The 553,191-nt window shown below is 48.7% G+C and overlaps 3 protein-coding genes, 1 long non-coding RNA gene and 1 other non-coding gene across 24 annotated transcripts in view; 2 read left to right on the top strand and 3 right to left on the bottom strand.

Moving 5' to 3' along the window:
• Trak1 (trafficking kinesin protein 1) overlaps positions 1-55,871 on the bottom strand; it is a 179,326-nt gene extending 123,455 nt beyond the window's left edge. Inside the window, exon 1 of one of the 4 annotated variants that reach the window (XM_076577392.1) lies at positions 55,594-55,871. The gene's annotated coding sequence lies outside the window, so the exon portion shown is untranslated. Of the gene's footprint in view, positions 1-55,245; positions 55,516-55,593 lie in introns of those variants that run through there. The other 3 variants (XM_076577399.1, XM_076577400.1, XM_076577393.1) reach the window with 3 other exon arrangements.
• A 14,607-nt stretch (positions 55,872-70,478) lies between these two features.
• On the top strand, positions 70,479-377,876 carry Ulk4 (unc-51 like kinase 4). 12 transcript variants are annotated; one of them, XM_076577414.1, is made up of 38 exons: positions 71,449-71,800; positions 71,910-72,053; positions 76,768-76,951; positions 81,665-81,764; positions 81,855-81,994; positions 84,703-84,865; positions 85,803-85,904; positions 86,438-86,521; positions 87,511-87,586; positions 88,812-88,916; positions 90,658-90,779; positions 90,867-90,936; positions 92,501-92,594; positions 93,758-93,862; positions 96,132-96,192; positions 97,937-98,118; positions 99,701-99,747; positions 103,724-103,802; positions 120,547-120,654; positions 124,463-124,546; positions 135,555-135,716; positions 136,116-136,298; positions 149,190-149,317; positions 161,489-161,622; positions 166,588-166,709; positions 166,841-166,897; positions 175,506-175,557; positions 175,634-175,728; positions 181,884-181,935; positions 182,106-182,250; positions 186,253-186,345; positions 207,988-208,036; positions 240,457-240,562; positions 265,431-265,597; positions 274,125-274,223; positions 300,611-300,796; positions 375,837-375,922; positions 377,707-377,876. In XM_076577414.1, the coding sequence occupies exons 3-38, from the start codon at positions 76,814-76,816 to the stop codon at positions 377,768-377,770; spliced, it is 3,840 nt and encodes a 1,279-aa protein (XP_076433529.1). In that variant the 5' UTR covers positions 71,449-71,800; positions 71,910-72,053; positions 76,768-76,813; the 3' UTR covers positions 377,771-377,876. The 12 variants fall into 12 exon arrangements, with proteins under 12 accessions (XP_076433527.1, XP_076433533.1, XP_076433532.1 ...); XM_076577409.1 differs by having other exon boundaries at positions 207,988-208,048; XM_076577415.1 differs by having other exon boundaries at positions 71,451-71,800; positions 90,661-90,779.
• Positions 377,877-380,967: 3,091 nt separating this feature from the next.
• Positions 380,968-410,856, bottom strand: Ctnnb1 (catenin beta 1). Of its 5 annotated transcripts, none has more exons than XM_076577422.1 (16): positions 410,544-410,856; positions 391,583-391,643; positions 390,997-391,224; positions 390,580-390,833; positions 390,215-390,453; positions 389,931-390,132; positions 388,653-388,797; positions 386,365-386,468; positions 385,949-386,287; positions 385,606-385,764; positions 384,319-384,438; positions 383,826-383,976; positions 383,616-383,737; positions 382,836-382,896; positions 381,987-382,207; positions 380,968-381,574 (listed from the first exon to the last, which is right to left on the bottom strand). In XM_076577422.1, the coding sequence occupies exons 2-15, from the start codon at positions 391,593-391,595 to the stop codon at positions 381,999-382,001; spliced, it is 2,346 nt and encodes a 781-aa protein (XP_076433537.1). In that variant the 5' UTR covers positions 391,596-391,643; positions 410,544-410,856; the 3' UTR covers positions 380,968-381,574; positions 381,987-381,998. The 5 variants fall into 5 exon arrangements, with proteins under 5 accessions (XP_076433537.1, XP_076433538.1, XP_076433539.1 ...); XM_076577423.1 differs by lacking the exon at positions 410,544-410,856 and adding an exon at positions 410,174-410,293; XM_076577424.1 differs by lacking the exon at positions 410,544-410,856 and adding an exon at positions 404,886-404,932.
• A 2,723-nt stretch (positions 410,857-413,579) lies between these two features.
• LOC143274380 (uncharacterized) lies at positions 413,580-414,858 on the bottom strand. 2 transcript variants are annotated; one of them, XR_013053020.1, is made up of 3 exons: positions 414,749-414,858; positions 413,973-414,052; positions 413,580-413,693 (listed from the first exon to the last, which is right to left on the bottom strand). It is a non-coding gene; the product is annotated as an uncharacterized LOC143274380 (long non-coding RNA). The 2 variants fall into 2 exon arrangements; XR_013053021.1 differs by having other exon boundaries at positions 413,583-413,689.
• A 134,917-nt stretch (positions 414,859-549,775) lies between these two features.
• Positions 549,776-549,882, top strand: LOC121831288 (U6 spliceosomal RNA). Its single transcript, XR_006074655.1, has one exon. It is a non-coding gene; the product is annotated as a U6 spliceosomal RNA (small nuclear RNA).
• The last annotated feature ends 3,309 nt before the right edge of the window (positions 549,883-553,191 follow it).

The following is a 553,191-nucleotide window of genomic DNA, read 5'->3' as shown; positions in this document are numbered from 1 at the left end:
GGGTCACACCTGCCCTCCTAGAACAGGCCTGAGTTAGTCATCAACCTCACCCAACCAAGAACAATGGCTGCTGAGCCTCAAATCCCGGGATGAAAGAATTACAGGAACTCCACAGGGGCATGAGATGAGCGGGGGAGAGGACCGGAGAAGCTCTGTCCATGACGCAGCCTTTAATGTACTCACAACTCTCAAAAAAAACCTCACGAGGGCCCACCAACAAAGAGGGCATACTGGAGCATGCATCATGTCATGACTGGGTTCTGCCAGGTGGGGGCACTGCCAACCCTAAAATCATAGCAGCTGGAGGATGGCATGCCCACTCTTTTCCCAGTGACTGCTGGGGAAATAGACTGGAAGTCATTTGTCCACAAGAAACTGGACGGCAGAAGCCCAGGACGGCAGAAGGGCTCAGCCGGGACTTGCTGGCAAGTGAAGACCTGGGTTTAGTCTCTTGAACCTACACAGTGTAAGTTGTCCTGAGTGTTCCATACGAGTGCTATGCACACACACAGACACAGACACACAGACACACACAGACACAGACACAGACACACACACACACACACACACACACACACGCACACGCACATGCAAACTCACACACACATATAGGAAATAATTTTTTAATCTCTATTAAAAGCACAGCCTGTGGCGTATCTAGGGAACATTGACAAAGTTCCCCATTTCCCGCTTACTATGTACAGATTTGAATTTTTTAGAACATGCTGGAACAACATAAGGAACAACCATGCATGGAAAACAGCTTTCTCAAGTGCATACGGTGACTCAAGACAAGTGTGTTCAAATTATGATCTTTTCACACCACAGGACGCCCCAGCACAGGACGCCCCAGCACAGGACGCCCCAGCACAGGACGCCCCAGCACAGGACGCCCCAGCACAGGGCACCCCAGCACAGGGCACCCCAGCACAGGACGCCCCAGCACAGGGCACCCCAGCACAGGGCACCCCAGCACAGGGCACCCCAGCACAGGGCGCCCCGTGTCTAAGTTAGAAGGAGATGACAAGCTCTCCATGGGGACCTGTCACATCAGTGTGGCTCTCAACCTCACCTGAGAAGCTTCTATTTGCAGCAGACAGCAGTTAACCTGGCGAGACACAGCTACCCAGAGAATAAGAGAGCTCGGCATGCTCAGCCCAAAGAGAACACACACACACACACACACACACACACACACACACACACACACACACACACCGAGGTTCAGGGATCACTGCAGCAGAGGGGCTGGAAGCGTGCAATGGACAAAGGCAGTGATGACTGCAAGTGAATGAATACCTGGTTATAGCAGGCAGGTGTGCATGAACTCACAGAGGCTGCAACAGCATGCACAACACTTGTGCATGTCGAGCCAGACAACACCCCAGCATGGAGAGGGGAGCTGGGCCGAGAATCCCACCCCTAGCCATGGAGCTACTGGCCACTGTTAGCTGTTGGGAGGAGAAGTTCTCTCTCGAGCAGCCCCGGGTACAGGCAGTGGGAGACCACACATCTCAGTTGGTTGGGCAGGAGAAAGGAATCTTGAAGGTTTAAAAAGAACACAAAGTTGGTGGGGTGGGCTAGGAAGGGGCGATGGATCTGGGAAGAGGTGGGGGAGGGGTGAATAAGATCACAGAGGGAACTGGGTGGTGGTGGCGCATGCCTTTAATCCCAGCACTCTCAGGCGGATCTCTGTGAGTTCGAGGCCAGCCTGGGCTACCAAGTGAGTTCCAAGAAAGGCGCAAAGTTACATAGAGAAACCCTGTCTCGGAAAAAAAAAAAAAAAAAAAGAGCACAGAGGTTGCATGACATTCTCAAAGAACTTTTAGTAAGTAAGACCTAGAACGGCACAGCTCATGTGTCTGCCCAGAATTGCATCACAGCCATCCCCACCCACAGAGCCCCACCCAGCAGCCCTCCATGACCCCTCCTTATTAGGTCCTTGGTCAGCTTCCAACTCCACAATCTGGCCCTCACCTCTCAGGGCTGAGTCACCTTACACATCTACCCCACCCACACCTTTTCAACAGCCTGGATGTGAGCGAGGCTCCTCACCACATGCACAAGACCACACATGCATTTCCTAAGGCGCCTCCACTCACTACTGAGCACTATGACACCCCCAGGAAAACCTAGGAACCCTGCAACCTTAGCTCCTCCCAAAAGAGTGAAGGGCAATAATGGTATAAAACAGTAGGGGATGCTACAAGGAATAAATGAGGTAAGTATACAGTAGGTGTTCCATAAATGACAGCTCTGTGGTTTCCCCACAAAGGAGAGGCTAGCCTGAGGGAAAAACAGATCACGGTATTTCAATAGGTATTTTCCTACAATTAGGGAATACATAGACTTCAGAGCTCTGCACTAGATGGCTAAGAGTGGGTTTTTAAAGACTCACTTCTGCCTGTTTAGGTCACCATTGGGCCCTCGGTGCCTGGAACATAGTAAAACTCAATGTGCTGGGACATTCAATGATTCACCCTTTATGCCTGCCCCTACTAAAGAAAAGCCACCCAGCCTCCCTGTCCTTACCACGGTGTGACAGGTCAATTATAATCCCAGCAATCAACGGTGCACACACTGTCACCATGTCATCGGTCACAGCAGGAAATGTCTGAGGGGCTTCCTGAGTGACAGGCTTGAATGACATCAGGCAAGAGCCATCAGTCAACTCCTGACATGAATCCACACAACTTAGGGCTTGAAAACAGGGGAGGGAGGGAGGGCTTCCCACACAGGTACCCAAAAGGACCGTGAGTTTGTTTTAAAACTCATATTCCATTTGCATGTTGGTCCTCAACGTGCCTGAACTACAGTGAAATCCCAGCCTGGTGTTTTCCAAAACAGACTTCGCAGCCATGGAAACACAAGTTGCCCTCCGTTATGACTTCAGTGTCGGATACAGTGAGAGGGAGCAACCCAGCGTGGCTACACCACCTACCCACAGAGAGCATATACTTCCAGTAAAATATGCCTCACCATTCAGCACACAGTCCCGTTACCTCACTGATTTTATAGGCAAAGCACCGCACAAAGATTCCCTGTGAGTGCTTCCTGCATAGGTACCCTGCAGGGAGGGGGGAGTCATCCTCCTGATCTATTGGCTCTAAATGGACCCCAGGGGAGCCAGCGGGTCTTCCAAGGACCAAAGGAACGGATTCTAGACTTGATCCAATCTGATGGCAAAGGAGGAAGGTTCTCGAGGACTCCCATCAAAGGTGTCTGGGAGGAATGTGAGCCAGGAGCTTAGGGTTTTACAGCCACTTTCAGCAAATAATCTAAAGCAGACCTCAGGACGACTCCAAAGTGGTGGATACCAGGGAATGCTCAGCAGAAGCCCAGAGCGCCTGAACAGAAAGAAACACCCAGGAAACAGAGGCCATGGCCAGAGCTTCCAGGAGCTGAGGAGGAACAGCGCGCTCGGGCTCAGCCTGTCCCCAGGAGAAGGCGCCAGCTGGCCTTTCCCACTGAAAGAAGCAGCTGCAAACAGGGAAGAGGTGGAAACAGCGTGGACCGCACAACGAACATGCCCGGCACTGGAAAAACTGGACTCAGTGGCTCACACCAGCACTATGGAGGTGGGGGGCAGAAAGATCAGGAGTTCAAGGTCATCCTCAGCTAAAGCGTGAGCACCTGGGCCACATGAGACCATGTCTCAAAAACTAAAACTAAACAAATAAATAAAGAGCAAAGAAGGAGAAGAAGCAAACTAAACAAATAAATAAAAAGTAGAGAAGGAGAAGAAGCAAAGGTGACTTCCCACAGATTCAGTCACGGGCCTGGAAACGCGGGAAGAGAACGGACAGCTAGTTCTGTGGCAAAGGCCCGGTTGCTGCAAGTCCCTAAATCCGCATCCTTGCATTCATGAACAATAGCCAGGTAGAAGACTGGAAAGAAAACAAAATTCCACACATATGGCCTAAGCAAGACCCTCAGAAGCAGAATGAGATACGATAAAATAAAAAAAAAAAAATATTCTTAGGGGTTGGGGATTTAGCTCAGTGGTAGAGCACTTGCCTAGCAAGCACAAGGCCCTGGGTTCGGTCCTCAGCTCCAAAAAAAAAAAAAAAAAAAAAAAAAACCAAAAAACAAAAAAAGAAAAAAGAAAATATTCTTAACCTCAGCCCACACTACTCGCTATGTCATAGATTAAAAGAGCACAATACTGAAAACCATTGAAGATCCTTTTCAAAGAACCTGTTTAAGGGCTGGAGAGATGGCCCAGAGGTTAAGAGCACTTACTGCTCTAGCAGAGGGCCCAGGTTCGATTCCCAGCACCCACAGGGCAATTCATATACACATGTAATTCCAGTCCCAGGAGATCTGAGGCCCTCTTCTGGCCGCTGTGGGTACTGCACAGTATGGTATACCCACACACAGCAGCCAAAACATTCCCACACATAAAATAAATAAATCTAAAAAATCCTCTGCTGGGGACTTTGTCCTATTTTCCCCTCTGATCACTTTAACTGATTATGCAAAAGTCCCTGGGATCTGTTGCTAAGTTCATAATGAAGGTATGAAAAGATGGCCACTGGGGCCAGAGAGAGGGTTCAGCATGCAAGGGTGCTCGCTCGCTGCCTGAGGACCTGAGTGTGAGCCCCAGGAGCCACACGGCAGAAGGAGAGAACTGACTCCTGCAAATTGTCCTCTGTGCAAGAAAAATAAAAACGCTAGCATGTAAGCAACAAAGAACTAACCACTGGGCGGCATCGGGGCCAAGGAACTGAGAGGGTGTGAAGTCACCTCTGGGGACCTTTTGCTACACTTTGGACTTTGGACCACATTAATGTTTTATATAATCTCAAAATTAAAATGTCACCCTGAAACCATAAACAGCAGGAGACCAACTTAATCATCAAAGTAGTGATGATTACCAGCCCAGACTCTTGTACACCTGATATCATGTGAACCCTCACTAGGAGGGTTTTTACAGGAAATAAGCTTCGAAGAATAATCCTGAGCTCAGTAGAGGCAAAGAGCCAATGCTGAACTCATGGGTACACTCTGTGAATATACTTACTGTTCATATAGCACCCACATATGCACACTACCTAAATGTACATATTATACAGACATTTACAAGCTGGGTGTGTATATACAATGTAAATGTATTCTTTATAAACAGTCAGATTTTTCTTTTTTCTATTTTTTTCAGCAGAGGGCATTAATTGGAGGGAGGGGCAGGAGGTGTGTTGTGGGCAGGAGTAAGCAAATACCTAAAAAATGAAGAAGCCGGGTGTGGTGGTACACGCCTTTAATCCCAGCACTCGGGAGGCAGAGCCAGGCGGATCTCTGTGAATTCAAGGCCAGCCTGGTCTACAAAGTGAGTTCCAGAACAGTCTGGGCTGTTACACAGAGAAACCCTGTCTCGAAAAACAAAACAAAAATAAATAAATAAATAAAAATTAAAAAAATGTAAAAATGCAGATGGTTTCTGACACCAGGGAGGGGCAGCACTTTGATCCCAGCAGGCTGGCCACCTCTTAAAGGCACAGCTCCTACTTTATGATCCACCCCAAGGTGCCAGGGCCTCTAATCCACTGTTAAAAAGACCTTGGCCTTTACCAGGTAGGCAAATAACCCACCGTGGAAATGCTGGAAATGCCCAGAGACAAAACCCACAGAGAGATGCTCAGTGAGTTACAGGAAAGCCTGGGCTCTGACATGACAAAGCCCAGGGGCCAGAAATGCTCAGAGCGAACAGGGCTGTGGGAAGACGCAGCCTTTAAGATCTCCTCTGTCACCTCCGCATCCAGACCAGAATCAAATACAGAAACACACAGCACCTAACCCTGGAGACACACCTTAGTGCTCTCCTAAGGCATCTCAGACCATTGTCAGAAAAGTCTTTCGTTTCCGGAAGTCTAATTCGGACACTGCAGCTCTGCTTTTTTAGGAAGTGTCCCCAAGCTGCCGGAGCGTTTGCCAGGTCCTGTTTCCCGGGATGAGCTCATCATCAGGCAATGCTCCTCTGTGCCTATGGGTCTGGAATCAGAACTCAGCTCTTCAGACTCCAGTTAGGAACATTCTAGAGCCCTCACCTGGGCAACCCAGCAAGTCCAAACATCTGCTTCATGAGCTTGTCTGTGAGAAGATCCACATTTTTGCCACCTAACACTCCCTGCCCCTCCAGAGGGAGCATTCCTGAGGCCCTGGGACCCCCAAACCTGGCTGCTAAAAACAGTGGTTTGCTGCTTCCCAAAGCCCTTTGGAAGGCAGACGCTCAGGTGGGCAGCAGGTCTGGTCAGCCACTGACAGGCACAGCAGAGGGCATGGGCGTGTCCCCGTAAGCTTTAGGTACAACAGAGGGTGGCATGGATCTGGGCCAAGGGTCAATTTGCTGAGCCCTGGTCACTGGAGAACCCTGCCTCAAGTATGACTTCGCTACTCACCACCAGTGTGGCCTTGGTTGATTGGATGAGTTTCTTAATTATAAAATGTATCTTCCAGCTCTAAAAACCAGGGAAGTTGGGCATGGTGGTGCACACCTGGAGTCTCAGCACCTGGGGTGCTGAGGCAGGAGGATCTGAGTTTGAGGCCAGCCTGGCTGACACCGTGAGACCCTGTCTCCACACTCACTCTGTCAATCGAGGAACAACGTCAGTCATCTCCCAAGGTGGTTACAAGTGTTACGAGTCCAGAGGTGAAAGTGCACTGCACACCCCCTTGTAGCACACTCCTATCTCCAGCTGCAGAGTTTGAAGGACACATGTCCAGGACAAGGTGCGAGGGACAAGGGACTTCCAGGCACTGCGTTCCCGTAAAGCAAACCCTTCATTAAGAAAAATGACATTTTGCAGCAGACTGGGCAGTATTTGTTAAAGACCTGGAATTGGACTGTACTTTCTCAACTGCAAAATACCTTATTTAAAGCTGCATGGTGTTGTATTTTAAAAATGGCAGGAAGGAGGCACACCATACAACAGGGCCCATGTAGGAGGTTTATTGAGGGGAAAGGGGGAAAAAGGGGGGCAGGGACTGGTCCCTGGGGACGAGGAAGGGAAAAAGAAGATGGGAGGTGGGTAAGGACTGTCTTTTATAAGGAAACGTAGCAAATAAGTACAGGAAGTGCTCTTAGTGGCTGCAGCTGAGGTCTATCCTGTCAGGACCCTAAGGGCAGCCTGCACAGATGCCTAAATGCTAACACATGGACAACATGGACACAACCCATGTTTCATAACTAACTAGGGTATATGGTTGGTGACACCATCGTAAACAAGCCTGAGAGGGCCATTCCTCAAAAGTCAAGTGTCCTCTGAGGTACAGCAGTGTCACACAATATACGTGAACAAAGAACCATGCCAAATATACAACTAGACTTTTGTTGTTGTTCTAACGGGTGAGCAGAAACTTTATTTTCCTTCAAGTTGACTCTGGTAGAAAAAAAAATGTGCTGTGTGTGTGTGTGTGTGTGTGTGTGTGTGTGTGTGTGTGTGTTCCTGTGAATGCATGGTGTGGGTGTACATGTGGAGGCCAGAGGTCAACATCAGATGCTTTTTTTCCATGCTCTCCACCTTGTTTTTTGAGACAAGGTCTCTCTCTGGGGTCTGGGCTTACTGATTAGGCCAGACTGGCTGGCCAGCAGCTCCCTCTGGTCTACACACACACACACACACACACACACACATCCCGGTGCTGGGATTATGAGTGTGTGTCATTGTGCCTGGCCTTTCATGTGGATGCTGGGAAAGGACCCAAGTGCTCAAGCAAGCACTGCATAGACTGAGCCACCTTACCTCAAAATATTAAGTCAATCTATCCTCAGCCAATGGAGTCCAAAGCCGGGAGCACAGCACTGGTGTCTCTGTCACGCCAGTAGTGAACAAGAGAACAGGAGACTTCTGTAAGAATGAACGACAGCATCTTCTGCTGCCTCCAGAAAGTCTTTCTACCAGGTAGACAGACATCCTAACAGCTGGGTGCCGCAGGGTGACTGCCACACCCATGAGCAGGGACCCTCTCCTGACTTCTGCAGGCCCAGCCAGGAGCAGCTGTCTCACACGTTAACACAAAGAGCTGCATTCTGGAAGGATGGAGTCACAGAGTCCTGCAAGGGTGGGAGTTCCCTCATCATTTGGATGAAAATAAGCCCTTTCCGGAGTGATTGAACCATTTCCAAGAGAAAACATCACTGGGAAAATCAACAAACCGGCAGGGAGATAGAAACTGGGAACTGAGGATGGGAGGGTGGATGGGGTGCTGTGGGATGTTCTGTATGTCCTGTGGGAGCCCTTCTTGGGTTCTTTGTGGCGTTACCCAGCAGGTCCGTATAGAGGATGATTAGGACCATGGGCCTGAGTGCAGGTGTTTGAGATGGTCTGCACTTGGCTGTGCTGGGGGATGGTCTGTATGTCAAGTTGCTCTGATTGGTTAATAAATAAAACCTGATCGGCCGTGGCTAGGCAGGAAAGATAGGTGGGACTAACAGAGAGGAGAAAAAAAAGGACAGAAAGGCAGAAGGAGACGCTGCAGCCGCCGCCATGACCAGCAGCATGTGAAGACGCCAGTAAGCCACCAGCCACATGGCAAGGTATAGATGTATGGAAATGGATCAATTTAAGAGAAAAGCACAGTTAGCAAGATAAGGACAGTTAGCAGGAAGCCTGCCACGGCCATGCAGTTTGTAAGCAAAATAAGTCTCTGTGTTTACTTGGTTGGGTCTGAGCGGCTGTGGGACTGGCGGGTGACAGAGATTTGTCCTGACTGTGGGCGAGGCGAAAAAATCAAGCTACAATGGGGTAAAGTGTTGGATGGATGGATGGATGGATGGATGGATGGATGGGTGGGTGGGTGGGTGGGTGGATGGATGGATGGATGGATGGATGGATGGATGGATGGATGGATGGGCGGGCGGGCGGGCGGGCGGGCGGGCGGGCGGGCGGGCGGATGGATGGATGGATGGATGGATGGATGGGTGGATGGGTGGGCAGGCGGGTGGGTGGATGGATGGATGGATGGATGGATGGATGGATGGGTGGGCAGGTGGGTGGGTGGATGGATGGATGGATGGATGGATGGGCAGGTGGGTGGGTGGATGGATGGATGGATGGATGGATGTATGGATGTATGGATGGATGGATGGATGGATGGGCAGGTGGGTGGGTGGATGGATGGATGGATGGATGGATGGAAGGATGGATGGGTGGGCAGGTGGGTGGGTGGATGGATGGATGGATGGATGGATGGATGGATGGATGGATGGATGGATGGATGGGGTGGGTATCTTAGTTAGGGTTATTGCTGCTGTAATGAAACACCATGACCAAAGCAACTTGGGGAGGAAAGGATTTATTTGGCTTATACTTGCACATCACTGTTCATCAATGAAGGAAGTCAGGACAGAAACTCATGCCCAGAAGGAACCTGGAGGCAGGAGCTGATGCAGAAGCCACAGATTATATGGCATAGAGGAACACTGCTTACTGGCTTGCTCCCCATGGCTTGCTCAGCCTGCTTTCTTACAGAACCCAGGACCACCAGTCCAGGGGTGGTTTCACCCACAGTGGGCTGGGCCTTTCCCCATCAGTCACTAATCAAGAAAATGCCCTACGGTCTTGCCTGTAGCCGATCTTACGGAGGCATTTTCTCAGTTGAGATTCCCTCCTCTCAGAGGACTCTAGCTTGTGTCAAGCTGACATAAAACTACCCAGCACAGTGGGTAAGTGAATGGGTAATGAGATGGATGAATGGGTGGGGATGGGGTGGGGGAGAGCAGAAAAGATAGATCATCCGGTCGCACCTGATTCAAAAATTAACAAACTGGCATTTTTGTTGATCTTCTGGTTCACAAAGTAGATGGAAAACAAGTGAGATGACTTAGCACAAACCAGCAAAGGCACACATTCCTCCCTTCCCTTGTCCTCACGCTGGGGCAGAGTGGAATTCTTACGCGATAACGGAGGTCTATATTAAGCATCTCAGGCCAATCGTCCACTAAATAAAGTTCAAGTGGCGCTGGGTTCACATGACCCCGAGTTCTCCAGACAGCCAACTGTCCTTGAGTCTCCCGATAGGACTGCGGCTCCCCATTCCTGCCTGATTCCTCCCAGCTCCAATTCACGCTGCACCCAGGTGAGCGTGATGTCTTCAAAAGGGCTGCCGGAAGCCAGTGTGCATGTGCGAGAGGAACATTGATCACTCTCACAAATGAGATCAATGGTCACACTAGATGCTAACATTAGGAGAGGCTGGGTCAAGGGTCCATGGGAACTGTCTGTGCTTTCTCAGAGAATTTTCTATTAAACTGAAATTATACCATAATAAAGAGTTTAACAAATCTAATAAACTCCAGGTTGGCCTCCAAGCCTGAAGTAACCATTCCAGTTTTCACAGGGTCCACCCACTAAGTCCGGAAATCCACTGAGATCAGAGTATTCAGCCCTTAAATGAAGCTGATGAGGTCATCCTCAAAGGACTGACAAGCAGATGTGACACTGGTTTGGCCATGTTCACGTTGTGATGTTTCCAGAGGGCTGGAGAGGCGGCTCCACGGTTACCAGAGTTCACTACTTTCACCAAGGACCCGAGTTCAGATCCCAGTATCCACATCAGACAGCTCACACCTGCCTGTAACTCCAGCTCCAGTGGATTTGATGCCCTCCTCTGAGGGCACTGCACTCACGTGTGCATATGTGTGCACAGACATACATAAAAATAAATCTTAAAGAACTCCTGGTCAGCCAGGCAGTGGTATTGCACACCTTTAATCCCAGAACTCAGGAGGCAGAGGCAGGTGGATCTCTGTGAATTTGAGGCCAGCCTGGTCTACAGAGTGAGTTCCAGGACAGCCAGAGCTGTAACACAGAGAACCTGTCCTGAAAAAAAAAAAAAAAAAAAAAAAAGAACTCCAGGTCTTCTCGGATCTCACCCGGCTGGCACATCTTGAACCTGGACTAACCCTGTTTCACCAGCTCACCCTTCCCCACCATAGCATCCACTTCCCTTCTTTGCCTTTCTCCGTAGACGTTAACCCCTCCAGCACACAGCCATCCACTCAGCAAACACAACACCTCGCAGGGTGGCTCTGTTCTCTGCCAATGGGGTTTCTTCAAAAGCCTCTATGGGCATCTTTCTTATTGACTTGGTTTCTTGGGATGGTTAAGAACAGAATCCTGTTGGTTCATCAGGGGATAGGGACAGGCTGGCTGTCAACTCACTGTGTAGCCTCCACCTCCTGCACACCACACCACCTAGAACAGAGTACTGTCAAGAAAGATATTCCTTATAAATGTGTGTGTGTGTGTGTGTGTGTGTGTGTGTGTGTGTGTGTGTGTGTGTATGTGTATGTGATGGCCACATTATCTCTCCTCCCAAATCCATGGCATGGGCGTAGGGGGCCATCACCGCTCTAGTTCCACAGAGGAGGGAGGTGGCAATCCATGTTGACACTGGAGTAAGAACCCGTCACTCAGCACCCTGCCCACCAGGTTCCTACCATCATAGAGAGGGAAACTCTGCAATCACTCAACCCTTTCCAAGAGAACACCAAGCTTTCTGAGGTGGGTGACTGCCGGTGAGTTGTCACGTCCCCATCCCACCCAGACGGTTTTCTGGAAGCCTGAGGTCCTACTGATGCAAACAGGCAGGAACAGGCTGCTGCTCCACGATTTTACTTGAATCTATGAAGACCGCCCACCAGAAATCGTAAAGACAATTGTGTCTTTTTGGAACAGTTGACTCATCCTTATCAGGTGGGAAGGGAATCACAACCATCAGACACACAGAAAGGCAGACTCTTCCCCAGACATGCGGAAGGGAGAGCAATACAAAAGACCCAACTGGGAGGGGCCAGCAAGATGCCAGTCAAGTCATTTGCCACGAGGCCATCTCCAGGGGTTCAGTCTCGCGGAGCCCCCCCCCCCACGGTGGGAGGAGAGTAACTCCCCAAGTTCCCTCTGACTCCACACTTGCACCGCAGCACACATGCAATCACACACATTCATAACATACAAACATATAAGTACATGTAATTTTTTTTTAAATAAGCAAGGTCATACCCAGGAGTCTCCTGCCTCAGTATCTGCCCTGTTCTCAGGCACCATAATAAAGACAAACTTGGGGACTCAGAGACGGCTCAGGGGTTAAGAGCACTTGCTGTTCTTACAGAGGACCCGAGTTTGATTCTCAGAACCCACACGGCCGCTCACAACTGCCTGTAGCTCCAGTTCCAGAGGATCTGATGCCCTCTTCTGACTTCTATCGGCACTACATGCGCATGCCGGGCTTTCTCTCTGTCTCTGTCTCTGTCTCTGTCTCTCTGTCTCTCTGTCTCTCTCTCTCTCTCTCTCTCTCTCACACACACACACACACACACACAAATAAATATTTAAAAACAAAAGACAAGCGTGGTACGATGAGCTACACCCCCACCCCCTCTCACAGAGCCAGGGGACAAGCGCATGGCCTACACTTTCAAGATGAAGACAGAGACCCAAAAGCTGGACACTGACCCAATTCTCCAACCAAATGCCCACTGTGGTAGACACAAGCCAAGCCAGAGAGAGCAAAGGTGGCCTCACAACCAAAATGGGGCAAAAGGAGGCTCCAGGGAGGCTGGAGTGGGGGGGGGGGGGCGTGTAGGTGAAGCTGGACCTCAGCCTTAAAAGGAAATTCATAGAACACCATGTTCTGTTTTATTGGCATGTAAAATGAACCTTTCTTTTGGCTGGTTTTATTCTGGGTTTATTTGCATACTTAAGAACACAAACCACCTAGCTGTGGGTGAGGTGGCTTGTCACTCAGTGAAGCGTCAAGGTTACAGGTTACTTTATGGAGTGAAGACACATGGTCTGCCCAAATGGAGCCAGCCCAAGTCCACCCCTCCCTTCCCACTGGGCTGCAAACAGCAGTCAGTGTTCACCTTGCAGCAGGTTCTTCTTGGGTCAGAGTGGGAAGGAAGCAGATACAACATCACCCACAGACCTGCGAGAGAATCTCCACACATCCCCTTCCCACCTGGGGTGGAGGGCTTCCTCAGCACACCTGGCCTCATCACCATGGCCTAAGCCACAAGCATGGCACAGGTGTGGCTGGCCTGGGCTAAGCATGTTCTTCAACCTGCACTCTAGCAAGCTGCAAAGAAGCCAAAGGGTGGACACAGTCCGCCCTCCACAGGGGAAGGAGAGCATGTGGCAGAAGACAGACGCCAGCAGACAGTCGGTCTGGGACACTGCCCCTCACGCATTCACTCCGGAAGCACCGCCATCCACCGTCATCTCTGAGACAAACACGTCCAGTTACGTTTACAAAGGAATATGTGATTTCTCTTGAGATCCCAGGCAGCACTGGGAACCCCAGTGTTCTCACCGTCAGGGACAGTTGGTTAGTGTGCTCTTGATTACTACGCGATGGCATGCCTCGCTGTCCTATTTCCATCCACAGGAGTGTGGCTTGCCAGGTGCTGCAGGACCTGGCCAGGCCCAGTGGACGGAAGGTGCCCTTCAGCAGACCCAGAGCTCTATTAATAGCAGCAGTGTGGGACTCAGGTTACAGATTGGTTCAAATCCACACGAAACTGGCTCCTACAACAGAGGCAATTTCAGTACTTAACTCTGGCCTCATACACGACTTTTATTTTTAAAATGCTGGTATTATAAATGGAAAGACTGTGGTTAAAAGGATTAAAAGGGATATGGCTCCATCCAGGATGGCAACTGGGCAGGGGTGTGGGGGTGTTGGGGTGCAGGGGTGTGGGGGTGTGGGAGTATGGAGCAAGGGCTGTGATTTTTTTTTTTTTTTTTTTTTTTTTGAGACATGGTTTCTCTGTGTAGCTCTGGCTGTCCTAGAACTCACTCTGTAGACCAGGCTGGTCTCAAACTCACATAGATCTGATTGTCTCTGCTGGGACTAAAGGCGTACACCATCACTGCCTGACCAGGGCTGTGAATCTAAGGGCTAGAAATGTGACTTAAGGACTGAGTGCCTGCCTAACATATGAGAGACCCTGGGTCACATCCCTAGTACCTCAAAAAAAAAACCAAAAAACAAAAAAAAAAAAAACGAATGTAAATTTCAACTATTCAATATGGTACCCTAACACAGCATACACTTAAAGCTTAAGATATAATAAATAAATAAATAAATAAATAAATAAATAAATAAATAAATAAATAAATAAATAAATATGTTTTTTAAAAAAAAGCCAAACCATATTCTGGGGATGGAGAACACCCATGTTAAAAAGGGTGTGGTGGTGGCACATACTTGGCAGTCCTGAGGGGAAGAAGTGGAGATGGGAGGATTCCTGAGGCTCAGTGCTCAGTCAGCCTGACCCACTTGGTGAGTTCTAGGCCAGTGAGATCTACAGAGTTCATTCCAGGACAGCCAGAGCTACACAGAGAAATCCTGTCTCAAAACAAAACAAAAAAAACAAAAAACAAAAACCATAAACAAAACCAAAATAAAAACAAAATAAACTAATAAAATAAGCAAATGTAATTTCTAATCGTCTCCCAGGTGATATAATCTGGTATCAACTAATTCTTATTCAATACAATATAAAGTCAGTAAGAGGGGAAAAGATTGCAATGTGTTCACATTTAAGAATCTAAAGAAAAGAATATGTTGAAAGCTACTTATCCAAATTCCAAAGTCTTAAGAAAGATGCTCAAAGCCCATAGGGTGGGTGCTCTCCTGCATTCCCAGCCCTGGAGAGGCTGGCTCAGGAGCATCCAGGTAAAGAAGAGAGAGGGGGAAAGGGAGATGTGGAGAGAGAGAAAGGTAGGTGGATAGATGTCCAGCCTCTTTACCCCTCAGGAAAACCAAAATCAAATCCTAAAACACCACTTTACCCTGAAGGATGGCCTAAGCAGTGAGACAGATAATAACAAGTGTTGGCAGGGAAGCAGGCAGAATAAGCTCTCTCACACTGCTGGGGAGGATGAGAGAGGTGAGTGGCATGGCCCGCCATTCGGGAAACACCACCGTAGTTCTTCAGAAGGTTAATCAGGGTGAAGTCCCCCCTCAAATGCTTTCATTCCAAGAAGAAGGAAGACGTGCCACACATAACTTGTCTCTGAATGGTCATGGCAGCACAGTAGACAAAAAAGAGAAACCGTTAAAAGATGTTGTGTTACACACAATGGACTGTTCCTCTGTAATGAAAGGTTCAGACACACTACAACATGGACAAACCTAGGGAACATCATGCTAAGAAAGAAGCCAGTTACAAGGTCTTATGTCACGATTCCATCTCCAGGAAGTATCTCTGGACTCTAGGCCGTTTCCCTGTGTGCTTGGGGTGGTCACAAGACTCTTTGTCTACAAAATAGAACCAGGCACCAAAAAAAAGAAGAGGAGGAGGAGGAGGAAGAGGAGGGGGAAGGGGGAGGAAGAGGTGGGAAGGGACTGGGGAGGGAGAAAAGGAGAAGTCCGTCCTTCTGTACAAGAAGAAAGTTCTCCGTGTCTCCAGTTCTGGGCACACCCCACTGATGTATTGTTAACAAGTGTCCAGAGATATTCCCGGTGAGAATTCATCTCAAACCTGGGGATGATGCACCTCTGGCTGACCTGACTGTATCTGTGCAAATAAACAAAATGACCCACTATTTCCTCTTTCCACAATACATAAAATTCCTGTCACACATAAAACGGTCCCAACATGTTCAACTACACCAAAAAGAAGTACTGCGGTAATAAAGAGCAGAAAGTCATTTAGTTATTTTAAAAATAGTAACTGAGAAGGCTGGAGAGAGGTTACCCTGGGCCCGGGGAAAAGCCAGGCATGGTGGCAGCTGGAGATCCTGGATGGCGGGTCCCCTTGGCTCAGTGGCCAGTCAGTCCAGCCTACTTATGAGCTCCTGACCAATGAGAGATCTTTTCTCAAAAACAAGGTGGAGAGGGACTGAGGAACAGCAGCCGAGGCTGAGATGGGTCTCTACGGACAGGTGCACACACGGATTAGTGGCCAAGTTTCCGATGGAACATTTCTTCCACCAGGAAGCGGGCGAGGTGTGTGAAGTCCCAGGCGGTGGACTGAGTGTCCATATTTGGTGACTACAATGAAACGCTCAAGGCTGGGCAGCTTATTAAGAGGTTTCTGTGGGTCACAGTTCTCAAGGCTCCATGTTCAAGATTGAGCAGCCCCTTGTGGGTCTCTAAGGAGCTCGAGGGTCTCTTTACACCTTCCATAGGCCATACCTCTTAAACATCTTACCACTCCTCACATCACCATATTGGGAACCGAGTCTCCAACCCTGAGTGGAGACACACTCAAACCACGTCCAAACCACAGTGTCCAGATTACCCCTCACCCACCTGTGTTTATCCATGATTCTAGAATAAAGTAGAAGCTTCCTGCTCTTCAGTTTGCACCTGCCCTTTCTTGCCCCAGTTTGCCAAGCTGAGACACCTGACAAGGCAGGATGGGAGCAAGCTGGGCCAGACCCAACTCTCCAGCCAAAGGTTGTACTAAGGACTAAGCCACTCCACAAGTACCAACTGATTATGCCAAGGTGCTTAGCACAGTACTTGACACACAGCAAGCACAGCATGATGCCAGCTGTCGTTACTGTTACAGAAGTACATCCCTTAGCGTGTGCTCCCAGACACAAACACACTCCCAGCACCCTCCTCCCCTCGCCAACAATCCCACCCCACATTCTGGCTTTGGCATTCTCTCAGACTGCATCTTAGGGATGGTAGACTGATTATTTTCCTTTATGCCCACAATGAAAAGCCCAGCCAGGCTATCACAGCATGCCAACAGTCAACATGAGATAAAATCAGGCAGACAGCACCCATAAGGCCCACGGGCGGACACAGATGGAGAAGAAAGGACCTCATTGTTTTCTCACAGCCTGGGGGAACAAGAATGCTGAGAAGCAGACATTGTTTAGAGGAAGAATCTGCAGGCTCAGTGCCAGCAGTGAAAGAGCAGCCCTGAGCCCTGTGGAGCCAGGGAATCCAGGCAGGGGAATGGCTCCGGAGGCTCCCCTACCCACAGGGTCGCCAGCAGCACCAACACCCCAAACACCATGGGATGCTGACTGCTGCAGGGTCAGGACCCAGGGCCCTGGATGAATGGTCCTTAAGTCACACAGACCCTTGCCCTCAGCACTGCAGTGTGGAGGTCCTCCCCTGTGACAGACTGCCCCACGGTGTTCATCCCCAAACTGAACCTCAGAACGCAATCTTGGCCATCATGGGCACCTCCACGCGGACCCTATTCCTTCTCCATTCAATGACAAGACTGACTCGTGTGCCAGGCAGGGTGCAGGTCTATCCTCCAAGTGCTCAGGAAGTACAATAATGAGAGTCAGAAGTTCAAGTTTATTCTGGGCTACAGAGTGATTTCAAGGTCAGTCTGGGACAGGAAGGAAGGAGGGGAGGGAGGGAGGAAGAAGTGAAGGAGAAGGAGAAGGAGAAGGAAGGGAAGGAAGGAGGGGGGAGTGGGGGAAGGATGGCAAGAAAGAAGGGGGAGAGAAAGATGGAGCTACGACGTTGTGAATCCCGTGGACTGCTGCCCTAAACCAGAGCGAGAACACTCCCAGCAAAGGCATGAGGAATTTTCCAGCATTGGGAGGGGAATGCCCTAGAGAGGCCTCAGAGGAGCTCGCCACACCTCCTTCCAGACCTGGGCAGAGGAACCCCTCACCCCGAAGCTCCACTCTTCACCCACCTGCAAGACCACTGAACCCAAGAAGTAGACAATGGACACACATGCACATGTACACACACCACACATGCTTACACATTCACACACACAAACACATGCAACACACACACACACACACACACACACACACACACACACACACACACCAGAAGCCTTGTGAAACACAGATGCTGAGCCCTACCCAGGTCAAGGAAGTCTGAGTAAAGCCAAAACACTTGGTTTGTGTTAGTTTGTTTTTGAGACAGTTTCTCATGTAGATCAGGCTGGCCTCAAACTCCCTGAGTAGCTGAGGGTAACTTTCAACTTCTGATATTTCTGTCTCTACTCTCCAAGTGCCAGGATTACAGGGACTGGGACACCACATCTGGTTTATATGAAGATACTGCTGAGACCCAGGGCCTCATGAATGCTAGGCAAGCAATCTACCAACTGAGCCACATTCCCAGCCCAAGAATCTGATGGTCTCTGAGGTGATGCTGAGGATGCTGGGACACTGAGACCACTGCTCAGCAGTAGCAGTCAGCCCATATCCCATACTCCAACAGAGGTCAGACACCACCCCTCATCGCACCCCATTTCCCAGAGGGGCAGTTCTGTTACTTTTACTCAGCTTGACTCCTCATATGCCTGGACTGCACCGATGCTCCTGTGTCTTCCAGAGTCTGCAGCAATCATCACCCAAAGGCAGGTGTGCTCTAGGTACCACACTGCAAAAGCATGAGGTAGCTGTGATCACAAGAGGACGGATAGGAAGGGGAGACTTTTAACAGAAAACAATCTCAGTGACACACGCTGGGAGAGCCAGGAGGTTCTGAAAGCAGACTGCAGCAGCCGACCTCCACCGCCTTTTGTGTCCCGTGTCTCTGGTCAACCTGCACCTCCTGCCCTTTCTCACAACTGCAGTGGCCACCGGCGTCCTCCTCTAGGAGCCTTTGCTGGCTGGTTCAGCCCACGAAGGTGCAGGGCAAATGGACAGACATCGACTACTCGAGCCAGGGCATTAGCAGGAAGTAGACTAAATCGAGCAAGGAACAGCAGAAGTGAAGCCCACGCTGGAGACAAACCCGGACCTTGGCACAGGCGTAATGCCATGGCCACCTTGGTGGAAAGTGAGACAGAAGGGATCCCCTGGGCTGCCTGCCTGCCTGCCTGGGTCACAGAAAGGAGTCTCCCTGCTGAAGTGTCAAAAGAAACAATAACTAAAGACCCACAGACCCTGGCTTTCACAGAGGCTAACTCATCAAGGACAAGGAAAGCCACTGGGGCCTCCAGCAATGAGGAGCTAGGATGCGTGGGGAAGGATGCGTGGGGCCCAAGGCCTGCAGCTCATGTGGCTAACCCAGAAAAAACACAGGTGGCAGCTGCCATGAGCCCAGCTAATGAACCTTGTTAGCTCTCCGTACATGGGAAAAAACTGAGTGGGTAAACTGCTTGCTGCAGGCACGGGGACCTTAACTCAGAACCACAGCACCCAAGGGAATAAGGCTGGTGCAGAAGCACAAGCTGGGAACCACAGCACTGAGGGGGGAGGTGACCAATGCCAGGGCCTCACCGGCCAGCCAGGCTCACAAAATCACTGAGCTCCAGGTTCAGGTGGAGAGCGACAGAAGAGACATACCATGCACTGATCTCTGGCCAGCTGTCCCATGTACATATGTGCATGCACACACACACAGAGACAGAGAGAGATAAGAGAGAGACAGACAGACAGACAGGCCAGCCAGGGGCCCTTCAGCTTCACTTAACTCTCAGAAGACCGTAAAAAAGGCATTTAAAAATACAGAGTAAGCTGGGCGGTGGTGGTACCTGCCTGCAGAGGCAAGCTGATCTCTGAGTTCAAGGCTAGCCTGGTCTACAGAGAAACCCTGTCTTCAAAACCCTAAAACCCAAACTAAACCAAATAAAAACAAACCAAAACATGAAGTAAAGCCTGTGAGAGAGGACAAACACCTTTAACACATTTTTGAACCACGAAAAGCCATTAAAGACAAAGCCTGAGCTGCCTGGGAGGAGCGAGGACCTTCAGGACCTGGGAGACTGGGCTTTGGAGGTGCTGAGAACTCAGGCTACACACTGAAGGACTGTCCTGAAGGCCACATAAAAGAGTACTGAGCTACCATTCCAGCTTCTGAAGGTCCTCATTGCCTCTATGAACACCTGGGCGATGGTCCTCAGAAACTGGAGATGAAGCAGAAATGGAGTCTGTGGGCTCTCAACACCAGACACAAAAGAAGCAAGGGGCTGGGGAGAGGGTGGGGTGTAAAGAAAATGGGGCCGGGTGGGGGCGGGGCGGGGGCGGGGCGGGGGCGGGGCAGGCTGGGGAGGGGGCGGGTCTTAGGGCATAACTCAGTGTAAAGCTTTTGCTTAGCATACACTAGACCCTGGGCTGGATCCCTAGCACTGAAAGATACAATTAAAGAGTAAAGTAAGTAAAAAGGCAGGCCTAGCACACACTGCTAACAGGGTACATGTAAGTCTATGACATGTGAGGCCAGGCAGTCACGCTGCACACCCCCTCCCTTGCACAAATCAAACACACAAGAGGCAGAAAGGATATGGGAGGCATCCCCTCAGGGGAACTCACCAGTCTCAGATAAAACTACTACCAGCCACTCCCAGAATCCCCGGTGAGAACCCGCTGAGTGCCTTCTCAGTCAAGGCAGAGCCTCAGCCACCGGCCCCATTCTGCTCTCACAGTCCCAGCAGATCTCTGGGAAGCCTCGGACATTTGGAGAAACCCTTGAGGCTGCAGACACTGAAGACAACAGAACAATGGAGCTCAAGAACCAGAGACAAGACTGGCAACAGAAGACAACTTCAAAGCACTGTCCTTACACCGTCAGGACAGGAGACTAACCAGCAAAGAGCAATCGAATACTACTCTTTAGGAAGATGTGAGAGCTTTTAGGAACTGGCAGTTTTGAGGGTCTGGGGAGAGAGTTTGACCTGAGTTCAGATCCCTAGACCACATAAAAAGGCTGGCCATGGCTACCTGGGCCTGTAGCCCCAGCACTGGGGGACAGGGAAAGGTGGATCCAGTCACCTAGGCAATGGCGAGCTTCTAGACCCTGTCACAGGTGGGATCCTTCTGAATAAGGCTATAATGAGCAAAGATGCACACTTAGACAGATGTCGTCTCTGTGATGTGAACTCCCAAATGTAGAAATCTGTAGGAAACATAGATGTCTGCTTTGAGAAACTTAATGCCTCACAACTTAAGATTGCCAGCTCCAACCTCCTGATAGAAAAAATAATTTAAATCTTCTAAAACCACACAGGTGTTGGCAGATAAAGATTTTATCTTTTGGGCTCGGAGTCCGGATCCCCAGCTCTTGTGTATGTACTAAGCCAGGCATGTCCAGCACACACCTGTAACCCAGTGCTGAGGATCCCTGGAGCTCACTGGCCAGTCAGCCTAGTAGTCAGTGAGAGGCTTTGTCTCAAAAAATAAGGTGGAGGTGCATGCATGGTAGTGCACACCTTAATCCCAGAACTCTGGAGGGAGAAGCAAGCAGATTTCTGAATTTAAGGGCCAGCCTCGTCTACAGAGTGAGTTCTAGGACAGCCGAGGCTATAAAGAAAGGCTCTGTCTCAAACATAAAATATAATAAAGATGGAGAGTAGGAGAGGACACCTGATGCTGTACTCGGGCCTCTACATGCACGCACACATATGTGAACACGTGAACATAAACACACACCTGTATAACACACGTACACACAGAGAGGATTTATTTCCTTGAATTAAGTTGGCTGATGCTCACCTGGCAGGCAGGAAGCCCTGGGTTCCACTCCCAGCTCTGCATAAACCAGGAGTAGCCGCCCACACCTATAATCCCAAAATGCAGGAGGCTAGCTCAGGAGGATCAGAAGTGGAAGGCTAACTATCCTTGGCTACTTACTAAGTTGGAGGCCAGCCAGGACTTTACCAGACCCTGTCTCTCAAAAAACAAAAAGCTCAGAAAGCACTACCACAGCACTGGCGGGGCTCCCAGTCACCCAAGACCAAGTAGTCAAGTTTTTAAAAAACTGGAAAAATGAATCTCATAGTCTTTCAAGAAAGTTAAAGACTTTGCATCCCTAGCTGAACGCAGCTGCACGGGGCTGATAATGTTGAACACACCTGGCTCTGAAATGCAACTGGGACACTGTCAGCTCACAGTGGCTCAGCAGGCAAACCATTCCCTCATGGCCTGAGTTCAACCCCAGGCCCCACAGTGGAAGGAGAGAGTTGTGGAGGAGAAAGGAAGAGGAGAACTGTGGAGGTCAAAGTTGCCCTCTGACCTCCGCATGCACGCTGTGGTGCGCGCATTCGATAATAAAACTGTTTTAAATTCCTCTATCTGTTTTAAGGTTCCAGCTCTAAGCCAGCTCAGGGCCAGGCACCTGGAAAGCGGGGTTCTTTCCTGGCCAAGGACATCTGGATGCAGCAAGGGAAGGCAAGCAGCTGGTCTGTTTATCCCAAACCTTGGAGCTGGAAGCAGCACCAAGGACCATAACCAGGAGACCAAACCTCAGAACTTGGGCTGCAGCACTTACTGTATTTTATTTTGATCCATTAAAAAGCATCTTTAGTTGGGCCTGTTGACGCATGCTTAATCCCAGCTTTTGGGTGGAGGCACAAGGCTAAATTCAAGGTCATCATCACAGCATGGTTTGAGGCCAGCCTGGGCAACATGAGACCTTGTCTCAAAACAACAACCAATAATAATAATAATAATTTCAGCCAGGTGTAGCGTTACACATCTACAATCCTGAACTCAAAAGGCTGAGGCAGGGGAACTGCTGGTAGTATGAGGCCAGCCTGGGCTAGGTAGTAAACGGGCCAGCCATAGCTACACAGGGAGGCTGTCAAAAATATAGTAACAATAATAATTTTTAAAAAGTAAAAGCTTTATTTTACTCCCACCAACCAACAGGCATTTGGAAAGGGCGGGGGATGGAGATGGGGGGGCGGGGGCGGGGCGGAGGGAGAACCGGCCTCTTTGTCAACACGCCAACCATTCTTAACAGGCCAAACTGCTGTCCTCTTTCAAACCGTGGGGGGCTCTGCCACCCTAACAAGCTAAATCCTACAGACCACCTTTCCAGCATGGAAACAAGGGTCCCTTGTACTTCCTTACAACCAGAAGACAAAAAACAAAACCTGAGTCTGGCTTCAGAGAGAAGTACAGGCAGGAGGCCAGACACAGGCGCTGTGAGGTCTGCTCTCAGGGCCGTGTGTGTGTGTGTGTGTGTGTGTGTGTGTGTGTGTGTGTGTGTGTGTGTGTGTGTTGTGTGTGTGTGTGTGTGTGGTGTGGTGTGTGTGTGTGGTGTGTGTGTGTGTGGTGTGTGTGTGTGTGGTGTGTGTGGTGTGTGGTGTGTGTGGGGTGTGTGTGTGTGTGTGTGTGTGTGTGTGTGTGTGGTGTGTGTGTGTGTGGTGTGTGTGTGTGTGGTGTGTGGTGTGTGTGGGGTGTGTGTGTGGGTGTGTGTGTGTGTGTGTGTGGTGTGGGGTGTGTGTGTGTGTGGTGTGGGGTTTGTGTGTGTGTGTGTGTGTGTGTGTGTGTGGTGTGTGGTGTGTATGTGTGTGTGCAAGTACATGTCAGTGTACGTGTGCACATGTGTATGTTCATGCATGCCTGCATGTGGGGTTTGTGTGTGTGTGTGTGTGTGTGTGTGTGTGTGGTGTGTGGTGTGTATGTGTGTGTGCAAGTACATGTCAGTGTACGTGTGCACATGTGTATGTTCATGCATGCCTGCATGTGGGGGGGGGTGTGCAGGGCAGGGGTCATAGTAAGGACAAAGGGCTCCCAAGACCCCGGAAGGAGAGGGACTAGGGGAGAAAAGGAGAAATGGGGGAGGAACACAAGAGGGAGGGGCCAGAGAAACAGAAGTGGGGGAGACAGGGCAGGGGAAGGAGCAGGGTGTGGGGGAGGAGAGTGACAAGCAGGGCAGACAGCCTGGGGCAGACAGCTGCATGCCTGCCAGGGTTGCTAAGCTGCAGCCCGCTGCCCACAACAACTAAACTTTCTCCAGGAGCCGCCACAATTCCAGTGCTTCCCTAAGGGGGCCAGGGCCAGAGAGCTCTCAGAGTCAACACAGAAGGGGCCTTCCTGGTGGACTTAAAGTCCCAACAGGGAGCCAAGCCCCAGACAATGCCACAAGCCCAGACCAGCCACAGCTAGAACTGTAGCCTGGTTTGATCCCCAGCAAAAATAAGGTGGTGTGTGGGTGTGGGTGTGGGTGTCTGTCTGTCTGCCTGTCTGTCTTCACTTTCAAAGGTTCAGAGTCCAAAAGAAAATGAAGAGTGGGTTTAATGGAAAATTATTTTCAATTCATGGAAGCCCTGAGAAATATTTTTAAAAAAAGCAATGAAGAAAATTCAAAAACATCATTTGGGAGCTGGAGAGATGGCTCATTAGCTAAGAGCACTGGCTGCTCTTCCAGAGGTCCTGAGTTCAATTCCCAGCACCCACATGGTGCCTTACAACCATCTGTATTGGGATCTGATTCCCTCTTCTGGGGTGCATGAAGACAGAACACTCATACACATAAAATAAATGAATATTTTTAAAAATCATTAATACAATTAAAACAATATCAAAGAGCATATGACTGTCAGTAGAGAAAGCATTTGAAGTAGAAGGCCTCATTTTCCATCCTTATGGGGCATCTGCTCCTGAGATCGGGGACAAGGCAACGCTGTCCGTGCACTCTCGCCTACTTCCCTCAGCATCCAACCATGGTTCCGGCCATGATCTAGCAATCACACAAAAAGAAAAGTCACTCATGCTAGAAGGTAGGCGACACAATCTACATGGAAAAGCCCGGGGTACATGCTGCCTGTCCCAGCATCCGGTAACACAGAAAAGCCCGGGTACATGCTGACTGTTCCAGCATCCGGTAACACAGAAAAGCCCGGGTACATGCTGACCGTCCCAGCATACAGGAGGTGGGGGACAGGAAGGCTGCAAGTACAGGCCAACCTGGCTATAGAGCAACCTCCAGACCAGCAGGGGCTACTTAGGAAACCCTGTCTCAAAAATCCACGGCTGTGCTGGGCATGGCAGCACAGACCTTTAATCCCAGTGCTTGGGAGGCAGAGGCAGGTGGATCTCTGTGAGTTCCAGGCTAGCCAGAGATACATAGTGAGACCCTGTCTCAAAAAATAAGGAGCTAGAGAGATGATACAGTGCTTAAGAACACTGAATGCTTTTCCAGAGGACCTGGATTCAATTCCCAGCATCCACATGGCAACTAAGAATCATCGGGATCTCCAGTTCCAGGGGCTCTGATGCCCTCTTCTGGCCTGCACAGGTACTGTATGTACATGGTGCACAAACACACATGCAGGCAAAACACCAATACACATAAATATTAGTAAATCTGCCGGGCGGTGGTGGTGCACGCCTTTAATCCCAGCACTTTGGAGGCAGAGGCAGCCGGATCTCTGTGAGGTCGACGTCAGCCTGGTCTACAGAACGAGATCCAGACAGGCACCAAAACTACAGAGAAACCCTGTCTCAAAACACCCTCAAAAGTAAATCTTTAAAAAAATAAAATAAAATAAATAAATCCAAGGGCTGGGGATGTGGGTTAATACAGAATACACACAAGGGTATGGCTCTGTGTTCTCTCCACATATAGGGCAGGAAAAGACAAAAAAAAGGAAGAGGAAGAGAGAAAATTTCAGGCAACCCACAAAAAAGTTATTAGAGCAAACCCTAGGTTCACCAGAGCGGCAGTGAACACATCACTTGTTCCAAGCATTTCAAAAACAAAACTCAGAAAACCGTTCCCTTTATAATGTCCTCAAAAGAAGGAAAGACTTAGATGTAAACACAGCGAAGTACGGTGACAATGTCAGGGGCTTGGAAAGTGGATCCGCACACTGCATGCCACTCCCACGGAAACCCACAGGCCGTTAAAATTCATGTGGAAGTGGGAGCTGGGGACGGCTTAGTCAGCAAAATTCACACGTTGCAAACACAAGGACCTGAATTCATTCAATACCCGAACCCACACTTTTAAGAAAGCTAGTGCGGTGGAGTGTGCTTTTTTTATTTTTTTGCTTTTTTTTTTTTTCTTTTTTCTCGAGACAGGGTGTCTCTGTGTAGCTTTGGAGCCTGTCCTGGATCTTGCTCTGTAGACCAGGCTGGCCTCGAACTCACAGAGATCCGCCTGCCTCTGCCTCCTGAATGCTGGGATTAAAGGCATGCGCCATCCCCCCCACCCCCCCAGCTGGACTGTGCTTTTAATCCCACAGCTAGGCAGGTGGAGACAGGAGGTCCCTGGGGCTCACCAGGCATCTAGCCTAGTGAGAGATCCTTATCCTTGGTGACATCTGAACAGGAAAATGCCTGAAGGTGACTGACCTCGAAACACAAGTACATGCACCCCTGCACACTCGAGCGCGCGCGCGCACATATACACACACACTCATTTGGAAATGTAAGGCGTTAGAATAAGGCACCAATCCTGATGAACAAAGTTAGAGGACTCACACTGTCCAACTCTGCCTGCTCCAGAGCTGAGGTATCCAGGCAGAGTGCCACCTCACCGTGTAGTGTAGATCAACAGGACTGCACTGACCACTAAAAATAACCCCTATTCTTAGCTTTTCAGCAAGACAATCAACATGGAAGGAAAAGACTTTCAACAAAAGGTGCTAGGACAATGAGAAGTGTGTAAAACCAGGCATGTGTGCACACTGCAAAGCCTATTTAGGAGGTGGAAGAGCAGAAGTTCTGAGTCATTCTGACTACACAGTGAGTTTAGAGCCAGCCTGGGCTAAGTGGGACCCTGCAGTAGCCAAGCGCACAGACCCTAAGTGGTGCTGCTGTGTCACAGACGAACATGCATTAATGTTTAATCTTGAGTCTACAGAACTGGATGGTAAGCACTACAGAGCAGGCACTGTGTCTGCTCATCACTCCCAGACACCCCCACCCCCCCACCCCCATATCCCTTCAGCACTTCACTGAGAGAGCAGGACAGACAGGCCCCTGACCTCCCACTGCTTCAGAAGGAAGAGGGAAGGCCAAGTCCATGGAGATGAATGCAGTCACTGGAGAATGGGTGTGCAGCAGCCACCATATTCCTCGCCCATCCATCACTCACGTCCTGAAACTCCCAAAGCAGCTTGTTTTGTATCACAATGTACTAACAGTACATGTCTGGAATTCCACAGCGATATCTCAGCAATGGCTGGGCTATACTCAGAGTGGTAGGAACTCCCTAGAAGGCTAAAAGACACTGCAGTGCACACAGTCTGCCCTGGCAGGCCTCTACTTCTCAAGAGCCGTTTCTAAAATGTCACAAATGTGGGCTGGGGAGCTAGCTCAGTCAGTAACACGTCTGCCACACAGACATGAGGACCTGAGTTCAATCACCCAGGGCACAAATTCTGGGTGTACACCTGTAATCCCACTACTGAAGAGGTGGACAGGAGAGTCGCCTGAGCCAGTCTAGTGAATCAGGAAGCTCCAGGTTCAGTGAGAGACCCTGCCTCAAAGGGCAGGGTGGTGTGATGGTGGCGAGGTACCTCCACAGACAAAGGCGCCTGCCACCGAACCTGACAACCTGAATTCAACCCTCAGGACCCACATGATGGAAGAAGATCACTGACTCCCAAAAGATGTTCTCAGACTGCTGGGGATGCTGTGAATGTGTTGCTCTGATTGATAAATAAAATGCTGATTGGCCAGTAGCCAGGCAGGAAGTATAGGCAGGACAAACAGAGAAGAGAATTCTGGGAACAGGAAGACTGAGTCAGGAGTCGCCAGCCAGACACAGAGGAAGCGAGATGTAAAAGTACCGGTAAGCCACAAGCCACGTGGCAACTTTTAGATTAATAGAAATGGGTTAATTTAAGATGTAAGAGCTAGTCAATAGTTAGCCTGAGCTAATGGCTGAGCAATTTTAATTAATATGAGCTTCTGAGTGATTATTTTATAAGTAGGCTGTGGAACCTCCACTTATGCACCGTGGCACACACACACACACACACACACACACACACACACACACATTTGAAAAAAAGTTTAAAAAATGTTTAAACTCCAAAGTGGAGAAGAAGTTGAGAAGACGCCCAATGTTGAGACCTTTGGTCTGCACACACAAGAACACACAGGTGCACACATAATAAACAAACGAATCTTCACAACTGTGTGGGGACCAAGATGGCAAAGTCACAGAGGAAGCCTGCTCGGTGGGCCAGCGTCCACTCCCCACGGCAGACACAGGCAGAATAAGAATAACTCAAACCTAAGAGAAGACACTTGGAGCATCGTGAAAACCAAGAGCCATGGGAAGGTGCCTCCCGTGTGCCCGCTCCACCATGAGCCACGGCTGCTGGGAGCCCAGAGCCAACGAGCCGGCCAGCGCCAGCCCTCACAGGACGTATATGCTTTTGAGCAACCATCTCATCCGCTTCTGCCCTGTATGACAAGGGCAGGAATGGCCCTTCCAGTGAAGTGCTAGATGCTGGGTCAGCCACCTGGGTGTCCCCTGCTGACCAGTGTCATCTCTTACATGGTCTTTACCTTCAAGTGGCCACAGACAAAAATAGCACCGAGCCACTGTCAAAACGCTGATGCGACAGGCCACCTGGGGTCGGACAGACTTCCTCGGCCAACTCCAGGTCAACCCTCAAGGTGAGCAGGAGTCCGCTAGGTGGCCAGAATGGGGTGTGCTGAGGAGGGCAGGGGGCACAGGCGGGGAGACAGGCGGGGGGACAGGTGGGGGCACAGGCAGAGGGGACAGGCGAGGGGGCACAGGCGGGGGGGACAGGCGGAGGGGACAGGCGGAGGGGGCACAGGCGGGGGGGGCACAGGCGGGGGGGACAGGCGGAGGGGACAGGCGGAGGGGACAGGCGGAGGGGACAGGCGAGGGGGCACAGGCGGGGGGGCACAGGCGGGGGGGACAGGCGGAGGGGCACAGGCGGGGGGGTGACAGGCAGAGGGGTACAGGTGGGGGCGCAGGTGGGAGGGACAGGTGGGGGGCCAGGAGGGGGGACAGGCAGGGGAACTTGTGGGGGGACAGGCAGGGGAACTTGTGGGGGGACAGGCAGGGACACGGGGGGGGGCACAGGTGGGGGGGACTGTAGCAGGAATCTTAAAAGTTCTTATTAATAAAATCAAACCCGAGGCCAGTTATTGGGGTCAATGCTGGTAGATCAGAGAGACAGAATAAGCCACAGCTATCTCACCTCGCCGGATCCTCAGCTGGTCTTGTTTCCTCAGACTGGAAGCTTCTGTGTCCTCATCCCAATGGCTCTCAGCTGAACTGTGTTAGAAGCCTGAATGCTTAACCAGCCAAAATCCTCTAGTTTCTGGTCCTCACGCCTTATATATCTTTCTACTTTCTACCACCACTCCCTGGGATTAAAGGCTGGCTTTCTGGGATTAAAGGCGTGTCACCATGCTTGGCTGTTTCCAATGTGGCCTTGAACTCACAGAGATCCAGAGGGATTTCTATCTCTGGAATGCTAGGATTAAAGGTGTGAGTGCCACCATTTTCTAGCCTTTGTATCTAGTGGCTGTCTGTTTTCTGACCCCAGATATATTTATTAAGGTACACAATATTTTGGGGAACACAATACCACCACAGGGGACAGGTCGGGGGACAGGTGGGGGACAGGCAAGGGCACAGGTGGGGCGACAGGCGGGGGCACAGGCAGAAGGGAAGTCCTGGAGGACAGAAACTGAAAAGGCCTGAACAGCTGCAGGAAGTGGGGAGTGATGGCCGCCTTCTGGGCCCCTTGGGGAGTCCGAGTTTGCTGTAAGCATAGGAATGATGGGTCGGTTGACACTTCAGGTCATATCATCTTAGCACCTGGGAGGCGGGGTTCTGGACCATCCTGAGCTATATGAAGAGACCCTCTCTCCACCCATCAGAGGAGCCATCCCGGGGGGCGATCGGGGGGCATGGGGGCTCCTGACCAGAGGGGCCGGTGTGGGAGAAGGGGGGTTAGGGGAAGGGCCGGCCCCACCTGTACTGGCAGACTGACCCCTCTTTGAGGAAAGGGAGCAGGCAGCACCTAGTCCACCATCCACCCTACAGCCGAGGGGCACAGTGAGCAATGCTCTCACTTGCCTCCAGAAAGCCCCCCAAAACGAGTGTTAAAAACCACAGGACCCCTGGGAGATGGTGGATAGGAAGCCTTGGGTCATCAGGAGTGTGACACCGGTGGATGGTGGAACCAGGGCTCTCCTCTACCACGAGTTCCCACCGTGGTGCACAGCCACTGGCTAAATGACCACAGACTGAGGCTCTTAACTATGAGCCGGAATAAATCTTCCTTCTCAATAAGTCAATTATCTCAGAAATTCTGCTACCTCACAGAAGGCTGGTGACAGGCGGATACACTGCCGCAAACTCCATGATCAGGACTGAGTTAAGAACTAGGTACTGGGCTGGAGGGATGGCTCAGAGGTTAAGAGCACTGACTGCTCTTCCAGAGGTCCTGAGTTCAATTCCCAGCACCCACATGGTGGCTCACAACCACCTGTAATGGGATCTGGTGCCTTGTTCTGGCCTGCAGAATACATCTGTATACATAATAAATCTTAAAAAGAAAGAAAAGAAAAAAGAAAAAAAGAAGAAGAACTAGGTACTAACACTGGGCACTGGTGGCACATGCCTTTAATCCCAGCACTCAGGAGGCAGAGCCAGGCAGATCTGTGAGTTCGAGGCCAGAGTGAGATCCAGGACAGGCATCAAAACTACACAGAGAAACGCTCTCTTGAAAAACCAAGGGGAGCCGGGCGGTGGTGGTGCACGCCTTTAATCCCAGCACTCGGGAGGCAGAGGCAGGAGGATCTCTGTGAGTTCGAGGCCAGCCTGGGCTACCAAGTGAGTTCCAGGAAAGGCGCAAAGCTACACAGAGAAACCCTGTCTCGAAAAACCAAAAAAAAAAAAACCCAAGGGGAAAGAAAAGAACTAGGTACTAACCACACAGACACAGGCCTGGAGAGAGCCAGGGGGTGGGGCGTGTGCTGAGTAACACAGTCAGGGGCACCAGCATCTGAAGGCTGAAAGACAGGAGAACAGGAGGGAGGGGCCCGGCAGCCCAGGGAAAGTGCCCCTCAAGAGGGGGGACACTGAAGGAAGGCAGGATGAGCAGACTTAGAGGCCTGACCAGTCCCCCAGCTTGCTGCAAGCCAGCCCAGCCAGCCTGCTGGTGAGTTCCAGGCCAGAGAGACCCTGTCCCAGAAAGACACAAGGTGAACAGGGTCTAAATGACAGCCCAGGGCTCCTCTACTGTACACATATACAATACACATGTACACACATGCACACACAGGGATACAAACCTATAACATGTACACAAGCATGCACACACACACCAACACATACATCTACACACACCTACAACATATACACAAACACACAAATGCACACAGACACACATCTACATACACAGACACATACTTGCAAACACATACATCTATGCCCACACACATACACACTAGTTCACACAGGCACACACATCTACACAGACATACTTGCACACACACATGTGTACACAGACATGTATACATGCAGTCAGAGGTCTGGACTTGGAACAAGGTTTGCTGGCAGCCAGAGGTAGAGTAATGGCTCCCTGTCTGCCGGTGGCCAGGTCAGAGAGAAGGCAGAGAGCCAGGATGACAGGAGACAGCTATGGTTTGGGGACATGACACAGGACGAGGCTGGCTCTGAGTGACCCTGAGGGACTCTTCCAGACCAAGGGCAAGTCAGTCATCACCAGGAAAGACAGCAAGAGAACACCTGAGGAGACCGCAGCCTGACATGTGAGGTTGATCCCTGATACACACACACACACACACACACACACACACACACACACACACACACACACTCATATGGAAATGTAAGGCATTAGAACAAGAAGAACAACAAAGTTAGAGGAAGGGAGAGAGGGAGGGAGGGACGGAGGGAGGGGACGGGCCAGCTACATGGTCAAGCAGGTAAAGGTCCTTGCCACACAAGTCTCATGAACTGAGTTGAATCCCAGAACCCACAGCAGACGGAGAAAAACCACCATCGTTGTCCTCTGATTTCCACACTTGTGTCGTACCACGTGTGTGACCACACCTGTACACTGGAAATTTTTTATTTATTTTGAAAGGCCGTGGGTTCCAAACGGGGCATGGCAGCAAACCCAGGTAATGGGCATGTAGGCGGCAGAGGCAGGGGAGCTGGCAGAGGCAGGGTAGCTGTGAGCTGCCAGTGACCACGAACAAGGCTGACTCCCGCTTGCCCCAACTAACTGCTGTGAGCACATCACCTCACAGCCTTATTCTGCACATGGAGATCTCAAGGCTCACTGGCTAAGAACTGCACAAGATCACAGAGCCTACCCTGGCTGCACCTAGGATTGGAGGTCCCGGCTTCCCAACTCCAAAGTGGAGACTGTGGAGGCCATGCTCACTGGGAGACAGGGTAGATTGCATTATTTATGGCCCAGCAACCACTTATCCCCATTCCAAAGCCCCTAATTGCAGCTCACACCACTCCAAAGGAGGAGGGTCGGGGCCCTGGTGGCTGGGTAATGAGCTGCTACCCTGTGGAAAGCCTTCCTGTAACTGGCTGAGATGGACCAATGAGGCTGCACTAATTACCTCAAGTCTGTTCACAGGCACCCGGAGCTGGGAAAGCGAATATTCCCAGAACAAGCACAGCCCGCTGTCAGCTTCTAAGGAAAATTCTGGAAACCCTGCACTCCAGCAAGGCCTGCATTCACTCTCTGCCGTCAGGCTCTTCGCTATGAGAAAGGCAGAGGCTGTCACATTTAGTTCAAGATAAAATGTTGAATGAATGGTCTCGGGAACAACAACGAAACCCAGGAGAGAGTAAAGGAGAGGCCTAGCTTCCTTCTGTTGTTCTGAGACAGGGGTCTGATGTGGCCGGGGTGGGACTCCAGCCCACTGAAGCCAGCCCGAGGTTCCTGTGTCCCCATCATCCTATTTCACAGTGCTGGGGACCAAACCCAGGGCCTCTGGTGTCCTAGGCCGGCACTCAACCCACAGACCCCAGGAAGAAATGAAAACTGAAACAGACCACCCCTAACAGTGAACACAAGAGGTGAAGGTCAACGTAGTTCTCGAAAATTTGGGGTTTATTTGGCTATCAGGAAAACAAAAGTTCTGGAGTCCTTTAGAGTTTGGGAAGAATGTTTTTTCGGGTGTCATACTCCTAAGTTTATTTGAGCAAAATCTTAGTGAAGCCCAGGTAGAGGCAGAAGGGTGGAGAGAGGAAGGCTGACAGGACAGGGAGGGATGAGGAAACATTCCCTGTGCTCCTAACAGCAGCTAACCCTGTCAGACAATAACTGATGTTTAGAAGGAGCTAGTCGAGAAGATCCTGAATGCTCCCAGCTGTCCCATGTGCTTTCTGTCCGACCTAAAGCAACTTAACAGAGGGGAGAGAGTTTACTTCAGCTTAGGTGGTCAGCGCCGAGCAGTCAGGGCGGGAACAGAAGCACGGCCATGGCGGACACTGCTGCTGGCGCTCTCTCAGCTCAAGCTCAGCTAACCTGCACATACAGCCCAGGCCCACCGGCCTAGGGATGGGGCTGCCAGCGTGGCCTGTGCCCGCCTCCCACATCAGTCAAGACGATCTCTCAGAAACATGCCCACAGGCCACTCAAATAGAGCCAATTCTTCAACTGAGATCCCCTCTTTCCAGGTGACTCTAGTTTGTGCCAAGGTGACAATAAAAACAAACAGAACCCTCTCGAAGATGTGCTGTCCAAGCATGGTGGTTATGCCAGCTGTCCCCACCCGACCACTGCACATGTGGATTAAAGGGGGAGGGGAGGGGAGGGGAGGGAGGGGTGGGAATGGCGGCACATGCTTTTAATCTCAGAACTCAGGAGGCAGAAGTAGACAGATCTCTGTGAGTTCACCCTAATCCTAACCGAGTCCAGTCTGGCCTACATAGTGAGTTCCAGGCCAGCCAGAGATACATGGAGACCCTGTCTCATCAATCAATCAATCAATCCACATGCATATATTTTTAAAAGAAAATTGGCAATCCACACGAACATCACAGGGCAAAGGGTAGTACCCTACCTCCACCCTGGCCCTGTCTGGGAAGCAACAGGACATTCTGTCCCCTCACTGGCCTCCCCAGGAGGAGCCTTGGGGCCCAGGAATGAATCTGCATCCTGCTTGCTGAGGTAAGGCAGGTGAGTTCCGGCAAACCAGCCGAGTTTTCCTCAGCCGGCTGGTCACCGCAGTACTGCCGTGCCACGAGGGAAGCGGCACTGTGCCACGAGGAAGGTGGAGGCTCGCCCCAGGCAACCAGGTTCTAATTTACAGAAAAATGGTTAGATGTAGTCATTTTTGTGTTTCTTATGTGTTTGTTGGGTTTTTTGTTTGTTTTGTCTTTGTTTTTTTGTTTTGAAGCAGGCTCCCATGTATCTCAGGCTGGCCTCAAGCTCAATGTACTCAAGGGTGACCTTGAACTGGAAATCCTCTTGTCTCCACTTCCTGAGTGCCCGGATGGCAGGCTTGCACTGCCACGCCCAGTTTATGTGGTTGCTGGGGATCAAACTCAGGGCTGCATGTAAGCTAAACAGGCACACTGTGGACTGCGCCCCATTCCCAGGCCCCAGGGTGAGGCGCAAAGTCACAGCACACAAGAAGAGCCATCACCCAGCCACTAAGAATCTCTGGAAAGCTTCCAACTTGGGTCGGCTGACACCAGCTGTCGTTGCTAATGCCCTCGGCAGCCCTCGGTCCTTTCCCTGTTTGTGATCTGCTCAAAGGTCGCCTCATGATCCTCAGTGAAGGAGGAAGTCCAAGATTTTCTCTTCTTCCTTCAAGAAAACTTGTTTTGTATGTTTGTTCCTTAATTTCACTCTGTTGCTGTGATAAAACACCCTGACCGAAAGCAACCTGGGAGAGGAAAGAGCTTGTGTGGCTTTTACACTTCCAGGCCATAGTCCATCGCTGAGGAAAGCCGCAGCAGGAATTCGAGCAGAGGCCACGGAGGGACACTGTTAGCTGGCGCACTCTCTGGCTCACGCTCGGCTAGCCTTCTTACACAACCCAGGACGACTGCCCAGGGGATGGTGCCACCCAGAGTGGGCTCAGTGTCTGGTATCAACTGAAATGACCGACATGGGCCAGTCTGATCCAGGTAATTCCTCCACAGAGGCTTTCCTCCCAGATGGCTGGTCAAGCTGACAAACAAACCGGGAACGTTTGGCTGTTGTGTGACCTGGGCTAGCCTAGAACTCTTTTTATGATCCAGGCTGCCTTCACAATCCTCCTGCCTCATCATCGCCGGAGTACTGCTGGGATCCAACAGTGTGACTACCACACCCGACCGCTCAGCTACACAAGGACATTCAGTTCTCAGTTCTCCAGCTCTTCCCTGAGGTGAAGACGACATTTGCTTCTTAGATGCGTCTGTCGCACGCCATCTTTGCTACTGCCTGGTCAGCAATCACACAGAATATCCGTCAAACCATCAGCACCAAAGGTCGACACGCTCTGACGTCACAAACTCCCCGGGGAAGGCACATGGATCTGGCTCTCATGCTAGACTCCCTACGCCCACAGCCAGGTGCCTCCACCCCACAACCTCCAACAGCACCTTCCTCTGAACTCCCCTTCCTAGGGCCTGTTCCCGCCTCACGCTTGCGGCTCTCCATAGCAGCAGGGACCATGTTGCTCCCCTGAGCAGCTTTCTAGCGCATTCCGATCACAATCTAAGTTCTTCATCTCCTGACCAGGCGGGTCATAGACGGGCTATGGGGTATCCATTTGCCCTGACCACCACCAGGTCCCTCCGTCCTGGTGTCCCTGTCCAGGTCCTGCACTTGCTGTTTGCGGCCTGGGAACCTCTGCCTGCACATTTCCCATGACTCGCTCTCATTATTCCGTCTCTACTCACCCCTAACCTCCCCAGAGACACTGTGCCTGCCTGTCTGCCACTCTGTCTTCTCCCCTGGCTGCTGTCTGGCTCCATCCTCGGCACTCACACATACTTCACACCATCTTGTACCCTCTCCTGACTCTTCCAGGAATCCCCTGGCTCCAATCATGGGTGATTCATACCTACTGCAGAGAGATGAAATAGGGAAAACTTGCGTTTCTGACATAAGCACAAACCACAAGGCAAATATACAAAGGCCCAGTTTATCAGTTCCCCACTCTGGGGTACAGGCAGGCCAGCGTGTGTGTGTGTGTGTGTGTGTGTGTGTGTGTGTGTGTGTGTGTGTGTGTGTGTGTGTGTGCGCGTGTGCGTGCGTGTGTGTTCATGCCCGTGGAGGTCAGAAGAGTGTAAGGGTCCCTGAAACTGGGGTTACAGGTAGGTGTAAGCTACCCCACGCCATGTGTGCTGGGAACCAACTGTGGGTTTTATGGAAGAACAGCCAGTGCTCTTAACTGTTAAACAATCTCTCCAGTCCAACTCAGGAACTTAAGAAGGGGCAGCAACTGCAAGCAGAGGCCTCGTATTCTATGATGCAGACACAGGAAATGTTAGAAAAGGCAAACACTTGTTCTCCAATTAAAAAGAAATGAACTGCTATACTCAGTTTCTGGGTTCAGTATTGGTTCATCTCACCACACAGTCAGGTTTGGGGCTCCCCCCGCCCAGTCTTTGATTTTTTTTTTTTAATTCAACATTATTTTTAAATCCATAAGTATTTTTCTAAATCAGATATACTGACTTTTCTTCAAAATTCTCCTTGCAGCGTCCTTCAGACAGCTGTGACCACAATTAGTCATAAATACCACTCATTTGTGCACAGACCACTTCCTTATGTTATGTATGATCAGGAAGTTCTGCCATAGCTACAAATTTAAACTGATCAAAATTCCTGAACTTTGAAATAAACATCAGGGAGCGCCTGCGGAGAAGCTGATGCCTGCGGAGAAGCTGACGCCTGCGGAGAAGCTGGCACCGCTCTGTGCTTGGAAGAGGCTGTGCCCAGGACACGTCACATCACAGGTCCCAGAATCAGAAGACAGTGTGACAGTGACTCTGTCCTGTGATCAGAGGCTGTGAGGGGAGAGGGAGGGACTGCCTGGAAGCTTCCGAGGAAGCTGACCATTGGGACCCAGGACAACAGCAGAAGGAGAGTTGACCAGCTGGCTGGTGTCACACAGGCCCCAGGCTCACTTCTCAGCCTGCCACTGTCGCAGAATGAGGACAGGAAGATAATCTGCAATTCAAACCAGGCTCCTGCTAATAACAGGTCCAGCCCAGGAGACCCCAGACCTCTCAGCACAGCACACCGGACACTTCCTATGCAAGGGTTCACAGTGGACCCAGGACTGACAGACTTTGTGTCTCACAGCACCCAAGTTCCACACAGGGTTAAATAAAGAGTCTCAAGGGAAAAGAGAGGCTGGGGGGGGGGGGGGGCGCGGCGCAGGAAGGGGGGAGGGGCAGGCAGAAAGAGAACTTGGAAAATAAAGTGGAGGACAGAGGAAAAGACAGAAAACAGAGAGGGAAGAAGTGAGAGAAAGACAGACAGAAGGACTGAAAAGGAAAAAGTCTGGTAAAAAAACAATCGCTGTTTCCTGGGAAAGCTGTCTTCTTGTGTGAACCCCTCCTTTCCAGAGTGTATTATACCATATGTGGGAAGTGAGCATGGCTGGAACCTCGCCTAAGAACATCTGTCCAGGACTTCAAACGCCCTAAGAATAGCGCAGCTGGTGTCCCAGGACTAATGAGCTCACCCCCCACGTGACTGCGTTTGCCTCCTTCCTCTGCAGATCCTCCCCCCCTCCCCCTCCCCCCCCCCCCCCCCCCCCCCGTCTTTATTCCCTTTCAGAAGCCACGCCCACCACCCTCCTGAGCTGCACGGCTCAGACCCAACAATTCTTCTGAATAGATGCTGCCTTAGCATGAAAGGCAAGTGCAGGAAAGAGGGGCCATCTTCGGGGCTCACTGCCATCAGGAGGGTGGCACCATGCTGGTGAGTGGACTAATCCCTTGGCACAGCCAACTTCTCAAAGTGACTGTTGCAAGATGACTCCAAATAACTGTATTACACATCCCCAAGTGAAGAAAGAAGTTCTGAGACCGGGGAACGGCCCAGGGGGTACTGTGTGTGAGGACCCAGAGTCTGAGTCCCAGTACCCACAGAGACAGGGATATCTGAGGGTTAGTGAGAGACTCTACCTTAAAACATAAGGCAGAGTGGTGGTGCACACCTTTAATCCCAGCACTGGGAGGCAGAGGTGGGCAAATCTCTGTGAGTTTGAGGCTATTCTGACCTACAAATCAAGTTCCAGGACAGCCAGGGCTGTTACAAAGAGAAATCCTGTCTACACACACACACACACACACACACACACACACACACACACACACACACACAGTCCTTGAGATGGCTCAGCAGGTAAAGGCATTCCCCAGGCCTAATGAGCTTGATCACTAGAGCCCACATGACAGAAGACAAGAGCCCATGTGACCCCACAGGAGTGCTCCTGACACACACACACACACACACACACACACACACACACACACACACACTCGAATACATAAATAAATGCCAAAAACATGTTATTCATAAAATAAGGTAGAGAGATTGAGGAAGATATGGAGACAGTCTAGGGGTCTTGCTCAGATTTGTTTTTGCTGCCAGTTAAAGATTAAAAGACAGGAAAAATCTGCCTAGACGATATCAACACCACACCAGACATCGGCCCAGGACTGCCCCGCCTACCTGACACACACATGCAAAGGCATGCACACACATGAAAGAAATGAAAAGACAAAGAAAGGACAAGGAGGGAGGGAATTCCTAACTAGGAAAGGCCAGAAGTCCCGAGGGCCTGCTGGCAGTGAAGCGGTCCCTCCAGGAGCAGCCCAGGGCTCAGTTCCCACAGACCAGGGAAGGGGGCGGGGAGGTAAACAGAACAGCGTGGTGACAGGCTGGGAGGTTTAACCCTGTCTGGTGTCTGCTCTGGAAACTAACTGCACTTTGAAAGACCTTCCAGCATTTTCAGAAACTGCACCTAGGCATTGGATGGGGACTCCTGGCGGGAATCCACAGGAGGGGATGCTTAGTGGTGCTGAGGTTGTCTCCATGGCAACCAGAAGAGGCGCTGACTCTGGGGCAATACATCCTGACTGGCAGATGGGCATCCAGCACACAGAGCTTACTCACCAGAGAAAGACAAAGAGGAGCCCTCTGCAAAACCACACTCTGTAACAAAAAACAATAGCACACATGCACTCTCAAGGTTAACAAATTACCAGATCCCACTGTCTACCGGGTAATTACACACACGGCAACCACACAGCTCCGTAAAAGGTGGGCAACGATTAACCGCCAAACAGTGTGCTTCACACTAAAACTGGTCGTGTCGTCCTCTTCGTTTACGCCGCACGAGTTGCACAAGCCCTGACAAGCTTATGTTTTGATTTCTAACATCATGACAGCTCACAAGTTAACACTGAAAAAGAAACAAGTAAACTAAAGAGAAACACACACACACACACACACACACCTCCAAGGCAGTAACTGCAGAGCTGGAGATACAGCTGGGCAGAGGAGCTCTTGCCCGGGCCTTTATACTACAAAGAATTGTCCACATTACTTTAAGAAACATCACAAATGCTCGTACACTTTAGTCTCCTTTTGTGGAGTATCTAACACACTGAACAGAACCTGCTGTGAGACCCACACAGTTGACTTCCTTCACAGGGCACTGCCAGCCTGGCCGTCAAGCATCACATTCTATCTTTGTCCTTCCAATCTTGTCCTTTTGTCCTTTTTAAGCCCCATTTCCAGGCCAAGCTGCTCTTTCTCAAGTCTTACAGACTCTTCCTGGCTCCATCTTCAGTTCCTACCGAGCTCTACTGGAAACCGAGCCAAAATTAAAGCCAACAGTGCCGATCCTGCCTTGAATTAAGCTTTTTTACTTTGCTTCTCATGGATTTGGGTTTTTGTCATTTAGTATTTAAAGTATTGTACTAACATCACCATTAATCCTGGGCTGAAGATGTGGCTCAGTGGTAGACTGTGTGCTTAGCAGGTTTAAAACCCTGAGTTCAATTCCTGACAAAAAAAAAAAAAAAAAAAAAAAAAGCCCAATCTTAATTCCTGAGATTTTTGTCATTCTCCTTTAAATTCTGGACCCCCCGGCAAACGCCCTGAGTCACTAGAACAAAATACCCCAGGGAAACAGGGAAGAAAGAATAAACACTCAAGCTTCATTACCCACCCCAAAGATTGGATACCAACTGCCTTAGGGACCATCTGTCAAAATTCGTGCGTGCGTGCGTGCGTGTGTGACTGTGTGTGTGTGACTGTGTGTATGTGCTGTGAGTGTATGTGTGCATGGGTGTGTGCACACACACATATGTGTGCCAGCCTGCCAGCCACAGCACGGGTATGGAGGTCAGAGGACAATTTCGAGAGTTGGCTCTGTCCTTGCACGTTGTAGGTGCCAAGGCTAGAACTCAGGTCCTCAGGTTTGGCGGCAAACTCCTTCACTTGCTGAGCCATCTTGCCAGTCCCATTTGTTTCATTTTACAACCTGTTGGGCTCCCACCTGAGAGCTGACAAATTAACTCAAACTACCTTACAGGTTTAATGACATCTTACACCGGCCGTACCCCTTTGTCTGCTACTTTGTGTAATATACCCACATTTCTAGCCTCCATCAGTATGAAAAAAAACATTGCCTCTTCTGAAATCCTCCAGCATGGACTTGTACATCTGGTCTCTTTTGCTCAACATTTTTTCTGCAACATTCAGGTATTTGTTGAATGTATTCACGCTTCATTCCTTTTCATGGCTGAGTGATACTCCATTGTGTAGCTACACCACACACAAACCATTCCTGCAGTCACCCGTTGAAGGGTATTTGGAGACTTTAGTTTGGTAGTTCTCGTGAGTAAAGCTGCTATGACGTAGGTACAAGCACCTGCTCCTGTTGAGATGCTTAAGGATCAATGTACCACTGGGCACCAGGGAATGCTCAACTTTAGAAAATATTAATAGGTTTCCTAGTGGCTGATGTTTTTGCTGTTCTTTTTTAAAGACAGGGTCTCATGTGTAGCCCAGGCTGGCCTGGAACTCTCCATGTAGATCCAACTGCCAGAACTCCAGAGCCTTGTAACTGTCTCCAGAGTACTAGCATTCAAGGCATGCGCCACCACATCCATCCCAGCTGTTCTTTATGTGGGGCCCATGAGACACAATCCTCACTCTCCCAGCACTCAGTATTGTTAAATTTCTCACTGTATCTGTTCTCACAGGGCTGCAGAGGAATCTTTGTGAACACAGCTTCTGATTGGCTCTGACTTCACCATAATTCCACAGTTCTAACTGTCAAGCTCTCCATCCCCAAGTCACAGAAAGGGACAGGAATGTCCCTAATCCAGGCGCGATCACTTCGAGAAACAGACAAGCATGGATGATGTCCAAAGGGAAGCCTGCAGAGGGTCACCAACAGCACCAGGGCTCGGGCACCACATGACGGTGTAAGATGCCTACAGGGCTGTGGCTCGGGGAGCTGAGTGTGTACATGTCCACACACACACACACACACACACACACACACACACACACACACACACACACACAAAATGTAAAGTAAATAAAGACCTCCCTGAAACTGGTGGGCTAAAGTCCTCCATAGACATAAACAGTGGGTCACATCTCTACTGAAGTATAGGAAACCAGGTTGTATGAGGGCAAATATCTGCACACCTACTGTGTACACACAGGTCCTCGGCCTCCACAGAACCTCATCGCTGTCAACGTGTGTGCTCCTCGGGCTCGTGCCCCAGCACGTCTCTCTCTCCTGATCTTCTGCAACTCTGCTGGAATCCTTCTACATAAGATGCGTCTCCACGGATGATCCCCAAACCCTTACCTGTTGCAAGCACTGGCCTAGAGGCTCCACTATCCCATACATGTCCACATGGAGATCTGAGGAGCATGTCACATCGGGCCTGTTTGGGAGCACTGCCATCGGGATGCCCCAGAGCCAACTGTGATGGTTGACCCACTCACACGCTCCCCCACCCTCCAGGACCTCCTCCACCACCCAGCCTTCCCTTTTCTCTTACAGATCACCCAATTCTGTCAGCTTCTTCCCACCCCACCGGGACCCACCACACAAGTTGAAGTCACCGCCTCCTTCACTCTGAGCAGAGGCAGCGCTTTCTCAGCAGGTCTCAGGTGGAGATGCAGGGGTTCTGGACACTCATCACGGCTTGGGACCTTTACCACAGTGAACTCAGACACCCCATTCCAGCATGAGGCCTTTTTTTTGACCTGCAGATTCAACCATTTTCTACCCCAGGGACGACGATGAAGTGAGGATCTGGCCCCTGAGGGTAGCAGGTAGTCTTCACGTCCGCTCCGGAGGGCACTGCCTGCCATGCTGTCTGCTGTCCTCCACCAAACAGAATTTGGCATGTATAAAAATAACCAACCTCTAAGGAATATTTATAAATTTCGTTTTACTTTTTTTGTGGTACTGGGACTTGAACCCAGGGCCTATGCAAGCTAGGTAAGAGTTCTACCCCTAAGTTGCATGCATCCCCAGCCCTGAGCCACAAATACAGCCCTTATCAGTCACACCCCTGTATACAGGCATCATTGCTTTCTGTCCAACAGCTGGACCGGGGATGAAGCACTTGCTGTACAAGCCTGAAGACCTGAGTTCAAATCCCAAGACCCACGTGGCACTGAGCACTGTAGTGCATCTGTAACCCCGGTGACTGTCTAGTGAGGTGATAGGTAGAGACAGATGAATCCCCAGGAGCTCACAGACCAGCTAGCCTGGGGTACACAGCAACGAACAACAAAAGAGACCCGGTCTCCAAGATAGGTGAGGACCCAAGGTTGCCATCTGACCTCCACGCACGTCACACCTAAAAGAATCTCCAGTTCCATTCTGGAACAAAAGCTTCCCTACAGTATTAATCACGATGGTATTGATTTTTTTTTAAAGATTTATTTATTTTGTATACAGCATGTATGGCTACAGGTCAGAAGAAGGCACCAGATCTCATTACAGATGGTTGTGAGCCACCATGTGGTTGCTGGGAATTGAACTCAGGACCTCTGGAAGAACAGCCAGTGCTCTTGACCTCTGAGCCATCTCTCCAGCCCTTTTTTTGGTTTTTTTGAGACAGGGTTGCTGTGGATATTGTTCTATATAAATAAAACACTGGTGGCCAGTGACGAGGCAGGAAGTAGGTGGGACAAGGAGAGAGGAGAATTCTGGGAAGCGGAAGGCTGAGGAGAGAGACACTGCAGCCACCGCGAGGACAAGCAGCATGTGAAGACGCTGGGAAGCCACCAGCCACGTGGCAAGAAAGCCAGAGGCTATGGATTTGTTCCAGATTAAGATACATCAGGTTTCAACAGCCAAGACCCCCTGAAAGGTCTCCGATGACACCATGGCCCAGATGATCCAGCACCCAGAGTGGTTTCAAGGCAACTGGTTCAAACAATACAGCCTCACGGACTACCCCATAGGTCTAAAATTTTCTTTGCATCCCCATAAGATACAGCGCCCCCCTCCAGCAGGAAGTAGTAAGAGATGCTACGCCCAAATTCCCAAATATACCAAGCTGGCTTTAGAGGTGGAATTGGCTCACTCCCCCTCTAAACCCAGACATATTGCTTTAAAAAAAAAAAAATGGTTAGGCAATTCTTGTGTCCCAAATCAGAAGAGCCCTCTGGTGTGGGACAGAGAAAACCAATATTTTTATTTAAAATAGATTGATTATAAATGTGATCTCTTTCTAAAAAAGAAAAGGGGATATAATATAGATATATAGGAGGATATAGAGATGATAAGATAAAAGGATAGATTAATTAACCTACTTTTAAAGAACAACTTGTTTAAAATATTTTACATTGGTATAGATTTTAGTTTATGTTTAAAATGTTTTACATTGGTATGGATTTTAGTTTATTGATACAAACTTGAAGTTAATATTGTTATACTGTGTATATATATATTTCTATTCTTGTTTGAGGTATTATGTTTATGTAACTCATTTAAAATTGTAATGGATAATTAAAAATAGATTAATAATTAGTTATCTATGATAATCATATCTGTAGCCATGTTAGTAAAGTTTTCTAGGTATACATAGATATATTTCAGATAGATAGGTAATCTTCAAACACTTCATAGACCTAGAGAATATGGCATTTAAATAACTTAAAATTCTGTTGATGTGAGACACAATTGCTCCTGGCTGCACCAATTGATCCCGAGAGAATGTTGGGCTTCTAAGACATTTCCATTTGGAAGTTTGTCTTTTGGCACAAAATGGCCTACTGGGCAAAGAACTGCCCTTGCCTTGATGGCTGACAGTACAAATGCAATGCTGTCCTTTCTGGACAAGCGGGACACAAGGAAAGTGACCACTGTACTCTGCCAAGACAGGGTAAGATGGTCTCTCAAAATTCCTGCTTCTGAAAATGGTCTGTCAGATATTCTAGGCCTGTAGCCAATCTAAATGCACCAACAATGCTGAGAAACATTAGGTGACTGTCCAGGCTGCCAGCTGTCTTGGTCTACTCTTACAAGATTCCTGAAAGTTGCTTGCATCCGTCTACCATTTCTCAGGTACCATTATGTTCCTTCTCAGGTCTTTGATGTGGTTGAAAACTAGATAGTTGTAATTTCCTCAGTTATGATAAAAGATAAGTTAGATATAAAACCTTAAACTCACAAATATAAGATAGATAGGACATCTTCTTTAATATTGTAACTATAATTCTTCCTCGGTAATTGTTTTGTTATATATAATTTTACCATGTTAAAGTTAAAACCTTCCTTTTTTAAAAAAAAAAAAAGAAAAAAGGGCAAGTGCTGTGGATATTGTTCTATATAAATAAAACACTGGTGGCCAGTGACGAGGCAGGAAGTAGGTGGGACAAGGAGAGAGGAGAATTCTGGGAAGCGGAAGGCTGAGGAGAGAGACACTGCAGCCACCGCCAGGATAAGCAGCATGTGAAGACGCTGGGAAGCCACCAGCCACGTGGCAAGGTATAGATTTATAAAAATGGGTTAATTTAAGATAAAAGAACAGTTAGCAAGAAGCCTGCCACGGCCATACAGTTTATAAGTGATATAAGCGTCTGAGTGATTATTTCATATGTGGATTGTGGGACTGCGGGGCTTGGGGAACCTGGAGAGAAGCCCTCCAGCAACACAGGGTTTCTCTGTGTAGTTTTGGTGCCTGTCCTGGATCTCGCTCTGTAGACCAGGCTGGCCTCGAACTCACAGAGATCTGTCTGGCTCTGCCTCCCAAGTGCTGGGACTAAAGGCATGAGTCACCACTGCCCAGCTGGTATTGATCATTTTTATCTCATTCATTTGATTTATATATTTATTCATTTTGAGTTGTTTAAAGACAAGGTCTTGCTATATAGCCCAGGCTAGCCTCAAACTTGAGTCAATCCTGCTTCTCTGCCACTGTGATAGACACCATGAACAAAATCAACATAGGGAGGTTTATTCACCTTACACTTCCAGGTCATAGCCCATCACTGAGGGAAGCAGGGGCAGGATCCTGGAGGCAGGAGCTGAAGCAGAGGCCTTGGAGGAACAGTGCCTGCTGGCTTGCTCTCCATGGCTTGTTCAGTACACTTTCTTAGAACACCCAGGACCTACCGGCTGATAACGTCAGCGGGGCCCGCCCACATCAATCGCAGATTTCCCACAGGCCAGTCTGATGGGCTCTAATGTGGGTCAAGTTGACAAGACTAACCAGCATGGCCGTTATGCCCAGCTTAATATTAACAGTCTTCATAACAAATGCCTCTCCTATCTGTCATCTACAGGACAAACACATCTACTGCATGCATTTTGTTCTATTCTCCCGGTGATGTCTTCGGGACCTTCATCTGCTGTGGCAATAATAAAAACATCATGCTTGTTTTCTCAAATAGCACATTGTTTCCTTAAATACATAACAACAAGCAGCATGTTTCCCACAAGAGATCTTTGGAATGTCATCGTTTGTATCCAAGCGTCATGTCCAAAGGGATTTCCCTAATGTTTTGGGACCATGGCAAAGCTAACTCTTTCTCCTCAAAGCCCAAGTCCACGCCAGCGCCTGATGGTGCCAAGGCCCGTTGGTGTTGTTGCTGTCCCGGGAAGACAGCAGTGTGGCCAGGGCGCGGCAGAGCACTGTGGGGCCAGGTGTAGGTACCAAACCATGCCATCCCTAATCGCTCTCTCAGGTTAGCACAGCAGGCAAAGACTCAGGAACTGTCAGAGTGCCAGGTGCTGTGTGGCAAAACTTTTCCTGGGGAGATGCAACACACACATCTACTCACCCCAAATCGGGAGCCCACAACCACCAAAGTCCAACTTGGTGAAGCACGAGTTTATTACTATTGGGGTTACGTAGCGGATACGGGTGAAGGGTCACTCACAAGAGCAGAAATGACTCAGACAATTCTGTCTCCGAAGCCCACCCGGCATGGTGACAGTTCACAGAGGGAGGACCTGGAGCACACACTGCACAGCCTGCAGGCCACTCGACAGGTTGGGGAGCGTCCTTTCCAGCTGCCTCAGTTGGTCTAAACCTCTCCCAGGCAGTTCGGTGGGTTTCTGCTTCTTCCAAGCAGCAAGTCTGGCCTCTGGGTCTGGTCTGTTGTCTGTTTCAGGGACTGCAGGGTGGAATGTTTTAACCTCCGAGGAAACTGTCACACAACACCAGGGACGGGGTGGGGGGTGGGAGAGCGGGGATGGGTGGAGTGGGGGGGGGGGGGGAGGAAGGTGGGAGGGGTGTGGGGGTACGATGGTCAAACAAGCACAACATGAGTGAAGCCCTGGGTTTGACCCCAGCGTGGCAAACAGAAAAAGGAAGAGAGGTTTTGTTGCAGGGTTCAGTCCCTCCTAGCACCTGGGGGGGGGGGGGGTCCTCACCAGCACACTACACTAGCACACTACACCAGCACACCACACCAGCACACCACACCAGCACACACCAGCACACACCAGCACACACCAGCACACACCAGCACACACCAGCACACTACACCAGCACACTACACCAGCACACTGCACTTTACACAGACCATTAGATCCGAAAGCCGTTCAACAGTCACGGTGGCGTACAGCTGCAATGCCAGCACACCCGTGACGTCAGCCCTCAGGAAGCTGGGAGATGGGGGGGGGTGGATCATGAGCGCAGGGCCAGCTTAGACTACATAGCCAGGCTCTGTCTGATAAAACATATCCCGGGTCAGAATGAACACGCCTGCTGCCCTGGCCAGCTCTCTTTCTCTCTGCTTGTCCTGGGGCGTATGCCCCCACCTGCCATGCTCACAGACACTGCCTGAGTCACAAGAACAGTCCCCTCCTGCTCCTCCTTCCACCTTTGCTCTAAAGCCACCAAAGGGTACCCTGAATCACAGGCATGGGCTTGCTTTTCTGTTTGCTTGCCTTTTTAATCCTTGGGCACAAAGTTCACCAACTCCATCCTCATAACATGACACGCATCCGCCCATCCCCGTAGTTAAAGCTGAGCCTCAGTTTCCCCCCTGGCCCCCATATGTGGACCGTTGAGAATGACCTTTGATCCCGTGATCACATCCCACAAGGCCCCAACTCAAAGTCACAACCTAATGGTGAGCCCTGTCTGCCAGGAGAGCCCTGTGTTCAGAATCAGAACACAGAGCTGGGGTATGGCTCAGGTTCAGCCTGAGGGAAGCGGTACTGAAAAAAACGAGAAGGCATACTGTGGTAATATATTGTGTACTCCAATAAAACTTATCTAAAGATCAGAGAAGCAGAGCCAGCCAGCCACAAATTCTCACCTCTGCGAAACCCTCAGCCTCAAGAGAGTGCCTGTTTCCTCACGCCTTACGTACCTTTCTCTGTCCTGCCATATTACTTCCTGGGATTAAGTGTCCATGCTTCCCAAGCAAAAGCTTCTCTGCCTCCCAAGTGATAGAATTAAGGGCGTGTGCCACCACTGTCTGGCCTCTATGTCTAATCTAGTGGCTGGCTGTGTCCTCTGATCCCTAGATAAATTTTATTGGGGTACATAATATATCATCACAGCATATAGCATAACAAACTAGTTTACAGAAATGCCTTTTTTTCCTCTCCTAGATCCAACTGGAATTCTGGGTACATACCCCCCAAAAATGAATGCAGGCACCCAGTGGATTATCTGTACACCAAAGGCCAAATGACAGGAAAACCCAGGTGTCCACTACTGGATGAATATTATTCAGCCTTACAAGGGAAATTTAACACATTTCAACATAAAAAACAACAAAACAAACCAACAAAACTCTTATGCTGGGCAAAATAAGCCAAAGACAATGATTCTAGTTGTGTGGATTTCTAGCGTGGTCAAGGTCAGAGGGAGGGTGGTCACCAGGCAGGAAAGAAGGACAGATGGTTGTGTTCCAGCTGGGGATGATAAAGAAGGTTCCGGAAATGTAGGTGATGGTCTCCACACAACACAGAAGTACTTAAATGCTACACACTGAAAGTGGTTAAATGATGTGTTTATGTAATATATATTTCATCAGTACGTTTAAATGAAACAAAAGAGGCTAATCTAAAGAGCTGTAGATTTTCAGTTATCTCACACTAAGGGAATTGGGCAGCTCTGGGGAAAGACACAAAGAATTTGGCAAAGATTGCCTGCCTGCTCTCATCTGAACATAAGGCTATGGGGCGCCTAGGGCCTGAGGGGTCTGTGCCTGCTTGAAAGGCGAGCGGAATGGCAGCGGGCAAGAGGAGGTGGCGCTGGGTCTTCTCACCTTCCCAAACAGCTGCCACTCTGTGCCCTGTGCCTCCTCTGCTCAGTGCGGCTGACCCAGAACTTTAGATTCACTCAACAGAAACACGGGTGGGTGGGTGGGTCAGTGACCAATAACAATGGGGCAGAACTGGTGGATCCTTCAGAACAAGAAGCCTGGGCCGGAGCGGGGCCGGCGCGGGGCCGGGTGGGTAGATGCTTCTCCAGCATGCACAAAGTCCTGGATTTGATCCCCATCAGCACATAAAACCTGACACAGGGGAGCACCCTACAATCTCAGTGCTCGGGAGGAGGCAGGAGGATCAGAAGTTCAGTCATGCTTAGCTACATGACAAGTTGGAAGCTAGCCTGGGCTACATGAGACCCTATCATAAAACAACAGTTTTATGATATGTCTATGTATTGTATATGTTGTGTATCTATATCTATGCATGTGTGTATATGTATACACACATGTGTGTATGTACACGTATACATGCGTGTGCATGTTTGTAAAGGCATGTGTATATATGTGTGTGCAAATGTATATGCATGTGTGTATGTATATGAGTATGTGCACATAAACATCACACATCTTGCTGGTGTTGTGCATCCCTGTGGAGGCAGGTGGGGAGTGTTCCTGGCTACTGCAGTTGCTCCTTTCTCCTCAGCTCCGCCCACTTCGAGGCACAGGACTAAAGGAAGGTGGGGGTGGGGAGGAGCAGGCTCAGCAACCTCTCTAGGAAACACACAGCCCTTGCCTCCATTGCCTGGCGGGGTGAAGGGACAGTGAGCCTCAGCTCTGCCAGGCAGGGCAGGGGCTGATGCTCCCGACTTGTTCTTCCCAACAACCACAAGATCTGGCCGGCTCAGGGGAGAACCGGTCTGTGTAAACAGAGACGACTCTGCATACACACCGCCTGGAGAGTGTTTAAAATGTGGGCTAGATTGAGCAGGGCTGACATTCTGCAGGTGAAGAAGCTTCCAGACTGGCAGGACAGTGGTGATGATGGTGGTGGTGGTGATAACGGTGATGATGGTGGTGTTGATGATGGTGATGGTGGTGGTGATGGTAGTGGTGGTGGTGATGGTGGTGGTGATGGTGATGATGGTGATGGTGGTGATGATGGTGGTGATGGTGGTGGTGATAACGGTGATGGTGATGGTGGTGGTGGTGATGATGATGATGGTGATGGTGGTGGTGGTGGTGATGGTGATGGTGGTGGTGATAGTGGTGGTGATAACGGTGATGGTGATGGTGGTGGTGGTGATGATGATGATGGTGATGGTGATGATGGTGATGATGGTGATGGTGGTGATGGTGATGATGATGGTGGTGGTGGTGGTGATAAAATAGTGATGATGATGGTGGTGATGATGGTGATGAAGATGACTTGGATGTCCTCTGGCCCTGTTCTCAGCAATGAGCCCTCTGTGTTCCTGATGTCTGCCTGTGCCACTCCAACAGGGACCAAATCTCACCCAGAAACAGCGGAGATGAATCTCTCATAAACACTGCCCTCTTCAGCTCCCCCTTCCGCCACAAGCTGAGCTCCTGATCTTGGCACAAACAGGCCAGCCCTCTGTGGTCACTCATCTCTGCTTCTCCTCCCACTGAGGACATCTGACACCCCTGCTCCCTCCTCCGGAAGAAGTCTCCCAGCGACCTTCAGACAAGCAAGCCTGGGCAAGCGTCTGCACCTGCAGAACCTCCCCACGCAGGTGAGGCCAAGTCCAGCATTGGGGAGAATCCTCTCTTTGGCCATATCCCAAACTAGAAATATTTCTTTCTTTTTTTTTTAAACATTTATTTATTATGTATACAGTATTCTATCTGCATGTATACCTGCAGGCCAGAAGAGGGCACCAGATCTCATTACAGGTGGTTGTGAGCCACCATGTGGTTGCTGGGAATTGAACTCAGGACCTCTGGAAGAACAGTCAATGTTCTTAACCGCTGAGCCATCTCTCCAGCCCTAGAAATATTTTCTTATGGAGCCATAATCCTGCACTGGGCCAAATTCTAAAATCCAATGCTCGGGATGCAGAGATGGCTCAGCAGTTAATAACAAGTGTTGCTCTTACAGAAGACTGGAACTCAGGTCCCAGAACCCACATCAAGTGGCCACAACTACCTGTAACTCCAGCTCTAGGGGGTCTGGTGCCCTCTTCTGGCCTCCACAGGTACCTGCACTCAATTGCAAGTTCACAGAGAGACACATAAACATATCACTTTTAAATTAAATAAAACCTTGACAGCTCCCAGAACGTTCACCAGTGCAAATCACCAAGTCCCACAGCATATTTTGTTGGTCAGAAAGAACTGCCTGGATTTTTTTTTTATAAGGACTCACTCTATCAGCCAACCATGGAACCTATAACCTTTAACCCAACGGCTCCTTCTGTGTAGATGGGCTCTCCAAATCCAGAAAAAGTGAAAGAAAAACTGGAATCTCGTGTCTCTGGTCTAATTAATAATGATATTAGGGAATGGAAATCAGTTTGGAGCAACACAGTTCAGCGTGGAATTTCCCATCAGCTTATTTCTGTGAACCTGTCAGTAGATGGTGGCTTATTTCAATCAACATGATCACATGATCAAGTACCAAAGTCCGGGTGTTAAGGTGGAGTGAAGTAGGATAAGGTGCTGGAAGGGTGAGCTAAGAACACACTTTTCAGAAAATGTCACAGCATGCAAGTCACACTTTCAGGGCTATCTCCAACTAACTCTTTTTCGTGTGTGTGTGTGTGTGTGTGTGTGTGTGTGTGTGTGTGTGTGTGTGTGTGTGTGCACCTGTGCGTATGGAGGCCAAAGGACAACCCCAGGTGTTGTTCCATAGGAACTGCCTGCCTCATGTTTTGACACAGGGTCTCTCACTAGGCTGGAGCTCAACTACCAAGCTGGACTGATTGGCCAGAGAGTCCCCAGGATCCACTTGTCTCTAATTCCTCAGTGCTAGAATTTACCAGCCTAGGCCACACACGGCATTTCTGCCTGGGTTCTGGATGGACTGACTGGCTCATTTATCTATCCCTAATTCTTTTGTGTTTGTTTGTTTGCTTGCTTGTTTATTTTTCGAGACAGGGTTTCTCTGTGTAACAGCTCTGGCTGTCTGGGAACTCACTTTGTAGACCAGGCTGGCCTTGAATTTAGAGATCCGCCTGCCTCTGCCTCCAGAGTGCTGGGATTAAAGGTGTGCGCCATCACCACCGGCTCCATTCCTAATTCTTAAGAGAGATGAGATGAGAGATAAAAGATGAGAGGGAGAGAGAAAGAGATGAGAGGAAACAGAGAGACAGACAGAGTCCAAGACTGAGCTGGAGAGAGGTTAATCTCAAAGACCCCCGAATACACACAGCAAGGTCTAATATTGCAATCCAGGCTGTTTGTATCATACTTTCACATACTATCTGCCCTGGTTATTCACAGTATCCACTTCTGATGTGGGCACAACACTCCGTCAGGTGAATTCTCTTCTGCTCTTGAATGTCCCGTTATGTCGTGCAGTCTAGAGCTAAAGGCAGCCTAGAAAGAAGCCACTCCAGACCTCTCCGTCTGGGCACGCGCACACGTGACATTCTACTGCTGTGTACCACAGTCAGGGCATCTTAAGGGAGAAAGAGTATATTTGGGCTCATGTTCAAGAGGTTGAGTCCGTCATGCAGGGAGGCTGGCAAGCAGCAGGCATGACGAAGGGAGGTGGGGAACACAGAAATCACATTTTCAACCACAAGCACAGAGCAGAAAGAACCGGAAGTGGAACAGAAAACCCACCCCTAGTGACCCACTTCCTCCAGCCCCGCGGCACGTCCTAAACTTCCCCAAACAGCACCACCAACTGGGAACCGAGTGTTCAGATGCCTCGCCTACAGAGGACATCTCTCATTCAAACCACACAGGAGACTCACTAACCAGACAGCTTTCAGGACGGACGTCAGGGAAGGCGTTTTCTGTAAGCACATCTCAGTTCAGACAGTGAGTTGAAGGACCTTTGCCCTACAGCAATACAAGTCCTAGTTGGGTGCAGTGGCTGCGGCCTGCGGTCCTGCAGTGGGGAGCCTGAGGCTGGGAACACGCCCCTCCCAGCCTCGGAGTTGACCACTAGCTGAGAACAATATAACGACATTTTCAAAAACAAAACAGGATGAATCCACATGGTGTGGTGGTGTATGCCTGTATCCCAGCACGGGAGGTAGAGGCAGAGGGATAAGGATTCAAGATTAGTCTTGAATAGCAAGTTTGCCATCAGCCTGGACTGCACGAGACCTCCCCACCTCTCACACCCCCAAAAGACGAATCCTACATCCTGGCCATCATCACAGTAATCGTTATCTCAGAAAGGCATCGGAGGCTGGGGCTCAGCCCCTAGCCCCTCTGCCAGCTTCCAGAGCCCTGATGGCCACAGGACTAAATTACCAGCATCAAGATAGCACACTTTACAGTCTTACAGTCGAGGCTGCTGGCTGTAAGTGGTCACCGGAGAAGCCACTGAAACATGTTAGCCAGAGGGCTGCACTGTGCTTCTTAGAAAGGTAAGGCTCCTGAACAGGTGGCCCGGGAGCTGGCTGCCTGCCTGCCCCAAAGCCTAGACAAGGATTTTGAGATCCGCCCATCCACCATCTCACCCAGCCTCACCTCAGGTGCCTTAGTAGCAGCTCCGTAAATTAAGCAAGCTTCCGAGAGAGTTGTGCCCCACGGCCGCTCAGAAAACACAAAGCCCGTCCGGAGGCCGCTCAGCACCACCAAGTCTCGTCCACCTTCAGAAAGACGTGCTGGCTCTCACGTACATCACATACTTAAAGGGACCTTTTCAAGGCTGAGAGTGACCCTCACTTGTACCCTACTAAGAGGGCAAGCTGGATCAAGGAACATTGTTCAGAAAGAAAGAAAAAAGGGGCGGAGCCAGAGCTCGCATTCATCAGAGCACCTCCCACCCAGCAGACACTAACCCCAGACGGCAAAGTAAAGTCAGACCCATGTGGCCCATGTGGCCCTTTCTGTGGAGACCAGCCTTCTAGCATCTCTGAAAAAGAGCATCCTTTGCCCCTCCCCCAAACCACAGAGGCTTGAACAGATGGGGTCCATTTTCAACGTGGGGCACACACTCAATCTGGAGAGGTTGGTCACTGAAATGTACTCTCAGTTTAGATGAAAGTATGCTTAAAAAGCCTGGCTGCGGAGTCTGATTACCTGGGCTCGATCCAGGGAGCCCTCAGGAGGTAGAAGGAGTTGACCTCTGACCTCCATACAATGTCATATACACAGAAATAAATGAAATGAAATGCAAAAGACTGATTGTGTGTGCACAGCCTGCAGTGAGTTTAAGTGGGTGCTGTACCCTTCAAGCCTTGCTCACTCGAACCCTGAAGGAGACAAAAGGACCTCCCCTGGTAGGAAAGGTGGCCACCCGTCTGCTCACCCACTCTCTTATCAGATGCTTGGAGTAACTGAACAATCAGGCCTTTATAAAACCCAGAACCGAGGGAGTACAGAAGCCAGAGGCCTACCCTGTACCCAGGGCGCAGGAGGTCCAGGTCAGGAGCCCGGGGGCTCACGCCAGAACCATCTAGTAATGCAGAAGCTGATAGGTGGGCAAGACCAGGGGCGGCCTCGGAATGGCACGAAAGACGTCTTCAGTTGATGGCTCACTGCGAGATACTGCCATTTGGAAACTGAAAGTCTGAAACCCTTTCAGTGTGAACTGTATGCCATATCATTCTCAAAGCCCGTTTACAGCGTCTGACTTGACCCACACTGTAAACCTACAAAAGTTATAACTGCTATAATATCTCTTAATTATTCGTATTAGGACTTTTAAAAAGTTACTCAGCTACAAACAGTCAGACCTGAGAACACACAATGATGTGCAGTCAAACTTCCATAAAGTAACACCAACTCTATTCCTTCCATTGGCCCAGGGGACAGCCAGGTAAGAAAGGTTGCTGGGCAAGGTCACAGGGACCGCGGAGGAGAAGCAAGGCTATGAAGCGTCCCTACTCCAAGACCAGCGTCCTTACCTCACCAGGGTGGAGACACGGTCCGGGGGGAGAGCGGGTCTCTTCGCAGGAAACCGGACCCCAACCGTCCCTGGGGCATCAAACAGGAAATGGGCCTGGTGCCTTGCCAAGCGGCCAAGAGCAACCCAGCCCTTGGCAAACCCACTGAGCCTCGACTGGACTTTCTAAGTCAGTTCAGCCACCCCCAGGGCACAGCTCTGATCCTCAGCTACTTCTCTACTTGCCCAGGCTTCTCTGTGAGCAAGTGGGGGTCAGAGATCACAGAGCTACACAGCCTTTCGAGTGTGACCAAAGGGGAAGGCCGCTGTCGGTCAAGCAGGTCCACCTCCACCTGTCATCTCCACCCCAACGGGGAGCCTGCCCCACTGCACCTGCGCACGCGTGAGCACACACACACACACACACACACACACACACACACACACACACACACACACACACACACACACACACCCTCAGGGTCGCTGGTCAGAGCTCAAGCTGCCCCCTCCCTCTAGGCCGCTCTGGTAGGTCAGAAAAAGGAAAAGACCCTGTAACTAGCCCGTTTCCCTCTGGCTTCCTCCCACCTGCCCCAGACCAGAAAGACCAGGCAGGAGAGAGCATGCATGGGTTCTGGCTACACACAACTGTCAACGCTCACACACCATTTCAAAGTTTGGCGAAACAAATCAGGAAACAAACGCACAAAACCCCCAGAAGCCTCAGCACTCATTCTTCCTGCTCAAAGTGGGCAGTAAAGTCTGTCTGAGCAAGCGCGGCAACTGGTTCTAAAACTGAGCCTTAAGGGGCTGGGGGCGGGGGGAGCACCTAGCACCCAGCACCCAGCCAGGGAACTTTCAAAATCTTCCCTTAATAACAATGAGACATTTCATGACATTTGCTTTTTACCCGCAAGAGGCTGACCTTGGAGACGACAGAGAACTGTAAAACAAAAGTCCAAAAAGTGACCCAAAGTGAACTCCTTCACTCTCAGGATGGAAAGGGGGGTCCCTAGGCCCACAATGTCATGCACACGAAGTTCAGGCGGCGAGTGGAAATGTGGGTGCTGCGCGCGCTCCAGCCCGGGGCTCTCTGAAGGTCGCCCGACTGTCACCTAGGCGGCCGGGGCCCGGAATCCGAGTACACGCGGCACGGCGGGACACGATGGCCTTAGGGCACCTTCCCGGGTGTCCCTGGCCCTGCAGGTGCCACAGGGGAGCGGTCGGGCCGCGGCCCCTCCCCAGCCGCAGGCCTGGAGCACTGGCGACTTACCCGCAGGAGGCGCGGGGACGGCGGGCGCGGTCCCGGGGCCGGTGTCGCTGCTCCGCGTCGTGCTCGGCCCGGCCCCGGCCGCCCGTGGCTCGCGTTCCCGGAGCTGCGGGGTTCGGCGTGGGCGGGTGCCCGAGCGATCGGGGACGCTCCGGGGCTCTTCAGGCGCGTGTCACGGGCCGGGGGCGCGCGGGGGCGGGGGCCGACTGGGCCCCGGAGCGGCGGGCGGGGGCGCGGCCGGGGACTGGGCCGGGGCCGGGGACCGTGTCGCGGGCGCCGCAGCGCGGCCTCTCGCCATGGCTCCGCGCGGCCGGGCCTCGCGCCTCCCCTCGCGCTGCCGTCACCGCCCGACGCGCGCCCGGCCCTCCCCGCCCGGCCCCGCCCCCGCCCCGCCCGGCCCCGCCGCCACCTGCGCGACGGTCCCCGCGCGCGCCACGCTCCCGCTCCCCGCCGTGAGAGGCTGCGGGACCGAGCGCTGGCACACTGGGCATCCCGGCGCGTGCGTCCCGACCCGCGCGCAAGGGCTGCTTGGGGACCCCAATGCCAGCGCTTCTGTCCCGCGGAACCAGCCCCGGAGTCAAGCACGGAGTTTGGACCGCAGGAGGGGGCCTTGGACCCGCAGTGTGGGCAACACCACCAAAGGGGGAAGGAGCCGGAGGGGGTGACAGACGGGACAATGAAACCCTACGGGAAGCTTTCATGCAAATAACACGCAGACGTGTTAACGCGGCCCACGCGAGCTCCTTTCCAATGGTCTCTCCAACCGGTCCCACGGGACACTGAACAGACTTGGAGCGGACTCCAACCTGAACCAAAGATGTGGAGGAAATAAACTCCTCCAGACCCTCCAAATTTCAGGGCTAGATAGGAACTGAGTAGGGAAATTGTTCAGGCAAAAATCTAACGATCTGAGACCTGTCTGGAACAGGAGGGCTGAACGACTGTGACTAAATGATATGCCTTTATAGCACTGGGTGATGTACAGAACATTCCAGCTGGCAAAACTGGAATCTGTGCTGTAGATCTTAAAATACTGGGTCAATGTTAAATTTACTATGTGCACAGACAAGACTATATTTTTAGGACTTAAGAGGCAAAAGTACCTTCAAGTGATTCAGGAAGGAAGAGACCTCTTGACTGATTGGGCCAAAGATTAACAGTGAGTCTGGGTCTCAGGGGTCCTAGGGTGTTTTTTTTGTTTGTTTGTTTGTTTGTTTTTGTTTTTTTATAGGTTTGAAGCTCTTTCTAAATAAAAAGGCTTTTCAGAAACATATATTAAGAGCTGAAGCCATAGAGGGTGGTGGCACACACCTTTAATCCCAGTACCCAGGAGGCAGAGGCAGGCAGATCTCTGTGAGTTCAAGGCCAGCCTGGTCTACAGAGGGAGTTCTAGGACAGCCATGGCTACACAGAGAAACCCTGTCTCAGGAAAAAAAAAAAAAGAAAGAAAAAAAAAGAGCTGAGGTCAGGTGAGCAGTGTGTCCATGTATATGTGCATATGAAGCATACACATGCATACATATGTGCATGTGTATGTGTGTACATGTGTACACGCCTGTGGGGTGTGCTCACGCACCCATGGGGAGGCCAGAGGTTGGCATCAGATGTCTTCCGTTGCTCCCCCCTTACTCCTCTTCTTGAGAATTTCATGCATGTAAACAATGAAACATGGTCAGATATGTCCCCATGTCCCGCTTCCAACTCCGTGGCCACCTCAACACATTCCCCTCACAACTTCATGCCTTTTTTGTTTTGTTTTGTTTTTTCCTTTCAGTAACCCAGTCTACTTGGTGCTGCCCATATGTACAAGGGTGTGGAGCATGAGACTCAAGGAAAGGATGTGACTACATCCTCAGAAAAGAATGACTCGCCTTTCTCCGGCAGCTGTCATGGCCGACAGCCCCGCAGTGAGGGGTGGGGCCTGGAAACAATGTGGGGCCTGGAAACAATCCCGTCTTGCCCACTCTGTCCAGCTTGATCTTGTTGTGTAGGTCACCACAGCAGCTGTGAATTCATGTGTGTGACAGCCAAGCCGTGTCCAGGGGACAGCACTTCACAGTCCTCCTGCCCATCCCCCAGGTCCCTCTTCTGTGGTGTCCCTGAGCCTCAGGGAGGGGCTGATATCCACCTTAGTCTTTGAGACCAGGTCTCTCCCTGAACCCAGGGCTCATTGAGGAGGCTAGACTGGCCAGCAAGCCTTCGGGATCAGCCTGTCTCCCCCACACCCCAGCAGTGACAGTCACATGCCACCGTGCCTGGCTTTTTATGTGAGTGCAGGGTTCTTATGTTTACATAGTCAACACTTGACCACTGAGAGTCATCTCCCCAGCCCCGTTTTGGGTTTGAGGTTGGTTGGTTGGTTTTGGTGTTTTGAGACCATCTCATATAGCCCAAGCTGGCCTTGAACTCACAATGTAACTGAAGCTAGCCTTGAACTGCCCATCCTGCCTCTGCTTCTCAGGTGCTGGAATGACAGGTGTACACCATATGGTAGGTGGCAGAGCATTGCTTTTTATGACAGAATGTAAATGTATAATTTTCTCAATAAACATTTCAATCACACACACAAACTCATCAGACAAGGGACTGTGGCTGGCCAGCAGGGTCCAGGAACCCTTAAGACTCTGAAACTAAACTGCCTCAGAACCCAGTTTTCAGTAGAAAAGGTGCTGCATCCAGCAGTGAGGGTCTTACAGGGGTACAGTAGGATCACCTGAAGAAAAACTCATAGGTGCCTTCCAGTTCTGGAATTTAAGAACTAAGATCTGGCCCAGCCTATCTCCATTCCCTTGGGACTTGGCCACCACTGGAGGTGCAGACCCAGGGTCCCCCTAGTTTTTCCTCACTGCCCTCCTCAGCCGTTCCCGACTCTCACTCCAGGAACCCCACAGCTACCACACTTGACTGGGATCCAGAGCAGTGCCTTGCTCAGCTCCTGCGAGAGAGCCTGCTGCTCAGAGCGGATGGGAACTAACAGAGACCACATGGACAGTGGGCAGTGAGAGGCCTTGGAGGACTGGTCCTAAGAGGAATTTCTGTGTCACACCCTTCCCCTCAAGGCTCGAGGACCTATGTGAAAGAGGAGGTGGAGAGGGTGTAAGAGCCAGAGGTGACGATGACCCCAAGGAAACAGTGTCTTCCAGGCACAATGGGACTGAGGCACGTAAGAACTCACAGACTGTGGCAGCGTGCACAGGGCCTGCACAGGTTCCAGAGTCTCAGCACTGGGTGGGAGAAGTGAACACAGGTTCCCACCTCTGACCGAGAAGCTGTCTGTGACTGGTACCTGCTGGTAAAGCACAAGTCAGTTTTCTCCAGTGGTAGACAGTGTCTACCAGTGGAGTGTCACTGGGTGTATCAACCACACTCCAAGGGGTAACCTGTCAGGAGCAGTTAGCGAAGACAAAGCTGGCTGTGTGTGTGTGTGTGTGTGTGTGTGTGTGTGTGTGTGTGTGCCCACACTCATGCTTTTGTTTAAGACAGAGAAAGAACATGAAATTGGGTGAGGAGGAGGGATCTTGGGGGGAGTTGAAGGGGAATATGACCAAAATATATTAAAAATTTTTAAATTAAAAAAAAAAAACAAACCCCTAGGACTGGATGGGGAGTGGTGTTCTTTGAGCCCCTCCTGGTGTATACATGTCTCCTGCCAACGGCCATGTGTGGCTGAGGAAAACCTTGAACATTGCCGACACAAAGCGGCAACCTTACTTAAAACCTAAGGCATCTTTATGATTTTTTTCAATTTAATTTTTTGTAAGTTGGCTGTGCTAGAGTACAAACTTTGTAGATGACAACATCATGTCACAAGTCTGGACACCTCTCATTTGCAGGAAACCGCGGGCAGAAAAGTGGCCCAGAACCACAGAAGCATCAAATTAGTGGTCAGCCCTTAACTGCAGCTGCCCCGTGTTGCTGAATTCTTACCAGCTGTCCGAGACTCGATTCCTACAGCCATGAGACGCCAAGCTGGGACAGAACTGTGAGGTCGGTCACTCCGTCCCAGTCCCTGTCTGTGGCCTTGGTCTATGGGCAGGGCCCTGGCATCTGATTCTTGGTGCCAGAGTGCAGACTCGTGGGTCCTGCCCTGAGGACAAGGAGCTGGCTCCCTTCTCCCAGCATGGAGGAAGCAGGTGGCAGGCAGTGCCCCGGCCACAGTTCTGCTGGCACAAGGCACAGGCACAGGGACTGGGGAGAAATGGTAAATGCCCTGGAAGGTCTCCTCTTACAGGACACCAGGCAGAGGTCTCTGGCTTCCACACTCCACCATACTCTTCCTTTTTGTTGAATCAAATAAAAACCAACCCATTTGAGTTAGTTGTGGCCCTCGCTTTTAATCCCAGCACCCAGGAGGCAGAGGCAGGAGATCTTTGTGAGTTGGAGACCTCCCTGCTCTACATAGTTCCAGGCCAACCAGGGCTACATAGTAAGACCCTATTTCAAAAAAAGCCAACACATTGATATTGATATTTTCCAGGTTCTGAGGTGGTAACTATGGGAAAATACAAAAGAGAGTATTTTCCTCTATGCTGGTTAGAAACCTGCGGTACAGCCTGGGACCCAAGGTCAATGCAGACAATGACTCAACGTCTTCACGGTGTTAGCCTGGGCCCCAAAAGCAGCGCTGGAGAAGGGCTAACACATAGGTAGTTTCTTTAGGAAAGTAAGCCCATAGGAGGAGAGGGAGAGGAATTAGGAATAGAAAGAATGAGACAGGGATGTGAAAGCCACCGCAGGGTACTGAGTCCCTCTGAGTACCCGGGGCTCTGTTCTACTGAACGCCTTGAGAAACTGAGCAAGATAAACATGGGGTTTAATCCCTCAGCTCCCATCTCTCAGGACCCAAAGATGAAACATGGAGTTTAATCCCTCAGCTCCCATCTCCCAGGACTCAAAGGGATGCCTAAAGAAATGAGTAAACAAGATGAAATATGGAGCAGAGGAAAACAAAAAACCCACCAAGATTCCTGTTTGTTTATTCATGATGCATTCCCAGCACCTGAAACGGTGCCTGAGTCATAGCTGATGAAAAAAGAGCAGGTTGAATTGACAGCTGAAGAGATGAAAAGACATGTGCAGCTGGGCTTGGAACCATCAGGGCTGTGGTTTCAGCACCAGAGAGAGCGGGGCATAAGGGCTACTTGGTACCAGGAGTTTGAGACTGGAAGTTTCTTCGTTCAGCCCAGCCCCGAGGTCTGGACAAATCTCTCCCACTGGAGGTCCTGCAGCTGCTTATAAAATAATTACTCAGAGGTTTATATTAATTACAAACGGTATGGCCTATGGCTCCAGCTTTTGGCTAGCTAACTCTTTCATCTTAAATTAACCCATTCCTATTAATCTTTATGTTGCCACGTGGCCATGGCATTACCGGTCTGCTGGCATCTTCTTGCTCCTTGGGTGGTGGCTGGAGTCTCTCCCGACTCTGTCCTTCTCTCTGAATCTCTGCTTGGATTTTCCATCTGGCTGTAAGCTTTCTTGTCATAGGCTGAAAAAGCTTTATTTACTATCCAGTGAGCGCCGCACATATTCACAGCATACAGAAAGTCATCCCACAGTAGAGACCAGCCTGGGCACTATGATGAGATTCCATCACATACTCTTCTGCATGGCATGTGTGTGTCTTCTTGTGGTGCACACTAGGTCAGGCTAGTGTGTAGCTGTGTCCTCCTAAGTGGAAATTCCCTTGTGGAGTAAGGAAGGAAGCTCAGAGGACTCAGGAAGCTCACAGAGTTAGGGTGACAAGATTGCTCAGTTAGTAAGGGCACTTGCTGCCAAGCCTGACAGTGTGAGTTCAATTCCCAGGAACTCATAGGGTGGAATGAAAATCAATTCAGGAAAGTTGTCCTCTGAACGCCACATGCACACCCCTACACAGAGACACAGACACACACACATATACACACATACACACAAAAACATACACACAAACATGCACACACACGTATACACATACAGACATACACAAATACAATAAATAAATAAATGTTTTTAAAAACTAAAAATGGGCTGGTGTCTTACTTATTTTTTCTATTGCTGTGAAGAGACACCATGACCATGGAAACTCTTATAAAGGAAAATATTTAATTGAGGTGGTGGCTTATAGCTTCAGTGGTTCAGTCCATTATCATCACGGCGGACAGCATGGCACCATGCAGGCAGACATGGTGCTGGCTACATCTTGATCAGAAGGCAACAGGAAGTGGACTGTGACACTGGAAGCAATTTGAGCACAGCAGAACTCAGAACCCACTCTCACAGTGACACACAAGACCACACCTCCTAATAGTGCCTCTCCTTTGGGAGCAATTTCCTTTCAAACCACCACAGCTGGAGAAATGGCTGGGTGGTAAGAGAACTTGCTGCTCTTTTTTTTTTTTTTTTTAAAGATTTATTTATTTATTTGTTTATTATGTATACAGTGTTCTGCCTACATGCAGGCCAGAAGAGGGCACCAGATCTCATTACAGATGGTTGTGAGCCACCATGTGGTTGCTGGGAATTGAACTCATGACATCTGGAATAACAGATGATGCTCTTAACCTCTGAGCCATCTCTCCAGCCCAAGAACTTGCTGTTCTTTCAGAAGACTTAGGTTTATTCCCTGGACCCACACAGGCCCACAGCCATCTGTGACTCCATCCTGGGAATCCCATGCCCTCTTCTAGCCTCTGCAGGCACTGCATGCATGTGCACACACCTGTCTGCAGGCAAAGCACTCAGACATGCTTGACTACGTGGAGAGTTTGATGCTAACGGGGCTATCTGAGACCTCGTCTCCACCCAAAAAGTGTTTTCCTCTGAATATCTCTGGGGCTAATTTGGGAGAAAGCCTGTGTTCCAAGGCAGCATACTGGCCAGTGCTTAGCCTTGTGCTAGTCCATGCTTGAGAGACTGTGAAGGAGCCTCTGAGAGGCTGTGACTATGTCACACCCAAGGGAGGTGACAGGGACAGGGCCAGCTGTGAGGCCAGCAGCTGCCTTTGAGCTGTGAGGAATGTGGAAAGAAAACAAAACTCCAGCACCCTCCCCCCCTCCCCCCCCTGTGGGCTCAGCACCAGCAAGGAGAAAGTCTTCCTCCTGAGCTTCACTTTCAGCCAAGGAAGCAGTGACCCAAGATGGATAGCCTCCCATTTCTCTTTCTGAGATCCAGGAATGTATCAGCCAATGAGCAGCAGCCTGCACAGACAGCCCTGGACAGTGATGGAGGGGACTTCATTAGGGGAATGTGACCAGAGAACGGTTTACTTTATCCCGAATCATCCTGACCCAGGGCGTGATGACACCACAGTAGAAAGGAAAGGACCGGACCTGACAGCTGTGGAGATGACTGTTATGCCTCAGAAGGTGGTAAGACAGAGAGGCACATCTGCCTCACAGAAGAGGACCCTGTTGATGACAGGGGCATGAAGCCAGAACAGCCACGGGCAGGCTGTCTGTCCAAGTGTTCCGGGTAGCTGCTAACAGAGGGATCTTTTTGGTAGCCCCAAGTCAAGCTTGGGTGGGTTTCCATCTAAGCAGCTTCATCTTGGAAGGCTGAGGCAGAAGGGTCACGAGTTCAAGGCCAGCCTGAGCTACACATCTGGCAGCTGACAACTGCCCTTAACTCCAACTTCAATGGACCTGATGTCCCCTTGGGGCCTCCACAGGCACTGCACTCACATGTGGGTACACACACACACACACACACAAAGAGAGAGAGAGAGAGAGAGAGAGAGAGAGAGAGAGAGAGAGAGAGAGAGAGAGAGAGAGAAATACAGATTGCTCAGGGTGCTTATGGTGGCCATGTCTGCAGTCTCACCATGGAGAGGTGGAGGCAGTGGGTCAAGGGTTCTAGATCGTCCTTGGCTACATAGTGAACTCAAGGCCAGCCTGAGCTACATGAGGCGCCATCTTAATCAACCAGTCAACCAATCAGCCAGTCAATGAGTAAGACTCTCAGGGTGGGTGAAAATGGAAATCCAGATGTATGGTGTTTACACAGATGTATCAAAAAGACTATTGTGTTTAAAGATGGGAATAATGGGAAGCATAAAAATACAATAAAAGAAGATGCAACAGGGCTGGAGAGGCGGCTCTGTGGACAGGAGCACAGGCTGCTCTTGCAGAGGACCTGGGTTCTTTCTATTTCCAGAATCCACATAGTGACTCACAACCATCTGTGACTCCAATTTCAGGGGATCTAACACTTCCCTGGCCTCTTTGGGCACCAGGCACATATGATGTGCATGGACATACATGTGGGCAAAATACCCATACACATAAAATAAATAACAACTAAGCCGGGCGGTGGTGGCACACACCTTTAATCCCAGCACTTGGGAGGCACAGGCAGGTGGATTTCTGTGAGTTCGAGGCCAGCCTGGTATATAGAGCGAGATCCTGGAGATGCACCAACACTGCACAGAGAAACCCTGTCTTGAAAAAACATAAATAAATAAATAAATAAATAAATAAATAAATAAATAAATAATAAATAACAACTAAAAACTAGAAGAGTATGCAGTAAAGCCACATACTCACACACACTCACATATGCACACGAACACACACATACACAGTCACTCACACTCACATGTACACACTCACACGTGTACACACACACACACACACACACACACACACACAGAGGATAAGAATTAAGTGACATCATTCCTAAGCAGCAGTGACCCTCAGCATGTGTTCTGCTCTTCCCTTTCCACAGTAAAACTAAGAATCTTGGGCAACACCAACATCTTCCAGAAATCCTTCCCATTGTTCTTGCTACCCTTCTCTGGGCCTCTGAGCCACTCATGTCTTCTCTGCCACTCTGGGGCCCTCTCACTGTCCACCCAGCTTGGCTGATAGGAGGCTGTCGTGGCTAATTAGTGTTGATTAAGACTCACGATAGTAATGGGATGCTAGCCAGGTCAGCCAGATGGAAAGACTTGGTGCTGCTTCTCCCCGGTGCAGTGGGTCTCAGGCAGTTCCACTCAGACGCCAAGGGAATTTTAAGTCAATGGTAGCACATTCTATAATCCAGAGGAAAAGAAAACATTCAAGACAAATATGTGTGGAAATGCCAGAATGAAGGCTTCACAGGATCATTTAAAAATGAATAGGAGAGCTGGAGAGTTGGCTCAGCAGTTGACAACACTGGCTGCCCTTGCAGAAGACCCACATTCAGTTCACAGCCCCCACATAGCAGCTCACAGCTTTCTGGCCTCTGTGGACACCATTACACATGGCACACAGACATACATGCAGGCAAAATAGCCATAGACAGAAATTTAAAAATAATTCAAACAATCAAGTTACTAATAAAAACATGATGACCAATTACAGATATAAATTTTGCAGAACTTATAAATGAGACAATCATCAAGACACTTAAAAAATAGGTCTTGACCAGAAAGCAAAATATAACATATAGTCATATAAATCAGGAGCATTTCTGTCATAGGATGGATAGGTCTCTCGACATTGCAGAACTAGAGGGGTGAGTCACCCTCCTTTTTAGTAGCCAGGTTCTGTGGAGTTTTGAGTAACTGTTTTAGTGCAGGAAATTTCATGAATCTCAGGGTGTCCACAGGAACAGGAGGGTTAGGATCCAACTCACGGAAAATATGTTTCAGAAGGAATTCTTTCTCTCCATTACTGCCTAACGCCTTCCCAGCTCTTCCTGTGGTGAATGAGATAAACCCAGTACTGTCAGTCTGGGAACATGCTCATCCATCAGTGTCCTGAGATTAACATGACCACGCTTGACAAGTTTGTTTGTTTGTTTGTTTTTGTTTGGGTTTGCAGTGTGTAGTTCAAACCCATTGCCTAATGCATACGAGACAGATTTCAAGCATTAAAAAAGTCAAGACTTCTGTATTACCCTCAAGTACACATCGCAGGCTTACAATGCCCGTTTGATGTGGGCTGTCTTGATAGTTCACTCTCCAACCCTGTGCAGTTATTTTACAGCAAACTCTAACCCCAGACATCAGTTTTATTCATAAACATTGCATTGTCTCTAGACTGTAGTAAGTCCTTTAAAGACACGCTATTACTCATGGACCTGGGTGAGAAGAATCACCAGCGTGCGACTCAGAGGACTTGGCAAGTGTTCACAAAGGTCCTGTTTCTTCTTTGGTTGTTGTTTTTATCTCCTGATTTTCCAGTCTTTTTTTTTTTTTTTTTTTGTAGTCAGTTTGCATTTGGCTAAGGATACGTAGCTTTTATCAGATTTTCTCATTTATTTTTGGGAAATGGCATTTAGCAGGAAAAACACCCAATATAGCAAGTTACCAGGGCTCAATGGCTCAGAACACAATCCCAGCCTCCTGGGATATGAGGCAGGAGGATTGTCACAATTTATCTTAAGATTTATTTATTCATTTATTATGTATTACTGTGTCCCTGAAGGCCAGAAGAAGACACTAGATCTCATTACAGGTGGTTGTGAGTCACCATGTAGTTGCTGGGAATTGAACTCTGGACGTCTGGAAGAGCAGTCGGTGCTCTTAACCACTGAGCCACCTCTCCAGCCTGATTGCCACAATTTTGAGGTGAGCCTTGGTCATACAGTAAGTTCCAGGCCCATCTGAGCTACAGGGTAAGGCTCTGTTTCAAAACAAACAAACAAACAAACAAACAAACACGAAACAAAACGAAGGGCTGGAGATGTGGCTCAGTTGGTTGAGTGTCTGCCCACTGTGCACAGAGCCCTGGGTTCAATTCCATTACCACACAAAACATGCATGAGAGTGCCTACTTACAGTCCCTGAACTTCAGAGGAGGACGGGAAGTTAAACACCAGCCTGGACTTCATACACAGCAAGTCGGAGGCTAGCCTGGGTTACGTTAGACCGTGTCGGGAAACAAAACTAATGAACACATGAGCAACAACTCTCCCCCACCAACCAACCAACCAAATAAAAATGCCGGGTGTAGTGGTGCTATCTGTAATACAAGCAGCTGAGAGGCTCACACAGGAAGACTTCCATGAGTTAGAGGCCATCTGTACTGTACAGTGAGTTCAAGCCCAGCCTAGAATGGGCATTAATACAATACACAGCGACCCGTCTCAACAAGCACAGCAAGCCTATGGCCTTAGAGCAGGGGAACCTCTGCCTCACAGACTAGACCACACCCACCATGGCTTCTCTCCCCATTTGGAAGAGGAGTCAGTGCTCTTAACCACTGAGCTGTCTCTCCATTTTTTAAATAGATAAACTTAATGAAAGAAACAGGAACAAGATAGTTAATTGTGAGTGGGAAAATGAAAGAAGGGTATGATGAGCAAGAATGAAAACATTTTGGATTTGAGAGAGAGTGTAGGTGTAGGAGAAGGAGTCTGTGCAGCAGATGGCCAAGGTGCAGCCAGCGACAGCCTGGGGGTCTCCAGGGTGGAGAAGGCTGGGAACAAGGCTCTGTGAGGTGTGGGTGGTGGCTGCCCCTTCTTGACTCCATTGACTCTGCATGATAATTTTGTTGCATTTACTTCAGGCTTTTCTCCATCCAGCAGGGTGGATTTGCTCTTCAAAAATGTCCCTCTGAGCCGGGCAGTGATGGCGCACACCTTTAATTCCAGCACTTGGGAGGCAGAGGCAGGTGGATCTTTGTGAGTTCGAGGTCAGCCTAGTCTACAAAGTGAGTTCCAGGACAGCCAGGACTGTTACACAGAGAAATCTTGTCTTGGAAAAAAAAAAATTGTCCCTCTGGGGACTGGGAGGAGATGCCTCACAGTCAGTAAGAGCACTTGCTGCCCTTGTGTGGGGGTCTCCTAGGTTTCAAGGACCTTGGTGCTCCCAACATTCTTGCAGAAGACCTGAGTTTTGGTGCCAGCACTCACATGGTGGCTCATAATTGTCTGGTAACTCCAGCTCAAGGGGATCTGATGCCCTCTGATGGCTCCGCAGAGACTGCACACACAGGGGTACCTAACAGACAAGCAGGCACGCACATATATACATACAAAATATTTTTTTAAAAGAAAAAGTAATGGTCCTAAGAGGTTTCTTTTCCTTCCTTCCTTTTTTTCCCTTCCTTCTTTCCTGAATTCCCCCTCTGGAGAGGTTTTTCTTTGCTTTAGTCTTCAACTCCGTCTCTCTGTTTCTCCTGTTCTCAGAATCCGGCACTCCTGATTGCCTTCAACAAATCATCATGCAGGGAAAATAGTAATTTATCCGTGAATGTTCGCCAGCCAACTGATGAAAGAGAATGAGCCCCATGGAGGAAAGCTGCAGGGCAGAAAAGGGTGGCCATGCACAGAGAGCAGGCATACCAAAGGTGCGCAGCCTGTCTAGGCCACTTATGGGTGCCTTCAAGACCGCTAGGAGAGATGGCATGGCAGCACCGTGCACACACATCTTTATGGCTAGTGGATGATACAATGCACTTGATGATTGACAGCTCATGTCTCACAGCTAGTGGTGTCTACCACAGCCTCTGACAAGAACTGCTCCTCCAAAGGAGTCATGGAAGAGCAGATGCATCAAACCATAGGAGCACTTCCCTGGCAGCACTTCAGTGGCCCCAGGTCCAGTGGACATCTTGTGTATTGACAAGTTGGCCAGTATCCTTGTGTTCCAAGGCTGCATGACTTTACCTGTATGTGGAAGTTTATCTTGACAAAAGTCAACAGGAGACTACATTGACAGAGGCTGGAGGATTGAGGGAAAGGCAGGGATGGGTAAGGGCTGATAGCAGGTGCTGTCATGGTGGGATAGGTAAGTGAGAGCTGACACACTGTTGCACAAAGATGGGGCTGTAGATAGCTTCAGTGTGGTCTTCAGAAAGGCTGGAAGATTTTAATATTTGTTTCTTTTTTTCATATATGTGGGTTTTCTTTCCATTTTCAAGTGGGGTATTTATGCACATTTCCTTTGTGTGTGGGCACTCAGGTATGTGCAGGTGAGCATGCATGTGTGTGCACATGTCTATGGAACCCCAAGGCTGATGTGGGGAACCATTTTCTATAGCTCTTCCACCTTATTTATTGAGGTAAGGTCTCTCAGTCAAACCTGTAACTCTTGGATATGGTTAGTCATGGTAGCCAGCTTGCTCTGGGAATCCTGTCTACATTTCAAGACTGGGATCACAGGCAGGCTGGGACATTCACTTATCATCTACATGAAATGGTGGTTTGAATAAAATGACCCCCATAGTCTCCATACCAGACTCTGTCTCTCCCCAAAACGTGATGCTCTCAGAGGCAAAGGTTGCTGGTCACTGCTGTTTCACACCAGGCTCTTCTCTGCCCTCAGCCTGGCTGTTAGCACAGCTTAGCACTGCAATGACTCAGCTTAGACTCTCAGCCATTTCCTTCCCCTTCATGTCTGGTCATCCCAGGCCCCCCTTTCTCATTTGAGATAAGGTCCTATGTTGCTTAGGCTGGCTCCTTAACTTTGTGGGCTCAATTGGTATTTCACTCTTAGCCTCCCAAGTATAAGGGCACCATTGCAGATAATTTTTCTTCCTTTTTTATTATAAATATTTAAAACTGAAATTAAGAACTTTCTCCTACAATACAAAAATAGCTCAATGGAGAAAAAGTAATAGCCTGGAAATAGACGTCAATGCATACATTAAAATTGAGAGCTATAATGAGGGAGATATCAAAAATTCCCAAAGAGAGGGACAGTCTTACTGCTAGCATAATTGCCTAATTAGTCTTAGGAGTAATAAAGTTATATTCTAATTTCCTGTGTTTGCCAAACTAAATTCCAGGTGGATTAAGTAATTTAATGTAGAAGTGGGAACAAACAAACAAACAAAATCTCTTTAAGGGGAAATGCCTAAGCTTGAAAAGAATTTTAAAAACAAAGTGTTAGTTTTAATTAGCACTGTGGACAGATACACGAGAGAAATAATTTAAAGGGAGTTCATCATAATGCACAGTTTGCTCCTGGCTCCCAGCCAGGTAGAACATGGCAGGAGTGGCTGTACAGGGCTGTTCACCTCATGGTGGCCAGAAAGCTCAGAGAGGGAGTCTGAGAGGAAGGCACACAGCACAGGACATCTCAAAGGCATGCCTCCAAAGACCCACTTCCTCCAGCCAGGCCCCACTCAACATTTTCACTTCTCAAGACAGCGACACCGGCTGCAGAGAGCCTTTAACACGAGTCTGTGGGGACCCTTGGCATTCTACTCCTCCACACAGAAATGTAGTAAAACTGGGATGTCACCTATCACAAAGATATTTATCCTTAGCTGCAAAAACAAAAACAGAAACAGGAATGCTTGTCAAGTCTGATGTGTAAGAAATGTTCCTTTTGGGACTGCTGAAATAGCTCATTTGGTAAAGCGCTTGCCACACACACACACACACACACACACACACACACACACACACACACACGCACAGAGCTAAGTGTGATGGTGCGTGCTTGTACTTCTAGGGCTGTGGGGGTGGGAAGGTTTATTCTCGCTGCTACAGCAGCCTGCGTCTGTAGTCGGCAGTCACATCATAACCTGTTGCCAGGTGCCTTCCCGTCGTCAGTTATGGGACGTGTGCACCCCTTAAAAGTGCCCACCGGGCACAGCTCCTCTCTTACTTCTCTTGCTTCTCTTGTCTGTCTGTCTGTCTGTCTGTCTGCCTCTCATGTCCCCACTCCGACGTGGCCTTTGCTCTTTCACTCTCCCTCACCCCTGTAAACCTCTTTCACGACCTCTGCTGCACACGGCGCGTCTGCTTAGTGGCACACGTTGGCAGGGCCCCGAGATACCCACTTCGACTTTCTTTTTAGCCTTTCAGGTGGATCCCTAAGGCTTGAGGGCCAGCCAGCCCCAGGTGCCAGTGAGAGACTCTGTCTCAGACACAGAACCGCGGTGGACAGTTCCTGAGGAGTAACACCTAAGGCTGACCTCTGGCCTCCATGCACCCTCTCACATACACAACCATCTTGCAAGTCAGACAACTGCCACCTTCGCGAGCCCAGGTATGCCTGCTTGCCAACCATTATCACGGCAGGTCTAGCTGACTACTGATATTCCTTCATAGGAGGGGACACGCGGGTCACTGCACCTTCACCGGAACTTCCAGACCCTCCTCCCACCCACTTACATGCATTTTTGCCCTAATTACAAGTGGGGCAGGGTGTATTGGAGAGGACCTAGAGATACAGGGGTCGAAGATGAGGGAGAGGCGCTCCACCTCTGGGGCACTGGGAAGCCGTCTTCCACGCTGGGCAAAGGCTTTCAGTGAGACTGCTTTGTCCATGCTCCTGTCTGTAGCCCCTCATCTGGGCTCTGTCAATAAGCTCAACAAACTCATTCGTCCCCCAGAATGGGCTGAACTGGAATTATAGTTTGGTTTATCCTTAGAAATTTGGGAGGAAGGTGTAGACATCGATCCCATCTCTCCTCCACCCCCATCCTGGAAGTAGAATTCTGGATCAACTGGAATGGGCTTTGTTACTTCCACAGAAGTAAGTTGCTCTCACGTGGGAACGGAAGTTTGAGGTGTGGTGGCGCCTCCAGGTTATCACTGGCTCTGGGGAGGTTGAAGGAGGACTCCAGTTGGAGGCCAGCCTGGGCTACACAGTGAAATCCTGTTTAAGGAGGAAACGCAGCAAAATAAGCACGTGATGCACTGGGATCAGGCAGAAAGGAAAGTCCCACCCAGATCTGCGGACTCGGGTGGGATCTGAGTCACCACTGCGCGCCCTGACTTGGGAGGGCGATCCGTCGTATCCTGGGTCCGCAGAGCCTCCCGCGACCAGTGCGCTCCAGGCCGAGAAGTTTCCTGAGGAAGCTGAGGGAACCGCGCTCCTGGGGATACCACAAGATGCGTGGAGGGGACCGGCTATACGTATGCCAATCTCCGGCCAGTGAGTAAGCTCAGCCAATCAGCGCTCTGCGTCCCTGCCGGCGTCCTGCGTGATGCCATGGAGACGGGAGGGCGTGCAAATGCCGAGCGGGGCCCGCCGTGGTGCTCTGTGGCTCTTCTTTTCCTTCCAGCTTAGCCCTGGGATCTTTCTAGAAAGGATGCACCGGCCTTAGGGTTGGGGGAAGGTGTGCCCGAGGATTCTCACTTCCGGCCCCGCCCATAGGACCGGAAGCTCCGAGCCACTCAGTATCCGGGTCTCTTCCGGTCCTCTGCGTGTTGTCATGGAGATGGGATTGGCAGCATCCAAACACCGAGGGATGCTCGGCGCTCAGACCTGGGAACTGCTCACGAGTCTCGTCTTTTTCCAGCTGCCAATCTCCTCTCAGACTAGCGAGATCATTCCATGAGCAACGTGAGGTCCTCAGTGTAGCGGGATGGGCACGTAAAGCCGCTCACTTCCGGGTTCTGCGTAGTTAGCGATCAGCCAATCGAGGCCCCGCTCTTTTTCCCGCGTCTCGCAGGTTGCCATGGTGACGCAGAGGCCGTATCCACGCGTCCAGGGAAAGCTGGTCAGGTCGCTGGGTGCCTCTGTTCTCCCTGTCCAGGCTGCTGCCGCGCCGTGGCGAGGCAGAGGGCGTGGGACGCGGGTCCCCACCATCGCACAGGTGGGTGGGTAGCTGAGGCTCCATCCTATCCTTGATCCACCTCATCCTCGTCACACGCTTGGCCACTTCCTCCAGGACAGGGATGGGGGAGCAGGGTCACTCGTGCTTCCCTGCTCCTGAGATGGGACGTTCGGTCCTATCAACCCAGTGTGCATCTTCACGGCCGGGGATCGCAGCTTCCGCTTGGCTGATGCCGGCGATCCAAGCTGGTTGTGATGGTCGTGAGCCTTCAGCTTGGTTGATGTCCACGGGGTACTCTGGTGGTGGTGATCATGAGCTCCCAGCCTGATGTCCATGGCCCACGTTGGTTATGCTGGCCACAACCCGAGCCTGGTCGATGTACATTTCCTTGCTGGTTGAAGCTGGTTGCGTCGGAAAATGCTCTTTCCGATGATGGGAGAAAGGGAATTCCAGCCAGATCAGATCAGTCTCAAATGGTGTGAGGAGGAGCACCGGCTGAGCTCCCAATCCCCGGGAAGGGTTGGTTGGGCCTGCAGAGCCAAGTTAAAGAGTTCCGAACTCAGAGGCTTGTAGTAACCTATTTAAAGTCCTAATTAAAAAAGTCAGGTTTATTTGTTTATTTATACTTACTTATGTGCATGTGCACATGTATATGTTGAGTGTTTTTGGAAGCCAGAAAATGGTGTTGGATTCCTTGGAGCTGGAGTTACAGGTAGTTGTGAGCCACCTAATGTGGGTGTTGGGAAACAACTCAGGTCCTCTGCAAGAGCAGTTACTCTTAACAGCTGAGCCATCTCTCCAGTCCATTGATACGGATTTGACATGGCTGTGTGTGTGTGTGTGTGTGTGCTCGCATGCACACATGTGTGGCGTGCATGTGAATGCACTGGTGCCTGTGCCTGTGTGTGCAGGCGGAGCAGGGTGCCAGGTGTCTTCTGTCACTGTCTGTCATTTTGCCTTGAGACAAGGCCTCTCCCTAACCAGGAGCTGGCTGTTGAGACTGGACTAGCCTACCAGGAAGCTCTCGGGCTCCTCCTGTCTCTGCCCTGCAAAGCGGACATTCACTCTGGGTTCTGTGTGCGCTGAGGATTTGAAGTCCTCAGGCTTGCAGGGGAAGCACTTACCAGCTGAGCCATCTTCTCAGCCCCTGTGTTCTTTTTTAAAAAGTTGTATTTTAAGCTGTAGTAGATTATGATGGGCTTCACTGTGACATTTTTCTGTACATATCCCAGTGTGTTTTGTTTATATTTGCCCCTCGCTACCCTCTCCTGCTTCTGTTGTCCCTCCTGCTTATCCTCTTCCTCGTCCTCACGTGGTCCCCTTGTGCCTTCGCAGCATTTACATTCACATCTGGATTCTGTGTATGAGAGAAAACATGCGGTATCATGTCTTCCCTGCCTCTCACTTCCCTTTGTCCCGAGCTCTCCTTCCTTAGGCTCTTTCCTTCCTACAGTCCCCGTCTGCTCCCATGCCCTGTATGTAGTATACGTTTAAATCTAGGTTACATACTATACTGCATATTGTATATGTTCACATCTAGATTCCACCTGAGAGAGAAAACAGGCAGTGTTTGTCTTCCTGGCTCTGCCTTACCTCATACAGTCACCACGGTGACTCCGAGTCCTATTCATCTTCCTGAAAATGATGTCATTTCACTCTTCCTGACAGCTGAATGGCACGCTGTTGTTCGTGTAGAACACATTTTCTTCATCCATTCATCTGTGCAGGGGCGTCTAGGTTGATTCTGCATTTTGGTTATTGCGAGCAGGGCTGTGGTAAACGGAGATGCAGAGGACCCTGTATGTGCTGCCTGAGCTTCCTTTGTGTGAGTGTGCGTGCATGTACATGTGCACATGTTCACATAGGAGTAAAATGGCTGTACGTGTGTCTGTCTGTTTTTGAGGATCCTCCATATTGATGTCCTATGGCCACACTGGTTTACTGTGAAAAAAAAAAAAAAAAAAAGATCCTGACCCATGTCTGCCTATCTGTGACTCTCTGCCCAGCTCTAAGTGCACTTCATAGACCAGAACTAACCAACCAATCAACTAACTAACCAACTAACTTACTAACTTCTTTGTTTCTCCTTCTTTCTTCCTCCTCCTCTTCCCCCTCCTTCATTTCTCCCTTCTCTCTCTTTTTCCTCCTCCTCCCCTTCTGCTTCTTCTTCTGTTTGTGTTTTGAGACAGGGTTTCTCTGTGTAGCCCTGGCTGTCCTGGAACTCACTCTGTAGACCAGGCTGGCCTGGATTGCAGAGATCCATCTGCCTCTACCTCTTGAGTGCTGGGGTTAAAGGTGTGCACCACCTGACTACCTGGCCAGAATGACCTTTCTTGCGTTACATCCTCTGCTGCAGACCCCCTCTCTGCACGTGTTCTCCCTGTGCTCCCTTGATGGTAGCTGTTCAGACCGGGATGAATCTCAGCGTTCTTTGGATTTGCATTTCCCTGAGGGCTGATGGTGCTGAACATTTTCATTTATTTACTGCCATCTGTCTGTCTTCTTTTGTGAACTGCCTGTTCCTTTCCTATTCTCATTTGTTCGCTGGTGGTTTATCTTTTGTGCTTTTATTGAGTTCCTTTTGTAGATTCCAGATGTTCATCTTCCGTGAGATATATTGATAGCAAAGACCATGCTGTTCAGTAAGGTGCCTTTGCTCTGACTGGTTTCTTTGCTGTGAGGAAGCTGATGCTATTTGTTAGTTCACCGGGTTCTCTCCGGAGCCATTGAGTTCTTTCCAGAAGTCCTCGCCTCTGCCTGTGCCGCAGAACTCTCCCCTGGCTCTCCCAGCCCTTGCTGCTTCAGGTCATATATTCAGGTCTTTGATCTGTTCTAGGGTTGGCTTTGCATAGGGTGAAAAATAAAGATCTGTATGTGTGCTGGCTAGTTTTATGTCAAATTAATATAAGCTAGGGTCACAGGAGAAGAAATTTTGTTTATATTGCATTTGTTCAACCTGTGAAGTTGTGTTACTTTGCCTGTGTAAAACACTTGATGGTCTAATAAAGAGCTGGCCAATAGCGAGGCAGGAGAAAGGATAGGTGGGGCTGGCAGGCAGAGAATATGGGAGAAATCTGGGAGGAGAAGCAGTGGCCAGAGATGGAGGAGGACTTCAGGGACCAGCCACCCAGCTACACAGCAAGCCACGGAGTAAGAGTAAGATTTACAGAAGTTAGAGAATGGAAAAAGCCCAGAGGCAAAAGATAGACAGGTTAATTTAAGATAAAGAAAGCTGGCTAGAAACTAAGCCAAGCTAAGGCAAGACATTGGTAAGTAATAATAAGCCTCTGTGTGTTATTTATTTGGGAGCTGGGTGACAGGCCCCCCAAAAAAGAATAAAAAACAAACAATAGAACCTCAATTGAGAAAATGCCTCCATAAGATCAGGCTGCAGGCTGCAGGGCATTTTCTTAGTGATTGATGGGGAGAGGGCCCAGCCCATTGTGGGTGGGGCCTTCCTTGGGTTGGTGAACAAGCCATGGGGAGCAAGCCACATCTCCCTGGCCTCTGCATCAACTCATGCCTCCAGGTTCCTACTGTTCATAAAGTTCCTGTCCTGACTTCCTTTGATGATGAACAGTGATGTGGAAGTGTAGATAAACCCTTTCCTCCACAATTTGCTTTTGGTCATGGTAGTCTGAATTTTTTTGGGGGGCTGCTAATAAAGACACGGAGACTTATCATTAATTATGAATGCTCGGCCTTAGCGTAGGCTTGTCCCACTAGCTCTTTTAACCTAATTTGACCTGTTTCTATTCACCTATGATTTGCCTCGGGGCTTTTTACCTTTCATTCTGTATGTCCTCCTTTCCCTCTTCCTCCATGTCTGTCTGTCTGTCCCCTGGCATCTCTTTTTCTTTATTTCCCCCCAGCCTAAATTCCTCCTCCTCCTTACTCTCCCTACCCAGAAGTCCTGCCTACATCTCCTCCCTTGCTTTTGGCTGTTCAGCTTTTTATTAGACCAATCAGGTGCCTTAGGCAGACAGGGTAAAACAGCGACACATTTTTACATAGTTAAACAAATATTTTTCGGGCTGAAGTGATGGCTCAGTGGTTAAGAGCACCAACTGTTCTACCAAAGGACCCAGGTTCAATTCCCAGCACCCACATGGCAGCTAACAACTGTCTGTAACTCTAAGATCTGACACCCTCACACAGACATACATGCATACACCAATGCACATAAAAAAATAAAGATAAATAGTTTTAAAAAATATTCTTCAACATAAACAAATGCAACACATTTTTACGTCGTTAAACAAATATTCTGCAGCAATGGTGTTTCATCATAGCAATAGTAACCCTAGGACGTGGGGATACATAGTGAGGCCCTGTCTCAAAAATTATCAAAGGGTGGGAGAGAGACTAGAGACGTGGCTCAGCAGTTAAGAGCGCTGCTGCTCTTCCAGAGGACCTGGGTTTGATTCCTAGCACCCACACAGTGGCTCACAACCATCTGTAACTCCAGTCGCAGGGGATCTGCTGCCCTCCATGGACCTCGCTGGCACCAGGCATGCATGAGGTGCACAGACATAATGCAGGCAGACACCCACACACATAAAATAAGAACAAATACATCTCAGTTCTTTTTCTTTTTTTAGAAACAAAACAAGCAAACAAACAACCCAAATGACAGCCACTCTCCTCCAGCACTAGTGGTGGCATCGAATTGGTGACCATGTTTCCACGTTCCTAGGCCAACTCTGGTGCAGCTAGCTTGCATTTGTCACCGTCATTTCTGTTCACCTTCCAGGAGCTAGGGATGCTGTTTTTCCACGTATGAGAAAATCGACCCAGATATGGAAAACTTTATCCTGTATGAGGAGATTGGCAGAGGAAGCAAGACCGTCGTGTATAAGGGGCGTCGGAAGGGCACCATCAATTTCGTGGCCATTCTTTGTACTGAAAAGTGCAAACGGCCTGAAATGACCAACTGGGTAAGTCCTGGGTGTCTCCACCTACCTGGCGGCCACAGAATGCCAGGTGATGCGAGCATGCAATCTCAATAGTCTGGAGGCAGACAGGAGGACAGAGTTCAAAGCCAGCCTGGGATACAGTCTCAAAGAAACAAGGGATGGTGTAGAATGCTTCTCTACCATGTGCAAGACCCTAGATTCTGTCCCTAGCACTCAAGTAGATAGATAAGTAGGTAGGTAGGTAGATAGATAGATAGATAGATAGATAGATAGATAGGTAGGTAGGTAACAGAAGCTATTAGGTATGCTGTGTCCAAATTCAATGTTTTAACCCTGGGATGAGGGCCCCGTCTATCTCTCTGGTGCTGTCAGTCTTGATAATGAGTAATGAGCTTGTCCAGGTAGTTGTCAGCTCTTTTGGTTCTGGTGCAAAGGGATCTATGATAGACATTTAGGTTAGGAGTTGATGTGTGAGGGTTGGCGAGATGGTTAGTGGAGAAGCTCCTGCCACCAAGCTTGATGAACCCGAGCTCCATCCCTGGGACCAACATGGTGGAAGGAAGTGCCCAGCTCCTAAAGTTGTCCTCTGACCTCCATGCACATGCTCCAGCATGCAGCCTCCGTGCACGTACAACATTCCTGCAGAGGTCAGAGACAGCTTTTGTGTTGTGGGTCCCGGGATCGAACTCCTGTCATCAGGCTTGGTGGTAAGCACCTTTACCCACTGAGCCATTTTGCTGGCCCAGTGTGTATTCCACATTACAGGAGCACATTTACACTTCGTTCAGTGGGAAGGAATCTGCTCATGCTGCCAGCAGGTTGTTCTGAGTTAACTATAAACCTGGACACCGTCCGAAATGGAGGCTGAGGAGGAATGCAGACCTGCTGGCTGTACTGTTTGTCTTTCGCTACACACACGGGGTGGGGGATGATGACAGAAGATGAGACCACCTGACCAGAAGGACAAGAAAAGGCTTGGGAATGCCTGCTGTGGCCTCCCATATTGCTGACTGTCTGAATAAAGCACAGATTACCCTCACAGCTCCTGGTTCTGTGCCCATGGTGGGCACATACCTCACTGCTCTGAGTTTTGTCCATGTAGGTTAGTTTTGCTCAATGGTGTCCACTTGGGTAACACAGGAAGTATTATTCTAGCAGCCTGCCTTCAGCCTTCCAGGCCTTTCTCTTCCCTGCCTGCAGACACTCCCTTCTCACAGTACAGATTAGTCTTGTGGGTTTTAGTGTTGTGTAAACAGAGAGCCTGGCTCCCTTTGTGGAGCGGAGCAGAGCTGATGTTTTGGACATTAACAGGACATAAGAATTGGAAGAGAAGCAACGGTTTTGTTGGGTGTTTGGCCAGATGCCAGTCATGAGAGGGGACAGAACGTCTAAGAGAAGGACAGGGTTGATTTGATTTCAAGGAGCCATTGTCTACAGTGGGTTGTAAGGAAGACTGTGGGTGTTTTAGTCCAGTTAGAAGCACATTTGGAACAGAGATGCAAACTTGAGCATCGTTGTACTTACCGATGTTGGGTCAGGGGAGGGAAGGTGGCGGGGGGGGGGGGGGGGGGTCTAGGTTCCTCCATTACAACATGAAGAGCATAGGAAGAGATGGATGGAGACCCAGCAGGGAAGAGCAGAAGACAGCACCCAGCAGGAGGAGAATGGAGAGGGTGGCCACACTTTGACTGGCTTCTCCACTCCTGAGGCCCATGACTGCCGCCCCTGGGTTCTTTGGAGCTGGTATTCTAGGCTCCACCCTGCTTCTGTTACCTGATTTGCTGGGAGGAGATTCACTGTGCACCTTGATACAACTGAGGCATGAAGTACCTTCCTAGTGGAGGTGGAGACAGCAATTTAGAGCTGGCAACTGTGACAGCCGGGGCCTGGAGTGTCAGAGATGCAGGGTGAAGAGAGACCTCAGCAGTACTGTGCAGCTGATGAGGTAAAGGCTGAGGACTTGTGGGTGGAGAGGTGGCAGACCAATGGCCTTCAAGGCGAGGCTTCAGTGGAGACAAACCCTGGAGCTGGGGTGTTCAAGATGTGAGGAGAAGGTAGATACTGTTCTTGCGTTCCTCTGAGTGTAGAATGTTGTCTGGGTGAGCATTTGAGGCTAGGATAGAAACTTGAAATCTCATGGCCTGAGGCAAAGTTATCGATGACCCTGAGAGACCAGCTCCCACCATCCGCTCAGGGTAATGAAAGGAATGCCTCAGAGTAGCCAGGGGTAGGAAACTTTCTTATCTGAGGGTAATTAGGAACAAAGTTTAGTCTATCACATTTTATTCATTCATTCTTTCACACATTCACTTTCTCACACTTCTCTCATGCTTCTTCTTCATCTCTCACCCAGCACACACACACACACACACACACACACACACACACACACACACACACACACTGCAGCAGCTCTTGCGGTGAAGTGTCGCAGCACGGGTGTGTGAGTTTACATGGATCCCTGGAAAGAAGACTCACAGGCACCTTAAGAATGAATTTAGCCTTCTAGGCTACAGGGGGATCCAGCCTCTCTGGACTCTAGGGACTGACCCCTTTCCCTTTGCCCCAGGCATTTTTATTTCTCTCTATTCCAGTTTAGCCAGTTAATTTCCAAATGCTCAAAACCACCTAAAAGGAGCTCCCAAAGATACAATGCCAAGTGCAAATTCCTCGATTTCTCAGGTACCATGGTTTGTCGGTTTCCTGAACCAAGTTTTGCATAGGCCTATGTATCCTTGGGAGACTCCGAGACAAGATTCACAGGGGACAAACAAAAGGTGTCAGTTAAACAAAAGATGGATTAGCGCTAGGTGCTACTCTCTGGAGCCAGGCCAGGAGTAGCTCAGCAGGAACACAGCCACAAGCTCTCACACAGCCAGGAAACAATTGGCCGAACCTTGAGTGGTCAGGTTATCTGTAGAAAGGGCCTACCACAAGGACTAGGTCTTGATGTAAACAGCCTGGCCTTGATTTAGCAATAAACAACACCAAAATTTTTTCCTAACTACCCTCAGATAAGAAAGTTCCCTACCCCTCGCTACTCTGAGGCATTCCTTTCATTGCCCTGAGTGGATCTTGGGAGCTGGTCTCTCAGGGTTATCGATAACTTTGCCTCAGGCCATGTGATTTCAAGTTTCCATCCTCATCTTTGTATCTGTTCTGTAGGGGCAGCTAGTTTATATTGGACTTGGTCTAAGATTTTTGCAAAATATGTAAAAGGCTGTCTTTGAGACTGAGAATACTGCTACTTCCTGTGTCAGTAAAGAAGAATATTCAGGCAATATTTCTGTTCATTAGAATTATACAGCTTAAGCAGAAATCCACAGCTGAGTGCCCAGAGATGTAAAGCACACTATCAGAGGGCCATGGAAAGCACCCACAGCTGTTCTTGCAGGGAGGTATAAGAACGGTGGCACCCGAGAAAGTTACAGACAGAAAACAAGTTTCCGCAGCCAGTGACCCCACGGCCTCGCCAGGTGGGGCTCCCCATCAGGGAGTTACACATCTGGTGGGTCGACTTGTCAAACATCAGTTGTCACCTGCTGTATACTCCCACAGCCCTCAGCACCAAGTGTTGGTTTTCTTCCATGTAAGGGAGGTCCAGCCCGTGTATCTGCCACGGTCAGCTTGCCCTCATTGCCTGGCTCTGCACTCCAGTCCTTCTGAAGTCTCTTCAGCCTCATGTGCTCTGGCAGTTTGCTGGGAATGGAAGAGGAGGAGGTCTGCTCAGGATTGGCATCTTGAATAAAACCCCTTTGGAAGTTTCTTGGAAAATCTCAGCCAGTGACTCCCCCCACTCCTCCCCTCCCCCCCCCGCCCCACCCCCCTTCCCCGACAGGGCTTCTCTGTGTAACAGCCCTGGCTGTCCTAGAACTTGCTCTGTAGACCAGGCTGCCTTGAATTCACAGAGATCCGCCTGCCTCTGCCTCCCGAGTGCTGGGATTAGAGGTGTGCGCCATCACCACCCGGCTGGGCCAGTGACTTTTAGTAACATATTGCTGCTGTCTGCAGGAGGTGAGGAAATGTTTTCCAGATAGGCATGAGGTTGCCCTGGGCCTTCCAAGGCTGCTCTTCCATGAACACAGGTGAAGGGGATGTCAGGTCAGCCCCCAGCAGCCATGGGCAGGGAGTCATAAACAGCACAGGAGGGACAGGCTGTGTAGATGGGTGGGGAGCGCAGGTGGCCGAGGCAGGTGGGTCTGGGGCAGTCTGCCCTGTGTGGCCAGGCAGAGGTGAGATCCACAGCTCTGTCTGCCGGCAGTCATGGATAGGAGGGGAATCCCAGGGCACATTTTAGACTTTGTTTCTTTTCGTATTCCGCCACGTCCACAAAGCACCTGTGTGTGTGTGAGCTATGATGTAGTTTATTGTAAAGTGAGTGTGCCCGGCTGGTGAGGCTGAGCTGGGTCTGCGGGTGAGGGAAACACTAAATTTGCCTTCAGGTTATGATGTTTTCAGCCTCCACTGGATGTATTGGGACTTAGCGCCATCACGGAATCTCAGAACGCCGTGGTTCCTCCCTCAGCCAGTGGCTATATTAATGTTACGTTCACCCATTTACCATAAATAGCTCTTTGCAGTTAGCGCTGGCACGCTTGTTCTGTTCCTTAAGGTCCCTGCCTTTCCCCGAGGCTGCCCTTGGGAACCAACACTTCTGATGGCTATAGATAAACCCCAGTTTGTCTGCCTTTCCAGTTGCAGTGAGATGCCGAGTGAGCGCTGTGTGTTTTGTAGGTCCGTCTCACCCACGAAATCAAACACAAGAACATTGTGACGTTCCATGAATGGTACGAGACCAGCAATCACCTCTGGATGGTGGTGGAGCTGTGCACAGGTAGGGACAGAAGAGCCTGAGCCGACACCATGCTGGCTGGGGAGCCATGGTGGCTGCTGGATGTGGCTGATCTAAGCTCATTTCCCTTAGGTGGTTCTTTAGAAACTGTGATTGCTCAGGACGAGAACCTCCCAGAAGAAGTTGTGAGAGAGTTTGGGGTGGATTTGGTCACAGGGCTGCACCATCTGCACCGGCTTGGCATCCTCTTTTGTGACCTTACTCCTGGGAAGGTAACTCCTGAGTTCTCACTTCCTCATGCCTCATGCCTCAATTCCAAGGGCCTTCTCAATAAAACAAAAGGAAACCTAGAGTACCTATGTATAGCTGCCTATTTAAGTAGCTTTTGGGACAGAGTTCTTGGCTGCAGAGGTCTCTAATTTTTCACGTGCTTGGTGTGCTGTGAGTGATGAGCCCCACACAGTATTCTCTGAGCACTTACACCAGGACGAGTACCCAGTACTCAGTTATGGCCGCGCCGTTGGTCTGACAGCAGCATTCTTGCCTGTGTACTGCGCCTGACGGCACAGACAATGTTTTGTTTTCCATGAGTAGATGCCTCTGTGTTTGTATTCAAGCGCAGTGAGCGTCCTCAGCTGTCCGGCAGTGAGCCTCCCCGGCTCTCCTCCGGCAGTGAGCCTCCTCGGCTGGCAATGAGCCCCCCCCTCGGCTCTCCGCTTGGCCCCAGGCAGACTCTGGAAGCTGGTGTGATCCTGCTTGAGTCACGACCTCACTCTGAAGCTTTCTTCTCTGCAGTATTTTCAGTGCTGCGTTCAAGTGGCATCCGCACTGTTGCACAAGCAGCACGCTTGGGGTTGCACGTGTCACTGGCCTAAATTTCCTTGTCCTTTATGTAGCGAAGTGGAAGCTGAGTGTTTGGTTTATGGCTTTGCTTTGTCGCCGTCTGTATATGAAGAAGGAACTAAAAAGGAAGGGGTGGGAGCCGAACAACAACACTGAAAGGAAAACTCAGTGGTGATCTTGTGAGACACTTGGTAACTTTTGCTTGGAATCTTCACAAACCTAAACCAGGTCAGCAGCCCCTCAGCTGTCATTGTACAGAAGCAGCTCGGACAATATGCAATGTGTGGGCGTCATTTATAGACTTTGAAATTTGAATTTTACAGAGTTTCCGCATATTAAGAAATACTGCCTCTCTTCTTGCCGGGCAGTAGCGGGGCACACCTTTAATCCCAGCACCCAGGAAGCAGAGGCAGGTGGATCTCTGTGAGTTCAAGGCCAGCCTGGTCTACAGAATGAGTTCTAGGACAGCCAAGGCTACACAGAGAAACCCTGTCTTGAAAAATAAAATAAAACAAAACAAAACGAGAAAACAACAACAAAAAGAAATACCATTCAGAGCTGGGCATGATGGCTCACACCTGTAGTCCTAGCACTTGAGGGCTGAGGCAGCGGGATAGCTGTAAGTTCAAGGCTAGTATGATACACATGGTGAGTTTCAGAACGGTCTGGGCAGTAGACTGAGACCCTGTCTCAAAAAAAACCCCAAACAAACCGACAACAAAACAAAACCTGAAGCAACCTCTCACCACCAAAAAAACATACAATTTTTACTTATTTTTAAAAAACATTTAAAAAGCTCTTTGTTCACAGCTGTGTGAAAACACGTGGGGATGTGGGCTTTGGGCCCACGGCCACAGTTTACTTAGCCCTCTGTGGGACATTTAATGGAGTTAGTGCAAAACTTAGCAGGAGGGTCTATAATGTGCACTGCTCTAGAAACCCAGGGTTTGGAGAGAGTTGGGCGGGGTTCTCTTTGTGCTGATAAAGTTTTATTGAGACACTGCCCCACCCTTGGCCTCCGTGTTACCAGTGGCTGCTGTTTTGAACAACTCTGGAGCTGTGGGGTTAGGACATGCTGCATGGCAGTCTGGTTTGAACAGGTTTCCAGGGGACACTGATGGTGGAGTCAGAGGCCACTGTGGTGGGTTGGCCGCACCTTTAGTGAGCGATGGTGTCTAGGAGTTAAGGCCAACTTTAATGGCTCCCACCAGGAGGTCGCCAGGCCCAACACTGTTGTCCAACGGCATTTTCAGTGATAGGCTGGAAATGATGCTGCTTCCTGGGCTGGCTGACAGTCCACTGCCAACTTCTGATCACACAGGGCGTTGGCCAACTTGAATCAGTCCCAGCCCTTTATCTGTGAGGCTCCCATGAGTCCCCACAGAGCCGAAAAAGCAGGGCCCTTCCTTCCCTGTTGTAGCGTGAGAAGCAGGATTCCAGGGGCTGCCATACCCCTAGGGTCAGGCAGTGGGTAGGTCGTCACCCAGGCCAAGTCTACAGGCCTGCACTAGTTGTGGTCCCTCAGTTTAAAACCCCTCACTCCAGGTCCTTTCTTGACCCACACAGGCAGGTGGATCTTTAGACTCTCACTCATTCTGTGTGTTCTTGGGGTTGGCCTTGAGCCCTGACAAACACCCACATCCCACAATGCTCCAGCCTATACATCAAATGCTGTGTTTGCCTTTCATAACTCGTACGCATCAGAAAATCTCCCCCAATTTTCTTGATGCACAGTAGTCTGACTTGGTGGGTTTGAGGATACAGAGTGCCGGCCATCTTTACCTTTATTCTTTATCTCATAATGCTGCCTGTCTGTTCGTATCTCTCTCTCAGCCCAGGGCTCCTTGGTGGCTCCATGGTGTCTGAGATGGATATTCGAGAGAGGATAGTGTCAGCTTTGACTCTGCTGTTGCTAAGATGTCACGTTGGCTGATTTTGAGGGAGCAGCTCCCAGTTTTATTTAAACCACAACTCTCGGGATCATTTCTGTAGTTCACTGTCTTCTTTTTAAGAGCGTAGTGTGTCAGCATTTTTCTGAGCCATCACACGGCAAGAAGGCTGCCGCGCCCTGGGCACGGTTAGGAGAGGTCCCTCCAAACCTGTCTATGAAGACACTGACGATTTCCCACCTTCCTAGATACTCTTGGAAGGGCCTGGCACACTGAAGTTCAGCAATTTCTGCCTGGCGAGGGTGGAAGGAGAGAGTCTGGAGGAGTTCTTTGCTTTGGTGGCCGCAGAAGAAGGAGGTGGTGACAATGGAGAAAACACGCTGAAGAAGAGCATGAAAAACCGCGTCAGAGGTGGGTGGGCCGGGCAGCTCGCGCCATAACCCAAGCCACGTGCTTCGCTACTCACACTGCATGAGAAACAAGACGGGATTCTGGACGAAGAGCAGCTTCGTCTTTGGCTTTAAGTGTCCCTGGTCTCTAACGGTGTGTCAGCAGGAGAGGTCTTACACAGTGTCTTGTCACCACCCCCCAGAGCAGGGCCGACTCAGTCAGCTCTCAGAATGTGCTCAGCACACCAGTGGCTCCTACAGCCCTGTCGAGGGTCTGATCTTTGCAGTCCAGGCAGATCCTCCAGGCGTGTTCTTGGCAGAGGGATGTGACAGGGAGATGGAGCCGGCGGCATCAGGGTCCCTGTGCCTGTGGCTGGGGCACTCAAGGAGTGAAGTGCTTGTGAATGATCAGGAGGACCTGAGTCTGGTCCCCAAGACCCATGTAAGAAGAGCAGGTGTGGCTGCCCACATCTGTAACCCCAGTCCAGGGGAGCAGAGCCAGGAGGATCAAACCAGTAACTTCCAGGTTCTGTGAGGGACCCTGCCCAAAAAACGAGGAGAGTGACTGAGGAGGTCACCAAATGTCAAGTCAACGTCTAGCTTCTATGTACATTTGATGCAGATGCACACACACACACACACACACACACACACACACACACACACACCACACACACACACACACACACACACACACACACACACAGAGGAGTGGATATGTGGGCATGTCTGTGCCACTGTGAGTGGAGGTCGGAGGGCAGCTTGAAGGAGTCAGTTCTCTTCTGTTGTGCGGGTCCGGGGGATTGAACTCAGGCCATCAGTCTTGGTGTCAAGTACCTTTGGCCACTGAGCCATCTCACTGGCTCCCAGAAATTCTATGTGTCTTTCCATCTCTGTGACTCTTTGTGCTGGAGATAACTCAGATGCCTAACCGAGCTGTTCTTGTCTTTGGTTTTCAGGCTCCCCAATATATGCGGCACCGGAAATCATGAAGGGAACAGACTTTTCTGTCGCCAGTGACCTCTGGTCCTTGGGCTGTCTGCTTTATGAAATGTTCTCAGGTGATGGTGTTTGGTTCATTATAAAATCAAAACTATACTAAAACCAAGAGCAAACTGAGTTTTGTGTGTGGTTTTCAAGTGCCTGACCTAGCAGGTATCTCAAAACTGGTTTTAGACAATTTTTTGTGTAAACCGTTTCAACTTAATGTTAGACTTGGGAAGGCTTGTGAGCACTCTGACTGGTAGTGATTCTTCATAATTATCTGCAGTGTTGAAGTGTGCCTGACCATTGGAGAATATTAGTAGAAAGTCAGACTGTGGCTTGTGAGCCAATGACTCCAATGTGTTGAGGGCTGATGAGCCCCTTGCTCATGGTGCTTACCCTGTGTGAACTTGAGTATTGACTTGGAAAACTACTTTTGCATTTGAGAAGGATGGAAGTTCATAGCCTGATGTGCTTGTCAGGTATTGCCTTTTCCCACAAATCATGTAAATCCTGTATTTACGATAGTGTACATTCCACTGGAATACCTGTAGTTAGGTTTGGGATTAGTGTGGATGGTAAACTGATCTGCAAGTTCATGTGATTTCAGGCAAGCCTCCATTCTTCTCAGAAACCGTGTCAGAGTTAATTGAGAAGATTCTGTATGAAGACCCATTGCCGCCGGTCCCAAAGGGTAGGTGAGCACAGCCAATCATCTTACCTGACTGGAAGCCCACCTTCACCCAGGCTGTTTTCACCAATCACAGCCCTCAAAGCTTCAAATCAGTACATTTTCTTCCCTGTTTTCGATACTGAAAGTGAAAACCAAGTCATACTAACAGCTTCCCTCATTTAAAAACACGAATTAGCACAAGAAGTCTGTTGAAAGATTTCAAGGGTGTGTGTGTGTGTGTGTGTGTGTGTGTGTGTGTGTATTCCTGCCCCGTATGATTATTTCAGAGTTGCTTCTCAGTAGGAAGAAGTAGAACATTTCTCAGTTTTCCTGTTGGTGAGTCCAAATGCTTCCGTCAGCTGTGGCTCATTGCACAGAGCTTGTCCTCAGACTGTAGCCACAGGTAGCCGGCATTCTGTGTGTACTGATGCTCCATGAAAGGGTACCCAGCTGTTTCTTAGGTCAGATTGTCCTGGCCACTTCTTCCAACCACAATTGGAGGTGGTCACAGTGCATACCGATCTCTGAGACCCACAGAGTGGGGACAGTTCCGTCATGTCCCAGTGCTCACTACTGTTAGTTCTTTGTTGACAGTTTTCCGAAGAAAGGAGGGGTTGCCAGGATCAGAGTTACAGCGAATTACAGAGCAAAGCTGGCAAAATTAGGCATGTTTCAGAGAATAAGGTCCAGCTAACCACCGAAGACCCGGTGTGAGGTTCTGGCTGGCAACTCTCAGTGCCGTTATTTCAGGGACGGGAATGTTCTGGGGCAGTTAAAACCGAGTCGTGGAGATGCACATGTGAGATCTGGGTTAGAGGTTTGTGTCTCTGCTCTGCACACTGGTCCTCTGTGACTCACACGCTGTACTGTAGTTCATGGGTTCAGTCTGTGTTAAAGTCTGAAGGCTTAGATGCTGTTGCTTTAGATGTTGCTGATGGACAGTAGCAAAGTCCATGTTTGTAGGTTCCTCTCACCACCGTCTTCATTTTGGAAAAATCTTTTGTTTGCAGATTCTTCATTCCCCAAAGCATCCTCAGATTTCATTAATTTGCTGGATGGATTACTACAGAAGGATCCTCAGAAAAGGTATGGACAGCGTTGTGTGGGTGAGGGGTGGAGACCTGCTTTCCTTTACATGGATAGAAAGCTCCCCCCTCCCCCCCCCCCCCCCCCCCCGCCTCTCTCTGTTTTTTGAGATGAGGGTTTCCATGTATGGCTCAGATTGGTCCCTCCCCAGCCTCCTGCACTGTGACCACAGATCAACACCACCTGCGCCTCCTCCTCTCTTCCCCTCCACCTCCTCTTCCTCTTCCTCAGAATCCTCTTGTTTCTCCCTGTAATCTTGGGATGTTGGAGGGAGTGTCTGTCCTTCCACTGAGCTCTGATGCCTTCCGTGCAGTGTGCACACTTGCACACTTGGACAGAAAGGGGCTCAGCTCCCTTCGGTGCGGTGTGCACACTCACACACTTGGACAGTAAGGAGCTCAGTTCCCATTGGTGCAGTGTGCACACTTGCACACTTGGACAGTAAGGGGCTCAGCTCCCTTCGGTGCAGTGTGCACACTTGCACACTTGGACAGTAGGAGCTCAGCTCCATAGGGATGCTTCTTGCCGCAGTGACAAGCCTGCAGATCAAGTGAAGGAGAAGGGCTGACTCGGGCTCACAGTTGAGGCGGGACCGAGATTTTCATGGTGGGGCGGGGCAGCAGCCAGAGCATGCGGCAGGTGGTCACACTGTGTCTCCAGTCAGGAAACAGAGCATACAAGGAGTGGGACCAGGTTAGGAAATGTCCAGGCCTGTCCATCAGCCCCCACGACCCACTTCCTCCCAGCTAGGCCCCTCCTCCTGAAGGCTCCACGGCCTCCCTGAACCACTACCAGCAGGGAATGAGTGTGCATACACAGATCTCGGGGGGGGGGGGGGGGGGGGGGACAGCTCACACTCCAGCCACACGGCCAACTAAAACCATCTTGCTCACTTAGTAAGATAAAGGGGGACAGAACTGTGATTTGATAATTAGTGATTTATCTTAAATTTTCAAATTGACGATAGCGTCCCTTCCTACATTAGTTGGGAAACCTAAGAACGTTTTTATTAGGCTTAGTGGATTGGGAGGGTTGTGAACTTGAGACTCCAGTTTTGTTCTATAGCCGTTAAGGTTTCTGACTTTTTCCTTTTGCTGAGGAATGTTAATTTCACACCGAAAGAGCGACATAAAGCAACCTGAGAGGTGGTGTTGGAGAATGGTGGGGTCTGATGATGGGTCAGGCCTGGAGTCCCTTCATGAGCAGTGCCTTGTGTTTCCCAAAGGTTATCGTGGGAGGGAGTCCTGCAGCACCCCTTCTGGAAGGACGCCCTGCGGAGAGAAGACTCGGTCTCGGCCTCGGCCTCGGCCTCCGAGGACTGCATCTTCAGGTAGAGCCGTGCCTGGTGCCGCTCTGCCGTCTGGTCATGGCACCTAACATCTGCTTCATTAGGCCTCTTCAGGACAGGTTTAGTCATGATGTATCAGTTCTCCGTTTTGTTCATTTTCTGGAAATATCAAAATGGAGTTGTCAGCCTGAGTGTAGAGGGCTTTCCTGCCAGCCTTCTGTGGCTGCGTACCCAAGTGACCCAAGGTTAGTTCAAAGCACTAAGGACGCGGTGGTCATGTGTGACCACAGTCATCAGGTGTGCCCTGCCCAGGCATCGCACTGTTGTTATGAAATCTCGGTGTCAGACGGTAGGCACAGGGCTGGTGTCGGCCGACTCCCCCACTGCTCACCGGTGTCGTGCAGCCGCCACATTCTCGCCATCGTCCTCTGCTCTGTGGAGCTTCAGAGCTGGGCCAGAGTTCCCCCTTCCGGGCCAGCGTCACTGGAGAAGCTGAGGAGGTGTCAGTAGATTGGGCTCCGGGCCCTGACTGTTGTGTCAGAAGCAAGTCAGGATACCTCTGACCTTTAGTTCTTCATCTCCACAGTGTGCAAGGGGTGTGTGTGTGTGTGTGTGTGTGTGTGTGTGTGTGTGTGTGTGGTGGGGGGAGGAGAGAAAAAGGGGAAAAGGGAGGATTTATGGGGCAGGAAGGGAGAGAACACCCCATTGTGCTGACCCACCACAGCCATGAGGTATAAATGCTGGACAACACACACGCAGACATTTAGAAAGCCGGAAAAGACCCCTCTATTGATGATAATTCCCTATAGTCTAAATTAGAAATCAAAGTGTTTCTGTTTGCTGCTACATGATGCGATTCTTCCTTTTCAGTCTGTGTCTTGTTTGTTTTTCTGATGCACTGTTCTTGTGAGGACTTGGAGTGGCACACTTGTGTTGGCAGTGACGGAAGCCAGCCTCCTTCCTTGGGTTTTGGGCAGAAAGCACTGTCTTTGCTTGTTTGGTTTGATGATGTGGGCTGGGGGCTTTGGAGCAGCGTCTTTCAGTCTGAGCGAACGCCAGGTGGGACGAGATGCTCTCACTCCCCAGTCCTGCAGTTACCGTGAGAGGTTAGGGTGGTTGGCCTCTAAACATGGAGCCAACCTGATATTCTGACCCCTTGGGAAGTATGTCTTGCTGGATGCCTTTGGGATGGTGGAAGGGCAGGGGTGGGGGATGGGGTGGGGTGGGGATGTGGCTCATGTTCCTGGAATCCCAGCTCTCTGCCAGAGAGAGGATTCCTCTCAGAGCATCAGGCAGTGGCCAGCAGCTACTGCTGTCCCCAAGGGGCAGTTTCAGGGTTTCCTAGCAGCAGATGAACAGGGATAAAAGAAACTAGAGCAAACGGGATTTCTCTGCCCTCTTCCGCCTCAGCGACCCCTCACTTCTGTTCTTTGGGCATCAACAGACCAGCTTCTCTTACAGCTAGTTTCCATGGCTTGTCGACTTTGACCCCAGGCCAAGTGACAGGGAGGAAAACCTAATGCTGGTTTTTGAGGTACTCCAGGCTCTGGTGTCTGTCTTTCTGCTACTGACTGTTTGTCAGAGAAAGGGCTTTTAGACCCGTAGGTCCAGATGCCTCACATCTAGAAAGGGCTGACTGTAGCTGCCCACTGGGAAACTGTGCTTGCCCAGTTCCGTGACTTCGTAGGCTAAGACACCGCACGGTCATGCTCGGACACCTTCTGTGCTGTTTGCAAAACCAAAGGGAGTCCGAAGTGAGCTTGTGCTGACTTTTCCTGTCCAGCAGCAGAAATGTCATGGAATGTTCTGGACCTCAGGATTCCAGGGAGCTTTTGCAAAGCCCTCAGAATGGACCAGGGAAAGGGCAGAAGGCGGCTCCTCGCCTCAGCCTGTCTTTCAGGCTAGGTAAGCTTGGTTCCAGTCTCTCTGTGTTGGGTTCTGCTCTTGGTGATTCCTGTCCCTTCTGGGTAACATGTTACTCCTCTACCACAGACAATCCGACTGAGCTGAGGCCCAAGAGTGCCACAGGGGGCCAGCTGAATGAATCCATATTTCTCCTCAGGTATGTAAAACCCAGCTGTGAGAAGAGCGAGGACGGGTGCCGCCATCCTGGGGGCAGACTGTTAGAGATAGAGGATGGTGTTGGTACCACCTGCCACCTTCATTCCACAGTGAACTGCTGCCCAGGGTATCCAAGTTTTGTATATATTTTTAAAATTGTCTATTTTGGGTCTGGAGAAATGGATTAGTGGTTAAGAGTGCTTGCTGCTCTTCTAGAGGATCCAAGTTCAGTTCCCAGGGCTCACATTGGGCAGCTCACAACCATCTGTAACTCCAGCTCCATGGGATGAGACGCCCTCTTCTGGCATCCTTGGGCACTGTACTCATGTGCATAGACACACATATACATATCAATTAAAAAAAGCTGCTTATTCTTTTTGTATTTGTAAATATTAAAATCTTTTCTCTCAGAACTTTATGTTCTGATAAAAATGAATTTAAAATTTCAGAAGTCCAGCCCCCTTGTTTGGACAAGGTTTTATAGAAAGGACGAGCTGTATTCTCCTCCTTTTGTTTGAGTCCCCTCCCTCCTTCCTTCCTCTCTTCCCACTGCCTTCCTTCCATCCATGCCGGGTATCACACATGCTGAGCAAGAGCACTCCTAGTGAGCGATGCCGCAGCCTGTGTGTTGTGTTTTTCTTCAAGTATATTTTATGTGAGGCACAAGCAATATTTATAACCATTGAAAGAATTAAACAACAGCAACAGCCCAGTTTATCTTTAAGTGGTTAGGGGCCGATATATGGAAAACACTAACATTCAGTAGATTTAAGATTTTTCTGGATGTGCAGGTCTCTGTCTTGCTGGTAGAGCACTTGCTTGGAGCACACAAAATCCTTTATATAGGAGGAGTTTTATTTCATTTGAAACTATAATAATACATTAAAATTTATTCATCTGTTTTGTGTGTATTTGAGTGTAAAGTATGTTAAATTGATTTATATCTATTTTAGGCACTTTAAATTGATGCTTAGAACTGTACAACCTCTAGCATATTTTAGGTTTGTAAGTGGACTCTGATAAAGGGGAGGGTGGGAGGCCAGCCAGGGGTAACAGATGTGTGTGAAAGGCACACAAGTGTCATTGTAAAAGTCACTAGTAAGTGTGATTAGCAGATGCTGGTGAAACATTAAACATGTAGCAAATATTACAAAAAGAGAAGACTGTATGTAGCATGCAATCTAGAAATAAGAGCTGGTTACGCAGAACATGATCCGCAGAGCAGTTACCGGGCTGAGGAGATGCTCAGCAGGTGAAGGTGTTGGCCACACAGCTGGAGACCTGAGCTGGGGAGGAGACCAGAGTTGGGGGAAAACCAACTGTGCAGAACTGCCCTCCGACCTCCACGAGAGTGAGGCACGTGTACCCCCCCCCCCCAATAACACTTTCCAAAAGAAGCAGCTACAAAAATGATGGAGTCATTAAACACAAATTAGGCTTCAAGCTTTTTTTGTGCTGTGTGCCTGTGCAAGAGGTGTGGAGGCCTCATGCCGTTTTTCCTGCTGGGAGAGGGGGTGAGGGCATCGCTTCTGTAACTGTTGATGGAAAGCTGTCCTGTTTTCCAGTTCACGACCCACTCCAAGGACTAGTGCCATGGTGGGATTAAGTCCCGGAGAGGGTGAGGACACCAGCTCGCCACAGACCTCTCCTTTATCCAAGGTGAGCAGCCATGGGATTTATGATACATTACAGAAGCTCATCAAAATAATTATAAGTTGATCTGTGAAGCCTGCCGTGATGGTGACATTGACCATGGCCAAGTCCCTGGTAGCTGCTTCGAGGTTTTTTTCAGCAGTGAATATATTGAGGTACAATTGACATGAAATGCAGTTCACCATTTAAAGTGGACATTTGATGGGCTTTTACTGGATTTATAGGTTGTGTGACATCATCACAATCAATTTGAGAACTTTTTTCATTATCCTACAAAGAAGCCCTGTAACTGTTGGCTGTCAGCCTCAGTCTCCTCCACTTCTCCTCACCCCTGCTCCATGGGTCTTCTAAGTCTGCCTGTCCTGGACATTTCATGTAAATGGAATTATAGAGCATATAGTCATTAATTGTTTTATTATTGTTTTTGTGTGTGCATGCATGTGTGGGTGTGTGCTTGTGGTGTGTGCATTTGTGTGCCTGTGCATGTCCCCACAGACAATGCAGAATATATACATATTAGTGTTTAATTCTTTAGGAGAGAAGTAGCAAGCACTTCAGCCAGACCTTTTAAAATACTAGAATCTAATTTCTTCAATATTCAGTAAGACAGAAGTAGTTATGTGTTTTGTGGATGAAGGACGGAGCAGGACCCATCATAAGGAACAAAACGAAGCCAAACCCCACCCACCCAGTGTGAAGTTGCCTTTACCTCACAGTGTGGGAGGTTGGCAGTGAAGCCCTGACCAGCCCAGTGGTGAGGGCTGTTGGTGTGACTGGCCAGTCAGTGGTGAGGGCTGTTGGTGTGACTGGCCAGTCAGTGGTGAGGGCTGTTGGTGTGACTGGCCAGCCCAATGGTGAGAGCTGTTGGTGTGACTGGCCAGCCCAATGGTGAGGGCTGTTGGTGTGACTGGCCAGTCAATGGTGAGGGCTGTTGGTGTGACTGGCCAGCCCAGTGGTGAGGGCTGTTGGTGTGACTGGCCAGTGGCCTTCTGAGACGTTCTCATGTATGAAATGGGAACAACACGCACAGTTCAGGATTTGTGTGGTGATCAGCCAGGCTGATGGTGTCTCCATGGCACTTGAAGTTCATCGACACAGCCCGCCCTCCTCAGCAGCTGGCCTGTCACTCTGCATTATAAATCCAAGTGTGACTTTTGTCCTTGTTCCAGATGACATGTGGGCATCTGAGCCAGGGGGCCCTGGAGTCACAGATGAGAGAGCTGATCTACACGGACTCGGATCTTGTGATTACCCCAATTATCGACAACCCCAAGGTGCAGAGAGACTCGAGGATTCTGGGGAGGGCGGGGGAGGGCATGTCAGAGCATTCTTGCCTCACTGACTCTTTCCTCTCCTGTGTGTCTCATGGCCACAGTCGCAGCCCTCAGCTGTCACTTGCCTGCTTGTCCTCTGTGCCCCGTATCCACTCTGCCGCTCTCCCTCTGCTCGCACACCTCTGCCGCTCTCCCTCTGCTCGCACACCTCTGCAGTGGGGATTTTTCATCCTGCTTGATCACACTTGTCACATGCCGAGGAGGGCCACCGACCTCCAGACCCCAGCCCTCAGCTCTCAGTCCCATCTAGTCTCCAGTCCCACTAGATGCTCGGGTCACTCGGGTGTGGCTGAGCAGGGCTCACTGGCTGGGGAAGAGCGGGCGGGTCACACAGACCCGGTCTCTTACATGGTGTCCAGACTGATGGGGGAGACAGTGTGGCCCTGGGGTCTCAGCTCCTGGTGCGCTCTCTGCTCTGTAACGACAGTGGTTGCTGAGGGTGACGATGCTCACTGTAACGCATCGTCTCTGTCCGTCACTTTGATTTCCAGCCCCATACGCTCAGCTTCTGCCTCCCGCTCTGTTTTGTCCTTCCTGCTTCATTTCTTGAAAATTTCTTTCCAGATTAATTTGTGGAATTTCCAAATTGCTCTTGTGGAGCATGTTGATTTCCTAGATAGACAGCCTTTGCCTTACATAACCATCTCTCAGAATGGAGTCTCCCATGAGTCAGAGTCTGGTGTGTAGTGGAGTGTTCTCCAGTGGGCTTTTCAGAGCAGCCTGGGATTCCATGGGCTGTGAGTCTCTTCCTTTATTTCCTTACTCAAGGTTGCTGAGAAATGTTTGTTTTTTAGCTCCCCCCCCCCTTAGGGTTTCTCTGTGTAGCCCTGGTGGCCTCAAACTCAGAGATCCGCCTGCCTCTGCCTCCCAAGTGCTGGAATTAAAGGCGTGCGCCGCCGCCGCCGCCGCCGCCGCCGCCGCCGCCACCACCGCCTGGCCTTAAACTATTTTTATTTAAACATTTTAAAGCTCTATTTTAAAAGTTAGTTTTAGACTCAGGGAGAAGGTTCAGGGTTCGAGGAGGGAGGCCTTGCTTGCTGTTACTCTGCTCAGCCTGAGTCTCCTGAGGCCCTTGGGTTAGCAGGCCCGAGTTAATGGCCTCAGTGTTCCCACTGATTCCACACTCTGTAGCTCTGGTGTCCTTTGTCACCCTTGAGCCTCCTCCATCTCCTGTAGTCTGTCCCTGTCTGTCACAGCCGGGGACACTCTCTGCTGAGTGATGGGCAGGTATTTTGTGGAGTGTTTTTAGCTAAAATTTCTCTGAGCTTTTCTCGTAATTGGAATAACATGAATTACAGCATCAGATTGCGGAAAGACTGTCATTTCATCATTTTTGTCAAGAACGCTGTCGGTCGTGAGTGTTAAGGCAGCAGAGTTCTGCAGAAGGCGTGTTCAGCTCTCAAGGTGTAGGGCCACTGATCTGAACTTCCCGTTTCTCAAATGAAGTGTGTGATAAACTATTTCCGTGTTACTATCTTCTGGAATGGCTCTTCCCTTCTCAAATACCGCCAAGTCCTGACTGTCCTTTGACACCGCAGTCTGATTTTCTTCCACTGACCCTGTCCCCGCCACATCAAGACCTCAGCCCACCTTCCACCCTCCCACTGACCGTGTCCACGTCACATCAGCCTAACTACCTGCTTCTTTGTGGTTTTTAGAAGTGTTTGTCTGTGAAGTATATGTCTGTAATTTTGTCCTGCCTGGTTTGAATTGTTGAATTAAGAATTTTATTGTTCAGCAGCTGTTTGCCTTGTTCCCCATTCAGAGTCTCAGATCTCTGACTGCAGGGTCATATGTCAATGACTGCACTCCTCAGGGCAGCACCCAGTGGATACTTTTCAGATGCCTTGATTTCTAATGAGAGGCAGATCAGCCAGTTGTCGGGCAGAGCTCCTGTGAGGCTTTGCCTTACTTAAGATATTGGTTGAAATGGAAAGAAGCAGTCTATCTTTATGTCTTCTAATCTCCACTGGCACTGTTGAATTCTTTTTCTAGCTGGTGCTCTGAGATAGGGTCTCGCTCTGCAGCTCACTCTCAGCTCTCCTGCCTGTTCCTCCTGGGGCTGGGGCCACTGAGGGTGTCCCACACCTGGCTTGGATCCCTTTGATGACAGTTAAGATTCATTGCTCATGTTTGGCCTTGTTGGTCTGTGGTGCAGGGACAACTGTTGAGTTGAAAAGGTTTCTCAACCGTGTTTTTCCTACCGTAGATAATGAAACAACCTGCAATCAAGTTTGATCCAAAAATCTTGCACCTACCGGCATATTCTGGTAAGGTCATGCGGCTCATCAAACCTTTGTGAACAGATGTAAATATGAACTTTATTTGCTTGCAAACAATATTTGTGTAAAGAATAACTAATTGCCTGTCTTCTTGTCAATGCTTTCGGGTTGCACCCTGTACAGCGGAAGTCACCTGCAAATGTGTCTTTATCAGCTGTTGACTTTCCTCTGGGCCAACGCCCTCTTGTGGATGGGAAAGCTCCTGGGGTGCTGGGGGAGGGTCCTCTGCCCTTCCCTGGTAACACCAGCGAAATGTCTGTCTTGCATGGTGCTGTGTGAGTGCCAACAGTCAGAAGTTGGGGGCTGTGTCTAAGGGATCAGGACAGTAGGGAGCAGGACTGGGTGGCTCACCCCTGTGGGGGCGTGGCTCACCTCTGTGGGGGCGTGGCTCACCACAGCCAGTGGGGATGGTGTCTGAGTAGAGACCATTAAGAGCTTCAGTTTGTTTCCGTTCAGCCTATGAACGTCTTCTTACCTGGAGGGAACCTCAGAAATTTAGGTGTACTTTGGGTTTATCTTTTTAGTGGACCAATTCTCCACCCTGACTTGGGCACTCTGTGACTGGGACCAAATTCACAATGAACAGAATAGATGCAGACTTAAAGAAACCAACTTAAAAGTCTGGCAGGTCAAGCTCTTGGATGCAAACCAAGAGTGAGCCCCAAGGAGGGATGGTCTGAGGGACCAAAGTGAAGCCGCACCAAGTGTGGCCAGAGCCAAGGACTTTTGCATGAAAACCCAGGGTATCACTCAGTCCTTCCCGGAGAGTCAGAGAACATTTCTAATGTTTTTGAAAAAGATTTATTATGTACACAGTGTTCTGCCCGCTTGTCAGAAGAGGGCACCAGATCTCATTACAGATGGTTGTGAGCCACCACGTGGGTGCTGGGAACTGAACTCAGGACCTCTGGAAGAGCAGCCAGTGCTCTTAACTGCTGAGCCACCTCTCAGGCCCACATTTGTAAAGTTTATAAATGAATCTGTCTATAGATGGAGACCAGACAGAATCGGTGCATTTAGATGCCATTCCTGGTTGGTCTTGGGTTTGTGTGCGAAGCTGGAGGCTGGAGTCCCAGGTTTTGCCAGCCCTACTGACCTGGGTATGTTTAACAGTAATTTTATTAGACTTCTAAAAAGGTGTGTAGATGCGTGTGGACATGCGTGTGTGTGTGTGTGTGTGTGTGTGTGTGTGTGTGGTTGCACATGTGCAAGCATGAACGCATGTGCCTGAGGATGGCCTCCAGCAGTGTCCTTAGACATGCTGTCCTCCTCTTTTGGGACAGGGTCCCTCATTGGTCTGGAGACCTCCAATTAGGCCAGACTGGCTGGCCAGGGAGCCCCAGGGAGCCTCCTGTCTCCACCTCCTGAGTGCCAGGGTCACGTGCGTGGCCTTTTTAGGTGGACTCCGGCATCATGCTCACGTCTTCATGCTTGCAAGGCCGGCCATCTCCCTAGCTCTCTGACAGCTAAAGATGTTACTACTATTACTATTATTATTATCACTGTTATTGTTTTGGCAGTTCACTGACTTAGTTAAGTCTCTCTGGGTAGACAAAGACAGTCCAGTGGAATGTCTCCTCAGTGGGGATGGGGTTGGTGTCTTTTCGGTTGACACTGTCATGTGTTTGATCCCTGTCCCAGCTCTGAAGTTCCGTGTTCTTCTTCTTCTCACACAATGTCTGCTCAGCCCTTACTACGTCACGCACGCTCCCTCTGCTCCTTCCTTCCGCAGTGGATAAGTTGCTGGTTCTGAAGGACCAAGACTGGAATGATTTCCTGCAGCAAGTGTGCTCCCAGATCGACTCCAGCGAGAAGAGCACAGGGGTGTCACGGGCCAAGCTGAACCTCCTGTGCTATCTGTGTGTGGTGGCTGCTCACAAGGAGGTGGCCACCAGGCTGCTCCACTCCCCACTGGTAGGTACTGCAGGGTGAAGTGCCTCCCAGGGACGTGCCACCTGCCTCCTGCTGGTGGCTTTTGTATTTTTTTTTTTTTTTTTTTTTTTGCATCTTTCCTGGATCTCACTCTGTAGACCAGGCTGGGCTCGAACTCACAAAGATCCTCCTGGCTCTGCCTCCCAAGTGCTGGGATTAAAGGCGTGTGCCACCACCGCCCAGCCGGCTTTTGTATTTTGAGGACACTAGTACAAGAGCTTGGGGCCTGAGGTTCACCTCAGTAGTAGAGTGGTTCCTTAGCCTGACCACAGCATGGGGTACTGCCTTCCAGCACTGAGACAGACAATAAAAACAGTAAACCACAGACTAAACAGTTTGTTTATTCATTCACCTATTTGTCTGTCTGTCTATCTATCTATCTATCTATCTATCTATCTATCTATCTATCTATCTATCCATCTATCTATCTTTTTATTTTTGTAGTGTTACTAGGGATTGAACCCAGGGCCTTATACAGGCTAGGCAAGTGCTCTACCACTGAGCCACATCCTAGTTAGTTTTTATTTTGAGCTTCTGTCTAAGTTTCCCATGCTTGCCTTGAATTCATTCTGTAGCCTAGTCGGGTCTTGAACGTATGTTCCTCCTAGCTCAACTTCCCAAGTAGCTGTGATTATAGGCCTGTGTCACGAGGTCCAGTTGGTTACAATTATAATTTAATTTAATTACAAAAAAAGGTGATTTATTGATATCGTAGATTCATGAAAATTACCCTCAACTCCTTCCTTGAAGCAGTTGTGTAGACAGTGATTTCGAACTGTGGCTTTGTAATATTCTGCCTGCCATTTTTGTTCCGTGTTGACCGGGATCCATTGCACCTGTCTGTAACCAAGAGACAGACCTTCATGCTGCTGTGGTCACCTGGACAGACACCAGAGTTTCTGATGTATAAAAGGACACAAAACCTCAGAGTCCTCACTTCCTGTTTTCCTGGGAGAATTTTTCTTTGGTGGGCCTCATTGGTAACCCCTGGGGATTTAAAGAGTTCCTCAAACCATCCTCTGGGAGGAACGACAGTGGCTGGGTGATGTTTTCTATTGGGCCCCCAAGTTGGCTGAAGAAGTTTCAGTTTATTTTGCTCCTAAGTCCATATGTATGTGGGTGTCTCTTGAGGGTGGGGAGTCAAATATTAGGGAGTATTAAGTAGTAGGTCAAATCAAACATCTTGTTCTTATTTTTTTTAAGATTGTTTTTATTTTTTAATTATGTTTGTGTGCGTGCGTGAGTGCACCAGATGCTCTTGGAGGCTGGAGGAAGTTGTCAGATCCCCTGGAGCTGAAGTTACAGGTGCTTGTAAGACACTGTGGGTGCTGGGAATTGAACCTGGGTCCTCTGTAAGAGCACATGCTCTTAACTGCTGAGCCATCTCTCAGTGCCCTGCTGCTTATTTTTGTTTGTCTTGTTGGCACACTGGCTGTGTTTGCACGTCTGTCATCTGTCAGTTCTCACTCAGCGTTATAAACTCCCTGTTAATTCAGACATTGCTTTGGATGCCCTGCTGAATAAAACTTACACTTTGATGTTTTTTTTTTTTTTTTAATTCTAGTTCCAGTTGCTAATCCAGCATTTGCGAATAGCTCCAAACTGGGATATGTAAGTAACATTTGTATTTTAAAAGACATTCTTGGTGGTGTTATAGATATTGCCAGGCATCTCAGCATGAGCTCAGTCCTCAGTCACCCTATGGGAACTTGAGGGCCACACTCCCTCACAGCATGGAGAGATGAGAAAGCGGCTCCTGCCTCCTGCCATGTTTTCCAGTCCCGAAAGGCGCACTCTGCTCTGCAGGCCGTCGCTTTCCTGAGTGACCTCTGGGCTATGCTGCTGCCGCCCCTGTGCCTTTCCTTCCCCCGGGCAGGAGCTTGCCATGGTGTCATGGGAGTCAACAGGACGGTCATAGGTGCTCACTCTATGGATGCTTAGGCTCTGGCTCTCCTTGCTGGTTGGGACTTGGTCACATGATGGAACTGTTTCCTGAGTCTTCACTTTCTGAGGAGTTTACGTGGGATGCAGAGGTGTAGGGTTGAGACCCCAGATCTGCCCCCTGTGCAGGTCACATTCCCTGCTGAGCCACAGTGTCCTCATCGGCAAGTGGGGGTTGTGTTACCCTCTCAGCGGGTCACCGAGTAAGGCCTGGTTCTGAGTGCTCCATGTTGGGGAGTGTTGTGATTATCTGGTCGCCGTCACCTCGGAGACTCATAAAGGACTGCATGGTCGCTGTGGCTGGCAGAGGTGTGACAATAGTTACTCCACCATGCTGGTGAAATACGAGGGCAAGCATGGGAATGTGCAAAAAGCTTTGGAGGGAAATGTTTCTGGCATCTCAGCCGCTGTCCTCTGGGATGCTGGGCAACAGCCGAGTGTTTTGCGACTGTGGAAACTGAGTCTGTTTGACAGATGTTGTTTTTCTCTGGTCTGGAGCTCCCCCTGCTGACTTGAAAGTGGTTCTATTCTTTTGAAGCACTTTAAAAACCTTTTTACTATTTAAATTGAACTTCATTTGTAAAAAAAAAAAAAAAAGTGTTTTTTAATTTTTTTTTAAATGAGGAAGGGTCTTACTGTGTAGCCCAGGCTGGCCTTGAACTCTTAGCTTGATGCCTTCTGAGTGCTGGGGTTAGAGGTGTGTGCCACTGTGTCCGTTGGGGAGGCTTTGATCGGATGAAGGATGGACAGTGGGCTCTCTGTGTCCGTCGGGGAGGCTCTGATCGGATGAAGGATGGACAGTGGGCTCTCTGTGTCCGTGGGGAGGCTCTGACGGATGAAGGATGGACACTGGGCTCTCTGTGTCCGTCGGGGAGGCTCTGACGGATGAAGGATGGACAGTGGGCTCTCTGTGTCCGTCGGGGAGGCTCTGACGGATGAAGGATGGACAGTGGGCTCTCTGTGTCCGTCGGGGAGGCTCTGATCGGATGAAGGATGGACAGTGGGCTCTCTGTGTCCGTGGGGAGGCTCTGACGGATGAAGGATGGACACTGGGCTCTCTGTGTCCGTCGGGGAGGCTCTGACGGATGAAGGATGGACAGTGGGCTCTCTGTGTCCGTCGGGGAGGCTCTGACGGATGAAGGATGGACAGTGGGCTCTCTGTGTCCGTCGGGGAGGCTCTGACGGATGAAGGATGGACAGTGGGCTCTCTGTGTCCGTCGGGGAGGCTCTGACGGATGAAGGATGGACAGTGGGCTCTCTGCGGCCCTCTTTCTTTCTTTCACGTGCTGCTTTCAATTTTCCCATTTCCCTCATTTTTCCAAGTTTGTCCTACATACAGGAACACAAGTTTAGTAAGGCGTGTTGTGATTTTATGTGTCTGTTCTTCCCACAACACACGTGTTTAGAATATTATTGATAACTTGAGACCATTTCCCATCCTCCTGCTTCTGCTCCTCGCCCCCCAGCACTGGGGTACAGGTGTACGCATCACCGAGTCTGGCTTTTTACATGGGTGTTGGGGACTTGAACTCAGGTCCTCAAGCTTGCGCAGCATGTACCCTGACCCACTGAGCCGTCCTCCCCAGGCCCGATCCAGTGTTTAAAGGCTGCTTGCTTCTCAAATGCCTGGTGATGTTTGGTTCCTAGTTTATGTCAGGAGGTGGGTGCCCGGGTGGGGTTTGCTGCCTGGCTCACAGGCTCCCTGGAAGTCCACCTGGCTGAAGGCAGCACGCCAGGGCCCTCCCGCGGTTTGGTTGGGGTTCCTCTGGAGCTGGCTCTCTCCTTTGTCCCTGTCTTAGTCAGTTTTCTGTTGCTGTGTGACGACCCTGTGACCAAGGCGACTTAGCGAAGAGGGAGTTTATGTCACAGGGGTGCGAGTCTATGACCGTCATGGCAAGGATCATGTCACCAAACAGGCAGGTGTGGCAGCAGGAGCGACTGAGGGCTCACATCGCGATCTGCAGTTTGGAGGCAGAGAATACTCACTGGGAGTGCCTGGACTTTTGAAACCTCGAAGCCCACCCCCAGTGACACACAGCTCCTCCAGGAAGGCCACACCTCCTAATCCTTCCTAAACAGTTCCACCAACTAGGGGCCAAGTAGTCTAACAAAAGCCTGTGTTAGATCACAGGCTTTTCAGATCACTGCAGGCCCCTCCCCAGCCCCACTACAGGGAATGGCAGACATGGCTCCCCACATCTGCCCCTGTGTCCTCCACAGCACGGATCACTTGCTGTGGGGATGTCTCCTGTCTTCCCTGAAGGCCTGCTCTTCCCAGTGGCTCCTAGGAGGGTTTTTGTTGTTGTTGTTTTTTTTCATCATGCTCTGTCGGCTCCATCTCTCTGAGTCACATAGGGTTCTGCTCCACTTCCAGCCTTTCTTTTGATTTACGGTTATCACACAGGTAAATGAATCTTTCTTTCATCTCAGCAGACTCCTGAGGGGCCTGTGTTTAGTCAGCTTTCATCAAGGAGAGGGGATTTCTTGTACGTTTTCATGTTTGGGACTTACTTGGTTGTGGTTTAAAGTTTTTGGTATTTGTTGTGTGAGACACACAGAAGCATCACTCACCTGCATGGTGGCACTCACCTGCAGTCCTCAGGAAGCTGAGGCAGGAGAATCAGAGTTCAAGGCCATCCTGAGAGCCATGTAGCGAGATCCCCATCTCACAGAACCAGCGAGAGTTGAGGCTTGTCAGGGCAGGTTCTGCTGTGGGAGGTGAACACATGTTGCCCTGGCCACACTTCTGAGTCTAACTTGTTTCCTGAAGTGAGTCCTGCAAAGCTTTTTCTAAGAAACCAAGAAAGTATGAGAGTGTGGATTTTAACTCTTCACCATGTTAGTTTTCAGTGAGGAAAAGGTTTTAAACGTTTGATTCTTTCACAGTTTCATCCACATGCAGTGCGCTTGACCACATTCCCGCCATCCATCCTTCCTCAATCCTGCTTCCCACCAAACCTCTTTCCTCATTCTTCTTCCGGGATGTTTTTTCCCCAATGGAAAAAAAAAAAAAATCAACATGACTTTTCTACATTGCTTTTTTCAGATCACTCTGAAGCATTGCTTAGTACTTTATCAATGTCCTTTTCTGCGGGATACCAGAAGCCCGCTCATGAAAACCAGTGTTTATTAAAACAGAAGAATAGAGGCTGGTGGGTGGTGCAGCAGGTAGGAGCTAATCCCAGGGGGTTAGGGATCGAACTATCTGCAGCTCCAGTTCCAGGGGATCGGACGCCCCCTGCTGGCCACCCTGGGCACTGTATGCACATGGTACACATATGTACATGCAGGCAAAACACAGACACATGTAAAATAAAAATAAAGGGGAAAGTTAAGCAAAATAGAAAAGCACTCATAGACTTCTAATGGTAGGGTTCTCTATCTATACGTTTTATAAGCCACAGACTGTCTAAACTTGGACACTGATTCATGTTCCCTGTGCACGTGGTAAGGCGTTTCCCTGGAACGTGGGCCTGCGCTGTCTAAAAGTGCGCACATGGAGGTCAGAGGGTAACCGTCAGGAGTTGGCTCTCCCTTCTTCCGTGTGGGTTCCAGATTGAACTTGGGTTGTCAGACTTGGTGGCTAGCAGTGGTGTGTGATGCCTGGCTGCACCTCAGAGCCTCTGTTCTCTCTCTCTCTCTCCAGACGGTCCAAGGTTGCTCGCGTCATCGGCTTGCTGGCCTCGCACACAACAGAACTTCAGGAAAATGTGCCCGTTATCGAGGTGATGTTTTTTGTTACTGACATGTTTTGTGTGGCAGAACAGATTGCTTTTGGTTTTGTAGTTTAGAGCACACAGCTTTCATTGTCTTTTTTTTTTTTTTTTAATTTTTCGAGACAGGGTTTCTCTGTGTAGCTTTGGTGCCTGTCCCGGATCTCACTCTGTAGCCCAGGCTGGCCTCAAACTCACAGAGATTCGCCTGGCTCTGCCTCCCGAGTGCTGGGATTAAAGGCGTGCACCACCACCGCCCAGCTTGTTGTCCTTCATTTAATTTTAATTTGAGGCATTGTGGTTGTTGTAAGACACAGACCTTGCGGCCCTCCCAGCCCTGGGCTCTGACTCACAGTTCAGGCTCATATAGAATTTGGCCTCTCGTTGCAGGCGGCAGAGGCATGGGCTGGTTTAGATCCCAGGTCACAGTTAAGGCAGTTTCTTCTGGGTTCTCACCATGGATTTAACATTCGCCCCCTTGTCCCGGGACAGCTGTCCTCTGACAGGTGGGCCCAGTGCTTGAAGTCCTGCATGCACTGAAGCATGTTCTGGAACCAGTGTTGCTCACCCCTGCCTTCCTTAGTGCTGGGGTCTCACTGAGGGCCCACACTTGCTGGACAAGCACTGGTGTTAGGAAGGGGTTTGGCAGGTGTGGTGGTGAACCCCTTAACCCTAGTAGAGGCACACCTGGTCTAATAGGCGATCCAGCTCAGCCAAGGCTGCACAGTGAGACCCTGACTCAGACAACTGAGTAAGGAAAAAAGAAAGGGTTTTATGTAGTTACCCAGCGACCCCAGGCCTGCAGGGAGAGTGCCACCACACTAGTTACCCAGAGACTCCAGGCCTGCAGGGAGAGTGCCACCACTGTGTATCTGTGCCAGCTCTGGGAGAGCTGACGGCTTCCTTCTGTCTCTCCTGCTAACTGGCAAAGGTCTTTATCCTCAAGAGTCAAGTAGCTGAACATCACCATGGTCTTCAGGGCTAAAGACGGGAACTTGGGGTTGGTGGGAGATTTGTAGGGCTGGAGCTGGGGTGTGGTGTTGGATCTGTAGGAGGATCATTTAGTCAAGAGGATTTCCTGCAGTGATGGCTTACCTGGTGAGAGGCTGAGGGAGGTGAGGGAAGGAATGTTCCTCACAGGGTGAACCAGAGGTGAAGCTGTCACCATGCCTCAAGAACCAGGATGTGAGCGTAGGTAAAACTGGCTGTGGGGACCGCTGGGAGGCAAAGCCAGTGAGTGTCCAAGGCCACACGGTAGAGACTCGTGGGGTCTGACTGGGGCTCAGGATTTGATTCCGAGCGAGAGAGGGGGATCCTAGGGGGTGCATGAACCATGAATTCCCAGGCGTGGCTTCTGTCTGATGTAATCCCTCTGGTAAAATGATGGAGAAGCTTCTGTCAGAGGGTAGGGATGTGGTGAGCTGCATCATGTTAGCATTGTGAAACTGGGTGGTCCAGGTTGGGTAGAATGAGTAACCGCTGAGAAGAAGGCGTTAGGCTGGCTTGCGTGTAGCTGGCTGGGCGCCTCAGAGTGGCTGTGCACACTCTGTAACAGGCCGCCTCAGAGTGGCTGTGCACACTCTGTAACAGGCCGCCTCAGAGTGGCTGTGCACACTCTGTGTGTCAGGCCGCCTCAGAGTGGCTGTGCACACTCTGTATCAGGCCACCTCAGAGTGGCTGGCTGCACTCTGGAGAAGCTAAGAACCTGGCAGCTTCTTGTGCACTAGGTTGGAGGCCTCAGCAGTCTTCGTCTGGTGCTTGAAGGCCTGGAAGATTCCTGGAGAGATGGAAGACCAAAGAAACTGGAGTCTGATGTCAGCCCGGGATGGTGACAGCAGCAATAGGGTCGATGAATCAGTAAGATGTGGAGGCAGGCAGGCAAAAAGCAAAGGCTGTTCTGAGGACCTCCTCATGTCTGGGCTGTCTGGGGAAGGTGGTGTGCTTAGGGTGTGTCTTCTACAGTTAACCTAACCGAGAAAGCCCTTACAGGTCTACCCAGAGGCTTGTCTCCAGTTAAGCTGACAGCCTGGACTGGCCATCGCTCACCTCCCCAGACATACACGTACCTAGGCTTGTTTCTCGGTTGTTCTTTGCCGGCTGTTGACAGATTTGCTGATCACTATGATAACATCTGAAGGCAGAAGAAGCCAGCAGTATCAATTCTATGTTTAACGTTCATAATGCTGCATCGTCGTCATAGACCTGCAAACGAAAGCCAGAACGACATGTCAAGTAGTCACCATGTCCAAACTCCAAACTCCATATGATGATAAACATTGGAAGGGGCTGGGGAGCAGTGACTTTCCCAGGCTGCTGGTGGGAATGTAGATGGGCACGGCCATTCTGGAAAACCTGCTGTGTCTCCAGAGCTGAAGACATCTTTCCCTGCGGTCCAGCGTCTTGCTACCCCATGGCTCTGTGTCCTGCCTGGCACATGGAGGGATGTGTATCTGTGGTGTCCTCTGTACCAACCCCACATCTAGCAGAACGGATGGAGTGTGTCATGGCCACCCCACATGGCCACCCCACATTGGCATCAGCACTGGCAATAACGAACTGCAGCCCTGGACATGCGTGGGACGTACCATGAAATGACCCATCTGGGAACTGAGAAACGTCCAGGGGCTGTGGCTGCTGTGTCCACAGGGCCAGCTCCCTGGGTTCTATGAGGGAACTCAGCTGTTCACATGCTCGAGTGGATCCTGGCCCTCTTCTGTGGGGAAGGCCCTCCTCTTTGACAGAGAACATGGCTTCAGGAGGGACACACACAGAGCCACAAGGGAGGAAGGAGACACCCACCTCTCCCGCCAGGTCAGCCGATCCACCCTGGCCATCAGTGAGGTCACATGCCACAGCCAGGTCTCTCCCACGTCCCTAGATCCCCTTTTAGATGTCTGCAGGTAGATGTCACCGAAGGAATCTGAAGACGAGGGCTGCCTTATGGCATGATGAGGGAAGCTAGGCCAGAGATCAGCCCTGAAGCTGAGAGGCTTCCTCTGTTCCCATGGAGTCTCGTGCTAAGGACCTGTGTCATTGGCTGAAGGAATTCCCTGGGGTCTGTGTAGAGGATATCCTCAGTCACCTGGGACCTGCAGTCACCCCCGTGATGGGCTCGCCTCTCTCCTGCCTCCATACCTATGGCTGGTCCTGGTGCTTGCTCTTACCGTTGTCCGTGGAGAGCACGTGGCCATCAGTGCCTGGGTCAGGCTGTGGCCAGGCCGCCTCCCCGAGGTTCTGTTTCCTTCCCCTGCAGTTTCCCTTCCTGGCTGCTGCTCTTGTTTTATTAGGTTGAGATGTAGGGGAAACGCCGTTCTTGTTTTTTTTCCTCACTTTGTGTTATACAATTTTCCCCATGGTTTTATTTTACTTTTGTGTGTAGTGTATGAATTTGTTCTTATCCATGTAGGTGCACGTGTGCCCGTGAAGGCCAGAGGTTGATGTTAGGGGTCTTCCACCGTCACACTCTCCACCTTGTCTTTCAGACAGAGTCTCTCACCAACTGTCTGGACCGGCTGGCCAGTAGCTCGGGGATTTGTACCCAAGCTGTCTTTGTACTCCAGTACTAGGGTCACAGATATGCATGACCACGTTTAACTTTTATGTCGGTGCTGCAGGTCTGAACTCAGGTCCACATACTGAGTCTTCTCACCAGCTCCCATATTCACAATTTCAATAGAATATTCTATTTGGCAGAAATTGAAAATATTATATTCAGTTCCAAATGTGTTATTGGTTAAGGTAAGCACTCTCTGGTCACGTGACACAGATGTTCCCAGTTGTCAGAGACAACCCCACACCCTGGAAACGTCAGGTCCCAGCCGCCAGCCAGTCAGCAAACTCAGGGTCCTGACCTGGTGTGTGTACTGCAAGATGAAAATCCGTGTTCTGCAAATCATCCATCCCTGGGGGAGACAGATTTTGGCCATCTGGCTATACCCCTGAACTCCACAGAAAGAAGTAGTTTATGTTTAGCTGTTAGGTAGACTATTTTGAAGTAAACACACATAAAATGAACTAAATTTTGTTGAATAATGGGGAGTTTACACAGTATGTTGAAATAGCCCTAGGTAAACCTTTCTGGTACCATATTCGTGTGTGTGTGTGTGTGTGTGTGTGTGTGTGTGTGTGTGTGTGTGTGTGTGTGTGTGTGTTGTATTTCTTTCCCCGAGACAGGGTTTCTCTGTGTAACAGCCCTGGCTGACCTGGAACTTACTCTGTAGACCAGGCTGGCCTTGAGCTCACAGAGATCCACCTGCCTCTGCCTCCTGAGTGCTGGGATTAAAGGTGTGCGCCATCACATCCTACTGTATCTACATTTTAAATTTTTTCTTTTATCCACTTTAAAATACTTTTGTTCTAAGTAATTGGCTGTGTCAATTTCAGCAGCCGCTAGGGGGCAGTCAAGCACTGAGGAAGATGTGGCAGTTTGTCTTTAATCTGGAAGTCTGGCTCTGGAGGGTTAGCAGGTACAGGTACTAGTTACATCTTACAGTGTTTAGAAGTTTCTGCTCAGTATCCGGCAGTTGCGTCGGTCAGTTTCTGTTTGGGAGTTACCAAGATCAGCGTAATCCTTGGCAGCCTTTCTAGAAGAAGGCAGACTTGGCTGCCTATGTGATTTCCGGGGGAGCCACTGGTGGGCCTCTGGTTCAGAGCTCTGATCCAGTCTCTGTGAAACTCTGACCTGCTCGGCTTCCTCCTACCTCGCTGCATCTGCAGGAGGGCGCTGGCCAAGTCTAGGCATTCTTCTTTGGCTCTTTTTATCGAATTCGCTCGGAAGAATACAGCTGTTTACTGCACTGACCAGTCTGGAGTCCTCCCTTGTGGTTCTTGGGAAACAGGACGAGCCCTGGTGTGTGGTCCATGTGTTTAGTCTCAGCAAGGCAGTGGATGCATTAGGATGCTGAACATATGACTGTGAGCCCTGGAACTGATGGCGCAGGTTAACCCTTTCATGGACGGTTTCTTACTCTGGAAAATTTCAAAACAAAAGTGACGTGGGTAGACTGAGGCAGCTCAGTAGCTGTCGACACCTGGCCATGCTTTCTTCCTCTGTCTCCCTGCTTCTTTCCCCCTATCCTTTTTTCTTTTTATCACTCTTTTTTGCTGGGGCATTTTAAAGAAAATATCAGTTTATTTATAGTTACGATTTATATAATTTTATTTTTATTTACGCATATTTGTGTGTCTGTGTGTGAGTACAGATGTCCTGGAGGCTAGAAGAGGGTTTTGGATCTCCTGGAGCTGGGATTGCCAGGTGTTTGTGAGCCGCTTGGTGTGGGTTCTGGGAATCAAACCCGAGACTCCACAAGAGCAGTGGTTGTGCTTAAGCTCTGAGCTGTCTTCCTAGGCCATGCTTGGTCCCTGGCTGTCACTTTGCACAGCCTCACCTAATTCTCTGCCTGAAACCCCTCTGGGGCTTGAGTGGTGTATGCCACACTTTTGGGGAAACCTGCATTTCATATACACAGTTGAACCCGGTTTTCTCTCCAGTTTTTCTTTGCAGCATTTATTATTGTAAATATTCTGATTATAGAAGTATTTTTTCTATTTATGACAATATAGCTATATAAATCTTCCAAACACCCCTCTACAGCAAACCAAGAAATGACATTTGGAAGTGCAGGATAAAATGTGACCTGAAGGTGCTTGGGATGGGCCTGACTTGTGGCTGGAACTTGGGTGTGGTCATTTACAGCCCCTGATGTGGCTAATTCCAGTGAACTTGCCCTTGGAGTTTTCTGGTAAACAAGCCTTTGTTTACTTTCTGTTGAAAATGTGTTCAATTAGTTAATTATACTTCAGTGAGCTTGTGGGAGCAGGACACAAAGTTATTGAAAACCAAAAAAAGCATGGAGCAAACAGACACGAATATATCTTATTAATTCTTTGAGAATGTCATGTGCTGTGGGATGTTCTGTATGTCAAATTGCTCTGATTGGTCAATAAATAAAACACTGATTGGCCAGAGGCTAGGCAGGAAGTATAGGCAGGACTAACAGAGAGGAGAAAAGAAAGAACAGGAAGGCAGAAGGAGTCACTGCCAGCCGCCACCAGGACAAGCGGCATGAAAAGATGCTGGTAAGCCACGAGCTCACCTCGTGGCAGGGTATAGATTTGTGGGAATGGATTAATTTAAGATATAAGAACAGTTAGCAAGAAGCCTGCCACGGCCATACAGTTTGTAAGCAATATAAGTCTCTGTGTTTACTTGGTTGGGTCTGAGCGGCTGTGGGACTGGTGGGTGAGAGAGATTTGTCCTGACTGTGGGCAAGGCAGGAAAACTCTAGCTACAGTCATGCAATGTGTTTGATCATATTCATTCTTCCTACCTCAGCTTTGTTCTCTCTGTCTCTCTGTCTCTCTCTCTGTCTCTCTCTGTCTCTGTCTCTTTCTCTCTCTCTCTGTCCCATGAAATCCAGTGTGTGCTGTCTGTGGACTAAAGGGCATGTGGTTGGCCTGCAGGGTCTGCATCTGTAAAGAAAACTGACTCTCCTTGCCCCCAAAAGCCGTCATTTGTCCATAGCCTCAGTTACGGGGTGGGGGCTCATGAACCCCGGCCCACTCTGTGCCAGCATGCACTGTGCCAGCATGCGGACTGAGCTGTGCAGGTGACGACAGCTGTGGAGAGTTGATGAGCGCAGTCCTGCCCTGTCTACAGCACACTGCTTTGCCCAGCTCTCCTTGACATCTGGCTCTTACAACTCTGCATCATCTTCCACCACGCTTAGTGAGTCTTAGCGCGCATGTGCGTGCATGTGTGTATGTTATAGGTATCTCATTTAGGGCTGAGCACTCCACAGTCACGTGTTTTCTCCACTTTGACCAGTTGTGGGTCTGCATTGCTGATGTCCACTGCAATAGAAGCTTCTCTGATGAAGGCAAGTGCTGCACTGATGTGTCGGTATAAGGGTAAGTATTTAGAAGGCATTTTGATACTATGTCCTATAGCTGGAGTTTTCTCCAGTCCCGCCTGGGCCTGCAGCCACTCAGACCCAAATAAACACACAGAGGCTTATATTAATTAAAACTGTGTGGCCTAATGGCTCAGGCTTCTTGCTAGCTAGATCTTACATCTTAAATTAACCCATTTCTATAAATCTATACCTTGCCACATGGCTCGTGGCTTACTGATATCTTTATATCTTGCTTCCTCTGTGTCTGGCTGGCATCTCCTGACTCAGCCTTCCTGTTCCCAGGATTCTCTTCTCTACTTGTCCTACCTATACTATACTTCCTGCCTGGCTACTGGCCAATCAGAGTTTTATTTATCAACCAAATCAGAGCAGCACATTCACAGCACAGAGTGATGTCCACAGCAATGTCCAGTTAGGAGACTAATGGTAGTATGTTAACTCCTGGGACCTGTGAGCTCCCCAACCACGGGTTCTTGCCCAGATGTGCAGGAACAGGCGTGTGTTTCCTCCCGAGTGTGGATCAGGCCTTAGAGCCACTCAGAAAGCGCTGGTCATCCCCGAGACATTCATGCCGCTATTGCGCCCGTGGCCTCTCTCACCGTGTCTGTCACTCCTGCTGCTGGCGGTGTTCACGGCTCCCCCAGCAGCCTGCATAGCACTTCTTGGTACTGTGAGGTTGAGAGAGCAGGGAGGAAGCCTCCTGGTCGGCACCAGTTAGATTCTTCATGTCCTGTGACGTGTGTGAGGTGTCTTCAGTCCCAGGGTCTTACCGTCAGGTTCTGGTGGGCAACCAAGAGCAGTGGCGGCAGCCTGTCTGAGAAAGTCAGTTTCCTCTGTGTTTGCGCTCCTGTGTTAATTTCAGAACCCATTCTGATCTTTTTCCATTTCTTTTTGGGTTTTCTGGAAAATGATAAAGCAGGAGTTGAATCATCACATATATATTTGTAAAACATATATATTGTAAACATTCTTGGTCCGTGTCTGTGCTGAGCCCTGATGTTCCTGTCATTGGGCACTGCCACACCAGGGGTCACTTTTGTATTAAATGTCTCACAGCAAATCATTCTTACAAGGCGCACTTCCTGGTTCCTCGTGTGGACAGTGGGCCTGAATTTCTGCTCTGGCGTCTTGTAGAATGAGTTTGACTTCTGTGTTCGTGGCTCTGGCTGACTCTTCTGTCCACTGTTGTTTGGGTGGGAGGGCACCTCTGTTGTGTCCTCAGAGCACATTGGGAGGCATGAGAGTCTGCATACAGTGTGATCTAGCTGTCCATTTGCATTTGATGCTGCAGTAGATGAAAGAAACATGGAGAGGGACCCAGTAGCTGCAGGAATCGCTCGGACATCATGAGAACATATCCCCAAAGCAGGAAACAACTGCAGTTTAAATTGAGACTCCTTTCAGTTCCCACTATTTGAGGGAGAGTTGAAGGCCCAGCCTTTAAGAACATATAACAAGTGGGTAGTGCAGGCTGTCTTGCTCCCCGCCCCACAGACTCACAATTGTGGTACTGGTGTGAGGGTCTTTGTACTGTAGCTTTTAGATCATCATCCAGGAAACCTAGTTTTAATAACATGACAGAGTTAACCTGCCTCCATCAGAAAACGTTTCTGTGGTGAGTAGGTGTGTGCTGTTCCCACACATGTCATTGGGGCAGGTGAGATGGCTCAGCAGGGCAAAGGTGTTTGCTGTCAAGACTGACGACCTGAGTTCACCCCCAGGATCGGTGTGGTGGAAGGAGAGAACTGATTCCCGAAAGATGTCCTGAAGGAGTGCGGTCAGGAAGGGGATATCAGAGGCCAGTTCTCCTGTGTGTACTTGGCACTTGGATACGTTAGCCTTGGGGATTCCAACAGTTTCTTAAATTAAATAGAATTATTGGTGCATGTGTGTGTCTGTGTGGGCTCACAGGTGTGGAAGTCAAGGGAAAAGTTGATTCTCTCCTTCCTACTTGAGTCCTGGAGTTCAAACTCAGTTTGTCGGACTTGAGGTCACTGAGTCATCTTTTCAGACCTCTTTGACTTGAGTAGAACTAACTGAAATTAAAAATGATAAAACTAATGCTGGGTGGCACACACCTTTAATCCCAGCACTCAGGAGACAGAGGCAGGCGGATCTCTGTGAGTTCGAGGCCAGCCTGGTCTACAGAGTGAGTTTCAGGAAAGGTGCAAAGCTACACAGAGAAGCCCTGTCTCGAAGAAAAAAAAAAAAAAAGATAAAATTAATGGCTTGGGGAGTCATGAAAGAGCTAAGTGACTCGAACAAGGAAGCTTTGTTATCAGGTAGCCACACATGTGTTCCTTGTGTGGCTAGCAGGAAGGGATGGACATAGATGCAGGCAGACACTACTCCTTCTTTTCTGGGGGTCTCAGGAGCTTGAAAGTGAAAAGCCAGAAAGCACACATTCCTGAAGGGACCATCCCAGTCAGAGCCTCCCACCCATGGTGAGGTGAGACTGTTTAGCCAGGGTCAATACACAGGACTCATCACCAGAGCAGTGACCTGCTGAGGGCCGCTGCGGGTGGAATTGTCATTACGTTGTGGTCCATGGTGGTCGTGGTGGGGTTGGAACCCAGGGTGAGCTGCTGGGTGGAGGCGGCCATCCTGATGGTAGATCTGGCCTAAGCTCAGTCAGCAGGGATGTCTGATCCTTTCTCTCCCCTCCAGCACCAGAGAGAGGGCTCTGCTACCTGGTGGTCTATGGAGCCTCAGAGGCTCAGGCTGGCCTCTGTTCTCTGTGGGTTAGGCACTCAACAGAGGCGGTAGTCAGGTCAGCTGGAGTGAGCACAGGCCTTGTTTTCCAGCTGACAGAGGAAGCCTGGGCTCCAGATGAAGGATGCCGGCCAGGTCCAGCTGACCATGTCTCCCTCTGGTGGTCACTCATGTGGAGCACAATAGTCTCTACAATGTGCTCTCGTGGAAGAGCTTCCTCCATACTGTTTCCATTTCTTGTTTGTCTATTTAAATATATGCAAATAGAGGTTTGCTCTAAGCTTCTGGTCCACTGGCTGCAAGGCCCCAGAGCTGGCACGGGGCTGTCCTGTAGTCCATTTCTGTCTGATACAGATGTGTTAACCCCAAGGTTGTGGTTCCCAGGGCTTCCTTTCCCCACTGTCTTCCTGCCCCCCCCCCCCCTCCATTGCAGAGACGCAGCCTATGATCTCCACTGCACTGACGGGTGGCTATGCCCTACCTGTTGTTACAGTAACACCAGTGCATGGTGGTGGCTGTGTTCCATCTTATTCCAGGGTGATTTCCAAATGGAGAAGGGCTGTGGAAGGAAGATTGACAAGGCCCAGGCTGGCTTGGGCCACTAGAGATTTCCCTGGGTCATATGCAGGGTCTCTGTTGTCAGAAGTTGGTTCCACTAGCATGGTGTGTGCATTGAGGCTGCTGCCATGCTGTCTCAAAACTGGCAGGCTCACCAACGATCAGCAAGAGCGTGGGGCTCCGAAACCCAAAGGGACTCGCCCAGTGTTGGGCCTCCTCATCGTGGAGGGCAGCACATGGCTCCATAACTTGTCTTTTAATACTAATTTATGTATTATCTATTTGGTTTCTCAAGGCAGACTTTCTCTGTGTAACCTTGGCTGTCCAGGAACTCACTTTATGGCCAGACAGGCATTGATCCACCTGCCTCTGCCTCCCAAGTGCTGGGATTAAAGATGTGTGCCACCACCACCCAGCTGAATTTTTTTGTATTATTTATTTTGTATTATTTGTATTTATTATTTTGTTTGTTTTGGTTTTTCGAGACAGGGTTTCTCTGTGTAGCTTTGGCGCCTTTCCTGGACCTCACTCTGTAGCCCAGACTGGCCTCAAACTCACAAAGATCCACCTGCCTCTGCTTCCCGAGTGCTGGGATTAAAGGTGTGCACCACCACCGCCCAACTTTATTTATTATTTGTATTTTCATTTGTGTGTGTGCCTCCCTGTTTATATGTGTATCACCTGTATATGGCTGCCTGTAGGTCAACGAGGGCATCAGATCCTATGGGACTGGAATTACAGGGAACTGTGAGCCACCTGACATGGGTGCTGGGCACCAAACCTAGGTCCTCTGTAAGAGCTGCAAGTGTTTGTAACCACCAAAGCATCTCTCCAGGCCCTTCCCCCTCTTTGGAAGGAGGAGTCTCTTGTGCTCCATGTGGGTCTCTTGAGGTCACTGGCAGTGCCGCACACCGTGAGCCTTTCCAAGGTCTGTCTCTTACCGACTGTCCTGTGATGCAGGATCCTGCTCACCAGGTCCAGTTAACATGATGAGATACTTTGGTGGTCAATGATCAGGGTCCTTCTGGATGGGCACAATGGGAGACCTGACCCCGGGGCAACCGTGAAGGTCACTGTCAGTGTCCTCCACTTATCTCTGGCCTGCAAGGCTGGGCCGCTCGGAGCCCTTCAGGCTGGTGCTCTCTGCACCAAGGCATGTCCCCCAGCCCCACTTCTGCAGCGTGGTTCAGAGGGTGACAGGGAAGGCCACACCCTGGAGCATCCCTGCATTCCCAGCTACCTCAGCTTTCAGGCCAGGGTTCCTCCACCTTGGTGGCACATTAGCGTTCTGCGTACTCAGAACAATTCTGTCAAGGATTATCCCAGACCACTTGGGACTCCCTGGAGGTAGATGCAGGCAGCTGCGGATTTGAAAGCTCATAACCCCACTGTGTGGGCCAAATGAGCCCCGGCTCAGTGCTCCTGGCCTGGTGTCACCTGACAGCTGGCTGCAGCATACACTCTGGGCTGTAAGAGGTCCTGGAGATCCAAACTCTCTGAGCTCAGGAGCCCGAATCATGTTTGAGGTGGCCAGCCTAGCCCACCCTTGTGGCTTAGTCCCTGGGGCAGAGGGAGGTTCTAAGTGTGGGGACTTTTGCCATTGATGCCTGCTTGCTGGGGTCTCCGGGGAAACGTTCCCTCCCTGCTTCCATTAACATCAGAGTCCTGTTTCTTGGCTCTCTCTTGCAGACTGGCCCATTTCTTATTCATACAGCCTTGGGGTCCCATATTGATGTCCATGGTCTGTGTGATAACACACTAAGGACAAGCCCTGGGGTTTGTCTCTTGTTCCTTTTCAAAAGTCATTTCAAAGTCATCAAGATTCGCTATCTGTGCTCCTGAGCGAAAGCTGCCTGTGTGCTGGCCAAGCTTCCGGGTTTCCTATTCCCTCTCTGTTTTTTCTGTCTCATTTTGGTCTTTGAAGTTTCTTATTCTCTCTCTCTCTCTCTCTCTCTCTCTCTCTCTCTCTCTCTCTCTCTCTCTCTCTCTCTCTCTCTCTCTCTCCCAGCTCAGCTGTGAGTCTATCATGTTTATCTAATGTAAAATAATCCCAGTAGGAGGACATTTAGAATATTTTTCCTGTCATCTGCCAGAAGTGGGCAAAGGGGTTTTGTCATAGCCGATCTCATCTGCATGGCAAGGTTCAGCACTACACAGTGTTTACGAAGTGTTTTTATATTTATTTTATTGTGTGTATGTACTGAAAGGTCTTCAATGTGTGTTCAAGAGAGGCTCTGAAATGGATTGTGGGGAATAAGAAGGCAGACATACAGCCAACAAACAGTATGGGGGTGCTCTGAGGAGAGGGTTTAGGGCCCACATGACAGAAGTGGGGGTCTCTTCTTACCCCTTCCTGGGGATGGGGAGGTTTGGCAGCACAACCCTGCAGCCAGGTCTCCGATTTCCAGGCAGAAGGCAGGGAAAGGGGTCGGGGCAGAAAGTGTGACCATCAATGACCACTCTGAGGTAAACTCACTTCCCCAGGTGAGAGGTCCTGATACCCTGCTCACTAGAGTGGGAGCCCATGTTACCTGTGAGAGGAAAGGCCGCTGGCTGTGCTCACTAGAGTGGGAGGAAAGGCCCCTGGCTGCAAGGGCTGTAGCCTGGGTGGCAGCTGGGTTCTGACATTGCGTTCTCTCTTATATGAGTGTGAGGCCATGTGGCATGAGCTCAGAGGACCACTTCATAGAGCACAGCACGCTCAGGTAGGCAGGCGTAAGAACAACTAACTCATTTTTCCTTTCACTCTGCTTTTTGATAGCCCCTTTCAAATGCAATTGTACCTCCATCAACAAAAAATGTTTTCCTCTTATTGCCCTTTCATGTATTCCATTTGTTTATTTTTTTTCCTTTTTAAAAAGAACTATTTTATATGTTTGGGTGTTTGCCTGTATATATGTATGTGTACCATGTGTGTACAGTGCCTGAGGAGGCCAGAAGAGGGAGCCAGATCCCCCTGGATCTGGACTTAGAACAGTTGTGAGGCACCATGTGGATGCTGGGAATTGAAATCCCATCTCTGGAAGAGCTGCCAGTGCTTTTAACTACTGTGTCACCTCTCCAGCCCCTTTTCTCCCTTTTTAATATTAATATTTATTTAAAATTTAAAGAAATGGGAAACCAATAACATGATATTGCAGGGATATGTTAACTGTTACCCACATTAACTTTCTATAGGTGGGATGTGGTCACTGGAGTAACTCACCATCTGTGTAGACACTGTTTACAAGATGCTGGCTACAGTCCCTCAGGTTTGTGGCTTAAAGGGTACACAGCATTAAAATGGTCTCAATTTTCTGGGGCACTTAACTCTGCAAACACCAGTGGATTATAGAATGGAGAGATGCTGTAAATCCCAGCAGCTAGCTTGGGAACAGAAAGACCAACCTGAGATTTGAGTGTAGGATATGCTCGATTTTGTGAAAAATTAGCCTTTTAATTCAAGGTTATTGCTGATTTTCATGCAGCTGTTCTGACAGGCGTGCAGCATTGTCTCATGTGGGGGTTGGTTTGCATTTCCCTAATATCTGTGGTGCTGCATTTGGAAGGCATCTGTCTTTGGTGCAGTTTCTCCACGCCTTTACTGGCCCGAGACGGTGAAACATCCCCGTGATCGTTCTCCAGACAGTGTGTAGTTTAAGCTTATGCTGGTGGTCGGTTTGAGTTAACTGTTTGTACATGGGTTGGACTGAGTCGCCCTATGGGTTTGTCACATTGGCTGGACCCCCTCTTGTGGGGCTGATTGTGGCTGCCTTCCTGTTCACCATGAACATCAACTCTCCCCGTAGTGAGATCGCCTTGTGTTTCTTGAAGCAGTGTTGTGTAGTTTCATACACAGTCCCAGTCTCTGTGAATCCTCATTCTCGTCTGTATCTCGGTAGTCTCATAGATGTATACATGTCTGTGTGTGTGATAAATTCATGTAGACACATACATGCATATATGTATATATTTGAACATATATATGTATATATGCCTATGTTTATAATGCATATATATGTATGTATGTGAACATGTGTATATGTCTTTGCATATGATGTACATGTGTATATGTGAAAATGTATATATGCATGTTTGTATATGATATATGCATATATATATATACATGTGTATGTATATATATGTGAACATTTATGTGTATACATGTCTGGTGCATGATGTATGCATGTACATGTGTGTATGTATATGTGTGAATATATGTATATACACATCTCTGTTTATGATATATATGCACATATATGAACATATATGTGTATGTATGTCTTTGTATAGTATATATGTATGCATGTATGTAATATATGGATATATGATATATTTATGTATATGTGTATATGTATGTATGTAAGCAGTATGTGTATATCTGTCTGTGTATGTGATGATTGTATATATGTATATGTCTATATGCTTTTTTTTGCTGAATTGACTTCTTTACTATCATATAAAGTTTGTCTTGGTCTCTAACAGGTTTGTTTTGTTCCAAAGTTTCTGCTATTAATACAGCCCTCGCCGCTTTCCGCTGCTGCTGTTACATCTTTTTTGTTTTTCATAGTCCATGCATGTGAGTTTCTTGTAGGCAGCTTCTAGTTGGGTCATACTTTGTTTTAATCCTACTTTTCCAGTCTCTGTCTCTTAATTGCTATATTTATGTCATTTACATTCAATGTAATTACTGAAATATTTGATCATATGTGCAACAATTGACTTTTGTTTTCTGTCTGTCTTAAATTCCTTTGTTTCCTTTTTACTACCTTCTTGGAGTTTGCTGAACTTGCAATTTCATTTTGACCTTTTTCTTGTGGTATTACTGAATTCTGTTGTGTAGATTTTGTTTTAGTAGTTGTTCCTAGGGTGTTTTTTTTTTTTTTTTTTTTTGAGACAGGGTTTCTCTGTGTAGCTCTGCACCTTTCCTGGATCTCACTCTGCAGACCAGGTTGGCCTCGAACTCACAGAGATCCACCTGCCTCTGCCTCCCAAGTGCTACGATTAAAGGCATGCACCACCACTGCCCGACGTTCCTAGGTTTTTATACCAACACATCAAAGTCCATTAGTGTCATCATTTTACTAGTTCAAGTGGGGTATAGAAAATTCCTCCCTTTTAAACTATTTTTTGTATAATTGTCTAAATGTAATTTTATGATTTTTGCCTTAACCATCAAACATAATTTAGAATGTATAAGGGAAGGGAAGCCTGTTCACTTCACCTCTGCATTTCCTACTTTCTTTTGCTTTCTTCCCTACACTCCAACTTTCCTTATTTCATCATTTGCTTTCTCTTTAGAAATATGTACTTCCACCATCTTTTATGGTAATTTGTTACTGCCCAATTTGCTAATTTTGTAGATAACAAATTTCTGAGCACTGGCAGTTTCAAAAGATTGAGTGTGGTACTTAATGACAGTCCATGAGGATGAAAAGACGACAGAAGAATGATGTCACACTGGGACAGACACCACAGCCACCTGATTCCCTCCAACAAGCACTTCAGATATGGAACTCACACTGTGGCACATCTGTGTAATGGAATATTATGTGAGAGCAGAAAAAAAAATCAAGTATCAATATGTACAACAACACAGGAAAATCTCAAGTGCATGAAATACAAGAGGCCAGAAAAAAGATGCACAGAATATGGCCACTTGTACATAAACTTTAGAGACTGTGAACTACAAACAAGTGGCAAAGAGAAGACCATTGTCTGGGATTACCAAAGGACCTTCGAAGAGCACTGGGAACTGAGGATTTCTCAGTTGCAGACACTTTGCAAATGTATTTCACTGCAGACTTTACAGGAGCCGGCGAGAGGGCCCAGTGGGTAGAGGAGCTTGCCACCAAGTGAACCTGAGTTAGATCCCAGAGCCCACAGTGGAGGGAGAGAACCAGCTCCCGAAAGCTGTCCTCTTCCTCGTGTGCTGTGGCAGGTGCATGTCTGCACGTGCACCCACACTAATGAAAACATTAAGAACACACAGTTTATTTCGTATCAGTCACACTTTGGTGTAGCTGTTTGAAGGTGCCTTGTTAGCCAGTGTCCCCACTGTAGCAGGAATCTTAGCGAGTCTTATTAATTAAATAAACCTGGGGCCAGGTATTGGGGTCAATGCTGGATGGTCAGAGAGACAGAACAAGCCACAGCTACCTCACCTCACCGGGTCCTCAGCTGGTCTTGTTTCCTCAGACTGGAGGCTTCTGAGTCCTCATCCAGAATGGGTCTCAGCTGAATTGCTGCTCAAAAGCCTGAATGCTTAACCAGCCAAATGCTTCTAGTTTCTGGTCCTTACGCTTATATACCTTTCTGCTTTATACCACCACTCCCTGGGATTAAAGGCTTGCTTTCTGGGATTAAAGGCGTGAGTCACCATGCCTGGCTGTATCCTTGAACACATGGATTTCTGCCTCTGGAATGCTAGGATTAAAGGCGTGTGCTACCACTGCCTATCCTTTATGTTTAATATTGTGGCTGCTTTGTCTCTGACCCCAGATAAGTTTATTAGCATGCACAATATTTGGGGGAACACAATATCACACCCCACAATACAGACGCAGCGCAATTGACACACTTTCCCATTGCAGGCGATCACGCTCTTAACGGAATTAATCCGCGAGAACTTCAGGAGCAGCAAACTGAAGCAGTGCCTCCTGCCCAGCCTTGGGCAGCTCATCTACCTCGTAGCAACCCAGGTGAGACTGGCTGGTGAACTCTGACCCTGGTCACCTCCTGCAGACACCTCCTCACTTCTCCCCTTAGAACATAATTCAGGGCCTTAGGATACTGTCCACTTCTAGGGAAGAGATCTTTTGTGATCCTTCTATGTCTTTCTGCCCCACCTCCCTCCCACACTGCCCAAGCTCCTTTAGTTTAGGAGATTCTCAACCATATTTTAAAATGAAAGGACTGAAGTGCTCAAAGCCCTCAGCAGGTTGTTGGTGTTTTAAGTCCTTCAGGCAGGAGGAGATGTTGCTTTCCCACCGTAAGAGCTCCACCCCCATGTAAATGAGACATTAGTTTGTGCACACATTAGCGTGACTGTGGGAACTTTTGATGGCAGGATGAAGAATTGCAATTTCTGAAGTCCACAGGACTACTCACTGTTCACCAGTGTGCTCTAAAGACTGTAACTGAGTGAGCATTGACAGATTATGGGCTGTCATCTCTCACGTGTGAGCTTTAGATATTCTGACAGGTTTCCCTCACTGTATTTTTGAAGTTTTGTTTCCTCAACTGTCGTGTCTCTAGCCTGCCCTGCACCTGTGCCCTGCCCTGTGCCCTGCACCTGTGCCCCTGCACCTGTGCCCTGCACCTATGACCTGCACCTGTGCCCTGCACCAGTGCCCTGCACCTGTGCCCCGCACCTGTGCCCCTGCACCTGTGCCCTGCACCTGTGCCCCGCACCAGTGCCCCGCACCTGTGCCCCTGCACCTGTGCCCCGCACCTGTGCCCCGCACCTGTGCCCCTGCACCTGTGCCCCGCACCTGTGCCCTGCACCTGTGCCCCTGCCCCTGTGCCCCGCACCTGTGCCCCTGCACCTGTGCCCCTGCACCTGTGCCCCGCACCTGTGCCCCTGCACCTGTGCCCCGCACCTGTGCCCCGCACCTGTGCCCCTCCACCTGTGCCCTGCACCTGTGCCCTGCACCTGTGCCCCTGCACCTGTGCCCTGCACCTGTGCTCCTCCACCTGTGCCCTGCACCTGTGCCCTGCACCTGTGCTTCTGCACCTGTGCCCCTGCACCTGCGCCCTGCACCTGTGCCTTGCACCTGTGTCCTGAATCTGTGCATACAGTTTCTCCTGCTTGTGCCATTTTCTCCCATGACACCTGTATTTCTCCCTTGACACCTTGAGAGGATATAGATAGCCTTCCCTGGCTCCTGATTGGCCTGCACCCTCTCCAGCCTCTTCCCCTCCTGGACTTTCTTTGGACTTTCTTTGTAACACCCATCCCTATCTTGATTTATTTATTTTCTTTAGTATACATTTCTGTCTCTGATCTTTATTCAACACTGCCTCGTCATGGCTGTATGGCTGTTTAGAAGTTTTGTAAGTGCATGGTAGTTAAATGCCTTGTTAGGGTTGGGGATATAGCCTCGCATGTGTGGGACACTGGGATCAATCTCCAGGAGCACAAATGAATCAATAAATGGATAAATAAAGAAATGCATATATTGTATGCAGGCCCCGGGGTGGGCAGGGAAGGAGTGAGGAGGCTGGGGAGATGTGGGGATGAAAGACTCCCTTGGTGCAGACAGATGCCTCACCGTAAGAGCAAGGAGCCCTCCTAAGGTGTTATGGGCTCTTAGGTCTGCTCCGGTTTAAATGAAGGGATTAGATGGAGAGTGAGATTCCCAGGTTGCAGGAGGACAAGCCAGGAAGGGGCAGCAGTGGATCTCTGTGCAGAGGGAGCATCCTGGGACTGAGGGCATTGACGTCCAAGAGAAAGGACTAAAGAATCTACTGGGTGGTGACATGGAAGTCACAGGGAACTTGGGGCTGGGACATGGAGAAATGGCTCAGCAGGTAAAGGACTTGCCATGAAAATGTGAAGACCACAGTTTAACTCCTCAGAAGCCACATAAATGCCACTGGGTGTGGTGACCACCTAGAATGCTAGTGTGAGAGATAGGGTTCCCAGAGCAAGCTGGATCAGTGAGCTCTGGGTTCAAGTGAGAGACTCTGCCTCAGTGTAGGAGGTGCGGACTCAAAGTGAGAGACTCTGCCTCAGTGTAGGAGGTATGGACTCAAAGGTGGGAGACTCTGCCTCAGTGTAGGAGGTGCGGACTCAAAGGTGGGAGACTCTGCCTCAGTGTAGGAGGTGCGGACTCAAAGTGAGAGACTCTGCCTCAGTGTAGGAGGTGCGGACTCAAAGTGAGAGACTCTGCCTCAGTGTAGGAGGTGCGGACTCAAAGTGAGAGACTCTGCCTCAGTGTAGGAGGTGCGGACTCAAAGTGAGAGACTCTGCCTCAGTGTAGGAGGTGCGGACTCAAAGTGAGAGACTCTGCCTCAGTGTAGGAGGTGCGGACTCAAAGTGAGAGACTCTGCCTCAGTGTAGGAGGTGCGGACTCAAAGTGAGAGACTCTGCCTCAGTGTAGGAGGTGCGGACTCTGGCTGTCACACCTATATGTATGTGAACACAAACACGCACCACACACTGTACACACCACAGAACTGGTTGGTGACTCAACACCATCTTTTATGCATTTTCTTTTTTTTTTTTTGGTTTTTCGAGACAGGGTTTCTTTGTGTAATTTTGGTGCCTGTCCTGGATCTCGCTCTGTAGACCAGGCTGGCCTCGAACTCACAGAGATCCGCCTGTCTCTGCCCTCCGAGTGCTGGGGTTAAAGGTATGTGCCACCACCGCCCAGCTGCTTATGCATTTTTACTTGGAGTGGGGATACAGAGTCAGTAGAGCGGGCTGAGGAGACTGAGGAGCAAGTGGAAGGGGTTGTATGACATGATAAGGTGGAAGGAGCCAGGCAGGCTTGGAACGTACTGTGTACTGAGGATGTCCTTAAACTTCTGATCATCTGGAGAGGGAGACAGTGAACCTGCTGAGGTGGAGATGAGTCAGTGGAGAGAAGACATACTGTGTCTAGGAATGATAGGGGGAGGGCTCTTTGTTACCATGGGCCTGGGGAAGGCATGATGGGAATTAGCCTCTCCCAAGTGGGAGGAGCGGAGGGCTGTCCGTCAGGACTCCGGGCATGGGGTAGAGCGGTATTTCCCAATGTGTGTGAAGGAGTGGGGGCCGTCCTGTCAGGACTCCGGGCATGGGGTAGAGAAGTCCTTCCCAGTGTGTGTAGCGGGTGCATAGTGGACATGGTTATTTCTTTCTCGCAGATTCTCTGAGGAGGGGAGACTGCACCAAGTGGCAGGAGGGTCACAGGTTAGATATAGAAATACAGATAGTTGGTCAGAGAAGCAGAAAACCCAGAGAGTGGAGCGCATTTCAGGCTTTTGGTGGGAGTGGAGAATTGTAGCCAAGTGGCTGGGAGATGGGCCAGGGCAGGGGGCAGATGGATGGGGTCACCCGCCCCTCTGTGTTCACCTTCCCAGCACATCCCCTCCCCCACCCCCCAACCCCCGCTTTTCACTGCTCCTTGTCTGTTTAAGGGTTGTACAGCTGAGTGGCCCGGCCTTGTCTGTCCAGGCTGCCCGAGCCTGGGCTTTGCCGTAGTCACTCCAGTGGGAGTTGAGCATTCTGCATCTTCGCCTCGCACCAGATAACGGGTGCTGTGCTGGGGGATGCTGCGCTGGGGGATGCGGGCACAGCTGGCTGTGCGAGGGCCTGCTCAGCACCCTGCGTAGGACAAGAAGCAGAAATACTGTGTGTGCACATGCAGTAAGAGGCCCCAGGTCAAGTCCAAATGTCGGGAGCAAGTGGTGATTCCAGCGGACCCGGAAAGCTTCAGCTGTGCGCTTGGCAGCTTTTGCCGGGATGCTGGGGATCTCTTGTGGCACCACTTTCACGGTCTTTCCTCACTTTCATTTTTCTAGGAAGAAAAGAAACAGCACTCCAGGGACTGCTGGGCTGTCCCCTTGGCTGCGTACACTGTGCTTATGAGGTGCCTCCGGGAAGGGGTAAGGAGCCTTTGTTGTCCTCTGTAGACCTGGCCACTGCAGTCGCCCTCCAGGCGAGGAGCAGGGAGCGGAGCGCAGCCCACAGCGGTGCACACTTGCCGTCAACCAGATCTTGCTCCTGAATTTAAATGATTTGGCAGGCTGCATCCCCACTTAAGTGTCCTGCGTAAAAGATGGTGGGATAGCCAGGTATGGTGGCACACGCCTTTAATCCCAGCACTCAGGAGGCAGAGGCAGATGGAACTCTGAATTCAAGGTCACCTTGGTCTGTAGAGTGAGTTCCAGGACAGCCAGGGCTACACAGAGAAACCCTATCTCAGGAAAAAAAAGGAAAAAAAAGATGATGGGAAATGCAGACAATGTGGCCTGACCATCCTCTATAGCAGTGATTCTCAACCTGTGGGTTGCATATCAGATATTCTGCATATCATATATTTACATTAAGATTCATAACAGTAGCAAAATTACAGTAATGAAGTAGCAACAGAATAATTTTATGGTTGGGGGTCATCACAACATGAGGAACTATATTAAAAGGTCAAAGCATTAGGAAGGTTGAGAACCACTGCTCTGTAAGATGCTGTTAATTACCCTGCCTCCGTCCAAGATTTTTCTAGGGCAGCCCATCAGGCAAGATGTGTGCAGAGCCCTCCGTGAGCCCACCTGACCACGATGAGCTTGTCACTGCCTTCCTGAGCTCATCACACAGATGGCCACCCTATGGTCCATTGTCACGTAGCCTCCACGCTACCACACACAGTTCTTAAAAACTGGTCTAGTGCCAGGCGGCGGCGGTGGTGGTGGTGGTGGTGGTGGTGGCGGCGGCGGCGGCGGCGGCGGCGGCGGCGGCGGCGGCGGCACACACCTTTAATCCCAACACTTGGGAGGCAGAGGCAGGTGGATCTCTGTTAGTTTGAGGCCAGCCTGGGCTACAGAGTGGGTTCCAGGAAAGGCTCCAAAGCTACACAGAGAAACCCTGTCTCAATCCCTAGCCCCCCCCCCCCCCCCAAAAAAAAAAAAAAAAAAAAAAAACCAAACTGGCCTAGCAGGTTGGTGGCCTCTATCTGCTTGATGCTACTTGACATGGTTCCACCCAAGGAAAAGCCACAGGCTAAAGACATTAATTACTACAAGAATGAAAAAGACACATCAGGATGGATATTTTCCTTCCAGTGTCACATGGCAATGGAGGAGGGTTCCAGCAGTGGGTGTGCAGGCTGAGGCGCCCCCTAGTGGTCAGTGTCTTGGCCAGTGTTCCATTGCTATGAAGAGACACCATGACCATGGCAGCTCTTATAAAGGAAAGCATTTAATTGGGGCTGGCTTACAGTTTTAGAGGTTTGGGAAGCATGGCAGCATGCAGGCAGACATGGTGCTGGAAAAGGAGCTGAGAGTTCTCCTTGATCCTCAGGCAGCAGGAAGAAGCACTGGGCCTGGCTTGAGCACCTGAAACCTCAAAGCCCACCCCCGTGACACACTTCCTCCCACAAGGCCACACCTCCTCATAGTGCTGCTCCCTGGTGTCCAAGCACTCAAATCCATGAGCCTATGGGCTCTTAGTCAACAGGTCCTTTGTCATGATGGTGCATGCGACATGGGGTTTAATGCATCATTCTTTATCAGTAACGTGAGAATAGGGTCCTCAGCTGTGGCCAGGACCATGCTCTGACTTATCACTCACGGCCTTAAGCTGGGGCACTTGGGGAACACTAGCCTTACCTCCTGGGGAGACAAGATGAAACATGAAAGAATCAGTATGTCAAGGATGTAAGGGCCAAAGAAGCTGGTGTAAGACCTCAAACACAGGGCCTTCTGCCAGTGGTGAGCGGGCAGGCCTGGAACGTCCCATTGTTATTTTTAAAGTTGACATTGTTGCCTCCTGGTAGAACCTCTGGGAGTGTCTCTTCTCCAGACTTTTCTCACTGTCTGTTGCTGAGGTGGGAACAATGTGTCTAAGGTGAGAGTGTTAAGTATGTAGCATTGACAGAGCAGACAAGACATAAAAGTAGTTCTGATGAACAATACATACTGTAGGCAGAAACAGTGGGTGGAGAGGGAGGGAGGGAGAGAGGGAGGGAGAGGGAGAGGGAGAGAGAGAGAGAGAGAGAGAGAGAGAGAGAGAGAGAGAGAGAGAGAGAGAGGAGAGAGGAGAGAGAGAAGAGAGAGGAGAGAGAGAAGAGAGAGAAGAGAGAAGCAATGAATTACCCGTCCTGGAGGAAATAGGGATTTTCTATGACAGCATGTCCTGGGTGTGTAGAGCCCTGTCTGGACAGATAAGGGGTGGCACTCACTGACTTTAGTGGGTAAATTGTATGTGATCACTGGTCTGCTTTGGGGTGGGGACTCCTGGAGGCATCACAGGTCACTGGGTTGGGCTCTGCTTCTTACTTTTGCCTTTCAGTCTCTGTGTACAAGTTTTGCAGATGACACAACGTGGAGAATTATATTTGTTCACTAAATTATTACTAACAGTTTTAAAATAGAGATAAAGTTTTGTGTTTTAGTAACATGCTTGCTTTTTTTTTGGGGGGGGGGGACGACAACAATGTTTCTCTGTGTAGTTTTGGTGCCTGTCCTGGATCTTGCTCTGTAGACCAGGCTGGCCTCAAACTCACAGAGATCCACCCAGCTCTGCCTCCCGAGTGCTGGGATTAAAGGTGTGGCCACCACTGCCCAGCAACATGCTTGCTTTTTAATACATCGAATTATATGTGTTGTGTGTACATATGTGTATACACATGTACATGTTGAGTCTTATGCTTTCATAAAGGGGGAAGGTTCAAGATTTTGTGTAATTTATGAAGATTCTCTGTGTTGGAGAAGTAATTCAGTGTGTCCTTAGCCGTGAGAACTCCATTTTCCTCACTCACACTGTTACCATTTTGTCCCACCTATTTTATGGTGGCACATTTAAATGCATTTATTTGTGCCTTTGTTTTCTGAAATGTTGGAACACATTTCCTATCACTCTGCCCAAAGGAATCCATGTGTATTCTTGTTTGTTGTCTGTGATTATGTGTTGCAGGTGCTTAAACAGATTTATTTTTAAGTGTGTGTGTGTGTGTGTGTGTGTGTGTGGTTTTGTGCACATGGGTGCAGGTGCCCACTGTGGCCAGAAGAAGGTGTCAGATGCCTTGGAGCTGGAGATGCAGGCAGTCGTCAGCTGTCCCACATGGGTGCTGGGAACACAAATGCTCTTAACAGCTGAACCAACTCTCCAGTCCCATGGTGTGGGTACTTTTAACTTGTGGTCGGCTCTTTTACTTTCTTTTTTTTTTTTAAACCAATCTTTTTGGGGCTGGAGAGATGGCTCAGAGGTTAAGAGCCCCGACTGTTCTTCCAGAGGTCCTGAGTTCAATTCCCAGCAACCACATGGTGGCTCACAACCATCTGTAATGAGATTTGGCGCCGTCTTCTGTATACATAATAAATAAATAAATCTTAAAAAAAAAACAACCAATCTTTTTTTTTTTTTTTTAAGATTTATTTATTTATTATTTATACAGTGTTCTGTCTGCATGTATACCTGCAGACCAGAAGAGGGCACCAGATCTCTATTACAGATGGTTGTGAGCCACCATGTGGTGGCTGGGAATTGAACTCAAGTCCTCTGGAAGAGCAGTCGGTGCTCTTAACCTCTGAGCCATCTCTCCAGCCCCTCTTTTACTTTCTTTACAGTATCTGTTGACAGCAGAAGGTCTTAAGGGCGGATGAGGTGTCTTAGAGGCCAAAGCACCGGCCACAGAGCCTGATTTCTGTATTTGATTCCTGCAAGTTGTCCTCTGACCTCTGCACATGTACTGTGGCACATGCACACCATTCCCTGAAATAAATAAATAAATGTAAAAAAAATTAAGTCCTTATAGTTAATGTAGATACATTTATCTATTCATTATGAAGACTTTCCCCTTTTATCTGTTGATATTTATATGCCTTTTTTGTTGTTGTTTTGGTTTTAGAGATGGTTTCATGTAGTGTGTAACCTTGGTTGGCCTCAAACTTTCTGTAGAGCCAAGGCTGGCTTTTAACTCCCAGCCCGTCTCTATTTTCCAAGTGCTGGTTTCACTGGTGTGTGCAACACACCTGGCTCCGGATACGGCTGTTTGGGGCCCTTTGTGATTCCATGTGAATTTTAGACTTTTTTTCTATTTTTTTAAAAGATTTATTTATTTATTACATATACAATGTTCTGTCTACATGTTTGCCTGCAGGCCAGAGGTGGGCATCAGATCTCACTATAGATGGTTTTGAGCCACCATGTGGTTGCTGGGAATTGAACTCAGGACCTCTGGAAGAGTAGTCAGTGCTCTTAACCTCTGAGCCATCTCCCCAGCCTCCTATTTCTTTTAATAATGGCTTTAGAACTTAAATGGGAAGCCATTGTGTCTTTTGATATCCTTTGGCAATCCTCCAGGTGATAAACGTGCAACATCTTTCTATTTATCCATACCATCTTCAGTTTCTTCCATTATTATTTTACAGTTTCATTTCTTCAGTTAAATTATCCCGTTTGTTTTTTGTAGATTTTTCTGAAATTTTACTATCAAATCTCTACTTGAGAAACACTGAACGAAAGTGAGAAAACATGAGGGAAACTATCACATTTCACTGGGTGACTCAGTGAGTACATTGGTACTGACAGAAGTGTGTGTTCCCAGGGTACCCCGCACCCCCCAGCATCATTTAGTCTTTGACTAATCTCCATCATCAGTTAATGCCACATTCAATTCGATAGTGTTTCTTTCTTCAATTCAGACTTAGTCCATATTCTGTGCCTTAAAGGCATCTTGGCCTCCCCTTTATGTGGTGTTTTGAACAGGATCGGCCCACATGGACTCATGTTTGAAGGCTTGGCCCATAGGGAGTGGCACTATCAAAAGATGTGTCCTTGTTGGAGGAAGTGTGTCACTGTGGGGGCGGGCTTTGAGGTCTCACATGCTCAAGCTACACCCAAAGTGGTAGACAGTTTACTTCCTGTTGCCTGTGGATCAAGATGTAGAACTCTCAGCTCTTTGTCCAGAACCATGTCTGCCTACATGCTGCCATGTCCCACCATGATGATAATGGATTAAACTTCTGAAACTGTAAGCCAACACCTCAATTAAATGTTTTCCTTTGTAAGAATTGCTGTGTCTCTTCACAGCAATAGAAACCCTAACTAAGATACCTTATAATTATAAAATCAACCCGTCTTTGTATAATTATGAAGAAAGTGCTATTGCAAAGCCAAAGCCTTCTATCTGTTTACTGTTCTAGAGGTGGTGGGACCTGGGAAAGCAGAGCCTAAAAATGAGGTGGACTAAAGTCTCATGCAATATCCAACTTTATTCAGAGCATCAGACAATTTGAACTCTGAAGGTGAAGAAGAGTCACATGAGTAAAGTGTACAATCACAAGGACAAGCTGTCCATGGCAAAAACATGTTTTTCCATAGAGGCATATAAATAAACAACAATAGCCAATTATAGTGAATAATCTAAAGTAAACTTACTCCTATTTGCTACACCTAGGAGGGTCATGGAAGCACAATCCAAGAACAATTCCATGTTTTTGAAGAGGCTGAGGTCACAAGACTCTTGTTTTCCTGGAGTTTTCTCACAAGCACTCAGAATTCTCCTCACACGACCGTGTTCTGACATCTGTCCCATGCTCCATGTAGATAAACACGTGTGTTGTATTTCTGGTTAGATCGGCATTGTTGGCCGAGGCTTCCTTTGCACCAGAGCACAGGCACCTGTCACGGCCTCTCTCGAGCCCCCCGGACACTTCAGCAGAGGAGTTGGGCTGTAGGAGTTCAGAGCTGTGTTCTCTGTAGTTTTGCTGTTGAGTCAGGGCTTCCTGGAAACTTCTCTTCTCTTGTATTCCTAAGATTTCTCCTGAAGGAAGATTCCATTTTAAATAACAAGGAAAACTTTTACTGATATCTTCATAGCTTTCTTTTGTGTATTGTCAAATGTTCAGTGAAACAAAAATCCCTAAACAAATCCAGTTATGTTTTTTTCTCGTTATTATTTCCTGGTGTGGAAGGTGGGGCCAAGGGCCTACGAGGCCCGTCCTTACCCACTGCATTTTCAGTCCTCCACTGTGCGGCCTCTGACGAATAACTGGGGAAGGATTCTTACTGGAAGCCTTCCCACGGTGATTACTGCTGCCAGCCGCCATCGACAGGGCCAACCCGTTAGAACCAAGGGTTCTGGTGGAGGAGTTAAACTGAACTGCAAGGCGTTTGGGTGTTTTTGCCTTTTGAATACATTGGCTGTTTCCTGCACTGTGTTTCTTATGTGAGAGTGTAGCCTTCCCATCTGTTACAACCCTGGACTTCACTTCCCAAAAGTTTATAGCAATATGATTGATCATTTATTGGGCACAATTTTCCCTATGCATTGGGGTGTATCAATAACTTTCCCTGGCTATGTGTGAAAACAGTCACACAGTCAAAAAACCACCTTCCCACAATCATGTCTTTGTTCCTTTTTACCAACATAAATTCAGAGTCTGCCTTCCTGCAATTATCTTTATTGGCAGGCGTTTGACCAGTGTTAGTTTCCAGGTACAAGTATTTCATTTGAGACATTTTCAGACATCAAGGACAAAGAATTACCACGTGTCTAATTGTTGATTTGCAACCTTTAGATAGATAGGTAAAAATGTGCCCTGGCTTCACCTTGCCTGCAGATAAGAGAATCATTATCCTGCATTAACCTCACCAACCTTAAATTCTTTTTTTTTTTTTTTTTTTGGAGACAGGGTTTCTCTGTGTAGTTTTGGTGCCTGTCCTGGATCTTGCTCTGTAGACCAGGCTAGCCTCGAACTCACAGAGATCTGCCTGGCTCTGCTTCCCGAGTACTGGAATTAAAGGCGTGCACCACCACCGCCCGGCTACTAACCTTAAATTCTTAATTCCTTGTACTTATTTTCACCTCAGTTTTTAACACAAGATTTTAGCTTAAAAATTTATTGTTTGCATTTACCCCGAGACACTAACAGAAAAGGTAATCAGCCATTTGCTGGCTCCAGGGGTGGGATGGGGTGGGGGTGAACTTCCCCACAGATGTGCTGAAGACCTGTGCTGTTGCTGCTGCTGCTGCTGCTGCTGCTGCTGCTGGTCAGTGCCAGGTCTTGTTTCTTTTGTTCTGCAGCCTAGGTGTAATCCTTAGATCTAAAAGTCTTTTTTAGCAACTGATCATAGCAAAAGTGCTACAGTAGACCAAAAGCTGCACCCATTCTTCTATTGCTAATGTAGGTTGCCTAGTAACCGAGGGTGCTTACCCAGCCCATTGGAAAAATGGCTCACAGGGCCATTTGAGAGCAGTGCGTGGAGAAAAGACAGTTTTACCCTGTTCGTGATCTTTACTGGTTAATAGATTCTTAGCTTAATACCTTCCACACTTAGGAATGTAGTTCATGGGCACAATTTCTTTCTTTAGACTCCTTTGTTGATTTAATCCCTAGTTGACCTCACCAGGAAACTTCCACTAGCCACTCCCACATTGTGCAGTAATAAAAGTTGACAGTTATTGCTCTTTGTGTGAATCTTATCATCTTTCTCTTAGATCCTGAAACTTCCAAGCCTCACATTGCATTGCCAAAGAATTATTGTCTGTACATGTATAGAAGCCAATACCCTCGCTGTATTTGGAGAAACTTACTTAGAACAATAAAGAGACATGGACTGAAAGAGCATGGTGCATAGACTCATTCCTTATCCTTCAGATTAGATCTTTAGCTGGTTGTAGAGCCTCCATTGAACTCTGGGAGAAAGCCCTTGAGGCCAGCACTTAAAGACTTTTGTTAGATTACATATATAGGGTTTTTCTACTTCTGTGGTTTCTTGAGTGTAAGATAAGAACTCTCTTTAAGTGCTGTTCCACGTTCACTATACCTGTTTGCATTTTTTTCTCTCCAGTATGAGTTCTCTTTCCTTTACGTGATAAGGTTGAGAGCTACAGTGGCTTCCATTTGTAAGGGTCTCGCCATTGTAACCCTCTGAAAAGCACAAGGGTGACAGCTCTGACTGAAGGATTCCCCACATTTATTAAGTTCATAATTTTCTAAAAATAAATTCTTCGTTTCCTAAAAAACTGAGCCATCTGGCTATGGAGTTTTCCGTATTTATTACATTAATTGATATTAATTTCAGAATGATTTCATGCTTAGTGAGGGCTGAGCATTCCTTGAATAGTCTACCACACTCCAGCTTTTGAAAGATCTCTCTTCTGTGTGAGTTCTCAGAAATGCAGCAAGCAGGAGAGCCCGCCGAAGGGTTCCCCACGTTTAGCACATTGGTTTATTCCAAACTAAGTTCTTCTGTGCTTTGCCATGTCACTCACCTTTGATGCTGTGATAAGGTCCCTGGCTACTGCAGCCTGAGGGAAGAGGGTTTGTTTGGCTCGTGGTTTAAGGGTACACAGTCTGCCAAAGCAGGGAAGGCATGGTGGCAGCAGGCAGGTCCACAGTGGGAGCTTGTGGCTGGGACTTCTCAGTTCTTCACGTTTCAGTGGATCGGGAAGCAGTGAAAGAAGAATGCCAACTTTCTTTTCTTTTCATTTTTTTCTTTAACTTTTTTATTCAATGTAAGATCTCAGATCATGGGATGGTATCACCAGCATGAGCAGTGGGACTTCTCTCCTTAGTTAATCATCTCTGGAAATGTTGTCACAGACGTGTTCAAGGGTGTGTCCCTAGGTGATTCTAAACCCAGTTAAATTGACAGTGAAAACTAATGATCATATTTACTTAGGGTTGAATTACCCTAGAAACCTTTTCACATTTGTTATCGTTAAAGGGTTTTTCTACAGCATGCTTTCCCATGTGGTCCCTAACATGGGAGTCCCAGCCACAGCATTTTTGAGATTCAGTGCATTTCAAAATTTATTTCCAGTATGAGTTCTCTGAACTCCTATAAGGGGAGAGCTCCAGTTGAAACACTTCCCATTTGCTGCCTGCCCATCTTTTCTTGTATGAATTATCTGTGGTGAATTCCACTGGAGACTTTCCCAAATTTGTTACATCTGGAGGGTTTTATTCCACTGAGTCTGTTCATGTTTTAAGTAAGGGCTGAATAATTCCTACAGATATCTCTGCTTAATCACTTTCACAGGATATCTCTGCTACATCAGTTTTTTTAAGTTCAGTGGGGTGAAAATTCTCAGTGAAAGATCCTCCATGTGCATTGGACCTGCAGGCTTTTCTGCAGTGTTACACTTGTCTGTTCACTAAGAAATTCGTCGCTCACAAAGACCTTTCCCTACTATTGTATTATTTACTTTTTTTTTTTCAGTCGTATTGATTTGTGATGTTGCGTCAAGGATGACTAGAATAGCATAGTCTCATACCCTTTGTAGCCATATTGTTTTTAAATTTTTTAAAAATTATTTGTGTGTGTGTGTGTGTGTGAGAGAGAGAGCAGTGCCCAAGGAGAGCAGAAGAGAGCATTGTATTCCCTGGATCTGGAGTTACAGGCAGTTGTGAGTTGCTCAGTGTGGATGTCAGGAACAGAACTTGGTTCCTCTGTGAGAGCAGTACCTGTTGTTAACCACTGAGCCGTCTCTTCAGCGATCTCCGGAGTTTACGAGATGTCACTTTATCTTTAGATGTTTTGCTGGAATCATTTTTATTCCTACTATTTCTTTCCTTAGTCTTTCCTCTTCTGACTTGAGTGTATAGACTGTACTATAGCAATCACTGCAGATCCTTCCACTAAATCTATTAGAGTTTTTATTAATTGGATTTCGTGTGTGTGTGTGTGTGTGTGTGTGTGTGTGTGTGTGTGTGTGTGTGTGTAGAGGCCAGAGGACAACCTTAGCTGTCTTTTCTCAGGCATCATCCATTTTATTTATTCATTTATTTTGAGCCTGGAATTTGCCTCGTATGCTGGACTGGCTGGAGAGCTGGCCTCAGGGCCCCACCTGTCTCCACCTCCCCAGCAGTGGATTACAACCCCACCACCATGCCTGGGGCTTTCTATATGGCTTCTGAGAATCAAAGGCCTCTTACAAGACAAGCAGTTCACCAACTGGGCCCTCTCCCCAGCCTTGAGTTTTCTTTTGTGGAGCTGTACTCTCCTGTCTGCTCAGGAATATTTAAGGAGATTTCAGAGCCAGTGAACTTTCTGTCATTGAGTGCTGAAGTTTTTTTTAAGCACTTAAAGGAGTTTTTCATTGATTAATTCCTTCATTCACTGGGTGTATGTGCACACACATATATACACATATGCTATGATGTGCATTCAGCGGTCAGAGGACAACTTATGGGAACTGGTTCTCTTTTCCACTATGTGGGTTCTAGGGATCAAACTCAGGACTGGCAGAAGCACCTTTACCTGCTGAGCCACCGTACAGCCCTCTGTAGCCTGTTGATGCTTCCTGAAAACAGTGTGACATGCTGATGTTCATTTTAGTCTGTGCATGGTTTTGTTACCCTTGTGGGCATGTCTTCTTAGGACTCTCCCATCCTGTGTTTGGGTGGTTTTGTGCTCTGGCTGCTTGTCTCCCAGATCCTTGCTAGCTGTGCTCAGAGGTTTATTCTTGTAACTCCTTACAGTTTAACATTTGTAGTCTGGTTTTTACACTGTGCTGTGTTACTTATTTTTTGGGTCATTTTCCCATTTTGATTTTATTTAAAACAGGTGAAGAGTCACGCTCTCCTTCTCGTTTGGTCCACGGAAGGTCACGCTCTCCTTCCCATTTAGTCCACGGAGGGTCACGCTCTCCTTCCTGTTTGGTCCACGGAGGGTCACGCTCTCCTTCCTGTTTGGTCCACGGAGGGTCACGCTCTCCTTCCCGTTTGGTCCACGGAGGGTCACGCTCTCCTTCCCGTTTGGTCCATGGCGGGTCGTGCTCTCTGGGCTTGCTGGTGAACCTGCAGCTCTGTAGCAGCGTTACAACAGTGAGAACATTATCCCCAGTGGTTCCAAGGAAACTGCAAGCATGCATTTCTCACACTGAAGAGACCCTTTGCTGGGGGAAGCGGCCCTTTTGAATCTTCCTGCTCTTTGTTCATTCCCCAGGAAGAACGTGTTGTCAATCACATGGCTGCGAAGATCATTGAGAATGTTTGCACAACACTTTCTGCCCAGGCGCAGGGCTTCATCACTGGGGAAGTCGGGCCTGTCCTGTGGCACCTCTTCAGACACTCCACCGTGGACTCCCTGAGGATAACCGCAATATCGGTAGGTGAAGCGTCTCTGAGGATGTTCCCAGGGACGTAGCGCCATGTTTGAAGAAATGTGCCTGAATGAGTTGAATGTACTGGAAAAGGTAGAAATGTTGAGGAATAGCTCCACAGGTATACTAAAGCAGAATTCTAAAAATGGGCCTGGAAGGGTTTGGGACTTTGTGGGATGTGACATTCATTACTGGTTAAAACTATCTGGAGCTGAGCATGGAAGTCCTTGACAGCCGGTGGGTCCCGGTCCTGTGCACCCACACGTCTGACTTTATGGCTCTAAAATGAGTGACAAAGCAGCATGGTTCGTGTCCTCTCTGTTGAGCAGGGGTGTGTGGTGTCTGTAGGGTGGGGTGCCCAGTACCCGCAGAGTCTGTGACGGATCTACGCCACTGTTCCTCAGGCCCTGTGCAGAATCACACGCCAGTCTCCCGCGGCCTTCCAGAACGTCATCGAGAAGGTGGGCCTCAATGCTGTCATCAGCTCCCTGGCCTCTGCCATCTGCAAAGTGCAGCAGTACATGCTGACCCTCTTCACGGCCATGCTGTCCTGTGGGATTCATCTCCAGCGGCTGATCCAAGAAAAGGTCTGACTCTGTGCTCAACTTTGCTGGAAAAATCAGTCTCCCCCTACAGTGGTGCTTTCGACATGAAGTGTCACCCCCCCCCCCCCCCGTAGGAGGCCTTTTGACCCCTGCCAGACCCCTGCATGTACCACAGAGCATTCGGTCAAAGATGCAAGCAGATGCTTTTGGTGGCTTCCGCCGCCTTGTTTCAGTGAGAACTAGCAGCTCTCACGAGGCTTCCTCATGCTGCTCTCCTCACGGTGTCTTTGCAGCCAGCTCTTTCCCTCATGTCTTGTCCTCCCTCAGGGGGAGGGTCCCCGCTGTCCCTGTTTCCTCTGACCATGTCCATTCCTCTAACCCGTGCTGCCTTTGAGTCTTCTTCCTCTGTTCTTGACTTCCTCTCCCTTGGGCCTCTTGATGACCTTTACCTGGCTCCCAGCTTGCACGGTGGCTGTGACCAGCCTTTCTCCAAGTGTCTCGCCCCGGTGAAGTGATGTGGGCTGCCAGCACCTCTGAGACTGTCTTACGTTGGGAATGCAGACCCTTAGGCCTGCTGCCTCAGAGCCCAGAGGTGCGTGCTGTGTCTGCTGAGTGAGTGCACCTGTTTTCAGAAGCCTGCGACTGTGTGTGTGCGTGAGGCGCCCACAGTTAAAGAAGACCGTGTTTGTACACAGTTTGTGAGGCAGTGAGCCAAGGCCTGACATGTTCTTGGTTGTTTAGTGTTTCCCAAGTTCTTAAAAAGATGCTCCATGTAGTGTTCAACACACCTGGACCAGGGATGAGGAAGCACACATTATAATCTGAGTCATCTGTCCATCCATTTACTCACTCACTCACTCACTCACTCATTCACTCACTCTGTGCTGGGGGTACAACCAGGTGCTCTTACATATTGGGCGTGCCTTTTGCCACTGAGCAACACCCCCACTCTCAAATCAGAGTTTTGTGAACCTCAGTGGAGGATCATGGACTTGAAACCCACTGTGGGCCATGGTCCCACTGTAGTAAATGCTAGTTGTATTTTTATATTTAAAGTTAGATTTTGTTACATTGACACCATATGTGCATGGTACCTTAGTTTCTGTTGCTGTGATAAAATACTCTGACAAACACACTCAAGGAAAAGGGTTGATTTTAGCTCACAGTCAAGGGTGCAGGACAGCATGGAGGGGAAGTCAAGGTTGCTGGGGCTCGAAGCCGCTGCTCATGCCATCCACAGCCAGGAAGCAGAGAGCCATGACTGTAGGCTGCTCCGCTTCTTCCTCCATCTGTACAGACTAGGATCCAGGCCAGGGGTCGGCTCCACCCACAGTGGGCGGGTCCTTCCAGTCCTTCCGGTTCCCAGAGGCCTGTCTCCCAGGCAGTTCCAGGCTGTCAGGGTGACACCAACAGCTTGATGTGTGAAAGTCTAAATACAGAGCAACACACACTTTGCCTTCATGGCAGTTTGGTGTCACTCAGATGCTGTGTGTGGGAGTCCAGCTCCCACCTTTTAAAGGGTTCTTAGGTAGAGGAGACAGGAATGAGGAAATATCAGAAATAAAGATGAAGACAAGAAGAAAGACAGATATAGGATAGCTTCAGGAGGGCCTGGGTCAATACCCACCATCCTCCTCCTTTATAGGGCTTTTTATAACATGTCAAGGGGAGAGGCAAAAGATCTCCCTGCTGCAAGATCAAAGCACACTGTACAGCCAAATGCAGACCCTTCCAAACACATAGTAACCATGCCCGTGACCAATCATCTCCTTATGCAGCCCTGCTGGGTAAAGCGAGCTCAGATCTCTGACCCTGAGTGGGGTCTCACTAGGAAACCTCTGTGGGTCCCACAGCAGTGGCTGTAAGTGTTGTTCAGCAGTCTGTGTGTCTGGATTTGCTGTTCAGTTTTCCAAGTTATTAAATGCTACAGTCACTGCATAGAAATAGTCACCCTTGGGTAACTTCATTTTGTAAGTTGTGATCAGAGAGGCTGAGAGTTTTAACAGAATTATTTTTAAACTCTCAGTACATGATTATATAATATTTTACAAAGTCATGAAAATGAGATACATTAATTGTTTCATGCCATGTAGCCATGTTTCCATGTCTCTTAAAGAAATGAATGAATGGATAATAGAAGGGTGATTGTTCTCTTTTAATTTGTATTGGCCCTTTCTCCCACCCTAGTACCAACCAGGTCTACTCTGCCTGGCTTGTGAGACCAGATGAGTTCAAAGTATTATGGCTAAGGCAGGGCCCATCCTTTCTTTTCTTTAAACTTTATTACTGTGTGTATGTGATCGAGTGTGCACGTATGCCATGGCATGTGTGTGGAGGTCAGAGGCAGCTATGTGGATCTGGTCCTTTCCTTCATGCAGGTTCTCGTGACTGAACTGCAGGTCTTAAGTTCCCTGGCAAGTGCTTACCCACTGAGCCATCTCAAGGACCAGTATTGGCATTTTGCAAGAAGTGTCTCATCGCAGCAGAAATACATCCCTACATGCACAGCTGGTCCACATTGTTGCTGGCTTACAGCAGGGTGCTTTTATCTTGAACATTGAAACTCAACATGTAGACAACATCTTGAGTGGCATGTCTGATAGCAGTTAAATTCCTGCTTTTTAGGGCACCTGACACCACACTGGCATGGCGGAAGGAGGTGTTGTCTCCTTACTGCTGGGTTGGGCAGCCATTTAGGTTCCCTGTTGAGTTCATTGATACCTGATTTGGGGGACAAGTGAACCCCTTATAGCACTGGCAAAAGGGGGTTCTGGCTTTCACTTTGTCTGGTATGATGGGCACCTCTCTGGTTGGTAGGGAACTGGTTCCTGGAGACGGCCTGCACAAATGCTGGTGTCTGGGAATGGGACTTTATTACTGATGGAAGGGGATGCAGATGTGGGCGTCCTACTCGGCCTCTCTTGGTAACAGCCACAGGGAGAGGGAGGAAGGCGCTACTGCTGCATGTGAGCATGCTGCAGATCCCATCTAGTGTGTTCTGACAGCAAGGCTGGAGGGGGGGGACAGCTGGAGAAGGGGGACCCAGCTGGAGAAGGGGGACCCAGCTGGAGAAGGGGGACCCAGCTGGAGAAGGAGGACCCAGATGGAGAAGGGGGACCCAGCTAGAGAGGGGACCCAGCTGGAGAAGGGTTCCTGGTTATTGTAGTGTTAAGATAAAAGCCCCAGCTTCCCACAGGTCTTCATTGGCACTGCTTTGTCATGGGATAGTGTTGGGGTGCCCTGTCATGATCAGATGAGTTCTAGAGCCCCACAGTTCCTTTGCTAATGGAACTGGGGATGCGTTTTTCATGATATTTGGCTGAAACAGAGTAGCAGATGTCTAGTAGTTTTCTGTGTTGCAGGATAACCCTTGTTCCTTTGGCTTTGCATGGGCATGCTTGGCTATTTCTTGTGTATGTGTGCATGTACTGTATGCACAATCATGTTTGGTGTGCTCGCTTGTGCATGCACAGGTGGAGATATTTTGTAGCAATTTCCTGGGATTTGAAGCTTCCATCCTAGAGACAAGCTGGTTAAGATTCAGAAACTAAACAACTCACAAGTCTCAGGAAGTCCCTGAAACTGGTCAGACTCACCAGGCTCCTCCATCCCCCAAATTGTATAAGCAGTAAGAATGGCTGAGGAGAGGAGACCCTCCAGTCAGTTGAGCAGCCTGCACATCATGCAAAGATGACAGATTTTCTAAGGCTTGGTGGGCTTTTTGGTGATGCAGTTGCCTGTGAGTAATCCTTCATTCATGCTCCTGTAAGGAACCCCAGTAAACTCATTGCTTCTCTGTAGATGGACTTTTCTGTCCACCAGCAAGTCTCCAAATAACTACACAGAAACTTATTATTAATTATTAATGCTCTGCCATGTGACTTGGTACCTTTTCTCAATATGGCAAGTTCATCTCTTGCTTCACCTGTATCTCCTCATGACTCCCCAGATTCCTTTCTTCTTCTTTAAGCTCTCTTTTTGTCTGCCAGTCCTGCCTGACCTCTACCTGTCTAGCTATTGGCCAGTCAGTTTCCTTATTAACCCAGTCACAGTGGTACTGATTCCCACAGTGCAGAGGAATATTCCACGATTTTCCATCTGTCCTCACTGCCCTGTTTGGGATGAGCAGTTGTCTGTGAAAAGATAGGATGGCCTGTACTGCTTTCCACCTTGTTCAGTTTTGAGGCAGTCTCTTACTGAACATAGTGTTTGCAGTTTTGCTTTGGTCAGCTGACTGGCCAGCATGTTCCCAGAACCCTCCTGTCTGTTTTCTGACTGCTAGCACCAGGGTTTTAGGTGTGGGCTCCCAGGCCTGGCTTTTGCATGGGTGCTGGGCAGCTGACCTTCATGCTTGCTCAGCAAGTGCTTTACCCACAGCCATCTCCCCAGCTCCCGAGTCATTTTCTCATGATGAACTCTTAATAAGATTGCCAGGTTACTCTCGTTTTTAAAAGGCCCTTTTCCTAAGCAGTCTGTTTTTCATGGCGTGGTTTATTATGTTGGAAATAGCTGCAGTGTTAGTGAAAGGCCCAGTGGTGGCGTGCGGGAGAAGTGGCTCAGAGCTGTGCGAAGTTCGTAGTCAAAGCCCCTTTCTTCCCTTCAGTCTATTTTTCTGTCTCAGCCCAGACACATCGTGGTCCCGTGGTGAGTTTCAGTTTTCTTCTCTTCCAACTCTCCATCTCTATGACTTCAGTGAGCCACAAAGTTAGTTTTAGAATGTCGACAGCTGAGGCTCTTGTCAGAAGCTTTGCCCAGAAACCACACAGTTGCAGCATCCACTTTGTCCTCTGACATTAACACCCAGGCAGAATGTTGCTCTTCAGAACATAGAGGAGCAGGGTCCGGAAGACTGCAGCTGAGTAGATGGACACTGGCGCCCTGTAAGTTACTCTGATAAACTCATTGCTTCTCTAAGTGTGGCTTTGGTAGAGTTGTGCCTACAGGTTTGTGTTTACAGGTTTGATTAGATCCCAGCTTGGATTCCTGAGGGAGGGTAAACTCCACCAGGGGAGTGGATTCCTCCCAGGAGAAGAGACACTATCACTTACCTGCCTGTTTGCTGATGTGTGGAGGGGCATGGGGCACTTCCTGCACCATCTGCATCCGGTTTTACGGAGGCTTCAGCAGCCGTCAGTGATGTTTGCCTATGCGGGGCTCTACTGGATCCGAGCCCTGTCATTTATCTTTGTCACTTAGGATTCCTCCGTGGGAAAGACGTCTGAGGAACAATCTGGTGTGTTTTTTCTGGAGCAAAGGCAGGGTAAACACTTTGTTCATGTGTTTACTGGTTTGCAGAATAATGAGTTGGTTGCTTAGCGGTCTCCAAAGGCTGCCTCTTTGAGTATTCTTTGCTCACACAGATTTTATGATTTGGCTGTGTCAGTGTGCTACAGAACAGCTTCTTTTCTAAAGGCTGTGAGTTGCCTCCTAGGTCTTTTCGTCTTGACTCCTGTGGTCTCTGCATCTTGCTGTGTGATATGACAGTAGTTTCCGGCTTGGATGTCTTGTCTCTGGATCTGAAGCAGTCTCTCTCTCTGAGGAGTCTGTCAGGGGCTCTCCTTGGGCTGGGGCTGGCTATTGTTTCTAGTCTTTTGGATTGACAAAGCCAGTGAACATCTATTTAAAAATATGTCACCTGCTTGTGGTGGCATTTCTAACTACATTTTTATGTTAGTGTTTTTTTGTTTGTTTTGTTTTTTAATTTAAGCTGAAAATCTTGATTCCTAATGTGATATAATTTTACTGTTTTGTAATGTTTGGTCAGGATGGTAACGCTAATATAATTTCAAATATAGTTCTTATTTTTTTTGTGTGTCTGTTTTTTGCTTGGGACAGTCTCATGTAGGGATGTGCAATCAGGTTAATCAATGTGCTTCACATTCTCTAATGCTCTACTCTGTGAAGCTGCTAATTCCATATGTACTTAGGTATTTACTTGATTTTTTAAAATTTGGAGTATATTTAAAAATAGTTTAATTTGATTTTTCTTTTGAGGCAGGGTTTCTAGTATCCCAGGCTGGTCTTGAACTCCCTCTGTAACTCAAAATGGTCTTGAACTGACTCTCCTGCTCCCAAATGCTGGGATTTCAATTGTACACCATCAAGTCAGGTTTTGTGGTGCTGGGGATGGGACCTAGGGCTGACCCAGTCAGTGATGCTGGGTGAGCACTCCATATAACACTGAGCTAACAGTCTAGCCCTTAATTCGTCTTATAATCATTTAAAATATTAACCTGGCAGCTGTGGAAATGGCTCAGCGGGTAAGAGCACTTGATGTTCACCTGTGAGGACCTGAGTTTCAGTTGCCAGCGCTCACTTAAAAAGCTGGGTGTGGCTCCTCCATTGTCGTGCCGGGCTCGGTGGCTACAGGCTCCATCGAGAGACTTTGTCTCAAAGGCAGAGATAAAGCCGAGCATCTGAAATCTTCCTCTAGCTGCCACGTGTATCTATGTCATGCACACCTCCCCCAGCTTGATTGATGGGTCAGTTCAACAAAGAACCTCCTGCAGCCTTTGAGATGGCTCAGTGGTTAAAGACACTTTTTTGCCAAACCTAATGACCTGAGTTTGATTTCTAGAATTCACGTAGAGGAAAGAGAGAACCAGCTTGCAAAAGTTATTTTCTGACTTGTACACATGTGCTGTGGCAACACACACAGACACAGACACACACACACACACACACACACACACACACACAGACATACACACACACACAGACACAGACACACACACAGACACAGACACACACACAGACACACACACACAGACACACACACACACACACACACACACACACACACTGCTTGTTTTTTGTCAACTAGACATGTCTGAGAAGAGGGAATCTTAATTGAGAAAATGCCTCCATCAGATTGGCCTGTGGCCAAGTCTGGAATATTTTCCTGATTGATGACTGATGTGGGAGGGCCCAGCTCATGGTGGGCAATGCTACCTCTGGGCAGATGGTCCTGGGTTCTGTAAGAAAGTGGGCTGATTGAGCCATGGGGAGCAAGTCAGTAAGCAGCACTCCTCTGTTGCTGGAGGGCTTCTCTCCAGGTTCTACCAAGCCCCGCAGTCCCACAACCCACGTATAAAATAATCACTCAGACGCTTATATTACTTATTAACTGTATGGCCGTGGCAGGCTTTTTGCAACTGTTCGTATATCTTAAATTAACCCATTTCTATAAATCTATACCTTGCCACATGGCTGGTGGCTTACCGGCATCTTTACATGTTGCTTCTCCTGGCTGTGGCTGCAGTGTCTCTCCCCCTTCTTCCTGTTTCCCCAGTTCTCCTCTCTCCTTGTCCTGCCCATACTTCCTGTCTGGTCACTGGCCATCAGTGTTTTATTTATATAGAGCGATATCCACAGCACTCCTCCATGGCCTCTGCATCAGCTCCTGCCTCGAGTTCCTGCCCTGCCTTCCCTTCATGATGGACCTCCATCTGTAACTCTACTTGTGGTGAAATATTGTGTACCCTAATAAAATTTGCCTGAAGATCAGAGAACAGAACAAGCCACTAGATTAGACATAGAGGCCAGGCAGTGGTGGCATATACTTTTAATCCTAGCACTTTGGAGGCAGAGATCCGTTGGATCTCTGTGAGTTCAAAGCCACCCTGGATTACATGAGATTGACTCAGTCTAGGAGAGAAACAGCCAGGCAGTGGTGGCACACATCTTTATTACTAGTGCTTGAGATCTCATGCCTTTGCTTGGGAAGCACACACGCCTTTAATCCCAGGAAGTGATGGCTGGGCGGAGAAAGGTATATAAGGAGTGAGGAGACAAGAACTAAAGGCTTTTTCAAGCTGAAGCCTTTCCATTGAGGACTCAGAGGATTTCAGTCAGAGGATTTGTGAATTTGGTGAGGTGAGAGATGGCTTGTTCCTTTGTCTCTCTGATCTTCAGGCAAATTTTATTAGGGTGTACAATATATCACCACACTACTTCTCTCTCTGCCATCTACATTTGTGTGAGGAAGACGTTAATGTTACTCTCCCCACTTCTGACTGGGAATAGATTCAAGCACCAGCAGAGCCAAGCTGCCCTCTGTCACCAAGCAGGACTACTTAGGGAAAAGGACCCCTGGGTGGTAAATTCCACTGGGCTGGAGGAACAGTAATCTACGTGGGAAGACGCAGCCTTGTGCAGTGTGGACCCTTGTTTCTGGAAACTCTTCATGACTGTGTGGCATGTATGCCTTGGGTGCCCAGTGGCCCCACACCCACTGTGTCCCCCAGGACTCTGTGGTGAAGATCAGCTGATGTGGACTTTCCACAAGCCCTGGGTCCTGGGCTGACGGGTAGAAAAGGCAACAAGGCTTGTGTCTTGGATCTGTGTTCAGCTGAAGCTAAGATCGTTGGTGGGGCTGTGATGTTCTCCCCTCCCGAGATAAAAGGTGACACAGGCCGCCTCTAGGCATCCATTTCTATGGGTTTTGGTAGGGGATGGGATGAGAAAGAGTCTCATTCAAAATACCCTAGTTTTACTAAAATTTTACTAAGTTTACCACTAATATTATTAATAGAAAAACATACAGATTGTGAGTTCATACATTTTTTAAAAAATTTTATTTTATAAGAATAGGGTCCAAAAGCCAGTAAAAGAGTTGGAGACAGCTCCTGCTCTCACTGTTAGGAGCCCCACAAGAGGACCAAGCTACACAACCGTCACGTGTTTGCAGAGGGCCTAGGTCGGTCCCATGCAGGCTCCCTGGTTGTCAGTTCAGTCTCTGTGAGCCCCTATGAGCCCAGGTTAGTTGATTCTGTGGGTTTTCTTGTGATGTCCTTGACCCCTCTGGCACCTACAATACTTCCTCCCTCTCTTCTGGAGGATTCCAATAGCTCAGCCTAATGTTTGGCTCTGGGTCTGCACCTGTTTCCATCAGTTACTGGATGCAGCCTCTCTGATGACCACTGGGCTAGGCACCAATCTATAAGTACAGCAGAGTATCCTTAGGCATCATTACATTGACTTTTTTTTTTTCTTCAGTCATGTTTGATTCTATCCTAGGTCTCTGGGCCCAGCCTGTGGGTCCTGGGATCCCTCATGTTCTCACCCACCCTCAGTCCACCCACAAAATCTCTTCTGTTTCCCCTTTTCGGGGAGATGCAGGTGCCCCCCCCCCCCCCGCCCCCTGAACCCTCTGTGTTACCCAGCCCCTCTGGGTCTGTGGACTGTAGCACGGTTATCCTTTACTTTACAGCTAATATCCACTCACGAGTGAGTACATACCAGTTTGTCCTTCTGGGTCTGGGTTACCTCACCCAGGATGATTTTTTTTCTAGTTCCATCCATTTGCCTGTACATTTCTGTTGGAACCTGCCGACGAGTCTACTGGGTAGCTGGGTGGAGATGTGCGGCTAATAGAGACAATGAAGAAGACAGAACAGAGTCGAGAGGTCTGCCCATCAATGCCAGACAGTGCCTGAGTTTATTTCCCTGCCAGCTTATATACAGTCTTGAGGGACAGAATAGAACAATGCATAGCACAGACATTCAACCACTATCTACCCTGTCCTTGAGTCAAGGAGCAGGCAGTTTCATTTTCTATCTTGATCCAGCTGGCATCAATAGCCTGTGTTTAGCTAGCTAGTGTGTTCATGGGCTAATCAGGACTTTCTCACAGCCCTGGAGCAGGCAAGCTTGAACTCTACTGACTCAGAATAGACTTCAGATTCAAACTGGGAAACTGAGTCATTTGTGGGCTCCCACACATTTTTTGATGTCATTGTTTTTAACAGCTGACTAATACTCCATTGTGTAAATGTACTACATTTTCTTTATCCGTTCTTCCGTTGAGGGACATCTAGGTTGTTTCCAGTTTCTGACTATTATGAATAAAGCTGCTGTAGACGAATTTCTAAACAGTCTTATTAAATAAAAAATCATGGAGCCAGATATAGAGGTTAAAGCCTGAGAGAGATCAGAGGAATAGGTACAGCCACAAGCTAACCTCACCTCACCGATACCTTAGCTTCCAAATGCAAGCGACTTCCTGTCTACCCATGCCTATATGCCTTGCTATTCTGCCATCTGATTTGTTCTCTCTGTCTAGCTACATCACTTCCTCTTCCTGCCCAGTTCTGTCACTTCCTATCTGTTTGTACAGACCTCCAGACCTCCATGGTTAACTAGTGTTGGAATTCAAGGTGTGTGCCACCATGCCTGGCTCTGTTCCCAGTGTGGCCTTGAACTCACAGAGATCCAGACAGATCCCTGCCTGCCAAGTGATGGGATTAAAGGCGTGTGCTACCTTTGCCTGACTTTTTTGTTTACTTATAATGGCTTGCCTTTTCCTCTGATCTCCAGGCAAGCTTTACTTATTAAAGTACAAATAAAATATCACCACATTTCAGCACAAATAAACTATCACCATGAGCTGCTATGAATATAGTTGAGCAAGTGATGATTGAGCATCCTTTGGGTATATTCCCAGGAGTGGTATACCTGGGTCTTGGGGTAGATCAATTGCCAGTTTTTTGAGAACTGCTATATTGATTTTCAAGATGGCTGTACAAGTTTGCACTTCCATCAGCAGTGGAGGAGTGTTCCCCTTACCACATCCTCTCCAGCATGAGCTGTTACTTGTGGTTTTGATCTTAGTCATTCAAACAAGTATAAAATGGAATCTCAAAGTTATTTTGATTTGCATTTCCCTGATAGCTAAGGATGTTTAACATTTCTTTCAGTGTTTCTTAGCCATTTGAGATTCCTTTGTTGGGAATTCTCTGTTTAGCTCTGTACCCCATTTTTTTAATTGGATTATTTGGTTATTTGATGTCTAGTTTCTTGAAATCTTTTATATTTTGGAAACCAGCCCTCTGTCAGATGTGGGGTTGGTGAAGATCTTTTCCCATGCTGTAGGCTGCCATTTGTCCTGTTGATGGTGTCCTTGGCCTTACAGAAACTTTTCAGTTTCAGGAGATCCCATTTATTAGTTGTCGATCTCAGTGTCTGTGCTATTGGTGTTCTGTTCAGGAAGTGGTCTCCTGTGCCAATGCATTCAAGGCTACTTCCCACCTTCTCTTCTATCAGCTTTAGTGTAACTGGATTTGTGTAGAGGTCTTTGATTCACTTGGACTTGAGTTTCGTGCAAGACAATAGATATAGATCTAGTTACTTTCTTCTACATGCTGACATCCAGTTATGCCAGCACCATTTGTTGAAGATGCTTTCCTTTTCCCATTGTATAATTTTGGCTTCTGTGTCAAAAGTCAGGTGAACACAGGTGTGTGGATTTACACTTGGGTCTTTGATTCGATTCCATTGATCCACCTGTCTGTTTTTATGCCAATGCCATGTGTTTTCTTATTACTATAGCTCTGTAGTAGAGCTTGAAATCAGGGATGGTGAAACCTCCAGAAATCCTCCTATTGTACAGGATTGGTTTAGTTATCCTGGGTTTTTTGTTTTTCTATTTGAAGTTGAGTATTGTTCTTTAAAGTCTGTAAAGAATTGTGGTGGGATTTTAATGGGGGAGTGCATTGAATCTGCCTAGTGCAGGCACTCAGGTGTGATCTACAGAGTGCAGGACTCAGGTGTGATCCAGAGTGTACAGGACTCAAGTGTGATCCAGAGAGTGCAGGATCAGGAGGGATCCAGAGTTGTATGTGGGGGAAGGGAAGAAGAAAAGTCAGGAAAACTGTGAGTCTGGGTAATATGGTGAGGATTGTGGCTAGTATGGTGAGGATGGTCAGAACAGGGTGAGCATGTGTCTGGTGCTTGGTGTAGAAGGCTGCCTGTGTCTGCACCTGAGGTAATGGCGGATACCACTTCTTGGCTTCTGGGTCTGTTCCTAACCATATCTGTAAGTTTTCTTACCTGCCTGAAATGTGAGCAGTATGCTTCTTTAATTCTAATTCCTTGACTGATTATCCCTTAAAAATAAACCAAGAACTTCGAAAGGAGACACATGCATGGATTCAATATCAGTACTTTCTCTTCAGACTGAATTCGGATCTGCTGTTCACCCCTATGACGTTCCCTATGGGAAACAAACTTCTGGATCACTCTTGATGCCCCTGTACTGTGCAGCCATTGTTCTAGCCGAGAGCTAGCGGGAGCTTGATTGTCCGTGAGTGCGTGCGTGCGTACGTACGTGCATACGTGCATGCGTGCGTGCGTGCGTGCGTGTGTGTGTGTGTGTGTGTGTGTGTGTGTGTGTGTGTGTGTTCCTAGTTGCATATAGGTCCAACACCTGCTGTAGTTTCATTATCTGATATGTATCACTGGTTGTTGCTCGGTGTGGTGAGGCCTCTAAATAAAGAATGTTAGGATGGTGTTCCAATTGTGTGGGTCACCAGGTGTGACTCCTGTGCTCTGTTTGGTAAGCTCTGTCAGCTCAAGGTAGGAACTGTGTCTGTGTGCACGTGTGTGCCCCTACCAGACTCAGATCTGCATGCTCCTCTGGCCTTCAGCTGGTCCCTCGACTTTCTGCCACACTTCTTGTAATGTACTTGAGGCTTTGGTTTCCAACTGTGCTGGATCTGAACTCAGCTCAGAATTTCAGCAAATCATTCATCATTTGAAGATTTACCCTTTTCTTTAAAATTCTGAATATATTTTTAATTACAATATGTCACTCTTCTCTTCCCTTCCCCTCCCTCTGGCCCCTCCCATGTCCCCTCCCTCTGGCCCATCTCGTGTCCCCTCCCTCTGGTCCTTCTCGTATCCCTTACAAGAGAGGTATAGGAGATAGGATTCCATGTGCCCAGGAATCAAGGCCAACCACCGACCAGTGAAACCTTGTGTGAACTACTGCTTTTGTGAACACACACTGGCTAATTTCAGGTTAAGGGAGATAATAGTACCTGTGGGTTTGGACCAAACTAAGAACGCAGATGTAGCCGATGAGGTTTCTCCCCCTCCTGTTGGATCGCTGTGCTCTACAGCTGTCGGGTTGACCTTTCCTCCGTGTCTCCCCAGGACTTCGTGTCCACGGTCATCCGTCTACTTGACAGTCCATCCACTGCCATCAGAGCCAAAGCCTTCCTGGTGCTGCTTCACGTCCTGATTCACAACCGGGACATGCTGCTGCTGAGCTGCCAAGCGAGGTACACCGCCTCTCAGAGGGTCTGTCGGGCTGTTGACCGGTGGTGTGTGTGTCCTGTAGACTACTTACTATTGGCTGTTATGTATCTGACATTGAAAACCTTTCCTGAAGTTTACCAAGAGTTTAATCTATCTCTGGTATCATCAGCTTCTAAGCCCAGAGAGGACCATGGGCACAAGGCAGTGAGGTCTCAATCTGGGGGGCTTTGTGCCTTGCGGGGATGGGGGTTTGCCTGGAAGCCTCTAGGCTGAGAAGCTCAAGGCCCCAGTGTGGGGGTGGTTCAAGAGCAGTCCTGGGCTAGTGTCTGTCTGTCACTTTGAGACTTTTTATTTTGTTTGTTCTTTCTAGAAAGGGATGGTTTTGTAGCCCAGGCTAGCCATGAGCTCTTGGTCCTCCTGCCTTTGCCTCCCCAGTACTGGGGTTGCAGGTATGAACCACCACCCTGGCTTTCTCTCCGTTTCACCCTTCCTGTCAAAGGAAGAGCTATCCCGGGTGTCCCAGAGTTCTGTTTGTGCTTGGCTCCTTCTCACCAACGTTGCTTCAGTTCCTCAGCCCTGCTCCACTGGGGTCCAGAGAGTCCTGAAAATCTAGTTGATATATTTTCATTTGGAGCCTGGAGCTCACTGTGTAGCCCAGGCTGACCCTGAAGTTGTGATCTTCATGCCTCAGTCTCTCCAAGAGGTGGGATTACAGACCTCCTGGAAACCCCGGGGCATGTTCAGTTAGGCCAGGGCCCTCCACACCCTCCTGTGAGAGGTTGTTCTGCTCAGAGCAACTGCGGTGACGTCAGGATGGTGGTGGCAGTTTCATGTGGAGGATCCTGCTCTGTAAACCCTCCCAGGACAGCGCTGGGGCTGGGAGTCCCAGCTGTGGTGCCTAAGCTTCCAGCTGTGTACAGAGTGTGGCCTGGAGGAGTAGTCACTACACACTGTGGCGCAATGCAGTGAGCCGGGTGGCCTGGGCAGGTGTGCAGATTGTGCAGTTGATGGCCTGAGTGTGGCACCAGTCCCTGAGGCCATGCAGCTCTGAAGTGTGGCTCCTCCTGTGTGTGTGCTGTGTGATCCAGAGCAGGACTTACGTGGCCGCTGGGCCAGCCTCTGAGGGATGGCACCTCCCCTTGTCTTTAAGGAGAGAAGGTTCTCCCTCACCTGTGTGTGTTGCATTTGGTCAGTCACTGAGCCGTGGGGACATCAGCAGGCTGAGAGCATCCCTGTGCATGTAGGAAGCCTTGAAGGAGAAAGAGCAGGATGGCCGTGCGGCTCACAGCAAAGCAGCTAATGGAGGAGACAATTCCAGCTGTCACTGTGGCTCCCTGAGAGGTTTTATGAGCATCAGCAGAACTGAAGAGATGGCTTCTGCAGGGCCGGCCCTGGTGCATTGGGAGGCTGTGTAAACCATTGAACCAATGGCAAAGACTCCGGAATGCAGGTCACAGCCACCAGAAGACACAGAGCAGGTCCTGGAGACCTCACACACAAAGCCCCAGGGATTCTGGGGGGCCTGGGACAGATGATTTTTAACTCAGGAAGTTGGAGCAGGCTTCTTCCAGATGCAGGCATTCTCTGTTGGTGCTTGCTTGACCTAGGACAGTGTTAGAAAGACCAGTGACAAGGAGACTGAGGCAGAGTGGGAGATGGTGGCCAGGTGGACTTGTTACCTCACAGCTGTGCTTTGAATTCTGGGAAGCTGACCAAACTCGCTCACCCAGCAGGAAGGAAGCAGCTGAGGGGCTTCACTGTCTACAAGGGAAGAGACAGACTTGAGACAGAATTCTGGGAAGGCTGGAATTGGGGGTGCCAGGCAATCCAGCCGCTGTCCCCTATAGAGAGCCCCCGGAGGCTCCTTGTCTCTGGAACTGAGGTGGACAGTTTCAGAGGAATAGCGCCCACGGTGGATCTTTGGCTTCCGTGGGCACGGGCACACATGCATGCAAACACACAGGTACAAACAGACACAGGCATACACACACGTGCACACACACAGGACAGAGGTCTCGACCTCTGAGTGCTGCGGGAGGGGCCTCCCCCCGGAGCCACTTCCACCCCTTGTCACCGGAGGGTGGTGTCACCGGAGGGTGGTGTCACTGGAGGGTGGTGGTGTCACCGGAGGGTGGTGTCACCCGAGGTTGTCATGGACACGCCTCTTCCCCTGGCTGCTGCCTTCCTCTCTCATGGCCTCAGGTCTGTCTTGGTGGCTGATATTCCTCTCTACACAGTGTGTCCTTTCTCTCTTTGGTTTAAAGATACTTTCTTCCCATTCAAGTTCAGAATTTTATATAAAATCTTTGGGGAATATTTCTTTTTTTTTTTAAAGATTTATTTATTTATTATGTATACAGCATATGTGACTGCAGGCCAGAAGAGGGCACCAGGTCTCATTATAGATGGTTGTGAGCCACCATGTGGTTGCTGGGAACTGAACTCATGACCTCTGGAAGAGCAGTCAGTGCTCTTAACCTTTGAGCCATCTCTCCAGCCCGGGGAATATTTCTTGAATCTGTGGATTTATATCTTTTGAGTCAATTTGATTTTCAGCCATGATTTTTTAAAATACGTTTCCATCCCTCTTGCCCTGGACTCCCTTGGAGACTGGTGACGCCTGTGTAAGGTCTTAGTTAATTGTCCTGTTGTTCCCAGAGCCTCCATTTTTTTGTGCCCTCTGGGTTTTCGGCTTTATAATCTCAAATGATCTCGTCTCACATTCCCGGTACAACTTTCAATTTCTATGCTGTTGAATTGAGTTCATCTGGTGAGGTTTTTTGCATTTTTCATTTGGTTCATTTTTATGAACTTTTTAAAAATGTAAGACTTTAAATTCTTTCATTGGATTTAAGAGCATTTTCAGTGCTTTTTGGAAATTTTAATTTTTGACGACATCTTTTCTAGCGTTGGGGCCATGCATGCCCCTGACACACGTGGAGTTTGGAGGGCACTCTCTGGGAGTTCTTGCCCTCTTCCCACCTTGTGAGTCCCGGGGCTGGAACCCGGTCACAGCGTGGCGGCAGCCACCTTTACTTGCTGCTCCCATTACCAAAGCTTTTTTATGGTGTCTGTCGATTGCTCTTCCCAGCACGGGACTCGCTGCTGTTCGCCTGTCCAGCCGGTGTTGGGTAGTGTTGTGATTCCCAGGGCTTTACCTTGATGGGTGGTATTTGAAGGTGTTCAGGATGTTCTGCTTCTCTGGAGGTCCGAGTCTCTCTTCACACTACATTGGTGGGCCTGGGGTGTGGAGGAGGGGGTGCTGGTCTCTGGACCTCTGACACTTCTCTCCTGTGGGAATTAATTAGGTCATTGCCTTGTGAATGGAAGACTGTTGCCAGTCAGACACCGATCCTGCTGCTCCTGGGGACCCTGAGAGTGGCCCAGCTCTGCTGGGTGGGAAATGGAAGGTCAGCCCATGACTCTCGACTTCCTTCTGCCCAGAAGGACTGGGGACTGGTGTGGGCTTCATCCTTGCAGGGGGAAGAGGCCCTGCCCACACCTCCCAGCTGGGGACCTGGAGCAGGCACTACTGTAGCTAGAGTTTTCCTGCCTGGCCCACAGTCAGGACAAATCTCTGTCACCTGCCAGTCCCACAGCCGCTCAGACCCAACCAAGTAAACACAGAGACTTACATTGCTTACAAACTGTATGGCCGTGGCAGGCTTCTTGCTAACTGTTCTTATAGCTTAAATTAACCCATTTCCATAAATCTATACCTTGCCACGTGGCTCGTGGCTTACCGGCATCTTCACATGCTGCTTGTCCTGGCGGCGACTGGCAGTGACTCCTTCCACCTTCCTGTTCCCTCCTTTCTCCTCTCTGTTAGTCCCACCTATACTTCCTGCCTAGCCACTGGCCAATCAGTGTTTTATTTATTGACCAATCAGAGTAATTTGACATACAGACCATCCCACACACTACAGTAGAAGGCCAACTCCTGTCGGTCCACTAGAACCGTGGAGGGGGAGGGAGAGGTCCTGTGTGGCATCCCTTTGGTCTGTTAGGTATCTTTTTACATGGGCTCAGGAAAGACTCGTTGGAACCGTGCTGGGACGCAGGCTTTGGAAGTACTCCGGTAACAGCTGAGGAACGGAGGAAATGAAGGAGACTCATGGCTGCACTGTTTCCTACGTGTCCCCCGTCTCCCCCACCCCTGTTCTCCAGGCAGCCCACCTCCTGTTTACTCTCTGGAGTCTAATTAAGCTTGTTTTAAAATTTATATTACTATTATGTCCAGTGGTTATTGGTTGTGATAGAGAACTCAGAAAAGCGAGGCTGCTCCATATCAGCAGAAGAGGGAATTACAAATGACTTTTGAATATTGCACATAGAAACTCTAGTTGCTGCAGCCTTCAGGAGCGAGCTGGGGAATGTCTTTGACAGTAAATGCACCGTCACTTTGGTTTCAGCAGTTTTACACTTGACATTTGGCCACTATGAACGTGAGTCGTTGAGGTTCCGTGCCCCAGGGTGTCCGGTGGGTGTTGTTACAGCCAGCGCTGATGGCTGGGATCCTGTGAGTAGTCATTGATTGACCTGGGGGCGCTCACTAGGTGCCAACAAGGGAGGAAGGGAAGGGCCGGTTCTATGTTAAAATTGAACATATTTTGGTAAAAGAACTCTCGGTGGCAGGACACATCTATTTTTCTGTATCTGCATAACACCCTTCAAAAATAGGACTGGATGAAAGATATCAAATTGATTATCTGAGGCAGGTGGGGTGGAGGGGTTACTTGCCTCCGCTCACTTGCTTTAGGTTGTTACACTAAGGTGTGAAGGGACCCCAGTGGCTCACAGCTCTAAATACTTGCTCCCCAGTTGGTGATGGGCTAGTTTGAAGGATGTGACAGGTGGAACCCACTAGGGATGGCTGTGGGGGGCCTGCTCCCACTTTTTTCTCAGGGTACTCTTGGGGAGTGAGGGATAAGAGATTTAGATAGAAATATAGAGGGGAGAGAAAGACAGAAACACAGAATACCCTCGGGAGATCCTGGATCCTTATCCACTGGCCCTTCTGGCTCTGCTAAAGGACTTTTTATAGGAACACCAAGGGGTGGAGCAAAAGACCTCCCCCTAGCACAGCCAAGTGCAGACCCTCCCAAACACCTGGTAACCATGCCCGTGGTCAATCCATCCCCTGATGCAGCCCTGCTGGGTAAAGCAAGCTAAAATCTCACTAGGAAACCTTTGTGGGCCTCCACATGTGGCCCTTGAAGTCCAGTCCTTCCCCTGGTTCTGGTCCAGCTCCCTGTCTCCTGTGAGGGTGGAGAGCTGGCTGCCGCTCCTGTGGCCATGAACTCTGCCACGCCTTTCTCCTGTGGCGGACTCACTGCACTCTCTGAGATGAGCAAAGTCCCTAAGACCGTAAGGTAAGGTTCACTCCTGTAATTAAAAAACAAATCCAAGCGGATAGGGGAGCATTAGCAATGTTAGCACCTGCTGTCAGGAAGTCATAAAGAACTAAGGGAGGGCCTTTGAGGGGACTCAGCAGGTAAAGGCACCACCGAAGGCTGATGACCAGAGTCCAGTCCCTGGGGCCCACATGGTGGAAGGAGAGACTAGATTTCTGCACGCTGTCCTCCGACTTCTACACGCGTGCTGTGGTGTGTGTGTATCTGTACTCCACACACAGACAAACAAGACAAACAAATGTGATTAAAACAAAAAACACAAAACAAACAAACAAACAAACAAACAAACCAAAAGGGTTACGGGATCCTCAAGACAGTAAAATTGATTTTTTTTTCTAGACTTGGGATTTGACTTGGTGATGTCAGTTGTTCTCAGGAAGAGAGTGTCGAGGTGGAGGGTGGCTGGCTTCTGTTTCCTTTGCGGCCCAGGGCCTAAGTTGCTGTGTCTGTAAGAGCTGAATAGGAGAGCACAGAGCTGAGCTGTGTGGTGGGTTTGTCTGGAGCAGCTCCTCCCTTTCCGGTCCCTGCTGCTCCTCTAGCAGCTGAGTCCCACATGCCATCTTGTTGCCTGTCTGCCCCTGACTTCCCACCCTCAGCCTGTGATGACCTTTATGTACGTGGTGGATGCTTTTCCTGTTTCCTGTCACCACCGCCGTCTCTTGATGGTCTATATTTCAGCACATTTTCTGCTATGTCAGCTCTCCCATCCCTCTGCCATGGAGCTGAGCCGTCAGCATCAGATAGAAAGGATGTGACATCTCCCCAACGTCTACCCCTTCAGATGGCACTGCACTCAGATTGAGTGTGACAAGGGATGAAATGGGGCCTTCGGCATCTCTGGGTGTGACTGGTGCTTCGGGGGATGGATGGTTCTGTCAGTTCATGAGGAGGTGTGTGTGAGCTGGGTGTGAGCGCCTCCTGAGGGATCAGACTTTCTAGAGGCTTTCTTTCCCTCCCCTATGCATCTCTGTTAATATGGAAATCAGTGGAATAAAAAAAAATACCTGCTTTGATCTTAAAAGAAAGATTTTCTTAAAGAAATATTTACTCTGGATAATTGGTTAACCGTGTGGGAAAATTTATTTTCTACGCTTATACAAAAGTTAATTCCAGATGGATTAAAGAATTATATACCCAAAAGAAACCATAAACAGCTGGAAGAGAGTATGTTTAAATCTGGGAGAGAAAAAGAAGCGCGGAAGCAAGTACTTGGAAACTTCTCCATCCCTTAAAAACCATAGGTAAAGCACTGGGTGTCCTGCAGAGGACCCAGTTCAGTTCCCAGTACCCAGAAGCACTGGGTGCTCCTGCAGAGGACCCAGTTCAGTTCCCAGTACTCACAAGCACTGGGTGCTCCTGCAGAGGACCCAGTTCAGTTCCCAGTACCCACAAGCACTGGGTGCTCCTGCAGAGGACCCAGTTCAGTTCCCAGTACACAGCACCTGTAACTCCAGCTCCAAGGGTTGTGATGTTCTCCTCAGGCTTCCATCAGTGTTGTGTACACATGGTGCACATACATGAAGGCACAACACCTATGCACATAAATAAAATCATAGATAAACCTTATATGCTCACAAAACTTCGAAGATTTTGTTTCACACATAATAATCTCTGCTTTCAAGGGGTTTCTAATGACAGGGATAGATAATTTGCATCATAAATAATTGAAGAAATGGCCAGAGAGATCCAGTGTGTGGTGCTTGCTCTGTGGGTCTGGAGAACTGAGCTCAACCCCTGGAACCCTTGCAAATGTGTGTGGAGAGAACAGCTCCGGGAGGTTGTCTCTGCCTCCACGTGCATGCCATGACATGTGTGTCTACACATGATAAAAATAATGATAAAAATTAAGACAATAATTGAAGATGCAAATTAAGGTGACACTAAGGAGTAAAAGCAGTGTCGCTGTCATACATCCGAAATTCAGACGGTGGGGGCTTGTTACCCGTTGAGGCTGTGGGTGGGGGGCACTTGTTACCCGTTGAGGCTGTGGGTGGGGGGCACTTGTTACCTGTTGAGGCTGTGGGTGGGGGCACTTGTTACCTGTTGAGGCTGTGGGTGGGGGCACTTGTTACCCATTGAGGCTGTGGGTGGGGGCACTTGTTACCCGTTGAGGCTGTGGGTGAGGGCACTTGTTACCCATTGAGGCTATGGGTGGGGGGCACTTGTTACCTGTTGAGGCTATGGGTGGGGGGCACTTGTTACCCGTTGAGGCTATGGGTGGGGGGCACTTGTTACCTGTTGAGGCTGTAGGTGGGGGCACTTGTTACCCCGTTGAGGCTGTGGGTGGGGGCACTTGTTACCCCGTTGAGGCTGTGGGTGGGGGCACTTGTTACCCGTTGAGGCTGCCTTTGAATGGGCAGTTTGGGATGTGTCTTTGGAACCTGATTGTTCCCAGCACCGTGAGCGAACCTGCACAGGTGTGTGCTTCTCTAGTGAGCCTAAGCAGCTGACAGACCAACACCCCTGTGACTCTTTGCCTAACTCTGCTTTTGCTGGGCTCCTGAGTAGCCTCCACCTTTGACACTGTGGCCTTGTCATACGTGGGCTCATTGTGGACACACAGAGGCATCTCAAAGACTCTGACATTTACAGAGTGTCATTTTACCTGCGTGATTGCCGACACCATCCTCTAGGTTGGAGTCTGTCAGTGGACGTGCCCATCCTGTGGAAACAATTGTATGCTATCTCTCTTTTTTCTAGAACTTCCCTTTCCTTTTCATATTATATCAGCTGTTCTCTGTTGCTGTGATAGGACAGCGTATGAAAGAGTGCATTTTGGCCTACGATTCCAGAAGGGAAGGCCATAATGTTGGGGAGGCGTGGTAGCAGGTGGCCGGAGCAGGACGCTGGGAGACTGCATCTTCAACCGTGTGCGAAACAGGCTGAAGGAACAGCAAGGCTGTGAACTCTCGAAGTTGCCCGTGACAGACTTTCCTCCAGCCAGCCTTCATGTCCTAAGCATTCCATAATCTCCTGAACAGCGCCACCCAGTGAAGACGAAGCCCAAATGCATGAGCCTGTGGGGACATTTCTCAGTTAAATCACCACACATGCATGTGCATGTGTGATGTGCATGTGTAGGTGTATGTTTGCATTTGGGCACTTGTGTGCGCATGTGTGTGTACTTGCATGTGTGCACGTGTGTGTGTGTGTGCATGCAATGCAGTGTGTGTGTGTGTGTGTGTGTGTGTGTGTGTGTGTGTGTGTGTAGGCCCAAGGCTGATGTTGGGAATTATCTCAATCTTTCTTCCACCTTATTCTTTGAGCTAGGCTGTCTCAATCAAATCCAGAGCTCATTTGATAGGGCTAGTGTTTGGATCTAGCTTGCTGTGGGGATCCCATCTTGGACTTCTGAGGCTGGAATTACAGATGACTCACTCCGCCCGCTTGGTCTCTCTGGAGATCGGAATCTGGTCTTCTTGCTCCACAGCATGTGCTTTGCCCGCTGAGCCCCTCCTCAGTTCTCTTCCCTAGAGCCCGAGTTTCTAACCGTCGCTGATGGTTTGCTTTGCTCCCTGGCAGCCGCAGCTGCACCTTAGCCCTGCTCAGCTGGAAGGCAGGATGCAGCCTCTGTGGTTTGACGGTGTCCCCCGAGGGTCCCCTGAGGGTCACGCTGGTTAGGTCTGTAGTGTGCTGTGTCCCCCCTTTCAGCACTTGACTCTGTTTCTCTCTGCCAGCCAGTCAGGGTTCAGACTGGCCTGGCACAGAGTGGGAGAGCGGAACCCCCTCCCACATGGCGGGGGTTCTGACTCAGTCAGGGTCATCTCGGCCCTGTTGATGATGGCCCACTGCTGTGTGCCCGGACTATTGGATAACAACAGGCAACTTGGATCCCATGATGCATTGGTGCCAGCACTCATGTTTCATCTCTGAGAAGCTCCTAATTTACCAACGAGAGCCTGGCTTTGCTCTAAAAGCCCAAAGACCCGTGCTACGGCTCACTGTGCCGGCCGGCGTGTTCTGGGCCCCTATACTGCAGACACTCCAGAGTGACTGGTCGTGCTCCAGCAGAAGGCCCCAGGGAACATTCTAGACTCCCATTTTTCCTTTCTGGTCATACTAATTCTTACATTTCATGCCAGTCAGCATATGGATTCTGATAGTTGCTAAGTACGACTCTTCCAGGTACAGATTAAGGAAGTAAAGAACCAACTAGAGTGGGCCTGTAGAAATGTTGGGGCTGCCGTAACTTGAATTTGGGTCAAAAGTCCGTTTATCACCTGGCCACCATATCTGAGTCAAAACTGATCAGGCATGAATGTGTTGGATTCGGGGAGGCGTTTGCCAAGGACCCTGGCAGGGAAGGGGGAGAGAGGAAAGGCACATTCCATAAATATTTAAAGCAAATTATTCCTGAATGGGAAGAAACCAGTGCTGTAGTAGCAGCAGCATGTGCAGTGGACAGATAATGGGTTCAGCATGGAAGGAACTAGAAGGAACTGAGGGAAGCGCCATGGCTCCATTCTCTGGAATGGAGGTTTGGTGAGGGGAGTGAGGAGTGAAGCCATCCGGGTGACATCATGTTCCAGCAGCCTCTGCCCACAGGTCTGGGTGGTGGACCGCTGGGCGCAGCCAAGGGACAGGAGAAGCTGAGGGGACGGCAGAACCTGAATCCCCTCCTCGCCCTAATTAGTTACAGACAGCAGCTTAGGTGGGGAAGGAGGGTTTGACCCTCACAGGTGAGGACCCTGCTGTCCGTCACGGCCAGAGTGTGGGCCGGGCCGCCTCACCCTGAGCTGCTCAGGAGGCAGAGAGCAGGGGTGTCCCCGCACATCTGTGGGTGCACATCAGAAAGTACCGAGCGTGCAGGAGAATCAGTGTTTGGGACAGGTCTCAGATAGTCCAGGCTAGCCCCAAAATCACTTTGAGTGGAGGATGGCCTTGAACACCTGCCCCTTCTGCTTGTCCCTCCCAAGCACTTGATCAGAGGTGTGAGCCGCCACCCTGGGCCCCAGTTGACGAACACACTGACACCAACCAGCCTCGTGCACACTGCCAGTTAGCTGTCGGTGCCCCGGCTCCGTGAGCACCAGAGACACAGGACTTGGTGATTTCATCCCTGAAACCTGGATGTGTGTCAGGACAGAGGAGAACACAGAGGGGGGAGTAAGGAGGGGCGTTGGGGGGCGGGGGTGAGGGTTCCCGCAGGGGGGAGTAAGGTCATTGTGGTCGGGAAGGTCAGGGGGTGGAACACTGGGAGGAGGCTCCCCTGCAGAGGTAGATGGAGAAGAATGGGTCTTGGGGCGGGCAGCGCTGGTTCTTAGCAAACAGACAGAGGTTTTCTTAGGGGCTCACTCTGCAGCAGGGTTTCACAATGTGACTAGACCTCACCTTAAGGAAAGATATTTTAGACTTTGGAAATTAAATAGCACATCATTAAATTTTGTCGTGAATAATTTAGATTTTAGAGAATATTTGAATCCTCAAAGACATGTAGGAATGTGCTTTTGTGTACTCTGCAGATTTGGGGGACAGTTTTTTCTTTTGAGTCTCTGACTACCAAAAGCTAAGCACCCCCCTTTTGGCGGCTCTCTACATCTAGGATAGCTATTGATTTAGGGGTGTTCCCAGGGCAGCGAGAAAAACTCACTTTGGAGTTATTCCAGTTTGGGTGAAGTGGCCGAGGTGTTCTCCTGCGTCCCAGAGGCAAACGTCAGTGTCGTCTGCAGAGGCCTGGCTGCAGACTGCACAGTGCTGCTCTAAGTGCATGTGTAGAGGCTGTGCTCAGTGGAGACTGGAGTCCTCTGAGGGATAGAAAAGGTGGAACCTGGGGCCTGGGGTGGGGGCCATGGGAAAAGGTCGGCTTTGCCTTATGTAAATGTCAGTGGAAGACAAAGAAACCTCTCCCTAAGTTCACCATGCAAGACCAGGCAGGTGTGTAGTACATTTGTTTCTGAGAAGGTGACAGAAAAACAGACTCTTGACAACTGTTCGCAGTTCTGCTGACAGGACCCACAAGTTGCATCATAAAGGAAATACTGATACATATTAACTTAAAGTTAGGAACTTCTGTTAAATTCAAAGTTAAAAACAAACAAAACAACCCAAATCAAGCCACAGACCAGGAGAAGGCACATGTCACACGAATAATCCCCCATTGAGCTTCTAACCCAAAGGACCAGAGAATCCAAGAGAAGAACAAACAAGACTTAAAGGGCCCTTCACCCACATGTCTATCCCTAGATGTTCAGTTAACACATGAGAAGATGCTGAGCTTCATGAGGATCAGGACAGCTCATAGCATATCTGTCTCATGTGTATACACACACACACACACACACACACACAGAGCAGACATCCTAAACTAATGGACAGAAAGATTTGCTAATGAAACTGTTGCTGTCCACCTTTCTTTGGGTCTGTGTCCACAGTTTCCCAAAAGAACTAGAGTTCATTTGAATGGTCGGGGCTTCCAAGCAAGTTTAATATTAATGACCAACAAAAGGCTGGTACCCATGGTTCTTCTTTGATCTTGGGACACCGAGAGCCCTTTGTGTGCAAATGTCCTGGTTGGTCGCCATCTGTCACTTGGAGAATGTATCTTTCCACTGGGCAAAGGCAAATGAAATCAGGATGTTGTTTACAGCATGAGCAGAGATGTCTGACACAGCCTTGCTTCTGCATAAATGTCCAAGCTTGTGAAGTGCAGCTGACTGTGCCTGGCCGGTCAGCGTGGCTGGGACTGCACCTCTGGAAACACTTGCCTCAGTGGCGTTTCAAACAGACACTATCTACCGTATCGGATCGGGAGCAGTAATCTTTGCCTGGTGCTCTTTGCAGGCTGGTGATGTACATCGAGAGAGACAGCAGAAAGACCTCCCCGGGCAAGGACCTGCAGGGTGGGAGCGAGTACCTGGCCAGGTGCCTGGATCTCCTCATCCAGCACATGGTACAGGAGCCACCCCGGATCCTAGGTAAATGACAGCGCCTTATCCAGGCCCTTAGTTGTTCCCGTTCTGCAGTGTCTCCTGCATTGCTGCTTACTCAGTCTGCGTTTCTTCTATTTTAAAAATGAATTGCTTGGGAATTTTATATGTTCACTCCCCTCAACTCCTCCCCTGCCCACCCTCTCAGCCCTCCCATCCCTTCCCACCCAACTTTGACTTCCTCCTCCTTGTCATTGTTATCTTTGTCAGTCTCCCTCATCTTCTTTTCCTCCTCCTCCTCCTCCTCCTCCTCCTCCTCCTCCTCCTCCTCCTCCTCCTCTTTCTTCCCCAGTCAAGCCCAGTTTGCGTTGCCCAGTTCATCTTGGGATTGGGGCTCTGAGGTGTGATCAGTCCACTACGGTGTATCAGTAAAATAAAAGAAAGCAACCCACTAACCGACTTCCGCTCCCAGCAGCCATCAATGGTGGCAACACATCCGTTTCCTCATCTCCAGGCTGGGATTGTGTCTGGCTGGAGCTTGCACAGGTCTCGTGCATTCCCTCACAGTCTCTGAGTCTCCCAGTTTCTGTTGTTGCAGGGCAGTGTGGAGACATTCCTTTGGAATGTGTGGCTTTAAGACTTACATTGCCTTGTCTGTTTATATGATTGAGATGTGTTACATTTGCGTGTTATAGCAACTCTTTTTCTTTTTTTTTTTTTTTTCCCTTTTTTTGAGACAGGATTTCACAGTGTAGCTTTGGAGCCTGTCCTGGAACTTGCTCTGTAGACCAGGCTGGCCTCAAACTCACAGAGCTCTGCCTGCCTCTGCCTCCAGAGTGCTGGGATTAAAGGCGTGTGCCACCACCGCCCGGTGATCATAGCAACTCTTATACAGAAAGTATTTAATTGGCACCATTATCATGATGACAGGAAACATTGCCGGTGCAGGCAGACACGGTGCTGGGGAGGTAGCAGAGCTCTACCTCCGGATCAACAGGCAGAAGGGAGAGATGGCCACTGGGCCTGTTTGAGCATCTGAGACCTCAAAGCTGTCTCCCAGTGACACACTGCCTCCAACAAAGCCACCCCTACTCCAGCAAGGCCACACTTCCTAATAGTGCCATTCCCTATGAGCTTATGGCCATTTAAGAAAATAAATGAGCTGGAGACCAGGATGTGGTTCAGTCGGCTCGGCTCACATGCATGAAGCCGAGGGTTCCATCACTAGCACTGCATAGAGTGTGGTGGTGTCTTCTTATAACCCAGCATTCAGGAGGTAAAGGCAGGAGCTCAGAAGATCAAGGTCATCCTTAGCTACACAGCATGTTTGAGACCCTCTTAGGTCTCAAATAGAAAAAAAAACAACCCCAAAACAAAAATCATTCCCAACAACAATATTTATATTGGATTTTACATGGTCAGTTTAAGTTAATTTTCTCAAGATTTCTCTCTGCCCATAAATGTACTTGGTCCTAACTGAAAGGTTGAGGAGTGATCTGCCCATATCTTAAGAAGTAAATTTCCCTTGAAATTAGAGCCATAAATATATTTATTATTAAAATAATTTTAAAAATGTATATTTTGTTTTGTTATGTTGGTTGGTTTTGTTGTCATTATTGTTGTTTGAGACATGGTCTCTTTATGTAGCCCAGGCTGGCCTGGGACTCAGAGATCTGTCTGCCTTTGCCTCTTGAGTGTTGAGACTAAAGGTGTACACCATCACACCTGTTTTAGTTTTTTGTTGTTGTTTGTTTTTTGTTTCATTTTGTTGAGACAAAGTTTGGGGTGGAATTGAACTCACTGTGTAGCAGAGGCTGGCTTTGAACTCCTGATCCTACGGCCTCTATCACCCAAGTGCTGAGATTTGAGATGTATAGCACCACATCCAGAAACACAGGTTTAAGTTTCTAATTTGAGACATTCGAGGTCGATGCCACAGGTTTTGGTGGTGGTTGCTGTTTGAAGAGGTACCTCTAATGTGAGAACATGTAGTGACAGCCTGCGGGGGTGCTGACTGCCCTGAGGAAATGCCTTGCTGGAGCTAGAGTTTTCCTGCCTTGCCCACAGTCAGGACAAATCTCTGTCACCTGCCAGTCCCACAGCCGCTCAGACCCAACCAAGTAAACAGAGACTTATATTGCTTACAAACTGTATGGCTGTGGCAGGCTTCTTGCTAACTGTTCTTATATCTTAAATTAATCCATTTCCATAAATCTATACCTTGCCATGTGGCTTGTGGCTTACCGGCATCTTCACATGCTGCTTGTCCTAGCGGCGACTGGCAGTGACTCTTTCTGCCTTCCTGTTCTTTCTTTTCTCCTCTCTGTTAGTCCCACCTATACTTCCTGCCTAGCCACTGGCCAATCAGTGTTTTATTTATTGACCAATCAGAGCAATTTGACATACAGACCATCCCACAGCACTTCCCCTTTTCTTTCTTTCTTTCTTTTTTTTAAAGAGGAAGGTTTTAACTTTTATACATCTCTAAAGCCAGCTTGGTATATTTGGGAATTTGGGCATAGCTTCTCTTACTACTTCCTGCTGGAGGGGGACATTGTATATTATGGGGACACAAAGAAAATATTAGGATTATGGAGTAGTCCATGAGGTTGTATTGTCTGAGCCAGTTGCCTTGAAATGGTTCTGGATGTTGGATTATCTGAGCCTTGGTGTCATTGGAGACCTTTCAGGGGGTTTTGGCTGGTCAAACCTGATATATCTTAATCTGGAACAAATCCATAGCCTCTGGCTTTCTGTGGAAACAAAAGCAGAGCCTCCTTTCCAAAGCAACATATCCTTAGATCCAAATTTTGAAGTCAAGATACCTTTAAAATACACATTTTGGCATAACTCAACAGCTTTTGTAATCAATTGTTTTTCTTCAGTTACAAATATTAAAGAGAACATAATCGAGATTCTCTGTGTGGTAGCCATCTTTACGTAGCTTATTTTTTATATTACCTTGAGCCTATTGCTTTAAACTGCAGCCTTCTAAGCCTGAAACGGAGCTGTGGCTGCTGGCTCCGCCTACTTCAGCTTCCCAACATGGCGGTGGTACATTTTCCGCCAGCTCTAGGAGCCATCAACTCTCAGAAATAGTGGGTCTATGCTTCTATCAAAGCAGTGTGTAGCCCAGAAACCTTTTTTGTTTTGTACTAGCAAAGGCTAAATTCACCACGCAGCTTAATGTACCACTTGCAGAGGCCTCATTCCCACCATACTGCAGGTCAAGCGCACACACCAGGAACCCGCCATAGTAGCTCAAACCCACAGGCTGCCACTAACTTGAGAGAAACAACTAGGAACTGTTTTTAGCTCCATTTTAGAATCTTTTTTCTCAGGTTTTAGGTGGAAACTCTTGCCAACACGTTGGGCGCCACCTTGCTTGTTGTTTTCGGGAATTAAAGTGACATGAGGAGGGCTCAGGGCTGCTCTGGCTCCTTTCTCTTGTGTTTCCAGCAGGTGTAGCTCTAACCCAGAAGTGTTTGGCACATTAAGTTTGACTCAAGCCATTTTAGTGAAGATGAGGACGTCATTGTAACTGCCAGTAACTCTTACTAATCAATTAGGAAACATTTTCCATCTAATGACTGAAAAGAAAGCACTTCATAATTTAGCCAGCAAAAATGTTGGAAATTGGGCTGGAGAGATGGCTCAGGAGTTAAGAGCACTGGCTGCTCTTCCAGAGGACCTGGGCTCAATTCCCAGCACCCACACAGTGGCTCATAACCATTTCTATTCTAGTTCCAGGGGATCTGATGCCCTCTTCTGGGGACCTGCACTCATGTGCACACACACACACACACACACACACACACACACACACACACACACACACACACACACGGTTTGAAAGAAAATGGCCCCCAAAGGGAGTGGCACTGTTAGGAGGTTTGGCCTTGTTGGAGGAAGTGTGTCACTGTGGAGGCAGCTTTGAGGTCTCATACATGCTCAAGATGCTGCCCAGTGTCTCAGACCACTTCCTGTGACCATTGAGTCAAGATGTAAGGACTGTCAGCTTTTGCTCCAACACCATGTCTGCCTGCACACCACCATGTCGCACCATGATGATAGTGGACTAAACCTCTGAACTGTAAGTGAGCCACCCAATTAAATGTTTCTTTATAAGAGGTGCTGTGGTCATGGTGTCTCTTTACAGCAATAGAAACCCTAACACACACACACACACACACACACACACACACACACACACACACACAAATAAATAAAATAAATCTTAAAAGTTTTGAACATTGATCTCTTTTCCCCCATCCCTGGCAGTGGCAGCTCACGCCTTTAATCCCAGCACTTGGGAGTTAGAGGCAGGCAGATTCCTGTGAGTTCAAGGCCAGCCTGATCTACAGAGAAAATTCCAGGACAGCTAAGACTACAGAGAAACCCTGTCTTGGAAACAAAAAATGCTTCCTCTTTCCCCTATCCTATTTTTATTTCTTTCTTTTTCTTCTTCAGGTTGTATTTTATAATCTGTTTACTTGTAATTTTAAATTAGTTTTCTAGAGCAATAAGCAATAATAGTCAATTTGAATAATACAAATACATTTCTAAGACCACTACTGTATCATAACTTTGTAAATTCTCTTTTTAATTTCTAGGCTAGAGATCAGTTGATAGTGGCGCTGCAGAATGCCACACTCTGTCCCCAGAGGCTACAAGTGTGTTATATTACCAGCATGTGGGTTGCTGGGATGTGGCTCAATTGGTAGAGTTCTTGCCTAGGATGCACGAAGCCCTGAGTTTGATTCCCAGCTCTTCATAGAATAAGATATGAGGGCACACACATAAAACGCAGCACTTGCCTGTAGCTCCAGCACCTGGTGGTAGAGGCAGGAGGATTATCTTCATCTATGTATTGAGTTGGAGGCTAGCCTGAGCTGGTGAGACCCTGTCTCAAAAAAAAAAAAATAAGAAGGTGTGAACAGCCTGCGGGTTGTAATGGCGCTGTGGCTGAGGCTCCGGTCCTCTGGGCTCTCACCTCCCTGATGTGCTTCGCAGGTGACATTCTCAACGCCCTGGCAAATGTGTCTGGCCGAAAGCACCCCTCGACGGTCCAGGGGAAGCAGCTGAAGATGTGCCTCCCCATGATGCCTGTGGTGCTCCACCTGGTCATGTCTCAGGTACCGTCTGGGAGCTGTAACACGTGTGGCCCACCCTTGTCCCCTGGAGTGGCGCCATCTCTCCTGAGATGACTCTTCCGTCCGTCTGTCACTGAGATGACTCTTCCGTCCGTCTGTCTGTCGCCCCGCAGGTGTTCCGGCCTCAGGTGGTGACAGAGGAGTTCCTGTTCAGCTACGGGACTGTTCTTGTGAGTAGCACGCCTCAGGTCAGGCTAACAGCGCTGCCACTGCTGCTGGCTGCGGGATGGGCTGTGAGAAGGAAGGAATTAAAAGTCTAAATGCCATTTGTTTGTAGGGAAGTGACCTTTTTATATTTTTTTTATCTGTTCACTGTAATAAAATTTGACATTTGGGGAAAATACATTCTCTCCTGATAATGTATTTTGTTCAGAGACAGCCCCTAATAGGGTAAAAAAAAAAAAAAAGCTCACATAAACACTCGATAGACATCAAGTTAAGGATTTGAAAGGACGTGGGTGTGAGTGGGCTGAGATACCGTGGCTGCTGACTTCGGGGCTCTCTGTCCAGCCTGTGCATGCCTCTCTAGGACGACGCTACGAAGTCAAACTCAGTTTTGTTCCTCCTTTTACTTGACTTTGACAGTGTGGGAAGATGGGGAAACCAAGTGATTGTGCTACCTTTCACTCTGGTTCTGCACACGTCTTCCTGAGGATTCTGTGGCCCAGGAAGTCACAGGGTGTGTGGTGGGTGTGGGGAGGGCAGCTTAGTGACGTCACTCATCACTGGGAGCCTGACCTTGGCAGCTTCACGAAGCCTGACCTTGGCAGCTTCACGAAGCCCAGGTTGGAAGGTTGTCCTGGAGCCAGGAGACAGTGCAGTGGCGTCTCAGTGTCTGTGTTGTTCTGCAGGAACAAAGTGCTGCTGCTCAGGAACAAGAGGGTGGTTTTCTAGAAAGTTCATTCTAGGAGAAAGGTGATGTTTCTAAACACACAGTGAATGGAGATGTCTGAGGTCAGAGCAGCAGGTCTGGGCAGTCATGAGGGACTCTTTGGTGTTCAGTTTTGACTTGATTCTCATGCTATGAATCCCGAAGTCTAGAAAATTCCTGCAGTGCACTGGCTGTGCATTTTTCTGTATTTGTAATCCCTGCACTGGTCATCTCACTGTCTGTAATTTGCACTCTGTCTCTTAGCAAGACCATATTCTGTAAGGACACGATAGACAAGTCAGGGTCTAGAACAGGCTTGGCCCCTGTGGCCTGCCGTGGAGTGTTGAGTATAGACGTGGCCTGTGTTTGTGTGTGCTCTCCCCCAGCTCCTTCCTACTCCCTCCCTCCCCCACCTCTTCTCTCTGCCTGCAGTGAGCACACTTTATGTTTTCACAGCCTTGCAAGTGTCCTCGTTGGGGAGCCTCCACGGACCTTCAGCGTGTGTTTCAGAGAGGGAGGGCCACATGGGCTCAGAGACAGGGATGGAGGCCCCACTGGGGAGGGCTCCTCTCTTCTCTTTCCTGGTCTTCTGTAGGGTTGCCTCCAAGCAGGTGTTTGTGGAGAACTGAAAACAACTTGCCTGGTTCGTTATCATGTGAAAAAACCCTTCACATTTCTTTGTCTTTGGTTCTCAGGAGGGAGTTTAAACAAATAAAATGGCAAACATTATATTTTAAGGCTGGCGAGATGGCTCCGTGGTTAAAGGTGCTTGTAGACAAGCTCAACGACCTGAGTTGGAGCCCCAGATCCATACAAGGGAAGGAGAGGCCTGACTCCTGAAAGTTATCTAAGTGCACACGTGTGTGCATGCAGGTGTGGGCGCGCGCGCGTACACACACACACACACACACACACACACACACACACACACACACACACACACACACACACACACACACACAGGCATGAGATGCTGTCTGGGCTATTTTCCCAGTGAAGTCACTTTCCTAGTCTGCATCATGGCTGGTCCTAGGGTACCTCCGTGACTTTTCTCACTGTACCTGTTTGTACCTTCTTGAACTCAGTGTTGATGGCATTGATGTGACACTGGAGAGCAGTAGGTCACTGTCTAATCCACAGCCTGGTTCAGTTACCTGTGCAGTTTGTGTCCATTTGTCATGATCTGTTGTGACATGAGAGCTGTCATCAGATGATGCTCTTATGGGTTAATCTTCCAGAATTATCAAATTGTTATTCCAGTTCCTGTATCCTTCTGATGTCAGCTGAGAAAACCAGCCCACCTCACATCTTCCAGCCCCTGGAAATGAGAAGTGTAGGCTGGCATACAAAAGCTTTGAAAACATTTGTTTTCATTTTGGTTAGCAAAGGTTTCCTAAACATCCCTGGAGTCTGCAGAGCTCATTCAGAAGAATGTCACACATGGTCATACACAGAGCAGTGTGTGTGAGTGCACACATGCCTGCCTGTTCTCCACATATGTGGAGGCTGGAAGTTGACCGTGGGTGTCTTTCTCCATCTCTTCCGTTCTTTATTCTTTGAGACAGGGTTGTTGTGGAACCCAGAATTTGCTGGTTGTCAGGGAGCCTCTAGATTGTCCTGCCTCTGCCTTCCCATCTTACATAGTCAGCTCCAGGTGCCACTTGACGTGACCCAGCTTGGGGAGGGGGAATCTCAACTGACAAATTGCCCAGAACAGATTGGCCGGTGGGCTTGCCCATGAGCCATTTTCTTAATTGCTAGTGATGTAGTGGGCTCAGTCCCCTGTGGGCGGTGCCATCCCTGGGCAAGCGGGCCTGTTGCATAAGTGAGCAAGCCAGTAAGGGATGCTCCTCCACGGTCTGCCTCAGGCTCCTGCCCTGAGTTCTCTCAGTGATGGACTGTGCCCTGCAAGCTAAAACAGACCTTTTCCTCCCAATCTTGTTTCTGGTTGTGGTGTTTATCACAGCCAACGAGGGCACCGCTGCTGTGGGTTTCAGGTGTGCTCTGCTGCTGCGCTGCCCGGCTTTGGCGTGGGTCTGGGCATCGGACTCAGGTCCTTGTGTTTGCTGGGCAAGCCCTCGCCCTGCTGAGCCGTCTTTCTAACCCAGCCTTGCGGAGGAAAGCTTTACGAGGTCCATCTCTGTAGCTGGAGAGTTTTCTCTCCCGGTCCCACCAAGCCCTGGCAGTCCTGCAGCCCACTTACAATAAACACACAGACGCTTATATTAGTTAAACTGTTTGGCCTAATGGCTCAGGCTTCTAGCTGTCTAGTTCTTACATCTTAAATTAATCCATTTCTATAAATCTATACCTTGCCACGTGGCTCATGGCTTACTGGCATCTCCACATGCTGCTTGTCATGGCGGTGCCTGGCAGTCTCTTCCTCCTCCACCTTTCACTTCCCAGAATTCTCTCAATTCCCCTTTCTGTTAGTCCCGCCTATACTTCCTGCCTGGCCACTGGCCAATCAGTGTTTTATTTATTGAATCAGAACAATTTGACATACAGACCATCCCACAGCACATCTCGAGATCAATATTCTTTTCAGTATTTTCCAAGTATGTCTGAGTAGTCTCCATCACAGCAGGCTTATCAGTTAGTTTTTAAAAACTGCCTGGATCTGAGGTACTCCGTTCCAGCCAGAAACAGCTTATGCCAGAACTTCCTGCCTGTGGGTAAAGTGGGCTGGAGAGAGGCCCTGAGCTGCCCGTGTCTTCATTCACTGGAAGGGTCCTTAAGGGGGACCTGGAGGGTATGGCCCTGTGCATCTCACAATGGCACCAGGCCACAGTTTGCTGTGGTGTGGAAGGGACATCGCCATCCTCATCAGAGCAGCTGTGACAACTTGGCATTTCCCTCACAGGACGGAGAGGGCATTAGACCCCTCTCAGATGTATCCAGTTCTGCCTCAGTTGCACATGGTCATGTGGTCTGAGGAGGCTCTAGACCAGTGGTTCTCAACCTGGGGGTTGTTACAACCCTTTCGCGGGGCTCACTTATCAGATATTTACATTACAATTCATAACAGTAGTATTATGAAGTAGCAACGAAAATAATTTTGTGGTTGGGGTCACCACACTGTGAGGACCTGTAAAGGGTCGCAGCAGCGTGAGGGAGAGTGAGAACCGCTGCTCTGGAGTGTGTAGAGGGTAGAATATGGCTGAAGGGAGGTGGGGAGACTCCGTCTGTGCAGCTGTGGGAACATGTCATCCCTGCTGGTAGTGCACTGCCGGTCACCCTCAGCCCTGCTCTGTAAGGAAACCCAATAAACCCAGTGGCTGGCCAAGTCGGACATTGATGGAGCAGTTGCTTTGGTCTGTCATTGGTGCTCTTTTACGGTAGAACATTCTAGATAATTACATATGGGACGTGAGTGTAGAAATTAGCTCTATATAAGCATTTCCCCCAAATAAATGAAATTTGAGTCTTAAGGCGACTGCTATTTGGCCGCAGTGGTGGGTGCTTTTAAACCATCTTGGGCTTTCACAGGCTCTACCCAGCTGCTGATTGCTGCCTTCCACCCTGCTGGGGAGGCAGCCTGTCCCCACACCAGCTGCCTCTTCAAGGCTTGCAGCCAGAGCTGGGGAGGCTGTGGGGACACTCCTATGGATTCTCATGTTTTGAGGCCCCCATTGAACTGGGTCAGAAAACAGGAAGTGATGGCAGGGAAACCAGTGGTGGGTCCTGATGGATGTTGACCTACTGTGCACTGTGTTTCCTGTGTCCTTTCCCAAGGTTCTTGGTTGATGAGCCCAGGACAGGGACTTGTCTGTGCATGCTGGGTGCTCAAGTCCTGCCCTCTCTGGACTGTAGAAGTGCAGTGATTGACAGGCAGGACAGTCCCGCCTCTGTGCACAGCTTTCTGATAAGTGAATGCTGATTTGTTGATGGCGCTTGGTTTGTGTTGTGGAGATGGTGCCTGCCATGCTTTAAAACAAACTGCCAAATGCTCTAATGATGTTCTTATGAGGAGTTTTTCCATCTGCACTGACTGCAGACTCCCGTCCCCAGCTTGCTGGTGGGGGTGGGGGTGGGGTGGAGTGGGTGGGTGGTTTGTTCGCTTCCTGGAAGGAGGTCTGAACAGGCCTGGGCAGGTCTGCTCTTGGCCGGAGCAAGTCCTTTACCCACTGCACCGTCTCTGCAGCCCCGACAGGGCTCTTTTCTGCCCTCAGTCTTGCAGCCGATGGCCTGGCCCTGGGTTCTGTGTGGAGACTGCTCTGCTGCCCACGCTCTCGGTGGCCATCTGCAGATGCTCTGTGTCCTGGGGTCACCTGCAGCTTCCTGTGACACTGCTTCTTGCTTTCCTGGTGCTGTGCCACTGACCACACAACTTAAGGAAGAATTTATTTTGACTCAAAGTTGAAGGGTTATTTTACCATCTGAATAATGCTACTGACATGAACAAAAGAAAAAGAAGAAGGAAAAATTAACTTTAAATCCCAAGGATGTATGAGACAGTGGGTGGTGGCTGCAGTCTGTCTCCTCATGACCCGGGGTCCCGTCTGTTCTGGGTGTCTGTTGTGGAAGCTGCTGTCAGGTAGTCAGCCTTCCTGTCGAGTCTTCAGAATAATTGCACAGAAAGGATTGATGTGCACAGCCCGTGCTCACTGTGGTCACCACAGAGAGCGCACACACAACCGTCTGCTCCGTGTGGTCACCACAGAGATGTGCACAAAACACAACCCTCTGCTCGATGTGGTCATCACAGGGATGTGCACAGCTTGTGTTCACCGTGGTTACCACAGAGCACACACACAACCATCTGCTTGATGTGGTCACCACAGGGAGTGTACACACAGCCCTGTGCTTGCCGTGGTCCCCACAGACAGCTAAGTTGATTTTTTGTTTTTGTTTTTGTTTTGCTTTTGTTTGTTTGTTTTTTGAGACAGGGTTTCTCTGTGTAGCTTTGGCGCCTTTCCTGGATCTCACTCTGCAGACCAGGCTGGCCTCAAACTCAGAGATCCGCCTGCCTCTGCCTCCCGAGTGCTGGGATTAAAGGCGTGTGCCACCACTGCCCAACCTAAGTTGACTTTTTTAAAGTCAAAGATGTTAAAAAATATTCTGATGGAAAGAAATTATTTTGGTTTGTCACTCTAGTGGACCACATCCCAAGGTGAGGTCACACTGCATGTGTTTGCCCATTGTCTTTCTTGTGAAATAACTTTTGTTTATTGGGGATTTGCATGCATACACCACAGTGCCTGTGCAGGTAGCTTGCGGAGTCCATGCTCTACTTCTGTCCCTGGGAGTGAACTCAGGATGTCTGCCTTGGTGCAAGCTCCTTGACCTGCTGAGCCAGCCCGCCTCCGCCTGTCCCCTTGAAAAAAAGACATTTCTTTCTGAATGTTTAGTTTGGCATCAAATTAATATTCATTTAAAATTGTGTCTCATTTTTGGAAATTTGTGAAACTCTTCCATCCAAGTTGTTATAAGAAGCTTCGGTTGCGCTCTATTACAGTGAACTTTAAACGTCTTTGCTTGCTGATCTGAAGAGAACTGAGGTTTTGAATTTTTGCTTTTTGAAGAACTTTGATTTCCTGAATTCTTGGGCTTTGTTTATGACAAACCCCTTCATGTTTTCATTTCTGTTTCTTCCCACTGAGGCAAAATAAAGAGCAAGAGAAGGAGCCGCTCAGCTGGGGAGCCCAGCCACCTGTGACAGGGACTTTTCCCTAGGCATTTTTATGACTAACTCTTGTCTCATGTGTATGGAATGTATAGTTTGATATCATTTTAGTAAAAGATACATCGTAGGTGCTGAAGAGATGGCTCAGTGATTTGGAGCACTGGCTGCTTTTTTAGAGGTCCTGTGGTTCAAGGTCCCAGCACCCACATGCAGCTCACAGCCACCTGTAACTCCAGCCTCTGGATCCGGTGCCATCTTCTCGCCTCTGTGGGTCTCAGGTGCACATGTGGTACACAGAAATACATGCAGGCAAAACACCTTCCACATAAAAGTAAAATTTAAAAGATTGTTTAAAGACTTCATTACAATGTTCAGAGATGCATGTGTGGGAAATTTTAAAATATCCAGGAAATGGTAGTTCCAGGGCAGTGGCTCTCTTGCTGGGATGGGGAGTTCACGTGAGGAGCTGAATGTTCTTGGTCTGTCAACTCCACTAGTAGATGGGGAGGTCCCTTGTTCTCCACGGCACAGTACACACAGTCTACTGTGCAGTGCACATGTATATATTACCTTTTTTGTTTATCGATTTTTTTTCTTTGCTTATTTGGGGACAGAGTCTTGCTATGTAGCCCAGGTTAGCCTTGAATTCACTAAACAGTCCAGGCAGGCCTTGGACTTATATTGATCCTCCTGCCTCAACCTCTTGATTGCAGGGAGCACAGGCTTGAGCTACCACATTTGGTTAAATCATACCACAGTAGACCAATTTCTTCTCTGGGTTAATAGCTAATAGCTAGTCACTTTTCAGTTGCATGGTCATCTTATATTTTATTGGCTGTTTTCCATACTTTTGGATGCTCGACAATGCTCTGCCACCAAGCTATAGCCCCAGCACTCTTGCTGGGTGTACACAAAGCATTATATTTGATGGTGTTTGTGAGCTAAAGGCATGAACAGTGTGTGACTGTGTACAAAGGACACGGGTGTTTACAGGGTGACAGAGACCATCTCCCTGAGCTCACAGTCAGGGAGCAGCTGTCCTGTTCAGATCTTCCAGCCAGGGACTGAGAAGGGGAACCATCAGGGCACTCATGGCCCAACTGCTGCGTCTTTCCTCTCGCACGGTGCTGTGGTGCATGCGAGAGTGGATAGGGTTTGGTAACTCAACACAGTGGTGATTCTAAGTGGGGCACTGGGTAGTGTTGAAACCCTTGGGGCCTTGACACCCTGTACACCAGGAACTTCACTGTCACCATGTGAGGTGTCAGCCATTCATGACACCCTCAGGAAGTGAAGGGGACAGTGGCATGCCACTGGGAATGGTTATGTGTCAGCCGGATTGTTCTCATATCTATCTATCTATCTATCTATCTATCTATCTATCTATCTATCTATCTATCTATCTATAGATATATATAGAGAGAGACAAGATCTTCACGCCGTAGGTGCGGCTGGCCTTGAATTCACTATGTGTCGTCACTGGGTAGCCTAAAGCTCAAGGCTACCCTTCTGCTCCAGCCTCCTAAGTGGTGGGGTGACTGTATAAGCCACTGTCGCCGGTGGCCATTCCCACTTTTGTAAGTTTTTTATGGCCACTGAATTATTACAGCATTAAATCTCCTTTGTATATTCAAAAATCATGGTTTTAATATATGTATAGTAAAATTTTGATGAATTACTTTTAGGGGGCTGGAGAGAGATTGCTCAGCAGTTAAGGGCACTTGTTGCTCTTGCAGAAAATCTGGGTTTAGTTTCTAGCACCCTGTGGTGGCTTCCAACTGTCTTTAACTCTAGTTCTAGGGGATCCAGTGCCCTGAGTCCTTGGGCACTGCGTGCACATGGTCCACATATTTATGAGCAAAGCACTCATGCACATAAACCTTAAAAATTAAAATATTTCTTTAAATTAAGTGTATGTATGTATCTATGTGTGTGGCGTGTGTACACATGTGAGTGCAAGTACCCGAGGAGTCCAGATGCAGGTGTCAGGTCTCCTGGAGCTGGAGTTAGAGTTGTGAGCCAGCCTTGGGTGCTGGGAATTGAACTCTTAACCTTTGAGCCACCTTTCCATATATATGAATAGTATATTGTATGCATATACTCTGTCTAGTATTTACATAAGCACATTTTAAACTGATTGCAGTGTTTGTAATATATGTATGTATTTATTTTCCCATGGGTTTAAGACTCAGGGGTGGTTTCAGGCAGAATGTTAACGACTCACGTTTTGTCTCGGGGTTGTTTTCACACTCCCATTCATTGAACACTTCTCCTTTTTCAGAGTCACATTAAGTCAGTTGACTTGGGAGAAACGAACTTAGATGGAGCCATAGGTGAGCACCCGTTTGATGCATCTGAGTCATGAGGGGCACGGGTGGACGCCTGCAGTAACGACCTCTGTGCTCCTAGGGATGGTGGCTTCGGAGGAATTCATCAAGATCACCTTGTCGGCATTCGAAGCAGTGATACAGTACCCCGTTCTGCTGGCCGACTACCGCTCAACGGTCAGTGTCTGGGAAAACCCTCCGTCATTTACTTGATAATCCTGTGTACATGTGTGCCAGGCTGACGGTGTCCATCCCAGGGAGGAAACCGTTCAAAAAAGCAGGGAGAGCCTGGGAAGCTGGTTCCAGCTTTGTTGGCTGGGGAGGGGTAAGTTTTCTGACTATTCCCTTGACTTCCCTCCCCCTTCTCAGAAGCAAACACCTGTGGGAGAGGCTTTGCAGACACTGAGGATGTCCCCTGCTTCTGTAGCTGGGATTCCGGGCTTCTCCTGGCCCTTCTGTGCTCAGGCTCCTGCCCAAGTAGCCGCTGATTTGGGTTGTTTTCTTCTGTAGTAGGAAGACATCTTGTAGACATTTTGCTTGTTTTTTTCTCTCCACACCTACTTTGCCTCTGCAGTTTCCTGATCGCCGTAGACAGGCTCCACTCGGTGATGCGTTTGTTTCATGGAGTTGCTAATACTGACATCTCTGGTGTTGGTCACATTGTGCTCCTGGCACAGTTGTCCAGTGTCTGCAAGACTGCCTTGTTGGCACCCTGCTTGTCCTTCCTCTCAGAGCCTTCTGTGTGCATGCCTCCCTCCTCAGATGCCTCATGCTGGCCTCTGCCAGAAGCCTGCCCTCCTCCAGTTGAGACCCTGTCAAACCACAGCCTTCTCTGAGGACATGCTTCTGTGTTCTGGGAGCGATGTGTGGCCAAGGCTTAGTGGAAGAGCTGGTGTTCCCTACCCTGAGAGTCAGATCCCCCCCTCGGCACAGACCCATGTGCCAGGTGGCTCACTAAATGCTGTGCTGGAGGAGCCTGTGATCCCAGGAATCCTGTGGTGGTTTATGGGTGAACGCTTCCTGTCATGGTCCATCGCTCTCTGCTGCAGACTTCCACCCAGAAATAGGTCTCAAAGGCTTTAATAATGTTAGGATTTGGGTTTTTTGTATCTCATCACAGTTTTCAATGAGAGTTGGTCCACATTCCGCTCACACCTAACATAACAGGAAAGACCGGTCACAGAGCTTTCCCAGTGAGTCCCAGGTCTTTGATTGAGATGTCACTTATGGATCCTGTTGCTTAATGAACAATAACCTCATGGCTGATTTGTTCAGATCCAGTGTTTATAAATATCTGTATTGCATTTAAATAGAAATTTAATTAGTGTGTTTTCTAATCACGAAACACAAGTGTGCTAATTATTGCCACTACAGCCTCAATTATAATAGAAAAGGCATAGTCACAACTTACCACTTTATAAAAAATGCTCTCTAATGCCGCAGCTCATGGGAAATCTTCTAATTATCTCTTTTTGGGCATGACTGGAATGCATGAAGAAAAAAACCCTATACCCCAGGGAGCCTCTGATTGTTTTAGATTTCAGCACATGCTGTGTTCAAGGCTCCTGATCGATACCTGCTCATACGGAAGCAGATGGCTGCAGTTAACTGTTACTGAGCCTGGAGCCAGCCCAGGTGCTTCTGTGGGGTGGCCAAGCCATTCAGTTTCAGTAGGATCACTGGAGTCAGCTCCAGCCAGGACAGGCATCTTGTGAGTCACGTTATACTGAGTGGGGGCCTGACCAAGGAGGCATCGCTTAGAACAAGACAACTCCAGATCCACCTTGACTGCCAACTTGACACCTCGGAAGGGAAGGAGTCTCCACGGGAACTGTCTAGATCAGGTTGCCCCGTGGGCATGTCTGTAGGAATTGTCTTGATTGTGGTAACTGTTGTGGGGGGGAGCAACCCACCGTGGATGGCACCATTCTCTGGGTTTGTGTCCTGGACTGTACAAAAGAAGAAAAAGTGAGTGTGAGCTAGCCCCAAACAGTATCAGTAAAGTGGGTGTGAGCTAGCCCAAAATAGTATCAGTAAAGTGGGTATGAGCTAGCCCAAAACAGTATCAGTAAAGTGGGTGTGAACTAGCCCAAAACAGTATCAGTAAAGTGGGTGTGAGCTAGCCCAAACAGTATCAGTGTGCACTCTACTAAGAAAAAATAGGAAGTGTCTGCTAGAGGCAGAAGGTGAGTGTGACTCTGCTTGGCCTGGCTTAGAGTTGAGCAGGCATCATTTGGAGACATCTTTATCTCAATGATCTTTTGTTAGATCTCCATGCTGGTGAAATCAGTCCTTTCCCAAAATATGTGGCTGGATTAGAAGTACTGTTTGGTGCCCCACCCTCCTGTCCCTGTGTGGGACAGGGCTGGAGTTGGGCCAACCCCACAGAGTGGTTTTCCTGGCACTGGACATTGATACTTTTCCTGTGTAATTTCAGAGAGAATTCTGCCTGCATTTAAGGGAATGTAATTAACCTCATGCTGTGAGAACCTTGGGTCAGCTGCGAAGCCTGTAGACTTCGTTTTCAGAGTGTTGCTTTAAACATACAAGCTAAAATGCACGCCGTTTTATGGAAAACCATCCCTACTGAAGCATCAGTTGATGACACGTTTTGAAAGGACACGTTTGCCGGGTGCTGGGCGGTGCTGCCATGCACACTGAGCTCTTTTGTGTCCAGCGACCTGCTCTGGCCTTGGCACCCTTGTACTGCTGTGATTCTCTCCACACTCCTCCAGCCCCTGGGGGTGGGGGTGGGGTGAAAGCAGAAGCTTGGGGTCATGGGGACAGGCTGGAGAGGCGAGCCTGCCTTCTGCATTTAGATTTCCATCTTGTCTGGTGTCTTCTAAATGTCTGGTATCTCTAGATGACCTTTAATTCCATCTTGGACATTTTAAAATGAGAGCACTTGGTCCTCCCCATCTGCAAGATCTGTGACTGCAGATCTTTGAGATCGGAAAACAGTAACAGAAGAAACATCAAGTGGCCAGGGCATCGCAGGCTCTAAGAACCTAAGTCTGATACCTAGTGGCTGTTTATTTCTGAGGACCAGAGCCAAGCCATGGAGTCGCACATACCTGTCCTTCCCCGGAACCCTGGCTCACTGACCCTTCGTTGCCCCTGTTTGTGTGTGCACATACTATAAATGATCACAGTTTGGTACAAGTAACTACTGTGTTTTGATAGTAGTGGTGATGAGATTGTCGGCTCCTCTACATACTTTACTTTGTGTTCGTGTAAACGTAATGTAGCTAATGGTGTCAGCACAGGAGTCAATGTGTTCATGTTAGGATGTGTCGGTTGCACACACCCCTCAGCCAGTGGTCCTTGAGAAATACCTGCAGGACTGCTTGTTGGACATTCTCCATATGTGCATTACTCCTAACAGCTCCAGGAACCAAAAACATTTCTTGGCCCTGTGCCTTGAAGACTATAATTACTCTATATTTCAAATTATATTTTCATGTTTTCCTTTTTGCAAGGGTCAATATGTATTAAGGTGCACATTTTGCCAAAAGAGAGATGGTCTCCTTTTTCTTATTTGGATCTGAAATACAGTGACCTGTTTTGAAAACCACAAATTATGAAATAAGATATTAACAAAATTGATCAGATTGCTTTTTACTTTTTTGTCCTTTAGTGTGAATTGCTACGTGGGCACCCATGCTCACGTAATTTTTTTTTATTTCCTTATTTTATTTATGTGTATAGTCGAAAGTTTTCTTCAGTCCTGCCCAGCCCTGTGGTCCTGCACCTGCTTATAAAATAATCACTCAGAGGCTTAATGTTATTTACAAACTGTATGGTCTATGGCAGGCCTCTTGCTAACTAGCTCTTACATCTTAAATTAACCCATTTTTGTTAATCTATGTTTTGCCACATGTTCCGTGTCTTTACTGGTCTGCTGACATCTTGTTCCTTCAGAGGCAGCTGGTGTCTCTCGAGACTCCGCCTTTCTCTTTCCTGTCTCTCTCCTTGGATTTCCTGCCTGCCTCTAAGCTGCCTTGCCATAGGCCAAAGCAGCTTATTTATTAACCAAATGGGAACAACATATATTCAGTGTACAGAAAGATATCCCACGGCATACGTGTGTATGTGTGCGCATCTTTGTGAGGTTATGCACACATGAGTGCAGTGCCCACAGAGGCCAGAAGAGGGTGTTAGATTCCCCACAGCTGGATTACAGGTAGCTGTGAGTCATTCAGCATGGTGCTGGGCACCGAGCTCTGGTTCTCTGAGCATGTGTGCTCATAACTGCGGAGGTGCCTCTTCACGCATGCACTTATTGAGCAGCCGTCTGATAAAGAAATCAATGCAGTAGCGTAAAAGGGAGCAGACTCTCGTTTACATGTTTAGATTCTCCTCCTCGGCAGGTTACTTCTGCACAGGCTGTTTCTCACTTCTGAGGATGGAGATTGTACTGTGGGACCTGCTGCATTTGCCTTGAGATAGTGAAGAACAGCCACGTTCATTCAAACAATGATAGTAGATTAGCTTCTGACAGGCTCTGACCATGAGTGCGGGGTCACAGGCTGCCGTCCTTCATAATGCGGACTGCTGTGCCATCTGCGTTGTTCTGTGAATTGGTTTCCCCACTAAGAACGACTGTGAGATTTCCCGTTCTGTTTTCACTCATGTAGTCAGGTCACAGAGGAGTGGGATTGTTGGGTCTTCAGGGTGTGGGTGGTGGTGTGAGACTGGCTTCCAACTTTCCATGTGACGTTCTCATTCATTGGTTGTAGTACCTGTGTCCCATCTTTGCACAGACCAGCAGGCCCTGCTGTTTTGTTTGGGTTTATGTAGCAGGAATCTTAAAAGGTCTTATTAATAAAATCAAACCTGAGCCAGGTATTGGGCTGAATGCTGGAAAATCAGAGAGACAGAAAGGCCACAGCCACCTCACCTCGCCAGTTCCTCAGCTGATCCTGTTCCCTCAGACTGGAAGCCTCTGAGTCCTCATCCAGAATGAATCTCAGCTGAACTGCTGCACAAAAGCCTGAAACCTTAACCAGCTAAAAGCTTCTAGTTCCTGGTCCTCACACCTTATATATCTTTCTGTTTTTGCCCTCACTTCCTGGGATTAAAGGCGTGAGTCACCATGACTGGCTGTTTCCAGTGTGGCCTTGATCTCACAGAGACCCAGAGGGATCTCTGCCTCTGGAATGCTAGGATGAAAGGTGAGAGTGCCACCATTTTCTGGCCTCTGTATCTAGTTGCTGTTCTGTCTCTGACCCCAGATAAGTTGATTAGGGTACACAATATTTTGGGGGAACACAATACCACCACATTTCCCCTTATTTTGTCTAAAATTTAAAAAAAGATTATAACTAATACAAGAAAAATTATATCCAATAAGTATATACAATATACACAGTCAAGATTACATTAATAATGTCTAGTCCATTAACATTTGACAGATTCAGACAAAAACTCCATTATATATATTAACAATGTCTAGTCCAGTAACATTTGATAAACTCAGACAAAAAATTTTCATTACTTATCTTATTTAAAACAAGTAGTTCCTTTTTAAAAGTATTTTTTCTTTTCATAATAGATTCAGTAATCTAACTTTTCTCATTTTTATATCTTCTCCATTTTTCTTTTCAGTGTAGATTTAGTGATCTACCCATTTATCCTATTATTTCTTTATCTTTTTTTTCAGAATAGACTCAATGATCTATCTCATATCTATAGGTTTAGACTAGCTGGGCATAAAGTGTTATCTCTTTTAAATGCCGTGTATCTGACGTCACTGGGGCTGAGTCATTCTGTGTGTCTGGGCTGTGCAGGCTTCTTCACTTTGGAGATTTCACTCTTCCTGTCTGCTGTCTAGTTCTTGGCCTTCCTCTTCACAGGGCTTTGTTTGGATGTATTTTACATGGCGATCCACCCTCAGTTCCCAGGACCGCAGACAGTCTTGTCAGGGCCTGTGCTCCTCACTTCGTTTAGGGGAGTGTGGTGCTTAACAGACAACCTGGCAGGATCTGGAATCAATGCAGACGGGCCTCTGGGTGTCCAGGAGGGGTTATCTAGATGAGGGGTTATCTAGATGAGGTCGGCTCATCTAGACCCACACGTGGGCAGCACATTCCTCAGGCAGCATCCTGGGCTCTACTTCCTGACTGTGGGTCATGTGAACAGCAGCCTCCAGTCCAGGCCCACTGTGAGGGACTGTACCCCCACACTGCTGCCCCAGATGACCTCTCCCATCCCACGTCACCTTTGGCCTTCCTCTCCGTCCTTTGATAGTGACTCTGCCGTGGACAGATTGGTGCCCAGTAGCCATTTTCTGCAGGAAGCTCTGAGCTACAGCTTCCTGTCCTTTCTTCCAGGTCATCGATTACATTCTGCCACCCTTGGTCTCCTTGGTTCAAAGTCAGAATGGTGAGTGAGACTATGGTACTGAGAATCCGGTGCACATTTCTTGGTTTTGGGTTTTGGAGATAACTTGGGGTGACCCGGTCCTCACCACCCTCCAGCCTTGCAAGAGTATGTTCGGTCAGGATGAGCACGTACCCCGTTCTTACTCACGTTCCTGCCATTCTTCATTCCAGTGGAGTGGAGACTCTTCAGCCTGCGGTTGCTCTCGGAGACTACAACCCTGCTGGTGAGCCAGGAGCCGGAGGATGGGGACGAAGAGGCCAGCTGTGACTCCAACAACAGTCTTCTGGTGCTCATCAGGGACGAGCTGCTCCCCCAGTAAGCACTGTGCCGCCCACTCACAAGGGGACGCTTTGTCCGGCTGGCCCGACACTGGGGTCAGCGCTCTATGTCCCTGTGTCTTTGCACATGCTTTCCTGGTCCTGTGCTGGGGGTCTCCACACAAGCCGTGGCTGTCCCACTGAGGAGGAGCCAGAAGAGTCTGGGCCCCACTTCAGAGCCTCTGTTGGGCGTTGTTTGCTGGGTACAGTACTCTGAGGCAACCTGAAAGATGTTCCTAGCTGGGGGCCGGTGGAGTGGTGGTTATGATTCAAGAACATGGACATGAGACTTCTGGCACACCTCAGCAATGAGAGTAATGGAGGCCAGTCTTCCCTTTCCCCAGACTCTTTCCGGAGGGCTCAGTAGCCTAGGTGAAGAGTATGAACGTGGACATGGCAGGGCCTGTTCTTCCTTCTTGTTCCTGCGTGGCTCACACAGCAAAGGCCACGCAGCAGATTCCCAGGAGCCCCCGGTGGGGGAGGGGAGTCCTCAGTTTGATCACACAATAATTTCTGTTTATGTCGAGAGGGTCTCTCTCTCTGTCACCCAGGTTTTCCTGGAACTTGCTATGACGTTATAGGCATGCAGACCACGCCTGCGCACGGCGCTAAAGAGAGGTCATTACAGGGTCAGATGTAAGACTGTGTATTTCATCACTGTGCATGCCTGGTTATGGCTTCCCTCAGGCCTGGGCTTGGTCTCAGTCAGATGAGCAGGCATTCCAGAAAGGCAGCCTTGCCCGAGGCATCCCCCTGTCTGTTCCCTGTCTGTGGCATGGAAGACAATTGTCACAGAAGAGGAGACAGGTGGATCATGTGACTTTACCCGTGGTGAGAGTTTGAAATGCCTTACAGAGAGTTAGATCCACTTGAAAACATAAAATCAAAATCTAACATTTCAAGTGGCTTAGGTCCCTGCCTGACTGGCTGAGCAAAATGCATGATGGGAAAGGGCTGATCTCCTCCAGCTGCAGGGCAGTGACAGGCCAGCTCTTTGTCATCGCTCACGTCCTGCAGCTTTTTGTGTTACAATTTCAGAACATCTAACTGAAGAAGTTGCTCATTTGTATTTGTGTGTGTGTGTGGGGGGGGGTGAGCACCTGTGTGGGGGTGAGTGCCTGGGTGTGTGAGTGAGTGCCTGGGTGTGTGGGTGAGTGTGTGTGTATGTGTGTGTGGGGTGAGTACCTGTGTGTGGGGAGGAGGTGAGCGCCTGTATGTGTGTATGTGTGTGTGTGGGTGGGTGGGTGCCTGTGTGTGTGTGGGGGGTTTTGGGGAGGGTGAGCACCTCTATGTGGGTGAGTTCCTGTGTGTGTGAGTGAGTGCCTGTGTGTGTATATATGTGTGTTTGTGTGAGTGAGCGCCTGTGTGTGTAGATGAGCACCTGTGTGTGTACATGTGTGTTTGTGTGGGTGAGAACTTGTGTGTGTGGGGGCGAGCACCTGTGTGTACAGACGTCAGAGGACAACTTTCAGAAGCCGATTCTCTCCTTCCACCATGTGCGTTCCAGGGCTGGATCTTGAGCGATCCATGGGGCTTGGCGGCAAGCACTTGAACCCAGTGAGCCTTCTTGCTGAACCTGCTGCTCAGCTTCGAACACTGCTGAGGTCTCGTTTGCAGATGGCCTCCTCTGAGGACTCTGGGAACCCTGCTTCCAGCCATGCAGCGCTGTTCCTCCTGGCTTTTCAGCTCCACACGGGTCACCACAGACCTGCTGGCGTGGGATGATGGCCGGGTGCTCTCCCTTAGTGCAGAGGCTTCCTCTGGCTTCTGTGGTGAAGCTCCTCAAGCCTGTTTGAGGGTGAATTGTAGATACAGGGTAGAAATCCAGGGCGGAGGTTGTAGATGCAGGGCAGAAATCCAGGGAGGAGGTTGTAGATGCAGGGTAGAAATCCAGGGAGGAGGTTGTAGATGCAGGGTAGAAATCCAGGGTGGAGGTTGTAGATACAGGGCAGAAATCCAGGGAGGAGTTTGTAGATGCAGGGTAGAAATCCAGGGAGGAGGTTGTAGATGGAGGGTAGAAGCCCAGGGCTTGGAACAGGCTAATAAAGTAGGGGCAGTGTTCATGTCGTTTCTGAGAATGGCTGGAGATTTTTCTAGGAATTTTAAAAGTTTGGATTTTTTTTCCTGATTGTGTGTGGATATGTGCATATGTGAGTGTGGGTGCCCAGAGAGGCCAGACTTGTGTCTTCCTTGAGATGGTTCTGGTACTGCCTTGTCATTCTCATGGATAAGCAGCCCCTCAGGGGTGGGGGGTCCTGCAGGGTTTTATTGTCTCAAAGAAGGCACCAAGGAAAGGGGCAGGGCATGCCCGTTCCCTGAGCCTTCAGCAGAAGCAAAGGCTGTGATGGAGGCAGGGCCCTGGCTGTCTCCTCCGTGTGAGGAGTGCGTGTCCTGCCTGCTGCAACCTCAGCTGTTTACGAGACTGCCGAGGGCGCCACCTGATGTCGTGGGAAGGCGTGGAACAGGACAGTTAAAGCATCTCTGTCCTTGACGCCGCAGTCTGGAGAGGCGTTCAAGGGACTGCGCAGGCCTAGGGGAAGGTCTGATGCTTGGCCTGACTTTGGTCACCTGCTACAGTTTGAGCTTTGTAGTTTATTTATGTATTTATTTGTAAGCAGTGTTGAGCATTGGAGGGGTCATACTGATAAACTGTGTTCGCAATGCCATTATAACAGAATGGCACGGCGTCCCTCTCCTGGGGAACATAAGCACAGCCTTTCTTCCTTTTTCATTTTTAAAAAATAATTCTGTTGTGACCTGTAAAATCTTCAGGGCCATAATGACTTCATAAATCATCAGGGCGCCATTCTTTAGAGCCCAGGGGAGGAACATACTCCTCCTCGCAGGTTAGAAGACATTTCCTTTGAGAATTTGGCCTTGAGATGGATTCCATCCCTGGCAACACACTGTAGGTTCGCTTAGCTGTTGCAGGCCTGCTGTCCAGCAATGGCCGTGACTTGCACTTTCTAATTCCTATTCCTGTGGCTCAGAAGACTCTGGAAAGAAGTTTCTTTGTTTCCCTCAGGCACAAGGATTCTGGGCCAGTGTGTAGCTCCACAGGGGAGTATAGAAGTAACCGTCTTATTAAATAAGAAATACAGAGCCGATGCAAAGATGAAAGTCCAAGAGATCAGAGCTAAGGGCCTTACCCTTCACTGCTGCAGCTATCCTCTTCAGCAAGAGAGCTACTTCCTGTGTGTTTGTCTGTATAAAGACTTTCTGTTCTGCCTTCTCATTGGTTGTAAACACAACCACATGACCTCCTTGTCACTGCCTGTCTGTACAGACCTCCAGGTCTTCTATGGTTGGTATTGAGATTAAAGGCGTGTGTCTCCATGCTGGCTGTATCCTTGACCACACAGAGATCTGCCTAGCTCTGCCTCACAAGTGCTGGGATTAAAGGCGTGCACCACGAACACCCAGCTCTGCTGTGGCTTACTATTAGCTCTGACCCCCAGGCAACTTTATTTATTAACATACAAATAAAATCACATTTCAGTACAAATAAAATACCACATAGGGGAGCCCATGCCCAACAAGTGCAGGAGGAGAGCGGTGCAGTGAGTCGGGCAGAGAAGGGCAGTGTCAGGGAGAGCACGAGCTCTTGCGGCTGCTGGACTGAGGGAACCTAAGTGTGGGATTCGTCGATCACCTTTGTCTTCCCCTTGCGGTTGAGCCGAGAGTCTTCACTGCCATCACGCTGTGGACAGAACTCATCATCCGTGGATATAACTCTGGGTACAGCCATGGGTTCGACACTGGGCCTCGGGACCACCAGGGAACCCAAATGTGGGGGGCGCCTCCTGCTCACTGGGCCCTTGCCGCCCGCACAGCTCAGTGTTGACTTTCCCTTGTCTCACGGAGTGGGTGTCACCGTCACACAGCCTCCCTGGTCTAACTTGTGTAAGCCTTGTCTCACAATTATGTGTGCTTTCCTCAGATGTTGGCATGCTACAACCGGGAGGGAAACTGAGTCATTTCTGGTGGTTTTATTCCTCAGGTATGAGCACATCCTCCTGGAGCCTGACCCAGTTCCGGCCTATGCTCTGAAGCTGCTGGTCGCCATGACGGAACACAACCCGGCTTTCACCAGGTACTAGGAGGCCAGCATTGCAGTTGCCAAGGGGGTCCCTGCTCTGTGCTGTCATCATTGGTGCGGTTGTGGCCCAAATTCACATGTTTTAATCCCTCACTTGAGTTTGTACCCATGGAATGGATGCTGCCTCAAAATGATGAAGCTTGGACACAGGGAGATGGCTTGGAGGACCTGAGTTAGAATCCTGGAAGTCACGTAGAACTCAGATTCATAGTATGGGTGTAGTCCCGGCACTCCCAGGGCCAAGAGAACCCCTGGAAGCCAGCAGGCCAGCAAGCTCAGTGTAGACATGGAAAAAACAGCAAAGACCCTGCTTGAAAGCAAGGCAGCAGAGGCCAGGACAAGCGGAGGTTGTCTTCTGAATGACACTTGTGGGGTGGTACATGTGTGGCGTATGTGGTATGAGCACACTGGCATACACAAGTGAACACATGCACATCTTTACACACACACACAACCCAAATGATAAACTCTTTAAAGGTAAAAAAAACTCAATACACAGCAACATTTTTTGTGTGTGTGCACGGTGGTCTTTGTTTTTTCTTTTTTGAGACAAGGTCTCACTCTGTAGTGGAGGCTGGCCTCTGACTCCCTGTCCCCAAGACTGGTGTTAAGCTGGCACCAATCTTGCCTGCAGACATGCACCACTGTGTCCAGATTATATGATTTTAAAATGTCAGGGTGCCATGCTCTGTAGTGAAGGGGCCATTCAGTCTTGGTTGGATTGTTGGTGGCTTTGCTACCGCCTGCTTGAACTGGTGTGACTTGGGGCAGGGGAGAACTCTGCAGCTGTTGAGAGCCCTGCAGACTGCAGGGCTCAGTGAGTTACTCACTGTACCCAGTCATGACAACTCGGAGTGCACCAAGCCTGCACCCCTTCCTTTGTCCGTTTTGAAGCTGCATCCCCAGTTTTTAGACCCTTCAGACTGAGCGCTCCATCCTCTCTTCCTAAAGCAGTTGAATTCTAAAGTTTCTCCCAACAGCCGTGGAATGGAGTGGAGATTCAAGACTGGTGTTCTTAGACATTCACATCGTGAACTTTCAAAGTCAGCTTCATCTGTCAACATGGGAAGGGGGACCCTCAACTGAGCACTTGCCTCCATCATATTAGCCTGGGGGTATATCGGTGGGGCATTTCTTGATTGCTGATTGAGGTAGGAGGTCTCAGCCCACTGTGAGCAGTGCCGTCCCCAGCAGGTGGCCTGGGCAGCAGAGGGAAGCCAGTGTGCAGCGTTCCACTGTGGTGTCAGCTTCAAACTCCTGCCTGAGTTCCTGCCCTGGCCTCTCTCCTTGATGGACAGTGACCTGTGAGGTGAACTTAACCCTTCCAGGTGCTTTGGTCATGGTGTTTATCAGCCGCAGAGGAGACAGGACAAGAACACACTGCCGTTCTTTCTGGTCATCGAGCTTCGGCCACCTCACTTACTGCTTTCTCATCTGTGCTGGGATCAAGGTGTGCCAGGCAAGGGCTCTGTCCCCACCTGCACACAGCGCAGCCTTCGTTCTCGTGAACTGGAGTCTCTTCCTGTACTGCAGGCTGACCTCAGACTCACAGCCTTCCCAGACAGACACCTGCTGCTGTGTCTGGTTCTTTAGTAACAATTGTTCCTAAGGCGGGTGTTCTGGACTCCATTTCTTCTATTCATCTCCATGCCCTAGAGAAGAAGGAACACAATGAGCCGCCACAGAACTGTCTATTTTGAAAATGATTACATCTAGGCTTAGAAGTTAACTCACTGGTTTTTTCCCCCTCTAAGCATTTTAAGAAGAGGAGTCAGTGAACTGATTTTTAGAATCATTTTGTTTTGATCTGTACAAGGAAATTTTAGAATATATTATCTCTGTCTTAAATTCTAACAGCAAAGCCACGAGGTTCTCTTTCTACCGCACCCCCTCACTGTCTGAATATGCCCCTCCCCAGTGCAGGAGCTGGCATTTTGGTGCGAGACCGTCCTGGACAGCTGTGACTGCATCAGTTACACACGCGCACATATCCTCAGGGAGATGTGTGTATGTCCTGAAGTGTTGTAACTTTGCATTGTGGTGGTCGATTTTTAAAAATTTAGACTATCTTTCCCTGTTTTCTTGAAAATTGATTTTTTTATTTATCAAAACACCTTGGTGCTCTTTGCACACCAGTGTGTATTTGTACTCTTGGTGATGTCTTTGCTAAACTAATACGTAAAAATTGGATTTCATTTTATTTGGCGTTCACCCAACTACTCATAATATTGAATCTTTTCCGTTTTTGTTTTCTATGTCTAATTAAAATAAAAGAGCTACATTGCAGGCTGTGTATGGTGATACACATCATTAACTCCAGCATTCTGGAGGCAGAAGCAGGTGGACCTTTGTGAGTTCCAGAGCAGCCTAGTCTATATAGTGAATTCCAAAAGAAGAAGAAAAAAAAGTTGAGCATTGCACAACCAAAAGCAAGTTGGGAAGGGAAGGTTTTTATCTACACTTCTACATCACTGTTCATCACTGGAGGAAGTCAGAACAGGAACTCACACAGGGCAGGAACCTGGAGGCAGGAGCTGAGGCAGAGACCATGGAGGGGAGCTGCTTACTGGCTTGCTCCTCATAGCTTGCTCAGCCTGCTTTCTTATAGAACCCAGGACCATCAGCCCAGGATTGACACCACCCACCATGGGCTGGGCCCTACCACATGAATCACTAATTAAGAAAACATCTTATGGTCAGATCGCATGGAGGCATTTTCTCAACTGAGGTCCCTTCCTCTCTGATGACTCTAGCTTGTGTCAAGTTGACACAAAACCGACCAGCACAAGCACTTGTGGGCTGGAGAGATGGCACAGTGATTAAGAGCTCTGACTTCTTTTCCAGAGGAGCTAAGCTCAATTCCCAGCACCCACATGACAGCTCACAACCATCTGTAATTTCAGTTCCAGGGGATATGATGCCCTCTTCTGGCCTCTGTGGGAACTGCATGCGCATGGTACACAGATGTACATGCAGGCAAACACCCATTTAAAAAAAAAAAAGAAAAGAAAAGAAAAAGAGCCACATCCCCTTCAGTCTTCACTTTGTAATGTTCCCCAGGGAAGTCCACAGGTTTCTCCCGAGTCAAGTGATTTTTAAAATGGGAAGCTTTTAAATTATAATTTACAGGACTTTATCTAAATATGAAATTAAATTATGACATAGCCATAATATAGGATAGTATAAAGTAGCCTAAAAGGGGAAAGGCACATTTTAAATACTAATACACAAAGTAGCTGAGTCATTTTATTAAATGAAGTAAGTTATTTACCCGCCTCGTTCATTGATTTACAGATTGATCGATTCATTCATTCTGCTTGAGAGATGATGGCACTGTGTGGCCCAGACTGGCCTTAGATTTGTAGCACACTCCTGCCTCAGTCTCTGAGACTGCAGGTGTACATGCCTAGCGCCCTCACCCCCGCCAGGAGAGTGCTCAGACCTTGACAACATTCTGAGACTCTGGGGTTAAGAGCAAAGTGTTGAACACCATGTCTTCCTGTTACCTTTACTGAGATCCCGTGTGCATTCAGCAGCTCTGAGGGGAGGGGAGGCGTCGTAAGTGTGTAGCTAGACTTTGGGTTTCGATTTTATTCCCAGAATTTTTTTTTTCTTAAATACACTTTGAGTAGAATGTTTAGCGATTATATTTCTGGTTTTTTTTTTTTTGTTTGTTTGTTTTTGTTTTTTGACACTCATATAGCCAAGGCTGTTCTTGAACTTGGTATGTAGCTGTGGCAAACCTTAAACTTCTGATCCTCCTGTGTGCACTTCTTGGACAGAGCGAACAGTACAGCTCTGAATATTCCATCTGCACTTCACAGATCCCTTTCTGGAGAAAATGCTTATCTTTTAGACTTGAAGATATGGTTAACAACATGGGCTGTTTGTCACACATGGGCAGATAGAATCCTTTCCTCAAAGGGTCTGAGCTGGTGGTTCCCTAGTGTGTCTCTAGGAACTCTGTTCATAGTCAGATCCTCAGCCACACCCAGGCCAGCTCCGCTGCAGTAATTGCTGCTTCCGAGGAGCTCTATGAACCAGCCTAGGCCTGCTGGCTGCGGCCTCTGCACCAGCTGTGCACCAGCCAGCATTAGGGGTCTTCTAGGTGTTTGTCACCCTGACACGTGGAAGTGAGTGGCGTTGCTTGCCGGTTTTATTGCAGTGTGGTGGCTGGTCATATCTTGTTCTGTTGTCTCCTTTGTGTCCAAATGGGATTCAACAAATCTTCTGTTTCTATTCGGACCTCGTGCCAGGGCTGTCACCCACAGGCCCTGTGGCAAGTGTCTGCGGTCTCATTCTGCTTTGAGTGACTTGGTGGCCATGGGTTTGTGTAGATGCATGTCACAAGAAGCATTCTGTTCTGTGCACACATGTTTCTTGTCAAAGCATAACCAGGAGTCATTGTAATCAACATACTTATTGGACCATCACTGTCAGTTCTCAGAGGATCATATATCGTGCCTGCATTGAGAACCAAATAATTGTTGGGGTTTTAAAGTACCCTGTGTCACATGAAGCATTATCTTAAACATTTTTTATTACATTTTACTTTCCATATGTATATACATGTGCACACATGTGGACATGAGAGGACTGACTCTCTCCTTCTACTCTGTGGGTCCCAGGGATTGAACTCAGATCCTCAGGCTTGTCTGCAAGCACCATCCATTGCCTGCTAAACTGTCTTGTTGATCCCCCACATCATTTTTAAAATTTTACTTTATAGAATTTTTAGTGGGTAAAGCAACCCTTAAAAGCTTGGTATTAGTACTATTGAGGATTTATTTTACCCACTTCTAAAGAGAAATAAGTACATGATTATGGCGGTTTGAACGAGAATGACTCTCTTTCCCAGGTTCATATGTTTGCATGCTTGGTCCACAGTTAGTGGAACTGTTGGGGAAGGACTAGGAGGTGTGTCCCTAGGGGTGGGCTCTGAGATTTCAAAAGGATGTAAAGCTCTCAGCTACTGCTCCAGCACTGTGATGATAATGGACTGACCTCTAAAACTGTAAGCAGTCCCCCGATTAAATGCTTTCTTTTATAATAATTTTCTTGGTCATGGTGCCTCTTCACAGCAATAGAACAGTAGCTAGGAAATGATCAAATCCACATTCTAATGTGCTGTGGCTTGAGTGTTCTCAAAGCCCCTGTACTGGGACTGCCCAGTGCAGCTGTGGGAGGCTGGACCTCCGGGAGATGCTTGAGTCACTAGGTGGGTCTGAGTGCCTTCTCTTTGTGGGACATCGGCCCCTTTTCTGTCCACCCTCTTCCATTCTGCCTCGTACCACTCTCTGGGCCTGGAATCTAGGCCCTCGCTAGCTGTGGCCACCTGTGCTGGGCTTCCCAGTCTCTCACACTGTAAGCCCAGATAAACCTCTTTCCTTTGTTAATCACCCAACATGGGTGTGCTGTCATGGCAACATAGGGTGGACCGGGACGTGAGTGATGGGTTTGTTTTATTTGTTTAGCACTGTTGCTCTGGCAAGACTCACTTATAATTGAGTTCCTAACAGAAAGGTAAACTGTTTTCCACAGCAGCTCTTTCTACTGTTGGAAGGCATGAGCAGAGTCCCCAGGGCCCTGTCCTTTGCTTCCTAAATTTACAGCAGGTTGCAGCAAGCTGTCCCTCTGAAAGAGCGATGCTCCTGTAGTCTGTTCGCCTTGTGGGCCGATTAGCTCTCCGCTGCCGTCCTGGGCAGGGATGGTGCATTTTAATCTGAGTCCTTTTGCAGCAGAATTGAACTTTTTCCAGAATCATGGCGAGGTCATTTATGTTGTATATCTAAGAGGAAATATCATTTCAGTTTGTTCAAAATGTTAATGGCTCTTTGTTTTATGGCAAGATTCATAAAAATGCTTTTTAGAAAAATGAAACTTGAGGATCTTATAAATGAAGCCCTCGGGAATCAGTGGTGTGCCCTTCAGGAAAACACTCGGCCCTGCTCCCTGGTGCACTCAGTGACGTGTGCCTGTAGTCTCGAGGGTGGGGTGGGGTGGGGGTGCGGCAGGAGGGTGGGCTGTGATGGCTGCCAGTCTCCAGCCGACCGCCTTCCGTCGTTGGTTGAGTCTGTGACTCATTGTCTCACATCTAGTCAGCAGCTGCCAGTGATGGAAAATGATGACAGAGGCCAGGGAAACGCTCCCAAGGGCGCAGCGGGCAGACCTTCAATAGGCCTTAGTTCCTTTGAGGTGGGGGTCTCCCTACGTAGCCGAGGCTGGACTCTACCTGCGTGGAGATCCTCCTGCTTGGAGCTAGGTGGCCTCTGAGCTTTCTGCTCATGGATGGTAAGAAATTGTTTATCCTGGAACCGAATCTGAGTGACCATGGCCAGAACCCAGAGTTAGATACTCCTGAAGACCAAGTTCCAACTTGGTAACTGTGTCAGCAAGTTTTCATAGTGACAGAACAAGGGGGGGGGGTCATAAGTCAAGGCAAGTCAAATACACCGGGGGAAGGGCCTGTGACAGGGAGCGGGAGATCTCCACTCCAGACGGTAGGCGCTGTGGTGGTGGAGCTAGTGGTCTGTTTGTGCATTCTTAAGGATTTACCTCAGGGTTGCAGGATGTTAGGTCAGACAGGTGTGTGTTAATAAGATTGGGCTTTGTTTTGGTGTGTTATGTTGACAGATGGTTCACAGGCTGCCTTGTGACCATGACTAGGTCATGGACTGTACTTCTAATATTTCCTAAGAACTGCCAGCCTGTGTGTGCTCAGCAAACTTAATTCTGTCTTGAGTATCAGAAGCAATGATTTTGTAATTATTTACAAAAAACATATAGAGAAGCACGAAGATATTTTATTTTTGTTAACTTTGTCACATCTGAGTCCAGCCCACTTCATAGAGAAAGGTACCTTGCAGGCTTATGAAGCATCTTTTTCACATCTACTCCCAAAGCCAGGAACGGCCCCAGGTTAGAAGTGAAGTGAGCTTCACCTAAGATTCCGTTAGATGATCATGTCAGACATGGGGGTGGGTGGGTGGAGGGAGAGAACGGTCCCCTGGATGTCGTCATCTGACCTCGTGCGCGGGCACGCGCGCACGCACACACACACACACACACACACACACACACACACACACACACACAGTGTGATGTGACAGAGAGAGGGTATGTAATCAGTGATGGGAAGAGGAACGGATAAAGGGGTGTGTGGCCCCAAGTGTGCCTTCGGGGTACAGTGGAGGGAGACTTGGAGCAGAAGCAAGAACTGCATGGGTAGGTTGGTGGCAGGGTCCCCCATCTGAGCTCTGGTCCTGCATGGCAGCCCAGGGGGGCTGCGAGCACGTTTAGAATGGGCCTGTGCTACACTGGCTGCAAATTCCTTGCACCGGGAGCTGGCCTGGCCAGCAGTGCGATTTCACTATGGGATCCTTTCTCACTGTTCTCTTTCAGCAGAGACAGGAAGTCAAGGTCATGTGAACACTGAGCAACGTCACTCCGGGCCAGAAGTGGATGACATATTTGGTGTGTGGTTTACAAGGAAACCACCTAAGAGTTGTTTGTAGATGAGGGCTGCAGCTGTGGCTGAGTGGGTAGAGTGCTTGCCTAGCCGCAGGTTCAATCGTCGATGCTTTAGGAGGAGTTTGTTGTAGACAGTGACTGACAGTGAGTCTCCAGGCATGGAACTGTCCAGGGTAAGGCAGCATCTTTGATAGGGTGGGGCCTGATGGGAACTTGAAGGTGACTGGATGTGGGATTCTCCACGATCTTGCTGGTCTGCCCCCACTGTCACTGTTTTTTCTGCCGTCAGCCAGCTCCCCAAGGAAGCCCGGATGTGCCCCGAGTTCTATCCTCGGTCCTCTCCAAACTGACTCATTGCTCAGACCCCCTCTCCTCCTCATTTACCTAGAGCTCAGTGTCAGTATCTGTGAACGCTGAAGTTCAGCTGTCACAGCTCAGTGTTGGTGCTTCCTCTGTGGAGGGGAGGGGTTAACTACTCCTGAGTCTCTGTGAGGACTGAGGGAGAGGCCTCCACCCACGGGAGCTCTGGCGAGTGAGCAGCTCACTGTACTGTGATTAAACCCTGCACCCTGTGCATGCTAGGCAAGTGCTCCCCCTGAGCTGTGCCCCAGTCCTGAGAACAGTCATAATTTGCTGATGGAACAACTGGATCCCAAACCTGTTTTCTTTTTCTACCAGTCTCACGAGAGCCCAAATCATCAACGTAAAGATGGGAAGTTATGAATAACGCAGTTTTCCTAATCTTCCCACCTCATAGGCCTCAGCAGCTGGCGATGGTCTCAGGCTTTGTCTGTGTTCTCTGTCCCCACCCCTCAGATCCACAGTACCACGCATGCTCCCTGCACAGCAGGCTGGGTCCACTGCAGTGTTTATGTATGGAAACCGAAAATTGAACTTCATGTATTAAAAGTAGTCACCTTTTGATTACCTTCAGCCCTTTAAAAAGCTAACCACAGTTTTCAGCCCCTGAGCCATACAAATAGAGGCTGCAGGAATATGAAATAGAAATTCAGCTGTATATGATAAAGCTACACCTAAAGGATCAAGGAATCCTTCTGGAGGAGAGGCCAAATATCAAGGAATATTTGGTGTTATTCGACTTTTAATATATCAGCTGTCTCCTGCTATGAATTTCATGTGCACTCATAACTTTCCCAAGAACTTTTAACAGTGTATTTTACCTGAAATTCTTCTCAAGCATCCTAGGCCAAAATGGCAAACAGACCAACTGCCATCTCCTGAATTAAGGTGAACACCTTACGGAGACATCGAGACATTGCCTGTCTCCTCGGCAAACCTTTGCTTCTTGTGCAAACCAAGCTCAGGCCCTCCTCTGTCTCACAGCCCAAATGGCCTTCCAGAGCAGTTGCTCAGAACAGAAGAGTTTTTTGCATGCCAGGTGCAGTGTAGCTATGAGGCGGGTTTCCTTGCTCTGAGCAGAGTCACCCGCCCTGCCAGTGTATGGCGCATAGAAAAGCAGAGGCAGTTTTGTCTTAGTGACTTATAGACTCTTTCACCTAACCACCTGTAAGACAGACTTGTGACGTTTCACCTAACCACCTGTAAGATAGACTCGTGGCGTTTCACCTAACCACCTGTAAGACAGACTCGTGACGTTTCACCTAACCACCTGTAAGCTAGACTCATGATGTTTCACCTAACCACCTGTAAGACAGACTCGTGACGTTTCACCTAACCACCTGTAAGCTAGACTCGTGACGTTTCACCTAACCACCTGTAAGATAGACTCGTGACGTTTCACCTAATCACCTGTAAGAATGTATTTTGAGCACATAAATTCCCTTTCTGACTTATTCCTTATCTGACCCCACCTCCTCTATTCACTCCCTTTTTGGGTTGCAAATGAAGCTGGCTATCCAGGCTCTTGTAGGGACCTTGGAAGCTTTGCTTGGGATTGCTAAGAGTCAGGCTGCTGGTAGGCTGAGACCAATTCTGGAGGAGGAAGGGAAGGAACCAAGATGGGGAAGAAAGAGGATGAAGATGACGACAGATGGAAAAGAGTTAGAGCTGTGAGAGGACAGGAGGAGAAGGCACGGAGAAGAGCTAAGTATAAGAACAGAATTGAAGCTGTGTAGATAGAATTTAATCTCAGAGGAATAAAGTAGATGGACGGAAGAGCACAGTGTACTTAGATCCCTGCCCCCCCCCCATTTTAAAAATGTGTGTGTGTGTGTGTGTGGGTGCATGTGCTACGTGAGTTACATTCACAGTATGAGTGCAGCACCCACAGAGGCGGATGCTGGATCCCCGGGAGCTGGAGTTACAGGCAGTTGGGAGCCAACTGATGTGGATGCTGAGAACCAAACCTGGGTCCTCTGCGAGAGCGGTGCAGGATCTTCGCCACCGAGCCGTCTCTCCGGGTCCGTGGGTTTTTTTAACTCCCTTCTTTTGAAGGAACAACTGTGTGTCGAGCCTTCCAGGTCCCCCTGGGACCTCCAGTCCCTCTGCATCTCTCCGCCTCTCTCTCTGAGCTGCCTTTTGCTTTTGTTTTATTTTTCTCCACCCTTGTCACACTGATGTGATTGATCTGCCTTTCTTCCCTTCTGCTGCCCTCTGTACCGTGAGTTGCCTGTCCCCCTCTGGTCCTCCTGCAGTCCCTGTCTTGGGGATGGGGTGCTGTCCTACACTGCTGGGGTTCAGACCTCAGTCCAAACACTTGTTTATCATTCTTGTTTGTGCCTCGACCTCTTCTCTGCAGAGCAGAGGACTCGGAGCCTTCCACTGACGTCATCGCTGTTGGCTGTTCTCCAGGGTCCTCACTCCATCCTTGGAACAGCAGAATCCCTCTGTGGCCCTTCTGTAGGCCTCACTGTATCGATCTGCCTTAGCATTTGTGACGGTCAGTGCATCCCTCATGCATTCTGCGCACAGCACATGGGAGGCACTATTTTCATGCTTGTTGAGAAAAGGCAGAAATTTAGCCTGACCACAAGTGCAAGTGGATTCCAAACCCCAAACTCCAAAAATTTCATGAAGTAAATGGAACTAAAAAAGGAAATGAACAGCTTGTTAAACTGAAAATATGTTGGAAAGTGTTCATTATCTCAGTTACAGTTACTCACTTATTATTGTTGGGTTTGTATCTAGAGATGAGGGGAAATGCTGGCAGTGTGTACAGCTTGGGGATTTGCCCCTGGTCTTTGCCCTTGCTGATCCTTAGTCTTGCTGATACTGTGTTTCTGTTCAGTGCCTTCTCTTACCCTGGGATGTGGGACATGCCCATGCCCATGTTTCCTGGGAGCAATAGTCCCTGTTGCAGACTGTAATGGAGTCACAAGTCAGAGGAGAAGGTTGCCTGCTGCAGAGCCCAGGTCCAGGAAGAGGATGAGCACGGAGCTCATAAAGAGTGGCTTTGGACCCAGACAGAGCTCAGTGCACCTGGATATGATGTGGCTGGTGAGCCAGGGCCTCAGCTAAGGACCTGTGTGGGGACAGCTCATGAAGATCCCAAAGGTGCACGGGTCTGGTGTCTAGGGGTTACTCGGGTGCCTGTGTGAGATCCCGCACACTATGTGGAAGCCATCTTGACTACAGCTTTCCCTTTCCCTTCACCGTACTACGAGAGAACCAGCCTGTGGCCTCAGCGCACTCAGCAGACCGCGTCATCGCAGAGCTGTGTTAGGTCCCAGCAGCAGTATTATTGGGTCATTAACATAACAGAATTCCTGTTTCCCCTCAACTGTCCTTCCTACTGGGAGGGCTTACTTTCAACCTGACCAAACTTTCTCTGTGAAAATTGTTATTTTCCACCATCTTGGCAGTGGGAGATCTCTGTGTGGAATACAGATTTCTGTGTTCCAGTGTAGGCTGATACTGTAGCTGAGTTCTAAGGCTTTCTCAGAGGAAGAGCTATCAGCCTATAGCCAGATTAAGTGATGAGTATGTGTTTGTGTCCACTGGGGTGTGAACTTACTCAGGGAAGACCTGACCTGCTTGGTCAGAGTTCTTTGGGTCTTTGCAAGATGAACATGTATGTTAAAACTGTGGAAACCTCAACCCTGACATTTGTGTATGTATGTGAAAGTATATTTTACACACACACACACACACACACACACACACACACACACACACACACACACACAGAATCCTGCAATCCTCTGCAAGTGAATTAAGAAGCATGTCAAGGAAGGTCAGATGTTTGAAGGAGAAGAGCCACAAATAATACTGCTTTCAGGGTAGATGACATCTCATCCTGTAACTAAACATTAAGAAGCCATTTCTTTTTGAAGCTGACTCACTGAACAAATAATTTGAGATGCAGCTTGATGTTGGAGATTTTAATTTAAAATGACTGTCACTGGCCCACTAGACTGGTAAATTATGTAAACAAAAAAGCTTTGTTTATAGTCTACTACTCCTCCAGTCAGAATAAATATAAAATCTAAAACTCCTAACTGATGTTGTTGGAATGTTAAGCAAAGGGTACCTCCAGCTCGGGGTGAGCCTCCAGCTCGGGGTGACCCTCCAGCTCGGGGTGAGCCTCTAGCTCCGGGTGAGCCTCCAGCTCGGGGTGAGCCTCCAGCTCGGGGTGAGCCTCCAGCTCGGGGTGAACCTCCAGCTTGGGGTGAACCTCCAGCTCAGGGTGAACCCTCCAGCTTGGGGTGACCCTCCAGCTGGGGTGAGCCTCCAGCTTGGGGTGAGCCTCCAGCTCGGGGTGAGCCTCCAGCTTGGGGTGAGCCTCCAGCTCAGGGTGAACCCTCCAGCTTGGGGTGAACCTCCAGCTCGGGGTGAGCCTCCAGCTTGGGGTGAACCTCCAGCTCAGGGTGAACCCTCCAGCTTGGGGTGAACCTCCAGCTCGGGGTGAGCCTCCAGCTTGGGGTGAACCTCCAGCTCAGGGTGACCCTCCAGCTCGGGGTGACCCTCCAGCTCAGGGTGACCCTCCAGCTCGGGGTGAGCCTCCAGCTCGGGGTGAGCCTCCAGCTCGGGGTGACCCTCCAGCTCAGGGTGACCCTCCAGCTGGGGTGAGCCTCCAGCTTGGGGTGAACCTCCAGCTGGGGTGAGCCTCCAGCTTGGGGTGCTCACAGATGGACTTAGAAGCAGCTTCTCCAGAGGAAGAACTTAGAATTGTTCTTTTAAAAGAAGGCAGAGGTGTGGTGGGGCTGAGGTGGGACAAGTTGGGTGTGAGATCCACAGCTCTCCAGGACAGGCCTGGAGCTTCCCAGTCTCTGTAAGATGCCCCTTGTACAGTTTTTCATTTACACAGTAATTTAATGCTGTTGTATAGGGTTATTGCAGATGTAATTAAGACCCCCCAATTAAATGACCTTAAAATATAGAGAAGGTCACAGGCCCTTCAAATCTGGTCTAGAGTTGAGGGTCAAGGTCAGGTCAGTGAGATTTGAAGCTTGCAAAGGACTGGACACACAGGAATGCATCCCTTACTGGCTTTGGTGACGGAGAGGACCACAAGGCAAGGCCGAGAGACCTTTGTGCTGCCAGACTTTGGAAACAGTGCAGCCCAGGTGTAACACTTCCCAGGGATCCTGTGCTGGGGGAAGGGAAAGGCTGAAGCCAGATGCCAACCAGAGGAGAGACTTGAACTTGCCTCCAGCAAGAGATGGCACACAGTTCTGCAACTTGCCAGACCACCTTGCAGGAGAGACAGAGCCCAGACAGTGATGATGGGCGGGACCACACCCTGACCAGGACTGCTGAGCTCTGCAGACTGCTTCCATCTGTTTAAACCCAGGCCTATGTCAGACCCTGGAGATGGACGTGGGGGTCCCTGGGCCCCTTTATTTGTTCCTCTTCCCAGTGTGGCCACATTGAATAAATCCCCCTTTCTGCCTTTCACTGTTGTCTCTTTGATCGGCATATGGCAGAATGGGGGCTGAACCTAGCTTATTGGAACTGTTTGGGCCCAGGCTCCGACCCTAAATTGAACTTACAGGGGGTCTTTAGCTGGTAGCCAGCAAGCATATGGGGACCGGAGTCCTCCTGCAGAAAGCTGACCTCTGCTAACAGAGAGAGTTAGAAACGGGTCTCCCCTGCACCCAGCCTCTAGACCAGAGAACCTTGATTCTGGCTTCATGGTCCTCTGAGAGGTCGTCCCAGACATGCACAGTCAACTGCGTGTCCAGAGAGCAGTGGGCCGATAGCTCGGCATCCCTAAGCCGAGTTGGTGACAAGCTGTCATGTGATCATTGTTCCTCACTGGTCACTCGTCTCTCTGGTTCTGTGAACACAGACAGTTCCCACTGGGCCCACTGTAACAAGACTGTCACTCCACCAGCAAGGGGTCTGCTCTGGCTCCCCCCATCAGCCTGTGATGATTTAGTCTAGTATCCGTCTCTTTTCTTGGGATGACTTTCACCCAGGCTCACTGCTTGGACACTGGCTTTCGGTTCCCAGCTGCCATGCTATGCCTAGGTCCTCTAGAGGGGTGATGGTAGATGCCACAGCAAATGGAGTTAAGCAAGATTTTTTAACTAGGTGCAAGACTTGTGAGTGGGGTTCCTTCCCATACCCTCAGCTCTTCCAGGGGCCTGTCCTCTGTCTTCCCAGCTGTGGCCTCAATCACTGGGACCAAAGGCAAGGCTTCGCTTGTGCCCTTGGTCCAGATTTCTGGCCCACAGAGCCCATGGACTTCGGAAAATGATTGTTTTATGCAACTACATTTGAAGTAGTTAAAATGTTTCCCTAAACTACCATAACAGTGACGTGGTTATAAAGAAATCCTGAAAAATACATGAACAGAAGCAGAAATTGCAGATTATCAGTCGCATGCCACCTTGGGGTTCAAAGCAATCACTACCCTGTCCTGATTCCAGAGAAGAGGCCGGGTGGCATTGCAGGTGTCTGAGATAGAGACGTGGATGGGCGAGGCCCTTGCGGAAGCGACTAAAGGTGGAATGATTAACTTTAGAAACTTTTTCATTATGAAGGTTTTCTTTTTGTGTGGTAATTGGCATGGATGTGATGTATCTTGATCACATCTACCCCAGCTCCCCCTCCTACTCTTGGATCCCCCCAAAACCCTCCCCCTCCCCTTCCATCCTCTTCTTGTTTTGTATAACACATGAGTCCAATTGTGCTGCCTGCCTGGCCCCTTCTAGAGCCACGAGCAGCCCAGCCATGTGCGTTTCGCCAGGTTTACAGAACTAGGCAAGAATTTCCTCCTGTGAAGTTGGCCTCACATCCAACCAGAGGATGTGAATCTCTGAGTTTGACTTGTTAGGTTCCCTATGTAAGTGAGATCTTGTAGTGGGTTTTTTTTTCTTTATTGAACTGCATCTTTCTCTTTAGCACAGGCTGGAGCTCTTGGTCTTCCTGCTTCAGCCTCTCCAGGGCTGGGATTTTGTGTGTGTGCCACCATGTCCAGCCTCCTGCAGTGTGTTTCTGCGTTTATTTAATTTAAAGTCACAACCAGTGGACCATCATCACTGATGGCCCTTCTGTCCTTTCCTTTGCTGACTGGCATTCTGCCCACATGCCTAGACCACAGCTCTGTGCTCCTGTTCCCTGAAGGGCACTCAGACTGTTCCTGTGCCTCAGGGTCACAGATGCTCCATGAGGAGTGATGATCATACTCACTTTTGCAAACACTAAGGTTGCCTTTCTCTGTTTCAGCCTGGAAAGTCCATGTCTCTTGTGCCCTTAACATGCATCTGTGGCCCAATTGGACAATAAAGTTTTATTGGTACACAGCCTGTCTATTTCAGCATCAGTCACAGCTGCTCTCACATCACACTCACTGCAATGCCTTCTTGTTAGTTTCACAGACACTTCTTGTATCTGTATATTATCACAGGCAGACAAGCTCCTGGGAGGCCAGATGTTGTTCAAATCTTCCTTCCTTCCTTCCTTCCTTCCTTCCTTCCTTCCTTCCTTCCTTCCTTCCTTCCTTCCTTCCTTCCTTCCTTCCTTCCTTCTTTCCTTCCTTTCTTTTCTTTTTCTTTTTTTTTTTTTTTAAGTTTTTCGAGACAGGGTTCCTGTCTCGAAACCAGGCTTTGCGCCTTTCCTGGAACTCACTCTATAAACCAGGCTGGTCTCAAACTCACAAAGATCCACCTGGCTCTGCCTCCCGAGTGCTGGGATTAAAGGCGTGTGCCACCACCGCCCAGCTTGTTCAAATCTTAGATGGGCTTATTAATAGAAAACCCAGAGCCAGATATCAGGGTAAAAGCTGAAAGATCAGAGAAACAGAGTAGCCAGCCACTAGTTCTTAGCTCCAAGAAATTCACAGTCTAAAGAGAGTGAGTTACTGTTTCCTCACACTTTATATACCTTTCTCTGCCCTGCCATATTACTTCCTGGGATTAAAGGCGTGTGTGCTTCCCAAGCAAAGGCATGAGATCTCAAGTGCTGGGATTAAAGGTGTGTGCCACCACTGCCTGACCTCTATGTCTAATCTAGTGACTGGCTCTGTCCTCTGATCCTCAGGCAAGTTTATTAGGGTACACAATATATCACCATATTTCCCCTTTTTTTTGTCTAAAATGATAAAAGAAGGTAATAACTAATATAAGAAAAAATATATACAATAAGTGCAATAAGTATACACCATATATACAGTCAAGAATTACTTTAACAATGTCCAGTACGTTAACATTTGGCAGATTCAGAGAAAATACTCCATTATTTATCCTATCTTGGTGAGTCCAAAATGTTGTACCTAATTCACTTTTTATCCTAACTTGTATTACCAACCGAAAACTATCTTTTGATGTCTTTCAAACTTAAACACTTTATATCCCTTTAGTGAGTTTCTTTTCTGAATTTGTTAACAAGGAAAACTATAACTATCTAATCTTCAACTCCCCAGAGACCTGAGAAGGAAATACTATTTACTGAGTAACCAGGAAGTGTGAACAAGCGACTTCCAAAAAATGTGAGAAATAACAGAAACAGCCGACTGCTTGGACAGTCACCCAAGGTTCCTCTGCAACATTGGGGCATCCATCTTCGGCCTACAGGCTTAGCATATCTGACAGACTTTTCTGTAAGCAGGATTTTCTGAATGGCTGTCCTACTTTGTCTTGGCAAAGTTCAGCAGTCCTTTCTTTTGTGTCCTGCTTGTCCATTTGGACAGCATACTGTCAGCAGTTGAGGCAAGGGCACTCTTGCCCAGTGGCTAACTTTTGCCACAAAGAAAGTAAACTCCATATGGAGTTTCTTCAGTGCCTATCATATTCTCTGAAGTAGATTGGTGCTGCCAGGAGCAGACATGTCTCATTGTCATTAAAAAAAAAAAAAGAATCTATGTTATTAAAACATCTTAAAGGCCTTATTCTATAGATCTCTGAAGTGTTTGAAGATTACCTGTCTATCTAAAATATATCTGTTTGACCTTGAAAACATACCTAACTTGACTACATGTTCAATTGTATTAAGTGATTAAATACTAATTTGCATTTCTTTATATCCTAATTAGTTGGTAATAACTTTCAAGGACTAGCAATTTGCATTACAGTGTTAAATGAGCTGTATAGGTACAATATCTTGAACAAGATTAGAAATATACGTACAGTATTTTCTAACAAAATCAATCTCAAATTTATATCAATATACATAATTGTATACAATATACAAAAATCCAATCCAATGTAAAATATGTAAAACTAGTATTTGCTTTCTAAAAGTAGATTCAATAATCTACCTCTTTATCTTATATCATATTCTCTCTTTTTTCTTTTCAGAGTAGATTCAATAATCTACCCTTTATTCATTATTTCTATATATTTTTTCAAAGTAGATTGAATAATCTACCTTTTTTTCTTATATCTATATCTTCTTTTTTTTCTTTTCTTTTTTTTAAGAACCCTAAATCTAATCTCCTTTGTTGAGCCTTTTTCCTGACCATTAACAATATAACAACTTGTAACCAAGCATCCTAAACAATGACAATTATCCATAACCCATTGAATGACCAAAAACCACCCATCCCACCTCTTGGGAATGTGAGTCTCGTGTTCTTAAAATTACTTCCTGCTGTCTGGGGGCAAAGGCATCTATAGGGAATCCTGAAAAGAAAATTTTTGGGTTAATTGTCAAGTCCTGGGAGAGTTAGCTGTCTCATTTGTCCAGTCTCTGCATAATGGAAAAGTGCAGGGCTGGTCTCAAGTCCTTGCTTGAGTAGTCTGTGAGGCTGGATCATCTCAGCCAGCCATCTTGAATTTGTCCTGAGCAGTTTGTAGTCCAAAGACGATCTTTGGGTGGTGTTTGGCATCTTAGTGGTATTATCATCGTCCTGATGGAATTGTCATTGTGGGGCTCCATCATTATTTTGGAGACATCAAATTCGCTATTAAGCATGGTCATGGTTCAATGCAGAAAATCTCTTTTGTGGGACATTTTTTTTTTCTAGATGATTTGCCCTTTTTCTTCAGATGTCTCATTTGTCCAGTGTTCTTCAGATTCTTTAGCCTTCTTTCTCCTGAAAGACAAAAAAACACAACCCTTCCCCAACCCTAACTTTGGGGAGTTTCCAAATCTAATCTTTATTAATGATTTTGATTTATAATTTTTCCTTAAACTTCTGTTTTATTTTCTTAAAGCTGTTCTATCATCCTGAGCAGAATGGGTTTTTTGTTTGTTTGTTTGTTTACAATAGGTATTAGGTTCATTAATTGCTCTGAGAAGGAGTTTCCTCTACAATGGCAGAAAAGGACTGAACTAAATTTGTCATGGGGGCCTGCAAGAAGCCCTTCAGGGAGTTTCCCAATAGCAAAAGCAAAGGATGACCTTGTCCATCCCTTGTTGATCTGCATTCGTTAGTCTGATGTCTGCCTTTTTCACACCTTCTGCATAATCCAGAAGGGAGTGGTGTTCTTTTGTCATTGTTCCATGAGAAAATATTGTTTCTAGGAATGCCCTGTTTACAGTTCTTCTTTAGGTGACCTTGTTTACCACAATTGAAACATTTGACATTACTATTTTTCTTCAAACCTCTGGAAATCACCTCTTCTATCCAAGCATCATCATGGTCATGAAATTCAATATTCATTATATCTCAGATCCATTCCTCCAAGAGTTCTGATCTTGCTTTTAATGACCTAATTACCTTTTGCATTGTGCATTAGCATTTTCAAAAGCCAGAGATTCAATTATTATCTGTCTAGCTTCTGAATTTGGTATCATTCTATTTACTGCTGAAGACAGCCTTTGTAAGAAATCAGTGAAGGTTTCTTTTGGGCCCTGTATAACTTTTGCAAATGATTCACTTTTCTTCCCTACTTCTTCAGTTCTGTCCCAAGCATTCAAGGCTGCTGTGTGGTATAAAGCCAGGGTGTGGCCATCATATAGAAATTGCCTTTCTACATTAGCATAATCTCCCTCTCCAAGAATTTGATCTTGGGAGATTTCCATACCTCTAGCCTTACTTCATTGTTCAATGGTCTTAGCCTCATCTTTCCAACAGGTCCTCAATTGTAATTGGGGACCAGCTTCTAAGACAGTTGTAACCAAGTCACTCCAGTCTTGAGGGATAATTCTATTACAAGTTGACCACGAGTTTAACATCTGCTTCACAAATGGGGAATAATGCATACTATATGACACTATAGCCTCTTCAAATTTCCTCAGATTTAACATTTGCATGGGAATCCAGTCAGCTCTTACACAGCCTTGAGCATTTGACAGTTCCTATAAGGTTACTGGATAGATTAAAATTGGTTGTTTGAAAGCCTTAGGCTGTTTTTCTGTAACCGTATAATGCAATGCTAAAATTAATTCACCTTTAAATTCCTCTGTCTGCATCTGAATTTCTCTCTGTTCTGTTTTAACAAGTTTTTCTAAAGTTTTTCTCTTGACACTCACATTAACCAACATTTTAAATGATAAAACAAATGATCAAACAAATAATATTTACAATTGATATTATATAAATCCCATCTACATTAATTATCCTCTCATTTAGTTGTTCTATTTTCAGATCGTCAATTGTATTATCAAACAGAGACCAAACTCCCTCCATTGTAAAAATGTTTCCCATTTTTTAATGTGGGGGAAAAAGTCTCTTTTAACTCCTTTAAGAATTCCCAATTGTCTCACCAAATCTGCCAACATGATGGTTAAGATGTGAGGCTGACTGCTTCTGTGTAGAATAGTAGAAGCCTGAGCAGGTTTCAAGGCAGCTACCTAGTGTGGTAGCAGCCCAAGATCGGGATCCATGGAGAGCCGCAACTCACTAGGAGAAAAGAAGCCAAAGAGCCAGCCATCTACAGGATGGAATGCAAGAAAGTGGCTAACTCCTATGGCTTTTGGAGTCCAAAAAACTAATGGAGTTTGCTACAGAGAGGCTGCAACAAAAACCTAGCCAGTGGGTTAGGGACTCTGGCCCATGTGGGGTGGAGACTCTAGCTGCATGCAGGTTGGGCCTGAGCTGGGGCCTGCAAGGCCCCAGGCAAGCAGATTTTTTGTGAATTTGTGCCCCACAAGTTGGGCACCAGATGTTGTTCAAATCTTAGGTGGTCTTATTAATAGAAAACCCAGAACCAGATATCAGGGTGAAAGCTGAAAGATCAGAGAAACAGAGCAGCTAGCCACTAGTTCTTACCTCTAGGAAATCCTCAGCCTAAAGAGAGTGAGTTCCTTTTTCCTCACCCCTATATACCTTTCTCTGCCCTGCCATATTACTTCCTGGGATTAAAGGTGTGTGTGCTTCCCAAGCAAAGGCATGAGATCTCAAGTGCTGGGATTAAAGGTGTGTGCCACCACTGCCTGACCTCTATGTCTAATCTAGTGACTGGCTCTGTCATCTGATCCTCAGGCAAGTTTATTAGGGTACACAATATATCACCACAGCCAGATGTTATAGCTGTTTCTATCTGCCAGTCATTGTGATACAGACAAAATGGTGTATTTCTAATTTTATTTTTATTGTTTTGTGTGTTTTGTTTTTCAAGACAGGGTTTCTCTGTGTAGCTTTGTGCCTTTCCTGGGACTCACTTGGTAGCCCAGGCTGGTCTCGAACTCACAGAGATCTGCTTGGCTCTGCCTCCCGAGTGCTGGGATTAAAAGTGTGCGCCACCACCGCCCGGCTGGTGTATGCTTGTCTTATCTCACAGAATTGATTCTAACAAGATACTTAAAAAGAACATGTTTTGAGATTTATTTTTAATATCTTAAAAATAGTGTGTGTGCGTGTGTGTGTGTGTGTGTGTATGCTTGCAGAGGCCATTTGATTCCTTGAAGTTAGAATTAAAGGCCATTGTGAGCTGCCCAGTGTGGATGCTGGGAACTGAACTTTTGTCCTCTACAAGAGCAGTATGTACTCTTAAGCACTGAGCCATCTCTCCAGTAGCTGAATATGATCTAGAGCTATATCCTGTGGCCCCAGAGCAGCCCATTTGGAGAATGAAGTTTTATTGGTACGCAGCCTGTCTATTTCAGCATCACTCACAGTTGCTCTCATGTTACTTTGACTGGGCTATGGTTGCTATAGAGACTGAGAGGCTGTAGTGTCCAGTTTTACTGTCTGGCCTGTCACTGGGGATCACATGCTCTGCCTTGGACCAAAGGGGTGTTTAGAAGTGGAAATACTTTTTTGTTTTTCTTAAAACTATCTTTTGTAGCACTTGGGTGAAGTTTCCACTGCTGAGCTGTGTCCACAGCCCCAATTTATCAAGCTTAATAAACATTGACTGACTTGGATGATTCTGGTTTCATCAGGCGACTTTCTCTGAAATCTCATGAAATAATTATTCTGTTATAACTGATGATAATTTATAACCAGATTTGATGAGAGAATGTGCCTAGAGTAGATTGGATGATTGGTGTCCAATTTTTTAAAAATTAAAGACCATTAAAATTCATTGTGCATTAATTTATTTATGCTGGGAAGACAGCTAACGAGGCAGAGATAAAACATGGCAGTGTCACACGCCAGTGGTTTTGTGTGCATTGTGGACCGTTACATTATTTCACCTGGCATTACCTTGGTTGGTTGTCTTTATAATAATTGTGAATTTTAATTAATTTTCACATTAAAATATCAATAAGGCTGAGCTGATCATCGTGAAGATGGCTCGTGTCTGTGTAACTGCTGGAGTTCTGTGTGTTAAGGTCATCATTTATTTAGTCTGTTTCTGCATCAGAGTTTGAGCAGTTAGACACTGGGGCTTCATTCCACCCTATTAGGGTAGCAGTGTAAATGCATATTACCTCACATGTCCTCACCTCCTTTTTTTCCTTCTCTTACAGGCTTGTGGAAGAAAGCAAACTGGTCCCGCTCATTTTTGAAGTGATTCTGGTAAGAATGCAAGTATGTCTTTTGGAATTCAAGTGAACATTTCAAGTTTTAAAGTTTTGGGGTGAATTGTATGGTTGTCTCTCTCACCCAGACTCTGTCCCCACAGACTGTATGTCCTTTGTCTTGTTCCTAACCTCATGAGACCTCTGCTCTCAGACCCGCACAGACGTCACGTCTGGAAGTGAGAACAGCCGGAGTCTGTAGATTTGTCCTTTGAAAGCAGTTTGCATGATTATTTCTGGTGAATTAAGCAACGTGTGGTTTTTATTCCTCCCTCCCTCCCTCCCTCCCTCCCTCCCTCCCTCCCTCCCTCCCTTCCTCTCTCATCTCATTCTGTAGCCTGTGTGGCTCTACTCTTGTGATCCCCCTGCCTCAGCCTCCTGAGTGCTGGGTTTTAGGCGTGTTCCACGCTGCCCAGCTGATACCTGCTTTCTAGCATAGAACACAGGCTGGTCTGAGGTTGGCTTGTGGAGGGAGACATAACACGTGCTGCACTTGTGTGTAAGCCTTCAGCGTGAACGTCACTGGACTCAACCATCATATGGTTGTCTTCCTCAAAACTCAGAATAGCTTAGCTTCCTTTTCCCAGCAAAGGACGCGTACCTCAAACGAACACCACCCATCAGGTCAAATCTTTGCTGTGTGGTTCCTGTGTGAAGAGAATGAAATGGAACCCAACATTGTCTTTCTTTGCCCATGAAGAACCCCTGCTCAGACCCTGCTGATCTGAGAACTGGGCTGGGAAGAATACAGGAGCATTGGCAGCCAAGAAAAGTGTCCCTTTTTACCAGTACCCTAACCTGCACAGCTCAGTGATGGCAGGACATGGTGAGGGAGTGAGCTTCCCTCATTCATTTCAGATATGCCTGCAAACTGTGTGCCTGTGTGGAAAAAGCAAAGGCAAGCCCAGTGACCCCCTTCCTGAGCCTCAGACCCACGGTCTGGTCAGGGGACTGGTGTTTTCCTGACGTCGTCTGTGGTGCTCAAGCAAAATACCACACACTAGGTTGTGTATGAAGAATTGATGGGCACTTCCCAGGTTTCTGAAGGCCTGTGGAGGGCCTGGCTGTGACCTCACAGGCAGAGGGTGGGAAGGCAAGGAGCAGGCTTTGTGGCGCCCCTCAGTGGGAGGGGGCGCTGGGGACACTCCCAGTCTGCTCTTCGAGGCGCCACCTCCTGATACTGTCCTCAGATCACTTGCATTTGCGCTGGGTGGGGGCGGGGTGGGGGTAGGCGTGTCTGGAGCACAGATGGGGCCAGATGTCAGGAGCTGCATGGTGAGAGCCACGGGGAAAGTTAGAGGGATTGTTCTAGAAGAGGGTCCAGAGGCAGCGTCAGAAGGAAGGGGGAAAGGGAGAGAAGAGGTGCCTTCTAGAGCAGCCGGGCGGGATGTTTATGGGCAGCATGACCTGTGCGTTTCTCTTTCGAAGCCTGATCTTGGTGACTAGCTTGGTTGGGCTGAGGTCAGTGAAGCCAGCCTGAGTGTGTCTGTGAGGGGTATTGGTCACGGGCCCCATGACACAATGGGCAGCTTAACCCACTGATGGATTAAAAACTTGGAAAGACTATTGGTAGGTGGTGGAACTGTGGGGATTTTTATTGCATCCGGGCCCTTAGCCTGTGTCCTGCCAACCATGGTGGGGGCTTCTCTAGAGACAAAAACCTCTGAAACTGTGAGCAGTTTGAGTCTTTTGAGCTCGTTTCCAAGGTCACCTGTTGGCACTGTTCCCTCCTCAGAGGCAGAGGCAGAGGCAGCTCTTGTGTTTGTTACAGGCTTGAATTCCTTGTTTTGGAGGACGGGGGGGGGGGGGTACAGAAAACTGCTGAGTTCGGCCGTAAAGCTGGCACACTGTGAGAAGCAAAGCTGTTCCAGAGCCGCATTTGGCCTGTGGAGAGAGCAGTGACGCAGAAGCTGCAGAACTAGACAGACCTGGGCAGACGCCGACGAGGGTGGTTCTGCCTGCTGTGGGCAGTTCAGCTCCCTTGGTGCCTGACGGAAGTCCTCATTCTACATGAAACACCACAGAGAGAAACCGTGTGACGCTGCGGGAAAGCCTCCCTTGCTCAGCATCTGAAAGCATGTAAATAGCCCCCCTCAAGAGTCGGCCTCAACAGGGTGGCCACTGACTGGGTGGGGTGTCTCTCCACCTCAGCTCCACTCTCAACCGCAAGGGAGCCTTGATCAGAAGAGGTGTGTGAGTCTCAGCTTATGTACGTGTGAGATGAGTTCTGTGGCTAAGGTGGGGGCCATGAAAAGCAGAATGTCCATGACTTTAAAAATAGAGACTGTTTTTTCCTTGAGAATTTCACACATGTGCACAACTGCCGCTCTAATCATCCCCAACCCCCTCTCTCTCCTGACTGTGTCTTTTTTGTTTTTTAGAATCCACCGGGTCCAATTTATATTGCCCATGTGCTCCTGGGTGTATGGCCATCCACTGGGGCGTGGTCAGCCTACATTCTTAGGAATCGTTCTCCTCTTTTAGCAGCCATCAGCTGCCAATAGCTCCTTCCTGTTCATGCTGGGATGCTGACTGCTTTGATCCTGTGATCATGAGCAGGACGGTTTTGTCATGTTCTGAAAACACCTCTCACCCCCAACCCCATCTCTGGCTCATTCAGTCTTTTAAGCCTCTCCTCCATGACGGTCTCTGAGCCTTGGGGGCAGGGGCAGTACAGAAAACGTCCCACTTGTGGCTGAGCGCTCCACAGATTCGAACTCTCTGCACTTGGACCAGTGCTGGGCTTCTGCCTGACCACCGTCCACTGCACAAAGGAGCATCTGCTGAGGTCTGAGTGTCACTACCATGGGTAGAGAGAGAACTCTAAAGGGCACCTCACTACTGTGTCCAGTTCTCAGAGTAATGGGTGATGTTGCTCCGCCCATTCACTGTCATCTCCACATCTAAAATTCCAACAGGAAATTCCTTCTTTTTTTTTTTTCCAGGAAAGAACAGAAATTTTTATTGGCCTTGAAGCAATTAAAAATATTAAATTAATAGTTGAAATTTTTTTCAAATGCAATAATGATAATTCCCAGGTCCATAGTAATGAACTTGTAAATTCCAACAAAACTTAAAGATGAAGTAAATCTAGTCTGCAGAACATTTTCTTTTTTTTTTTTATTTTACAATACTATTCAGTTCTACATAATAGCCACAGATTCCCTTGTTCTCTCCCTTCCTGCCCCCCTCCCCTTCCCCCCAGCCCACCCCCCATTCTCACCTCCTCCAGATCAAGGTCTCCCCCAAGGACTGGGATCGACCTGATAGACTCAGTCCAGGCAGGTCCAGTCCCCTCCTCCCAGATTGATCCAAGTGTCCCTGCATAAGTCCCAGGTTTCAAACAGCTAACTCATGCAACGAGCCCAGGACCTGGTACCACTGCCTAGATGCCTCCCAAACAGATCAAGCCAATCGACTGTCTCACCTATTCAGAGGGCCTGATCCAATTGGGGACCCCTCAGCCTTTGGTTCATAGTTCATGTGTTTCCATTCATTTGGTTATCTGTCCCTGTGCTTTATCCAACCTTGGTTTCAACAATTCTCGCTCATATAAACCCTCCTCTTTCTCACTAATTAGACTCCCAGCGCTCCACCCGGGGCCTAGCCGTGGATGTCTGCATCCAGATTCCTCAGTCCTTGGATGGGGTTTCTGGCACAACTATTAGGGTGTTTGGCCATCCCATCACCAGAGTAGGTCAGTCCCGGCTGTCTCTCGACCATTGCCAGCAGTCTTTTGTGGGGGTATCTTTGTGGATTTCTGTGGGCCTCATCAGGAACTTCAGATGCAAGTATAACCAACAGGGAGGAAATTCCTTCTGACAGGTGATGTGACGCACCCTCATGATCAGCGGCAGGGAGCTGTTGATCGATGTCATACCCTCTTTAAACCTCGCTGTCCCAGCCTTTGTCACAGGGAATGAAGGTGACACCTCTCTTCAGTCCTGCACCTTCACCATTGCCAGTGAGGTGCTCTGAATCCGAGAGGACGTTCTGTGTTTAGCTGTCTTGTTGGGTATTATTGCACTTTATATATTTATTTGTTGCATGTGTATGGACACCTACATGCCACAGCACGTGTGTGGAGGTCAGAGCACACTTTCAGGCGTTGCCATCGTGTTGGTTCCGGGGCTTAAACTGCAACCTTTGGGCTTGGCAGCAAGCACCTCCGCCCACTGAGCCTTCTGGCTGGCCCAGGATATTTTAGAGGGGATTCTGAAATCATGCTTTATGAGGTCGGACTGGCGTCCTTGAAGGACGTTGTTCAGTTCCTACTCGGCTTCTGTCCTAGTCAGACACTGCATGTCATTCTCACAAGCGAACATTTTAATCCGCGCCCTGTCTGTAGCGGTCACCCCGCGGACACACCCCGTCCCCTAGGGATTCCACTCGCCTCTCTCCCTGTTCCGTCTTCTCTTCACAGCCCTGAACTGAGGCACTTCCCAAACCTGTGGCTCTTCATGGTTGTTTTCAGCCAAGTGACCTGGCTGAACAGGTGTGAACAGGTGTCACGGCTGTAACCAATTTATTTCACTTTTATCTCCCTTTGCATAAATTCCCGAGAGAGATGTATTATAGACGTCTCTATCTACACAAGTCTGAAGTAAGAATTCTAAGTTGAATTGTGATATTTTTCTCTGAGTATCTGATAAAATACCTGTGCACTTTAAGACCGACTGGAGTCGAGGAAACAGCACATAGCTTGGTGTGGTTTGGCATCCAGTCTGAGGGCCTGTGTGGAATATGGCATGTGTGGGAAAGCCCCCGTCAGCAGCAGGGTCCAAATGAGGCCCAGGGGAAGATGGCGAGGGCCCCATGCAAGTGCTGTCACCATCTGCAAGACAGTAGTAGGCATTGATCCACAGTGTGGCAGCTGTGATGACCCGGGTAACCCCGGGTGACCCCAGGTGACCGCTTTCCTCTGCCCACAGCTGTCGTGATTACTGTAGTTAGAACCTCCTATGGGCGTTGCACCCTGTAACTTTGGGTCTCTTTCTCAGGGTTCCTTGCACTCACAGTGCATGTTTTCCTAATGCCCTTCAGTAAGCACTCCCTGGAAAGGGTCTCCCTGCACAAGGGTCTCTTGGCAGTCAGGAGCCAAGGATACCACAAAGTCATACCATGCAACAAACCTCACACAAGAGATTTCTTGGGGAGAAACACAGAATGATGGCTGCCTATGAGCGGGAACAGAGACAGCAGGGGAAGAGGGGCGGGATTTTGTAGTCTTTGGAGCATGGTGGTGAGCTAATGGAGCGTGCGCAGTGAGCTAGTAGAAAAGGACAGCATGGCTGAAGTATTGCTTGTCCACTCACCCTGAGTCATGAGGTGGGGACAGGCCAGGGGCAGGGTGATCTCCCCTGGCCCGTTACCCTACACTCCTCCTCTTCTGGAGGGCAGGAGTTGCTGGCTGCTTCTCTGCGGCATTGGCAGCCATTGCTGGTGAAGGGAACAGGATTTTGAATTTGCTGTTCTGTATGGACTGGTCCTGGTGGAAACCTTGAGGAAAGCAGCAATCTCTGGAGTTGAGTGAGAGAGCAGGATCTTCAGTGGTAGATTGCAGTTCATAACCAATGAAAAGAATCTTATTTTGGGGAAAGACATCAAAGCTACCTCTAGTTGCTACTGCTTAATCAGGAGGCACAGTCCTCCTTCCTCTGCAGGGCTGGTGTGTAAGTCCTTGAATCAACCTGTCAGAGAAGGAGGGGAGAAGGAAGGAGGGACAGAGGGAGGGAAAGGGAGGGAAGGAAGGAGTACCCTCTATGAGTGCTTCACTGGGTGGGAGCTGTTGAGGCTGGGCTGCTTAGTTAGCGCCAGCTTGGAGGAATCTCAAACTACTGGGGAAGTGGCTCTGTGGACATGCTTGTGGGGGATGAGCTTGCTTATGTTACCAGTGTGGGAAGACTCATCCTAAGTGTGGGTCCAGGACTAGACCCCGAGCAGGGATCCTGGTCTGGGTAAGATGAGGAAAGCGTGCTGAGCACTGGCATGCATGCACGGTCCCTGTGGGTATCATGTGACCAGCTGCGTCCCCGCCCAGCTGCTGTGCACTGTGGGCTGCAGTCAGCCCCCTCTTATGTCAGGGTATTTCACCACACCAGCCGGAAGAGAAGCCAACAGAGGGTGAGACAGAAGCTTCCAGCCCAGAGCAGGGGCTGGTACTCTGCTAAGTGAGGCGAGGGGCTGGGCGGGGTAGTCTCCCAGACTGACCTTGGAACAGGGACTCAAGGGTGAAGGAAGAGTTGACCCGAGAAAGGAGAGGGTTCTGGGTGGAGATTGGAGGCTCAGCCGAGTAGCGAGTGTGGGGTGTGCCAGCCACAGGTGTGCGGGCAGTGGCAGCTGCAGGGCAGGCCTTTCTGCTGTGGTTGTTTCACGTCTGTTTTGGGGAGACTCCCTTCCAACTCACATGGCAGCCTCTGCTTGGGTAGAACCGACCATGCTGCAGGAGAAATAGTCAACAAAGAGGCAGATCACTTGCTTAGGTTTGCGACTCTTAGGGCAGCTTCAGGCCGTTGGTCTCTGTTGGAAAGGAATCACCATGGTCCTCTGTCACTGAAGGATGCAGACAGTGCCAGCCCTAGGTGTCCATTAGTGGAGCCAATGGGGTCAGTTACAGGGACTGTAGGAAGGGAGCACTGTAGGAAGGGAGCACTGTAGGAAGGGAGCACTGTAGGAAGGGAGCACTGTAGGAAGGGAGCACTGTAGGAAGGGAGCACTGTAGGAAGGGAGCACTGTAGGAAGGGAGCTGGTCCCTGAGGTCTGTTTGACGGTCCCAGGACTAGAGCAACAGAGAAAGCTGGTGTCTCAGTCTGAACTTTAGCTACAGGCTGTGGTGGGCTAGGGAGCTGCTTACCAAAGGTTGCCTCCTGCTGGTGGGCACTCCTGCCCAGGCAGGGCCCACCTATGCCCCGCCCCCCCCCCCAGTGCACCTGTGTACTTGAGAACCAGAGGCGGGCACTGGGTGTCCTTGCTTTTTCACTGTGTGCCTTACTCACCCAAGACAGGGTCTCTCACCGAGTCTGGAGCTGGGCTAGTAGCCAACGAGACATAGTCCCCTCCTGTCTTGGTGTGTGTAGTAGAATATTTTAAGGTGTGTTACTTTTGTTTATGTTGCATTTGTTTAACTCTGTGAAGCTGTGTTACTGTGCCTGTGTAAAACACCTGATGATCTAATAAAGAGCTGAACAGCCAGTAGCAAGACAGGAGAAAGGACAGGCAGGGCTGGCAGGCAGAGAGAATAAATAGAGGGAGAAATCTGAAAGGGGAGATCGAGGAGGAGCCAGAAAAGGAGGAGGACTTCAGGGGCCAGCCACCCAGCTACACAACCATCAACAGAGTAAGATGTACAGAAGAAAACAGAAAAAGCCCAGAGGCAAATGGTAGACGGGGTAAGTTAAGGAAAGCTGGCAAGAAACTAAGCCAAGCTAAGGCCGGGCATTCATAAGTAAGAATAAGCCTCCATGTGTTAATTTATTTAGGAGCTGGGTTGTGCCCCCACTCCAAAAAAAGCCAAAAATAAAAAACAGGTGTGCATAGCCACACTTAGCTTTTTATGTGGGTCTGAGGATTTGAACTCGGGTCCTCATGCTTGGGCAGCCCTGCATTTTCACTGTCAGCACCAGGCAGCCATGTTGGGCAATGGCAGAGGACCAGCCTGCATCATTAGATGAGGCTGGACTGGTTTCCATTGACCCTGTTTTCTGGGCCCACATCTCTACAGCTCCTGGATGCGACTGGTAAACATGGCTTCCTGAAGGATATGAGCCAGCACTTACCTGGCTTTTGAGTGTAGAATTGTTGGAAGAACAGGATGGAGGATATTCTTTTTCCATTTTGCCTCTTTGCAAAGCATTACAAGATGCATTAAAATGTGTTTTAAATGTGAATTTGGGTGTAGCAGCCTTTGAACGTTGCTATAACTCTAATCTCTCATTTTATTTCTATGGTTTATGTTGTGGCTACTTCAATAAATCATTTTAATGCCAAGCGATATAGGCAAACTCTATTTTATTGGAAGAAAAATCTTTATTCATGGCAGATTTTCCAATATGTGCCAAAATACTGCTGTCGTGATATTTTATGCGCCTGTTTCAAAATAAACAGTTGCGAAGCAATTTCAGTGGCGAATGTGAACAATAAAAATGTGATTAGCAGTTCACGAGCCCGGCGGTCATGTTGTTCCAACCATTCCCCAGCACTGCAGTGGGAGTGAGCCATAATAAATCTCTTGAGTCAGCCCTGTCTTCAGAAAGGCATTTCTTTATGGACCCCTGGTACCTAAAGGATTGCATCTCTGAGACGTTAAGGTGGCCTGGCCACAGCCCCACCATGTTTAAGGAATATTTTGAGTCCTGCTCACTTTTCAGCTTTTACCCCTGCATCTCTCAGCTCCGGTGGTCCCAGTTCAAGTGAATTGCTTCTTGGGATTTAGTAGGCTCCTTAGAACATTAGGAATCCAGATGCTTATGTGATGTCCTTTTGACAACATCCCCTGTACAAATGGGCAGAAGTTTCCCAGCACAGGAAGCAGGCTTGTGTTAACATTTCTGAAGTCTTAGGAACCTGCCTTTGGAGGGTACCTCCAAATGGATGTCAAAAATTCCTGGGGACACAGCAGGTTCATCTCATTCTAAAAATTTGTGCTGCTCAGGGCCTCTGTGGCTCACAAAATGGGGCTGTGTACAGCCCATCGGTATTGGCTACACACAGGACTACACCTATTGCTAATGCACTGTTTACTGGCATGTGAAAATGGCTGGAAAGATGACTCAGCCGGTGATTGCTACGCCAGTCTATTTGAGCTTGGTCCCTGGAGCCCATGTGAAAAATCCTGAGCCCAGAGCTCGCACATAGCATCAAAAACAGGAGAGACCCTGCCTCAAAACAGAGTGGACGGAGGAAACTGATGTCCTCTGACCCGGACAGGTGTGGCATGTGTGCCCATATCATACACATCACACACACAACAATAATGAATTTTAAAATCAAGTTTGAAGGTGGATTTGCACAGGTCCAGGGTCTGTGTTATGTGTGCCCATATTACATGCATCACATACAACAGTAATAAATTTTAAAATGAACTTTGAAGGTAGGTTTGTACCAATCCGGGCTCCATAGGCTATAAATGTGTGTTTGAAAAATGCTTTTCTTTCTTTTCTTTTCTTTTTTTTTTTTTTTTTTTTTTTTTTTTTTTTTTTTTTTTTTTTTTTTTTTGGTTTTTCGAGACAGGGTTTCTCTGTGTAGCTTTGCGTCTTTCCTGGAACTCACTTGGTAGCCCAGGCTGGCCTCGAACTCACAGAGATCCGCCTGGCTCTGCCTCCCGAGTGCTGGGATTAAAGGCGTGCACCACCACCGCCCAGTGAAAAATGCTTGTCTAAGACTAGAGTACAATCTACAGGTACTGGTGAGGACTGGAATTTGGTCTTGTAGCAACTGCGCATGTGACTGAGTAGTGCCACATGAGGAGAATAAATGGACCAAAGTGACTAGAATCAGGAAACTGATTTTCCCATGATCAGACCAATTACTTTAAGAGAAGACATCCTTAAAAAGATAAAACCCTTGGATCGTATAGAATTTTAAAAAGCAGCGAGTTTTGTATGCCTTTTGCCATTCACAGAGAACACATGAATGGTGTCATGTCACTTTTCCCATCTCCAGTTTAAAAAAAACAAAACTTGTTCCATCGCTGTGGTTTGGATCTGGAATGTCCCCAAAGTCTTTGTCCTCACTGGTGGCACTGAGAGGTGTAGAACTTTGAGATGTAGGACTTAATTTCAGGAAGTTAGATGCTGGGGATCAAGTCCTTGAAGCAGATATTGATCTGTCTTCCTTCCCTCTCCTACCCCCTCCCCATCATTATTCCACCAAGACCTGCCTCACCACAGCCTGAAGACAGTGAAGCTCAGTAACCGTGGTCTGAGCCAGGACCCCAAGCCAGCGTTCCCCCATTAAATTGATTTGTCTCAGTTTGGATATTTGCTAATAGCAATGGAAAGCTAGCCAGCAGTCATCCATCATTCTGGTCCTGAGTCTTAGGCTTGACTTTGAGTTAAAATACAATATTCACTTTTCATTCTTTAAAGACTGGTTGAAGAGCCAGTAGGTCAGTGATGTCACGTGCTTCTTGGGACTGTCAACTGCCGTCTGTGGTGTTTTCTCTTGAGGGATTGGAAGATGATATCTAGGAAGTTGTTCTTCAGCACGGCATCCTCACAGCTGGGGTTGGCTGCGGCTCCCATCAAGCCTTGCCTGGCATGTGTTACTGATGGCTTCTGCCCTGAACAGCCAGGGATTGGCCATTGGCTGGGTTGGTTTCAGACACACGAGACATTGCCACTCTAAGTACCCTACGGAACTGTGGGTGTCCACAGCCCTGTGAGACGTGGAACAAGTTAGCTGACTCAGGTGGCTGGTTCAGACTTCTGGAAGGAAGCAAGTTCTCCAGATGTGACCACCAAATGGAGCTGCTTCCCAGAATTCCTCAGCACACCAGATCCCAGAGACATGGGAACCAGCGCACCTGCCTCTTAAGCATAGCAGTAAAAAGCCACCTTGGTTAACGGAAGCTGCCATTCCTGGTGCTGTCTTTTGACGACCTCTGCCCTTGTTTACCTGCTGAGCAGCAAAGGCAGAATTGATGCACCTGCAGGAACTGCAGGATCCTCAGACAGAAATCTGAGGCTTTAGAGCAGTGTAGACTTGTGGGAAGGTGGAGATTCTTTTTTTTTTTTTTTAATTTTTAATTTAATTCATTTATTTATTTTTTGGTTTTTCGAGACAGGGTTTCTCTGTGTAGCTTTGCACCTTTCCTGGAACTCACTTGGTAGCCCAGGCTGGCCTCGAACTCACAGAGATCCGCCTGCCTCTGCCTCCCAAGTGCTGGGATTAAAGGCGTGTGCCACCACCATCCGGCTAATTTTTTATTTTATATACATTGGTATTTTGCCTGCATCTATGTTTGTGTGATGGTATTGGATCCCTTGGAACTGTATTTACAGACAGTTGTAAGCTGCTATGTGGATGCTGGGAATTGAACCTGAGTCCTCTGGAAGAGCAGCCAGTGCCCTTAACCACTGAACCATCTCTCCAGCCCCCAGGTAGAGATTCTTAAATGGCTCCAGCCAGTGGAATTGCATTTGGGATCTGTTAGAGGCACCACAGTGGAGCCAGGGTGTGGCACAAAGCTGCTCAAGGCAGCTACAACAAAGGATTTCTGGATTTGGATTTTTGATGACAAATCACACATGCTCATAATGTAAAACAATGCAGAAAGTCTGACAAGTCCTGGGGAGGTGCCTAATTTCATGGCCTACAGACTGAAGCACGTTCTTAGCATTTTACACATGTACGTGTGTAGTACATTTGTTCACAAATGGACCTGTTAAGGCTTTGATTTCTTCTTTTATAGTCTGTAGCAATATTGGCTGATGTGAGTGTGCGTATGTGTATGCCTGTGTGTGTTCATTATTCCGTCATTGTGTCAGGATTAGGCTAACCTCATTAGGGGACATTTTGTGTCTGTTGTTTTCTCATACCTGTGTGGGAGGTGTGATTTTCATGCCCATCTCCCAATGGAGTCAAAACAGTTCTTGCTTCTCCTTGGTTAAGTTTATACTTATACTTTGCTTTTATTTTTGCTGCTTCATTTTATTATTAATGAAATTTTCTTAGTTTAAAAATATTTTCATTTATTGATGTGTGTGTCCCTGTAAGTGTATACGCTGTGTGAGTGTAGGTGGAGGTGCCTGTGCATACATGCAGTGGTCAGAAGAGGGCGCTGCTGCCTTGCCATTCTTCATTCTCCCTGGGGTGGGAACGGGTGTTTCCTTGGTCTGGCTGGAAGCGCCAGACCCAGCAACACGCCCCCCCACCCCACCCCTTGGAGCTTGAGTTGCAGGTGTTTCCAGGGATGCCATCGCTCCTCTTACAGGTTTTTCAGGTAATTCATGTTTAGAAATGTAAGAGGTTTTTAGTATCCTGTATCTTGTAGTTTTACTAAATCCAGAGTTCCTTCAGTTTTGACTAAGAGTCTTCACAATGCAGTGAGGTGTCTTCCTGTGCAGTTTATGAAACTTTATTTTCTTGCCTGGTTGCTCTGGCTAGGCCCCCTGGTGATGTCACCTCCTTGTTCTGATCCTAGCAGAAAAGCTTTAGTTTTTCACTGTTCAGTATGACATTAGCCACAGACTTGCCATACATGGGCTTCATTTTACATTGAGGTAACTTTTTTTTTAAAGTTGATGAAAGTTTCTGTCATGAAAGGATGTTGAGTTTTATCAAATGTTTTTCCTGTACCTGTTAGAAGTGTCATTATTTTTGCCCTTTATTCTGTTGCTACAGTCTGTTGTATTTATATCTCTGCAGAGTTGAACCATCCTTGCATTCCAGGGTCAGTGCCGTTTGATCGTGGAGGGTCATCTTCCACTGTGCTGTTCTCTTGTGTTTACCAGGACTTTGCTGAGGATGTCTTTTACCTGCTTGCTCTTCTATGGACATTGGTCCATAATTTCTTTCTTTCTAGTTCCTGGTCTGGCTTTGGTAGGATGGTAGTGTTGGCCTCATCAGATGAGTTAGAGGTATCCCATGATAGTCACACATTGGAAGAATATTAAATGTTTGGTAGAAGTCACTGGTGACACCGTCAGATTCTGGGCTTTTTGCTGCTGGGAGGTTTCTTAGTCTCCTTACTCACTCTTGCCAGGCTTAGTATCTTTACCTCTCTATGGTTTACTCTTGGTAGGTAATAAGTTTCTGGGAATTTAATCTGCTTTTTGTGGATTACTGAATTCTTGGCACAGAATTGTTCTTTCTTTCTTTCTTTCTTTTTTTCTTTTTTTTTTTTTTTTTTTTTTTTTTTTCGAGACAGGGTTTCTCTTGTGTAGCTTTGCGCCTTTCCTGGAATTCACTTGGTAGCCCAGGCTGGCCTCGAACTCACAGAGATCCGCCTGGCTCTGCCTCCCGAGTGCTGGGATTAAAGGAGTGCGCCACCACCGCCTGGCACTCTTTTTTGGTTTTTTGAGACAGGGTTTCTCTGTGTAGTTTTGGAGCCTGTCCTGAATCTCACTCTGTAGACCAGGCTGGCCTCGAACTCACAGTGATCGGCCTGGCTCTGCCTCCCGAGTTCTGGGATTAAAGGTGCATACCACCGCCACCCGGCTAGAATTGTTCTTTATAGTTCTTAACTATATTTTGGATTTCTATCTATCTATCTATCTATCTATCTATCTATCTATCTATCTATCTATCTATCTATCTATCTATCTATCTGATATGGGGTCTTTGTATACCCCTGGCTGACCTGGAACTCGATACGTAGACCAAGCTGGCCTCAACTCCACAGAGATCTACCTGCCTCTGCCTCCTGAGTGCTGGGATTACAGGCATGTGCCACCATATTTAGGGATATTTTGTGTTTCTGTGATATTAAATATCACATATTTGTCAATATCAATTTATCATATATGTAATTTTATTAATTATCTTATGTGAGTGTTCCCATTAAAAGAACCTAGCTAAATGTGTTTGTTTTTGAAGTGACCGGTACTGATGAGGGCCCTGCCTGGCTGACCACTTGACTGCCCCAACCAAGACCTGTCAGTGCCTCCTGTCAGTGGTCAGTGCTGGCCTTACTCATCTGACTCTTGCTTTTCCAGTTCCCACATCGGGTATTTCTGCTCTGGTATATGCTGCTTTCTCTATAGCCTCACTTTGATCTTGTTTGTGTGTGTGTGTGTGTTTAAAGATTTATTTATTATGTATACAGCATGTATGACTGCAGACCAGAAGAGGGTATCAGATCTCATTACAGGTGGTTGTGAGCCACCATGTGGTTGCTGGGAATTGAACTTAGGACCTCTAGAAGAGCAGTCAGTGCTCTTAACCTCTGAGCTATCTCTCCAGCCCCAAGTCTGTGGTTTTGTTGTCACTATATTCCTTGGGATGTAAAGATGGGTTGATTTTTTTTTTTAAATCTTAACATAGGTATTTACAGCTACAGAAAACTACACAGATGTTGCCAACATGTACCTGGATATCTGGTACTTCCTATGTACTTTTAGTGTATCATGAATGCTCTGTGTGCCTTGTATGCTTAATAACTTGGTACATTTGGCTGTTGTTCCATTTCTGTTTATTGCACATGTTTTCCTCATGTGTGATACTTCCCTAAAGCATCATACATCCCAATATTTTTTTCTGTGTCGTAATTAAATTCTCTTAAATACTGAAATGCATGGTTGGAGTGTGACTCGGTGGTCAGTTGTTTGCCTAGAAGGTACAGACCCAGGGCAAAAGAACTCTTCAAGTCACATAGAAATGTACTTTGAAGCCAGGTGGCAGTGGCGCACACCTTTAATCCCAGCACTCGGGAGGTAGAGGCAGGTGGATCTCTGTGAGTTCGAAGCCAGCCTGGTCTACAGAGCGAGATCCAGGACAGGCACCAAAACTACATAGAAACCCTGCCTTGGAAAAAAACAAAACCTAACCCTGCACTAGGAGCATGTGCACCTCACATTTAAACAGCCTTTCACTGCATATCTGATGGATTACCATAGACTGGTGCTCTTACTTTTTAATGTTTTGGTGAATTTTATATGTGATTTTTCTAGGATTTAAAAATAAACATTTGTAAATGAAACTGGCCTATAGTTCTTATGTTACTGACCTTAGTTCTGTTACATTCTGTGTTTTGAAATATTTATAGTTTCACAAGCAGCTGAAGAGAGTGTAGTGCATGGAGCCAGCCTCCTGCATCTCCCCATCCAGCTTGTGGTCATCACTTATATGACACAGCATCATTTCAAAACCAGAAAAATCACTTCGTTACAATGTATATGCATGATCCAACTTCATCATTTGACTTTTGGGTTTAGTTCATAGTCCAATATATGGTCTGCTTTTGTATTATGTGGTGCCTGAGGAAAATGTTGTTTCTCTGTTTTTGGAACCTTGAATGAATGATGAGAGCAGATGTTGAGTTATTCTGCATTCTTGATTGTCTAGTCATTCTACTGACTAAGAGAAGAATGGAGATGTCACCGGTGGTTCCAGACTACCTCTCCATCAGCGCTGCTGATTGGGTCATACACCTTAGGGCTTCTGTGGTGCTCCATTTGCTTCAACTGTCAATTTGACAGTCTAGAGTCCCCTGAGGAGGATTGCCAGATCAGATTGGCCCGTGGGCATGTCTGTGGGCAGTTGTCTTAGTTATTAACCATTATAAGAGGACCCATCCCACTGTGGGCAGCATTTTCCCTGGGAAGGCAGTCCTGGGTTATGCAAGAAAGCTAGCTGAGTATGAGCATTGAATACGCTAGCGGCCAGCCAGCAAGCAGCATTCCTGCATGACTTCTGGGTCAGGTTCCTGCCCTGACTTCCCTCAGTGATGGACTGTGACCTGGAAGTACAAGCTAAAGTGAACCCTGACTTCCCTGTGATGGACTGTGGCCTGGAAGTACAAGATGAAGTAAACCCTTCCCTCCTTCAGGTCTCTTTTGTTCAGAGTGTTTCCTCATAGCCAAAGGAAGGTAACCAGGATTCATGTCTTCCTGGTAAATTCAGTCTTCATGTTTTTTTGCCAGCTTCATTTCATCTTTACCCAGTGTCTCTGTTCCTGAAGTTTTCTTTCCCGTGCTGCCCACTTCTTCTGATGCCAGTATGCTGCGCTTTCTTTCTTCTGATTAGTGTTTTTTTTCTGTCTGCTTGTTGTGGCCGTTAAACCTACCTGTAGCATTGTAGAGTGAAATGAGTTTCTTGCAGACAGCATGCAGTTGGGTCCTTCTCACCCATAATCTATGTGTGAAATTGTCTTTTCAGCAGTCAGTTTATACTTAGCATGGTGATTGATATGCTTAGGTGTGCCCATTGTTTTAGTTATCACCCTTTTTATTCGTTTCTGTTCTCCTCCTCCTGGTTTTCTGTGGGTTACTTTACCATTTGTTTAGAATTTCATTTTGGTTTATATATAGTAGTTTTTTTCATAAGGACTTGTAAGTTGTGTGTGTGTGTGTGTGTGTGTGTGTGTGTGTGTGTGTGTGTGTGTTCAAGCATGCATATGTGTGTGCACGCATGCACTCTATTCCCTCCCACACACATGAAGGTACCTATTTTCTCTGCATGGATCATGCTTTCTATTCTCTGTTACTGGCTCCTCTTCTTGGCTCTCAGGCTCTCTTTCTTACCTTCACCTTGCCTCTCCTGACTCAGCCACATGCCTCTGTAGTTAGTGCTCAGGGCACCCTGTTCATCTTAAAGGACAGGCCAATTGGCAGCTTTTCATTTGTAGAATTGGTTGAGTAAAGTCCCTCCTGATTACCAACTGTCACTTGTTGGCTTCTACTGTGCCACTGCACTTAGATCACCAAGTGTCGACAGCAGGTGCTCAGCAAATACCTGTGTGAGCAAGTGTGTGCATAATGGGAATGGTAGTGGGTCCAGGCTGTGATGAGCAATAGAGTCTGGACTTAACCTCATGACCTCTCAAGTGCTGTGCAAGAATAGTAGGCAGAGAATTGCCATTTGGAAACTTCTACCTGGGAGTCTTTTATGCGGGGAGAGCATTTTGGGGCTTGTGAGTTAACCACTGGTCATTAACCAGCCACCTTCCCGTCATGTGCCCCCTTCCCTGGAAGTTCTGTTTTGTTAATGTGTGTGGACAGACTCTCCCTTGTGGTAGGAAGGAATGGATTTCACAGTTTGTAGCTGTGGAAGGAAGAATATTGTTCTCCTCCAGCAGGCCCATGCCCTGGCTCCTGTGACTGTTGCAGGAGCTTAGCTCTGACACTGGAGCAGGGGTGGGCACAGGACCAGGGTTGTAAGTCAGCTGACCTTGAGATAAGGGGGTGCCCTGGACAGTCCTGTGAGTCCTCAGTACCCAGGAAGGTCCTGAAACATGGAGCGAGTGTCTGAGTTTTGCTTGAGAGATCGAACTGGCCAGTGCAAACCTCAGTGTGCAAACTCATGCCTTTTCTTGTTGCTGTGATAAAACATCAAGAGATAGCTTGGGGGATGAAGACCTTTGAGAGGACACAGTCTATCAAGGCAGGGGAGGCTTGGTGGTGGGATGTGCCCAGCTGTGGTGTGGGTCCACCATGTGGATCATGAAGCTGAGAGAGGTCAGGAAGTGGGGCTGGAAGATAAGCCTCCAAGCCTTCCTCAGTGACCACTTCCTCCAGTGGGGCCCCACTCTCTAGAGGTTCAAACCCACGGACCTGTGCAGACAGTTCCCATTCAGAACGCCACAGGCGTAAGAATACAGCCGCCTCTAGAAGCTGGAAATGGTGAGAAAGTAGGTGTCTCCAGGTGCTCCATGTCTTACCTCTGACCCTGTAAACTGTGAGAATGGATTGTGTTGTTCCAAGCTGCGAGGCTTCTGTCTATTCTTGATGTCAGCAGTAGTGATGATGTCAGCAGTAGTGATGATGTCAGCAGGACCTCACTATGTACACCAGGCTGTCCTGCCAGCTTCTGGCCATCCACCAACCCTCCCCCTGCCCCTTCTCCCCCTTCTTGTCCCCCCCCCCCACCAGTGCTAGAAAACTTGATATATGGTCTCTTCAAAGTGCATGTGTACTAGTGAGAAATTCCTTCAGATTTTTTCCTCTCTCTTGCATTTTCTTCCTCCCTTCCTCCCTTTCTTCCTGTCCCCTCTCTCCTGTGTCAGGATTAAACCTAGGGCAGGGGTCATACATGATAGGCAAGCACTCTACTGCTGAGCCATGTCTCCAGCAGGATGTTCTCTTCTTATTTTGAGATGGGATCTGGCTAAAGTCATCTGCGTCTTTTTGGTTTTGGAGACCAGCTAGCTTTGCTGTGTTAACTTGTGGTGTGCCGTCCTCACCTGAGTGCTGGGATTGCAGGCCTGCAGCGGCTCCCCGTCTGCTCGCCTTCCTTGAAGGGTATCTTCAGACTCTACACCTTGTTTCTCTTTTTCTTTTACTAGAGCAAACCCACTGTTCAGTGTCCCAGGGCTCACGGGTGCTGAGGGCAAGTCTGGGCTCATGCTGGCCCCTGTTCTTGTCTAAATAATGCTCCCCCTCCTCCCCTCCCCTCTTCTCTTCCCCTCTTCCCTTTCTCCCCTCCCCATGTTCATGCTTTTTTAGAGATTAGAGTCCTGGGATTCTGATAGGAATCATATTAAGTCTTAATTACTTGGGGGTTGTATGGACCTTTGACAATTTCAGGTCTTCTAAATAATGAACATAGGCTATCCCTTTCATTGTATCATCTCTGACTTGTTTCTCCTGTGTGTGCATGTGTATGCATGTTCACAGTGTGTGTGTGTGTGTGTGTGTGTGTGTGTGTGTGTGTGTGTGTGTATGTGTGTATGTGTGTATGTGTGTATGTATGTATGTAGAGGACATGGTTAATTTCAGGAGCCATACATTCATTCACCTTAGTTGTTGAGACAGGGTTCTCTCAGTTGAACCCAGAGCTTGCTGGTCCACACCTGTCTAGTTCATCCTCTTGTCCCAAGGACTACCTGTCTCTGCCTTTCTAGCAAATGTTGAAATTACAGGCAGGCCACTGTGACCACCCAGCATTTGAGTTAGTTCCGTGGATCCAAGCACTAGTCCTCAGGCTTCAGCCTCTGAACGTCTTTCCGTCCCTATTCTGAAACTTCGATGTGTAAGGCTTTACTTCCTCAGGTTTCATTCTATACATATTGCCTTTTGATATTACTGAGAACCATGGGGTTGTGTCAGGTTACACTCCATCTCTGGAGGAAGTTGGGACAGGACCTCAAGGCAGGAACTGAAGCAGAAGCCATGGAGGAACACTGCTTACTGGCTTCTTATACAGCCCTGGACCTGCAGCAGCCCCATCCACAGTGGACGGGTCCCTCCACAGCAGTCACTGATTAGGAGAGTACCCTGCAGACTTCCTACAGGCCAGCCGTAGGAGGCATTCCCCAGGGATGTCTGGTTTGTGCTGCACATGCTGTTTTTGTTACTGTTTGTGCTGTGGGAGTGTCGTGAACCATATGCTCTTGGATTCTCTTCCTCCTCGTAGGATTCAGAATCTAGAAGCTGTGTCTTCACGAGTCTCTTGTTCATGCCTCATGTTACTGGGTTTTCTTCATTCATCTTAGGTTAACGGAGGTGAATAAAGGGACTCTTGGGTTCTGAATGCTGTTGGTTTTGTAATGCATATTAGTAATTTTTATTTCTCTACTGTTGTTTCTGTCAATAACTGAGCTTCGTCTGGCTGATTCTTTTTGTCTCGTTCTCGTTCTCGTTCTCTCCCTCAGTTGTGGCATTATAAAGGGAAACGTGGATTTGTGTCTACTCAATCTCACTTCCTCCGCCCTTCTCCCTCCATAGGCACTCTTTTTCAGGGAGGGACTTTCTTCATTAAGTCCTCTGGTCTTTTAAAAGCTTCTACTAAAGTTTGTCTGGAGAGCCATTTACCTAGGGAATTGTGGGTCCTGTTAGACTTCAGAGTTCTCCCATTGAGAAGCTTTTCTGGGAGCACTGTGCTGGGTGATGAAGCTTTAGACCCCCATCTACTTGGCAGGTGCTTGGAGATGCTTGTGCTTGCTGTGGAGCAAAGAGTGAAGCACACTCCTGTCCTCCACAGCTGCCTCTGTCTGTCTGTCTGCCCCGACACAGGGCCTGGCTGCTGGTAGGCCACCTTGCTGTCCCTGGGGATGCATACCTAGATGGCAATGCTGCAGCATCCTACTGGGTGTGAGCACCAAACACGTGACTGACGCCCACCAGAGAGCAACAGGGCTAAGTAAGGGCTGAGGAGGTGAGGTCATGGGTTAGCACGGGACCCCAGGACACCAGCAGGGTGGAAGGTGCTGCCTGGTTGAAGGTGGTCCCTCAGGCAGGTTTGGCGTGACTACAGGCTGAGCTTGTAACTGTGGTACAATGCTCTTCTTACGGATACAAATATAAAACAAGATACCCCCTCCCCAACTGCAGAACAGTGAGATCCTGGGCATCCATCTCTTCTTATTATTCTCACAGGGGCTCATATTGGAATATAAATGGGCCTTATTTGTGCTTGCAAATCAAATCACCATGAAAGGTTATTTCAAGAGGCAGAAGCGAAATCATAATAAAATAATTTAGTGGAAACGGGAGCTGAGAGTGCGCTTAATGGAACATGATGGGGTTTAATTTTCTTACTATCTCCATCATTAAAGCTCCATTATCTTTCCCGAGACCTCATTTAGGTGTCCTGTCACAGCGCGTCTCTGAGGTGTTTCTGGGCACACGGGGAGCTGGGGTGCCATCAGCACAGAAGTCACTAATGCTGGTCTGTCCCTTTCATTTCTGCTCTTTGATGGCTGTTTCTCGCGTCCGAGTTTTCCACCTGCTCCTTCTCACCTCATCTCCTGAAAGCCGTTGTGTGTCTTCATCTAGGAGCTTTCAGAGGAGGAACGTAAGCTCTCGAAGTCGGAACAGAAGCCAGTCTTACTGTTGAGGGAGTCCAAGGTGCGGACGGAGGCCCCTAGGGCTCTGCAGATCCCCTGGAGTCCCGTTGCAAGCACACCGCAGCCTGGTTGGACTTGGCCGTAAGACCACAGGCAGCAACCATAGCGGTCCTTCCCATTTCATAGTACTTGATAGAGCAGAATAGTTAAGAACCGGAACCTTTAAGGAAAATTCCAGAAAAGTCTGGCCCCTTTTGTGGCTTTCTGTAGCTAGGGCGAGGCCGCTAACCTGCTCAACCAGAGGGAAGGGCCTGGTGTGTATGAGTTCTTTCTTATGCCAATGCCCAGAGACCCGTGGGACATTGTAAGGCAGAAGGAAGGTGCAAGAATACTATGATTGCTTTCTGATTTGGTGGTAGTGTGTTTCTCATTGGTCTTGAACTCCAGTGACTCCTAAAGTAATTGATACCTTAGATACTAGTGTGTGTGTGTGTGTGTGTGTGTGTGTGTGTGTGTGTGTGTGAGTGATGCACCTGTGTGCATGCAAAGGCCAGAAGTTGACATTGGGTAAGTTCTCTTGCTTTCTTCTTGGTTTCTTGAGAGAGTCTCTCACTGAACCTGAGCATTTCTTCTGGCTGGCTTCCTGGCTAGCCAGCTCCCAAGATCCACCTGTCTCTGCCCAGTCCCTCCTAGAGTTACAAGCGTGCCTGCCATTCCCCGCTCTTAAGGAGGGGTGAGGGCTTTGAATCTCGGGTCCTTTGCTCTCACTGGAAGTGTTTTCACCCACTGGGCCCCCTCCCAAGCTCTAGGCATTATTGTTACCCAAAGTTTGGGGTGGGTTCCAAAATCGTTTGCCCAGTGTGGGGGTCTGAGTATCTGGCCTTGGTGTGGCTCTGTAAGGTTGGGTGTCTCTGTGGCAAAGATCGGTGTGCTTCCCACTGCAGAGCCATGGCCAGCGCTGTTCCCCACAACCTCTTTTGTTTCTGGGTCTGCTGTCTCTCCCTGCTCTGCACTCCTGCCCGCTCCCTCCTGAGAACTTCCAGCTCACACTGGCCTCACCTAGCCAAATCTGCAGCACTCTGTACCCCATTACCCTGAAGAGGTGTGAAAGCTCCCCGAGGAACTTTGCCGGGTCCCACACCCAGGGCAAGGCAGGCAGGAGCTGGGTAGAGTGTTGCTTCTCCTGACATTTCCTAGCTAGGTCAGTCATGGTGGCTGGTGTTTCGGCAGAGGTTGGGGATGATCCCAGCTGCAAAGCAGCCTGAGCTGTAGAAGATGGCAGGCTGTGTCAACTTGGATCTGCAGCCAGGGTCCTTGATAGACTGTGATCTGTGGACAGTAAGACCAAAGTGCTTCTGCATCTGGGTACAGGTTTGGGGCTCCTGTGTGGAGTCTTGAGGGCCCTGGGGCTTAGCCTCTGCCCACGCTCAGCTTCTCTTTTCTGTATCACAAAAACCCTGTGATGAAGCACAGTGACTCGGCCACACTGCTCTCTCTCCCTTTAGCCCCACCATGTTCGTGTGAGGAAGTGGACATTAGGATTCTTAGATGAGGGGCCGCTGGTGGGTCAGACTGGAGTGGGTAGGCGGCAGGCAGGGACTCTCCAGGTCTGAAGGCCATGGTGCATCCCCTGCTCCTGGTTCTGAGGCCTGGAAAGTGACAGAATGGGGCTAGAGCTTTGTAAAGAAGTCTTGTTGTGAAGTAGGAGAAACTCAGAGGCAGGATATGCGTGTGTGCGTGTGTGCGTGTACGTGCGTGTACGTGTGTGTGTGTGTGTGTGTGTGTGTGTGTGTGTGTGTGTGATAACTATGCATGTGTGCATGTGTACAAGTGTGCATTTATGTACACATGGGTGTGTATGTGAAGCTTCTGCTCCCTCTGGCGGGCTGGCTGGGAGGGAGCTCAGATAGGCTGGTATTCCTGTTGGACTGCTTGGATGTCAAGCCTGGGGTTCCTGGGAAAGGCATGCTGGCATCGACTGTTCTTCAAGTCTGCCCAGGCTCTGGCCATGATGACAGTTGCCGGGTACTCAACTAGCTCCTGAGGACTTTGTCTTGTAATTTCACAACTTCACATTGCTCTTCGGTTGGTCCATGTGCACCCACAGAAGGGTGAGGTGGTACACAAGTATACATTAATTAAAACTCGTATGTGGATGATCCTTGCCATGGTCCACACGTAAGTCATTAAGGCAGAGAAATTGACTTGGCCATTGTCACAGAGCTCCTCAGTGGTTAGAGTCTAATGGTATTTAGCTTTGCGCAGCGGCTTCCCTTGGGAATAAGTTGGGAAGACCCGGACTTGGGCTCGGCATCGAAGGGTGGGTGGCAGAAGAGGAGCATGGAGTCTCGCCAGAGGTCCCCAAAGTGACTCAGTGCTCCCTCCTCGCTCCTGCAATCTGGCTTGCACTTCCAGCTGCACACCTGGATGCCGCTGCACACCTGGATGCCGATGCTGGCACACTGAGGTGGATGCGCATGGCCATTGCAGGGGAATGGCTCTTGGTCTTCAGAGTCTGAAGCGTTCATTTCTAGCTCCCGAGGGTGCCCTCCCCACCCGCCCTAGTGGTCCCAGCCATGCTGACTGAGCTCTTGCTGTGTCTTCCTCCCCAGTGCCTTCTCAGCCCTGGGATAGCAGAGCGTGCATCATGCTGAGCTCAGGGCATGGCAAAATGAGATGGATCAGCCCGGAAACCATATTCATGTCTCCCAGCACTTGGAAGGACAGCGTTGAAGATCACTCTATGACACTTCAGCTCGGTCTGAAAAATAAAAAGAAAAGGAGGGGAGAGGAGAGCAGGGGCCGGGCAGGAATGTGAATCTAATTTCTCCAAGACTGTGTGGAATCTGCCTGTTTGTTAGCTGGCTGCTTGTGCCTGAGTGGACAGAGTCAAATGCTCTTCAGCAAGACAGTCTAGCGACCAGGAGCTTGGCGACAGTGTGGTGTAGGCGTGCCTTTAAAGTTAGGGCCATTTCCTAGAGACTAGTGCTCCCTCTCTGCTCACCTACGGACACGATCTCATGGCAGTGTTCACAGGCGCCTTCTGTCTCCCACATGAGTCAGTCCTCTGTGGGGAGTCCACACCCACCCCTCGCATGAGAAGGTTAGGTGACACCATGGCACTCCCCTCATGGCAGTGGCGTGGTAGTGAGAAAGGAGTTTTGGTACACGTGGTTACATGTGGTCCACCAGTCAAGAGAAGTCATCAGACATTTTCTTAAAGAAAATGCTTTTTTTAAGAAGATTTCTTTTCTTTTTTCTTTCTTTTTTTTTTTTTTTTTTTGAGATAGGTTTCTCTGTGTAACTTTGCGCCTTTCCTGGATCTCGCTCTGTAGACCAGGCTGGCCTCGAACTCACAGAGATCCGCCTGGCTCTGCCTCCCGAGTGCTGGGATTAAAGGCGTGCGCCACCAATGCCCGGCTTTAAGAAGATTTCTTAAATTTAATTTTTTTTTTTGAAACAGGCTAACCTCACAGAACAGAGGCTGGCCCCAAACTTACAGCAATCCCCGTCTCCACCTCTCCAGGGCTGGAGTTAAAAACATGTGACACCAGGCTTCCCGAGTGACTGTTTTAAGGGAAGTTACTGTTTCTGTAGCAGTCTTATCCAGCAGTGGTGTCGGGGCCAGTTGTTAGTCTCTGCCCTCTGAGGGGTGCTGGGCATCTGGCCTGGTGCCAGCATGCAGGCGTGTTCATGGCTGCTTAGCTGTGGCGTCCCCCAGCCCAGTGGGGGGATTGCACCTCGGCCCTGCAATGACAGAATTACCCAGACATTACAAATGCTTCAACTGAAAGAACACGAGAGATGGAAATTCCAGTCAAGTGGTGTCTGCAGGTCGGGGTCAGGGTTTTTCTGCTCCCTCGCCCTCTGGAGTTGTACAGGCTGCGTTAGGCAGATGCTGAGCATGGCTGAGACTTAGGGACAAGAGACATTTCCCCATCGGTCTCCTGCCACGAGGGTCACCCAGTGATGAGACACAGGGAAGGTGTTTCCAGAGGAGGTGAGCAGCGGTCTTGTCTGCTTGGGCCTCTTCCCTGGATCCATTTCTGTCCACCAGCCCTAGCTCCCTTCTCCCTCTATGGCCTTTCTGCTTCCTCTCCCCTTTCTCACATTCTTCTAGACTTTTGTTTTGATTTCTGGTTTTCTCTGTGACCTGGATGGAAGAATTTTAATCGGGATCTTGCTACAGCCAAGCCTCAGGTTTCAGACATAGTGGTTGAAAATGCAAAACCGCCAAAGCCGTCCTTTCCCGTGCTCCCGACTCCTGAGTCCAAAGAGCTCCTCAAGGCTGGACCAGCGCTCCGATGCAGAAGCGGGGCTGGGACAAGATGGGCACAAATAGGTTGTGGATGCCCAGCATGTGGTCCCGCCCATAATGGGAGCTCATCCCAGAATAGATGCTGAAGAGCCTGGGCGGTTCCTACCGATGTCTCAAAGCCCCTGGCTCCCAACCTGGCTTGATGTAAGACATTAACTTAAGAACTCAGTAATTCCCTTTTACATTAGTTTGTGAAGACTTTATCGTGATTCTATTACAATTGTGAGTGTTTATGCACACATGTGCGTGTTTGTACCGATCAGGGTGCATGTGTGTCCTTGTGAAGGCCGCAGGTCGACACTGAGCGTTGTCTCTTGGGTACCATGCGCCTTGTTTTTTCAGGCATGGTCTCTCATTGTCTGGGGCTCTCCAGGCAGGCTAGGCTGGCCGGCCGGGGAGCCCCAGGGAGCCTCCTACTTCTGCCTCCCCATCACTGGGTTTACAGGTGGGGCCACCACACCCTGCTTTTCTGTGTGGGTTTGGGCATTAAATTGTGTCCCCTCTGTTGTGCGGTCACCTTGCCCAGGGAGCCACCTCCCAGCCCCTCCTCACTCTCACTTCAGGTGGTTAAGGGGTGAGAGGAGAAGGCGGAGGAGCCGTGTGCATGCTTGCATTTTTCTGGCTTTCCTCCCTGCTGCAGGCTGGTCTTTAGCTCAGCGCATTCAGGCCAGGTTGGTCTGTCAACACTGCAGAAGATACATAAACAAGGCACCTTCCTTCCCCAGCGACACTGGCCCTGGCAGCTTCCCTTAGGCTCTGCTGCCAGAGTTCTCGGCCTGAGCGGTCTTGGCCATGGTCCATCCTGCTGCCTTGCGGCACACCCCATCAGGAGCCAGGGCCCTGGGAGCTTGCTGCTAGAACTCCAAATGACATGAATGTGCCAGGCCAGGAGCCAAGTGACACAATTAACCCGCCGGAAAGGCCTGCTCAGCACTGCCACCACCGTGGAGCCAGGACTGGGATTCTAAGGACGAGCCCAGCCGTGGCTTGGCAGCAGTACCGGTTGATTCCGACCTTCCTGCTCTGCCAGGTAGAGCCGTTCGCTCATGGTAATTGGTACTTGCCGGTGCTCGGGGGCCTCTGTGGTGTCTGTCAGTCAGATTTAACAACAATGTTCACTTCCTTCCCCTTCTCTGTAATCAGAAGTGGGGATGATGCCCACTCTGTCTTACACCCACACTCTTAGGGTGCTGGCACCATGCACCTTAGTTCCAGATGAGGGAAAATCCCGGGCCTGGGTCTCCTTAACCCTTGTCCAGCACCCCAAGCTCTGGCCTCGTTAGCGGAGGAGCTGTTCAGCAGGTGCCATGGCGGTTCTCAGGCTTCAGCCATCACACCCCAGACAGCCTCACGGGGACCCCAGGTCCCGCCCTCTCTTCCCAGGAGTCCTTTGCCTCTCTCTATGATTTTAAACAGGCTGACCTTTGAGTCTCACTGAGCTTGCCAGGGGGTCGGTGTGTGACTCAGTGAGTCACAGAAGACTTCCAAATTCCTTAGAAGAAAGTTCTTCTCCCACCCCCTGACACTCCAGTCTTCCATCTTCTCAGGGTTTAAGCTCCACTCGGGCTCTGGACACAAACAGGCCCACAGGACTGTGGGCTGTGGACACTGATGCTTCACCCCAGCTTGGACCTTCACGATAGAAGCTGTGGGAATGGAGGCCAAGCCTCTGTTGTTTTAGAGTCCTGTGGCAGGAGGGGAGGTGATGTTGTAAGGATGGAGAGAGGTGCTGTGGCCTCCTGGAGCCTCACTTGGACCCGCCACAGACGTGGGTGGGCGGTGCACCGGGACCTGCTGCCGTTTGGAGACGCATTGAGCAGAGCGTGCGGTGTCTGTCTGAGGCGAGCTGTGTCTGGGGCTGGTCCTCCCCACTGCGCCTACGTCTTGTGCGGGTTGTCATTGGTTCTTTTCCGTTATTCTGGCCCACACTGTGTGTTAGTTTCTGTTCTTGCTGCCGTGACCAGGTAGGTGACTGACAGAAGTGGCTTCCCCGGGGGAAGGGTTTGCTTTGCTTACAGTTTCGAGGGTACGGTCCATCAGGGCGAGAGGCATGGGGACAGGCATGTGAGGTGGCTGGTCCTGTTGCTCCTGTGAAAGCAGAGAGGAATGTAGTTCTCGCTGGGTCTTTCCTCCTGTTAGTGAACTCTGGAAACACCCGCCAGGGCATGTCAGCCCCGTAAGGTTGACCGAGACGAGCGTCCCACATGGTGTGGCACTGCTCTTCCTGTCGGGCCCACTGCACTAACAGTGTCTCCTGGGTCTGCGTGCTGTGTCAGGTGACACCCTCCTTCTAAAGACTGAGTACTATTATGTTGCCATACCCCCTCTTTCTGTTTCCCAAGTAGACCCTTAACTCGCTTCTGTGTTTTCCTAATTGTGGACTTGCGGCCATGAACTTGCCAGACTTCTTAATGGAGACACCTGAGTCCTTCAGTGCCTCAGCCGCCATGATGAGGTGTGATGCAGGCCTGCAGTGAGGCCCTCCCTGAGCAAGGCTGGTGGTCTGGTCTAGTGTTTGCTTGCTCTGCCCTTGGTACTCGAGAGCCTTCCACCGAGCACTGAGCTGTTAGCGGAGAAGACCGAGGCGTCAGGTTGAGTGCCCACCCCTCTCCTTAGCACCAGGCACACAAATGATGCCGCGTGCTTACCGATGGGCCGTGGAGAGGAGGCGGTGTTTCCCCTCAGCTGCACGGGGCCTGCCTTCCCTCTTGAGCCCGACTTCCCGATTTACCCGTCAGCCCATGATAGCACCAGTGTCTGGAAACATGACTCCTAGCAGCAGCTACAGTCTGCACGTTAGTACCTTGGGTGATGTGTTTATTCTTTCTGTACTGTAGCTGCCAAGAACTACGAGCGTCCTTAGAGTTTAGGGATCGACGCTAAGGGCTCTTTGGAAACCAGAAGATCTCAGTGGTAGCAGTGGAGGCTGGGTATATTGTAGCATGAAAGGAGAGAGGGTGTGTGGCCCCATTGTGGCCCCAGTCAGGACTTCTGGTCCCTTCCCTCCTGTACCTCAGCTCCACACTGCTTTAGGTTTGTTTGTTTGAGACAGGGTTTCATTCTGTAGCCCAGGCCGACCTTGAACTCTGGGCGATCCTTCTGCCTTCCAAGAGCTTGGATGACAGGTGTGAGTCTCCACTTCTGCACTCCTCTCAGCTCCTTTCAGGTCACCTGGCAGGTCTGCAGGTGTGGGCACCCGAGTGCTGACTGGCCTGACTCCCCATTTCTCTGCCTGTCTCAGTGTCGCATGCACAGGCCACGGCCGCCACCAGCCTCGACTGGGCTCCAGTTTTGCCACTGTGGAGTGTGGCAGGTCGTGCTTGGTCCGGTCACTTCTGCCCCTTGGTCACCTCTGCCCTCATCTGCCTTTGTAAGGGTGACAGAGATTCCCAGATGAGATGCTCTCCTGTGTCGCTGTGCTGTCCATCCCAAGGCCACCTGTGAGGCGGACTCTGCTGACTGTGGCGTCTAGACGCCCCGCCATGCTCTAAGGTCTGACCTCGAGGCCCTGTGCGCCTGCCTGTCTCTTCCTCCCCTGCCTGCCCTGGCGTCGGGAGAGCAGTGCAGCTGGCTCCCTCCTTGTCTAAGGAGCCACAGGAACTGGGGTGAGGGGGGGGGGGAGAGACGATTTACCCTGCTTCCTGTTACTCTCTGCTCACCCCAGACCTTAGGCATATATTTGGGGGAGGGCAAGGGCTAACCCGGAGGAGCAGCCCTTGGTGACTTGGCCTCCGACCAGAACCACCCCTCCTCCAGCTCCACCTAGTCTGCACCAGTTCCTAGGGTCTTGTCTCCTGGCAGCACCTCCGCAGATGTGCCCACGCTGCAGATGTGCCCAGCTGCAGATGTGCCCAGCTGCAGATGAGCCCACTCTGCAGATGTGCCCACTCTGCAGATGTGCCCAGGCTGCAGATGTGCCCAGCTGCAGATGTGCCCAGCTGCAGATGTGCCCAGCTGCAGATGTGCCCACTCACTTTCCTTCCTAAGATAATCCGCGCCAACTTCAAGAGATAATAAAAACCTCATTAGGTCTAAGAGCTGAGGTAACTGAACTCATACATGGTAGCGGGTGTGGGCTTAACTCACACTCCCGCTTCCCCGGGGCCTGGTTCCAGCTGCTCTCGATCTCCTCACTGTGAGCACAGAGTCACCGAGGGACAGTCTGCAGACTCTGCTCACCTGCACCATGTAGAAGCCCCTTACCTATAGCTGGAAAAGCAAGCGAAGATAATTCTAGAACATTGTTTCTATGGAGTCCTCACTTTAGGATATATGAGGTTCAGGGTCTATGATGGCTTGGAAGTAAAGAAGGTGAAAACAGTGCTTCGAGCAATGTTGAGAACAGAAAGGGAACTGTCTCCAGAGTGCCCGTGGACTCATCTTTATACTGTGTACCAAATGCTGTTTCATATTTGATGCACAGTACCTCCCCCAAACCCCGAAATGTTGGTGAGAATGTGTGCTACCAGGGTGTTTTCTCCAAGCCACAGACCTCTGTAGATGGAGTAATGTGGCTGACAGAGGCCTTCCCTCTGAGGGGCCGCCATGTTGACGGAGGCCTTTGGCAGGGAGCAGCAGTGGCCCACAGCTCAGGACAGCCTCCATTGCTGGTCCCTGGAGGCTCAGCATTGAAGAGCGATGGTGTTATTTCAACTCCACGTGCCGGCTCCCTCCTTCCCAGAATCCCAGCGTGGACGGCAGAGGCTGCTGTGGCTTCCAGGCCAAAACTGATTTCCTGGTCTAATAATGAGACAATAGCTTTAAAAATAATGAAAACAAGATGAAAAGAGTACATTCCATCACGAGCACTTACATTATCACTAGATTTATCTCCATCGGGATTGGCTGTGTCGTTTTCCAGAAAGGACCCAAATCAAAGATTGATTGGCCCCGTTTTCTTCCACAAGAACAGCTTTGCTGTGTGTCGTTAGTTACTGTATCAAGAACAGCGTGTTTGTCATCTTGGCTCTGAATGCTCACCCTCTTCTTCCACCATCGGAAGCATTGTGAGCATCACCGGATGGAGTTGGTGGCATGCGGCCACCTCCACACTCATCTTAAGCCGGTATCAGGGAAACACTGGATTGTGACCTCCACCCCAGGAGCGCGCTCTGTGCTTCTGAAATGAGTGCTAGACATTGGTCCTTAGAAAGCTCACACCTTGTTTTGTGTCTGAGACAGAGATGGTGCCACCCAACCTACATGGAGTCAGGAGGCTCTGTGCAGCAGGACGGATCAGCCCAGAGGAAGGTTCCCAGTCACGGGCACACGCATGTAATCTGTAGGCTCAGGAAGCCACGTGCCTCTCCCGAAGCTCCTGGCCTCTCTGCCCAGGTTTGTTTCTCTGATCCCAGGCAGTTGGAAGTCACAGACAGTGAGGAAGACTGATGGCATCTCACCGACCCTAAAGCTTTGACCAAGTGCAGTTAATTAGCCAGGGGCTGGTCACAGTCAGCCCAGTCAGGAGTGAGCAGGGCAATGCCAGTGTACTGTGGACCTGGGAGACAGTGTGGTCACATGACTCAGAACTCAGAGCAGAACATGGAAACGGGTCATTAAAATGGGAGGGTGGCTTCAGACAAGGCTTGTGTCTCAAAGGTTTTCTGGGTGTGGCAGTATAAAGGGACAAGGTAAGCAGGGTTGAGAGAAGACTCCAGAAGGCTGAAGAGAGTGCTCTGTGTGACTTAAAAGCAGTGCGTTTCAAAAGTTGGGCCTGTAGATGATTGCCTAGGGAAACTCAAAGTCACAGAGTTGGGCCAAGGTGTAGATGCCCAAGTGGAGGAGATTGAGAGAAACAGAGTATAAAGTTCTGTTGGCGAAATCTCGCCAAGCCTGAAGCTGCCCCCCAGGCCTCCTGGGACAGACACCAAAGCACAACAAGCGTTTGTGGGATAGAGGAGGTGACCCTGGGAGCTCTGAGGTTGATGCTGCTCCCTGGTCGCTATCCCTTCCTGACACAGATGCGACAGTCCCCAGGAACCCAGCGACAGATGCCTGCTGTTCTGCAGGTCGAGGCTTACAGCACACCTCAGGCCCTCAGCTCTTGCCCACCTGTCCCTGACCACCCTTTACTGGTTTTGCTGTCAGTGGGTTGCCACTTTCTGCACTTCATGCCAGTCTTTACTACGCTCACGGCCTCCTCCCTCCTCTGCGAGGTAGACTCCATCATGGCAGGATTTGGGTTGGCTTCCCCGCCTGTCTTTATTCCCTGACACCAGCCAGGGACACTTCGGGTGCACTGAATATCTGTTGCAAAGACTAAAATCATTCTAAATGCAACACAGATGGGATCCTGGAGCTGGAAAAGGCATCATTGGCACTTGGTAAAGTTTTCACAAGGCCTTCACTTGGTCACTATCTGTTCTGATGGCATTGGTGTGCTCGGCTAAGGCACTGACCTGGGCCGAGAGGCGACTGGTGTGGCTTGCTTGCAGGAGACTGGAGGCTCAATTCTTGGTCCAGGCAGGAAGCCTGTTTCGAAGGATTAGCCCTGGGAATTCAAAGATGCTTCGGCTTTTAGAAAGGACTACACTTCCATCCAGTTCTACCTTCGCAGAGGTCCTCTATTTAAAGCAGGCACAGCCCCAGGGCTGCCCTCCAGCACTTGCCTCAGTTTCCCCGTTCTTTCTGATTTACTGACCATGCTGCTGCCTCAGGTCCGTGTCTGTGAGGACGAGGGGTCCTGTTCTCCAGTCTCCCTCTAGTTCCCAGAGCACTATCTGGCACAAAATAGACTTTCGTTAGCTCCCAAATATGATTCATGCTTGAAAATAGAGCTAACTGTGTATACGAGAGAGGATGGGGAGGGGCGTGGGGGAGGGGCGGGGCAGGTCTACCGGTGCCTGTTCAGCTGGCACACCTCCTGCTTCTGGCATTGCCTGGAGCTGGGGCTGTAGTATGGGAACGAGAATTCTAGAAGCATTTGTGTTCAATGAGTGTGTGTGTGAATCCCCCCCAGGGTGTCACCCCACTTCACACCAGTCCTGGACTTAAACATTGTCTCTTCCGTTGAATTCCGTGAGATGTAATAACTCGCTATCGTTGGTGGCTTTAGCTTTTAAGAAAGAAATGACAAAGTGGCACCAGGAAAGCTGTTATGTTTGTGATGCTCTGGTCCTTAGAAGCAGCCTTTCATGAAACTGGGCGGTGATGGCGCATGCCTTGAATCCCAGCCCTCGGGAGGCAGAGACAGTTGGATCTCTGAGTTCCAGGCCAGCCTGGTCTACAGAGAAGAGTTCCAGGACAGCCAGGGCTACACAGAGAAACCCGGTCTCTCTCTCTCTCTCTAAGTATATATAAAATGATGGCCTTACATGCACACACTCCCGGGACCTGGGTTATCCTGCTCTGTGATGTTGCATGCTAAGGAAGTCAAGTCCCCCGAGAGCTCACACATAGCAGGTTCCAGCAGGGTGAGACCATCACATCCAACATGACTGTACATATGACATGGCTTGAGTGGCAGGTAACAGAATTGCTGTCATACATGGTGCCCACACTTGATGTCTAGTGCCTCCGATGCCACCTACCTGAAGCAGAGGCTTGGTGCTCTCTCTCTCAGCTCTTGGGCTGGGAATGCAGGCCCCGTGCCTCCTAGGATTCTAGGGGGAAGGACATGACAGTCCAGACAGGGAATCCTTCAGCCTCGTTTGGAGAATGATGGAGACGTGGTTGTCTCAAGGATGATGTAATGGTGTTTCTGTCTGTTCTATTGCAGGAGCATCAGGAAAGCATTCTGGGTAATACCATGCAGAGTGTGATCGCGTTACTCAACAATCTGGTTGCTTACAAAGACTCAAACATGCAGCTGCTTTATGAGCAAGGTAAGCTGGGAATTGAACCTGGGCCCCTTGAAGAGCAGCCAGTGCTCTAACCAGCTGGAGTTGTTGGGCCAGCCCCTAGTGGATGGTTATTAGGCTTGGTCTCAAAGGTAAGCCATGGACTCAGATTATCAATTGCAGTTGTGATATTTCACTCCAGATGTCAGAGCTCTGCTTCTTCGTGGCTTCTGTGCTCAAGTGTTTCTAGTATTTTTTCCCGTCCTAAGGAAAATACGCATCACCCTCTAATAAGAAATATCAGCAAAGTTGTGGGGCTTGGGTTCGTGGCCTTGTCAGCTCCTCACCATGGCAGTGCCTTACCCTGTCTGTGGACACAGCTCCGTCTGTAGTGTAGGCTATCTCCAGAGTGAGGCAGCTTCAGATGAAACAGCAGACAAAGGAACTGAAGAGGAGAGAGGATCTGGGCTTCAGGTCACTCGAGGAAAGGCTCCTCACTCAGGGCGGTGGCCGCCGACCTGGACTTTCAGTCTTCTTACTGTCCCAGCTGCGGGTGGTGAAGGTGACCCAGACCCTGCAGCTCCTGCTACAGCAAGAGTAGAGGCAAGGGGATGAGGGGTCTGGGTGCCCTGCAGGGGTGGGGTGGGGGTGCTCTGCAGGGGCGGGGTGGGGGTGCTCTGCAGGGGCGGGGTCTGGGTGCTCTGCAGGGACGGGGTGGGGGTGCTCTGCAGGGGCGGGGTGGGGGTGCTCTGCAGGGGCGGGCTGGGGGTGCTCTGCAGGGGCGGGGTGGGGGTGCCCTGCAGGGGCCGGGTGGGGGTGCTCTGCAGGGGCCGGGTGGGGGTGCCCTGCAGGGGCCGGGTGGGGGTGCCCTGCAGGGGCCGGGTGGGGGTGCTCTGCAGGGGCGGGGTGGAGGGTGCTCTGCAGGGGCCGGGTGGGGGTGCCCTGCAGGGGCCGGGTGGGGGTGCCCTGCAGGGGCCGGGTGGGGGTGCCCTGCAGGGGCCGGGTGGGGGTGCTCTGCAGGGGCGGGGTGGAGGGTGCTCTGCAGGGGCGGGGCGGGGGTGCTCTGCAGGGGCGGGGTGGAGGTGCTCTGCAGGGGCGGTGTGGGGGTGCGCGGGCTGGGAGTGCTCTGCAGGGGCGGTGTGGGAGTGCTCTGCAGGGGCGGGGTGGGGGTGCTCTGCAGGGGCGGGGTGGGGGTGCCCTGCAGGGGCGGGGTGGGGTGCTCTGCAGGGGCGGGGTGGGGGTGCTCTGCAGGGGTGGGGTGGGGGTGCTTTGCAGGGTGGGGTGGGGGTGCGCGGGCTGGCGGTGTCGTGGGGCCAGGGCCTTGGTGCTCGGGGACAGAGGTCTGGAACTTGAGGAACCATCTGACCCCAAAGACCTGAGCAGTACTCACAGCTAAGGATGAACTTGAACTCCTGACCCTTCCACCTCCACACTGAAGGGCTGGGATTTCAGGTGTACAGTTGCCGCTGGGTTTGAATGCTGTGTAACTCAGTGGTTTTGCTGTGGGTTTTTTTCCCCTCTTAAACACTTTCATTTTAAATGAAATATTTAGGGGGAGAATTATTATAAAACAAAGTAGGACTGTTTGCTTATATTTGAGAAATATCAGCGTTATTAACATTTTGGAGCTGACTTTGGGCTCATCCCTGCGCCGTGGCATTTCTATAATGGATCTGAACACCAGCTTGCCTTTCCCAGCAGAGCTCTGAGGGTAATAGATTTACACAACACAGCACAATGCCACCAAAGCAGAAATCAAAACAGAGACGAAACAGAGTACTGCCAAAGAATCATTTAAAGAAATTCTTTGTCTTCAATGGTTCACGGAGTGTCAGAAATCAAAACACTGATTTTTTTTTTAAAGTCAGGTTTATATTAATCTGTCTAAATCAGTGTTTACTCAAGAGGCCAGAAAATCACTGCGTGAGTTGTTTGTGCTGTGAAAATAAAGAGACCCCACACACGACAGCCTTCTTAGCCTCCTTTAAGAATAGCATTCAAAGCTGGGTGACACATGGATGTCATCCCCGCACTTAGGAGGTCCAGGCCAGCCTCAGCTGCATAGTGAGTTCCAGGCTAACCTGGGCTACATGAAACCCTGTTTCAAAAAACACACACACTAGATTGGCAGACCTGTTCCCAGAAGATACAGTAAGTGGCACTTGGGGGACACAAATAACCTTTGCCAGGTGGCTTTGGCTAGCCTCTAGCCTGCAGCAATCCTCCTGCCTCAGCCTCTTTAGGTCTGGGATTTCAGAGTGTCCACTAGGCCTGGTTTAGTGTAATTTTTTAAACTGTTTTATTTTTAATTATGTAAGTGTCCATCCGTCTGTCTGTGTCTGTGTGCACATGAGTGCAGGTGTCTCTGATGTCAGAGGCACTTGCTGCCCTGGAACTGGAGTTAAAGCTGATGTGAGCTCCCTGGTGCGGGTGCTGGGAACTGAACTCAGGTTCTCTGAAAGAGCAGCAAGTGCGCTAGCTTGAGCCACTGAGCCGTCTCCAGTCCCTACTCATTCTGTAGTGAGTAACTGCCATGCACATGTTTCACCTGGTGATGGCGCTCCAGTAGGAAGCTGCAGTTGTTTTCTGACTGGTCTCCAGGGCCAGGCATTGTCTTTCCTTGGTGTTTAGCATAACCTGAGAAAATCCTTTAGTGTTCTCTGGAAGCTTCTAGAAGCCTTAGCTACGCAGATGTGTTAAAAGTTTAATCACCAGGCTGGGACAGTTTCTGAAGGGAGCAGTGAGTCTGGCTAAGAGGCCGCGTCTCCACAGCCATGTACACAGCATAGATCCTGTGTCCAGGCTCCCTGGCCGCGAACTGGCGGAACAGCAAGGGCTGGCGTGAAGACCACTGGCATTCACATCTCAGCCCTGCCATCATCACTTGTAAACCTGAAATGTCTACTTTGTGTCTCTGCCTCTGTTTTCTCACCTCTGTCATGGGGATGATGACAGCGCACCCACCCTCCTGGAGGGTTAAGCTGTTAGATGGGTGTGAACCACTGGGAGGGGCCAGTGAGTAGAAAACCCAATAGAAGCCATCACTTTTCCACAAGCTGGTCAGACTCCCCGAGGGGAATTTATACTCTCCTTCTTCTCCCTGACCTTCACACCTGGAGAACTTAGACATTTCCTGGACTCAGTCCTTCTGACACCCTGTGGGCATGGGAGTAGGATGAAGAGCTGTGGGTGTGGGCATGTGCCACACACTGTATGCGAGGCTGTGCACACGGACAGGGTTAGCGAGGTCCGTCCCGACCCTGTGTCCTGCCTCTCACCCATTTGGCTGGCACTCTCCAGTGTGGTCCTAGCCCTTCATCCTCCAGGTGTGGTCTCGTTTCAGGAGGAAGGACTTCCCACTTGGTCTCCATTTTGTGCTCAGCTCTGGTCCCGAGTACTCTGCAGCTCAAGGGAGACTGGATGGCCGTAAGGGACCATCTGGGGGCTGCGGAATCCACTGATCACCTCTGCTGTTCTCTGAGCTGCTTGTTTGGCCGTTGGCTTCCTTCCAGGGTCTGTCCCAGGCATCACTGTGAAAATCTGTTCAGGGGAAAGGGACAGTTGGGGAGGGGAGGTGGCCTTTGGACTGAGGTGAACCTCCCCTCTAAGGTAACACCGGTGGGATGTGTTCATAGTCTGTGTAGTTCACCCACGTGGCAGTGCAGGTGTGCCGACCCTGCCCTCCCTTCCTCAGCAGTGAAGCCCTCCCCTCCCCACCCCGTACCGTTATTGAGAACCTACTGTGCACTGAAGACCGTCAGGATTTATAACGGCTGCCATGTTCCTCTCTCGACCCTTCTCACCCGGCTTTGCCAGTTCTCACCCAGGTGGCTGGGATGTCCCCATCCACGTCTGGGAGCCGAAACATTTCATGCAGTGGCCTCCTCTCATTTTGTCTATTTCGAAGTAGCAACAGCAACCTGTCAATCAACAAACGTGTGTTTCCTTCTTTATCATTTCATGACATTTGTGCGGCTTCCTGCTGGCGCCCACTTCCTCGGTGTTTAGCCAGGTTCTTCGGGTCTCCAGTGTTTTAACACAGCAAAGTCATCTTACCAGCCACCCAAAGCTTCTCAAGGAAATCTAACAAGCTTCCTCCTCCCTCTTCTGTGTGTGTTTTTTGTTTTTGTTTTTGTTTTGTTTTTAATTTGAGACAAGGTCTCACTGTGTAGCTCTGGCTGTCCTGGAATTCACTGTGTAGATCAGGCTGGCTTTGAACTCATAGAAATCCACTTGCCTCTGCCTCCTGAGTACTGAGATTAAAGCTGTGTGCCACTGTACCTGGCCTGGAATAGATTTGGAAACATGAAAATTGGCAAGGGAAATACTCAACAGAGAGTGAGTGGGAGACACTGGGGGAAGACTCGGGCAGCTGTGCCTTCAGTGGTCTCAGGAGCTACCGAAGGGTGTGTATCCACGAGTTCAGGAAACACTGGAGATGCTCACATGCTCATCGGAGAAGGCAGCATGGCCTGGTGGGTGGAGTAGGTTTGAATCTGGTGTCTGCAGCGTTACTCCCTGAGACGCTCCGAGACTCATCTCTCTAGAGATAATGTGCCACTTCCAAATGTTTGTTTTGAAAGTCAAATGATAATATATGTAAATTTTCCATGCATAATCACTGGAATTAGCATAAGTATTTAAAGGTAAGTAGTAAAAGCCAGTGAGCCTGTGAGCTTGGCATCTGACCATGTGGAGGAGGGAAGGGAAGCTGCAGCTGAGTAGTTATTGGAAACAGTGTCGTCTCCAGTTCTAATAGAGATAGCCCTTACCAACCCTCAAAGAGGAGACAGAGTCATCTCCAGTTCTAATTGAGATAACCTTTACCAACCCTCAAAGAGGAGACAGAGTCATCTCCAGTTCTAATTGAGATAGCCTTTACCAACCCTCAAAGAGGAGATAGAGTCATCTCCGGTTCTAATTGAGATAGCCTTTACCAACCCTCAAAGAGGAGACAGACTCATCTCCAGTTCTAACTGAGATAGCCTTTACCAACCCTTAAAGAGGAGACAGAGTCATCTCCGGTTCTAATTGAGATAGCCTTTACCAACCCTCAAAGAGGAGACAGAGTCATCTCCAGTTCTAATTGAGATAGCCTTTACCAACCCTCAAAGAGGAGACAGAGTCATCTCCAGTTCTAATTGAGATAGCCTTTACCAACCCTCAAAAAGTAGCCAATGCACCAGAGTCCCTGTTGTTGATAAGTGGGAAAGGAGTGACTGCAGGATTCCGAGCCAAGGACAGTTCTGTCAGGAGGAGAGGAGGAAGGCTTCATCAGGGAGGTCTGTGTAAAAGCGCTGATGGAGGCGAGGCCCAGGAGGCAGAACCATGGGCTCCTTTCTCACTACCAGACTGAACTTCTGCGCAGAGCACTCTGGCCTGATCACAGCTTGTGGAGAAGAGGAGCCTCACTTCCGGTGGATTAGCACAGCAGATGTTGCATTAGTGTTCATTTAACGGTAGTTTAGCTAGCACTCCTGATCTGGGGTTGGCTTTCTACTTCACTGTCTCTGGTGCCTTCTTTCATGGCCCATCATTCCCCAGGGTCTTAGAATCCCTTGCACTTGTCAATGGAAGAGTGGAGAAGGAAGGTATCCTTCTATTTCAGCAGAGGAATAAATGTCTGCAAACTATGGTGGTATTTTATTTGTACTGAAATGTGATTTTAATTGTATGTTAATAAATAAAGTTGCTAGGAGGTCAGAGCTAATAGCAAGCCATAGTAGAGCTGGGCGTTTGTGGCGCACGCCTTTAATCCCAGCACTTGGTAGAAGAGCTAGGTAGATCTCTGTGTGGTCAAGGATACAGCCAGCATTGGAGACACATACCTTTAATCTCAATACCATAGAAGACCTGGAGGGCTGTACATACAGGCAGTGACGAGGCAATCATGTGTTTGGGTTTATAACCAATGAGAAGGCAGAACAGAAAGACTATATAAAGACAAACACACAGGAAGTAGGTCTCTTTTCGGAGAGATAGGACCACCACAGGAGGAAGGGTAAGGTTTTAGCTCTGAGCTCTGACCTCTTGGCTTTCTTCTTTACATTGGTTCTGTGTTTCTTATTTAATAAGACGGTGGCTACATCTACAGCAAACCATGCATTTGAAGAGAAACTGATATCTGTAATATATGAAGAACAGCTACAACTCAATGATGGAGAAGCATACAGCCTAATTTACAGTCGAGAGGAAGATTTGAATAGACACAGTGGGTGTCTACAGACTCACACCTGCCTGTCCTGTGGGGCAGGGGTAGGTCAGACTCCAGTGGCTCCAGAAGGCTGGGCCCTGAGGTGTTTTGTGGTGGTTTTATTATTCGTTGGCATTGTCTTAGTTTTTCCTTTGGTATATGCAGGGCATCAGTTTCAGCCACTCTGGTGAATACTAAAGTTCACAGCTTCTCAGATATGATGGCATACAGTCTGCATGTAGCTTAGGTGCATCTTCCTGGACATCTCATATCCTCTGTGAGTTCCTGACACAGGAGCAATGTCACGGAAGTGAGGACCCAAGTTCTATTGGAAGTCCCCAGGCAGCCACTTCATGTTTAACAGGCTGGAGACTGGGGGACATGGAGGTCAGCTCTGGACCTGGGGACACACTGCACTGTGACCAGGGTTGAGAGGCTGGCCTTTGGCCTCGGAGCTCCAGCTGTGAGATGCTGATTCCTGCTTGCACCGAGTTTACTGAAAAGCCCTGCCATCTCCAAGATGAAATGCAGGGGAGAAGTTAATGTGAGGAAAGCGGGCTATTAAGATGTAAATTGTTTTGTGTGTAAGAGCTTTCTTGATGTGCAGGCGCACATTCACTTTTTATTCCCTTCTGTCGAGGCTGCCACATTTGGGAACTGAAGATAGAAATGTGGAAGCGAGCAGGTTAGACTCGTGCGAAAAAAAGCGACCACCATCTGCGTCTTTCCTGTGATGGAGTCAGCGTTCTGGCGCCTCCTCTTTTATATCCTTGGAGGGAAAACAAATCTCATGCAGGCGGCGGTTGCTGCAGCTCATTGCTGCAGCATTCAGCATGCGGGACATTAAAGCGAAGATGGTTATTAATGGGATTAAAACAGTAATAAAACTTTATGGAGGCATTTAATAACTCCTCCACATACCATGAAACAAGGCTAAACCTCACCCTTCACGGGTGAAGTGTGCTGTCTGTCTTGGGGTCCACTGCTCTGACTTTTAGCTGAATGTTAAGAGATAACTTAGATGAGATTTCTTTACGTGCATTTTATTGTTAAAGCCCTCAGGCTCCCAAACACTTAAGAGGTGAGACCCCCAGAGAGCAGTGATCTGGGGGAACATTTTTGATAGAGAGCAGACCATAGGTCCCTTTCCACTTGCAGATATGTAAACTGGGGCTGGCAGGCAATGGGAGCACTCGTCTCTGCGAGCACTGAAGCGTGAGCTAAATCCAGTTTCCTCTCTTACCGGGCTCAGTTACCCACAAATAGCCGAGTGCACACAGGCCGCTGTTGTCCGCTTTGTGAACACTTCCATAATGGCTGTTTCTGGACATAGGTGTGTCTCCTCCCTCCAGCAGCTCCCTGCTTTCTCTGTACCTTGTCTGGAAGAGTCCCTTCCTGTTGCAAAGGTTGTTCACACCTGGCTTTGTTTCCTTCACTTTTATTGAACAGACCATTTAGGTTTTGTTTTGTTTTGTTTTGTTTTTTTAAGTCTGTGTGTATTTAAATCTGTGTGCACTCGTGAGTGTGTGGATGCGTATATGGAGGCTGGACGACAATCTCAGATGTTGCACCCCACTTCCCACCTCTCTTTATAGATCCCACCACTGCAAATGCTGGGCTAGCTGGTCCCATGAGCTTCTGGGGATTCTCCTGCCTCAGCTTCCTAACAGAGTGCTGGGATTACAGGCATGTGTCACTGTCCTGGCTTTCATGTGGGTCTTTGCCCTGTGTGGCAGGTGTCTTATTCACTGAGACTTGTCCTCAGCTGTGAACAAACTGTCTTTGAATCACAGAAAATTTAGAGCCACAATAGTTTTTTTGAAGCTCTTTGTAGCATTAATCTTAAAAGGTCTTAAAATAAAAATAAAAAAAAAAAAACCAGAGCCATGTGAAAGCTGAAAGATCAGAGAAACAGAACAGCCAGCCACTAGCTTACCTCTATGAAATCCTCAGCCTCAAGGGAGTGAGTTCCTGTTTCCTTATGCCCTACATACCTTTCTCCACCCTGCCCTCACCTCCTGGGATTAAAGGTGTGTGTGCTTCCCAGTACTGGGATTAAAGGCATATGTGCCACCACTGCCTGGCTGTGTTCCCAGTGTGGCCTTAAACTCACAGAGGTCCAGATGGATCTCTGCCTCCCAAGTGATAGGATTAAGGGTCTGTGCCACCATTGTCTGGCCTCTATGTCTAATCTAGTGGCTGGCTCTGTCCTCTCTGATCCCCAGGTAAGTTTATTAGGGTACACAATATATTGGCATACACAATATATCACCACAGCTCTTCATTGTTCAAATGACAAAAGGTAGAATAATGGAGGCCCAGATGCTCGCTCAGGACCCCAGGTTCTTGCTGGGAAGGGCCTGAGATGATCAGAGATGTGTGGCTCAGGTCCCTTCTCTCCAAGGCCAGTGCTTAGCAGAGGCACCACTGGCCATTCTGTCTCACCTCCAACCTGGCCCTGGCTTTTCTTTAGTTTTTGTGAGGTGGATGGAACAGTGCCTTCTTTCGAAGGCCCACAGTAGCTACAGACTGGCTGATGGAGCCTCATGATTGCTGGGAGTTGAGTCGGAATGTTGCTGATGGTTGTGGTTTGGATATGAATCATTCCCATAGGTTCATGTGTTTGAACATGTCGTTAGTCCCCAGCTGGTGGCTCTTTTTGGGAAGGTTGTGGAGCCTTTAGGAGGTAGAGCCTTGTTGGTGGATATATGTCATTAGGGCTGGGTTTTGAGGCTTTGTAGCCTGGTCCTACTTCCTGTTTTCACTCTCTACTTCCTGTGTGCAGATGAAATGTGATCTTTCTGCTTCCTGACTTTGAGGCCAGCCTCATACTCATGCAAGCAAGCCTTCCCTGCCATGAGAGACTATGTCCCCATAAAACTGTAAGCCCAGATTTCTGTGGGATGTCTTTCTATATGCTGTGAATATGTGTTGCTTCCACTGGCTAATAGATAAAGCTGTTTTGGCAAGGCAGGTGGGAAATCCAAGCAGATATATGGAGAGGAAAAAAAAGAGAGTAGGGAGAGATGCCTAGCTGCCACCCAAGGAGCAGCAAGATGCCAGCAGACCGGTAATGCTATGGCCACATGGCAAAACATAGATTAAAAGAAATGGATTAATTTAAGATGAAAGAGTTAGCTAGCAAGAAGCCTGCCATAGGCCATACAGTTTGTATTTAATATTAAGTCTCTGAGTGATTATTTTATTAGCAGTAGCAGAACTGTGGGGACTGGGCAGGGTGGGGGTGGCGGGAGGACCTGGAGAAACTTACCACTACTCAAGATGAACCCTTTTCTCCGCTATGTTGCCTTTAGGGCATTTTGACAGTAACAGCGGTCAGGAAGCAGAGATAAAACAGGGCTCAGCTCACTTCGTCTTTCATTCACTGTGGACCTGGCCGATGGGATGGTGCTCCCGATACTTAGGGCATGGGTCATTCCACCTTTGTTAAATTAGTCTAGAGCAGCGGTTCTCAACCTTCCTAATGCTGAGACCCTTTAATACAGTTCCTTGTGTCGTGGTGACCCCCAACCATAAAATTATTTTCGTTGCTACTGCATAACTGTGATTTTCTACCGATAGGAATCGTAATGTAAATATCTGATATGTGGGGTATCTGATATGCGACCCCTGTGAAAGGTTCGTTCAACCTCAAAGAGGTGGCAAACCACAGGTTGAGAACTGCTGGTCTAAAGAATCCCTCCTGGATGCGCCTAATCGTGGGAACTGACATTCCAAGTGTAACCATCTCAGAGCCGTTTGGTTGAAACTGCTGGTGAAAGCCTTTGGAATCATCATAAGAGACCTCTAGTGTTCGTTCACCAGCTCAGGTGTGAGATTTTATTAGACCCCAAACTCGGGGCCGAGATCCTGCTGTGCTGTAACCCGCCCACTGGTGACCCGGCAGTGTGGGGGTAGGTGGCTTGACGTCATCTGACCGAACAAGTTCTTATCACCTCTTCCACAGCAGAGCGTGTCAGGGCAACCCAAATCCACGGTCACCCATCGTTAGCTCGGGGAATCCACACTCACTCCTTTTGAAGCAGCAGCGTTTGGAGCTGAGAGCTGACGCCCCTCCTGGGGTTGCCCCCCCCATCATCTGCACCCTCGGCAGGAGACTCACTCTGGTGCCCTGGCCTGAAGCACCATGGAACACACAAGGCAGATTTCAGAACTAACTCTGAAAGAGAGGATTTGTTACGTGTGAAGGAAAGTCACCAAAGGCGGGGCCTCTTGGATTGACGCAGTGAGCGCGTCAGCACTGCCAATGCGGCAGTGCTCAGTCCTCGTCGCATCTTGACCTTTATGGTCACTGAGAGGACCCTCTCCAGCCGACTTGATCAGATATCTGTCCTTGCATAAAGGGACATGCCTTCTAGTATGAGCCCTGGCATGCCATTGTTGCTCAGTAAAAACTGGTCAGGAGCAGAAGCCCTAATAAATGGTGAGGTTGGAGCAAGAACCTTGCGGGAATATCAATACAATTAGCTCTTCCTGCCTGGAGGTGCTTCTGCAGAGGCTGAGGGAAGAGAGGTAGAGGCACCTCGGCGTCCGGCTTCAGCAGAGCAGCAAAGCAATGCTCCTGGAGGAAGCTACAGAGGCAAGAGGGGCCTGTACTGATCTCAGGCCCTCCGTGGAAGTGTGGCTCTGCCACTGTGCTGTGCTGGTTGAAGTGGGGTCTGCACTCTGGGTGGGACCCCATGCTACTGCATTGCTGGCTATGGGTTTCCCTGTTCCCTCCCACTCTCAATCCCAGAAGGTATCGTATGGAGTCATCATCCCCTTTTGCTGTGAAGACAGAGGTAGCTGTAAAATTGTTGTGTAGTGATACAGGGTCAGTGATTCCCTGCTAAGCCCTGGTGCAGACAGACTCCTGCCGTGAGGGATCACAGACGAAGACTTTGGTTCCGGCCGCTGGGTAGTATGACCTGAAATCAGGAATGTAAAGGTCCTAGCTTTGCTTTTCTTGGGGTTGCTTTGGCTTTTCAGGATCTTTGTGCATCTGTGAACTTTAGGATTTAATTCTAACTCTGAAAGGAAAGCCGTTGGTATTTTGGTTGTGATTCTAAGGGTTTCCTGGCATGGATGTTGGGAACTGTTCTCTGCCAGAGAAGCAAGCTCTCCTGACACTTGGGCCATCTCTCCAGCCCCGTGTGAGGTTTGTTCAGTGTTGGATTTGACTTGCTAACAATCTGTAGAGTGGGTGTGCATCTGTGTTTGTCTGAATATGAGTCTAGTCTTTGTGTTTCCACTGTGTCCTTGTCAGGTTTTGGTAGAGAGTAATGATTGTCTCACAAGGTGCTTAGGGAAGGGCACTGTCTCCCTGGGTAGTTTGGGGAGGGCAATGTTCCTTCTCTTGTTTGTTTATATTGACAATTAATGTTGGCACCCAGACAGCCTTTCCCTGGCTTCAGGGCCGATGGCCACAAGTGCAGTTCTTATAATTCCCATTTGCAGTGGGTGCACAGCTGTGTTTGTATCTGGATCTTTCTGTGTATATGCATGCAATGACACATGTATTCCGTGTGTCTGTGATTAAGAGCAATGTTAGTGTTTTTCTTTAAGAATTATTTATTTATTTAGTATACATGTGCGTGCATGCGTGCATGCGTGTGTGCGTGCGTGACACCTGTGCTGGTGCCAGGGGAAACCAAAAGATCCCCTCGTTGGGAACTGAACTAGGGTCTTCCACAAGAGCAGCCAATGCTTTTAACAACTGAGTCATCTCCCCAGCTCAATGTTAGTTCATTGTAAATTACAACTTTTGATTAGACTGAAAATTACCAAGACATGAAATGTTATTTCTAAATGTATATTTATGGTTTGCATTTCTAGATTTAAGTACAACTCTGAATCAATATGATGTATTCAGGTATGGGGCAAAGTTAACTGATAATTTCTACGGGAGATGACGGCCATGAATTTCCCCTCTGAGAGCCGTCATGTATAAGGAAGCATGACGAGTTCCTCTCAGGTCACTGAGGGAGGGGGTGTCTACAGCTTCTCCCTTTTCAGCTGTCAGGTTTAATTAACAGCTGATCAGACACTGATGGGAAATGAATTCAGAATATCTGTGTCAGTCTGAAGGCCTGAGCATCTCACAGACCAGAAACACAGAGCTGGCTTTATTTCCAGTTGCCCCTCATTCGTGTTTGTTGAGACAGACCAGTTGCAGCCACTGCTACAGACTGGTCACAACTGGATAAATCAAAGGCCCCTCCAAACAGCTGTGCCGTGGTGTGTGGTGGACATGTCAGCAGCAGTGGGCTGAGCCGGAGGGCCGGCATCCCGAGATGCATCTCATGTGTACAGGGCCAATGGCAAGGCCTCTCTTCTTAGGAGCACATTTAAGCGTAAACATAGAGGTAGGAGAAGGGAGGAAGGGAGGGAAGGGAGGGGAGGGAGGGGAGGGGGAGGGCCAGCCATGCCATCCTGTAGGTGACAGGCTTTCTCTGACCATCTCAGTATTCCTGTCTTTTTTTTTTTTTTTTTTTTTTTTTTTTTTGGTTTTTCGAGACAGGGTTTCTCTGTGTAGCTTTGCGCCTTTCCTGGAACTCACTTGGTAGCCCAGGCTGGCCTCGAACTCACAGAGATCTGCCTGGCTCTGCCTCCCGAGTGCTGGGATTAAAGGCGTGCGCCACCACCGCCCGGCAGTATTCCTGTCTTAATTCAAAATAAATAGAATAGTTAATACTTCTCTATTTCTACGAAGAGTGGGATTTTTGTTTTCATAGACTCAGCCATAAGTGTTTTTTCCTATTGCTGAAAAAAAAAACAAAAAAAAAAAAACAAGCAAAACCCAACAACAATAAAAACACCGATTCTATTAGTATTTCTAGGACTTTAAGGTCTAGAATTAGACATTTCTAAAGTTTTTATTTCTAAGTAAAATTCAGACCCCACACAGACACACAGTGCTTCCCTATGTAGTTGGACGTTTCTCTCCCGCCCACCGCTTTGAAAATAACCACTCAGAAGCTTAATATTACTTCAAATGTTCAGCCGATAGATCAGGCTTATTACCGTGGTGTTATTTTGTTGTACTGTAATAAAATTTGCCTGAGATCAGAGGACAGAGCCAGCCAGAGTTAAACACCAAGGTCAGGCAGTGGTGGCACACATTTTTAATCCTAGCACTCGGGAGGCAGAGATTCGTCTGGATCTCTGAGCTCAAGGCCACACTGGGCTACATGAGATTGATCCAGTCTAGGAGAGAAACAGAGCCAGGCAGTGGTGGCACACACCTTTAACCCCAGTACTTGGGAAGCACACACCCCATCAATCCCAGCACTAGGAAGGTTGAGATAGGAGTGAAATGGCTGGGCGGAGAAAGGCATATGAGGCGGGAGGAGTTCAGCTCCCTTTCAGCTGAGGACTCGTGGAGGTAGAATCTCACCTCCCTTTCCGCCTGAGCATTCGGTAGTGGTGAGAAGTTTCTCTAGTGGTTTGTTCCTTTGTCTCTCTGATCTTTCAGCATTTACCCCAGTATCTGGCTCCAGGTTTTTGTTATAAGACCACTTAGGATTCATGCAACAATTACTAACTAGCTTTTACATGTAAATTAACCCATAATTCTTATCTATGTTTAGCCATGTGGCTTGGTACCTTTTCTTAGTACAACATTCTCATCTAGCCTCCTTTTCGTCTGGCTGGCAACTCCTGACTCCGCCCTTCTCCTCCTGACTCCGCCCTTCTCCTGACTCCGCCCTTCTCCTCCTGACTCCGCCCTCCTTCCCATCATTCTCTGTTTGGCTTTCTTGCCTAATTTTCTGCCCAGCTACTGGCCTATCGGCTTTTTATTAACCAATGAGAATAAAACATATTCATAGTGTAGAAAAGGATTGCTCCACAGCATCTCTGTGTTATGTCACGATGTTGACATGTCAGTGGGGGACCAGGTCCCCACTTTCCTTTTAGGAAGCTGTCCATGTGAGGACGTCTAACTGAGATCCTACAGTTTTTCTATTTGTGTTTACCAAACTCCTTGTGCTTATATTTTGTTTTGTTATAAAAAAAGAAAACAACTTTGGAAGGGGCTGGAGAGATGCCTCTGCGGTTAGATGCCTCTGCTCTTGTAGATAAACTGAGTTTGGTTCCCAGTACCCATGTGGGCAGCTTACAGCCACTTAAAACTCCAGCTTGAGGGATCAAACACCCTCTTCTGGTATCCATCCACACTGCACTCGGTGCATACACAGAACACACACACACACCTTTAAAAATAAACTTTGGCAAATTCTGAACAATTAGAATATTTTTCTCCCCATGCTTCCCCTTTCCTGCTTAATCTCCAGTTGTGATTCATATGAAACAAATGTCTTATGTACTCATATATGTACTTGAATCTCATCTCTGTTTCCCGATTTAATCTTTCTACTTTGCTTAGACGGAGTCATTTCTACAGCTCTATCTTCAGGTGTGCTACCCCCCACCCCTTATATACCTTTCTGCTTTCTACCACCACTCCCTGGGATTAAAGGCTCGCTTTCTGGGATTAAAGGCGTGATGAGTCACCAAGCCTGGCTGTATCCTTGAACACATGGATTTCTTCTTCTGGAATGCTAGGATTAAAGGCATGTGCTACCACTGCCTATCCTCTATGTTTAATATTGTGGCTATTCTGACTCTGACCCCAGATAAGTTTATTAGCATGCACAATATTTGGGGGAATACAATACCACATCATCGCGTATTATCCTTGGCTACTTTAAGATGCTGCTGCATCACTTTGGTTTCTGTGCTGCCCTCGGTCTCTCCTGGGTTGCAGATTGCATTTCCTTGCTTCTGGAGAATTCTGCTCGTTTTGTTTCGCAGGTGGTTATTCTGGGGCCTGTGCTGCACATCCGAGTCCTGTCTGTAGACAGAATGCCAAGTCTCCTCTGGCTGTCACTTAATTTACAGGTGGCTGAGCTTGAGTCTTTCAAGGCTTATTTGAAATTCCTGTTGCCTCAGCTGTGTTAATGAGGAATGGCACTGTGGGTCTTAGTTAAATACTCAAGAGTCTGTAGCAAGGCCTCCCCTCTGGGCTGTCAGAACTTGTTTCCAGCTGGGTGAGATCAGCAGCTTCCACAGGACTCAGGCTTGCAGAGATGATCTTCATTACACTTCCCTCTGTGTCATACAGGGAACACCTTAGAACTTACCTTGAGCTAAGTTTGGGGAGCAGCGTGCAGGTCTCTGAGCGGGTCTTCATGTCTCTGCCCTTAACCTTTGGCTTTCCCGGCAGACACTAACTCCAGCGCCAGCTTCTCCTCACTGAGGAAGAGAGCACGCTCTGCTCAGGCCTGCCGCCTGCACCTGGGAAAGTCCCACTAGCCCCACACTGCAGGAGTAAGGGAGCTGGATTCAGCTTTTCTCTCTAGAGTTGGAGCCTTGACAGTTTCTATAAATCCCACTGGGTGAGAATAAGACCATTATCACAGTTTTCGAGCTAAATTTGAAGTAAGCTTTATTAAATACTGGCCAGGAAGATGGACACTGGCCAGGTCCACACCTGGGATCCCCAGAGAATGGCACCAAATTATGTTAGTCAGGTGATTATAAAGGCAAGCTCCGTAAGGCTACGTACTTCCTGCCTTTGTCCGATGGGGGCAAGCATACATCCTGAGGTGCTTCCTGCCTATGTACCTCCCTCCTATGTGTGATCAAACATGTCCTATGCCCTTGGGGCAACTGACCTTGTTTATCGCAGTGGGAACAAGTGGCTTATTACCTTTCATGAACAGCCCCCAGCATCCCAGGAAGTTATCTGTCCTTGGGCAAGTGCGGCTTAGAGGTCAGAGGCATTTTTGTTTTATAGATCTCCTAAGCACAGTCATTTACACTTAATACATAACTTTAGCCCTCACATGTCCTGTCTAACATTTGAGGAACAGTTGTCTCCCGTACTTGATCTGGGGTTAACGTCATGGGTTAGGACCGGTGTGTACCAGTTATGCTATCATCTGGAATTAACTAGGAGGTCTGGTGTGTGCCAATCATGTTTTTTCACTAACTTTCTTTTTTGTGTATATGAAAACACTCCTATTTGTGAGAGTCATAACTTTCCCTAACTATCATTCCTGTCCTCTGTTTTTCCTGCTGCTGAATTCACAGACGTTTACTTGATATGGTGTTGGCTATTGAGAGGCTCTGGGCCAAAGGAAGAAGTCCTCACCCATACCCTAAAGCACAGTCACTGTGCCTCAACTTCCTTGATGATTGGTTAATCCCAAAACCTGCCAACTGAATACTTTCTGTGTTCCAATGCCATGGTCTTCATTGTAGAGCTCAGAAAGGACCTTACTCAGTTTAAATACATGCTCTCCATTTTGAAGGTGTGTTCCTTCGTTAGCTATCCTTTCTGTGAGGAGCTTGCAGTCCAGCTGGGAAGAGATGCCTTGTCTGAGAGTATGGTGTTGCGGACTTGGAAAATGTACACAGACGCTCTTGAGGGGAGAGTGTTGAGTGCAGAGGGGTGGGTTGAGGGGAGCCAAGGCTGTGATGGTGTAGGGCAGTACCCCTGCACAGGGCAGTGGGAACAGGGTACCTTGGTGTGATGGATGACCTTGGAAGGCAGTGGTTGTGCACTGAGGCTGGAGGTGCACAGCAAGTAGAAGCTGGAGTGTGGAGAGAGGTGAATGTGGGGCTGGGCTCATTCTCAAGTAATGGTTGGCACGATGCCCAGGCTATGGCAGCTGTAGAGGTGCTGTGCTGTGGTGGTGAATGCAACATTGTACCAGGAGTGGGGGTCACGTGGTCCTTTGACCCATTGAGCTGTTGGTTCTATGATCAGAGGAGCTCCTCTTAAATGACCATGATGCACCAGGACAAGTGTGTCAAGTCATAACTAAGGTCATCACTGCCACTAAATGCACCCCGTCTTCAGAAGTCCCCATTGTTATCTCTTTGCTTCCAATTGAGGATGGTTCCAAGCTGACTAGTACTGAGCATCTGAAAGCCCAGCCAGGCAGCGGAGCGTAGGCAAGTGGAGAGGATGCTCGTAGAGGGCCCGCCAGCAAAGCGTCTTTGGGAAAATGCAGCCTAGACTGGAGGGGGGGGAGTGTAAAGGGGAACAGACTGTGCACTGGGTCGGAAGTGGAGAGGGTGGTGGGTTTTTTCTTTCCTGAGATGGGCTGCTAAGCATCAAACCCAGAGCCTTTTTCATGCTGGAAAAGTCCCACCATTGACTCACACCCCCGGGCCAACATGGTGCTTGTAGGTACCAAAAGTGTGTTTAGCAGAAGAGATGGGCATGAAGCTGACTCACGGTAGTGGGATCCCACGGGAGGGGAGAGGTTGCAGGAGGCAGAGCAGAGCAAACTGAGATGGCATGAGCTGTGGGGGGAGGGGATGGGGCCCCTCCCACTCAGAGGGCCCAGGAAGGATGGGGGGGGAGGGGCCATCTTGCAACTCCATCTTCTCCAGCTGGACCAGGAAGCCGGCCCTGTGGTGTCTTTCAGACAGCCAGGCAGCACTTACCCTGCATCTGCCTTTCAGGATATGAATTTCAGTGCAACTCTGAAACTTTCCTTAAAACTGGGACAAGCCAGGGGAAAGTGTGAGCAGGTAGGGAGAATTCCTCTTCCTTTTGAGAGCTCAAACCAAAGCCTTACAGTGAGCTAATTAAGCTTCCAGCCCCAGTTATAAAAAATGCTTCAAGTTCTGTCAATCATTCCTTTTGATTTTTTTTGAAAGATGTAAAATATCTGTATTTTTTCTGATCACCCAAGCAATGCATATTCATTATAAAAATTTAAATAATGCAGAAGTACATGAAGGTAAAAATGAGCCTCCCTCCCTGAGAGGTGACCCACACTATATATCCACCTGTGGAGAGCTTACTTACCCAGCAGCCTGAGGTGTGAGGGAGAATCTAGGACTGAGCCAGCTTTCTTCAGCTTTCTCAGAAGCTGGCTCTCTCAGCTTGGTGGAAATAAGGACTGTCTGGCCGGAGCAGGTCACGTCTGTGCAGGGATGCCATGCGTGGCCCAGGGGCCCTTGACGTGACTTGTAAAAGTCACACGCTGTGCCTAACAGGTGGTCACTGAAAAGGCAGGGGGACAATTCTTGGTACATTGTCTTCTGCTGTTTTCTCCATATTGGGTGCCAGAGATGTGTCTCTCAGTCTGAGTTTTATTGTTTTCATTTTTTTTTTCTGAGACAGGGTTTCTCTGTGTAGCTTTGACTGTCCTGGATCTGGCTCTGTAGACCAGGCTGGTCTCGAACTCACATCAATCCGCCTGCTTCTGCCTCCCGAGTGCTGGGATCAAAGGCGTGCACCACCGCTGCCTGGCTTTGTTTTCCAGCTTCTCTACTTGTTCCTTGAGCACTTTCCAGGAACCGTCATTTGTGTTTCTGTCCTTTACTTACGAGTGTCCCGACTGTTCACGCTCTGATGTTTGGGGGACACAAGCACACTTTGCATACCCTTGAATTACTCTCCGCACACCTTGAACTGTAGTCTGCTGACCTTCATTGTCAAATCCATCCTGTTTTCTTGCCCTTGCTGATGACCTCCTCCCCACTCCCCCACCCCCCCACGCCCCATGAGGGCTTGGTCTCCTCTGTCGAAGGCTTCTGTCGGGTTGGATTGTTTCTGTGAGTTACGTGAGCTGGAGGCTTACCTCTAAAGTGAGATTTTTTTTTTTTTTAAAGCCATCTGCTCACTTCCTTGCTCACGTACTAGCTCACCTACTAGCTCACCTTTGACTGCCAGGCTCCTCTGACGTCTGTCTGGACTCTGTCCCCTGCGGACCTTTCCATTGCTGTGTTGGAATCCCAGCATTTGAGTTCGTGTCTGTGGAAATGTTTCCTGGGTAGAGACTCAGCCTCTTCAGAACCCGCCTGGCTATCATTTTCTACTTATGTCTCAAGCAAACCTTGAAGCTTGTTTGCTAAAGTCTCGAAACCTCCAGTGAGATTCTGAGCCCCGTGGTGATTCCCTGGGCGTTCGGGCCTGAGTTTATCCACTTTCCACTGGAGTTCACCTGCCATTTCATCTATTCAAGCCTCGTTTGGCTTTTTGCTGTGTATTTCGTATTTCTTTACATTGTTCTGTTTCTCCTCAAATGCATCCCTGAGCCACTGTTTTGGATTCGATGTCACTAGGCCATGAAGGGGGTTTTCTGGTTGTGTGGGAAGCTTTATGCTCTGACTGGTGATAGACATTTCCCCGAGATTCACGTTCCGTAAACAGTGATGAGTTACTGTCATTGTTTCGAGATTTTCAGCTTACTTGCTGCCTTCCTGTTCTGGTCATCCCGATAGAATCCAGAATGGCAGCCAGAAGACGCCTCTTTTTCTTCTTTCCGACTTATGTGTTCAACCTCAGGGCCTCAAGTTCAACCTCAGGGCCAGCCACAGCTACAGGGACCAAAAGTGTGTGTCCCTAGCCAGAAAGAAGGTGCCTGTGTCCTCTAGCTTCCTGGCACCCCCATCTTCAGTAAGGCACCCCAGGCCTCTCTGCCTCTCTTATGGCCCTCCAGCCTCTGGCTGCCCTGAGATTTGGCTTCCTCACTTCAGCAAGTTCTAGAGCTGCCTTCGCAAGTTCCCCTTCAGGTGGCTTTGGTTTGTTCTAACAGAGCCACTAATTGCCCTGGTCAGTAATGGGCTAGTTAGTGAACAGCAGTGAGTTTCTGGACTGCTCAGGCCTCTGGCCTCACTGGAGTGCCAGTGACTGGGCTCCTGTTCGTAAAGTAGGAGCCAGGGCCGCACAAGCAGTGGGTGCCATGCAGAAGGAAGACAGATGTTTCTCAGGCAAGTGAGCAGCGTGCTTCTGAGTTGAGGTGGGGGATGGGGTCCAGGACATTGAGGAGTGGGGGAGGGTGTTCCAGAGCCTGGTGTCCTGCAGGCAGTGGGGAGGTGGGTTCTAGAGGTTCTAGAGGTATCGGGAGCCATCAGAGGCCCAGGGCATGGAGGAGAGCGAGCACCATGCCCGCCCGCTCGTCTGTTTTCAGCCGTGTGTCCTCATTTCCGTGCCCTGTGGTCCCTGCTGTGTCTTCACTGGCTCTGTTTGGATGTAAGTGAACACGCTGAAGTCCCCTCATGACCTGACTTGATTTTCATTGTAGCTTCAAAGTCTCCAGAACTTTGACATGTTAAGGCTGTCAGTTTTTCCCTAGATAATATTTATTTTCTCCACAAAACAGCAACAACCCCACCACACAAAAGTCCCTGGAGATGCTGAGTGTGCTCCCGCTGGGTGTCTCGCTTGGAGGGTCTGACATTGCTGCAGCAGCTGGAGTGGCACCTGTTAATTAGCTGTTGCTGACGATGTCATTGAAGTGACAGTTGCTGTGGGGTTACAGGCTGCTGTCTACAGGGGCGAAAACATCCAACTTCAACAAAGCAGGCTTGTTTTTAAAGCTTGTTTTTTTAATTTACACATCTGTGGGGCGGTGCAGTTCACTTGGAGGCCAGAAGAGGGCCTGGAGCTAGAGTGACATGTGGTTGTGAGGCACCATGTGGGTGCTGAGAGCGGAATTTGGGTCTCCTAGAAGAGCCACGTGTGCTTTGAACTGCTGGGCCCAAGTTTATTTTAAAAGTTAGCCTAAAGCAGAGTAGAGTGAGCGAAGAGACTTGACAACCCACGTGAAGCCCCTCCCCACCCTTTCCTGATCTGATTTTTAAACACTACACTGTGTTCAGACTTTGGACTTACGGGACACCCATGTGTCCCTCTATGCAATCCCAGTTGCGTTGGTTACAGGGAAGCAGCTGCCACGGGCCGGGGCACATGGCCCTTTCTGGGGGTGTCAGCTGTGGCTGAGGCTGTGAGAGCGCAGTGGACACATGTGAGAATCCTAGAGGCACTGGGTGATTCGGTTCCCTCGAGCTGGGATATCACGATGACTGACTTTAGGTGTGGGCGGACATTGATTTATAAATGACAATCAGAGGTTAGTGTGCATTGTTATTGAGCTTGTGTGGAAATGATGTTTTGTGTAGCGTGCTGCCAGGTTCCAAGACAACCATTCATAAGGCGCGTCCTCCCTCTTCTCAGGTACGCAGTGCTGTTGTTTGGGTCTGGGTTGCCCCCCAGCCTCGTGTTGAAGGCTTTGCCTCCAGCCGTGGGGCACTGTAGGAAGCTGTAGGACCTGTAGAAGGTGCAGCCACTTAGCTATGAATCCACCTGTGACTGGCTGGTATAGTCACAGCCCTCAGGACTCAGTCACCTCTCAGGGCCCAGGTCTGAATACCGCTGCATGCAGGACAAGCCTTGTGCACTTGAGTCTTGAAGGCTCTCCATACACACCACCTTATATTTGTTTGCAGTTGTTGTAGCAACTGTGATGATAAATGGAGAGTATAAAACAGCACAGGTGATTGTTCTTGTGTGCTGCAGGGGGTCAGAAGTCCAAAGTGTTGGGCAGGCTTGATTCCTTCCAGAGACTTGGTTTTATGCCTTGAGAAAGAAAGCTGGAAAGCTTCTGGCAGTCCCGTCCCTCTTAGCCATGATCCCTGCTTGCCAAATTCCAGCATTTTGCTTCTGAGGTCACAGTCCCCATGACTTCAATGTCTCAGGAGACCTTAGGACTCACCGAGTCCACCTGGGTCATCCAGGTTATTGCCTCAAGCTTTGTTCTTTCATTCAATCATGTTTGCAGAATCCTGTTGCCATATGAAGTCAGTTCACAGGTTTCAGAGATTAGGATGAGGGCATCTCTGGTCAGGACATGTGTGGAATGAAGATAGACCAAGATGGCTCCGAAGCTTTTAACCTCAGTGAAATGTGGACTTGTGTTTACGTGGCACCATGGCTGCTGTGGCTGGTACTTGTTATCCTCAGGGAAGGGAGGCTGAGCAGTAGAATGCTCTGTGACTTAGAAACCCACAGTTCACTGGTGTTTCCATTCATACCAGAGCACAGGGTCCAAGACAGGGGCCGCTGAGTTCACCCTGCACATTCTGTTGAAGCAGTTTTAGGCTGGGTGTGGTGGTACATGCCGGAATCCTAGCTCTTGGGAGGCAGAGGCAGGAGGATCACAGCCACTGTTTGAGGCCACCAGTGTCTATTTGGTGAGTTCCAGGCTATTCAGGGTTATGTAACAAGATTTTTTTTTCCAAAAAAAAAAAAAACAAAAAAACAAAAAACAAAAACCACATAGAAGGACGGGACAGAGGGAATCGAGGAGGGAGAGGAAAGAGGGAGGAAAAAAGGAGGAAGAAAAAGAGAAAAGAAGGAGTGGGGAGGGAGGATGAACGGGAGGAGGGAGGGAAGAGGAAAGGGGTTGGAGTTGCCTTAGCCTATGGACTGGCTTCAGTGATAAAGCAATGATTGACTGTGGAAAGAATGACTTCCCCACACTCCTGACTGCCTCTTCCTACAGAGGCGGGTGTTAATGAACCCCAGGAGAGGTGACCACAGGTTTGCAAGATGCAAATGTGACGTCTCCCAGAAGGAAGCCTGTGTTTAGGCAGGGTCACATTCGACTTTAGAACTGTTCCGACCTTAAAGGCGAAGTGTCTTCCACAGGCTTAGATGTCCCCACAGTGCTCCAGAATCTGCTTTCCACTCCAGCAGATCACAACAAAGTCATGATATAATAAGGACGCTGTGACCGGAGCTGGGGCAGCTCGTGCACATTAATATTCCCAGAACACTGAATGCATGGAAATGGGCTGTGAGGGGAGCTCCTTGAGGATTTGCTCATAATTAATACAAAATCATTCTCAGAGTTTTTTGATGAGTTGGTTATAATGAATGCAGAATAATTCCAGGGTTCTTTGACTTAATGAAGTTTGGTTTCTTTTAAAGATGTTGGGATAGAGCAGTAAACTGTTATGATTGGGGCTGGAGACACGGCTCAGTGGTTAAGAGCACTGGCTGCTCTTGCAGAGGACCTGGGAGGTGGCTCACAACCACTGCAGTTCCATGGGATATGATGCCCTCTTCTGGCCTCAGTGGGCACTGCAAGCACATGATGCGCATACACACATACAGGCAAAATACCCCACACATAAAAATTTAAAAATGAAAATAGAAAATAATAACCTGATGGCTGGGGAGTGCTAGAATGCTTTCCACATGCCTTTACAGGGTGTGTGTGTGTGTGTGTGTGTGTGTGTGTGTGTGTGTTGAAGCTTCTTGGCAGTTGTGCCATTTGAACCTGGTTTTACCACAAAGCCAAAACTCTGAAGCCTGTATGGTTTAGATATAATTTACCCAAATTTTTATCACTTTTAGTGATAAAATGTTACTTTTTCATTTGTTGGAGAAATTTGATGTGTTTGCTGGAAGCAACACTTCACACTTTGTGGAAGACTGGAAGCTTCAGGGCTGAACTTGACCAGGTCCCACCCGGCTGGTGGTCTGGGGCTCAGGACAAGTGGACTGTCGGTCCAATGGAACTGGTGCTAAGGCATGTGGTGGTCGTAGCTCTTTACCTGATGCTCCCACGTGTGTAAGATTCGCCATCCAGAACACGTGGGTCTGCTTTGCATTGTTTTCCACTGTCCTGTTTGTCCTTTATGTTTGCAACATCATTTCCTCTTGTTGCTTTGGACTCAGTCCTGTAAACTAGAGGATAACGCTACATATAGTAACAGTAACAACGTAAGTGTTCACAGCAGCACAATGTGTAATGTTTGCATCTTGCACCAGCTGAAAGTTGCTAACGTGAGGCTCAGAGATCACAGTGGCACAAACCCACCAGTTCATGAAGGAGATGTTTCTCTAAATTGTAATTAATCGCATTGTTTAAACGCCTGAGGAAAAAAAATGCTGTGTTTTCTCTTGGAAATCACCCAATTGTCCATGTCCTCTTGAGATTTGGCTACTGGGTCTACCCCAGTCCCTGACTGGTTGGCCTGGAGACTCTGACTTCTGGTGCTTGTGTGTAACATGTTCTGTTTTAGTCAAGCCTGCTGGTGTGGATGTGTGTTTCAGAGTATGGTTTGGGGCTCTCTTGCCTTAAGAGGTCCCTTGGTGTGAGTTCATGTGTGCAGCAGCCCTGCTGTGTCCTGAGGACACTCTTGCCTTGAACTCAGCCACTACCTCAGGCTCTTGCAGCCTTTCTACCTCGACCCCTTCCACAATGACCCCTGAGCCTTAGGAGGAGGGGTGAGGTGCAGATGTTCCACTTTGGGCTGAACAGTCCACAGGCTCTTATTCTCTGCACTTGGACCATTTGTGGGTCTCTGTGTTACCCGGCATCCACTGCAGAAGGAAGCTTCTCCGATGACATTGTGCACAGCAAGTTCAAGCCAGCCCACATCTCCGCATGGAGAGGGGAGATGGGCACAAAGTCCCCTCTGTCCCGTCACCTGCCCTCCCCCGCCCCAGCTAGGGGACTATTGGCAACTGATGGCTCTTAGGGGAGTCAGTTTTAAGAAGGTTGCTCCTGCTAAGCTGACCACATTCCAGTGGAAGGACACGTGTCCAGGGATGTAGGGCAACAGCACAATTGGACTTGATCAGTTAAGACAAAAGGACACGAAGCTGGGTGAGGAGGAAGGGGGGTGGGTCAGAGCGGAGCAGGGAGAAGGTGATGACCGAAACACGTTATATGAAATTCTCAAAGAACTTAAAAAAGAAAAGAAAGATTCCTTGGCCCATTCTAGACCCTGAGCAGACCTGGGGGTTTGAGGCTTAGAAACCTTCATTTTCAGCGGCTTTCCCAAGTAAACAGTGCCAGTGCCCAGTCCACACCACACCGGGTCACAGCACCTCTGCCAGGTCACATGGTGTGTTATTTTTATCATCTTATGACAGAACTTTTCCTTTTTTTCTGCCGTCAGGACTTGTTGGTCACGTCTGTAACATGTTCACAGAAACGGCCACACTGTGCTTGGACAGTGACAATAAGAACAACACAGAGCCGGCGGCCATGCTGCTGACGTCACTGCTTGATATCCTGCTGGGCATGCTGACGCACACCTCCAGCATCGTCCGGCAGGCTCTGCAGGTAAGTCCTCCTGGGCCTGCATGTTCTGCCTCTGTGGTCTCCTCTGGGTATCTTCTTCTAGCTTGGCTTTGCTTTCTCAAAGAATGTCTGTTATAGATGCGGTCTACTCAGGCCATGCGAGGTGGGGACGGGACCAAGGAAGGCAGAGAGGGTCATAGAATCTTAAGGGAAGGCAGGGGAGCCTTAGTGGGCATCACCTGGGAAACCAGGCCTGTGGGAAGGCAGCTTTCGCCTTGGGTGCATCAGGGGTTGGCCAATAGTGGACAGATCTCTTTGCCCACCCTCAGCAGGAAGCTGAGCATGCTGGGAACAACAGACTGGATGGATATGTACATGTTACATATGTGCCTGAATCTGTAGTAGTTATTCATTCTTATCACAAAATACCTGACTAAAAAGCCGTCTAAGGAGGGTTTTATTTGGCTCACAGTTAGAAAGGGCATAGTCTATCACGGTGGGAAGGCACGGGGGCAGGAATGTGAGGTTACTGTCCCATTAAGTAACAGTGAGATAGCATGCAGACATTGACACCAGAGCCCATCTTTCCTTCTCCAGTGAGGGTCAACTATGCAGGTGTCTGTCTGTCTGTCTCTGCATATATTCCACATAAATTCCCTCACTTGCTTTCCTTTATAACTGATAAATGTTCGGAACTGTGAGATGAGTCTGAGGATCTGGAATGTGTCCCACAGCCATAGACAGCATAAGTCAACCATGAATGTGACCCATGTTCTGCACTGTGCTCTGTGGAAGGGAGAGATGTGGTTTTACAGACACTGCTGTGTGCTAGTGCCTCCCAGGCCCGTTTCATTTGATGCTCACTCACCAACCGAGTCACGTGACACTTCGAACAGGAGAATGGCACCCTGCGAGGTCGGATCATTGGCCTGTTTAAAATCTTGGTGAAATGACTGAGCCGTGTATCAGATGGTCCCTCTCGGCTCAGAGAGAGGCCGATGCTGTGGTCGAGGCTGAAATGCCACCTACATGTCCCACCCCCTTTCCTGCCCCACCCCACGAGTCTCTCTTCAGACAAGGCCCTTCTCACTGCTGCTCCCACAGTGGTGGTTTGTGAGGAACTCTAGCCACTCTGAGTGCCCTGATGATCACCGTCTGTGGAGGATCAGGCCACGGAGGCTGTAAATTAAAGGATCAGAAGCTGACAGACTCCAGGACGGTATTGCTGGTCTTTTGAATTCCAGGTGATTAGGTAGATAAGACACTCAGGGTTTTAAAAACCAGAGCTCCTTAGCACAAAACGTTTCCTGGTTCTCTTCAGGTTCCCACCCCCCACCCCCACCCCAAGCCTCACTGGCTTTTCGTAGCCTTTGACCCCACTGCACCCTGACTGCCATCCTTCTCCGTCCTCCCCACACCGTGAGCCGGACTGCTTTCTGAGGTGGCGGCTGACTTTGATCTCCAGTACCTAGTGTCCATCTGCGGGAAGTGTGTCCTCGAGGCTGAGTTAAAGGAAGGAGCTGGGGAGAGAAGCAGAGTCCTCATCAAAAACAAGTCCGTCCACCCCGGCCTTGCACGCTTTGCACACCTGGGAGTTTGTTCTGGCACAGACTGGGGCTGTGCCCATCAAGGCCCTGCCTGCGTCTGCCAGGAGCTTCTTTACAGGGGCAGTGAAGGGTGTCGGTGCAAGGTGTGAGTCTCAGTGCAAGGTGTGATCTCAGTCAGGTATATGAGCAGCTTTGCTTCCTGGGGAAGAGACACTCGGTGAGAGTAGGGGTGAGTGGGTGGGAGAGTAGGGGTGAGTGGGTGAGGGAGAGTAGGGGTGAGTGGGTGAGGGAGAGTAGGGGTGAGTGGGTGAGGGAGAGCAGGGGTGAGTGGGTCAGGGAGAGCAGGGGTGAGTGGGTCAGGGAGAGCAGGGGAGAGTGGGTCAGGGAGAGCAGGGGTAAGTGGGTAAGAGAGTAGGGGTGAGTGGGTGGGAGAGTAAGGGTGAGTGGGTGGGAGAGTAGGGGTGAGTGGGTGAGAGAGTAGGGGTGAGTGGGTGAGAGAGTAGGGGTGAGTGGGTGAGAGAGTAGGGGTGAGTGGGTGAGGGAGTAGGGGTGAGTGGGTGAGGGAGTAGGGGTGAGTGGGTGAGGGAGAGCAGGGGTGAGTGGGTGAGAGAGTAGGGGTGAGTGGGTGAGGGAGTAGGGGTGAGTGGGTGGGAGAGTAGGGGTGAGTGGGTGAGAGAGTAGGGGTGAGTGGGTGAGGGAGTAGGGGTGAGTGGGTGGGAGAGTAGGGGTGAGTGGGTGAGGGAGTAGGGGTGAGGGGGTGAGGGAGCAGGGGTGAGTGGGTGAGAGAGCAGGGACAGCAGGAGTCAGAATCCTCACCAGTTCCTCCCCAACGGTCCCACGATTCGGAATCAGTCCTAGTTCATCCCCGCGTTGGGGGGTGAGAGGCAGGAAGGCGCAGAGAACTCAGGGGTATGGTGAGAGCCGTCTGTTCCAATCCCAGACGTCCCACCTTTGCCTGGGCAGCTCTGAGCCATGCGCCCAGCTGTCTGCACACTGGCTTCTCATCCATGAAGCAGATACTGTAATTTCTGTGAAGATTTGCTATGAAACCTAGAGAGAGACTAGAGCATACTCCGTCATCATGTGTAAGCATCGTCCACGTCCTGGGAAGTTAACAGTAACCACTGCTTGTATCATGGGCATCAGGAAGAAGAAAAACACTTACCACCCTGTGGGCAGGAGGCCTGCCTTTGCTGACAAAACCAACCCCTGGGAAGCCGATAGCTGGGGTGATGTTCTGTTTTGCCCTTAGGATCCCAGCATAGAACCAGGCACTTGTAATCGCAGCCAGACCAGAGAGAATGGGGTATGATATAGATGTCCATTTGGACCGAGCACTCCACAGTCTCGCAGTCTCTGTAGCTGGCCAGCTGTGGGTCTGCGTGCTCATCGCCATTACTCTAAGAAACAGCATCTTTGATGAAGGTGAGAGATGCAGTGGCCTGTGGGTACAAGGGTCACTGGGGTCGTTTTATACTAATAACAGTAGTAGGCTCTTCATACCCACCCCGAGGCTCAGGGATACTGGGTCTAAGAACCAGAGGCAGGGGATGGATACAAGAAGACTGCCGTCCAGACACAAAGGGCAGAACAAACTCTCAGTGACTGAGACAGCACACGAGGCCTGTGCAGCCAAGCCAGACAATCCCAGCGTGGCTGGTGGACGTGAGCCCCACCCTTGCTGAGGAGCTATTGGCAGGTGGTAGTTGCTTGGAGAAAGTCTGTTTTCCTCAAGGGGTGGCCCCTGGTAAGTCAGCCGCTACTCAGGACAGGCCCCGCTCCCAAGAGTATTTGAACAGCATAAATTGGGTGGATTTAAAAAACAATAGGGAGCAAGAACATGAAGTTGGGTGGTTAAGGAATTGTGGAAGTGGGTCTGGGAGACGTTGGGGGAAGGGTGAATACGATCAAAATACACTGTATAAAATTCTGAAAGAATTGATAAAAATGGTTGGTTTGTTTAAAAAAGGAATGTTAGTTTTTAGGGAATATCCAGTTGTTAAGTTAGGGAAGCTTGTCAATATACAAATGCTGATACAGGTGGAAATTCGATGAAGGTCAGGGTACTCTGATGGATAATGGGGGCTCCTGAATCCAGCCGGGGCTCTGTCTCTCAGTGCTGAGGTGGCGTAGAAAGCTTGCCGCCGTGGGGTCCTACCGTGGGGCAGTCGGGCCATGTTGTCTCAGGACGGTATTGTCCACACACTGAGCTGTGCGTGGTCTCTCACAAAGCCTGCGGGTGGCTGGGCTGTCCTGTGTCTGGTGCATTGTGGAACTCCTCATCTCCATGGTCTTCCCATGTGACTCTGCCCCATGAACCAGTATGTGTGACGTTTTCGCCATCATCATGGTTAAATCTCGCCTTTCTTTTAAAAACAGCAATGGTCCATCGTTCCCTGTGGTGTGACTCTCTGACTTAAGAGGAGATAATCTGGGCCTTGAACCCCCTTCCCCTGCCCCAGGGTGCCTCTGAAGCCTCCCCTGCCTCCCCTCTGCCTCCCCATCCCTAAACCGAGCACTTCCATCATGGTCTCCTCCCCTCCTCCCCTCCTCCCCTCCCCAGCGCTGGGGTGACCCTAGGGCCTGAGCATCTGAAGCAAGGGCCCCACCACAGGGCTTTATCCTCAGCCCTAAAGTGTCTGCTCACAATGGTTTTAGCATGACTGTCCCATCACTAATGGTGGAACCTTTTGTGGTGCTGGGATTTAAACCCGGGGCCTCACACACGCAGTCTAGTGATGCGTCCTGGGTAGACCTCATTGGAACTGACGGAATTGTTGTATCTCTCCGTCTACACAGATTGTTGGGCCTCTGCTCATCAGCAGACCTATGTGTAGTGCCTGATGCCATCACTAGATTCAAGTGGTGCCACTGGAGTGACAGGATTATAGTTAGTGCTAGGAAGTTTTATACTGAGGTCATGTCACATGGCCATTTACTGTTAAATATGGCCCATAAGTTGAGCCATGTTGAGAAAGTATCATGTATGTATTTCTCCAAGAGTTCTCTGAGATCCACGCTCATATATATCTAGCAGTTTGCTTGTGTGACGGCCAGATGCCCTGGGGCCTAATGTTGAGCTCACCGTATGTCTCCCAAGACCATTCCCCCATTGCAAGCCATGCAGGCCTCCCCCGGCAGCAACCCATGCCCCCTGCAGCAACCCATGCCCCCCTGCAGCAACCCATGCCCCCCTGCAGCAATCCATGCCCCCCTGCAGCAAACCATGTCCCCCTACAGGAACTCATGCCCCCTACAGCAACCCATGCCCCCCTACAGCAACCCAGGCCCCCCTACAGCAACCCAGGCCCCCCTACAGCAACCCAGGCCCCCTGCAGCAACCCAGGCCCCCTGCAGCAACCCAGGCCCCCTGCAGCAACCCATGCCCCCCTGCAGCAACCCATGCCCCCCTGCAGCAACCCATGCCCCCCTGCAGCAACCCATGCCCCCCTACAGCAATCCAGGCCCCCCTACAGCAACCCAGGCCCCCTGCAGCAACCCAGGCCCCCCTGCAGCAACCTTTTCTGATGCACAAACCAGGGACCCAGGAGTCACTCTTACTTTGCTCTTGCTCATTGTCCACACCCAGCCTGCCACTGAGCAATGCAGAACTCTACCTCAGGTGTCTAACAATGTACTTACTTCTCTGCAAACCTCAGTCAGGCTTCTGTCTTCTCTTGCCTTGACTACAACACCTGGGCAGGTCAAGGACACTGAGTGGCAAGGGACAGCGTCTTTAGAAAAGAGTCAGTGTGGCCAGAGGCAGAGGTGGAGGACCTGGCGAGGTTAGTGGTTGTGTCACGGAGGGACAGGAGCCCCAGAGTGGCCAGGGGGCCCGAGAGCTGGGAGTCAGGGGGCCTGCCGAAAGAGTGAGGTGCTGAGATGTGAAGTGAGGCAGGCCTGGACCTCTGCACCTTGTCTGGGCCTCTTTGGGGGCTGCCATATCCATTCAAGGGCCTCTCACTGTACAGGAATTCCATCACAGACTCTGTGAGTCCTTTGTGAAGGGTGTCGCTAAGTTTTTAATGCGTTCCTCTTACAAACTGCCAAATTATGCAAAGTTGAGGTCCCTTTCTGGAATCCCTGTCCACTGTAGAGAGTCACATGACCGCTGCAGACAGGGTCTAGGCATTACTGACGACCCCCAAGGCACTGGAGGGTCTGAAGGATCACTGGGTGTCTTGTGGGCAAGTGTCCAAACATGGGCTTGTTCTGTGGCCTCGTCCACCAGTTCAGAAGGCTTAGAACTGGAGTGCTGGCCCCACAGCCCTGCTGCGGCCCACATCCTGGTTTGCAAACCTGTTTTATCCTTGCCAGTAGACGTCAGTGCCAGCTCCAGGATGATGTGTTAATGTTTAATGGGCAAAGGCTGTACGCTGCTTCAGCCTGTGCCTCGGAGGGCAAGAGATCAACAGCCACGATGCTGAGAGGTCCAGGTCTCCAGGAGAAAACTGCCTTTCGTAGAAAGGCAGGCAGGGAGGGGGCAGAGGAGAGCAAGCCAACAGTTGCCGGTTCTTCCCCTCAGCCGGGAAAGGTGCAAGCTGTTGGGAGGGTGTTGGATCCTCAGCAAAGACCTCTGCACCAGTAATAGCAATCAAGCAATCAGGCAGGTGAAATTCATTTGCAGGCCTGAAGTGCAGGGGAATCTTGGCTTTCTGGGGAAGGACCTTGGAACTGAGGTTCATGATCTGGGGCAGAGAGGCCTGCACTGCAAGATCAGGCTAAGGTCATGTTCTAAAAGCAGCCTGAGAAAAATGTGCACATCCTAAAGCTAAGGTGCCCGAAGAATCTGTTCTGAATGTGAAACGATTCATCTCTGTGGTAAGATGATTGCAGTTAGTCCTGTGGAGGCCCACGGAAGAAGATGGATCTCAGATCAGTGTAGTTCAAGTCTATGTTTAATGGTTGGTGTTGTCAGTTTCCTGGGATCTGGACTCACCTGGAAAACAAGCCTCTTGGCATAGCCGGGAGGAATTAGCTGTGTTGACTGATGTGGGAATGCTGTGGGATGTTCTGTATGCTGTGAATATGTTGCTCTGATTGGTTGATAAATAAAAAGCTGATTGGCCAGTAGCCAGGCGGGAAGTATAGGCGGGGTAAACAGACAAGGAGAATTCTGGGAAGGAGAAGGCTGAGTCATAGCAGATGCAGGCCTGCCATCCAGGGAGCAGCATGTAATGACACACAGGTAAAGCCACAGAACTCGTGGTGACATACAGATGAACAGAAATGGGCTGAGTAAGAGCTCAGTGGTAGGCCTGAGCTAATGGCCGAGGAGTTTTAATTAATATAAGCTTCTGAGTGATTCTTTTATAAGCGGCTGCAGGGTCTGTGGGGCTGGGCAGGACCGGAGAAAACTTGACTGTGGGCAGGACATTCCCTGGCAGGAATCCTAGTCTGTGGAAGTGAAGGAAGCTAGCTGAGCACACGTGCTTTCATGGCTGGCGGCTTCCTGATTGTGGATACAATGTTGCAAGCTGCTTCACACCCCTGCCCTCTCAGCTTCCCTGCCTCTGGAGATGGGACCCTTGAACACTGAGCCAGAATAAAGCCTTTCCCCTTAAGGGGCTTCTGTCAGGGTATTTTTATCCCAGCAACAGGAAATGAACTAAGACAGTGTCCCAAGGAGTGGAGAGTTCATGTAGGTTGGGTAGACACGCGTGTCACAGGTGTGCATAGAAGCACCCAGAGATGAGTAGTGCGACCTGGCATTGGATGGTCTTGGTTTGACCTTTGGCCTTGTTACTTATTGTGTGACTTTAGAAAACCAGATTAAAGTCTCCTTTGCTCCCGCCTCCAGTGTTTTGGGGTGTGTGTGTGTGTGTATGTGTGTGTGTGTGTGTGTGTGTGTGTGTGCGCGTGCACGTGTGTACAAGTACCATGTCCTTGTGTCTGGTGTGGGGCGTGCATGCACTCAGGTGCACTCACAGGCCAGAGGTGAAGGCCAGGTGTCCTGCTCCTTTACTGTCTGCTTCCTTCCTTTAAACCTGAAGCTAAGATGGAGGCCACCAAGCCTCAGGGAGCCTCCTGCCTCCTCCCCCACAGCCATGTCTGGCTTTTCATGTGGGTGCTGGGATCTAAATTTAGGTCCCTTGTGTTTACATAACAAGCTCTCTAACCCACTGAGCCGTCTCTCTGGCCATCACCCAGATGGGACAGGTGTTGCAGGAAGGGTCTGCCCCCTCCATCCAGGTCTGCCCCCTCCATCCAGGCCTGCCCCCTCCATCCAGGTCTGCCCCCTCCAGGTCTGCCCCTCCATCCAGGTCTGCCCCCTCCATCCAGGCCTGCCCCCTCCATCCAGGTCTGCCCCCTCCAGGCCTGCCCCCTCCAGGTCTGCCCCCTCCATCCAGGCCTGCCCCCTCCAGGTCTGCCTCCTCCACACAGGTCTGCCCCCTCCATCCAGGTCTGCCCCCTCCATCCAGGCCTGCCCCCTCCAGGTCTGCCCCCTCCATCCAGGTCTGCCCCCTCCATCCAGGTCTGCCCCCTCCATCCAGGTCTGCCCCTCCATCCAGGTCTGCCCCCTCCATCCAGGTCTGCCCCCTCCATCCAGGTCTGCCCCCTCCAGGTCTGCCCCCTCCATCCAGGTCTGCCCCCTCCATCCAGGCCTGCCCCCTCCAGGTCTGATCCCTCCATCCAGGCCTGCCCCCTCCAGGCCTGCCCCCTCCATCCAGGTCTGCCCCCTCCAGGTCTGCCCCCTCCAGGTCTGCCCCCTCCAGGTCTGCCCCCTCCATCCAGGTCTGCCCCCTCTATCCAGGTCTGCCCCCTCTATCCAGGTCTGCCCCCTCTATCCAGGTCTGCCCCCTCCAGGTCTGCCCCCTCCATCCAGGTCTGCCCCCTCCAGGTCTGCCCCCTCCATCCAGGTCTGCCCCCTCCAGGCCTGCCCTCTCGTCACCTAGTCATGAAATCCTTCCAGCAGATGGAGAGACAGCAGCACTCCTCAGCCCCTCCTCGGCTGTCCGCGTCCACCGCCTCTCACTGCCAGGCTCCAGTGACCACTTGCATTTCTTTCCCTTTCGTTCCAGGCCCAGAAGTCAGGCTCGAGAGGGGACACACAGGCTGCAGAGAACCTGCTGCTGCTCAGCAAACCGCTCACGGACCTCGTCAGCCTGCTCATCCCGCTGGTGAGGGAGCCTGCGCGCTTTTTCAGGAATGCTGAGACTGAGTGATTTTATCTGAATTTCAAGAATGCCTGAGTTCCTGTCATTTTAATTCCCTTCAAAACTAAAACCAGTGGCCGGGCGGTGGTGGCGCACGCCTTTAATCCCAGCACTCGGGAGGCAGAGCCAGGCGGGTCTCTGTGAGTTCGAGGCCAGCCTGGTCTACAGGGTGAGATCCAGGACAGGAACCGAAGCTACACAGAGAAACCCTGTCTCAAAATACCCAACGAAAACCAAAGGAGCTTCCAGAAGGCCATTTATTCTTTAAAAAATACTAATTTTATACTTGATTTTTAAAACCAGGTGGCTTTTCATTCATTAAGATAATATTTAATGTTCAGGCTAGATGGTACACATATGTTACATGAGCTCCTGAGAAGGAAATGTATCACAGTGTGTGTGAGGTCATCCAGAACTACACAGTGAGACCCTGTCTGAAATAGGATAGATGGGTACATAGATAGGTAGGTAGGTAGGTAGGTAGGTAGATAGATAGATAGATAGATAGATAGATAGATAGATAGATAGATAGATAGATGATAGATGCATGCATATATACATACACACACATACATACATGCATAGACAGAATAAATAAATAAATAAGGCAGAATCAAATCTCATTACTTTCTTAATGAAAGTGTGATAAAAATGCAATGAACTCCAGTAAGGAAGGGCACATCTTTTGAGCACCCAGCCCCTTCCAGGAGAGATTTCTGAGTTGTACAGGACACCACAGAGTTAGAGAGGTGCAGACACAGTCCCCCCAAACCATGACCGAGCAGGGATGAAAACAAGCAGGATTACACAAGGCCGCTAAATTTCTAGGTGAAATGGTTTCAACCAAAAGGAAGGAGAACCCAAACATGGAGACAGGTGACTCCCCCTTAGACAGCTGGAGGTCCACTGGTGAAATTCTATAAACCTCATAAAAAGCAAAAAGCCCCAGGAAGAACCATGAAATCAAGGCCTGTTTGTGCCTCCAGAACCAGATGCACAGACCCCTGCCTCTGTGAGGCTGGCCGCTCACTGGTGAGGTCGGGACTGAGGCTGGCAGCCCATTGGTCAGGTCGGGACTGAGGCTGGCAGCCCATTGGTCAGGTCGGGACTGAGGCTGGCAGCCCATTGGTCAGGTCAGGACTGAGGCTGGCAGCCCATTGGTCAGGTCGGGACTGAGGCTGGCCGCTCACTGGTGAGGTCGGGACTGAGGCTGGCAGCTCACTGGTGAGGTCGGGACTGAGACTGACAGCCCATTGGTCAGGTCGGGACTGAGGCTGGCCGCTCACTGGTGAGGTCAGGACTGAGACTGGCAGCTCATTGGTCAGGTCAGGACTGAGGCTGACAGCCCATTGGTCAGGTCGGGATTGAGGCTGGCCGCCCATTGGTCAGGTCGGGACTGAGGCTGACAGCCCATTGGTCAGGTCGGGACTGAGGCTGGCAGCCCATTGGTCAGGTCGGGACTGAGGCTGGCAGCCCATTGGTCAGGTCGGGACTGAGGCTGACAGCTCATTGGTCAGGTCGGGACTGAGGCTGGCAGCCCATTGGTCAGGTCAGGACTGAGGCTGGCAGCTCACTGGTGAGGTCAGGACTGAGGCTGGCCGCTCACTGGTCAGATCAGGACTGAGGCTGGCCGCTCACTGGTCAGGTCAGGACTGAGGCTGGCCGCTCACTGGTCAGGTCAGGATGAGGTTGGCAGCTCACTGGTCAGATCAGGACTGAGGCTGGCCGCTCACTGGTCAGGTCAGGACTGAGGCTGGCTGCTCACTGGTCAGGTCAGGATAGCTGATGTTTGGTGTTTACTGCCCTGTGGCTTCAGGATCAAAAATGCAGTTTTGGGGCAAATAATGGTATAGGTTTGATTGCATCCAGGAAGTAAAGGTGTGGCTACACGTGGTTGCCAGTAATCCCAGGACTCCGGAGGCTGAGGCGGGAAGATTGGCATGAACTTACACTCCAGCCTGGGCTGTGTAGTAAGTTCCAGGATACCTTGTGTCCCAAAATGAGATCTTGTTTTATCACTCAGACACACCCAAATAAATGGACAGCCAAAAACAACTCTAAAGGTTCGGCCAGAAGAAGGAAGAGTTGCCGGTGGGTTTATGTCATAAATTACAAATGGCAGAAGGAATACAGAGAGTGTGATGTGGGCGCATGTGAGCTGGTTAAGTTGCTACAGTAATGAGGAAAGACACTGTGTATGGCACTGTGTCCGTGGGCCTGGGCTTAACCTCGCCCTGCCCTTACCAGCAGGGGGAGGGGGACGCACTTAGCAGTATGTGACCCTATTGGTTGATTCCACCAATGGTAATTAGTTCATGAGGAGGCCGTGGGCGCTCAGTCAGCTGGACTTGGCTCTGTGAGCACCATGAGGTCTGGCCAGTGCTGAGAACAGCGAGGTTTCTCTCTGCTTTAGCACGGATCTTACTTAATCCCCCCTTTTCTGTGATGTGGGGCCCTCCTTTACTTGACAGAGAAGACCCCCTGGAGCTGTCAAATCTAGAAACAAAACTTCAGAGCTTAAATGTCTGTTCTCAACACCCACATGCTCCTCACCAAAGTCCTCTTTGTCCTCTGGATTAGCTTTGAACCCATGAAACCCTAAACTCGTCACGTTCAGAAATAGACTGGAAGGATGTCGGTTAGAATGTTTTCTGGCATTGTTTTAAGTGTGAGGGGTTTCCATGACAAGAGGACAGGTCTGACGGCAAACACAGCCTCCACAGCTGAGGTTCTTGGCCTCAGAAGTGCAGAGGGGAGGCTGTGCACATTCTGGCCCAAGGACAGTGACAAACACATCCATGGAAAAGGTGCTTGCCAACCTCACAAAGCATTTTGTTTAGGAATATTGAAAGGTTGTCTTACATTCCTGCTGTGAAGTCATATCCAGTTCCTTAGCAGAGGTAAGTAGGAAATATAAATGATTAAGAGATACCTTCAAAGTGTGGGCTGCAGCCTCACACTGTGGCTGTTCGCCAGAGCTGCGGGGACCTCCCAACACTGCTGGCATTCTCAGGGGGGGAGGGCAGGCAGTCCCACCCCCTCCGGAGTGATCAAGCCTAAAACAGACAGGCTGCCATGAAACATCTCGCTCTGGAGCAGAGCAGACCCGGACTTGAAAGGCCTTGAGCATGATGCAGAAGACCACCCCATGTTTCATGTGCTGAGCTGATCTCTCCTGTAAGTCCGTCGCCAGGTGGATCTTTGAAGTAGGCAGATGTGGCCGCCCTGCCCAGCACACCTGCGCTGCCTGCAGCCTCGCCTGTCAGCTCTCATCCCCTGCATCTCCACCCTCTACCACCCCAGGCCTCCGGAAAGCTCCGGAAAGCTCCGGAAAGCTCCGGAAAGCTCCGGAAAGCTCCGAGGATGGCCCCTCCTCCCACAGAAAGCACCCTTTCGTCTCAAGATCCTTTATATGTTACATTGGACCACTTAACACAGCTGCTGTCTGCCCAGGCTGGCCAGCGGCCGGGCATTTCATTTCCATCGAGCTTGTACAAGGAAGAGGTGACAAGTCACTGGCTAACGTGACGCAGGGTTCCTTACTGGTTGGAGTCATGTGTGGCTCAAGGCTGGAAATGGCAAGAGGTGGGGCCGCCCAGCCTGTGATCTGGGGGAGGGACTCAGTCTCTGAGGCCTTGGAGGACGGACAGGAGGAGCAGGTGATGGTACCCAGCTCAGTGACGCTGCGTCAGGAACAACTTGACTTCCATCCTAACTGTGTCATCGTCTCACGTTGTCACGTGTGTCATCGTCTGAATTTTGCTCATCTTGTGCTTATTTGTTTTGTTGGACTGCCTCCCCCTGGAACGCTCCTGCTTTTGTCAGCCCCGCAGCGTCACGGGCGGTGTCTCCCTTATAGTCTGGGTTATAGTTCTCCCCGGCCTCCCTTGTCACCTCTGCTCTCACAGACTTTCTTCTGGACGGACACCGCAGTGACGTCTTAGCTCTCCTGTGTTCACACGCAGCTCCCCGGACACCTCCTCTCATGGACTGCTGTAGCGGCTGATGCCTCCTGGTGCCTGGGCCTGTGCCGGGACTGTCCCCAGAGGGTCCCAGCTCCCGGGATGCGGGCTGCCAGCCCGAGGCTCTAGTGGATTGGTGGGCATTTGCCTAACGCACGTGAGCTGCCGTGTGTGCACACGGCTTCTCATGGAGCCTTCGGCTTCAGCAATGGCCGGTGACAAGGGTGTTGTCCTGCATCTTCTTGGGGAAGATTAACACACATTTATAGCTTTGCATAAAGGGAAGAAAAGTAGCAATAAAGCTACCGAGCACCTCATGTACCGAGTAAGATAAATTTCACAATGGCTGTTTAAAAATGTAATCGCCTCCAGGAGAAGGCACCGGGATTGTACCCGGGGAGAGTAAATGGACTTGGGGTTTTAGTTCAGCTTGGATGGCTTCTGGACCATTGGCCTAGAGACGGGAGGGTAAACGTGGTAGTTTTGGGGCTCTCTGCAAATGTGGCCCAGGGAAAGGAAGTACATCCTGAAGAGACTAAAGTCACTCAACCCAGAGTCAGGAACAAAGCGATGCGTTCTTGCTTTTGGTGTGTGTCTAGGACCCTTGGGAATGCTTGAAACCCTGCATGAACTCAAAAGCTCACTGGTTTCCTCCTGACTGTGGCTCCAGCCATGACTCATCAGCTGTACAGTGGTGTGTGGATTTTAGATGGCTCTCTCCCTGGGGACATGACAGACAGTAGGGTAGTTTCCTTTTGTGTTGCCATGGCAGCGAGCCCCAGCTGCTTTCACCCTCCCATCATGTGATAAAACAACCCACACAGTGCGTTGCATTGTGAGCTATGATGTTTGGTGGATGAAGCATGTTAAATGTATTTTAACTTCCATTTTCAATATACTATGGTTTTAGCTAGAATAGCAGTTCTCAACCTTTTACAGGGGTCACCTTGGACCACTGGAAAACATAGATATTTACATTACAATTCATAACAGTAGCAAAATTACAGTTATGAAGTACAGTGAAAATCATTTTACATTTGGGGGGTCACCACAGCATGATGAACTGTATTAAAGGGTGGCAGCATCAGGAAGGCTGAGAACCACTGCTCTAGACATAATTCTGTTGTAAGTCATAAGCTTCTGCATCATGGGTTTTTTCTGTACATACATTCCTGCGATCAAGTTTAATATGTAAATTAGGCATAATTTAGAGCAGTGAGAGCAGTACATTACAGTAAGTTACCTGGCTGTCAACACCCCAAACACTGCTGTTCACATCCCTCCTGGGAGATCCCGGTGACACAGCACTACATGCTGAGCTGTAACAACTGAATGTCACAGGCTGCCATTGCCCTTCTCTGGGGGCCCCTGGGAAATTATTCTGAGTGGTGTGGTTGAATTGCCCACTCTCTGGCTCCATCTGGGTTTAGAGTCAGCACTTGTCCAGTGCATCCACCCTGTATATTCTGCCCTCCCGCTCACTATCATCTTCTCAGTTACCAGATCAGCTGTGCTATTCCAGTGCTTCTACCCAGGCAACCCTTGGAACTGCAACTTAAAATGCATGTACCGTTGCTTTCTGGGAAGTCCCAGCCTATGGTTACTCATGGACACAGTGTAGGAGAGTCCCAGTGAAAGGTCCATATAAGGCATCAATGCTTGGTCTGCTGTGACAGTTCACAACTCCATGTTCTCTTTGCATGAACATGCCTGGTCTCATTAGTAGTATGCAGCACTCTGCACATAGTTCACAGCATCAGAGGTTTTCCCAAGCCTCACATGGTATCCATAGTGTGAGAACATTGGTTTCTCTGCCTCTTTTGCTGGATGGCTAGCCCTGTTCTGGCAGGCCGTATCTCTCTGCTCCGTCTCAGGGCCTAGGATGGAGATTCAATACAAATTGCCTAGGAAAGGAAGGCTAATACAGTAAACCTTCACACTGAGACTGAGAAGGAGCCAAGTCTGTTCACCTAGTTGTACATTCCTCCCCCTGTCCCTGCTGAGCTGTCTCCTCAGAAGGGAGGCAGTGGGGACTTATGGCAGCCACTCACCTCACCGGCACAAAATCACCCTCTCTCTAGGGCCTGCTCTCTCCTTGGCATGAGGTCTACACTGTCTTTATATTTCTGAAACTGCCTGTACCCTACATCTGACTGAACAGAAAGCACACAACAGCTCTGACCAGGGACTTGCACACTTCTAGAAGATTACTGTACCTGCAGTCTGTAGAAACAAACAAAACACAACCCTCTATCCCGGCAGCTCTGGTGAGTACGGAGGCCCTGGGCATTGGATATGGATGCCTTTGTCTGTGGCCATACCATCCTCAGTGTGCTCAGTCCCGTCAAAGTAGATGCCACACACTGCCACCCTCTTCTACAAGGAGAGACCCAGAAGGTGGCGGTTGGTGTGTAGACTTGGGTAGCTTTAGGAAGGAAGTTTCCAGAACTCCAGGTGTGCTCCCTCCCATTACTCTTTGGACATTTTTCTTGATGTGGTTGCAATGTAGGTTTTTAACAGCAGTTTGTTCTTGGTTGGGGTGCCCTGATCTAAGCTTGAAAAACAACCAACCAAACACACACACACACACACACACACACACACACACACAAAGAAAATAAATTTACTGATGGGACACAAAGGATCCTGACAGCAGTTCCCCCAGAGAATGCTGCTTGGCCATGGATGACCCACAGGGCAGCAGCCTCATCAATCCCTCAAAGCCTACTTCTAAGTAGTAATGCTTTGTGTTTTGTGACTTCCTGGGGAGACATGAACAAGTGTCTGTTTACCCCAGACAGGACATCGAGGACAGGCCAAAGAGGTGACTCCCCCCGAATCTAGCTCAGGGAACCAGTGAGTGAGTTTCTACAGCCCAGGCCGGCATGGGTGACAGCCCAAGAGAGCTGGATTCCTATAGCTCTGCCCAACATGTGGACAACTCCACTGAAGGAGCTCTCCTCTTTCCCAGAAACTGTTGCTAGTTATAAAACCTTTCGGAGGGGCCTTGTGAGTCTGCAAGGACAAGTGTCTGTGTAAGTCTTTCTCTTCTGCCTAGGGGAGGTCTTTAGACACTGAGGTGACTGGGCAGTGGGCACACAGGAAATTGGGGAGTGAAGTTGGAGGGACAGGAAATCTGAGATGTGGGTCGTGCCCAAGAATTCCAGTTGATAGAAAGGTTTTTAAGCTCTGTATTCTGTGTTCTCCTGTACACATAGTTACGGTTGGGTTTGTGTGGCATCCATGAGGACAGAGTCTTAATAGTCCAACTCATAGCATGGTTAGAAAGGTTGACTCTCAGAGCCAGGTCCTGTGGTCAGAATTGACTGTGATTTTTCTATTAACGTATCTACATATTTACACCAGGGATGATGATGAGCTGTGGGTTTGGGAGATGCAGAACTTTCACTTTAGTGAGATCAGAAAGTGGTCCAAACCAGCAGAAATAGACTCAAGAGAGCTGGTCAGAGGAGTCAGGTGCAAGGTTTGCACTGGGTTGTAGCTCCATCAGCCTTGGCTCCTACACAGGAAAAAACAAAACCACGCCCCCACTCCACCCCCCCACCTCCCGTTAACTTCACTAAGTATGTCAAGCTCATTTAAATAACAAAGGAAATTAAATTAAATAAAACCCAATAAACATGGGTTTTTACTTTTCACTTTGGAGCTCTTAATTGGTAAATTAAAATGTAAATAGGTATGTGTCAAAAGCTTTCAAATTATCCCTGTCTTTAATCCCACTTCCAGAAACAAGATCACATAAGAAATAATTTGAAGTGTGGGGTATTTGTGTAAATACATAAAATCATGACATTATTTTTAACATCAAAAAACTTAACTTACAGATTGCTCACTTAGAAATCAAATCTGATTTTTAAATTTTCTATTTGTGTGTGTGAGGGGGGATCAGAGGACGACTTTTGGGAATGTCTGAGCTTTGCTGAGGCGGGCCCTCTCTCCCTTCTGCTGTGCTTGGTACTCTAGGCTAGCTCACCTGTGCTTGGTACTCTAGGCTAGCTCACCCCTGAACTTCCTGGCAGTTCGGTCTCTTCTCCCATCTCACCAGAGGCCTTGCAGATGTGAGGACACTGCTTCGGGCTTTTTATGTAGACTCTGAGGGCTCTAGATCATGTTGCCAGCCTGTGTGGTGAGTGCTTTTCCCCAGGAAGCAATCTCTCTGGCCCGAAATTCTAGTTTTAAGGTAGAATTCTAATGCCACTGAATACGATTTTCAAAGCATATTTAATAATGTGGTGAAATATAACATGGCATTAGACAAAATACTAGGGTGTTATCAGATGCTAATTCAATGTATATTTTTATAATATATATAATTGGAAGATCTTATGCATGTAATTTAACCTATATTTAGAATAAGTATTGCTTACATTTATTTAATTATCTTGTGTGTATGAACACATGTCAGAATACAGGTGGGAGGTCAGAGGACAGCTTGCAGAAGTCAGCCCTCCTTCTCCTATACGGGTCCTGGGGATCAAACTTGCCATCAATGTGGTGGCAAGCTCCTTTTCCTGCTGAGCCATCTCACCAGCCCTTAAAATCAGCATCTTCTAGTAATGGGCGTACACCCAGCCTCCTTTAGGATTAGCGCACGCGCACAGGGTGCTGCAGTCCCTACTCCACAAAGGCTCCCTCTGCTACCAGAAGCAAGTGTGTTAAGCCTTGACATGAGAAATGGTGTTCTTAGCTCCTACCTAGAAACACTAGAAACACCTTAGCTGCTGCAGGCACCCATCAGCTTGCCCAGACACCAGCTGCTGGGGTCATCAGGGCAGCTGGTGTCTGAGGAAGGCACAGGGGAGCCCCCCGGGTAAAAGGGGCCCAGCACCTGCCAGGGATGAGCGTAAGGGCCCTTGTCTTCAGGCAACTTGTGAGCAGCTGTCCTCCTGGCTAGCAGTGTTACCAGATCCAAGTTCAGCTGCTTTCCTGATACCGTGTTTGGCAAGGTAGTGATGTTAGGAGCTGGCAGGTCTGGAAGCTGGATGCCTCTGGCCACATTGCATCCTGTGGGGACGCTGACTCAGAAGTAGTCTGTATGTACAGATGGTGGTCCGTCACAGGCTGGCAGGAGCCTGCTCACAGCCGTGTGCCTGATGACGTATGGCTGATGTCAGTCGCCCAGTCTGTTCTGCAAGGCCCCCCAAAGCAGCTGTTGTTTTCTGGTGGTTTGCCCATTTGCTGTTTCTGCATTGTACACAGCGGTCAGGCAGCAGTGCCACCACCCTGGGAGATAAGGCTCAGGTGGAGACAGAGGCAAAAGCACACTGCAGCAGAATCTGCGGGAAGCTCCAACCAGTGAGCTCGCTGCTGCCTTAGACTGCGGGAGGAAGCGAGCTCACCCAGAGTCAGCAGAAGCAGCAGTGAAGATTGTGGCCAAAGCCACTGGAAACAGAAGGAAGGCAGAAGGCCTTCGAGTTCTTTGTGATTAATCAATCAAGCATTTAGAAAATCACAGAACAGGGACGGAGACTCAGCAAGTGAGGGCAATTTCCCAGTTTTTAAAAATACAGAGAGCGAGACAGTATCTCACTGTGAAGTGCTGGCTGAGCTGGAACCCAGGGATTTGTCTAACTCTGCCTCCAGAGTGCTGAGATCTGAGTTTGATCCCCCCCACCCCCAAGCCACATGGTGGAAGGAGAGAACTGACTCCCACAAGTTGATCTCTGACTCCACAGGCACCTCAGCATGCGCATGCCTAGACTTAGGGGTGTGCACCTGTTCCACCTTCCAGACAGTGACCTGTGTAGTGAGAGATACCATTAGTGCCGTGACTCTGGTTCTTCTAGCTAAGGACAGTGTGCTGGTCCACAGTGTGCAAGCTGAAAATGGTTGGGTTGGCTTTCTGTGGCCACAGAAATGTCTCAGGGTACTATAATACCCCATTCAACATGACTGAGAACATGAAACCTTGTGCTGAATTTGAAAATAATACTTTTCTACTTTTAGACAGAGTAAATTCCATGTCTTGTCACCTGGTGTTCTATCTGTGAAATAAAAATAGTAATTTCTTTTAGGAGAGAGAAAGGGAGAGGGAGGGAGGGAGGGGAATGTTTGCGTGTGTTATCTGTTCTGCTCTCCTGAGTGCCTGTTGGGCCTCTCTTCTGCAGTGGACACAGGAGCTTTGGTTTCTAACAAGAGCACAGCTCCAGGGTCTACTCTCTCTTCACCACTAGAGAATACAGCTCCTGCCTCCTCCCCAGCAGGACACTGGGGCAGGGGGTCCCTAACTCTGTGCTGCAGGTTGACACCCACATTAAGGCTCATTTCTCTGCTTCATCTGGGCTAAGCCCTTGCATCATCGTAAAATCTATCATGAGACGGTGGGATAAAGATAATGAAAAATGGTCAGTATGAGTTTGAAATGGAACTCAGCAATAGTCCATGGAATAGCAGTTGCAAAGTGTTCACTAGAGATACTCCTAAAGACATGCTTACAGGCGGTTTTCCTCCGCTTCTGCTTGAGTTCTCACAGGTCAGGAGTAGCTGAGCACTTGCTCAGCTAAGCTTGCTATTTATTCTTATATAGGTCATATGCAGTGTGTTTGAGCGCGTTAGAACTCGGTGTGTTTGAGCACGTTAGAACTTGGCGTATTTGAGCGCATTAGAACTCGGCGTGTTTGAGTGTGTTAGAACTTGGTGTGTTTGAGTGTGTTAGAACTTGGTGTGTTTGAGTGTGTTAGAACTTGGTGTGTTTGAGCGCGTTAGAACTCGGTGTGTTTGAGTGTGTTAGAACTTGGTGTGTTTGAGTGTGTTAGAACTTGGTGTGTTTGAGTGTGTTAGAACTCGGATTGCTTCGGCCTCTTTGGCCTCATGGTTGGAGTTACTTTCTGCTGTGATGAGACAACAGTGCCCAGGAGAAGGGGCAGATCGGAGAGCGTCTGCGTGGCTCACAGTTGAAGGGCGCAGTCCATCCTGGAAGTCCTGGCAGCAGGAGCTTGAGGTGCTGATCACGCTGCATCTGCAGTCAGGAAGCAGAAAGCCATGAACCCTTGTGCTTGGCTCACTCCCTGCTTCTGGGACCCAAGTCCATGGAACGGTGCCTCCCTCCAGCTTTAGATTAGAGTGAGTCTTCTTGCATCAGTTAACCTGATCACAATAACCTTAACAGATACGGCCATAGCCCAGGACTTCTCACCCTTCCTAATGCTGCGGCCCTTTAATACAGTTCCTCATGTTGTGCTGACCCCCCAACCATGAAAATTTTTTTTGCTATTTCATAGCTGTAATTTTGCTACTGCTATGAATCGTAATGTAAGATTCTCATATGCAGAATATCTGACATGTGACCCATGAGAAAGGGTTGTTCAACCCCCAAAGGGGTCATGCCCCACAGGTTGAACACCACTGCCATAGACTAACTTAATCAACATAATCCCTCACAGACATAGGCATAAACTAACTTAATCAAGGTGCTCCTCAAAGGCATGACCATAGACTGACCTGATGGGACAATCCCTGACAGACATGGCCATACACTAATCTAATCAAGATAATGCCTCATGAGCATGCCTGGAGGCCTTTCTCCAAGCTGATTCCGGACCTGTCCAAGTTAAAGTCAGCACTGACCATCACAAGCACAGGTTCCTAGAAAAAGCCACCTGGTCATTTGGATGCTCAGCCTGTGAGCAACTTGTAGTGGGCTTTTTATTTTCAGTTTGGTTGGCTGAGCTATCATGGGTTGGCAAATTCCCAGAGCCTCACTCTGTCCTTGGGGGGAGCTGGGCTCAGGCACAGAATCCTGAGGTGTGCCACCCTATCCTGATCTTCTCACAGCTGGCCTGTGGGATGGCACACGTTCACACGCAGCGGCAGAGGCCCGTCTTCTGAGACACTCAACTGTAGATACCTTCACACACTGCTCCAACCGATGTTTTTTTTGTGTACACATAGTTTGGAGGGGAAATGTTTTTCAACTTGGAACTATTTCTGTAATTGTGGCTAGCTCATAACTAAAGATTCTCTTGAGGCAAAAAATAGGAAACTCATATTTCATGTAAATGAAGTCTCACAGCTGTTGGATGTGCGGAGGCCATGGTCATTACAGAATCCTCCATGCAGAAACACTGCAAATACGTGAAATTCAGTGTTTAATGGGTCATCGGTTTCCCTCACTTCTCAGCAGGAGGGGAGGGACGGCTGTTGGAGGGCTGAGCGCCCTTTGTCCTGTAGGCTACTGTTATAAAGTCAGTTCATACTGTGACACTTGGACCTAAAGCAGGTGACAGGGGGATGGCTGTGCAGGCCATGCTAGGACAGCGCGTGACCTGCATGTGCAGTGGTGAGTCACCACATTTGTCTCCAGGCATCTGCAGTGTTTAAAACGTGTTTGGGTTGTTGCTGTTAAAGAGTTCTTTTCCTTTTTTATGTGTGTGTGTGTGTGTGTGTGTGTGTGTGTGTGTGTGTGTGTGTGTGTGTGTGTGTGTCCATGTGTCCATGCAAAGATTCTCTGAAGCCTCCATGCGGGAGCTGGGAATTAAACCCAGGTCCTCTGCAAGAGCAGCAAATGCTTTTAACCACTGGGTAATCTCTCCATCCCTACTTGTTAGCTTTTTGAGACAGAGCCTTACTCTGTAGCCCAGGCTGGCCCGGAACTTAGAGTGATCCCCCTGTCTCAGCACCCAAGTCCTAGAATTACAGGCATGAACTGCCACACCCAGCTGTCCTGTGCTGTGGGATGGTCTTTCTGTGTGCTGTGAATATGTGTTGCTACTATTGGTTAATAAAGAAACTGCTTTGGCCTATGGCAACACAGGATATAGCCAGGTGGGAAATCCAAGCAAAGTTACAGGGAGAAGAAAGGCGGAGCCAGGGCAGAGGCCAGCCCCACCACCTAAGGAACTGGTAACACCACAGCCACGTGGCAGAATATTGATGAATAGAAATGGGTTAATTTAAGATGCCAGAGCTAGCTAGCAATAAGCCTGAGCCATAGACCAAACAGCTTGTAATTAGTAATAAACCTCTGTGTGTTTACTTGGAACCAAGTGACTGCAGGACACAGGAAAACTTCAGTATACAGCCATGTGTGGCTTATGTGCTATTTTCCATAAAATAAAACTTACATATATGTGTATGTTTCATATGTAGGTATCATGCACCCAGTAAAAATAATTCAAAATACTTAGGACACAGTGCTCTGTGAGTTGTATGTCTTTGGGTCTGCAATGGAAGCACGTGCCTACCTTTTCCCAAGGAGATCATGGTGGAATCTTCAGCCCACTTTTCTCTCCCTTATAAACACAATTTTATTGATGACCTTTGTGAACACTTGAGAGCTGAGTGATCAAGAGCCCTCCCGTGATGGTGTGTCCTTCCAGGTGTTCATATTTGAGACATGGGCAAGAGAATATGGTGTTGCTGAGTCAGCTGGGTCCACGTGAAGTTGACTGAGAATATTTGTTAGATATAAAGAGCAGGGACTACCAGGTAACAGGCAGGAATGTTTCCTTTCGTCTGCCTCCCCATGGGGTGCAGGGCGGTTTTCACTCTCAGAATTTGTACTAATCCTAGGTTTCCGTGAAGTTGATTGAATCACTTTTGCTGTTCCGACATGTTGAATCCTGAGTCTGAAAATCTTGTATTTCTTTCCCTGTAAATGAAGGAAAGATCTTTTGTAGGTTCTCTTGTTTTGTTTTGCTGTTTTGAGATGGGGTGGGGGACTCTCTGTGTATCCCTGGCTGGTCCGGAACTCACAGAGCTTTTGCTGCCTCTACCTCTCCAGTGCTGGGATTAAAGGTGGGTGCGATGGTTAATTATGTTAATTTCTGTCTCTCTGATTGCTTGGTGTGACTGCTGCCTGCTTTTCCTGCCTCACTGGTTTTGAATATTAGGCATCTTTAAATATTAGGAAGAGTATATTTTTGTTGCAACAAATGTACTCTTTCATTTTCTCCTTGATTTTTTTTTTATTTTTATTACATTTTCATTACAAAGATAGCGTCTGTCTTATGGATAAACATGTCAGTGTCCTTTACCCTTCGCGGCTTCATGTCTGGTTTTTACTGGTTCTCCCAACTTAGAAGACAGATGTAACCAGACAGGCACCTGTGTTTTCTAGTGTCCCTGTGTATGACTGTTGGGTTTATCCACTGCTGTTTTGCTGTGATGGGTGAGGTGGGCATCACATGTTGGTGGAAGGTTTCAGTTATCAGGTGCTGAATAGATTGTGTGCTGTGTGGAGTCCTCGTTTCACAGGATGCACTTGGTATTATTTACTATTTAGACCACAGTTGAGAATAGAATACATCCAGGGAGATGACAGCCGAGCTTTGTCCAGGAAACCTTTGTTCCTTGGCTTGAGTTAATGTCTGATTGAGGTAAACACAGGGCTGGGTGTCAGGGATTCCATTATAACACAGAAATGGAGGTGGATGCAGTCAGCCTGAAGCTTCTGCAGCCCTGGATTCAGCCAGCTGTGAGTTGAAATCACTTGCGAAGAAAATCAAGCCTGTAACATATGTATACAGATTATTTTTCTCATCATTTTCCAGTCAGTGTAGCACAGCAATGATTTGCATCGTGTTTATGTTGTGCTCGATCCTATAGGTGTCCAGAGATGACCCAAAGTCCACTGAAGGGTGTGTCAAGGTTATGTGCAGACACTGAGCCTTCCCACTTGAGTTAGCATCTGCAGATTTTAGTAACCTTTGAGGATCTTGGACCGATCTCCACAGACACTGAGGGAAGATGGGAGCATTCTTTGTGTGAAAGAGCTATTCTAGTACATTCCCCAAGGGTCACGCTGAAAGCCTTTAATTCTGGGATTCCCCTATGGAAATGCACCTTTCCCCAGATAGGTTCCGTCATGTACTTGTGATGATGAGGAAGACCATGCAAAGCTGAAGTGCTGATGGTATGTGGCTAATTTGTTGAAATTTGTCTATTGAGGTCCCACTGACTGCATTTTACCTCACCGATGCTAATTAATAGCTCAATCTCTTAACCTGGGATTAACCCTTCCCTTGCCACCAGCAGAGCTGACAGTGCAGCCACAGAGCCAGATCTCTGGGAAGGGCCATCGTCCTTGTCATCAGACATTCCACATGAGGGTCAGGCCTTTGGGCAGGAGAGCATGGCGTTGCCAGGGTCAGCTGGGTCCACTCTGAACATCACGCATGCATTCACCTGTGGTTGCATGGACCTCTCTGGTGACAGGTGAGTGACAGCGGTGGGCAAATTAGTACAAGCTTTCCACCTCGAAAGAAGGATGCAGGGCTGGCAAGATGGCTCAGCAGGCGAAGGAGCTTGCTGCCAAAGCAGACAACCTGAGTTTTATCCCTGGGGCTCACGTGGTAGAACCCACAAGCTGTCCTCTAATCTCCACACACTAAACAAATGTAACTTTAAAAGGGGACAGGATAATGCCCTCTAGAGCTGTTGAGAGGCAGAGGATTAGGCACGCAGGGTCTTGGCAAGGGCGTGGTGCAGAGTGTGTGCCCCCCTGTGCTTGTTTTGCTCTGTGTGTTGCGTGGCTCCTGCATTACCTTTACCATAGTACAACAGTGTAGTAAAAACCCACCATGGTGACGGCAGCATTCCCAAGAGTCTAGAAGCTGGATGTGCTCCGTTTTATTTTTGTCCCTGCCCCAAGCCATTCGATTGTAGATGCTCTCTAAAAGGCCAGCTCTGTGTCAAGTTTGAAGCCACTGAACAGCATATAATAGCATTGGCTGTTCACCCATAACTGTGGTGCAAGGGGCTAGCTGTTTTGATAACCGTGGTTGGCTTTTTGTTCTGGCTTTGTGCCTGCAGCATTACCCTGCCGATGACTCCCAGGGGCTTTCCCATGCTGCATGCTCTGTAATCATATTACCCCCATCTAATAAACAGCCAGCTCATATTGTAATAAGCCCTCTTTGCACACAGCCTCGTTAATGTGCTAAAGTAATGGACCCAGGGGCATTTCCAAAGACTGTAACTCTACAATTAGCTGGCCTCACAGCTAGACAGAGTTGAGTTCCCACCATACTGTAGTCACGAGGGTCCTCAGAGCACACCAACCATACTGCAGAAGTGCCACTGGGCCCTCAGAGTCCTTCCGCCCCAGGATGGAGATAGACAGTCTTGTTTCATTCCGTCTGGATGCACTTCTTAGATAAGTGAACTCTCTGTTTTCAAAGATATGACTTTGCCTTGCAGAATTCATACTAAACATCCAGACAATAAAGGCTTAACTGAGCTTCAACAGCATTGCACAGACGACTTCGTTCTATTATAAATCACCTGGTTGGATATTGTTTCAGTGTTAGAGGGCAGTGTTTGTCGTATGGTCCTTGAACTTTTATTAAAGGACAGCCATTGTCTCCTTGGAAATCACATTTTTAAAGAAAAACTGTATTGTCTCTTATTTTCTTTGAGGGCATATCTTCTGCCTCATTTCTGGATTTGTTAGATCTGAACTCTTCAGAAACGAATTACTTTAATGCAAGAGAGAATTTTCACAATCTTGGAGTGTAGCTGGAGTTATCTCCAGTCCCGCCTGGGCCCGCAGCTACTCAGACCCAAATAAACACACAGAGGCTTATATTATTTAAACTGTTTGGCCTAATGGCTCAGGCTTCTTGCTAGCTAGATCTTACAGTTTAAATTAACCCATTTCTATTAATCTATACCTTGCCACGTGGCTCATGGCTTGCCGGTACATCTTACTTCTCATGGTGGTGTCTCTTGACTCAGCCTTCCACTTCCCAGAGTTCTCCTCTCTCATTGTCCCACCTATACTTCCTGCCTGGCTACTGGCCAATCAGTGTTTTGTTTATCAATCAATCATAGCAACATTGGAGTCAGTCAACAGTCACTGTTTTTCATTCATATGTGCTTTTATGCATGTATGTGTGCATGCTCAAATGTGCATGGTCACGTGTGTCAGGTATAGATGTAGGTGTACATGTGTGAGCATGTGGAAGCCCAAGGGTCAACATCAGGTGTCTCTCTCCGTTGCTCTCTACCTCATTCTCTGAGGCAGGGTCTCGGTTGAATCCAGATCACTTGCCAGCAGGGCTAGTCCTACTCAACACTCCAACAACTGTCCTCCCTGTCTCCATGTGCCGGGGTTGCAGGCAGGTCACCATGTCCGCTGGCTTTTACCTGGGACCTGGGACCTGAACTCCTAACCTCCACTCATGTCCAAACGCTTTGACCACGGAGCCATACTCAGACCCCATCATCTTGACCTCAGGACAAGATCCTACCCAACTAAGTTTCTAACTTGTGAAAAGGAATTTTTAAAAAGCTTACAGCCACTTGTGGTGGGGCCTGCCTTTAATCCCAGCACTCAGGAGACAGAGGCAGGCTAGTCTCTGAATTTGAGGCCAGCCTGGTCTACAGAGCGAGTTCCAGAACAGCCAAACTTAGGCAGTGAAGGAAACCATCAAAACCAGAAAGCTGATAAAGGTGTAATTGAACAAGGAGACCATATTTCAGCCCCAGCAAGCAGCAGAACTTGGCAGCTTCAGGCACTGGTTCTGACTTTAGAGATAAGCATAGAAGAAACAGGCTATGGAATTGTCCCCGAGACCATGGAAAGCTGCTGAGGCCAGGCATGTGTCAGGGGTGTCCCTGAACAGAGGCCAGTAGAGGGGCCATTGTGTGAAGCTGTGAACTTGAAGCTTGGATTGCCTTGGAGACCCCAAGATGTTAGAGATGACAGAGCCATGGGATCCCTGCCAAGGAGAGCTGCTAACGGAGTGGAACCAGCCCAAGAGAAAGAAGTGTGTTGCAGTCAACAAAGCTGAATGGAGTTGGAGATCCGAAGAGCATTTTGACATCAGACATGGAGATGCCGAGTTTGGAATTTGCCCAGCTGGTTTTTAACCTTGCTTTGGTCCAGTATTTCCTCACTATGCTCCCTTCCTACATTTTGGAATGAGTCTTCTTAGCTTTGCTATGTATGGATGGAAATTCAGCTCATGAGGTTTCAGTTTGGATTTTTTTAGTTGTAGCATTAGAAAGGAGCCACACAATCTCAAAATACATATAACTCTAAGGCATTAAATTTGACAATGTGGAAAAATAGATGATTTTAATAGAAAACTATAAATTACCAAACTTGGCATGAATGTGAGTAAATGTCAAACTCCCAAATTGCACATGTGGAAGTCAGAGGGCAGCTCTGCAGAGCTGGTGTTCTTCTCCACAGTCCTAGGATTGAGTGCAGGCCATCTGGCCTGTAAAGTAAGTGTCTTTATCCACAGGGCCAGCTCATGGCCCCAGTTAGAACAGTGTCTGTTTTAAATGTTGGTTTCTCAGGACACAGTCACCCTGTCTGCCTTCTTAATATCTGACATGACTTCTTTCTTAGAAGTCACCTCTCCAAGGATTGACTGTCTCATGATAGAAAGCAGGATCTGACTTCCCTCGGCTGAGGAATAGGAAGGCGCGCTTCTCTTTGTTATCTGGCCAGAGGTCTCTCACAAGCAGTTAGAGCAGCCGCGGTTTTGAAGAGCACACTCGAACTTCCTTAGTCACCACCAAACACAGAAAACGCAGGAAAAACAAACGTGTGAACTTGGTGTGTCAGGGATATCTCCTGTACTCAGATTCCTGAGACACACCTCTGAGAAGAGTCTTTATGGCGGGGAGGAAGCAGAGGGGAGGAGACCATGAGCAGTGTATCCCTAAGAACGCCCCCCACACCTGCTTGGTCTCCTAGGAGCTACACACTGTCAGAAAAGCGCCACCTGCTGGGAACTAATGTTCCACTCACTGGTAATGGGGCATTTGCTTCCTCAGTGCTGACCTTGGAATGCTGCCCTGTGGTTTACAAGAGAATCCTAGTTCCTAAAGAAACAGACAACCCGACCCACATTACTCTGATGATCCAGAGCATAAAGCCAGTGGAAAGGCTCCCAGTTCATTCATAAAGTGATAGTGAGTTTCATAATATTTGAAAACAGCTCACAACTGACAATCATTTTCACTTAGGATGCAGATGAGAATTTTTTTTAATTTATTTGTATTTCATGTATACTGGTGTTTTGTCTACATGTGTTTCAGTGTGAGGGTGTCGGATCCCCTGGAACAGGAGTTATAGTTCTGTTTTGAGCTGCCATGTGGGTGCTGGGAATTGAACCCAGGTCCTCTGGAAGAGCAGCCAGTGCTCTTAACCACTGAGCCATCTCTTCAGCCCCAGATGAGAATTTTTTTAAAAGAAAATCTAACCTGACAGAAAATTGGAGGGCCAGTGTGAACAGGGGAGGAAGGTTCAACTCAAGAATGGCTCAAGCTCTGTGAGCATGAGCTAGTATTTGTGGGATGGGGAAGAGTAGGAACAAGACCACAGTTGATGCTGAGAGCCCAGCTCGCCAGCCTTCATTTGTGTTGTTATACATTACACATACATACATGTCCGTACGTACGTATCAGAGTAAGTTTTATGTCTGTGCACCACTTGTGTGTCTGGTGCCTGGAGAAGCCTGAGGTCTTATAGGTGCACCTCCTGCAGCCTGTGTGTGAGGCTAGGAATGTTTTTTCATGGATTCTCACGAGCATCCCAACACCTGAGGCCTCCTAGGCTCTCCTCCAAATTCTCCACAGTAAGGAACACACTGCCTGGGTTGTGTATGTGTGTTGGCGTGTTGTTAAATGTCATTGTCCCCCTCGGGGACACCTATACAGTGCCACATTGTTCCCTGGGCATCTGGAGCTGAGACTCGGCCAGAAGGTGCTGCAGAGCAAAGCATTCTTAATTTCTGCCATGTGCGGTGGACAAGCTGGTGGGGACTCACTAAGGACAGGTTTCCTACTGCACACCCATCGTGGGTGGTGTCGAAGCTCTAACTGGTCATGTGTTGCTGTGCACCACAGTCCTGCATGTTGAGAGTTTCCAGGTTAGGAATTTTGCTGTGGCCCCATGAATTGCATAACTGTGTACTTCTTGCATAAGTGACTCCCCATGGTAACAGCTGAGCCAGCTGTGAGTGGCAGCAGTGTGGCTGGCTGACTCCATGTCTGCAGACCGTGCTCCCTTCCCTGCCCAGATCCTCCGGCCTGTCCTCACTGCACACTCGGCCCAGCCCTGATGCCTCCTCTCAAATCCTCACACCAAGCACACTGCCATCTCCATCTCTCTCTCTCTCTCTCTCTCTCTCTCTCTCTCTCTCTCTCTCTCTCTCTCTCTCTCTCTCTCTCTCTCTCGGTTTGTTTTTTTCTTTTCCTATAACACTTTTATTAAAGTTCCCAACCAAGAAGTTGAAAGGCTTGCACCCCAACACACGTTACCACCCAGATTCTGGAATGGAGGAATTTCCAGATTCTGCCGTTTCTTCTTTGTCCTTCCTAGTTTTGGATGCATTCCAAAGTGATGTCATGGGCTTTGATCTTGGTGTGGAAACCTTGAAAGTCTTTCCTCCTGTATCCGCGTGGCTCCTGCCCTTGCTCTCTGGCCAGAGGACCTTCCTCAAAGGAGCCCAGGCAGATGGCTGCACTGCAGCGGCCTGGTGTGATATCATGTGCCCGCTCTAACCGCCTCACGCCTCATGCCTCCTGTACTCTCGGCATTGGGACCTTCCTGACAATAATTGTGACAGTATGACAGCAAAGACAGGTTTATTTTGGTTCACAGTCTGAGGGTAGAGTTCATCATATAAGGCAGCTGGTCACTTGTGTCCACAGTCAGGAGGCAGAGAGCAATGGATGCAGTAGATGCCTTTTCATCCACCCACCCACCTCCTTTTGTTCAGCCCAGGCCCCCAGCCCAGGGGCTTGCACTGTCCACCTGCAGGCTGCACCTTCCTGCACCGGTGAAGCCCCCCTGGGAATGCCCTCCCAGACAAACCATCACCCCTTCGCCCTCTTCCACAGAGGTGTCCACGCTCCAGTGCTGTGGCTGCTTCTGACAGTGTCCCCATCCATCACATGGGACCGCAGTGCATGGTCGCACGGTCAGAAGACTCTGGCTGTCTCCGCAAGGCCTGAAGGCTGTCACAGCCGGACCACAGATCCTTCCACACTCTTCCCATCTTACCTTCTGGTGATGCGTTTCAGGGCTGAAAGCAAATTCTCTTCTTTTCTACTTCCATGTTTGGAATCTGTCTGTCCTTCGCTCCTCCCAGCATGCCTCACTGCACTCCTGAGCTGTCCACACCTCTTTCCCATCTGTGCTGTCATAAGCCAGGTGGAACCAGTGAGCACTCTGTGAAGTGTTTAAAGCACTGACTAGAAGCCAGGAATTGTGCATTTTGGAGGGGAAAGCAGTTGACAAATCAGCTCATAAGATGGGTGTGTCACCCAGAGGTCAGGACAGTGGGACCTGGGACTCCAGAGAGTTCGTGGAGCCAGGTTCACTGTAGGGATAAGGATTTGTGGCAAATACTTCCAAAAGTGGGAAAAAAATAAAAACACCAAAACCACTAAATCCAAATTTTTATGTGAAAGCTTGCTATTATTAAATGTTATTATAACTCAGTATTTGACATCTCAAATGACTGTTGACACACGCGTTCTCTGAAGCTTCAGCTGCTCTGTGTTAAGGAGTTGTGTTTCCTACCATTCGGCAGCAAACTCTGAAGGGCACTGTGGATGCCGCTCAGGACAAGTCAGGACCCATCTCTGCCACCTGTGCCTTTCGGTTTGTCTTTGGGGTGGTTTCTAAATCTGTGATGTGTAGATTTAGAATCAAATGGATAGAAGGAGTGACAGGTCTTTGTCCTTCTAAATCCCCGCATTTCAGAGTATGATGCGTTGGGGTGGAGACCTATCAGCATCCCTCACTCCAACAAGAGGGGGCAGCATCACGGACACTGCGATTTCCAGCCCTAAGTGATATTCCACTGCAGCCAGGTGGGCAGGCGCGATGGATGGCCTGGGGTGGAATCCTGTAAAAGATGTCCTAACAGTGCAGAGATCTGTCTCCTGGCGCATCAGCAACATCAAAGGGGCAGGAAACGCTGCTGTGAAGTGGTTGTTTTTGTTCTTTGTATTTTCTTCTCTGGAACTGCGTTTCCTGATACAACTTTTGACAAAGCACTGTGGTAGGTAATATTTTTAGAATAGAATAGAAAGATGTCTGAAATACATTGTGTTGGATACATTGATCAAAGAGAAACAAACACACCACAACTGTGATTTTAAATTACTTTAAAACAGTTCTTAAAATTCAAATGTGTGTTTCCTTAGAATCACGTGCAGGCTGCATGTGTTTATCTGCTTATGTCTCATCGTCCCACAAAGTACTCAAGGTGGCCAGGAAGAATGCTTCCAAGAAGCTAGGCTGACAGAAAAAACAAGGTGCCAAATGGGTATACTTAAAGTATAATGATGATATGTTTGTTTTAAGTTCAAATTTAATTGGATGTGGTTGAGTCTATAAATAAAATTAGGAGTGTAATAAACAATGAAGGTAAAACCAGTGAAGTTTCTCCATAGAACAAGCCATTTGCAGTAGTGTCAGTTGTCAAGGTGACGGAGCCTAGGAGCACGTGGGAGGTGGGCCCTGCACACGCCATGGGGATGATTACGGTAACTTTGGTGGAGGTGGGGCTATTCCCTGGCTGGGATCCGTGACTGAGCCCGTGTAGTGGAGCAGGCAGCGGAGCAGCGGCACCTGTCCCTCTCTGCCTCCTGACTCTGGATGTCCGTGAGCTGCCATGACGGACTGCACCCTTGAGCTGTGAGCCAGAGCTGGCCTTTCTCCTAGAGCGACTTCCCTGACACCGATGGAGCCAAGCCAAGAGTCAGTCAGACAGCAGGAAAATTTTAACATCTAAAATGAAAACACACTTGAATTCTCAAAGGAAATGTTAATACGTAGAATTGAACTAAAATGAAAATACATCAAAATTTGTAGGCTATAGCTGAAAGTACGGGCTAGAGAAAAATCTGTAACACCAGAAACTGAAATTAGAGAAAGGGAAGCTGAGCCTGGGGTGGCGGCACTGTGTATGGCCCAGCACTTGGGAGGTTGAGGCCAGCCTGGGTTCTGTAGTGAGGATGCTTCAGAGGACGAACGTGGCCTGGCGCTGGCATTTAGCAGGCATTCCTGGGGCCCAGCGCTCAGTCCCCAGAGCTGCACAGCAAACAGAATTAACAAGGAAGGAGCGAGGGTGGGGGGTAGGAAGGGGATCAGCAAGCAGAGCTGGGGAGTGCTGGGGAGTGCAGGAGGGGAGGGTAATGAGTACAGGAACGTGCGTATAAAAATGCTGCAGGGAGACCTTATATGCCACCTTAGGAAATGAAAGAAGTAAATATAAAATCAACTCAAAGCAAATAAAAAGAGGGAAACAAATTAAATTAAAAAAATAACTCTTTGGAGAACAAAATTAAAATTGAAAGCTTACAAGAAACTGACAAAGATTAGAGAAACAGGAATAACTGGTGTGGGTTGGAATGGAGGACATGGACACAGCCTCTGAGGGGGGCCTTGGGAACGTTCTGAACAACTCTGTGCTCATGAAGAAATTAATCTGTTCTCTTCTAACAAAAAACTTCAACCAAGAGGATACTGAGTCGTTCTAGAATCATTAAAGAAATTGAATTTCTAATCTCTCCAAACCCAGCTAATTTCACCAGAATATTCTACCAGACAGAGGATTGGGCAACAGCTTTAATTTCTTAGAGAAAATAAAAGAGAGGAAATATTTCCCAATCCATTTACTGAGGCTGGGGTCAGGCTGATGTTGACTTAAAAAAAAAATGACCAGAAAAGCAAAAGAAAAACCCAACACACACACACACACACACACACACGCATACATATACATGCACATGTGCCTTGCACACACAAAACACCACTAATCAAAGCAGCCACAGGCCGGTGTCTCTCATGACCTAAGATGCGGCAGTCCTCCGTGCAGTGTTCATGAAATGAGCACACCTGTGTGTGGCAGAACACAGTGGCCCAGAAGGATTCCCTCCAGATGTATGAGATTTGTTCAGCAAATGTCAGTTAATATATCCTGCCAGATACACAGTATTATGAAGAAATTGGATATAACATGAATCTATACAGAAAAAGTAGTTGACAAAGTCTTGCACTAGTTTCTGATAAGAATTCTCATCAAACTAGGATTAGATGGAAAACCTTCTCAAGCTGATAAACGCCTATGAAAAATCTACAGCCAACATCATATTTAATAGTGAGCGACTCCATCCCACGTCCCAGGATTAGGAGAGTCGAGAGGCCGTGGCCGCCATTCTTAGGTGACGTGGCACTAAAGTTCTGAGTAGGTCGGAGGAGTGAGAAGAGAGGCAGCGTTCTCGAAGGAAACCAGCCCTGCCTGACTGTGTGGACCACACTCAGAGTTGAGTCACTCCATCCAGGTGCAAAGTCCAGACACAGTGAAGAACCGACAGTCAGGCTCATCAAAATGCATGACCACATATGATCACGGACCTGTGACTTTGGCACTAAGTGCACCTGAAAATTCACTTCTTAAAAATCCTGGATGGATGTGTAAACTAACAACAAGTGTGTAGAAACTCAAATTAAAAAACAACACTGTGTAAAATCGTTGCAAAGAGAGTGAAGTATACCACAGCCCTCAGGTAGCGGGCATGTCCAGAACATTGCAGAACTCGGGGAAGAAATCAAGGATGACGGAAATGGATGGAGAGAGACACTCACTCCTCCACTGAGGCCTCGCCAGCAGATTTCCAGAGACAGGTAGCTGGTTCTAAAATTTATAAAGAAAAGCAGACACCCTAAAACAGCTGAAGCAATTTTTGAAAGAGAAGAAAGCCATGGGAGGGGAACTCTCTGTGGTGTGTGAGGACCGTGTGACCGGTGGTGGGATAGATGTCTGGATGGACCAATCACAATAAAGAATGCAGCAAGACAATGTAAACGTGTCCAGGTGGTTTTTTTCACAAAGATTTGCTTTTTTAAATTGTGTATTCACGTGTGTGTATCTGTGTGTAGGAATGCATACATGTATGTGGGGGCATTGGGTCCCCTGGAGTTACAGGTGGTTGTGAGTCTGGAAGCCAAACTGGGTCCTCTGCTGAGGGCTCTTAGTGCTGAGCCCTCCCGGATGATTTTTAACTAATGTGTGTTCAGGAGCAACAGGATGTTCAGTCTGGGGAGTAGTGGGGGGTGACTCACAAGAAACAGAATCCTCTTCCTGAGATCCAGCATCTTATATGCAAGTTAACCTCAAATTAAGTGAAACCTGAGTATAAAATATAAAACTATAAGAAATTTAGAGAAAAATGTAAGTCAAAATCTTCAGGCCTGAAGGTTTAGCCAAGACATTCCTAGGAATAGAAAATCCAATAATTGGAATTCATCAAAACTATTTTTTCTGCCAAAGTCTTTGTGAAATTGACAAGAACCTGTTCCCAGACCAGAGGGAATGCTTGGGAAATGTGAGCCAGCCAGGAGGAGCTGCACCAGGAATGTTTAAGGAACTTTGAAATATCAACAGTGAATATTCATTACTAATGGGCAAAGAATGGATGTGATAGCACCAGGTGCCCAAGGGGAGCACCAAGCGCCCGAGAGGAGCGGGAATGAATGACATGACGCTGAGTGCGATGCATGCGAGGCTGGACTGTGCCACTGCATCAGCTGGACTGTGCGATGGGAAGATGCATGACTAATGTTGAGTCCCCCAGGGACTCATAGTCAGATACCCTGGGCTTCCTGGAGAATGAATGTTGATGCTTATTTTTAGGACCTGTACAGATATGCATGGGAGTTTTATACCTTCAAATCTGAAACAAGGCACATTTTCTTCAATGTATGCATAAAGAGTGGGATGTCTAGTGAGTGGAATGTTACTTAGCAGAAGAAAGTGATAATCAGCTAAGTGGTAGGATGCAGAAGCTCCCCAAAGCCAGTAGTTTCTCTGTACCCTAGTGAGCTAAGAAGGAAATAAGGAAAAACACCCTGTTGATAGAAGCTTTTTAAAAATGTCTTAGGAATAGTAAGCCTTGGTATCTTTTATGTAGTAGAGGCTTCCTTAACAAGTTACTAGTAAATTTGTGTCTAAAGAGGTATTCAGTGACACATCTGTGACTCCAGCATGGTGGGGGGCTGAGGCCAGCCTGGGCTACACAGTGAGACCTTGTCTCAAGAAAGAAAACAAAGGGCACGGGGAGAGAAACGTCTGAAAGCCAAGCCGTCGGTGCAGTTGGTGCACCCCACTGTGAATGCATGAGAAAGTGTGTGTTGGCTACATGTATGAGATCCATCCCGATCCCTGCTGGCTGCTGGTCGTTCCTCGGCCTCAGTGCATGGTGGAAGGAGTACAGGTGCCGGCTTGGTGCGGAATAGCTTCTTTAACGCATTGTAGTGTTTAAACGGTGCAGTCACTAGAATGTACCTCACCTTCTCCTCACACCTGAGCTCCCATGGTGAAGCCGGTTGGGGCTGGTCTTGAGCAGCACATCATACCCAGTAGAACTTACTCGGCTCTCTCTGCCTACTTCCAGCTTCCCAATGAGGACCCTGAGATCTCCGAGGTTTCATCCAAGTGCCTGTCCATCCTGGTGCAGCTGTATGGAGGAGAGAACCCAGACAGCCTGTCCCCAGAAAACCTAGAGACCTTTGCTGACCTCCTGGTGGCCAAGGAAGACCCAAAGGACCAGAAGCTTCTGCTGCGGATCCTCAGGAGGATGGTGAGTCGGCCCATGGCACCCACACTGGGCAGGGCCTCATTTCTCATCTCCAGAATTGTTTCTCGAATGCCTTGGCCTCCCAGCTGCCTCTTGTGCAGTCATCTGTGGCTGTCATGGGTCATAGTCTATATGTGTTACATTGTTTCTGAACCATTTGAGAAATGTAAGAGGCATCATTCTGGAAGGAAGAAAGGAAGGAGGGAGGGAGGGAGGGAGAGAGGGAGGGAGGGAGGATTCTCTGGCTGTAGTAGTCCTGATTAGGAATTAACGTTGGTCCCATTCTTCCACACCTGCCGTATGTGTCCTGCTTCTGCTGACTGCCCTGGTTTGTAACTTCAGTGACTTTTTCCCTAGTCTAAGAGAGCATCCAGTGTGTTATAGTTTAATCTGGAATGGACTTGCACACTCTCTGTCTTTCACCACGTTTGGTCTGCGTGATATTTCCTTCCCATGTCCCTGAGTCCCCAGAAGCAATGATGGCCCTTGCCAGCTCACCACACTCTAGGGCTCAGTACGAACATCTACCCATTACTGGCAAGTTAATTTTGCTTGCTTTGCTTACGTGTGGTGTTATTGTATATTTTAGTTTTGTGGCAATTGGAAAATGTAAATTCTATTGCCCAGCACTATATTCTAAGGGGAAATATCACCTTCTGTCTATTTTTTTTTCATTTCTCTTTCCTTATTTTTTAAAAAATTATTCAGCTTGTGTCTCTTTAGAGCACTGAGTCTCAACCTTCCTAACGATGCAACTCTTTCATACACTTCCTCAGGTGGTGACCCCCAACCATAAAGTTATTTTCGTTGCTACTTCAAAACTGTGATTTTGCTACTGTTATGAATCATAATGCAAATATCCGATATTCAGGGTATCTGAGATGTGACCCCTGTGAAAAGGTTGTTCACAGGGGCCCATTAGCAGGGGTCACATGTCAGTACTCTTTAGAGCACTCTTGAAGAAAGACTTCTTGCTTTCTCTGCTGCGAAGGCAGTCACCGAGGAACAAGCACCCCTGAGGCCTGTTCACCTCCTCTTCTGTGCTCTTCCCTTCCCTGAGGTCTGTGGCCGTCACAGGCTGGTGGTGTGGGCTTGTTCTTGCTGTGGCTGGAGTGAGTCATAGGGTCTGACATGATTGTCAGAGGTCGCCACTGCCCTGGGTTCTGTGAATGGCCTTTCAACATTGTCTCATTCGTATCTTACATGGCTGCAGTGAGCAGCACCCAGGACTGTTCAGGTTTTACAGGCTGGAAAGTAAGGCTCAGTGAGCTTGTGGACTGTTCTAAGCCGGCAGAGCAGCTTTAGAGGCTCCTCGCACATCCCAGCAGCTGCTCTTCTCATCCCCATTGGCATCCTGTGGGCTTCCACCAAGCAGATCGGACAGAACGTTGATCTAGAGCAGCGGTTCTCAACCTTCCTCATGCTGTGGTGACCCTCAACCATAAAATTATTTTGTTGCTACTTCATAACTGTAATTTTGCTACTGTTATGAATTGTAATGTAAATATTAAATATACAGATATCTAATATGTGAGCCCTGTGGGGGTCACTTGTAGAAGTAACCGTCTTATTAAATAAGAAACACAGAGCCAATGCAGAGATGAAAGCCCAAGAGGTCAGAGCTAAGGGCCTTACCCTTCACTGCTGCAGCTATCCTCTTCAGCCAAGAGACCTACTTCCTGTGTGTTTGTCTTTATATAGACTTTCTGTTCTGCCTTCTCATTGGTTGTAAACCCAACCACATGACCTTCTCATCACTGCCCATCTGTACAGACCTCCAGGACTTCTATGGTTGGTATTGAGATTAAAGGCATGTGTCTCCATGCTTGGCTGTATCCTTGAACACACAGAGATCCACCTGGCTCTGCCTCCCAAGAGCTGGGATTAAAGGCGTGTACCACCACCGCTGCCCAGCTCCTGCTATGGCTTGCTATTAGCTCTGACCCCCAGGCAACTTTATTTATTAACATACAAATAAAATCACATTTCAGTACAAATAAAATATCACCATATTTCCTCTTTTCTATTTTAATAAAAAGGAAAAAGGTTATAACTAACATAAGAAAAACTATATACAAAAGTACAATAACTATATACCATATATACAAGTAATAAATACCTAAACAATGTCTGGTCCATTTTTATTTGACAAATTCAGAGAAAATAATTCCATTATCTATCCTATTTTGGTAAGTCCAAAATGTACCTAATTCACTTTCTATCCTAACTAATTTTCAACTATAACTAACTAATCTTCAACTCCCTCAGAGACCCAAGAAGGAAATAATATTACCTAATAAAAAATAAAAACAGGAAGTGCATGCAAGCAGCTTCCAAAAAAAAAAATGTGAGTTGACAGAAACAGCCAGCTGCCTGGACAGTCACCTGAGGTTTCTCCGCAGTGTTGGGGCATCATCTTCAGCCTATAGGCTTAGTGTATCTGACAGACTCATTTGTGAAGTAGGATGTACACAAGGTCAACAGTTCAACCTCACATTGGGTGAGAGCAGTCCATGTACCAGAAACACCTGAATTCCACTAGTGTCATGTCATGATTCAGAATTTTAAATTCTGGAAATTGTTGATGTTTTTTGAATTTAGCTGTCCATTCTTCTTGGCTATGTGTTTGTGTGTGTGTGTGTGGCTTCATCTCAGCATCCTGTTCTTCTCCATATCCTTCTATTAGTTGCTACCCACAAATTGAGAACCACTGATCTAAAATACCCTGGGCGAGTCATTCTATCGCTGCATGTGAAGCAGGGCATTGGGGTGCTGAATTGAAAAGGTCAGCCAAGGTCACAGGGCACTCCCAATGAAGACAATGGCAAGCATAGCATGTGATGTTTAAATTATGAATGGGCAGATATGTTGGCATCACACACAGAGAGAAGAGAAAATGTGTCTCATGTGAAGCCCAGAGATCCCTGGAGCCCAACTGGGAGACAGAAATGGACGCAGAGGGTAGAGCCACCAGACCCAAGTTTTCATGGCATTTGAGGCTTGGAAGTGAATGTTGGACCTGAGAGCCTGCTCTCTGAGGGCAGTGGCAGTGTCTCTGTTGAACCCACTAGTCTTGACTGTGAGGCGAAGCTTGCTCGTTAGACCTGGCCTCTAATGGGCGTTCAGAGAGTGGGCTCAGTCAGGACCATCGGAAAATGCAAAAGCTTTGTCATCAACTGCTATTTGTTTCTCTTCAGTCCTTCAGGCTCCTCCTCTTCCTGCCTCCCAGATGTCAGTCAGCCTGAGGCCAACTCTAGTGAGCATATAGTTAGTCCCCAGTTTGTACCCCCATCTCCCCACTGTGCCCCAGTACCCTGAGGCATGGTAGGATTGGACAGGCACACGGTTGGAGTCAGGAACTCAGCTGGATCTCCTGTGTCCCTGTAACCTGCCTATCAGCTCCCTGGACCATAGCGGTCAGGTTCCACAGAGGGATTGCCTGGTGTCCATGATGGAGTTATGGAGGACACACTTATGAGTATTTTAGTTGTAAGAAGTTACAGAGGGACAGCCTCTGAACCTTGTCTGTCTGAAACAAGGTTGTGGTGGCATTGTGTTCCCCAAAATATTGTGCACGCTAATAAACTTATCTGGGGTCAGAGAACAGGATGGCCACAATATTAAACATAGAGGATAGGCAGTGGTAGCACACACCTTTAATCCTAGCATTCCAGAGGCAGAAATCCCTCTGGATCTCTGAGAGTTCAAGGCCACATTGGAAACAGCCAGGCATGGTGACACACGCCTTTAATCCCAAGAAGTGAGCCTTTAATCCCAGGGAGTGATGGCAGAAAGTAAAAAGATATATAAGGCGTGAGGACCAGAAACTAGAAGCATTTGGCTGGTTAAGGTTTCAGGCTTTGAGCAGCACAGTTCAGCTGAGACCCATTCGGATGAGGACTCAGAGACTTCCAGTCTGAGGAAACAGAATCACCTGAGGAATTGGCAAGGTGAGGAAGCTGTGGCTTGTTCTGCTTCTCTGATCTTCCAGCGTTCACCCCAATAACTGGCCTCAGGTTTGTTTTTATTAATAAAATCTTTTAAGATTCATGCAACACAAGGTCATTGGGTGCACATGCTGGCCAGGAGTACATGGCTCCATATCTTTTAACGTCCTGAGGTAGGTTTGCCCTGTGGATTCAGAGAAGGTGACCCTGAAGTACAAATGGCCCTAGAAGGAGCATGTCATGACTGGAATACTGTGGCTGTCACTGGTGGGTTTAGGGGGATGTGTGGTCATTAGAAGAAATACCCTGGCATGTCTACCAATCTTGTGATAGTATCTTTCTGAAGCCACAATTTTCACTAACAAAGAAGCAGGCTGTTTAATTCCCGCTGATAGGTGTGAATGTGTCCCCCGGGTCCTCTCCCTTACTCCGTCGTATTTAGTGTATTCAGAAAACAATATGGAGCCTATGGAACCTGAAGACCTGGTTACTTGTCTCTGTGTGCCAGGAAACTGGAGGTTTTTAATTATACTTTGTGCTTTTGCTTTAAAGCTGTGGTGGACATTCTTCCAGTCCCTCCCAAGCCTACATGTCGCTCAGCTCTAGGAGGGCTGCAGATTAGCCTCCATGTCCATTAACTAAAGCTAGCTCACTCCAAAACTCAGCATGATGACTGCCTATGAGGTACCGCGGACTTTCTGGGGTTAAGACTGGCTGAAATAAGGCTGCTAACTAATCTGTGAGAGCCGGCAGCATCCACAAGACAATGACTCCTGTCATCCTCAGGCCCATGTGTCTGGGGCAGCGAAGGTGTCATGTGTGGAGTGGTGAGGTGACTGAAGGTGATGACATTAAGATGTCTCCCAAGCATCCATTCCTTGAAACATCTCTGTCTTGTGCCTTGTGCCTGTGGGGACCCGGGAAGCCCTGGGTGAACGAGTGTTGTTGACATGGGCGTGGGCATGTCAAGGACACTAATGCCTTGAGCCTCCAGGTGAGGCTTAGAGGTGCCGTGACACCTTCTTCTGGTCCAAGTACAAGTGTTTAGGAATGACTGACTAGTGTGCACAAAAACTAGCCATCCCAGGTTTTTGCTCTTAGATGAACACAGCCTGAGACTGGTAACCCGCCCCCTGGTAGGGTGTACATAATAACGTGCTGAGGTTCTGGGTTGCTGCATAGTTGGTGCTGTTCCGTCAAACACTGCCCACCTATCACAGATTTTTTTTTTTTTGTCTTTCTTTGTTCCCTCGTTGTCTGAGTCAGATCAAGTCCCTGAGCAATGTAGAACGTGGCAAGTGGCCTCCTGTGACTTCCTGTCTGAGTTCCAATGTTGGTCACCAGGTGCCTTCCACCCACACAAGGACAAGTGTGAACATCAGTGTCACATGGCCACGCCCTCTCAGGTGTGTCCAGCTTGCAGGCCCTCGGCCTCCCAGGATGCCGTGAACGTGGCCCAGGGATTGCAGATGATAGCTTCACATGGGCAGCTTTGTAGAGCAGACAGCGCGTGGTGTTCTGTGATGGCAGGCTTGGGATCGGCTGCTTGCTCTTGTTTTTCTGTTTTATAACTAGGTGGAGCTGCAGAACTCACACTCACAATGGACCTAATTTCACCACAAAAGTAAAGAAATATTGTTAGAAGTATAGCAAGATAAAATGAGGTCTCTCCCTCCTGGCTTAAGTGTCTCAAGCTATTCTGGAACTCGCTATGTAAACCAGGCTGGCCTTGAACTCACAGAGATCCACCTAATCTGCCTCTTGAGTGCTGGGATTAAAGATATGTACCACCAAGGATGGGTCAGTGTGGTCCAGGATGGATCAGTGTGAGTCCAGAGAGACTGTCAAGAGCAGTATCATTTACCCAAGTTAGTACATAGCAAATGTGAGTGTCATGGGAGTCATGAGGCTTCTCCTGCAGTTCTGGTGGAAGGTTCTGAAGAGTCTCCTGGGCAGCCCCCCTACCCCCTCCTCCCTGGGCTCCATGTATGCTGGTCATGGATGTGCTGGGCAGATCTTCCTGCCAATGACTGCCAGAGGCTGCCAGTTACCTTGGGAACTCCCTAAGTGAGTTCCTTGTATCTATCTATTCAACAAACAAAAGAAAGGAAATATCTTGCCTAGAATTCTTAATTACCAGAGGAGGACATGTTCCGGAGACTGTGTGTGTGTGTTCATGTGCAAGGAGTTATAAACTTTCCCTGCGTGTGACTACTCCTTTACACGTGAGAAATTTCCATGCAGCCCTGGGTATATAGGTATATAAGACAGGAACACAAATGAAACATTTACTGATAAAAAGTCACAAAGAAATTTATTTTAAAACAATTATTTGGCATACATATACGTTTATCATTTATTAATAGCAGTGTATTTGCATACCACTGAGATAGATGGGTGCCTTTATTTCTGCATGAAGATTTAATCTCAGCTGAATGTGACTGCTGGACCAGGAGCATTCTTCACATTTGTCGGGCTCCAGCTGCACTTTGGTTTTGTTATTGTCAATCCAAGCACGCCTCTTTGTATTACATTACAGCGTGGCAGATGTGTGTTTAGGGTCATTTCAGAAATTCTGTTCTAATCTCAAGCTAGAATTCATTAAACAATTGTGTATGAAACTCAAACAGCAATTTTTAAAACCAAATATTCTAATGTAATACAATCCAGAGATAGACCAATTTGATTCTTACATTCTGAGTCTGTGGCTGAACCCAGGTGCTCCAAGCGTCACTTGGTGCTGTGTGATGGACACTGTGCACGGTGCACAGGGCTGGTGCGTTCACAGCAAGGCGTCAGTGGCACTGAGTGGTGCGACGTGGGCAGAGGCTGCAAACACCTCCATTTAATTATGGTGGTTCTCCCGTCTCCCCCACCTCCAAACCCTCCCATACAGCCCTCCTCACCCTCCTTCACTAATTGTTATTACATGCATATATGTATTTGTATGTACATATATTTATATTCCTAAATATAACCTGTTGGGTCCGTATGATGTCCTTGTACCCAGCTTGACTCAGCTGTGCACAGGATCTGAATCGTTTGGCATGATGCACGCTCAGCAGCATTCCCCTGACCCTCACCTTCAGTTCCACAGCTCCGTGTGGGGTCGTGACCCACAGCTGAAGAACTTGGGCTAGACACAGATCAAGTCAGACATCGAGGCCCAGCGTCCCAGGGATGACACAAAGTTTTTACCAGGGCCCCATCAAAGCTTTCCTGCCTTGGGACTAGCCCCTTCAAACGTCTCCCTAAAGGGCCTTTCCAGGATGTTCCAGAGAGCATCTCCCTTGTGTCGCTGCTTCCATTTCAGCTGAAACGATGCTGCTGTCAACTCCTCCTTGAAGCAGTGACGGCCTCATGGCCTCTCACTTCATGTCACCTGTGCCTCTTGTTCCGGTTTATACATGGGGTGTATTTATCTCTGCTTCAGAGAGGCTCTCGAATTCCCACCCAGCATAGGTCTTTTTCAGGACACTAACCACGTTTGCTTACTGTAAACCAATTACACTTGCCATCTTTCTAGGAATGGGTGCTAGAAACATTATAGATTGTATTAACCGCAGCTCTAGAATATTTGCTTTTTAAGTACCATAGAAGTTTTGATGCCACTTTAAAAAAAATCATTATTATGTCCAGAACCCAAGCTGGTTATGAACTCCCGACGGCCTTTTGTGCAATGGGTATGAGCAGGTTTTAATGAAATTTGAGTGTCTCTAGAGATCACAGATACTTGGGCCTTTAACATTGTAGCGTTGCTTAGCAACCTGGAAGTCATTACCTCCCAGGCACTGTAACAACAGGCCGCACTTCTCTTTGCTGGTCTCTGATGAAAATGTAATGGAGACAATCCCTTTCTAAGGGCTCCACTCTATGAGAAGGCAGCAAATGGATTTTTTAATTCTCTTTACCGCCTGGGCAGTTTTTAACCCACTGTAGAAGTATTGAGTCCCGACTGCCGTATGTAACTGAGAAGCCTGTTCTGGGATGTTGTTCTCGGAAGCAAGGCCTCCTGTTGTGACCCGGAGGAATGCTCCCCAGCATCACAGGTGTTCTGTTTATTAAGTTCTAAAAAGCATCGTTCACAAGAACCAAAAGGAGAAACAACAAAAATTAGTTGATGAATGGGTAAATACAATGTGATATGTCCATGTAATAGAATATTAACCATCAAAAGAAATGAAGTTGTGACGTGGTAAAACTTTTTTTTTTTTTTTTAGACAGGGTTTTTCTGTGTAACTTTGCGCCTTTCCTGGACCTCACTCTGTAGCCCAGGCTGGCCTCAAGCTCACAGAGATCCACCTGCCTCTGCCTCCCAAGTGCTGGATTAAAGGTGTGTGCCACCACCACCTGGCTTGTGGCAAAACTTTTACAGATAGATCTTGGAAGCAGTAAGTGATTACAGGAAAACACAGAATACTGACCATATGATTCTGTCACCTGAAAGGTCTGGGATGGATAATGACTAAATGAATCTCCAAAGCTACAGAAAATGATTGGCATGGCTAGGAGGTACAGAGGGTGGGCAGTGCAGGATGTAACGGGTGTGTGTTTCTTCCTGAAATGATGGAGTCTTCTGGAATTGACTGTGGAGACAGCGATGACTCCATGGGTTTTCTGAACACTAAGTTGTATACTGTAAGATGGTCAGTTTTATGATATGTGGATTTTTTTTTTTTTTTAGCAAAAGGAAAAAGAGGAAAGAACTCAGCTAGCTTGAGAAGCCTAGGAAGGAAAGGGGATGAAGGTGTTTCCAGGGGTGTGTCTTGCAGACTCAAGGCCCCCCCCCCCTCTCTCTCTCACACACACACACACACACACACACACACACACACACACACACACGTACGTAGAGCTGCGTGTGCATATTAACATACACATAAACACGCTTTACAAAATGGTCAAAATAGCTATAAAAATGAGTCAGAATGGATGTCACTGATAACAGGAAAACATCAGTTATAGAAGCCCAGGTCAAGAAGTTTCTAGACGATAGCATTGGCTTGAGAGAGTGCATTCATGATTGAGGAGTCCTCAACCCACCACAGGCAGGAAACAGGTACACCGTGAGGAACCGCAGCCTCGGACCACTGAGAGCTGCAGTCTGAGTTTCGTCCCTGGACCCACGGAAAGATGGAGAGAGCTTACTCCACAAAGACGTCCTCTGACCTCCACATGTGTGCCCTAGCACATGTACTCACACACATACGTTATACATACATGCAATAATAATGGTTTTAAAAAGAACCGCAGCCCCAGGAGAGCAGGGCTCAGAGGAAGGACAGAGCATGGGCCCAGCCCCACACCAGAGCTGCTTACTCCCCAGCTGCTGTCATTCCCATGCTTCCCTGCAGGTGAGCACAAGAGTCCCTGGGGTCTGGGCCTGACTTCCAGGTTCCCAGAATCAACACACCCATTAGAGGGCAAGCTGAGCCTCCACCCTGTTCCTGGAGGTGAAGGATGTCATTAATGCTTTGCTAGCTCACGGCAGGGCAAGGCTGCCCTGGATTTCAGCAGGCTCACGGAAGGATGAGGTCCTTAGGGAAGCAAAGCCAGGCCTCCCAAGCCACTGACTGGTGACCCAGTGGACCAATCACCGCACTTGAGGACGGTGCAGACACGGAGAGTGGCCACTGAGTAGTCAATGGCCACAGAAGAGCACAAGATGACCTAAGAAACCCTGATGAGGGCTCAGCTGCTGAAGGTGCCGGCCACCGAGCAGAGCAGCCTGAGTTCAATCCCCAGACCCACATGATAGGAGAGAACCAGCCCCCTCCCCACATGTGCCGTGGCTTTTAAGCACACACATGCACAATAAATAGTAAAAAAACTTGAGTAAGGAGTGAGAAGTGTCAAGACTTGTGGCATGTGTCCCTGAGGACACATGTGTCACTCTGAGACCAAATGTGAAGAATCTGCTTCCTGTTTCCAGCCTCTGGGACTGTGGGGTGGGTAGTTGTGTGTCCGGGACTGTGGAGTGGGTGGTTGTGTGTCCGGGACTGTGGAGTGGGTGGTTGTGTGTCCGGGACTGTGGGGTGGGTGGTTGTGTGTCTGGGACTGTGGAGTGGGTAGTTGTGTGTCTGGACTGTGGAGCGGGTAGTTCTGCGTCCAACACTCTGATTTTCTTTTGGTTGAAGGCAAACCTGAGAAGTGTGGAGTGGATAGTGCAGCTTTGTTGACATTACCAGGTAGCTCCTGAGAAACCCGCCTTGCAGTAGGATTATTGCGGTGGGAGGTGATTTACATCTTTCACCGGGAAGTTCAGCCCTAATTTAATTGACATTTTTAGTTTATTTGACATGATTCTATGATTCAGTCATCTTTCCATTGGTGTAGGTGAAAATTAAACTCTTTTGTATGTGTACAGGGAGGAGGTGTGTGTGCCCGTGTGAGGCTGGAGTCGATGCTGGGTGTCTTTCTCTATTGCTTTCTCGAGATGATCTCTCACTGAGCCTGGAGCTTGCTGTTTTCCTGGGATCCTCCTGTCTCTACCCCAGCACCAACACTGTGATTACAGGCACACACCCCACGCGCAGCTCTGCTTGGGCACTGGGTAATGCTGTCCACAGCAGGTTTGTTACCCCTGAGCCATCCCCTCAGCCCGTCCCTGTAGATAGACTTTGTAGTTGCAGGAGAAACTTTAGTTATTTTCCAAATAACTACCATCTCATTGTAGGACACATTAGGATGTGTAATGCATCTCAGATCTAGGAACAAGATTTTGAATATGCGTCATTGAGTTTTTTATCAAAGTTCTGGGCTGTGAAGGCTGCCACATCTTTTCAAATTTTATTTTCTTCTTTCTCTTAAATGAGGTGTCATCATGAACCATGACTTGGAGAAATGCTCCTCACAGGCTCTGATAGGAGGTGCAGACTTCCCGCCTTGACTATTGATGACTCAGCACAAAGAGCACAGGGATTCCGGAGCCAGAGTGGAGCAGATGCTGGCGGCTGTTTCTGTCACAGTTCTGGTGTAACAGAGCGACAGGACTCCAGCCCTTCCTAAGAACTGCTCCTGGCCTGTGGCTGCACAGCCACCAGGTCCTCAGGCCTCATGGCAGGGTTCACGAGGCCCCTGGTGCTTTCTGTGCCCGCCATCAGCACTGTGGAGAAGGTGCTCCTGTCAATCCGGCATGGGTGCATGGGAGACAAGCCTAAGAGACGCCCTGTCTAGAGCCCAGGCTGTGTGGTCGCTCACACAGAACCCATGGTTTGCCGGGAGGAGGGCACTGCAGGGGCTGGTGTCTGCCCACTCACATCTCCCTTCAAACGCCACCACCCCCTGTTTACTGGAGATGGTCAGGCCATTTCAAATGGGCATTTCTGTTAGGGTCTTGTGTCTCTAGAGCCTTGTTGATCCAGCAGAGAATCTACACATAGGGAGCCTTGGAGCAGCACCAGAGAAGTGAATTAATAAACCCAGGGGACACGCTGGTCCCATTCACAGGTTTCCTCACATGTTCTGGTGATGCCGTGTGCCTGCCAAAGCATCACCGAGAGAGCTGCCATTGCCATTGGTCAGTGCAGGGGTGAAGTCAGGAAATGGGGGCAGGAGGAGAGCCTTCACCGAGCCCAAGCAAGCACTTCCAGACATAGAGAGGAGACCCAGGTCAACCTGTCCCTCACCCAGTGTGCATCCTTGGGAGTACCACTGACCATCTCAAGGCTAAATGCTTTGCCATATGGACCCCTTGGAGGGCTACAGGACAGAATGACGAAAGTATCTGTCACCGAGCTTGAAGTAGAGAAGACATTCGTGAGAACATGGACTCACAAACATGTATGCAGATAACAACGCACTGTGGAAAAGCTGTCACATGATCCAAGCAGAGCACATGCTTCGTCCCTTGGTTCTCTCAGTAGAGGGCCAGTGATTCTGTTTGCATGTCCTCCCTCTGCCCAGGGTTCAGTGACAGGGAGCTAACATGCCATGAGGTGCACATCATTGCTGTCTACTGTGCATGTGACTGTGGTCGCAGCCATAGATGTGGGGAAGAAGTGTGGGCCACAGGTGCTTCACAGCCTAGAGGAGGCTCTGTCACCATCTCCAAACCAGAGACGGGGGGCAGCTCTGTCACCATCTCCAAACCAGAGACGGGATTGGCCTCCGCGTGCCTTGCTCAGGAGAGCTCGGCGCCGTCAGGGCTCATGACTTATGCATGAGCACAGATGACCCCACCTGGCCTCCCTCAAGGTTCTGACCCCTCCCCAGCCTGTCCTTGCTGCCAGTACATAATCCCCAGCAACCGAGGAGCCAGAAGCCTCTCACCAGTACTGTGGGCGTCTCTGTGTGCCCCAGAGAGTACCTTGTGCCTTGTTAGGCTTAATTGCACGGCCATGGAGAGCCGGAGCCTCGGACGGTGTTTCCTCAGTGGCCCTGGGGCATCCTGAGGATGGGCAGCTTGGTGTGGGGGAGTCCACTGGTTAGCGGAGCACAGGCTGACTGAGTCCATTACCACTACACAGGCTGGAGAAGGGCCTCAGCTGCAGGAGTGACACCGGACCCACCCTGCGGGAAGCTCCGAGCTGGAGTCAAGTGCGGGTGATCACTGCCAAGCCCTTCTCCCAGGCTGATGAGGTCGTCAGCACGGACTGCAGGAAGTGCTTCCATTCTCGTTACTGTGTGGTGATAGTGTGTGAGTCATAGTGTGCAGACCTAGCTGTGCCCACGGCCCGGCCATTGAGCTGAGTTGATGTGATGGCGCTGGAGAATCCCCAAGTGGAAGGATGGTGGCAGTTCCATCTTACAGTTCCAGAGAGGCATGCAGGAGGCCAGAGGGGCATGTGGTAAAGCCAGGATTCGAACCTGGAGAGTGTGTGTGTGTGTGTGTGTGTGTGTGTGTGTGATGAAACAAGATGTATGTGTGTTTGTAGCCCAGCTGCTCTTGAATTCACTCTGTAGCCCAGCTGGCTACAGACTCACTACATAGCCTAGGCTGGCCTCTAACTTCTGTGATCCTCCTGCCTCTGTCCTGATCAAATACTTAACATTGTGAGTCATCACTCATCGTGCATAATGTGATGTTTACCCGTGAAAAGGAAGAGCTGGCAGAACCCTCTTGGTTATTCTCAGGAGCAGTACCAGTGAATGTGCTTTATCCAGGCTGGACTGTCACCTCCAGTCGGTCACAACGTGGGATTCTACCTTTTCTGTTCAAGTGGGGTTTCCTCGGGGGACAGGGAAGAAGAGAGAAGCCCCCCAATAACTCTGTACTACCACACACAGCTGGCAGATTCATGTGCTGTGGTTTGCTCTGCCCTCGAGGCTGCCCTTCTTTGGGCTCGTGGTCCAGGCCTGTGGCTTTCGAACTTCATGTCCCACTATGTGACAGGCCAGGAGAACGGGCTCTTCTGTTAACTGAGGCACCAGACCTGTGGGCCTCACAGGAGCTGCACTGCAGAATGGTGTGCCCATCTGCAAAACTCCTCTGGGCAAGGCTTGTCTTGGCGTGGCTGCTTGAGCTCTCTGAGGTGACATCAGCTCAGGGACACAATGACGAACAGGATCCTCAAGTGCAGGCGTGTTCAATTACTGTGCTTTACACGCAGGCTGAAGCCCTTACATTATATTGATGTAAATACAAAAATAGCCACTTTCCTGAAAACATTGAAAGAGTTGGTCCTCATAAATATTTCATGGCAGGAACCTGTATTAATGCAAATCCATTATGTCATGATGAGCCAGGAGCTTTACCATCTATGAATATTTCACATTCAAAAGAGTGAGAGATGGTTAACATTGGTAAGCCCACTGCCAAATCAAAGGCTGTTTTAAACAGTATCCCAGGGAACCATTGCACCAGCACACACCTGTAACCCCACAGGAGGTGGGGCCAGATTATCCCTCCCTACATAGTGACTTGGGATTTCAAGGCCAGCCTATCTCAAAAAAAGTTCTGGCTAGAACAAAATAATACATATAATCTGCTACCCAATAAAATGTCTTTAAATATATGTTCTCATTAATTGTATGAGGATATAAACTTATCCCACAGTTACACTGTGGCTTAAAACTATCTCCCAGGGATAGTGTACTTTGAGCCATGTAGCTTTGAACCTTTCTGCAGCTTGATCTGGATCCCATTTCCTGCTTCCCCAGAGAACAGTCCACTCAGAAAATCAAGAGTTCGTGTCTGAGAGCCCCCTCCAACAATGGCATGAAGATCGGCACTTTGGGTAACTTCCTGTGTCTATCTTTTCCTGAGTTTTGTCTTACCGCATAGGCTTGCTCTCAGTCAAATGTAAGTTTACAGTTTTCTAATCTTTACAAATGTGTCCAAGTGTCCTGTCAACTTCTCTCAGACAGTCCTCTACCTATCTCAGGGTGACTGACACCAGCCTGTGTCTCCTCTGAACGCCTCCACCAGTTCCTCAGTCAGCTCTGCTGTCTCTAAATTCGTTCTTGAAGCTCCATCCAGAGATGCACCTCTCTGGCCTTGTCTGCCCCTCAGGGGCTGCAGCGGCTGCCTGCTTCCAAGTCACCTTCACACTAGGACTGATTTTTGTTCCCTTGGGCCGTTCTGGCTGTGGCCCTCCAGACTGAAAGCCATGGGGTGCTCCATCTACCTGCTGACTGGAGGTCACCACAGCCTCCCAGCCTTCCCCGTCTGATGCTTCCTCATGCCTGCACACCTCATGATGACCTTAGTGTTCTTAAGTCAGTTTGGATGCTGCTCCAGGAGGGAACACCCGAATAGAGACCTGGGGGGAGGGTGTGAACGAGCGAGGTCCTCCTGAACCCTTCCCTCACACACCTGCTCACCTAGAAATTTCAACAGTCCTTCCTTCAGCATTCCGAGAACCTGATTCTTCCCACCTCTTCCGCTGGCTTCCCGAGTCTCGCTTCTCATGGGTTCTGTCAAAATCACAAAGGAGTCTCCTGCCGCCTTCTGTCTCCCTGCTCTCCTGTCTCGGGGGACCCTAGAAGTCCTACATAAGATTGTGCTGCTCAAATCTTCCATCGACTCTTGTCTAGGGGGAGAATCCAAGTGCACCCTGTCCCACAAGGGTCACAGTTGGCCACCCTCTATTCGGCTCACCTCTGTGGCTATTTCCTTTGCTCATCCCAATCTACACAAATGTGTGCCTGGGGCATTGGTATGTGGTATGCCCTGTTTCTGGAAGATTCCACACCCCCACATATGGCCTTTCTTTAATTTCTTTGGGCGTTTCCTTGCAGAGCAGCCTGCAGGACAGAGCTGCCCCTTGCCCCGCCTCCGCAGCTCCCCCTCTGTCCCCTCAGTTCCACTCTCTTTATTCATTGCACTACTGTTTTATAGCCCTGGTATGTGGTGGTATTGTGTTCCCCAAAATATTGTGTACCTTAATAAACTTATCTGGGGTTAGAGAACAGAAAAGCCACTAGTTAGGCAGTGGCAGCACACGCCTTTAATCCTAGCATTCCAGAGGTAGAAATCCATCTGGGATCTCTGTGAGTTCAAGGCCACATTGGAAACAGCTAGGCATGGTGACTCACGCCTTTAATCCCAGAAAGCCAGCCCTTAATCCCAGGGAGTCATGGTAGAAAGCAGAAAGGTATATAAGGCGTGAGGACCAGTAACTAGAAGCATTTGGCTGTTTAAGCATTCAGGCTTTTAAGCAGCAGTTCAGCTGAGAGCCATTGGGATGAGGACACGGAAGCTTCCAGTCTGAGGAAACAGGACCAGCTGAGGAACTGGCAAGGTGAGATAGCTGTGGATTGTTCTGTCTCTCTGATCTACCAGTGTTCACCCCAATAGCTTGCCTCAGGTTTGATTTTATTAATAAGAACTTTGAAGATTCCTGCTACACTGGTGTGTCTGCTTTTTTTTCCCTCCAGGATTGTCATCACTATGAGATAAGAAATCTGTCCATGTGTCTCCTCTCTGTCCCTCCAGCACTGACTTGTACAGGGCATATTGATTGTTTAAAGCAATGGATGGCCTTTGTAGAATTACACCTGCCCCTCCCTGGATGGACCTAAACTTTCTTCAGAGCCCACCCCTCTCAGTGTGTTCTTCCCAAATGGCTGTGTAGAGATTGTGAAGGGCACTGTGCATTTGGGAATGACAGGTTGCACAGCCACACGCCTGGGTGTGCACCTGGCTCCCGTGTGCAGACAGGTGACTAAACCTATGTTCACTTCCAGTCTTCTCCCTGGTAAAGTGAACCAGGGCTCTACAGGCCTCTCCTTAGGTAGGGCTGTTGACAACATGTGAGGGTTAAGCTCCATCATCAACTTTACAGGATCTGGAACTGGCTTGATGATGTACCTCTGGACATGCCTGTGACGTGAAGGGTTAACTAGAGGGAAGACCCAGCCTTAATGTGGGTGGCCATCCTGAGTTGGGGGCCCAGCCCAAGGAAAGTGGAAAATACAAACTGAGCACCAGCGTTCATCTCTTTGCTTCCTCACATGCGGATGTCACGTGACCAGCTGCCTCAGGCCCCTGCCCTGTGCACCCAGTGATGGGCTGCACCTTCAAACCGTGAGCCCAAATAAGCCCCTCCTTAAGTTGTTCCTGTGATGCACAAAGCCAGGGGGCACAGCTGGGGCACAGCTGGGGAAGCCCCCGGTACCTGGCAGGTGCCAGTCTCCAGCTGTTTTCATCACTGCTGGATTTGTGGCCTGCTGGGCAGGCATGTCTCCCGGAAGGTTGGTGTTGGGTTGGTGGACAGCAGACTTCCCCTGGGGTCATTTCCAGTCAAATGCCAGCATTGGGCGGGAGTTCTGCTATGTGCTGGGCTCTGCTGGGCACTGGGAGAGTGAGCACGCTCCGATGGCAGTCTCAGGGCTTGGAGGAGGCCAACAGCACCCCGCTTAATGTCAGGCTCTTGGTACCCCTCTCTGAGGCGCTGGCCGTTCAGGAAGCAGACTTCCTGTAGACTGAAGTGTCTTACAGTTCCTGCCTCCTCCTGCCAGCCTTGCTCAGTGCTGATACCCACAGAGGTGTGTCATGCCCACGGCCTATGAGGTGTTCTCACTCTTGGCACAGCCCTGGGATGGCCATGCTTCTTCCTGAGATCTTCTATGACAGTGCAGTGCTCGCCCTGCCCCAGGCCTGAGTCAGCTTTAGGCCAGGAAGGCCTGGACAAGTCACTTCTACCTCCTTAATGGCCCTTCGTCAGTGAGGCACAGACCCCAGCATCTGCCCACAGGTTCCGTAGAAGTTAGAGGCTCACCCCGAGGCCCTCACACGCTCCAAGCTGCTGGGGCACTGGGTCCTTTCACTTCCAAGTCGAGAGGCTCTTGTTCTGTGGGGAGCTGTTTTGGTCAGAGTTTCTATTGCTGTGGTAAACACCGTGACCACAACAACTTCAGAGGAAAGTTTGTGTAGTTCACCGTGAAGAGAAGTCAGGGCAGGAACTGAAGTGGAGACCGTGGAGAAATGCTGCCTCCTGGCTCGTTTTTGCTTGCTCATCCTGCATTCTTACACACCCCGGACCACCTGCCTTGGGGTGGTACTGCCCGAAGTGGTCTGGGCCCTCCCGCATCGACCACTAATTAAGACTGCACCACAGGCTGCCCGCAGGCCAACCTGGTGGAGGTGTTTTCATAACTGATACCCCTCTCCCCAGGTGACTCCAGCTGTGTCCGGACACAAAACCAGCTAGCACAGATGTGACAGGGTTGGGCGGGCACCGGGATCACCACACCTGATACATGGAAGGAGCCATGTGTACCCTAGATTCCTACTTACTGTTCACTGTCACACTCCCAGCTGCCCTTGTCCCCTCTGCCCCTGCAGCCTGAGCCTGGGCCCCAGTCCCTCACCCTCAGAGTCCCCCTCACTGCTTTGGGAGGGGTGCCATCTGCCCATCCCTTCACCTCCAGGCTCCCAGGACTCCTGGTCCCATGAGCTTTGCCTGATTAACCTTCCGTTTCCTCCCAGTCCTGTAGGGTGTGGCCCACTTGGACCTGAGGAACATTTGCTGTCTTAGCAAAGTTAAATCTTTATTTTCGTTCGAGGCCAGCCTGGGCTACCAAGTGAGTCCCAGGAAAGGCGCAAAGCTACACAGAGAAACCCTGTCTCGAAAAATTAAAAAAAAAAAATCTTTATTTTCATTTGCTGACTGAATAGCCAGCATGTGACCTTTGAGGTACACAAGTTGAGCATTACAGAATTGACTGAAAGGTGAAAGGGGTTCTCACAAACACCTGAAAACAAAACAGGATTCACTATTCACACTGCCCCCACAGGACTCTCGCTATTCACACTGCCCCCTCAGGACTCTCGCTATTCACACTGCCCCCCCCAGGACTCTCACTAGTCACACTGCCCCCCCACAGGACTCTCACTAGTCACACTGCCCCCCACAGGACTCTCACTAGTCACACTGCCCCCCTACATACACAGCTGCTTTTTTGCTCCAGTTTAAATGGCATAGGGTTTATGACTGCCTATTCTAACAATAAAAAAGTAAGCCTGTATTTGGGGGTGCTGTAGTTTGGGACCTCTATGAGCAAATGTACCTAAAAAGAAGCACCATGATTACTGAAAATTGGGAGCTGGGAGAGGTTCTGAAGAAAGAGCTAGGCGGTGGACGGCTCAGTTGACAACACAAATCAAATGTATTCCGTGCAGGAGGCTTCGGGCCTCAGTCTGCGTGTCTGAAACATCCCAGTGACTGCCACGCCTCAGCCTCTCCTAATAAGACTTGATGGGTCTTAGATGATCCTCGTTCCTTATAGGAAATCATGTAACGTCACCAGCAGTTAGGCATGGAGCCCAAGGGGACAGGCTTGTCCCCGGGGTGGCCTTAAATATGGAAACACACTGAATTTTAAAGCCTGCATTTTTCATCTAACCAAGGTCAAAATGATAAGCAATTTAAATTACATGTACGGGGGGAAAAAGTACCTGAAGTTAAATGCGATCCAGGTGTTTATCTGTAAGAAGCTGCTGGGTCGCCTCAGGGCTGGAAACGGGCTTGCATAGGGCATTTGTTCGCCAAGTTTTCCGTTCCGATTTTGATGACATTTTTAGGCTTTTTCATTTCCACAAACCCAATAATGAGATAAACAAAGTGCAGACTACGGAACGATGCTAGTTAAACATTTATACAGTCTATCCTGTCATTCCTTGAAACTATTAAAATGTAATGTTCTTATACGGAATCATTATCAATTTATAAGCAGTCTGATGGTTCACGGTGAGGTGCCGTCCTGTGGCCCGTGGCTGACTGTTCTGGATTCAGGCGGCAGCTGCTCTCAGAGTCGTGGTTCTGAGGTGATTAGATCCCATGATGCCCTGGGAGATGCTGCGGCCTTCTCATTTGCATGAAACACTCAGCTGATTATGCGTTGGGTTTGAGACCTTCTGAAATGCTTCCCAAACAGCCGTCTTGACAGCTCTCTTACGGAAGGCAGGTGACTAGGAAGACTGCCCTGAAGACTTCCTACCTTAAAATCTCTATTAAGAATGTATCCGGAAAGAGGGGATCACCTAGTTCCTGGGACTGTGTGTCCACTGTCACGGCACCACCCTGCAGGGACATGGAAGGGGGCGGGAGCCTTTCTAACATGGAAGGGGCCTCTAGCAACAGTGTGGCTACAATTTCTGTAGGAACGCCCAAACCTGACAGGGAGTTCCAGGCTTCCTCTCCTCGTGTGAACAGTAGATGCCAGTGCTGGTCATTGGAACCCTGGGATGAAGGATGGGCATTGCATGTGTCCTTGGCAGGCACCATAAGAGTTCTGTAGCTACAGTGAGGGGTGTACCATTTTGGGAGGAGGGCAATCAATAGTTCCTGAGACCAGGTGGTCACCACGAAGCAAGTCAGAGGACAGGGACAGCCAGGGCCAGTGTCGTGGGCTCTGCCCTTTCCAGCCCCTTTTTATCTCGTTCTTAAAAGGGCCAGTGACCCAGAAAGCCAAGAAAAAAAAGGTCAGAAATAACAGAATGATGTGCTGCCCTTCGTGATGGAGAAGACAGAAAAGCTAGGATTCTGCGAGGCTCTTCCTTCGGCTTCCTTTACCATCCATCTGTGCTGAGTATGAGGATGCTAAGCTTGATGAATAGTGAGTGTGCATAAAATATGGGCGCGAGCTGTGTTTGTGAAGAAATGGCTTTCACAGACCTCATTTATCATAATGTAGTATTAAATGATGAAATATATACCACAAGCATGGAAAATATACCCATGATATAGCCTGGAGAATTTATGTCCATATCAATAATGGCAAGATGGACAAACTGATCTACATCTGATTTTTCAGAAAGGTTGTGCAGCCTTGGGAGTGGTCCTGTGGGGATATTTCTTTTTCTTTTATAGGAAAAAGAAGTGCATAAAGAAAAATTATGCTATTTCATTCAGAGTTGGAATGTGGTGCCTTGGGCCCTGAATTCCACAGAGAGACTCCTCCAGAGAGAAACCTGTGTGTTTTATATGTGTTCCCTGACCTCCAAGGGGAAATGGGGTTCTGTGTGCATCTGCTCAACAGCCTGTGGGTGGGAAAGGCTGCTTTTGCATCTCTTGGGCTGACTTTGCCTTTCCTAGAGCCCGGTTTTACAGGAGGCAGAGGCGCCCACAGGTGCCATGTGCTGACTTCATGAGTCAAAACTGGTACCACTGGCTGCTTTCCATGTGGGCCCATGTGAGCAAAGAGATACATTCCATGCTGCCAAGGACGGGCCGAAGGGAATGTGAGTTCAAGTTGTCCCAACTAAAAGGGACCTGGATATCAACTTTCGGGATCCAACCTAGATAGTCAGGTCTCTTTAAGAATGTCCCCAGAGCAGGGTTAGGGAACATATGCCCTCCAGCAGGTTCCTGTGCCCCTCCTTGGGCCAATACTGAATGTGGGACTGGCCTGTGGGAGTTGTATTGTTATGAATGGGGGGATGGCTGGATTTCCAGTGACACTGAATGTGACCTGTGTGTTCCAGATGTGCTCAAAGATGCTCAAACCTGACATTCCTGTCATCTGTTGGCCTGTGTGTTAGACTCAATGCCAATCAGACCTCAGTCCCACGAGGCACTTTGGCACCTTGGACATCTCAGAGATGATCTCGGCTTGCCTGGAGTCTCTGAGTTTTCTACATCTCCTGGAAGCTGAGAATGGGGGGACTCGGACTCTCTGTAGTGAGGTTTAGCTGGACCCTGATTCTTGGTTCCTTCCTGGTTCAGATGGTGCTGAATCCAATAGACTCACATGTAGGGCCTCCAGGTTGTAGGAAGCTAACAAGGCTCACAGGAGTCTTTCTTGTTTGTTTGTTTTGTTTTGTTTTTCAAGACAGGGTTTCTCTGTGTAGACCTAGCTGTCCTGGAACTCACTCTGTAGACCAGGCTGGCCTTGAACTCACAGAGATTCACCTGCCTCTGCCTCCCAGAGTGCTGGGATTAAGGGTGTGAGCCACCACAACCTGGCTGCTCAAAAGAGCCTTAGCTCCTGCCTCCACCTGAGTGAAGCCTAGTGTGTGTGTCCCCTTAAACATAGCTCCTGGCGTCCAAAAGAGAGAGGCACACTTTGGTGGCAGAAGGACTTAGCTGTTGGTCTTCTCTAATTCACTCATTCTGACTCTGCTTTGTAAAGCAAGATCACCACATGAGCATTCTGGAGTCTCTTTGAGAAATAACAGTAAAGGCCTCATCCAAGCTCTGGTGACGTGTAGGTGCTGAAACTGGCAGCCATTAGCCTGTTGTCTGTGTCCCCTCAGGCAGGGACCCAGGTGACTATGTCTGTGTGACGGCACCACCCTGTCACATTGGACACTTGCCTTCTGCCATCTCACGGTCCATTTGCCTTTCACATGATGTCATACATTTTAGTACCTTATACTCTTGCATCAAAGTTCTTCCTCCTGCTGCCTTATAAAATACTGACAGGAACCACTTAAGGAAGAAATTGTTATTTCAGCTCACAGTTCAAGGCTACAGTTCCTGACGGCGGGGAAGCCAGCCGGGCACAGCCAGCTGGGCACAGCCGGTCACAAAGCATCTGCAGACAGGAAGCAGGGAGTGATGAATGACTCTGCCCAGCTGGCTTTCTCCCTCTTACCCAGGCCAGGATCTGTCTAGGGAATGGTGCCGCTCATGATGGGCTTGTCTCCCACCTCAACTAGCCTAGTCAGTGTTACCATCCACCTAGGGTGATTCTAGATCTCATCAAGTTAACAGTTAACAATCACATCATGCAAGTCGCTGGCACTGATGTCTCTCTTAAGGAGAACTGTGCAGGAAGGGTTCCCTGGGAGTACCTGCCCTTCAGGACCCCAAAGTGGATGGCACAATGCAAGGTGAAAACTGACCCTTAGCTCTGGAGATAAAGAAACGAGTGTCTTAGAGAAAGTCATGCTGAGATGAAGTGTGCAGGTGTAAAGGGACCTGGGACCACCATCAGCTGCAGCACTGAGCCAGGACATGCACACATGGACATAGTGTGCCGTGTAGGGAGGAATGAAGTGGACAGGGTCAGGCAGAGCCTGCCCTAGGAGGCCTGGGCACATCGCAAGTGTTGAAAGCTGGGACAAAGGGCCTGTCTTGACGTGTTTGCCTGGGTGTGGGCTGCGTGGTTCTGCAAGGGCTCTAAACCGGGAACATTCAAAACAGGAATTCCTTATTTTATAGTTTTTCCAAAAATGAAAAGGCATTTTGCATACTAAAGCAGTACATGCATGTGCAGTCTAGCTCACACAGGCATGGCTGAGACTGAGTTGATTAGGGGGTAAACTTTGAAGCTGTGGGCCGGAGCCTTTGAACTCAGCTGGGGCCACGATGATGTTGCTTTTCTCTGGTGCCTGTTCTATTTAGAAAAAGGTATAAATCTTGTGAATCAGTTTTTTTCCCTCTCTCTCTCAACTCCTTTCCTCTGTCTGAAGTGGGGTATTCCAGTTACCATGTTCTGTAATTGGCATTCTTTGAAGATAAATCCTGGGTAATAATTCATGTGTTATTTTTAAATCATTAGAAAAGTTTGAGACTCCTCAGAAGAAGCGGAGCCCCTGTGCCCCCCACCCCCCACCTCCGGTCCAAGCGAGTGCAGTACCCTCTTCTCATGCTAGGTTCAGCGTCCCTAGAATACCTGGGAAATGATTCCTCAAATGAATTTTAAATTTATTTAATTTTGTTACTTCTTTTTTCTTTCTTTTTTTATAAAACCAGCTAAATCTGTTTACCATCATCTTTTGTCAATTATATTATTTCACATTTGCTTCTGGCAGCACAAAAACAATAACCCTTCCCTCCTTGTGTAGTTATTATAAACAGTAAGTAGTTCAAGGCAAAAGTAACATAATCCAGAAATTTTCGATAGCAAACCAATCCCCCAAGTAGCAGGCATCTTCTCCCAGCCCTGGCCTTGCCCCACTCCCCAGTCTCTGTCTGCCACATCATACTTGTCCTGACTCAGCTCTGGCCTCCAGGAAGCCCAGTGTGCGCCTTGGTAGGAGGGCTGAGCCAGGGTTTACTCTCCTAATTTTTGCAGAGAATGAAGAATAAAAATTTCCACGCTCCTAGAGGATATGGCTAATATTATCAGAGAAGAAATCCACTGTTACCTGGACAGGAATGTGAGAAGACAAAGGTGAATGAGTGAAGAGTGAGTGGATGGACATAAAGTTTAACCCTGTGTCCCAGCTTGTCCAGATGTGAGCTGTGAGTTGGAGGAAAAGTGAGAAAGGAACATGTAGTCCCAGGGAGCCCGGAGCTCGGCCAAGATGAGGCAGCCAGAGCTCACCTCAGCCCCAGAAAGTAGCTCATCAGTGTCCCCCACCCTCAGGAGGACGTGGGGGCTTCAAAGTCCTCCCCGTGCTTGCAAGGGGAACACTTTAGCAGCTGAGCCACCTCTGCAGACCCTAGAGTGCTTCTCGAGGTGCATTTAGCGATGTGTGTTTCTTCTCTGAAAGGTAACACCATCCGCACAGGAACACAGAATGTGGGCTGGGGTCTCTGGGGACGCTTGACTTTATCTGCCTCCCATGTCACCCTCAAGCCCACACTGCTCACTGACTCCTTTGTCACAGAACCTGTAGTGACAGCCATGCCTCATCAGGAGAATGTGCGTCTGGCAGTTCCAGTTGATCTAACCACAGCTTCTTAAGTGGGGCTCAGTTTGCATAACTGAATATGGGGAGGGGTCATGAAAATTTGCTGACAGCACAAATTTTCTAAGACAACAATTAATTCAAAATCTAGTGCCTTGGGAATTATCAGTGCTCCTGGAAGTGTTCATGTGTGTTGCATTGTATGACTTCACTGCAGCCTTGACTTTGACTACACACACAGAGACACACAGGAGCATGCTCACCAATACACGCTTACAACACAACACACACCACCAGGGCATGCTCCTGGAATGCCTCCCCTCCGGCTGGCAACGGCTCTGCACTATGACCTGCATGCTTTTCTAGAGACAAGAGACACAAGGTTTCCTACACTGTTAAACCTAAAAATTATGAAGAGAAAGACCAAATCCACGACTGTCTAATTAAAGCAAGCTTTATTTTAGAGGTGTTCCCAGGACTAGTCAGCTGGCTCTCTCACTCTAAATCTATTGGGCTTTTTGAGAGCAGCTGTGGATGTGAAGAAGACAAGGTTTTTATAGCTTAGGGGTAGGAGGTTTCCAAATGGGGGGTTTGGTTATAGGAGCAGAACACAGCATAACAAGTTAGTCCTAACGACCCCTGAAACAAAGATGGGCTGCAAGGTGATGGTAGCAACAGGTGGTCATAACAAGGTAGCCAGGATAACCCTCCGAAACAAAAGTAGGCTTGCAAGACGGTTGTTAAGTTTCTGAAGCAAAGCCATGGCCATTTCCCGGCACAGAGGACAGAAGTATCTGTAGTTAAGCCCACAGGTGGGGCAAAGCCCAGGCCTCGAGAGACAGGTTTCATCATCACAGGAAGAGACGTAGTTTGTCTCTCTGCTTAGGATGGCTTTTCCTAAGATGGAGGCAGGCTGGTGTTTCAACACAGACACATGGGCTCAGTTTTAGAAAACAGAGTACCCATTTTCCTGCTGGCCTTCCCTAGTGCAGAAGTATCAAATCAGGATAGCTTTGGAATGTACTGTTGAAGGCTGTTTGCTTTTTAGAAATTACTGCTTAGATTGCTGGATTGAGTTTCATGAAGAAAAAAAAAATGGCCTTTGCCTTGAGATTGGAACAAAATGTCCAGCAATTTCTGCCATGTAGTTCAACACCATCCTGAGCAGTCTATACTGAGGGACAAGTTGTCTCTGTACCTGCCCCTGCAGTAGCCATGGGCCATGTTGGCTATTGAGTACTCTAGACACGGCCAGTGCTGCTGAGGCATGGGAGTTCAGCCTTATTTAGTTTTAATTAAACTTAAATTTCCATGCCACATGCAGCTAGCAACTATTGCATTAGACCCTGCCATCTAGTTAATCCCTTTGCAGCCAAGAGCATCATCAAAAGTATTCCCTGTCTATTTATTGCTAGCAATAGAGCCCAGGGATTTGTGTGTGCTAGCCAAGCTCTCTACCACTGAGCCACCCACCCCTCCTCCAGCTCAGTAGGTACTTCCAGAGTGAATGAATGAATGAATGAATGTGGAGAAAATGACCCTACCCAGATTCATATAGCAACTCATGACCTTGGGACCATGCATTGGCTGGCCCAAGCACTTCCTGCCTGGCTTCCACCCCTGAAGGTGGCCTTTGCACTAGTGTGGCCTTAATCTTGTCACTGAATCACTTGAAGGAGAAAAAAAAAAGAACAGAAAAACAAAACTATTTTTCTGTCATTTGTAATTTGAAGACTGAGCACTAAAAACCCCAATCAAACATCAAATAATTTTAGTAAGTAGAAATAATATGTATTTTGCCACCCAAATGAAAACATGTGCTCCCAGCAATTTAATTATGCAAATGTGACCCAGGCAGCAGAGAAGCAGGGTTAAAGGGCAGAATGAGGGTTGACAGGCTCATGTTTCTGGTGACATTTTCCATGTTCATATCGTCTTTGCGTTAAACTGCTCTGATTTCCATGCACTGTGTAGGTGGATGCCATATTTCTTTCTGATCCTGGCCCCTGCAACTGTATGCGAATGTTAAAAATCACTGTAGAAAATATCACAATACCTCCTGCTGCCCACACACTTGGTCGGCAACAGGATCCAATGGATCTTGCAATGTGACCCTCTTAAGAGCACTAGTAAGCAAAGCTGTATGTATCCACTCTAGCTGCATGCAGAAGCTTGACCTCTCATTCCCACTTCTGCTAGAGGGAGTCCAAAGCAAAAGCCTGAAGATTTCCGGGGCTAGGGTTTGTCATGCCTCCTCTAGATCTGGGGCCCTGCTCCTCCCAGACCTCGGTAGTTGGAGCTCTTTCCGGTGTGGATCCCATGAGCGAGGCTTGGATGCTAGGCGCACACACACTGAGGAGGTGTGTGGGGGAAACCAGGCACAGGCGAGTAAACCAGGGCCGACCAGGAGAGGAAGGAAGAGAGCCGAGTGTGTGACCTTCGTGTCTCGGGGAGTGACCCCACTCAGATCCCAGAGGCAAACAGACCTTAGGCCTCAAAATGTGTCTCCGTTTGAGACCAGGGAGCTGGGCGTCAAGTTTGGCAAAGGCTACCATGTAGGCCTGTAATCCTGTGTGCTTGAGGCTCTGGGAGAGCAGACATGGTTGGCAAGCCAAGGGCGGTCTCTGACTAAAGCCCTGAGAAGGCCTGTAGGGACTGTGGCCATGTCCACTAAGGTTTGGCTCTAGCCCTGCCCCCACATTGCTTGTGGTTGATACTTCTGGGTATGTTTGGGGGTGCTTCCATTGAACCAATAGACCGGTGAGTGGGTATCACCAAGCTGCTGAGAGCCTGTAGAGGCAGAAGGAGGCCTTATTCTCTCTGGCTGATGGCTTAAGCGGGTCCGAGGATGTGGACCAGCTGCCTTGCTCTTTAGACATTCACAGCTGGATTAGAACCTGTGTTGTCGGCTCCCTGGCCTTGAAGCTCCCTGCTGGCATTCCAGGTCCAAAACTCACAGCAGCACATCAGCGGCATCTCCACAGTTGCCTGAGCCTGTCCATCACAAAAAACTCTTCCTGTATAGAAACATGCACTGAATGTGTAGATGCACACATGTGTGCATGCACACACACTGTCCTCCCAGTCTTTCCTGGACAGCCCTGACTGACACCCCATCCCACCCTATGCAGCACACCTGTCCCTTCCCTGAAGGCTTCCCGGTAAATTAGGTCCAGGCAAGGATTTTTTTTTCCAGAACAGTTTTTATTCTATTAGATCACATTTGGACCTTGAGAGTTTGAAAGGAAAGGGGTGAATGATGACTAGAAGGAACTGTGGCAAAGCAGTGGGAAACCGATCCACACTGGAGGAGGCTGACTGGAATACACCAGATGTGCAAACTGAGTCGATGACTTCCTCTGCAGCACCTTAGAATTCCCAAAATCCAAAGTGTTGTGTTGATGCCTGCCTTCTCACAGTCAGGACACCATCCGAGGTGTTTTCCATGGTTCCTCCTGCCATGCCTGCACCTCTGTTCCAGTCAGGGGCAGGGTCGCTGGAATCCCAGGTGTTTTTTGAGGCACTCTGATCCAAGTGAAGAAAAACTGGCTGCAGACCCTTCTCTCTGTCTCCTTCTTTACTTCCTGCCTTTGAAGCGGGTCCCCCAGGCTCTGTGTGCAGCACAGGTGCCGTTTTCAAGGTGACATAAAAGCTTTCTGAGTAAAGAAATTGCTTTGTTCCATCTGGAGGCTCTCTCTGCCTTTGAGAGAAGAGAACCTGATAAGCTCTCATCATCTCTCTGCTTTTCAGAGATGGGGCCAGACAGAAAGGTGTTCCGTGTCCCTCTGTTCCAGGGACACCAGCCCATGCCCGTATAGCGGGACTTCAAGGGTCACCACATCCATAGTTGCCTGACATTCTAGGACTTCAATTAGGATGGGAAGCCCAGAGGCTGGCCTGGGGGTCCATGTGGAGGAAAGGAAGCAAGACACACAAGCCTGCTGCTGAGGCTGGTCCTCCTGCTACAGGGCTGAAGATTTGCCAGTGGGTGGAGAGCAGAGTGCTCAACGCTGTGTGAAGGTACATTAAATCATAAGGTCTTTCAAGGTTGTAACTGGTAATGAGATCAGGGCCCCAGGACCTGGTGAGTGTGTGTGTGTGTGTGTGTGTGTGTGTGTGTGTGTGTGTGTGTGTGTGTCTGTGTGTGTGTGTGTGTGTCTATGTGTGATTATGCACATGTGTGTGTGCCTGTGCATGTGTATTTATGTATGTCTATATCTGTGTGTGTGTGTGTCTGTGCATGTGTGTGTGAGTGTGCCCGTGTGCGCACGTACCTTCTGCCTTCTGGTGCCAGCCCTCCCCCTCCTTCCCCTGGCCCCTCAAACAGGTAGGATTTCACTTCCTTCGTGATGGTGACAGTCAGTGACAAGGTGACTGTTATTCTTGAACTCTACCTTCGCCCCACCCAAGGGACCTGTCATAACAAATAGTCCAAACTTCCTGTTTCCGTACATGTAAATGCACACAGCAGTCCCTTTGGCATCTGTGGGGTCTGCTGCCGGGGTGAACAACTCTCCCTTGCAGGTCCCAGCCCTTGGGTGCTCAGGTCCCTTGCATATAGTGACATGTAGTTGGTGCCTAACGCATCCCATCTCCCTGTGGACCTTAAATCATCTCTGGTTTATGATACTCAGTGCAGCTTAAGTACTTACTATACCACATTGTTCTGTGACTAGTAGCAAGAATAAAAACCCTGTACCCATTCCATACACATGCGACCAGGCCTGAGTCTGTGATACCCAAGAAAGGTGCAAGGCGGAGTTCAGGAGAAGCTCTGAGAACAGGGGTGGATGCCGAGTGGCCAGCGGTGTGTCTCGGGGATGCTTGTCCAGTGCTTGACTCGAGTGCGTTCAGTGAGGTGTTTGTTTCTTGGGAAGATCGGCAGGAAGCGCCATGTGCCCTTCTGATGAAGGAGGATGTGGCTAGCACCACACTTGTGGCTGCCGGAGCATCCTGCCGCCTGGCTCCCACCACATCTAGTCCCACAGCTGTGGGAAAGCCTGCTCCAGGGCGGTCCTGCAGTGCCAGTGACACAGCGCTCCTTGTTCTCTGCTGTCTGTCTTTAAAAGAGCGTGGCTGGCTTTCTATCTGGGTTGTCTCCTGCTGAGGTTTTCCGTTTTTAGAATCCTCTTAGAGGCTTGGGCTGGAACTTTTTTTCTTATCTAAAATAAGAAATAGCTCAAGGTAAGACTTTGGGTGGCATTCAAAGACCACGTGTGCCTCTGTTCTTCCTGCCCTCCTGCCTCTGGCGCCCAGCTGCCCTCACTTCTTCGCAGCCCAGACACTTGTTTGGTGACTGTGGGTTTCAATGTGTACGTCAGCATGGTGGCACCGAGTTCTTCAGCAGAATAGCGTGTGCTTGCTCATGACAACAGGCCACATCCCTAGCCTGTGTCGTTAGTGGGAGGTGTTTAAAGAAGTCAAATTTTATCTCAGCATTTCTCCCCTTTTAATTATATTTCCAAGAAGCCCTGGGGACCACTGAGAAATTTCTCATTCTTTAGCATTCCCACTGAGCCAGAGAAGTGTAGATAGGACATTTTCCTTTAAAAACTTAGATTTGTTTGGTTTAGAGGTAAAGTCTGTGTAGTTCCAGGGTGGCCTCAAACTTAAGGCCACCCTCTTCCCTAAAACCTGTAATCAAGGGATACTGAGGCACACACTGAAGGATCACAACTTTCAGGGTGTGTGTGTGGTCGTATCCATGGCAGCAGGAGCTGGCCATGCAGCTCATTCATCTCAGCAAACCAGGATGCAGAAAGCTTAGGTGGGAACCTGGGCTGTAGCCTTCCATCCACCCAGCCCTCACTTCAGACAACCCCACACGGCTGCTTTCTTCACGTCTTCCTCCTTCTCACTGTGAACCTCCAATCCCGCTCCTTCACAGACCGAGTTAAACTTGAGTTAATTAAGCAGGAACTTTAAAGAGTACTTACAGTTAGCTCCTCCCACCACAGTCCAGCTTTCCCATCTATAATGCACGTTTCCTGCTTGGGGTGAGGCGTTTCAGAGACCAGTGTTCTTTGTTTCAATGCTATGTGAGCTCACATTTGGAGGACCCTGGAGTTAGCAGGTGAAAAAGTTAACAGTTCTTTTCTGTTCCTCACTTTGTGTGTGTGTTCTCTTGAAAGTTAGTGCAAAAGGTTTTTTGTTGTTGTTGTTGTTGTTGTTGTTGTTTTCCTTTGTGATCTACAGAGAAAACATAGCCCAACAGAGATCTAAAATTACTAAAACCATCCTGGAAGGCTGCAAATTCCAAACTGGAAAGAATGTAGGACACCGGGGTGGGGTGGCCTTTCTGCAGCTAGTGCTGGAGTCCCCCAAGCATAGCAACTGGCAAAAACCTGAGCGGCTACTAGAACCACAAATGACTCAAGAGCCCCCACAGCTGAGGACAGACTGAGTCCTTCCCATTGATGGGGACAGATAAATCCTCCCATTGATAGGGACCGAGTTGAGGCCACCCTCTGATGGGGACAGAATTGAGGCCTCCCTCTGATGGGGAGGATAGAATTGAGGCCTCCCTCTGATGGGGAGGATAGAATTGAGGCCTCCCTCTGATGGAGACAGAATTGAGGCCTCCCTCTGATGGGGACAGAATTGAGGCCTACCACTGGCAGAGAGGCAGCCTCTTCACCTAATTTGTGGAAATCCTAAGAGTGCTTTCTGTGAGCTCAGCCCTCTTCAGCTTGCAGCCCCCTTTTCCAAACTCCCTGGGTCCAGTCCTCTTCCTGTCACTATAGCAACACAGCTTTCATGATAAACACTTGAGGAGGAAGTCGTGGAGGGCCTCCGCCTGCCCCTAGATCTGTCACTGCATGCTTTTCTTGGTCATGCTGTCATGGGAACATTGTCTTCCTCTCCAGATCTTGATGCAGCAAATGACACCTGACCATTGGGTAGGTGGGTGTCAACTGTGTGGCACCCATCTGTGGCCCACAGTGCAGGCTGAATGACCATGTCTAGTCCTGACTCTGCCGGTCACTGCTGGTTTGGGTGGTCAGGGCTTATTTTCTGCTCCCTTCCTAAACAGCCAGCATGTCAACCTGCTTCGCCACTCTGCACAAACGCAGACAGCAAAATAACTCACCTATGTCCCCAGAGGAAAACCTCAGGAAGACATTCACACGAGAGAGTGGAATGTCCTGAAGGTGGCACCACACTTGGTCACCCTCACAAGAGACTTGGAGCTTCAGAATGCGGTTCCAGACATCAAGATGGAGGAGCTCCGGGGCCAGTGTGGGCTGGACACATCATGAGCTCTAACTCCCGCCGAGGGGATGGCTGTCCAGCAGTGGGCCTCTGCTTCTGGTTCTCAGCATGGAGTCCACAGCTCTCCATGCATCTTCCCAGAAAGGAAGGCACAACGGGTCCCTGTCACAAACAGAAAGAAGTGGAGCCCACAGAGCCTGGTCCCTGGACAGATTTTGTTCTCACAGCAGTGACCTCACCGTTGGCAGCATGTGCTGTTCAGGTTCAGTCCAGTGACCCCATGTAGAGTATCTAATTCAGGATGTCTTTGTGGTTAATTCTGCCTCTGATAGCACCAGAAAGGGAAAGGTCTCTTCTCATGACGCGAAGTAGCTGTCACCTGCCCCATCTGACTCCCAGTCTATCATGCTGTGCTTTGGGAGAACGTGTCAGGGATTCCAGATGAGAAACTGGGAAGCATTTTTAAAAATCTGGCTAAGGCTGTCATAGATACTAAAGGATGGTACTAGCTCCTAAAGAAAGGGTTTTCCTCTTCTCTTCTCTTCTCTTCTCTTCTCTTCTCTTCTCTTCTCTTCTCTTCTCTTCTCTTCTCTTCTCTTTCTGTGTAGCTCTGGCTGTCCTGGAACTCACTCTGTAGACCAGGCTGGCCTCGAACTCACAGAGATGCCTGCCTCCGCCTCCTGAGTGCTGGGGTTAAAGGCGTGCGCCACTGCAGCCTTTGAGGAAAGCATCTTGAGATACTTTTCTGTCAACTGCACCATTGGCTGCATGAGCAGTTCATGGGCGGCGCGGTCCATACAGACCTTGCCTACTGTGCCACTGGATCTCTGCCCCCACCTCATCTGCTTCACAGGTGGGGAGGTGGGGAGGTAGGGTTGTGTCCTGCAGTGGGAACCGTGATGGATCAGCACAGCTGATGACTTGATGGAATTCCTAGAGCAGAGTTGAAGTGGCCGCAGATCTGCTTCCTAAACACTGGTTTGAGAGCATATAAGCTTTGGAGATATAGGTATGTTGATTTCTGATTTTCCTTCTGGAAAAATCTCTGCTTATTGGAGGAACTTGCCCCACCCCGTGGACCACACAGTGCCAAGAATTTTGCAGTGGGTTCTGGAGTTAGACGTGCTACTATTGCGCCACAGGTCCTGCTTTTTTTTTTTTTTTAGAAAAATTTTTCATTTACATACCAATCAAAGATCCCCCTCTTCCATCCTCCCGCCCCACCCAGCCTCCCCCTCCCAACCCATATCCCACTTCCTCCCACAAGAAAGCTAGGCCTCCCATGGGGAGGCACATCCAGTAGAAGCAAGCCCAAGCCCTTCCCCCTGCCGCAAGGCTGCACGAGGTGTCCCACCATAGGTAGTGGGCTCCAGAAAGCCCACTCATGCACCAAAGATGGATTCTGATCCTACCGCCAAGGGGCTTCCCAAGCAGATCAAACTACACAACTATCTCACCATGTAGAGGGCCTAGTCCAGTCCCATGCAGGCTCCACAGCCATTGATCCAACTTTCATGAGTTCCCACTAGTTTGGTTTGGTCTTCCCTGCATGTTTCCCCATCATGATCCTGATGAACTTGCTCATAGAATCCCTCTTCTCTATCTTTGACTGGACTCCTGGAGCTCTGTCTAGTGATTGGCTGTGGATCTCTGCATCTGCTTCCATCAGTCACTGGAGAAAAGCTCTGTGACGACAGTTATGGTATTCACTGGTCTGATCACTGAGGTAAGCCAGTTCAGTTCAGGCACCCTCTCCACTATTTCTAGTAGTCCAAGCTGGGGTCATCCTTGGGATTCCTGGCAACTTCCCTAGCACTGGGTTTCTCTCTGCCCCCATGATATCTCCCTCTATCATGGTATCTCTTTCATTGCTTTCCCACTCCATTCCTGTTCCAGCTCGACCATCCCATTCCCTTATGTTCTCATCCCCCATTCCCTACCCTCCATTGCCCACCCCTCATCCCCAGTTTACTCATGGAGATCTCATCTATTTCCCCCTCCCAGCACGGTCCATGCGTCCCTCTTTGGGTCTTCTTTGTTAGCTAGCTTCTCTGGAGTTGTAGGTTGTAGTCTGGTTATCCTTTGCTTTACATCTAGTATCCACTTATGAGTGGGTACATACCATGTTTGTCTTTCTGAGTCTCGGTTACCTCACTCAGGATGATATTTTCTAGTTCCATCCATTTGCCTGCAAATTTCATGATGTCATTGTTTTTCTGTGCTGAGTAGTACTCCATTGTGTATATGTACCACATTTTCTTAATCCACTCTTCAGTTGAGGGACATCTAGGTTGTTTCCAGTTCCTGGATATTATGAATAATGCTGCTATGAACATAGTTGAGCATATGTCCCTGTGGTATGATTGAGCATTCCTTGGGTATATGCCCAAGATTGATAGAGCTGGGTCTTTAGAAAGATTGATTACCAATTTTCTGAGAAACTGCCATACTAATTTCCAAAGTGGCTGTACAAGTTTGCACTCCCACCAACAGTGGAGGAGTGTTCCCCTTGCTCCACATCCTCTCCAACATAAGCTATCTGCAGTGCTTTTGATCTTAGCCATTCTGACAGGTGTAAGATGGCATCTCAGAGTCGTTTTGATTTGCATCTCCCTGATGACTAAGGATGCTGAGCAATTCCTCAAATGTCTTTCAGCCATTTGAAAATCTTTCTTCAAGAATTATCTGTTTAACTCTATAGCCTATATTTTGATTGGATTGTTCATTATTTTGATGTCTAGTTTCTTGAGTTCTTTATATATTTTGGAGATCAGCCCTCTGTCAGATGTGGGGTTGGTGAAAATTCTTTCCCATTCTGTAGGCTGTCATTTTGTCTTATTTACTGTGTCCATTGCCTTACAGAAGCTTCTTAGTTTCAAATTGAGAGCTGAAATCAATAAAATAGAAACAAAGAGAACAATACAAAGAATCAATGAAACAAAGAGTTGGTTCTTTGAGAAAATCAACTAGACAAGCCCTTATCCAAACTAACCAAAAGGCAGAGAGAGAGCATCCAAATTCACAAAATCAGAAATGAAAAGGGAGACATAACAGACAATGAGGAAATCCAGAGAATCATTAGGTCATACTTCAATCACCTACAGTCCACAAAATTGGAAAATCTAAAAGAAATGGACAATTTTCTGGATAGGCACCACATACAAAGTTAAATCAAGACCAGATAAACAATTTAAATAGTCCGGTGGGTTCTAAAAAAAAGACTCGGGAACTTTTATGATCCGACATCCCAAGATCTCCATGTAACAGTGATTTTGTGTTGGCATAGTGTTAAGTCTTGCACATTTTATTTTTAATGGTTATCTCTTAGCTTGGAAAGAATTGGTTAGGAAGAAAAATTACCCAGAAATCCAGGTGACATACCAGTTACAACTGTGGCACATTTCCTTGCTGTTGCCTTGAGCCAGGGTCTCCTTATGTAGACAGATCTGGCCTTGGATCATAGAGATTCCCCTGCCTCTGCCTCCTGAGTGCTGGGTCTATAGGTGTGCACCACCACACCTGGCCATTTCCTTCTAATTCTCTGTCTACTCATTCCCTGTTAACATACATTGATAACTGTCTTCTAAAAGGCACTAAGACAGAATGACATGTTCTGGACAGCCAGACAAGAGACCAGTTGAATCACTCAAAGGGATAAAACAGCTTTAGATATGGTTTGCTGGACAAAGATGCCTGACAGTTTCTGATGGATGGATGGATGGATGGATGGATGGATGGATGGATAGATGGTGTAAGTCAGTGTGGTAAGAAATCCGAGAGAGCATCTCATACCATAGCCCAGGCTGGCCACCTTGAATTTGAACCAATCTCACTACCTACCTTAGCCTCCCAGATGCTGAGATTACACATGTGGCCCTGCTCCAACTGTTGTGAACAGCTCTGGTATGCACTGTTGAGAGTGTGACAGAGAGAGATTGCAGAGAGAGGAAGTTCCTTATCTCTCCTGAGCCTGTTCAGGAGTCAAGAAAAAATGTATAAGCAAACAGAAAAGGTGAGCACCCAAGGACCTCAGGTGGCCTCATAACACTGACACTTTGGTCACGTTAGGGTCTGAGAGAAGTCCCGTAAGAGGCCAGTCATGATGCAGTCAACAAGAGCGTTTATGAACAACATGTTGGGGTCTAACCATCCAGCAAAGTGGCAAAATGGCAACCCCAAGAGAAGCTCGCAGGCTCTTTTATAGACAACTAAAGGAATTTTAAAAGCAGTGTGACCATTCTGTCTAGGATTGGCTTACACAAGTGGCAGTCGTATTAGTACATTTCTCATTGGTTAGGACTAGCAGGGGTGGGCTGAGGCTATAGCTTTTCCATTCTTGGCCAAGTCTGGACAGTCCCAGGCTTTGTCCTCATTTGGTTATCACCTGTGATCGGGGAGGGGTTTGACCCAGGCCTAGTATGTGCAGGAACTGAGGCCTAGTTCTTTTTTTTTTTTTTTTTTTTTGGTTTTTCGAGACAGGGTTTCTCTGTGTAGCTTTGCGCCTTTCCTGGAACTCACTTGGTAGCCCAGGCTGGCCTTGAACTCACAGAGATCCGCCTGCCTCTGCCTCCCGAGTGCTGGGATTAAAGGCATGCGCCACCACTGCCCGGCGAGGCCTAGTTCTTAACTGAGTTATCATGAGCCTGTCATGGTACTTGCCTGGCCTTCTCGGGTCACAGGTGTAATGGGAGTGAAGTTTCATTTCCCCCTGAGACCCACATATGCGAATTAGTCTCAGTGATATTTTATTCTGCAGCTGCACTTTGTGGTCCTCAAAAGTTGGAGCAGTTTAGCAATCGCCCACCCTGGAGCACAGCCCGGTTTGTACCCATTTGCCCGAGTCTCCACCCTCCACCACGACAGGCTGTGTCCCCCTAAACCCTGAGTCTGTGTCCTTAAACATCTGGGTTTTCAGTAGCCATGGATTTTTTTTTCTAGAATTAAAATTAAATACCAGACAAAAGACAGAGAAGACAATAGATTCCCTGACTCCCTGAAATTAGATCCCGAACTCCCAGATTGAGCCACTGGGACAGGGGATTTCAGAGTATGGAAAGCATGTCAGAGTAGGCCAAAGGTGGCCTAGGACGTGGTTCCCTGTATCTGACGTTCTTAAACCCACACGACCGTGGGGATCGAGAAGAGGCCAGCGGCCTGGGGAAAGGAGGTGCACGAGGTCTCGGTGATGAAGATCTGAGCCCGGACTGTGGTGGTGGAAGAGATCACCGCGTTAGAACTCAGTTTTGTACACAGGAAAAGGTCAGCTTATTGCAAGCTAATTTAAAACAGTAACAACTTTTAAAAAGCAAGAAATGGAAGACACAACGAGCCAAGCAAGATCACCTATCTGAAGTCACATGTCTGAACAAGGCTGTGGTTTCCCAGGAGCAGATGTCCACCCCATGCTGAGTCCCAGGAACCACCTCAGCCTCACCTGTCCAGGGCCTTATTTCCTCCCTGGAGAACTGTACGTGATTTTCCAGTTTCTCTAGGTGTTCACTACCTTTCTTGGTGCTGTGACCAGTACCTGCTGGGAACCATTCAAGGACACATACTCATGGTTTGAAGTGTACAGTCCATCCTGGTGAGGAAGACACGGCACAGTGTATGATGGCAGGAAGGTGTGACTAGGATTCTGTGTGTCTCAGTGGGCCAAGAGAAAAGGGGATATTCTTATTCCCCTAGCTCCCTCCTTTTCCCCTTTCCACTCAGTCCTCAGCTCCAAACCATGGGATGGTCCTCCCACATTCAGGGTGGGTCTTCTCTCATTAGACCAGTGTGCAAAAGTCAGCACAGATACATCCAACGGTGCATCTCATTAATGCCCAAGACATATCTCTATCCAATTGAGTGGGCAGGTGAAATTAACAGTTCAAACAAATCCTGAATCAGGAAACCCTGCAAGTTCTAAAATTTGATGTTGGATTTACATGCATGCCTTTTATGGAGACTCAGCTTCCACCCGAGGGATCTCGTTTTGCTCAGTGACATCACACAGCATCACTCCTCTTCTGTCACAGCTCTATCGCTTGATCTGAAATGGCCCCTAGAGGCCCGTGTGCTGCTATTGAGATGTGACCTAGTTCTTTAAACCCTGGTGGGAGGCCTAAGGTCCACTGGGGGTACCTTTCCTCCTCTGTCTTTTCACTCCCCACTATGATTAGACTGCTCTGTTCTGCCTCTTGTGCTACCCAGCCCTAAGAGCAATGCAGCCTGCCAGCCATGGGCTGTGAGAACTCTGAAATCAAGAGACAAAGTAAACTCCTTCTCTCCCAAAGCTGATTGTCTCAGCATTGGCTGCAGTGGTGGGAAGCTTGCTGACAGGCCCCCCATCCCTGCCTCTCTCTCTTCTCATCCTAGTCCATCCTGGTCCACACCTTCCCCTGCTCAGCTCTTGCCCGTCTCTTTGTCAGCATCCCTCTGAAAGTGCACTGTCCAGATGTGCCTGATTCTCTGTGAAGTTCTGCTCCAGGCACAGGGCTGCTCTTCCGTAGCCCTGACACAGGCTTTCTGAGGAGGATGACATGCCACCCCTAAGAGCCACATCCTCCGGACGCCAGGCATGCACACAGTGTGGTCACACATGCCCTGTGGCATCTCATCTTCCCCGTGCTCATGGGAGGGGAGTTCTTCCTTTTCATCATGGAGTGCTCCATCTCTGTTCCTTGTCTTCCTAGGGTTGGCCAGCCCAGGCTGTCCAGATGCCCCAACAACCTCAGGGCTCTGACACCGGGCATGCCTTGCTCTCCCAGCTCAAGCTCAGACACGCTGAGTCTTTACTCAACTTGGCAGTGTGCTCCGTCTTTCCAGAAGACTTGAGGAAAGGTGGTGCTCCGATCTCAGTTTCCCCTCACCTCTGACTCACGGGCCAGCCTGTTCCCCAAGGGGGGAAGGGCCGCCTGCACTGAGCTCTGCTCTGATTCCTTTCTGAGAACTACTCTGCACTCTGAGCTGTAGCTCTTTAGACTCCGTGGTTAATTGCATGCCGCCTTGGTGCTCATGTAGGTGGCTGGGGCAGGATGGCGCCACATAAACACAAGTTATCATGGTAATTAGCACCGCCACGTATTTACGCAGGCTGGAAACCCGGGGCCGCCTCCGGCACAGAATGGGTGTGTAGTTATGATGCAACCACCGCACATCTGGATTCTGATTTCCATAATGCCTATACTTGAAAGGTGGTGTCAGTGGGGCCTGGTCTAGAAGGTGTTAATTACACTAATAGGGATCCTAGGCTGCTTCTGTCCATGGTGGAGGGGGTGTAGCTTCAGGAGACCACAGAGAAGGCAGGGAGCCAGGGAGGGGACCATCGTGGGGAGGAGGATGCAGAGGATGTGGTGAGCTGCACTTTAGTTGATAATGAAACTCTTGCAGGAATTAACTGCAAATGTGTATTTGGGAGTCAGATGTGAAGAGTTGTCCATATTGATTTGTGAAGTGTGATGTTGCTCCTCAAAACTGGAGTGCTGTATTCGCTGCCCGCAGAGAAGAAAGAATTGTGCAGAGCATCTCTGTTGGGGAGCCCCAGCTGCAGACACCCCCACACTCCTGGCGCACACGTGCCGAGGCTGGAGTGCCAGCTGGTGGGAGCAGTGGCACCATTACTCCCAGAGCAGTGACTCTTCCCCGATCACAAAGACCTTTTTCGTTCTGTCACATTCGAGTACGTGCATTATGCAAATGTGTAGTTAATTCATAATACACATGCATGAATCTGTGCATATAATTCATTCATATTGTAAGCATTTGTATATAAGAATTAAAACCCTTCTTTTACTTGAAAATGCCTTCTTCAGGACTAAGAACATCCCACCTGCAATTTCAGCATCTAGATTTGTTAGCTGGAGGCAGAGGTTCATGTAGAGACTGGCTTCAAACTCCCTTTGTAGCCTAGGGTGGCCTTGAACTCCTGATCCTCCTGCCTCTAGCTCCCAAGTTCTGGGATCCCAGGCATGTTCTTTTATGCAGTACTGGGGATCAAGCCAGGGCTTGGTGCGAGCTAGGCAAGCTCTGCACTATGACCCCAGCTCCAACCAGGACAGTGACACCTGTTCTGGAATTTACTAAATGGGTGAGCATCTGTATTAAAACTGTTCCTTACAGAACAACATGAAATCCTCTATCATTTTCACTTTTTCAAAGCATTCCTCCTTGTTTTTATTTCTGCGTCTGCACACATATGTGCGCAGGTGTGCATGTGTTATGGCACACACATGCATGTCACAGGACAGCCTTGGGGAGTTGTTTTTCTTCCTCCCGCTATGGGACCTAGGGAGGTAAACATGTTACCAGACTTGCACAAGGTGCACCTTTACCCGCTGACCCACCTGACCAGCCTGCCTTTCCAGTTTAGAGTTTAACTTGTCTTTCATCGACGAGAACAGTGAGGAATTTCTGTTGCTCCTCCTATAAGCTTGCCCATGGCTCACATTGGTGCTTCAGCTTCCTGTGACACCCCTGACACCCCACTGTAGGTAGAGTCTTTCTCTCCGGGTTCTGCCAAGCCCCGGCAGTCCCATAGCCCACTTATAAAATAAACACACAGACACTTATATTATTTAAACTGCTCGGCCATTAGCTCAGGCCTACCATTGTCTAGCTCTTACACTTACACTCAGCCCATTTTTGTTAATCTATATGTCGCCACATGTTTGTGGCTTTACCTGTTGTCTTTACATGTTGCTCCCTGGATGGCAGGCTGGTGTCTCCTCCTCTCCGCCTTCATGTTCCCCCAATTCTCCTGCTAGTCCTGCCTATACTTCCTGCCTGGCTACTGGCCAATCAGTGTTTTATTTATTTACAACATATAGGACCTCCCGTAGCAACCCCACCTTCAGGGCTGCTCTCAGTGGCCTCACTTTTCTGAGTGACCAAATTGGTATCACCATTTGTTGAGAGGACAGCTTCGCCTTGGAAATTCCCAGGGGATGTTCTCCTCATTCTCATCTTATCTCTGGACCCTGAATGTATGAGGTCAAGCTGGACTTAATGAAAAGCACATCTTTTCAATCATCAGGTCATTGTAGGTGATCCTTGAGGACCCCAGGGTGTTCTCACAGCCAGAACAAACCCACACCACCTCTGACTCAGTGCTCTGCTGCTGCAGATGTGGGCTGGGTGGTGATCTGTCTTGGAGACACTGCCATGTACCCGAGGTCTCAAAGGCAGCAATGGTTTTCTGAGGAGATATTTGAGTGTCTCACTCCCCTTCCACCCCCAACAGTGTGTCGTCAGATGATGGGTGGAAACAAGAAAAAGCCAAATGGGATTTTTCCAGAGACCACGGTGGAGGGAAGCAGTGGAGGGAAATGGAGGCACAGAGGGCAGCCGCCTCCCGGCGTGCTTGTGAGCCCTGCTCTGCCGTGTGCTGTGCGGCTGCCCTGCTCTGCCATGTGCTGTGCCGCTGCCCTGCTCTGCCGTGTGTGCTGTGCCGCTGCCGTGTGTGCTGTGCGGCTGCCCTGCTCTGCCATGTGCTGTGCCGCTGCCCTGCTCTGCCGTGTGTGCTGTGCCGCTGCCGTGTGTGCTGTGCGGCTGCCCTGCTCTGCCATGTGCTGTGCGGCTGCCCTGCTCTGCCATGTGCTGTGCGGCTGCCCTGCTCTGCCATGTGCTGTGCGGCTGCTCCCTAATTGGACCCGTTGCCTGCTGGAGGTTCTCTATGCCTTGTGTTTGCTGAACTTTTTCCTCTCTGCCAAAACAAGGCTCAGGTCCTTTCTTTAGGATGCCTTTCTGTAGCTCTGAGGTGTGAGTCTCTGTGCACAGAGCAGATACTCCACAAATGTCTGAATTGGGAAAAGACCAAATTCAAGGAAGCAAGTGTCCAGCAGCCCCTGTCAGTGGATTCAGTATCCTCACTCTACAGACAGCTGACTAATGGCCACCGAGGAGCAAGTGTGACCTACACAGCCGGGGGCTCTCTCTGAGGCCAAGGCCTGTGTCTTTGTGGTCCCTGTATACTGAGTTCACCAGAGTCCCAGAACCTTCCTGTTGAATTGAAGAAAGAGGAAGGGCCGCCTGCTGAGGTGAGAAGCGAAGGTCCCAGCTGAAGTAGCTCTGAGGTGGGAATCCTGGGCCGGGCTCACACTACAATGACAGCCATCCCTCAGAACAAAACCATGGCAATGCTGCCAGATCCAAGAACAGGTCAAGGTGCCGGGGGCAAGCTTTGCCAACTCCAACTCCCTGTCATGTGAACCCAGGAAACTGATTTTACTGTATAGCTCACACAGGAGATATTTCAAACCCATGTCTTCTAGTTTTGTGTTTCCCTATCCTGAAGTCTCTCAATTCCATGGTCCTTCCAGATTGCAGGTCTTGTGAAGTTACCTGCTGTTGACTCAGTAGAGACGCCCTTATGTAGCCTCCTTCTACCTTGTTTGCCCTTGACCCCATGTGCTTGCGGGAAAGAGTGGGGTGTGGAAGGGCTGGCGGGTAATCAGTGAACTTTCAGGTGTGTTTACAGCCAGCGCTAACCGCTGAACACTAGTAAGGCCATGTATGTGGCTGCAGCATGCCTGGTTGTCAGCTCCTGGCCACATGCTATGATATATATAGTATCATGGAATTATATAATATGGCAGTGCACATACAGGACGGTCTGGGAGTGCTGGGGCCACTGATACGTAGTCAGTAATACGCATTTACTTAGAAAATTCTCCTTTGTCCTTGAGCTGCGTTTAAATTCCTTTCTCTAGATAGACCCACCTTGCTCCTGTGGTTTCAGTTCCACTGCCCAGCCAGAGGTGGGGTTTTAAATTCCTTTTTAGTGTCTCCTCCCAAGCGAATGTAGTTCATGTATGTCGACTACTCATTCTTAGTGTGCACAGGGTCAAGTGTGTGAACGTGTGTGTCTGTACACATTGCAACATGAGTGGAGTTTAAAGGGATGTGTGCACAGCTCTCGCACACGCGTGTGCCCTGTAGAATCCTGAGAGGAAACACAGCTCTTTCAATGTTTGTGTTGTGACCTGTCTTGTCCATAGCCTCCTCTGTTTGGCTCTGCTCTAACCCGACGCTGCGCTTCACCACTCTGCCCTGTTGCTGTACCTAAGCTACCTCCGCCTCTAGAGCAGAAATCCATGCACACGTGCGGGCTTGCCAGGCCTCAGGGCAGGGGCGCGCTTCCTCTGTTCCCATCGGACTGTTTCACTGAGGACTTCCACCAGCTGAAAGTCTCCACAGAGGGCCGATCACCACCAGGCATCTGTGTCCATTGTCACGAATGCAAACAACAGAGAAAACTTAGTCTGCCTTCTCTGCAGCTGATGTGCTGCTCTGGAGTTTTCTCTGCATCTCCTCTCATCTTTCCCTTGGCGTTCTGTCTGCTCCTGGTTGATTGACAGGCATTGCTTCTGTTTTATAGATATTTATGCCGATCCAAAATGGCAGGCATCATTTTGATGATGAATGTATGTGTTCGCTTTACCCACATTGTCCTTCATTCACAAGAAAAATCTCAACTCTGGGTTTTCACTTCTCTTTTAGAACCTGGCCTAGCAGTCCCCCTGACCCCTGATCACAAGGATAACCTCCGGCCATGTTGTTGTTTTCGCCTCAGGTTTGGCATTGCAGACCCTTGACTCCCAACTAGTTCTGGTTTTGTCTAATTTGAGGGAAGCAGTCGCTTCCAATACATTTTTAATATGTCTGAGACTATTTGATAAACAGCGCACTCCGAGTGATTGGCCACTTGACCAGGCATCACTTCTGTGCCCGTGGCTCTGTAGCTCTGGTGTTCTTGGGCCCACAGGGAGCCTTATAAGTCCACGGGGACCATGGGGAGCCTTCTGAGTCCACAGGGAGCCTTATGGGTCCACAGGGAGCCTTCTGAGTCCACAGGGAGCCTTCTGAGTCCACAGGGAGCCTTATGGGTCCACAGGGAGCCTTATGAGTCCACGGGGACCACAGGGAACCTTATGAGTCCATGGGGACCCTTATGAGTCCACAGGGACCACAGGGAACCTTATGAGTCCACAGGGACCATGGGGAGCTCTGTAAAAGTGCAGATTCTTGGTCCCATGTGGAGTTCTGGCTCCTTGGCTCTAACACGGAGTGGGGACTGTTTTCCTTCCGTACAGGTCTTGGTAGCCAGCCCTGTGTCGTGGAAGACTGACCTGCAATTCAAGTTCAGTCCTGAGTACTGTGGTAGATCTGGTTTGTAGGCAGATTTTTCTGTCCCACCTGCCACTCCCAAATAACAACATGGAGACTTAGTATTAATTATGAAAGCTCAGCCAATAGCTTAGGCTTGTTTCTAACTAGCTCTTCATTAACCCATTTCTATTAATTCGCTTTCTGCCTCGTGGCTTTATAACCCTTACTCTGTACTGCCCATGCTGCTTTCCTGCTTCTTCCGTGCCTGGCTGGTGACTCTGCTTTCTTCTTCCCAGCATCCTCTCTGTCTTGAAAATCCTGCCTGGCTATTGGCCATTTAGCTTTTTGGGGGGAGGAGCGGATTTGGTTTTTGGTTTTTCTGTGTAACAACCCTGGCTATACTGGAACTCACTCTCTAGACCAGGCTGGCCTTGAACTCACAGAGATCAGCCTGCCTCTGCCTCCTGAGTACTGGGATTAAAGGTATGTGTTACCATTGCCCAGCTTAGCTTTTCATTAAACCAATCACAGGGACATCTTCACACAGTAAAAGGAATACTCCACAACACTGGTTGGATATTTTAACCCCCGGGTCTTCTCACATTCACCTTCCATAAGCACCGAGTCTTCTGAGAACTAGCTGTGGTTTCTGGGGCATTACACCCTAATTAATATTCCTCTTTTATAGGAACACCATGAAGTGTGATATTGGACATGTGAGATCTGGGAAGAAAACATATTCCTGGGTTTTGTTGTATTATAAAGAGAAAAAGTAAGAGCCAGAGAGACCTGGCAGGTAATTCCCGGCTTCAAAAGCGGCAGTAAGACATAATTGCATTAATTGGATGAACTTTAAGACTTGTCCCAGGGCAGCCTGGATTTTACTTCAAGGATGGTGTCTCCAGGGTCATTTCAGGAGGACATTCCCAGCTGAGGATTCTTGCCCAGGATCAGTGCACAGCCTAGGTTCTGGACCAGGCCAGGCCATGGCTTCCTGGTTCCACAGACTCTGGAGGAGGTGATGCAAGTGGTCCAGACTCCAGGGACCCTGTCGTCGTCTCTGCCACTGGAGAAGATGCTTCAGCTGGGGTCACGGGGACACAGCCTGGAATCCCAGCACTTGGGAGGTCAAATCGAGAACAGTGAGTCTAAGACTAGCCTGACTACACAGTGAGACTCACCTCTGGAAAGAATAAAAAGTGTTGTGAGCTGACAGTTGACAACCATGAGTGACCATGCTCACAATGGTGTCTTTAGGATTTCTGTAGGGAATCACAGGGCTCTCCAGATGATGTCATAATGATGGTTCCCGCAGTCAGTACCCAGGAGCAAGTACATGCTTCAAGAACATTCCCTTAATCTTCCTGAGAAATCTGACTCCACCCTCATGTGTGTGTGTGTGTGTGTGTGTGTGTATACATGTATGTGGATATGTACCTAGAGGCCAGAGCCTACTCTATCATTCTCTATTTTATTCCCTTGAGCTAGACTGGTGGCCAGCAAGCCCCCATGATGTTCATGTCCCCATCCCCAACAGTGCTGGGTCACATGTGTGTGGCTGCCCTCAGGTGGGGTGGTTTTGTTTGGTTTAGTTGTTGTTGTTAATTTTTATTTTTGAGAATTTCTTACATCTATGCCGGAAATATGAATCTGGAGCCAGTCTGAGAGCCTGTTCTAATGCCAACAAGGTTTTTGTGTTACCTGACATGATACACAGTGTTTAGGAAGGCAGTGGACATGAACAGAGGTCAGGTGTTAGTAAACAAATATGGTGGCATAGTGGCCTTCACCCTAGCCAGTTGGAGACAGTGATGTCTTGCTTTGACCGTGCACTAAAACCGGTAGGAACTGCAGTCCTAAGCCTGTCCTACATCATCTGTGGAGGCCTACTCCCAGAGGTGGTGCACAGGTAACCCGGGAGAATAACTCGGCCTGCATTCCATCCACAGCTGCTGCCTGTGATTCCAAGCTGATCTCCGCTCCATCCTTCATTTTCATGGACCTGTTGCAATAACTCGGATCCTTTGAGACTTCCATGCTCAGAATACACCCTGACATAACTCATGGTACAACCATCACTATGGCAGTATACTTTTAAATCTGGATTGGCATTCCTTGAACACTATGAGTTTACAGATGCATCCACCATCTTCTACGGGGTATGTGTGAGAGCATCGCTGTTCAGACCTCAGCACTGAGAGGACAGCCCATTTGCTTGCCCAGGCATGGTGGGCTGCACAGTGCCCTGGCTGTTCACTGGCGTTGACCTCAGGAAATGTATTAATGATTGTCTCCTCCTCAAGACTGATCCCTGGGGCTGGCCCCTGCCCTCAGTATTTCTCTTGGCCATAGGCCCTAGATCACACACACACACACACACACACACACACACACACACACACACACACAGACACACACACACACACACACACACACTGCTCCGCATGGTATTCTAACTCCAGAGAAAATGTTCTGTGTCAGTTTTAGGATAGTAGCAGCCAGAATCTAAGACATAAAACTTGACTGTGACATTTCTTCCAGATCTTTATCTTGGTGCTATTATTACAGTTTAAGAAAATTAAAGTGTAGAGCCAAACCCCAGATAGGACTGCCAATCCACTGAATTCAAAGCAAATCCTGTTTTTATTAAAATACACAATTTTTAAAAGCTAATTTGACAGCTTGCTTCAGAGCAGAAGGATCCTGGAGTGTGAGGCTGGCTTGAAAACAGCGACATAAACGCCATTTATGCCACCGAAAAGGACCCACCTGTGACTGTCTGTCGCGTACACTGTGGGAGGGAAGCACTTAAAAAGACATTTGCTCTGTGCGTGCCTTTTCTCCCCACATTTACCCCCTTGGGCTTTCTCGAGAGATAGTATTAAAAAGTTAAGAGCCGTGCCTGCCTTTTAACTCATTAATAATTCACCTTCCTCCTGGCGCAGAAGTGTTGGCGGGACCCATTAGCTGTGGGGTCAATAGGACGCCACTGGCCGCAGCAGGGGTCGGTGAGTTCACAGTGAACAGATAGGCAGGCCAGGGCACTGGCAGCAGCAGGGGTCGGTGAGTTCACAGTGAACAGATAGGCAGGCCAGGGCACTGGCAGCAGCAAGGGTCGGTGAGTTCACAGTGAACAGATAGGCAGGCCAGGGCACTGGCCACAGCTGTACCAGCCCAGGAGCCCAGCACACGTGCCCGTCATTTGCACTGCCGTAAGCTAGCTCTGGGAATATCTGTGCGTGTTCGTTTTCCTGGGCATAGGCCAGTGCGTGGCTACTGGATGGTGTGGAGCCTAGCCTGGCAATAGGGAGGCCTGCGTCCCGCCTCTGAGCGTCTGTCCCCGGCCCTGCTAACCTGATGGGTTTCCTGGGGTAAGAATGACCCCTCTGAGCCAACTCTTGAGTTCTTGCTGGCAAGGAAACTGGGCGATGGTTTTGCTGGTACCAAACTTCTGTCTGTAGAGCATCCTTAGTCTTGAAGCTCTTAAGCCTGTTTGAGGGAGGGCAGGGCCTGTGGGGTTCTGATTCTTCCTTTAAAATAAGGTCTCACTCTGTAGCCCAGGCCGGCCGCCCCTGAACACATAGGTGACTCTTCTGCCTCAGGATTGTAGGCATGGACTACCTCACCTAGTTTGCAGTTCTTATTCTCAGGGGCTTCCCCTTCCCCTGCACAAAGTCCATGGGCTTCAACTCAGAAACTGTGGGAAGACATCGTGGTCCCTTGAGAGTGACATTTCTGCCTCAAGTGTGCGGTAGAGTGGGGACCTCTGGCCTTGCTCGTGTGCCTCATCCATAATGCAGCCATGCTTTGAGAACAAGCTGAGGTGAGGGCCATCGGGGGCCCCCGCTCTCTGAGCAGGGGCTGGGTGGAGGGAGGAGACTCCTGCCACTTGTCTGAGCTTGACCTGGAATGCCTTTGCTCTCCACGTGAGGAGCCTGTGGGAGCCTGGGGTCCCTCATGGTTGTCACCTCCCACTCTGGAGCTTGCTGCTCTCAGTTTCAACCCCAGTCATTCTTTTAGGCTCCCATCTTCCCACACAGCTCAGTCCATGCACAGGTGTACTCCCAAGACTTGTCCCAGAGGAGCCTGAGCTGTGGCCTGGAGGTCAGAAGGAAGCTCTGTGCAGAAGGGGATGTGCAGCCGTGACCCTCAAGCCCTGCTTGTCCCGGCCCAGGAAGACCCTTATCTTGCAGCCAGGCATGCAGAAGCCCACGTCCATTGTGCATGATTGACAGTTGGCTGTCTGTATTTTACTGGATGGAGACAGACAGAGGAACCAAGCTGAGGCCTCAGTAACCTGACTGGGTCCCTGGGGACGTTTGCGTGTTATTCCTGGCATGCCTGCATGTCATGTCATGTGGCCACAAGATCTTAATTTGAAAGAGCACCACTTCTCCTATGTTCTCTGGAAAGTGGAATTAGCAGTCAACACAGGCTGGAAATGCTAAGTAGTTAGCGGCCCCCTGCCTCCCGGAGTCCTCTTCTCGTGCTGACTCTTCTAATGATTTAATCTTAATTTAGGCAAAATACACTAGCCCTGATCAGCTCATGAGCTGGAAGCTCTAAATGTTATTAAAAATAAGGCAGACTTTTGAACTCTGAGAAGTATGTCAAAATCATTTAAGAGCAAGCTTGCTAATAGAAGCAAAGCTGTGATTTGCCTTAAAAATACCGCCTGCTCATTTGTAGTTGGGTGTTCGGCATCTCATTGTGCTTGAATATGATGCTGATTATGTTCTGACATAAGTGCACAGTTGTATCTTCTGGTCTCTAGCTGTGGACTCTTTCAGCATATTCCATCTTTATAAAATGTTCACTCATTCTTTAAATATTAAAAAATTCCCCTCTGTCTGCATTGAATTAGTTAGGCATAGATTATTTAGATTTTTGAATTTTTACGTTTGTTTATCTAAAATTTGACATACACAGGTCCATGGGCAGATGCTTGCTAACATGAACCCTAATTTTCCCTAATCCCCCAGCAGATGCTCAGTATGAACTTTTTACTGGAATTAAAACTTTTGTTGCCTTCATTTAAAGATTGTTTTCTTTGATCAGTGCTGTTTGCAACTTGGAATCTCAACTTTTGGGAGAATGACTGAGAAGAGAATAAATGTGTGCTGAAACTAGACACTGTTCTAAATATTCAAGTCTTTGCAAATAGCTACTTCAGTGGTTCATTACAACATGCTAACCTTAAAAAAATCCACAAAGCAGCTGTTTTCTGTCCTAGTTAGCTCTGTCAACATGACTCAGCCTAGAGTCCCCTGAAAAGGGTCCCACTGAGGGATTGCCCGGTGGCCTGGGGGCTTCTCTGTGGTGTTTGTTGTGAATGTTAATTTATGCAGGAGGACCCAGCTCACTGTCCCCTAGGCAGGTGGTCAGCATGAGCCTAAGAGGAAGCCAGCGAGCTAGGTTCCTTCATGGCCTCTGCTTCAAGCTCCTGCTTGAGTTCCTGCCCTGACTTCCCTCCATGATGGACTCTGACCTGGAATTGTGAGCCAGATAAATCCTTTTATCCCCTAAGTTGATTTTGGTCAGAGTGGGTGTTTTGTCTTGTTTTTATCACAGCAACTGAACGAAACTCAAACAGAGGTCTTCTGCATGGCTGGGTCAGTGGTCATGACCTGCCTTGGTCTGTGCTTGTCTTGAAATGTCCTTACCCCTCCATCAATTTTTTAAGGACTCTGGGTTAACATTTATTTTCAGGCTTGAAATACATCATTCTTCACTGCTTTTAGGAATCTGCTGCTGTTCTGATATTTCTGACTTTGTAGGTGACTTGAGATTTCCCCTTACGGTGTTTCATGTTGTCTCTTGGCTCTGTGTTGTGAGCAGAGCCTCTAGGTCAATGTCTATTGTGGTTCTGAATACCACTCGTGTTTGGATGCCTGCCTTTCTCTCAATCTGGGAAATTCTATGCCCATGGTTTCACAAAATAAAGTCTCTACACCCTGAGTGTCCCCAAGTCCCTCCTGCCCCATGGACTCTGCACCCTGAGTGTCCCCAAGCCCTCCTGTCCCATGGATTATGCAGTCTGGTCTCTGGACTGTATCCCAGAGTTTGGGGGCATTGTGGCCATGCCCACTCATGTCCTTGTTGGTGTTCAAATGCAAGTTTCATCACCTTGACTGTCTTTCATGTGCTTCTGCTTGGCTGGGTCACTGGCAATGCCATCCTTGGACTTTTATTTGGTTCACTGAATTTTTCATTTCCAACCTTGGTATTTGATATTCAGGAATCTGTTTCCTTGCTAAATTTCCTTCCATTTCGTTGTTTCTCTCATTCATTTTACTGACTTTTTCGGGGGGGGGGGGGGGGGGGGAGAAAAGCTGTGCTCAGCTTCTCTGTTGCCAGAAGGTGTCAAACAAATCACAGAGATATTTGGGAGTCAAGATGCCAAATCCTATTTGAGAACCTTAAACTAAGTTTTCCTGCAGTGACCAGGGTCAGTACTGTAGAACTCAGTGCCGCAGACGTGATGGATTCAATCTGACGTCTTTTTCCTGGGCAGATCCTGTCGCTGTTAGCGTCCGTCTGCACCTCGGAGTTCTGCGTGGGGCACATGTGGAGGGTGCAGGGGATGACTGGCCCTTCCTGCCTCACATTCATGTTGATGCTTTCTCCTGCTTCTTTGTTTGTATTGACTGGGATTTTAAGTAAAGACGCTTTGATTGCCTCACTTAAAGTAAATGCATGTACTCACGATTCACCAGAGCTGTTTCAGTGGGAAGCATTGATGAGTCAGTCACTCACTCCACAGTGTGGATGCCGTCCTGCCGTCTGGTTGGAATTTAAATAAATCAGGATGGTGTGAACTCTTTTCAGCCACCTACACACTTGAAGTAAGTCAATGCTGACACGTCACACCCACTCCTGGTGTGCGGCTTATTAGAGGGACCTTGAGCCCTAGCAGCATTCTGGTCATTTTTATTCTGTCATTACACTGAAATGCACATCTTCCCAGATCTTAAAAGACAGAACAGTATTTCACTTAAAATGAAATACATGCCGGCTGGTTAAGTTAGTCTAGTGTTCTCCCCCAGGCATAAACCGCCCCCCCCCCCCAGTATGTTGGTTGCTCTCCGTCTGCGGGGCTGTGTTCTTGCTAATAGCGGCAGCGGGCAGCATGCATGGCCCACAGGCAGTAATGACCCCGAATCATGCCTTTTCCAGCGTCATGGAATGCAGCAGTCTCCCGAAACCCCTGAGCCTGGTCCTGCTCCGTCCATACAGGCCGCAAAGTCTTGGGTAAACCCAAGTCTGAGGGATTCAGCTGAACCAGACGAGCATACTTGAGCTCTTTGCCTTCTGGGTTTAACCTTTGCCCCCGTGGCTTCAGGTCCCGGCTATTGTAGATCTGACTGAAGCCAGAAACACGTGACATGGTCAAGCTTTAGTTATAACAAATAAAAGATAATGGTCCCTTATCAACTTAAAGGCTTGAACTGGCCTCAGCCACAAATTCTGCCCGTGGTGCTCTCCTTGCTAGACCCATCAGTGCGCTCAGACACACGCACACACACACACACACACACGCACGCACATGCGCACACACACACACACACACACACACACACACGTGAGTGTGGGAGTGTGTGGTAGCAAGTGTGAGCATGTGAGGTCAGAGGAAAACCTTGGCTTCTCGCCTTCCACCCGGTTTGCCACAGGCTAGGTGGCCGGGAAGCTTCTGGGGTCCTCCTGTCTGTACCTCCCGCCTCACCACATCTGGCTTTTACATGGGTTCTGGGGGGATTAAAACTGAGGTCCCCATCTGTGCGAGAAGAACCTAGCTACCGAGCCATGCTCCCGGCCCTGTCTCCCTGCATGTGCAGTGACGAAGGGTCACCCACGTGTGGTCACTGCACACAAACACTAGTGAGGCTTACTGCAGTGTCCTGGGAACAGCGTTTGCTCTCCTTTGGGTGGTTATCTAGGTCCTTGGTCTAGACATACATTAAGCTGTAAGTTACACACACACAGGTGTTAAGAATGTCTCTGGCGCTGAGAGCCCCTCCTTCCAAAGCTCACCAGAAAAACAAAAAACCTTGAACTTCGCCAGCTTAGAGGTATGTGAATGTTCTAGAAGGTCAAAGCAGTGTTCACTCACATCTCTAGGATGCTCTGTGTGCCTGTGTTCCTCTGCCGTGCGGACATGCATCAGCACGGGAGACTTGTGACGGCCTCAGCCTCCGGTGCAGAGCTCAGCTGTGCAGACGTCAGTGGAGGCGGCAGGAAGCACCTCAGGTTACACCTGAGGAAACACCTCAGGTTACGGAGACACAAGGCGGAGATCTCGGGGAGCCTCAGTGATCTGTCCTGTAGAGAGAGGCTGAGAGAAGCTCAGGCCCTGTCCCTGACCCTGACCTGCTGGGTCTAGACCTCTGTCTGAGGGTTTCCCACTGTGCAGAGGGGCTGAGGACAGTATCCCTCCACTCCTGCTTTGCCTGGGCAATGTCTAGAACCTTCTTGGGATGCTCATGTGGTGGGATCCACCTCAAACTCAAGTAGCTAAGGCTCAGCCTCTGTTCTGCCTTCAGAGTTCACAGCAGGAAGAAGCCACACCCAGTCGCACCTTAGTGGCCACCCGGGCTCCTGAAGGAGTCCAGAGTCATGAAGCTCTCCATGAGCTGACCCCATTGTGCTGACGCTCAGCCAGCATCTGTGGAGCTGGCAGGACAGAGAGCAAAGTCTGGAGGTGTGAGGCAGGAGAGGATGACCCCCTGCTGGGGAGGGGGTGGAGCAGTACAGCCCTCGGGGGGGGGGGGGGGGGCTCAGGCCTCCTTTCCTGAAGGCCGAGTCGGGATGAAGACCGAGGCAGGATGAAGGCCGAGGCGGGATGAAGGCCGAGGCGGGATGAAGGCCGAGGCGGGATGAAGGCCGAGGCGGGATGAAGGCCAAGGCGATGGCCCCGCACGTTTGCTCACGTGGTTCTTCCCGGCGCTCCCACCCTCTTGTCCTCACTCGGCTTCTGTATTCACTCCCTCCCACCCCCACTGCATTTATCCATTCTGCTTATTCTTAGTCTAGTATTCCCTCACCCTGAGGCCTGTGCAGACCACTCCCAGGGAGCCTTAGCTGCTTCCTCTGGCCCTTAGTCATCAGAGAGCCCCTTCCAAAGACCTCTGGTGTCTCAGGAATCACACACACAGTCACACACACACAGAGTCACACACACACAACACAGAGTCACACACACACAACACAGAGTCACACACACACAACACAGAGTCACACACACACAACACAGCCACACACAGTCACACACACACACAGTCACACACACACACACAGTCACACACACACACAGTCACACACACAACACAGAGTTATACACACACAACACAGAGTCACACACACAACACAGAGTCACACACACACAACACAGCCACACACAGTCACACACACAACACAGAGTCACACGCACAACACAGTCACACACACAGAGTCACACACACAGTCACACAGAGTCACACAGTCACACACACACAACACAGAGTCACACACACACAGTCACACACACACAGAGTCACACACACACAACACAGAGTCACACACACACAGAGTCACACACACACAGTCACACACACACACAGAGTCACACACACAGAGTCACACACACAGTCACACACACAACACAGAGTCACACACACACAGTCACACACACAGAGTCACACACACACAACACAGTCACACACACAGACACACACACAACACAGAGTCTCACACACACAGAGTCACACACACAGTCACACACACAACACAGAGTCACACACACACAGTCACACACACAGAGTCACACACACACAACACAGTCACACACACAGACACACACACAACACAGAGTCTCACACACACAGAGTCACACACACACAGAGTCACACACACAGAGTCACACATACACAATACAGAGTCACACATACACAATACAGAGTCACACACACACACAGTCTCACACACACACAACAGAGTCACACACACACAGAGTCACACACACACAGTCACACGCACACACAGTCACATTCACACACACACACACACACACACACACACACACACACACACACACACGACTCACACAAGCATGCAGGCACGTAGCACACAGCACTGAGAGCCAGCAGCCTCCTGCCTCACTCACCCACCCCTGGTGGTAGACAGAGCTTCCTTCTTCTCAGCCTCAGCGAGGAAGCCCAGCTCTGTTTTACCAGGTCCGGGGTCTATGCACTGAGTGTCCACCAAGCTGATGCCCAACACCCACCCTTGTAACTGGAGGTGCAGAGCCCCAGGAGGTTCCGTTCCGACTGCCGTCCGCACCCTGCTGGGGCCTTTTCTTCCCACTGAGTTGTGTGGCTCCTCTTCCATTTTTACAAGAGACCATTTTTAGATCCATTTTCTATTCATGGCAACATTCAAAGGAAGGTGCAGAGATTTTTCAACACCCGTCCACGTGTGGCCTCCCAGTCTGGGGAAGAACATGGCCCTCTCTGCGACTTCTTGATTCCAGCTCTGAACATCTTGGCGGCTTACTTGGGCCTGTAACCCTTGGCCTGGAGGTTGTTTATAGCTGATGAACCTCTCTGACACCATGTAGTCCACAGTTCACACTGGGGTTCACACTTAATGTGGGGCATCCTGTGGGTTGGACAAATGTGCAGTGGCACACGTCAGTTGGTGTAATGCAGAGCCTCACTGCCCCGGACGTCTGTCCTGTCCTACTGTGTTGTCCCTTTCTTGTCCCCGGACCTTGCCAGCCCATGATCATTTTTACTGCCCAGTAGTTGGTTCCTCTTTCTCTACAGTGTCACAGAGTTAGTATAAACACTATGGACCCCTTTCGGGTTGACTCCTGTCCCTCGTAACATTGCGCTGACATTTCCTCCATGTCTTGTCATTGCTCGGCGCTCATTTCTGTCAACATGGACCAATATTCCTCATCTGGATGCACCACACATTACTCATCCTTTTGCCTTCTGGAAGGTGCTGGGTTTGGTTGCTTCCAGATTTTATCAATTTGCTGTAAGCTTCTGTGAGCAGGTTTCTGTGTGAATCTGTTTCCACTCCTCTGGGTAACTACCCAGAGTGTGGTCCCGGGAGCACATTGGAAGCATTGACTTAGTTCATAAGAAACGCTCGAAGAATCTTCCAAAGCAGCTGCTCATTTTTGTATTTCCAGCAGCAAGGAACCACAGTTCCTGACACCCCACACCCTTGCTATTGCTCGCTTGATGGCATCAGCCCCTTAGAGCACCACTGTTCCAGTCATCAGCTCTTCAGATTCAAAGCAATTTAGTAAAGGTCTCGGTGAGTTATTTTGCAGATGTCAACAGACTCATTATAAACATACGGACAGGCAGTAGGCCCAGCCTAGCACTGGCCTGGGCTCTGGAACCAGCCTGGGAGTGTTGGCTTCCCAGCTCCTTGACTTGACAGCTGGGTTGAAGTGACTCACCTCTGTATTGTTTGCCTGTGTGTAAATGGTAGTGCTTTCTGAACCTGCCTGCTCCAGGATCGTGGGTGTAGATGTAAAACCCCATACACAGCAAGCCTTCCAGAGCCAGCTGCCACCATCTTACCCTATCACATCTTCTGGTGTAATGGGATGCAGGCCCCAGGCCGGCTCACGCCTCCTAAGGCTTCCTCTGCCCCTTTGAGCCCTGAGCTGAGTTTCTTGCACTGAGGAGAAGTTAGGTGGAAATGCCTCGAGACCCCCCCCTGTGTGGCATCTGAGCCTGGACAGATGCCTGAGGGGAGGAACTCGAGGCTCTCACTGTAAGAACCGCCTTAACCTCCACCTTCTCAGCATAACGTATGTTCAGGCGACTCCAGCATGGTGAACTCAGAGCTGTGTTTATGATGACTATGGAGAAGTCATGATTGTAAAATCTAAGAGAAAACTTGGAGCGTGTGGAATTGCCCTTGGAGGTTACTCTAGTCCCGCTGCTGTCCTGTGGCCCCTCAACTAACACCTGCCGCAGTGAGCCTGGCAAGCGCTGGCCATAACTGAGGAGTCAGAGCGCTCAGACAATGACGTGTTATTACCAAATTAGGGCCACACTAGGTATGCAGTTTATGATGCCCTGACCAAACCAACAGGTTATCTAAAAGGTTTTAAACAGAAAAATAAATGAGGTGTCTGGGAGTGGACACCCGCTTCTGCTGCCCACCCCCGGCACTGTGACACAAGCAGATGAGGAGCTCTGTGTGGAGGGACCTACTCCCCTGGGAACCAGAACACGGTGGGACCCTGTGGCTCACTGTCTTTGACCAGTCTGTGCTAGCCGGGCACCCTGGCCATTCAAAGAGGTGTTCTTCTCTGGATACAGCCCCAAGTGCTCCACAAGTACACTAGACACACTTTTTCCCTAAGTACCAAGTGTTGGGCCCATAGGGCTCTGGGAGCTGAGGCTCCTCACAGTATTCCAAGGGCCCTGTATTAGTAATCACTTGCATTATCAGCAGGAACTAGATCCTCCATGTCAGGTTGGTGGAGACAGATCGAGCATATACCCCAGCACAGAGAGCCCCACCAGAGGGTGTACCTGCCTTTTGAGGGTTCTCTGAGACATAAGGAAACCTTAAAGAAGGAAACCTTCTCCTGAGGCCTTCATCCACTCCTGCCGAGGCCCTGCTGACCTCAGGCCTAGGTGCTGTTCTAGAAATCAATCTGTCAGGGTTAGCTCAGGCTGCCCAGGTACTACTTTGGGGCTCCTTTTCTCTGGGACAAGCTGTGTGGAGAGGAATACTTGGACAAAATTGTGTTTGGAAGGAAAGGAGGCAGTAGCTGGATTTTACAGTCAGGTGCTATCCACGGCCTGCTGGGCAGACACCAGACTCATACTAAAAGTTAACAGTTCTCATCAAAGAAGTCACTGTGTTCCCCATAACTCATTTCTCACCCGCCTCAGTCACTGGCAGCTTGAAAGTTAACTCCGAAGACATTCAATCCTCTGACTGTATTTACACAGGCTCACGGGATCAAGGTCCAAAAGGCTTTTTAGCCAAGCTTAAGAAAACAGACATGTGTACCCTGTCCTCACACGTCCCTGTGTGTAACCTTGGTAAATAAGACTCACAGGAGTAAACATTGGTGACTCAATGTGGCTTCCCCTTGAGTGCCTCAGGGTGACTGTTGCTCGCTCACCTGTACCCAAGGACTCTGGAAAGTAAGAACACCATCCTAGGAGGAGGCGAGGCTTGGGCCTTGTCCCCAGAGATCAGAAGATATTTAATCCTCAATGCAACGGTGTTAGGGGCTGGAACCTTTGAGTGTGGTGGGGTCATGAAGACTCTGTCCTTGGGAAGGGCCTGGAACTGTTGCCACGGAGAGGGCTCCTGATGCCTGGCGAAGCGTTCCTGCCTCCCTCCCTCCTCTCCCTCCCTCCCCCCGGCCCTCCCTTCCTCCCCCTTGCCCTCCCTCCCTCTCTTCTCCCTCCCTCTCTTCTCCCTCCCTCTCTGTTTTCCTCATCCCTTCCATCTTTCACCCTCAATGACAGCAGAAAGGCTGTTGCACTGTGGCAGGACCTTGGCCTTGGAGCTTCCGATTCCAGAGAGACACAAATCTTGGTTCTCTGTAACTCACCTCTGTCCTGTGTTCTGTTTTAGCAACATCAAATGAGCTAAGGTGCCCTAGAGTGTCCGTGCCCTGGGGCAAAAGGAGAACCGAGGCTACCCTCATTGGCCCTGGCTCTCTGCAGATCAAAGTCAGAACCAAATTTCACCCCTTGGAGGTCCTGTTTGATCTGATTTTATTTCTGAATTTTGGACCAAGAAAAATCAATATAAAGATAAGCATCCTGTTCCATTCACAGCTGAAGTCCATACCCTAGGGGTGTAACAGGGGAAGTTTGCACCCTCACATCACCTCAGTTCTCTAGCCAGCAGGAAACCGTATCCCTCTGTCTGCCCTGAGTCCTGTTTTTCTTCCTTCTACCAAATTAAACAAATTATTTCTTCCTGCTTGTTAGAAGAAAAAAAGTCCCTAAATCTTGTGCTTGCTCAGCCTTCATGCAACCCAGGTCCTGCCTGCTGGGTGTGTGTGTGTGTGTGTGTGTGTGTGTGTGTGTGTGTGTGTGTGTGTATGGTGTGTGTGTGTGCATGTGTGTGTGTACGTAGTGTGTGTGTATGTATATGTGTGTGTAGTGTATGTGTGTAGTGTGTGCATGTGTGTAGTGTGTGCATGTGTGTAGTGTGTGTATATGTGTAGTGTGTATGTGTATAGTGTATGGGGGTGTGTAGTGTGTGTGTATGTGTGTGTGTGTATATGTGTACTGTGTATGTGTGTGAGTGTGTGCGTGCGCGTGCGTACGTGTGTGTGTGTGTGTGTGTGTGTGTGTGTGTGTGTGTGTGTATGTGTGTGTGTGTTTCAACTCTCAGCTCCATCGGTTGCTGCCAGCTCTCTGAGGTTCAGGATTACTGGGGCATCTTTGAAAGCCTTCTGCACCCTTCCCTCTGCCAGGCTCAGTGAGAAGTTCACATGCACAGTGCAGCATCCCACCACCAGGAGACATCTGACTCCTATACCTGCCACTGTTATGGGGGAGTCTTGCAGAGAGAAAGCAAGAAGCAGGGTGAGGAGGCTTCATGTAGGAATGCAGGAGCACGGAGTAGAAGGGAGATAGCCTGTGTTCTCAACAGGAAGCCGTGTCCCCCGTTTCCTTCCCCAGCCCCCCTTCTCCAGCACCGTGGCTGTGGCTGTACCCTTGGGTGCTCCTGGGCCCTAGAGAAGCATCCTCCCTATCTTGACCCATGCGTGGTGTTCCCTGCTTCCTCCTCCCTGTCTGCTCCTAGATGGACTTGGGGGGCCCTACTTAAGCTGACAGCAGGTTCGTAGCCTCGGAGTCCCAGTCTGGGTAGATCTAAAAATCCAGCCTTGCTCACACTCAGCTACCAGGCTCATTCATGGGGCTTTGTGGCCTTACTCACCCCACTTCTGAAAAGCAAAGACCCAAGAACACCCACCTCACAGGGTCTCACGGGGATACAAGGTAGTGATGTCCGGAGGACCTTCACAGGCCATAGTGTATCCTCATCAACCTATAGGACATCGTAGGAATTTATCTCTGACGATGGAAAGAGTCCCTCATTCAGTAAGGCCTGTCAACATGCCCATCAAAGCAAGGCCCCAGCAAGGATGTTCTCTCAGGATTCTGACAGGATTCTAGCTTTAAGTCAACTTCTCAAGTTTCTGTCAATAGTGAGACTAAGACATGAACAGCCTCCAGCCTGTCCTGTTCTCTGGATGTTTCCGTTTTGTTGAGCTGACCTCATGCTCACAGATTTCTGTCATCCCTTTGTGCAGGAAGGAGACCTTTGTGACAGTCATTGTAGCTGTCCTGCCAGCCCTTGGTTCTGTTCACACTGGCTGTTTCTGGGTAGAATTTGATTTTATGGTGTTGGGTTTCTGTCTGTCTGATTTTGAAGAAGAGCAGCTGAGCTCCGAGGTCAGCCCTCGGACCAGCTCGTCTTGACCTTTCCCACTTCGGTCACTTGTGACCACCCACTGTCATCCTCTGACTCACATAACCCTGAGCCAGATGAAAGACGCAACAGCAAGAGATGACCACGGAAGCAACAGCAGCCATAGGCCAGTTTGAAGCAAAGAGCTTCCTCCAAAGGGAACTAAATCTGAACTCCTGATGCTCCGGGAAGGGAGTCGCTGGTTAAGCTGGGTGTGGGTCACAAGGCTGATGTCCACCTAGAACCACCAGGCAACTGTGAAAGCAAGAAAACCTGGTCGGAGAGACCACTGCCCGAGGCCAGCCGTGTGGCAGGGCCTGTGTCCAGGGCATCTCCAGCACACCCTCTCTTCCGAGGTACCACCAAGCCAGGCCCATGCGGATCAGCAGGTGTCTCCCTGTCATACAGTTCACTGTCTAGAACCTGACCCTGGAGAGGGCGCTGACCCTTTCCTTTGTGTCAGGACTGTGTCTGAGCCACCTGCTCCTCGGGAAGCGGGAGCTGGGCCAGTCTTAGTTGAGGGGCGTGGCAGCATTTGTTGTCACCTTGGCCCCTTGAAGTGTGAGGAAAGAGTCTGACCATGTTCCCTAACTTCTGACCCACGCCTGCACTTGCCAGGACAAGTTTCCGGAAGCTTTCTCCCTAGCCTTCAGCCATCCTTCAGGGTGGCTTCTCATCTTTCTTTGAAAAGGGTATTTCTCAAAAGACATACTTTCTGCTCTGCCAGACACTCCTGCAGCCAGGGATGAGCAGGGACTTTGATCCCGTGGGCGTCCTTTAAAGTTTGATCTTTTGATCTAATGTTTTGTTTCTCTGCTCTTAATGGCTTGCCTCGGAATTGCCTGAGTGGCATGTCAGGTAAGACAAACACTTTCTAAAGCAAAATCCATGTGCAAACGTTGCCACAGAATCCCTAAGCAGGTGCCATAAGTCACCCTTGAAAACTGGTGGGGGATTTGAGTGCAGGACATCTGCTCTCCTCTGCTTGTGATCATGACCCAGATGCCCCCAGAGTCCAGGGGACCCCTCACCACTCACCCTGCTCTATCACTGTCCTCTTGGTCTTTATAGAGAATAATAAGGAGCCTTTCCAGGGTATGCGCCACACGCTGTGGACTACAAGGAACTCACTCACTCATTCATTCATTCATTCATTCATTCATTCGTTCTGTCTCTCTCTCTCCCTCCTACCTCTCTCTCCCTCTCCCTCTGTACTCTCTCTGCTAGGATAACCCACTTCTCTGCTCTGGCTCCCCTGGACCACAGGCCTCTGAGCCAGGTTGAAGGGTGGCCCAGGGAGCAACCATAGCCTACTAAAAATTCATGTAATCTTACCCAGACTTCCTAGCAGGCAAAACCCTGAGTCGGGGTATCTAAGTTGTGTAGCTGAGGCGGCGGCAGCAGCTTGTCATATAAACTGTTCTCATCTTTGCCATCACACAAATAGAAGCTCCAGGCTCCTACATCCAATACATGTGAGACCCAGAGAACCAGAGCAGTACCAAACTGGAACCCAGCTTCCTAGGGTGGAAAGGACCACAGTGCTCATTAGAAATCCTGGCAATCCATGAAAACTAATCACTTGGATCCATGGACATTTTTATTCTGGGCCACTGTTGTTATAGCCGTGGGTTCTAGGCCAAGGCTTGACATTAATTTGGATTTGTTGGTGGCAAAGATCTCATGAATAATTTAAATTGGGATTCTGAGGATGCCTCCAGTTTTCAAGAGTCAGTCCTTAGGGTTTTAGGGAAGTTAATTAATCTTTATCCCTGGAAGAACACAGCCACTGTGACGGAGTTGTGGTGTGTTGTCTGCCTGTGTTTCTGGGTAACATTAAAATATACCATAAGCTGAGAAGTGCTCACAAACCAAAGAACTGGAAACTCCTGTGGCCAGAAACAGGGGAGACATTAGGTGGGCTTGGGGAGGTAGACTGTTATAAATTAATATTAGGATTTCTGCTTCCGGTCAACATGGAGTTATACAGATCAGATTTACCCTCCTGTTAAAAGCAGTTAAAAGGAGGAATGGGTGGGTGGAAGAGGAATTAATATGACACTAGACACTGGCAGTGACAGTTAGTGGTCCCTAAGAGGTGGCATGCAAGCAGGCAAAGGACCTGAATACACCGGGAGCATCTGTAGCCATGGCTTGTGGAAAACTGGCATGGACTGCAGCAGAGTCCCTGAGCGGAACGCACAGGGCGGAGGGGAGAGGGAGGCCAGGGCAGCTGCATCCCAGGACACAGCTCAGGACAGGAAGCCTGGGGTCTCTGTGCCCCACTGGGTATTGACCAGAACTCATGAGCACCTGTGCGGGAAGGATTCCCAGGGAACTGTGTTGGAGTGCTCACCCAGGGCCAGGTCGGTATTGTAGTACCCGGAAAACATACCGGTGTCAAGTAGAACACACAGCAAAATGTTAGCCCTGGACAGAGCCCTAGCAATGCGGAGAAGCAAGACCTCAGAGAATCACAGTCAGCTGCACTCCAAACACATAACACAAGTCATCCGTTAGGGGTGTGGCGAGGAGGAAAACCAATCCAGAGCCGACTCATCCTTCAAACTGGGCAGACAAGTTAGCACCCTGCGCATGTGCAGTCTGAAGCCACTGAAGATACTTTTAAAATGAGAAATCAGTGTCTATAGTGTCTGAAATGAAAAATACACAGGATAAGGTTGGCTGCAAATTAGACATCGCAAGAGGAAAATTAGTGAGTTTGAACAGTTATAGGCTAATCAAAATGAGACACAGAATGCTCAGAAATCTGTCTCAAGGGTGTTTTATAGGGGGACAGCCTGAGTGGCAGGCCAGCTCCTCATCAGTCTGTGGCTTTTATTCATTTTCATGCTCAAATAGAAAGGATAGTCGAGACTAACACAAGTGGGCGGGGCTGCCTCCCTGCAGGACTGTACCCTAAACCCCAAAACCAAGAAGTCCCTGGGGACCTGGTACCTCTAGAGCATACGAAACCCTGGCTTTGGTCCCAGCACTAAAAAAAAAAAGTGCTGCTCGGCCCACTTGGGTTTTTGACTGGGATCCTGACACATTCTGAAACGCACACAGGGCCAATTTCAGACAATTTCACCCAAGTAGGCTGTAAGAGGAAAAGAGCTGTGACTGTAACTGAGGGCCGTCTGCTAAGGCTGGAAAGTGTCTCCTGGGCTGCTTGGGTCAGGAGTGTAGGAAGGGCCCCAGGCTGGCCTGTTTATGCTGTGCATGAGGCTCAGCTCCCTGGCTGGCTCTGCAACTGGAGATGTAGGGCTGCACTTTCTGGGGGCGTCAGAGGGATGCTCCAGAGGGGTGGCGGGGCTTTCTGCACACGAGGCACCAGTGCCTCTCTGCTATAGCAGATCAAGACCAGTGATAGCCCAGGTGGAAACTCCCCAGACTGTGTCCACTGACGTGTTCTCCAAAGGAGGCTGTGCTGTCCGTTGGCACAGGCTGATTTTATCAAGTGAAGATCTAAGGTGGACATGCTGTGGAGTGTTAGGGCTTTTTACCATCCACTGAGTCCCTGCTTCAGAAGAAGAGTCACCACGTTTCTATAAGCCTAAAAAACGCCTTTGTAGTCATTAACTGTGTCTCTCCCTCCCTCCCTCCCTCCCTCCCTCCCTCCCTCCCTCCCTCCCTCCCTCCCTCCCTCCCTCCCTGCCTTCCTTCCTTCTCTCCCTCCCTCTCTCCTGGCCACACAAAATGGAGTGAGATTAGAAGAGCAGCTACCCCCACTCTGTGGGCATGGCCTTGGTGCTTCTCTGTGGGTGGGCACCAGAGTGGCCTTATTTCTGGTTTGTGCATGATGATTGGGTACAGTGTGGTTTTGGTGTGTGCACAGTGTGCAGCACCCGGGGTGAAAGGCTGTGGGGAGGGTGGCAGCGTGCGTGCGGGAGAAGAGGACTGTGTCCCTCTTCTCTCCTCTCCTTCTCTATTTCTTCCCTCCTTCTTTGGAGGGAGCCCCTCAGAAAGCTTTTGCATTTGGACTGGGGATGGGGGTGTGGACAGAACCTGGAGGCTTTTCTTTTGGATTCCATTCTGAGGCTCTCAAGAAGGCTGACCTTTAACCTTAGTAACATCAGTACTCTCACCTCTCCCCGACACTTCCCTTCAGCCAGGTCCCCTTGAGGACCCAGCAGCCAAAGGCCAAAGGTCAGCTCAGCCTCTGCCTATCATCGAGGAGGCCGAGAGGCCCAGAGGCGCTGGGCTTTGCTTTAGTTAATAACACACATGTGGAGGCCACTTTAACCCTTGGCCAGCAAGTCCTTTCCCGTGGGTCAGCTTGGGGTTTCCCAGGCCCCACCCCACCTCCACCCACATAGTTCCTTATCTCCCTCAGCCATGTGCCGGCTGTCCTGCAGACAGCCTCCCTCAAGGCACCGCCAAAGAAAGTCCTCAGAGTGTGGTCCTGGCGGAGGGAGGGAGGGTAAGCCAATAGGGCTGCTCACTGGGGTGATCCTTCAGATGCTTCTAAAGAGGCCGTCAGCATTTGATCAAGACCCGTGACCAAAATCACAGGCGTGTGGGAATTCCTGCGATCCAGCACTCAGGGCCAGGCTTAAATTCTGACTAAAAGATGCCTGACGACTTTAATCATGAAGCCAAAATATACTTTGATTCCAGTTTTCCTTTTTGTTTTATTTTCCTCCCAGTTTTGATAATGGGAAAGAATTTCAGTGCCCCTCAGAGAAAGACGTTCAAGGTGAAGTCTGGAGGACAGAGGAAGGCTGAAGAGGACCTGAGTCACTGTGGGCTTGGGTGCCTTCCCAGGCTCCTTTTTTGGTGCCTGCCCAAGTCTCCAGCTGGTTTCTGAGCAGGTCCCCTAAATGAGGACGAGCCTCAAGGAGGTGCCTGCCTGCCTGCCTGCCACTGCACCCAGGAAGCAGGCAGGCACTCCCTGGGCCCATGCATCTCTGCCTCCGGCTTCCTTGGCTGTGTACCTGCCCACTGGCCTGGAGCAGCACCTCACCAGCCTCCCTTAGTAGAGACTCTGGCCTGGCGCACACTGAGGAGGGCAGGACATGGCCTCAGCCACCAGCTTGGCCACTGTGGCCTCCTCTCCTGTCCCTCTGACCCCAAGACCTCCTGTTTTGCATTAAAATCCCAAGAGAGTTTTGTGCACGTAGACTCCTCAAAGAAGTTTGGGGACCAGGCCACCCTATACTGTCCCCTCTGTCCCCCTTCCTTACCTGTGGGTGTCATGCACTCCTGTAGCAAAGGTGTTTCTGCTCAAATTAGGAGCAAACGCCACAGCTGGTCATTCCCTCTATCCTGTCACCCATTGTAAGGTGGCTCAGAAGGTTCATGACTCACTGGCGTAACAATTTTGTGACGTATTAAGAAGTGATCACCTACCGAAATGTCCATGTAGTGAGTCTATTGAGAATATTATGAAGATGGTCAGTTAGCTGATGCCCTCTGTGCTCCACACTTCCAATCTTCAAGTGCATGCTCCATGGCCTACCCTGGCCTCATCTGCAGAGTACAGAGCTACTTCAGTTCTCATGGAAATGGAGTGTTCTGGCTTATAGACGGCAAAGGAGTCAGGTTTCTTTCCCCTACCCAAGGACTGTTTAGATATTTAACCCCACAAGAGAAAGAGCTGTAAGATGTTTGGTGAGTTCATCCAACCAGACCACATCCCATATCTGCACAGAGGCACTCTGATCTCAGTCCGGTTGACATCTGCAGGACTCCTGAAGATCCCTGAAGAGCTGTTCACATGTGCTCACCTCACATGTGGTGTGCCCTTCCTGCCCATTCTGATACACTGAGGGCCTTGGACTGGAGGAGTCACTGGAGCCTTGAGCTTGGAGTCTCCATACTTGCTGCAGATGCTTGTGGGGACTCACACTGTGACTGGGGTAGAAGACTTTGTACAGATTTTCCCCTCATGAGCAGTGGCTGACCAGCACAGAACCGTTAAAGTGGCCAACACTGCTTAATGTCTTCTGTGGCGATATATTGTGTACTCTGATGAGATTTGCCTGAAGCTCAGAGGTGAAGAGCACGGACTGTTTTTCCGGAGGTCCTGAGTTCAATTCCCAGCAACCACATGGTGGCTCACAACCATCTGTAATGAGATCTGGTGCCCTCTTCTGGCCTGCAGTCATACATGGTGTATACATAATAAATAAATAAATAAATAAATTTTAAAAAATCTTTTTAAAAAATTGCCTGAAGATCAGAGAGACAAAGGAACAAGCTACCTCTTACCTCTAGAACTGAAAAGCTTTCCTCAGCCAGAAGACTTTAGTTCCTGTCTCCTCACGCCTTATATATCTTTCTCCGCCCAGCCATTAAAGGCATGTGTGCTTCCCAAGTACTGGGATTAAAGGTGTGTGCCACCACTGCCTGGCTCTGTTTCTCTCCTAGACTGAGTCAATCTCATTTGTATACAAATTGTGTATATCGATACAAATTTGAGATTAATTTTGTTAGAAAATACTGTACATATATTTTAATCTTGTTCAAGGTATTGTACCTATACAACTCATTTAACAATGTAATGCAATTTTCTAGTACTTGAATGTTATTATTACCAACCAATTAGGATATAAAGAAATGAAAGGTAGCAGTTAGTCATTACAATCAAACTTGTAGTCATGTTAGGTATGTTTTCAGGGTCAAACAGAGATATATTTTAGCTGACAGGTCATCTTCAAACACTTCAGAAATCTATAGAATATGGCATTTAAGATGTTTTAATAACAGATTTTTTTTTGACAATGAGACATGTCTGCTCCTGTCAGCACCAATCTATTTCAGAGAAGATGATGGGTACTGAAGAAACTCCATGTGCAGTTTACTTTCTTTGTGGCAAGTTAGCCACTGGGCAAGAAATGCCTTTGCCTCAACAGTTGACAGTATGCTGTCCAAATGGACAAGCAGGACACAAAAGAAAGGACTGCTGAACTTTGCCAAGACAAAGTAGGACAGTCATTCAGAAAATCCTGCTTACAGAAAAGTCTGTCAGATATGCTAAGCCTGTAGGCCGAAGATGGATGCTCCAATGTTGCAGAGGAACCTTGGGTGACTGTCCAGGCAGTCAGCTGTTTCTGTCATTTCTCACCTTTTTTGGAAGTCGCTTGTTTACACTTCCTGGTTACTCAGTAAATAGTATTTCCTTCTCAGGTCTCTGAGGGAGTTAAAGACTAGATATAGTTTTCCTTGTTAGCAAATTCAGAAAAGAAACTTACTAAAGAGGTGTAAAGTGTATAAGTTTGTAAGATATCAAAAGACAGTTTTAGGTTGATAATACAAGTTAGGATAGAACATGAATTAGGTACAACATTTTAGACTCACCAAAATAGGATAAATAATGTAGTATTTTCTCTGAATGTGTCAAATATTAATAGACTGGGCATTGTTAATGTGATTCTTGACTGTATATATTGTATATACTTATTGTACTTATTGTATATGTTAGTTATAACCTTCTTTTGTTATTTTAGACAAAAAAGGAGAAATGTGGTGATATATTGTGTACTCTAATAAAGCTTGCCTGAGGATCAGAGGACAGAGCCAGCCACTAGATTAGACATAGAGGCCAGACAGTGGTGGCACACACACCCTTAATCCTATCACTTGGGAGGCAGAGATCCATCTGGACCTCTGTGAGTTCAAGGCCACACTGGGCTACATGAGACTGATGCAGTCTAGGAGAGAAACAGAGCCAGGCAGTGGTGGCACACACCTTTAATCCCAGTACTTGGGAAGCACACACGCCTTTAATGTCTGGGTGGAGAAAGGTATATAAGGCGTGAGACAGGAACTAGAAGTCTTTCAGCTGAGGAAAGCTTTTCAGGCTGAGGAGTCCTAGAGGTAAGACATGGCAGGGCTTGTTCCTTTGTCTCTCTGATCTTCAGGCAAATTTTATCGGAGTACACAATATATCACCACATGTTCCCTTTGTAAAAGAGGTGAGGGAGGCTGTGACGTTATCTTAGCCTGTCAACCTGACATAGCTCCACTTAGCTTTCCTCCCTCCACAGGTGAGTCCAGAGAAGTGGCAGAAGATGGCAGTCATGTCACTCTCCCCTCCAAGTCTCCTCCCTCTTGCCCTCCCCACATATACATGCGCACACACGTATACATACATGTGCATACACACATTACATACATATACACACATGCACACATGCACAAACAAGTAGACGGACATATACACACACACATTCACACATATCCCCCTGACTGAGCATAGTGTCAGTACCTTCCCTGCCGTAGGCCAGCTTGCTGTGACACCACAGCTCGAGCGTATAGCGTCTACTCAGTGGCACCTCGCTGCTTCTGACCCAGGCCTCACACTTGCCAGGTCACATGATGGCTACTACCTGGAATGTTCTCTCTAGCGAGGAACCACTGCAGCCACATCCCCTGCCACCTGCTGTTGCCTTGGAGACGCCCGCTTCTGTTTCTAAGTGCTTACTTTAGGTCTCTTGGCAAATGTGCACCCTGACGGTACACTTCACTAGAACTGTGTCTGGGTAGGCTCTAGTTCATGCCTAATCCCACAAGAGGTTCACATCTCCCATGTCTTGCCAATTAAACCTGTTTCTTCCTCACTTATGTTTGGGCTGGCTGTTGTAGGTCGTTAGTTCAATCAGGCCTAAAAGGTTTCCCTAACCAGCTCTCTTACATTCAACATACCGGATTCAGTGGCTGGAAATGGATGTAATTATGAAGAGTTTCTAAGCAATAGGGCATTTTTACCTGCCCTGCGGGGAGCCGAGAGAGCTGGCGGGACTCACGTGCGAGAGGAAGCAACTATGGATAAATTTCATCTAGAAAATAATTGTGTCTTATGGGGTGAGAAAGGAAAACACTGAAACCCTCATCTCGCCACCGTGGCCTCTGGCTGGGCAGGTTCAGTGTAGGTGTGAGGGAAGAGAGGTGACCAGTTAGGCCGAGGCGCGGACAGGCCAGGAGGGGGAAGGGCAGGCTGAAGAGGAGTGAAGGCCACCAGCACCAGTGCCTAGCTGAGGCCGGCTCTCCTGGCCTGCCACCTGCACCCCTCTGCATGATCCCTTCCCACATCTGGATCCCTTCCCACAGCTGGAAGGATGTGTGGGGACGGGCTGTGCGCTGTGTCCCCTTTGACCCCAGTGCCAGCAGCTGCTGTCTTGAAGTCCACGGACCTCTTAACCCTCCCCCTCTCATGACCCCGCTCTGCCCATGTCAGATCTCACACGAGGGAGAAAAAGAAGCACCACAGTTGTCTTTCTGAGGCCAACTAGCTTCACCCGACATTCTCTGCAGAGGACACCACTCCCTCTTCCTCTCGGCCGTCTGCGCTGGTCCATTTCCTGCTGCTGTGAACGGCAGCAGTAACCGTGGCCACGCACGTTCTCTGTGGCGTGCTGACTAGGACGCCGGTGGGTGCTGCACCTGGGGTGGTTTGTGGGTCATGTGGTGATTTTCATTTCAGGTTCATGAGGAACTCTGCACTAATTCCCACAATGGCGGTTCCAGTTTACATTCCCACTAACAGAGCTAAAGATTCCTCTTTCCACACCTTTTTGTTTTCTTTTTTTTTAATTTTAATTTATGTATATGGGTGTTTTGCCTATATGTATATATATGGACCATGTATGTGCAGTCCCCAAAAAGGCCAGAAGTGGGCACCAGATCCCCTGGAACTGGAGTTACAGATGGTTTTGAACTGCTGTGTGGGCTGAGAATCGAACCTGGATCCTCTGGAAAGGCAGCCAGCGCTCTTGACTACTGAACCCTTGCTTGTTTTCTTGATGCTTGACATTCTGGTTGGGGTAAGATGGAATTTCAGTGCAGTCTGACTTCGTATCTCTGCTGGCTGAGGTGTGCAGACTGTTCCCAGTGTGTACTGGTTGTTTATATTCCTCCTGAGACCTGCCTGTTCATTCTCCTGTCTGCTCACTCACTGGTCAGGTTGTGGGGGTGAATAAGAACGGATCCATAGGCTCCTGTACTTGAATGCCTGGGGAGTGGCGTTAGGAGGCGTGGCCTTGTTGGAGGAAATGTGTCACTGGGGATGGGCTTTGAGGTTTCTTTCAAATGCTCAAGCCAGTGGCTCTCGCTCTCTCCCTGCTACCTGTGGATCTGGATGAAGAACTCCCAGTTACTTCTCCAGCACCATGTCTGCCTGTGCCACCATGCTTCCTGCCATAATGATAATGGACTGAACCTCTGAAACTGTAAGTCAGCCTCAATTAAATGTTCTTTCTAAGAGTCACTGTGGTCATGAGGTCTCTTCATAGCAACAGAACACTGACTAAGACAGTCGATTTGCCTTTGAGACATCTCTGGACTTCTTTCAGCACATCCCCTTGTTTAGGGGCCCAACATGCCTTGGCGAGGAAGATAAAACTCTCCAGGGACTGTGGAAACCCCCCCCCACACACACTACCTCCGATGCAGGTTAGCTGCTGAAGACTGTGAAAATTCTCCATCCATCCATCTGGGATGCGCTCAGTCAGCACCCAGGGATTCGGAAGAACTCAAGAGCCTTCACCCAGCAGTGTGGGTGAACACAAGGTGAGATCTTAGCAGCTGTCAGAGAGAGAAGCTTCTGGAAAGATCCAGAATGGACCCCACAACATATGATGGGGGGCAGGAGAGGAACTGGTCCATGTACCCCATGACACATGATGGGGGGCAGGAGCAGGACTGGTCCATGCCATCACACCAGCTGGCTCTCCTCAGATCTGGCCTGGCATGAGACGGCAGAAGGAAGCAGTCTAGAGAAATGGCTTTGAAGAAACCCGAAAATGCAGCCGAGAAGACAAAGGATATGTAAAGAGGCCCGTGTGAGGGCTGAATGGAGAGATTTGTTTTTGAAATTTAACTCTGTGAAGTAGAGTTGTCATAGTTACCTGCTTGTTTTTGCTTGTACCTGTGAGATCTGAAGCCACAGAATTAAAAATAATCCTCCTCGTGTGATGCATGCATCTGGAACAAGTGCTAGGAACACGTGGGCTGCCCGGTGCGTCCTGCCTGTCAGCGCGTCCTGCCTGTCAGCACTGCCCGGGCCTGTCAGAGATGCTCAAGTGCCTTGCCTTTGTTTTTGTCACACAAGATCCCCAAAGATATTAGCAATCATAAACAAACACTAGGCAAGGGCCTGTCCACACGAGACTGTTACAGCAGGTGTGCATGCATGTGTACACACACACACACACACACACACACACACACACACACACACACACAAGGCTGGGTGGGAGCAGTTTGCTCTCAACCTTCGTGAGGGCTTCATGAAGGAATCATGTTTATGGACACAAATTCCTGAGGCCTGTGAAGATGGGCAGCATAATCCATTCTGATACACAGGCTTGGATCTGTCTCTGACCGGCAAATCAGTCCTCTGCTCTCACAGCCTTGGCTGCGTGCGGAAAAGCCTGGCCATCTTCAAGGTCCTGCCATTACTGAATGCCTAGAATGGTTTCTCATGCTGGGCTGCTGTGGTGGGAAGTTGGAGTCTAGATCAGAGAAGCAGAATCTCCTGAAGGGTAGTCTGTACAGACACTAGCCGGCAGTTGTGAGACTGGAACCTGAGGGTCACTCTATAGGACAGCGATGTCTCACCAACACTGGGTTATGTCAAGTGGTTTGTGCATACTGGCTTGATGGATGCTGCCTCAGTGAGCCATAGTGGAAGGCTGAGGAGTCAGCCAAAGCATGTTTCCAGGTTTTATGTGTTTATAGACTGTGTATGTATACCTATGTATATGTGTGTATGTACATACACATAAACATATATGTATATGCATGTTCACACACACACACACACACACACACAGCTCCAGAATTACTTCTGAACTCTTGGTTAATTTTAGTTGTCAACTTGACACCACCTAGAGTCACCTCGGAGAGTCTCAGTGAAGGACTGCCTACATTTGCTTGACCTGTGAGCTTGTCTGTGGGAATTGTCTTAATTAAGTCAGCTGATGTGGGAAACCCCGCCCACTCTGGCAGTACCATTTCCTAACCAGGGCATTCTCCATTGTTTAGGAACAGGTACCTTGAGCCAGGCACTGGCTGCCAAGCAAGCAAGCAAGCATGCATCCTTTTTTTTTTTTTCTGCTCTTGACCGTGGATGCGATATGACTTGATGTTTGAAGTTCCTGCCCTGCCTTCACCACAGTGATGGACTGTAGCCTTGAATTGTAAGCTGAAATATCCCCCCTTCTCCCCAGAACTGCTTTTTGTCAGTTTTATCACAGCCACAGAAATGAAACTGGATAAAACTGATCTAATACTGAGCTCAAATTCCCCAACTCTAATGAATGGGTGAGCTTAGTGTATTCAGTGGAATTTTTGTTTCTGTTTTGATGTGATGGTACCAAATGCTACCAGTCACCTTACCAATGTGAAGTCCTGACTGGCATGCTGGACCTGCCTGATGGCTCAAGTTGAAAATAAGCTGAGAAATGGGCTCCTGCCATGTGACGTTGTGAATACTGAATGCCTCTGGGTAGGAGTGCTCATAGCCGGGCATCTCCATTAGCTCCCTCTGAAGGGCTCTTCCCAAAGTCTTTGTCAGCCTCCCAGTGAACAAGTGCCAGCTCACCTCCCATCCAGAAGGGCAACATGTTTTTCCAGGTCTGTTTGCACAGAACAGACCCAGCTCCAAAAGTGAGTGACTGTGAGAGACTCAGTTTGGGTTTTGGTGAAACTGAAGTATTGAGAAAGACAGTCAAAAGAGAACAAACCTCTTCTCCAAAAGGCTTGTCCTCAGGCTCCGCTCCACACCCTGCTGTGGCTGGAGAGACCACTCCTGGGGACCAAGGAACCACAACTCACACCTAAGTGTCCTTGACTTCTTCACCCACCCCCTCCTTACTATTGCAAGGTCACTCCAGCCCGAGGGGATCTTAAAACCGGGCAGCATGGCTCTTCAAACTATTGTTCCCCCAAGGTTCCTTTCCAGTTAGTTATCTATGTCTGAAGAAATTCTTCCCGGGATTCCCATCATAATTTGGTTAAACAGTTTGGAGGCTGGCGGTGTGGTATGTTGCTGGGCCATTTTAAACCTCTTTTAGAAACTCTCTTGCTGTGTGTAAGTTGTCTGCTCTGTGGGGTCCTTCTTATTTGATTGTTGACTCGAGGTGCTGTTCTCCTGTCCGGCTTTCTTTAGTCTACTACAACATGTGTCACGTTGTGTCTCAGTGGATGTCTTCTGCCCTTTCCCGTGTCTCTGCTAGCTTCAGTGGTAGACCGGGATCATAGAATACTTTCACAGGAGGTTGGAGAGATGGCTCAGCAGTTAAGAGCTCTCCATACTCTTCCAGAGGACTGGCGTCCAGTTCACAGCACCTATGGTGGACGGCTCAACAGCCACCTGAAATGCCAGTTCCAGGAGACCAAGGGCCATCTCTGCAGGCACCAGCACCCATGAACACAAACCTGCTTGTTTTGAAAAAGGGCCTGAGGTAGCCTAGGCTAACCTTGAACTCTGTACCTCATAAGTGGTGTGCTACAGGCCTGTGCCACATGCCTGGCTGGGTTATGGGATACCTGGGTGTGAAATGGGGGATTGTCAAGGTGGGTATCACCTCTGTTTTTGCCACAGCTGGGACATCTACAGCTGTTTTCACACACTCTTTCTCCATCCTCCTATTCTGCAGCTCCAGCAGCACAGACTCTTCACTGCTCCATCTCCAATCCTGCTCACATGAACACCTCTTTTCTGTTTGAAGAACTGATGGGTCTCTGCTCACGTCGTCACTGACATCCCATTTTACTCCTGAGCCAGTCCTGTGCGGGCGTGTTGGTTGGCTCTTTCCTTTAGTGCTAAAATGTGTGTGTGTGTGTGTGTATGTGTGGTGTGTGTGTGTGTGGGACGTGTGTGTGTGGTACGTGTGTGTGTGTGTGGTGTGTGTGTGGTGTGTGTGTGTGTGTGGTGTGTGTGTGTGTGGTATGTGTGTGTGTGGTGTGTGTGTGTGTGTGGTGTGGTGTGTGTGTGTGTGTGTGATGTGTGTGTATGTGTATGTGTGTTTGTGTGTGTGTATATGTGGTGTGTGTGTGTGTTTGTGTGTGTGTGTGTGTGTGTGTGTGTGTGTGTGTGGTGGGAACCCGTTCTCTGCTACCATTTGTCTCCTCCTTCCATCTTACCTGTTTCTAGAGTGTTAAGTGGTTGCCAGTTCAGACTTAGTCAGATGAGCTGAAGGCTTGTGTCACAGTAACCCTGTTTCACCACTGTGTCTTCTTTGTTTGAGACAGTGTCTCGCCACAGAGCTCTGGCTAGCCTTGGAACTTGCTACACAGCCCAGGCTGGCCTGAACTCAAGAGTTTCGCCTGCTTCTGCCTTCCAAGTGCTGGCATAAAAGGTGTATCCACCATGCCCAGCCATGATTATTTACTCCAAAGCAAGTTTAGATTTTCCTAAATGCTTGCATGCTAATTTCAAATTGCATCTTGGTCATTTAAAATGTCATGTTATGCAGTTGTGTATGGTTGGAAACCCACTGGCAATACTATTTTTGTTTTGGCAGCAGAAATTGCTCTGTAGATTCAACCACAAGTTGAGACTCCTGCTTTAGACCTGGGCCAAAAGGTTCCCAAGTGCCGTGTGACTGTATCTGGTGTGTCCCTGCCCCAGCGCTCAGGCTGGCATGTAAGGAGGTCTGGGATGCTGTGCCGGATCATCCCATGTCTGCAGTCAGGTGGGGTAAAGGGAGCTCAGGCATCTGTCCACGGTGCTGTGGGCTTGCCTTCCCGGGCCTCTCCCAGATGAGTATCACCCTGGGGTCTTTCACTTTCTGTCACATCAGAACCCAGTGTTGTTAGAGCAGAGGAAGGTTTCGAGTGCAGACTCCAGTTACCAGCTGCTCTTACAGCCACTGAGGGGCCACAGGATCGCCTGCCGCTTAGGACACACCAGAAAGGAAGCTAAGGAGTGGAACCCGTACACCCTGGGAGCTTGAGCAATCTCCCCTTCCCATGTCTCTGGTGAGAATCTCCTGGAGCTCTGTCCACTTCCGTGAACTTCTGGAGATGAGGCTTGTGGAGTTCAAAGTGGCCACGCCCAGCAAAGCAGGTGCAGCACAGCTCAGCCATGTACGGCCGTCTCCCCATCCTGGCCTGCTGCTCGTGACTGGACAGCCCGCTTGAGCTGGCCACACCCTGCTCGGGCTTGGCAGCTACGCTCAGGGAGACAGAATGGGTGGCATGTCGGTTCTCTATCTCACCCAGCAGCTCTGGAACGTTCCATAGCTGCAACATTTAATGTACTGTCCTTACAAGACAGCAACTGCTATTCAAGTTCAGGAGTGCCTCAAATCTCAGATTTCAATGAATTCTTTTAGCTTGCTTTAAAAATGGTGGTATTTCTCCCACTTCCCTCCAGCTTCTCCCACATCCCCCAACACGTCCCCTGCCCAACTCTGTCCTTTTAAAAACCCATTAGGTCCAGTTAGTGCTGCCCATGTGCAGATCATCCACTGGGTCATGGGAAACTGACCAGTGGGGACACAGAATGCTTCTCCCTCCCCCAGCAGCTGTCACCTGCCAACCCCCAGCACAAGAGGCCCTATGTCCAGATGACAGCTCTTCCCAGCCCTCCTCCTCCCTGAACCTTTAGTGTGTGTTTGGAGATGAAGGTGGGCACCGACAAAGATGTCACATTTAGATTGGAGCATCCAGGCTCTTGTTCTCAGTGCATGGATCAGTTATCTCTTCAGTGATGGCTGCACACAGCAGAAAGCAGTTCCTCTGACCAAGGTGACTTCTCGTGTCTGGGCCGGATCCAGTCCACCTTCAGCTTTCTTTATGCCTGTGCTCATGGAGCAACTATGGGTGTTACCGTGGTCCATTCCCTTGGCCACTTAATTGTCCCTGTAGTTAAGTTCCCATTTGTGCCTCCTAAGCAGTCATCTCGCTGCAGTTTGTGGGGTGATTTCCCAGAAGTAGCGCCTCTGCATGCATCCCTGTGTGTGCACCGTGTCTGCATGCCCCTGTGAGGGGCTGGGGAAGAGGAGGGAACGGCCCGACAGCTGCCATTTTCAGACAGCTGTCTGTGTGCAGTTCCTGTAAGTCTCAGGTCTTTGCAGGAATCAGTCAATGGCAGTTGAACTGACAGCTTGTTCCTGGCACACCTATGTTCAGACCTAACTGTTCATTCGATTTCTTCCTGAGAATGAGGGATGCTAACCCTGCCTTAGTCGCTATGATCAAGTGGGAAAACATGGAATTCTTGAGCAGTGGGGCTGACCTGAGGCCAGCCAGCGTCAGCTCCATGGAGATGGGAGCAAGGCCGTCTTGATCACGAACCTGATGATGTTACCTAGAACACGGGCAGTATGCTGACCTTGCACGCTATGGGGCATGTGTGATTCACCCAGCAGGGACAGTCAGGGAGGGAGCAGCTGACTGCTGTCTTCTCCTCCCCTCGCAGCTCACCTCCAATGAGAAGCACCTGGAAAGCCTCAAGAACACTGGCAGCCTCCTGCGGGCCCTGGAACACCTGGCTCCAGCTCACAGGTATGCGGCGTCAAGTGACTGCCCAGGTCGGCAAACACTCTCAACCACTTCTGTCCCCATGTCCTCCTGTTATCAAGGGCCACCACCTTCCCCACTGTCAGAACACACGCCAGCCTGCTGGCGGGAGAGCGTGGCAGTCAGCAGCAGTCTCGGCCCTGACCAGGGCCGAAGCACCAGGCTGCCTTCCTCAGCCCATCTTTAGAGCCACACCCAGCAGTGGCAGTGTGGGGCTGCCCTGCCTCCTAGGTCTCACTGGGCAGTTTATTGAGACTATCTGGGGAGTGAGGCCCACTGACTAAGGGTTGGCCTATCAGCCAAGGAGTAGGTCACATACACTGAAGACAGGCATGGTATCCCAAGAGGAAGGCACTTGCTGGACTGATAGCCAAGAGTGACAGGAACCCAATCTAGAAAGCAGGGCTATGGTTTACAGTTCCACCCATCAGTTCAGTGCTGCAGCCTGGCCAGGATAAGGCAGTGACCAGAGCCCAGGGAGATAGCTCTGGTCCCTGCATTCCCTACCCTGGGGATGAACCACCTCCTAAGGGGAGACCAACCTTCAAAGGTATCTGGCATTTCCTGTGGTTGTTTCAGAAATAGTGTCTGGGACTTGGGATCCCCTTGAAGGAAACTGGCTGAAGCCCTGCAAGGGTGATGCCATCCAGCAGCTCACACTGCAGTCCTGACAGGTTAGAGAAGCTGGCTTGGATGGTGGGGCCCTCCTCATCTGCTGGGACCCACTGTGTGAGGTACAGGCCAGGAACACCACTCAGTGCTCAGGGTGGCCGGACCCGTAAACCAGGAGGTCCTTCCTCCTTCCTGCCAGCCATCTGGGCCTTCACACCTGCTGAGGCTGTTTGCCCAAGAGACTAAAGGTAGCTTATTTTTGTGCTGGACTTCAATTTGGATCAAATGAGTCCAAAGGAGGCTTAGTGTTCAAGGCTTGTGCCCTCTCCGCCCACACCCGGATACAGGCAGTGTGGCCATGTCTGTCTGGGTTAGTTCAGATGTCCCCACCTGCAAGGACTGGGTAAGTGGGTGGGTGGCACTGCTTTGTGTAGATCTATCCCTCCTGGGAGGCTGACCTTCCATCCATGCCAGCCCCTCTGGGGCGTTGGTGGGCAGCGTGGCCCCACAGGACTGGCCTGGGCCCTGCCAGAGGCAGGCCAAGTTCAAAGACATTCCACCCCCCTCAGGGCCTTTGATGCACAGAGCAGGAATGCAGGGCACTGCCTCCGGTGGCAGCCTGTCCACGGCCTGCAGCTTTCAGCGGGACCCCACCCACTCGTTTATTTGCTAACAGCTCTGTTTCCTTGCCTGAGAGCCACCCCCGCCTAATCGTTCTCTTCAAGGGGCTGTCCGGAGTGTCGTGCTTCTCTTTGCTCACAGCCTGGTTTACATTGTCTCAACCCGAACAGTTTCTTTTAAGTTCCTAATTGTCCACTTGCTATTCCTAAGCATCGTCCCACAGTTCCTGGTGGACAAGGCCCACGGTGGCCAAGAGCTACCAGTGCAGAGCAGGGAGGGCAGAGTGGGTGTGGAGAAGCTTGGGCTCGGGGGGCAGGCTGGCTGTCTGTCCAGTCTGGCAGGTGGTGCCCAGGGCCTGAGGTGTGCACAGCTGAGAGGCACTGGATCAGCTGGGACTGTGGCACGGAGGCTCTCAATGTGGGCTTTTCTGAGAAGCAGCTGGTCTTTCAGGTAGGTGAGCTCAAGAGGCCCCCCCTGTTAAAGGGGCCTTTGACCCACATGTGCCTGTTCAACATCACCTCTTTGCTCTTCCACAGCTCGCCTGTCGATAGCGCCGTGGCTTCCTTGGCCCTAGAACTCCTCCAAGCTGTTGGGCACTAGACAAGGCCACCCAGGGGCTCCCGTCAGTTGCACTGTGAGGTCACATCCCACACATTCCTCCTTTCCACCAGCCTCAAGTGGAGCTAATAAAATCGCTGGGCCACAACCTGATGCCTCAAGTCCTCTCTGACTGGGATGACTGTCCTCATCTTCCCTATGCAGAGGCCAAGCGAGCCTTGCCTCAAGTGAGCCACAGACCTCTGCAAAGCAGCTCCTGAGCAGACTTCAGCCTCACCACTCTGGTGTTCTATGGCCACTTCTTTTTCCTTTTCAGGGACATGATCCCAAGAATTCTAGGGAGGCCTGGGTGAGACACATGCACAGCAAGTTCAGTGTGCGAGCAGGAGTGCGGAACACTGGAGTGAGTCTACCCAGCTAGAGGGGATGGCAGTGTCAAGGCAGACTTGCTACCCCCACCCCCCACCCCATAACCTCAGACTTTACCATTTCTGCCAAGTGCTAAGAGTCAAGTCTGGTGGACGCTGGGAGGAGGGTTGCCGTGTGGGGTGCGTCTGAGTCAGCACCGGAAGGTGGGGTGGGGCTTGGGCAGTTCCAAGCAGATGAGCTGGCTGAGGCCTCTGGAACAGCTTTGGACCAGGTAGGTTTCTGGCCCATTTGCTGCTCCAGGCTGCTTCTCTGGGGAAGGTGTGCACAGCTGGACCATCCCCAACAGCAGCTAGCCCAGGGGTCCTACAGTCAGTGGCCAGCAGCCCTGCTGTGACATGATCTGGGTAGCCTGCCAGCTCCAGCTAGCCTCATGATGAAAACACCAGCCGTGCCGGACCACATCAAAGGCAGCCATGCCAATTACCTTTAGTGTCCACAGCCACCTGCAAAGGCCTCAGCTTCCTCAGCCAGACCCTCCTCTTGCCTACAAGGATCCATGGCATGGCTGGATTCAGGGTTGACTCCACTGCCCTGAGCATCCCCAAGCAGGCCTTGGCTGGGATGACAGACACGGAAGCACCAAGGACTTCATATAGCTAGAGGTGGTGTGTCACCAGGCTGTGTGGTGTCACCAGGCTGTGGGCCAAGTGGTCCTGGCCTGGCTGCATTATGGACTCAAGTGGCTGGGCGCTCTAAGAGAATAGGCTCAGGTCATCTCTCCCCGTCCCTTTGTTCAGTGCTTGAGCTCTGGAATCCTGCAGGGAACTGCTTCAAAGCGATGGGTTATTCCTCCTCCTCTGCCCTTTTCAGCAGCACACAGAGCAATCTAAAGCAGGAAGGCTTTAACATTCCAGAACATTCTGTTGAGTGGCTGGCTTACAGGAAAGGGCCTGGTGGTGTGAAGCAGGGCTGCTGTCTTGCTAGAGGCTAGGCCTGGCAGGCCTTGCCCCTCCGTCACCACACACACTTACAAATTAATGTTGGAGACCATAAGCGTGCTGGCTGGGGGAGAGGGCAAATACAACTGCTCCTTTGAGCTCCCCTTCAAGAGAGCAGACATAGTTGGCCTCTTCATGAGCACTAGGATTCTGGTGGTGGCAAGCGGTCCAGACCTAGGTTTCTGCCTGCACCTCTCAGAGAGTCTCAGCCCCTAACTTCAGCAGCCACTAGGCACACATCAGTCACAGGGAGGTGGCTGCCTAGGCCTAACCTTCTCCCCCTCTACCAACAGCTCAAGCCTTAACACACAGCCAGAGAGTAGGTGCTGGTTGTACTGTCTCCCAGGAAACGCCAGTGGGTAAAAATGGCCACAGCCAACCTGGAAGATACCTAGATAGCCGTAGTGGTCGGCCTATAGGTGTCTGTTTCCTGCATGAACTCACAAGATATTGGGCTGACGGTTTCCTATCCTCTAGTCCAGAAAAGAGCTGCTCTGGTGGCTATGGCTGCTGAACAAGGTGAGTCTAGGATGTGGGTCTCCCCACTGGACGGCTCACAAGATGCCCTTTACCACCTTCCCCAGGCACTGAAAAATACAGCGTGCAAATCAATCTCCCTGCTAACCCGTCATGGGTGCAGACAGGGCTAGCTCAGGGGCCTCCCGAGGGCCAGAGGCAGCCTAAGAAGGGACACTGCCCAGTTCCTGCTGTCATTTGTTTCTGCAGGTGGGCATGTTCGAGACCCCACATACCCCAAGGCCACCAGCCATGAACGCCTTGTCCTCTGCTTCTCTATCAGAAAAGAGTCCATGCTGGACTCTCTCCTACAGGAGAATGGTCACTTGACGGCTTGCTTAGCTGCTGGGGTGGCTGTTGTTTAGTGCTCTGCCGGCCCTGCCCCACACAGACACAGGGCAGGCAGGCAGGCAGAGTTTCCACTGCTCATGCAGACCTCCTCTTTGGATACAAACGGTGCTGTTCCCGGGCTAAGTTGTGTGTGCCTCTCCTTTTTGAAAAACCACATGTGCCTTTCCCAGTGCACACGTGGAGACCAGGTCACTACTTCTGGGATCCGTTCTTGCCTTCCACCTCGTTACCTTAACCCATATGGACTCTACAGACCCCAACTGGCATCTCTGTGAAGGAGGACTTCCTCACAGGGACCTCCTGTGGCTTGGAATGCTGGCTAACAGGCACAGTCTTAACCCAGGAAACCAAACAGCTCTCTCAGGCACAAACATTCTCTCTTGGTAGAGGACCAAACACAAGTCTTAACAGGTCTGTGTAAGAAACGTACAAAGCCTGCTTGTCAGACCCACCACCAGGACAGATCTAGCAGGCCACACGGAAGGCAGCCCATTCTGGTTCTGATTATGTTCAGATAAACGTTAGCATTTAAACGTAATTACTGGTTCAAAGGAGTGGAAGGCTTGCCCTCTCCAAGTGAGCCACACTCACAGATCCAGGCACTGCTTCGTTACCGCTCAGTGGGATGACCCTGTCCAAAGGAGGGGCTTATTCGGCTTCCAGCTTTAGTTGTTGCTCAGTGTTAACACCTCGAGACTATCATGGGCAGCACACTTAGGTTTCTGAGCAGGAGGGTGAGTTGAAGGAGTGCAAGCTCCACAGCAGTCCTTCCTTCACAGAAGCCCAGTCAGCCACAGTAGTCAAGGCTGAAACACGCACTTCCTCCCTCTGGCTGGCCGGGTTTGGTGGGACGCTCGCTGCTAAGGGAGGCTGCCATGCAGACTCAGGCCTTCTCTACCCCGGCAACCTGGGCACCCCAATGACACCACCTCCTCAGGGCCAGCTGGGTGCCTGCATTACCCTCACCAACCATCTCATGACAAACAAATCAAAGTGACACAAGCGAATGAATTAAAAGTTTAATTCTGAACCATTTTTATAACCATTTTCTCTTGAAGCATTGTATCACAGCAGGTTACAACAACTTTGGGATAAAAGGCAACTGGTAAACTGTCCAAAACAAGGCTCAAATAACACCTCTTACTGATTTACCCTACCGCACGTATCCCCAATAAAGTTTTTGTTCAAAAACATGAAATAGATCCACCTGCTTATTTTAAGCATATTAAAAAGGAAACTAATCGGACCATTTCTATCTGTCTATTTATACAAAAGGCTACACAATGTTACACGTCTCCAGATTACGATTAGCGTGATTATGAATTAGTGTTCTACACCATTACTCAGTTCTTAGAAATCAGAAATTGCTGTAGCAGGTTCACTAGAACATAACACTACGAGACTTAAAACTAACAGTTACTGCAAAAAATAAAAGCTACTTCAAAGCAAGCAAAGTCAGTACCATTACAGATATTTAAAAAAAAAAAAACAAAAAACAACAAAAAAAAAAAAAAACAAGCAAGGCTAGGGTTTGATAACGCCATCTTGTGATCCATTCTTGTGCATTCTTCACTTCGTGAGTCACTCCCCAAATCCATTTGTATTGTTACTCCTCGACCAAAAAGGACCAGAACAAAAAGTTTACTCCGACTGTTCCCATGGGAACTCAGCTTGGTTAGTGTGTCAGGCACTTTCTGAGATACCAGCCCACCCCTCGAGCCCTCTCAGCAACTCTACAGGCCAATCCCAACGCAAGTTCAGACAACACAGCTGTATAGAGAGAAAGGCTGCTATTAACGCTGAAAACAGCAAATGTTACTCGTCTGAGTATAACGCTGCAAAAGCCGTGGCAAAAACATCAAAGTGAGAAACTTTCACACATGAACATCTCCTTCCAAGGTATGTATCTGTTTTGTGGCAGATTTACAAACAGGCCTAAAACCATTCCCACCCCACCAAGTCTTTCTGGAGTTCTGTAGGCAGAGTAAAGGATTTCACCCACACTGGCTTTATAAGCTGCTTACCTAAAGGACGATTTACAGGTCAGTATCAAACCAGGCCAGCTGATTGCTGTCACCTGGGGGCAGCCCATCCATGAGGTCCTGGGCATGTCCCAGATCTGGCAGCCCATCAACTGGATAGTCAGCACCAGGGTGGTGGCCACCCATCTCATGCTCCATCATAGGGTCCATCCCCAAGGCATCCTGGCCATATCCACCAGAGTGAAAAGAGCGGTAGCTGGGATCTGGAAGAGTCAGGGTGTCCACAAGACAGGCAAAGCAGGTTAACCGTGGTCAGGATGCCAAGAACGCTGCTTTCTAGTCTCCTCTTCTAAGCAATTATACAACACCAGGTCTCAGCAGCTCCAGAGACTACCACACACCAACAGCAGTCTGCCTTCAACATATTTACCCTCACAGAGCATGAGGCAGCTGTTAACTGAGCCTCACTTCCTGAGACTGAGGAGGCCTACCTGGCAGGCAAACTGCCTATCACAGTTCAGGTGAGAAGCCAGAGAACCCCACAGTTCCTTGGATAAAGCTTCTGGGATGGGGTGATGGCAGCAGCACCTTACCCTGCTCAATCTGGATCACTTTCCAGAAGGCTCTGATGGACTAGCTATGAATCACCCTTCCTAGACCCTCCCTTCTCCAAGACAAAGGTATGATGATGGGCTGTGTAACCAAAGAAGGAAAGCCAGGGGACAGCAAGAGCTGGCCGCATGCCACAGCCAAGCTCCACGGGCCCCACTAAAGACACTGCTGCTAACTCTGGAATTCAGGGACTACCTAAGTGCAGCTACCACTTCCTCCAACCCAGGCTCCCTCCCGGATGAGGGGACCAGCCCTGTGGATAAAAGCTTTATAACATACCATCCTGGCGATATCCAAGTGCTTCTCCCTGGGCACCAATGTCCAGTCCAAGATCAGCAGTCTGCATGGGTACAGGACAGAATATAAATTTTCAAAACCACACTTGAGTGTTTATAAACGTAACATCAAAAGACAAAAGAGCTCAAACTGCACCTAGCATTAAAATGTTCACTAACTGATTCTCAAAGGACACCTACAATGCTGTTCCAGAGGTAGGGTACAGCAATAAACGCCCAACAGGCAGACTGCTCCGACACAGTGGGCAGTGGGAAGTGGTCGGACCAGTATAGCAAAGCTGCCATTATCCAGAAAAGGCATCAATGGGAGCAGGTTTCGGACGGGGTGGGTGGGGAAAGTCAAGGGCTCCGGTCAGAACACATTAAGATGCCTACAAATGACTACTCAACACCCAGCTCTCACATTACTGTACGGAACCTGAGATTGCATTTAGCAAGCACCAGCTATTGAGACTATGTCTGTACCCCAGTTGGGAACTACGCAGTATCTAAAATGCACTTCTAGGGAAGTTGACCAGAAACCATGATTCAAAGAGTAACTATGGAGGATGGATTAAAAACAAAACCAAGGAGACAGTATATGGAGAGCAGACTGTTTAAACGGACTCCCAACCACCTGCTCAGCAGACTACTTTCCTCCCACCCTTGGAGACTTCTACAGCCCTTCTCACCTATGTTCCTGTGAGTTATGAGGACAGGGCTTGTTTACAAGCACTGCAGAGCCAAATGAATGAATGCACAGGAACAAGCACTGACTGCTTACCTCATTCCAAGCCATCGGCTCTGTCCTGAAGAGGGAACTGGTCAGCTCAACTGAAAGCCGTTTCTTGTAATCCTGTGGCTTGTCCTCAGACATTCGGAATAAAACAGCAGCTGCATAGGTTGCTGGGAAATGAAGAGAGAGTGGTCTTCAGGACAGGTCCAGCACCAGTGCACATGGCAGTTAACAGAGCAGGTTGGCTCCTCTACCTACCCACGCCTTCATTCCTGGAGTGGAGTAATTCTGTCAGGGGAGCTGTGGCTCCCTCAGCTTCAATGGCCTCTGCAGCCTCCTTGTCCTGAGCAAGTTCACAGAGGACCCCCGCAGCTACTCTTTGGATGTTTTCAATGGGGGAATAAAGCAACTATGGAGAAAACACAGGAACAAGATCCAATTAACCCAATAAAGCAAGGCACGGACCCAGTGTGGTACAGACTCGCTCAATGTGGAGTGTCAGCAGCACCCACTCAGCTGTGTTCCACATCTGTCTTCACAGGAGGAGGCTGCTCTGCAATGAAGGACCCCCAGAATTGTTCTCAGCCAGGAACCTCTCCTTTGGGGGTGGGGCAGGGGGCGGGAGGAGGGCTGTGCTCTGGCTCTTCCTGAGGCTCTAGGCCCAATGCTCCTAAGAAAGGACTTCTGGTCTGTAATCCTCTCAATTTTTAGGGGCCTAAATCTAGAAGGCCCCCATCTGAAGTCAACGCACCTGCACAAACAGTGGAATGGTATTGAGTCCTCGGATTACAATCCGGTTGTGAACATCCCGAGCAAGGATGTGAAGAGCTCCAGTACAGCCTTCCACTATCTCCTCCATGCGGACACCCTCCTGGAAGGAGAAAGGCAATTAACAAGCTGGTACTCTCTTCCTCTAGTTCCTGAGCTCTAAGCAGCAGGTGCTATTATTCACACTGTCTCCGAAGATCCTCACAGCTCACCCAGTGCTCAGGAAGGGAGGGAGGGCTCCTACACTGACTGTCAGGAGGCTCCTGGGAGCAGGCCTTCTCCCTGCAGAGCCAGCAGCCTCCTGTGCTCTATGGCTTCCATATCAAATGCAGCCGCAGAAAGGCCTACACTGTGCCCAGGGCAACCTGCCCAGTCCATTAATCCTCAGCAACTCATTCTCTCTTCCTTAGGCACCCTACAGGGTTAGTGTGACCCGAGGGCAAACATAGATAGGTACACTGTAAATACCAAGAAGTTTTGTGTAAGAGACTTGAGTTTCTGCAGATACAAACCCAGACACTGAGGGACGGTGTGTGGTCAGACTGCTTTCTCACTGCACAGAAGAGCACCAACCACTCTGGGTAAGCTGCAAGTGAACATGGGTCATTCTGATGGCTCTTCCCACATGTCCCTCTATATTTTTACATGTGTCTGGTGAAAACTTTACTCAGCTTTATTCTTACTGCTAAAATCTCAAAGAGCTGCCAGGAGAGTGCCCACTGCTTGTATCTCCCGAGACTCTGTGTTAAGTACTATTTACTTTCTAATCTAGGACTGCATAATGACTCTGCTACTTTGATTCTGTAAAGACACAGAAATCTCCTTCTTAGGCTGTAGGTGGCACCTTAACTATGAGGCCATCCTATGGAGAAGGGCCAGTGACAGGCACTGGAGAAATCAAACCCACACAACCATCAGCAGCAATGTGGCAGGGTTCCTCCTCTCTGTATCCTCATGTGGGGGAAGAATGCTGCCACAGAGTTGGATTCAAATTTGGCTATTCCTACATGAGCACATGCGTTCGAGGCCTAACCCCACGATAGCACATTACACTCCATGTTTCCGTTTTAAGGCTGACCAGGGAAACACCACCAGAGCTTGTCACACCCCTCTTCTCTGGAAACCAGAAACAGGTCAGTTTTTTTTTTCAGTCATTAGTAGCCCTTCAGAAAGGGGTGAGAGGATGGGGGTGGGGTGGGGGTGGAGATATGTAGATTATGCCTTCACTCTCACATGCCTCCAAACAGCCAAGAACCAAAGATTTACCTACCACAAACTGCTGCTGGGTTCCACCCATGGAGGTACGCCGCTGGGTGTCCTGATGGGCTCGAACAAGCAGCTGAACTAGTCGTGGAATAGCACCCTGCTCCCGCAAAGGTGCATGATTTGCTGGGCAAAGGGCAAGGTTTCGAATCAATCCAACAGTCGCCTACACAGAGGGAAGAATGGGTATACAACACAACCAAATCACAAGCAGCATTGAGTGCACAAACACTTGGGAATCCCACCACCCTACTCCTAGCCATCTGTGCCAACAGACAATCCCAAGTTACAACACTGTGCCCAGCAGTCCGTTCACTTCCCATGCTTCCCACCCTGCTCTGACAGTTTACCTTTATCAGAGGCCAGTGGGATGGTGGGTGCAGGAGTTTAACCACAACAGGTAGTCCATAGTGAAGGCGAACGGCATTCTGGGCCATCTCAGCTTCTTGATGCCGGCTGGTGAGATGACGAAGAGCACAGATGGCAGGCTCGGTAATGTCCTCCCTGTCACCAGCACGCAGGACAGTACGCACGAGAGCCTCTATGCCACCCACTTGGCACACCATCATCTTGTTTTTGTAATTATTGCAAGTGAGGTTAGAAAGAATTCCAGCTGCACAGGTGACCACATTTATGTCATCTGAACCCAGAAGCTGCACTAGCGTCCCAAGGAGACCTTCCATCCCTTCCTGTGGAGATAAAAACATGCTGAGTTCAGGGCTCATGGAGACCCCAGCACCAAGACAGCAGCGTCTGCAGAACCTACCTGTTTAGTTGCAGCATCTGAGAGATTCCTAAGAGTCCAAAGACAGTTCTGAACAAGTCGCTGGCTCGGGTCTGTCAGATGGAGTCCTAGTGCCTGCATCCCACCTAGAGTTAGACAAGGAAACGGCTCTTAGCTAGACGCGCCCGTCAGCCCTTACAGTGTCCCCTGACTGTAAACCCTCCTCCCTGAGGACTCGACTTCCTTCTGTTTTCTAGAATGTCATACAGCTTTTCCAATCCAGCTTGCCAGTGACAACACTGTCACACAGCTGCTGTTTCCTCCGTCTTCTATGGAAAGTTTCACCATCTCTGTCTGTCACCTGGAGGGGACATTCCCACCAACTCCTTTCATTCACTCTGCCACTTCCAGAATCCCCATCAGCAGCACCAGGCTCTGTTCTGAGCTGGAGTGGAGACACAGCAGTGCAGAGGCCATGGCTGGAAGTCACAAACAACATGCTACAGAGGAAAGCAGTGCAATCCTCAACAGTCATCAAGTCACACCCTGGGACTCGGGAGTCAGACAAGCGACAGCTCTAGTCAGTCAGCATGCTAAGGCCGAGTTCAAGGATAGCCTGGGCAACCGGTGACAGCCCATATAAAAAGGCACTTGAAACACTACCCAAGGTCCACACTTCCTGTTTTGGTCTTTATTCTGACAAGCCTTGCAGAGTAACATTTCACACCCACCATCTTCAACTGAGCAGTAAGAGACAGGTTCTTACCTCCTTGTCCATCCTTTACACTTACTTGTCTCCTCCCATCTGGCTAATTACACTTGCACTTAGCCTACCTTCCTGTCATCAAGAAGATGGTCTCCCAAAGATGCCTTCCTCACGGCTCACCTCTAGCTGCGGGCACTGACCTGGGTTGAGGCTGGCCACTTTCCAAGACTTCCCACTTCTCTCTTTCCATTTATACAACTATTAACTCGGAAAGTGCATCCTGCCCCAGATGCTCATCAGAATAGCTTAGGAGACTTAAGAGACACAAGCATTCTGACTCAGCGGGTCTGAGTGGTAAAAATCCCATCAGGCTACTGAGACACCCCTCTCCCTTCCTGTCATAAACTCAAGCAACCTCTAACTCAGCCTGGCTTTCCCTGTTATTGTAACCCATCCTTCAAGCTACCTGCTCACACTGCATTTATACCGACACTCTCTCCCCTCTAACTAAGACACAGCCCACACAAACTTCTTTTTCCTACCTGGAGAGCATCTGACCCCGCCCCCGACTCACAGGGAACAGAACAAGGTTGCAGGTAGCACTCCCTTCTTAAGGAGGCCTCCCCCCCCCCGCCCCCCCCGAGTTAGTCCAGCCCCTCCTCGGTGACTGTCATTGCTATGTACTTCTGTCAGAACACACATCTGTTCTATTCTGAGACAAGGCCTTGCTAAATATCCCAGGCAGTCCTAGAATTCTTGACCCTCTTGCCTCCAGCTGAGTGCTAGGACTATAGGCCTATGCCACCAAGTTCAGTGTCTACCTTCGTATATTGTTCTCATCTCCACAAGACACATAAGCCAGCTCTCTACCGCTCTACAAGATACATGCTATACTCAAGATTAACACATCAGAATGACTGGTGTGTGTGTGGGGGGTGTCTTTAAGGCTTCTATGCACGTGTTTCCAGCTACCTATAGACTTTATCAATCTACAAACATATGTTTAATCAAGTCTTAGAGTGTTTCTAGAAAACCCAGCAGAACTGATATCCCCTTATTCCACAGAACACAGGTGTACTCGTCTTCCCAGGCCCATGGTCTCACTGTTACAACTACCTCAGTAACCCCTCCACATCCTAAATTCTGAAGTGTTCCCAACAAGCAGGAAGGTGGGCGGGCACTGCAACACTGTATAATGAATCCTCAGCACCTCTGCACAATGCTGCCTTCATTCACCTCTTCCACTCAGGGGTTGAGGCTGGTTCAGCAGCCTGGGCAGATAGATGCTCTTAGGCACTTACTGAAAGGAAGCCCGAGAGTGCAAACTACTTTCTTGGGCTGAAATAAGAGGCTCAAGTACAAACCATATATTGTCTTTTCTATTATTACCAGGGATACAATATAAATTATCATATACAAGTTGTCCCATTAAGGGGGGAAAAGAAGCAGGGAATAGCAAGGATCTTCTTCTTTTTTTTTATTAAAATCTTAGAACCTCTGCTCACTGAGAACTAACAACAAATCATAAAAAAAAAAATCCAGTAATTCAGGGATAAGCAAATGCATACTGTAAGCACGGACTCGGGTGTTCCCTAGGGAACAATCCAAGCATATGTGTACTCACCAGCTTCCACAATGGCTGGCTTATTGCTGGAGCAGACAGACAGCACCTTCAGCACTCTGCTTGTGGTCCACAGAAGCTTCTCATAAGTATAGGTCCTCATTATATTTACTAAGGCTTGGGGTCCACCACTGGCCAGAATGATCAGCTAGAAAGATGTAAACTGTTAGTCATAGAGCTCCAAAGTGATGGAGAGGAGCCCCATCATGATACCAAGTTACTGTATCATGGCATCTCTGGACCCCTCTGACCCACAGCCTCAAACTGGGGTGCTAGTTATGTGACTACTATGCTACAGTGTTCTGCTCAAGTCCAAGCACACCAACCCTTTCAAGAATGCATCAACTCGGGCTAGAGAGAAGGCTCAGTAGTTAAGAGCACTGGATGCTCTTCCAGAGGACCTGGGTTCAATTCCAGCACCCACAACTATCTGTAAGTCCAGTTCCAATGGATCTGACACCTGCCTCCCCCCACCCCCATACATGCAGGCAAAACACCAATGCACATAAAATAAAAAGAAATAAATCATTAGAAAAAGAAATACATCAACTCTGGCCACCTCCCCACACTGAACATAAAGGAAAAGCTCATGAAAAGCAACCATGTAGTTGCTGTAGTAGCATTGGAAGTTGTGTCAGAAGAGCCAGGTGAAAACGGGCACTAAGACTCCACAGCCTCTGACCTTGACCTTCCATGTTGTGTGCCTTCTGAGACACTGCACAACGACCACTCCCTCGTCCTTCAAGTCCCTGGAACCTCTCTCTCCATAAGCACATCTCATTTCATACCTATACTCAAAAGTTACAGCTCCTGGACTTTGGTGTGCCCAACAAAGCCTCACAAGATCTACCCTGCCCATCTATATATAGCCTTACGCCAAAAACGTTACCAAACACTGTTTCTTACCCCCACACACACACCTTCCTCTTCAGGACTTTCGTGGATGTCGTCCTCTCACCTGCCTCCACCTAAGGAACACCTCCCTTCCTCGCCAAGATCTCCACGAGGCAGACCCTCAAACAGTGTTTCTTCTGTGCACCCAGCCCCTCTTCCTCCTCTACATTGGTAATTACTGCAAGGCTATCTATCTCCTGCCCAAGGGTACAGACTCAGGAGGCCTGCTTCCTGCCCCTTCAGCACACAGCACAGCACTGTACAGAGATTGAATGTTTAAAGAAACGGGTGGGCACCTGCTCTAGGAAGCACACAAATGGCAAGGCACACAAGTCTGAAGGCCTGTGATGACTCAGTGGCTCTGGGAAACAGCTTTCATGACTTTACCTTGCTCTCTTGATTGCCGTAAGCTAGGATCTGCAGGCAGTCGGTTGTAATAGCCAAGAATTTCACGTTTGTTTTGTTGAGCAGAGCAACCATTTTCTGCAGCCCACCGGCGAGGCGCACTGCCATTTTAGCTCCTTCCTGATGGAGCAGGAGGTTGTGCAGCGTCGTGATGGCGTAGAACAGTACGGAATCCACTGGTGACCTGAGAACAAAGAGAACCTCCGTCAGCCACAGTGGCGCCTTCCACTTCCTACCCTCCTAGTTCCATGATCACACTTTCGTACCCAAGCATCTTCACCAGGGCAGGAATGCCTCCAGATTTAAAGATGGCCAACAAGCCCTCACGGTGGTGAGAAAGGTTGTGCAAAGTGCCAGCAGTACAACGAGCCGTCTCTACATCATTTGTATTCTGCATGGTGCGTACAATAGCAGACACCATCTGAGGAGAGCGCATGATGGCATGTCTGGAAGCTTCCTTTTTGGAAAGCTGATGAACCATAACGGCAGCTTTATTAACTACCACCTAGAGTACAGGGAATGAAGAAGCACCGTTAGTTTCCAAATTCTGATACGGGGCAGCCATTGTCATCCCATCCCCTTGACAGTTTCCTTCAAAGTAGACTACAAAGAAAGCCGTGTGACTGCTTACCTGGTCCTCATCATTTAGCAGTTTTGTCAGCTCAGGAATTGCACGTGTGGCAAGTTCCGCGTCATCCTGATAGTTAATCAAATTAACCACTGCATGCTTCAGCATCTGTGATGGTTCAGCCAAGCGCTGGACGTTAGTGGGATGAGCAGCATCAAACTGTGTAGAAGGGATCTGCATGCCTTCATCTAGTGTCTCAGGGAACATGGCAGCTCGTACCCTCTGAGCGCGAGTCATGGCGTACTGTCCATCAATGTCTGGGAAAGGTAAATCCACATGAGACTTGACTGTCCTGAGTGCTAAAAGTGACGCTACCCTCCACCTTCCCTCTACTTCTCACTTGTGATCTGTGTCTAAGCCATCACACACATCCTTGCTAGGAAATTTAACTACAGCTTTCAAACACACAATGCTTTTTACCGGCTACTTGCTCTTGCGTGAAGGACTGGGAAAAGCCTTGCTCCCACTCATACAGGACTTGGGAGGTGTCCACATCTTCTTCCTCAGGATTGCCCTTGCCACTCAGGGAAGGAGCTGTGGTGGTGGCCCCAGAATGGATTCCAGAATCCAAGTAAGACTGCTGCTGCCAGTGACTGACAGCAGCTTTTCTGTCCGGCTCCATGGCCATGTCCAACTCCATCAGATCAGCTGTAAAAACAAAACATGTCAGTGCACTGAAAACACTATCCGAATAAAACATCTGGGACAATGACCCATCATTGAAACACTTTTAGAAAGGCCGCCAAGGAGAGCAGAATGATAGCCAGTATGTGTTCCATGATGGAACAGGGGGCAACCTAATGGCACTCAGGTTCCAGAATCATCCAATCAAACTATATTCCCAAGGGTGGCTTGCTGATTATTTCACCGAGCCAGTAGTAGTGAGCGGAAAGAGCAAAAAGTGGGCTGGCAAAGGAAGAGGAACAGGGACTCTAAGGCAAACCCGTGCAGAAGCCATCAAGGAGCTCCCCAGTGCAACAGCCTCAGCTTTATGTGCATCACAAACCTTGAGTAGCCATTGTCCACACAGGAGTGTCACAGCAGTTGTACACTAAGCTTCAGATACCCTGGGGGGAAATCAATCAAGTCATTAAAATTTAAGCTTGATTTTAATTCAGATCACTGAGATGCCTGCTAGTGTTAGGCTATGCCCTACCAACACAAGCCAAAAGCCAGTTCACTATGGGACACACTGAAAACACAGACCCTAAAAACCACAGCTCCACCACCACCGACCTGAGCGAAGGGTATACACCTCAGCAGAAACAGACTGCAGGCACACAAGGCGCTGATGGAGAAAGTCAGCAAAGGGACCACTATTCAAAACCCAACTGCTCTGTGAATTCCTGAAAGCTAAAGATGCTCAGGCTGGGCATGGAGGCAGTGGAGTCTTTAAAAAACACCAATTTTTAATGAAACAAATCAGTTGTTATTCCGATAACATACTGATCAGAATGGTGATTTATGCAATTTAAAAAACAAAATTACTTTTCAAGTCAAAGTTTGAAGCACAAATAGAAATATACTTATCAGTAAGATTTGTCCAAGTTTAAGCAATGATGTACACACCACAGCCAACTAGTATGGAGGCCCCTGTGAGTATAACATTTCCCACAGGTAAATTTTAGTCTAAATTAGGTCTGCATTTTGGTTTTGCTGTACAATATTCAAGGAAAATACCAAATCACCAAAAATAAAATGGAAGCTTAAGGCTCATAAACTCTAGGTTCTACTCTATGAACAGATTTCCACTTTTAATGTCTGTCCCAAGCAGGTTCATCTTGCACTACAGCTAACATAAGAATACTTACAAATTAACACTGGGTGTATAAAGACACAGCTAGGAAGGACCCTTAGGTATGATTGCATCTTCAGTTCATGCAAAGGTGATTTTGAATGTTTAAGGAAGTTGGAAACCTCACACTAATGATGATTTTTTTCTCTAAGTAGATAGAGGGAGCCATGTTGACTTTTTCCTTTGTTTTCTGAGAAACTGTTTTACTGTGGAGCCCAGGCTGGCATTCCTTCTTTGTTGGCCTCCTGAGTGTTGGGATCGCATCTGGAGTTCATCACTCACTCCTCTGAGGCTAAAGCAGGTAAACTCAAGTTGAACCCTTGCTTCAGGCTCCACAGTACACAAACTGACACTTAAGGTGTCAACTGAGAGGGACCTCTCCCTCAAGAATCTTGTACCCTGCTGGACGGTGGTAACGCACACCTTTAATCCTAGCATTCAGGAGGCAGAGGCAGATGGATCTGAGTTTGAGGCCAGCCTGGTCTACACAGTGAGTTCCAGGATAGCCAGGGCTACAGAGAAGCCTTGTCTTGAAAAACCAAAGGGGAATAAAAAAGGAATCTGGTACCTAAGATGAGGGGCATCCCAACGTTCCACCTTTAATCAACAGAGAAGCCCGCTCCTCAAGGAGGGACGGCTGTGGCCTTGCTGCCACCCCAGCCCTCACGAGGGTGCAGCCCCACTGCAGCTTCCCAGAGGGAGACTTGACCCTCGTCTAGACTAGCTCCTCATCTGGCTAACACCTACAGGCCCGGAGACCAGCAGTGCCCACTCCTGTGCACTTGCCTGTCTCCTCCTTAGGGTACACAGCCCAAACACCCTCTTCCTAGGTAAAGCCTGTGTAGATAGCTGACCTGCTGATTTGGAGCATGATTTATAATAATTTTATGGGGGAAAAGCTCATGTTCTAAACTCACAATATCTGCACATGTTGATGTCCTGAACACAACATACATTCAGCATATAGTGCCAGCACCTAAAAAACCATGCAGTATTCATGAAAACCACCCTTCCTGCCGGGCGGTGGTGGCGCACGCCTTTAATCCCAGCACTTGGGAGGCAGAGCCAGGCGGATCTCTGTGAGTTCGAGGCCAGCCTGGGCTACCAAGTGAGCTCCAGGAAAGGTGCAAAGCTATGCAGAGAAACCCTGTCTCGAAAAACCAAAAAAAAAAAAAAAAAAAAAAAAAAAGAAAACCACCCTTCCCCCTTACAACAACCCTGTAGGGTAGAAGAGAGCAAACGTTAACCAACTAGTAGAGTGAAAACAAGAGGAAATGGAGCTGTCAGGGTAAGTAGCAATATGTGGGCCAAAGCATTTTCTACAAAAATACAGGACTTCTTAGCATTATCCACCCAAAGAAACTGATGAGTCCACCCTGCTCTGAAAGGAGTAAAATGGGGCAGAGTCTTGTCCCAAAGGAAACTTCTCATCATAGACTTCAGGCCAAGGGCTGGCTCTCTTCCAGCACTCCCTGCCAATTATTAAGGGACCAATCTCAAGTTCCCAGTAATCAATGCTTTCTATCCGCCACAGTAGGAGACTCTTCAACATCAAAGGAAAAGCCCAAGAAAGCAAACTCAGCAGTAACAGTGTTTTTTAAACGGGGTAAATTGATGCCACAAATAGTTTAACCTAGTATCCCCATGAAACTTGAAACAAAAAAATGCAAGTTAAATATTAACCAAAGTTGCAAAATACTCATGAAACACTGCATGGAAAGACCTCAAACATAAAAAAGAAAAGGGTTATGGATCTAGGAACCCAGGCATTTCAGTAAGAATCACAAGAAGTGTGGGGAGAACCTGCCTAAGTACCCATCAAGGTGCTACACACAATGTCTGTGACCTCTGACAAGGTGCACAGGGCTCACAACTCTCTTGCATCTCCCCACCCAGTCTAAGGAGTCTGTATATACATCTATCTTTGGGTTTGTTTCTTCTTGCTCTTTCTTTCAATGTGTATTTTACTTTTCCAATTATCTGTGAGTGCAAAGATATCTGATTTTGATCTATCTATAAATGCCTCTTGTAGAAATAGTATAGATTTACACTAAAACTATTCTCCAAGTTCCCATCAGGATAAAATTAATTATTTACCTTGTAATAAATTATTAGTAGCTGTGGATGTCATTGCATAAAGCATATACATTATAAAATCAGTTTTAACACTGACAGTTCATGCCAACAATTCACTTTTCACAAACTGTGTACTAGAACAAATCCAGTTAACTGACGAAAATGCTGTTCTAATTCTAGAATGTCATAACCTTTGGGGTTCATCTTCAGGTTTTAAAGAATTCTTTAGTAAACTATGTCCATCTGAAAGCAGAGGTCCCCGCATTTCAGCCACAATTCTAGTTCCCTTTCCGCTTATGCTCTTCAGCTGTATATTCTGACCTGGAATGAAATGTCCTGAATTACAGACACACAGATGGCTGAGAGACAAAAAGTAGTCCGGCAAGGATCAGACTATCACCAATGACTGTACATCCCTCACCCCAAGCCACAGCTCATACGTTCTTCTACACAGTGCTGAGTACGTTTACCTTTGGCCAGTTCTATAACATTTTGGTATTATATAAAATTACTGCTAAGTATTTTTCAAATAAAAATCCCACACATCAACTGTTATAAAACTATGAACACCTGTACTGCAGTGACTAATCATAGAAGAACTGAATCCTGCCTCCAATTCTTGAGTATTTAGTCCTTCCTCACTTGCTTGTAATACCAGGACACAATAAACATCTTAGCATAGAAGAAATTCTCCTAACTAATTCTAATGACAGAACTCTAGGCACCATGGGTTTTAAAGGAGAAAAGAACATCTATGCCTTTGATTAATACCATTGATTGACTGATCATCAATCAACATGGCTCCAAAAACTGACAGAATGTGAGTTAATACCAAGTCCACAGAAGGCACGGTACAAACTATCCACTTACCAAGGGATTGTCGTGATCAAATGACCCCAGCCTGCTTTAGCAGTTATCCCTGCCTACCCATCCCCACCCTGTAGTGCCGCTACAGAGTGTATGTAGTGTAGTCTATTTGGTTGAAACCTAAACTCTTGTTCTGTCTTGTCTGTGCTACAAGTCTGAGCTGTCAGGTTTTCTAATGTGGCACTTTATTTTTATGGAACACACACTGCACTATACCTAAGAAGTTCTTTGAATATGCAAATTTAGGACAACTGTTCACATTCTTCAATTTTACAATTATAACTTTGCATTTATTGTCAGCCTCACCAATGAGTACAATACAGTACTAACCCTTCAGACCATAAAAATGTTAAAATAGTCTTTCACAGACATCACCAAGAACATGTTATTATAAAAAAGTAGGTATGGGCTAGCAAGATGGCTCAGTGGGTAAAGACACTTGCTGCCAAGCCCCATCTCCAGGACTCACAAGGTGGAAGGAAAACACCAACTTCCCTAAGTGGTCCTCTGATGTCCACCATATGTGTGCAGGCACACACAGACACACAAGTAAGAAAAAAATGCAGCAAAAAAAAAAAAAAAAAAAAAGCATTCTTTTAAAAACAGATACTAGCACAAGATGAAGCCAGTGAGCATTCCAGCATGGGGGGCAGAGGCCCCCTGGAGCCCCAGCCCAGAGCTAAGGAGCAGTTGGTGAGCGCTAGGGGAGGGAGAATCCGTTTTCTTGAAGGACAGGAACTCCAGTAGTAGGTCTACTGTGTTCCAATGGATGGCCCCACACCCATGAGCTTAAAGGCAGCATGAACTGGAACCTATGGGATATTAACAAAAAGAAAGGATATAAAGTGTGGACATCTCTGGGGTGGTGGTGGTGGGTAGGCCTGGGAGGAATGAAGGGAAGGACTGTGGGGTGAATATGATCAAAGTACATTATATACATTGATGAAGTTCTCAACTGACATACATAAGTTAAGCATCCTTTCCCTCCAGCTTCTCAGTGTTTGCTAGCATAAGCAGTCATCACACGCAGACTAACGAAGCAGGCTTCACCCACAACACGTGCACATTTATGACTCCATGCCATGCTTCCAGGGTTTGTGCAGACTGTGTGAAGGCTGCACACAGCTGCTTCGGCGAGGACAGAGATAGGACAGCACCAACTCTTCAGCAGGTTTTAGGTTTCATTTTAAAAATCAGATACAACCCAATAAAACTATGTAAGTTAGCTGGGCGGTGGTGGCGCACGCCTTTAGTCCCAGCACTTGGGAGGCAGAGCCAGGCGGATCTCTGTGAGTTCAAGGCCAGACTGGGCTACCAAGTGAGCTCCAGGAAAGGCGCAAAGCTACACAGAGAAACCCTGTCTCGAAAAACCAAAAAAAAAAAAAAAAAATCAGATACAGTAAAACTGTGTCAACTACAAAATGCTTATTAATCCGAGTGGTGAGTACATGGGTGTGCTTTGTTACAGTATTTTCTATACCTTACATAGAACTAAATAAAAATTATAGCCCAATGTTATTTTTAAACTTAAAAAAATCTCCGTGCTTCTGAACTTTTAGAATTCTTAAAATGGAGCCGCCCTAAATGAAAAAAATCCAACTCTCTCAACTTCATGAGTGACTGACTGCATGTTTAAACTTGAGAACACCTGTCTACACTCCAGAGGCACTCTTATGCCCATTAAGTAGGTTTTATGATCTAATAAGACTGAACAGAAAATTCAGCTGCAATGAAATAAAAAGTGGCCATTACAATTATATGCAAAAATTGTTTTGCTTCAGAACAGAAAAAACGCAATTGTGAATCCACTCATGATAGCATCAAGAGAAATAAACTGTGCAGACGAGTACACAGAGGTCTGTTTTCGGATTAGAAAAAGTGCATGCCAGCTCTCTCTAATCTGGTTGATTCAATGTACTCAAAACAAATCCTAGTCTGAGTTCTTTATTTAAATAAAATCACTAACTCCTGAGCTGATTTAGGGAAGCCACTCCAGCGCCTGCCCCACCCTGCTCTATGAGCCTCACTGAGCGCCCAGTGGGGCAGTTGGCATGGCCGTGGTTCATGAAACTGGGACGTCCTTAGGCTTTACATGCTCACATCTCTGTAGCACTAACAATTTATCCTCATATTCCTATGGACAAGACTAGCAAAAGCAAACAATGCCTAGACAGAAATGGAAAACAGGTCTTCCAACCACCCAAAAAGAGCTGGATACCTCGACAAGATAGATACTAGAAAAACTGGCTTGTCACCTGCACCTTACAGCATGAAAACCATTCCATCAAACACCATTAAAAAGTAAAAATCAAACTAAAGCAGTTATAAAGTAGTTGTTAAAATTGAAGTCCTAATAGAAAGCATAAGGGATGTATGCACACCCTCATACATATACGCATTCTAGTTAAAATTCTAGGCAGTGTACCACTACCTACATGGTAATTTTAAAACAGCATACTGAAAACACGATTAAGGGCAAGTATCCACAGCACACAAAGAACAGGAAAAGTGGAGAGAGCAGTAACAACAGTGAGCCCCACAGCTAAAGTCTTTTGCCTGTCTCAGAGGACCAGTTAGAAAGGTGGATGACAACCACACCTGAGAGGGCTCATTAAACTCACTAGAAGCATATAGCTCACACTGTCTGTCATTTAACACCTTGTAAGTTAAAACCTCATTTGTTAATGCTAAAGGACTTACCAGAGGCCTTCCACCTGTCCAGTGAAACATAAAAGCTGTAAAGGGCATTAACAAACTGAATAAATAATAATCTATATGTTAAATGGACTAGATATTCAACCACCCAACAAATTTTAAGTACCTTTTGTTACTGGTGTTATATTACCAAAGAGTCTTGGAAGTAAGTCAAGGACATATAGCCAGTAACTAACGCCTCTATTTCTTTATTTAAGGATGCTTTCAGACAACAATTTTGACCATGTTTCTCCCCTCCCCCAACTCTCCTCCCCCCCAACAAGAGAAGGGAGAACTGAGCAGTGCATCACAGTGTGGTCAGGGAGGCTCTCCAAGGCAGGGCAGAGCACTCCAGAAGAGAACAGGCGCTTCTTAGGAGGAGTACACTAGGTATAAAAAAGGTACTAAATGGTGACCAATTTAACACAGGCAGGAAACCGTGAGCAGCCTGGGGATCAATAAAGACGCAGAATAAAATTCAAAGTGAACCAGGAACCTCTGAGCAAGTAGTGTTGGGTTGTGAGGCAGAACTTCCCAAGTGCTTAGGGGCTGGGAATATGGAAGCCTTGCTGAGCATGTCTCAGGCCTAAGCCAGCCACTCCCTCCACCTCCGAGTTCACACAGTGGAGGGGCTGTACGACAGAAAAGAAAGCAGGTAGACCAGGAAAGTGGTTATTGTGGCCAGTCAAAAGTGGATTTCTCATACAACTTACAGTCATTAAAAAGTAAGAGACTATGAGACTATCTCCCAATCTTTTCAACATTATCAAGCATGCAAATGTTTTGCATATAGCTTGCAGAACCAATAGACAAATTTAAGACAGTGTCATACATGTGTGCACAGATACACAGAATAAAATGGTACTTGTCTAAGAATAAATTCTTGTTAGCCAAATACCGAGATACAGCATTAAAAGCCTAAAAGCTAAGCAACCTACCAAATAGAACCTATGCAGATGGGGAAACAATTCTACTATCTTGCTTCAAAAGGCAAAACTGCTAAAAATGAAGTACAAACTGTATTCTCTCTTGGGGGGGGGGGGGATCATCTTATTGATATAACCAAGAATGGCCTTGAACTCTGAGCTTCCCAACTAATGAACTTCTGTTCAAATCCTGGTCTGTCTGTAGCCTGAGTCAAGCGCTCAGCCTTGTCAAATCAATCCTACTTTTTGCTTCTCTGGAGTTACCTTTGGTTAAGTCAATGCTGCAGATAAATATAAGGGTCAGAACTTCAGATAAAGAATCCTAAGTAACACTCAATTCCCTTGACAGTAACTCCAGCTAGTCTCTATGGTCCAGTGTTTCTCAGTGGTGAATCACTCTATACTATGAGGCTCTAAACATGCCCAACAAAGGGGATGCTGCGTTTCAAGTTGGCCTCCACACTCAGACTACAGGCCGAGTTAGCGGCAGCACTCCACAGTCATTTTATGGTTTACTTTCCCTCCCGTAAGAAAAACCTTCCTCACCTGTACTCATTACAAGTTTCTCTTCCCCATCAAACAAATCAGAACTCTGGCTTTCAAAACTTCAAGGTATGAACTCAGGGAGCACTGAAGCCTCACCATCAGTTCCTAACTAAGTCTGCAAAGTGCTCAGCGTATATTAAGCTCAAATATTTGATGGACTTATCAAAAACTAAACGCTGCACTCTCACTACTCTACCCTGTTCCTCTGTGAGAGACACTACAGACAACACCGCACTAAGGAGGTGGCGATGCACTCAGCAAACTCCACTTCTCACCTTCACACTTCCCGTGTCCAAGACACTATACCTGGTCTCTTCCAGTCAACACTGTTCAACGCCAGCCTCACAAAACAGGAGTTTGCCAACCCTTCACTGTTCCCCACACTCTCACCAAGGACAACGGTAAGTGAATTATCTTGATTAAGTAGACTAAGCCAAAACATGAAGAAATGAACAAAAAGGGTTTTTAATTTTAGTTGGTTAATGTTACTAAAAAGGTCGTCATCTCTTAGTTGTTTTCATGTGAACTTTCACAATAGGTTGTGTGAACAAGGGAACAAGATGACCTATGAAAGCCACAGTTTTATTTGGGAAAAAAAATATTTCAGGCCACCAAGACCAGTACATAATAAATCAGAATTGAGGTTCAATATACGTAAGATTTTTAAACTCTTTAAAGACCATAAAGACCTGCAAGTGTGTTCCGGTGAACCCCCACACACTAGTGGACCCTTCTTATGCTCGCTAACCCAAGAACTGCCATAGCCTGGAGGAGCTGACACTGTGTACTGGCGTCAAGTGTCACATGGAACACTGACATTATAATCCTTAAGGAGCAGTAAACACAAACCACCCGAGTCCAAACTTCACAAATAATATCAGGTAGCAATAGACAGGGTTAAAAAGCACACAAAGAACTCAAGAAAGGAACACACAATGATCCTAGCAGTAGATCCCAGGCAGCAGCTGCCCCCCTGCCCCAGCAGCCTCAAGTCAAGCTGACATTTCACTGTTTGGTAGGCTTCCAGAACAACGAGCCTTACAGCTCTGAAGTTCCCTCATATTCAGAGTATTACAGAGAGCCAAGATTTTACTGAGAATGCAACTGTATTTTGTTATTTCAATACAAAGAACTTCAAGGAATAGTCCCTCATCTCTGTTCTATTATGAGTCCCAAAACACATCAGTAAAGAGTCATTACCTGGAGCTACACCTGAATACTCCACTGGTGTTTTATTTTCTCAATTTGCCAAATTGTTATATAAAAGGAACAACAGTTTCATGACACAAACATCATAAATTTAGCATATAGACTCTCTCCATTTGTTCAGTAAACATTTCAGCATCCACCACATGCCAGAATGTTCTGGGGTTGGTCCCACCAAAGAGCTGCCAGAAGCTTTCTGAAGTGTAGCCTTCAAGCTGGAACCAGAAGGACTCAGGAAAACTCAATAACTTGTGCAAAGGCCTGATACATACAGGGATCCATCATCCTTTAAGAACCACATTTTGAGCTCAGTGGATTAATTTGAAGAGGGTGGAATGCAACAAAATGAGGCTGAAAATAGCTCAATCATACATAGAAAGTTTTCCAGCCTTCAGTAGGAAATTGCGGGTTTGTTTGCTGAATAAATGGTTTCTTGTTTTTCTTCTTTTAGACAGGGTCTCTAGTGTAACTTGGAGCTTGCTTATGTGGTCTGGCCCACCTCTGCCCGTGTGCTGGTTCTCAGCATGGTGACAGGATAGCTTATTCTTGATATGACTAAAAACACTGTAAGAAAAAAGGGACACCAGCCAAGCAGGTACAGCAGCAGACCAGTGACTCCAGGCCAGGGCAGTAGGCAACAAGAGGCACTACAGCAGCATGACAGGCAGTGCTCTGGAGTCACACAAAGCTATCAGGAAGAGAAATGTGTAAGGGGAATGAATGCAAGATGAGAACCAGAGCTTGAGCAATGAGGTCTGGCAGGAAAATGGTGACCATCTAAAGCTGTGCTACCTGTGGCTATGGATATTTAAGCTCAAATTTAAGATTTTTCAGTCATGCAGCCACACTAAGTGCCTACTAGCCACAGGTAGCTAAAGCAGCAGTTGATGAGACAGCACACACACTGTTCCCAGCACCACAGACCACATCCTACAGTGTTAGCCTAGAAGCAAGAAAGACCAAAACACCAAATGCTGAGTGACCAACAAGACCAAAACTAAAGCACAGCCACTGATTGGTCTGAGCAAGAGCTGAGGCAGTACGAACTAAAAGGGGGCTGAACATTGTGAGCTAAGCACAGACCTCACATCTGTGAGGAGCATTAGCTGAAAGCAAACAGAGGGGAAACAAATCCACAAGTACTTGTCCGTTTCAAACCCGCCCAAACAAAGGACCTGTAAGGGGGGAAAGGCAGCAGTAAGTATTGCCTTACAGGCCATTATCAAACCAAAGAAGGGAGGGTGGTATGGTAATTTTCAAACCAGGGTAAACAATGGGAAGGACTAGGAAGCACATAGTGCTTCAGTCTGAAGGAGACTCGAGGTAGACAGCATGATCAACACACGAGCTTATGCTACTGGTGAACTGAGTTAAACTACCTCTTGCTACGGCACTGAGTGCACCCAAGGGGAATAAGGGTATAACCAGCAGGCCAGTTAAAAGGCCTTTGCAATGTGGAAGCCAAGACTAAGGTGGCATGGTTACAGCAAGGAATGAGTCAATGCTGGGTATACTTCAGAAAAAAGTGGATGAGACCTACAGAGAATTTAGACACAACTACAAAAGGAAGAAGAGTGAAGAGCCACAGTTACAGCCCAGTAAGTTGGGAATGGGAACAGTTGGGGTCAATTCACTGCTTGGGTTGCTTCTTATAAATGCACCATGGTGGGAAACCAAGATTTATAGTGAGGAGAGAAACCAAGGCACACATTTGCAAATCACAGTCTCTATTTAAAGCTGGATAGTGAGTATGAACCAAATAGGGAGGTTCAAAGACTAACCTTTCAGTTCAGCCACTCCAACACAGATCAGAGGTGAGGGCAAGAGTCAAGGAGCTGCCAGTCAAGGATGTAGAAATCCTGCCCAGGTGTGGTGACCTACAAGTCATATGAAAAACCTCCAAGCAACTGCAGTAACTGGGCTAATGCTACAATAACTGAAGGAGGCCACAAATGTGCAACAAGGTGGTCACTGGTGGGACTTAAAAGAGGAAGGGGACATCTGAAAAATCATTAATGGTATAAACCACAGCATGTCTGTATGTAGACTTAAGAGCAGGCAGGCCTCTGGGAAGCACTGAAGTACAGGACAGACAATGGTGAGCCTTATGTGCTTGTTCTGGCCACATTCAGAACCATTTTCAGAGTTCATCTAAAGAAGGAGAAGAAGAAGAGTCACAGGGAGGGGAGTCCATGGAAGTTCTTCCCATTATTCATCATTCTTAGCAAGGAAAAAGCAAGAACACTGGTGAGTGAGGATGAAGTAGCTTGGGTCAGCATGGAAGAGTAAAGCATCATAAGGAAGGTAAAGGAGCGAAGGCAGTATTGGTCATCGAGTCACACAGAGGTGGCTGTGGAGCCCCGAGATGAGGCTGTGGAGCTGAGGATTCACTAGAGGATTGAAGGGCTGCAGTGCTTGAGATGGGGAGGGCAAAGTCCTGAGTATGTGACGATGGGAATGTGTGGCTGAACTGAGGTAGAAAACAAGATCACTAGAAGATATCAAGGAACTGAGAGATCGAAAATGCTCAAACACAACACCATAAAGAAGTTTTTGTCAGAACACAAACCAAAAGATATCACGAAGTCTTCCTGGGGTTAGGAGTGGCTGAACTACACAGTAAAAGTAATGACATAAAGTCGTGTACATTCGAGTTACCCAACGGAATTCCTACTCCTAGGAAACAGTTCATAGGCCAGACCACACTTGAGCTGGCCGTTCTAAATGGGTCTTGGCGTCACCAGGACTTATGGCAGGTCTAAAGGAGACGAAGACAGTGAGACGGGTGCTGATGGAGTGCTCCACACGAGGAAGCAATCCAACAGACATCTGAAGTACAGACTATCAAGAGGGGGGGGGGGGAGTCTACAGACTGACACAGAATGATCCCAAGTAACAATAAGGAACAAGACCCTTGGACCCAGTGGCACAAAGTATGTGAAAAGAGAGTACGCCTCAAGCACTGGGCAGCCCAGAGGAAACTGCTATAAACACAGTGACAAGCTTCCTAGTGACCAGATCCAGTCAGGAACTGCAAAAGGAAGCAGATTGTCCAGCCCCAAGCAGAGTGATACAGAGCAGCAAGGTGTACGGTGGCTGCTACTCTACGGCGCTCACTGTCAAAATGGACCCTTGATGCAACTGAAAAGGTCATGGGTTCTAGCTGTGCCTCTAGTAGAGGAGAAAAGAGCAGGGATCAAACAGTCTTCATTTCATAGGGAAGTATGTGCTGGGATAGAAGGCCCTTTAGGCCCTTCAGCACACAGGCAGAACATTTTCCAAGTCCCCTCAGAAGACCAACTTTCCTCTGCTATGAGATTTCAGCACCCTACTCTCTCAGCCCCCACAGTGCTGGAGTACAAAGTGAACCACCACTCTGGGCAAAATCTGCTTCCACCATTTCTTAAATATGACTTTTGGCAGTGGATGTCGGGGCTTTATTGTGCAACACCACCACCATTTTAACAGTCATGATCTGCCCTCCAGAGTGTCTGCTGCTCTTCTGGTATTCCTAGACTTCCAATTGCAACTTCCTGGATGAGAACAGTACCAAACAACGTCTGGAGCTCTGCTGTAGGACCCAAGAAATATAACAGCACAGTTAAAAGTAGGTAATAAAAGTCTCTAGCAGATAATTATCAGACATGGAATCACAAAACGGCTGGGCTAACATCCTAAATTAACAAGACATTAAACTTATAATCTATTTAAAAAGATAAGTCAGCACACTGTCCTCTAATACTTGTTTCTATTTCTGCATCTAAATGAACTGTATGGCATTTAATATGGTATTTGATGTTATGCAGTCTTTTCACTGGCACAAAAAGAAAACTTTTTTTTACACAGCATTAAAAAAAGTTCAAGAAACCCTGTGATGTGCTATTTGTTTACAACAGCACATTCAAACTCTGAAAGCAAACTCATCCCTATGCCCTTGTCTGTTCTGAAAGTGGGCATGGCTCTTCCCTGCTTATTCTGTATTAAGGAAATATAGGAAGCAGTTTGCAGTCACCACCCTGCAATGTAACCAATTCTTACTCCAACCCAAATTTAAGATCTTCAAACTGCACTCGCAAGAAATCCTGCAGTGAACTCTGTTCCTTACATTTTATGCAGCTGGTGCCCAAAAGCATATATTCACTTACAGGTACACACCACCCACCCTCCAGCTACCGGAAAGCAAGCCGGATGATACTCACTCCAGCCTTCATGCTCTTCCTCCCCCTTCAGTTCACCAATGAGCAGTCAAATCTGCTGACCACAGATAAGGTCTCTATGTTAGGAAGATTTAAGAACATACTCAAGTGTTGGTTATAAATCACAGGTTTTAAAAACTGTTACACATACCTGTTAGAGATCTGCTTTAAAAAAGAAAATCAATCCAGAGACTGAGTTAAATCTCAAGAAAAATCAGAAGAAAAAAATGGGAAGTGCTTGTGGCAGTTTCCCACAGAATCTAGATAGGTGTCTTGACCCGAGGGTCGCGACCCTTTGGGTCAACTGATGCTTTTAAGATATTCAAAACAGATATTTACATTACAATTCACAACCTTAGCAAAATTACTGTTGTGATAAGACATGGAACAGAACAACAGCCTTCCGGACCAATGTTGATACACTAGACCTAGGAGAACTTCTGGACTACCACATGACACTAGCCAGGTGTGGTGGTCACACAACCCCAGCACCCCAGAACCTGTTCCAGGTCAACCTGGACCACACAGGGATCCTGTCCAGGAAAGCAAACAACCCTTTCCAGCAGCTCCATGAAGAACATGGACTATGGGATGGGTTAGATGCCTTGAGTGTTCTAGCAAAGATACACAGACTCATGTATTAAAATCACAGCTACAGCACTGTATTCAGATGGCACTTTTGCTATTTGTTTTGAGATGGTCTCAGTCTGTACTGCAGGCTGGTCTTACGACTCACAATCCTTCTGCTTCAGCCTTTTGTGCTGGATTTTAGATGAGCCACACCAGGCTCAGATAGATGATTGCTCTTGGACATCAGCTCAATTTTTTTCAGTCCAACCAGAATCTACCAATTAAACGAAGACCACTTTACTAACTGGGAATGAAAAAAGGGCTAGCAGTAAAAGACTGAACCAATGCAATTAACTTGCCCACCCAAACCAAACCGACCAAGAGTAATGTACTGCTAAAATAGAGCACACTCAGGCTGACCTCCAGCTCAACACTGTTTCTAAGTCTGAAATTAGCCTAATACTACACTGATCTTAGAGATTTGGGCTTCTAGTTAAACTAGGAAATGATTTAAGTTGAATGGGGCTGACAGACTATGCCCACAGCATCTATGGGGTTTGCCCAGTATTTAGGTGCCTAACACATTGAGTTTGGAGACTTACGACTACCATAAAGAGCTGGACCCAGACTACTTCTCCAAGATCCAAGACTTCATTAGCCTGGATAGTTGGTCAGGTTTCCAGTACCAGGCATCTCTTTTTGTTGAACTGGTCTTAAGTCCATTAGAGAGCAGAGAGCTGCTGGTTACCCCAAAGTATGCAGTCCCACTACTGCACCCTTAGGGTTTATCAAGTCATGCTGGTCACTGTTGTGGTTCGAAGGCATCATAGCTAGGTAGGACTGCTGGACGCCTCCCTCCTTTGTAAGCTTGTACTTGATCTTCTAGTTCCATGAAAGCTAGTCGTCAGGTAGAAGGCATCCAGGTCAGTTACAGCTCAGGGGCCTCTGGGCTCTGGTCTGAATTGCATGGCACCCTTAGCAATAAGAACTTACCTTCCACCTTTTGGGGGCAGCCAAGGATAATAGCAATAGGTGTATGTTTGGGAGTCTACTGGAGAGATCTGGCCAACAACTCAAAAGAGGCTTCTCATGCCTAGTATTGGGGTTTTTGTTAGATAAGTCTTTGACTTATGAAAGGATCACTATCAGTCCAGATGAGAAAACTGCATTTAAACTATGTATGTATATTTATACTTATGTGTATTATAGGTTTTTTTAAGGCGGATAGTTAATAGCACATGAACATGCTAAAGTGGGGAGAGGCGGCAGACCATGAAGCCTTGACTCTAGTCAGAACTGTAAGTGACTGAGGAATGCTGAGTGTGGGAGAAAGTCTCCCTAGAGAAGAGAGAGCTCGGCAAGTTAGTTATCCAGTACCAAATGGTCAGCACTGAAAACACACAGATTGAGCAGGTCTCTGTGTGTGTGTGTGTGTGTGTGTGTGTGTGTGTGTGTGTGTGTGAGAGAGAGAGAGAGAGAGAGAGAGAAAGAGAGAGAGAGAGAGAGAGAGAGAGAGAGAGAGAGAACAATTAATGAGGAAATAGGCCATGAATTTCAATGAGAGTGAGAGGGATATAGAGGAAGGAAAAGGAAAGGGAAATGATATAATTACTTCAAAAATAAAAAGCAATTAAAAAAAGGTCACACTCCAATGTGACAATGCTCCCTTAAAGCAAAACACATAGTTCTGAAGGCTAACTTGATCACCAATTGGTTCTGTTTCATTTCAGCCAGGTTCTGGAAAGCAGAATCCAAAATCAAAATCTAAACTCAAGAATCCTTCATAAACTGACCATTTCACTTCAAAAACTAATTTGGAATAGGTGATTTGAAATAGTATTTTCAGAAAATAATGCTACAAAGAGAAGTGGCTGAACTGAGTGGAAAGGAAGGTCTGTCTAAAGGGCCAAGTGCTGTGAGCCTGGCAGTGCAGACAACTTCCGCCACCAATACTGTTCTTAGTTCACAGGCAGGGAACCACACTCACTTCACAGCACACAAATCCTCATTAGCGACTTCTTAGAATAGTCACCTCTAAATCATCAATGTGGCCGTTCCTCCCTTGAGGCACCTGGGCATTTGGTTTCTCACACTGTAAGCAGAAGTGCCCTAAACACTCCCCAATCTGACTGCCTGTTCTCTTGCAGAGGGGCAGTTAACCTCACGCCAGCCTGTTAACTGGGAGTACCGCACAACTCTCTCACCACAGAATCATCCAGGATACATTCAACTTGTGGGAGTAAGAGGAAAAGTGACCTGTGTTCTGTCCACCGGAGGGCGCTCAACAGGACCACAGCAATGCTGTCTCAACTGCAAACTGGGAAATGTGTCTGCGGTGGCTAAGTCTACTTCCTCTCTTAAAAGCTCTTCTCCCCAAGGAAGAAAGACTATGCATTCTTCCAGAGTTCTACACCAGCAGATATATGAGGTTCCGAGTCAAGTGAAACTCAGCATAAATGCAAAGGAAACTTTCTTAGGTAAACAAGAAAATAAAGACCTTTCTCTGGAGTGTGAAAAACTCCTGATTCACTTTCAATCGACACAAATCACTTTTCATTTTGTGAAACCACAAGCTGGTACTCATTTCACCTTGCCAGCCGACCTGAGGGTCACACGCTCTGCCGCTGTTGAACAGCAGCATCCCAAGGGCTGCCTCTTCTGCAAGCTCTGTCCTCAGGGCAGAGGCTGCCTCTTCTGCAAGCTCTGTCCTCTCAGGGCAGAGGCTGCCTCCACAGGCCCGACACCCAGTTAGATTGTTTTAAATAGTAAATACGAGTTGACAGAAAGGAGCCACAAAAAAAGCTAACATTTGTAACCTTTTCTACAAACAAGGAGTCTGTCCCACAGGTAGGCTTCTGACCAAGCCCAAAGCAACCTGAAAATTTACCACCTACACCTCCAGGTGATGGGCCCAGACCACTACCTCACTTGAACACTGAGATGTAATTTGACTTGATCTACTTGCGCTGTCCACTTTCCTGCTTAGAAGTCTGATGATCCAAACTTCCACCCTCAGGGTGCACAGGCTCTTGTCTCTACCCTGCATTATTTGTAAAAGGGCTCCACTGGTATTTCTGAGCATATATTTAAAAATACACTCCAAGAAACTTGTCTCCTACCTTGGCGGTGGCATTCTAAAACTAGTGCTAAAGCTTTATTCACAACAATTTCTATTCCCATCATCACTACGGAAGTAGACACTCCTTCAAGCTGGAGACATTTAATATCCAATACTGGCTCTAGACCAGTGGTTCTCAACCTGGGGGTCGAATGACCCTTTCACAGGGATCGCCTAGGACAATCGGATCTTTATTTACATTACGATTCATAACAGTAGCAAAATTACAGTTTTGAAGTAGCAACGAAAATAATTTTATGGTTGGGGTCACCACGACATGAGGAACTGTATTAAAGTGTCGCCGCATTAGGAAGGTTGAGAACCACTGCTCTGGACCGTATTTCTTGACACCTGCGCACGATTAAACGCTTCCCTATTTGAGGCTGGTCCTCCTGCGACGGTGAGGTCTAGGACGCTGTCTCAAGCAAGCCAAGCTGTCCAGATAGCCTGCTCCCTCAAGGACTTCTGCCTGGGAGGGTCTGGCGCTAGCTACTCGTAGAGAAAGACGTCTGCAAGTTTCCAACTTCCCCCGCCACCACTTGTCCAGACTCGGTCTTCAGGACAAAGGTTAGGTCACAGAACGCCTACCGCCAGCCCGGCCATCAACACTGTCTGCTGCGAAAGGGCGTTCTCAAACCTTGGAGGCACTTCTTTTTAATTCGGAAATTTCTGAATATTTAAAGGTAAAGTGAACTAAATGTTAACAGCGGCCTTAACTCAAATAAAGTTTTTTGCCCGACACATCGAAATACAAAGGCCACAAGCTTAAGCAACATTAAATTAGAAACCAACAGAGCAAGCTTTAGTCCCTCTTTGCTGGGACGAGAGGCTGAACAGAGACGTCTGCAAGCCACAAGTAAATAGCGAAATGGCTTCCTAAATCCCAGACAAAACGCTTCACAACTTGGCCATGTGAAAAACATGAGGCAGACTTTATCAAAGGCAAAGCTGCCGTCTCTTGAGCTTGCTGTCTGGTCTAAGCCACCATTATTCACGGCACAAAGCTCTCGTTTCACTAAAACCACTCCTCGATTTCCTCTCGCCGACCTCCGCATACCAGCAGCCCAGCCACTCTCCATTCAGCGCTCAGGCCCGGGGGGAGGGGAGCCCACAGATGTCTGGAGACCCGAGCCCGAGACAAAGCTGCCCCGCGGCCCGGCGGCGCAGCGGAGCGGGTCTGGGGCGCCCAACTTGGGAGCGCCGGTTCCAAGCCCGGTCCCCAAGCCCCACACTCGGGACGGGTCGCCACGCTCGCACGGCCTGCGGTCCGCGCTCCGGCCGCTCCAGCTCGCCCAGAGCGCAAACGCGCCGAGGAAACACACACTTGAAGCCGGCCGGACCCCACACCAGGCGGCTCGCGTGGCTGGCTAAGGGCGAGCCCCCTCCCCCTGGCCCAGGCTTCGGAATCCTGCGCACCCCCCACCAGGAGTAGCCATCGCTCGCCCACGATCCCCGACTCCCGCCAGGGTCCCGGCCCCGCTGCCACCGGCCCCACGCGAGTGCAGGACGCCACCCTGCGAGGACACGCTCCTGACGCATCCCGCCCGCTGCACCCAAGAGTTTGGCGACTCCACGGTTTAAAGTTGTTTGGATTCAAACTCACACAGTCAGGTCGTTACAAGGGAGGAAAAAAAATTGTCTACACGTTCCCCGCGACGGAAGGAGGCGACGCGCGCCAGTCCGGCGTCCCCTGTGCGCGGGGGCGCCCGCACCCCCGTCTCCGCGGGCCACGGAGGCGGAGCCCCCGCCCACCCCGCCCCCGCTGCAGCCCCAGCCGGGACGCGAACCGCGGTCCCCACCCCCACGGCGGCCAGCCGTCCATCCGGGCTCCCGGCGCGCGCCCGCCCGCCCGCCTGCCCGCCCGGCCCCGGCCCCGGCCCGCGCGCCCCCGCGCCCCCGCGGCCTCCCGCCGCCACCCGGCCCGCGAAGTTTCCCGCTGGCGCGGCGCGAGCCGGCCCGCCGCGGCGCCGCACCTCAGGGCCGCGCGCTGCTCCCCTGCGGCCGTCCGCTCGCTCGCCCTCGGCCTCCTGAGCTGACGGCTCGGCGCCCACCGTGCTCCGTCTCCGCCTCCCCGGGCCGCGGGCTGCGCAGGACACGAGCTGACGCGGCCGCCACCGAGCGAGGGCTTAAGATGGCGCCGCACAAGGAGCGACTTATAAGCGGCGCACCCCGTGTATCCTGCCGCCGCCGCCCCGCGCGGAGCGTTCCGCCGCGCGAGGACGAGGGGCGGGGCGCGGGCGGGGCGCGGAAAGTAGTCCCCGCCGGCCTGAGCCGCTCTGCGCGTGCGCCGCCGGGAGGGGCCGGGCCGGGGCGTGGCGTCCCGACGCCGCGCCAGGGAAAGCCGAAGGGGTGAGTGTGGGCCGCCGTTGCGGGCCAGGTGGAGCGCGTCCTTGTAGGGTGCGAGTTCGAGACCCGAGCCCAGCTCTTCCCCGGTGTTCCGGACGCCACGTCCCTGAACTGCAACTCAACTCCACCACAATCCATTGCCTGCAGGAGTGCCCGCCCCGCCTTCCTGCTGTGCCTCTGAACCCCGACAGGGATCCCAGGGACCAGCTACCACACCTCTCCACCCCAGGAGGACATGGAGTCCCCATGAGTGCCTGTAGACAGCATCTAACTAGAACAAGTGGTTCAGCACCACGGCACTGTTCACCAGCCTGATTCCTAGAAATCCCATCTTACCTGGACCCACTGGACCGTGGGGACTTTTTCCAGGGGCTGCAATTTTATTCTATTGTTTGAGAAACTCGAGTGTGTTGCTGATAGGACCTATGAACAACCCCAAATTTTTCAAAACTAATTTTGTATCCTTCGAGAGCATTTTTTCTGAATCATTACAATAGGCTGAAGTTGGGTCTTCTCTTGGAAGACTGGCACTTGTCAAAACTGGAGCAGTTGGGGTGGGTGACTGTCTCCGGTCTGTTATTGTGTGCTTACGTTTCTTCCCAAACAATGGCAACAGTGAAAGTTGCCCCCTGCTTTCTTTCATCCCAGCACTGTAATTAACGCAGTAAACAATAGGCCCTTCTGTACAGGTACTGGCAGGAAGCCTGCCCATCCTCTGAGCCAGGACTGATGCTGTAGGGCCAGCTTATTTTTTAAATGACTCATTTTTCTATCTTAAAGATATATCACCATAGCCCTGTGAACCACCACCGTTAAGGGACTGCTCTGTGAGGACCATTGTCTAGACCTTTCCCCTCCACATCTCTGCTGGGATTTCCGGAGGATAAAGGTTGATGCAGGCTGCGGCTGCCTTGGCCTGCCAGCACTCAGACAGACGGACAGGAAGAGGTACCTCATCAGAGCAGCCGTTACCAACCCCGAATTTTAATCGTCAGATGCAGAATTAAGGCATTTGGTCGACTCTATTAAAATCCTGCTTTTAAAATTAGATAACTGACTTCACCACTGTCAGAGGATTTTCCTCTTTTCTTCTTTTTAGACACTTGCTTTTTCTGTGTTCCATTTTTGCTATAAAAAAAAAAAGGCACACCATTAAAACCGGTTAAGAAATGTCTGCACCATTGAAAGACCTAAAAGATAAAGGCACCCTTATATTTGTATTTCTCTAGCCAGATGCTAAAATGAAGCATATAGTTTGGGTATTTCAGTCCCAGTTTAGAATTAAAAGTCTCAGTTCCTACTGATAATTCACAGAAATCGTGTTTCAGAGAGAAGGTAGACTGCATGACAGCGCAGGGTCCTGCCTTTCTCATCAAGTGTAATTCTGCAGAGAAGTAACCAGCTGACTAACCTTAAAACCAGTTAGCTGAGTTTTAAGATTTCTCGGGATTTTTGTTCACTTCTCCCATAAAACAAAATTGCTCCATATTTTGTACCAAAAAAAGATGAATAACTTCTGTGAAATTAAGACAAATACTGTCATTACACCAAAAAGAAACATGTCATCAAAATACCTAGTGAATAAGGAAATCTGCTCCTCTGTGAAAATAAAATAAGTAGTTAAAAAGTGAAGTGGTTTTATAAAATTAATTACTAAAACAGTTGACCCTAGATAACACATTTCACAAAAATGCTTGGTTTCTCTCTTACACCCTTTCTCCCAAGAGTCAACCCAATGGGTTTCACATCAAGTAATTCATTTCAAGAAATGGGGGCAGACAAATACCTGTCTCCGGCTGGTTTAACACAGACTCAGGATAGATTGTCCTGCGACCGGCCACGGGCAGATCAAGCTTTGGCTAAACAGATCATGAGCCTAGAGCACACTCACTAAAACACACACACACACACACACACACACACACACACACACACACACACACAGTTTGTATTTGCACTTTGGGCAGAAATATTAATAAGCCAGCATTGGTCCTTCTGCATTTTGGATAGTTAGCTCTATCAAATCCATTATTTAAACATTTACTGCACACCTAAAACAATGAGCCTCCCTCTGAGAACAGCCGATGATTGCTTCTTTTGATTAATGCCTTCATTTAAAGTAAAACTGTAATTGTGAGTCAACTCTACTTGACAATAGGCAGAAATGATGGGAAAACAAACTGAAATCAGGGTGTGGTCCACGTTGGATTCCATCCCAATCCCCCCCCCCCACCGAAGGAAGACTCCTTCCCCAGCAGAAATGTAGCACCAAGCAACATTCCATGCATTCAGAAACAGCCAATACTGATTCTCTCAGAAGACCTGTTAAAAACAATTTCTTTATGATACCGAGGAATCACCAGGCAAAAACATCACACTCGGCTTTTCCCTCTACATTTGTCAAGTGGGCTATTTATGGACCCAGACTTGATTTGTAAAACATCGTGTCGGGGTGTGTCATCGTTTTGTTAATTTCCAGATGAACAGGCTAAGCAGTTGTAAATACCTCTTGTCAGTCTATCTGTCACTTATTCTCCCACACAGAAGCCGTCTAGTAACCCACTGGGCAGATTCCGCACAGAGCCACCGTGGAAAGCTCGCAGCGCGTGTACAACTGCAGGGCGGAGGAGAGATCGCGAAGGTGGCAGGAGGTGATGGCCATGGAGGTGGCGTGGCCTGGTCCTTTAGTTACGCTGGCACCATCCTTCACGCTTGAAGTTGCGTGTTCTCCGGGCCTTCCTTGGTTTACCGCTCTAAAGAAGTGTTTTCACAGCTACCTTAGACAGTGTGATGAGGAAGCAATGGATACTCGTCGTGACAGGCAAAGGATATGGAGGTATATGTTTCTTAGCATTTCTCAGAACTAACAGATACCGTTACGATACTAAGAAAGCATGCTTTGACACACCTACCCCCCATTGCCCACGCGCGTGCAAAAATACACACACACATACACTCACACACACAGTCCCTCTATTAAAAATTTCAAAATGGTTGCAGGTATTCATTCACAAGAAGGTTAAAGGCGTTTCCCATCGAAAGAGGGATTAACTTACCGGAGGATTCTGGGACTGCAGATGTACACTGCGGCAAAATCCTAAATTCGTCGAAAAAAATCATTTCTGGACTCCAGCTGCTAAAAATAATAGAATTATAGCAAATCATGAAGGAGATGAAAACAAGCCATTTTCACATCCCCAAGTGTTTGGGGTGGGGTGGGGGCGAGTCTTTCCTTTAAAGGATGTCTTAAACAATGCAAATTTTAAAGTGGCTTTTCTTCTCCAGAGCACGCAGCGCCATGAAATCGATAATTTTTGATCTTTCGGTTAGTAGGCAACATGGTGAGCTATTGCAGGGACCGCAGGCAGCAGACATGTTCTTGTCAGCTAAAAAATTTCATATTGTTTTTGAATCCGTTGAGATCTACAGAAGGGCTAGCACACTGGTGTTTGTTCAGCTTGCACCAAGCTATGGGGGGGTGACGCGAACCCTCAGTTTATCGACATATACATGTCGATTGCTTTATATATATTAAAAACAGGGGGTCTTACTGGATCTTAAACAAAAAAATTATGTAAAAGGAGTGGCTGGTGTGATTATAATCCCATCATGCAGGGTCCACGGTTCCCATTTAGTGAAATTTCGCAGAGGGCAACTTCTTAAGAACATCCCTGCTGTGCTGAATGAAAAGCATGAACCAACCAAAGACAGAATTCATCTGTGTTTATATTTTACAAACAATGGGAAACCCATTCTTTGTATTGCTTTTCTTCCCCCACCTTATTATTTCATGAAACTGCAGCATCTTCCCCGCCCCGCTGCAAACACTCACCACCCAGCCGCAGTGTGCCGACCCTCTCTGGCTTGTCCTTCCTCTTCCTTTCCGCTTTCACAAATTCTGCACGCGCCATCTTTGTGTGGGGGTGATGCTCTGCTAACTTCACTCAGCCATTCTCTTACAAATCCGTTCAGAAATAGAAAATTACAGTGCGCTTTGGGGGCTTAATTTGCCTGATTTCCTCCCAGGCTTCCCTTCTGACATTGAAAAATAGAGACGAAAAGGGGGAGCCCCCCCAAAAAGAGAGATTTCTACTCTCTCCATAACCTGTTGTATACAGTGGTGATAAAAATTATTATTAACATAATAGCAACAGCTGCAGCCTAAATAGAAGCTATGAGATAATTAATGTGCTACAACAAATTAATTTGGTGCAGGTGTTTCTGTTGTGAGCTGGGTAACCCAGGCCATATAAAGTCTAAATACAACGGCCATCCCCACCACTACAACAAAATGCAGAGCAAAAATATCTTGCTTGACAAAGGTGGCTATTATTTTAAAAAAAGAAAAAATCCTCCCCAACTCCACCCAGTGGTTTAGTTACAGTGAATATAGTGTTCTGTGGTGTGTTTGTGTGTGTGTGTGTACGTGTGTGTGTGTGTGTGTGTGTGTGTGTGTGTGTGTGTGTGTGTGTGTACCACAGTCCAGAGTATGGCATGTTTAAACATATGGAGGTTTTATGCTGTCTCGATTAGAAAACATATGGACCAGCCATAGTTTTTTTTTTTTAATTAAAGACAAACTGTCATATTTAAGAGCTCCATTAGTTTAACAACAAAAATTATGTGTAGCTGAGAGGAAAATAAGCATTAAGTAGTTCTTTATCTGAAGGAACACTTTTTAAAGACCGTGACACTCACCTGCCTTAGAGGAGACATGGTAACAGGGTGCCCCTCTCCACTGATGTGACCCTCACCTGCCATCAAGGTGAGTGTTTCAGGAAAAGCTGTTGCTGGCTAGACAAGGAGCATATTCCAGAAGCACTTCATATCCGGGTAGCACCAGCGGGGACCTAGAGAAGGTCATGATGCCATAAGCAAGTGTTAGCTTTCTGTTTTATATCATTCAGCAAAAAAATAAGTTTGGGCATGGAGACACAGAGGGGCATAACAGTGATTTTTTTTTTTAACTACTTGGCTAAAAAAATTTACTTAAAGATATAGTCATTTATTAGTTTTCTCCCACTAATGCTACAGTTCGCATGGCAATCTTAATTCTGTTTGTTAGAAAGCAACACACAAAATCAAGGTCAAATTTTGAAGGTTTTTGTTCATTAAGTTTTACTCTCTTGGCTGACTTTTACCATGAACTATAAGCCTTCAGTGGAATAAGTTGGTTTCTTATAGAATCCATACATTTTAATACTTTAGTACACTGATGCAGAAATTTTGCACACATAAGGGGCACTGCATTAGTACATTATTTCTTTAAAGTCTGTCTTGGTTGTGGTGCCCGGTCTGAGCCGCCCTGCCTCCTACACGGGGTGTTGAGTGTTTACCATGCAGTCGTCAGACACACACCCCATTCTTTCCTTTGTTTTAATCAAAGCCTTTTTTTTTCACAATCTCTGTTCCAGTCTACTCAGAAGTAGACTACTCAAATATTTCAAATTTACAAATCTATAATTTATATTAGAGAATGGGAGAGAGAAAACAAAAAACAAAAACAAAAACAAACAACAAAGACCATGGTGGTTTTCTCTTTTTAAAGGAGAGGGAAATGGCCAATTCTTTGGAGATAAAAGAAAAGTTGACAGGTATGAAAGTGCCCACGACTGCTGGGATTTCCCTGGGATTTCTAGCCTACGCCAGTCCAGGATGAGGCTCTGGAATCATGGAAGTGGTCTGATTGTGAAATGTGTGCAGGGAACACAAAGCGCTTTCATTTCTGTTGTGGAGAGGAACTGCCCACGGTAAACATTTCTCCTTCCACTCCGAGTTCCTTGAGAAACTGGAGCGGACCGGTCAGTGCTTGTTACTCACCCCCTTTACAACCATCCAAACCCAGCTCCAGCACCCCTTCCTCTTCGGAGGTGTTTCTCAGAGCTGTAGTCCCAGAGGGGACTCTGCACAGGTTTGAAACAATGTTTCTAAAATGATGGTTACTCTAAGTGGATTTGTTTCCGGGTGGTTGTGACATGGGAAAAGCAAACAGAGCTACTCGGATGGGTCAAGCGTTGGCTTGGCTGTGACAGTCACACCACACTGCAGCTTTCTCCTGAGCGTGATTAAAATTTCTAAATATTTTTAATTCTACAGTGTGCTTAATAATCTTATATATGTAACCCTCGGATATATATTTATTTGAACTGCCTCAATTTACTGCTGTCAATACTTAGACTGAATGTGAATGAAGCTTACCTCATTTTAAGATTAAAACCATAACTACAACTGTTGTATCTTGTCGCTCCGTTTCCCAGCTGCTTGTGTGCATGTTTTGGCTTCTGTTTGCTCCACTCACGAATTGGTCTAGAACTCTGAAGTCATTTACATAATCTGTTAAACCAACTTTTACCCATCACAACCTGTGTAACTTGTAGCTTGATTTATTGTCATTGATGAACTTTGTGAGCCTTTTAGAAACTCCCACCTTATCCTTTCTACTGGCAGATCCAAAAGCACCTCTGTTGATATAGAGTTCCACTCATGCTTTCCAGTGTAACCAGAATATACACTATACACCCAATGTAAACAATGCACAGTCTCTTGCATCACCAATTTTTTTTGATATATTTAACTTTGTGTGCATCTGTAAATATCCTGTGTCTTTTTCATCCTTACTACTGTTTTTTTAAAAAAGTGAGCAATGAGGACAAAGGATGTCTTTTAACGACAAAAGATTCTAAAATATCTCATTTAAGAATGGTTGCCTTTGGAGGCTGGAGAGGTGGTGCGATGGTTAAAAGCATTTGCAGTTCTTTCTGAGGTCTAGAGTTTAGTGCTTAACACCTGTCGCAGGAGGCTCACAAGTGCCTGTAACTCAAGCTCCAGGATATCCAGTGCCCTCTTCTGGCCTCTGTGGGTACAACACTTACGTGCACAAACCAACAGACATGCACATTTTAAAAAGAAGTCTGTTTGCCTTTGGTAGCTGGAAAGATAACTCAGTTGGTAAAGTGCTTGCCACACAAGCATGAGGACCTGGGTTCAATCCCTACAGCCCACATAACAGGCAGGCTTGGTAAACACACTCCTAATCCCAGTGTTGAAGAGAGGGGACTCTGGGGAGATCTGTGGGGCTCACAGCCAGCCTAGCCTGGTTGGTGAGGTCTAAGTCATGTTCCTAAAGAAGACCTATCTGTCTATCATCCATCCTTCTACCCATCTATCATCTCTCCACATACCCACCTACCTGCCTACCTATCTATCTATCCAAGTATGTGGAGAATTTTCCAGAAGTTTCTATATAGGACTGGGGATGCAGCTTGGTGACAGAACACATGTTTAACATGTACAAGGCCCCAGATTCCGTTACATGCAACAGAAACCACAGACCTCAGTAGAGAAGACTCTGAATGAGGCTGTCAAATGGTCATACTAGGTACTCACAGTTAACTCAGGTGTTGTAACAGTTTCCATTTCCATTAGCAATACCTGAGTGTCTAGTTTCTGATAGTTCCATCAAGGGAGGGTATGTGAAAGACACTGCTATGTCCCATCCACTCCCTAGACAATCACACTCTCCTATAACTGGGCGTGACTGCCCAGAGCTTTCTTCTGACATCAAGAAGCAGGCTTGGCTTGTGTGTGGGTGAGGGAGACGGGCAGACAGAGTGCCTGAGAGTTAATTCCCTACAAGTGCCACCAACCAGGGGTGGGGAGGGACCTGGTGGGTGAGTGCCACTGTTTTCTTACTTGCAAAATTCTGAAACGCACCCCACACTGTCTCCCTCAGTTTCACGTCTAAGCTCTGCAACACTGAGCTCAGTGTTTTAGAATACCATGTGTACTTAAAATTTTTTATCTTTATTAGAAATTTAGCTTATGAGAGGTTCTCAAACACCCATTTGCTATAGGAGTCTAGCCTATCTCTTCCAGAACTCCCCACCATTATGAAAATTATCCTTGGATTAATTGTGTCTGATGTTATGACTGGCCACCTAAACCTACTTCCTGTTTCTTCTTGCAAATGACTGTGAGTCTTTTGGCTTTCCTCCATACTCATCCTCTGCTTCCCTTGTGGCAGAGACATTTCCACAGCATGTCTACCTACAGTAGCCTCTAGGAATCATTTGACTTTCTCAGGTTCATATAGCCCCTAGTTCTCTCTATTTTGTTCTGAGCAGAGCAATGCTGTATGCTCTTTCCCTGGGTCTTTGGACATTATCATTCCTAAAATAGCAGTGTTCTTTTTTTATTTCAAGCTAAAAACAAAACACATTGAGAGGGCTCCTAATTTAATAGTTCTCAAAAATCTGATTTCTATGGCTCATCACACTGCTGTTTATATTTTAGATCCATTTTGTCTTAATAAGTGTTCACTCAGAAAAAGAGAAGGGCAGAGAAGAAGAGGGAGGGAAAGAGGGAGAAAGGAAGGAAGGCGTGGCTTTCACTTACTTCTTAGCTGTTGTAAAATACCCATGAACTTGATTAAACTTAATTGTTTTCACCAAACTAGACTAACCAACTTTGAAATATTGATTGCTAGCTATCTGTGTGACCAGTCTTAGGTAGGGTTTCCGTTGCTGTGAAGATACACCATGACCATGGCAACTCTTATAAGGAAAACATAGAATTGGGGTGGCGCACTTACAGTTCAGTCCATTATCCTCATGGCGGGAGCATGGCAGTGTGCAAGCAGACATGGTGTTAGCTACATCTTGATTAGAAGGCAACAGGAAGTGAACTGTCTCACTGGCAGTAGCTTGAGCATAGGAAACCTCAAAGCCCACTCCCACAGTGACATACTTCCTCCAATAAGGCCACGCCTCCTCCATCAAGGCCACACCTCCTCCATCAAGGCCACACCTCCTCCATCAAGGCCACACCTTCTCCATCAAGGCCGCACCTCCTCCATCAAGGCCACACCTCCTAATAGTGCCACTCCCTTTGGGGGCCATTTTCTTTCAAACCACCACACCGTCTACGAACGTTTCTCAGGCACTCCGTACTTGTTTATGCTACCCCAAGCCCAGTCTGCTGTGATCTCATCCAGATCATACCTGAGAGAATCATTCTTTAGCAAAGGACACTTGATGGTCTTTGGCCTTCTCCAAAGAGGCAGAATCTTCTCTCAGAACAAGTGAGCAAAGCCTCCTCATTCTGTGGATCTGGTTAGCTGTCTTACCCTTGAATGTGAGCCAAGGGAGGCAACCCAAGTTCTCACTCTCACAGATGCTTGACGCTCCATCTGCATTGTCCTGAACAGTACGCAGACACTCTGACACTCCGTGTGTCTATCTCTGCTCACCTTAACTGGGAGCAAATTGTGATGGCTGATTCTGCCAACCTGACGGGATCCAGACTTAAGCCTCTGAGCAGGCCTGTGAGGGAGTTTCTAGATTGCATTAATTGAGGTACGAAGACCCACCCCGAAATGTGGACAACACTATTCCATGGACTGGGGTGCTGAGTAAGAAGACAGAGGAAGTGAGCCGAGCATCTCTCTGCTTCCTGACTGGGTGTCATGTGACCGGCCGCCTCGCGCTCCTGCGGCGTGCCTCCCCATCTGCGCCTATGAGCCAAAAATCACCCTTCCCTTCCGTAATCTGGAACCAGGAAAGGAAAACCCGGCGGCAAAATGCCCAGCCCCAATCCCTCTACAAGTTTCTGGTCTCTGGGGAAACTTATATCGTCACCGCCCACCCGCTCATCAGAATACTTCTCCCCAGTGTCCCAGGCTGCGGGACGTAAGTCAGCCATTATAATAAAGGTGGCGGTGACAGATCTCCAGGAAGTGAGCCTGCCAAGTGAGGGAGGGAGGCACATCAGAGGGACCCGGCTTGCCTGGCTGCTAATGAGCACACAGAGGGCTTTTCTTGCTTATGGGTGAAAAAGATGGGAGTCTATTTGAAGATGAAGCATGAGACAATGCCATCACAGAGCCTCCTAATATGGCTGGTGCCATGGTCAGGAAATGCCTTGTTCTTATGCTCCAGGAGACATAGGTGCTCCGATGCTTGTTTATTGAATGTATCCAACTCGGTAAGACCACAGGCTAGCCAAGCCTCTTACACAATGGAGCTGTGCACAGGGTGATTACACTTGATTGACTTAATTGCCTTGAGTTTCGTGGATAAGGTTTTCTGGCCTCTCTGCTTCAGTTGAAAGAATAAAGATCTCCCAGTACTATTGTCAATTCATCTCTAAAGGATTTCCAGAATGCAGAGTGCCTCTTGTACTCTCTTCTTCTAGAGAGAGCGAGGGAGAGAGAGAGAACACGCATGTGTGTGTATATGTACATGCATGTGTAGATCAGAGGTCCGCTTCAGGGGATGGTCCTCAGGAACTGTCCACCTTGTTTATTGAGACAGGGCCTCTCACTGGCCTGGAGCACCAAGGAGGCTAAGCTTTCTGGACATGGAGCCCCAGGCATCTGTCTGTCTCCACCTTTCCCGAGCTAGGCTTGCAAGCACAAGCTGCCATGCTGGCCCACTTTGGCCTGAGTTCAGGGTATTGATCTCACATCCTCACATGGGCAAGAGAAGCGCCTCCCCAGCTCAGTCCTTCCCCCGTAGCTCTGACGGAGCTCACTCAGAACTCCACAGCCCTGTCAACTCCTGTGTAAAGAATGCCCCATTTTTCCACCTTGACTGTGGGGATGTGGCCCTCAGCAGGAAGACACCTGGCATTATTCCCTGGTATCCTGAAAGGAAATAAAGCCACAGTCTTGCCTCAGGTGCTTAACGTGACTGTGGAATTCCCCTAGGCCTGCACCCAAGACTGAATCATCAACCTTTCCCTTCCCTTTCTACATCACGTGGTTATTACTGAAGCCTGGCAGTCAGAAAGGCAGAGATGCTCCCAGTGCGTGGATCACAGCAGGCTTTGCAGAAGACTTTCTGGAAGGCTCTTGTAAGAGGAATAAGAAGGAAGGCTCCCATCCTTATCTAGTGTTTGTTTAGAAGCCAGACTGTGGGGAAATGAGGAAGGCCTGCTGACGAGGGATTTCTGTTTGGCAGGACAGGAAGGTTCCACACTAAAAACAACATGGTGAATAGACATCCACTGAGCTGCAGGCTCTAAAAGGAGAACCACAGAGTAAATGAACTGCCTCAGTGAAGTTGTGTTTTGTTTTTGTTTGTATTTATTTATTTATTTATTTTTATTTATTTATTTTTGAGGCAGGGTATCTCTATGTAGCTACAGCTGACCTGGGACTTTTTATGTGGCTTGGAACTCACAGAGATGCTCCTGCCTCTGCCTCCCAAGTGTTAAAGGCACGTGTCACCACACTTGGCTCTCAATGAAACTGTTAGAGAATTTTTCATCTAATTTATTGTTAACAGTCCTCTTCTCTTGAGTCACTCCATGATGAACCTCATGACAGGCACCTCAAAGGGGCAGCAAGCCTTACCCGTGACTAGGTGCAGGTGTCAAAAAGCACAGACAGAACCTGGGCGAAGTTTGCTTCTGTCGACTTTCGATATCCTTACAGTTCCTTTTGAGGTACAGTCTCATTTAGCCCAGGCTGGCCTTGAACTTGATGTGTAGCGCAGTCTCATTGATGTGGAGCTAAGGAGGACTTGAACTTCTGATCTAGGAGGAGCTGGGGGCTCTAGCCCCAGTGCTGGGACCACAGGCTGCACCACTGCATCTGGTGCAGGGAGTGAAAGGCAGGCCTCAGGCATGCTAGGCAAATACGCTACCAACCCAGCGGCTCTTACAAAGTGCGGTTCGTTCCTTCCCTGAAGAACAGGAATCTGATTTTTACCTCACGTGTTGTTAATAGTCTAGCGGCTTCCTTTTCAAATCTCAGTTTTCATTTATTTATCTGTGGAGGTCAGAGGACAAGTCGTGGGGATAGGTTCTCCTTCCTGCCACGTGGGCTGGCAGGTTGGCAGGCTTGGCAGCAAGCACCTCTCCCTGAAAGCCCTCTCCCTGGCCCTTGAGTTACTTTTGGGAGCATTAGACGGATGGATGAGAGCTCAGGAATGCTGACCTTACAGGCCCCACCTCTCATCCGCTGGTGTGTGTACCGACTGAAAGGATCCATAAACGTTCCCAGGAGAACTCTGGGGCCCCATTCTTCAACATTTTATCAGGACTGCTGAGGGAAGGTTTGAACTTGGGGCACAAGTTGGACCAGGGCTTAGAGTACCAACACCATTGTATGACCACTCCCTGACTTTGGTGTCCATCTCGCAGGACCAGCACCCTTATTCCTTATTTACACTTTGTTTCCCCGTCTGCTGGAATCTATTTTGGACACTTGTCCAGATGTCCAGCAGTGCTTGGGAATGTATGTGCCATCTACATAGGACTGGTTCTTAGTCAGTCATGTGGGGGAGGAGATGACACAAACCTTGGGCTCCCTGGACTCAGGTCCAGACAACTCTGAGGTGTCAGTCACACTCCAGAGGCTCCTGTGGGTGGAGACTGAAGCCACTTCCCAGGTGACACACCCTTCCCGGGCTTCCTAGCTTCCCTGTCTGTCTTCTTGTGTTTCCTCCCAGGTCTCCTTGGCAGCACTTCTTCCATTAATCATAGGCACGCTGGGCCAGCCTTTATCTCAGAGCCTGCTCTTAGAGAGCTTAAGACCACAGTCAACACATATGGCCAATCCGTGTTCTCAGTGCGGTCAGCATGCCCAGACATGTAGAGGGTATGACTGGTTGGTGCAGCCTGGCCTGCTGTGGGATTCTGGGCAGGCCGGGAACAGCAAGACCTGGCTTTTCCTGTACATCTTAGAAGGTTCGATGAAACCCAGCTTAGACCTTCAAGCTGAGGCTCTCTAGGCCCAAGGAGAGTGGGGCTACCCTTGCCTCCTCCACTCGGCGTGCTCCATGTATAATGTTGAGACTGGGTCACAAGACAGGTCCGCCTTTACTTCTTCTCCAGCCTGTGCTCCCGCTGAGTCCTGGCAATCTCCCAGCCTCCCCATTCCTACCCATAGCCTCGAACTTTATGACTTAGATAGATGTGCTCCCCCCACTTCACAGCTTTGTGTGGTGAGAACCAAGGATGAGGTTTTCCACCAGCAGATCGTGGCCAGTGTGAAGGCCTGGTGCAGACAGCTTAGGTTCACCCTTGCTCATTTTCTAGCTGTGAGAACTTGGGTAAGTTGCTGCCTCTTGGAACCTGTGTCCTCTCCTCTTCCAGGTGAGGAAGCCTCTGCCTCACAGGGTGGCTGCAGCAATGGAATGGAATGATGCATGTAATAGGCAACACCGTGTCTACCACAGAAAATCACCAGTAAATACAGGGACTGCGGGCACTTACCTCCAAGCCCAATGACCCCAGTTTGATCCCCAGGACTCAGCTGGTAGAAGGAGAAAACCACCTCTCTCAAGTTGTCCCCTGACCTCCACATGTGCTCCATGGTATTTGCTCGACACCCACAGATGCCAGCCACCCACCCACCCACCCACGCTCACACGCACACCAAATAAATAAGTGCACTTTAAAAAAACACTAGCGAGTGTGATTTTTTTTCTTAAAGATATTGCTCCTTGTGTCTGTGTCCAGCTGGATGGAGATGTGCACGATTACCTAGATTTAGCACGAGTGTGCTCTGTGCATAAAGCACACCCTGTCTGCGTGGCTTAAATAAAACTTGCGTTGGGGATTAGGAAGGTGCTTCATAAAGAGGAGCAATAGCTTTCCAAGCAGGGGAAACAGAGAAACAATGAGCAACCTGGACACAGGACGGGAAAGACTGCAGGCTGGGGAGAAGCAGCGATAGTTCAAACCCTGAGTGACAAAAGCCTGGGAGTTGACATGCAGGCGAGATTCCAGGTGCAGTGGCCACTCAGTCATGTGTGGATGTGCGGCACCAGGGGCATAAAGTGAAGATGAAGGCCGCACCGTCCAGACCTAACACACAGACACGGCAGCTGAAATAATAAAGTCGCCCTTTGCTGTTTTTTCAAACTGAAGTATATGTTACTCATACAGAATAATGTCTCACAATGACATCTTCATATGTATTTTCCTGGGCTGGAGAGGCGGCTCATCAGTTAAAAGCACTAGCTGCTCTTCCAGAGTACTTGAGTTCAATTCCCAGCACCTACATGGTGGCACACAACCATCTGTAACTCCAGTTCCAGGGGATCTGATGATGCCCTCCGCTGGCCTCTGAAGGCACTGCATGTATTGCTGTACATACATATATGCAGCCCAAACACCTGTACACATAGAACAAATAAATCCAAACCAATTAAAATATATTTTCCTATTACTCTCTTGTCCTCTGCCTTCTCCTGCAGGTCTTCCTCTTCTCAATGAGCCCCAACCCCATCCATTTCACACACACACACACACACACAAACACAATTTAATCTAGATTCTACATATGGCAGAAAATGTGATATTTGTCTTTCTGATTCCAGCTTATTTCACTTAACGTGAATGATCACAAGTCCCATACAATTTCCTACAAACAACATCATTTTGTTCTCTGTGGCTGAGTAAACCTCCATTGTGTCTATAAATCACATTTTCTCTATCCACTCATCCTTGATGAACATCTAGATTGAGTATGTATCTTGGCTTTTGTGAACAGTGTAACAAACATAGGCATGCCAGGATCTCTGTGGCACGTTGACTTAGAATCCTTTGGGTATATACCCAGGAGTAGTCTAAATTAGCCCACATGGCAGTTCTCTCTCCCCTTTCCTCTCCACTCCCCCACCATGCACTGATTTCCATAGTGGCCCTACCAACTATGACGTTCTCACCTTCAGGACATACATTTCCTCCTCACCCCACCCCACCCTGTACCCTCCCCAACATTTGACACTGTTTTCTCAGTAATGGTTTATCTTAACTGCCAACTTGTTGGGATGTAGAATCAACCTCGGAGATAATGGTCTGGATGACTGTGACGGTGTGTTGGGAAATTTACCTACAAAGGAGAAATGCACCCGTATGTGGATAGCGCTATGCCATGATCCGAATGAAAAAGGAGAAAGCCAGCTGGGCACCAGCATTCCTCTCTCCCTGCTTCTTTACTGCAGATGCAGTGTGACCGCCTCCTCAAGGCCCTGTTATGTACAAACTTCCACCACGAAGGACTGTGAGCCAAAATGGCCCTGGTTCCTTTCACAGCGATGAGGAAGTAGCGGACATCACTTAATAACACAGAGGCCATTCTGACTGGGGAGAGACAGAATCTCAGTGTTTTGATTTACATCTTCCTGATATATAAATATGTTGAATGCTTTTCACTCATTTATTGGCAGTAACATAGCTGGATGCAGGTTGGTTATATTTGGAAGGACAATGTGGCAGACTATATTGTTGACCAATCTAGCGTCTGCCCCATCTCTCCCTTGAGCCTGTGCTGAGCGAGGACCACCTCTCTTGAGCTATAACATAGGTAGACCAGCAAGATGGAAAAGTTGCCTATTGGGGACCCCATTTAAGCCACAGAGGAAACATCGTTGTGCTTGTGTCTCTTTCCTTAAACAGAGGTATGACATCTGGAGCCTCAGCAGCCACATTGTAACCATAAGGGAGAAAACAAGAGAAAGCCAGAAGCATTGGCCCTGAAATCTTAAAATTTGTCATGGGAGAAACCAGTTTCTATTTGCTCAATATACATTAGCCTTCATGATACCATTCCTGCTACTCTTGGCAAAGAATATTCTGAGTGGGTTGATGGAATTTCCCACCGCACCCCACCCCCTTTCCTTGTTTGATTTGAGATTTAGCCCAGTATGAGCAGGAAGCTAGCTGAGTGTTGACTGCAACTCTTTCTGGCTCTGTAGTGGCTGAGAGGCCTAAAGCAGACACTTGACATGTACACCATTGCGTTACCTTTGACCTTTCTGCTTGACAGAGGCACAGTGGTGACACCTTCCCCGTGTTGTGGGAAAAGGGGAGATTGGTCTAACCAGCTCAGAAAACAGTTAGCATGAGAGAGAATCCCCAGAGTGGCTCCAGAGGGAGCCACACTTGTTTCCAGGCTCCCTGACTGTCCTCTGTGGTGCTCCCTCATGGATCTGGGGCTCAAGCCTTTGTCCAGCAGTGCTCTGAATTTCCAAAGGCCAGCTGAGAGTCATACTATTTGGGGGTGAGTGCCAGAGTACTAATTCTACACAGGTTTTATAAGTGAACACTGGCCCCTAGGAATCCCCATGGAGGCTGCAGTGTGCACTGTGCTCCCAGTGGAAGAGACAAGCTGCAGTGTGCACTGTGTCCCCAGTGGAAGAGACAAGCTTCAGTGTGCACTGTGTCCCCAGTGGAAGAGACAAGCTGCAGTGTGCACTGTGTCCCCAGTGGAAGAGACAAGCTGCAGTGTGCACCGTGCTCCCAGTGGAAGAGACAAGCTGCAGTGTGCACTGTGTCCCCAGTGGAAGAGTCAAGCTGCAGTGTGCACTCTGCTCCTGGTGGAACAGACAAGCTGCAGTGTGCATTGTGTCCCCAGTGGAAGAGACAAGCTGCAGTGTGCACTGTGTCCCCGGTGGAAGAGACAAGCTGCAGTGTGCACTGTGTCCCCAGTGGAAGAGACAAGCTGCAGTGTGCACTGTGTCCCCAGTGGAAGAGACAAGCTGCAGTGTGCACTGTGCTCCCAGTGGAAGAGACAAGCTGCAGTGTGCACTGTGTCCCCAGTGGAAGAGACAAGCTGCAGTGTGCACTGTACTCCCAGTGGAAGAGACAAGCTGCAGTGTGCACTGTACTCCCAGTGGAAGAGACAAGCTGCAGTGTGCACTGTGTCCCCAGTGGAAGAGACAAGCTGCAGTGTGCACTGTGTCCCCAGTGGAAGAGACAAGCTGCAGTGTGCACTGTACTCCCAGTGGAAGAGACAAGCTGCAGTGTGCACTGTACTCCCAGTGGAAGAGACAAGCTGCAGTGTGCACTGTGTCCCCAGTGGAAGAGACAAGCTGCAGTGTGCACTGAGTCCCCAGTGGAAGAGACAAGCTGCAGTGTGCACTGTGTCCCCAGTGGAAGAGACAAGCTGCAGTGTGCACTGTGCTCCCAGTGGAAGAGTCAGGCTGCAGTGTGCACTGTGCTCCTGGTGGAACAGACAAGCTCTGCCTGACACTGGCAGGGTTACAGGCTCTCAGGACACCGTCCACATATCCATCTCTCAGTGGAATGATTCCTTTCCTGGTGTACACAAGTCCACCTTGTTCTTGTTCCTGTGCCCTCTATGTAATACCCACAGTCAGTCATGGGCCAAGCATGGCACCAGGCAAACCTCACTGTGCTTTCAGAGATGTACCAAATTTCAGAAATTCTAAAGCATTGCGCTATAATAAACAAAATCAGAGATCACAATTGCTTACTTAAAAATGCATTTCTTTCTTATTTTAATTTTTTTTGCTTGTTTGTTTTTGTTTTTCAAGACAAGGTTTCTCTGTGTAGCCCTAACTGTCCTGGAATCCACTCTGTAGACCAGGCTGGCCTCAAACTCACAGAAATCCACCTGCCTCTGCCTTCTGAGTACTAGAATTTAAAGGTGTGTGCCACCACCGCCTGGCCAAAAAAATGTATTTGGGGGCCTGGAGAGATGGCTCAGCAGTTAAAAGTGCTTATTGTAGTCTGCCATGGTGGCCTTTAATCCCAGTACTTGGGAGGCAGAGGCAAGACAATCTGTGTTACAGGCTGGCCTGGTCTACACAGCAAGTTTCAGGCTAGTAAAGGCTGCCTGAGTGAAAACCTGTCTCACAAAAATAAAAGTGCTTAATGCTCTCCCAGAAGACCAGAATTCCACCCCAGCACCTATTTTGGGCAGCTCAGAACCATCTATAACTCTAGCTCCTGGGGATTCAATGCCCTCTTCGGGCCTCTGAGGCACTACACTTATGAGCACACACAAATTAAAAAAAAAAAAAAAAATTTAAAATAAAAAAAAAAGCAACATATTTCTTGCTACTTGTTATAATCTGGAAGAAAAATCTTCTGCAACTCATGCCTTTAAGTATTTGGTTCCCAGCAGGCGGTGCTGTTTTGGGAGGTTACAGAACCTTCAGGAGGCGGGGCCTCCTGGAAGGAAGTGAGACACTGAGATCCTGGCCCTGTTCCCTGTCTAGTGTCGACTTCCTGTTCCACCAAGGTGTGCGGTGGGGAGGCGTACCACTAACACACTTCACCTGCCATGGTGTGCCCTCCCACCATGCCTTCCCTGCCACAATGGATTGTGTCTTAGAGGGTGAGCCTACGGAAGTCCTTCCTCCTTGAGTGGTTTTTGTCAGGCATTCTGTCAGTGTCAAGGAAAGTGACTAACACACTGACGTCTGTGTGATGCCACGTGCGTGTGGCCCTTCCCCACCAGCTTACAGTGCTTCAGAACACATGGCTTCTAGGGGGAGGAGAGAATAAAGGAGGGACACTAGCTATTAACTGCATTGGTCCACTGTCCAGAACTTGCTTGGCCTGCTGAGGGGTACTATGGAACAATCCTTTTCTACACTATGAATATGTATTACTCTCATTTGCTAATAAAACACTGATTGGCCAGTAGCCAGGCAGGAAGTATAGGTGGGGCAATCAAACTAAGGATGATGGGAAGAGGAAGGATGGAGTTAGGGGGGTGCCGGCCAGACACAGAGGGATCAGGAGATGAGTATGCCATGCTAATAAAGGTGTCACCACATAGCAGAGCGTAAATAAGAAATATAGGTTAACTTAAAATGTAAGATCTAGTTAGTAAAAAGCCTGAGCTATTGGCCAAGCATTTATAATTAATATAAGCCTCTGTGTGGTAATTTGGGAAGTGGCTGCCAGGTATTTGGGAACAGGCAGTCAGGACAGGAAATGTCCAGTTACAGAGTGGAGGGTGGAAACAAGAAGAGGGCACTCTGCCTGCAAGATGTTCTGGGGCAATAGTGGCACAGAGCATGTGGGAGTCACCAGCCCTATCTGGTTGGATTTAAGGCCTACTGCATGAGATGGAACCCATCCCTGACGCTGCTTGGGTACACAAGAACCTGAGACTAGATTGGTCAGGGACCTAGCAGAAAACCAATAGTACAGTTCTGGGAAGGAACATAGCAATCACATGACTCCTAGCAACATTCTGCTATATTCACAGGTCCATTCCTTGTATGGCCATCATCAGAGAAACCTCTTCCTGCAGCAGATGGGAGCAAACACAGGGACCCACAGCCAGGTAAGATGAAGAAAGTGAGAGACCTTGGAACACTCAGCTCTAAGTGGGATGTCTCCATGGACTCCCTCCCGTCCAGGCTCAGGGAACCCTGCAGAAGAAGAGGTTGAAAGAGTGTAAGAGCGCAGCAGGAACAAAGCACACGTGAACTCACGGAGACTGTGGCATCATGCACAGAGCCTGCACTGGATGGGGTCCTGGAGGTGAAAGGAGAAGTGGACATCCATCCCATCCTTAACCCCGAAGCTATCTCCAGCTGATAGCAACAAAATTTGTTTTTTCCAAGGGAGTCTCACCGGGGAAACAAGCCACCCTTAAGGACTGGCTGCATGCCCAGCTGTCGACGGCCAACACAAAATGAACCCGACGGCATCTTTAGAGGTTCTTTGTCTCATAATGTTGAGTCAGAGTTGTTTGTCTTTTCTGCAGGTCCTTTGCATATATGTTGTGGCTTCTAGTTTTGTGTTTTTATGAGATTCCTGCGTGTGCAAATGTGTGTCTCTATGTACTTCTTGTGCTATTTTGGGGGGCACTTTTTCTTCTGTTTGTCTGTTTGTTTTGCCTTTTCAGATTTGTTTGTTTTTGCTTTATCTTATTTATTTTATTACTATTCCTTAGATGCCTGTTTATTTTCTAAGGGGAGCCAGGAAGGTATGGATCTGGATGGAAGGGAGCTGGGCAGGAACTGGGAGAAATGGGAAGCTGCATCAGAATATATTGTATGAAAGAAACCTTTTTTCAATAAAGGGAAAAAAGGAGTGTATTGAAGAATATTCACAGCATCACCCAAATTGACGTGGCCACATTTCTTACTGAGTTATGAGCACTTTAGGAACTAGTGTGCTGGGTACAGCAGTCACCTGTGTTACCTTTACTCCCTGGCTCCCTTGGCTAGCTTAGTTCACCGATGCATGTCCCACCCTCCTCTCTCAGGTCACATGTCTCTAGTCGGAACTTTTCTCTCTTCCACAATGGGCATGACCTACAGTTTGGTCAGTCACAACTGTGTAGCTTTTCTCTTTCAACTCTCATGTAAGCACTTCATAGGAGTAAAGCCCAAGCCACCTTGCCTGCTCCAGGTGGCTGACAAGATGATTCTAGCTTCCTCCTTACGTGAGCATCACAAGCCAGGAGCTTCCCTGAAGACAGGAAGAACATCACCGAAAGTGACAGCACACATTCCTTCTATAGGTTTACATTTTACTGAGGTCTGTGTGTGTCAGTGAGTCAGCTGAGGCACACATGGTCCTGACACTCTAAAGGCTACTGGATCTCCCAGGGGACCACCCCAATTAAACCTTGAACTGTCTACTCCTTGGTGTCCCTTTGATGCTTCCCTGGACCCACACTCTGACTTCACTTCTGCCCCCCAGGACTCCCAGCTGAAACAAACTGAGTACTGTTCTACAAGGCCTGTCTGCCCACCTGGGAACAGGTGGGGAGGCTGCTGAGATCACCTAACTGTAGCTGGCAGGTAATAATCTCTATTCGGAAGCATCCAGTTTATGCTAATATTTTTTATGCCAGTTGCCAGCCCATTCCTAAGGAGTATATGTCAGAATCAGGTGTTAACAAAACAATGAACAAAATCAAATGTACAGTCAGTAATTATCGGTTTCCTTTGATGAATCTGCCCTGGAGTTTGCTATCACCAATCTGATGTAAAATTAAGCAGAACAAAAGAGCCCCTTTGGGAGGGGTATGAAATCAGCATTTTAAAACAACTCTTTTGGTCTACTTTGGGCCTTTAGTGTGAATGCATTTACTCTGAGTGTGATGGACTCAGTCAGAGAATGACCGTGCTGAGGGGCTGCTGGATACTATCTGGGCCCCACGGTTTGCTGAAAGGATCCAGGGAGTCTGCTGAGGGGGGCGATGTCTTGGTCTCAGAGGTAGTCTGGGTCATCACCAGCAGGTCCCAGATCTCTCTGCAGCACGAGTGTGGCTGTGCCAGGGACCTGCAAAGAGCAGCTCTGTGTCTGGGCGCTCTGCCCTGGGCCACCAGCGGTGCCCTCCTGAGGGCTGTCCGTGTCCTGGGCTTTGTTCTTCCACTGAAAGGTTGATAGACCCGTCAGGCATTGCAACAACCTTGAGATTTTCCCTTGAAGTTATGTGGCCTGTGTTCTAGTTTCCTTTCTGCTGCTGTGATAAAACGCAGTCCAGGCCACAGTCCATCACAGAGGGACGTCAGGGCAGGGATTCGAATAGGACCTTAAAGCAGAAACTATGGAGGAATGCTGCTTGCTGGCTCAATCACAGGTTCAGTTAGATTTCTTATACAACTCAGAACCACCTGCCCAAGTGATGCTGCTGTCCACAGTTGGCTGGGCCCTCCTGCACTGATTGACAATCAGGACAGCCCTACAAACTGGTCTGGGAAATCCCTCAATCAAGACTAACTTCTCAGGCAACTCTAGGCTGTGTCAAGTTGACAGTCAAAGCTAATCATGACAACCTACTATGGAAATAAGTATCGACATTCCTCCAAAAACGAGGAACAAAATGATTATGTGACCTAGCTAGATTGTTCCTGGATACATATTCCTTTGACTCTGATGTCAGCATACCACAGAGACACAGCCATGGTCACTGCAGCACTGTTCATAATGGCCAAGATTTGGAATCAGCCAAGGTATCCATCAAGGAATGAATGGATGAAGAAAATACAGAATATATGTACAATAGAGCTTTGCTCATCCATGAAGAATAAAATTACATCACATGGAAGAAAAATGGATGGAACTGAAGATCATGTCAAATGAGACAAGCCAGGTTATGAAATTCAAGTCTTTTCTCTCATATGTGGAAGACAGGTTTTAAAAAACTCAGATATGAACGTAAGATGGGGACTGTTTGGGAAGAGGAAGGAGCCAATGGGAGGGGGACCGAGAGTGTAATAGAGGGGTGTCGTTGCTTTTAGTCCTTCTGTGGGGGAGACATAAACAACGTCTACTCCATCTCCTGCGATCCTAATGACCAACAGGGATACAATTCCCCCAACGCTCACTCCTGGGAACTGGGGAGTTTGCTGGGCTTACCCCCAGAGCCTGGGTGGAGGGCCCCTGGCAGGAGTGTGGGTGGCCTCAAAGCAGCCATACTGAAAGGTCTGCACCAGCATAAACAATGACTCCCTCATGGCTTCGCAGATGACGCCCCTTCCCTAGCCTTCCCTGGCCTGTATACTCTAGTCCCTCCCCCAAATCCTGAGTCACATGCAATTATGGCAGAATTTCACACTGCTGGCTAGAACCTCAGGTGAGGTCCACTGACACCCCTCCCCACACACTTCCTCCTCCTCTGAGGAAATGTCAGCAACCTGCAGGCCCAGCTGTGATGATGAGCTTCCAGGAGGCCCAGCTGATCCCACAGAGATGGTGGCGGTGTGGTTCAGAGGCAAGTCCTGTACGGCAGGTGTGACTGTGATCTAAGTACACGCTGTGTACATGTGAGCATGCCCAAAGTGTAGGGGCTACATGTGAGCATGCCCAAAGTGTAGGGGCTACGTGTGAGCATGCCCAAAGTGTAGGGGCTACGTGTGAGCATGCCCAAAGTGTAGGGGCTACGTGTGAGCATGCCCAAAGTGTAGGGGCTACGTGTGAGCGTGCCCAAAGTGTAGGGGCTACTAAACTATAGCAATGCCGTCTCATGAATGTGCTCCTGAGAATATTTATTAAACTATCTTTTAAAAACTGGTCTCTGGTCACTTAGACCAGCCATAAATTCCTACACAATGTGTTCCTGACCTAAAGGTCATGAAAACTGCCTGCTCGGCATCTGAAATTAGAACCCCGGGGGAAAGGCCCTTATGTCTTAGTCTATGTCCTTCCCCAAATATATATTACTTGCCAACCAAAATCTTCTCCTTCTGTTGCTTCTGGATATTACCACAGGCCCTTTTTATCATATACTGGTTAGAATATGAGCTCTACAAGCTTGGTACCAACCTGGAGCTCAATAAGAATCAACGATTTGATCCATATGATCTGGAACCAGTGGGAAATGTGATGACTGAAGAAACTCCATTTTAGGATAAGCATCCATCTTGGTACCTAATAGTCATTTGTCTCTGACTCAGATTCCTAGAAGACAAGTTCCCGGCTACTCTGTCTCTTTGACCCCCACCCAGAAATGTACAGCCATGACCATCTGTTGTGATATAACTAATTGCTGATTTGGGCTTCTGTGACCAGCTTAGTAGAGCAGAATTCCAGGACTACATTGCAGTCACCTGACTGCCTAAGCTTGGTATAGCCGAAGAGCTCTTTGGCTTCTGGAACTTCTTTTGTAGATATCTGAGGACTTCTCGTGGTTTCCACCTTAAGAACCCGTCCTGCTTCTTCTGCGCTGTCCGGCTCTGATTTGGCTCAGAGACTGTGGCCCTGCTTGAGGTTTTAATACATTTGGCTAATTATAATCTGAACTGAGTCTAGAGGTTTTTTCCTGGGGTCTCAAACTTCATAACACAAGGAAGCCATTACATTTTAGAATGAATATATTCTAAAAAATTGTTATATGGTTCCAAACAATCTGATTTGGATATCGATCAAGATGGACAGTAACTGTTGAGTCTTCCCCTACAAGGACACTTGTAACAAACTTCCAAATATGACACAGAGACTTCTATTAATTAGGGAAGCTTGGCCTTAGCTTAGGCTTGTCCCATTAGCTCTTATAAGTTAATTTATTAACCCATGTATAGTAATCTACGCTTTGCCTCGTGGCTTTTTACCTCTCTCTCATCTGGCACCTCCTGTTTCCCTTCTGTCTGTTGGGCGTCTCCTCTGTGCCTAGAGTCATCTCCTCTTGCTTTCTCTCCCCGGAAACCCCGCCTATACCTCCTGCCTAACTATCGGCTGTTCAGCTTTTTATTACACTAGTCACAGCAAATACATCTTCATACAGTGTACAAATATCCTACAACAACTTGTTCCTGTCTTCCCGGTGCTCAGTCCTGCTGTTTTTATCTCTTGGAGTATTTGCCCCCATTGCTTGCAGCCCTTCAGTCATGAAGGCCGCATGGAATTTTGACAAGAGCCATTAAAACATAAAATAAAGTCCAAAAATCCTAAGGGTCGTTCTTTGCTGAAGGCCAGGAATGTGCATCCACCCCATGCCTGGACCATGTTCACCTCCTTCCAGCACGGTCCTCGGGCACAGTCCCCTGTACTGCACAGGGAGGGGGACCGCACCCGCTGGGTCCCACATTGACACTTTGAAAGGGATAGTGACATCCTCAGAGGCAGGTCTTAGGTAACCTGTGTTGGACATATTTGTAAACCTTTAAATAAACATCAAAGAGATCAAGAGCAGCTGTGGGGATGAGAAGAACAGCTTGGGGCATTCCTTTCTCAAAAAATCAGCTGCCTCTGGGAAATTCCAGTGGAAACTGCAGGCCTTGTCTTTGGTGAAGCTCAGACACTTGCTCGGTGTCCGCCGGTGTGTTACTGTGTTGTTGCCGTGACACAATCCCCAACAAAAAGCCACTGAAGGAAGGAACAGCAGGGTGGTTCACAGTGGGGAGTGGGCATGGCTGCAGCAGTATGTCCTAGGTGGTCTCACTGCATCCACACTCAGAGAGTAGAAAGTCACCAGGATGTGGGGTCAGGCTACAAAGCCTCAAGACCCTCCCCCAGTGACCCACTTTCTCCAGCCAGGCTCCACCCCCTAAATGTTCTACAACCTTCCCAAACAGTCCCACTCCCTGGGGCCTAAGTTTCAAACCCGTGTGGCTATGGTGGGTATTTCACATTAAAAACACAAGACTGGACCATGGTCTTGCTGCCTCGATTTCCTGGGAGGTAAGGTCTCCCTTCAGTAGAGGAAACACAGCAGCCGGTGAGTCCACTCCCATCTCTGAGATGCCAGGACACCCTCTGAGGTTGATGCTTGCCAGAAAAGTCAGGCAGCTTCTGACTCCTCTGTGGTAAATTGTCCACACAGACCCTCACATCAGGCAGAACTATCCTAAAGCAGCAGTTACCCGAAGAATCCTATCGAGTCCTTCCATTCAGACCTGCCGCCTGGATCCCACCTGAATCTGGGAAACAGGATGGCCAGGGCGCCCTTGTGGTTGTATAACTCCCAGCTCTGACTATTTTAAAAAAATAGGTGTGACCTTCAAGTTACTCAGCCTTTGGGTCTCCGCTTGTTCAAGTGTAAAATGGAGATAATAAGGGTCCTGCCCCACAGGACATCTGTGAAGTCTGGTGACACAGAGCACAGTGCTGGGAAACACAGTTGGAGCTGGAGGAACCTCAGTCAATACTGTTACTCGGATATCACTAGGGGAGAAGATGGGAGGCTGGAGTCCTGAAACAGGCTCTTCTGAGGGGTGAAAGGAGCATGGACCAGAGCAGCCGTTCTCAACCTTCCTGAGGCTGCCACCCTTTAACACAGTTCCTCATGCTGTGCTGACCCCAACCACAAATTATTTTCATTGCCACTTCATAACTGTAATTTTTCTACTGTTATGAATAGTAATGAAATGTTTTCCAAGATAGAGGTTAGACAAGGGAGTCACGACCCACAGGTTGAGAACCAATGGACTAGAGACACTGTTGTTCTTCGGAATCCTGGGCTGTGCTTCCAGCTCTGCCAGGCTTCCCTGGGCTGTGCACAGCTGTCTTGGCTGGGCTGACCTTTACAATGAACAGAAAAAGGATGAGTATGAGGACCTCAGTCAGATCCCCAGCACCCATGAAAAAAGTGAGGTGCAGGGTGCACACCTGGAATCCAATGCTAGGGATGCAGAGGCAGGAGGACCCCTGGGGCTCGATGGCTGTCTGGTCCAGCTGCATCAGTGAGCGCCAGGTTCAGTCTCAAGACCCCGTCTCAAGAAGTAAGGTAGAGAGAGACTGAGGAAGACACTTGACACTGGCCCTCTCTGACCTTCACGTTCACACACTCCAGGGCCATTCACACACACAAACACACACACACACATACACACATACACACACACACACACACATACACACACACATACACACAAACACACACAAACACACACAAACAAATACACACAAACACACACACACATACACACACAAACACACACACATACACACACAAACACACACACATACACACACACAAACAAATACACACATACACATACAAACACACACACACACACACACACACACACACACACACACACACACACACAGAGTCTGTCTGTCTCTCTCTCTCTGTTGACTCATCAAGTTATCTTCCCTCAGGGCTTGACTGACCAGAGGTAAGTTCAAGGAAGGACTTGACTCCAGTAAGACATTTTGTCTAGCACTAAGGAATTTGGAGTTTTCTAGAAGCAACAGTAAGTGTTCCAAGGGCTTTAAGAAGGCCCACGATCACAAGAGGAACTGGGGCTGTAGTGTAGTTGGTTGGGTGCTTGTCTAGATGAGCCCTGGGCTCAATTCCTAGCACCACATAAAACAGGTTTGGAGTCCATATCTGGAATCCCAGCACTTGGGAGATAAAAGCCAGTGGGTCAGAGTTCACCATTATACTTTGCTACATAGCTAGCTTGAGGCCATCTTGGCACACATGAGACCCTGGGGGGAGAGGGGGAGAGGGGGAGAGGGGGAGAGGGAGAGAGAGAGAGAGACGAGAGAGAGAGAGAGAGAGAGAGAGAGAGAGAGAGAGAGAGAGAGAGAGAGAGAGAGAGAAACAGGTCTGGACAGAGGGCCAAAAATGTCAGGAGGCAGTGGAGCAAGCCAGTTAGGTCTGCAGTCGCCTAGATAAGAGATCTCTCCCAATCAAGGCAGTGTGGGGAGTGTGGGTGGGGGATAGAGACTGGAAGGAGGAGAATGGTTGTGAGTGAGATCTAGGGATGGATCATCTGGCCTTGGTGTCACTTTAAATCTGGCACAAGTGTGGATGAGCCACACAAGGAGAGAAGACATACCATGATTGTGGCAGTGAGTGTGAGACCTATCATGGGTGCATGCTGCCCACTCTGGGTGTGCTCAGCCTGTTCGTGTTGCATCAGCTTCCTGAGAGCTCTGAGGAGGTTCTGTGCAGGGCCAGAGGCTGTGGAGATCAGCTTCCTGGGAAGACTACGAGCCTCTTCTACATTTCCCCGGCTGTACACACAGCTACCCTGCCCCTCGCCTCACACGTACCTGTCTCCAGTGGGATGGGAATAGTGGAGATGCCTGTCTGAGAGAATTCACTGCCTGCTTTCATTCTCAGGGATGCCTGCCAAGGAGTAACAGGCCTCCAGGTTTGATTTCTGTTCTCAGAGGCTCTCAGAGTCCCGGCTGTCAGCAGGAGGCAGGAGGGCCTCTTCCCCTGGGCTGGTGGCTAGTGTGAAGGAAGCTCAGTGGCCCTGCCCTGGAGGCTCCACTCTGGCAGAGGAGAAGGCAAGGGTGAGGGCTGTGCCTAGAGCAGAGCATGGGTGAGCAATGGGCGGGCTTAAACACAGGTCAGGATATTGGCTCTGCATGACCAAGAAAAGCGGATGTGGGTGAGGGACCAAGCCACGCTCAGAATCCATCTATGGCACAATGTTGCCAGTGGGGTAGGGCAGGGGACTGGAGGGAGGGCTTAGTCGGTGTAGCACCTGCTGTGTGAGCATGAGTAACTCAGTTTAGATTCTTAGCTGCTGTGTCCCGAGTGTGGGGTAAGTTCACGTGGGTCCGTGGAATCCAGAGATAGGGGCCTTTCCCAGCTGCAGGGGGGATCAGTCTCTACCGCCTGGCTGTAGCTTAGCAAAGACCCTTTTTATTGTTCTCCAGTTTACAGCCTTTAGCAGGTTCATCTGCACACCCCAAAACCTCCCATCCTAACTTCCCAAAGAGACAATACCAAATGCAAATGAACAGCTGAAGAATACCTGCAGTGTTCTGGGTTCAAATGTGCATAGGCTTTGCACTTTTAGAAACTCTCAGATGAGATTCACAAAGAGGGTAACAAGAGAAAACAAAGATATCCAAAAACAAAAGGCGGATTAAGGCTAGATGCCAATGCCCCGAGCCAGACCAGGTGTAGCTCTGTGGGAATTCTCCCCACACTTAGCATCCATGTATAAACCCTAGCACTGGGACACAGAAGCAAGCAGGTCCTGAAGCTTGCTGGCCAGCCCATCTACCCAGTGACTGCCAGGTTCAGGGAGAGACCCTGTCTCAAAAGCTAAGGTGGAGAGGGATTAAAAAAAGGGTATCTGTTGGCGACCTCCAGCCTCCATATGAGTGTGTGTGTGTACATTACACACACACATGCACACGCACACGCGCGCGTGCACACACACACACACACACACACACACACACACAAGATTGATGACAAGAGTCCACCACAGTTAGAGAGGTCATGAGAGGTCACTCATGTATATGTTGCAGGTCTTATGGACGTGTGTAAAAATGACACCTCTTCATTATGCCATTTTATTTCTGTATTGCTAACCACCTCTGGGATTTATGGATAAGAGGGACCTTTCCCCGAGGTCTGGAATCTCAGCTTTGTGGAACGAAGTGGTTCTCTTTGTTCTAGAATCCTCCATCACCAGCAATCCTGAGAAGAACCTCAATGTCAAGAATGTTTTTGACAAGCCCAGGGTGTGGCTGAGACGGTTTTCTACCTGCCAGGGGTGCGCACAGCGCCTCTCTCCTCCTCTGCCTCTGCCTCCACTGTAGGGATGTGGTTAGTTACTCGGTCCTATTGAGTTTGGGGACCACACAATTCTTAGGATGAGTGACATCCTTGTCATCCAAGTGCCGGGAGCAGTCCTCTCCAGACTGCAATAACCAGGATTGTCTCAGATGTTTCAAATGCCCTTTGTGAGGTGGGATGAATCCACCAGGAGGAAGCAAGGCCTTTGGCTACATACAGGGCATCTGGCTCTTTTTGTCGAACCCAGTCCTGCTCCAACAGTGGCCCCATGAGAAGAGTGAGAAGGATGGCATGGGGAGGGAGACAGGGCACTGATCACTGGCCTTTTCATGGTCCAGGCTCCCGGGTCAGCTTTGTGGGAGCAGGACTGTCAAGACCCACTGTCCTGAGATCCTTCCTTTTGCCTTTCCTGGCTACCTCCTACCCATCTTTCAGCCACTGCTCACTCGGCACCCTCCTCTACCTGTGTCAGGTAGCACATCCACCAGTCACCTGCCTCCAAATGAGGACCCAAAACCTCCATAATTGCTAGGTGGCTGAGAACTGGGAAGGAAACACTCCTCGTGAGAGAACTCTAAACTATCCTTGTTTGGTTGGTTGGTCTGTTGATTTTTGAGACAGTCTCATATTGTAGAATATTATTTTAAGGTGTGTTACTTTTGTTTAAGTTGCATTTGTTTAACTCTGTGAAGCTGTGTTACTTGACCTGTCTAAAACACCTGATGGTCTAATAAAGAACTGAATGGCCAATAGCAATGTGGGAGAAAGAATGGGCAGGGCTGGCAGGCAGAGAGGGGATAAATAGGAGGAGAAATCTGGGAAGAAAGGTAGAGATCTAGGAGCGAGAGAGGAAGGAGGACATCAGGGGCCAGCCACCCAGCTACACAACCAGCAATGGAGTAAGAAAGAAAGGTGTACAGAAATAGAGAAAGGGAAAAGCCCAGAGGCAAAAGACAGACGGGTTAATTTAAGAAAGGCTGGCAAGAAACAAGCCAAGCTAAGGCCAGGCATTCATAATTAAGAGTATGCCTCCATGTGTGATTTATTTGGGAGCTGGGTGGTGGGTCCCCCCAAAACAGCAAAAACAACCAACAGTCTCATGTATCCCAGGCTGACCTCAAACTCATATGTAGCCAAGAACAGCCTTGAATCCTCCTTCCTCCACCTCCTGAGTACAGGCATGTGCCACCATGCTTGATTTATGTGGTGTTGGGGATTGAACCCAGGGCCACCAGTATGTTAAGAAAGCACCTTACAGAGACAGGCCCGGCGGCGGAGACAAGCAGACGCAGGTAGGCCTGTGGCGGGGGCCCGTGGAGGTAGACGGGCCCAGCGGCGGCAGCCGACAGGGATATTCAGACCCGGCGGCAGCTGGCAGAGACACTCAGGCCCAGCGGCGGCCCACAGAGGTAGACGGGCCCAGCAGCGGCCCGCTGAGGTAAACGGCCCGGCGGCAGCAGTCAACAGGGACATTCAGGCCCGGCGGCAGCCGGCAGAGACATTCAGGCCCAGCAGCGGCCCACAGAGGTAGACAGGCCCGGCGGCAGAGACAAGCAGACGCAGGTAGGCCTGCGGCGGCGGCCCGCGGAGGTAGACGGGCCCAGCAACAGCCCGCTGAGGTAGACGTGCCCAGCGGCGGCAGCCGACAGGGATATTCAGGCCCGGAGGCAGCCGGCAGAGACATTCAGGCCCAGCGGCGGCCCACAGAGGTAGACAGGCCCGGCGGCAGAGACAAGCAGACGCAGGTAGGCCTGTGGCGGGGGCCCGTGGAGGTAGACGGGCCCAGCGGCGGCAGCCGACAGGGATATTCAGACCCGGCGGCAGCCGGCAGAGACATCCAGGCCCAGCGGCGTTCCACAGAGGTAGACAGGCCCGGCGGCGGAGACAAGCAGACGCAGGTAGGCCTGTGGCGGGGGCCCGTGGAGGTAGACGGGCCCAGCAGCGGCCCGCTGAGGTAAACGGGCCCGGCGGCAGCAGCCAACAGGGACATTCAGGCCCGGCGGCAGCCGGCAGAGACATTCAGGCCCAGCAGCGGCCCACAGAGGTAGACAGGCCCGGCGGCAGAGACAAGCAGACGCAGGTAGGCCTGCGGCGGCGGCCCGCGGAGGTAGACGGGCCCAGCAACAGCCCGCTGAGGTAGACGTGCCCAGCGGCGGCAGCCGACAGGGATATTCAGGCCCGGAGGCAGCCGGCAGAGACATTCAGGCCCAGCGGCGGCCCACAGAGGTAGACAGGCCCGGCGGCAGAGACAAGCAGACGCAGGTAGGCCTGCGGCGGCGGCCCGCGGAGGTAGACGGACCCAGCGGCAGCCGACAGGGATATTCAGACCCGGCGGCAGCTGGCAGAGACACTCAGGCCCAGCGGCGGCCCACAGAGGTAGACGGGCCCAGCAGCGGCCCGCTGAGGTAAACGGGCCCGGCGGCAGCCGGCAGAGACATTCAGGCCCAGCAGCGGCCCACAGAGGTAGACAGGCCCAGCGGCAGAGACAAGCAGACGCAGGTAGGCCTGCGGCGGCGGCCCGCGGAGGTAGACGGGCCCAGCAACAGCCTGCTGAGGTAGACGTGCCCAGCGGCGGCAGCCGACAGGGATATTCAGACCCGGCGGCAGCCGGCAGAGACATTCAGGCCCAGCGGCAGTCCACAGAGGTAGACAGGCCCGGCGGCGGAGACAAGCAGACGCAGGTAGGCCTGTGGCGGCGGCCTGTGGAGGTAGACGGACCCAGCGGCAGCCTGCTGAGGTAGACGTGCCCGGCGGCAGCAGCCGACAGAGACATTCAGGCCCGGTGGCGGCCCCCAGAGGCAGACAGAACCAGCGGCAGCTGACAGGGACCACAGGCCCGGCGGAGGACCGCAGAGGTAAACAGGCCCAGGGACGGAGACAAGCAGACACAGCTTGGAACAGGGACGCCCCTAACCCCAACAACTGGGGAAGAAGCTATCTCCGTGGGTCAGAACCAGAACGAATCTGAACACTCCATCTGAGGACAACCCAGGGCCCAGCTGCTGATCCTGTGAAACCCAACAACTTGGAGGTGTTGGTGAGACTACCCTGCTCAGCTGAAACCCATCTGGGGAGGATTCAGATGCCTACAGTTTAAAGTCTGAAGAAACAAGATCAGCTGAGGAGTTGACAAATGAACAAAAAGTGACCTGAGAACACAGAAGAAGGCGCTACCCAGACACCAAACCAGATCACCAGAATCATAAGTATATAATTCACCGATCGAAATCAGCTGCCCCTGAAGAAATAGCCCAATAGCACCAATTTAACCAAGAACCACTACTAAACCAAGACTAAAAATTAGAACAAGAGAGGCACTCTCAGACACAGACACCACCTGCACCTCACAGAGGAAGAGATGAGTAGACGCCAGTGCAAAAATACAGGCAACAACATAAAGACCTATATGGCAACATCAGAACCTAGTGATTCTACACCTGCAAGACCTAAACATACCATGACAGAAGAAGCAGAAGAAATCAACCCTAAAAATGACATTAAGAAGATGATAGAGGCCCTTAAAGAAGAAATAAAACATTCCCTCAATGAGGAAATAAAAACTTTCCTTAAAGAGGAATTGAAAAACTACCTTAAAGAGGAAATAAAAACTTTCCTTAAAGAGGAAATAAAAAACTCCCTTAAAGAGGAAATAAAAACTTCCCTTAAAGAGGAAATGAAAAACTCCATTAAAGAGGAAATAAAAAACTCCCTTAAAGAAATGGAAGAAAAAACGAACAAAAAATGGGAAGAAATCAAAGAAAGTCAAGAAAAAGCAATTAAACAGATGAAAGAAACATTCCAAGATCTGAAAAATGAATTTGAGACAATAAAGAAAACACATGCTGAGGGAATGCTGGAAATAGAAATCCTGACAAAACGAACAGGAACTACAGAAACAAGCATAAACAACCGATTGCAAGAGATGGAACAGAGAATCTCTGACACTGAAGACACGATAGAGAAAATAGATTCGTCAGTCAAAGAAAACACTAAAGACAAAAAAGTCCTAACACAAAACGTCCAGGAAATTTGGGACACCATGAAAAGACCAAACCTAAGAATAATAGGGATAGAAGAAGGAGAAGAATACCAACTCAAAGGCACAGAAAATATATTCAACAAAATCATAGAAGAAAACTTTCCTAATCTAAAGAAAGAAATACCTATGAAGATACAAGAAGCTTACAGAACACCGAATAGGCTGGATCCAAAAAAAAAGTCCCCTCGCCACATAATAATCAAAACACTAAACACACAGAATAAAGAAAAAATATTAAGAGCTGCAAAGGAAAAGGACCAAGTAACATATAAAGGCAAACCAATCAGAATAACACCAGACTACTCAATAGAGACTATGAAAGATAGAAGATCATGGACAAACCTCATGCAGACACTAAGAGACCATGGATGCCAACCCAGACTATTATACCCAGCAAAACTCTTAATCACCATAGGCGGAGTAAACAAAATATTCCAGGATAAAACCAGATTTAATCAATACCTGTCCACAAACCCAGCCCTACAGAAAGCACTAGAAGGGAAAATTCAACCCAAAGAAGCTAAACACATCCATGAAAAATCAAGCAATAGATAATCCTACACCAACATACACCACAGAAGGACAACACAACACAACCAAAAAATAACAGGAATTAACAATCACTGGTCATTAATATCCATCAATATCAATGGTCTCAACTCACCTATAAAAAGACACAGGCTAACAGAATGGATTAGAAAACAGGACCCATCCATATGCTGCATACAAGAAACACACCTTAACTCCAAAGACAGACACTACCTCCGAGTAAAGGGCTGGGAAAAGGTTTTCCAAGCAAATGGACCTAAGAAACAAGCTGGTGTAGCTATCCTAATATCTAATAAAATAGACTTCAAACTAAAATCAATCAAAAGAGACCAGGATGGACATTACATATTCATCACAGGAAAAATCCACCAAGATGAAGTCTCGATTCTAAACATTTATGCTCCAAATACAAAAGCACCCACATTCATAAAAGAAACACTACTAAAGTTTAAAACGCACATCAAACCCCACACATTAGTAGTGGGAGACTTTAACACACCACTCTCACCAAAAGATAGATCTACCAGACTGAAACTTAACAAAGAAATAAAGGACCTAACAGATGTTATGACTCAAATGGACCTAACAGATATCTACAGAATATTCCATCCTAACACAAAAGAATATACCTTCTTCTCAGCACCCCATGGAACCTTCTCAAAAATTGACCACATGCTTGGACACAAAACAAATCTCAACAGATACAAAAAAATTGGAATAACCTCCTGTATCTTATCAGACCACCATGCCTTAAAGTTAGAACTCAATAACAACAAAAATTATAGAAAACCCACAAACTCATGGAAACTGAATAATACCCACCTGAAACATCAATGGGTCAAGGAAGAAATAAAGACAGAAATTAAAGAGTTCCTAGAATTCAATGAAAATGAAAGTACAACATACCCAAACTTATGGGACACTATGAAAGCAGTGCTAAGAGGAAAATTCATAGCTCTAAATGCACACATAAAGAAGATGGAGCAATCCCATACCAATGAATTAACAGCACAACTGAAAGCTCTAGAACAAAAAGAAACAAACTCACCCAGGAGAAATAGACGCCAGGAAATAATCAAATTGAGGGCTGAAATCAACGAAATAGAAAACAAGAGAACAATACAAAAAATCAATGAAACAAAGAGTTGGTTCTTTGAAAAAATCAACAAGATAGACAAACCACTAGCCAAATTAATCAAAAAGCAAAGAGAGAACACCCAAATTCACAAAATCAGAAATGAAAAGGGAGACATAACAACAGACAATGAGGAAATCCAGAGAATCATCAGATCATACTTCAAAAACCTGTACTCCACAAAAATGGAAAACCAGGAAGAAATGGACAATTTTCTGGATAAATACCAAATACCAAAATTAAATCAAGACCAGATAAACCATTTAAATAGACCAATAACCCCTAAAGAAATAGAAACAGTCATCAAAAGTCTCCCAACTAAAAAAAGCCCAGGACCAGATGGTTTCAGTGCAGAATTCTACCAGACTTTCAAAGAAGAACTAATACCAATCCTCTTCAAAGTGTTCCACACAATAGAAACAGAAGGAACACTACCAAACTCTTTTTATGAGGCTACAATTACCCTGATACCCAAACCACACAAAGATGCAACAAAGAAAGAGAACTACAGACCAATCTCCCTCATGAACATTGATGCAAAAATACTCAACAAAATATTGGCAAACCGAATCCAAGAATACATCAAAACAATCATCCATCACGACCAAGTAGGATTCATCCCAGGGATGCAAGGATGGTTCAACATACGGAAATCAGTCAATGTAATACACCATATAAACAAACTGAAAGAAAAAAACCACATGATCATCTCCCTAGATGCTGAAAAAGCCTTTGACAAAATCCAACACCCCTTCATGATAAAAGTCTTAGAAAGAATAGGAATACAAGGAACATTTCTAAACATAATAAAAGCAATTTATAGCAAGCCAACAGCAAACATCAAATTAAATGGAGAGAAACTCAAAGCGATACCACTAAATTCAGGAACAAGACAAGGCTGTCCACTCTCCCCATATTTATTCAATATAGTACTAGAAGTTCTAGCTAGAGCAATAAGACAACAAAAGGAGATCAAAGGGATACAAATTGGCAAGGAAGAAGTCAAACTTTCACTATTTGCAGATGATATGATAGTATACATAAGTGACCCCAAAAACTCTACCAGGGAACTTCTACAGCTGATAAACTCCTTCAGTAAAGTGGCAGGATACAAGATCAACTCAAAAAAATCAGTAGCCCTCCTATACACAAATGATAAAAGGGCTGAGAAAGAAGTCAGAGAAACATCACCCTTTACAATAGCCACAAATAATATAAAATACCTTGGGATAACACTAACTAAACAAGTGAAAGACCTTTTTGATAAGAACTTTAAATCTCTAAAGAAAGAAATTGAAGAAGATATCAGAAAATGGAAGGATCTCCCATGCTCATGGATAGGCAGGATTAACATAGTAAAAATGGCAATCTTACCAAAAGCAATCTACAGATTCAATGCAATCCCCATCAAAATCCCAACACAATTCTTCACAGACTTGGAAAGAAAAATACTCAACTTTATATGGAAAAACAAAAGACCCAGGATAGCTAAAAGAATCCTATACGATAAAGCAACCCTTGGAGGCATCACCATCCCGGACCTCAAACTCTACTATAGAGCTATAGTAATAAAAACAGCTTGGTACTGGTATAAAAACCGACATACGGACCAATGGAATCGAATTGAAGACCCTGACATTAATCCATGCACATATGAACACCTGGTTTTTGACAAAGGAGCCAAAACTATACAATGGAACAAAGAAAGTATCTTCAACAAATGGTGCTGGCATAACTGGATGTCAATATGTAAAAGATTACAAATAGATCCATATCTGTCACCATGCACAAAACTCAAGTCCAAGTGGATCAAAGACCTAAACATAAATCCAGTTACACTAAACTTAATAGAAAAGAAGATAGGAAGCACTCTTGAACGCATTGGCACTGGAGACCATTTCCTAAATAAAACACCGACAGCACAAACCCTGAGCACAACCATTAATAAATGGGACCTCTCAAAACTGAGAAGCTTTTGCAGGGCAAAAGACACAGTCAATAAGACAAAAAGACAGCCAACAGATTGGGAAAAGATCTTCACCAACCCCACATCTGACAGAGGATTGATCTCCACAATATATAAAGAACTCAAGAAACTAGACATCAAAGCACTGAACAGTCCAATTAAAAAATGGGCTAAAGAGCTAAACAGAGAATTCACAAAACAAGAACTACAAATGGCTGAAAGACATTTAAAGAAATGCTCAACATCCTTAATCATCAGAGAAATGCAAATCAAAACGACTCTGAGATACCACCTTACACCTGTTAGAATGGCTAAGATCAAAAACACCAATGACAACCAATGTTGGAGAGGATGTGGAGCAAAGGGAACACTCCTCCACTGTTGGTGGGAATGTAAACTTGTACAACCACTGTGGAAATCAGTATGGCGGTTTCTCAGAAAATTAGGAATCGAACTACCTCAAGACCCAGCCATCCCACTCTTGGGCATATACCCAAAGAATGCTGATACATACCATAAAGATACATGCTCAGCTATGTTCATAGCAGCACTATTTGTAATAGCCAGAACCTGGAAACAACCTAGATGCCCATCAACGGAAGAATGGATGAAAAAAATGTGGTACATATACACAATGGAGTACTACTCAGCAGAGAAAAACAATGAAAGCATGAAATTTGCAGGCAAATGGATGGAACTAGAAAAAATCATCCTGAGTGAGGTAACCCAAACCCAGAAAGACAGTTATGGTATGTACTCACTCATTGGTGGATTCTAGATATAAAATGAACAATCAGACCACAACCCATAGAACCATAGAGGCTATATATATAGCATGGAGGTCCCTAGGATGACTGTGGCATATAATCAATTTCAGTTTTACTCAATTATTGAAAAAAAAAATAGCCAAATGGAGGGTGGGCTGGGGGTAAGGGGAGGGTGTGGGAGGGGGGAGAATAGGGGAACCCATGGCTGATATGTAGAACTGAATGGTATTGTAAAATAAAAAATATATATCACAAAAAAAAAAAAAAAAGAAAGCACCTTACAGACAGAGCTACATTCCAGTCCTGACTTTTCCCTCCTACTGTTAGTTATACATCTTAGTTTATTTTCTTCTTCCTGTTGCTGTGATAAAATACCTCAACCTAAGGGACAGAGGGCTTATTTGGTTCACAATTCCCTGAAATGATGGCATCTAACTTGGAAGTCAAGGTAGCAGGTGTTAGGATTCTGCCTGGTTCCAGCATTCGAGTCACAGCACCAATGTAAGAATGATAAGCTGCGGTGCTGGTGGTGGCGTGGGAAGTTCACGAGGCATGGCCACTACTATCCGAATCAGAGCTTTATTAGGAGGAAGGGGGTGAGGGCAGAAGAACCAGGCCTGGGGAGACGCACGTTCGGAGAGTAGAGAGAAAGATAGTGGGGGTGGGAGGGGAGAGAACAGAACACAGAGAGAGGGTGGGGTCTGAGTCAGATTGCCTGGCCATGCCACGCTTACGTAATCACCAGCTCACACTGATGGCATAAGACACAAGACTCTTTGCTTAATTCCTGAACTGCGCATGTGCAGTCATGCAGCTGGAGTGAGGGCAGAATTCTAACAGCAGGATCTTGAAGCAGCTGGTCACACTACACTCAAGTCAAGAGCCCAGGGAATCATGCTGCCCTCAGTGGGCGGGCCTTCCCACATCAATAAACATAATTAGGACAATCCTTCACATACTCTGAGAGGCTTTTCCCCAGATGATTTTAGATTGTGTCACACTGACGGTTGAAACCAACCTTCACACTCACATCATCATGTATTGGTACTTGACAGCTGTAATTTCAGGCTGTAAGTTGTATGCCTGGCTTGTGTATTCATGTGTAATTTATTCGGGGGGGTGGGGATAGGGCCAGGAACTTAGCAGGTGCTTGGTAGAGTGGACGAACCAAGTGACCCCTCCCAGTTTCTGCTGTCACGTGACGTTAACGAGCTTTTAACCTGGGTTCACACAAATGATCACCCACATGGAAAGCACAGGCCGTGTAGAAAGTTCGCATGCTGTTCTGACTTTCCCCATTTTGCTCACCTACCTGAAAGTGCCTGTTTTCTTGGCCTTAAAACATTTTTTCTAAGTTGTTTTGCCCACAATTCCATGACCACTTGCTTTTAGCTGAGTCAGCTCCAAAGCCCTTCCTTCTTCCCCAAGCTACTTCTGGAAGCCCAGAACCAAGCAGAGCTCCAGTTTTCTTCAGAGCCTCAGGGAAGATTTCTCCTGTAGTCTCAGAAAGACATTTATATTTGCATGAAGTTTTTTTTTTTTTTTTTTTTTTTTTTTTTTTTTTTTTTTTTTTACAGCTTAATCACAGGTCACTTAAACTGACCCAGCCAGATGGATGGGCCACTCTCAAAATCACCTTGTATGGAAGGAAGGGTTAATTAACTCATCCCCGCCAAAACAAAAATTAAAATATCTTTTACACTTGTGTGTGCATGAGTACACATAGGCCAGAGAAGACAATCACATACCCACTTGGCTTTCAGAGACAGGGTCTCTCTGTGATCTGGATCTCAGCAAGTAAGCTATGCTGCCTGGCCAGTAAGCTCCAGGAATCTTCCAGTCTCCGGCTCCCTGGCACTGGGATTACAAAAGCCATGCCAGCGTTCTTTATGCTGGGGGTTGGACTCAGGCCCTCAAGTTCCCCCAAGAAACGCTTTACTTCTGAGCTATCTCCTGAGGGCACCCATACACTTTTAGGAAAAGAAAATGCATGCGCCGTAAGTCAAAGGACTGGCCAGTCAAAGGACTGGTCTACCTTGAAGCTAGACCACGGCTGTGGAGTGCACACAACCGACTCAGCACACCCATCGTACAGGTGAGCAAACAGGTACAAGGAGCACAGAGAGTTCAGAGCAGGGGCAGGGATGGGGGGGGGGTGTCCCCAAACCGCATCAGCACCAGGACTGGGGAACTGACCAGCAGCTGCCCCTGGCTTCAATGGTCTCTCTTGAAAAACATTATCCCTTGTTGTCAGCATTAATGGGTAGATGCTGTCCTGGGAAACTATCCTGTCTTTTCATATGACTGACTGGGAATTAGATAACTAATTCAACAATATTTGCCAAACACAAACTTTGCTGCATACCAACTGGGGGCCGAGGTGAGCAACGGAGACCAAGGCAATAGAGAGGAAATAACACGTGGGGACTGGTGAACCCTTTGTTTTCATTTTGAGGTAGAGTCTCATTAACACCTGGCTGGCCTTGACCTCCTGGTCCTCCTGTCTCCACCTCCCAAGGGATGAGATTACAGGTGTGCACCTTCATGCCGGGTTCTGTGTAATTCTGGGGGTTGAACCCAGGACTTTTTGCTTGCTAGGCAAGCACTTTACCATTTCGGTCATAGCCTCAGCCTGGGACTGACTGCCAGATTCTGACATCTATTAAGAGAACTATCCGGGTTAGGTTTCCAGACCTTAATTTTCTAGGCTTCATTTCCACCAAAAAGTTTACAAAGACCGAAGGAAAAAAAAAAGCTGAGGGGCTCTGCAGAAAAGGTAGTTTAACTGATGTCTGTCCGTCCCCCTCTCCTGGCTTTCTTTGTGGGTCTCCTCATCCCCCTATCAAGTGTTGACCCTGTGGTGTGAGGTCTCTCCCTGGGAACATTATGTGCAGTGCAGATCTGTTCTTGCTGTGTTTCCAGCCAGCTGCACCTACTCTGACTCCACAGGTGGACTTCACCCCCTAGAAAGCAGCAGCGCATAGGAACCTCTGTCACACCTACCTGGAGCCATGTCTGAAGCAGTTTCTATGGGAGTCCTCTCTACTAAATGGTTTTGCCCTCTGACACGAGTCCTTCCTGGTTCTGCCTTGTGATCAGCAGCCAGTTCTTAGTTCATCCTGCATGTACTTTAGGTTCTGCCTTGTGGTCAGCCGCCAGTTCTTAGTTCATCCTGCATGTACTCTTGGCCTCTGTTAAGCAGCTAGACTAGAGCTATCCAAGACAACTTTCTGGAGTGATGGAAACGGTCTGTAAACAAGCCTGGACAGCACGACTTTGTAACCGTTTTATTGTGTGTGTGTGTGGGGGGGCAGTAAGGATGGCCACACTTTCAGGAGGGAGAAGCCTAAACTATGGAAATTACATCAATTCGTTCTTATTCTCTCATAACTTGGTTCTATTAGAGGGGGATTTTAAAAGCCCCGAATGGTTTAAATTACCTTTCAGGAGTATGTATATAAGCAGGAATGCCAAGATCTCAGAAAGAAAGCTGGATTTCTTTAAGACTCAAGTTAGGATCCTGTGGGTCATCTGTCATGTTTTGTGTATTGCAGTCCTCCCCAACTTTGTTTTGGGGACCTATGCTCTTCAATTCCAAACATGTGATGTTGACCTCAGGGGGTCATGGCTGACCCACACATGGGATGTTTGACCTCAGGGGGTCATGGCTGACCCACACATGGGATGTTTGGCCTCAGGGGGTCATAGCTGACTCACACATGGGATTTTGGCCTCAGGGGGTCATGGCTGACCCACATCCTCCTCTGAGACTTTTCAGAAGGAGCTGGAGAGAGGCTTGTCCATAAGGTTAAAGTCGGGGAGGACCTGAAGTTGGAGTATATCAGAGCCTGTGTTCAGACACCCCAGGAAAACCCACCCCCTCAATGAGAGAGTAAGGCCAACAGACAAGCAAGGCAGAGAAACTGGCCTCTGACTTACTTTTCAGCCCTTTAAGGATACATAAAAATGAACCCTGTAAAGCTTACAGGGATTAGAGAAAAGAGGTCAATTAAGTGAATCGAATGGAAGTGTCCACTCAGAACATTCAAGTAGTTGAGATACAAACGGGAGTATTTTTCCCAGTCAGGTCTGTGCTCTGTGCTGCTTTCTTCAGCCTTTAATTTGTCTTGGCAGATTCCATTATTTTTCTGGCCATTTCTAACGGTTAGACACAGCCAGGCCCTGTTACAAGTACCAATCCTGAATCTCTTTCTCCCATGCCGTTGTTATATAGACAGCTGGCTCCAAGGAGATGTGTCAAGAGAAGGACATGGCTTCCTTTTCCACTTCATCTCCCTCCCTCTTCCATCCCCAGCTTGTTTACACTGGGGTGGTGAGGAGAGCTAGGAAGCAGGAATCAGCTTACATGACTCTCTTGTGATGGAGTGGCCTTCCTGTTCCCCTCCCCAACATTCAATCTGGTTCTGTCTCTGACACAGTCCTTCTGACATGGCTGTCTTTGTGGACAGTTGTGATGTAGCCATTTCCTCTGAGCTGAAATCTTAAACTAGGAGGAAAACAGACAGAAGCAGGGCAGAGAGGATGGTCCCTGGACTTATTCTTCAGCCCGAAAAGAACACATAAGAACGAACTCTGAAAAGCTAAGAGATTAGAGAAAATAGGTTAATTATGGAAATCAAATGTAAGTCAAGTCTTGGGAAGTCCCTGAAACTCATCCAGATTCACAAGGCCCCTCCTCAAGATTGTAGAAGCAGTAACAATTTCAGGGCAGAAGAGGTGATTACTAGCACAGATGTTAGCACATTCTACAGACAACTCCAGGGATTCAGCTTTCCTGAGCTTTCACCCATGACAGTGGAGGATTTTTCACCAAAAAGCTGCCTTTGAGTCACCCATGCTCTCATAAGTAACCCCAATTTCTTACTGGTTCACTCAGTGGAATTGATTTTTTGGTCTGTCATGGTGCCCTATTTGGTGTGAGTAGGTCTGTTCACACCTCTCCAGGAGAAGTCTCACAATAATAGCACAGGAGGAGTCCATTGAAAAGGACTCAGTTTCTTCTTGTCTATTGCTGAAGACTCCTCGGAGGGCTCTGCCTCTTCTCAGTCCCACAGATAGTTCAGGTCCTCAACACCTGCTCTGAGAAGCAGCCCCTCTCTAGGGAAGCTGGAGAAGCTCCACAGTTCCTGCCTTACCCCCTGACCTTCAGATCCTTACCCTCTGACCTTCCGACCCCCCCTGCCTTACCCTCTGATCTTCAGAACTCTTCCTCCCAGCATTCTTCACCAGACTCTGAAATCCCTCTATTCCAAGATGAGGATAGTCACACATGCCTCATCCATGTTCAGGAGACATTTGCACATCTTCCCTCTCATTCCCTAAGCATGGTCCCTTTTGCCTGTCACTAACATTGGAAAGAGAGGGAGATGATGTCTTCTTGTAGTGAGCCCTACTCTCCAAGGTGTTTCCTGAAGTCCACCTTCATTGAAGTGGAGAAGCAGGATTGATCCTATTGTCAATCCTTGGTGGGTTTAGCTCTTCCAGGGTCTGTATACCCACCACATAACCACCTGGATTGCTCCACCGATCCCCACTTGATTCATTGCCTGGTACTCTATCATCCAGGACTGGTTGGCCACTGATTTTAGTGTGATCACTTTGGCAATCTCTGGTACAAGGGGTGGAGAAAATAATGCTACTTTTTAAGGCTTTGGCTGTCTTTTTTTTTTTTTTTTTTTTTTAACAGAATCCTGTTGTCCTTGCCCTCCTCCCTCCCAGATTATTAGTGTGTCCTCCTACACTGGCTTTCCACATTCTCTTTGACATTATTGATACATTATGTTGGGTGGGGGAGAAGGGAAAAGGAGGGAGAGAGAGAACTGTTAAAAATCAAGAAAGTGGGGGCAGATTTTCTTTATTTCATTAAAAAAATCTTTATTTTTATATTACGTGTATGAGTGTCTGCCTGCATGTATGTGCAACACACATGTGCAGTGCCCTTGGAGACCAGAAGGGGGCATAAGATCTTCTGGAACTGGAGTTAAGGACAGTTAGGAGCTGCCATGTGAGTTCTGGGAAGCAAATCCAGGTCCTCTGCCAGGGCAGCCAGTGTTCTTAACCACTGAGCCACCTCTCCACTTCCTGTTTCATTTTATTTTACTTTTGTATTCTTGGCAATCAATCAAGAGAGTAGTGCTCGCCAGAGCAGCCAGCGGTGAACACAGCTGAAGAGAGTCGATGACCAGACTGTGGCACTTGGGAGGCTCAGGCCCGAGTGCTTGGGAAGGACAGTCCAAGCGAATGAGGAAAGTGTGGCTGCTGGTTTCACTGGATCTGGGAGAAGAGCTGATAGAGAGCCGGGGAGGACGCTGTGTGTTCTGTCTCTTGGGGAGGGAGTGTGGAAAGAGCTGTTGGATCAGAAGATGATGAGCTGTGGTGGTTCCCATGGGGCATACACCCTCGGACTCAGCTGCCTGTCCAACATTCATACATTGTAGCAGGAATCTTAAAAGTTCTTGTCAATAAAATCAAGCCTGATGCCAGTTATTGGGGTGAATGCTGGAAGATCAGAGAAGCAGAACAAGCCACAGCTACCTCATCTCATCAGTTCCTCAGCTGATCCTGTTTCTTTAGACTGGAAGCTTCTCAGTCCTCATCCAGAATGAATCTCAGCTGAACTGTGCTGCTCAAAGCCTAAAAGCTCAACCAGCCAAATGTTTCTAGTTTCTGGTCCTCACGCCTTATATATCTTTTTGCTTTCTGCCATCACTCCCTGGGTTTAAAGGCTCACTTTCTGGGATTAAAGGCGTGAGTCACCATGCCTGGCTGTTTCCAGTGTGGCCTTGAACTCTCAGAGATCCAGAGGGATTTCTGCCTCTGGAATGCTAGGATTAAAGGCATGTGCTACCACTGCCTATCCTCTATGTTTAATATTGTGGCTGTTCTCTTCTCTGACCCCAGATAAGTTTATTAGCGTGCACAATATTTTGAGGAACACAATACCACCACAATACATGGCATAGACTCTCCTGCAGAGTGGTGGGCAGCACAGCACGCAGCCTGTGCTGGGAGATTACAGAAGGAATCCTGCATTTCTTCTCCCTTGAGTGGGGCACCTCGGAGGTGAGTCCTGAGGTCTCCAAGGGAATTGGGTCTCTTTGGTCCCCATCTCATTTCCTGCTTATCAATTTTCCTGAGAATTTTTTCCAGACAATGTCCTCATGAATATTTGAGTGCTACTCTAGGGAGAACCCTCTAAGATAGTCACAGTCTTGGAAGTAGGAAGAACATGGACCAAGACAGCAGGACAGACATTCAGAGATGCTGTCCTCCCTTTGGCTATCAAGCTAGGAAGACACTGGACTCCATGAAACTGGTGTCCTCCTGCCCTCTCCAGGAGTCTCATACTGGAAGAAGAAAAAAGGCAGGACCCTGCCAACCAGAAGCAGGGTCGGGGTGAAGCTTGTCTCCCACAAAGAGATCTCACACAGTTCTGACAGAACACCTTGCAGGAAAGTGGAACCGGGATAACGGCAATGGACCAGACCCCACCTCAGCCAGGATGCTCATCCATGCATAACTCTTGCCTTCTATTTAAACCTAAACTTCTGTCAGGATTCTGAGGATGGATTTGGGGGTTTTCTGGATCTCTTTGTTTCCATTCCCAGTGTGGTCTCAGTATTAATTTATCTTCTCCACCTTTCACTATTTGCTTGTCTGGTTTCCTGTTGAGTGGGTGACTGGGCCTGGCTGGTTAGATCTGTCAGGGCCCATGCTCTGATCCTAATAACTCTGGTGACAAAGGGGCTGGACTGTGCCTGGAAGCTTGGGGAGATGGAGGGGGCAGAAGCAAGAGTTAAAACTGGCCAGCCTGCAGCTGAAATGTAAGGCTCATCTGCATGTGAGAATCAGTAATAGAAAGATTGAGATCACTAGCAAGGGGTGTGGGTATTATAAGGGGTATCAACTTGGAGCCAACTGTGCTGGTCAGTTTTTATTGTCAACTTGATACAACCTAGAGTCACCTAGGAAGAAGGAATCTCATCTGAGGAATTGGCCAGATCAGGTTGGCCTGGGGCCATGACCATGAAGGATTGTCTTGATTGATGACTGATGTGGGGGAGCCCAATCCACTGTAGGCAGCACCCTCCTAGACAAGGTCTGGGATGTATAAGAAAGCTAGCTAAACAAGTTAGTGAGTGAGCCAGTTGTGAGACCCAAAGTTACATTTTAGGTTTTAGTTACTATGCCTAAGAGATCCATGAAACAAAAATGCCTCTGATCTAGCCCCTTGCCCAAGGACAAATAATTTCAAAAATGCTGGAGGCTCTTGTTTATGGGAGATAACAAGCCACATGTTTTTCATTCCCTTAAACAAGTTTGTTTGACTCATCTGCACTGGATGTGCTTGATCACATGTGGGTGGAAGGTTCACAGGCAGGAATTATATCAGGATGTATGTTTGCTCCTGATTGGATATAGGCTGGAGGTATGTCAGGATGTATGCTTGCCCCTGATTGGACCAGGTGGGAAACATTTAATCCCTTGCAAACTATGTTTTGGGGCCATTTTTCTGGGGAACTAGAGATGGTCCTTGTCAGTGCTCATCTACCTGCCAATATTTAATTAAAGCTTGCTTTAAATTTGGCTTTAAAATGGGGTAGTGGTCTTATTGTCGACCAGTGGGATCAACACAGTGAGCAGCATCCCTCTGTAGTTTCCGTCCTGACTTCCCTCAATGATGGACTGTGACCTGGAAGTATAAGCCACGTAAACCCTTCCCTTCCCATTTGTTCAGAGTCACATCACAGCCCAGTCATCCTCTGCAGCTAGTGTGTAGAGACTTCGTCGGCCCTTCAGCTTTTCAACAGTTCCTTTATCATTCTTTTATTCCACAATTTTCCTTCTCCCTCAATCACCAGAAGAGAAAGAACACTCCTTTTATGGGAGCCAAGTTGCATGGAATTGACTTTGGGAAATGCCACCAGAGACCAATTCCAAGGGACAAAAATGTTCCCTAGCCACCACATCGTGATCTACTGGCTGTGGATGGACATGACAGTGGGTGGTCCAGGCAAAGAGAAGGAAGAAGTATTCAGGAAACAGACTTGGGACTATTGTCCCTTTATGCTGTGCACAACCAAGATCATTGTCATTTCAGTGAAGTCTCCTTGACTGAATGGTCAATTGTTTTTGAGATAATTAACTGCTACCCAATCAATACTAGGATGGCCTCTGAATGGAGGTGACAGAGAAGTGAGTGTTTTGAGAAACAAAGCCATCCTCATGGGGCTATAAATCTTCCCCAGAGAAGGACGCCGGGACCTTGGGGGTGCAGGTCGGAAAGGTTCCAGTGTGTCTTCCTTAGATAAGTGACTACTGGACCTGCGGTGTCACCTGGTAGGCTGAGAGGAAAATTGAGCTGCCAAGCCGCATGAAGCTGGAACTGGAGATCTGGGGGAAGATGAATGTTACTTAAGTAACAAGAAGAGCGTGAAATCAAACTATTAGAAAACAGTTTTCAGACCAGTCAGCTCCTCGCACCTTCTTTTCCCTGTGAGGAAGCCCCTCCCCCAAGGGGTTGGGGACGGCCCCTTTGATCTTGCTCAGGTTAGCTATTGGCTTTCTGACCACTTTGTGTAGACAGAGGGCTGTTCAGACAGGAGCTCGTGGGACTGGGAAATGCTGTCTCTAGGAGAAGACAGGCACAGGGAAGCTTCACCTCCCTCTACGTTCCCTAAAAAGTTATTTCATCAAATCAAAGCTCTCCGTCACTCTCAACACCCCCACCCCACCCCCACAGAGCAGGGCAGAATAAACTTGGGTTAGTTATGGTCCACACACAGGGTGCCTTTAAATCTGGAACTGGCTATGATGGTGGTGACAGACATTACCTAGGATGTCATACATTTCTTCCGTCATGAGGGCTCAGCTCTCTGCTTTTTAGTTAAAATTTTAGCTTTAACCATAGGAGTGATAGAGAGGTATATTCTTGCTATGAAAACATGAAATCAGAGCACCATATAATGTTGACGGGCAGGTCGGCCAGCATCCCTCACTTCTGTCCTTGGCAGGGGAACAGCAGGGCAGACATGACTCTAGTCCTCTGTCTTATTAGCATGCAGGGGATGTTTTATTTAAACACTGCATTTTTAACTTAGTCAAAGGTGCGAGTTCACCACTTTACTCTAGAACCTTTTTGTCCATTCAACAGACTTCTCTGGTTGATAGGACGAGACTCACAGCTGCTCCAGATCACACACAGGAGCATAAATGAAAGAAGCTGGACTCCAACTCCAATAGCCTATCCCACACAGGGGCAGGCGTTCTCTGATTGCATCAAAAGGCTGGGGGGGGGGCATCTTTTTTCTAATTAATATAAAGATACCCCATGTGCTGTGGTGGCCCTGGATGGAGTTTCTTGCTCTACCCAGTTGCTTCCTTCCATTTCATAGTGTGAGTATGTGCCATTTCACATGTGCATCTCTGCATTTGGATACATACATCGTCTTAGTGTATCCGGATTACACACAGTGATACAGTAAACAGCCTCGCACATGAGTCTGTGTACATACATGCAAATGCTTTTCTAGGGAAGTAGTGGGGTCACTGAGCCACGGAAAGGCACATTTTCAAGTCCCTTAGACAGCTGTAAATTGCCCTTGGGAGGACCACTCCTACAGGCGACCCCACTGACTCCATACAAGAGTGCTTTTGTACATTGCCCTTGTCAATACACAATGCTTCCAGGCTTCCATTTTTTCTTAGTTGCTTTCTGTTTCCATCTATTTGGGTTGCTACGAGAAAATAACTTAAACTAGGTGGCTTATAAACCACAGAAATTTATTTCTCCTACTTGAAGAGGCGGGGAATTCTGAGATCAAAATGGCAGCAGATTCTGCATCTAGGATCAGCCTGGATAATTCTATCAAACATGTCCTTGCATGGTGAAAGGGACCAGCTGGACTTATTAGGCCTTCAAATTTTTTAGTTAATTAATCAATTGTGTGTACATATGTTCATGAAGGTATACACATGTGTTCACACATGTGGAGGCCAGAGGTTAACATTGGTACTTTCCTCAATCTCCAGCTCATTTTTTTAAGGCAGAGTTTCTCAGTGAATCTGGACCACAGATTAGGCTCAACTGTCTGGCTAGTGAACCCCAGGGGTCCTCCTGTTTCTGCCTCCCCAGTGCTGGGAGTATGGATCCTGTTGAGGATCCAAACTCAACTAGCCCAGATTTCTGAAGCCTGTAGGGGGCTGGGGAGGGAAGGAAGGAGGGAGGGGGAGAAGTGGAGAGAGAGAGAGAGAGAGAGAGAACATGTTTGTGGAGGCCAGAGGTTTCTCCCTGAGTCTTTTTTATAATGCCATGTTGCTAAAATTCCTTTCCAGGGAAGTGTAAACAACATTTACCCCTCCTCTCAAAGGCACCCACGACAAACCAATGCAGGATTCCACCAAAATCCACTCGGGCAACCGATGAGTTATTGGGCTTCCTTACAGAGCATAGATGGGGGCAACTTACAGGGATGTGGGTTCTCCTCTCCGTAAAGACCACGCATGGAAAGCCTTTACTCAGTAGGCATGGTGGCTTCCCCCTAGCTGCGTAGACGAGCCTCTCTCTCCAGTCTTCTCCGGCCCACATACTGTTGCCCTTCCCCAGGCCACAGGCAATTAAGGCAGAGCTTCATGCACATCAGGTGGTAGGAGCAGCTGGACACTCAGGTGAGGGTCTTGTGACCCTCCCCACCCCTCCCTGAGAGGATGTAAACAGTCAACAAGCCCAGCTCAGATAATCCTTCAGCAAGGAGGTGCAGCTGAACTTCCTAAGATGGACCTTGCCTGGCTTGGAGAGTAGTCATGCACAAGGCACTAACCCCATCAGTAGGGCTCCGTCCTTCTGCTTTACTCTCTTCCCTGGGCTCTATCTACTGATGCCATCACCTTGGGGACAACCGCTCAGTGCGTGAGTGCTGGTGGAACACAGGTTTTCAGACCACAGCAGCCTTTTCTTCTCACCATAGTCTGGTGGATTTTATTGCTCTTAGCATACTGTTTAATTTTGCTCTGGCTTTTTCATTAGCTTGTCTTCCATTTAGCTTTCCCGTCACCCAAGCTTCCCACTCTGAGAAGTTTCTGCTCTCCTTCTGGCCCGAATTCTAGGTGGCAAGAGAGCGGTAGGACAAGACAGCTTCCACCTGGCTGTACAACCAAGGGCCAGGTACTAGAGTTTCCCCATGCGCATGGCGAAGGACTGGATTACACAAACTCCAGCTCCTGGTTCTAAAGCCACTCCTTCTCTCCCCAGCGCTCTGGTCTGGTTGAATTGTCTTACTGTGAATGCCTGGACACATGAGTCATGGGAAGAGGCCATGGGTGGGGATGGACTTTCATTGCTCTCATAAATCCTGTCACCAGTCATTTGTGTTTTCAAGGGCAGGACAGGTGACGGAGGAAGGGCGTTTTGTTCTACGCAAGCTCCCAAACAGCTAGCAAACATTCCTGTGATAAGCCACAGCCACGTCCATCTTGACTTCAGGCTTTCCCCACTCACACAGGAACTGTCCAGGAACATCTGTTGTCCTACTGTGTAGCCGTTTTCAGAAAGCGCTAGGGTGGACGGGTAGAGGAAAAGTGTCTCCATGACCTGCCGGCTCTGATGATTTAGCTCCTTGTGATCTGAGAGACCTGGCTGTGGAGCTGGAAACGTTCCAGAAAAATCTATGCCATCCAAGACAGCTGACTACAAGTGGCCAATGAGCACTTGCTATGGGAAGTCTGGCTTGAGGCTCCGAGGGAATACAATCAATTGAGTTCTGGGAGGTGGGAGGCTCTGGGCAGCAGATTCCCAGAATTCAGCTCTCACCACCCTCTATTTGAAGTCCCAGTCCTTACTTTGTTGAGAAATGCCCTCGCTTGTAGGAGCCTCTCATTGGTTCTGGGGACTGATGCCTCTTTAAGGTCAGGGAAGGATTCAGCCTCAAGGAGGCGGGGCTAGAGCCTGCCTTGGTGGGAGGAGCCAACTCAAGAAGGTGTGGCCAGAGCCCCGTTGGTGGGCGGAGCCATCTGGAGAGGCCACCTTCTTCTCCAGTGCCTCAAGACACTGAATCACTCTGTGGACTTGCGCAACTTGACGGACACCACAAATTGTGTAACTCCCAATCTGGGGGTTTTCAAAGGTGGAGACGACCGCCTACCGGGGCAGGTGTGCAGCATTAAATATGCCCAGTAACTAGCTGCGGGTGGATTCACCACCCAGAGTCCGAGTGGCTGAGTAGAGAGGCCAGGACTTGTAGGTTCTGGAGGTCCCAGCTCAGCCTCTCCAGGAAAAATGAGGACTTAAGCGAAACAAATGGGGGAATGTTGACTCTGCTGTGGCCTGGCTCTGGGATCCTGGCAAGTGCTGCTGAACCTGCTTGGTGCCTTAGTTTCCCGCAGTCACCCAGCGGGACCTTAAGGTTCTGGAACCGGAAACAGTCGAGGTTAGTTAGGCACATCCTGAGGCTGGGCATAGGCTGTGGATGCCATCTCTCCACAGGGTTTAGTCCAGGTTGGTCGGTTGGGTCCCACACCCTCCCCCATTCCATACAGCAGGAACTCCGTAACCTGTGGCTTCAGCACAGCTGGCCAGTTGTTGCCTTTGCCCTTTTGACCTCACCCAACCAGCACCACAGAGGCGGCCAAAGCAAGCAGGGACCTGAGCAGCGGGCTAGGAAATCCAGAACAAAGGAGGGCTTTTATTTTTTATGTCTTTATAAAAATCAGCTGTTTCCTTTTGTCGGAAGATAGATTGCAACAGTAATAACTTTTTAAAAAATCCTGAAATGGAAGAAATGTAAAATAAATTCTCTAAGACTTTGATGAATTCGAATCATCAATTTTATTTCTTTTATTCAAGTAACGTGATGATTTTGTGCCAAGTCTGTTCAGCTGTGATTGTTGAGTGGTGTGTAAGATGTACAGTCTGACCTCTAAGAGTCCACAGTTTAGATAAGAGTAGAAATAAGAGTTGCTTGTGTGCCATTGAGAAGGCCAGGCAAATATCATGACAGACCCCTAATAACTCAGTTAAGAACTAGGCCTCAGTTCACAAAGGGCAATCAGTCACCAAGCCTGACACTGGACGAGGCACGTAAGCCTGGGCCAACTCCCCTTCCCCTACCGGTGATCACCAAATGAGGACAAAGCCTGGGACTTGTCCAGACTTGCCTGAGAATGGAAAAGCTATAGCCTTGGCCCACCCCTGCTAGCGCTGACCAGTTAGACCAATGAGAAATGTACTAATACGATTGCCACTTGCGTAAGCCAATCCTAAGTAGAACGGTCACATTGCTTTTAAAATTTCTTTGGTTGTGCTTAAAAGGAGCCTACAAGCTTCTCTCCGGGTCACCATTTTTGCAGATGTACGGCCCAGTACACTGGGGCCTTTATTCTCGACATAGTAAATGCTCTGTTGATTGCAGCATGTCTGGTGGTCTTTTGTGGGACTTCTCATGGACCCTAACAGCCATCTCACTACTTGGGAGGCTGAGGATGGAGAGTGCAGGATGGATGGGTCTTCACGGTCAGCCTGGGCTGTGGAGGAGACCCCATCCCCCAAACAGACAGACAGACAGACAGACAAAAAAGGAGGACTGGGTGCGTAGTTCAGTTGGTAGAATGCTTGCCAAGCATGCCTGAAGCCCTGGGCTCATTCCCAGCACCACATAAACTAGGCATGGTGGTGCACACCTGTAGGGAGCCGCCATTCTAAGATGGCGCTGGCTTCCTGGTAGCCTAGCTGTAAACAACTCCATATTTGGCTATGATGCACGAGTATGGTAATTGGCCTTATGTCCTCAGCCTATCCCGTGGCTCCCCGTGCTAGCATTCTGGCGGGACCCAATCACAGTATGGCACGTTTGCCTGATTCCCTATATAAGCAGCTGCAGTTTAGTCCTCGGGGCCCCTCACCTCCCGCTCTCCCTTAACCAAGAGGCACTCCAATAAAGTGTGTTCTGAGAAGGATCCTTGCATGGTGGTTGTTCTTCCTCGCTGGCCGAGGAGCGCGCCGCACACACCTGTAATCTTAACACCCAGGAGACAAAGGCATAAGGACCAGGAGTTCAGGGACATCCTTGGCTACCTGTCAAGTTGGAGGACAGCCTGTGCTATATGAGACTCTGTTGTTTTAACTTCGGCACAGTGTCTGTGCCTTAATCTACTACAGTCCAGGCAGCCACTGTGACCCCACAGTTACCACAGTCACCCTCCTGCTTCTCTGGGAGCAGCCCGGCCGCTCAGGCCACATCCTGGCAGGAATTCTGTTCCCACAGGCACGGGCTCTGTCGCTGCTGCTAAGAGAGGTTGAGTATCAACTAGCCAACCTTCTCTCCTTGCTGGTGTCTCCCAAGAGAGCAGCATCCTTCCAATCCGCCAAAACAATAAAAGTCCTGCCACTCAAACTCAGGGTCCACGGTGTGATTGAATATTCACCAACAAGACCCTGTTTCAAAAAAGAACAAACAAAACAAGCACCCCCCACCCCCAAGCTACAGGGCCTATGTCTAGAGCTCGTCTGAGTTTATCTTCTTCTCTGCTGTGTCCTTGTTGAAGTGGTAGAACCTGGAAGGATGGAGGACTTCACCAGGGAAGAGGCAGAGGAAAGAAGGGACTGAGCAGTGGGCTTTGTCAGCATCAAGACCTAACACCAACAAAATCCAAATCTAACCTTGATCCAACTTGGGAAATTTGAAAAGTAGAGAACACTTCAAAAGAGAAAATGGTCACCACTGTCCGACCATGCAGAATCCCACGGCTGTAACTTTGGATGATGTCTTAAAACTTCTGCCGTTGCTGTGATAAAAATACCCCCACAAAAGCAATGGACAGAAGGAAGTTTATTTAGACTTGCCGTCTGAAGGTCCAGTCTATCATTCAGGGGAGGAAGGCATGGTGGCTGGTCACGCTGAAGCCGTAGTCAGGGAGCAGAAACAGGTGAATGCTGGTTCTCAGCTTTTCTCCTTTTTCAGTCTGGCAGTTAGGGTGAGTCTTTTCACCTCAGATAATCAGACAGTCAGGCCTTCCCACCTCAGCTAACCAGACAGGTAGGTGGACCTTCCCACCTCAGTTAACCAGACAGGTAGGGTGGGCCTTCCCACCTCAGTTAACCAGACAGGTAGGGTGGGCCTTCCCACCTCAGTTAACCAGAAACAGACAGTTCCTCCCAGACATGCCCAGAGGCTGACCTAATCTAGATAATCTGTCACCAGTGCCTGGAGTCTTCTTGCTTGCTAGGTGATTCTAGATCCTACCAAGTTAGCAGTCGATATTAACCATTACAAGTACTATTTTTTCACTATCCTCTATACATTATTTCCCATATGTAGATATAAATCAGACTGGATTAACACGCAGCACACACTCACTCCACTCCTCTGTCCCTTTAGCATCTGTGTGTATATGTGTGTGTGTGTGCGCGCGCGCGCGCGCGCGCGCGCACACACACGTACAAACACACACAAAATGAATTCCTTTTCCTTTGTCATTTCATGCTGAGTGTCAGCTTGGACCACCAGAGTTCCTAAGGGAATTTTTACAGAATGTGACCTTCACACCTCTCTGTCACTGTGTCCTGATGCTTCATCCTGACTGTCAACTGGACTGCGTGACACCTGAGACTTCAATAAAGCACGCTATGGGGTGTGTCCTGAGGGCATTTCCAGAGCTCGTTGGCACGTGGGCAGTAGCTCATCAGAAAGGCCCTCCCTGAATGTGGACAGTCCTACCCAACAGCTTGGGGGCCAGATGGGGTGAAAAAATGTGCTGTGGTTGGAATATGGAATGTTCCCCATAAGTCCGTGTTTTTGAAACCTTAGTCCCCCGGCAGTTTTGGGAAGCCGAGGAGCAGTCCTGGTGGAGACCTGCTGGAGGAAGCGGTCCGTGTGCTGGTTTGAGTGAGAAGGCCCCCGTCTCCGGCATGTGGGCGGTGTGGGCTTGCTGGAGGAAGTCCACGGGGGGGCGGGGCGGGGGTGAGCTGGAGAGGAAGGTGCGCCCCCTCCGCACCCTGTTCCTGCTGCGGGACGGACACTTGAGGCCAGTCACCTGCTCCGCCACCATGATCTCCCTCTGAACTGTACACTGAGATAAGCACTTCTTCCTCAGGTTGCCTGTAGTCATGGTGTTTTATCACAGCGTCAGCAGAGCAGCGAATGCCGCTGGGGGTGCGGCTTGGAGCTCTGCAGCGCGGCCCCTTCCCATCCTCTGCCTGATAACACAGTTTGAAGCACTGTCTCCCTCTGCCACCCCTCCTCCTTCACAGAGCACGGTGGCAACCTCTTCACAAGCCCTCTCTCCCCTAAGCTGCCTTCTGTATTTGGTCACAGTGAGGAGAAAATTAACTAACATAAGGTGGAAGGAGAGGCCGCCGTCGGCCCCCACAGCGCCGCCATTTGTCTCAAGCAGGTGGCGTGGGCATCGAACTCCGGCTTCTTCATCCTTCCAGCGCTGGCCCACAGCAGCAGCGTTCCAGGGTATTTCCAGGCTTTGGTCTCTCCCCGACACTGTCATTGGTTCCATCCTGTCCTGAGGCTTCCAGATGCTCAGGCAAAGCAGTTTCCCTGTTTCTTCGGTGTGCCGATGGCCTTTGTGGACTCTCCAGGCTCTGATCGCGTGCATCCCTCTGCAGTTACACACGAGCCTACTAGTTTTGTTATTCCATACAACCCTAACATTGCCCTCAGCTCCAAGTTCCAGAATCCTCCTTATTCTGTATTCCCGTTTATATTCCTTTTCCAAAAGCAGGCATATATGCTTTTTTGGTTAAGTGGCAAGTCAGGTCCTGTAGCTGTTGAGATGGTGAGCCTGGGTGGAACAAACTCTGCCTCTGCCCCATGGAATGTGAGTGGAGGGCAGGGATGTCGGTGACCCACTGCCAGTGCCCTACTGGATTCCCTTGCAGCCCCACTGGATTCCCTTGCAGCTCTACTGGATTCCCTTGCAGCCTCACGGTGTGTTCCCAGTTCTGTTGCCATGAGTCTTTACTCCTCAACACCGTCTCGTGTTCACTTTAAACAATTGTTTTATTTTTTACTATGTGTATGTGTGTGTGTATAGGTATGTGCACATGAATTCAGGTGCTCTTGGGGACCGAAAGAGGGCATCGGATCCCTTAGAGCTGGAGTTACAGGTGACTATAAGCTATTCATTGTGCATGCTGGGAACTGAGCTCAGGCTCTCCATAAAAGCAGTGCATACTCTTGACTGCCAACTCATCTCCCCAACTCAATTCACTTTTTTAACCAGAAGAAATGATAGATTCACTTTGGTCTGGCAATTAGAACTTGATGGTTGGTAATAACACCATCTTTGCTTATTATTGAATTCAGTATTTTCTATAACAAACTGTCCGGGCTCAAAATCAAAGGCTTTTTATCCTTCATCTGATACATTGCTTTTAATAACTCTCTCCAGCAGTGATAAAACAAAAATAATGATAGCTTACATTAGCAGAGTGCAACAGTACTCTTTCATGTGTTTTACATACAAGACCCTTCCTAACTCTGATAACCCCGCTTCAAGGATGAGAAAGTCAGGCAGCTAACTGAAGCTGAATATTCAAACTTGCTCATACAGCTTAAGAACCACTGGAATTTTCCATGCACAGAAATACCTGTTCATCCTATTGGCCTTCTTCCCAGAACTAACTCCCTCTCTCTCTCTCTCTCTCTCCCCCCTCTCCCCTCCCTTCCTCTCCCTGGTATATGGACACATGTGAGTGTGGGTATTCACTGTGCAGAAACAGAGGACAGAAAAGGATACCGCCTGTCCTGCTCTATCCCTCTGCCTTATTCATTTGAGTCAGGGGCTCTCAGTGACCCTGGAGCTAAGCTGGCAACCAGCTCCAGTGAGTCTCCTGTCTCTGGGGTTACAGATGGATGAGTACTAGGATCCACATTCAGGCCCTCATGCTTGACACTAAATGCTCTTATCCAATAAACCATCTCTCCACTCACCCTCATCTCCCACAACCTTAAGAAACCTGGGTATCCAGGGACTGAGCCTGATCTCAAATGTCCTTCCACACCAAACCCTTTGGCTGGCTGCTGCTGCCCACCAGTGAATGCAGCTGATTTTACAACCAGGGACTGCTGAGGGATGTTCTGTATGTGCTGTGGGAGCCCGTTCTTGGGTTCCTCATGGCTTTACCCAGCAGGTCTGCATAGAGGATGATTAGGACCACGGGCCTGAGTGCAGGTGTCTGAGATGGTCTGCACTTGGCTGTGCTGGGGGATGGTCTGTATGGCAAATGTGTTGCTCTGATTGGTCAACAAATAAAACCTGATTGACCGTGGCTAGGCAGGAAGTATAGGCGGGACTAACAGAGAAGAAATAAAAGAACAGGAAGGCAGAAGGAGTCACTGCCAGCCGCTGCCAGGACAAGCCGCATGTGAAGATGCCCGGTAAGCCATGAGCCACGTGGCAAGGTATAGATTTATAGAAATGGATTAATTTAAGCTATAAGAACAATTAGCAAGAAGCCTGCCACGGCCATACAGTTTGTAACCAATATAAGTCTCTGTGTTTACTTGGTTGGGTCTGAGCAGCTGTGAGACTGGTGGGTGACAGAGATTTGTCCTGACTGTGGGCAAGGCAGGAAAACTCTAGCTACAAGGGACACACTTTGCCAGAGCCCAGACGTCCTTCCTCCAGGCTGGAGCAACATTCTGTGAGGAGCCTTTCTGTTTGCATCCCCCCTGCTGTGTTCCTGATTCCTTGGTTTAGTTACCTCAGGGATCCGGGGACTGGGCTGAATGTGAGGCTCTGAAAATGTTAGCCAACGCTTGGTCTCAGCTTCAAAGACTTCATCCATGAGGCAGGCATAGCCATCCACCTCCGGATATAGAGCAAATGGAACAGTCTATGAGTGCAGGCACTAAGTTCCTGGTGTGTGTGTGTGTGTGTGTTTATGTGTGTACATGCACATGTAAAGAGTATGCAGGCACAAGCCACGTGTGTGCAAGTGGGGGCCAGAGGATAACTTCAGGCATCTTTGTCAGCTGCCAGCCACCTTGTTTTCTGAGACAGGGTCTCTCATTGGCCTGGAATTTGCCAATTTGACTAAACTGGCTGGCGGTGGAGTCTCCACCCTCCACATACTGGGATTACAAGCATGTGTCACCACGCTGTAGGTTCTGGGGTCACATGGTAGTAAGCAAGCACTGGTCACCTCCCCACCCCTGATGACATATCTTGATTTCCCATGCTTCCCTGGGCATTTCCATAAGTCGGTCAGTCTGTCTGGATTCCCTACGTCCTTTGATGGAGATGATACCAGGCAGTGTTGCTGAGGCTAGATTGTTGAGCCCTTCTCTCGAAATGGTTTTATTTTGAATCCCATGGTCATTTTAACTCAGGCAATGACAGCGGCAGCAAAACCAACCCTACATGAAAATGGTCCTGCAGTGGGTCGGCTCCATTGGTGCGGCTAGTGTACAAGCCACCCCTCCAGGGTCCCGCCATGCCTAGAGACAGAAGGACCTTCCTTACGGGGGGACACCGTGCACACTGTACACATGTGACCTTCCTTATGGGGAGGACACAGTGTACACTGTACACATGTGACCTTCCTTATGGGGAGGACACCATGCACACGCTGTACACATGTACCATGCACACGCTGTACCACATAACCTTCCTACAGGGAAAGGCACTATGTGTCTGCAGTGAAATGTACAAATACTCCTACTAAGTGCGATAAGATTGACAGCCCCATGGTCACTGCATCAGCGTTACTGCCCCGTGACTGTAGGTACTAAGTTTAGGAAAGCATCTCCAGTTGTCCAGTGAGGAAGGGAATCATAGGCCTGGCAGCCTTTGTAGAGGACACTTTGGTGATATAGACTCAGTGTGTGCGTACCCTTCAGCCCCACAGTTTTGCTTACAGGAATTACTTTGGAAATAACTATGGTGACAGCCACAGTCCAGCAGCCTGGAAACCCATCACAGCAAAGAAACAGACAATTCACGTCTCTGTTGGAGGCGGTTGGTTGCAGAAATATGGTACACCCATAGAAGAGAACGAGAGATGGTCTTTAATGACACAATGTTGGGGGCTGGTGAGATGGCTCGGCAGGTAAAAGCACTTTCCATCAGGACTCACGACCTGAGTTGGATCCCTGGAACCCTGGCTCAGCAGGTAAAAGCACTTTCCATCAGGACTCACTACCTGAGTTGGATCCCTGGAACCCACGTGGTAGAAGGAGAGAACTGACTCCCACAGTGGTTGGGGAATATTATTTTAAGGTGTGTTAGTTGTTTTTGTCATTTTGGGGGCTCACTACCCAGCTCCCAAATAAATCACACATGGAGGCTTATTCTTAATTATAAATGTCCAGCCTTAGCTTGGCTTGTTTCTCACCAGCTCTTCTTAACTTTAAATTAGCCCATCTGTCTTTTGCCTCTGGGCTTTTCCCATTCTCTTAGTTTTGTAAACCTTACTCTTACTCTGTGGCTTGCTGTGTAGCTGGGTGGCTGGCACCCCAAAAAGAGCAAAGACAACTAACAACACATAGTTGTCCTCTGACATACATGTGTGCACACCCACACACAGTAAAATAAATTTGCATATATATGTTGCATGTATGTATTTAATGCCTGGAAAATTAAATTGGAAAGATATACATGGTTATTGAGAGAGTCATTTGAACCACAAATCACTTAATATAGGTCTTATTTGCCGAAAGGAGCCCCGGAAAGTATGTAGTGCATCCCTAGGGTTAGCCCCACACTTCTGTGTGATTTTAATTTATGTATTACTTATGTAGATTTTTCTCGTAACTTTAAAAGGCAAAACTTAGTTACTTCCAGGAATTATGATGTATTGATAGAACTAAGGCTTCTGCCCTCTCTCCCTCCCCCTCTCCGCTCTTCCCTTCTCTCTTCTCCCCCTCTCCCCCCCTGCCCCCTCTTCTTCTGCTTCCTTCTCCTCCTCACCTGCCTTGGAGGTGACACCACCAGTTCTCAAATGTTTCTTGGTAGCCGTATGAACTTTCAGAGCCACCTTTCCATACTGCCATCATTTTGTGTCTGGTTATTTGTGTTCTCAAACAGGGTTGCAGCAAAGACCCCAGTACTCATGATTTGCAGACCAGGGCATCCATTGCTTCAGAAGGGTTCTTAAATCTGACTTTTCTGTCATGAGCACATGACAGTTTTAGATGTTAAAAATGCTATGGGACACTGTGAAAGACTCCACACGACAGTTTTAGAGGTGAAATGCTATGGGACACTGTGAAAGACTCAACAGGATGGTTTAGATGGTTAAAAATGCTATGGGACACTCTGAAAGACTCAATTGGCCAGAGCCTCTCGGTTGCTCTGCCTCTTTCTCAGGATGAACAAGCTATTCATGCTCACTACCTCGTAAATAAATTCCACAGATTTTTGGACCACACATATTTTGTTCATGGTCATTCTCCTCAGGAGCATCTGCTTGCCTGCAGCACCCAGGACCGATATGCCCTCCTGAGTAGACAGCTGAGCTGCCAAAGCTGAGGAGGCAGTGGCGTGTCCTCGGATGGCTCTGAGAGCCTCTCTTCACGGGCTGTCCGGGGACCTGAGGGCTTGTCCTTGACAATTAGGCATTGCTGACCTCCCGTGAAGGCCCTGGTCACTGCTCTCAGGCACTGACGGCCCTAGCAGCAGTGATGGGAACAGAATGTCTTCTGTGTGGCTTGGACCTGGTAGGTGTTCTGTAGGGATGCAGGGATGCTGGTTTCAGATCCGGGGAGCTCCTGGGATGGAAGAGGAGGGATCACAGATTTCCTTGGCTTAGGTCTAGTCTCTGGCCTCTAAATCCTTTGGCTTCCCCCTTCTCATGCTTGAAAAATAGATGCTGCATTTCTTCAATTTCCAGATATATATTTCTCTTTTACATCATAACGTCCCAGAGCTGGGCAGAAGGGCAGAAGCATTCCTCCCCTTGGCTCTTTGGAAGCCTATTATTAAATAGCTGGTGCCTTGTACAGCTCGGGGGAGGGTAATCCTAAATTAGGGAACATAACATGCTCATCTTTCATTCCCCTTCAGGCCAAGCCCCAACCCACATTCAGCCCCAGATGGCCCACCACATCAGGCATGGAAAACTCCATCCTGTGTGGATAGTAAGACAGACAGGTCGTTGAATATTTTCTGGAATTCTGACTTACTCGAGTGTGAGGCAGAAGCTGAGTTCGTCTTTTCTTCCCATGGGTGCTCCAGGCCCACCCCTTCCAATAAAGCTGCTGACCCTGTCTGTGTAATTAGTGGGGGCATAATTACCAGGAGAGGAACTCTTCTTACAGCAAGAGCCAGGCAGCCCGGCTGACAGGCTCCTGCACGTCAGCCAGACACTTGGCTTTTCCCTGCTGGGTTGTCACCTTTCTTGATGTAGCGCCAGATCCTTGACAAAAGCAGCTTAGGGAAGACAAGACTTACTTGGGCTAACAGTCTGAGCGCATCCGACCCCTTGTGTCACAGAAGGCATGGCAGTGGGCACCATGAGGCAGGGGTCACCTTGCATTCACAGACAGGAAGGAGAGATGGGCATGGTGCTCAGCTGACTTTCTCTTTTTATCTGGTCCAGGACCCCAGTCCACAGGATGGTGCTGCTCATCTCCAGGGTGGGTCTTCCCACCTCAATTAACCAAATCTCTCTCTTAGACATGCCCACAGGTTTGTCTCCTCGGGGGTCATAGATCCTCTCAAGCTGACAATCAAGAATAGCCACCATTGGGACCGGAGAGGTGGCTCAGCAGTTGAGTACTGGCTGCTCTTGTGGGGGACCCAGGTTCAGTTCCTAGCACCAGCATGGTGGTTCACAACCATCTGTCACTCCAATTCCAGCAGATCAAAGCCCTCTCTTAGTGTCTGAGGGCACCAGAAATGCACACAGTAACAGGCATGCATGCACACAAACACTTATATACACAAAATAAAAATAAATCTTAAGATTGACCACTTCAGCCATGTATGCTTATTAGTTCTGTGGATGGGCTGGTGCTGTGCAGGACAGTAAAGGTAGAGAACTTTTGAGAAACTGCTCCAGGAACCAGAGACAGTGGGTTCAAGAGTGTAGGGCACAGTGAATGAATTTTCAGCTCCACTAAGAGAAACTTGGGGAAGTAAAGTTTAACTGGGTAGTGAGGCTGTGGAAGACACAAACAAGCAAATACTTACTGAGCACCGACTGTGTGTCAAGCACCCAAGTGTTTCTTGTTGAGTTTCTGAGAAACTTGATTGGATCTTCACCACATACAGTGTCAACAGTGTCCAGGGTGGTGATTTCATAGCTGTAAACCATACAACCAAGGATCATGATGGTCTTAGTCTTGAGGATTCAAGGAAAAGAAACTGTTGTTGTTTGTTTTTTACTCTTTTGGGGAGCCTGCCACCAAGCTCCCAAATAAATCACTCACAGAGGCTTATTCTTAGTTATGAATGCCTGACCTTAACTTGGCTCGTTTCTTGCCAGCTTTCTTTAAATTATCCTGTCTACCTTTCACCTCTAGGCTTTTCCTGCTCTTCTGTAAATCTTAGTCTTACTCCATGGCTTGCTGTGTAGCTGAGTGGCTGGCCCCTGATGTCCTCCTCCATCTCTGGCTCCTTCTTCTCTCTTCCAGATTTCTCCTTCTGCCTGCCAGCTCCGCCTATCCTTTTTCCTGCCTTGCTATTGGCCATTCAGCTCTTTATTAGACCATCGGGTGTTTTAGATAGGCACAGTAACACAGCTTCACAGAGTTAAACAAATGCAACATAAACAAAAGTAACACACCTTAAATATTCTACAACAAGAAACCATGATGGCAACCAGAGATTCCTCAACATCCCTTCTTTATTCTTTTTTCCACTGACCAGAACAGCCCACCATGGTGTCCTGGCTGGTTTTATGTCAACCTTACACAAGCTAGAGTCATCAGAGAGGAGGGAGCATCAGCTGAGAAAATGCCTCTATAAGATCTGGCTGTAGGGCGTTTTCTTAATTAGTGATTGATGTGGAAGGGCCCAGTCTATTGTGGGTGGTGCCATCCCTGGGCTGGTGGTCCTGGGTTCTATAATAAAGCAGGCTAAGAAAGCCAGGGGGGAGCAATCCAGTAAGTAGCTCCCCTTCACGGCTTCTGCATCAGTTCCTGCCTGGGGGTCCTGCCCTGTTTGAATTCCTGCCCTGACTTCCTTCAGTGATGGACTATGATGTGGAAATATAAGCCAAATAAATCCTTTCCTTCCCATTTTGCTTTTGGTCATTATGTTTCATCATAGCAACAGAACCCTAAGATACGCGGCTAGGACAAACAATCCAGAATCCTAGTGCAGATCATTCCTGCCACAGTCTGGCTTGTTTCTCTGTCTGCAGCCTCCTTGTCTGTGGAGGGAGGAATCCTTTGCTCTCAACTTCCTCTTGCATAATGGGGAGAAATGTCCTCAGTGTCCTCTGAAGCCTCTCTGGGTCTCAGGGCCATGGTCTTATGTACCATCACAAACACATTGCTAATCCATCTGTCTTTTGAGCTTCTGTCTCCCTCAGGGCACAGAGTGGTGTCCTTGTCCCCAACCACACCTGCTGTTCTCCTCCTTTGCTTATGGGGTGTTTAGGTGAGAGCCGCGTCTCAACCTTGACAGTGCATTTCCCCATCTCCCTGCTTCCTCACCCAAGCACTCACTGAACCTAACTGTAGCTACTGCTCTTCCACCCACTTCTGCCTGTCCCGGGGTCTCTGTGATTCTCCCTTCTGATGAGACAGCATTCCACCTCTTTGCCAATGCCCTTATTTTCATGTTCTACTTTGCAGCCCTGAATTCCCACCTTGTAGCCCAATGATCTTTCTAGAATACAGAACTGACTGCATGGCTTCCTCATCGGCGTCAATGCTCCTTAACAAGACTCAGGATGCTGCCTTCTGGCTGTTAAGACAGAAGCCCAGCTTTGTCTCCCACATTTTCTCTTTCTAGTCAGTTGAGAACTGCCTCCAGTGTGCGCGCATGTGTGCGTGTGTCTGTGCACGCACGTGTGTGTGTGTGTGTGTGTGTGTGTGTGTGTGTGCGCGCGCATGCGCGCGCGCGTGCGCGCGCATGCGCGCGCGCGTGCGTGCGTGTGTGCTCATTCACGTGCAGGTACTCGTCTTATATATTCCCTGAATTCAGCTGTGAAAAAAATTGCAATTTAATTTTTCCATAACTGAACTCCTACTATCACAAATGTTCTTGGTTTTGGTCCATAATTAAAAAACATTTTGCCAATTCAAGGTAAATTGGTTACTGCTATTTAAAAAAATTACTGTGATGGAAATAAATATAAAATTTACCATTTTTAACCATTTTAAGCATGTGCCCATTTATGTGGTGGGCTATACTACCATCACCATCATCCATTCTAGAATGTTTTCATCTTCCCAAACTGAAACCCTACACAGTAAACAAAACAGTACCCAAACCCCAGCCTGTGGCCACCACTCTGTGCTCTGTCCCTTTGAACTTGACAGGTCAATGATGTTTTAATTATTAGTCTTTTGGTCACTATTTTTAATCTGTCCCCTCCCCCCAGTGCTCCACACCTCTCTCTGGGGAGGTGTGAGTCTGTAGGGACCAAGGTTGCTTTGGCTTCATGTGTTCCTGAAGTTCCTGTGATGGGATCTTAAATTCCCACACGAAAGAAGAGGGTTTTTGCCATTTGGATGTAAAATGTATATTGAACTGTTGGGTCCTATGTGGTCATGCAATTTTGGAAAGTTCTGGAAGCCTTGACGATTATATCTAGTCTCCGATCTCTTCCTCCTCCTCTGCTTCCTGTCCATCATGAGATGAATGGCCACCTCCTGCGAGGCTCCAGCTACCAAGTCTCAGCAGAACAGAAGAGGCCAAGGACTGTGGACCCAGGAGATGACACACACCTTTCTTCCTATCAGTTGTGTGTGTCATAGCTACAAGGAGAGCAACAGTGGGGTTAACGTCCACTGTCAACTCGACGGGATCTAGAATCACCATGTCCGAGGACTGTCTAGAGTAGGCCGACTCAGTCCACCCTGACTCAGTCCACCTGACAGTAACTCCAACATCCACAGGCTGGAGCCCCAAACTGCATAAGAAGTGGGGAGCAAACCTAACAGCAGCAGCCCTCACTCTCTACTGCCTGACGGCAGAGGCCACGAGACCAGCTGCCTCAGGCTCCCACCACCACGCCTTCCCGCCTCCTGCCAAGTCATCCCCACCATGATGGAAGATCCCCTCGAACTGTGTGAGCCAGAGTAAACCTCCCTCCCTGTGTTACCTTTGTGAGACATTTTATCTCAGTAACTAGCAAAGTAACTAACACAAGTGTGCAGGAAGTCAAAACAGAGGGCAGGAACTCCCCGCAGATCCTGACTGTCCCGGCCTAAGGGCGCTGTGGTGAGGCTGTGGAGAATGGCCTCAGGTAGGAAGTTATCTATCTCTCACATCTCCAGGCCTCTCTATTCCAGACTCCTGGTGGATCCTTCTGATGTCACCACGGAGCCTGGCCTTTGAGGATGCCTTAGAGCCATTGGCCCCAAGCCGGAGCTGTGAAGTTGCTGAAGCCCTGTAGTCCATCCTCAGAACAACATCGTGCCTCAGAGTCATCTTGTTCCCAGGAAGGTGGCTCCAGTAAGCAGCGCTGGGGGTGGGGGTGGGGGTGGGGTGAGGGGGTGAGGAGAGGTGAGGGTTGGGTTCACTGTGTGTTCCTCCCTTCTGGGCAGCCTCAGCATGGTCAGCTGCTTCCTCCCTCTGAGTTCTTGTGAGAAGCCATTACCACCGCTCAGTTTAATTCCCATTTAATATATTGTCAAGATAAAGACTGAGAATTCATGAGTTTGGCTTGTGGAAGATGCTGTGCAAATGTGTGAAGATAAAATATCACAGAGCTCACCCTCAGAGACGTAGATTTTATTTACTTTGTTAGGAGTTGGGTATCTGGTAATTTTTTCTTTTTGATTGTTGTTATTGTAGTTGTTGTGACTTTAAATTTAAAAAGCAGCATGACCTGCCGAGCCAGCAGGGTCATAAGATGATGTCATCTGGAGATACAGGCCTTTGAGTTCCCAATGAATCTGGAGCCCTGAGGGAAGGCTCCAGGCCTGCTCCACCTGGCAAACCTGTAGAGTCGTAGCAACCGAACCCACAGCACCGGGGAAGTGCATTTTGAGGCCTTGGTATGGGATGTCTACAAACATACCCCAAGAAGCACATGAAGAGGGGAAGGGAGGGGCAAGGAGGCTAAGGAAGCCGGTCATGTTAGTTAAAGCACAGATTGCCTTTGATGCTCAGTCCCCAGGACCCTGGAGGTCCCTGAGTGGAGGCAGGAAGCCACTTGGTGAACTCTTTGGCGGAGGGTGGCTTCTTGGGGATATGATTTGGCTCTTCCATACAACCCTGACATCGCTCCTTGGTTTTCAGTTCACTCTGGGGCTCCCCTTTATCTGTCATGGCACACTTGTTTTCTTAGCAATCTATGCTCTCTTCAGACCTTGTGTTTCCCACTCCTCGGTCATTTTTAGTTCACTGAATGGTTCCCAGCACCCACATCAGGAGGCTCACAACTGCCTGAAGCTCAGCCTCAGGAGATCTGGTGCCCTTCTAGCCTCTGAGGGCATCTGAATGCATATGTACACTAACACACACACACACTAAAAATGGAGAAAATGGGAAGTAGATATAATCACATTTTATTTGTACATGTATAAAATTCTCAAAAACAAATAAACATTTAAACATTAAAAACATAATAAAAATTAAATCTTACACCAATGCTCATTAGCTGCTGGGTTGGGCAGACTTCTACTTAACCCCCTAAGTCTATAACCCCTTTCTTCCATGTTAGCAGATTATCAATAGGCCTTGCATTCCCCAGCCTCTCTTGGCTAGCTTTGAGGGTTGGCCAACTCTGAGCCATATTGAACATATGAGCACCTGTTTGTGTGACTTTGGGTTAATTTCCAACTTAAAAGCCAAGCCACTTGCCTGGAATGTTCTTTTTCTTCCTTCCCATGGGCTGGGATACAGGCTGAGCTGAGCAGTTCCTTGGCTTCACAGAGTAGGGTGAAAGCAAACTGAGACAAGCCGGCCCCCAGGTGCTGCCCAGAACAGAGCAGTTCCACAGCCAAGTCGTGTATTAAGCTTTAGTATTTGAGCCTCTTTGTTACATTATTGCAGCTTAGCCTGTTAATTACCAAGCCAGGCCAGATGGCTACTCTTTCCAGGTCCCAACTTAATTGCCCAAATTCAACCTCACCTTTCTATGTGGAGGATGCTTAGGTTCTGGATTAAAAATGGGCCCGAGTATTTACCTCCTCCTTCCCCTAAGAGCATTCTTCAGCATTCACTTTCCACATAAATACTATGCTGGCTGGATGACCTAAGAGGATTTCTTTTATTTATTTTTGTGTAGACACACACACACACATACACACAAACATATGCACAGAGAGACATACACATATACACAGATACACACACACAGACATATGCACAGAGAGACACACAGGCACACACACATATACACAGATACACACACACATACACACAGACATATGCACACACACACACACACACACACACACACACACACACACACAGTGCCCCTGGAGGTCAGAAGAGGGAGTCAGATTCCCCTGGAGCTGATGTTACAGACAGTTATGAGTTTCTAATATGGACCCTGGGAACTTAGCCTGGGCCCTCTACATAAACAGTGCAAGCTTTTAAGTCTGGGCCATCTCTCCAGCCCCTGGTACCATTCTTCGCTATCTATTCATTTAATGGTGAACACTTAACTTACCAAAAAAATCCTTCATGGATCTGAGTGTGAACCTTCTTTTTTTTCCCTTCCCTTCTTCCTTCCTTCCTTCCTTCCTTCCTTCCTTCCTTCCTTCCTTCCTTCCTTCCTTCCTCCCTCCCTCCCTCCCTCCCTCCCTCCCTTCCTTTCCTTCCTTTCCTTCCTTTTTTTTCTTTTTTGAGACACATCTACTGTGTAGCTTAGACAACCTGGAATTACTGGCCCTGACTCTCCTGCCCCAGCTCCAGAGTGCTGGGGTTACATGTGAGCCTCCAGAGTGGCTCTTGCGTGACTACCAAGAGTGGGATTCGTACCCTGCCGCGCCCCCGGCCACACTTCTGTCACTAAGTAATCTTAGGTTGCTCCTCACTGGCTGCACCCAGCCTTACTTCTTACCATTCCCGAGTGAAGGTTCTTTCCACCCAAACGCTTGCCCACCATAACCAAGACTTTAGCACCATGTGACTCCTTAATTTTGCTAATTTTATACATAGAAAGCAGAGTCTCATAATTATTTTAATTGGTCACTGAATTAATTATATCATTGTGGGCATCAGTTCCCCTGCTGGTTAGCTATTCAGTGTTTGAATTACCCATTCATATCTTTGCACGTCTTCCCCTCCTTGACTCCCCCACGCCCTCTTGTTCTGGGTTTACAGGGAGGTATTCCTCTCCCAGGAACGGCTCCATCCTGTGTACATTTGTATTAATCAGCGTGTAGATGCCAACTGAATCTCAAAAACCCCCAGGAACCAAGGCTTCCTGTGTCCTATGAAGAAGGGGGTACGGAGCCAGCACCCTACACGGCAGCATGACATGCCACCGCGGAGCCAGCACCCTCACACGGCAGTGTGACATGCCACCGCGGAGCCAGCACCCTCACACGGCAGCATGACATGCCACTGCGGAGCATCAGATGGAACCACCGCAAAGTGACTCTGTTGCATGAACTGCCTCCTTTGTGCAAATCAGCCTTCCACAGTTCATTAACAATAAGGGTATTAGTAATTATACACTGATGAAGTTTTTGTTAAATGGCGCTTTAAAAATTTCGGTACTTTATTTCGGAGTACACCATTAAATTGATTGGCCCATTAACATCAGTACGTTAAAAAAAAAAAGAGTTCAGTATTCAAAAGGAAAATACAATGATGATGATGTGGACAGTGACAGAAGAGGGACCATCCGGCTTGAAATCAAAAGAATCAGACCATTAACACGTGGAATGTAAAACGCGAAAGTGAATTTTCCTACTGTTAGGCCCGACATTGGTAATTTACTTTGAACAAAACAGTCTCATTCATCATGCTAATGACATATTGGTTTGAGTTCCATTAGTTTTAGAGTTTGCTTGGGTTTAATTTGCAAATTAATTTTTATAGTTTTTTTAAACAGATTTTTTGTAACCATGGGAATTTTATAGCTATTTTTATGCTTCCTGTATTTTAAATAACATTATAATAAAAACAGTTCCCACAAATAGAGACCCTGCAGCAATTCTGCCATAAGCGTTGAGACCAGCTGGCTGGATATATGGAGACACCTATCTGCAGACAGTTGATTTTCATTGTGTGGCAGAGTTAAGCTGAGCCATGATCACCAGGCAGCCCAGGTAGCAGGGACCCCGGGGAAGTCAGATTTGGTAGAATTGAAGGGAACATCAGAGTCACAATGAATACATCTACAGATGGGTGACCTTCAGTAGCCATTACCACCCCTCTAGTGTCTTCCCTTCCGATAGAGCCTGGGAAAATCAAGAGTTACATTTCCCAGAATCCCTAGAGATCTTAAATTTCAGCCCTGAAGTGTCTTCAGTGTGGAGAAGCAGATGAGGGAGAAGCTGATGGTGGAGAAGCTGATGGGGGAGAAGCTGATGGTGGAGAAGCTGATGGGGGAGAAGCTGATGGGGGAGAAGCTGATGATGGTGGAGAAGCTGATGATGGTGGAGAAGCTGATGGGGGAGAAGCTGATGGTGGAGAAGCTGATGGTGGAGAAGCTGATGGGAGCAGGTCCCTATACTGTCTCTTTCTGTTACTTGTGGAGTCATTTGACTTAACCCCAAGGCCTCCTCACTGTCTATGAGGGTGCCAAGAGACAATGTGTGGCAGGTCACACTCACTATCCCGCGACCTTACCTCTCCCGACTCACCACAAGCGTGCTGGGGTCACAGGTGCACTACTAGTCTGGCCTTAGGTGGGTTCTGGGTTTCTTTTTTTCTGAGACAGGGTTTCTCTGTGTAGTTTTGGTGCCTGTCCTGGATCTCACTCTGTAGTCCAGGCTGGCCTCGAGTTCACAGAGATCCGCCTGCCTCTGCCTCCTGAGTGCTGGCATTAAAGGCGTGCGCCACCACCGCCCGTCTGGGTTCTGGGTTTCTGACCTCAGGTCCTCACACTGTGTGACAGGTGCTTTACTCTCTGGGCTGTCTTTCTAACCCCCACACGCCCGTTTATTTCATAAAATCAGTATTGTTCAAGGACTGTTTTATTTATTTTCATACCTCTGTTGCTCAGTGCTGGGGAATGCTGCCTTTATTAGCTCAATTCTAGAAGCAGAAGTGGCGTCAAAATGAAGTCACCCACGCACCAGTAACTTAGCACAGCCAGTTTAGATGCTGCTGGTAGTGTGGTCTAAGACTGACTGAGCAGTGACGATTCTTGCTGTAACTTTGGACATGACTTTACTCTGCACGGGAACCTCGATCTGTGATAAGAGCAGGTTACAAAGATTAAAACCTTGCAAATTTCTGTTCTTTGAGAGTATATCTGAGGTTTAGAAATGACCCAGACTTGTCCAGAGATAAGTATGGAAACCCAGTCATTTTTCAAGGTAAGAAGTTGTTTCAGATCATGTGTAAGGTGTGTGAGTAACAACAAACAACAAGCTCCATCCACTGTTGTCCTTAGCTGAGTGGAAAGGTGGGGGCAAAGCATAACATATTTTAAACTCTTGAAGACTTTAACATGACAGTGCTGCCTTCCAAGGTGGCCATGTTAAGAGAAAACATTTGGGCATTTAAGTGTGCAAAATACCACTAGTCATAGGAAACTGTGGTCACAGTTCACCCATGGGTGAACACACACGTCTCCAGTGCTGGTTGTGGAGCTGTTTTCTTCCTCCTGTGTTAAGTAGATTCTGTCATGTGGAGGCTACAGGCAAGGGGCGGGGCTGTTGCTCAGTGGGTAGATGCTTGCCCAGGGTACATCAGAGCCAGTGTGGCGGTGCATGGCTGTAATCCGAGAACTAGGAAGGTGGAATCAAGAGGATCAGAAATTTAAGGTCATCTTTTGGTGTACAGCTGAGTTTGAGGCTAGCCTGACCTATGGGAGACTTGTTTCAAAAAACAAAATAAAGGCTGGGTGGTGGTGGCGCATGCCTTTAATCCCAGCACTTGGGAGGCAGAGGCAGGCGAATCTCTGTGAGTTTGAGGCCAGCCTGGTCTACAGAGCGAGATCCAGGAAAGGCGCCAAAGCTACACAGAGAAACCCTGTCTCAAAAAACCTAAATAAATGAATAAATAAATAAAATAAAACAACTATAAGATGATACAAACACAGAGAATGATAGGAATGTGTGTTTTTAGGTTTAAAATTATCAACTGGGATGGAAGAGTCTCAGTGATTAAGAGTGGTTGCTTCTTTTGCAGAGGACCTGATGTCAGTTCCCAGCACCCACATCAGGCAGCTCACAACCATCTGTGACTCCAGCTTCATTGAATCCAGTGCCCTCTTCCGGCCTCCCCACATACTGCATGCATATACACATATCTCTCCCTTCTCCACTCCAGACAGACACCCACACACGTAAATACAATAAGTCTTTTAAAATATTTTAAAGTTATAAAGTGTCACTTCTCTCATAGAGAAGGTGATTCACTATCTCTGCTATAATGTCAAGAGTTGGTGGCTTTTAGAAAACCCACAACATGCAACTCAACAGTTCTTATGGGTACTTGCTATTAACTAGGGGAAAAAAGAGCTGGTAGAATTCCCAGGGATGAGAGACAGCTGTCCAAACTTCACTTTCAGTGTGGACTAGACTTGGCCTAAAGTCTGTAGGGCCATGGGTTGTCCCTCCCCACCCCACTTTCAGATGTTCAGTTTAGCTAGAGACTCGTATTCGTGGGCATCATTCATGGGCATCATTCGTGGGCACTGCAGCTTCCCCAGCTCAGCACCATGGACATTTGAAGGATAGTTCCTTGCGTTGGGATTTGTCTCATGCATTGTAGATGACTTAGCAACACCCCTGTCTTCTGCTTATCACAGGCTGGCAGACACACCCCTCTGCCCCTTGTGTCAGCCAAATCTGTTTGTAGGATTTGTCATTGTTAGCATGAACTATTAACCTGACCCAGTCTAGAATCACCTGAAAGAGTATCAATTGAGTAATTGTCTGCTTTAGTTAGGGTTTCTATTTCTGTGAAGAGACACCATGACCATGGTAACTCTTATAAAGGAAAACATTTAATTAAAGTGGTGGCTTACAGTTTCAGAGGTTCAATCCGCTGGGTGGTGGTGGCACACACCTTTAATCCCAGCACTTGGGAGGCATAGGCAGGCAGATCTCTATGAGTTTGAGGCCAGCCTGGGCTACAGAGTGAGTTCCAGGAAAGGCGCAAAGCTACACAGAGAAACCCTGTCTCAAAAAAACCAAAAAAAGAAAAGAAAAGAAAAAAAGGAAAAAGGAAAAAAATCAGAGGTTCAGTCCATTATCATCATGGTGGGACATGGCAGTGTGCAGGCAGACATGGTGCTGGAGAGGGAGCTGAGAGTTCTGCATCTTCCAGTCAACAGGAAGTGGACTAAGACACTGGGAATAGCTTGAGCATAGAAGAACTCAAATCCCACTCCCACAGTGACACACTTCCTCCAACAAAGTCACACCTACTCTATCAAGGCCACACCTCCCGATAGTGCCACTCCCTTTGGGGGCCATTTTCTTTCAACCCACCACATTGTCTTTATCAAGTCTGTCTGTGTGCATATGTGTGAGGCATTGTCTAGACGGATAATTGATGTGGGAAAACTCAGTCCACTGTGGACAGCACCATTCCCTGGGCTGATGGATCTGGGCTCTGTATGAAAGCTAGCTGAGCATGAGCCTAGGAGTGAGCCAACCAGGAGCATTCCTCCATGGTTTCCGCTTCAAGCTACTGTTTGAGTTCCTGCCATACTTCCCTCAGTGGTGGACTGTGACCTAAAGTACAAGTCAAATAAGCCCTTTCCTTCCTTAAGTTGCTTTCTGTCGGGGGGTGGGGGGTGGGGAGGTATTTAATCAGAGAAGCAGAAAGGAAGCTGGAAGTGCTGATCCTCATCCACTGGTGGAGAAGGGGCAGCACCATGCCTGCCACTCACCTGCTTGACATGGAAGACAGGGCCCAAAGCGTCTCTCCTGAGAAGACCATGGTGTGGACGGTAGAGAATTTCACTCCTAAGCAGAATGGAGCTGCTGTAAAGGGTGTAGCTTCCTGAGTCCTTAGAGAGAAATCCAAACTGACTGAGGCCAGTGGACTGCCAGTCTAGCTCTGTGCCATCTGACTATAACTGAAGCCATATCTGGCCGTACCTGAGGATGCCACCTGGTCTACCCAGCCGAACCCACTTCACAGGATCCTGAGGCCACTGTAAGTGGCTTTGAGTCACTAAATTTTGAGGCAGTTTGTGTTGTAGTCTAAGTTGACTTTTTTTTTTTAAAGTGCCACCAACTTATGAAAAAATAAATGGATTTCTTACCCTTGTATGACAACTCTAAGACCAAGCTGTTGGCAGCTGCTGGGTCAGGGGAAGAGTCTTCTGTCTTCATATGATGGAAGGGAAATACAAGTTCCCTCCAACCTATTTTATAAGGGCATTAGTATCTTTCTGGAAGCTTCCATCTATGACCTCATCACCTCCCAGAGCACCCACCTCCTAATATTCCTAAAGCCATCAGCTTGGGGGCCAGGATTTTAAAGTATGGATTTTAGAAAGATGTAAACATTTACAGATTTATTTAAAAAAAATAAAAAAAATTACATGTATGTGCATATGTCTGTGTGTGGGTATGTGCATGTGAGTGCGGTGCCCGAAGAGGCCAGAAGAGGGCATCAGATTCCCTGGATGCTGCAGGTGCCGGGGACAGAAGTCAGGTCCTCTGTAGGAGCAATACGTCCTCTCTGCTGAGCCATTGCTCTGGGCCCAGGATGCAAACATTTAAACCGCAGCAGTCAGCTTCATGGTCACAGAAACAGGAGCCGGATGTAAGCCCCTGCCTGTCAGACCTCACCAGTGAGCACGATACGGAGCAGAAATGTCCTGTTACTTTTCTTGCGACTAAAGCCACTTAAAAAATAGTTTGTTTCAGCTCCCAGCTTGAGGGTATAGTCCATTGGGCAAGGAAGGCATAGTGACTGGAGTGTGAGGTCACATGGCATCCACAGTCAGGAAGCAGGGAGAGATGAATACTGATGCTCAGCTCACTTTCTGCTTTTTATTCACTCTGAGACCCCAGCTCACAGGAATGTCTGCTCACATTCAGGATGGGTCTTCCTACCTCACTTAACCAATCTAGAAGTTCCCTCACAGACATGCCCAGAGTTTTGTCTCCAAGGGGATTGTGCATCCTGTCAGACAATGGATCTTAACCCACACAAGTGTGCACACAGCTGCATGTCTGTACAGAGGATATTGTCTCTGCACGGGTGGTGGGTAGTAGAAACATGGGAATAGAGGTTCTCAGATGTGCTGGTTCTTGTCCAGGGAGTGTCCCCTGGAGAGTCCTGGAGACAGTGGTCATGTTACTTGCATGACCTCTCGGCTGGTTGTTTATGTGGCATCTTCAGAAGCACAGCCATCAGCTAGTCTAATTAGCTGTCTGCCTTCTAAAAATGGATTTGTGAAAATGACACTTCCCTGTTCCGGTTTTATTAGCTTTCTCTGTGAGATGTTAGCAACCTGACAATAATCTCATCCTCAACCCCCACTGAGGTAGAGACAGATACCCTGGACTAGCCTGTCTAAAATCCTTCCCGGGCAGCCTCCATCTCTGCACCCCTTAAGTTTTTGTCACAGGTCCTCTCTCCATCAGGCCGTGACCTGCTCTCCACCCCATTTACAGAGGGTGAGGTGCTTGCTTGTCTTTTAAAATTAAAAAATATTTGTGTATGAGTGTCTGTACCATGTATATGCACCACACATGTACAGTGCCCACGGAGGCCAGAAGAGTGTGTCAGATCCCCTGGAAGGTGAGGTCAGAAGTGGTTGTGAGCAGCTGTGTGGATTCTGGGAACCGAACCCTGCTCTGCGAAAGAACAGTAAGTGCTCTTAGCTGCTGAGCAGGCTCTCCAGCCCCCTTGCTCAGCTATTTTCTCCTCCTCCAACTCCAAGACTGTAACAGAGATGCTCACTCTACATGGAATGACAGCAAATGGGTGTGACTTGGGTCCTCACACATGCATCATGTGACATTGGGCAAGTCTCTTGATCCCTTGATCTCTTTGATGTGCTCCCCCCCATCAGTGTTCCAGGGAGAGGGTAGCATTTCCTTGACTCTAGGGTATTTGTACAGGATGATAGGGCGATACTGCACCATGGGTGGGATGTTTGGAGGGAGGCAGAGCTGGAGAGAAGAAACAGGGAACATTAGCAGACAGGGAGCAAGCAATGGCATTGAAATGCTGGCTCACGGTGACTCCCTGTCTGGATCCTATGAAGAGGTCCTCTGTAGTGGGCAGCTGTTCCAGCTTTGACCTGGAAGTCCTGCCCCAGTGGGGCTTCCGGTAACTACATATGACCTGCCACTGGGGCAGGGCCAAGACGGGAGCCCTTAAGACCCAAGGAGATCTGGATGTGCCGGGTCTCTTGGTTCCTTGTGATCCTGGATGCTGGATGGTAGACTGAGCAGAGTTCTCCAGAAAACACGGCTGGACTGCACTCCACCTGTGCAGATCCTGTGAACAACCCCTTTATTGACTGTAAGTTACCCCCAAATAAACCTCCTTTTTAACTACGTGGAGTTGCCTTAATAAATCCCCCCAATAGTCCTCTGGGTTGGCTAGATCAGAAGCAAGCAGTGAAACCTCACCTGTGAGTGGAGAGTCTAGCCTGGTGATGAAGAGTGGTGTAAGGATCGCTAGGGGATGGGCAGATGCACACAGGAGCCACGGAGCCTGCACTGGAGAGAGCGAATTGCAGCATCATAAAGGCATCTCCGTTTCAGGCTCTCACTGATTATACTGGAGGGAGCCTGGGTTCAGACAGCTGGTGCCTCCGCCTCCTTTTAGTCTCACTTTGCAGTAAAGAGGAGACAGGCCTCAGGCTCCGAGCTAGAAGCAGGTGAAATTGCAATGGGATTTAATAACCTGATTTTGTTTTATCTGAAGTGTGTGTGTGTGTGTGTGTGTGTGTGTGTGTGTTTGTGTGTGTGTGCGCGTGTGCGTGCGCACGCGTGTGCATACCTTCTCTCCCAGATTCTGACTTCATCCCAAAGGCGGATGGCCTGGCAAGCTCAGGTTACAATTCACTGGTAATGAGAGCTGGTCCCTTACCTGAGGCTGGGCAGTCTCCAGAATCACGCTCATTCCCCATGTCAGTACCACCTCCATTCACACTGTGGACATGTCTTATAGGACCTATGAGGGATCAGAGCAGGTGAGGAGCCCAAGTCACCGAGAAATCAGACAGACAGTTGTGGAGGTTCAGGTTAAGGTTTTGCATGTTAGGTGGAGACACTTGTTCTTTATTTGAAGTCATAATCCCCAGCAAACTACAGGGGGTCATTGACATTTGCACACATGTCATGTCCATATTCTCTCCAGCTTATCAAAAATGTGCATCCAACAGCCAGCACCATGGTGACATTTTCTATCAGCTGGTAACTGTGCTGTCCACCAGTGGCAGGCCACTACTGTGACATCTGTCCAGTGGCCAGCTTCCCAACGATGTCAGTCCAGTTGATGGATGCCAGCATCACAGTGATATTCCTCCTTTTGGTACTCTTCTGACAGCCTTGCAGTGGCCAGCTCCCCGGTTATATCCATGAGGTGGCTAAGGCCCACACATCTTTCCTGGAGGTGTTCTCTGTAGCAGTGTGCAGAAGCCCAAAGAGCCAGAGGACTCCTATCCTCTTCCCAGCCACCTTGACCAACAGCCAGACCAGTGCGTGAGAACACTGGGGCTCACTGGCCCTTCCAAGTGGTTACTCTGAGGTGTACTCCACACTGACTTGCAGTTCTCCAGGGATTAAACTCGGGATCATGCCCTCGATTGGCTCCTCGACCCTGTCTCACTCCCTCTAAGGTGTTTGCAGGATCTCCTTCCAGATAAACTCATCCTCCTAGAATCCTGACCTAGGACCTGCCCCTGAGGAACTTCTACTGAGACACACCATGTGGAGTATGTAGAAGAAAAGGATCATGCCATTTGGACAACAAGGCGAGCCGCCCGGCTTACCCTGCTGGCTTACCGACTTGGTGGGAATGACCTGCCACCAACAGACACTGTCAGCCAGGCATCAGACACACAATCCCCCTCCATTTCCACTTTTTGGTGCCATGTTCATCCCCTGACATTTGTTAAACATTTCCCTCTGACTTCTGGAGCCTGAGAAAGGGAGACAGGCATCAGAGGCTGGGCGCAGGTGGAGTCTGCTGCAAACCTGTGAGCCATGGGAGGAACAGGACGGAGGCACGCTCAGCTCTGTCAGTCTCCTGTAAATAACAAGCACAGCTTCCCTTTCCTCCTCAGCGGGCTGATCACTCAGAACTCCCCTCTGGTGGGTGCTTTTTTCCAGAACACAATGGAAGGTGTGATGTCTTGTGAGAAGTACCAGCTCAGTTGGAGGAGGCAGCTGTGGGCCTGAAGGAAGAGGTGACAAGTTCTTGGGAATATTAAAGATTAACACCAAATGCTTTGCCGCTGTTTAACTCTGACGTTCCGTGTTGCTGGAGCCAGAACAGAACATTTCTTTCCCTCCCTTCTATTTATCCCTCGCCGTCTCTGTTCTGGGGATCCAGGAGCTGTGGATGTCAGATGCCAACTCCTTAAGGGCTGAAATGGTTTTATATAATAACAGAGAGGGAGCCTACAAGACGAAGAAAGAGTCTAATTCAGCTCTGAGGCTGAAATGGGAGCTGGAATGAAGGGGGGAGCATTGGTAAAAATAGCTCACTCAGAGAGAAGAATGCGGCTGCTCTCGCAGCGGCAGGCGCAGCCCTTGGGTGAATTATAGCAACCTACTGTACGCCTTGTGCATTTGCTTTTGAAATGTTGATCATGGCAAAAGGGGCTCTTGAATGGAAGGCTGCTGGTGACTGACACTCTGAGTAGTGCTTGGCAATGGACGAGCCTGTCAGGGCTCCATCTGCCACCAGCACAGGCAGCATGCCACTGGGACGCATACGCTCCATTCCCTATCGCCGGTTATTTATGCAGCTTCAATTGCTGAGCTCCAGACCCTCCCCAGAGGTGCACAGTAGTCTCTGAAAGAGGTTGGAAGGAGCCTTGTGGAGCCCAGGGAAAGGCAGGGAGACCAGAGAAAGAGTGGTGGAGAAATGTGTGATGGGAGATAATAATGGGGCCTCTTAGACATGTAGTGGTCCAGAGAGACACAGAGAGGGGATGGCAAGAGGAATAGGGAGAGCGGGAGGGAGGGAAGGATGGATGGATGGAGAGGGAGGGGGCATGGGGACCAGAAGAGGGAGTCACACAAACAGAAGGAAGATCAGTGGTAGAAGGGCAAGAAGCAGTTGGTCCATTACTGTGCTGCCCCAGCATCCCCCCATGGACCCCAGTATCCCCCCATGGACCCCAGCATCCCCCCATGGACCCCAGCATCCCCCCATGGACCCCAGCATCCCCCCATTGACCCCAGCATCCCCCCATGGACCCCAGCATCCCCCCATGGACCCCAGCATCCCCCCATGGACCCCAGTATCCCCCATGGACCCCAGCATCCCCCATGGACCCCAGTATCCCCTCATGGACCCCAGCATCCCCCCATGGACCCCAGTATCCCCCATGGACCCCAGCATCCCCCATGGACCCCAGCATCCCTGATGGACCCCAGTATCCACCCATGGACCCCAGCATCCCCCATAAATCCCAGCATCCCCCATAAACCCCAGCATCCCCCATAAACCCCAGCATCCCCCATAAACCCCAGTATCCCCCTATGGGCCCCAGTATCCTCCCATGGACCCCAGTATCCCACCATGGACCCCATCATCTCCCCCATGGACTGCAGCATCCCCCAACATGGAACCCAACATCCCCCATCATGAACTGCAGCATGCCCCCCATGGACTGCAGCATCCCTCCCTACATGGACCCCAGTACCCCTCCTGCATAGACTCCAGCATCTCCCCTGCCCCCCGCGTGGACCCCAGCATCCCCCCAGGCTGCAAAGCATTCTTTCTTCCCACACCTCAGCCTTCCTTGCGTTTCCAAAAGGAGTCACACTTGGTTTGGTTTTGCAGTCACCTTTGCTTCTAACGGGTAACTTCCTGCAGGAGTGTGAAGACCCTTCCGTCACCACACCAGGCTTCTCTGCTCTCCTCATGGCTGCCCCTCAGGAATGCTGTAGCTCCTGCACCCAGTACACTGAGATATCTCAGGGTCTACCCTTCTCCTTCCTGCTCAGCTTTCACCTGACTTTGATTTATTTCAAATCAGTGTGACTCTCTGCCTCGCCTGAGATTCCTCCAAACTGGGTAGTGACTGGTTCCTTATGCCCTGGTCTGAGATGACTGAGGTGTGCATACCATGCCTGAGGCTACCCAGAGTCCCCTCTGTATCTTCCAAATCTAAACCACAGAGGAGGAAGTGGGCAAGAGGGAAGATTGCTGTCCTCTGTTCCTGGACCCAGCATGAGACCACCACGGGGACCGAAGCCTTGTTTCTTGTACCCCACTTGCATCCCTTCGATACCATTTGATATCAGCTGACAGCTTTGGATCTGATGCACACGTGTCTCTTTGTCTAGGACAGCAGTTCTCAACATGTGGGTCTCGACCCATTTGGGGATCTCATATCAGATATCCTGCATATCAGGTATTTATATTATAATTCATAACAGTAGCAAAATTACAGTTATGAAGTATCAATGAGGATGATTTTGTTGTTGGGAGTCACCACAGCCTGAGGAACTGTATTGAAGGGTCACAGTATTGAGAAGGCTGGGGACCGCTGGTTAAGAACTTTCTACCCCATGTGTGTTTGAGTGGTTGGTGTGTCTTGGAGCAGGCGGACCAGGGTCCTTGCTCTGGGGTAGCCCCACTCTCAGACATGCTCTGTGTAGTGTCCCAGAAAGGCTTGATGGGATTGAGCGCCAGTTGCCCACTGAGGTGAACTGATTGTTAGCACCTCAACATATTGTCTTTCTCTTTCTCATTTTCCAACTATTCTTCTAGAACTTTCTGAGATTGCCTTCCAAACAAACTACATGCCTTCAAATGCTATTCCAGGGATGGAGGCTAGCCCAACAGGGCTTGTGTGAGGACAGCTTTCTTTCAGTTTCTATGATGTGTCTCTACCGTATGAAACCCTTCAGTTATGAGGAACCTTTCACACTGGTAGGGTGGGTGGCCATTCTGCTTTGGGTTTCATAGAGACCACCCAGGGAGGAACCGGAACAGCTGCCACTCATAAGCAATAGGAAAACAGGATAATTATGGGGGAAACCCACAGTAATTTTTTTTAACTTGAAGGATACATTGTATGAATTAACATCCTCAACCAAGTAGAGAACCCTTAAAGCAGACTATGAAAGTGGGGTGACTGACATGTCCTGCTTAGGTTCTTCTCAAATTCTGAGATGGTCATCCACTAGATGGGATATAGGTGGAGGAAATGCAGGTGGATGTCTGACTCTATCCCTAAGGAGTGACCCTGGGGTCTATTTTTTTTTAAATTGCACTAAATTAATGAATTGATTAATTAATGTGTGTGGTTGAAGATGTGTCTTGAGACACACGTGGAGGTCTGAGGACAACTTTTAGGACTAGGTCTCTCCTTCCACCTTCAGGTCATCAGATTTGGCAGCAAGCACCTTCACCCAGTGAGCCGGCTCACCGGTCCTGACCCTGGAGTCTTAAGAGAGTTTGGAGGAGTCTAATCATTGAAGGAGACAGGCTGGGGTCAGCCTCTTTTTACCACATCCTAGGGGTGTTGTTATGAGCCACATATGATTTAACTTCCCCGAGTCCTACCCATAAACAGAGGGCTACAACCCTCTGTAGAACTGTTATGATGATCAAAAGTGTCACAGTATGTAAACGGGAACTGATGACAGGTATATATCTCCCCTCTGTCTCTGCCCTCCAAGGGCTCACCCTTGAAACTTTACAGAGACCAGGATTGGGGTAAAAAGAACCATGTCCTGAGAGCTCCAGTCACACAGTCAGGCTGCCACACAGTCTGCCTCCGTGGGCGTGAGAAAGAGACATAAACGCTGATGGGCGTTAAACACGAGTTAGACATGCCATCCTGCCACCAACACATTTCAAAAGTGCATATCACAAGGCCCTTGTTGAGCCCTGGCAGCTAGCCAGGGCAGACCACAAAAGGATGTTGTTTCCCTGCTGGGGTTGCTGGGTGGCCAGACGGACCAGGGCACTGCATTTCTGTAGAGTGACTTCCTGCTCTCCCAGACATCCTTTCTCCTTGTGGCCCTGTTGCAGACATCCCAGGTGGCAATGCCCTAGTCAGCCAGGAAAGAGTCCTGTTACCTGGCCCTTCCCTGCATCACCAGAAATACCAAGCAGGGGAATTTCACACAAAGCTTCTACTGTGGATTCTGCAGCCTTCTACCCCCAACCAGTTCAGCGTTTTCTCCCCTTGAAGGACTGAGGAAAAGGTTCTTTTATCCAAAGTCAGTAGAAAGTAGCTTGTGTTTGTGTCACAGAAGTCTGACAGACAGCCACAGTCAAGAGATGGCAGGAGATGTGTGTTGCAGCTGGCCGAAGTCAGGCCTCCTTCCCAGCAGACGATCTGTAAATATTTACTGAGGGTCTGCTGTGTGCCAGCTCTGTGCCCGGGTCTGCAGGGCACACAGATGCCCTGTGTGAGAAAGGAACTTACATTAGCAATGGGAAGATGGGTGGACATGTAGGAAGCAGGGTGTGAAGTGTGTCCTGTGGACTCTGTGCTCTCAATGCTTCGCTGTGTCGGGTAGAGGGGTCAGCAAACAAAACGCTGCCTCAGTAACTCAGTGCGCTCTTGGCGTCTGTGGGAGCTGGGGAGTGTGTGTGTGTGTGTGTGTGTGTGTGTGTGTGTGTGTGTGTGTGTGTGCATATTAATGGGTGTGAGTGCAGGTGCGTGCATGCCACAGTGCAAGAGGGGAGGGCACAGGACGACACTGGATGTCAGTCTTTGTCTTCCTTGTTTGAGAGAAGGAGTCTCACAGTTCACAGTTTTGTGCTCCAGGCTAGTTGGCCTGTGGGCTTCTGGGGATTCTCCTGTCTTCGCTGTCTGTCTTGCAGTAAGAACTCGGGGTTACAGACACACACCACTGTATCTGTTATCTGTGAGTTCTGGGCATCCAAGCTCAGGTTGTTACACTTGCAAAGTGAGTGCTTTCCCCACCGAGCTGTCTTGCCAGCCCCATTGTTCACATGTGTTGACTATTTGTTCTTCATCCTCTGAGAAGTGTCTGTTCGCTTCATCTGTTCATCTATTGATTGGATCACTCGTTTATTCAGTGTTTTAATTTTCGGAGTTCTTTACACAATTTATACATGGAGTTACTTTCCACAAACATGGCTTCTGTAACTCCATGCACCTCAGGCCCAGTTGTCTTGGAGACAGGTTCATGGGCAGAAGGTGAATTTGTCAGTAACTGCCTGGCATTCATTGGACAGGGATGAATGAGTGGAAAAACTGACCTGTCAAATGTATCGCTGGCAAATAATTCTTTCCCGTTCTGTAGCTGCCTTTCCACTCTGCTGTTCCCTTTGCCGTGTGGCTTTGAATTTCATGCAGCCCCACTGGTCAGTTCTTGCTTTTATTGCTGAGCTACGAATGGGTTTCACTCTTGAGTGTCGTGAGTCCATGTTTCCTGTTGGGATCCTAGAGAGCCTGATACACAGCATGCCTCGTTCTCACTGAAACTCTGAACCACTGACTTACCTGTGGGATGTTGCATCTGAACCAGTGCACCGGATTGGCTATGTGGTGATGCTGCAGCCCCTGATGAGGCAGGCTGAACTCCTAACCAGGCCTTCTGAACCGCCAGAGGATCCACATGTGGGGACTGGCCCTACATCTTGGGAGAGGGTGGGCGAGGGTCCTCTGGGGGACTTCTCAGTGTCCTCTACCAGCCTCACCAGATCCGGAGAAAGTACAGACGCCCTGAGGAGCAGTGCAGCTTATTCCGTGGAGAAAGCCCCTTGTCCAAGGATGGGTCAATGCCACAGCAACACAAACAGTGAGTCAGCCTCCATAAGCATGGCTTCCGCGAGTCCCTGTGCCTCAGGCCCAGCTGTCTTGGAGAGCTCTCACGGGTTCATGGGTTGAAGGTGGATTTGTTGGCATTCCTTGGAAAGGGGTGACTGAGTGAAGTGCAGTCCATCACAGCATGGTTTTCAGGTTTTCTCCTTTCCTCCCCCTCCCTCTCGCCCTCCACCCCTCCCTCCCTCTCTCCCTGTTTCCCCCTCTTTCCGCTTCTTCTCTCTGACAGTCAAATTCCCTGCCCTCCCTAATTAGATTAGGCCTCAGCCTTGGATCCCTCACTTACATTTTTCAGGCACTGGAAGCCAGCCCTGACTACGTTGTGATGTTATTTTTGACAAAACTGCCTTTTAGGTAAATACTTTTTGGGCCAATCTCACTGAATTAACTATCTGGGTCATTTGAATTTCTTCTCCAGGAAATAATTATGGCCTTTGGGAAATGTAAAGTGTGCTTCAGTCTTGTGAGCTGAAGAAAAGAGCGGCCCACTCCCCTGTGCTTCCTACTTCATTCCCATGTGACCGGAGGGGTGGGGGCAAATTAGCAGTGACTCCCTTCTCAGGGTCTAGTGCCACTGTTGATCTCCAGGGAGGTCCCTTGGGCATTCACAGCAACTGCACAAGAGGGATGTCCCTGTGCTTGAGAGTAGTGACTTCCTTCCATGTGGCTAAGTTCTCTTTTGAAAAATAACATTCTGGTATTTCTGTCCCGGCTCTGAAGGTGAAACAGAGCAGTAAGTGGCATCATTCCCATCACAGAATCGGAAAGACCAGCGCTTGCTTCACAGAACAAGGAAGAAACATGAGCCGACGTTTCCTCTGTGCAAACTGTGAAACTGACCGAGGGTGGAAGCAAATTAAACGGGTGCTGACCCCGGAGCCCACAGAGGCTGTGCAAGGAGGCCACTATGTGTGTATTTGTGCAAGTTGCGGACACCATGCCTGTGTCCCGCTGTCATTGGCTGTCAGGTTGCAGTCTGTATGGCAGCACAGCTCAGTACTTTTCCATGCAATTCTGTGTGACCGGTTTTTAATGCGGCAGCAACAGGAGCCGTAGTAGAAGTGGCAATTGGGCCTGCTCCTTTAAAAACGGGTCTGTGCGTGTGTGCGTGCGTGTGTGTGTGTGTGTGTGTGTGTGTGTGTGTGTGTGTGTGTGTGCTCAAAGAGGCCAGAAGAGGGCAATAGATTCCCCCAGAGCTGGATTTACAACCAGTTGTGAGCCACCAAATGTGGGAGCTGGGAACTAAACTCTGGCCTCTGCAAAAGCAGCCAGATGCTCTTAAGCACCAAGGAGTCTCTCGAGCCAGGAGCGGACTCCTAAGTAAGACTGAGGAACACTGAGAGATGAGGATGGAGATGGTCCAGCGGGGGACTTCCCTTCCAGATAAGGACAGAATTAAGTGTTGGAACAGAAGGGACCCCTGGTTTACACCCAAGCTAGGCAAACGGGCCTCATTAGTAATATCAAAGACTTGTTTTTCATGGTGGGCAGGATAACACCTTTTTGAATGAAATTATAAACATCTTCTACTGTGGTCTAAGTGTGAAGTGCCTCCCACTTGGTCCCCGGCTGGTGCATTTTGTGGGGCCTAACTGGGAGAAACAGATCACCAGGCCATAGTCCTTGCAGCCCAGCTCTGCTTCTTGTCTGACTCTGATTTCTGGTCCAGAGATTCAGGCAAGCATCTTCATCTTCTTGCTGCGGCAGCCTCCACGCTGTGATGGACTGCACTTGAACACAGCCTAACAACAGACCTGTCCTTCCACAAGTCACTTCTGTCTTGAGAAAAGTAGCTATTTTGGTTTAAATGTTAATCTACACGTTTTATTAGCAGGGAAGAGAGTCAAGTGCTGGGCATGGAAAGACAAGCTTTAGCCTCCAGCTACTTCTTCCTGAAGGAGAAGGGACCCGAGACACCAAGTCTAACCTGCCTCAGCTACAAGCCTGCTGCCCTTCACGATGGGACTCTGTCTTTGCCAAAGCTGAGGTGGGCCAGAGGGATGCTTCCAGAAGGAACTGAGAATGGAGTGAGCAAGAAAGGTGGGTGGAGAGGGGGGTACGGCAAGAGTGTGATCACGGCACAGTCCTGGGCTCGGCTCGGTCCTATGGGGCGCTGTCTGTCACACTTCAGAATTTGTCCTGAACCAAGGCCGTATGTCAGGGCTCCCACGTTCTCCAGTCAACGCTTGCCTGAGGAGGGGTGGTGAACTTCAGGGACTTTCCAGACTGCTGCTCCTGTGAGCAGCATGTGTTGGGAGCCCTCCTAGACATCCAGTCCTCCTGATGATGGGATCATGTGGGGTGCAGGAAGTGAAGATCTCAGCAGCTGGAACTGGGGTGTATAGAAAGGGGAAAAGGATGCTTGGGGGCTGGGCAGAGCTCTGTCCACAGTACTCTTCTCTTCCTTCAGCTTGTGCTTCCTCCTGCTGACTCTGTCCTCCTACCCCCCCCCCGTGTGTGTGTGTGTGTGTGTGTGTGTGTGTGTATGTGTGCATACATATGTTAGTGTGTATGCATGTTAGTGTATGTGAAAGTACATCTGTGCAGATGGGTGTATATGATATGAGTGTGCACAGAGGCCAGAGGCAACCCCATGAGACATTCATCTTGTTTTTGAGACAGGGCCTCTCACCAGGTTCTAGAGCTGGCCGAGCAGGCTAAGGGAGCTGATCAGAGGCCCAGGATGCCTCCTGTCTGGGGCTCCCCATGGCTGGCCTTAAATGCTCACATCACTACTGCTCATGTGGGTTCTGAGACTCAAACTCACGCCGTGCTTTCAAGACAAGCGACAGAACCGTCCCGCAGCTCTGGAACTCTTTCAAGACCCAATTCAGTGGTCACAAACACTGATGCTGAAGGTACCTAATGATCCCAGAAGCTTGGTGACCTTGGGCCAATGACTTTGAACTTCACTGTCCCGGTGAATGGCAAAGGCAATTCTGTGAAGGTCAGAGAAGCAAACCCTTCTGGAGGCTGTCTCTCTGCTCAGCACAGGAAGGGCCCTGTGAAGAGCGGGCTCCATGAGTACCACGCCTGTTGAAAAGTTGACCTGCTCATCTTGTTTGTGTACCGTTCTGGGGAAGGTAACAATTTAGATGGCAAATTGACCTGCCAGGGCTGGGAGTTGCTGTATTAATTCCTGAGTATTTACTGTGACAGGTTTAGAGCCTAATATCTCAGGGAGTGCCGGGCTCCCACTCCACAGCATACGGAATGGGAACGGCCAAGATGCCTCCCTTGGCTTTTTATCCTGGCAGTTCATGAAACTCCATGCTTCCATCAACTCCTACACTCAGGGGCCCTGGAGCAAGATCTGGGGAGCACCCAAGCTCTGACTGACTGCTGTCTGTCCCACATCCCCGAGTGAGCCCCTGGCACTGGCCTTCCTGTGGGGGAGCCCAGGCAGGCCCCTCCTTGATGCTCTGTAGCTCCATGCTGCTTGGCAGTGGAGCCGGCCACCCGCTTCAGTCAGGCCTTGAGGGACCTGGAAGGCAGCACTGGTGACATACCATCTCTGCTTCCAAATTCAGCCTCAAGCAAACCTCCACATTAGTGATTCATCTCTACACGGGGATCATCGGTGTGCTGTGGCTCAAGCAGCCTCCTCAGCAAAAAGGACGCTCCAGCACTGTGCTGAACATTCCTAGCTCTGAAGTGGACAAAACCGGGCCACACCATTGCCCTTCCTCCCTCCATTCCCGTCTATAGGTCTGTGTAGAGAGGAAGGGTTGCTGGTCCTTTCTACACTGTATGAGTGTGTGTGTGTGTGTGTGTGTGTGTGTGTGTGTGTGTGTGTGTGTGTGTGTGAGAGAGAGAGAGAGAGAGAGACAGACAGACAGACAGACAGACAGACAGACAGACAGACACTCACTCTGTAGCCCAGGCTGACCTCAGACTTGTAACAATCCTTTGCCTCGGCCTCCTGAATTCTGAGATGACAGGTGTGAACCATCATGCCTAGCAAAATAAATTGTTACAGAGAAATTTGGTGGGAGTTTTTTACTCCTTGGGCATGAGCTTGACTTCCTATTCCCTAGTTTGAGCATCATACTAAAGAATTTCTTCCCAACAAATTATTTCTAGTGAATGGGAGACTATTTTATTTACCTAAATCCTTACTCTTGTCTAAAGTAGTACTCAGGACTCAGGGTTGTGGGAAAGCAGCTGGTTTTTAGTTGAGGGGCCAGCACCTGGTATATCCTCAAAGGTCGTTCACAACTATCATTACTGTCAGCCTTTTTAGGTGGGATGCCCCCTTTGTGTCTCCCATGAATAGAGGAATGTACTTCATTTCAGACCTGAATTGATTTGTGGAAAGGTAATTATAAAACAAAGGTTCCCAGTGACAGCTGGGTCTCAAGAGGAATCATTCTGCTCGCATGGTCCAATCGAACTTTCTCCATGGCGGAAAATTCCTCATCCTCACTGCTCAACACAATAACCATGGGGCACACCGGGCAAGGGAGTGCTTGAGGGGAGGCAAGTGAAAATGAGAATGGGGATTTTTAATTTCGGTTAATTTAAATTTAGATAGCTCCATGTAGCCGGTGGCTATTGATTTGGTGAGATGGACACATTGAGGATGGTGTGGCCCAGACTGTGGCTACCGATGAACATCACAGAGAAGGCGAGGGGCAGGCGCAGCAGCCTAAGTGTTCGTTGTGCAGCCTGAGGTCCTACATTTGGATTCCTAACACCCGTGTGAATCGGGGCACAGTGGTACACACCTGAGGGATGGAGACAGCGAGCGGGGTGCGGGGTGGGGACCCCAGGGTCTTGCTTGTTGGTCAGCCAATGTAGCTAAAACAGAGTATCTGGTTCCAAGAAAGATCCTGTCTCAGAAAAATAAGGTGGGGAAGTGATTGAGGAAAGTCATCTTACTGTCAACCTCTGGTCTCCACATGTGTCTGCATGGGCAAGGGAGCACACACACACACACACACACACACACACACACGCACGCACACTAAATGAGTAAACAAATACAATGTGGTGACTAGAACAGGTGTAGCCCTTATTTCACAGGCACTTAGTCTCTAAAAATTTTAACCATAGCACACACAAACGTTCTAAAATAATCAGTCACTAGGGTATATGTCCTAATGAGGCTAGAAACTGTGGTCCTGGGTATTAAAGGATTTGTCGGACATTTCTGGGAGATGATGTTCCTGCCACATGAGGTCTGGCTTACAGGTTGGTGACAGGCCCCTGCCAGAGGCCCCTGAAGTCACATCTGTTGAATTTGAGCTGGTGGTGGTCTCAATAGGAAGTAAACACACCCAAGCCTCTTTGAATCCAAACATCACAGAGCAGTTTCCATCAATGCTTCTTGTAGACATATTCCAAGCCTTCCTTCAAATAGTGAGCAATTTATAATGTTCTTAGCTTTGAACTCAGCAACTCCATATCTAGAAATGATACTTTCAAATACAGAAATACACAGATACTAATTACAGTAGTACTTACATTGGCAGCACTTTGGAAACAGGCCACGAATTTATGAAGAGATGGGCCAAAGGAACAACACAATAAAATACTGGAAGTCATTCAAGTGGTTATAGAGAAATGACTAAGCAATTATTTGATATAAATGTGGTAGAATATTCTATAGCCATTAAAGTCATATTTACATTATAATGGTGTTTTTAAAATCAGATTTTCATATAGGGAACATTCTCAAATGTTTAAAAATGCATAGATCAATGGAAGGAGATGCTCCATTGGATCCTTATTTCTGAGAAGATGGAATGGAAACATTCATCCTCCCACTGAACATGGCTAGAAGCTGTGGTCATTTCAATATAGAACCAATGTAAGACTGAGGGCTGGGAGAATGGCAGATCAACCAGCGCCCTGTGGACTCATGGGTGGGCATGTTAGTGGGTTTTCTAGATTTGTTTTTGTTTCATATACGTCAAACCTGTTGCTAAAGCAGCTGATAGCCAAACCCAACAAAACTCCAACTTCTTTCATTGTGAGTCTTTTTTCTTACCGCCAGCTCCCAAATAATGACAGAGAGACTTATTACCAATTTTGAAAGCTTGGCCTTAGCTTAGGATATCCCACTAGCTCTTATAACTTAAATTAACCCATTTATTTTAATCTATGTGGCTCATGGCTTTTACCTTCCCTCCTGCATGTCCTGCTTCCTCTCTGTCTCCTCTGGCATCTCCCCCTGTGCCTAGATTCATCTCCTCTTCTTTTCTCTCTGCTTGGAAGTCCCGTTTATTTTCTTCTAACTAGCTATTGGTCCTGTATTAAACCAATCAGAAGGTACCTTGGCAAAGACACATCTTCACAGTGTACACAAAAATTATTCTACAACATTCTTTAGACCAGAAGGTTGTAGATTAGCAAGACAAAAATAATTATATAATGATTCCTCTACTCCAGGCAGATGCCACAGACTCAGGTCACCCTGATGTGCATGAGTGAAGGAAGAGCCAAGTGGGAGTCTTCAGGTTCTAGGCCTCTCTGAACACGCTCAGCCTGGCGGTAGTCATGCCCTCCAGCCTGTGGTGAGCTCCACAGAAACAGAAGGTTTCAGTAAGAGCCAGGGGCTAATACCACAACAGTGTGCATGCTTTGATAGACTATCACCCAGGAAGTGGGTTTCTTTGGGTGCGACCTGGAGTGGTGAGCCACATAAAGCTGCTCCTCCTCAAAGCTGGTTTTGGTTGGGACATTTTATCACACACCTCTCAACCTGTTTTATTCTCTAAGGGCAGTTCATGAGGTGCTAACCAAGAGCAGTTACTCGAAGGAGTGTCATATTAACCAGCACCAAATTCCCCTCTTCTTTCCACGCAGCTCTGGGACCAAGCATGGGTCATGAAAGGTGAATGATGGGGTACTTCCAGGTAGTTGTTACAAGAAAGAAAAGCCACTTGGATGCAATTCCTTTTTCTCACACCAAGTACTCAAAACCCAGACTCCAGAGTTACCTACGCCTGTCTTTGACCACACTAGTGAGGATGACTTTGGAGCAGCACAGTGGAGGACGCTGGGGTTCTGGGATGGATGTGTGGGGTGGCCTCCCCCACACCCGGGAATATCCTATGAAAGAGAAAATGTAGTCATTGTAGAGCTTCTAGGGCATTCCTTTCACTGGAGCCAGCTCAACCATCTTTCTACCTGAAATAGAAGCAATTCTAAAGCAAACCCACCAATGAAACAGCTTCAGATCAAGAGGGAAAGGAAGCCGCAGGGATTAGTCTAGGCCCTAGGACCACCCTAGGCAGACACTCTTGCCCTCACTGCAGAGGTGGGCGGGAACGACCCAGTAGGTCTTTTGAAGACTGTGTCTTTTATTGGTCATGCAGTAATCTTGATCTACAACAAGGGTGTAGGGGAGACACTTAACAACACCCCATTAAAGCTAATAGGGAATACCTATAAAAACCTAAGGGTGGAAGACGGCATGATGAACCTGTATGGTTATTTCATGAAGCTTCCAGAAGATAAATAAGTCTCTTAAGGGATGTGTTTATTGGTGAACAATTTATACAAGTATATGTACCACCAGCCTGAACGTAATTGCTAAGAATAAGGTGGAAACCATTAGGAAGCCTGACTCCAGCTGGCGCTGCACCCCTGGGAATGCTGTAAATAATCACCCAATCACAGTGAGTATAAATCGGCATGCTGGGTGAATACTTCCAGTGAGCCAATATACACTTCCTTAAGCTTTAAGAAGCTGGGTTCCCTGGCACTTGGGAGAAGCTGCAAGATTTCCCCAAAGGACCACTTTGAAGGCAAGGACAATGTGTTCAACAGAACCAAGGGAACCAGGTGCTCCTCTTGAGCTTTGTTCTAGGATATCCCCATTACTTCCTCAAGACTTCCACCTGGAGGTTCTGTAGGCACCCAAGCTCCCTTGGGCCACACTGATCACCATCTGTGACAGCCTGTGATTCTCTCTTGTTTTGGGCTTCTGTTAGAGAGTAGACCCAAGTAGACACAGTCACCTACACTGGAATGTCAACCTAATGTCACTTTCCTTCAATCCACGAATACTGCCAACTATTACCAGAAATAACACCAAGCATACTCACTGCCATTGCCCAAGTCCAGGCCACCTCACTTGTGGCAGTTTGAATGTAACTGGCCCCCATAAGCTCATAGGGAGTGGCACTATTAGGAGGTGTGGCTTTGTTGGAGGAAGTGTGTCACTGTGGAGGCGGGCTTTGAGGTTTCCTATGCTCAGGATATTGCCCAGTGTCTCAGCCAACTTCCTGTTGCCTGCAAGATGTAGGACCCTCAGCTCCTACTCCCAGCACCACGTCTGCCTACACGCCGCTGTGCTCCCCGACATGATGACAGTAGACCGAATCTCTGAAACTGGAAGCGAGCTCCCTCTTTTCCTTATAAGAGTTGCCGTGGTCATGGTGTCTTTTTACAGCAATAAAAAACCTTAACTAAGACACCACTCATGACAAGCACCTAAGTGACACATAGCCAGAATAATATAAAATAAATACCAATCCAATTCCACTCCTATGCCTTTCAACCCCATTGTCTTCATGAAGCTCCAAACTGTTGACCAAGCTCACAAGGCCGGTGCCCCCAGCCTCACAGTTGCCTCTCCTGTGCCCCAGTGCACTTCCCTGTCCAGCCTGTGCTGTTTCTCACGGTTGCTCTCGAGTGTGCTGCTTCTTCTCCATGTAACACCTTCCTGTGGTTTGTGTCTTTAGGGATCTTGCAAGCATCTGCAAGGCATCCCTTACCTCCCTCTACCCAGTGGCCCTGCTGGACTGCAACCCTCTGCAGACTGCTGTCTCTGTTCATAACTACATGTGACATAGCATTTGCTTGTGTCTGTTTCCCCAGAAGACTGTGTGTGCTCTGTGTCCAGAACGTCCCCTCATACAGGCATATCCTAGAGGCCCACAAATGTTTTCTTATATAAATGAGTGTATGGAAAAACTGATTGGGTTACAGCCAAAGGAATGTCTCCTAAAGAAGAGGTAATGAACTGCCCCCACTCTAACTAGGGGTGTGTGTGTGTGTGTGTGTGTGTGTGTGTGTGTGTGTGTGTGTGTGTGTGTGTGCATACAGGGTATCTCTTTAGGCAAAAATTTATATAATAATTGAGTTACTTTTCTCACTACTATGACAAAATGCCTAACAAAATTAAGGAAGCAAGGATTTATTCTTAATTGGTTCACAGCCTGAGAAAGACACCTTCCTTCCATCATGGAGGTAAAGATGTAGGTAAAGCAGGTAGGGTAGCTGGTCAGGCTACATCTACAATCAGGAAGCAGAGAGAGATGAATGTGGGTGCTTGGCTCCTTGATTCTTTGTATTCTTTTCTTGTTTTGTTTTGTTTTTTCAGACAGGGTTTCTCTATGTAGTCCTGGCTGTCCTGGACCTTGCTCTGTAGACCAGGCTGGTCTCGAACTCACAGAGACCCGCCTGCCTCTGCCTCCCGAGTGCTGGGATTAAAGGCGTGTGCCACCACCACCTGGCCTCTTTGTGCTCTTTTATTTCGTGTAGGACCCTAGTCTGGGTGATGGTGCAGTCACTCTCAGGACGGGTCTTCCCTCCTCTGTTATACTTCTCTGCAAACACCCTCACAGACAGATTCAGAGCTGTGTCTCCTGGGTGACTCTACTTCCAGTCAAGTTGACAATTAAAACCATCCCAAGATTAGAGGGAGGAGCCTATTAGACGTAGGCAATGGGGTAGAGATAACGGGGGATGGGGAATCAGCATCTGCCTGGTTACCTAGATTGGGAGAGTTAGAGTAAGGGGCGTCTCGGCAGAAGCATGAAGTGAAGGTCAGTGATGGGATGTCGTTTGCCTGAAGATGGTGTGACTACGCCTCTCTGCAGGGCAGCTGCACAGCTCTCCCATCAGGGACAGCTGTCTAGTCTCCCACTCCTGAGCTTGGGTTGGCTTTATAACATGTATAGAAACCATCAGGAATAGAATGCATTGTTTGGGAATCTAGGCCTCAAGAAGCCCTGTGGGCCTTCCTCCCTAAAACCTTGGTCTGTTTGCCCAGCTGAGGCAAGGAAGCTGGAAACAAGAGACCGAGTAGAGCAGGGACAGCTGTGCCTAGTTGTCCAGGGCAGACCTCAGAATTGAGAGAGCTCAGGGACCAGAGGCAAGGCCAGTCCGCATTGATGTGTGACTGACAGACAGCAGATGTACGTGGGAGCCTGGCCAAGAGCAGGAAAGACCACCAGCCAGGCTCACCCCAAACTGCCGATTCACAGCGACGTAACCTGAACAGTGGGTCCCTCAGGCCACTTGGCTTGGGGTTGTTTGTTATGCGGCAACAGATAGCTAATAACAAATGCTATCATTCGAGGCCAGAGACAGAGAGGTGTATCCCTCCCCTTAAAACAAATGTAATTGCCATTTTAACTTAATTTTTATCAGGAATACATTTCTGACTGGTGGTCGGTGACACGGCTGATAAATTGGACAGGCCATCTCTACACCCTGACTTCAAGGACCAACCCCAGAGCCCCTTGAGCCTCAGAGAGAGTCAGCCTCCACGTTATACAGCCCACCCCAGCGTCGTCATCTTTGGAAGTGTTCAGTGCTGGGGAAGCAGACTGTGGCAGATCTAGATTAAACCTGACTCCGACCAACTGTAGGAGTTAACCTCTCAGATTCATGTGTGTGTATCAGGGGGTGTATGTGTCTATGTGCCCTTGCACGTGTGTGTGTGTGTGTGTGTGTGTGTGTGTGTGTGTGTGTGTGTTGGTGTGTGTGTGTATGTTGGGGTGTGTGTGTATATGTATGTATATGTGTGTGTGTCGGGGTGTATGTGTGTGTATGTATGTGTGTGTTGGTGTGTGTGTATGTATGTGTGTGTTGGTGTGTGTGTATGTATTTGTGTGTGTGTGTTGGGGTGGGTGTGTGTGGGTGTATTGCACATGTGTATGGAGAACAGAAGACAATCTGGAGTGTTGTTCATCAGGCTCTGTCTTCCTTTTTGTCTTTCACAGGAACTCACTGCTTAGACTAGGCTAGCCCTCGAGCCCCAGGAACCTGCCTGTCTTTACCTCCCGAGTGCTGGGATGACAAACATGTGCCACCAAACCTGACTTTTCTGTAGATTCTGGGGCTGAACTCAGGATCATGTGCATGCCTAGCAAGCGCTTTACTAACTGAACTATTTCCTAAGCCCAAGCCTCAGTTTCTTCATTAGTGAAATGGGTATGATAATTTTTGCTTCATAATGTCTTTTAGGATTGAATGCAATTTTAAGGGGCCCAGCTCACGGTGGGATTGCCATGAAGAGAGTGGGGATATGATGGAGCTGTGGGCCTTCATATAACCAAGGAGCTTAATACAAGTGTCCATCTTCCCACACAAATGGGGGCTGCAGTTCTAAATTGAGGTGTTCTGTGAGTCATGGCCAATGACAAGCTAGCTTCCCCATGCCTCACGAACCTGACCGTGGGTCTTGCCTCTGAAGACTTACTCGATAACCTGGTTAAGCCAGGGCCAAATTCTTGGCAAAGCTGTTTTGTGCTGTGGGGCGGTGTTTAGTGGATTTCTTCCTGTTTTTGAGCCCAGAAATGATTGTCTTGGCGGCCAGAGCACGTTTCCCTCCCAGAAGAGCATGTGAGTGGAGAATGGTTTGCTCTTGTTCAGCTAGTTCCCTCCTGTTCCCACCCAGTCCCCACCCCACCCCTCAGCGTGGCTCCAGTTCCTGCGGATCTCATGCTGAGTCCAGGGTAAGGAGAGACATCCACTCTAGGTCTGATTGAAGGTTGGGGCAATCATCTGGGACTCAACGACAGTCACAGACACAGATCCGAGAGTTGTGGCTGCTGTTTCTTTTCTTAGACTGTTCCCAGGGGGCTGCAGTCTCCAGCACTTGCCAATACTAGCTCAGGAGTTGCCTGTCTCCTCATGGTAGAGGAAGTTTAAAGGGGGGCATCTTCTCATTCTGCTCACCCAAAATTGTTCTCCATATTCTTCTATGAGTTTTGCATGTGTGTATGTATGCGCGCGCGCGCGCACACACACACACACACACACACAAACATATAGATCGTGTCTCTCTGTGTATGGGAAGAGAGAATATGTATGTGCAAATGGGGTCATATTAATTAATTCCTTTTCGTTTAATATGCCACAAATCTCCTCTGACCAGTAAATCTTTGTTAAAAGGCCACACTCTAGGACTAGAAAGATGGCTCATTGGTTAAGAATCTCACTGCTCTTACAGAGAACTTGAGTTCAGTTCCTAGCACCCATATTAGACATCTCATAACCACTTGTAACTCCAGGTCCAGTAGATCTGACACACCCTCCTGAACTACTTGGTCACTGCACACACACACACACACACACACACACACACACATACACACACAATTTTAAAACAAATCTTACAAATAAAGGGCCATGTTCTAGAGGTCAATAGCCAAGGCCAGCACAAGTGAGATATGCATGTCAGTGTTCTATCTATCTATCATCTATCTATCTATCTATCTATCTATCTATCTATCTATCTATCTATCTATCTTTCTTTCTTTCTTTCTATCTATCTATCTATCTATACCTATCTATCATCTATCTATCTCTATCTATTTATTTTTGGTTTTTCAAAGCAAGGTTTCTCTGTGTAACAGCCCTGGCTGTCCTGGAACTTGCTTTGTAGACCAGGCTGGCCTCAAACTCACAGAGATCCACCTGCCTCTGCCTCTGGAGTGCTGGGATTAAAGTTGTGTGCCTCCAGCACCTGGCAGTGTTTTAAAGACTTGACTTTGAACTTGACCTTGATGAATATTATGCTCTGCAAACTCCAGCTGATCATGGAGGAATCTGAGGTCACCTTCCTGAGTTTATATTATTATTTATAATGCCATTACCCCACACAGCAATATTTCTCAGTGGAGAAATTCGGCCATTTTAGGTCAGAAAAGTCCTCAATTATTTGGAACTATTTTGTATGCTATAGACATTTTGTATCTCTGTCACAAAGCTGACCCTTGTCAGCTCAAGGCTGGGAGCTGAGTCTGAGTCTATATGACTAAAAAATAACCTGATGTGACAGTTGATTGGCTTGATCAGTTTGGGAGGCAACTAGGCAGTGGGACCAAGTCCTGTGCTCATTGCATGAGTTGGCTGTTTGAAACCTGGAGCTTATGCAGGGACACTTGGCTCAGTCTGAGAGGAAGGGACTGGACCTGCCTGGACTGAGTCTACCAGGTTGATCGCAGTCCTCGGGGAAGGATTTGCCCTGGAGGAGGTGGGAATGGGGGGTGGGCTGGGGGTAAGGGGAGGGGGTAGGAGGGGGGAGAATAGGGGAACCCGTGGCTGATATGTAGAACTGAATGGTATTGTAAAATAAAATAAATAAAATTAAAAAAAAAATAACCTGACTCAATCAGCGGCCAGAATGAACCATCTGCTCTTGACTTAGGCTAATGATGAAATGACCATAGACCATCCTGCCTGTGTAGGTTGAAGTATGACGGTCTTGTGTCCAGGCTGGCCTGGGATAGTCCTAGGCACTGGAGTGGTGTTTACTCATGATCTCCTTTCACTCCCAGGAGTGTACTTGTTTGGACAATAAACTTGACAAGTCACAGTAAGTGTGAAGCCCTGCTCCAGAAACAGTGACAGTCCACATTCACCTCAGACAGGACTGAGGTAAAGGGCTGTGTGTGTCTCACAGAGCCTGAGAACCCAGTGGCTGATCGGCCCACGAGGCTGAATACCTCTGCAGCCCTGAAGGCCTGGCGCTGAAGGCCTGGACGATTCCTGGAGAGCCAGGGGTTGTCAATCCTCATGGGAAGGTTGAAGAAGCTAGATGTCAGTCAAGGGTGGTCGCCTAGCAACGAGGGCAACCAAGGCAGGCCGGCAGCCACACTGCCTTGTCCCCAGATCTCTCTCTATCAGGCACCTCCTGGAAGACTTCATCTGTCATTAACTAAGGTCTTCCCTCTTAGTTAGTACTTCCTGGGAGTATTTTCACAGATCCACCCAGAGGCATGTCTCTGAAGTTAGTTCCAGATCCAGTCAAGCTGACAATGAAAATCACCTGTCACAGTCCTCCAAGCTCAGTCCTTCATGCTTGGGACAACTTTCCCACAACAGCTGAACCTGAGGTGTAGACGGGCCAGTCAGCCTCTGACTTCAGGCTTCCAGCAGAGAAGATGGCTTCAGCTTACCCCACTTTTGCCAAATGCGGTTTCGAGATGGATTTATCAAGGGTTCTGAGCAGGAAGTGTGTCCCATGCTGAGAGCCAAGATTCTTGCTATTGTTCTGCTGTTGTTATTTTTGGCCCTTAATGGGATTGGGGCTCCTTCAAAGAGAATCGTCGACCATTCTCTCTGGGTAGTATGTATCAGCATATGATTTTCTCTGCATTGACTGCACATAAATCGCTTGAATCTAACAATCTAGAAGTGCACAGAGTTTGAGAGGTGGTGCTGTTCTTTCCTCTGAGTCTCTCTACTGTGGTTCTGACCCTGACTGTCCAACCTCACTGTGGACCAAAGCTCTTCAGGAGCAGTGGCGTTTGCCCTGAGTATTGAAAATCAAATTTTTCTGTACAGATGGGGCAAAAAAATATGTCAAGAGAGCAATAAAAGTTACTGTACAGTATTACTCTAAACAGTAGTACAATTTAGGTGCTCTGTGTTAGGCCTGTGCTAGGCATTTTCATGGCTAAACTCCACATTGATGTAAATATTATCAGTTTCCTCATCTCAGAGCAGTGGTTCTCAGTGTTCCTAATGCTGTGGCCCTTTCATACAGTTCCTCATGTTGTGGTGACCCCCAACCATAAAATCATTTTCATTTGCTACTTCATAACTGTAATTTTGGTACTGTTATGAACCATAATATAAATATCTGATAGACAGGACATCTGATATTCCCCCCCTGTGAAAGGGCCATTTGACCTCCAAAGGCGTCCCAGCCCACATATTGAGAACCGTGTTGTAGAAGCAGTCCTTAGCTTCCCAGCTGCGGAGGTGGCTCACTCACTCAGGAAGCACTTGCTGTGCAGACACGATGACCTGAGTCTGGATCACTAGCACCCATGGAAAAGCTGGGTGCAGTGGTGGATTCCTGTAGGTACAGCACTGGGAAGGATAGTCAGGAGGATCGCCGGGGCTGCCGGCCAGCTGGGCTGGCTGGATTGGATTAGAGACCTTGTCTAAACAATCAGGACGAAAGTGATTGAGGAAGACATCTGATGTTGACCTCTGGCCTCCACAAGCACACACACACACACACACACACACACACACACACACACACACACACACACATACTCACACACACACAGTCATAAAGTGCACAGATACTAAACATCGGAGGCAAGATTCAAATTCAGGTCGGCTTACTGCAGAGCCTAACACTAAATGCATCATTGCAGAACTGGGGGAGCTGTTCCCCCGTACCTCTTGTGAGGTGTACAGCCTCCTAGTGGCTCTGGTTGCCAGGGGCTCCATCTCGGGTCACAGATGTAAAGAGGACTCTGGCCTGAAGTCAAAAGAATTGAGTATGAACAGCAAGACCTGCCCCATCTTTATTAAATTTACTGGGATGTGTGAATGCTATAATGCTCATGACTAAGGTTTCCATAATTGTGGGTTCTGATGGCTTTCATTATGGATACACGCCTGTTCCTACCTGTCTGTACACAATGTGGACACACACACCCACACACAAACACATACACACACAATGATGAGTAGATTTCTATCCTAATTTCCCCCATCATGTCTTCAGACTTTCCATCCATCAGTTCTTCCCTGGAGGTCTAGTTGACCCCAAGTCCTTTTTTCTGATCCTCTTGCAAATGCCTGGCCCCAATCCACACAAGATGAGAGGGTCCTGGTGGAGAGTCGTAAGGCCACAGCTGAGCAAACAACTCATAGCACATGTACTGTGCCCAGATGGGGACTGAGGGTCAACTGTGTCACCTGTCTTTATGGAAGGGAGCGTGTTATTATGTTAATTGCAGTGTACTGGCTTTACTGGGAGCTGAAAATAGACATATGTGGCTTCTAGGGACAGCCACCAACATTCTTTTGGCTTCTTTTGCTATGTGATTTTTTTTTTTTTGAGCAGTCTTAGCTTTGATTTAAAATGCTAAAAGGCTACCAAAAGCTGTGCTGTCTCAAGCATCTTGGGGAGGGCAGTTTGCTGGTCACCATTATGGAGATCTTTCTCATGTCCATGCTGCTGTGCTCAGCCGTGAAGTTCAGCAGAAGAGGGACAGAAGAAGAGGCAGCCCCTCCCTGTGGGACAGAAGAGGCAGCCCCTCCCTGTGGGACAGAAGAGGCAGCCCCTCCCTGTGGACCTGTTCCAGCCTTTTCCATCCCTGAGCTCTTCACATCTGTTAATGAGGAATCGTGCACTACAGCTCCTCGTGGTCGGGCCCAGGAGACCTTTTCCCCGGAGGAGGCATTGGGAGAGGTTCAGGCTGACTCTGCATGGAGGAGGGAGGATTTAGCAGGTACTCAGTTCCTGCCTTGAGCCCCTCTGAGCCACAGACTTTTGCTGATCACAGCATAAACTCTGGAAGGCAAAGGAGCTGGAGGTTCTGGATGGGGAAGAATAGTGAGCTGGAGTCTGGTCCGCATCTGTCCATCTGTCCATCTGTCCAAGCTATTAACTTTCCTGTGTTATATAAAGTCAATCCCCAGCCAGGAAGGGTGAACTTCTGTGTGCCCTCATTGCTCAGGCCAACATCTTAGGAGAGATAGGGTGGAGGTGAAGCAGAAAGGGCAAGGAATCCCTTGCGATGGCTATCATCATGAAGGTCCTGTGTGCTTATGTCCGGGGACTCCAATGCCTTTGGTGACATGGTGTGAAGTGTGGTAACAGGGAACAGGGCTGTGATGGCTGAGCAGGACCCGTGTGCATCTGTAGGTCTAGGGCAAAGGGGTTGGAATAGCCTCTTCCCTTCCCCAACTGGCCCAGATATAAATGTGACGTGAATAGAAGGGCATTCTGTTCCTAGCTGTCTGTACACAATGTGGACACACCCACCCACCCACAAACACATACACACATAGTAGATTTCTATCCCGACTTCCCCCATGATGTCTAGGGACCGCATGGCTGGTGGGCGGGTGGCATCCCTGCAGTGGGGCCAAGCAAGAACTTGACCTCTGGTCATTATGGAGGACCTGAGGATTTCAATGCTGCAGGTCAAACAACTGGGACGACTTGTGTCCACTCTGGTGATAAACATGCCTTCCTCTGGGTGGAGAAGAAGAGGTTAGAGTGTGCCTGAAGGGAACACGAGCTGGCTTCACGAGAGGACTGCTTCTCTAGAGCTAGATAAGAAAGGAACGGGCTCGAGGTGGACCAGATTGCTCCTGCTAAGCACTGCAGGGCCCCTAAAACAAACATGACCACGAAAACCACAGCTCCGAACTCCAGAAGGCAAAAACCTTGAGAGTTACCTGGAGATGAAGGTTGTAGGTGGCAAGTAAACAAAATCCCAAGAATACTGTGTTGGGCCCCCAACATGGATCAGCCGGTAAGGCTGCCAAGCCCAACAACTTGAGTTCAGTCCCTGGTTCCTACATGGTAGAAGGAGAGAGAACTGACTCCTACAAATTGTCCTCTGACCTCCACACAACGGCACACACACACACACACACACACACACACACACACACACACATACATGGAATACCATGCTGAGGACTAAATCAGCTGCTATTTGTTTCACCGAGACAGTCTCACACTACCTCTGGTTGGCCTAGAACTTGCTATATATCCCAGGGTTGCTCTGAAATCAGGATCCATCTGCTTTATCCTCCTGGGTATTGGGATGCAGGCACAAGCCACCATGCCTGCTTCCATCTACACTCTTAAACACTGCTGATGGAGTGTGACTTGGCAAGTTGTACTCAGAGACGTTAGCAGCTACCGATGATAAGCACGTGCTTGCTGAGACCCGCGTGCTCACTGTCTCTGACTTATTCTCTATTTCTGCCTATGTCTGTGCCTCTGTATCATTCCAATGGAAATATCAACATATGCTCACCAAAAGATATTTCTAGACTTTTCATAGCATCCCTATTCATAGCAGCAAGAACTGGATGTTTCCCAAGAACCCAGCATTGATAGGATGGGGAACTGTGGGATATTTAGACCATGAAAAGCCATCATCAGAAGGACTGGACCATCATCAAGTACCTGCAGCTACTTGGTGAGTCTCCCTTGATGCCAGCCAAAGGAACCAGACACAAAAGAATGCATGGTATATGGCTGAATTCATAAAGAATAAATCAACCCAAAGACCAGCCAAGCTAATCATGTCTGGCAAAGCTAATGCCATAGGTATCCTCAGGTGGAGACAAGTGCATGAACGAGTGTGATGAGAGATTCTGGGGCACTATGAGGGCCAGCAAGAATGCATGTTCAACTTGCACAAGACTCATCTGGTGTCCACGACATGTGCAATTTTTTATACACAGGTGTGCTAATTAATTTGGGTTGTCAACTTGGTTGGATCTGGACTCAGCTAACAGACATACCTCTTAGTAGGCCTGTGAGAGTATTTCCAGGAAGGAGTCACTGAGGAGGGAGACTGCTCCAGCCTGGGCAACACCGTCTGGCAGCTCAGATATAAGGAGTCAGAGGGGAAAGCAGGGCTGCTCTGCCCGTTCACCTTGACTCGCTGCTGGCGAGTGCATCTACTTCCGCTGCCTCAGCAGCATCCATCTCACACTGACTTCGGACTTGGGCTTCTTCGGCTTGCCACTGCAGATCGAAGACCAGTGGCTCTCCAGGAGGCCTCCAGCCTTGAGCACCAGACCAAACCGGCTGAGACATGCAGCCTTGCGGGTGACAGCGTAGTAACACTTCCATAATGAGTTACAAGAAGGAAGTCTCTGGTTCCTCCACTCGGGACTCATCATCTCTTCTGAATGAGCATTGATTTGAAGTTATGACAAGTGTCTTAGTTAGGGTTTCCATTGCTGCGATGAAACACTATGACCAAAAAGCAAGCTGGAGAGAAAAGGGTTAATCTACATTTCCACATTGCTGTTCATCACTGGAGGAAGTCAGGACAGGAACTCAAACAGAGCAGGAACCTGGAGGCAGGAGCTGATGCAGAGGCCACGGAGGGGAGCTTCCCCTGGCTTGTTCGGCCTGCTTTCTTATAGAACCCAGGACCACCAGCCCAGGGATGGCATCAGCCATCATGGGCTGGGCCTCCCCCATTGACCACTAACTGAGAAAATGCCTTACAGCTGGATCTCAGGGAGGCATTTGCTTAACTGAGGCTCCTTCCTCTCTGATGATTCTAGCTCGAGTCGAGTTTACACACGAAACCAGTCAGTACAAGTTATCCCCTCCCTGGAATCCTCTTGTGTGTTTTCCCTGGCCATTGTCTTGCCCTCACTTATGAGGTGGTTTCCATCTATCGTCCCCTCAGGCAGGCCTGGTGGGTGAGCGCAGCTGCTCCATGATGTGTTTGCCTCGGTGCTACAGCCTGGAAAGTGGAGTGTTTGTAAACACTGCTTTCACCACGTCCCTCACTGTGCCCAGGCGTCTTCTGTTCCCTCCTCCCCACCCCTTACCTCCTCCTGGCTCCCCTCATTCCCTTCCTTCTCTTACTGTGCACTTGGGCTCTCAGGGATATTCTGGGGTGTTCTCAGGTTCCCATGATGCTCTGGGATTCATTCCAGACTCTGTGATTTGTCCAAGAAGGCAGATCTGAGTTTGAAATGTGACAAGCTCCCAGCAAAGAATGTGCTAAAATTCATTTAGTTTCTTTTTACTTCAGTTTTCCCATCTCAATAAAAAAAGGAAAAATGATAATATGTATCTCACCAAAAAGAAACTTAGTGAATTGCCCAGCACACAATAGATGCTTAATGAATACCTACCTGCCAACACACAGTAAATGCTTTTAAAAACAAAACAACCTTTTTTACTTTGTTATGAGTGTGTACACAGGGCATGCCTGGTGGCCCTGGAGGCCAGAATTGGGGGTCAGCACCAGAGGTAAGGTTCTCAGCATGACCTCATGGTAGAAACTAGACTCAAGTTTATGGACTAATCAATCAGTTGGGAAAGGGAGGGCTCCAGATAAGCCATGCCCACTGGCCACAGCTTTTCACATTAAACATCTGTCCTAACTCCATATTTAATGGAAGTCCATGTGTGGACCGTGACATCACTGACATTGTCTTCTGGAGCGTCCCTTGTCCACCCCATCGTTGTAGCCCAGGCTATCCTGGAACTTGTGGTCTACCAGTCTTTTAGTGCTGAGATTGACAGGTGTGCTTTGCCACACCTAGTTCAGCAGGAAATCCCACCCCTCCTCCCCTCTCTTCCTCTTTCTGCAGTGCTGGGACGCCTCACCCCTGAAGAGGAGAACTTGTTATGGTGCAGATGCGCAAGGAGGTAACCTTTTTCAGTTCAGAGCTCTCTTTCTTTACTTTGGGGAGGGTCCTGCCGCTAATGGCAACTGTTGTCCCAACTTAGATACCCAAGATGTTCCCTGGAGGACAAAATGTGAAAGGAGGGAGGGAGAGAGGAAGAGAGAGAGAGAGAGAGAGAGAGAGAGAGAGACAGAGAGACAGAGAGACAGAGAGAGAGACACAGAGAGAGAGAGACAGAGAGACACAGAGAGAGAGACAGAGAGAGAGAGACGAGAGAGAGAGAGAGAGAGAGAGAGAGAGAGAGAGAGAGAGAGAGACAGAGAGAGAGAGAGAGAGAGAGAGAGAGAACACTTGCACAGGCACAATAAATTGACTCCCGCCAACTGGGTATTTGTCTTCTAATGTCCAGAGAAAGTTATTCAGACCTCTCTTTCACTTTTCCTGGGCGGAATAATCTCTAGTTTAACTCTGGACAGAGGAAGTACAGTCCCTTGTGGCTACCAGCTTCTAGAAGGGTTAGAATTTTAATTTTTTTGGTTACATGAAAAGCTATCTTTAGCTCCCATAGACTCCCCAAGACCACTGTCTTTTGAGGAGTGTAAAGGGTATAAAGAGCCTAGACCTTTCCCTGGACACGAGCACTGACTCTGGTCCGGGGTGTGTGTGTGTGTGTGTGTGTGTGTGTGTGTGTGTGTGTGTGTGTGTGTGTGTGTAGACGGTGAGACGGGCCGTGAAAACGGCATTGGGGGACAAAGGGTGGCACACACAGATGAGTCCGTGAGTTGGAGAAGCAGAAACATCAAGATTAGGGCAGAGAGGGACCCATGGCAAAAGACAAGTAACAGCAAATTCAGTTTAGCGCCTTCGTTGGATTTATTTGTAAGCCTAGCGCCGGGCAGCAGTGTAGACTCAGAATGGCTCACACCGCCGGTGCTCCAGGAGTCTGCCGCAGGATTTCCTAGTGCCGGCTCACTATGGAGCAGTCTGGCTTCAAACCAGCTCTCCTCCCCCTCTTCCTCCCGACTGCAGGGCTTGCGTGTGGATGCTGACTCCATTACAGATGGAGTCTGTGGTTTAGGTCAGGCTGCATCGCCAAGTGGACGCATTTTTAATGGGATGTGATTCACGGATACATGGTTTGGTCCTCAACACCATGGCACTCCTGGAGGAGTCCTGTGAATTGATGTTTTGCACTCAGTCTCCCCAGCCCCAGGAGCCTCTGGACAAAGGGCAGCTACAACGTTCATAGTCCAGTATTGATCTTGTTTATGATTGAAACACTCAGCAAGGAAGGGATTGGCTGCTTTGATGCCAGCTGATGGTTTCTTTATGCTTTATGACAGGTGTGGCCCAGGGACCTCTTCTCCAAGCCTGGGAGAATTATTGCTGCAGTTAACAACTCAATCGCTTCTCATTCCTGACATTTTTACCTATCAGCCAACTCCTCTCTTTCTCCTCTATTACTAATGCTCACCCTCCAGGGCTACAGCCAGGCTGTGAGCCTCAGGCTGATGGATTGCCTGGGTCGAAGTTGCCTTTCATGGGCTGTAGTTTACAGTGCTGGGATGGCCACCTCATTACCCTCTTTACAAAATAAATACCACGGATCCCATGAATAAACTGAAGCTTACGGAACCTGTCATGTGATAGACACGGCTGCCTAAGCCCATGCTATCTCCTATGCTTTCACCCCACTTCCTACAAGAGAGCTGGGGGCAGAGGCAGGCAGAGAGGACAGGAAGTGGCACTGTTCCTGAGTGGGATAAATGGAGACATCGGGACTTGTCTGTGGGGATGAGGGCGACTCAGGTGCAGTGAGGGGGGAGGGTTGATGAGGAAAAGGCCAGTTTATCTACAGCGCCTTCAAAGCAAAGGCCCTCCTGCTGCCGGGAGACCATCCACACACTCCTCAGCCTGCCTCTCCTGTACACACCCTGCGGGCTGCTGGGCACAGGCTGTTGATGTGTTCTTTTTCTAGTTTAACCTGTTTCCTTAGAAATGGCAGAACTGGATCTGTATCTGGAGACAAGTTGGACCAGGAGCTTTAGTAAACAAGATGGGCAGTCTGATCTGCTAGAGCAAGAATCCCCAGGGCACAGGCACTGTTCTCTGGGAAACTCGGCCCCATCAAATGCATTTCTGGCCTCTTTTGAGGACCATGGAGAAGCTTGGTACCACTCTGACTCACTAAAGATGGTGAGCATCCCAAGCTGGTTTTGGAAGCACCAGCTGGCAGGGTCATTCACACTGGATGTAGAAGGAGAATCCACAGGTGCTTTGACAGTCTTTTATGACTTTCATGTGATAAACATGAGTGAGTGATGTAGGCTGCCTCAACTCAGGTAGAACCAACCCACAGTCATGGATCACTCTGCCCAAAGGTGGACTGGCCATATTACCAAAAGTGATCCAAAGGTTCACCACAATCCCTATCAAAATTCCGAAGACATTCTTCCTCAACATAAAAAAAAAAAAAAAAAATCCGCCGAGTGGTGGTGGTGCATGCCTTTAATCCCAGCACTAGGAAGGCAGAGGCAGGTGGATCTCTTTGAGTTCAAGGCCAGCCTGGTCTACAGAGCAAGATGCAGGACAGGCACCAAATCTACACGGAGAAACTCTGTCTCGAAAAAACAAAAAACAAAACAAAACAAACAAACAAAAAACAACAACAACAAAAATCCTAAAACTCACATGGGACTACAAAAGACCCAAGATGGCAAAAGAATCCTAAGGAAAAAGAGTACAGCCAGAGGCATTATTGAACCTTTTCTCAAGTCAGACTGCAGAGCTATTGTGAAAAAACAGCATGGCATCAGCACCAACCTAGACATCTAGGCGGATGAAACAGAGTAGAGAACACAGATATAAACCATGGAGTACGGCTACTTGGTTTCTGACAAAGACGCCTGCACTGGTTAGGTTTTGTCAATTTGACACAAACGGAAGTCACCTGGGAAGAGGGAGCCTCAGTTGAGGAATTGCCTCCATCAGATTGGCCAATGGTTGATGACTGATGGGGGAGGCTGTGCCATCCCTGGGCTGGTGGTCCTGGGTTCTCTAAGAAAGCAGGTCAAGCCAGCCATGAGGAGCAAGCCAGTAAGCAGCGACCCTCCACGACCCCTGCACCAGCTCCTGTCTCCAGGTTCCTGACCTGCTTGAGTTCCTGTCCTGACTTCCTTTGATGACAGACTGTAACTGGTCAGTGTCTTATCACAGCAGCAAAAAGGAAGCTAGACAATGCCAAAGCAAACCATGAGGAGAGGACTGCTGTGGGATGGTCTGTATGTCAAATTGCTCTGATTGGTCAATAAATAAAACACTGATTGGCCAGTGGCCAGGCAGGAAGTAGGTGGGACAAGGAGAGAGGAGAATTCTGGGAAGTGGAAGGCTGAGGCAGAGAGACACTGCCAGCTGCCGCCATGACCAGCAGCATGTGAAGATGCCGGTAAGCCACCAGCCACGTGGCAAGGTATAGATTTATGGAAATGGATTAATTTAAGCTATAAGAACAGTTAGCAAGAAGCCTGCCACGGCCATACAGTTTGTATGCAATATAAGTCTCTGTGTTTACTTGGTTGGGTCTGAGCGGCTGTGGGACTGGCGGGTGACAAAGATTTGTCCTGACTGTGGGCAAGGCAGGAAAACTCTAGCTACAGAGGACAGCCTCTTCAACAAACGGCACGAGGGACACGCGCCCCCCACGTGCAGAAGAAAGAAGGCTCGGCCTGTCTCTCCCCTTGTGCTAGGGCAAACACTTCAAGACACCAGCATTGGCAAGGACTTCCCAAAAAGGAACCCAGTAGCTCAGAAAATAATAGCAAGAACTGATAAATAGGGTCACATAAAATTACAAAGCTTGCATATAGCTAAAGAAACAGCTGAATGGGACAGATTACAGAACAGGAGAAAAATCTCTGCAAACTTTATATCCAATAGAAGAGTAATATCTAGACTGCATAAAGAACAAGCAAATGAAACCCTATACACCAAAGCACCAAGCAACCCAATCAATAAATGAGATAATGAAATGAACTGACAGACAGTTCACAAAATATGAAGTATAATTGGGTCAATGAACATATGGAAATATGTTTAACATCCTTAGAAACGAGAGAAATACAATTTAAAACTACATTAATGTAGCAGGAATCTTAGAGAATCTTATTAATAAAATCAGACCTGAGCCAGGTATTGGGGTGAACACTGGAAGATCAGAGAGACAGAACAAGCCACAGCTAATCTCATCTGGCCAACTTCTCAGCTGGTCTTGTTTCCTCAGACTGGAAGCCTCTGTGTCCTCATATCTGAATGGCTCTCAGCTGAACTGTGCTGCTCAAAACCTAAAAGCTTAACCAGCCAAATGCTTAACCAGCCAAATGCTTCTAGTTTATGGTCCTCACGCCTTATATACCTTTCTGCTTTCTGCTTTCTGGGTTTAAAGGAGTGAGTCACCATGCTTGGCTGTATCCTTGAACACATGGATTTTTGCCTAGCTCTGCCTCCCAAGTGCTGGGATTAAAGGCGTGTGCTACCACTGTCTATTCTCTATGTTTAATATTGTAGCTGTTCTGTCTCTGACCCCAGATAAGTTTATTAGGGTGCACAATATTTTGGGGAACACAGTACCACCACACATTAAGATTCTGTAAGAATGGCTATCATAAAGAAAAAAAAAAGCAAAGGATGCTGGTGAAGATGCAGTTTTGAAAAAGGGACCTCTTGCTGGGCGGTGGTGGTGCACACCTTTAATCCCAGCACTCGGGAGGCAGAGGCAGGTGGATCTCTATGAGTTCGAGGCCAGCCTGGTCTACAGAGCGAGATCCAGGAAAGGCGTAAAGCTACACAGAGAAACCCTGCCTCGAAAAACCAAAAAAAAAAAAAAAAAAAAGAAAGAAAGAAAAAAAAAGAAAAAGGGACCTCTTACATGCCACTAGCAGGCTGGGGGGAAGTGGGAAGGAGGAGACTCAGGGTCACGAGTTTGGTTTCCACTGCTATGACAGACTACTTTGAGCAAAGCTACCTGGGGGAGGAGAGGGTTTCTTTGGCTTACAGTTCACAGTCCTTCATCGAGGGTAGCCAGGGCAGGAGCTGATATAGAGGCCATGGAGGAACGCTGCTTACAGCTTGTTCTCCATGGCTTGCTCAGCCTGCTTTCTTATACAACCCAGGAATACCTGCCCAGCGATGGCACCACCCACAGTGGGCTCAATCTTCCTACATCAATCACCAACCAAGAAAAGGCCCTCTGGGCTTCCCCACAGGCCAATCTGAGGAAGGCAATTCATCAGCTGAGGCTCCTCTTCCCAGATGACTCCAGCCTGTGTCAAGTTGACAAAAACAGAACAAACAAAACCCAGCCGCGGCGATGATACTCCTTCAGCAATCCAGCAGACACGGCGACGATACTCCTTCAGCAATCCAGCAGACACGGCGATGATACTCTTTCAGCAATCCAGCAGACACGGCGATGATACTCTTTCAGCAATCCAGCAGACACGGCGATGATACTCCTTCAGCAATCCAGCAGACACGGCGATGATACTCCTTCAGCAATCCAGCAGAAGCGGCGATGATACTCCTTCAGCAATCCAGCAGACACGGCGATGATACTCCTTCAGCAATCCAGCAGAAGCGGCGATGATACTCCTTCAGCAATCCAGCAGACACGGCGATGATACTCCTTCAGCAATCCAGCAGACACGGCGATGATACTCCTTCAGCAATCCAGCAGAAGCGGCGATGATACTCCTTCAGCAATCCAGCAGACACGGCGATGATACTCCTTCAGCAATCCAGCAGAAGCGGCGATGATACTCCTTCAGCAATCCAGCAGACACGGCGATGATACTCTTTCAGCAATCCAGCAGACACCGAGCCCAGACTTGGTTGAGTGGCTAGAAACGCAGTCCTCAGCGCCAGAGAATCGAGGGGCAGATCTATAAGGACACAGATAATTATTAACTAGCAATTAAAGTTTTTGTTGATGAACAAATGCCCAGAGAACTCTGAGTTCTTCCTTGTGGAGAAGGTAAGGCTTTCTGGAGGAAGAGGGGACCACTGACCTCCGTACTCGGCATGTCTAGCCGGCTACAAGCCGTCTGAGTTGGTCTGTCTGTACACAAGGGCATTTGTGATTTGGAGATGGAGGCTGGGTAGGGGCAAGCAATATGGCTGAGAAGTGGTCAGAACAGACGATGGCTATATTTAATTCCCTTTATGTTTCTTTTTTATCTGTGTGTGTGTGTGTGCCTGTTCATATGTGTACATGCCACAGTGTGCATGGAGTGGCCAGAGGACAACTCAGGTGTCAGTTCTTGACTTCCACCTCGAGACAGGGTCTTGTTCCTTCACTGTTACGCCAGGCTAGCCGGCCTGTGAGCTTCCTGGGCTCTCCTGCTCTCCCTTCCGCATCTCACGGAGGGAGACCTAGCATTAAGACACGAATCTGGCTCAACATCGATTCAGCCATTCGGGGATTTGGAGGTAGTTCCTCACCTTTCCATAATAGGCAATTTACCTATGGAGCCACCTCCCCACCCCACCTTCCATGCTTTGGAGGCTCTAAGGAGCTCATGAAGCAGGGGTGTGGTTTCCCATCTGTGGTCTCAAAGCACTGCTGTAGCCTGACAACTGGACTGAGGGACCGCATCTGGGAGAAGCAAACAAGAAGGCGTGAGAGCTTCCTGACTCACAGCTTGCACTGGCCTCCAATTTACAAGTCCAGGCTTGCTGGAGGCTCCAGGGAATGCTCACAGGTAGAGGCTTGTGAGTTTCAAGCTGTGGGTCGCCTGCCTGACAGTGTAGCCGATGGCAATGTAGCCATGTTTGCTGAGGCTCTTTCTTAACAGCATGAGACGTCACCGTCTGAAGCAGGAAAGGGCCTGAGGGGGAGGATGCGGGTGGCTGGAAAGAGTAGGAAGGTGGGTAGCTGGGGTGGGAGACAGGCATCCAGAAGCAACGCCCACAGTCACATGACAAAGGGGTCTGGAGAAACTTCACTGCTTAGGTCACTGACCCCTGGGCATCACTGCCACCGTCTCTGTGGCATGAGCTTGTTTCTGAGAAGGGGGCGGGCTCCATTAGTTCTATGACTGTATACTGAGCCACAGCAGAGTGGCTCAGAGTTGGGGGATTCAACTTCAGCCTGTGCCCAGCTTGCAAAGACTCCTGGGAAGTCAGATCCTGCCGTTTGGGGTCTTCAATAGGAAGAGGCACCCAAACCAATGAAGGTATATAAAATATAGAGCTTGGATGGGAGAGGTGACTGGGTGGTTAGGGTACTAGCTGCTCTTCCAGAGGACACAGGTTGGGTTCCCATCACTCACATGTTGGCTCACAACCAACTGTAACTCCAGTTCTGGGGATCTGACACCCTCTTCTGGCCTCCAAGAGCATGGCACACGTGTGGTTCATGGCATGCTTTCAGGCAAACACCCATGCATATGAAATCAAATGAAGGGAAATTTTAAATAAATTGAAAAGAGTATGATCAGCCCTCACTATACAGATAGCGGATGGCCAGGTAGTGTGATCAGCCCTCACTATATGGATAGCGGATGGCCAGGTAGTGTGATCAGCCCTCACTATACAGATAGCGGATGGCCAGGTAGTGTGATCAGCCCTCACTATACAGATAGCGGATGGCCAGAGAGTGTGAGGACGGAGGGGCTGGGGGCGCTAAAGCAATGGCATGTCCTGTCAGGGTTCAAACCATCACAGTCTGCGATGAGACTACAGAAGAGTGTGTCACTGAAGCCCCTGGGCAATAGTCCAGCATTCTGCCTCTTTCCAATGAGGTGACTGTATTGTACACACCCACGTCATAGCCCAGGGACAGCAGGGCAGGGATCTGAGCACTGGCAGCCTGACTTCTGAGACCCTGGTGACACATCGAAGACGGGGAAATGGTGGTGGCTGGTACTGAGAGTCAACCTGACAAGGTCTAGAATTGTCCACAGACACACCTCTGGGCACGCTTGTAAGGGAGTTCCTGAGAGGCTAACTGAGATGGGAAGACCCACCCTGCATGTAAGTTGGCACCATCCTGTGAGCGGAAGTCCTGGAGGAATGGAAGAGGGAGAGCCAGCTGAATGTTGCATTCATCTTTCTACTTTCCAGATGGCGGATGCCACATGACCAGCCACTTCACGATCCTGCCGCCACGGCTTACCCACCATGGTGGGCTGTACCTCAGACTACGGTCCCACATAAGCACTTCCTTCCTTAAGTTTCATCAGGCATTTTGTCACGGTGGCAAGTAGAGGAGTTAAGGAGAGCAGATTTTTAAAATTCAGAATATTGTAACCAGATCTCCCTGGGCCTTATCGTGTACAGACAAATGATCATGTGGATTGTCAACATGACCTTCTGAGAATTCCATTGCAAGGTGTTTTTGGAAGTCTCCAAGCACAGCTCATACAGACTTATGAGTCAGACCAAGCTGCTGGAGGCCACCACACTGTCGTCTTGCTCTGACTACTGCAGGCCTGCGACAGGAGCTGAGGGCCATGGTGGGAAGCTCCATGGTGGACACTCCAGTGAGTGGGCAGTCTCCTGTGGCCGTACTTGACCTCCTAACTGAGTCATTTGTGGCACATGGTCTCTGCCGGCCAGCCTTGAGACCTTTTAGGATGAACTGGCCCGGCCCATCACCCAGCCTTCAAGCTGTAGATGTGAAAGGAACCCTGCAGTGTGTGTGCCCTGTGAGTAGAGAAGTTTTGGTCTTTGGCAAAATGTGGTGAAGGAAAGCCTCCCGAGCACTGGGAAGCTACAGTGGGGCCTACATAGACCATCCATGTAGGGATGGAAGATGCCATCAGAGCCAGGGGATGGAAACAGCCAGCTGTGACGTCCTCTCTCCTTCCTCTTCTTTCTTTTAAGGAAATGTCCTCCCTCCCTCCTCCCTCCTTTCCTTCCCCCTTCCCTTCCTACCCTCTCTTCTTTTCATCTTCCCTTTCTCTCTCCCTCTGTCTCGTGTGTGTGTGTGTGTGTGTGTGCGTGTGCGTGTGCGTGTGCGTGTGCGTGTGTGTGTGTGTGTGCGCGCGCGCGCGCGCGCGCGCGCGTGCGTGTGCACAGAGGCCAGAGGAGGAGGTTGGGTGCCTTCCTTCTTTCCCTCTCCTGCTCCCCTGAGCTGTGGCCACGCCCAGCTTTATATGAGGGTGCTGGGATCTGAACCCAAGTCCTGGAATTGTGCGGCCAGCACTCTTACCGTCTGAGCCATCTCCGCAGTCCAGGAAACAAAAACCGAGTTGGCTTGTACTACCTTCCTTCCATCCCCACTTCAAGTGCAGTTCTTCATCTGGCCAACATCAAGTAGTCACCATTGGCCAATTAGCTGTAAGCTGGGGAGCAGGGGGATGAGCTCTGTCCCCCCCCCCCGCACCCCCCCCCCCCCCCCCCCGGCCCCAGCAAAGCTTTGGCTGCAGCATTCTGTTGGGAAAGTGACCCCAGGAAGCAGAAGCTGGTGAGCAGGGAGGATGAATGGACCAGGAGGAAAACAGTGATTTGGAATGCGTTGTGAGTTACTGCTGCTGGCAGTGAGGACCCTCCACCCCGCCCCCCTCGGTTCTGTACCCCCAGGATGGGCACAGACAGACATCTCCAGGACTGTTTTAAAGGAAAGAAGGTAGGACTATTTACCCACAGCTCCCTGTTCCCTTGGGAGTTTATGTGGGGTGGGGGAGGGGCTGCTTCCTTGCCTTGCCCTTCACAGGGCTGAGCTGGAGTCTCCACAGCAGAGAGAAACAAGCCAACCACACGTCCAAGGAGGAAGCTCTCCATCACAGGTAGACTGAAAAGTCAAGGACGGGGCAAAAGCCATGGCACAATACCAAACTCCTCTGTGCAGTTGTTGCAGTCGGGTGGAGTCCTCTGTGTGGGGCACAGTACCTGCCTGGGACCGCTCTGTGTTTGCTGGTGGTGTTTCTGTGACTTGCGCTGTGAGCAATGCGCTCTGGAACTCCGTGGGCACACGCTGAGGGCTTGGGTTTGGCTTGTCAGTTGTGTCATGCTAATGCAAGTCTTTTTGTACTCCCCCTTCACTGGGCAAAGGCCCTGATTTGGGGGGCTGCAGGTAACAGGAACCCTGTCCTGAGTCTCCGTGTTCCTGTCTGGCCACGCCCTGCTCTGCCAGATCCCCCAAAGGATGTAGGAACTAAGGTTCAACTCTGAATGTGGACTCAGCGAGCCCCGCTTGTCTGCCTTCAATGCCACTCTGATCTGGGGACAAGTAGACCTAAGTCGCTTGTCTTTTGAGTGACAGAAGGATGAGAGGCTGCAGCATGCAGAAAGTGCATGTGCTGCACATCCACTCAGACGGGGCAGGGGCAGCATGCAGGAACGTGCATGTGCTGCAAACCTACTCAGACGGGACAGGGGCAGCATGCGGGAACGTGCATGTGCTGCACACCCACTCAGACGGGGCAGGGGCAGCATGCAGAAAGTGCATGTGCTGCACACCCACTCAGATGGGGTCGGGGGAGAAACTGCTCTTCCAGGCTGCCTCAGCTGCGCTGATGACCAAATCCTCTCAAAGGAGGAGGGCCAGGACATCTGAGAACAAACGATGAATGTGCCTTTCACGGGCACCTTCCAAGGCCAGGCCAGTCCAGCCTGTATGTATCCATGTAATCTCTGTTGCTGTGTGTGATTGGCTAGTCCTCTCACCCTCCCATGCCCTGGCTGAGCCTTGACTCTTCTAACCTCAGATCTGTGCCTAAGAGGCAACAATTGACTTAGCTCCTTGGGAGCTGCCTTGGGTCCCTCTTTGCTGGCTGTTCCAGCGGATGCCTAGCATCTACAGTGTCAGGCTTCACAGGGCTGTCATTCCTATGACCTCACAGCCTGACTTAGGCTCTTGGGGTTCTAGAAGCTGCTCTCAACCCATCTTTACTCTTATAAAAGGGAAATGGTGAGTGCTTGCTTGTGGGAGCCCGTTCTGGGGTTCCTCGTGGCTTTACCCAGCAGGTCCGAATAGAGGATGATCAGGACCACGGGCCTGAGTGCAGGTGTCTGAGATGGCCTGCACTTGGCTGTGCTGGGGGAGGAGGTCTTTTGCTCCACCCCTTGGCGTCTCTATAAAAACCCTGGACCAGAGACAGTCCGGGCCCGTTGGAATAGGTTCCAGGCCCTCTCAAGGCTATCCTTTATTTTCTATCTGTTTATCTCACAAGATTCTCCGCTATAAATCCTTCTATCTAATATTTCCTGCTGCTCGCACTCAAGAAAACTCTGGGAAGCTGTGGGGGTGGTGGGTAAACGCCCCACACTTGCTCACCTGGGGTGAGGGCCCAGATTCACTCTTATTCCAAACGCTAATATATATAGATTATAGGGAAATATGCCTCTGTAGGGTCACAGTCTTTTGTCCACAATCTCAAGACTCAACAACTCTGTGATGGTTAATACTGATTGTCAACTTGAGAGGATCTAGAGTTGCAGAGGCGCTGACCCTGGGCATACGCACGCACGAAGGAGTCTGTAGGTAGGTCAGGTGAACTGAGATGGACAGTCTCACCATAACGTGGTCGCTGTCCCACGGGCTGACATCCTCATTTCCCTTCTGTTGCTGTGATCAAACACTCTCCTCTTAGGCCGTTAGGGGGAGGAAAGGATTGCGGCTTACAGAGAGGATACAGAGGGGAAGCGCAGCAGCAGGGGCTGGACGCTGGCTCATCACATTTTCATCTGCACATGGGAAGCAGAAAGTGGGGTGAGGCTGTAACCCCCCAAAACCACACCCAGTGGCGTACTTCCTCTAGTGAGGCTCTACCTTCTGGATGATCCATAACCTTTCCAAACAGCGCCACCAACAGGGGACCAAGTTTTCAACTACATGAGCTTGTGGGGGACAGTTCTCATTCACACCACGCCAGCGGGGATTTCAGACTACGTGGGGAGGAGGAGGGGAGGGGAAGGAGAGAAGCAAGCTGAAGAGGAAGCTAGCTGAGCCCAGTGCTCTACCTTCTGCCGGTGGCTGCGATGTGGCCAGCTGCCTCCAATCCCTGCCGCCATACCTCACCACGGTGAACTACAGCTCCTTGGACTGAGAACAAGATGAACCCTAATTCCGTGGGGCGTGTGTTGCTTCTTTCTAGAAAGTTTGTCCCAGCGATGAGGAAAGTAACCAATACAACTTTGAAAACCAGAAGTCGGTTGTGACCAGAGCAACACATGCTGACCTGGCCCGTGTTTTTTAGCAGAGGTGGAGAGGAGAGCGGCTGCTGATTTCAGCCTGTGGCTAGACACACTTACTGCTCACAAGTATCAATGCCATCGTTCTCTCAGAGCCCACCGAGGACTTACATATGATGTGGTCCATGTACCAATTACCCTTCCAAAATACCTCCTGAATTCTGGAGCATCTCTGGCCCCGGGAGTCTTAGCTGGGGAGTTGGGGGTCCTCTGGGGATACTGAGGACCTGGGGCAAATGACCACGAGTGGCCTTTGTCCTCCATGATTGAGGAGGCAAAAGCACAAGCAGAACTGAAGCCGGAGAAGAAGGCCACTGACCTTTGATTCTGAATCAGTGAAATGCCAGCAGCACAGTGACACCTCTTCCAAAAAGGGAACAGAAACCCCTGCCCCCCTAGGCCTCACTCAGAAACTCAGCGGCCCCTGCTTGACCCCATGACCAAAGTAAGATCTAGATAACACGTTTGGGTCTTTGTCCTTTCCTGCCCCTTCCTCTCCTTCCCTTTGCCCTTTGCCCTCCAAGCTTTCCCATCCTCTACCCTTAAAAGAATACATCAGACTCTTTGGGTCTATCTTGGTTAGGATACAGCAGTTTGGTGAGCTGACATGGGGTATCTCTAGACCTCCACAGTGTTTAGCTCATCCTGCAAGGAGACTCTCTCAGATACCCTACTGGGAATTATGGGGCATTCCCAGACTCCTCAGTTAACAGTTATCAGGTCCCCCACAGCTATCGTGTGTAAGATGATCTTGGAAGAACTCTCAACTCCATCTCCACATATCGCCCATCAGCCCCATGTCAGGCAGGTGTCCTCATAGTGCCTCAAGTCCAAGTTCTGTGAAATGAACTTTAGAGTTGGGTGTGGGATCTTGTGCCAGATGAACTAGAGGAGCCAACAGAAGAACAAGAGTTGTCTGGCATAGCCCCACTTCCTGCTTCCCTTGGCTTCTGGCCTAAGCTACAATGACAGGGGGTGAGGGCGGGTCAGAACACCATTGCTGCTAACCGCTCTCAATGCAGGGTTGGGAGAGTCGGTACAAATCTGAGTGAAGGCGATGGCAATAGGCAGAAAATCCCCCCAAAGATTTGCAGGAAAAACAAAGCAAGTGTGCAGCCTCCTGCTGATGAGGAAGCCCCATTAGCCTTGGGCATTGGGTTACATAAGATGGACCCCTGGGATGTGGACAGTTTCTTCTGGGTAAGAGAATCTGCCCAGACTTTCAAAATCAATGGGTTGCTCTACAGACCAAATACCAACCGTTATTGTTAATTCTTTGGTTATGATTGAAAATCAACAATTCAGCATAACCAGGTCCATCTAGTAATCTCTCAGAGGCCCCTCCTTGTCAGGAAGCTGCAGGTTGAAGAAAGCATAGACAACTGAGGGAAGACCCCCTTAGGTGTGACCTCTGGGGATGACAATGTCTGTCAGGAAGGTAACGAGTTACCAGAGCGCCTGGAGTCTTAAGATCCAAACCACGCAAGTCCTGGGAAGCTGTTATGACTGGTCACCCTAGGTCAGCAGTTCTAGCTTGTTTTTTAGATTTGTTTTTATGTTTTAAATCCTGAGTGTTGCATGTACGTACACAGGAGCACAGGGGTCTTAAAGGCCAGAAGATGACATCAGATCCCCTGGAACTGGAGTTTCCTGTGGTGTGAGCCATATGTGGGTGCTGGGAATTGAACTCTGGTCCTCTGCGAGAGCAGCCAGAACTCTTAACCACAGGTCAATGGTTCTTAGTTGAGGTAATCCCTTCCACATGACAATGTTAACAGAAAATTTCAGTTTCTGGGTTGTTTCAATTTTAGAATATATGTACATATATATTCTAAATTGTATTTTATATATCTTAGAATGTATAATTAATTATATGTAACATACAATTACATAATTAAATTATAAATAATTATTCCTTATATCAGGATATAATGATGATGAGGATAGAGCCAAGGGTCTTACACATGCTAGGCAAGGCTCTACCACTTACCACACCCCTAAGTCTCCAACAGTGAACAAATTTTTAGTAAAGTGTGTCTCAAATATTGTAATGGACACATTTTACAGTAAAAAAAAACCCCTCAATTATTAGTTATATGAAATTCAAATTTAAGTAATTTATATTATTAAATCTGTCAATCAGACCCCCAGGAGATATTTGGCACAGTACAGCTTAGTGGGTGGGGGTTGCTGCTGGCGTTAGATGGGTAAGGCCAGAGACGCTGCTTAATGTCCCACAATGCACCAGTGCACGTGATCACTCCACAACCAAGAATTATCTAACCTGAGCTGTCAGTGACTGCTGAGGTTGAGGGAACCTGCCCTGTGTTCTTGAGTTATATCAGCTGGACAACCATGAAATCCCATTGTCCCCTGGAAAATACCAAGGGACCGCGTGGCTTCCTGGCTTCACACACACGGAGAGATATAAAGTACATTCCTAACTTTTAATGCCCTAGGTCAGAATCAACAGTCACCCACTTAAGGAGCACCTGGCAAGCAAGGCATGCTGGGAGAACAAGGCAGGGTTCCCTGAAGTGACAGTGCAGGGGGAAGTGGAGTCAGGGAGGGCTCTAGGAGCCTCATCTCCCCACACATTGGCAGGGATATTGTACCCCTGAAGCTTGTCCTTGGCCTTGACAGGAGCCTCAGAATGTCTTCATTGTTTCACATATACACACACACACACACACACACACACACACACACACACACACATTTACACAGACAGACAGAGACACACACACATAGACAGAGAGAGACACACAGACAGATGCACACACACACACAGACACAGACACATCCACATACAGAGACAGACAGACACACACAGAGACAGAGAAAGACACAGATGTACATTCATACAGACAGAGATACACCCAAAGAAAAACACACAGACACATTGCCACAGAGACACACACAGATAGACACACAGATACATAAACACACACACACATACATATACACACACATATACACACATACACATCCCTAATGAATTTTTGAAGAACACAATGAAATCAAAGCAGATAGAAAGACAAGACAAAAAGAGAGAGAGAAAGAGAGAGATGGGAGGGAGGGAGGGAGGGAGAGAGAGAGAGAAAGAGAGAGAGAGAGAGAGAGAGAGAGAGAGAGAGAGAGAGAGAGAGAGAGAGAGAGAGAGAGAGAGAGAGAGAGAGAAGGAGAAAAGCCCAGGTCCCTGGTGAACAGGACGCTATTGCATAGATCCCTCTCAGCACTCATGTCTGATTTCCGTTTGAGTGACAGTGATCTCTCTTAGTTTGGGGGCCACTTTCAGTCAGGTTGTGTGTCCCCTGCAGCTGAAAGCAGTGACTGCCCCTGGGAAACTGGGAATAAGGCTGGAAGCTTCTCCCCTCTGCATGTCCGTGGGAACAGAGGGCTCCCAAAGTTCCCTGCTTTAGTAACATTTGCCAAAATAAGGTATTCTAACCACAATCCACTCAAGCAAACACGTCCTTCCACTCTGATGCCCCCATGTTGCAGTGTCCCTAAGGCTGGGTGCAGCTGGAGCACCCACAAACACTTGGGACCTGGCCAAAATGGCAGGCGTTGGGTTGCTCCTTCCGATGGGTGAGGAAGGACAGATTCATGATTACACTGGACCTTGCTGAGTCATGCTGAATGCCTCTGAGAAGTTGAGTGCCACCAACACAGCCGACTTGTCTGGCACTGTGCCCATGTGACAACTGCTCATTGGCCCCTGCATTAGCTGTCTGCCTTACCTACCCTGACAGTATCTTCTGAAACAGTCTCAAATGAATCCAGGCATTGGCTTCAGTTCTAGTCTCAAGAGTCTTTGGCTGGGCATCAGGCCCTGAGGCTGTCCCATGCCTGGGAATCCTGGTGGGAGGCAGTCCCATGGCTGGGGACCAGGGAATGAGGCTGTCCCATGATTGGGGATGCCAACATAAGGCGGTCCCATTGCTGGGAATTCTGACGGAAGGCGGAACCACAGTTGGGATCCTGGTGGAAGGCAGTCCCAGGGTTGGAATCCAGGTGGAAGGTGGTACCACAGTTGGGATCCTGGTGGAAGGTGGTACCACAGTTAGGATCCTGGTGGAAGGTGGTACCGCAGTTGGGATCCTGGTGGAAGGCCGTCCCAGGGTTGGGATCCTGGTGGAAGATGGTACAACAGTTGGGATCCTGGTGGAAGGTGGTACCACAGTTGGGATCCTGGTGGAAGGTGGTACCACAGTTGGGATCCTGGTGGAAGGTGGTCCCAGGGTTGGGATCCTGGTGGAAGGTGGTCCCAGGGTTGGGATCCTGGTGGAAGGTGGTCCCAGGGTTGGGATCCTGGTGGAAGGCTGTCCCAGGGTTGCGGATCCCTATCTGAGGTTGTCCCACTGTTTCTGCACTCAGGTTCAACTCAGAATTGTGTTTATGTCATCCACAGGAGCAGATCCTCTTCCTCTGGGTCTTGTAAAGAGTAAAGCAGTGTCCCACTAGGTGCTCACCTTAGGGAAGATTTTGAAAAGATGAATAAAGAGTCCTTTGGCCACAGTACTGAAGGGAATCCTATGCTACAACACTGACCCATGGGCTACTGGCCTGCTTGGCCAAGGCTGGAGCTCTGCTCAACCAGAAGTCTCTAGTAGCCAACATGGTGGCTGCAAAGGAGAAAACTTGCAGGACACATTGGCAGGGTCCTCCCCAGCACCCATCCCCACCCCATCCCCCACTTCTCCAGCCAACAGTGCCCTCCTTCCCCTCTAAAGAATGCACCCATTCCTCTTTCCAAGTCTTCCATGTGGATGGGCAGACACACCCACTCCAGCTCCATATCCCAACCCTCTAGCTGTGATCGCATCACAGATAATCACATGACCTTTTGGGAGCCAATTAAGGGTGAGTCTGGGGTCCGGATGGTGGCAGACTTAGTTACTTTTCTCCTTGCTATGACAGGATGCCTGAGGGAGGGTTTATTCTGGTTTGCAGTGAGGGTACAGTCCATCTGGAGAGGAGGGCGTGGTGACAAGAGCAGGGGGTGGCTAGTCACACCGAATGTTGACTGGTTGATGATGCACAGACCCTGTGCAGGCAGCCACGGCAGCTGTGAGTCCACCATCACATCCAGAAGACACAGGCAGCCACAGTGGCTGTGAGTCCACCATCACATCCAGAAGACACCGTTCTGCTCCATCCTCCCAACTCTGGCTCCTGTGATCTTCTCTCTGGGCAGTTACACTCTTGAAGCCCTTACAGGCATGTAGGAAGCTAAGTCTCTGGCCAAGGGTTTGGAACACTAGGGTTGGCCGGCTCCATGTTTCAGCACTGGCTCTGCCACTGACTTCCTGTGATCATGGGAAACAGGTGGACCTCTTTGAATATCCCTTCGCTGGCCCACAGAACAGGACTCATGGCATCTACCTTGGGGATCATTATAAGCACAAAACATGGAAGTCATGCAAACACTCTTTGCTGTAAGAGCTCAGTGAGAAAATGCTAATATCAGACCTGGGGGAGGGGTTGTCTCCTACATGAGGTGTCAGTCAGGAGAGATGACAGAGGGGTGGGTTGTGGCCAAACAGACACACTCAGAGGTGAAGCTGGGCAAGAAGGCATGGTGTGGCTTGTGGCAAAATGGGTCTAGCCAATAGATGCCAGTCAGTATAGGTTTAGAGTGATGTCACTTTTTAAAGTGAAGCCAGAAGTCCAGATCCCCTCTTACTCCAATCCTCCTGATTGTTAAATGTTTTCAAGTAATAAAAAGAAAATTAAAATCTCTATAGGCCAAACAAGAGGGCTGTCAGAGCCAACTCTGACACAGCATCAGTTCATTATATTTGCTTTGAGTCTGGAGGGCTGCAGCCTGTGTGCCAAGTGCCAAGGCCATGCGGCTTCTGGCTTCACTCACACCCATGCATGAATCCATTCACTTATCTATCTATACATCCATCTACCCATCCATATCCATCTACCCGTCTATCCATCCACCTGCCAGTCTATCCATCCATCCATCCACTCATCCATATCCATCCGCCCATCTATTCATTTATCCACCCATCCATGTTTATCCGTCCATCTATCCACCTGTCTATCCATCCATCCACCCACCCATCTATCCATCTGCCCGTCTACCCATCCACCCACCTGTCTATCCATCCATCCACCGATCCATCTATCCATCTGTCTACCCATCCATCCACCGGTCTATCCATCTATCCACCCATCCATGTTTATCCATCCATCCATCCACCCATCCATCACCCATCCATCTGCCCGTCTACCCATCCACCCACCAGTCTATCCATCTATCCACCCATCCATGTTTATCCATCCATCCATCCACCCATCCATCACCCATCCATCTGCCCGTCTACCCATCCATCCACCGGTCTATCCATCTATCCACCCATCCATGTTTATCCATCCATCCATCCACCCATCTATCTGCCCGTCTACCCATCCACCCACCGGTCTATCCATCTATCCATCCTGGTCAATGTTGCAGGACAAAGGCCTTACCTAGGCAGGGCAGATCGTCCCTGTGTGTGGACAGCTGATGCCCTGCTGTGGAAGCCATCGAGGACAAGAGGACAGCAGGCAGACAGTGAGATCAAAGGGTCCCAGCCTCCCTCCTCCTCATCCATTCAGTCTGTCTCCTGAGAGCCTGAAAGTCAAACAGCTTTAACTTGATTGTCTCAGTTATATTTCGTAAATGTTGGCACATGTGTAGCACCAAGCTGGGCTGTGGGGACATATTTTTGCATGTCTACTGTGTGCATGGCACAGTGTTGGGGCTTTTAATACTTTGTCTCATGATACCATTGCTAATTATGCCCGTAGAGTAGGAAAGTGAGCGGTGAGACCACTTTCCTGGAGCCTCCGATTAGTTGATCCAAACTGGCTCTCCTATCCCGGGCTGTGTGTCTCCAGACTTGATGGTGTCTTCAGGCTCTCACTCTTTTCTTGGACACAACAAAGGAAGTGGCCGAGTCACAGCCAGTGTAAGGAGCAGCCCAACAGTGTGTTCACGACAGCAGGACAGTGCCAGCCACGCAGACTCACGCTGCTGCAGTGTGCGCAGGCCTCTGGCTCCGAGTCGGCAAGTGGCATTCTTTGGGCCTGCAATATTCTGTGTTTGTGTGCTGGAGGCTTCATCCTCAGCCCATGGTGCTAGCAGGAGGTGATGGACACTTTAGGGGGGGAACCCCTGAAGATGGTAGGACTCGAGTTCCTTCCTTCTTCCTTTCTTCAGTCCTGGGCATGTAAACAGTTTGATTCTGTTGTGACAGGCCACCTCATCACAGGGCCAAAGCGAAAAGGCCAGTTCATCATAGACTGAAACCTCCAAAGCACCAAGACAAACCTTCTCTTGTTGTAAGTTCACTGACTCAGGTATTTGTCATGGCAACAGGAAACATCCTAACACTGGGCTGGGCTCCAGCCTGCATTCCTAAGAACTCCCCAGGGGGCTGAGCTGCCTGCCAGCCCCATCTGTCGCTTGCTGGGTGTCACTTTCTTGGAGAAGTGAAGCTGTGTTCCATCATTGTAGATGGGCCCTTCTTGGTCTTTTGAGAAGAGCCACCTGGTCAGAGTGGTCAACCAGAGGAGGGCGTGGCTGGTCAGGGGATGCTGTCGCTGTTCCTAGCAAAGCCATCCCTGCCTGGTCGCATCCTGTAAGATCTGAATGAGGTACTTGGGATTGGGGGGTGGGTGTGAGGTGGCCATTAGCATTTTGTGATGTATCTCAAAATAGCTCCAGATTGAAGACATGTCTCCGCTAAGTGAGCAAGATGGTTTATTGCTAGAATTGTTACTCCCCTGCCCCCACACATACCATCCCCAAACCAGGGATATGTTCTAAGTGCTTTTTTAGATGCTTGGAACTAGATGATACTGACGGCCATGTTTACTGAGGTTTTATGCGTACGTGCCTACCTATGATTAAGGTTTCATCTGTGAGTCAGGTACAGTGAGGGATGAATTGCAGAAATGACACAATAGTTTTTAAACAATACACAGAAACAGACGTTATGCTTGCGCTCTCGATGTCTCCATATCCTGTGTTCACTCCTCCTGCTGTGATTCACTGTTCAGACCCTGGCTGACCATGGGTAACTGAAACCACAGACAAGGGTGACTGTGCCAGAAGGAGGGAGACACAGGGGCGGCCCTACTCAGAAGGCTTCCACACAAGCTAAGTGTTGGTCGTGAAGAGCTGTCCCCGTGGAATGACCTCAGCTAACCAGGAGCTGACTCTCCCGGAGGGCTGTCCTGTGACGCCCCTTTCCCTCCCAGGGATGGTCTGGATCAGTGTTTGCCCTTGGCCTCCAGGAGTTGAGTCTTGTAATCTGGGCTCCAGTCTGCAGCCTTCTTCCTTGTCTAATCGTTCAGCGCTGTCTCACTTCTCTGTCCCCTTCCTGCGGAGGGCACCCCCAAGACAACCGCATGCCCTAGAATTCTTGCTGCAGGCTTTGCTCATGGGAACCTTGAGATGGAAGTTCCCACAGGTGGGTCCTGCAGGTGACCTCTGAGCCCTCACTAAGACAGTATGAAGTGGGCACTATTATCCCATTTCCCAGAAGAATAAACTGGGGGTCAGGGAGAAGTCAAGTTAGGTACAGACAGGTGACAGACAGCTGGTCAAGCTGGTAGCTGTCCGTGTGTCCGGGAATCCTCTGTTCAGTCTCTGCCAGGGTCTCCACACTGGCTGACATACTGTTTATATAGTGCCAGGCACATGCCTCAGGGTTTGCCCGGAAGGGAGGCCCCCTGGATAAGCAAGAGACAGTGGGAGGCATGCAGGTGGCTTCTCTGTGGTCCTGCTCATAGGTCACGAATACAGGCAGAATTCTGGGCCACACAAGTCCCAAGGAGAGGCAAGATGAGTGCATCCAGATTCCTCGACTCAGAACAGAAGTGGTTCTCTTTGCAAAGGCATTTCACCCATATTTATCCCTCTCACTTTTACTTCTCTGGACACATTTTCACAAGAGGGAATGGAGCCTGGGGTCCTAGTCCAGATCTAAAGGACATTTGGGCAAACAAGACTAAGAGAGGGTCCACAAACATGATTGTGAGCACACGGGTGGCCATGTTCAACCTCATCTTTGTGTGTGTGTGTGTGTGTGTGTGTGTGTGTGTGTGTGTGTGTGGTGTTAGGAGTGTGCACATGTACCTGGTATTAATATTCGGACCCCCCTTGAAATCCCCCCTTGGGGCCCACCCTGCATCCTGATGTAAAGGAAATCCCCTCCCCTTCCTCTCTTCCCCCTCCACCTCTGCTTTCTCTCCCTTCTCTGTCTCCCTTGTCCCCTCTTTCCTATCTTTCTCTTCATCTCTCTAGTGTAACAAACTCTCCAGGTGGATGCAGTGCCTGGGTGTGAATGACTTTTCACGTGCTGCCCTGCTGCATCTGCCCAGCACGTTTTCCCTCAAGCGTAGGCCCTTGGTTCGGCCAGCCGTAGGTTCCCCACGTGTGAATAATTCATAACATTGGCATCCAACGTGGGGCTTGAACCCATGACCCTGAGATTGAGTCTCATGCTCTACCAACTGAACTAGCCAGGCTCAGGAAGTGACTTCCCGGTACCCTTAGTAAAGATGGCGGTGAGGTCATATGACCTGTCCATTTTGCATCTGGAGGTTGGTGTTACATGTCTTCTTTCATTGGACTGCACCTTATCTTTTGAGACAGGGTCTCTCATTGGACCTAGACTGGCTCAGCTGCCTGGCCTACGAGCTTGCAGGTGTCTGCTTGTCTCTGTTTCTCCAAGTCCAGTGTGGGATTAAAGCTGTGAGCCCCCATGCCTGGCTTTAACATGAGTTCTTGGGAGTTGAGCTCTGGTCCTCAAGTTTGTGTGGCAAGCACCTGATTACCTCAGCCATCCTCTCAGATCCTCACTCTGCACATTTTAAAGAGGTACCCTGGTCCCTTGTGGGTCTGGGAGGTACCCGGTTCGTTGACTTTGGGCACGGGTGTGGGACGGAAGCCACACAGGAGCAAGTCAGCGAGGGCAATGCAGCAGAAATGGAGGAGCGGAGCCAAGCCTCAGCCCCTGAGTCCACTCGGTTTCGGGAGAGTGCTCGTGACTCGTGTGGTGGGGTGCGTGGTGGTGAGTCACGCAGGAAGCTTGGGCACTGCATCAGGCTTCCAAATGCAGGACGAGGGTGGGGCTGGTCTCCCAGCTTAGTTCTGTAAGTGACCTACACTCTGGAGACCTCGCTCCTCAGCTCTGCCAGTGTCTGTGGAACCCATCAGTCTCAGAAGCCTGGCCCATGTCACCTTCCGTTTACCTGCCCAGTGACATCCTGATGGCTTCCCCAGATGCGTATGACAAGACTGGCCTGACAGCATCCTGTTTTTATGTCCTAGGAAATGCTGGGGATTTTTTTTTTTAAGGATATGAAGACAGTTGGGGAAGTGGGAGCATGTTGGAACCTTTAGGATTATATTTTTAGATCCAGCCTCATGACAAGCTCTAGGCCTTAGCAGTGGGTCCTTTTAGGAGAGTCATAGGGATGGTGACTTTTCACTGTCAACTTGGCTGGATTTCAAATAACCTAGGAGGCACAGCCCTGGATTTGTGTTAGGAAGAGCATTTCCAGAGAGGTGTAATGATGAAGGAGGCCCTACCCTGATTCTATGGACCAGAGTCCTGGGCTGAACAAAAAGGAGAAAGCGAGCTGAGCAACAGCATTTGTCTCTCGCTTCTTCCTGGCTGCAGGTGTACCTGACCAGCCATCTCACCCTCTCCCAGTCATCACGTCCCCCATGCCAGGCTGTGTCCCTTAAAGTCCTTCCTTGAGTCGCTTTTGTCAGGGATGTTGTCCCAGGGATAGGATGAGGAACTGGGGCAGCTCCTTCCCCTCTCTCTAGCTTTCGGGGCTGCCTTATTGGCATGTCTCCAGCCATCCTGGCACCTCCCCCTGGGGACAGTGGAGGACAGAGAGGTTTGTGTTCCAGCCGGGGCTGCTATTGCATGGAGCAGTAGCTATGGAGAGCAAGCTTGAGCAAGGACTTGGACTGTCCCCATCCAGAGTGACAGCAAATGTTTAAAGAGCCAGCTTGGCCTCACTTGAACATCACACATTGATGTGTGCATCAAAACATCGTCTGTACAATTTTCATGTGTCAATCCAAAGTAGATTGAAGGGGGCTAGAGACAGGGGTTCAGGGGTTAAGAGCACTGGCAGCTCTTCTAGAGGATCCAGGTTCGATTCCCAGCACCCACATGGCATCTCACAATCATCTGTAACTCAAGCCCCAGAGGATCAGATGCCCTCTTCTGGTCTCTGCAGGCATCAGGCAGCATACGGAACTTAGACATGTATGCAGGCCAAACACCCATACACATAAAATAAATAAATTAAAAAGTAGGTAGGCGGCTGGTGATTCAGCTTAATTGGTAACCTGCAAGAAGTACAAGCATGAGGAGCTGAGTTTGGACTCCCGGCACCCACATAAGCACCAAGTGTGCCCGTGTATGTGTGTAACTCCAGCACTGCGGGGTAGAGGGTAGAGGCAGGAGGATCCCGGGGCTCACGGGCCAGCCAATATACTACTGTGAAGGCACTGTGAAGGCCTAGACTTGACTTTGCAGACTCCATCTTAGGGAAGGGCCACCATCTCAGACCACTTGGTGACTGGGGGCTGTACGCAGTTCCAGGACGAACCTTAGTAATGTGCCACGGCAACTTGAACAGATACCCTAGAAGCAGCCAATTAAGAAACAGGGCAGTCAAGTTTAACAAGATCCAGGTGCTCCTGCAGACATCCTATTGGCAGTTTATGGCCCCTGCAGACATCCAGATATCCTGTCAGCAGGTTGTGGTTTCTTGACAAAAGTCTAACCCAGTAAGTTTCAAATGTGGTTTCATGCCAAAAGTCTAGACCAATAGTTTAAAAAAAAAAAAAAAATTACCTTGCCCCATATCCCTTTCACCCAATCCTGAAGCGCCAAGGCATGTAATTCCCAGCTTGAAGGAGGGAAAAACCCTCCTTCTCCTGAGTCCACTGCTGTATTTCCCTCCATTCGCCAGGCAGTAGTCCAGGTTCAAACCTGACAATAAAAAGACCCTTGTGTGCTTGTGTTGGAAACCGGCTCCTTGGCGGTCCCTGGGGGTTTTGCATCATGGTTACGACAATACAAGTTCCAGGTTCAGCAAGACCTCGCCTCAAAAACGAAGTGGCAGTTGACAGAAAAAGACAACCTGGTCTCTACATGTGCATGCACAGGTGAACACATCTTCTCACACACCACACACACACACACACACACACACACACACACACACACACGATAATAACATTCAGGGCAACAAACAGCAGAATCCTACCCTTCCACTGGCTTGCTGCTCCAGGGTAACAGAAGCTGAACCCTTGTGCCCTCATGAGTATCCATAAGCACACGAATTTCCCTCAGCTTGGCTGGACCTCATTCTCAAAGGGCAAAAGAGGTTAACAATGTATTTCAAACTTCAGGCAATCAGAGCAAGCCCACAGAAACCCTGATGTCCAGAGGACTTGTGCGGATCTTATGGAAGGTTAGCTGTGCTCTGGTGCTTTGGAGCCCTGCAGGTCAGGGGTACCTGACTTCAGCAGAAAAGCTTTTGCTTGGGAGCATCACACATATGGTGATGCTTTGAGTCCAAACTTTGCCAAGAATATATACTCAGGAAATGAAAGGGCCCCCAAATTAGCACCCATGGCTCCTATTTTAAATGCAGGAGCTGGAGAAAGATCTTAGACATTGGGAGGCCACACAAAGAACTGCTTCACAGGGGCCCTTGGAGAGGAGAGCTGAGCCTTTCTTCTCAAGCCAGCAGGGCGTCACTGGGACAGGAAGTAAGTCGGGAAGACTCTCATGATCACCAGAGGCAGTGAATCTCAGGACGTGTCCCTAGGACCAAGCCTGCCTCTGTCTCTAGGGAACTCATTAGAAATGTACTTTCCAGGCTGGGTATGTGGTGAGCCTGTAGACTACTTACCCAGCATGGAAGAAGCCTTGGGTTTGATCCCCATCATTACACAAAAATCAGGCACAGTGAGGCACTATTATAATCCCAGCAGTCAGCAGGTAGATGCAGGAGGATCCAGAGTACAGTCTTCCTTGGCTACTTGGTCATCCTGGGCTACAGGAGAACTTGTTTTAGAAGAAGAAACACAAGCATGCTCCTGGACCCTCCTCCAGGGGAGCCATGTTGTACGTTCCTAAGTTCTGCTGATCTCTGGGTGTCTACTCAAGTTTGAAGACCACTATTTTATACCAACCTGGAACTAGATCCAACCTTGAGCTGTGTTTTGATTGACTGACACACTGCTAGAAGAATTTTTGAACTGTTTTCCAATATTTCAGAATCACTTTTTTTTTTCTATGAAGAAAATCTACATCCCTGTCTTTTCTTGAGAGAAAATTGGAACAGGACACCCCAAGGGACCCACATGCCTGCTTGGCAGCAACAGTCTGGAGTTGAGGACAGGCTACCGACTGTAGAAAGGAGACAGGACTCCTGGGAGCAGGCTCTCATTATCCATCTGGCTGGTTCACACATTTCCACCTGGAGGTATCTGGGCCACTGGGTGACAATGGATGTAAGATCTAGTGTCACCTCAGGCTCAGGGCCAGTCAACCTGCATTTTCAGGCCACTAGGATCCTGCTGCCCTTATTATCCTCTACTCTCCCTGACCTTCATCACCTCTCCCACCACACCCTCAACCTCTTCCACTTCACGGAGATGGAGGAAATGGACGGACCAGGTGGTACCCAAGCACAGTCCTGTCAATCACTTCCTTTGTTCAACTGGTACTTCCCTTCTCTACCCAAGAAAGTGACTCATTATCACCTTCAAGTGTCCCTTGGGAAACTTTGATCTGGTGTAGCAGGAATCTTAAAGAGTCTTATTAATAAAATCAAACCTGAGCCAGGTATTGGGGTGAACTGGAAGATCAGAGAACCAGAACAAGCCACAGCTACCTCACCTCACCAGATCCTCAGCTGGTCCTGTTTCCTCAGACTGGAGGCCTCTGAATCCTCATCCAGAATGGGTCTCAGCTGAACTGCTGCTAGAAGCCTGAAAGCTTAACCAGCCAAAATGCTTAACCAGGCCAAATGCTTCTAGTTTCTGGTCCTCACACCTTATATATCTTTCTGCTTTCTGCCTCATTCCCTGGGATTAAAGGTGTGACTCACCATGCTTGGCTGTATCCTTGAACACATGGATTTCTGCCTCTGGAATGCTAGGATTAAAGGCATGTGCTACCACTGCCTATCCTCTATGTTTAATATTGTGGCTGTTCTGTCTCTGACCCCAGATAAGTTTATTAGCATGCACAATATTTTGGGGAACACAATACCACCTCATTTCCCCCTTTTTTTCTAAAATTTAAAAAAGCTATAACTAATACAAGAAAAATTATCCAATAAGTATATACAATATATACAGTCAAGAATTACATTAACAATATCAAGTCTATTAACATTTGACAGATTCAGATAAAAAACTCCATTATATATATTAACAATGTCCAGTCCAGTAACATCTGATAAACTCAGACCAAAAAATTTTCATTACTTATCTTATTTAAAACAAGTAGTTCCTTTTCAAAAGTAGATTCCATAATCTCCCTTTTTATCTTATCATATCCATATTCTCTCTTTTTTCTTTTCATAATACATTCAGTAATCTACCTTTTGTCATTTTTATATCTTCCCCTTTTTCTTTTCAGTGTAGATTCAGTGATCTACCTATTTATCCTATTATTTCTTTATCTTTTTTCTCAGAGTAGATTCGATGATCTATCTCATACCTATATTCTCTTTTTCTTTTTGCTTTCTAGGGGTGAAGATATCTTTAGGGAATCTTGAAAAGAAAATTTTGGGTTAATTGTCAAGTCCTGTATCATTTGTCCAGTTTCTACATAATAGGAAAGTTCAGGGCTTGTCACTAGTCCTTTTTCGAGTAGTCTGTCAGGCTGGATCATCTCAGCTAGTCATCTTGAAATTGTACTGACCAGTTTGTAGTCCAAAGTCAATCTTTCCGTGGTGTTAATCAGCTTAATGGCTTTATCATAGTTCATGTGGAACCATCATTGTGGATTCCTGTCATCTTTTTGAAGATTTCAAAGTCACTATTAGGTGTGGTCATGGTTCCCTGGAGACTTTTTTTTTGTACCTCCTCTGTGGTTTGGAACAATCACAGTCTGATAAATTTCTGTCTCTCGGAACCATGAGTATTCTTCCCTAGCAGAGAAAATCTTGACAGCAATTTCTCCCCACCATTTGTCTTGCCAAACTTTTCCAAACTGACCTTTGCCGATGCTTTCTTGTAACACGATGGTCCTGGCAATTCTTCTCTGAACAAACAGTAGTAAGCCCTTTGTCCCAGGTAGCAGCATCACCGCAGTCACCAACACGATGAGAAGGAGCTGGCAACGTGGAGCAGCCACTGCCTCCATGGTCCCCACCACTGTTTGTGGTTTGGTCCGGGCCGAAGCTTCTCCTGCCTCCGGATCCTCCTGCCTCTGCCTTTTTTCAGTAAATCCTATGGGTGTGCACCACCACGACCGTAGAGGAGGCCACAGGCTTTGGGGTCATCTGAGGAGGGGGTCCCCAGCTTTGGATTTCTTGGACAGTTGACGTCTGTGAACTGGTCTCTGTTCCAGGTGGCTGAGGGAACAGGCAGGTGACAGGTGGGAGCCTCCCTGGATTGTCTAGAGAGGACAGGCTGGGTTAGCAGACAAGTCGTCTACACTGTGAAGTTAAAACATGTGGTCCTGCCCTTCCCTTGCCTGCGGTGACAATTGTCTCTATTCTATGGCCCTTTTTGCAAAGGTGGATGTCCCCACCTGAGGACCACTGGGTCAATTGGACAAGTAAGGTGTAGATCCCAGGGAAAGAAAGAACAAATTGATAGGTATGATGGGGTTAGCAGAGTATGTGTGTGGAAAGGAATGGGGCAGTAAGGAAAAGAAATGTTTGCCTAGATGTGAAAAGTCCGAGGCATCCCCATGTAGCTGGAGTTTTTCTCCAGCACTGAGGCAGAGAGATGCTGCCAGCCACCATGATGAGAAACAGATGTTAAGATACGGGTAAGCCACGAGCCATGTGACAACTTATAGATTAATAGAAATGGGTTGATTTAAAATATAAAAACAGTTAACAAAAAGCCTGCCATGGCCATACAGTTTATAAGTAATATAAGTCTCTATGTGTTTACTTGGTTGGGTCTGAGTGGCTGTGGGACTGACAGATAAAAGAGATTTGTCCTAACCGTGGGCCAGACAAAACAAAACAAAACAAAACAAAAAACAAAAACAAAAACTCTAACAACATCCCCATCCAAAAATAACCTTTATCTTTGGCTTCTCATCTCTGAAACCAGCTCCTGAGCTGAGCACCCACTGGGGGCTGACTTCCCATGGGGACTGTATTGATCAAGCTCTTCCAGAGAGACAGAACCAAGTAGCTATATCACTAGCTGACACCTATCTGTCAGTCTGTCTATCCACCCATCATTTAGCTATCATTTATTTCCCTATTTATTATCTATTACCTATCATCTATCTCTCTATCATTTATTCTCTATTAATTAATCAATAATTATCTGAGTATCTGTCAATAATTTATCTATTCATCTGTTTACTTAACTATTATTCATCAGTCTATCATCTGTTTGTCTATCATTGATCTATTATCTATCTTTCTATCAATCATATGCTTATTTATCAGTCATCTGTCTATTCATCATCTACCTATTTATTATATCTATCATATATCTGTCACACATCTATCTATGTATCATCTGTTTACCATCTATCTACTTACCTACCTACATATTTATCTCTATAACCAACCACCAATCTATCTATCAGCGAGTGGGAAGGCTCATTAGGGGACTTGCTCTCATTATTATGGTGTCTCAGAGATCCCATAATGGGGTGTCTGCAAACTGGTGTCCCAGCCTGGATGAGAGACCTCAGAACTCTATACTAATGCTGTAACTCTTGGCCTGAGACCCAAAGCCTGAGGAACTGGTGCAATCACAGGAATCTGAAGGCCCTTTGATACTCAAGGGGAGGAGATGTGGTAGCTTGAACTACAAGCAGAAAGCAGAAAGAACAAATTGGAAATGGTGGGAGTCTTTTAAACTCTCAAAGCCCACCTCCAGTGACACACTTCCTTTGGCAAAAGGCCACACCTCCTGAGACTCCCCAAATGGTGCCACCAACTGGGTACCAAGCACTCAAATGTCTAAGACTAAGGAGGACATCTTCCCAAACCACTAGACGATCTCCCATGATACTGGAACCCAATAGGCTATGCTGGATACCCAGTGAACCCTGTAGACTCAAGTGTGTCTCTACCTCCCCAGGGTTGGGAAATAAGTATATCCCACCATACCTGGCTCTCTGGTGTGGGTTCTGAGGATTGAAGCTGGGTCCTCATATCTGCATAGCATATGTTTGATCGACAGAACCATCTCCCTAGCTGCTCCTCCCAGTTTTCTGCTTTTTCACACTGAGAATGATTGACACCACTTTTTACTGTGTCCTTATGGGCCATTCCCTGGGCCTCTTGCTCTCATTAGCCAGAGTTTTACCAGAGTCATTTCCTAGAAAAAATATGGAGGACACTGTTGTCAGCCAAAATGACAGCTTTTCCATTCCACTACAACATCTTACAGATGAAGACTTGGGCTCTAAAAGATTAGGCACCCTTGCTAGACAGAGTTTCTGGGATATTTGTGGAGATTTCTAACACCATTTATGTGTGTTGGGAGGTGTAGCTACACATTGATGCCATGCTCACAGAGGCCAGAAGAGGGCGTTGGATCCCCCTGGAGCTGGGGTTGAAGGCAGTTGTGAGCAGCCAGCTGCGGCTGCTGGGAACAAAACTCTCTTAACCCCTGAGCCTCTTTCTACCTTCTCCAGGTGAAGCTTCTTAAGGGGAACTTTGCATTCCAGGAAGCTGGAACTACGAGAGGCCTTGGCTTGCTGCTTCCTCCCAAGGTCCTTCTGTTGCTTGTTCACCTCAAGCAAGGTCGTGGCTGGAAGGCTCTGCTGTGCCCAACAGACGTTTTATTAATTTGTTCTTTGGGGAAAACGGCCATGCTGTGTTGGGCAGGCCCAAAGTACTGCACAGTCAGCAGATTCCATCCCTGCAGAGACAACCGGGCCCCTGCAGCGTACTTTTCTCGGTTTAACACGCGGCGGTGCGCTGTACCTCATAGCTCAGAATCAATAACGTCAAGGCAATTTCCTTAACATCCCATCAATAAGAGATTATGGAAGGGGAGGGTCTTCTTTAGAAGCTAATGCCTTGCTAAAGTTCAAATGAGGCAATATATAGTAAAATAAATTCAATCTCTATTTTCACTCCTTAGCGATTTTAGTGGGGACTAAGTGAAATGGAACTGTGCTGATCTGAGCCCGCCCAATCTATCTTCACTTTCTAAGAACCAAGGTCATTTTTACCTTCATGGGAAGGGAGGAAATATAAAATACTCACCCATACCTAACAGAAATGCATTTGCAGATTTTTTTCCTTAGAGCCGGGTAGATAGATGACTGATATATTATGTAATTCATTTCATGGCCCTGTAGAATGTGTTTTATAGTGTTTAACCTTGCCAATTCTGCTCTGAGATAACCCCCTTCTGAGGACAGAAATCATATACTTAACATAAAGGGGCCTGGAGGGAGACAGCATAGTGTGTCCTGTCCGGCAGATTGCCCAAAGTGGCTTACATGGATTAGCGATCAGAGGGAAGCCATTGGTTAGTAATCCACTCACTAAGGCCACCAGGACCACTCCAGTGGCTCTGAGTGACGGAACATACCTGGCCAGTGTGGTGGGCAGCATGCGGCTACAGATCACAGTAGACAAGACCCCACCTGGGCCTCTGTTCTGCCCTGAGGGTGTACTGTGGTTGGGGTAATTTACTTAATCCTCCCTGTGACCTTCTCCATCCCAGATTCAATTCCTTATTTGTGGCATGAAAAATTATTCTTCTCCCTGTAGTTGACAGTATCAGTGACTTATCCCTCATCCATCTTCCTCTTTCTCCTTCCCAACAGAAGTGTGATTTTTGTTAAGGCTTTTTCCCCCAATGTATGTGCACACACATGCATGTGCATATGTGTATGTGTACTTTTGTGTGCAACTATTCACCTGCACATGTGTGTACGTGCATGGGGCAGTCAGAGGACAATCCCATGTGTCATTCTCCAGGTAACATCTACCTTGTGTTTTTGAGACAAGGTCTCTTACTGGATGGAGCTGGACAATGAAGCTAAGACCGTGAGTGTAAAGGACCTGCCTGTCTCTGCCTCCCTGGAGCTGGGATTACAAGCGCCTACTGCTGCACCAGGCTTTTCCTGCATGGGTTCTGGGAACTGAACTCTGGTTGCCATGCTCGGAAGTCAAGCGCTTTCCTGACTGAACCACCTCCCCAGTGTCTGTTTGGCTTTTCTAATCCACTCCTTTCACAGAGGGTTTTGGCCCATGCTGAGCAGTTTGAGATGTCTCTGGTACCTGTAGCTAGGCCAGAGAAGGGCTGTGATCCCACTTGCTCCAAATCAGACTGGATGAGAAGTGTGAGAGGACACAAGTTCCGAATGCCCTGGGTCACTCTTTCGCAGTCACATGGCTTGATGGGCAGGCACTAGCGGGAATGACATACACAGAAACCAAAGGACACTGCCACCTTTCAGACCTCACTGGCGACACTGTGCCTGGCACCCACAGAAACCAAAGGACACTGCCATCTTTCAGACCTCACTGGCAACACTGCCTGGCACCCACAGAAACCAAAGGACACTGCCACCTTTCAGACCTCACTGGCAACACTGCCTGGTACCCACAGAAACCAAAGGACACTGCCACCTTTCAGACCTCACTGGCAACACCGTGCCTGGTGCCGCCCTTACCTGGACTCCCAGCCGCGACCGGATATGACTTGCTGAATGTGATGACAGAGTTATCATTTGGAGCTGGGACTTTCTGACAGGGGTAGTGCAGCATTTGAACCAAGGCCCTACCTAGAAGGACTGTCACAGGGACGAAGGGGAGACAGATGACACCCGGCTTGTCCAGTGGGAGTTACCATACTGTTCTCTAGCCGCCTACCACAGCCGCCATTAACGGCGCATGGCTGCTGGGGACCTGAGACCTGGCCGAGGGCGCAGGTGAAGGACTACATTTGAAGTGCTTCAAGTTTGTGACTAATTAAAAGTAGAAACTTAGAGGGCTGTGTGTGGCTGGTTGCTATTGTGACACAGCACAGATCATCAGCACTTCTGCCCAGCACTGGGAACCCAGTGTCAATCGAGAAACACTGCCTTTCTCTGAGCCCCTTTCATACCGTCGGAGTTTTGTTTCTGCTGTTGTGATAAAATATCCTGAAAGATTCAGTGCTAAGGAAGAAAGGCTTGTTCGACTTACAGTTCCAGGTTACAGTCCGTCACTGCAGGGAAGTCAAACAGGACCTTGAAGCAGCTGGCCGAACCTGCGGTCATGAGCAGACAGTGAATGCGTGGGTCAGCTCCAGGACCAAGCTTGGGGCAGGTCTTCCCACTTCAGTTTATGCAATCAAGACAGTTGCCCTCGGACATGTCCACAGGCCAGCCTGAGCTACACAACCTCTCATCAAGACTCGTTCCAGGCATTCCATAGTCCATCAGGGTGCTGATCAAAGCTGCCATGCACACTGTTCTGAAAGCTCATGGGGCCATCACCTTCCAACTTGACATAAGCTAAAGTCATGTGAGAGGAAGAAACCTCACTTAGGAAAATGGCTCTGTGAAATCGGGCTGCAGGCAGGCAGGCCTAGAGGGCATTTTCTTAGTGATTGATGGGGAAGAACTGAGTCCACCCCTGATTAGGTGGTTCTAGTCCTGGGTTCTATAAGAAAGCAGGCTGAGAAACTCATGGGGAGCAAGCCAGTAAGCAGCACCCCCTCCATGGCCCCTGAGCAGCTCCTGTCTCCAGGTTCCTGCCCTCCTTGAGTCCCTGTCCTGACTTCCTTCAGTGATGGACTATGATGTGGAAGTGTAAGCCAAATAAACCCTTTCCTCCTCAACTTGTTTTTTTGGTCATGGAGTGTAGGGGAATGTTTCTCAGTCCCACCAAGCCCCATGGTCTGGACAAATCTCTCCCACCCTTGATTCCACAGATGCTTATAAAATAATCACTCAGAGGCTTATATTAATTACAATCTGTATGGTCTATGGCTTCAGCTTCTGGCTAGCTAACTCTTTCATCTTAAATTAACCCATTCCTATTCATCTGTATGTTGCCACGTGGTCATGGTGTTACTGGTCTGCTGACATCTTGTTGCTCCTTCAGCAGCGGGCATGCATCTCCCCCAACTCCACCCTTCTTCATCTCATCTTCAGTCTGAATGTACCGCCTAACCTTATCCTGCCCTGCCATAGGTCAATACAGCTCTATTTATTATCCATTGGGAGCCACACATATTCACAGCATACAGAAAGACATCCCACAGCAATGGTGTTTCGTCATAGTAATAGAAACCCTAAGACACACACATACTCAAAAAGTATAATAGATATATAATAAAAATACAGACACACAAACTAAAAAGACTTTGGCAAAATATGACCTACCAAAGTAATCTATCCCTCTGTGTGCTTTGTATATAAAGTTTTATTGAGGGGTTGGGGATTTAGCTCAGTGATAGAGCGCTTGCCTAGCAATCACAAGGCCCTGGGTTTGGTCCTCAGCTCTGAAAAAAAAGTTTTATTGAGCACCAGCAAGTTGGCTCAGAGGGTAAAGGTGCTTGCCACCAAGCCAAGCCTACCATGTGAGCTTGATCTCTACGGCCCCACAGTGGAAGGAGAGAACTGATCCTCTCAAATTTTCCCCTGACCTTCACGTGGGCACAAAGGCTCATTGCCCATCCCCATAAATGAATAAATAAATGTAATACAATTTTTAAAGATTTGTGTTGAGCACCCAAGTGGCTCATCGCAGCAGCAGCAGCAGCAGCAGCAGCAGCAGCAGCGGCATCGCCGTGGCACTCAGACTGGCCTGGGTCCTTGTACCCTCTGTGACTCCTACGAAGAGTACTTTGATGGTTGGAGAATGGATGGATGTAAACATTCGTTTACATTTACCTGTGTGGGAGGTGTGCATGCAGCGCATCACGTTAGAGGAAAACCTGCAGGAGCTGATTTTCTCCTTCTGCTATGTTTGAAGAACCAAATTCAGGTCATCAGGCTTTCCACCAAAGCACCTTTACCTAATGAACCATGTTGCCAACCCAAATCAATGAATCTGAAGCCTCTGTCTTTATACCACAGCCATTCTCTGCTTGTGGAGTTCAGAGATGTCTGTGGAAGCTGCAAGAATCCCCAGCTTCTGGGAGGATTTTCTAGTAGCAAGTGTAGAGGCGGAGGGGACAGCCCTCCTCTCAAGTGCCAAGGAATAAAAAGCAAGGAAAGTCTGAGAAACTGTCACAGTCAAGAGGAACCTGAGGAGACAAAACATATTCTGGGTGGGAACCCGGGACAGGAAATCAGAGGAAAGGAAATGTGAATTTTTATTAATTAGAAAAAAGAAGTACAGGAACCAAAACGTCCTGGTCACCCAAGGAGCCCCATGGACATTTGCTGCCCTCCCACCTCCATTTCCTCAGCCAGTCACAAAACAGATGCTGCCTGCGTTCACTGTGATGGACATCAGGCCTCAGCCCATTGTCTCCTGCCATAGTTCATTTCTGGGATGGGTGTCCATGAAGATCTGGCTGGAGTGTGGAGTTCATCTCACAGGACCTTGGTACTGAGAGCCGATGAAGGGCCAGCATGATCCCCACAGAACCGTGTGCCACCAGAGCCCTGAAACTGGCCAGGTGTGTGGCTCGTCCTGGTGAGTTGAATGGAGGTGACGGCTCTCTCCTGTGAAGCTGTTAGAGTTGGTGAGTGAGGAGCAGGCACAGAGCATGCTCAGTATCCGGAAGAGGATGCCTACCTTGAGAGGCCCTGGTCAAGAATTCGTGGTTTCAAAGGTGACCATGCTTGGCCTCTCAGAACTTCTGCCTCCAGCTTATTTTCTAAGAGGAGCGCTCATCTATCCCCAGACTCTCTTCAGCATCCCCCAGACCCACTGCTCTTAGCTGAGTCACGAGAGCCACAGCTCGGACTTCTATTTCCTTACACATGGACCATTTATCTCTCTTGGCCTCAGGTGTCATTTTTATTGATACTTAAAAATAAAAATAATAGCGATTTCCTGAATGTGAGCCTTGACACAGCCAGCTCAAGTTTTCCTCTGGGTATGCTATGGAAAGGTGTTCCCACCAATCCAGATGGCAGACCCAACTTCAGCCTCCTAGGGCCAGTGCGAAACCAGAGAAGAGAAACAAGCCGGCAACCGAAGGAGTGAGCTAGCCTTGGGCAGCCTGTGCCTGGGGCTGCTCTTCTCCCTAGCCTTCCCCTTGAGTACTGGGGAGGGACACCGAGGGAAGGAAGGAAGGAAGAGGTGGGGGTCAAGGAGAGGAAGAAGAAGGAAGAGATAAGGAGGAAGGAAGGAGGGAAGAGGGGGCTGGAGGGAGAGAGGGCCCTGAGAACTTCAGGGGGAAAGAGGCCATAGACATGTCAAGTGCTGCTCTCTCCTCTAGGACTGTAGATTTAGCATCATCATCAGGAGCAACCTTGATGCGCCCTCGTGCCACGTGGGGGAGATTTACAAGTGTAATTCTGAGAATTCTGTTGCAGGGAGCTACAGCCACTCTGCCCCTTGTGGCTGGGGGCTAGAAATGTATCCCACAATTTAAAACACTCCATAGATCTTTCTGGACACCTTCTTGATGAATCATCAAGTTGCAGTTGGCTAATCCAACAGAAGCAGGGGATGGGAATAGACTGGTGGAGGTGATGCTGTGCTGGCAGATTCTTGTTGAACACAACCTTTCTGGGTGGCCTAGGGCCCCTCACCCAGGCAGAGACTCTGGGATCATCTTGGCATCAACTTAGTCATGGCTCAGGGGACCTGGATTCCCGGTAGCTGGTGTGTGGTTTTAAAATGTTTAGTTATATAGTGCTCGCTTCGGCAGCACATATACTAAAATTGGAACGATACAGAGAAGGTTAGCATGGCCCCTGCGCAAGGATGACATGCAAATTCGTGAAGCGTTCCATATTTTTAACTAATGAAAGTAAATAAATAAAAGTGGATTTGTGCTCTTGTAAAAAAAAAAAATGTTTAGTTATATAAGTAACACCCATGCATTTCCTTATGAAGACGAGACTGAAGCAAAGCTACAGTCCCATGCACACCGTGGCAGAGCCTCCTCCACTCCGGAAATAGCTGTGACCACTGGAGGGCTTTTCCAGAACTTCCAACGCATTCCTACCTGTGCACAAAAATGTGTGGAAAAAATAAGTGTTTCCTAGATTCATGAGCTCATCTTCCCTTTCTCTCTTCCTCAGTCCCCCTCCCCCTTATCTCTCCTCTGCTCCCTGTCCCCCTGAACTTTTTTTCCCTCTCTCTACCTTAAAAACTTTTCTTTATGTCAGTGTGTGTTTGGTGATTTGCATAAAGGCCTCATAGTATCTGTGCCTTGCTGTTTTCAGTCATCATTGTCTGTCAGTGTGTGCACCTCTGGGAAGCAGACAGTGAGAGAGATTAGGAATCTAAGAGGTTAACTGAGAGGAAAAGATAGGCGGGACTGGGTGGGAAGAGCACCCATCCAAGATTCCCCCAGCCTGGTGGAGCCCAGGGTTAACATGGCCTTTTACAGGAGTGTTTGCCTCCTTGGGCAGAAATAGCTATCTGTCCATATGCCAGCCACCTTCAGTCTTTGACTGGGAACTCCCAGGAAGAGCACAGTCACAAATGGAACAGCATAGGAACTTCGCAGAGCTCTGAAGCAATGGATACCAGCTCCCTGCACTTCTGATGCTAAGTGGCATGTCTTCAGGGCATGCCTCCTGGGTCTCAGAATCCCTTTATGTGACATGCATCTTTTTCTCAGTGAAGCTTGCTCCTCAGAATGGAGTTGTTATGATGGAATGACCATCCTCTTCCTAACAGACATGGCTAATTTTTTCCTCTTTGCTTTATGAGTAGTGTGGTCACTGCCAATTCCTTCCTGATGGACATGTAGATTGTTTCCCTCTTCCTGTTATAACCAGTGTGACTCTTATCATACTTGATGAAGACCTCAGTTTCTTCCTTCTACCTTGATCCCTCATTAGGGCTTCCCTAGGGTGCCTATGAAGAGGAATTTCTGGCTCCAAAGATTCTCATTATGAATTCACATACACTAGACAAACCACACTCAAGAGGCAACATGTATGTACACACACACACACACACACACACTGCTGCAGAAGTGTAGGAGGCTGCCATCTCTTGCTTCAGAGCTTTTCAAAGTCACTGTCCTGTTCTAGTTGCAACTGTTCTTTTTCTGGGAGTCCCCTAGTTAAATATCAAAGGTGGCTGTCATATGAATATCTAGCTATTTCTGCCCAAGGAGGCAGGCACTTCCAAAAGGCCATGTTAACTCTGAGCTTCCTATACCCCAGAGGTCTGGGTGGATAAGGGTTCTCTGCTCTTTAGGTCAGCCTTCCTCTGCTGGGCCTCTGACTCTGGCTACGCTTCAGCTCTTGACATCTGCTACTGCATTCTCAGAAGGTCTTGTCACCTTAGCGTCACCTAGGCCTTTGTCCTCTGTTTGCCTGGCAGATCTTTGACCAGCTAAGGTGGTAAATGTGGGGTTGATGAAAAGAGGTCCTAGAACAATCATAAGTGGGTGTCAGGACCTCACCAGCTCAGCTTTCAAGCCCTCTTTCCTTTTCTCTAGACTCATGCACCCTGTTGACAAACACCTGTCCTGGTCTTGTCATCGAGTCTTAGGTAGCATCCTCACAGGCACACAAGGCCCTGTCCACACGGGCTTCTGAGGCCCCAGGTAACCACCTGATTGGCCTGCAGTTATATTCTCTTCCATGCTTTGGATTACTTCAAGGGAGCACAACCTTCCAGTCAATGCTTGACTTGTGAGGGACTCTGTTTCCTTGGAAACCCAGGCCCAAGAGAGAGACCAAGTAGCTAGGCAGGCCCATCTAAAGAGAGCTCTGCCTGGGGGTGTGGGGAGGGAGGCTGTGTCTTCTTTTGAGGTAGAGTGGCAGCTTCTTTGGGGCCCCGCCTGCAGGGGTTCTCCTAACCCTCTCCTCCTTTGATGTGGTCATTGTCCCCATCTCAAAATTGGATGCTCATTAGGAGTTCAGGGATGTGTCTTTCAAGCTTTTGATGAATAGCTTCCTTTATGAATCCAAATGAAGGCCAGTGTCCTGTCCTTGGCTGTACCAAGGAGCATGGCGGAAAATGGCTTTTCCTGACAGTTCTTCACTTGCCTGCTCTGCTTTGACATGGTTGTATTTCCATCTGGGCCAGACAGTGAGAGAAACGGAAGAGTACATTTCCTTTGAGTACCAGAAGCCTCTTACAATACCCACAAGCCCGGGTGGGAAACCCTGCCGTGTGTCCCTGCAGATGCCAGCCACATTTCATATGTAGTTTGCTGGTTGCCTATGAGCTTGACTAGATGATGATAGCGAAGGAAAGCCTCCGGGTATGAAGTAGTCAAGGAACCTCAGTGAAGTGGTGAGTTTGTGCTTGCTGGCCTTGCCCACTTGGCAACAGAGCCACAGCCTGAGGGAGAACATGAGGATGTAATTTGGACATGCAAGAAAATAGGTCACCCTTCCTGTTCATAGGCTATACTTTTCAAATTAAAAAGAAAAGTCAGCACAAATCTCTACAGCCCTTCAGGAAGTGTGGGAGACAACAGTGATAAATCCAGGGTAAGGTCCTTTGTCATTGGACGTGCCTAGCCCTCTAGCCCCAAAGCTGTCCTGCATCAGCTCTGGCCCCCTCTACATTTGCAGAAAGTGATGGAGGCCTGGGAAGATGGCTCCATCAGCAAAGTGCTTGCCACAGAATCATGAAGACCTGAGTGTGATCTCCAGAATTACTTTTTAAAAAGCCAAGTATGGTGATATACACATGAAATCCCAGCACTGAGGAGGTAGACACAAGAGGACACCTGGGGCTTGCTGGTCAACCAGCCTAGCCTAATTGGTGGGTTTCAGGCAGTGAAGACTGTCTTAAAACAAACAAAACAAAAACAAAAGACCGTGGATGGCACCTGAGGAGCATCGTACTGGCAAGTTTTACATCAATTTGACACAGGCTGTCACGATCAGAGAGGAGGTATCCTCAGCTGAGCAAACGTCTCATTGGACTTTAGGTAAACACGTAAGCAGCACCCCTCCATGGCCTCTGCATCAGCTCCTGCCTCCAGGTTCCTACCCTACTTGAGTTCCTGTCCTGATGTCCTTAGATGATGAACAGTGATGTGGAAGTCAAATAGGCCCTTCCCTCCCCATTTTCCTTTGGTCATAGTGTTTTATCACAGCAATAATAACTCCAACTAAGACAACATCGCC

This window comes from Peromyscus maniculatus, chromosome 7, assembly GCF_049852395.1.
Source record: "Peromyscus maniculatus bairdii isolate BWxNUB_F1_BW_parent chromosome 7, HU_Pman_BW_mat_3.1, whole genome shotgun sequence".
Taxonomy (NCBI): Eukaryota; Metazoa; Chordata; class Mammalia; order Rodentia; family Cricetidae; genus Peromyscus; species Peromyscus maniculatus.
The sequence above is the reverse complement of the archived record's forward strand: the minus strand, read 5'-3'. Positions and strand labels throughout refer to the sequence as shown.

What these genes read in the sequence shown, in the direction of transcription:
- Ulk4 (XM_076577412.1), top strand. Translation starts at nt 76,814, where the DNA reads ATGGAAAACTTTATCCTGTATGAGGAGATTGGCAGAGGAAGCAAGACC. An exon ending in CACAACCCGGCTTTCACCAG is followed by an intron (nt 186,346 to 207,987) that starts GTACTAGGAGGC and finishes CTTCTCTTACAG; the next exon opens with GCTTGTGGAAGAAAGCAAAC. An exon ending in TCAGCCTGCTCATCCCGCTG is followed by an intron (nt 274,224 to 300,610) that starts GTGAGGGAGCCT and finishes GCCTACTTCCAG; the next exon opens with CTTCCCAATGAGGACCCTGA.
- Ctnnb1 (XM_076577422.1), bottom strand. An exon ending in CCATTCCACTGTTTGTGCAG is followed by an intron (nt 383,977 to 384,318) that starts GTGCGTTGACTT and finishes TTTTCTCCATAG; the next exon opens with TTGCTTTATTCCCCCATTGA. An exon ending in CTCCAGGAATGAAGGCGTGG is followed by an intron (nt 383,738 to 383,825) that starts GTAGGTAGAGGA and finishes TTCATTTCCCAG; the next exon opens with CAACCTATGCAGCTGCTGTT.